Source organism: Lepisma saccharinum, chromosome 22 (genome assembly GCF_977018435.1).
Source record: "Lepisma saccharinum chromosome 22, izLepSacc3.1, whole genome shotgun sequence".
NCBI lineage: Eukaryota > Metazoa > Arthropoda > Insecta > Zygentoma > Lepismatidae > Lepisma > Lepisma saccharinum.
The window spans coordinates 65,744,537-66,321,252 of record NC_139250.1 but is presented as its reverse complement, the minus strand read 5'-3'; the positions used below and the strand labels follow the sequence as shown (position 1 = coordinate 66,321,252).

The 576,716-nt window shown below is 38.1% G+C and overlaps 2 protein-coding genes and 1 non-coding gene across 3 annotated transcripts; 1 reads left to right on the top strand and 2 right to left on the bottom strand.

Moving 5' to 3' along the window:
- Positions 1-58,224: 58,224 nt before the first annotated feature.
- On the bottom strand, positions 58,225-75,618 carry LOC146004903 (sodium channel protein Nach-like). Its single transcript, XM_083143931.1, has 5 exons — positions 75,420-75,618; positions 73,495-73,548; positions 69,221-69,326; positions 67,022-67,128; positions 58,225-58,349 (listed from the first exon to the last, which is right to left on the bottom strand). Exons 1-5 carry the CDS (start codon positions 75,616-75,618, stop codon positions 58,225-58,227), a joined length of 591 nt encoding a protein of 196 aa, XP_083000057.1.
- Positions 75,619-125,237: 49,619 nt separating this feature from the next.
- Positions 125,238-526,701, bottom strand: LOC146004902 (uncharacterized). The gene is made up of 11 exons (XM_083143930.1): positions 526,505-526,701; positions 444,939-445,092; positions 432,143-432,276; positions 386,048-386,138; positions 361,611-361,896; positions 361,219-361,272; positions 359,120-359,213; positions 353,820-353,920; positions 133,572-133,887; positions 129,969-130,109; positions 125,238-125,424 (listed from the first exon to the last, which is right to left on the bottom strand). Exons 1-11 carry the CDS (start codon positions 526,648-526,650, stop codon positions 125,238-125,240), a joined length of 1,704 nt encoding a protein of 567 aa, XP_083000056.1. The 5' UTR covers positions 526,651-526,701.
- Positions 169,135-169,209, top strand: TRNAT-UGU (transfer RNA threonine (anticodon UGU)). Its single transcript has one exon. It is a non-coding gene; the product is annotated as a tRNA-Thr (tRNA).
- Positions 526,702-576,716: the final 50,015 nt, after the last annotated feature.

Sequence of the window (576,716 nt, the reverse complement as noted above, 5' to 3'; positions counted from 1 at the left end):
AAGTTCTGAGTCGATTTTAAGAAGAGGGTCCATGCACTGTGATTGTAAATTGGTAATCTCAAGTTGAAGACTGGCATTAAGTGTGGTTTGTAGAGCTTGTAAATCGCTTCATAATATTTTGACTCTCACGTCAAGCATCAGAATCTCGTCGCTGTGATCTTCGCGCCTTGTATGGCCAAATATATCGTTAGGCATTGTGTTTTTAGCGGTTATTTATTATGGAGTATCTGATTCTTAATTATATAAGAACAGATATAAGCTTGTCGTAGTGTCCCAGGACCTCAATATATAAGCAGTCACAGGCAGAGACAGTATATACAGTGCCAGAAACCATGTTTGAGTGCTTAATTCTGTAAATATTTCTGCATACTGAAACCTTGACATTGCCCTCTGGGGTTTTAATAAATTGTAATTGACCACTTACAGGTAACTGGTAGTGGTTTAAGTTATTGTTAAATATGTACAATGTTTTACCTGTATTAACATCAACATCTGTAAGTATGCTATTAAGATGAATAATTAACAAACCAATTACATTATATAGTATAGACTGTATATCAGGAGAGGGTGCTGGTGTTGGCAGGTCCAAAGTAGCCTGTTTTTTAAACCAAATAAGTTCATTGGCATGTTTATTTATTGCAAGGCATGCTCTGTAATTGGGCATTGATTACCACTTTTCAAATCACAATGACCCCATGGTATAGTATGTATGCAACATGATAAAACGCATCTCTTATCGTCATGTGGGTCCAGAGCAACCTTTCTTACAATATTTGTGGTCAACAAGTGATCCATACTCTGGATTTTGCATTCTGATGTTCTCATTGTGCTACATAATTTGAGACAACCTTCGTAATCTTCAAATCTGAGCTCCTTGTCTACAGTTACTCTACCAGCACCCTTGGTTTTTCACTAGATGTTTCAAAGATGCACATCTTGGCCCTTAGCCCAGGAAATGCTACAATAACATCGCCAAGTGTCTCGTCTTTTAAATTGCCAGGCACTTTTTTGTTGTGTGGTTGAATATTCAGATGGCCAGGCAATTCGCTAGTATCGAAATAGTCAAGCAATGCAGGCTGTGCTATATCTTTATAAACCTCATCTGTCTGAATATCAAGAATATAGCTATCCGTGTCCATATACATCAGTTTTACACGATCACCATAAAAAGTCTTAAGCACATCAAAATATAGCTCCAACATGTATAATTTGTCCAATTCTAACATTACAGCCCCTACATAAATACGTTTATCAAACTTGATCTTTGTTTTGATTCATGTTAAAAAGCGCCAGATTATCGTCATAAATTCTTCCGTAATTGAAGTTGGGCTGTGCTACCAATTTTTTGCTCTGGCCGGGGCCAGTAACCAATTTGACATCATTAAGTTTTCTGACATTTTCTATGGTCTTACCATACACCGAATTGAACATCAATTTGAACAAGGTCTTGTCAAATTGGGTTAAAGCACGTGTTCGAAGTTCGGTGTTTGTATCAATATATGGCCTCAACCATCTTGAGTGCTTGAACCTCAAGATTTTGCAAACATTGGTCACTTTAACACCATGACGCATCAGGAACTGGAGGTTCTTACAGTATATGCCATAACTCTGTTTTTTTGCTCCAGAGTCATCATCAGCTTCTTCTGTTTAGAGTCAGGTGGACACTGGAACTCAGCAATTTGCGGTAGATCAGAAAGCTGGCTGTGCAAATTATCAGGAATTGCCAGATCCACCTCTAAGAACAGGCCATAGTCACTGTCATCAAAGTCTTGAAGATTCTTAATATTAAAATTTTCAACCCACTCAAGCCCTGCATATGGCATTTTTTTCATCATGGTATAACTATACAGGCTGTTGGCATCCACATAAAGTATATAGTTTGATGCATGTGCAGGATCATAATCGGGAACATACTTGTTGTTGGCTCTGGCATATCTTTAAGAACATTGTACTATGCCCCCTCGTATACATTGTTCGATGAACAGATACATGTCCTGGTCCTGGATCAGATCCAATATTATTTTAGTTTTCAGAAACATCGCAGATCATGCTAGGCCTGGAGCACTGTAGAAATAGACTGGGTCAAGGTAATAATTTTGTATTGAGTATGCTCGAAATGCTTCAAGTACAACGGCTAAAGGCGTCACATCGAGTGCCAAATAGTATTTATGATAATCACCAAGATTCCGACAATTTAAGTTGGTCCACATCAACTGGGCATGGCGATAATCATCATCACTAATTCCTGATGCTCTGAGTTTTCTGTAGAACGCTTCGTGCGGTGGCAAAGCACACTTCTCAAATTTAGAAAAATCAGTAACATAATCGTATTGATATACACCCTTACGCCTAAGCAATTTCAGGTCCAAATTTGGAAACGTGTCAGACGTAATTTTGAATTGGGCATCAGATAATTGACTGGCCAGAGTGGCAAGGCTAGCCGACAGAAATCTATATGAATCTAGAAATCTTAGGTATATGGGCCTGCCATTAACACTGATTATTTTACTAATAGCTATATATTTTTCGTCATTTTCTGTTAAAATATTTAAATCCTGCTTGTCAAACCCCTCGTATTTGATCAGATGATTAAAATCATAATTACATGCACCATGGCAAAATATCGGGACAAATTTTGGTCTCTGGATCTTAATATTACAGCTACTACACAAAGCCTGTTTATATCGACCGCCCGTATGATAATGATGACGCACCTTGATATTTGTATCCGAAAATTCAGAATTGCATACCGGGCATTTTTCTTTACTGTTGAAATATTTGATTTGATCATCTGTAAAAGGTAGCATAGGTTCTGATTTTAACAATATATCATAGGTTATGTGACGGCACTCATTTTCTATTTTACGTGCAAATTTTTTAACAGCATCTGGTCCCCTGTAAAAGTGTCCTTTAGTAACAACACCATCCTGTACAACTACATAACAAAAACAAAAGGTTCGTGTAGCTAATACGCTGTACTTGATGATTCTTCAGGATCTGGGCTGCAGAATGCAAGGGGTTTGAAATTTGATTCAAAATCACAGACTATATATGCTGGGTGCCGCAACAAGGCTTCGAATTTTTTTAATTTGTCATTTTCGTTTGGTTTAGGAATAGCCATATGAACAGGTTTATGGTTGCCACAGTATTTTAAGTGTTCAGCCAACTTGTTTTTAGCAATTTCGATATTTTTTTACGAAGGCCATTTACCATTTTTCAACCATCAAATACAGTCAAACATCTTCGACACAACTTGTATATTGTGTTGGATTTGCCTTGTTGTTTTCTGACTAGAGCGTGAAGATTGCGTATCAGAGTGTAGTGATATGTACCATACCCCTCAATTAAGTGCAGATCAATCGAGACAGCAAAGTCATCATCAAGGTCGCTGATTCTAAGAGGCTCTTTTAAGCAATCGCCACGAGCAGCAGAAAACAAATTAATAGATAATGGTCGGCCATTGCTATCTCTGGCCTTTTTTTCAAATTTATCGATATTCTGGACAAGCATTGGATATTCTAAGCCATCCATAGCATCATCAAAATCATGTTCGTGCGGTTTATAATAAATTATTCACTGTGGATTATTTTAAACTGGTAACAGAGCAGCTAAAATACACCACAAAAAGCATTTCTGGTCGGTACTTTCTACTTTAACCACGGCTTTTTTTGTTTTTGATATTGTCAGGTAAAGGCACATATGTTGAACCTTGTAAAGGTCTGAAATCAGAAATATTAACATAGAGCCAGTGTGGGGATCCGCCAAGACTCCAACCCGATTCCTTAGCAGCAAACTCAGAATGTTTGATAAGCAATTGGTCTATCAGCCTGCTTAGTATTTTCTTTAATTTTGTATTTGAGTATGCAGGTACACTTTCTGTTATGTGGGGGTGTGTACATTTTGTACTGTTTGGTTTCTTATATTGAGTATACAATTTAAGAGATAGCTTATAAGAGCCATTTTGTGCATTTAGAATTTTTACTGTTCAAAAAATTCTTAATACGATAACTTGGCTCTGATACAAAACGGTAATCCCTTAGTTGGCTGTCAAAACTACTAAGAATGGGTGCATTGCGTGGTCGCTTTGCCGATCTAGTATTATCGGATGTAACAAGCTTTCTTTTTAGACCAGATGTAAATGGTTGTGGGGGCAATGTTGATGCCTGTGCGAAACAAGCGTCTATATGCTTATTGAAGTATGCCATGCTGAATTTTCTATGGCTTTTTGGACATATTTTAGTGGGCATTTTGCGTTTCTCAGGATCACAATTACGTTGGTGCTTAACCAAATTAGGGCTAGATATATTCATATCGCATTGATTACAATATTTTTGATTCGGCATTTTTGGTTTTGGTATTTATATATACTTTCTTGGGGCTCAAATCAAAAACTATATACTTTAAAAAAACGCAGGTGTCCGACAAACTATGAGAGGTCGTAAAGCTATTGACCTACTGCGTTGATCTTCAAATGCAACGACCTACTGCAAAATCGTGTTTGCACATGCACGTCGTGTTTACAGGATGGCAATGACCGCAAATGCGTGTCAAGTAGTAGAAGCAGTATTGATCCCGTATAACAAACTCGGACAGATATAAATTAGTGTATCTGCCTGACTCTAAATTTGAGTGGATTTTAACAGACAATCTGGTTGTGTCAAATATCAGATTACTTTATACAAAATATAGGCCTTTCGTACAGTATACCAGAAACACATTTAATATGAATAATAAGAATTTTTGTATATCAAACGAAACATACATGTAGTCCAGTCTATACGAGTCTGATCTAGATAAACTCAGAAGGAATTCAAGAATATGGTCATAAGCATATGGGCCGAGATAGATAACAACACGTCCATACTCTTCAACCACTCTCGGAATACTAACTGATCTGTAATGCAAAAACTTTTTAAGTAGCCTAAGCGCGGACCGCGGACCGCATTACGTCTTAATCAAATAATCAGAAGACACCACATCATCGCATTACGTCTTAATCAACCAATCAGAAGACACCACATCATCGCATTACGTTATAAGCAACCAATCAAAAGACAGCGCATTAGATGTAGGTCATCATAATATTGCCTAATAATAGTAGTAGACCAGAAGAAAACGTGTGTGTGTGTGTGTGTGTGTGTGTGTGTGTGTGTGTGTGTATGTAGCTAATAAGATTACACTTTACAGAGTATTACACTAATAGCAATAAGCTCATATGAGCATCTTGGCCTAGTTTTAAGTGTGGCCAAAACAATGCGTAGACGGGCATAATATTTACGATCCTATGGATAACAATTTGATAGATGCAGCTTTTTTACGTGTAGCCAAATCAATTTGAGGGGGTTTATACTTTACACGGGAAATCCCCTATGGCTTTTTTAATAAATGCTTGGATTCAACGGAGTAGCACACTGTAGGCAATAAGCTTATATAAGCATCTTGACATAGTTTTAAATGTAGCCAAAACCAGTCTGAGGGGGGTCATACTTTTGTGTTCCAGTAATAGGACCAATCATACTACTACAATGCCAGACCATACACAAAGCGGTAGTGGTGAAGCTGCCACTACAACACCCAGTTATACACGAGTTCCTTCTATCCAACCAGACAATTTTAACGCAGATCCAGGTGAAAGCATTACCGAATTATTTAACACTTACAATAGAGTAGCTAACATTTTGGGATGGACCGAAGCACAGAAAGTAATGTTTTTTACCGGCATATCTAAAGAAAAGTGCTCTTGCATACTGGAATTTAAACCGGACCATGCTAGAAAACTTAGCGGGATTTGCGCAGATTGAGGAAACTCTTACAAAAGCTTTTCAGCCGCTATTACCTGTAGGCATGGCATATGTTGATTTTGCAGCACGGAAAAAGCAACATAGGAGTCTATTGAATATTGCTTTTACGACATTGTCAAGTTATGTCAGAAAGCAGATCCCAACATGACGGACGAAGGTAAAATAAAATTCATGTGTAACGGGTTAGAAGTTAAGGACACAGGCCGAAATTGCATCAAAAACTTACGTCCAAGTTGTGCGTGGTCACACATAGAAACAGGGACATGAAACAGGCCGAACTGGACAGCAAACACGTTATGTTCACACTATGGATCAGTCTAGTTCCGGTAATGGTTCACAAAATAGTTCCACCCCCAATGCAAGTTGTTTCCATGGAAAGACAAATAATAGAGGACGTTCATCTTACAGGGACCGCCCAAACAGTAACAGGGACAATGAAAACTTTGCTACACTTGTTGTTCGCGGTACCATTCTGTTAGAGCATGCTCTAAACGAGGATCTTATTCCACGGGACGCTGAAGAGGGACTTTTTCTATAAGAGGACAAACTTTCGAGGCCGCTACGGCCGAAAATTTGTGAGAAATCAGAGAGAAACTCCTCAGCGCGAGCCTAGAACCACATCTTCATTCGAGGAAACCCAAACGTGTAAGGGGAGAGCGTCTCAGGGGTCACTTATGCCTAAGTAGAATAAAACCCCTGCATAATCAGCCTCATTGTGCATTCAATGAATGTTTTTTCTCACAGCAAAAGAAATACCAGAATTATCGTCCAACTATTAACATAAACATTTATGGGAAGAAAATTCTTGCCTTAATTGACACAGGCAGCACTTGTAGTATTCTATTCATTGGTATGCTTCCCCAAAATTTTTCTATTACAGCTAGAAAAACAGGATCTGTTACGTTATCCACTCTTTCAGAAGTCGCTAACAAAATACTCAGGTATGTGAATTTTATTTTTGGATCTGTCCTCATAGATTTACCATGCCCTTGGCAATTTGTGCCAATGCTTCATTGCGTAACAAGATTTATTAGGAGCAGATTTATTTAATCGCTTCGTGAAACACTTGACACCCTCAGGCTTGCATTTAAGTAAACGTAAATATTCATTTGTTCCCTATGTCACTGAGGCAACTGTTCATACATGTTCGGACGAGATTAGGAATAGATATGATAAGAAAAACGTAATAAATGCTCAATGATGCAAGAAACGCCAAATGACGAAAATAGATATAGGATTCAGTGAGAGAATCGAACTCTAGCCCTCAGTTTGAGAAAAGGCGATAAGGCAAACTGTTTCAATAACGTTTTGGAAGGGAATACGGTTCTGAATCATGAACTACACGGTTCAGAGCACAGACTAAAATAATCCACCATTATTCTACATACTTTACAAAAACCTCGTATATTTGTTCATTTTCATACAAACTTGCTACGAGGGAACTTTGCATCAGTCTTCTTCGACCAAACATGTTAGGGAAAAACAGGAAACAGCTCGAGGCAAAACCGCAGATAAAACCTTTTCCAACAGCGAACATATTGCATCGCCTGATACCAGTGACGCAACTGATAAACCGCTTCCCAAGCAACTTCCGTCTTCATGCGGCGAGGGATCCCCATAGGAACGTAAACTAAAGATCATCTCTTTGCATACGGTAACTTTAGAACCCCACCAGTATACAGAATTAGCAATTTCTTTTTCCTAATATGTTCCACCAAATAGAGAATTCATTGTAGAAGCTCATGATGGTCTATATGACCTAATTCGTTGTCTTATGCCGAGACTCCTGATTAATACTACTACTACACTTTATGTTCCAGTCATATATATGGTTCACTTCGCGGTAGTCCTTCCCGCTAATTACGTTCTTGGACTTTTACATGAACCTGTCGATATTTCTTCCAATGCCGTAAATTCAAGTTTACAGGAAATAGATGCTATAAATATCGAACAGTTTAAAAGTACTTTGCAGAAAAGTGAGAAAGAGTTCGATAACTAAACAGACGTGGATATTTCACCTCATTTGTCTCCTTTACAACGACAATACGCAATAGAACTTTGCAAAATTATAGATCTAGTTTTGCAGCAACACCTGTAGAACTGGGAATTACAAATGTTTATTAAGTAAAAATTCCACTGAAGGATGATATACCGGTACGAAGAATACCATACAGAGTATCCCCGATTCAACGTAAATTTATAAAACAAGAAATCCATAAAATGCTTGATCTTGGGATTATACGGGAAAGTGAGTCCGCTATCCTGTTGGTAGGTAAGCAAGACAATTCTGTACGCATGTGTATTGACTATCTACAATTAAATGAGAAAATGATTGTCCAGGTTTGGAATCTTCCCACAATTCAAGAAATTATTCATTATCTTAGTGGAGTCCAGTATATTTCTCATTTAGACCTTTTCAGTGCGTATTGGCAACTTTCAATCGCCGAAGAAGACAGACACAAGACCGCGTGCGTATCCAGTGAAGTTACGTTTGAGTTTTGTAGGTTATCTTTCGGTCTTGCGAACGCCCCTGCTGCATTTTAACGATGTGTAGATAAAGTATTTGCAGTATTCAAATCGAACAGTCTATGCGTTTTTCTGGACGATATAGTTGTTTTCAATCCCGACTGTCCTCAACATTTAGAAAGGTTAGAGAAAACTTTTCTCGCCCTACAGAAGTTGAACCTCAAGGCGAAACCTTAAAAATGTCGGATAGGATATACATAGGCTGAGAGCCTTGGCCATATTATTGGTAGAAATGGAGTGAGAGTAAACCCTAAAAAGGTATCTGCAATTTTATATCTTACACCTCCAACTACGTTGAAAGGGATACGTAGCTTACTTGGATGTTGCGGATTTTTCAGGCGATTCGTTCCCTCTTTCAGTATGATAGCAAAACTCCTAACTGACCTGACTAAAAAGGAGCCCCATTCCCCATGGGTGAAAACCAGTTGGCTGCTTTTAATAAGTTAAAGCAGTGTCTATGATCCGCCCCTGTGTTAAGTCATTTTGACCCCAAACTCCCCATAGAATTGCACTGTGACGCTAGTGAAATAGGCTTTGGATCAGTCCTTTGTCATCGCATACCTGACCCTGATAACAGTAAGAAGACTATGGTACAACCAATTTCGTATTGCTCACGATTGTTCACAGGTGCACAAGTAAATTATAGTATTTACGAAAAAGAAGTGTATTGTTTAGTTTACTCAGTTTTGCATTTTCGTCAGTATTTGACTGACACATTTTTCACCGCCGTGGACGATAATTCAGGTGCGTGTTGGCTCCAGCGTAACCGAGATTTGTCAGGGCGTTTATCACGTTGGGATTTACGTCTTTCGAAGTTCACTTTTCAAATAAAACACAAGACAGGACGTTCACACTGCGTACCAGATTGCCTCAGCCGGTCGCCAGTGACCGAGCTCTCTGATGAAGAAAGAGATTACGTTGATTACGGAGACATAGTAGAATTGCTGGATGATGATGAACAACCCAACTATTCCAATTTTGATCCATCGATCTCAGAACCCAATGAGCGACAAGCAGAAATCAGGAAAAGACAATTAACAGACCCCGAAATACGTACACTTATTTCACCCAAAGAGCGCGATCCAAACCAACATAGCGTCAGATACTATACATTAGATCAAGGAGTCCTATATAGGTTAAATAAGAATCGGAAATTGCTAGTTATTCCCACAAATATGATAGCACATGTTTTGTCAGATATACATGACAGTCCATACACTAAAGGTCATACAGGACAGAGCAAAAGTCTTCAAAAGGTATTTGAGCGTTATTACTGGAAAACTGCTCGTAAGGATGTACTTCATTACGTCCGATCTTGCTCAATTTGCCAAGAAAAAAATACGCCCACAGGAAAACGACATTGATTTTTACACCCTCTCCCCCTGGGCAGTGTAGGTGAGCGCTGGTCTTCTGATATCTTTGGCCCGATCGCTTCTTCTTATGGGTACAAGTATATCATATTTGCTATTGATCTGTTATCTTCATTGGTCGTGGCCAAACCACTGAAACGCATTTCTGCTAAACAAGTCAAAAAATCTTTCTTCACAAAATCTTTACAGTTTTCGGCCCTATTCGGTCTATACTAACAGATCGAGGATCTGTATATCAAGCGGCCCTGGTCGAAAATGTGCTGGCAGAACTAAAAATTAAACTTTTGAATAAAAGTGGTTTCCACCCTCAAACAAACGTGAAGGTAGAAAGTTAAATCATACTATGGCTACAATGAGAAGTATATCTCCAAAAAGATTGGGTCTCATACCTCGATCTTTGTGTGTATGCTTGTAACTGCAGTCCATTAGAAGGAATAGGTTTTTCTCCCTATTAAATTATGTTCGGACGCAAGCCCCGATTTCCTGTAGAAGTTGGCTTATATGCAACCCCACAGACACATTTTCCGATAGCTTTCGGAAACACTTACTTTCAGTGCAGGAAATAACTAAAGAAAGGCAGGATAAACGCCATCAACAAGGGAAACGACGTTTCGACGCCAATAGACAAAAACCAGCTTATGCAATCCACGATCTGGTCATGATACACATGCCAACAAAGAAAAAAAGGTCTTTCAGAGAATCTGAGGCGAAAATATGACGGTCCGTACCGCATAATTCATATAAGAGGTAGAAATGTATACGACGTAGAGAGAATCAAAGGTAAAAAGGTCTTACGAGTTAATCTAGCTCAAATGAAAATATATTGGTCACGAGATATAACTTAGAGGACATACAAGAACTAAAAAGGTAACTCGATGTGTAAATAAGCATCAGATTCTAAGAGCTAACGTGGTAGATGTCACAACCATTAAATTTCAAGCCCCTATCATGAAATCTATAAATCTTGAAAATTGTTGATTTTTCGCTGAATGGCTTTGTATTAGAGAAAAGTAAGAACGCTAAGCTAGCTAAAATTCTAACCCGAAACCCACCGTTCAATCTTAAACTCATAACAGAGCCAGGCTAATTTTAATCCTCCCTTTGATAATGCTCGGAAGACTGCAGCAACCGAGCTAATCTTATCTACTTCCAGCAGGAGCCGTGAAGGCTTCGTCAATTTCAACGCTCTAAAACACCCAAGCAAAAATAGATGCAATTATTTTATTTTTCCTCCTCGTTTCTGCAAATAAATACATTACGTTTTTTTTTATTTTCAGGAATTACATTTTTTAATATATTATAACACACGGCATTAGAAAACCGAAGGTATGAATGTGATTTTTCCTTCCATTGCCTGATCGGCTATTAGCAGCAGGATTTAATATTACCTCGCTAAACTCGGCTTCTTTTTCATCAGTTGAATTTCCTCCTCGTGAGAAAATATCCATTTTGGCGCCTTGCTACACGATACGTACAAGTACCTAGTCTTGCATCCTACATTTCATTTTTTATAAAACACGACTGACCTTCGTTTTTTACGACAGATGACGAAATATTGCATTCTTTAGACATTTTTTATTTATTATAAGGAAACTCCAATTTTGATGTATGATACTAGCTTCGAGATGATAATCGATTATTTCTTATACTCTACTTGTGTGTTAGTAAATTCAATGTAATGTATTTTGGCTTATTTTGACCCTCCTTATGTCTCACGGTAAAATTATTGAAGACGATGTTGCATTGCTAATTACTTCCGATGGACCCCAATTTCAGTCGGTTGTTGAGGAATTAGCGACCCAATTAATTTTGCCAGTTTCTAAAGTGCTCGAAAACCATAAAATTAAGAAAATCAACCAGTATTTATTGCTTATGTACAAGACACAAACAGCGAAAAAATTTTTTGACGATTGCACAGAAATTGTACGCAACTTTGTGCGCATTAACATTAAAGCAGACATTTACAGACAATTTCCTATTCATGCCGACTCTAAAACAAATGACGAAGTAATACAGTTCCTGAAGGACCTGGATGAATTCTTGCAAAGGGCTACTTCTTAAGTGATGTCTCCATTTCTGACAATACCTACTACAATTTTTGTATAGGCCTATATATATTTTCCATAAAGTTAAAAGTTATTTTCAATTTCCAAGCATATCTTTATTTCCAGCATAGTGTTTATTTGTATATCGCGATTAATTTGATAAGTAACGCCTCTGTAGCGATAGATTCTGTAATCCTTTTAAGTGTCAGAATTTGAAACTATATCGCCCCGTGTTCAGGTAATGGCCATTAACGTAGATACTTGGATAACCAGGTTGGGATGTGATGTATTTACCTTGTCAGAAGTAAGTAAAATTGCCTCTTATGTGTGAGGACGCACTTCAAAGTGAACTTTTGTTGTTCATTAAATACGTCCAAGCCTGCGACGCTACCTTAACAGATTTTGCTTTCACCGTTTTTAAAGTTACGTGATTTTGTAGCTGCATGTTACGAGAAATACTCATTGAACTGGAAGTTTGATTGCGATTTTCGTATCGCTGATAAGACCTTGGACTTTTTTTGCTTATTAACCAAGCTAACTCCACAATGGATGTAGAGATGGATGAAGCAGATTAAGTAAGTATTTCCAGTCTCTCTACAATTCCCTTTCTTCATTCTCTAGTAGGGAATGATTTAATTGATATTTATGTGGTTTTTTTTATGAGAGTATCCCCTTCACCTCATCTCCTTCCGAGTTTGATTTTGACTTGCCAGATATTCTTCCTTCACCACAACCAGTACGAATGACAGATACGGTGGATATTCAACTTTTATTTGTTCCACCCACATACGATGATGAAGTAGAGGCCCCCCTCTACAATTTCCTGGTCTTTGATTTTCCTATGAAGTTTGTTGCACCTCGCAACCCCCACATACACGCCGAATTTAACGTGTTAGATATAGTCTTGCCTCGAGGAACCTCCTCCTGCTTTTTTGTCATATCTGACCTCATCATGTTTCTGAGACTTGTATTAGCACGCCTTCCCTCTCTCTTCTGGCGAGAGGACTGGCTTCGAGACTTTACACAGTCTTTCGGAGGAGGTATTCACCGAATCATTAAGAATGCAGGTGACCTTTGCACCCTACACTCACACATTTCGATTTGAAGGATGGTATATTTCATTATTGGCCCTTATATCTGGGGGCCCGTCTAGGCCTAGATGAGGAATAAACTTTTCATATGCCTCCATTCAAATGTAAATTCTTTAGGTTAAGTTTATTATTCCAATTTTGCATGTGGTGCTGTTTATTTGAATTCTTGTGTTATTTTATCTATATAGTTTTATGTTAATCAATTTTTCTCTCAGAGATTTGTATTTTCTTTGCTTCGAGACGAAGCAATACCTGTTAAGGGGAGTGATTTTTAGTGAGAATTGTGTCACTCATACGTTTTTATTTCCAGAAATGTCCATGATGTCACTGCTTCTGTTACTTTTGATTTTAGACTGGACGTGGTCTAGCCCTACCATAAAATTTATACCTGGAGCATACTGGAAACAGCTCCTGCAGGTGACACTATACGAGGGTTGTGTCCCTCTGACATACACCGAAGATCTCACGCCACCTATGATAATCAACCCAGCAATACGGGACCTTACCAAAGGGGTACAAATCAATCAGGTAGACGCATATCATGATATGCAGGTATTCAATACACTGGATAAATTGGTAAGTGATTATCAATCTTTAATGTTAACGCATCTAAATACCAAAGGAATAGTATTCAACACTCCTACAGATGACTTTGAAAGAGTTAAGAGAGGCTTACGTCTAAATTTCATTGGAAACTTTGTACGTTGGTGTTGTGGAATTGTCCGTGAACAACAATTCCAACAACTCTTAGTAAACGAACGAACACTTAATGCAAAACTTCATAAAATCACTTCAAGCTTAAAAGGAGAACACCAGCAACTACATGTCATAAGTACTCAGATTCGAGAGTCCATTAGTCAGACAAACGATAGACTAGTAACCATGGAGAAACAAATAAATCTCCTACGAACTAGAATTATGGATGTATCTTCAGAATTAATTAGGGAAGAAAATGCGACCACATATAAATTATATCGTCTTGCCTTACAGTCAGCTATTTTACACCAAATAATTCTAAGTAACTCCAGAAATTCAGAATTAAGAGAAATAAGAACCTCATGTTTTGCTAATAAAATTCCCTTAATTTTAATCACACCTCAAGTTTTGAGAAGAGATTTAAAACATTTACAATTTACCTTAGGGGAAAAGGGTTACCAATTAGCAGCTCCAATTTCCCAAATAATGAAGTATTACACCATGCCCTTGGCCCACTGTTTATTCACAACAACGCAGGTGGCAATTAATCTGAAAATCCCCATTACGAGAATTGGTGAAAATGTAATATTAGAAGAATTTCTAGCAGTCCCTTTTCGATGGGAAAATAATACTTGCAATATAATTCACCCATCTCTGTTTTCAGCAACAAGTTCTCAATCTATTCGACTTCTATCAGGAACCTTTTTATCCACATGTGATCCACAAAATTCACCAATGTGTTATATTCCACGTTATGGTCACGATGCAACATTCGGAAATTCTTGTGCACAAAAGATACGACAAGGTGCAACTATAAGAGAACTAGCATGACACTGCATGTTTCAGTGCTATTACGGAAATACTGTTATCATTACTGAAATAGCTCCAGACCATTATGTCATAAGGAATCCGCTTTTAGTGATAACAGGCGAGTGTCATAACGAGACGTTTAATCTCCATACAGATGCTAACGAACCAGGAGCACTAGAAATAACATTGCCTTGCCACTGCTCTCTCATTATAACTCAAGAAACATTCATCCCCGAACTTTTCCTTGTTCAAGTAAAAGAAGCGATGACATTAAATTCTATCACATATTACCTGCCTCATGGGGAAAAATTCCAACCATGAAGATCGATATATTATTTGATATATATTATTTATTATGGCCAGACAAAATTCCTTTCTTAAACATTACAACTCAAACTGAACCCATGACTAAAGACATAAGTATTTTAGACAACTTAGAAGACTTGCCAAAACTTCCTTATCCTGGAAGCAATCATGTTAAAACTTCACTTATAATAATATGAAACATATGTCTCACTATTTTGATTGGATAGACTATATGTAAATTTCGACTGTTAACCGCTCAAATGGTTGCTCTTAATCAAATTAATAATGTTGAAGCCTTAAGTTTTGGACTAGATACATTAGATGAAATTCTTATCTATATAATGGTCTCACTAATTCTTATTTTGTTTGGGATAATCCTGTATTGGGTACGGAAACAGTACAAGAAATGTTGCTGCAATGCAACTCCAATGTTTAGTCGAATCAATCACTCTCATCCTAATCCTATCTTTTTCATGAACGATGAAGCTCCTAGACTCCATATTCCAACTAAAAATAGGCCAACACCTAAACCTGCTCCACGTACGCACAATTCTGGACGCATTCCAGCACATTTTACCTTTACAGCATGACAGAACGTACATTTACTCCTTATGATGTCTCTCGACACCACAATTAATGGACTAACCATGAGAACTTTCATATCTTCTAGCCTATGTAAAAATCAAGTGGACTCTCCCATTTTATATGAAACTTCAATTCCCTTGATATATCGATTGCAGTATACTCCCATCACTTCAATCTATCTAGATAGGGAAAATTTAGCCGCTTCACTAGGGAATTCTTCCATTTTAACTGACCCAGCAATACAAGGATGGAGTTATTTTAGAGCCACTAAAACACACATAAGGACTTTATTCTTAAAGGACACAGACATTAATGAAATTTATGACCGCATACAATACTTTCCGGCCCAAAATTGGGTTACTATTAAGGATTTGCCCCTGAACTACGTGCCAGAGTTATTTCATGTTCTTACCTGCTCTTGTCAATGTAAAATTCCACATCCCGCATTAATTTCATTTCAATTATTGCAAGATCACCTAATGACTGTAGTCCGAAAAACAAGTAACTATAACTATACTCTCGCTATTCCTACGAGTAAATTAGGACAATATTATAATATCCCAATAGAAGAGTGCACTATCAGTTCCACAACTGCTTTAGTAGCTGTTAAAGTACCACTTGTACACAAGTCTGCAAATTATATTGCATATAACTTTAGACGGTTACCTTTTCAATACTACGAAAATACTTGCGTTACACCTCTGTCCATTTCCAATGTTATATATGACACAAAAAGGTAAAACATTATAAGTAGTGGAAAGGTATTGGCTCTGCGCACTCCTTGTAGGTATGCCTAGTATTTAACCTCAGTTGTGACATATTTTGATGATTTTGATGATTTTTTTTATGGATTTTATTGCGTTCGACGATGTTCTAGCCCTATTTTTTGCTCAATCTCATTTTTGGAGTCTCTTCTTTGTAGGTATGCCATGATCTTACGTGATATAACTTAACCTATTCACTTTTTTACAGCCTTTTAAGGGTTAAAATAACATACAAAGTGTAAAATGGTTGTTTCTACGCAACCCTTGTAGGCGGACCTAGTATTTAACCTCAGTTGTGACATATTTTGATGAATTTGATGAATTTTTAAAGGATTTTACAGCATTTGACGATGTTCTAGCCCTATTTTTTTGCTCAATCTTATTTTGGGACCTTTTTGTAGGTGGGGGCCCTCAACGTAAACGCCTACGATGTATTTGATTTTTTTTTTTGTGGGTGGGGGTCCTCATCGTAAACGGCTACGATGTATTTTTTATGATGTGTGAGCCCCTTTTCACGATGTATGTCGTGGAATTGGTTAAATGCCCTCCACTACTTTTGGAGGGGCCCACAGTGGGGGCTCGCAGTGTTGCCAACTTACTCCACAAAAAATTCACCATATGATATTTCATAGGCAAAACTAACCTACAAATAGAAGTTGGCACTAGTCAGTATTGCCATAAATTTCTATAGTATAGTGATTTATTTTTATGTGTGAAGAATGTCTTAGAACTCGTCGAGCAATAGCAGATAAAGCAAGAATATTTTTGCTACAGCCTATAGTTTATGAATTACAAAACATCTTAGAAATTACATCTTGAAATTTTAATCTAAAATAACTCGGAACCAGCAAGCACTAATCATCATCTGTCTAATAGGTTGTAGAGTACTTCTAATTTTTTATCAAATAAAATTTTCGAATTAGGGTCAAAACTTAGCCAGAAAATCAAGTTTCTTAAAAAAATTAAAAAATGAATATATTTCCGAAACTTGGGGGTGTGGAATTAATTTTGTTTGCTAGTCAACAAGTTTTCGTCAAACTCTATCCAACAAAGCTATAATTATCATCCTAGCTCAATTAGGAGCCAAGAAAATTAATGTCTTAGAAAACGTCTTAAGATATTTGTCTTAAGATAATTTTCTTGACAGACCGGAAGTAACATCTTCACAGACCGGAAGTCGACTTTTTTAAAAAAGATTAAGATATTTGTATTAAGACATTTTATACGACGTTGAGTATCTCGACTCCTATGGGAGCTAGAACCATGTAACTTTTCTCTATGTATATACTAGTGCTTTTCAAACATGTTCACCCACCTTAGAACCTTCACAGATAAAAAAGCAAAGTTTCCACTGTGCACATGTATAAATTCAAACTCCAACCCACCAACATTCCCATTATCATACTGATTTTTCACCTTCCCAAAGCTTTTTTAGCACTCCATGCACATACATCCACTGTAGACCTCATGGTAAGTGAATTGGGCAATAAAATTCAGTCAGTTATTTCATTTGCACGTAGGTGTTTTTTGCCTATTTTTCTCCGTTTTTAGAGATATTCGATATTTCAAGTGACAAAAAAATAACAGAGCCATCTATGTGCAAATGTTGGAACTCGATGAATGTTTAAGGGGGACAAGTCATTTTTTTTTCAGTACGTCAACATTTTTAACACTTTCTGCTAGTGAATGGGTTAGGTGACTTGCAACGACGAAGGCATTCTAGCAATACGAACTTAGATTATGCCGGCGTAAATTCGCTAAAATTTCTTCAAATTTGCATATTTCTCATATCGCCGTATCTTGTTCTATTAGACCTCTTCAAGAAAATTGCCAATTTTCGGATGGATCGAATTCAAACTGGGATATTTTGCATTTTTATATGATAGATAAAAAACAGATATTTTGATTGGCTATTAATTTATACGTGTGTTTTCTGATTGGTTTGACCCTCGGATGCATGTGTGGGGTCATTTTGACCCACTGTCTGTTTATTTCCTGGTATTATAATAAAATCTAAATAAAAAATTCTGATTTTCTGTGACATCTTACCATGCTACTTCAGTTATAGGAACAAGTATAAATAAGTTTCTTACAATTTTTTTTAAATTATATTTTTAACGTTTTTTCAACAATACCCCTCCTTTCCATGTGTGGGGTAATTTTGACCCCAGCCTGAAAACAGCAGGAAAACATTCCTAAGGAGCAATTGATCTTACACATTATGTTGAATTATGCCCAAACCAAACGCAATCATCTCAAGGTGAACCACCCACCCTGCCATGACTCACTGCAAAGTGCGTGTGCAGAGATGTATTTGGCGCGGATCGAAAAGATACAAGCCACCAGTTATTGTGTAACGAGGCAGCGTGTGAGTCGGTCGGTATTTCTACAGTTCGTCATTTAGATTTTATTGTTGCATAGGAAGAGTTGCCGACAGCGTCTGGTAGTATGTCGCATTGTGTTTGTGACCAGCTACTTTCTGAGTGCTGTTTTGTACGTCTCTAGAAGCGTCTGTGTATTACATTGAAAGTGGCACCGACAGTAATGACCACAAGAGGATTAACTCTAAATAAAATTCACGAGCTGCTAGAAGAAGACGATGATGGTGTTGCCAGTTACACGGACAGGTTTGACGAAGAGGATGGTGTTACAGAAGCGGAAGAGGTTCCGAAAGAGAGCAGTGATGTTGAAACAAACATAAACAGTGAAGACCGTGAAGATGGATGATGCAACAGATGACCAAGAACCTTTCGGCTTGATCTCAAAGAATGGAATTCAGTGGAAAAGCAAGCCGTCAAGCTCTTATCAGACTGCTGCACACAACATCATACGAGAACCAGCAGGTCTGCACGGGTCTGTAGTCTTGACGTCACCAAAAGAAATGCTTCGACTTGTTCATTTCCTCAAATATTTTGGAGGAAATTGTACAGTGCACGAATTTAGCGGGAAGAAGAGTCGCAGTGAAATCTGGTAAAAAGTGGACTGATCTAACATTGGAAGAGCTTCAGGTTTTCATTGGCTTCCTCCTTATTGCGGGGACTGAGAGAACTTGGGATGTTCCTGTTCGTGAGCTTTTTCTCAACAAATTCTCCAACCGAAGTACAAAGCAACCTTGTCGTTTCGAAGACATCAGAAGACTGCTCCGATATGATGACAAACGTACTCGCACTGCACGTCTGCAGACTGATCACATGGCTGCATTTCGATATATCTGGACACTTTTTATCGAAAACTGTCGCAGAATCATGGTACGGGTTTCATGCGCCTTTCTTACGATTGATGAACAGTTAGTGCCTTTCCGTGGGAGATGCAAGTTCGTGCAATACAAGCCAAGTAAGTCGGCCAAATAGGGCATCAAGATCTTCTGGTTGCGCGATCGATGCTGATAACTTTTACGCCAAAGACGGTCTAATCTACTTGGTACGACAGCCAGGAGTGGCAGTTAAAAAGATCCTCGTCAGCAACGTCGTGAAGAAACTGTGCTACACTCTGATTAACTCTGGAAGAAATATCACAACTGACCAATTCTTCACAAGTCATTACTTGGCTAACGATCTCCTGTTACAAAATGTAACCATTGTTGGAACAGTAAGGAAAAACAAACGTGAAATTCCACCTGCACTTACCAATATCAAGAGAAGACAGTCTTGCACATCACAATTCGCCTTCCATGAAAATGAGACCCTGGTAATCTACGTGCCGAAGAAAAACAAGAATGTTATTCTACTCAGCACCATGCATCATGACATGCACATTCATGATGATGATTCTAAGAAGAAGCCAGAAATCATGAAGTTTTACAACCAAACAAAGAGTGGAGTGGACGCCATGGACAAACTGGTTCAAACATACACCTACAGAAGACAGACACGTCGATGGCCATCTGCCTTCTTCTATAATGTAATCAATGTAGGCGTTCTCAATGCATACACATGCTACTTGTCACATCATTCTGATTACCATTCAAGCGTCAATCACAGACGCCGTATGTTGCTTATCGTGTTGGCGAATGAGTTGATTTTAACTCACATGCGGGGGAGGTGCCAAAGCTTGAACCTGAAGAAACCAGTAACCGAGGCAATGAAACTTTGCGGCGTAGTAAGGCAGGCACAGAAACTGGAGGATAGATCTTCAAAGAAAAGAGTAAGATGCCAGGTTAGCACAAGACAAGAGGACGGAAAGGCGACGGAACGTTGCAGAAGATGTTGGAAACCTGTGTGCCAAGTCCACAGCAGTGTGATTGTGGTGTGCTCAGAATGCGAATGAGGTGAATTTAATTGCCATGAGAGGACGGCAACTTTTTCTTTTTCTTTTTATAAAAAATTATTTGTTCTAGAAAAAAGAATATTTAGTGCTGTATTGTGTTATCTCTAAAATACTGTTTCTCAGGTCAACTGAAGTTCTGATAATTGCGAGCGAAGTGTAACTACCATTAATATGTAGAAGAGTGAATTGTCAATACATTGTTATTTTGGGGGTTTAGATAATAATAATAGAAAGGTAATTGTTTCCTATGTTATATTCAGAGTAATTGTTGCACGATAAACCATATTAGCTGAACTATTTGCTCTGTCGTACTTATTTCAATGCATAATTGCATTGGGGTCAAATTGACCATACATATGTAAAGTTGTAAAAAAAAGTGACATGCATCCGAGGGTTAAGTAAGCAAGATTTCTATTGGCTCAATAAATCTAAATAAGTCAGAGCACAGTGCTGATTTGTCAAATTTGCTGGATCGGCAGAGGAACCCACATCGCGGGGGATAGAACCTGAACGGACTCCACCAAAGTATAGGAGACTAGAAGCATATAATTTGGCGTAAAAACCAAAGTAAGGTCATAGAGTTTTTCATAGGGAATAGTATTATCAGGTTGAATTTTAAGTTGGTGAAGCTGAAGCTTTTGCTCCAAAATAAATTAAATTAAATAATAAATATAAACCAGTTAGGTCTGCATTTAATGATCGACTTCAGCATTTATCATTTACGTCGGAAGCAGGTTGTGACATTCCTAGTTTTTTGCGTGAAGCGAAAACTTTTGTACTGAATATTTTGAAAAGAAATCTTGTAAATAATTCCATAAAAGTATAAGTTGATTTATGTTACTCTAATCTGTCAAATGAGTTGATTATGAAACATGACACTTTCGAGGCTAAAGGGTCGGGATGGTCTTTATGTGGTACTCCTTACATTAACCGTTTACGTGAACAAATTCATGCCTTTTTCTGCTTCGAGTTACGTCCCTCTACCACCGAAAATTCAAAGCAAGAAGGCAGTGTTAAATATTCAAAATAATTACTCAAAATGCTTTCATTGGTGCATCTTGGCAGCTCTGTATTGTGTTTATTGGAAAAATCATCCAGAGCAAGTTTATCATTACAAGCAGTACGAGACAGAGTTTGAAAATGTAATGTCTAGCATAGAATACCCCATGGCATTGTCAGACATATCAAAGTTGGAATCGCGCGCACGCGATTCTGATGGAAAACACATTGGTATTAATGTATATTCTTATACGTCAGAAAAACATCTTGAGCATCCCATCAGGATAAATTATATCAACGATAATAATGCTCATATAATTAATATTATTTTAATTTCAAACAACAATATTCACCATTACTGCCTTATTCGTTCACTATCACGACTAATCAGAAGTCAAGCAAAGAAGTATGCAAATCACATCGAGGTTTGTCCAAGGTGTTTCACCACGTTTAATGGTCGAAGAAAATTCAATCACCAAATATATACCGCATGGCAAATTGCTATTGAAAAACGTGTCGAACATGAAATATATTGCGGTGACAACAAACCAGCTTGAATGTTGATACCCAAAAAGAACGAAGTCGAAGAATTCAAAATGTACAAGGCTTCGTTTGAACATCCAGCCATTATCGTCGCAGATTTTGAATCATTTCTGAAGCCACTGTCCACCTGCAAACCAAATCCAGAAATTTCCTACACAAAGGTATACCAGCTTCATGAACCAAATAGTTTTGGTTAGATTGTCATACGATAAGATGAAATAAATAAACCATATGTATACCGTGGACCGAATGTTATCGAACACTTTCTTGAAAAGATGGAAGAGGAGGTTGAGAAAATTGGCAGCTTCTTGCAAATAACCAAACCGATGAATTTGTTGACAACAGAGAAACAAAAATATTTGATGAAACTGTCGAGTGTCCAGTGTGCAATCAATACTTCACAAACGAGAATCGTAAAGTGTTTCACCATTCGCACTCAGACGGTCGTTTCATCAGCGGAATCTGTAATGATTGCAACCTCAAAATTCAAAAGCCCAAATTTGTCCCCATATTTTTCATAATGGATCGAATTACGGTTTTCATCTCTTTATTCGGAAACTTGGATATGACACACAAAAAATGATATTCTTGCTCAAAATTAAATACGATACATTTCTATAAGTAAGAAAGTTTAGATTTCGAGGACAAATAAAACCAAAGAAATGAGGTTTCTTGACTAGTTCAGATTTCTCTCTGCAAGTTTGGACGCTCTATCAACTAAACTCTGTGACGAACAATTCAAAATTACAAAAACTAGTTTTCCCAACATAGATATAAAACTGATTAGAGGCAAAGGGATTTAATCATATGAATACGTAAACAATGAATCTAAATTTTAAATTTAATAACAACACTCTCCCTCCTCAAAAATAATTCTTCAGTCAACTGAAAAAGCAGGAATTACAGACATAGAATACGAACATGCACAACTGATGTGGGATAAACTAGAATGTAAAACATTCGGAGATTATCACAATGCAAACTTGAAATTAGACGTTACAATACTTGCGGATGTTTTTGAGGCATTCAGGAAAACGTCAATGTCTATTTACAAGTTGGACCCTGCGCATTTCTTCAGTCTCCCAGGATTAGCGTTGTCTGCAATGTTGTTGCAAACTAAAATTAAGTTAGATTTATTAACAGATGTAGACATGTTACTTTTCATCTGGAGAGGGATTCGAGGTGGGATGGTACAATGTGTACAGAGACATTCAGAAGCCAACAACATGCACATGGAAGAAAATGATGATTTGAATAAACCATCGAATTACATTTTTTACATCAACGTTGATAATCTCTATGGATATGTTATGGTACAGAAACTTCCTTGTGGAGGTTTTGAATGGATAGAACCAACTTCCATAAAAATTATTGATTTTGACGATCGTGAATTTGGTTTCTTTGCAGAAGTGGATATTGAATTTCCAGACAATTTGCATGATATTTTTTCCGATTTACCACCGGCACTCGAACTTAAATGTCCACCTAATTCTAATCAACGCAAGCTTTTATTAACTTTGGAGAAAAAGAATGATACGTTCTCCATTACAAAAGTCTACAGTTTTGATTGCGATTGGTGTTAAGATATTGGATATTAGAAGAGTCCTCAGGTTTAAACATTCCGAGGGGCTCAAACCATACATTGAAACAAACACACAACATGGAACAGTTGCCACTTCCGATTTAGACAAAGATTTTTCAAATTGATGAACAATTCTTTATATGGCAAGACAATGTAGAAGTGAGAAATCACGTGGACGTGAGATTGGTTTCAGATGAAAATAAATGCAGTAAGTGGGTGGCTGATCCTAGATTTAAATCACGAAAAATTTACAACGAGAATCTGTCACTTTTCAATCTAGATATTAAAGTAATAAAATTCCGAAAATTAATTTATGTGGGAGCAACAGTTTTAGATTTATCGAAACTTCACATGTTTCAATTTCAGTACAATGCATCCTTTCTACAACGATAGCATTTCATTACTTTACATGGACACCGACAGTTTTATTTATAGCATTAAAACATCCAATCTATAAGAAGATGTAAAAAATCCGTCCTTGCTTGATTATTATGATACTTCCTCATACCCTCAACCAAACAGATTTGGAATTCCAACTAGTAAAAAAAAAAGTTCTAGGTAAATTAAAAGACGAGTTTAACGGTGACATCATTATCGAGTTTGCCGGCTTGCGTTCCAAAATGTATAAATTTAGAGCTGAGAGCAGCATCACGAAGAAAACTAAATGTGTTGGTAAAAATACTGTACATAACAAACTTTCATTTCAAGACTATATTGATTGTGTGAAGGAATTGAAGAAGCAGCTATGATTGGAAAAAAGAATACAAAGTGTAGACCATGTGATTACAACAAACAAAGTTAGGAAAGTAGCATTAGATCCGCATGATGATAAAAGATGTATTTTGTCTTGTGGGTTCCAGACGTTGCCTTGGGGGCACTATCGTTTAGATAGTAGTAAGATATGCATACAATGCATTTAAAGAAAAATAAACATCGTACACATACAAATAAAATCAATTATTATATCATAGAAAAATATTTTTTTTACATGCAACTAACCTTACGGCTGGCATATATTTCTATCAACACAAGAATAAAATATAACCACGCCGATGAACCTCTTTGGCTTCAGGAAGCATGCTATGGAAGTGCCTGTCCAGCCTACGTCGGCGTCGAGCTTCAACGAACTCCTGCCTTCCATGCTATCTAAACTTAACGGTCTGTTAATTATACACTTCAATAGCATTCTGACCCAGTACGACAAGGTGGGCAAAACTTTCTATGTATTCAACAACAACTTGAATTATTAACGGTTCCTCATCTCCGGCAAACTGCGGTTCAACATGAACCCTGAGAACAAAGGGAAGGTCAAGGTTTCCTCCGGCAAGAACATATATTCCATCAAGGATGATAGGATGGACAGTATCACTACGTACGATGTATCTGCTGGCGATCGCCTGTACGTGGAGCTCTTGGACGACTACGACAAAACTCATCCCTCTTTTTGTGGAGATGCGAATCACCTACCCTATAATAAATAACCACAGTGGTAACAATGTATAACGATATTTTTGGTCACACGAAACGCGACAACCACGGCGACGAGCTTCTCATGCTCGACGTCAGGGTCAAGAAAATGCAAAGGGACCTGCAGACCCTGCAGTCCACGCTGAACTCCAGCCTCCAGTCAGAGATAGCCAGCCTGCAGTCTCAGTGCCTGGACCCCGTACTCAAAATTGACGCCGAGCTTAAATCGCTGCTGCAAAAATATACCATTCTCGCGTCAATAGACAACTTCGACAACTTTTCGCTGAGCATAGGCAAGCTGCACAACGAATTCTTGAATCTGCAGCAAACGCAGAGCCCCGATGTGGAACAGCTGAACCGACACTTGAAGGACAAAACGAGTACCATCCAGATTGAACTGCAAACCATTATCCAGAGTATAAAAACTCAAGATGACTACGATCGCGTGAACGGCTGTATTGCCAAATATCGTGAACAGTTTCAACCGTTCGAAATTCATACGTTGGAAAGCATCAAGGCTGAGCTTCAAACGGACGCTTTGCATGCAGCCACCAACGAATTCAAAACTAAACTCCAAACGCTACAGGTCTTCATCTACAATCTACCTTCGTCCAGCGAGCTGAACGCCATTGCCCGTAGTGTTGCCAACATAAAACTCCAACTTGAGACCTAAGAGGATTTCGGGAAGCTCCAAGGCACCATATCGCACATTGAGGATGCTCTCGCCGTCATCAAAAATGATCTGCCAAACGTACACGAAGCGCTGGAATCCAAACTGCCTGGCATCAGGGATACTCTGGCCAGCGTCCAACAGCAGATCACCAAAGTTAGAAAATCTAAACAACGAATCAGAGTTGTCGCATTTTCATCATTTGATCCACGACATACAGACTAAGTTGTAAACTTTGCAACAATCCACCCCCACCCAGAACGACATAACACAATTACAAGAAGGCATACGCGCTGCTGCTGCTGCCTCAGAGTTGGACGCGATGAAAAAAGCTTTGGAGTCGCTTCAAAACACCGTAGCCACCCTGCCTACCACGCAGGAATTAAAAAGCGTGAAGAGGGCTCTCAACCGAATACTCAAATCCGACGACATCAAAAACATCAAAACCGAAATGGAATTGCTTCGGGGTCTGTTGCAACCTTGCCTACCAACCAGAACATCAGCGAGCTACATGGCTTGTTTCCGGAAATTAGAACCCAGTTCCACGACCTCGCAACCCAGAGCTCCAAGTTGACACTCGTGGAAGGTCTACAGCAGATTATCGCTAATGTGAAAAAGCAAATTGGTAGTATCGAGGCGAGACAGGAATCGGCTATAGCCAATTTTAGTACCAAACTATATAAGTTAAACGAAAAATTCAAGAGGCTTATTGTTGATGTGAACATCAAGCCCGATTACGACACTGTTGTCCGTGCTATTGAAGAGCATTTGGAATCAAACAATGGTAGATTGGAAGATGTGGAGAGCGAGGGTCGAACCAATGTAAACACCCTGAACGCCAGCATCGACAATCTCAAGTCCACTGTTTTCATCGAACTGTACATCATCCCAAACAGTAAAATTTTCCTCGCTCTTCCATCCTAGTGCCAAACTGTACATGCTGAGTCCTGCCAAAGCCTATCACCAGTTTTACATCGCTGGCACACTTCAGTTTGTTAAGGTTTCATACTGGTCTTTTCCTCACGCAACCCACTACCCAACCATGATCGTGACGAACATCGGTGACGAGCCTAAAATAAGAGGAGAGGAGTTTATCGATATCACCCACCCTCAAACTTGCGAGACAGCCTATGCCGAAGATGCCACTCAAATTATCAACATAGAAATAGGTGACAATGTCACACAATGTCTAGGCAGGCTATTGTGAACGAGCTGCACAAACCTGCACGGCGATACTAATGACCAAAGCATGGACGATCTGTGGCAAGCTGATCTTGTGGAAATGAGCAGTAGCAACTTAAAAAATTTACATAAAATCAACAAGCGATAGAACTATCTTCTCACCATTATAGACACATTTTCAAAATTTTGCGTGGGCTTTACCCCTCAAGGCAAAAACAGGAATCTTAGAATTGGAAGCATTCAAAAATATTTTCAATGAAAGTGGCAGGCGACCTCAATTTCTTCAAACAGATAACGGAAAAGAATTCTACAACTCTGTCTTTCGGCAATTTATTCAAAAACAAAATATTCAACATTACTCCACCTTTAGTCACATCAAAGCCAGCGTAGTCGAACGTTTCAACCGTTCGGTTTCAACCTGGAAACCGTCACACGTATATAATAAAAGATAATCGCGACGAAATTCTAAAAGGAAGATTTTACGAAAAGGAACTTTATAAAACAAAATACCCCGACACATATTTTATTGAAAAAATATTACGTAGAAAAGGTGACAAACTGTTGGTGAAATGGCTGGGACTAGAGGAAAAAGTTGGATAGACGCAAACGAGGTGATTGTGTAACGGGTGCTTGGGACGTGGTACGGCGACTGCCAGATTTTTCCTCGCAACGTCAGGTTAGGAAAAACGGTGAACTGTTGCCTGACAACATTCGCTGCCTAATTGTTGGACCATCTGGATGTGGAAAAACAACGTTATATATTGATAATTTTCTTCTTGCACCCAACTGGTTAAACTGGAACAACAGGCACCTGTATGTTTTCTCCAAAGGTTTGGAGCAACCGAAGTATCGCCAGCTATCAAAACTGTACGAGGCACTAGGCATAGAGATATTTGCTTCTGAAGTGATATCACTAGACTGCTGTTTCGAAAATTTGGTGGTGGTTTTTGACGATGTGATCGTGGGGAACCAGAACAAAATTCGCACTTTTTTGACTCAGGGTCGGCACAGAGGCATGGACTGCTTCTACCTTGCTCAGACTTTTTCCAAAATCCCCAAGCAGCTACTCCAAGACAGCGCTAATTTCAATTGATTGTTTCGTCAAGACAACACCAATTTAAAACACGCTTACGATGACTATGTAGGTGGGGACATAAACTAAAATCGGTTTTCCAAATTTTGCTCTTCATGCTGGAACCATGATGATTTTGGATTTGTCGCAATAGACATGACGAGGAAACCCAATAACGGAAAATACAGAAACAAAATTAATAATTTTATAAACGTTGCAACTTTACAAGAAACGTCTTGACCTATTATAAATAACTACATTAAAAAAAAATGAAACGCAAACTTGCAGTCGACAACCTGAAGCTGCGTAGCTACCTGGCAAAACGGTTTAAGGGTTGGAAATCCGAGAATCGTGGAATTTACGAAGAGATAAAGCGTCAGGACCAACCTATCATCGATGCCATCAGTGGACGTGGTAAAGAAATCAAAGATGTCACCGAGCAAAACAAAGAGTTAATCAAAGAGCTTGTGCCACTTACTACTCGAAATTATACGATACCTACACCGATATCCAGCATTCACACTACTCCGTTCGAACTTGCTCCGGCTCCGAGACGTCAGGCCCTATGCAGTACCTCTTTAGACAAGCTAGTCGAGGTGGGTACGTTGGCGAGGGATTACCAAAGCACCGGGAAATTCGAAAAAGACAAGGTATTTGGATTGTATCCGACCATGGAACATAACGAGGGTGTGGTTTGGAAGATTGGAAAGTCAAAAGTCACGTTCGAGGTCGACGATGTAAAAGTTAATTTGGGCGAGAAGAACAGCTGGACTAGGTATCCCGGCACAGTAGGACTGTGGGAACTTATCACTTAGAAGCAACCTAAAGATTATAAAGACGAGGATTATCAAAGTTACACAGACATATTGATCATGACGACGCACTGTATCTAAACAACGATGCAACACAGAATCGCGTGAAATCTAGCAGCGGCGAAAAGTACAGGAACCTCATCAAGTCAATATGGACCCAGCTCAAGACTGGCAGTCGTGTCAGACTCTACAACACCTTGTTTTGGTAGACGACGTAAGGAAGCTTGTAGATCGATTGCTGATCATCGCAGGCGAAGAGAATGCAGGAAATTACAACTTCCACAACGAGAAGGTGGGTATCATGGACACGATTAGCACCAAGCTTGGCAACTTCATTGTCAACGAAAACAAAGTTATATGTTACGTTATCAAAATAATCAACACCCTGCCTCCCAAATTCTGGAATGTAGCCGAGGGTCGAGGTTTGGTGAACGACATTATCAACTTACTGCCCTTCGAGATGCACCTGCCAGGTTACATAAACTGCGGTCCGGGTACGAAACTCGAACAGCGACTCGAAAGAGGAGACAAGGGAGTGAACCCACTGGACGCAGCATGCAACGACCACGACATTGCCTGCAATGCCGATCTTGACGCACGTCATGATGCTGACAGAAAGTTGGAGCATGCGGCTATCGGGAGAATCGTCAGCAGAGATGCCTCGCTAGGTGAACGGGTTGCCGCATTTTGTACGACCATCGCCATGAACACAAAACAAAAATTAGAGTGGGGATTGTAACTAAATTACCCTTGTGAAAAAAAGCAACTTGTATAACCAACCTTTCATCACTTCATTGCATTAGGGGCAAATCAGAGATTTTTTCTTACCCTCTCACGATATATAAATAACATACTATCACCATGAAGCCCAAAGGTGTCGTTTACCAAATACCCTACGCAAACCTCAAGTCTCTCGGAACATTATATGGAATGCTCACCAAAAAGCAGCGCGAGAAGAATCATTCCTGCTTGCAGAAGGTAATTGAATGAAATTGCTGCTCAACATTCCTCAGTTGAGGAGGTTACAAGGTTCGCGGAAGCAGCAGAAGACTGGAGGTTTCATATTCAGCATCCCGGATATCTTGGCAGCTTTGGGTGCTGTAGGCAGATTGGCAGGAGGCAGTGCCGCCATTGCCTAAGACATCATCGATGCAAAAAAGAACAAGGCCGAGCTGGAAGAGCAGAAACGCCACAAAATGGCTATGGAGAAGAAGGGGAAAGGTGTGACCAAAAAAGCGAAAGAACAACCTCGAAGAATTGAAAAAGTTTAAAAAAAGAAGAGCCCCTGTCCAACTTCGTTATTGAATCTTTGATCGAATCGTTGTGGGTCAAGCACTTCAGGGGCGTTTTCATGTCTGATTCTCTACCCTCTGTTGTGAAGAAAAACGAGTGTGCTGTGGTTAACCTAGACAATAACGAAAATGCAGGAACACATTGTATATGCTACCTCAAAACCAACAACAACAAATCATTTGTTTTCGATTCATTAGGAGGCATGCCAACTGAAGGGTTGGTAAAGTATCTCAGTGTTGTCAACCTCTACTACAATGACGAACGCATCCAGGGTTTCAACGATGTGAACTGTGGCCATCTCTGCGTTTCCATGCTTGTCTTCCTCTCGCAATTAAATAACCCAACAATCGAGGATTTCCACAAAGCATTGTGGCACCTGAAGCAATATGGGAGTATTCCATCTCACAAGCGAGACTTCGCTTCTGAAACTCACATTGCATGACGATATCATCTATCCTAAATTTATTTATCTTCGTGCATTCTACAGCATGTACCTGATACCTAATATGACGGTACACAACAACACCATCAAAATTGGCAGCGAAAAAATCAGCATCACACCTGGCCAGTACAATCTGTCTACCTTGCAGGCTCAATTGCCAAGAAGTATACTGCTGTCGCAAAATTCTGTAACTCACAGAGTGGAACTAGTGCCTGCCACGGGCACCGTAGTACCATCGGAGAGCTTTTGGGATACGAGAACAACACAAGGCTCGAACCTGGCATCAAGCACATCGGTGCTAACATTCCTAAATTTCTAGCCATCGAGACTCTGAACATACATTGCAATGTGGCAGAAGGTATGATCAAAAAATCCTCGGACGGTATCCCAGGGAGTCACAAGCAAACATGTATTGTCGCTACGTTTAAACCAAACTCTGAGTTCATGGAGCCAATTATCTACACACCCTCCCCACCAATATAATTACCTGTATCTCGTAATCGCATAGACAACATAGAATTGGCAATTACCAACGAGAAGGGAGAGGTGGTTGATTTTGCAGGAGCCACGACCACTGCCGTCTTGGAGATTAACACATAATAAATAACCATTATGGAGCGAATCGAAAGTTACGAGTTGCAGTTTTTCCCACCCAATCGTCGCACGTTTTCCAACCTCAATGAAGCGAATCGAGAGATAGAATCCGACGTGGACGTCGGGGACGGGTTCATTCACCCTCACAGAGCTGATTTGTATATCAAGTTTGATGTTGTGAAGAGAGACAACGGCGAAGCATTCCTTGCCAAAGCAAATTTAAGACTTGTAGATAATTTTGTGCCTTACCTGTTCTCGCAGGTGGAAGTTAGAAAGCATGGCACCGTCATCGATAGGGTTGACTACCCCGGGATTACCTCTACAGCTGTGGGAACACTGAAACTCTCCAAGACCGATGCAGCATACTACCAGGCAGGTGGATTCGAAGCAGGTACAAAAATCAAAACTCAAAATCACACAGTACTGTTTCCCATGCGCCTGCTTCCTGGCTTCTTCTCCGACTACACAGAAATTATGTGGAAGGGTTGTTTGCGCGTCACTTTTCGCAGAAGCGCCAACGACAACAATACGCTGATGAATTAGAGCACCTTGAGTGCAGACGGTTCAGCGCTTCCCAACACACTAAATGATCCTGCCAAGTGCATCATCCAGTCCATGGAGCTGCTTATGCCAGTAGTGGAATACAAAACTAACTACGCTCTCAAGTAAAAAGCAGACATTTTGAAGAATCCTCAAGTACCCATCCAATTTTACGGTTACCAGTGCGTCCAGAAATCTGCTTCCGGCAACCATTTTGAATTTGACGTGCCCACACAGTTTAACAGCAACCGGTACGATATGCCAGAGTTTGTGGTCGTGCTCTTCCAGACGGGGGAGGACAACAACCAAGAAAAAAATTCGTGTCAGTTCCACAACTGCAATACCAAGAACATCTACCTCAAAAATGGCAGGAACGAGATATTCCTACGTGAGAACTACAACCTGAACATTGCAAACAACGACTACCTGAAACTGTACGAGGCATACACAGCTTAAAGGAGAGTGCCTCCGGCAATGTGGATGTGTACTACAACCCCAATGAGTTCATAGCTCGCAGACCCATGTTCGTCATTAACACATCGAAGAGAAAGCAGGTGGTTCTTAACGATCGTACTAACATCAAAATCGTGTGCGAGTTCCATGACGCCTTGCCTGCTGATACTCTATGCAGCGTCATTCTTATTGCAGAGAAAACTTTTATGTATGATGTCAAGAATGAAAGAGTGACTGAACAGATTTAGAAACAAGAAAAAAATGGATAAATCTATAAAAATTAGACTGACCTTAGATCCAAACATTCTTCACACATAAAAAATAAATCACTATAATATAGAAATTTATGGCAATACTGACTAGTGAAAACTTCCAATGGTAGGTTAGCTTCGCCTGTGAAATATCATATGGTGAAATTTTTGTCGAGTAAGTTGGCAACACTGCGAGCCCCCACTGTGGTCTCCTCCAAAATTAGTGGAGGGCATTGAACCAATTCCGCGACATGCATCGTGAAAAGGGGGCTCACACATCATAAAAAATACATCGTAGCCCTTTACGCTAAGGACCCCCACCTACAAAAAAATGAAATACATCGTAAGCGTTTACGTTTACGTACCTACCAAAAGGTCCCAAAATAAGATTGAGCAAAAAATAGGGCTAGAACATCGTCAAATGCTATAAAATCCATTAAAAAAATCATCAAAATCATCAAAATATGTCACAACTGAGGTTAAATACTAGGTCCACCTATAAGGGTTGCGTAGAAACAACCATTTTACACTTTGTAGGTTATTTTAACCCTTAAATACCTACAAAGAAGATGCTCCAAAAATGAGATTGAGCAAAAAATAGGGCTAGAACATCGTCGAACACAATAAAATCCATAAAAAAATCATCAAAATCATCAAAATATGTCACAACTGAGGTTAAATACTTGGCATACCTACAAGGAGTGTGTAGAACTAATACCTTTCCACTACTATTATTCAAACCTCTTTGTGCTTTTTCTCAAGACACCCTCTGTTTTATAACTACCTTTAGAGATATGTACACTCCCGAAAATCGATGCATACTTTCAAATATTCAAAACGCCGTGCCTAATCAAGTAAAGTACTGTCCCTTGGAATATATTGAAAATCCATGAATTATTTCCCAAATTCTGTTTAATGTTTCCACTTATCGTTTATTAATCCCTTCTAATGTTGAAATTAATGTAAAATGTGGAAGTATTCTTTTCCGTTTTCAACGAGAATTTCCTTTTGGAAGACTGGTGATCCAATTAGGATGTCAGTGCAATCTTTGCATCTTTAATGCATGTTATCAAGCTCAATTTCCATGTATACTTCCCAATCCTACGAAAGCCCAAATTTCGAGGATATTACCTATTAATTGGGTAGACTAATCACACAAGCTATGAATGTACCCTAGATATACAAGGTGTCCCTATCTGTAGAATCTCGACTGCCATAGAACTTCCAGAAAGAAACAAATCAGATTCCTAATTGCCTATACATATTGGCTCTCTTTAATAACTTGTGTCTTGTTCAGTCTTATTTTCTGGATTATATATCGCATAAATGTCAGAACACGTAGAAATTTTAATGTTCCAGTTGCCATGAGACCAACCGCTATGAGGCCCCCCTCATATGAGGCCCCGAAAAGCCCACCTATCTACGAATGTATTTTGGAAGGCTAAGAAAAATCAACTTGCTCATAGATTCTTCTCAGTTACTGATGTCATTTCCAATCCATTGTGTGAGTGGTTGATGCTGCCATATTCCAGAGTCGGACAACCCATGACCCGGCCAGAAAGAACTTACTCTACTCAGTAACATCGACGTCAGTAAGTAGTATGATTTATACTACAACCAGGACGAGAAAGTATGAACCCCCTTCAGGCAGATTTGGCTACACTTAAAACTAGCTCAACATGCCCATATGAGCTTTTTGCTCAAGTGTGGTACTCCGTCTAATCCAAGATTTTTGTAAAAATGCCCTCGGGAATTTCCCGGGAAAGTATGACCCCCTCAGATTGATTTGGCTACACTTACAAAAGCTGCATCTGTGAGATTGTTGTCCGTAAGCTTGTTAAAAATAAGCCCCTCTTGATATTGCTTTTGGCTACACTTAAAACTACAGCAAACGTATTAACACACCCACACCCACCCACACACACACACACACACACACACACACACACACACACACACACACACACCCACACACACACCCACACCCACCCACACACACACACACCCACCCACACACATACACCCACACAAGTAGTGTGATTTACAATACAACCAGGACCACTTATAGGTGTAGAAAAGAAGAGCTCAAATGATTAAACAGCCCGATTTGCCCACACTTAAAATTATGCCAATATCCTCTTATTCCCCATTTCTTCAAGTGTGATATGCTCTTAATCCCTCTTAATTTTGAATCCTAGTGTAGAAAAGAAGAGTTCATATGCCCCGATTTGCCCACACTTAAAATTATGACAAGAGGGGGCATATAGCCCAATCGGCCATGTGTGTACATATTTAAATCTAAAGAATTTTGAATTCTAGTGTAGAAAAGAAGAATCACCCTCAGACAGATTTGCCCATGTGTGTAAAAGCTACATCTCTCAGTTTGTTGTCCATAAACTTGTCAAAAATATGCCCCTTGATATTGTTTTGACTACACTTAAAAACAGGTCAAAAATGCCCATAAGAGCTTTTGCTAACACAATAATATAATGTAATATATGTTTAAATACTTGTTACCTGGAATATGCTCAATATTTTAATTGCACACCAGCCTCAATTTGCATATCTAGTATTAAGACAATGCATTGTGCAAAAATCTTCTAGAATTGCTCTGTGACTCTCTCATTTCTTACATCATAAACATATGATTTTTCACCTATGAGAATAACACTACATATGGTGTCATCGGGTAGTGTATCGTGGAATTCACAGATAATTTTAATGTTTGTCCTGTCATGAACCACAACTTGTTTTCTTTTTGAAGTGTTGATGACAAACATGGGTCTCTGTGCTTTGAATTCATCTGGTGTGTAATACATGTCAGTATTGCCAGTAGTGACCCTTTTGTATGCTGTAAATGCTTCATATAATTTAAGGAAATCATCCTTGGACATGTCTAAATTATAATTTTCTCTAGGAAATACCTCATTTCTGCCATTTTTAAGATATATGTTCTTGATGTTGCAGTTATCAAATTTACTTGAATTTTTTCCTGATTATTGTCTCTTCCAGTCTGAAACAATACCACAACAAAATCTGGCATGTCATATTGTATACTGGAGAATGAATTTGTAGCATCAAACTCATAATAAGTACCAGCGGCAGGCTTCTGTTCACATTGATATGTATAAAATTGTAGAGGAATCTGTGGATTTTTTATTATATCTGCTTTGTATTTAAGAGCATAACTGGCCTCATATTCAACAACAGGAATTCTTAGCTCCATAGTCTGAATAATGCACTTGCCTTCATTAGGTAGGTTATTAGGCAGAGCTTCCCCTGTAGGGTTTAATGTACTGTACCTCATCAAAGCATTATTATCATTGGCAGCTCTTCTAAATGTGATTCTTAAACCACCCTTCCACATAATATCTTTGTAATCTGAGAAGAATCCTGGCAACAGGCGCATAGGGAACAGCACTGTGAGGCTCTTAGATAATATTTTATCACCAGCCTCAAATCCACCTATTTTGTAGTAAGAAGCCTCGGTTTTGGATAATTTTAGTGTGGCCAAAGCTGTGGAGGTAATGCCGGGATAATCCACTCTGTTTATGACAACACCATGTTTTCTGATCTCAATTTCAGAGATCAGATGCGGCACAAAATTGTCCACCAATCTTATATTTGAATTTGCCGGATAATCTGTTCCATCGAGCTTTACAACATCAAATTTGATGTATAGATCTGCTCTGTGGGGGGGTGTATAAAGCCATCCCCTACGTCAAGATCAACCTCAATTTCAGTGTTGGGTTGATTTAAATTTGCAAATGTCCTCCTGTTTGGGGGGAATGATTGTAGCTCATAACTATCAATATTTTCCATTTTTTGTATGTATTTTTATTTAAATATTAATCTCTATGATTGCAGTTGTTGTGGCTCCAGCAAAATCAACTAATTCTTCTTTTTCATTAGTGACCATCAATTCAATATTATCTATTCTATTATGGCACACAGGAAAATATAATGTTGGGGATGGAGTGTAGATGTTTGGCTCCATAAATTCAGAGTTGGGTTTGAATGTTGCAATGATGCCAGTTTGTTTGTGAGTGCCTATGCCATTTGATTTGGTGATCATACCCTCGGCCACATTACAGTGAATATTCAGAGTCTCTATGGCTAAGAATTTAGGTATATTAATAGCAGTGTGTTTGATGGCTGGTTCAAGTTTTGTGTTGTTCTCAAAGCCTAACAGCTCTCCTATAGTACCCAGATCAACTGTTTCTGTAGCAGATACAATCTCTACTCTGTGAGTGACAGAATTTTGAGTTAATACTATACCTCTGGGTAATTGAGCATTTAGAGTGGACAGATTATATTGCCCTGGAGTGATGACAATTTTTTGATCACCAACTGCAATTGTGTTGTTGTGGTGTGTAATATTAGGGATCAAGTACATGCCATAAAATGCTCTGAGAGCTATTTGGGATATACTATATAATCATGTAATCTAAGTCTCAATATTGAATTTTGGCTGGTGAGATGGAATACCCCCATGATGTTTTAAATACCACAAGGCCTTTTGAAAATTTTCAATTGATGGTTTATTTTTTTGAGACATATATCTAAGAACAGATAAACACAAATGTCCACAATTAACATCTTTGAAGTTTTGAACACGGGCTTTTTTTCTTGCGCTGTTTTTGGTTAAAAGGCTATCAATAGTTTTAAGAGATTTAAGACCTGCATAAGGTATTTGATACATAACACCCTTGGCCTTCATTCTAGGTTTATTATATACATATTTACAGCCCCCACCCCAGTTTCTGTTTGGTGTTCATAGCTATGGTGGTTCCCAATGCTGCTATTCTCTCACTCAAAGAAGCATCTTTGCTTACAAATCTACCAAATGCAGCCTCTTCTAATTTCTTGTCTGCAACATGTCTCTTGTCAAGATCAGAATGTGTGTTGTATGCTATGTCATGGTCTCTACAAGCAGCATCTAGGGGATTAACACCAGGATCACCTCTGTTTAATCTATGGTCCAATTTTGTACCTAGACCACAATACTGATAGCCTGGAATGTGTAGTTCAAATGGCAGCTTGTTTATAATGTCATTAACCAACCCCCGACCCTCAGAAATATTCCAAAATTTAGGTGGTAGAGTATTAATAATTTTTATAAGATATCCAATCCCCTTAGTGTCATTCAATATAAAATTAGACAATTTTGTGCTTATCATGTCCATAATTCCAACCTTTTCATTGTAAAAATTGTGGTTGCCAGCATTTTCCTCCCCAGCTATCACTAATAACTTATCTACAAGTTTCCTGACATCATCAACCCACACAAATTCTTTAGGCAGGGTGTTGTATTGTTTGATTCCACTGCCAGTCTTGATCTGTGACCATATGGGCTTGATTAAATTGTTGTATTTTGCTCCACTGCTAGACTTGACTCTTTTTTGTGTGGGATCATTGTTCTGGTATAGAGCATCTGATTTTATTAATATTTCCTTGTAATGCTCATAATCTTGATCTGTATAGCTGCAAGGCCTTTTCCTAGTCATCAGTTCCCACAATCCAGGTGTGCCAAGATACTTAACAAAAGCACCTCTTTCTCCAAGATGAGATTCTGAATATTCAATTATATCATCTCCCATAAATGTTACTCTGAAATTGCCAATTCTATGTATGATGTTACCATCACGCTCTGTGTCAGCATATAAGCCAAAGACCTCATCTTTGTTATCTTTAGGTGTGCTTAAATATTTTTGAGAAAGAAGACCCAATTGAATAGGATCCTGAGTAGCTTCAATTCTTCGAGGAGCAACAGGACTAGGTGTATGAATACTAGAAAGTGGGGTGATTGGATAATCTAATATGTTCCTTGCAGCTACAGGTACAAGCTCTGTGATCAAATTTTGATTTTGCTCTGTAACAGTTTTGATATTTTTACCTAATTCACTAATAGCATCAATAATAGGCTGTTCTGTTTGCTTGTGTTTTTCATAGATTCCTCGGTTCTCTGATTTCCATCCCTTAAATCTTTTTACAAGCTAATCTCTTAATTTAAGATCATCAATGATTGGCCTTTTCATGGTTATTTATATATGTTTCAATGTCTAGAAAATTGTTAATTTTATTTCTGTATTTACCAGTATTGGCTTTCCTTGTCATATAAATTGTGACAAACCCATAACTGTCCTGATTCCAGCACCTACTGCAAAACTTAGAAAAATCATTGTAGCTCAAGTCCCCACCTACATATTTATCATGTATGTGTTTGAGGTTGGTATGATCTTGATGAAACACACATATAAAATTGCTGTTGTCTCGGATCAGCTGCTTCGGAATTTTAGAAAAAGTCTGTGCCCGGTAGAAGCAATCAATGTTTTTGTGTCGGCCCTGTGTAAAGAAATTTCTAACTTTGTTTTGAATATCCAGTATAATGTCATCAAACACAATAACAGAATTATCGAGACATTCATGAAGTGGCTTAACATCAGGTTCAAAAGTGGCTATATCCAATCCATCATATAGCTTCATCAGCTGCTGATATTTTAATTGTTCCAAGCTCTTAGAGAAGATATACAAGTGCCTGTTTTTCCAGTCTAACCAGTTGGGTGCCAATAAAAAATTATCAACCATTAGTGTAGTTTTACCACAAGCTGATGGCCCAACAATAAGACATCTAATATTTTCAGGCAGCAACTTGCCATTTCTCTTAATCTGCTGTTCAGGTTCTGGCAACCTTTTTATAACATCCCAGGTGCTCATATTATCACTTTGTCTGCATCGATCCAGCTGTGTTCTGGAAGTCCTTGCCATTTGATAAATTACTTGTTGTCTTTCCTGCGGATGATATTTTCTATGAGATATGTGTCAGGCTGTTTAGTTTTGTTGAGTTCTTCTTCATAGAACCGGCCTTTGAGAATTTCTCCTCGGTGGTCTTTTATTATATATGTGTTAAGGATCCCAGGTTTAACTTGAACAACTGTAAATAATTCAGTGCTCCAGTTTCTTGTAAAGCCTTTTTTTGAATAAGTGCTTATATTTGCAGATTCTTACTTGATCACCCACCTTGTATTTGGCCTTTCTTGTTGTTGGCTGTTATCTAGGATAATAAACAGTCCTGATCAATTTTTGCTCATCACATGAAGTTACTTCAGAGGGTTTCATGTTGATTGTGGAATGGACAGAGTTGTTATATTTATGTAGAAGTTCTGGAAGAATATTAAGCCATTTATAATTACCTTGAAGTGTAGATTGTTTATACATAAGATTTTTTAGGGTTTTGTTGAATCTCTCTACAATTGAGGCTTTGAGATCACTGTAACTCGAATAATGTTGTATTGACTGGCTTTTAATAAATTGTTGGAACACAGAATTATAAAATTCTTTGCCATTATCTGTTTGCAAATAGCGCGGTGATCTTCCACTCTGATTGATGATTGTCCTGAAGGCTTCTGTAACACATTTTCCAGTCTTGGATTTGAGTGGCACAGCCCAAGCAAATTTTGAAAATGTGTCTATTACAGTAAGTAGATACTTGTAGCCCTTGTTGATTTTGTCTAAGTTTTTCAGCTGTCCACTTGCCATCTCAATCAAGTCGCTCTGCCATAAATCATCTATGCCTTTTGTAACTACTGACAGTCTCTTATAATTATGTCTGGCTTGTCTGTGTAATTCATCAACAATAATTTGTCTAGACATAATATGAAAGCAAGAATATTGCAACTATAGGGTGTTCAGCAGCTGATACTACATGATTTTCTAAATACAGTTTGTCTCCTATTTGTATATTAAATTCCAGAGAGCCATCATCTTCAGCATAGGCTGTTTCTAATGTATTGGGGTCTGTAAAATCCTCTAACTCTACACTGGTGATTTTTGGTTTGTTGTCAGCATTTGTTATTGATAAGGTGGGGTAGTGGTGTGCCTGTGGTTGAAGCCAATATTTGATTTTGATTGGTCTCAGTGTGCCCCTAACAAAAAATTGGTAATAAAATTGTGCAGGGGACAGCATATATATTTTGCCACCTGGTGTAAATGGTGAATCATATTCTTTGTTGGGGATGCTGTACAATTCAAGAATTACTGTATGTTTTGGATTCTCAATTATGCCTGTTATTTCTTTTTCTGCTGTAAGCAATCTTTTTGTTACAGATTCAAGGTGCTCATTGATGGTCCTAACAACATCATCATGGCCTGGCTTGATTTTTATTTCCACAATAAGTTTCTTGTATTGTTGCACAATTTCTTGTAGCTGGGTGGCAAAAACAGACAGAGCATTTGCTTGATTGGATTCCATGGTCCCTAGCTGTTGCTTGATATTAGCTACAATTTGTTGCAAATTTTCAATAACTGCTAATTTTGAATTTTGAGCAGTAAGATCATGGACCTGTCTTCTGATATCCTCAAACAGGGCATGCAGTTTATTAATACGTTGATTAGTTGGTAGAGTGGCCACTGTCTGGGTGAGTTGTTTGATCTCTGTCTGGGTATTCTTGATATCTTCTGATTTCAATATCCTATTCACAGCTCTCTTAATATTTTTAAGTTCCTGTGATGTAGGGAGATTTGTTACAGTATTTTGCAAAGATTCAAGTGCCAATTTTACATTGTTTAATTCAGAAGCATCAGCCACATTTTGCATAGCATTTTTGAGTAGGGCTATATCTGCCTGAGTGGGTGTTGATTGTTGTAAAATTTCAAGTTTTGTTTGGATATCATCGATCAAGTGATGAAAATGAGATAGTTCAGATTCAGTGTTGAGGTTTTCAAGCTTTGTGATCTGTTCCTGGACACTTACAAGAGTGTCTACAATACCGGGAAGGCGGGATTCTTGAACATTTGTCAAATCACTTTGCACTGCTGCTATTGTACCCTCAAGATGGGTTATGGTACTTTGAATTTTTCCAAAATCTTCATATGTTTCAAGTTGCAGCTTGATGTTTGCAACACTCCGAGTTATTGCACTCAAAGCATCAGAAGATGGCAAGTTGATCATAAAATTTTCAAGTGTCTCAATTTTTTCTTTAACCTCGGCTATGGCATTGTTCAATGAGTCCAGATTAGGTATTTGGAGTCATTGAATCTGTTCTTTTAGAGTGGAAATCACTAGATCAAAATCTTCTTGTGATTTTATGCTTTTAACAATTGTTTGCAGCTGTGTCTGGACATTATTTATCTGCTCTTCCAATTGCTGTTTCAATTGTTCAGAGTTGGTGGCCTGGGTCTTAAATTTGGCTTGAAGAGCTGCTACAGCTTCTTCTAAACTTTGAAAATTATCTAATGTGGCCAAATCAGTATATTTCTGAAGCAGCACTTTGAGTTCAGAATCAATTTTAAGAAGAGGATCCATGCATTGTGATTGTAAATTTGTAATTTCTATTTGAAGACTGGCATTGAGTGTGGTTTGTAAAGCTTGTAAATCACTTCTTAATTTCTTGACTCTGACATCAAGCATCAGAATCTCATCACTGTGATCTTCATGCCTTGTATGGCCAAATATATCATTAGGCATTTTTGTTTTAGTGCTTATTTATTATTGAATATCTAATTCTTAATTCTATAAAAAAAGGTATAAGCTTGTCATATGATCCCGGGACCTCAATATATAAGCAGTCACCAGCAGAAACAGTATATACAGTGCCAGAAATCATGTTTGAGTGCTTAATTCTATAAATATTTCCCCCTACTGAAATTTTGACATTACCGTCAGGAGTTGTAATAAATTGCGATTGACCACCTACAGGTAATTGGTAATGATTTAAATTGTTGTTAAATATGTACAATGTTTTACCTGTTTCATCATCAACATCTGTAAGTATGCTGTTCAGATGAATAATTAACAAAGCACTTAGTTTAGATATTATATCAGAAGAGGGTTGTGGTGTTGGCAGGTCCATAATAGCCTGTTTTTTGAACCCAAATAAGTTCATAGGCATGTTTATTTATTTCAAATCATGCTCTGTAATTGGGCATTGTTTGCCACTTTTCAAATCACAATGACCCCATGGTAAAGTATGTATGCCACATGACAAAATGCATCTCTTATCATCATGTGGATCCAGAGCCACTTTTCTTACAATATTGCTAGTCAATAAGTGATCCACACTCTGAATTCTATTTTCTGATGTTCTGATTGTGCTACATGATTTGAGACAATTTTCATAATCTTTAAATTCAAGCTCTTTGTCAACAGTTACTCTGCCAATGCCCTTGGCCTTTTTGGCAACAGCGCCACTACATGTTTCAAAACTGTACATCTTGGCCCTTAACCCAGCAAATGCCACAATAACATCACCAAGTGTCTCATCTTTTAACTTGCCAGGCACCTTTTTGTTGTGGTGTTGATTTTTTGAATGTTCAGTGGTATCAAAATATTTAAACAATTCAGGCTGTGTTATATCTTGATAAACATTATCTGTTTGAATATCAAGAACAAAACTATATGTGTCCATGTACATCAGTTTCACACGATCCTTATAAAAAGGCTTCAACACATCATAATACAATTTTAACATGTGTAATTTGGCCAATTCCAATATCACAGCCCCTACATAAATAGGCTTATCAAACTTAATTTTTGTTTTTTTCATGTTGAAAAGTGCCATATTCTCATCATAAATTCTTCTGTAATTGAAGTTGGGCTTTGCAATCAATTTTTTGCTCCGGCTGGGGTCAGTAATTATTTTAACATCAATATGTTTTCTGACATTTTCAATTGTTTTGCCATACACTGAATTGACCATCAATTTAAACAAGGTCTTATCAAATTGGCTCAGTGCAGATGTTCGAAGCTCTGTGTTTGTATCAATATATGGCTTCAACCATCTTGAGTGCCTGAACCTCAAAACTTTTCCAATTTTGGTTACTTGAACACCATGATGTATCAGAAACTGGAGGTTTTTGTAATATATGACATAATCCTGTTTTGGCTCTAGTCATATCATCAATTTCTTCTGTTTAGAGCCAGGTGAACACTTAACCTCAGGAATTGGGGGCAGTTCAGAAAATGTGTTGTGTAAATTATCTGGAATTGTCAGATCAACCTCCAAGAAGAGGCCATAGTTACTGTCATCATAATTCTTAAGATCTTCAATATTGAAATTTTCAACCCACTCAAGCCCTGCATATGGCAATTTATCCATCATAGCATAACCATAGAGGCTATTGGCATCTACATACAGTATATAATTTGATTGCAGTGCTGGATCATGATCAGCAATATATTTGTTATTTGCTCTGGCATATCTCCGAGAACATTGCACCATGCCTCCTCTTATACATTGTTCCATAAACAGATACATATCCTGATGCTGGATCAGATCCAATTGCATTTTAGTGTTTAAAAACATTGCAGACCATGCTAGGCCCGGAGCACTGTAAAAATACATTGGATCCAGCTTATAATTTTGCATGGAAGATTTTCTGAATGCCTGCAGTATATCAGCTAAGAGGGTCACATAAAGTTTTAAATATGCCTTGTGATAATCACCAAATGTCTGGCATTTTAAATTGTTCCACATCAACTGGGCATGGTGATAATCTTCATCAGTGATTCCAGATGCTCTGATTTTGCTGTAAATCTCTTGTTGTGGTGGCAGAGAACACTCATCAAATTTAGAAAAATCTGTAACATAATCATATGGATATACACCCTTCCGCCTAATTAATTTCAGGTCCTGATTTGGAAACAAAGCACATGTGATTTTGAATTGATCATCAGATAATTGAGTGGCCAGTGTAGCCAGGCTGGCTGATAAAATTCTGTATGAATCAAGAAATCTTAAGTGAATAAGAACACCATTAACTTTAATTATTTTGCTAATAGCAATATATTTTTCATTATTTTCTGCTAAAATATTTAAATTCTGCTTGTCAAACCCCTCGTACCTGATCAAATTTTGGAAATCATAATTGAATGCACCATGTCAAAATATAGGGACAAATTTTGGTCTCTGGATCTTAATATTACAGCTATTACACAGGGCCATTAAGAATTTACCATTTGTATTGGAATGGTGTTTCACCTTGCTATTTGTATCTGAAAATTCAGAATTACATACCGGGCATTTTTCTGCATTGTTGAAATCTTCAATCTGATCCTCTGTTAAAGGCAACATAGGTTTTGATTTTAATAAGATATTAGATGCTATGTTATGGCACTCATTTTCTATTCTAGGTGCAAATTTTTTGATGGCATCTGCTCCCATGTATAAATATTCTTTACTAACAACACCATCCTGTACAACCACATAATAAAAACTAGAAGGTTCATGTAACTGGTATGGTGTAATTGAAGGTTCATCAGGATCTGGGCTGCAGAATGCAAAGGGTTTGAGATTTGATTCAAAATCACAGCCTATATATGCTGGGTGTTCCAACAGGGCTTCAAACTTTTTGAATTTTGCATTTTCACTTGGCATTGGCATCACCATATGAACAGGTTTATGATTCCCACAGTATTGCAGATGCTCAATTAACTTGTTTTTAGCAATTTCTGCATTTTTTTCCCGAACCCCATTCACCATTTTTTGACCATGAAATACAGTCAAACATCTTCTGCACAACTAGAATATTGTCTTAGATTTGTCTAGTTGTGTTCTGACTAAAGCTTCAAGATTATGTATCAAAGTGTAATGGTGTGTATCTTCCCCTTCAATTAAGAGCAGATCAATCGGAACAGCAGAATCATCATCAAATGTACTGATTCTGACAGAATCTATCAAGCAATTGCCACGGCCAGTATCACAAGTAAATACATTAATAGATAATTGTTTGCCATTGATATCCCGTGCCTTTTTTTCAAATTTATCAATATTCTGAACAGACATTGGATATTCTAAACCCTCCATTGCTATATCAAAATCATTTTCATGCTGTTTATAATAACTTATTCGCTCAGGATGCCTTGAAACTGGATACAAAGCAGCTAAAATACACCACAAAAAGCATTTCTCATCATTATTTTTTATATTAACCACGGCTGTTTTGTTTTTGATATTGGCAGGTAATGGCAGATATGTAGATCCTTGTAATGGGCTGAATTCAGAAATATTAATATATAACTTGTGTGGAGAACCGCATAGGCTTCATCCAGACTCTTTTGCTGCAAATTCAGAGTGTTTAATATTCAATTGATCTATCAAACTGCTTATTATTTTGTCTGAATTTACATTTGAATATACCGGTACAGTTTCTGTTATGTGGGGCTGAGTAAATTTTGTGCCATTTGGCTTCTTATATTGTGAAAACAATTTGAGGGACAGCTTATAAGAACCATTTTGTGCATTTAGAATTGCCTGCACATCAGGATTTATACTATTCAAAAAATTCTAAATTTCACATATTGGCTCTGATACAAAACGGTGATCCCTTAATTGGCCATTAAAACTGCTATGGATGGGTTCATAGCGTAGCTGCTTTGCAGGTCCAGCATTAACAGGTGTTTCATGCTTCCTTTTCAGACCAGATGTAGATGGTTGTGGGGGCAATGTTGATGACTGTGCATAACAAGTACCTTTATGTTTATATATGAAGTATTCCATGCTATATTTTCTATGGCATTTAGGGCATATTTTTGTGGGAGTTCTGCATTTGTCTGGATTACAATTCTTTTGATGCTTAGCCCAATTGGGGTTGGATATATTCTTTTTGCATTGATTACAATGTTTTTGATTTGACATTTTTTGTTGTTCTTTATTATATAAAATTTCCTGGGCTTCAATTCAAAATTCTATGCTTAATAAAAAAATATCAGTTGGGTTCAGCAGTGTGTTTTGTATATTTAGTGTGTGTGTGTGTGTATGTGTGTGAATATTTTTGGCTTTGGTATTTATATAAAGTTTCTTGGGGTTCAAATCAAAACTCTATACTTAATAAAAAATATCAGTTGGGTTCAACAATGTGCTTTGTGTGTGTGTGTGTGTGTGTGTGTTTGTGTGTGGGTGTGTGGGTGTGTAGCTGTGTGTGGCATTTTTGTCTTAGTTTTTAAGTGTAGCCAAAAAAATATCAAGAGGGGCATATTTTTGACAAGTTTATGGACAACAAACTGAGAGATGTAGCTTTTACACACATGGGCAAATCTGTCTGAGGGTGATTCTTCTTTTCTACACTAGAATTCAAAATTCTTTAGATTTAAATATGTACACACATGGCCGATTGGGCTATATGCCCCCTCTTGTCATAATTTTAAGTGTGGGCAAATCGGGGCATATGAACTCTTCTTTTCTACACTAGGATTCAAAATTAAGAGGGATTAAGAGCATATCACACTTGAAGAAATGGGGAATAAGAGGATGTTGGCATAATTTTAAGTGTGGGCAAATCGGGCTGTTTAATCATTTGAGCTCTTCTTTTCTACACCTATAAGTGGTCCTGGTTGTATTGTAAATCACACTACTTGTGTGGGTGTGTGTGTGTGGGTGTGTGTGTGTGTGTGTGTGTGTGTGTGTGTGTGTGTGTGTGTGTGTGTGTGTGTGTGTGGGTGGGTGTGGGTGGGTTTGGGTGTGTTAATACGTTTGCTCTAGTTTTAAGTGTAGCCAAAAACAATATCAAGAGGGGCTTATTTTTAACAAGCGTATGGACAACAATCTCACAGATGCAGCTTTTGTAAGTGTAGCCAAATCAATCTGAGGGGGGTCATACTTTCCCGGGAAATTCCCGAGGGCATTTTTACAAAAATCTTGGATTAGACGGAGTACCACACTTGAGCAAAAAGCTCATATGGGCATGTTGAGCTAGTTTTAAGTGTAGCCAAATCTGCCTGAGGGGGGTTCATTCTTTCTCGTCCTGGTTGTAGTATAAATCATACTACTTCAGTACTACCCCCGGTGAAATAAGATTCGCCCCAAAATATTCCCAGTTGTATCCGGACAACTTCAGATTGACCCAGGCATAGTTCAATCCCCAGTGACAACTTGTTGTGTGACCCCAACATATTTCAATTTCACTGAATCCAGTCTCCAGTTGGAACTTTGCATGCAGCAACATTCAGAATTCAATTTGTAGACATATAAGGAAAACAGACTTCTTTAGGAAATGAGAGATGAGTAAAATTGTAATCAACGAAATGATTTGAATGAACATTTATTAACTCCTATGTGCAATGAAGAATGAGTACACACACTTAGATGTGAAACTTACTACTATCATGTAGGCAAAATCAATAATTGCAACAAAAGAAGAAACACTTATATACAATGTTCAATATGTAAAAAGTGTACTGTAACATTACACAGACGCTGAATGTAAAAATCATAACTATCTACGAGTATGTTAAGTAACTATGATCTTAAGATCCTAATAGATTAAATGTAATTGATGATAATTTTGATATTTAGTTAGTATCAATGAGATCCTACATTTTAATTATAGTTAAACAGTTAGGACTTGAGGAAAATAGTTAGGATTATGTAGTGCATAAATTTAAACAATATGCCCTCTATATGATTCAATAGTATCAATATTCATTTGTTATTATTCTGGTATTTTATTATTACATTATCAGTTTGTTTTGTTATTCAGTTTCATTATTATTTGAATTTTATTTTCAATTCTTAAATTATTTTTATTATATTATTTATTTACAATATTTTGCCATATACGAAGGCAGTTGAATTTTAGGACGTAACTGACATTAGATGGAGACCATCTAAGATAAGGTGGGGAGTATGTAACCGGCAAAATTATTTATTGTATTGGCAATAGTAACACCAGTCTCAAACAATTAGTTGCATTAAGTAAAAATCCATATTTTTCAGGCTTCTGCCTAACAAGCCACAGAGATAGCGAGTCCGATACTTCCTCTAGGAAACGTCAAAGGAAAGATACCATCTTTCCCTTATTCTGGTAAACAACACAGTTGAATAACAGGATGTGGCCTAGCAAACGCAAGAGTGAGATAATCTCTCATTAGAGGAGACGAGGTCAGATAGCAATCGTTAGTGACCTCAACCAAGATCTCCACATGCACATGTGGTCCCCCAACCCCTCCACGTGTATGAGATAGTGATCGCCCTGATAGCTTGTCCTCTGAAGGACAAGACAGTAGGAAATAGACTTATGCGAAATTGGACACTGGAATAGAGAAGGTGTTTTGAAGGTTAGGGCAAGTATCGAGAAACGCTGACTGAAATGGTATAACCCGAGCCCATTTAGGAAAACAGAATCCTGTACCAGGGGAATTACTGCCTGACGCTGATGGTGTCGCTTCTGCCAATCTTAGTTAAAGAGGACTTTACAATATACTTCTATAGTATGGCGCCTTAGATTATCTCCATTCAATTACTTATGGGATTAGAACTTAGTATTAGAGAACATAGTGTCTTGTTAGTTGGACACTATGCTATATGCGCATTACTGGTCTTATAGATCCGAATTTAAGGAACCTTGTGTAAATTAGAGAGAAAATAAACATTAGAAAATGTATTATTGAAGTATCCATGAACCACCCTGAGCTATAACCCCAAGTGACGTCAAAGCCCCCTTGGCGTTGCAATCTACAGGGGGCGATTAAATACAAGTTAAGAAAAAGTCAAGAATTTTGAAGTTGTTATTTTGGTAGACATGCTGTACTTATATATATTACTTTGTTTATTTTTCTCTCAAAAATGGTTATTACAAATTTGAGAAAATGTGATATATATTTAATATATGTGGAAAGAGGAAACAAGAAAAGATTTCAGAAAAAAATCAACAACATGTTTTCTATGATTTTCTGGGAAAAAAACATGAACGTTAGTTTGGACTTGAAATAATTTTCTAGTTTGTTGCACTTTTTGACAGAAGGGTAGCAAGTACAGGAGTATCCCAGCAGTATTAGACTGATGCAAGGAAATTGTGTTCAATCAGATTGATGCTACAGTAAAAGAATGGTAAGGTTCAAGTCCATAAGATTCTGCAAAAGCCTGCTCGCAGCTGTAAATGGCCTTTTTGCTCAACTATGACTGTTCTTTTAATCTTATGTTTATGGATACATATTTGCAATTGAATTGCATTTTCCCAATATATAATGTATCTGAACATTACTTTAATAGACTGAACCAAAAACTATTATAAAGATATCTCATTACTATTAATATTATTATTATTATTAAACACAACAGGCGAATGTCCAATTACAGTGTTCTACATTTCTTGCTTTGAGTTTGTAAATTTACAGTTTAAAGAGATATATTATTGTGCAGAAATGTCAATAAACATTAAACAAGTCAACGCTATATTATATGTGCAAACAACAGTTAACCAACCGAGTTATAATAATACATGTTAATTGAAGAGAGTGGAATAAAATATCTAACTACTATCTACAAAAATAGCCAACATGAATACAAGATTTCAATTATTAAGTACAATGCACAACGTATTTATCTTTACACTCAGTATTTCAGATCTCTACAATCATGTACAATATATATATATATATATATATATATATATATGTATATATATATGACATACTAATATAATATATTATAAATTACATAAAATATTGAAATAAAATAAACACAATATAAATCAAGGATAGAAGTTATTTACCTTAAAGAAATATATTAATTATGCGTGTAATAAAGGACCTGTAAATAATCGACACTCTAGAAAGAACGTACATATATGAAATTGAGTATAAACTACGAAAGAAATATATATTTACAAAAATTGCGTTTATGTCTACATTGTTGACATTTATTCTTCCATTCCTTGAATAACTTTTTTGAATGTCCCAATAGGCATGTGCAATCCTTTCGGAACATCTGTTGTACAGTTTACACATTCTCCTTATAGGTGATTTATTTATAATGTTCGATCTTCTGTTACTACAGTAAAAGAGGCTCCCTTTGGATCGTGTCTTGGAAATAGGAACACGTATGTGTATTTGTTCTAGAAGATGTTGCACTTTAATATTATTGTTCATGATTTTGTATAAGAAACAGAGCAATAGCATCTTCCTTCTTTTGCTGAGAGAAGGCAGGTTGTGTTGTTTACAAAGGGAAGTGTATGATTCGTATCGGGGATATATGCCTGTTTCTTTATACGTGGCGTACCTTACGAATTTAGACTGTAGCATTTCTAATTTATGGGCGTACTTTTTGTCCTGAGGAGCTCATATTTCTGCTGTATATTCTACTTTGCTTCGGACAAAAGTGTTAAATATTATTTTCTCTATTTATTTGTTCATAAACTCTTTACCCATTCTAATTGCGTACCCTAGGTTCCTGTGTGCCTCATTTACGATCCTTTCAACATGTGTTGAAAATGTAAGTTTTGAATCAAATGTAACTCCTAGATCTCTTATCTCGTTAACCCTTTTCATTTTTGTGTTATTTATTTTGTAATTGAATTCAATTTGCTTTCTGTTGCGCGAGTATATCGTCGCGCAGCATTTTTCTATGTTCAGATTAAGATAATTTATTTCGCACCATTTTGTTACTGTATTGATTTCATTTTGTAACGATTTGCAGTCATCAATATTACAAATAGTCCTACCGAATTTTAAGTCATCCGCGTATAAGAGTCTGAATGAGTCACACAGGTACTTTGGTAAGTCATTGATTAGAATTAAAACAACAGAAGTCCGAGATCCGTACCCTGGGGGACTCCTGAGAAAACTGCGAACTCTTCTGTTAAAATTCCATTATAAGATATGTTCTGCTTACGGTCTTTTAGTTAAGAAGCAAAGAAATTTAGTGCGGGTTTGGAGAGGTCGTAACACGAGAGTTTAGTCAACGAAATGTCGTGGTTTACTCTATCGAAGGCTTTGGATATATCTGGATAGATGCCATCTACTTGCTTTCTTTCTTCTAGATTAGTTGCTACGAAATGACTTAGGAGTGATAGGTTCGTAACAGTGGATCTACCCGGGACGAAACCATGTTGGTTTGCAGATATTACTGGGGATATGTGTGACAACAATCTTTGATAAATAAGACATTCGAAAGCTTTTGCGGGCGCAGACAATAAAGCTATGGGCCTATGCTCTTCAATGTTACCGGTGCCACTATTTTTGGGTACGGGACGCATTGTAGATGTTTTCCATTTCGTGGGAAATACAGACGTAGCTAGGGAAAGATTGAATATTTTAATTAAAGGTAGGGCTAATAATTTTGCACAACCTTTTAACACGTAGGGCGGAATGCCGTCAGGGCCACAGGATTTCTTTGGTTTTTACTTTTTTATTGCCTTTTCAACATCTTCAATACTGACTGCGTTTAGTACAAACGCTTCACCTACGTCTATCTTTTCGTGGTCTTCGATTAAATTGCAGTCGTAATTCGCGGGCGTGCTCTTATAGGTGGAAAGGAAATGCTGAACAAAGGCGTTCGCAATTGCCTCGTCATCGTCTAGTGTAGTGTCATTGTATTTGAGGGGAATGGACGTATTTCTCCTTCCTTTATTTTGGACGAAGGACCAAAAGTGTCTAAAATCAAGTTTTATATAATTTTCTGTTTCTGATATGTAATTCCTTTAAGCTTTTTAACTTTGCCCTTTGGTTATTTTGCGGAGAGTTTCAAACTGTGCACGATGAAAGTTGGTATTACCAATTCCACGTTTCCATTTCTTATGGTGGTGGGATTTGCGTTTAATGTTTTTAATTATGCCACTGGTGAACCAACTAGGATAGCGTGATGTTTTAGATTTCTTTCTGTACGGGACGGTGACTTCGAAAACGTTATCACGATTTTCGTAAAAGATATCAAGCGCGTCATTTACATTCTTTTGATTGGATATTTCTTCCCAGTTGATGGTAGTAATTTCACGGTACATTACTTCAAAGTTTGCTTTTTGAAAATTACGCATGCCAATTATTTTCCCTTTATTTGCTTTAACATGTTTCGAAACAAAGAATTCGATGCTAAGTTGGGGGTGATGTTCATCCTCCGGTACTAACGTTTCAGTTTCTTTACAGACTGACACGTTTTGGATGTTAGTCGAAACTAAATCTAGTGTTTTGTTGTTGGTGTTTAACACATTGTTTACACTACTTAAGTTTTAGTAAGACATAAAGTTCGAGAGAGTTTTAGATTTTTGCGAGCCTTTGCTGAAATCATAATTAGAACCTGTTACTTCCGCCAAGTTAAAATCACCTACGACGAGTATGCGTGAACTGGGAAGACGTACAGAATAAATCGCTTCATAAAACGCTTCATAAATTTAAATAGTACACAAGGGTGGGAAATATACTATGCATATAAACAGAGACTTAATATCGTTAATTGCAGTTTTTCCGAGAACACATTCAATCGGTAGGTCAGATAATTCTATGGTGGTTGATCTGAATTTGTTTGTATCCTAAAATAGCCCCCCCCATCCTTTTTACCCAAGGTTTTCATTTTCCGGTCACATCTAGTTACGCCATATCTGCCATCAACCAGTTCACTCTTCCTGATGCCAGGTACCAGCCATATAATGTCGCACATCTCAATACAGCCAACAGCGGAAACTGTTTGACGTACGTATTTACTCTGTTGAATAACAATCTACATAAAATCGGTTTCACAATGTGAATTGACAATAACAGTGGATTTGATAAACGGATGCAAGGAGCTTCAAAACAAGACCAAAATTGTATTTGTAGGACTACTTAATACTAAGAAAACGTTTTTTTCGAAAAATTGGTAAAAGCTGTTTTTTTATTACAAATTTTAAAAATCTGAAAAGTTATAACTGTGTTTAAACACATTTCTTTCTGCACCGTACTAAAATTGCATTACGATCGGATCACCCGTTTCTTATTTATAGAATTTCAGAGAGCGATCCTTTGCAAAAATAAGAAAACTGCACTTTTATATTTGTTCTCACGACGATTAAAAATGGAAGGCATATTCTAGAAAAAAATTGGTTAGATTGGATTAATACAGAATTAAATAAACTTAATTTTGTTATAACTCGTTTCCATGTAGGACTAACTATTGGTTAATATTTTTAATTAGAACATGAAACACGAAGCTACAGCGCGTTGCATGCCGTGAATTTGAGTCTTGAATCCACACCGCTGCGTGATTTTCTATTGTTTCAATACCAAAATACAGCCCCATCGCTGACCCAAGAAAAGCATTCAAAGACAGGAAAGTATTTTTTTTTATGTAACGAAATCATCAGTTATCGAAACAAATGTACTTTTACGACTCTGTTCATAACTTCACGTAATTTATTACTGTATTTAAGAATGTGTTTTGTTGTTTCTTTTGACACTTTCTCTTACATTTCTTAAATGTTGCCAGCACTTCAGGCAATCTCATCTCAAAATCGAGATCTTAGCGAAGAGAATGTTTCTTTCCTTGTGAACATGAAACTACACTGTTCTCAAGACGAGATTACATTCTCAAGATCGTCTTGGCTAAGAATCTCTTAAACAGTGTCTTGAGATTTAACTATGAATAAGGGCCTAAGATGCTATTGGTAGAGGTAAAAATTGGCAAAAAGTTGTAGGTGTGGGACAACTGCTATTCCTCTCCCCCTAATAGCTGCCACTGAAAGCCTTTTACGCAACCTAAAAATAAAAGAGTACATGTTCAAGCAAAGCATTAATATCGGTAACCAATGAGGCAGTGGTTCGTCTGGGAGTACAATAATTATACTGCATATTTACAATTGCATAGCAGTGGGGCTTGGGGAAACAAAATATAGGTAACCCTATTCATCATGCCAACAAATTTAAGGAACTCAGAAAAGCAATCAAAATAGAAATATCAGACGCTCATAATAGTTACTTATCCAACATCGAAAGCAATATACAAAGTGACCTGTCACTTTTCTGGTCGTACATAAATCACAACAGGCAAAGTAAACAGCAACATTCAGTTTCTTCAAGCAATGAATTCATACAAGACATGAATACCTTCGGTGAGGAATTTGAGAAATTCTTTCAATCTGTGTACTCAAACAATACGGGAAAGTACAACTTCGAAATCATGTCAGGGCACACAGAGTACAAAACGTTTCATACACTCAGCATTCAGATGATCAGTATCACTGAAAATGAAGCAGCTGTGAAAAGATGTATGCTAAAGAAGTCGGCGGGACCAGACAAAATCCCAACCTACATCTTCAAAGGATGTGTTGATATTTTAAAAAATCCTCTCTTTGTTATCCACAACACGATTATGTCTTCTATGCAGTTTCCCGAACGGTGGAAAGTTACTGCTGTATGTCCAGTACAGAAATCCTTGGAGAACCAAAATATACAAAACATCGTCCCATAGCTCTTTTATCTGCCCCTGCTAAAACAAAATTGAGCAAATCTTATGTTGCAACATTTATAACCATCTCAAATAAACTTTATCTGAATTCCAGCATGGCTTCCTGTCCAACTATTCAAAAACAAATCTTGGTGAAAAACTGCATTACGTAAGCACAGTGCTAGGTGATGGGTCACAGGTGGATGTAATACAGGGTCTCCATAAAGTCTCTTTACAACTTCAAGCTTTTATTCCAAACGCATATGAAGAGATAATTAAACAAAATTTGTTACATAGTAGCAGTATATATTGAAGTTTGTTTTCATATCTTAATAAACCTCAATATGGGCACCATTGGTTGCACGAAGGACGTCAAGGCGAAAATCGATTTCGCGCCATGCCCGCTCTAGCATAACCTCATCACTGGTGGCAATCGCATCAGTGATCCTTTGTTTGATGTCAGTAATGTTCTGTACATTTGTTCGATACACAGTGTCTTTAACGTAGCCCCATAGAAAGAAATCTAGGGGCGTTATGTCTGATGAACGAGGTGGCCAGTGAATAGGGCCATCCCGTCCAATCCACCTACCGGGAAATGTTTGGTCCAGGAAGTCACGAACATTTAATCCCCAATGTGGCACCATCCTGTTGGTAAAGGACAGTTGATTGAAGGTCAGCCAATTGTAGTGTCACATATTCAGTCAAAAGGTCAAGGTAAACATTTGCAGTAATTGTTTGCTGCGCAAAGAAAAATGGACCAATGATTCGACTGAACATCAGTCCACACCACACATTCACCTTTGGACTGTCTCCTTTGAGGTCCATTGTCGCATGGGGTTTTTCTGAGTCCCAGATTCTCGCATTGTACGTGTTCAGTTTACCGGAAACATGAAATGTTGCCTCACCAGTGAAACACACTCAGTTGAGGAATATTGCATCCTCCGATATTCGATGAAGCATGTTTTGCGTTTTGTTTTATCATTGGGCTCGATGGCATGAAACAGTTGCACTTTATACGCAATCAATCGCAGGTTGTGGCGTAGGGCCTTGTGCACTGTTGATCGTGGTAGCTGTAACTGTCTGGCAGCAGTGCGAATGGATTTCTTTGGATAATTAATAAAGGCTTGTCTTACACGTTCGATATCTTCCTCTGACACTCGTTTTCTTCCACTTCTTGCTTTATCCAAAATTATACCGGTCTCCATGAATTTCCTGTGCCATTCACGAATTGATGGACGTGTTGGTGGTTGTTTCCCATACCTATTCCTGAAGTTTCGCTGAGTCTGAGTACCAGATTTTGTTTCAATGAACCACGCCACACATTGTGCCTTTTCTTGCGGAGTAGCCATTTTTCTTTCGAGGACCTCTCTTTCTTCACAATGTTATCGGAAATACACAAATTGACTATTAGTACAAAATTTAATAGTAAACGAGTACAATAAAAAAAACACTCAAATATCTCATCATTTGCATTTGTAGTGAATTTTTGAAGTTGTAAAGGGATTTTATGGACACCCGTATATACTGATCTTTCCAAACCTTTGACACTATAGATCATGATGTACTACTAAGTTAATTGGGCACTTTCAACTTTTCCCAACCCTTCAGGATACCTACGGCGTCATATTTAACGAATAGAAATTATAATGTTTCGTGAAATGGTCACACATCCAGCGAATTTTTCGTACGTTCCGGAGTACCTCAAGGGTCCAACATAGGACCTTTTCTGTTTCTTATCTTAATCAGCGACTTACCAGAACACTTGATTAATTCTAGGAAACTGTTTTTTGCAGACGACGTAAAATTCTTGCAACGAATAAAAAGTATGGAAGACTCTGATTGCCATCAACAAGGCAGAAATAGATTGAGTACGTGTTGCACGTACAACGGCCTTTCTTTAAATGCAAAATACTATTATGTGACTTATTCTAAACAAAGAACGGGCTTAAAATTTCAATATAAAGTTGATAAAACCAATCTTAAAAATTGGAAACGGCAAAGGACTTAGGAATCTATTTTGACAGTAAGCTAACTTTCATTTACCAATTAACAAATTAATAAGCGACGCTAAAAATTTATCGTGTTCATTATTAGAATGGGTAGAGGCTTTCGAACGCCCAAACTCTTAAGGTATTATACTACTCTTTAGTACGTTGAGAACTTAAATTCGGGTCTGTTATGTGGAACATTGACAGTATAGTACAGACTACAATAGAGCGAGTACAATCGAAAATGTTACGTTACATGAAGTACAAACTTGAAGGGGCTTATCCCAGATTTGATTCGTACAGTAATCTAAAACAAAAGCTCCGAATACACAGGCTTGACGATCAAAGGACAGTCCGCGACCTGCTGCTGCTCTGGAAACTATAATTGGGAAACTTCGCTCTCCTCTTTGGATCTCAGAATTTAAACTACGCGTTTCTAACAATAAGATGCGGCCTAATCATCACATACTTTTTTGTGAATAGAGCTCGAACAAACATTGTCCAAAAAAATACCTATCTGTAGAATGAGTGTCCTCAACAATGGGAATGATGAAGAAACCGAAGACAGGTTTCATCCCAACACGGAGAAGTGTCGGAGCAACAAACCTTGAAGAGGTTTTATATAGTGATTGAAAATTCATATCCTTTATCTAAGATTGCACGGTGATGGTAAGGGGAGTAGTTAGTACACTCACTCCAGATGGTAACCTGTTATCTAGGTAAAGTAGTGGAATATTAGAAAGAAGTTCCTGCATATTTCTGTTAAGGGTCAGCAACCTGATTCTCCTGTTGGAATGGGCTCTTAGCAATAAATGTGTGGTAATTTGAGCACACGTGTTAACATTTCATCAGTTTCACATTTGTGAAGTAACTGCAAGGGTTGGTTGGTTGGGAGTTTCCTCCTGACTGTGGTCAAGGGTGTTATCTCTGGACCTCAGTTCTTCACTTCTTCATTCTTTGTATATTAATTTTGGCAATATGAAATTACTTATGCTAACATGTTGTTTATTTTGTTAGTATGAAGGACAAAATATACCGTTTCATTTCACAACCATACACATTAGGGCGTTTTTCATAGATGGTTGCCTAAGGGTCTTACATTCAGTTAAGTACTTTGTGAATCTTCTTTCTTTTATGTCTGATGTCAATGTCAAATTTTCTCACTTTTCATTCTTCTTTCCTTCATTCAAGAACATTACACATACAAAGATCAGGTATGAAGTCTTCTTCTGTAGAGTTTGCCTTAAGTTGATCTTCATGATCCGGTATTGGTCCTCATTCATATTTCTTGATCCTTAGTTGTGTAGAACGGTGGAAAAAGTCAATGCAACAAATATTCTTTGTTATGTGGATTTTTCAGTGCAAAAAGAGCATAATATAATATGATGGCATGTGCACAATAATTTTGAATGCTAAGATTTAGCATTGGCTTAGAAAGCATTTGTGGGAGCACAAAGATTCCAAGGGTTGAATCGTAAGTCCAAATAGAAAATAACTTGAAAAGGATCAAAGATATTCATGGGGTGATCCAAGTAGTTGGTTCTTTTAAAATGCTAGAATCCATAATAACTCCAAAATGTGTTCCCAAGTGGCAGAATAGGAAATTCGTGCCGTGACACTGTGAGTCCAGGAAGAATATAAATCATAAAACGTTGAGTCGAACCTGAAGTAAATAGAGAAACATAGCCCCTCCACATCCGTCTTGGGCCATAAAAACGCAATTTGATCCTCCTTCCAAATTTCCATGAAACCCATGTCAACATATGCACTTCAATCGATTGTTTCTGGATATTCTTGTGATAACGTTTTATGGCACAGTTTCACATTTTTCAGAAATAATAAGACTTTAAATGGATTCCCAAAGCTCAATGCAGAAGGTGGCTTACAATTTATGTTACAACTTCTCCATGTTCTACACAACTAAATCGCAGAATTTTGATAATTCATTCCTAATTCTTTGATGCTTCTCTTCTGAAGAGGACGAACACGGGGCGGATGGCGAAGTAGTAAATGACTTCCACTCCACTCATCAAACTAGCACCAATAAATAATCCGAAGACCCCGCCAACCGATACTGTAAGAAAAGAGAACTGCAGTTTATAAAGAGAGGTATTTTTTACATGTAGATAATACAGGGTGGCGCATATTGTATCTACCAATTTGAGTTGGCAACCATGTCAGAATGCGCATGCGCATGTGTAGCATCCGTGGAAATTTGGGAGTGAAGCAATTAGTATACCACGCAACATTGGCCGGTGTAGACGCAGATGGAAGCAAGGGTGCCCGCAGGATTTATTCTGAGGTGGGGCAGAGACACAGAAACGTTTACTTCTATTATTATTATTATTGCTATTATCACTGCTTTATTGTTTTTATTTTTTTGTTGTTGTTGTTATTATTATTACATTATTAATACTATTGTTACTACTTATGTTTTTTTATTTAAATTACATACAATTATAATATCTATATTCACCGGCCCCTGTGGCGGAGTGGTTAGCACATCGCGCTACGGCGCCAGGGGTCCCGGGTTCGAATCCTGGCCTGGGTATGGATTTTTGTGAGTGTCCATTCATCAATTTCATCATATCATCACTCATCCCCATCTTCGTGAATTAGCCAAAGCTGGCACAAAAGGCGAAGTAAAATAAATCAAATCACAGATCAAATAATATCTCTATTCTTTATATCTATATGCAATTTGCATAAATGTATACTTCACATTAATTCATGTACGACAAAAAGCTGGCCTTCCCGATGGCGCAGTGGGAGCGTCGTCGCCTTGTAATCAAGTTGTCCTGGTTTCGATACCCGGTGGAGGCACATAGAGATTCGGATCCCACATTAAACTGAAGATTCAGTCCCAATTAGCTTTACTGTGCATAAAGTGGACTTAAAATACCAACTCAAACAACAAAAAGTGGTTAGAAATTCAGTGCAAAATAGACTGTAAGCTTAAATGTAACCCTATTTCAAATAAAAATAATAATAATAATTGCGGTTGCTGTAACTTACGGCCTGTAAGTCACAGAAAACAGTACTTTTTAAAAAATATCTCTATAATTTCAACATTCGAATTACATTAACTCTTTCCAGATATCTAGGGAGGCAAGTTCCCGACATCACCCCTCCTGCGGGCTCCCATGGGTGTAAGTCTTCATCCAAACATGCACCGGGCACTGCGGCGGAACAATGAAGGTCGCCATGCACCTGTTCCAGAGCCTTACAATATTGTGATTAGGGTTAGACATTAAAGAGCCACGGGTAATATTGTGAACCCTCAGTCGCCGGAATGTCCGTGCCAGAAGTATGGAGGTTATCTTAAAGCTTGACGCCCACCGAGACGCCGGAAACAGAACTCAACAGACCTACTTCCGGCGACTCGGTGGGAGATAACCCATACGATAACTTCCAGACTTCTAGCCAGAAATTCCGTGCTTCGGTTCCGCGCCAAAATCTCTAGAAATCTCCTTTTTCGCTGTGTCTCAATGGGCGTAGTAGTGTTATTTGTGATATTACTGGGTCGATAAATGATGAGCCCCCCTCAGCAGATTTGGCTACACTTAAAACTAGCTCAAGATGTGCATATGAGCTTATTGCTCAAGAGTGGTACTCTGTCTAACCCAAGATTTTTGTAAAAATGCCCTCGGGAGTTTCCCGTGAAATGATGAGCCCCCTCAGATTGATTTGCCTACACTTACAAAAGCTACATCTGTGAGATTGTTGTCCATAAGCTTGTAAAAAATATGCCCTTCTTGATATTGTTATGGTCACACTTAAAACTAAGCCAAAAATGCTCATAAGAGCCACCTACATACACCCACACCCACCCACACCTACACATGTCTGAAACAGTACCACCACAAAATCTGGCATGTCATATTGTATACTGAAGAATGAGTGTGTAGCATCAAATTCATAATAGCTACCAGTGGCAGGCTTCTGCACACATTGATATGTATAAAATTGTAAAGATACCTGTGGATTTTTTAGTATATCTGCTTTGTATTTAAGAGCATAACTGGCTTCATATTCAACTACTTGAATTCTTAGCTCCATAGTCTGAATAAGGCACTTGCCTTCATCAGGTAGAGTATTAGGCAGAGCTGCCCCAGTAGTATTTAATGTACTGTACCTCATCAAAGCATTATTATCATTGGCAGCTCTTCTAAATTTAATTCGTAAACCACCCTTCCACATAATATCTTTGTAATCTGAGAAGAATCCTGGCAACAGGCGCATAGGAAACAATATTGTGTGACTCTTAGATATTATTTTATCACCAGCCTCAAATCCACCTATTTTGTAGTAAGAAGCCTCGGTTTTGGATATTTTTAGTGTGGCCAAAGCTGTAGATGTAATACCAGGGTAATCTACTCTGTTTATAACAACACCATGTTTCTGATCTCAATTTCAGAGAAAAGATGTGGCACAAAATTGTCTACCAATCTTATATTTGAGTTAGCCGGATAATCTGTACCATCGAGCACTACAACATCAAATTTGATGTATAGGTCTGCTGGAAAAAAAATCATCAGAATAATAAAAATTCACAAAGTACCCCACAACTATTCTTTTCTTGCAATACAATTCCAGCTCAAAATCATTGTTTCCCTTCAAACAGTACCCACTGAAACTCAGTCTCATTCTCAACAGACATCAGGTCAAATTCTGACAGTTTTGAAAACCTCAGCTTAAATTCAGAAACAAGAGATTTAGATTTGATGTGTCTTGAAATTCCTCTTCTTTCAAAAAATGTTTGCATCTTGAATTATAACCTGCAAACAACATAGCTCTCATCAGAATCATGTAAAACTTGCCTAATACCTATGCAAATAATACTGTGACATGGATTTTATTACAGTTCAAGTGAGCACAGTTGCTTGCCACATTTGCATTTTCTATCAAACAGGCCATAATTTAAAATTTCTATCAAGCAATGCACATCACAGTCCCTAAATTTATGCCACATGAAATACATTAACATCTCATTCATATTCAAGAGATCCCTGTCAAAATCAAATAGACTTTAGGTGTGGAAATCAGAGCCCCTGTACAGCACATGTTCCAGACAAAAGTTCAGTTGCTTTTAATAATTTTTATCTGTGATCTGGAAATTGTGCATGTAAACAGGGTGAACAATTCCATTATTTATGCAGTAGCTTGAGTACCACTGCTTTCTAACACACACATTGAAGCTAACAAAAAATCCAACAATTCTCCTGCAATCATTGTAAACATAATCTTCAAATATTGTAATATTTCTCAATCCCAGATATCTGAAACCCCTGTCACTGTTCAACACCCATTGCAACTCTGTTTCATTAACAATTGCAAACAAGTCATATTCTGTCAGCCCATGAAACCTAATCCTGAAATCCTCAACAACAGACTTTGATCTGATGAGTCTTGAAATGTTTCTCCTGTCAAAATAAGTTTGCATCTTGAAATTATAGAGGAATACTGCTCAATTGCTTGCCACACATACACTTTGTATACATGTATTGGGACCTCACAACCTCCCTAAGACAGTCAAGGCTGCAATTTCTAAACTTTTGTTGCAGAAAATATAAAATAACTTCATTTATACTATGCTTGTGATCCCTACCATAGTACCATGAATATATAAAATCTTCACCCCTATACAGCAGTCCATTCTCTGTTGTTGCATATTTAGTGTCAAGGAATGGCAATTCAAACATAGTTTCATGATACTTGTAGTGCAACCAGTTCAAACTCTGCATTGTGTACATGAAGAAATTGTAAATTTTACAAGGTGCAATGCTTGTAAACCACCAGCCATAGGCGGGACAATAAGAATCATCAGAATAATAGAAATTCACAAAGTACCCAACAATTCTTCTTCCTGTAAAATACATATCCAACTCAAAGTGGCTGATGCTTTTCAAACACAGGTACCCAAAGCTATGCTCACTGTCCAGCACCCACTGAAACTCAGTCTTATTCCCAAGTCTTATCACCTGCTGCCTTTTGATTCATACAACTCTCAAATGTTGAACATGAATAAGATAATCATGTATCTTCTTCAGCAAAAATTTAAAAATTGCAGCATTGGGTGCTTTAATAGGGAAATGAAATCATGGAATGTTTTTACAGAGTGTAAGTGCGGGAAGCCACTAAGCTGTATGCCTCTGCTGTTGAGATAGATTCAAGCCTAACATGTAATATTGTTTGCAGGTTGACAAGATGCAAACATTTTTTTGAAAGAAGGGGGATTGCAAGATACATCAAATCTAAATCTCTTGTCTCTGAGTTCAAGCTGAGGTTCTCAAACCTGTCAGAATGTGACCTGATGTCTGTTGGGAAAGAGACTGAGTTTCAGTGGGTGTTGGATAGTGATCACAGCTTTGGGTATCTGAGTTTGAAAGGCATCAGTCACTTTGAATTGGTGTATTTTACAGGAAGAAGAATTGTTGGGCACTTTGTGAATTTTTATTATTCTGATGATTCCTATTATCCAGGATATGGCTGGTGGTCTACAAGCATTGAACCTTGCAAAATTTACAATTTCTTCATACACACCTTTCAGAGTTTGAACTGGGTACACTACAAGTATCTAGAAACTATGGTGCCATTGCCATTTATTATTACTGAATTTGCAACAACAGAGAGTGGGTTGCTCTATAAGGGTGAGGATTTTATCTATTCATATGACTATGGCAGGTCTCACAAGTGTAATATAAATGAAGTTATTTTATATTTTCTGAAACAAAAGTTTAGAAATTGTAGCTTTGATTGTCTTAGGGATGTTGTGCAGTCCCAATATATGTATACACCGTGTATGTGTGGCAGCAGTGTTCCTGTATAATTTACAGACTTATTTTGACAGAAGACACATCAAATCTCAACATGTGATGTACAGGGGCTTTTGACCATGATCTATTATTTTATGTGGCAGAAATTTGGGGACTGTGATGTACTCTGCTTGATAGGAAGCTGTAGCAAGCAACTGTGCTCACTTTGAAACTGCAATAGGATACTTGTCATAGTATGATTTTTGCTGGGTAATTTCTTCTTTTATTGACAAGAGATGTGTTGTTTGCAGGTTATAATTCAAGATGCAAACATTTTTTGAAAGAAGGGGGATTGAAAGATACATCAAATCCAAATCTCTTCTATCTGAATTTATACTGAGGTTCTCAAACCTGTCAGAATATGACCTGATGTCTGTTGGGAATAAGACTGAGTTTCAGTGGGTACTGGACAGTGAGCACAGCTTTGGGTACCTGTGTTTGAAAAGCATCAGCCACTTTGAGTTGGATATGTATTTTACAGGAAGAAGAATTGTTGGGTACTTTGTGAATTTCTATTATTCTGATGATTCTTATTGTCCCGGCTATGGCTGGTGGTTTACAAGCATTGCACCTTGTAAAATTTACAATTTCTTCATGTACACAATGCAGAGTTTGAACTGGGTGCACTACAAGTATCATGAAACTATGTTTGAATTGCCATTCCTTGACACTAAATATGCAACAACAGAGAATGGACTGCTGTATAGGGGTGAAGATTTTATATATTCATGGTACTATGGTAGGGATCACAAGCATAGTATAAATGAAGTTATTTTATATTTTCTGCAACAAAAGTTTAGAAATTGCAGCCTTGACTGTCTTAGGGAGGTTGTGAGGTCCCAATACATGTATACAAAGTGTATGTGTGGCAAGCAATTGAGCAGTATTCCTCTATAATTTCAAGATGCAAACTTATTTTGACAGGAGAAACATTTCAAGACTCATCAGATCAAAGTCTGTTGTTGAGGATTTCAGGATTAGGTTTCATGGGCTGACAGAATATGACTTGTTTGCAATTGTTAATGAAACAGAGTTGCAATGGGTGTTGAACAGTGACAGGGGTTTCAGATATCTGGGATTGAGAAATATTACAATATTTGAAGATTATGTTTACAATGATTGCAGGAGAATTGTTGGATTTTTTGTTAGCTTCAATGTGTGTGTTAGAAAGCAGTGGTACTCAAGCTACTGCATAAATAATGGAATTGTTCACCCTGTTTACATGCACAATTTCCAGATCACAGATAAAAATTATTAAAAGCAACTGAACTTTTGTCTGGAACATGTGCTGTACAGGGGCTCTGATTTCCACACCTAAAGTCTATTTGATTTTGACAGGGATCTCTTGAATATGAATGAGATGTTAATGTATTTCATGTGGCATAAATTTAGGGACTGTGATGTGCATTGCTTGATAGAAATTTTAAATTATGGCCTGTTTGATAGAAAATGCAAATGTGGCAAGCAACTGTGCTCACTTGAACTGTAATAAAATCCATGTCACAGTATTATTTGCATAGGTATTAGGCAAGTTTTACATGATTCTGATGAGAGCTATGTTGTTTGCAGGTTATAATTCAAGATGCAAACATTTTTTTGAAAGAAGAGGAATTTCAAGACACATCAAATCTAAATCTCTTGTTTCTGAATTTAAGCTGTGGTTCTCAAAACTGTCAGAATTTGACCTGATGTCTGTTGAGAATGAGACTGAGTTTCAGTTGGTTCTGTTTGAAGGGAAACAATGATTTTGAGCTGGAATTGTATTGCAAGAAAAGAAGAGTTGTGGGGTACTTTGTGAATTTTTATTATTCTGATGATTTTTTTTTCCAGCAGACCTATACATCAAATTTGATGTTGTAAAGCTCGATGGTACAGATTATCCGGCTAACTCAAATATAAGATTGGTAGACAATTTTGTGCCACATCTGTTCTCTGAAATTGAGATCAGATTACCCTGGTATTACCTCTACAGCTTTGGCCACACTAAAATTATCCAAAACCTAGGCCTCATACTACAAAATAGGTGGATTTCAGGCTGGTGATAAAATAATATCTAAGAGTCACACAGTATTGTTTCCTATGCGCCTGTTTCCAGGATTCTTCATCAGATTACAAAGATCTTATGTGGAAGGGTGGTTTAAGAATTACATTTAGAAGAGCTGCCAATGATAATAAAGTTTTGATGAGGTACAGTACAATAAACTCTAGCGGGGCAGCTCTGCCTAATACCCTACCTGATGAAGGCAAATACATTCTTCAGACTATGGAGCTAAGAATTCCAGTAGTTGACTATGAAGCCAGTTATGCTCTTAAATACAAAGCAGATAAACTAAAAAATCAACAAGTGCCTTTACAATTTTATACATATCAATGTGTCCAGAAGCCTGCCACTGGTAGCTATTATGAATTTGATGCTACAAACTCATTCTCCAGTATACAATATGACATGCCAGATTTTGTGGTGGTACTGGTTTAGACTGGAAGACACAATAATCAGGAAAAAAATTCAAGTAAATTTGATAGCTGCAACATCAAGGACATATATCTTAAATATGGCAGAAATGAGGTATTCCCTAGAGAAAATTATAATTTAAATATGTCCAAGGATGATTTCCTTAAATTATATGAGGCATTTACAGCATACAAAAGGGTTACAACCGGGAATACAGACATTTAATATTCACATGATGAATTCAAAGCACAGAGACCCATGTTTGTCATCAAAACCTCAAAAAGAAAACAGGTTGTGCTTAATGACAGGACAAACATTAAAATTATCTGTGAATTCCATGATACACTTCCTGATGACACCATATGTAGTGTTATTCCTATAGGTGAAAAATCATATGTTTATTATGTAAGAAATGAGAGAGTCACGGAGCAATTCTAGAAAGCCTCTGCATATTACATTTTCTTAGTACTAGATATGCAAGTTGGGCCTGGTGTCCAATTGAACTTAAACTGGAAGTGGACCGGAAGTGGACCGGAAGTGGACCGGAAGTGGGCCGGAAGTAAACCGGAAGTGGACCGGAAGTGAACCGGAAGTGGACCGGAAGTAAATATGTGTGGGTGTGGGTGGGTGTGGGTGTGCGTTGGTGTAGATGTAGCTAATAAAATTACACTTTACAGAGTATTACACTAGAGGCAATAAGCTCATATGAGCATTTTGGCTTAGTTTTAGGTGTTGTCAAAACAATATCAAGAGGGAGCATATTTTTAACAAGCTTATGGACAACAATCTCACAGATGTAGCTTTTGTCAGTGTAGGCAAATCAATCTGAAGGGGGTCATACTTTCACGGGAAATTCCCGAAGGCATTTTTACAAAAATCTTGGATTAGACAGAGTAACACTTGAGCAATAAGCTCATATGGACATCTTGAACTAGTTTTAAGTGTAGCCAAATCGGCCTGAGAGGGGCTCATACTTTATCGAGCCAGTAATAGGTCAAATAACACTACTGGCCGTCAAGCTTTAATCTGAGTGACGTGGTCCCTTGAGTCCCTCTAAAGCGATCTGGTGCATGTGGCGGGATTTAAACTGTTTAGGAGAGACAGAATCGGTAAATGGCGCGGGGGATTACCAATTTATCCTACGGAAGTCAACTCTGCCAAAGTAATTAGACAATCTCATGGCGTATTTGTTACACTGGAAGTCTCTGTAAAACAACAAAAAAATATCTTGTCTCTAGTATTGTATGTATCGACTTCCTCACAAGTCACTTAAAAACTTTGAAAATGAAATCGTGAATTTTGTGCCCATAATTTTTGGAGTCATTAAAATTGATCTATGCAGCTCGAGAGAGGAAGTGACTTCATTCCGGCTGCTCTGGACCCTTCCATCTGTCCTCTTAACCCAACTCATCACACTCCTCGTCTCCACAAAATCATGTCCAAGCGTTCAAACCCAAGTCATAGGGATATCTTACTTACCAGCAATATCTACAATCCCATGCACTACTTTCAGCCGGCGTCTGGTCTTGCCCAGCCCAACATGGAAACTGAAGTCACAATACTCTCCTTTCTTACTTCTGCCTGACCTAGAAAATATATATTAATAACGTTTTAATAAACATATGTGTCATAACACACAATATTACACAAATGCAATTACCATTTCTCAACTCCTCAAAGTTTACAAAAACGCTATATATAAATTGATATTTTGGAAGAAATTACAATAAAAACGAACCAAATATTTTCCTTCACTCCCCAAGAATTTGTATCTGGACATATTGAGCTCAGGAGACCATTAATACAAACAGAACCTAATGTTACTAAATTTGTTTCAGGAATGAGAGTGCCGAACGCTCCAAATCTAACGTAATATTGACAAGTGAATGTCAAGAAATCCAACATTCACCGGTTAGGAATATAAGAAGAATTTTATATAGATTGAATTAATTTCATCCTTATTTCCTGATTTCCAGTGGAGCTGGAAATGTTGATCATGAATTGTGCTTTGAACTAGGAATTCGACAGATGTAACATTACGAGGGGCTTTTGATAAGTTTCCAGCCGTCAGGGAAAGTATTGGAATTGATGAAAATCCTTTTAGCATGTTGTGAGTCAATATTTCAGGACATGTTGTGCAAAATGTTAGACAGATACTGCTAGTAATACTTTTGCGTTATAAGTTTAATGCGATCATGGCAAAGCACAGTGTGCAGTTTTCCAAATTGGAGAAGAGACATGGTTTGCAGACCGAGATATAACCTTCTATTGCCATGGGTTAGAATTGCTACAGGAACGTTGTGCCAAATGTGTCAACCTGAAAGGGAACTATGCTGAATAAAGTTACATTCATTTGCCACTGATGCCTTTATTTCTTGCCGAGACCGGAAATTTGTTAAATTTCTCTCGCATAATGATGGGGAATAGTTTTACGTGGATAACTGTGGAATTTGAATGATGCGGTAGAAGCTGACAGGATTGCTTGTGTACATGCAGAATGTAGTATCTACGAAGGTAGAATGAAGGTCCAGGTAAAGCTGCAAAATGCGGGTTGTTCAGTCATGAGAGAATATAGTCCGTTAAGTGGATATACGATATGTTTTTTTGCATCAAGAATCACTGGGAATTAAACAGAAGCAGCTACACACGACGTTACAAAGTAATGATCTCTAAAATCGTTGATTATATCACTCTTTTACACATACTAATGCAAATAGTTTGTGTATGCTCAAATGTAACAAGGCTAGATGCAGGCTAACGTAGGGTTACTTATCTTCCCAGACAAGTAGAGCCTGGAACAGCTGCAAACGATCTGAAGATAATGGCGAAATTTGAAGGAGAATGTTAACACATGAACCACGACTCACTTACGCCATTGCCACACTTACATGCGTAAATACTTATATTTATTTTTTACTCCTTACTTTATCATATATTCCTGGTGAAGGCACATAATGGTTTGGATCCCACTTTAAACTGTATTCCCCGTCCAGATTAGCCTTACTGTGCATAAAGTGGACTTAAAACAGCTACTCAATCAATCAATGAATAAAGCAATCAACTTATAATTTATTTATGTAAGTATAATTTCATTTACTAAACCTTTTCCTTGTTAACAATATTATGTTAATATCACTTTTGTGACATAACACATGTATATACGTATGTTCGGCTGAAGGTACGTTAGTATAGATTAAAATAACGAAAAACATGTTAGATTAAATGATGCGTGACTTGTGATGGTGTTTATGGTTTTGGTAACGGGCCAATAAGGTATTTGTTCCGTTACCTACGATCTGGATATACTCTGGAAAAGACTCACCTAGTTCTGATGTCCCTGAAGCGTTGTTTAACTTATCCTGCTCGTTTGCCTAACGTTCGTTTTTACAGCCACATCGAACATTGCGATAATCTCTGGATACCCTCAATATTGGATCGACTAAGGATATAATAATTCACTGAATTTTCTATAATCCATTCGGATTTGATATAAATGATGAAATTATCATTGAGTTTAAGTTAATTGCCACACCATTAAAGGGATGTAAACAATACGTAGATGAGGCAATCTATGTATACATAGCTCTGCATACTTTGAGTCAACTCCACGTGTGAATTTACCCTCATGATTTTCTTCTACTACTACTTGCAAATCTAGTTGTCATGCAGAATACTTACTTTTGATAATATACACCTTCCGTGCTTTGCTCCACACAGTTTAATGGACAGTTGCATCGGAGACCACTCCTTCCTTCCACAGCGGGGTTCACGAACTCCAACTGGTCTGCAAGTGGAAGCAGAAGGTTCCTAGTACTAATACTAAAATACATATATATATAAAAATACATCTTCTCTAAGATACGAAGACAAACGTGCTTAGTACGTGCAAAATAATCACATGAAAAATCTATTCCTCTCAAGAGATGTAACTTCTACGCCAATTTGTTTACCGTTACCTCTGCAGGACACTGGAACAGACTGCCTCCCGAAATCCAAGCCTCTTTCTCATTTATGACATTCAAAAGAAAGTAAAATCACACGTGTTAAACAATCGGAGATAGATTGAAGTCCCAGAAAACAGTGCATAAGGGTTCTAGCTCACGATTTTTTCCTCTGTAGATATTTCTGTGTGCGTTTGTGTGTGTGCGTGTCCATGTAGAAACTGTATTGCTTTTATTTTTAATTTGACACTTCAGTTATCTTTTTTCATTGTATTAGTAAAAATAATGAACACTGTAATTAATAATATGACTCCTACTATACAAACTGTATTACTTTCATTCCATTTTTATTTCATTTTCGTTACTATATGTTTAGTATATTGCTTTATTTTTCATTTTTTACTTTGTTTTTAATTTATCTTCTTTCATTTTTAATAGTGTGTAATTAATTGTAAAGAAAAACATTGACCACTATTATTAATGGTTAAGTGAATGATAACGCATGAATGCCTTTAACTTTACATGTGAACAAAGTCGTAAACAATTACATAAAGAAATATTTCATGAGAAACAAATCACACAAAACTTCACTAACTTCACCGAAGTACCCTCTATTCTTCAGCGTAGGAGTTTTTCCCATATAATATAGTTCAATTTACCAAATGAGCTGTCAAATGTTGCTATATGTTATTATGGGGTAAGTTATTCAACGCAAACATAATCCTACAACACAGATAATATATACAACTATAAAATATTATATTTCGAAAGCCACATTAATTTCAATTCCCGATGTGAAGATGAAATGGTGAAAGCATCGTAGCTTTTACTCGCGGACGGGTAGGAGGGCATGATTTACAAATATTTTCAATTCCTGGAATTGCGATTGATATTTTATATACTAATTCGGTGTTTGGACCTTCCAGTTAGTAAGTACAATGGACATCTGAACGAAAGACAGTGGATGAAAACGAGGAGTTGAATATTGTGCAGGATGGGGCAGAATTAGGTAAACACTTTTAGAATGCTCTAAGTTTTTGATAAATTTTCATTAACACGTGCCGTTTATTTAGTAATGAACAATAATTAAAAAAGTTAATATCATCCTTATTTCCTGATTTCCAGTGGACATGAATTGAGCTATGAACTTGGAGATGCAACTCTGAGATGGTGTTGGCTATTTTATGTTACTCGAATGATTTCTTTACAGATAAGCTCGAAAACATCCGTTGTCAAGACGTCAATTCAAGATGGCGACCAAGTATGAAAGGGAACAACGTGTGTTCGTTGTGGGATGGTATTTGGAGAGTACATCGCCAATAAAATTGCAAAAGTAGTTCCGAATAAATTTTCCTGAAGAGATCATTCCACTACATAATCAATTTCTGCGCTTGTAATAAAGTTACGTAAAACGGGAAGTGCGAATCATCAGCGGAAGGGAAACGTGGTGGATCGAGATGCGTGGTGATGTAAATGTGGTGCGAGTGAGAGAGAGTGTGATTGATTGATTGATTGATTTGAATTATTTTACTTAGTTTTTGTGCCACTTTTGGCTTATTTACGAAGATGGAGATGAGTGATGACATGATGAAATTGATGAATAGACACTCATAAACATCCATGCCCATTCCGGGATTCGAACCCAGGACCCCTGACGTCATAGCGCGATGTGCTAACCACTCCGCCACGAGGGTCGGCAAGAGAGAGAGAGAGAGAGAGAGACAGAGAGAGTGTGGTACAGAGTTCTCTAAAAGGAACAAAAGCGTCTCCAATACTGTGAACATTTATCAGAAATAACTGACAGAAGACTGTCATTACTATTTTATTATTTGATTGTTGTTATTATTATTATTATGAGTATTATGTGTAATTTTCCACAATGTACATACACAATGCTCCCTATAATACTTCGTCGCCATCTTGAATTGACTGGGCCTCTCAAAGGCCTTGGACTGTTTAAACCACTCTAATCTAATGCAAAAACTGATTAATCTTGGCATTAGAGGAAACACACATAAATTGATAAAATCTTTTCTCACGGATAGACCACAGTGTACGCAGATACAACACTCTGAAAACTGGGTGGTTCATAAACTTGTATCTGTCACTGAATATGCAAGAACAGGAGTTCCTCAAGGCTCCGTACTAGGCCCACTACTGTTCATACTCGTATTGTACGATATACATTTATACCCACCCCAGACAACACAAAAAGTTTAACATTCGCAGATGACACAACCATAACTTGCAGTGCCAAAACACTGCTACACATCAGTAAATATCATAACTCAATACTTAAACTCATATAGCTTGAATATAAGCTACCAAGAAATAATGTATATGGTTTTCAACCCTGGGAGTAAACACAATTTTGATAATATAAATGTACGAATAGATGACAATGAAATCAATTATGAAAATCCAGTAGATGAGAAGCTCATGTAGAGAATCATTTCGAGAAAACAAAATAATGACTATTTATTCTCTATATATTTATAAATTAATTGCATACGCTCTAGCACATTGTAAAATGGATAAACATTCGATGGTCCATCAGTACAATACATGCCAAAAAGAGAACTTTCATATGCGAACGCATAGACTTGCTCTTTCAAGCAAAGCACCTCATGTTGCAGGAATAACATTTAATAACAAACTCCCTACACACATCAAACAAATTACTGATACATATAAGAGACTGAAAGAAATAGTACTGTACCTAACAGACAAAGCAGTACAAAACCTTAATGAATTAAAGTAGTAAACTGGATCATTGAAATACTGCATTTTACTATTGAAATTTGATAATGTATTTTTAATTTTACAAATTTAGCATTTGTGATCTGGTCTTGTATAAATTATGTGAACTGTACTTAACAGACATATAACTGATAACTTTATAAACCGAATGATTATTTGAATTCTTTCTTGAATTTTTCTTCTTATTTTAAATTTTCCCATTTTGTTACTTTAACAATGTATGACGTTCTCCATACACATGGAAATGGGTCAACGGAAATAAAGAACGTATTATTATTATTATTATTATTATAAATCATCTTCTGTGTAGGTAGCTATTCTCTGCCCAGTGTACCCACCTCCACCGTAAATTCACCTACAGGGTAACTGGGAGAACGACTGTGGAGAAGTAGGTGTAGGGGATTTTGGAAGATGGCCCTTCATGACATGAAAAACCCATACATTGGAAACGTGGAACTGTCGCAGTCCATCACTGGAGGCTTCGGTAAGTTGAGGATGTGATACAGAATAATATCGTTGTCCAAAATCGACCATTTTGACAAGGTCAAAATTGGAGAAGAAGAAAATTAAAAGAGAGACAAATACGGAATAATATCCTATTTCGGTCTGAGACATATGTTCCGTTCTCCCATTTACAGAATCTAGTAAATCTAAGTAGTATTGGTATAATATGGGGATAGAGGGTATGGAGTAGATGGTGTGTACCGATAAAGCTGAAGGTGGAAGCAGTTCACGAGTGGTCACCGCCCGAGCCAGATCCTTCACTAGAATTTTACAGTTCGGTTTATGTGAAGGAAAAAAGAGCCTCTCTGACGATCGAAAATGTGGAAGACAGAAACGAACTGATTTTCAAAGTGACTTTGTATCTATCTAATTTGGATATTCACGGTCGAGTATGACAGGATATGGAATTTTGTCTTGATCGTTCACAGAGACACCCAAAAACCTCACATGAAAATACATTGAAGAAGTATCAAATGTGAAGATTGTTTTTATATTTAGGAATTGCGTTTAAGTTTCTACCATGATTTGTTCCAAACTTGAGACGGTTTAAAAATCGCCTATCATGTAATCGGCACATTGTGTATAAACATTCTGAATAATTATCAACATTGCATACTTGTTAGCTACTAGTGCTTAATTCTACCATTTCACACACACACACATATTAATGTCTGTAATATTAGTTCTGTTATTAAAGAAGAATGAAGACTCTTCAAATCAAACCTGAACATCCAAAAAGGAACTTACCGCTTGCATTTTCTAGACATGCCATCCCTTCTTTGTTGCACAGTGGTGACTTTTCTGTAAATAAATAATATTTTCATTTATAGCAAGAAAATCTGATATTGTTACAAACTGATATACCAGTCCTCCTCAATAAAAATAGAATGCCTAAATTATATTACAAGGGAAGTATTTTCCGTAGAAATTTCCAGCATCGGTTACATCGAAATTACAAGTAACAACTAACTAACTAAATCTCTAGCCTTCTTAAAACCCGAAAGTTTATGGCTGCAGCAACACAAGCATTCCATCTTTCTCTCTCCTGGGCAAGATCAATCCACTCTTTTCCATCCCCATAGATTTTCTTCTGGTCAATGTTAACCCTCCATCTTCGTTTTGGTCTTCCTACAGGTTTCTTACCACCAGGTTTCCCAACAAGAATCCTGTAAAATCATCTTTCCTCTCCCATTCGTACTACATGGCATGCCCACCTAAGTCTTCTGGATTTAATCATTCTAATAATATCTAGACATGAATACAAATACCGATTTCATCTCTCAACGATAATAACTTCTCGAGCGACTTGTAAGTTTTTCTTTTTTACTTTGCCAAATGTTTGAAAAGAACCCTTCTTCAGAGGCTTTGCAGGGGCGCCAGGGGCGCTAAAGATTCTCAGAATTTCGGTGATAAGGTAGAAAAATATGTGACTCGGTACATATCCTTCCTTTCTTATTTGGATTTGATTTTTAATTGGTCAGTAAACAAACAAAATGGTGTTTGCATTCATACTACTTTTGACATTTACGATAAACGTTTTAAAAGTCAGATTTTGGTGAAGATACGTATTTAATTATATGTTGAAAATAATTTCTGACTGACAAGACACAACAAAATGTTCGAAATAGAAACCATAGCACAAGTATAGTTAAAGTTGAACAGCCATACTAAATTTCTATTATGATACAATTCTGAATTAAAGTCGCTGTTCTTCAATCTTCTATATTTTTTCTTGCAAATTTGAAACATTCGTGTACTTCTAGATGAAGTTTGAATTATTCTGTGATGTCCACTTTATGCACATATAGGCTAATCGGGACTGAACCTACAGTTTAACATGGGATCCGAACCACAGTGTAATGAGCCTCCTCCGGGTATCGATCCTGGGACTCTCTGATTACAAGGCGAGAACGTTACCACTACGCCATCGGTTGGCTGTTTTGTAGTTCTATAGTAAAGGAAGAGACTAAGTGGTAATACATTTGAACCTGTAATAAATTCTACTAAACACTAATGAAACGTAACACGTAAACCGTCTAAACATACGTCATTGAAAATAAACTATCACAACATAAGAGACACATCAATTCAGAAACTGACGAGGAAACAACTTCGTTATCAAGGATTGCGGTTAACATACTCCAGGTTAGTGCTGTCATGGTACTTTCAATGAAGGCCAAGAGACGACTTTCACGAGATTCTTTTATCACTCTTTCGCCTGCCTGTAGAGAACAAATTGCTCACAAGTGGTAAAAATTAGCCACATTTATTAAACTAATTAACGTACTTAACCAGTAATGATAAATTTGTTCCTTATTGTGAATGCATCATACGAGTAATAATGGCAGTGTTGAATAAACTAAATACAGGGTGAGTCAAAAGTCAGATTACGTAGGAAGTTTAGCCTGAATCATTTCAGATAACTGTGAGTGAGTGAAGGCAGATGCCGACAAAATACGAAAGGGTGGAGGTGACTATGTATCCAATCCACCAAGAGATTTCTTTCCTTCTGGTGTCATTTAAAGGCGCTCGTGTACTGAACTAAGATTCAGAAATTCTGAAGGAACGCAGTGTGTAATGTGCAGACCTGATTATGCCGGACATGTTGTTTAATTGTTTGCGAAGAAATCTCAGGTAGTGAATTTTTCTAAATGTAAATAAGATTGCATTACCGTAGCCTACAGGTGCGTCCGTGCAGTTGCAGAGTTGAAGTTTCTTCTCCATCCGGCACTGAGCGATGCAGGCGCTGAAGCTGTAGTACTTGTAGGCGTAGAGACCTTCCGTTTCATCTGGAAACCTGCAGCCTCTGGAATCTGCCGGAAGGCTGCGAACATCTTCGTCTGCCACCTCGTCCGTGACGTAGAATTTCATTTCTATGTGGCCCTCATAATCTGTATTTATTACTTCCCCATGTGAAGAACCTATCGCTAAAGGTACGTCATAAGCACCGTGGATGCTCGTCTGCAAAATATGTACATTAGCAAGCATTTAAATCAATTCCACGATAGCTTGTACATTTGTATCCACGTACATATATCGTTTGGAAGTAGAGGTAGGGACAGAGGAACTTTGTTGTGTCTATATTAAAAAAATATATATGAGAGTGATGTATTACAAATTCAAAAATCAAGCTACACAATATTGTACATTATAATGAAAATTCAAATTTAGTTGAGATAATTTTAACAAGTTGCAACTAATTGTAACTAACTAACTAACTCTCTAGCCTTCTTAAACCCGAAGGTTCATGGCTGCAGCAACACAGGCCTTCCATCTGTTCCTATCTTGAGCAAGTTCTATATACTCTTTTCCATCCCTACCGATTTCCTTTAGGTTCATCTCAACGTTGTCCCTCCATCTTCGTCTTGGCCTTCCTACAGGTCTCTTACCATCTGGTTTCCCTACAAGAATCCTGTAAACTCCTCTTTCCTCTCCCATTCGTGCCACATGTCCTGCCCACCTAAGTCTTCTTGATTTAATTATTCTAATAATATCTGGACATGAGTACAAATTATGTAGTTCTAAATTATGTAACCTTCTCCACTCACCTGTCTCCTCATCCCTCTTAGGTCCAAAGATTTTCCTAAGGATTTTATTTTCAAATACTCTCAATTTATGTTCCTCTTTCAATGTAAGGGACCAAGTTTCACACCCATATAATACTACAGGCAAAATTACTGTTTTGTATATTTTAACTTTCAGTTTCTTAGATATTAAACGAGAAGACAAAAGTTTATGAAGAGAGAAGTAACATGCATTTCCTGAATTAAGCCTACTTTTTATTTCCTCTTTAATATAATTTTCATTTGTTAATATTACTCCTAAGTATTTGAATTTGGAAACTGGTTCAAACGAGTTGTTATCAATAATTAGATTTTGATTATTACCTAACACTTGGTTTCGGCCTGTAAGCATATATTTAGTTTTCTCTTTGTTAACTTCCAAACCTATCTCTTTAGCAGTTTTGAAAAATATTTTAGCATTATTCTTAATTGTATTCACATCATCCCCCAGTAAGTCTACATCATCTGCATATGCTAACAACTGAGTCACACCATTTAATTTTAGTCCTTTTTTAGTTTCTTTTACCTTCCTTACACCATATTCTAAGGCAAAATTAAAGAGCAATGGAGATAATGCATCTCCGTGTTTTAACCCATCATGAATTGTAAATTTGTCAGACATATTATTACCCACACGAATTTTACTTTCTGTTTCACTGGTGCATATTTTTATCATACTAACAAGCATCTTAGGTATTCCAAACTCTACTAATATATTATATAATTTATCTCTTTTGACCGAATCATATGCTTTTTTGAAATCAATGAATAGCTGATGGACATTTTGATTATATTCCCACTTTTTTTCAAGTGTCTGTCTGATGTGAAAAATTTGATCTGTAGTTGATCTGTTACGTTTAAATCCACATTGATAATCACCTATAATTTCATTAGCATATGGGGTTAGTCTTGTTAAAAGAATGTTAGATAATATTTTATATGTTGTTGAGAGTAGAGAAATTCCACGGTAATTATTGCAGTTCATTTTATCACCTTTTTTAAACACAGGAACAATTATGGATTCTTTCCACTGTTGAGGGATTTCTTCTTTATTCCATATTAAACAAATTAATTTATGAATTTGACATATTAAATAACTGGTAGTGAAAATTATCGTCTGTATTAACGTAGAAAATATACTTATATTACAACAGTGTGCGAGAAACAGAAAACAAATGCATGTACAATCGCTTGTTTTCTCAGCAGGTAGGCCTGCTATACTTCTGCCATGGGAATTGCGTTCTCCTTTTAAATTTTGGATCGCAAAAAGTGCATGTTTTTCTAATATCAAAAAATTCAGGAATATCATGTGGAATGATATTCCATGTTAATCCAAAGTAGTCACAGCAAACACAAAAACGCGAACGCAAGGTTTACAAGAAAATGTTCCGTAACTGTTATCATCTTACGTCTCTGAGACGGACGAACAAAACTGACACGATAGAAAAAGAGGTCAGATAACAATACAAGTGAGAGACTTTCACTGCACGTAGACAACGATCCAACTCGAATGTAGAGGGAGGGAAAGAGCAATACCACGTCAGGGAAGAGAGGGGTGTGCGAGAGAAAGAAACGAGACGTCTCTCAGATACCAGTAGAGGGTTAAGCGAGGAAAATTCAAATTCTTGAAGGTTTAAATATTTCACTCCCTATTTCGAACATGTATGTTTATATTGTGAGGCAATTTATTAGTTTTCCGTTATATAGCTTTCGTAAAGGTGGAAATTCAAATTATGCATTTTTTAAGGAAAAAATAAATTGTCTTGAAGTTTAAATTGGATGGATCGATCAAAGGCAGTCGACCTCCGTGGTGGTGTGGTTAGCGCTACGAGAACAAGTGTCTCGGATTCGAATTCGGCATTGGAGTTCTTTGGGAGTGTCCTTTCATCAATTCCATCATATCTGCTTTAATGCTGTTTTTACATTTAAAAAGCTATGTAGGATAGAAATTAAATGAAATAACCATTTTGTGATTTATGTAAATCTTAGAAATTTTATGTGGACTCGATATGCCTAGTCCTAGTTATGTAAATTATAAAACTAGAAAGTCGAGTGAGTTTTCTTTTAATTCCACTTTATGCACAAAAAGCCAATCGGAACTGGACCTACAGTTTAAAGTAGGATTACTGATTGATTGATTTGATGTTTTTATCTTCGCTGTTCTGACATTTCTAGGCTAATTGCGAAGATGGGTATAAGTGAAGATATGATGAATTTGATGAATAGACACTCACAAACATCCATGCCCAGGTCGGAGTTCGAAACAGGGACCCCTGGCGTCGTAGTGCGATGTGCTAACCAATCCGCGACGGCGGGCCGGCAGTTTAAAGTGGGATCTAAGCTAATATGTGCTACATGTGGTATAGAACATTTAACTCTTGATTACAAGGCGATGACGTTACCACTGAGCCATCCAGGAGGCGACTCTAAATAGTCGAATATACGGTCTTGAAATGGAAGTGTTTGTGGGTGAATTGCTGCTAAGTTTTATGTTGTGTTGACATATGTGGGATAAGACATTATGATTACGTTTGAAGGATATTTTTTATGTTTGACTAACTAACTAACTAACTCTCTAGCTTTCATAAACCCGAAGATTCATCTCTGCAGCAACAAAGGCCTTCCATCTGTCCATATCCTAACCAAGACCTACATACTCTTTTCCATCCCTACCGATTTCCTTTAGGTCCATCCAAACATATCCTTCCATCTTCGTCTTGGTCTTCCTACTGGTTTCTTACCATCAGGTTTCCCAACAAGAATCATGTAAACTCTTCTTTTCTCTCCCAATTGTGCCTCATGGACTGGCCACATAAGTCTTCTTGATTTAATCATTCTAATTATATATGGACATGAATACAAATAATGCACTTCTAAATTATGCAACCATCTCCACTCACCAGTCTCCTCATCCCATTTAGGTCCAAATATTTTCCTAAGAATCTTATTTTCAAAGATTCTCAATTTATGTTCATCTTTCAATATAAGGGACCATGTTTCCCATCCATAAAACATTACAGGCCAAATTATTTACTGTTTTGTATATTTTAACTTTAAGTTTCTTAGATATTATACGAGACGACAAACGTTTATGAAGAGAAAAGTAACATGCATTTCCTGAATAAAGCATGCTTTTTATTTCCTCTTTAATATCATTTTCATTTGTTAATATTACTCCTAAGTACTTGAATTTGGAATCTGGTTCAAACGAGCTGTTATCAATAATTAGATATTGATTATTACCTAACACTTGGTTTCGGCCTGTAAGCATATATTTACCTAGGTAGTTTTCTCTTTGCTAACTTCCAAACTTATCTCTTCAGCTGCTTTGAAGAATATTTTAGTATTATTCTTAATTGTATTTACATCATCTCCCAATAAGTGTACATCATCTGCATATGCTAACAGCTGAGTCGCACCGTATAATTGTAATGCTTCTTCAGTTTATTTTACCATCCTAACAGCGTATTCTAAGGCAAGAGTAAAGAGGAATGGAGATAATGCATCTCATTGATTTAACTCATCATGAATTGCAAATTTGTCAGGCATATTGATATCCTTACGAATTTTACTTTCTGTTTCACTGGTGCACACTTTTATCATATTAACAAGCTTCTTTCCTTAGGTATTTCAAACTCGACTAATATATAATATAATTTACCACTTTTGGCTGAATCATATGCTTTTTCAAAATCAATGAATAGCTGGTGGATGTTTTTATTATATTCCAACTTTTTGTCAAGTGTCTGTCTCATGTGAAACATTTGATCTGTAGGTGATCTTTTACGCTTAAATCCACATTGATAATCACTTAGAATTTACTTATCATATGTGGTAAATCTTGCTAAAAGAATGTTAGATAATATTTTATACGTTGTTGAGAGTAGAGACATTCCACGGTAATTATTTCAGTTCATTTTATCACCGCATTTAAACACAGGAACAAATATGAATTCTTTCCACTCTTAATGGATTTCTTCTTTATTCAATATTAAACGAATCAATTTATTAATTTAACATATTACCAAATTTCCACCATATTTAATTAACTCAGCTGGTATTAAATCAATGCCAGGTGCTTTGTTATTCTTTAGCATTTTAATAACATCTTTAACTTCAGTCAAGTCAGATTCTGGAACTAAAGGTTCTGCTGTGTTCTGATATATCTCCTACATGAACATTTGAATGGTCATTAAAGGAGTTCTCATATCTACTTAAAATACCGCTTGGGTCATCCAAAAAATTGCCGTTTTAATCTTTTATGAAGTTTACTTTATGTTGCAACCCCTTTCCAAATTAATTTACACCTTTATATACATCTTCGATTTTTTACTTTTGCTGTTTGTTTCAATTTCGTTAATTTTGTTTTCAAGCAATCTCTTTTTTTTTTACCTCTAAACGTGTGGTTATCTTCTCGCTTTATTCTATTATAATTGCTTAAATTTGTATCATCAGAGTTATTTAACCACCTAAGTCTAGCCTGATTTCTTATTTCTATTAGATTATAACATTCGTTATCAAACCATGGCATGCTTTTCCTTAGTTTATGGTATCCTATACTTTCATTAGCTACTGATTCTATTTCATTACGTATGTGCTCCCAATTCTTATTTACGTCTGTTTCATATATATTTTCATCATCACTTAAATCCTGCAAAATATCGAATCTATTTGACAAATTAATATGATAATTTTTCTTAATTCTGTCATCCGCAAATGTTCCTGTAATAAATTTTAAAGGTTTTAGATTTTGTTACTTATGATTTATCACCGAGAGTCTTTCCCTTAACATAGCAATTACTAAATAGTGGTCACTGGCACAGTCAGCACCTCTATGTGAACGAAGGATTTATACTGTTTGTGTGGGTTAAATCTGTAAGCTTCTGTATAGGAATATACATATTTTTTTGTATAATTTTCACTATTTTGTTTTAAGTCTATTTTTCTTTTGCATATTTTTATTATTGGTTTGAGCGAAATGATGAGGGTTTAAAGCTCTGTTGTTGTAAGAATATATGTATATAAGAAGAGAGGGTGATGGTATTCGGTGAAGCACTTCTTTAGTAAATATGGTCTTGTTTGCTCGAAATCGTCGTATTTGATGTAATTTTAAAATTGAGTCAATGAATAATCGACTATTTGTTATTTTACGCCCTTTTTCGGCCATTTTTGGTGATGATATGACGAAATTGATGAAGGGACACTCATGAAAAGCACCCATGCCCAGGTCGGGATTTGAACACGAGACCCCTGGTATCCTAGGACGCTGTGCTAATGTTGAAGTTGTATTTGAGTAAAGTTTCGGGTGTGTTTTCGGCTTGTGTCTAGCATTAGATACGCTCAGACAACATTGGTGTAGATTTGTACAGTCACCGACACTTTTGGCTTGTAATAGTCCCATTAAAAATCAATGGATTTTTTACAGCTTAGAAGTGTCCGAGACTGTACCAATGCAAGTGGAAGATACAAAATCGAAATGTATACGAACCATTGAATTGCGGTAGATACATGCTACAAAAGTTGTAAACTATTTTATTATATAGTTCTTCATTTCTATTGCTTGGCATGAGATTTTCTGTTCCAATCTGCAAACCATTTTATATTTTTTACTGAGCAACGCAAAATTTTAAGTACCAAAAAAATACAACTTATGTTAGTAACGAAACTTGTCACCTAAAAGCATGTTACAGTGAAAGTCCTAATACACAATTTGTAATAAACAGTTCAGTATATATTTGCACATATCAACTAAGAAACGCTTAACTTCTATTGATAAATAAAACATAGAAGCTGTGCACAAGAGAGAACTCACTAGTGTCTCCCCCTTTGTAGATGGTGCAGTCTTCCATTTTGTAAATATAATGAAGCCAGAATTACACAATTTCAGAAACATGGATAGAGAGGTAAGTATTGCGTGCTTGTGATCGTGCTTCTAATCATCCAGTCAGTGGCGCAACCTAAAGGGGGCAGGCGGGGCATTGCCCCTCCCCTCTCCCCACAGTTGACGATAATCAATTCTAGGGGGCCAAACACTGACTGCCAAGGACACTTGCAGGGGGGTCACAGAAAGACAATGGCCCCTCCAATTTCAAATTTTATGCAAATGAAAATACATTTCGTAAAATTGTCTTGCTCGGTTCGCTCGCAATATTTCCTTTCCTTCGTCTCAATAAATTCAGATTTGTAGCTAAGGGGAAACAGGAGTCGAGCCTGGCACCGAAAGATCTAAATAAAATAACTCGTGAAAAAGATAATGCTATGGCGCCCCTTGAACTTATTTGCACCCTATTCAATCAATATTATTTTCAATGTGCAAAGAAAATGATCTGAAAATGTTCTTGATCGCTTCGCTCGCAATCTCATTGATTTCTGTAAAGCATTGTAAATTACCACAGCAATTGAATAATTGATTTTGTCTTAAATTCACGAACACTTGTTTGGAAGAAAGGGAGCGTGCACGTTTGAGAGACACGCTGTTGGTTTATATGAAGTGATGAATTGATTATGTAATGTACGTATTTAAATAATATATGTTGTACATATGTGTATGAAAGAAACCTTGAATGCGTGCACAATTTAGTGGTAGCATGTTCTGCATGTATTTTCTTATTTTACGTTGCTCCATGTTGCATATGTGTAAAACATATATTGTACAAGGGAGTTTTACATGTGATATTTATAAAAAGATTTATACCCGGATTGCGTTTATCATGGATTTTCTGCCTTTCGAAAATGCAGTTTGTCTGAAATTGAACATTGAAAACATACTTCAAATCGTTTGTTTCAACACAAATGCTTTAGTACCGACTTCTACCCCTTTTTTGCGTAATTTACGAGGATAATAAATGTTAAATGACACTGTTGATTCTATTTAACTTTGTTTAACTAGCAAAGAGATTCAATATTCTTAAATCGATTTAACCTTTTGGTGCCCAAGCGTCTCGAACGAGATACCCAAATGTAACCTTCGGGGTACCAAGCGTCTCGATCGAGACGCTGTGTCAAGGTCGTAGTTTTTACGTTATAACTTTTCTATTTTTGGCTAGAATTTCGATTTCATTTTTTTTATATTGTTCCTAACACATGTATTTAACAGAAATTGTTTTTTGCATTTTTTTTGTATTCATGAAAATGTAGGGGGAAAGGTGGGAAAAGGTACTTCTCTTTTGCGCCTCTTTTCAACGTCAAATTTTTGCCGACAAAGGAATACCGGCTTTGTTGTTCTGTTGTTACATTGGTCATACGGCAATGATGCAAATATTTTTCTGTTTCTTACATGCGAGCGATAATTTCTATGTGCATTTTGAACTTTTCATATCCTTTTTTTCGGGGGGGCAGGGGGAGAAACCCCTTTTTTAAAAAAAAAATCAGGGGATTTCCCCCCTTTCACCCTCCATATGTGCGCCGAATGTGAATAAATTATATATCGTCTGAATCTGTTATTCATTCTGCGTACAACGGTATATCGTTCATATCTCCAAGGCAAATAGTCTCTGAGCTAAAGTTATTGCAAGGTACCGCTGCATTTTGAAGCTTGAATCAGTGGCGTGCCGACAATTCCTTTTGGGGGTATAACTCAAGTTGCATTGGTCATATGATAATAATGCAAATATTTTTGTGTTCCTTACATGTTAGCGATCATTTCCATATGCATGTCGACACTGTCATGTAATGTTTGCTTGAGGGGAGGGTGGGGGAACACAATTTTTTTACCCGAAATTTTGGAATTTTGAGAGTTAGCCCCCTCCCCCTCGCCACATATACGCCGAATTTACAAAAATTTCATATAGTCTGAATCTCTGGTTCATTCCGCGTACAACGGTATCACTCATCTCTCTAGGGCAATTAGCTTCCGATCTACACTCATTTAATTGAAACTCTGCATTTTGCTCAAAATCGGCTCGGTACCCAGAGGCTTACTTGTGAAAAAGGTCTTGGGCGTCAAAAGGTTAATATCAAATTATTATTATATTTGATCCAGCCAATACAACACTTTGATGATGAAGGGAATAAATAGCATTTGAATCAACGATATCTCTCTTTCTAGATAAATATATTTTTTGCAATGTAGTAGCGTTCCATAATGTTCCTTGTTCAGTTCTTTAATTCAAATTAAATTTTGCCAAAATATCTCGTGAAAAACATTTTCTTGCTTTCAATTATGTTTTGCATTTTTTTTTTGATTAGCATATTTGTGATCTCTTACCTTGCAGACATTTTGTGGCTTTCTTTATCTTAAGCATCTGTTTGTGATTCATTATGTATCATACTTCTAGGTGATATTTTCAACAATCGTGTGGGGGAGAATGTTAATCTTCCACTCGAGTATTTTTCTTTGGAAAACTCTTGTGATCTAAATTTACTACTCGCGTTTAGGAACCAATGAGACCCTTTTCGGAACAGTCATTTTATTTTTGTATCTCAACAAAATAAAAACATAATATTGAAATGTATTTCAAAGTTACACACACCTACACACAATCCCCCTCCATTCACACACACACACACACACACACACACACACACACACACACACACACACACACACACACACATATATATATATATATATATATATATATATATATATATACACACACACACACACACATTTACAGGGTGTTTCAGACCGACAAAGACACTACCTTTTTATCGAAAACGGGAGATCGTATCAAGATGAAACAAAAAATGCAACACTAATTTGGGCCCAAAGAATCCGTAGAAAGTTTTTGCAACAAACCGAAGGCAACCCTTTGTGACTTTAGTTGGGGGCACATGCCCCGTTCGTGCGATTTTGAAATGAGAAGGGTATGTTGGGAATGCAGATTCGGAAAGGAGGGGACAAAATACCATTGTCATATGAAACATTTCTCTGTACCACCTACCGTCTTCCGTGTAGTACATGATTTTACAAAAAAAGGAAGGTGAGCCAAATCGCGTATAAAGAGCTTAACAATTAAGATATGTGCAGCACCATAACAATTTCGAAAAGTTCAGGACATAAGCTCTCCAACGATATGCCACATGATGACTGCCGGACTAAAAAAGGATTAAACCGCGTGACCCAAAAAAGGGGGTCAAAAGTTAAGGAAGATCTCGAAAATTTCAAATGGCAAGGGGGAAGAGTAATACCTCGTTTTAAAGGTCACAGAAAACGTTAAAAGGATGCGAACATGATGTTGTAATCCACTGACCGGTTCAGAATGGCGACCAACACAATTTCGACCCCTGAAGTTGTTGTTCCAAAGTGAAGAATTACGTACGTAAATAGCAAAACACAAACACTGGACAGAGTACATGAGATCCTGTACAAGAAAATGCCAGCGGAACAACTGTTTATTCGTTACAAGGTTTCTAGATGGTTACTGGTTCGCTACCATTGTCAGACCATGCCACCCGTCACATGTAACGTCAGTGTACTGAATAACCGGGTGAGAGGTTTGCGGATTCGTAGTACATACCTCTGTGAGTGCACAACATGCAGTGAGTAGAACTTCAGGTCCATTGTGTGCGAGTAGGAATAAGCATAAGCCCACGTGTTGGGTAGGCTGCAGTACACAACACAGCATGCTAGCCCAGTCTACAAATTAAAAAGTACGCCAATTGCCATTGCGTCCAGTTCCATTTGACTTAACGTACGCTGTTCACACAGGCCGGTTCAACAAAAACAATCGGAAAGTAACACTGCTCGAGGTGTGACGAGCTCTCCTGCATAGCAGTTGGTTCCAGTGTGCTTTCACTGATAACGCGAATACGCCCCTCCAATCTTGGTCTCACCGTTGTCTGTTACAAGTGGTTGCATCGTCGAAAAAAATGTGTGGTACATCAGGACGATGTACAGCGCATTCCTCGCGGGTAGTGTGGTAAATAGTTGAATGTAAACTAATAATGCATTTCACGAACAAAGAAGCATTTGATATGCTCATAGTATTGGGTGAGTACCAACGAAATAGTTCTGCTGCTGCTCGTGTGTATGCTGCATGGTATCCCGATGGGGAACATCGTTCAAGATATGTATTTCGCACCCTTGCCGATCGTGTACGCAGAAGGGGCAATGTTCAGCCTTCTAGCAGTCACAAACAAAAACTGATTGCTCGGCCTGTTCGAGATGAGAGGTCTGCTGGTGTACTTGCAGCCTCCCATCTCAAACCTCACGTGAGTATCAGGCAAGTTGCTCGTGATTCTGGTGTCAGCCCAAGTACAGTGAGAAGGATTTTAAAGGATCACAGATTTCATCCGTACCACGTGTCCTTGCATCAAGAGCTACACGGAACTGATTTTCAAAGCAGGCTAGACTTTTGAATGTGGTCTCAAACTCAAGTGAATACAAATGTTCGATTCTTTGACGAAATGTTGTGGTCTGACAAGGCTACATTTAAAAGTGATGGTCGGGTAAATCGGCACAACATGCATTACTATCCCCCCGAAAACCCACGGTGGATGCAAGAGGTTGATCATCAACGTAGATGGTCTGTGAATGTGCGGTGTCGAATCATCAGCGGACGAATTATTGGACCTCATTTCTTTCAAGCGAAGCTTACGGGTGAGCACATTTCTTCAAGAACAATTGCCCAGTCTTCTCGCAGACGCCCCCTTACACATCAGAACACACATGTGGCCACAACAAGATGGCTGCATAACAAATTTTGACCTGACAGCGAGGAATCAGGTAAATGCAATGTCTCGTGGTCGCTGGGTAGGTAGAGGTGAGCCTGTGCCTTGGCCTCCTAGGTCACCAGACTTAACATATTTAAATTATTACCTCTGGGGACGACTGAAAGAAATCGTTTACCAAAATTGTCCTACAACGAGGGATGACATGATCGAGCGAATAGTTTGCTGCATGCAGGCAGATTAGTGAGACAGAAGTTATTGCAGCACAGAATGATTTCAGTGTCCGTGTGCTGAAATGCATTGTGACCGAGGGAAGACATTTCGAACATTTACTGTAAGTTGGTAAATGGGCATCACACTGGGTGCTTTGCCTATTCTTCTCGTTTTCGTTGTTTATTGGTTTCTGATTACTCTTTCGTTTTTCTTATCATCATTTCAGCTAGGACTATTTCTCTTCTCAAACAATGGTTTGTGAATCAGTTGTGAGAAAATAACCTTCTTCGTTGGCGAAGCAGCCGTTAAACACGCCAATGAATTCCTTATTGTGCGTGTCAGTAAACCATTCGTTGGCAGTCCTAAGCCTGCAGAGAGTGTGAAGGGCGGTCAAAGTTGCAGCTCAAACAAAGCTTAGAGTAGTACGGTGTTTCAAGAGCGGACCCATTACCATAATTGTTTGTACAGGATCATATGTACTCTGTCCAGTGTTTGTGTTTTGCTATTTACGTACGTAATTCCTCACTTTGTAACACCAACTTCAGGGGTCGGAATGGTTTTGGTCGCCATTTTGAAACCGGTCAGTGAATTACAGAATCATGTTCGCATCCTTTTCACGTTTTCTGCGACCTTTAAAACGAGGTATTACTCTTCCCCCTTGCCATTTGAAATTTTCGAGTTCTTCCCTAACTTTAGACACCCTTTTTTGGGTCACGCGGTCTCATCCTTTTTTAGTCCCGCAGTCATCATGTGGCATATCGGAAAGCTTGTGTCCAGCATTTTCCGAAACTGTTATGGTGCTGCACTTATCTAAATTGTAAAATTCGGTATACTCGATTTGGCTTACCTTCCTTTCTTTGCAAAACCATTTTCTACACGGAGGACGGTAGGTGGTACAGATAATTGTTCATATGACAATCGTATTTTTTTCCCTTCCTTTGGAATCTGCATTCCAAATATACCTTCCCATTTGAAAATCGCACGAACGGGGCATGTTCCCCCCACTAAAGTCACAAAGGGTTGCTTTCGGTCTGTTGCAAATACTTTCTACGGATTCTTTAGGACCAAATTAGTGGTGCATTTTTTTGTTTCAACTTGATAAGATCTCCCGTTCTCAAGAAAAAGCTAGTGTCTGGGTCACTCTGAAACACCCAGGATATATATATATATATACAGGGTGTTTACAACACTTGGTAGGTGATTTTACGAGTGAAAATAAGGTGAAAAGTTCATGTAACGAAATTCCGGAAACGGCTTTGTTGAAGAGTTATTGACGTTTGAAAACGTGGGAAAATGATTTTCCGAATTCAGAAGTCGTCGATGTTGGGCGGTCCACTAAGAAATTGGGTACGCTCTTGTCAAAGAATCAGGCGGCAATGTTGTGCAATGTCGGCGCAAGGAATTCCCCAAAGGACGCGAACGATGATGTTGACGGGAGTGGGGTGGGTGTGCGTTCTGCGTGAGCTGGTATCGACGAAAATTGGCTTGTGTTGAATGGCACCAAAAAACCAAGAAAATTTCCTGAGCGAAGGGCACCATGACGTAAAAACGAAAAAAAATAACTGTCATAGGTTGCTTACCCTGATCTGCTGTCCGTGTGATCTGACGTTAAGTACCACATTTCCCGCTAGGGGCGCTAACAGTGTATGTTTCCTCAAGAAGGAGCGCACGTGTCTGTGCCATTCGTGCTTCAGGTGCTGTGCCAGCAGTAGGTTGTTAAACATTCACGGTTGAATGGAAAAACGTGAGGTTCTTGGACAGTAGTGTTGCGCAAACATTTGACCTAGGAGTGTTACGTGTTAATTATTAGCCACAGCCCATCGTGTTCTGTGAAGTGTACTAGTGTTAACGGCCATAAACACTTGTAGCCCGGTGTAAGGGATGGCTGCATACACGTCCCAAGAGCTGGCGGACATGCATCTGATTTATGGGGAGGCTGGAGGTAATAGCCGTGCTGCAAGGCGTCTGTATGGGGCACGTTTTCCAAATAGGGTGTTACCATCGCACACCTTACTTCAAACTGTAGACACTCGACTTCGGGAAACAGAATCAGTGTTGCCACCTAATCGAGATGTTAGACGACCGAGAATTGAGCGAACTTGACGGTTTGTGGAAGATGTGCTAACTGCTGTGATGGATCATCCAGGCACCAGTACGCGCGCACTAGCCCACGAACGAAACATCTTCCACGTGAATGTGTGGCGAGTCCTGGCAGAAGAGGGGATGCACCCGTACAATTTGGAGAAAGTGCAAGACCTTTTACCTTCGGACTTTGGCCCACGTGAAGACTTTTGCCATTGGTTTGTTCATCAAATTGAAACTATCTCAATTTTCAGAATACGGTGCTATGGACTGATGAGGCTATCTTCACGAGAACTGGTGTGTTTATTGTAAAAACAGTCATGTGTGGGAACATGACACATCCACTGCTAGTGGCACATCATCAGCACAGATTTGAAGTGAATGACCATTTGATTGGACCGTACATTCTCCATGTTCACCTATGTGGACCCACTTATCAAGCCTTTCTCAGTGAGGTTTTGCCTGAACTACTAGAGAACGTGCCCTTCTCACTGAGGCCAAGACTGTGGTTTCAACATGACGGTGCACCTACACATTTCGATCGGAATGTGCGCCATTTCCTCAATTCCGTATTGCACAACCATTGCATTGGCAGGGTAGGGCCTATGCCATGGCCACATCGATCGCCTGATATTACGCCCCTTGATTTCTTCCTCTGGGTAGAGATGAAACGCCTCGTTTACGAAACACCTGTCGTGTCAGCCGACGACTAAACAATCATTGAACCGCCGCTGTCGCCTCTGCTTGGAAGTACGTGGTGGACACTTTTAAAACCGTCTGTGATGAGGTTCCCTTCACATCTCCATTAAGCATACTGTGTGCCCTTCAGGGTATGCAACCTATGACAGTTCATTTTTTTCGTTTTTACGTCATGGTGCCTTTCGCTTACGAAATTTTCTTTGTTTTTTGGTGCCATTCAACACATGCCAATTTTCGTCGATACCAGCTCACGCAGAACGCACACCCACCCCACTCCCGTCAACATCATCGTTCGCGTCCTTTGGGGAATCCCTTGCGCCGACATTACACAACATTGCCGCCTGATTTTTTGACAAGAGCATACCCAATTTCTTAGTTGGTCGCCGAACACCGACGACTTCTCTCCACCCGTTTTGCAATTATTCACTTCGGAAAATCATTTCCCCACGTTTTCAAACGTATAACTCGGCAACAAAGCCGTTTCCGGAATTTCGTTACATGAACTTTTCACCTTATTTTCACTCGTACAATCACCTCCCAAGAGTTGTAAACGAACTTACGAAAAACCCTATATATATATCTGTGTGTGTGTATGTGTACATATGGTGGTATGCGTATGTGTGTACGTATGTTTATTTACAGATATAATATATATATATATATATATATATATATATATATATATATATATACTACATAACCATCTTACCATTTGAGGCAAAGAAACCCATAGAAAAGAAACTGCTATTTCTATGTCCTGGGAAGCACTCATGTAAGCAGGTATGCGTTTAGCGTTTCTGTCGGAAGAAGAAAATACAATTATGTACGTATGTTCATATGTTCAATATATATATATATACACAGTCCGTCACAAAAAAGTGCACCACTTCGTCTGAGCTAAGTTATGAATCATGTTATCTTCTGTCTAGTGGACGATACAGAAAACTGTTTCTTTTGTTCCGAGCCTGTGAACCGGAAAGGAGCAATGGAGGATCCATGGTCGCAAACACGGTGGATATAAATCATGTTTTTTTTAATTAAATCACGCTAAACATACAATTTATAAAGAGTGGTGTTATTTTTTGTGAGGTACTGTATATATATATATATATATATATATATATATATATATATATATATATATATATATATATATATAATAGTTCCGTTTTTCCACACCAAGTATAGAATAATATCTGAGAAGTTAACAGTGGGATGCTTTCTAAAATTACCAAACATCAATTTAACCTAAATAAAACATTTGCTTCACGCACTTTCAGACATTACTAAACGTGTGAAGCAACGGTGCGAAAGTATTGGACTGTTTTCAATAGTCTGTGAAACGGAACGGCATGGAAAACTGTTTTGCACTGAGACAGGTAATGTAACTTTGGTAGGAAAGTGAGCTAATTAACAAAATGCAAATGCAAATAACACTGAATGTGCTCACCCATTTAGTCGACTCACAATGAGGGAGAAACAATGTGTGGAGACTATGTTGCAGACTAAGGGTGAGCCGATACCACTTTAAACAAATACCAATACACTACTATAGGGGGCCGTTGAGGACATTTTTTAAAATTTGCCTTATATAGGACAAAAATCACCAAAAACATAAAGAGAAATATGCAAAATCAAGGTAAAAGTGTTTAAAAAAACAAGGTAAAAATTCTGCTATATTTTTGTCACTTTCTAGAGCAGGCGCCCATAAACGTAAGGTAGAAACCCAAAATCAGGGCAAAAAGTGTTAAAAAAACAAGGTAAAATTCTGCTATATTTTTGTTATTTTCTAGAGAATTTTTATTTTTGGAGGAAACCGAAATATAAATGGTGTTGTTTATTATTGTATATTATCTGATTCCGTTTTGATTTTTGATCTTATTATGAAACTTTCACATACAGCCATTTGTTACACATATCCGATAAAAAAAAGTAGTTAATCATGCCTACACTTGCAACAAGAGCATTCTTGTCCATCATATTTTATATAGAGTTTCTCAATTTCTGAGACAGGGTGTGACGGAGGTATTACAATTACACTCTCTACGTGAATTTTATTCTCTTCATCATATCCACCAGTAATTTTATAAGGGATACGATGCTGTTTTAAGATATTTTCTGTTAGTTCATGGTTTAACAAATTCAATGTCATGCTTTGTTTGCTTATCAAAGAGTTCTTTTTTACCTTTATATATAATTTTATATTTATCGTCAACAAGTTCTTGCATCAATTCATTAGTTAAGGTTTTGCTATATCGATCTGGTAAAAACAACTTCTTTTTGTTATCTAATGTAACGCGTGCTTTTAGACCATGCATTGTATTTACAATTTCACCATTGGTGATTTCATACGGTTTACCTATTTCTAAATCTTGCATCTTGATATACTCGAGTGACGAATTTAACATTTCTTCTAATGATTTGGCGCCTAGGTATTTGTGTGATGACTGATTCATTTATAAGATAAAAAAAGATAAATAATAAATGAACAGTTTTATTCCATTATTGTTATTTTTAAATTTTGGGTTATGTGAACCTAATCAGACTTTATCAGCAATCACGTATCTGCATAATTATGGATATTTAACTAATACCATGAACGAACTCACGCAAATAGATTCGCTTACGTTTCAAAGTGCTTTAAGAATTTTTCAAGAATACTATCATTTAGAGTCAAATGGAATTTTGGATGCACCAACTTTAGAATTAATTAATCGTCCCAGGTGTGGTGTCCAAGATGATGAAATGCAATTTAACATGCTAAGATATAAATGGAACAGTAAGACAATAAAATGGTATTATGCAATAATAATTAATCGTGAAATTCAAAGAATAGCCGAGGCCGCTTTTGAAACATGGAGTCAGCACATGGATTTAAATTTCGAAGTGGACTCACAAAATCCTGATATTATTATATCTAACAAGCGTGGGACTCCACACAGAAATCATAAAATAGGCGGACATTGCACCTCTGTATTAGATGGTAAAGGTGGTGTTTTAGGTCATGCAACTTACCCAAACAGTGCGAATTCACCTATTGAAATACATCTTGATAAAGACGAATCTTGGTATTTACAAGTAGACGATAATACACCTGGTGACCAAACAAATCTTTTCTCGGATTTGATGCATGAAATTGGACAGGCTCTTGGAATATCTCATAATAATAATCAAGATTCCCTCATGTTTGCTTTTAACACAAACAAAATAGAATTACACAATGATGACATTCTCGCCATACAATCTTTATATGGGAAAAACAAACAAACTATCGAAGACAAACATGTCGAAGAAGAAGAAGATGATGAACAGGCAGCAGAGGAATCACCTAAATTAAGTGAATTAACGAATATTAATCAGTTTGTAATTGTAAATGAATTTTTGTACGCGTTTTATGGCAAATGGGTTTGGATTTTAGGTCTTGATAATTCTACAGTTCCAATTGGACCGCAACGAATCACTGATTGCTTAACATTTTTACCATCTGATTTTGAAAGAGTTGTTGCAGTTTATCAAAGACCCTCAGGACAAATAGTATTAATAATTAAAAAACAGAAAACAAATATGATATACATGTTCGATTACCCCAGTTTAATTTTATTAGACGGTTATCCTAAAGCCAGTGCAGAATTTGGCGTCAATTCAAGAGCTACAATTCATACTGTTGTAAACACTTATTCTGGTCGCACGTTTATATTTTATAACGACGTATATTTTACAGAAATAGATGAATGCACTTTAAGACCCAAACAGCATGGCCTAATAATCAGAAATCTCCCCGGTTTACCACCAAACGTGGATTCTTCTTTCAGATACAATAACGGAATGTTGTATTTCTTTAAAGATAATGTATTTTATGAACTTAACGAATTCTCTAACCAACTAATAAGAGCAGGAAGAAATAATCTGCAATTATTTAATATCAATTTTCCCAAACATTCTCATTCGTTTCTAGAAATATTAAAGAAGCTAAAATCGGCAATTAATGAACTGGAACTGAATTCCTTTTAAAAATTATTAGAATTCCACTCAAAAAGTGCAAAACATCCCCTCTTATTTGGCTTCAATCTCTCTCTATGTTATCCAGCAACCACCATTTTACGGCAGCTTCTGACGTTTATAGTCAGGCGCCTATCGGGTGGTATACCAGCACGATCATTATGGGTGATACCCCAGATCTTTAATTCGACTTTACTGGATGTCTGCTATAGAGAGAAAAGAGCGTGAAGATATTTTAGGAATAAAGACGTCGTCCGAACTGTTTTCATAGAGACCCGTTACTCATAGACTATGCGCACTCGTCTACATGTCGACAATCTCTTTTACACACACAGCGGAATTCCTAATTAAATAATTTCAGACCGCCTATATATACCTATAAAATCTCTACATCATGCATACGTGGGAGATAAAAATAAAACATTAAATAATTCATTCCCGATAGATTAATTATTAAAAATATTGTAGCAATTTAATGTATAAAAATCCACTAAAACCTTAAAGCAAAATTAATATTTAATGCATATTCAAATAAAATTAATAGAACAAAATAATTATTGAAATAGAGGTTTTTTCCAGAAGAGAGAAATTATTAAAAACACACATGCTGTCATCTATTGAATGTTTGAGTAACTATTTGCATTTGCTGTGTAGATGGTTACATAACAAAAAGGGGCAGGTGTAGAATCAACATCAATTCAATCGTTTGAAACACGGGATCTTGGTTCCTATTACATATTTTGACAATCTGACTTCAGATTTGGGTAGCCCACCCATGTATTGCGGGTTGCATATCTTACACGGGCAATACGGGTTGCATACCTTTCAGGGGCAAAAACCTATTTTTATTATTTTCTCGCTTACCAATTAAGATATTTGAAAAATTCAAAATAAAAAAATTAATAAAATTTTCCGTAGAATTTAATGGGAGTATCAGTTTTTAAAAATCTCAAATGTGTGACCCGATTTTAAACAATTTATCTTTAATTTTCTCAACAAGATTTTTAATATATTCATCATTCATATCCCCATTAAGAGTTAATAGGATTTCTAACTCATTTTTAACATTCTTGATCAGCTGAATTATATTCTTATAATCAGTTTTTTTCTTATTCAAATTAAATTTAGTGCTTAATCCGGTAATAATTGCTGAAATGGTTGTAAAACTAGTATTGATAATTGTATATGTTGTTAGTGGTATTAAAACATTTACAAATCCTGTTGCAGCTGATAAAGCTATCGATAGAGTGATTAAACAATAATAGAAATATTTTAGAGCTTTATACCTCTTCTTTTCTTCTTTAACATCATCTCATATTGGTTTATTAATGATTCTAATAATTGAATCAACTTTTCTCTGGGTATATTATCTGGTATTTCCATTTATCTATTTAATATTCCTCCCCATCAGAATATAAATAATTGTCTGATCTGGAACATTAGCACCGCCTAAACAATTTTCTCATCTAAATATTTTCAGTGATTCGTTGATTTTTGATGTCATACGATAAAACGTTGTAGCTCAACATTATGATATAGCACAGAGTTTTATCAGGCACATCCTCTTCGAAATCAAGAACGAGATGTAAACTAGTTTTTTGTTTATCTACAACGTTCATTCGTTTAGTTGAGTCTATAACATACATGGGCCTTTTTTTCTATGAATTCTTCAAATGTGTAATATGAGTCATTATTTACACCATCAAGTCTTCTAATCTCTGTGTACGCATGATACATTTTTTAAAATTTTCCTTTTGAAATGTCTAAATTCTTTAGAGATGAAAAAAATATTTCGTCTCTTCCGTTTTCTAGGTAAGCAGATTTTAATTTACAGTGATCGAAATATGCTGAATAATTTTTCTGGTTAGTATTATTTCTATCTGTTTGAAATACGATTATAACCCACTCTGGCGTGTCAGATATACCAGCTGCAAAAGAATTTGTTAAATCTATATCTGAAAACTTTCCACTTATAGACTTTCTAACCGTTTTACTTTTCATAAAGCCGATAGGAAAATCTTGCTTGATTAGATCATTCTTTAACTTTATATCAACTAATGGGTCTTATTTTACTACAGGCATTCTGATAACCATACTTTGAATTACTATTTTTCCAGGTTTTCCATCTTCCCAGACATGGACAGCCATATCATCATTGTTATTTCTTTTAAACGTAATTTTCAACCCTCCTTTATATAATACTTCCTGAAATCCACTAAAGAACCCACCAAGAAGCCTTAGTTTGAATAATACCTCTTTTGTTCTGTTTGCATTTTTAAGTTGCCCATCTGTTTCAAATCCAGACATTTTATATGTTCTTGCTTCTGCTTGAGAAAAAAAGCATGTTCCTAAAGCTGTAGAAGTAATACCTGGATAATCAATTCTGTCAACAAGATACTCACATTTTTCAATTAATATTTGAGACCAAAGATGACACAAGAAATTGTCAACTATTCTCATCTTATCGTTATCGCTGTATTCTGTGCCATCATCTCTAACAAATGATTTGTATTGCATGTATACATCAGCGTTCCAAGGATGTATAAACCCATCACCTGAGTCTATTTCATAAATAACATCTTTATTCGGTGAATTTAAGTCACCTTTAGTCTCTTGTGTTGGTGGATATTCTTGAAAACTATACCTGATGATATTATTTTCCGTTTATATTATAAAAATTTAGTGCTATTCGCAAACCTTTAAAATTATAGTAACAAGACTATCTCCAAAATTAATTGCATCATCATTTTCATCTAAAATAGACATTTCTATATAATCAAATTCCATATGTTGAAGTGGAAAAAATAGTGGATATGTTGGTTCGTAAATAATAGATTCTTTAAACTCTGCGTTAGTTTTAAATGATGCAATGATATCTGATTTTTTATGTCTGTAATCATCATGTTTTAGCATCATCCCCTTTGCTAAATTACAATGAATATTGATTGTATCGAATGGATGAAATTTAGGAATCTTAGTTCCAGTATAATCTTTATTAGGTTCCAATTCTATATCGAATCCAAGTACCTCACCAATAGAACCAGCATTGTCAAGAGTCAATTTGAATGGTGAATTTATCTCAACTCTATTAGTAACATCATTGCCTTTTATTGATATATTTTGTGAACTGAATGGCGATTGTGAGTTGATGTATTCTTCAAGTGCGGTTATACTATATTGACCAGGTGGAATAATCAATTCTTTTCTAACGTCATAACAGAGTGTATTATTGTGTTTTGTTATATTAGGAGTGAGATATGTAGTATAAAAACCTATTAGTGCAACTTTTAAATTGTCATTAGTGATAGGATGGGTCAAGGTTTTTTGTAAGATGGAGTTTCGTTCAGACAATTTAAATACGTATGCCATTTAGTAACATTATTTTTTTCTTAAATTTAAGGTTTCCGGTTGTAATAGTTTTTCCAAATATGTCTATTGGCATTTGATAATGATAAAATATTTTTAATCTTGTAACCCCCGTCATACATTTTTAAAAGTGTAACACACAAATGACCACACGTAACTTCATCAAAACCTTGTATATCGTTATTATATTTGATATTGTTGTTGTTGTTGTTGTTGTTATTAAGATAGATTACTAATTTTTTTGGAGAAACGCCCCCAAATGAGTCAAATACAAAACTTTCATCACGAACTTTAATATAACATATCCAGTGAGTACCTATATTTTTAGATACATCAAGATTAACAACACCACATTCATAATTGTTAGGTTTACTCGGTAATTCATCTATCATGTAAACGCCTCTGAAGCCTTTAATACCACTACACAATTTTATGATATCATAGTTACTTAGAGGCGTAATCATATCAAGTTTTTTGTTGTGGACCTTCGCTTCCGTATACCAGTGCCAAGTATTACATTCGAGGGTTCAGATGTTTTTGATTCTATGACTGTATTATGTCTTTTTATTTCCGCAAGTTGTGCATCATTTTTCTGTTTATTATGAACAGCACTTGTAATAGCAGCAGCGCTTGCAAACAATGTGGCAAGAGTAAATATGAAGCCACCTTTGTGTATTTTTATTTCACTACCTATTTTTAGTTTTTTAAGGTTATTAACTGCTTTCATGTATGATGCTAAGGTTACACCACCACTTCCTATTTTGGTTGGACCTAAAAGTTTTCGTAATTCGGAAACACTGTATAGTAGTAGAGGCAATGTGAAAATAGTACCACCTTTTCGTATTGTAATACCACTGCCATTTTTTATATTTTTAAGAAATTTTTCTGTGATCAGCAAATCTGTCATCATTTATTATGCAAAGAAATTGCGTATTGAAATTATTCAATAATAATAATAAAAATTACTACATTACATTGGCATTCCCCACCCCCAAGCAACCTTTTTATTCATTACAACAGCGGTTCCTAAAGAGGTCAATCTTTCACCAGTTGAGGCATCTTTGCTAAACAATCTACCTAATGCTTTATGTTCCAATTCTTTATCAGCCTTATGTCGACTTTCTAAATCTTGGTTATCTCTATAAGCAATATCGTGTTCTTTACAAGCTGAGTCTAATGGATTGATTCCGTGATCACCCTGTGCTAGTCTCTCTTCTAACTTTGTACCTGGGCCGCAATACTGAAAACCTGGAACATGCAATTCAAATGGTAGTTTGTTAATTATATTGTTAACGAACCCTGCTCCTTTTTTATCCCAAAATCGAGGAGGTAGTATGCTAATTATTTTTATTAAGTATTTTTAGGATTCTGTAAAATGAAATTAGTTAGCGTATCGCAAAACATTTTCATAATGCTAGCTTTCTCGTTATAAAAGTTATCGTTACCTGCCTCTTCCTCACCCATTATAACAAGCAGTCTGTCTACTAGTTTTCTAACATCATTCATCCAAACATATTCTTTAGGCAATCCTGTGTATTTGCGCAATCCACTTCCACTACTGCATTTTTTCATTCTCATATCCCATATGGGTTTAATAAATGTAATATATTTCTTTGATCTACTTGATTTACTAAGTTTAGTATTAGGATCGTTATTCTGATAAATTACATCTGATTCAAATAATATGTTTTCGTAATTTCTTGCGTCTTCTTGTGTTACAAGATCATTTGGAATATCATTGATTGTTAACAAAGCCATTAGTCCTTCAGTTGCTTTATATTTTGTACCTTTAATAATAAGATTATCGTTGTCAAAAGTGACTTCAGCATTACCAATGTAATTCTTACCATCATTACCACCAACTATCCCAAATGACTTATCGTTTCTAGTGTTTAGATATTTGGAAACAATCGGGCCTAATGACATTGTAGTATAATTAGTTAACGCCTTAATGCTTGTTTGTGTTGGAGTTTGTGTTTGTGCAAACTTCGCTTCTGCAAGCTTCGCTTCTGCATGCTTCGCTTCTGCAAGCTTCGCTTCTGTTACTGGAGCAAGTGATGTGTTATCAACAACTTTCTCAATTTTATCTCCAAGGTGATTAATGGCATCAATAATGGGTTGTTCTTGTTTTTTATATTTGTTATATATACCTGCTTTGGATCTTTTGATACTTTAAATTCTTCAATTAATTGATCTCGTAATTGTAATAGTTTATTTGCTTCTGCAAGCTTTGCTTCTGCAACAGATACTGGTTCTGCAAGCTTCGCTTCTGCCACAGATGGTTTCATTTATTATGAATAATTTTCAGTTCGGTATAAAATATTTGCTTGTATTAATTGCAAAAATTATAGAAAAGAATTTTATATAAATGGCGGACTGGATATCAAAACCATTATACCTAGATCATCATTGAATCGAAAAAATGGTGAATATTTACCAAATGATGATTACATGAGGTGTATTATAGTTGGTCCATCGACATGTGGCAAGACGACTCTAATGCTAGTTAACTTTTTGTTGTCACCAGGGTGGTTGGATAAAAAGAACAGACATGTCTACAAAAAAAAAGTAAAGTAAAGTGCTCCCCTGTGCATAGCACCACGCCATGAAGGCGTATAGGGGGTGTGGGGGTAACGCCCCACACTTTCTTGATCCGGTCGTGAGTGGGGGTGATGTGATCAGCATCACGCCCCTGACCGCCTTTACCCCCCAGGGTTTCCCCCAGGTACCCATGTTATTCGACGCTGGGTGGGCGCCGGGGCCGCTTTCACCGTTAGAAAAGTTCCCGGATTTGAACCGGCCGGGGATCGAACCCGGGACCTTGAGCATGGTAGTCAGATGCGTTACCGACTGAACCACCGCGGCCTACATGACATGTCTACATATACTCAAAAAGTTTAAATCAACCAGAGTACGTGTATTTACAGAATCTGTTTAAAAAAGTTGAACAAGTATTAGGCGAAGATATATGTACATTCCGTAATAACAATGAAAACGTAGTGTCGCTTGATGATTGTAAAAGCAATTCTATAGTCATTTTTGATGATTTTATACAGGAGAACCAAGATAATGTGAGAGACTATTACACGCGTGGCACACATAAACAGATTGATGTGTTTTATGTAGGGCAGACGTATAGTAAGATACCAAAACAATTAATTAGGGACAATGCTAATTTTCTTTGCATATTTAGGCAGGATGAAACCAATTTAAAACATATACACAAAGACTTTGTTGGTGGTGACTTTAGCTTTGAGGAATTTAGCTCTCTGTGTAGTGATTGTTGGAATCAGGATTATGGTTTTATTACCATAGATCCCACATGCAAACGAGATGATGGGAAATACAGAAATAAAATAAAAGATTTTATCAGAATGTAGAAAAATCAAAGATGATTTTATCAGTTATATAAATGGGAGTTGATATTTATGGAAACACATCAAAGAATGTTCGTATCAATAGACTTAAGAAAGATTTTGAGAGATTTAAGGATCATGCGTTAAACGATCATGTGTTGACTGATCTTGTGAATACAAAAATTACAAATGAGTTTCAATATTCAATTAATGAAATAATAAATTCAATTGATCAAAAAATTAATACAAAGTGGTATAATTATTATTCTGAATTCAATTAATGAAACGAATACAAAAATTTTAAATGTAAATTTCCAGCTCCATAATTTAATAATGCGAAATACAAAAATTAATAAAATAAATTTAATTGGTAAGTTAAAAGGTGATAAACCAGGTATATTTAAATTTACTCACGGTACTACCCAATTTAAGTTTCCATACAAAGGATCATTATTTCACTTTGAATCTGATCATGATGCTCATATTCATGCTTTTATAAATTCAAATATAATTGAAAAATTTCCATATCAATTTGAAAAGGGTGATATTTTACATTTTGAACCACATAGGTTAGCAGAAATGGAAGAGAATCCTGTTGTTTATATTGTTCTTCATACAATGATTGAATAAATTCAAATATAATTGAATAATTTCAATACGCAATTTTTTGCATAATGGAGTAATTTCAATACGCAATTTCTTTGCATAATAAATGACCACATCATATTGCGTTAAATGCAAAGACAAAACTAACAGCATTAATTCTGTTACTAAAAAATCTAAAAATGGAAAGTCTTATACTCTATCAAAATGTACTGTATGTGGATCCAAAAAATCTACTTTTAAAAAAACTTAGGTGAGAGGGAACAGATCATTGGTGAGAAGGAACAGATCATTGATGAGCGAGCGGGAACAGATCATAAGCTACATAAGCCAGCTAGAAAAAATTACCCTACAAGAAAAGTTTTAACTTATGGAATAGATGATGTTTGTCAAGCTGATTTGGTTGAAATGGACTCTGGCAATCTTAAAGGAATTTCTAAAATCAACAAAGGGTGCAAGTACATGATAACCATTATAGACGTCTTTTCTAAATATGCTTTGGCTATTCCTTTAAAAAATAAAACTGGAAAGCACGTCACCGACGCGTTCGAACACATATTGAATGAGCGAAAACCAAATAATCTTCAAACCGATAAAAGGTAAAGAGTTCTATAACAAGGACTTTAAGGAGCTTATGAATAAATATAACATCAATCATTATTCTACTTATACAAACATCAAAGCATCTGTTGTTGAAAGATTCAATAGAACACTTAAAGAAAAAATGTGGAAACAGTTCTCCATACAAGGTAATTATAAATGGATAGACATATTACCAAAAATATTGAACGACTACAATCATACAGTACATAGCACTATCAAAATAAAACATGTTGATGTCAGTTTAAAGAACCAAGAGATGATCTACAACAGTGTGTATCGTAGTGAGGCCCTAACAAAAAGACATCCAAAATTTAATGTTGGTAATCATGTACGTGTTAGTAAGATAAAAGGCATATTCCAGAAAGGATACACAGCCAACTGGTCTACTGAGATATTTACGATTGATAAGGTATTCAAAAGCAATCCACCATATTATCATCTCAAGGACTCTAAGGGCGAACAAATCATCGGCACATTTTATGAACAAGAACTACAGAAAACAAAACACCCCGATGTATACTTGATTGAGAAAGTATTACGTAAAAAAGGAGATATGGTCTATGTTAAATGGCTTGGTTTTGATAGTTCACACAACAGTTGGGTTTCTAAAAAAGATGTTGTTGTTTAAATTTGGTTGTCTACACATTCCAGTAAGGGTACAGTATTAATATAAGATAAAATTTTACCCTATTAAATGGAGCATGTAAGAAAATACACTATTTGTAAAATTGTTAAACCTCTCAATGAGAAAGAGTTTGTTAAAAATAAATGCGTGAAAAATGGTTTTGGATATACGTGTCATGTTTGCCAAAAAATAATTAATCAAAAAAGGCTTGAAAGAGTGTATTGTGATTTATGCAACAAAGATATATCAAACCTTAATTTTAAGAGACACCAAAAATCTAGACTGCATGAATTATTAGTACGATTACATAAACTAGAAACAAAAACCATACGTGAAGTTACGGTATGTTAAAAATGCATTGCTAAATTTTTTTTGCATTAAATGGAGATACTAAATAATAATATAGTGCAACACAATACTTCTAATATAAATAATACTATGGATCTAGATAATGTAAGAACCAAGCGTGCTCTAATAAACATTGCTAGGCAGCATGGTATCAAAGGGTATAACAGATGCACAACAATAAACGGATTAAGAAAGTACATAAGAAGACAACTAACACAAGAGGCTGTTGATAATATAAAAGGTAGACGTAATTTAGTTAAGTTTGCTAAAGAGCATAATATAACTTTATGCAACAAATATAAAACAATCGAGGAACTAAGGAATTATATAAAAAAATATGCTAGATTTACAACAATTTGCAAGCCGTAATATTGAATTTCCACAACCAGTTGACTTGTTAGATATTACCAAGGGTATAAATAATTTAAAACAATTTGCTACAGATAATGAAATTACTGGATTTAGCAAATATAAAAAGAAAGTGACCTTCGGTTCTACATAAGAACTCAACTAGAAAAATTGCCATTTACAGATATTGCCAACAGTGATGATCTATTTACCCCAAGTTCTCAAACTGATAATGACTATAACAACATATTTAACATATCACGTCCATTAGATGATACTTTGGTGGCAAACCAATCCACTGTTCATGTTGAGGATATATTTAATATCTCTCCAATTGATGTTGATGCATCCAATGATAACTTTGTAGCTATTGAAGAATCTGTTAGACACCTTACAGTTTTTTCGGATGCTCGCTATAGAGTGGAATTTATAGTTGACAACAATAATGTAGATTTCTTTGCATTACATGATATTATTAATCAAATTATTGAAAAAAGAAAAGAAGGTGTTGGATTTAGAGAAGGCGTAGATAGAATAAACTTTGTTATTGAAAATCCAAGCCTTCATAGTAAAGCTTTCTCTACAGGTTTTAGTACAACAATCAACCATGGTGCTCTGGTAAACCATTTTAACGAAATAATGGAACAATATGATGAGATTGCTTTAGAAGATACAAGATTCTATATTAAAATATTTAAAATGCCAACTGGGGGAAGACTTAGAAAAATAATAAACATAGCTGAAGATGTTAGAACAAAGCAGAGCATACTGCAAATAAAAAATCCAAACGACAACCTGGGTGGACCAAGAGCTGTTATTGCAGCATTGACATATAAGACAAACATTATACTTGACAGAGAACTAAGTAATAATGATATCACTTATATACGAAAGGGGCGAACTCTACAAAAGAATTTAGCAATAGAGCTATGCAACAAAATTAGACACGATCCTGGTGCACCGTTTGATCTAAGTTCTTTCAGAAAAGTTGAACGCTATCTTAAAAACGTGTGTATAAAAATTGTCTGTGCCGAAAACTTTAACACCATTATATACAAAGGAATAGGTGAACGAGATATAACTATATATTTATACAAAGTTGAAAATCACTTTCACGTGATTACTAAAATGAGTGTGTTTTTAGGAATATCGAATTTCTGTGATCGATGTGAGACACCTTATAAACACAAAAATCATAAATGCAAAGCATTATGTGTAACATGTTGTGACCCCATTCATCTTGGTAACAAATCTGCAAAGTATTGTAAAGATTGTAATAGATATTGCTACAACGTAGAATGTTTCGAACAACATAAAAAAGAAGTGTGTGTAACTGTTTACAAATGTTTACAATGCAATAAAATATGTAAGAGAAATGAAGAGCATAGATGTGGATACGAAATTTGTGTAAATTGTAAAAAAGAAGTTGAAACAAAAACTCATCTGTGTTACATGCAGTGGCAAAGAGGTAAAGGTGGAAAATGAATAAGAAAATTAAATGATGACTGTTACGTAGAAGGATGTGAAAATTTGCTCACCAAATAATGTACATATAGTAACTAAATATACCAAAAAAGAAATTAATGAACTTGCATGTGATTATATACAAGAAAACTATTTTCCTGATTTTGATTACGATGAAGAAGTTGTGGATCGTTACGTTGAATCTTTAAAGAAAAAGAAATTAGATGGATATATGTACAAATGTAAAGAATGTAAAAACTACACAACCTTAAAGAAACCACTTTCAAAATTAAAAATATGTGATGTTTGTGAAGCGGATACATTACAAAAACCTACATGCACATATACAAAAAAATATATTATAATTGATTTTGAGGCTAACCAGGAAACCGGAGAACAAAAACCCAATTATGTGGTTGCTGAGTATGCTTTGGAGATGGAACAAAATTTCATTTTAAAAATAGCGATGAATTTTGTAAATGGTTAATATCTAAGGATCATCTGGGTTATACAGTTATAGCGCACAACGCTACATCGTATGATTGGTATTTCGTTATGAACTACTGTATGCGAAATGGATACAAACCGTTCACAATTTATAAAGGTTGCCAAATCATGTCCATGATTCTCAGTAATGCACATATGCGATTCATAGATAGCTACAACTTTATCTCACAACCATTGAGTACATTCCCAGAAACATTTGAATTAGCCGAGTTAAAAAAAGGATACTTTCCTCAATTCTTCAACACAACAGAAAACCAGACATATGTGGGACCAATACCGAATATTGAATATTATGGAGAGAGCACTATGAAAAAATGCAGTAAATGCAACCCAGATGCGACTTGTAAACATTGGCATACAAGAAATCACTTTTTACAGTGGCATGATGAACGAGCTGAAGAGAGTTACATATTTGACTTTCAAAAAGAAATGAGTGAGTATTGTGAGTCAGATGTAGACATACTTACTCAAGCAGTTAGAAAACTTAGACAAACATTTCTAGATACGTGTAACATCGATCCATATCAATATATAACAATCTCAAGTGTGGCAATGGCTGAGTTTAGATACCATCATATAAAATCCGATACCATAGCTGTATTAAAAGATAGCAACCATGAAACGTATAGTAAAAAGTCTATATCATGATAAAGAACATTAGGTGATAATGTAAAACACGCATTAAACGGTGGGGAAGAAACTATACTAGGACGGAAGGTTGATGGCTTTGATAAAACAACCAACACAGTTTATCAGTTCCATGGGTGCTTCTGGCATGTTTGTCCCAACTGTTACAAAGATGATATAATTAACAACAAGATGCAAGAAAGCATGGGTGACCTTCATGAAAAAACAAAACGGTTTACTCAGCAATTAAAAGATAAAGGGTACAATGTTATAGAAATGTGGGAGTGTGATTGGGAACCTACATACAAAAAACGTAAACGTGAAATAAAAGATATAGTAACACCAATCACCCCTAGGGATGCTTATTTCGGTGGACGAACAAATGCAAGTAAATTACACTTTCGTGGAAAAAAGTTAAAATATATAGATATTTGTAGTTTGTATCCAACAGTTATGTTCTATGACAAGTTTCCTGTTGGTCATCCAGTAAAAATATTACATCCTCAAAATTTCAACCCGAATTGGTTTGGATTAATTAAATGCAAGGTACAACCACCAAAAGAATAGTATCATCCTGTGCTACCGATTAAAGAAGAAAAACTGATATTTCCATTATGTGGTATATGTTCTCATTCAAAAAATCGTGAATGCAATCACTCAGACATTGAAAGAAGATTTACTGGTACATGGAGTACACCTGAAATTAATAAAGCACTTGAAATGGGGTACAAAATAACAAAGATATATGAAGTTTGGCATTTTGAAGAAACTAGCACCAACATGTTTAAAAGATACATTTCTAAATTTTTAAAAATAAAATTAGAAACAAGTGAATGGGAAAATGATTACAGCACTAAAGAATTGTATGTCGAAGATGTAAAAAATAGATTAGGTATCGAATTAGACATTGATAACATTAAACCTAATCCGGTTTTACGTGCAATGGCTAAACTATTATTAAACGCATTCTACGGTAAGTTTGGTCAACGTGTTAAATGGAAACAACAGATTATATCAACTCAGCAAAAGATCTGTATGATATATTATTGAATCCTAAACTGAAATGTATTAACCTTTCATTAATCAACGATGACATGATTGAGGTTAGGTATCAAACAAAAGATGAGTGGTTGGAAGATCCTACTAAAACAAACATATTGATTGCATTATTTACAACCTCATATTCTAGATTGAGATTATATGATATGCTTGACAAACTAGGTGACAAAGTAGTTTATTACGATACTGACTCTATTATATACATTGATGATGGTACAAACACTGTAAAAACAGGTTGCATGCTTGGAGAATGTACAGACGAATTAAGCGGTGATTACATAATAGAATTCATATCTACAGGACCAAAGAGCTATGCATATAAAACATCAAAAAATAAAGTTGTGTGCAAAATTAAAGGATTCACATTAAACTACATAAACTCTCAGAAATTAAATATGGCTGAAATGATAAAGATTTTAAATAAGGAAATTGATAAAATTGTTTTAGAATATAACCAAATTACAAAAAGCAGAAAAACCCATACTTTGGTTAACAAAACAATTCAAAAGAAATTTAAATTGGAATAAGATAAACGGGTAATCTTACCGGAAAAAGATGGTGTTATTGACACGATTCCTTATGGTTATTAAATAATTGTTTACTTTTTACTTATCTTATAAGGTTATTGGTGGATATGATGAAGAGAATAAATTTCACGTACAGAGTGTAATTGTAATAAATCAGTCAGACACCGTCTCAGAAATTGAGAAACTCTATATAAAATATGATGGACAAGAATATGTGTAACAAATGGCTGTATGTGTAAGTTTCATAACAAGATCAAAAATCAAAACGGAATCAGATAATATACAATAATAAACAACACCATTTATATTTCGGTTTCCTCCAAAAATAAAAATTCTCTAGAAAATAACAAAAATATAGCAGAATTTTTACCTTGTTTTTTTAACACTTTCTGCCCTGATTTTGGGTTTCTACCTTACGTTTATTGGCGCCTGCTCTAGAAAGTGACAAAAATATAGCAGAATTTTTACCTTGTTTTTTAACACTTTTCCCTTGATTTTGCATATTTCTCTTTATGTTTTTGGTGATTTTTGTCCTATATAAGGCATATTTTTAAAATGTCCTCAACGGCCCCCTATAGTAGTCAATAACAATACTTGAAAATTCCAATAAATAAAATTTGTTCAAAAAATTGATCAATATTAGCGTTTAAATAATCCTCTCCAATTATATGCATAAATTTGCCAAGACACTTACTTCAAGAATTACATCAGAATACTAAAAAATTTTACGTAATCACAACATACAATAAGGGGGGAACACCCGAATGCTACCAAACCTGCACCCGTATGCATTCGAGGGCATACGCTATGTCCCAGCCAGTGCCTCTGTAATATACTGGGACGTCTTTGTTCGAATTGAGGTTCCACCGTTATTTTTGCGCACTACCACTTTACTGTCATTTCCAAATTACATACAATACTGAAATATGAAGAAAAATATTACATAAAATAATACAATTTTATATAAATCATGTAGGAAAGCAACATTTGTTATCTGTCTGTACAGTACATGTCTTACACCTATGTTGCATTATGTTTATGTTTATGTATGTTTGTGTTTATGTTTTTTGTGTTATTGATATCCTATTGTTGGTATTTGATCACGTATCGGGATTCTGGCATCCCAGAATCTATTGAGTCAGCAGAAAAAACTCGCTTATCTTGCGTATTGGGTTGGCTTTTGTCCTGTAGCTCCCAGACCAGCCTCCAAAAGGGAAAGGCATGTGGTTTAGAACCATTACTTTATTATTTACTATATATCATGAAATGCTCCACCCCAGAGGCTAGGTGTTCCACTGTCGATGACTAGTCCCATTGCATTAGTTCAAGATTTACAATTTACAATTTTTTACAATTTAAGTGAGTGATTCTCTGGTTGTGTATCTCTTGAGGTTTGAGTTTTGTGGCGTTATGTACTTGTATAATAAGATAATACAGATAATGAATACACTTCAGTAAATTGTGATATATATATATATATATATATATATATATATATAAAATATGATATTAATAAAGGTATAGAAAGAATAATTAATAAAAGAAGGCTATATGTAGTATAAAATAACAGGAAAACTATTAAGAAGAATTGATAATGAATTGTATTGTGTTAAGAGTGGGTAAAATAATTTGTATAGGATAGTCCTGGAATACCAGAGTTAAAGTCTATCGCTGGAATGCCAGCTAAGGTGGGTTTGTGTTTGTGTTTGAGTTTGGGTTTGTGAGTTTAGATTCAGAAACCATTTTTATGTAATCTTTATGTGTTTCCCCAGGCATCCGTACAGGACGAATTCTCCTTTTTTCTGCAGCTTCTCTTCTTCCAGTCAAGATCACAAAGTGTCTTCTCCTGGATGTGTTAGGTGGTGCTTCTGCTTCTTCCTCATCCTCTTCCTCTTGCTCAGGAGCCCGGGGTCTGCCTGTGGATTGGGAACCTTCTGCTTGATCTTATTATTGGTGCCTTTGGCGTTTGAAGGTCTTGTGCAGGAACAGCTGGATGCCGAATTTGCAGCCGTAGGTTATGCCTTCTCCTTTCCTCCATTGAGACTTCATCCGCCAGTGAGTTCAGCCTCTGTATTTGCTGTTCGCAGAGCAGCGTCTTGATATCGTATGTCGGGAGTTCGCTCCTTAGTATTCTGATATGTTCGCTTGTCTCCAGGCAAAAGAAGACTTAGTGCTCAGGGGTATCCTCAGGAGCACCGCAAGAGTCACATTCACGCGTAAGGCTGCTTCCAATAAGAAATAGATAATTTCCAAAGGGTTCATGTTCCGTTAGAAGGTGCATTAGGCCCCTGGTGGCGTATCGTTTTATTATTGTGTTTCTCCGAATATCCGGCACAAATCCAAAGGTTCTTCTCCCGTTCTCGGCATTATTCCATTCTCGCTGCCACCTATCCGTCAGAGCTTCCCTCATCTCGCGTAGGGTTGGCGTGAAGACTCCCAAGCAAGAAATTATTTCATCGTCATTTTCGTTTTTAAAGAAGTATCTGGCCGCCTTCCATCTACCCTCTAGTTCCATTGGGAGGTGTCCTGTCAGGGCTAGTAGTGCCTCCGTGGACACTGTTCAAAAAGCACCTGTTGTTCTCAGAAGTATCCTACGTTGAAAGCCGCGGATTGTTCTAACGTTATTTTTGAGGGATAGATCATTTAACCAGGAAGAGGCTGCGTAGGTTGCGATTGAGTAATAAATTGCTCTTATGTATGTCTCCAGAATGCTGGGCTCCAAGCCAAACTTTTGAGATGACAGTCTGGTGAGTTTTGTCATGGTCATTTCAGCTGTTGCTGTTACTTTTTGAATATGTGTTTGGAATTTCATGCCTTTTCCTAAGGTAACTCATAGATATTCGAAGCTAGCCGCTCTCTGAATAGGAGATCCCAAGATCCTAATGGACGGTTTCTTGCTAGTGCTGAGGTGTCCCTTAGCTATTAGTTATTTTGTTTTGTCAGCCGATAGTTCCAGCTTGGAGTCCCTACACCACCCTCTTAGATCTTCTATAGCGTTATTGGCTTTTTGTTCTACTTTGGCTCTCGACTCACCAGCGCAGACCAAAACAACATCATCCGCATATGCTATCACCCTGCTGATATCACAACATACAGTGTGCTTGCATAATTGGTGCAAAATAAAAAGCAAGCTCGAATTTTGTACAATTTCTAAGATAATTAGACTCAGCGAAAATGTCGCGCAGCATTTTTGCGGACCCCGTGAAAGACCAATATAACAGATAAGTATCGGTTTGTATCGGTAGATGAATTCCAACTGATACTTTCCGATACCGATACATCGGCATCGGTATCGGCTCATCCTTAATAACAGAATTTTTTTATGTACTAGTACGTAATTCAAGTAATTATGCACGTTGCGAATTTGTACAGTACAATGCCTTCAGGCCTAAAAGGAAAAACAATTTTGATGAAATTTTTCTTTGTTCTTCCTGATAGTTTTAAGAATTTGAAAATATATTTAAATTTTATTGTTTCGGGTTAAATTGGCTATACTTTCAACTTTCGTGAAATAGTTTGACACTTTTTCTTAACAATGTTTGTAATAATTCTTTCTTGAATTCCGTACATGTATCAACTTTTAATTAAAAGAAAATGCGTATCCTAATTTAGTCTTTACTGTAATACAGGGCCATTTCAAACAAGTTTTTTGGGGAAGGAGCTGTTGAGGAATATTGCCACCGACCTCTTGGCATTTGCATTTCGGCCCTGTTAACCGATATTCGAACTTCTGACTTTGCAGCACATCACAATCGGAAAGCTGGCGAAACCCTGTTGGTAATTTTCGTAATGAAGTAAGCAATCGTTGGTACTGTTGAAAATTATTCCCATACCAACGAATGAAATCGCTGGCTAACTTCGGAATACTTCCCTTCCAGTCAGCTCATTTGTAGATTGCAGGACACAAACTTTTTGGGAGGAGGGACGGAAGGAGAGCTCCTCACAGCTGACTGTTTTCACTGTTCCGTTATCGCGATGCATGACATCACGCGGATAGCACCGTGCCACATTTATGCCCCAAACATTCTCCATGTCAGCCATTTTGGAGGTGATGTAATCAGCACCACCCTCCGGATGCCTTCCCCCACATAACATTTCATTTGGTGCTGGGTGAGCCCCAGTGCCGTTTTTATTTTTTTAAGCTTTAAACAGGTCTCTACATTGCTCACTTCAGTATAAATACACAAGAATTTCCGCCTTCCCAAAAATTCGTAAATGGTGTAATGTCTTCAGTGTACAATTCATAGTTTATAACCACACACATTCTCAGTTTTGTGTCCTGCTGGTCTGATATCTGGGGAGGTGAGAAAGAATGTGGAAGGAATGTATATGTATGTTTCCATCTTATTTTCTTCATTGTTCTCTTCTGTGTTTGCTGTACAGATGTGCCAAAATAGGGGCAGGGTATTTGGTTTTAATTATCTCTCCATTATCATTTTTTTAAATATCGCAATAGGTTAAGCCTAATTACTGTTAATGATGATCGTAAACCACCTCATTGCGCGCTGAGTAGCAGACTGACTCACATTCTCACTAAGGAGAGTCCTGACATAATGTAAGCTTTGATTATGAATGAATGAATTGATTTATTTCGTGTGTCTGTCACTTTTGGCTAATTGCGAAGATGGTGTTGAATGATGAAAACATGAAATGATAGTCACAAACACATATGGGCACAATTCCCAAACAGGATTACACTGGCTATGATTCCAGACGACAGAGTCCCGTTAGTGTATTACATGCAATTGTACTACGTGGAAGACAGGTTGACATTTGGATCTCTTCACAAAGGGTCATCACTTGGGGGATGAGCACGTGGAAAGGGAACAGAATGACAAAGAAAAGAAATTAGAATAAATAATGTTACAAAAGCGTATTAATATCAGTCAATTTTCTAATGCACTCTAATAAAAGTCCCTCTGGTTCTTTTTAATTACTTTTCGCATTCATTACCTATTCTTTTCCTTGCTTCATGAGTTGCAATAACTGAAAATTATTTTTCCAATCTTTTGTTATGAGTCAATTTTTTACTCAGACTGTTTAGAGTGGAATTTGAACCACTTCACAATATCCTCTGTGAGAATTAAACCCCGGGAAACTTTCATTACAAGATGCTGAATGGATTCGTTCAAGATTATGTTTGTAAAGTGAAGTGGGGAATTCTGGTTTCTACACCACCCCTTTTCGTTGCCTAATTTTTTACTCCTGTACTACTATTAAATGTCAATGCTTTACGGGTAGTTGCTTATCGCCCTCCCCTAGAAATGTTCTATATACACCACACTGTATAAGTGCGTCCATCCATTCTGAACACTTATCGATATCTGAAACTACTGGAACGAAAGATACAGAAATACGAATAGTCGTGAACCGATATCAGAAAGTGAGTAGAGTTTTGCACGATAATATTTGGGGCCCATATTTTGGGAGGGGAGAGGAGGGCATAATCGAACTTGGGACTTAAGTTGGAGGGGAAAGACAATCAAAAAGTTGTCCATCTCATTGAAAAAAACATCCAGAACTATATATGTAAATAACTGTTAAGTTTGATAAATTATAAAAATTACTGTTTTTTTTCCGTTGTTCCTTACGTTGCAGGATATTATCAAAAATATCCTTAACTTGTAAATTTTTAATTTTTAATAGCCTGAAAATTTGGGGGGCCAATTGATTCCCCAAACCCCTTGTCTTCGCCAAGTTACACCTGGGACCTTCAAACCTAAAACAAGCTACTTTACAGTGCAAAGAGTCTGGTGATCTCAAAGCAAGTTGGAAAAACTTTCTCGAGAAAGAAAACATGTTTCCGGCACATCTGCCAGTGACCATGACCATTCAATCCTCACTGACCCCCCGTCCCCCTCTTCCTTTCCTTCCCTTCCCCAGATCATAAAACCAGCAGTACAAGGCACTCTAGCTGAGGGGCCAATTTGCCGAAAGGGTATGGTTCATCCCACCAAATTCGAACACCATCTTGGTCACGCACCGTGTTTCATCTTCTGACGTAAGTGCGAAATTCTTTCGTGATTAGGGAGGTTTGTTAGTTTAAATCTCTCAGCATAAGAACACTCTAACAACGAACGCATTTAACCTGGCCTCGCCTCAGAACACGAAATACGGAACTATACCAAGAAGGAGTTTAAATTTGGTGCGATAAGTGAGACCAGTTGCAGAAAGTCGGCAGCGAAGATGGAAGTCGTCTGATAGGGACAGAGCGAAATTCGTAGACAGCGATGTCAACGCCTCCCTCGCACTTCTTCGTACTATTGTTAGGAAAGGAACTAACGACACGCTCGAAATCGCGATTCCTTCCAACATCCAGCCGAGGCTTAATGCAGACATAAACGATATTCTCCCGCGGTTACCTTACATAATACACAAATGAACATAATTAGCTGTCGGTTTTGAAATAGCAGATAGAAACGAATATGTATTAGCAGAGCATATTATGTAAATGCAATAAATTCTACACTTCTTTGGGATGAATTAGAAACAACAGAAACAATATGAACACTTCTTAGAGGTTAATTCAAACAACACACACAAACGGATATTAAACAAAAATAACGTCTTTCTAATGGTCACATTGCTATTGAAGTATTTTTCTGACGTTTAACATCACACGCTTCGAGACATAATTCCAAATACTCTCAATTGCTCGCACGGTGCACTGCTTCCGGTCATCTATGGTTTCAGGACATTCTGGAAAACAGTTTACTTCAAATCCCCCCTCCTCCTCCCCAAAAGTAAAGACAACTAATTTCTGGGGATGGTAGAGGCCAATTCGGACCGCTAAATAGGGAATCAAGACATTCTGGATACAGATGATGAAGAGCTTCCACACTCAAACGAACTGTACGATGCCTCGCTTCATCTTGTCGAAACCATGCATTTTCCAGGTTAGCGATTTTGGTGGTAAGTAATTCATCGACCAAGGTAGTGTAGCGTTCAGCTTTCACTATAATCGCTTGTTCGATAGTTATCTTAGAAAATGTTCGATCAAATAATAGAGGAAGACAAGATTGAACATCTAATAATTTTTAGCTATGCAATGTCCTCTGGTGAAATTCATGTGGTTTTATCGTCCCTACGTACCGACAATTATGTCCGTTTACAATGAAAACAAGCCTCATCTGAGCACAGCAGATTGTTCAGTGATGTCATCCATTATTGCCTGACGTATATCGACTCATTGATGTTTCAGTGTATCACTTAGTTAGATTGTAAAAATGAAACGGTACATGTTTGAACAAGCGGCACAAACGTCGTCGTGACATATTTAATGTAGCAGCATGCTTCGCTATTGATCCCATGGTACTCTGGTTGTCACTAGCAACACTCATTTCTCATCGCATACAGAACGACGTCTACATCTTTGATGTCCATCTGTAACTGAACATTCTTCACGAAACTTGGACAATGGACACCCACAACACAATCGAGTTGAGTGACAGAACATCTCTATTATGAAGACTGGTTTACATTGGTCGAGTAGACGGGAGAGTAGCTGGATCGAGTAGGCTAAAGCGAGCTACTCTCCTCGCGTAAACAATTGGGAAGAGTACTAGAGTCAGTACTCGCTCCAGTAGTCAGCAAAGTCTATGGGATCTCCAAGAAGGTAAGAGAGTTTTTCCTTCTCACAACGATTTCTTTACTCCCGCTTAAACTCGACAAACCACTCCATCAATTTAAACGAATTCTGAGGAGAGTGTAGAGTGAGTGAGTGCTGTCGTGGAGTGTTGTGAGTTACTAACTAACTAACTAACTCTCTAGCCTTCTTAAACCCGAAGGTAGATGGCTGCAGCAACACAGGTCTTCCATCTGTCCCTATCCTGAGCAAGCCCTATCCACTATTTTCCATCCCTACCGATTTCCTCTGGTTCATCTCAACGCTGTCCCTCCATCTTCGTCTTCACCTTCTTATAGGTGTCTTATCATCAGGTTTCCAACAAGAAGCCTGTGACACATGGCCTGCCCACGTAAGACTTCTTGATTTAACTATTCTAATAATATATGGACATGAATATAAATTATGTAGTTCTAGTAAATTATTTAACCTTCTCCACTTACCAGTATTCTAATCCCTTTTAGGTTCAAATATTTTCTTAAGGATCCTTTTTTAAAATACTCTCAATTTATGTTCCTCTTTCAATGTAAGGGGCCATGTTTCACACCAATATAATACTACAGGCAAAATTACTGTTTTCTATATTTTAACTTTTAGTTTCTTAGATATTAAACGAGAAGACAAATGTTTATGAAGATAAAAGTAGCATGCATTTCCTGAATTAAGCCTAAATTTTATTTCCTCTTTAATATAATTTTCATTTGTTAATATTATTCCTAAGTATTTGAATTTGGAAACTGGTTCAAACGAGTTGTAATCAATAATTAGATTTTGATTATTACCTAACACTTGGTTTCGGCCTGTAAGCACATATTTAGTTTTCTCTTTGTTAACTTCCAAACCTATCTCTTTAGCCGTTTTGAAAAATATTTTAGCATTATTCTTGATTGTATTTATATCATCCCCCAATAAGACTACATCATCTGCATATGCTAACAACTGAGTCACACTATTTTTTTTAGTCCTTCGTTAGATTCTTTTACCTTCCTAACAGCATATTCTAAGGCAAAATTAAAGAGCGATGGGGATAATGCATCTCCTTCTTTAAACCCTCATGAATTGTAAATTCGTCAGACATATTAATACCTACAGGAATTTTACTTTCTGTTTCACTGGTGCATATTTTTATCATACTAACAAGCATCTTAGGTATTCCAAACTCTACTAATATATTATATAATTTATCTCTTTTGACCGAATCATATGCTTTTTTGGAATCAATTAATATCTGATGCACACTTTGATTATATTCCCACATTTTTCTCAAGTGTTTGTCTAATGCGAAAAACTTCACCTGTAGTTGATCTGTTACGTTTAAATCCACATTGATAATCACCTATAATTTTCATTAGCATATGGTGTTAGTTAGATAAGAATGTTAGATAATATTTTATATGTTGTTGAGAGTAGAGAAATTCCACAAAAATTATTGCAGTTCATGTTATCACCTTTTTTAAACACAGGAATAATTATGGATTCTTTCCACTGTTGAGGGTTTTCTTCTTTATTCCATATTAAACAAATTAATTTATGAATTTGACATGTTAAGGAATATCCACCATATTTAATTAAATCAGCTGGTATTAAATCAATGCCAGGTGCTTTGTTATTCTTTAGCCTTTTATTAGCATCTTTAACTTTAGTCAAGTTAGATTCTAGAACTAAAGGTTCTGCTGTGTGTACCTCATTTACTTATGATATATCTCCTACATGAACATTTAAAAGGTCATTAAAGTAGTTCTTCCATCTATTTAGAATATTACTTGGGTCAGCCAAAAATCACCGTCTTCATCTTTTATCAAGTTTACTTTAGGTTGCAACCCCTTTCTAAATTCATTTACACCTTTATATAAATCTTTGATATTTTTGTTTTTTGCTGTTTGTTTCAATTTCGTTAATTTTGTTTTTCAAGCAATCTCTTTTTTTACTTCTAAACGTGCGGGTAACTTCTCGCTTTATTCTATTATAATTGCATAGATTTATATCATCAGAGTTATGTAACCACCTAAGTCTAGCCTGATTTATTATATCTACTAGATTATGACATTCATTATGAAACCATGCCTTACTTTTTCTTGGTTTTTGGTACCCTATACATTCTTTAGCTGCTGATTCTATTTCATTACGTATGTGCTCCCAAATCTTATTTACGTCTGTCTCATTTATATTTTCATCATCATTTAAATCCTGCAAAACATCAAATCTATTTGACAGTTTAATTTGGTAATCTTTCTTAATTCTTTCACCAGCAAAATTTTCCTGTATTACATTTTATAACTTTTAGGTTTTGTTGCTTATGATATATCACTGCGTGTCTTTCTCTTAATTTAGCAATTATTAAATAATGGTCACTGCCACAGACAGCACCTCTATGTGAACGAACATTAATTATACTAGTATACCTTCTCTTATCAAGGAGAATATGATCTATCTGATTATGAGTTTTACCATCTGGAGAAAACCAGGTATCTTTATGGATATATTTATGTTTGAATGTGGTACTTTTCACAATTAAATTCTTTGAGCTTGTAAAGTAATCAATCTTATACCATTATCATTACTTAATTCATGAAGACTCGTGGGTTTCAATGCCTCTTCTTTGCCAACTGTGCATCATAGTCACCTAACAGAATTTTCATATCATACTGGGAACATTTATCAAAGAGCTGTTCCAACTCTGCATAAAAATAATTTTAATATTATCATCTTTATCTTCCGTTGGTGCATGTATGTTTATAAAAATAATTTTACCCCACCTACCCTGTAAAACTGCATATGATGTCCTATCATTAATAAATTCTACTGTTTTAAGAGTCGAGATAATTCTATTATTTATGGAGAAACCTGTTCCAAAATTATGATTTTCAGTACCATCATAGAAAAAGTATAATTTTTAGTTTTACAATTCCCTTCTCCTGGCCACCTAACTTCCTGGACAGCTACTACATCTAATTATACTTAACTATCTCATTAACTGTACACTTAAATGCCCCAGGTCGGTAAAGGCTCAGAACATTCCAGGTGCCTAATTTAATATCCTTATTCCTAATGTAGATCTTATCCTTAGTCGAAGGACCTCCCAAAATATTCCCCGTCCGGAGATACGAATGGGAGACTATTTTACATCCGAAATATTTCACCTTGGGAACATCTATGGCCTGGTATTGCTGTTTCTTGAGATGCCTTTTTTTACAGTGCAGAGTTGTCAGCTCTATGCCTAACCCCAAATATGAATGGAGGACCGCACCTGTCGTTGGTCAGCGGATCCCTCGGATCTAGCTGGGAGGATCACATTGTAGTCCACCAACCATACCCCACTTCTGCCAATTGTGGGACGCTCATAGAGCCATGACAGGACAGCTCTGAAAATCCCAACAGAGCCAAATGTTGGCCATTTCACTCTGTTGGTTGACTAACTGCAGTGCAAAAGTCACTGGGCGATGAGGTAGTCACATCCCTACGCCTTTTTTAGAAGCTACGATACACATGGAGTGTTGTAAGTTTGCTTACTATTAATTGTAATTGTACTTTTCAAAAATCAACCATGAATATGAGATGATCCAGTAGAGATAACGTTTTCTCTTAGGCCAGGGCCTTGTTCTTTCCTTTCGAAAATGTTGATATTCTTGTGAATTTTCATGGTTTTGGAACCCTAGAGCAACCTAAATACAAATAATGGATGGAATTTTACAATAATCTAAACATAGCTGTATTCTCACCTCAAATTAAACCCCTCTCTCAATATCGCGAAAATTCTTGTGGTGTTCGATGATGTGATTCTCGAAAATCAAAATTAAATTAGAAATTATTTTAAACAAGGGCGTCACAAAAATATGGACTGCTTTTATCACCAGCAAACTTTCTCCATAATTTCTAAACAACTACTTTGCGACAATGCTAATTTTATATGCTTATTTTGGCAGTATGACACAAAAAACATTTACATGATGATTATGTGGAAGGCGGTATGAGATATCAAAAATTTCAAAACTTCTGTACACGTTTCCGGGGAAATTATTTTGGATTTGCTACCATCGACATGACAAGAAAACCTAACGATGGAGAATATAGAAAATTATATTGTGTGTATATATATATAAACAAAAGCAAACTTTTTTTACGAGTAGAACAGTTCCGTCGCTCACCTCCACCTCGGGATGGTCGCGACGAAAAGTCACAAAATGTCAAAAAATAAAAAAATGGGATGAAGGGTTGTGTCACAGCTAGCAAAATGCTCTTTTGCGAACATGATCTTCTAAAGCGCCTCAAAAGAACTTTGGCTTTTTTTTTAAAAAAAAACCTGAAATGTAGTCATGATCACAGTTAGAAAATTTTCTGTTTCAAAATGTTATGGTTCCAAAACCATAAAAATTCATAGGAATATCAATATCTTCGAAAGGAAAAAATGGCTCTGGCCTAGGAGGAAACGTTATCTCTACTTGATCCAAATCAGACAGGCGACAACATAAAGGTTGTAGAACTGTACAATGAATATGAGTGTCCAAACAAAATAAAATTCGGGCGTACGTGGCTATAAGTGCAGGAGAGGAGATTTGATGTATTTCACGTAGAAGGAGTAAAATTAAAAATAATGAATTTACGTTCTACGTACAACAAGAACGATTTAAAATAGAGAAGTCAAGGAAATTAGTTTTCTTTGTAGACATGTCCTAATGCATAATTGTATTCATTTCTCGTAAAAAATGTGTAAACCGTTTCAGAGCTTTTCTTTTTAAATCACCAATGACGTCAATGGGTTTATTATATCAAAAGGGTACCAAACAATTTGTAGCCACTAACCCACTTGCTAGAGTCGAGTAGCAAGTGTGCAGACAGCTACTCGCCATAGAAGGGTCGAGTCGAGATGACAGGCCGGGAACTCGTCTCAGTAACTCTCCGCTCACTCGACCAAAATGAAGCAGCTTTAACCCTTCAAGCCGGGAGTTAAATACCCATCAGCCGCTGCGAGAGGCGGTAATTTTAAATCACCAAAACAGCAATTTTCTCATAATGTCACAAAATTGAACATATCTTAAAAACCATTTGCTCAATTACAATGAAATTTTCAGGACTTGTAAACCAAACTTCACACTACACAAAAATGTATAAATAATGGCATTTATGATATAATAACAAAAATAATAATAATAAAAAACTTACATGTCATTTCGTCACTATTACACGGGACGTATACGTGTACGTCGAACTGCCTCTAGAAGCACTATGAGGGTCCGTACACGTGTACGTTGAACCGGCCTGAGGGGTTAAAACTCTCTTCGGAATGCACGTTGGGTGGCTGCAACTGACGGTGTTTGTAAAAACAACTCCCGCAAAGGCAAATATTCCATAGCTAACGAAACTCACGTGAGTCTGCTACAGGACACACTTTGCTTGCAACAAATACCAGAACTAGAAGCTAAGAGTTCTGAACCTCGCCATTCCAACATAACCACATATGCATAATTAGACTGGCAGCGTCGCAGAGGAATTGTGGGTCAGCAACTGTTAGGTTAAGATGGCAAAGGTTTCGAGTTCTTACCATTAATAAGACGTTTGTTGCAAGCTAGGTGTGCCTCGCAACAGAGCCCAGTAGCGAGTGTAGAAGAATGTCAATGTTGCCATATCCCACTGCAAAAACGTATTATAAACCGTCAGCCAATCACGTGCATCCCTGTATGTTAACAATAATCAGTGGAATTGAAAAGATCGCGATCCACGGACGATTGCACACACATCATCGTTATCTCGCCTAGTATGCACATTAGTGTTGTTGTACAAACAACAATAATAATAACCCGTGGCGGCCTCACTTCCACATGTCTCAACGTAAGTGGGATATCATCCAACCAGTTAGCCTACAGGATGACGTGTGATCATTACAACGAACGCCTTGTTGTTGTAGCAGGCTTTCCATGAGCGGGTTACGTAGCTCTCCAATTTCCTAGCGATGGTGAGTGGCCACCAGTCCCATACACAGCAGGAAAGTTGTTACGCCCCCCCCCCTTCCCCGTAGCCCGGGCACAAAGCATGAGCCTTAGACTGCGTGAGCACGTGCGGGACTGTGGTAGTACAAATAGGAGGCATTAAAAAAATGCAAAATAATCAAACAATACTCACTTTAATTGGTAGGAGTTGATAGATATGCAGTTCGGAAAATCTGATGGCAACTTTTCAAAGTAGGTGCAACAGTTGTCTTTCACTCCATTGACGGTACAGTTACGAAATATGTCTTCGCATAGGCTATGAAAGCAGAAAGACACACATATAACATATTATTTTTGGAGTGCAATCTAATTTATATAATTTAACACATACTACTCCATTATGCAAATAATTACAACTTAACGAATTAGTGTCTGTGCGTCGCCTTTCTTATACTTTAGCATAGTTACATTAAAATCGTGAGCGTAGGATGAAGTCATACAGTACCAACCATTGCCAGTTCATGAGATTAACACACACGCCGAAGGATAATATAGCTGTGTGCATGGGCGTATTTAAGGATGGTTCAACGGGTCCAAATCCACCTTTTGTTCACTAAAATTACCAGATTACCTGTTCTATCCGCTATACGCAGACTTGTTCCTAAAAATTTCTTCAGACTTATTTTGTTCTCATAAATTACAAGCGTATAGAACGGGATACTGATGGGAAGTAAATTAATTCCACACACCAGATGGGACTGCAAAGCAAAGGTCTGCAATTTCCTGATAGTTTCGGAACTTCTCTGAAAAATACTCAGAAAACTCCTGGCATTTCACAAATTCTATAATTAAACATGTAATTTCTGGCCGAAGCAGCTGCTTGTGAACGTATAGAGTGAGGATTATAATTTCATTGGAAGTTGACGATATGGTTTGTTTCCATTCAAGATTTAAGTATTCCTCAGGTTCTATTTTTTTATATAATTTGAAATTTCCCAACTGTTTGATAATCCCGAAAGTCGATAAACCATTTTCCAAACATTACATTGGAATGAAAAACTTGTCCCTCCCTATTGGAGATTGTAACTGAATCTGGGTTAGCTTCAGCTATTAGTACTTGTACTCTCTCTGGGTTAAGTGGTTGTGGATTTAGAAAAAAAATAGTAGGTGAAGAATATGATGGTGCTGATGTAATCGGTGGTAGAATTACGGGAGTGAGATAGATACATAATTTCAGATAAGTGTCCAAAAGCAATTTTTGTACATTGCTCAGCCCATATTTTAACCCTGACTATTGCCCATTTCTGTGGAATTTCTGCGATATTGAGACTGTCAAATCAGTTATATTGTTTTCCCTCGAGTCTTGGCAAAGGAGCAGCCCCCCGTGGTTAGTATATCGTGCGTCCCGGGTTCGAAACCCAGAATGGGCATAGACGTTCGTGGGTCTCCATTCATCAATTTCATCATGTCATCACTCATCCCGATCTTCGGAAATTAGCCAAAAGTGACACAAAAAGCAAAGTAAAATAATGCAAATAAATCAATCAATCTTCTTAAAGTAATTTGGTTGTAAAAAAAGCAGTGCAAGATAGCTATGGAAGTACTGTAACGTTCTCAAGTTTTTTGACACAAGATGGACGGAAAAGTATCATACTCAGTAGGGTGACTTGTGAAATCGCATGCACTAATAGTAGAAACTTTACTGTTGTCTATTTTTGGACCATTTTGAAGTAGAAATGAACCCAAGTTTCTCTGAACACAGTCAACATATTGATATATTGCAACAACTTATTCCAATATGAAATGCCTATTCCTCATTCTTTGGAACAATGTGTCAAAATGCTGGATGGCCTGGTTGATGTTTTTTTACATTTTCAAATCTGAATGAAAAATGTGGCAAACAGTAATTGAAAAGACATGTCCAGGGTCTGTATTGTAGGCAGTTGAAAATTGTTGGTGATCTTGGCTGAACTGCCAGTTTCATCTTGAACAATCGAGAGGATGTGTTTAACATTAAGGAGGTTGAAATAATGTCCTTGCATTTCAACGGGAGATCCTCGACTAATGGACCCTGCACTGTTAAGTATACATACATACATACATACATACATACATACATACATACGAATATTCAAATGACATCGATATTGTTATTTTCAACTTTGTAGCAAGGAGGAAAAGACTAATTCTAACATCGTAATTCTCTCTAAAGAGAAGCTGGCATTAGTTTTTTCAAAAACATTTTCCGCTCATCTTATGTATAAAAGCTAGAAGTTCGTAGATAGACTTAATTTAATAGATGTGTTGCCTTTCATGTGGTGTCAGAGTGGATTTTGAAAGCCGCCATACCATATCTAGGGACGCTATACAATCCGGGAACTGTGTAATTTGTCCAGGTGTTTGGAATAGTTTCTTCGGGATGCACAAATGTCCTGGAATCGGGTGGGAAAGCAGAAATGATTAAGACTCCCTTTTTCGTAAACTTTTTTTTATATTTAAATGCGTGGACGTAATTTTAAAATACTCATTTTACAAAATAATCTAACTCTACATTGAACCACTCCCTCTCCATAATAGAAGATTTAACGAGATACAGAAGGTACTGCAAACACCTTTGACATCACGATGGCGCCGCCGTCTGCTAGCACGGCTGAATTTCAGTTACGATTCTCTTCCATTGTATAGTAACCTGCTTACTATAAAGATTCAGTGCTTGGGTGCCTATCTGTTCAGTCCGAAGTTTTCAAATAAAGTTCCCCCACAATATGGATGTAAATGACAATTATGTTGTACATACTCTACAACTTCATCGGGTCTAGCCCCCCCCCCCCCCCACTTCCTAAGAAGCTACCGGTCAGTATTTTCCCGGATTTTCACTTATGAAATATAGGAACCCTAACTGAACCAAAAGTTGAACCTCTCCCCCTCACGTGAGCTATATATACGCCCATGGCTGTGTGTCATATACTTCGGGAACTGCGCTTTGTGTGCGGACTTAAGGTACGAGGCAGTGAATATATTCATTGTTATTGATTGTTCCCTAAAAATAAAAAGAAGATCGTGCTTTCCCTTCTTGAGCTGAATTGATGACTTTCATGCAAGGTATGCTTTATCTACACTAGATTAGCAACAGTTGTGCGATATTTCCTGTACACAATGTAGCATCGCCAATAATGGTGACATGTGGTGTTTCTCCAATGCCGACCAATTTTCTGAAAGTTGTCTACTCTCTGTTGATTCACGCGTGCTGTTTTTTCACATTTACGAGTTCAGGACTTAATTCTTCTTCAAGGTGTACAAAGAAACATGTGCATACGAAGTGTCCGATTCCTACAGCTCTGGTGTTTAGTGTTCTTGTAGAGAAATAGGTTTTTCCAGATATGGATTCAAATGTTTCCCCAAAGCGTAGACTTACTTTATAGTCATACCATATGTTTATTCCTTGCATATCACTAAATATATTTGGCAGTGTCTTACAATGCTATACTATGCTACATGATACTCTACGCTATAATACTCAACATATGGCGTGGGTAAGGAGAAGGGTGCGTTTTAATTAAATTTTAATTTTCCATTGAGCGTTGCAACTCAGCATTTAGAGCATAATTAATAATTTCCATACTTGAGAAATGAATTTACCAACTATCAAACCACTGAATCGTGACAGTTATATTTCCTAGGAAAGTTATCTAACTAACTCTCTACCCTTCACACAGAAGTAAACCCGAAGGTTTATGGCTGCTGCAATACAAGCCTTCCATCTGTTCCAATCCTGGGTAAGATCAATAGAATCTTTTCCATTTTTAACAATTTCCTTTAAGTTCATTACAACGTTACTCCTCGTCTTGGCATTACTCCAGGTGTCTTACCATCAGGTTTCCCAACAAGAATCTTCTAAACTCTTCTTTCCTATCCATTCGTGCCACATGACCTGTCAGTCTAAGTCTTCTTGATTTAATTATTCTAATAATATGTGAACATGAATACAAATTGGGTGGAAATATGTGTGTGTGTGTGTACATATATATAATGTAGGTCCAGTCCTGATTAGCTTTACTGTCCATACAGTGGACTTAAACTCCAACTCAATCGATCAATCTATACACACACACAAACACACACACACACACACACACACACACACACACACACACACACACATACACACAAATACACACACATATACGTGCTATAGGTGATATGAGTTGAAGAGAACGTCAGAATTACATTGCTTCATAGTTGAAATATACCATCGAGGCACATAAAGTAATAAAATTGTAAATATTCGCAAATTTCCTACATATCCACTGCTCTATCAGTCTTGATGGAATTATATTACTTACATAGAAGTAAAATCAAAATCTCCCATTGGGCAAAAGCTAAATGCTGGAAGACTCGCGTTCCATGTCAAGTAGTCAGTCTCCATCTCGTACGCCACTGAGCTGTAGTAGTAGGTGCTCCAGAGAGAGATGGATATGTAGACGGCAGCCACTGCCGATGATACAAACACCAAGAGCCAGAAGAGCCTGGAAAATTGGATCAACTCCTAATGTCACTTATGAGCCATTCCATGTGAATATGGTCAAATAAGGTTAATTCATTTTTATTGAAAATATCACTTATTATGTATGAAATTAAATAAAAAACTATGCAGAATATGGAATTATTATTACAAACATTAGTTCCATGGCATTTTAATAACATTGTTTAAAATCTAATATTATTATTATTATTATAGAAATTGGATTTTATTTGTGGTGTCTCAACTTAATTTAGTTTCATTATAATACAGTATTATGTATAACATAACAAAACTAAAATAATTCAAATTTGGCTCAAATTGTCTCGCTTATTCTTTCTATTTTAAGCTCTGAAATATCCTACCTCATTTCTGACAAAAACCTTAGTTTGAAGAGTCTATTTATGATAGTTTTCATAGCCTTTACATTGTTCATAATCTTACATGTTCATGTTACACCCTTCTCAAAATTTGTCACAGGCAAAATATGTTTATAAATATAGAAGATAGTAATATTTTTAGAATCTAAAAGCATCTAAATATCGACTAAATTTCCCCTTGTGAAAATATAATGAAATTGTTTCGTTAAACTCATATATTTCACAGGATTATCTGAAAGACTGAGGAAGGTCATATAGTGATGTATCGGAAGGGTCACACCCGTCACAATTACAAAAAATGTATTTTCTGTAGCAGAGAATTAAGATGGGGGAGGAATATATTCTGTTATTAAATATCTTTTATGAAGGAAAATGAAATTACTTAAATTGATAGAGTTACATATTTGAAGGTGCTTAGAAATCTCCCGTGGTGGAGTGATTAGCACAATGCGCTACGACTCCAGGGTTCGCGGGTTCGGATCCCGGCCTGGGTATGGATGTTTGTCAGAGTCTATATATCAATTTCATGATATCATCACTCATTCACACCTTCGCAAATTAGCCAAAGTTGCACAAAAAGCGAAATAAAATAAAGCAAATCAATCAATTGAAAGTCCTAAGAAAATAATTTAAAAATGAATGTAAATTTATCTGGATGTCACACCTCTCACAATGGAATTGTCTTTATAAAGCTTTCATTAAAAGTTTTTGAACAAGGATAGTTTAGCAATACAAGACAACCAAATTTATTGCACATAGACCTAGATTTAATTCCAGATTGTCGTGAGCAATATAAGAAGTTATGAAATAGACGAAACGAATAAAATATACATAACTTACATATGACATATAAAAACACACTTTGTGAAAGTAATAAGAGTTATCCTATTTTTAAAAGATATGCTCTATTATTTAATTGATGATCATATAATTTCTTTCTTTCCTAAATTATTTTTCCACTTCTTAGCTCTTCTCTCCATTCCTCTTCTCTCTTCTCTTTCCATCTCCTCTCCTCTCATCTATTTTCCTTTGTCCTCTGCTCTAATATTTTCCTTTCCATTTCTTTGACTTCTCTAGTCACCTCTCCATCCTACGTCATGATTACGCGTAATCTCATTTTTTTTGCGACTGCTAGTGAGATCATCTCAATTCTTATTTATTTCTAATCACAGTTTCTGCATTCTCTTCCCCTTCATTCCAAGAAGGAATGAAAAAAGAGAGAAACTATCACACTCTAAATCTAAGTAGTATCGTTGACTTTTAAAGAATATTTTGTTAATTGCAATAATATACGAGGGTCAGTCAAATGAAAATTTAATCTGTATGGTGTGCGATCTTAGGCATGGAAGAACCACTACCTCCAATGGATTTTGGATGAATAATGTGTCCTGATCTCTTACTCCTGATCTAATGATATCACCGTTGTTTGCAATTGAAACATTTGTCATTTTAAACTATGCAAGTGTTGCAGATTTCAAAATATTTTTTTATGCGAATGTATCCGTGTCATGAAACATGAAATTTGTTCTTTGACTTCACGTCTCGCTGTTCATCCCACCACGCAGAAAACAATAATTATAATTTCCTCCTGTGATAGTTGTCGAGATAATTAAAAATAACATTATGAACATTTCAAACGTTTGAAATGTTTCACTCTTTAGAATTCCACGATATGTACGAATAGTGAATTCTTAAGCATTATTATCATTGTTTATTATTTCATCCGTTTTCCAAAAGATGTGCAAATGCAGAGTTAAACAAGAATTCAAAATTTACAAAAAACAGTGAAAAAGCATTCTTTAGATCGAAACTAAAGGCAACATGTGTATTAGCTATATATAGTGTGGCGAAACTTACTCATTCAGTGCAGAGGTTTTACAGGATTCGTACAACTTCATTATTTCACCATAACTTACTCTTATATGTATATAAAATGTATGCGTTACTCTTTCTATCCTATTATTGCTATATTTGATCTAGCCAAATCTAATCTACACATGGTTTCATGAAATATTTGACTTCAGACTATATTTTGTAATAATAATGTTGATTTTGCATTAATTGGTACTACGAGTATATATAAACTGTGCGGCAAGTCAACTTTGCAGCAGGTTTTCGCATATGTCGATCCAAACGTTCGCGCAGAATAATTCCACTGAGACATGTTCTATTCCGACACAACTGCATACTTGCAAGAAAACACTTATTTAATTTGTAAAACATAGATAAAATAATGCATTCATTAGGAGGTATGGACTTGATCGTATGCCATTACTGATCAGACTAACTTGGAACCGTAGGTTAGCCAACTGAGATGTCTATTGCGTTAAAGAGACACTGAAACTCCAGAGCGAGTAGAGCGAAACTGAATATGTTGCAGAGCTCGTGGAAAAGGTGATACCAGTGTTGCACATCCCACTATTTTAACCTTTTTATCGTGATTTATTGCTAATCGTGCTATACAGCGACGAGAATGGCTGAATCGAGATCGGCTGTTCAGGGCGCGGATTTGCCCGAGTGTTATTTGGGGCACCATCCGAAGGGAAAAGCTCTTCAAAGTCAAGCAAGTTGTTTTAAATACACATTCCTCCTTACAGCAAGAAGACCAGAATAAATATGGGCGTGAGGTGATTTGCATCCAGGAGGAGGAAACGATTGTTTGTTGATTGACGACAACAGAATTTCCGCGGTATTTAGAGATATCGCTGTGAGAAGAAACAAGTTTTTTTTTTATTTGGACGAGACATGTGTCAACTCGGGGTGTACATTAAATCAAGCGTGGTACAACTTTGCAAACCACCTCCAGGGCTTAAAGCAGACGACGGGAAAGGGGGAGGGGCGTTTATTGTTTCACCCACTGGCGGCAGTGAAGGATTTTTTGAAGACGCATGTTTACTCTCCCATGGAAAGATAGAGAATGGTGATTATTACCAAGAAATTGACACACGAAGATTTGAATCCTCGTTTAGTGAAGTGATTCATAAATTGAAACCAAAAAGAGTAATAGTAGCAGACAATGCACTTCATTGTACATACCACCAATAACAAATCATGCTTTTTTGGTGGTATAAACTTGATTGAGAACGAAGCAACCAAGTTTTTTTATAGATTTATTTCTTACGAAACCAAAAACAATAACTCGTCATTAAATTCAAAAGGGGTCTGTCGTTTACTTTTGCCTCTGTCTTTCTCTTTTCTGCGTGCTCCAAATATACACAGATGCCCTCGTGTTTCGAAGATATTTCGCGATTTGCATTAAGTAATAACACATTTATTTTACTTTTATTTTTATGTTGTCTTTTCGCCATTTCATGTATCATTTTATTCATGTAACATTTATTATTATTTTTTGATCAAAAGCAGTATTTTGTATCTAAATCGTACGGTTTGTTTTGAACATACATGTAAGAAATGTAAATTTAAATGTACTCAATGACATGGGTTAGGTGGCAGATCAGCCTCAGGATGAACCTCGCCCACTCAAATAAACAATATCGAATTTGAAATAATCTATGCGCAGAAAGTACTTTAAAAACTATATGTTTCAGGAGACAGAAAGAGGCAAAAATACATTCCGCTTTACATGCATGTGAGGGTTTTCGTGTGTTGTGCGGTTGGCAATACTGCGGAATTTCTCTGTGTCTGCGATGTAAGCAGCTCGGCGGTTGAGGCAAGACCGGCAATGAAGATTCTGAGCTCAGATCTCGCGCGGATTGATACATAGAACCTGCTTCAAACTTAACCTGTCGCGGGGCTTACTATATACGAGCTCGTCATTATTATACATTATATCAATAGCTGGGTTTCATGTGACGTCAGGATGCGCACAGCCGCCATGTCTGATGCCAATTTCATTGTCGTTTGCAAGTAAATAGCCACCACGTAGCGTTCGTTATCTCCCGTCCACCCGATTGAATTCCGTATGCTTACAAGAACTGACCTCAATCATGGCTGCTAGAACCCACAACGAAACAGTTTGTGACGTAGGTGATACACACAGTTACCTAGGTACTTACATGTAATACGCATGCGATTTCATTTCACTTACATTCATATTTTTATATTAGTGCCTCTGTATTTGGAGATATATCTTTCACTTTAAATGCCAAAAAATAAATAAATAAAATAATCTATGTTTGGACCTAATATTAACCAATTTTGGTGAACTTACTTGAATGAACAAGGTAGTGAAGATTTCTTGAGGTACGAAACGCCATGAAGTGAAGAATTCTCAGCATATTCTTGAATTGAGGAGGATAGAGTTTCCCAAATACTATATACTCTTCCTTGGGTTGAAGCACCGTTTCTAGAACTGTCCATAAACGTTGATTCCATTACCATTTTTGTTTTATATTGTGCTGAGTAAAAATTATTTAAATCTTTGAAATTATGACTTGAATATAAATAGTGCAATAAAAACACGGATAAAATTTCAAGAATGGTTTCATTTGCGTTATTGTGACAATATATTATCCGTTAAAAACTACTTATGAAATAAAATAAGTTTATTAATTAACAAATTAAACAAAAAATGCTATATTGAAAGCCTATGTGTATTTTTATGTAGTTCAGTAAAAAATCAGCATATATTTTTCGGGAAGAAATTCACGAATTAATAACAAGGAAAGGAATTAGGATATTGTAATTAAAGAAATAAGTTGAATAAGCTGATAATTAAAGAGATAAAGTTGGGACCAGTAATGGACTGCAGAAAAAATATTTTGGAACCCGTTGGAAATTACATTAAAGAAAGTTATTGAAGTGTTAGTAACACAGGAAGAAAGCAGAGCATTTGAGAACAGTGAACAAGTGCTGGACCTCATAAAAGGTCTTAAGTCGAATGAGATGAAGACAACAATGTTTAGTTTAGACGTGAAAAGTATGTTCCCGAGCGTCAAGAGGGGACAAGTTTTGGACATTATTAAAAAGAGACTGGGAAATGAAATTATAGTAGAATGGGATAGTGAAAGGGTAGTGAAGGCGCTGGAAACCATTTGAAATGACGGTTTCAGTGTAATAGGGGATAAAATAATGTTAATGAGTGAAGGATTGAATATAGATTCTAGCCTAAGCCCAGCATTGGCTGAATTGGTTATGAATTAATGGGAATAAATAGTGATAGAAAAAGAAGGTGACAAAATGATTCTGTTTTGCAGATATGTGGACGATTGTTTTGGCATATAGAAGGGAACTACGAGGCAGCTCGACATATTTGCCAAAGAAATACAAGATGAAGAATAAAGGATATTATTGGAACTCGATATACGTAGAAGAAGAAGACAAGATTAGCTACCTAGATATATTGATGAAAAGGAAGAGAGGACAAGAAATTGAAACCGCTTGGCATCCGAAGAAGTGTGCAGAAGTGGTTTTCTGCCACAAAAGAAGTGATGTAAGTGGGGTGACAAAAATAAATTTCATAAAGAATATGTAGGACAGAATCAAGAAAATATGCACAAAAGAATGTGAAAAAGAAGGCAAGGTAAATAGCCTATGGAAACAGCTGGAAAATAATGGCTATGAGAAGGAGGATAGACTGGACATAGACAGAAGGAGGAAGAAAGAGTGGCATGGGAGAATTGGAGGAGGAAGAAAAAGAGAAAGAGAAAGGAAAAGAGATGAACTTTGGAATAAGGAATATGGGGTCGACCACAGAAAATATACGCAAAGTGCTTAGAAAAGCGGGCAATAAAACTTACCGGAAGGAAGGGAAAAGCATCTTACGAATAGTGAAGAATGCAAACAAGAAAAAGGAAAACAAAGAACAGGAAGGAATTATCTAGGAAGTGAAATGTAAAGAAAGTCAGAGTGTGTACATAGGAGAAACGAAAAAAAGACTCAAAGACAGGTTGAAACAACATACGGATGATGTACGACTTAAGAGAGAGAAAATTGCGATACTTAAGCACATGAGAGAAACAGGACATGATACAGAGTGGGACGAGGCTAAGCAGATAGGAAGGGAGAAGAGAATATTAGTGAGAAAATGGAAGGAATCCTAGGAAATAGAGAATTTAAGGTAAATAAGATACAATGAACTGGAATGGGCGACTGAAGTAAAAAAGATAATGGAAAAATGTGTTAGAAAGAGTGGAAAGGACAAGAGAGAAAGAGGAGAGAAGAAGGAAGAAGAATGAAGGAAATATGGCGTGAGATAAAGAGTCCAACCACATTCTCTTTCAGGTGAAAGTACAGTTGTCAAGGGAAAGCCACCTGTTAGATTGTTCCAGAACTACTTTCTAATAGTCTGGAGGGGAGTTTTTTGTATATATATATATATATATATATATATATATATATATATATATATATATATATATATCGTCTTGTTGTGTACCTTGTTACATTTTACTTGGTACAGAGTATGAAGAAGAACTTGCTAGAAGGTTGAAACGTTACGTTTAGTTTATGTTTTATAATAAAATATATTTCTGCCTTGGTCAGCATATGAAAGCTCATGAATCTTATACATTACTAAATATAATTATTTTTTTTCATGATGAATATACTGCAATTATATCAATAAGTGTGTGTATTAGAACCGTATATTTCACCATTGCTAAGATTTTATGAGAAAGGTATGTGTCCCATACCGCGCTAATAACACAAATATGTATAAAGTAAAAAAAAGTACGGGGAATTTGGCTGGTAAAAGTCCCACATTGGAGGTCTCGAGAATCAATTTTGGCAGCACTGTACTAAATGACCACGCAGAGGGGTAGAGTAATCTATCAATTAGTTTATGTATAGCAGCTGTTTACGTTAGTTGTGTTGACGAGTGTCCTGCGATATGCAGAATGGAGAAAAATATCGAGCAAAGCATTTGTTTGAAATTTTGTGTTGCCAATAGTCTGTGGTGTTCTGCATCGTTGAAAATGCTACAAAAGACCTTTGGTGATTAGTTTCTGTCGAAAACACAAGAGTATGCATGGTACAAGGCTTTCATAGAAGGCAGAGAAGATGTTGCTGATTTACACCGATCTGGTCGACCTTCCACATCGACGACTGACGAAAACGTCGGAAAAATCAGGACAATGGTGTTTGAAAACCGGCTTGTGTGTGTGAGAGAGAGAGGTGGCTCGTTAGCTTGGCATATCACACATGTCCGTTCACAACATTTGGACTGATGTGTTAGGCATGAAACGCGTCGTGGCACGACTTGTTCCGAAGGAGCTGAATTTCCTGCAAAAAGCACATCGCAGGGATGTTGTTGAAGACATGATTTCGGGAGCCTCTAGTAACTCAACCTTCATAAAACGCATAATAGCTGGTGATGAGACATGGGTGAATGAGTATGACATGCAAACAGGTCAACAATCTTCGGAATGGTGCTTCGAAAATGAACCAAAACCCAAAAAACCACCCCAAAGTCGCTCGCAAATTAAGGTCATGCTCATTGTTATCTTTGTTCGCGAGTTTTTGGCCAAAAACTCAACACATGTTCTCGCCCAAGCACCATTTTCTCCAGATATGGCTCCGTGTGATTTCTTCTCTTTCCGTGATTCAAGTTACCACTTCGGGGAAGGCGTTTTTAATCAATTGAATCCATTAAAGGAAATTCGCAGAAGGCGCTCAGGGCGATACTGCCTTCTGCGTTTGAAAAGTGTTTTGAAAACTTGATGAAGCGTTCGCATATGTGTGTTGCATCTGATGGGGCCTATTTTGAAGGCGACAAAATAAATATTGATGATTAACTATGCATTTTGTGTTTTCTTCACAAATTCCTGGTACTTTTTGTACGTAGTAGTATATTTACAATCCTAGTTATTCTTACCTTCTAAACTTGGAATTCACTGATCTTCCCCTGATTTGCCTTTGATCTAGATATGTTGTATGTATTGGTGGCTGCTTAACATTATCTTTATAATTCCTTATTCGCCACAATCTAGGGTTCTCCTTTCTGCCTTGGTAGATTGGTATGTGTTGCCTGCTATAAACTTTCTTATCATATCTGTTACATCCCATACGGGCAGAACTGACTTTCCTTCTCCCAAATATGTAAAGTGCATACATTGTAAATATGTACACAAATTCTACGACTGAAAGAAGGCTTCCTCCAAAAAACAATCCTGCGATGCCACCAAAAGACACTGCAAATAAAGATTACACACCATAATGAAATCTCTTAATTGCAGATATAGCGGTATAGTAAATATAGAGGATGGAACAGAACTCTACCTACAAACTTTCATAGGTCATTAAGGGATATTGGTTGACTGTTTTGATATGAGGAAGCCATGGTCATCGGTGCCTTATTACAGAGTAATGTCATGATGATGCGTTAAACTTATGGTATGTGTCCTTTATATCGCGATATATGGGTTCTAATAGATTACAAAGAAAAATGGATCAACTACTCAGCGTCATCTGTAATATCATGAGTATCAATACAAAAAAAAATAATGAGTAAAGAAACAAACCTAGGACAAAACTCAAACTTTTTTTCTTAAATAACTATAAGGTATGATAGGTTCGAGTGAAGGACATGGCAATGTAGGTTAATACTAGTTGCACAAGATGAAACCAGGAGGTGAAAATACAAAATATTTAATTATAAACTGAACGTGTCTCCGAAATATGCAGGTACAATGAAGCACGATACAGAAAAGCTGTACACAGAATACATATGTGTATAGTTTCTCTTCTTCTGGCCGTGAAAGCCAAGGCGAGTAGCAAAGCACTAACTAATACCTGAATCCTATCAAGGTACGTGCAGTAGAGTACACTGTGTACTCTTCAATACGCAATGTTTCTTTAAATCAGCTGTTCAAAATGTCGACCGCCATGAGTGTACAGCGACGCAGCATCGACTGTTACACACGCTCTAGCATCCCACGAGTTTGACGCACATCCTCAGCTGCTGCGAAGATCCTAGCAACCAGGTCTATGGAAGTGTCGATTGGAGTCTCGTGCACTAAGCTCTTCACATAACACCAAAAGAAGACATAAGCAAAGGTAGTTTAGTTCGAGTAACAAAACAGATTCCGTGTAAACATAAACAAAGGTAGATGAGTTTGGATAAAGGAAAGAAATGCAATTAATGTGTACTAAGGCATCGAAGACCATGGCTTCCTCATATCAAAACACTCTGCCAAAGTCCCTGAAAACAACATGTGGAAATTTGTGGGTGAAGCTCGTTTCACCCTGTATATATAATTTATGTACAAGTTTTGTAATAAGTTTCATATTAAAAAGACCATTATATTCATAGATATATTCTACAAAATCTATTGAATCTCGCATTTAATATGCTGCCAAATTGATATAAATGAATCACTTCATTATATTATTAATTGAACTATTGAAGTAATATCTATGGACCTCTCTAAGAAATATTTGCCTTCAAATACAATTTCTTCCAATAGCCTTCTTGTAAGGAAACTTAAATTTTAAAAATCCTAAACCGTCTTCTTAAAATCTGGTACAATGCTAGTTGTAAGTTGTATATATATATATGACTCAGTGATCGAATTGGGCCGGTATGGCATACCAGTAGTAAATTAGGATGCCGAAAAGCATACCGGCTGTAAATTTTTTAAATTGGCACTTATTTATTGGAGGTGATCGTTCAAGTAAGTACGCAATGGCCAACAATGTACTCGCTCATTTCTCTCTCCCTCCTTTTCCACGTTTGATTTGATCGTACAGCAGCTCTCTGCACTCTTCTCCCTACGCATCGTCTACTGCCGAGCGCTACTTTGTGGATCATACGTCACGAGAAACACATCAATAGCGCCGATAATGTGCTAAAAAGTTCTAAATTAGACCAAATATAGGAATTCATTGACATACTCAATCAAATAAACATGCAATCAACCAGGAATGTGTTTAGAATTTTATATATGAATAATATTGGTAAGAAATAATGGACATTTACAGATTTACCACATGACGTAACTTGCAATAAATTAAACAGTGTAGCAGTTGCCAGGATAAATCAGTGATCAGGTATGTTAATTTTGCGGTTGATTTTTGTAGTAGTAGGAATTTCTGCAGTAGTGAGTGGTTTAATGTATTGTTAGTTATTACAATTCACGGCACAAATAAAAAAGGAGCGCAATTTGTGGTGCTAAAAGAGAGTGAAAGAGATTCAATGTATTATTTAAGAAATCACACTAAAAAAAGGGATTGTATCAAAAGACAGTTCTGTGCATACGAGCATACCCAGCAATACCAAGGTGGGTGCTATTGATGCTGTAGCATTAGGCCCATTCCTGAAAAAAAAACAGATGAAAACTGACCAGAAATTTACGAAAGCGGAACAGCTTTCTTTTGCTATATTAACCTGAAAATAAATCTTAGAATGAGAATTGAGCCCCAATTTCAGACGCCTACAGACAGCGTTACTTATTATACAGTTACTATTATTATTTGCGCTGTGACGTAGCTATAACTTCGTTGTGTTTATTATTCACCAAAGATTTCAAGTTAATGCTATCAATTTTACGTTAAACAGTTTGCTTTGTAATTTAAATATGTTTTTTTTTTCAATATCTTGGTGATTGTTGTAACTTTATTATTGTTCGGTAAGTGCGACGTAGTAAATTGTTCACCTTGAAAGTTAGTTGTACAGAAATAATCGACGGTATTTCATTATTAGGTTTTGACGTGACCTCACATTTTGTTATTAGTCGTACTGCATCGCGCACGCTTACTATGGCGTCTTAACTCAGTGGGTGTGATACAGCGGAAAAGTAAAGGAAACAAGGTCTCCCCGATGGCGCAGTGGTAGCGTCGTTGCCTTGTAATCAAGGGGTCTGGGGTTCGATACCCGGTGGAGGCACATAGTGGTTCTGATCCCACTTTAAACTATAGGTCCAGTCCCGATTAGCCTTACTGTGCATAAAGTGGACTTAAAACACCAAATCAAACCAAAAAGGAAACAAGCAGCAGCAGAAGAAAAGCTTTTGGCAAAAATTCCAAAATTGAGTTCACACTTCGGAGTACGGATATCTTCGTCTCAATCGTTTGTTCCGGATGCAATTGCAAGTTCGAGTGCTCCTGAAGGTCAGGCCAAGCAAGATGAACCTGTCGAAGCAAGAGAGAATAAAGAGCGGGAAAGTTCAGGGGGGAGAGAAGAGGTGAAAGGAGACTCTATCTCTTAAGAACTAGCTCCGACGATGGAGGATTTCCCCAATGATTTTGTATAGTTGGGTGAAATCAACGATGACACTCGAGAATATTGGGACAAGAAAGGTCCAAAAGACTGCCTACACACTGAATTTATTCTTGCGTACGTATCTGCTCCATGGCCAAAAATCCTATAGACAATGGTTGTGCTACTCGCCTTCGACAAGGAGGATGTTCTGCTTTGCATGCAAATTGTTCGGCGGCAGTGCTGTTCAAGTGACCAAGTTCGTTTCTGGCGGTTTTGACACCTGGAGGGCAGGTGAATATAGAATAAAAATGCATGAAAGCAGCGATGGTCATGTTGACTACATTTTCCTTTGCGAGCCGACAGAGGGAAGCCGGTCGTGTTGACTACCTAGCCGCTAAACAGGTCGAGGAAGAGCGGTGATACTAGCGCCAGATTGTGAAGTGGGTCATCGACACTCTGATATTCCTAGCTAAGCGTGGTCTTGCTATAAGGGGCGCGGATGAGATTACAGGTTCCGCTCATAATGGTAACTACCTTGGCATCATTGACCTGTTGGCGAAGTATGATACTCTTCTGGCTAGCCATATTACAAACTATTTCAACCGCGAGAAAGGACATGTTTCTTATTTGTCATCCACAATATGCGATGAACTGGCAAATCTCACGGGAAGAAAGGTGAAGGACACCACCGGAAAGAATCCAAGGAGGCGAAGTACTTCTCTGTCTCAATTGACTAGACACCTGACGTATTACACCTCGATCAGCTAACGATTGCAATCCATTACGTTCTGCCCGATGGTTCAGTTGATCGGTTCCTGACATTAATGCCTATGCTGAGACACACAGCAGAGCAGATGGCTAGCATACTTCTGAACTTTCTGAAGGAAAAAAGGCTTGGATATTACTAACTACAGAGGCCAGTCGTATGATAATGCGTCAAACATGTCAGAACGGTTCAATGGTGTAAGGACAATTGTGAATCGAGAATGTAAATACGCCGCTTTTATTCCATGCTTCAGCCACAGCCTAAACCTGATAGAAGATCCGGCTGTTGAAAGCTGCAGTAGTCGAAGAGATGAGAGAGTTCTGGCAAGAACATTGTCCAAGGCCAATTGATACTATGGTCTATTTTGGTCAAAATTAAGCTATATTTTCACATCTTCTGGTGGATTTAGCTAATTTATAGGTGTAAGAAATTGCCTAACCATGTTACGAAATCTAAACCCTCGTACTAGGGTGATTAACATTCTTTAATATATAACTAACTAACTAACGAACACTCTAGCATTCCTAAACCCGAAGGTTCATGGCTGCAGCAACATAGGCCTTCCATCTGTCCCTATCTAGAGCAAGATCTACAGGGTGCTCGGAAATTCCCCTTACAAACTCCTAGGGCTAGTAGAGGGGACTGAGTAGACAATATTTGGAATACGAACCCATGTCCGGAAACCTACTGTTTCCGTGCTACAACCATGACAAAGTGTCGGATGTGCCTGTGTTGTTATGCAACCGGGTAGGCAGTACAGATCACCTGATGACCTAAAGTGTAATCTTTTATTACAACCATGTCAAATGAGGTGTTGCGTAAGGCACAGAAGTAAATGACGTGCGACTCAGTCCATAATACAATCGAATTTATGTGGTAATAATGCCAAGCAAACAAGAAATAAACGTACTATTCATTGCTCACAATAACACCTGTGTCGACCGTGGAACGCAACAACTTGTTTCTGTCTTCTGCACTAGATGTGTCGCATACGGCACTGATGTAACGACCACGAACGTCGTTGCACACATTGTACCGACGAATCATGTTTCGGTACACTCGCTCCATCACACCTGGTGTCCCGTCAATCTCTTGTGCAGTGACCATACCTCCTGCCAGCAGTTCGTCCTCTGTGTCTACAGGAATCTCGTACACCATACTCTTCAAACGACCCCACAAGAAATAATTCAATGGCGTTTAAATCCGGCGATCGTGGGGGCCACGCGGTTGGACCACCTTGGCCTATCCACCTTTGCCCGAATCTTCGGTTAAGATATCTCCGAACGTCACATGTAAAGTGAAGCGGTGCGACATCGTGCTGAAACCACAGTTCCTGACGGAAGTCACGTGCCACCAGGTGATCTTCTGACGTCATGTACTACCTACCCGGTTGCATACCAACACAGGCAATTCCGACACATTGTCATGGTTGTAGCACGGAAACGGTACGTTTCCGGACATGGGTTCATATTCCAAACATTGTCTACTCAGTCCCCTCTACTAGCCCTAGGAGTTTGTAAGGGGAATTTCCGAGCACCCTGTATATACTCTTTTCCATCCATACCGATTTCCTTTAGGTCTATCGCAACGTTGTCCCTCCATCTTCGTCTTGGTCTTCCTACAGGTCTCTTACCATCAGGTTTCACAACAAGAATCCTGTAAACTCCTCTTTCCTCTCCCATTCGTGCCACATGACCTGCCCACCTAAGTCTTCTTGATTTAATTATTCTAATAATATCTGGACATGAATACAAATTATGTAGTTCTAAATTATGCAACCTTCTCCACTCACCTGTCTCCTCATCCCCTTTAGGTCCAAATATTTTTCTAAGGATCTTATTTTCAAATACTCTCAATTTATGTCCCTCTTTCAATGTAAGGGACCAAGTTTCACATCCATATAATACTACAGGCAAAATTACTGTTTTGTATATTTTAACTTTTAGTTTCTTAGATACTAAACGAGAAGACAAACTTTTATGAAGAGAGAAGGAACATGCATTTGCTGAATTTTGCCTACTTTTTATTTCCTCTTTAATAAAAGTTTCACTTAATAATATTACGCCTAAGTATTTGAATTTGGAAACTGGTTCAAACGAGTTGTTATCAATAATTAGATTTTGATTATTACCTAACACTTGGTTTCGGCTTGTAAGCATTAATTTAGTTTTCTCTTTGTTAACTTCCAAACCTATCTCTTTAGCAGTTTTGAAAAAAAAATTAGCATATATTCTTAATTGTATTTCTATCATCCCCTAATAAGACTACATCATCTGCATATGCTAACAACTGAGTCACACCATTTAATTTTAGTCCTTCGTTAGTTTCCTTTATCTTACTAACAGCATATTCTAAGCCAAAATTAAAGAACAATGGAGATAATGCATCTCCTTATTCTAACCCGTCATGAATTGTAAATTTTTTAAACACATTAATACCTGCACGAATTTTACTTTCTGTTTCACTGGTGCATTCTTTTATCATAATAACAGGCTTTTTATGTATTCCAAACTCGACTAATATATTATATAATTTATCTCTTGACCGAAACATATGCTTTTTTGAAATCATAGAATAGCTGATGGACATTTTGATGTATTCCCACTTTTTCTCAAGTGTCTGTCTATTGTGAAAAATTTGATCTGTAGTTGATCTGTTACGTTTAAATCCACATTGATAATCACCTATAATTTCATTATCATATGGGTTAGTCTTGTTAAAAGAATGTTAGACAATATTTTATATGTTGTTGAGAGTAGAGAAAATCCACGATAATTATTGCAGTTCATTTTATCACCTTCATTTAAACGCAGGAAAAATTATGGATTCCTTCCACTGTTGAGGAATTTCTTCCTTTTTCCATATTAAACTAATTAATTTATGAATTTGACATATTAACGAATTTCCACCATATTTAATTAACTCAGCTGGTATTAAATCAATGTCAGGTGCTTTGTTATTCTTTAGTCTTTTAATAACTTCTCTAACATCAGTCAAGTTAGGTTCTGGAACTAAAGGTTCTGCTGTGTGCACTTTAATTACTTCTGATTTATCTCCTACGTGAACATTTAAAAGGTCATTAAAGTAGTTTTTCCATCTATTAAAATATCGCTTGGGTCAGCTAGAAAATCACCGTCTTTATCTTTTATCAAGTTTACTTTAGGTTGCCAGCCCTTTCTAAATTCATTTACACCTTTATATAAATATCTGATATTTTTGTTTTTGCTGTTTGTTTCAATTTCGTTAATTTTGCTTTTCAAGTAATCTCTTTTTTTTTACTTCTAAACGTGCGGTTAACTTCTCGGTTTATTATACCGAGAATTATTATTATAATTGCTTAGATTTGTATCATCAGAGTTATTTAGCCACCTAAGTCTAGCCTGATTTCTTACTTCTATTAGATTATAACATTCATTATCAAACCATGGCTTACTTTTCCTTGGTTTATGGTATCCTAAACTATCTTTAGCTGCCGGCTCTATTGCATTACGTATGTGCTCCCAAATCTTATTTACGTCTGTCTCATTTATATTTTCATCATCATTTAAATCCTGCAAAACATCAAATCTATTTGACAGTTTAATTTGGTAATCTTTCTTAATTCTTTCATCAGCAAATTTACGGTATCAAATTTTATAATTTTTAGATTTTGTTGCTTATGATTTATCACTGTGAGTCTTTTCCTTAATTTAGCAATTACTAAATAGTGGTCACTGCCACAGTCAGCACCTCTATTTGTACGAACGTCAATTATCCTAGTATGCCTTCTCTTATCAATGAGAATATGATCTATCTGATTATGAGTTTTTCCATCTGGAGAAGACCAGGTATATTTATGGATATATTTATGTTTAAAAGTGGTACTTTTAACCATTAAATTCTTTGAGGTTCCAAGAGAAATTAATTTTATACCGTTATCATTACTTAATTCATGAAGACTTTATTTACCAATCGTGGCTTAAATGTCTCTTCTTTCCCAATCTGTTCATTACAGTCACCTAACAGAATTTTAATATCATACTGAGAAAATTTATCTAAGACCTGTTCTAACTCTGCATAAAAATCATCTTTAGTATTATCATCTTTATCTTCCGTTGGTGCATGTATGTTTATTAAAATAATTTTACACCACCTACCCTGTAAACCTGCATATGATATCCTATCATTAATATATTCTACTGTTTTAAGAGTCGAGATAATTCTATTATTTATGAAAAAGCATGTTCCAAAATTATGATTTTCAGTACCAACATAGGAAAAAGTATAATTCTTAGTTTTACAATTCTCATCTCCTGGCCACCTAACTTTCTGGACAGCTACTACATCTAATTTATACTTAACTATTTCATTAAATTTACACTGAAATGCCCCAGGCCGGTAAAGGCTCAGAACATTCCAGGTACCTAATTTAATATCCTTATTCCTAATGTAGATCTTATACTTAGTCCTGGGACCTCCCAAAGTAGTCCCCGTCCGGAGATCCTAATGGGGGACTATTTGACCTTCGGAATATTTTACCTTGGGGACATCCATGGCTTCATATTGCTGTTTCTTGACATGTATTTTTACAGTGAAGAGTTGTCAGCTCTACGCCAGTAGTGTAATTGACTGTATTATAAACCCGAGAAATGATGAGCCCCTCTCAGGCAGATTTGCCTACACTTAAAACAGGCTCAACATGCCCATATGAGCTTTTTGCTCAAGTGTGGAACCCTGCCTAATCCAAGATTTTTGTAAAAATACCCTCGGGAAGTTCCTGAGAAATGATGAGCCCCCTCAGATTGATTTGCCTACACTTATAAAAGGCACTTCTGTGAGGTTGTTGTCCATAAATTTGTTAAAAATATGCCCCTTTTTGATTTTTTTTGCCCACACCTAAAACTACGCCAAACGTATTAACACACACAAACATACACACACACACACACACACCCACCCACACACACACATACACCCACATACACCCACACCCACCCACACACACCCACACCCACACACACACACATACACCCACACCAACCCACACCCACCCACATACACCCACACCCACCCACACACACCCACACACACACACACACACATACACCCACACCCACCCACACCCACCCACACACACCCACACCCACCCACATACACACCCACACCCACCCACGCACACACACATACACCCACACACACCCACACACACCCACACACATACACCCACACCCACCCACACACACACCCACACACACATACATACACCCACACCCACCCATACGTGCATATGCTACCTTGTGGGGACTCTGTTAGTGCACATACACTGTGGGGACCGGGGGAAATCACAGTCGTAGTCTGATGTGTTTGTTGAAATTATGTGACAAATAACACAGTAAAACTATAAACTCCCGAAAATTAAAAGTAACCTACATTGTGAGCAAATTATACAAGAAAAACGTTTCCTATCCTTGTGGGGACACCAGTACCCACAAGGCCTGTGAAATCAGGTGGCCTCGGGTCCCCACAAGGTCCATTAGATTCATGAAAATTTGCACATACACTCCATACACACGATTGATTCTGTACAGACGCTGTGGGGACCGATGTGTAAATAAGTTTGAAAATGCTACCCTGTTGGTACTTGACAATAAAAGAGAGGAAATACTTTTAGTCTCTGTCGATTATTGCAGTTTTTTGTCGTTTATGATATTTTTCATAAACAAAATCGTAAATACTTGTCCTGCAGAGAATAAATCACTGGAAAAGAGAAACAGATGTTACATGAATTAGGAGAGATCTGACGAACACAAGAGTACTGGGAAAATTATTTTGGATGTAATTAAATGACTGACAAATAAAGTTAGCAAAATAATTATAATAACGAGTGTTGTGCTATTTTGGGAAGAAATGCAAACTTTTGTCTTTTAAAATGAAGACAAAAAGTAAAAAGCTACATACCAAGCGGATTACAAATAATAATAATAATGATAATAGTAATATTAACGATAATAATAATAATGATCATAATAATAATAATACCATGTGATACGATGTGGAAATCAAGCAGAGGGATATAGGACTTGAAATCGATTCAATAAAGTTCTGAGTTCGATTATTTTCTTCCAGTGTCCCTTCATCAATGTTATCTAATTGTCACGATTAGCCAAAAAAGCCAGAAAGAAACGATGCAAAATGTGATATATATGCAAAACGTATCTTCCATTGTTCTCACAAACTATTTGTGTTTAATTTATATACATTTCGAATCATGCTTTGCTTTAAGTTAAATGTTAATTTGCATCTAACATTACAATGCTGACCAAGGCATTAAACAAGGCTCAAGAGTGTTACTAAATTAAATTAGTCAATATTTTAAAAAGTGATTTTACTAGGGATATAAATTCTGATGGAAAATCGAGTAGTGTCCCTACAACGTTGTTATCTTCCATTGAAGAAATATATAGTGCGCTCAAGGGTATACAAGCTCTTATAAATTTTCTAAGCGGAATAGGGGAGGGGTGTATCATGGGCAAAGCCAATATTATTTTCAAGGAAGCTAAACTGTAACTTTACACGCCATGAAAATAACAGTAACTGTTATTATTATTATTGATTTATGTACATTTTTAATTTATGATAATATATTATTCTTTTATGCATTATTTACATCTCACAAATTCAATCAATTTACTTTACGTGCTCGGATGCTTTGAAATAAGGAAGTCATGGCTTCAATTCGCGATAGAAATTCGATATACGTTTAAGAAACTTTTCGCTCCACAAGCTTACCTTTTTGTTGTTGAAATGTATTATGTGCTCACAACGTATATTACTGCCGATCCAAAGCGAGTAGTGTCCCCACAAGGATGATATCTTCCGTTGAAGAAGTGTTTGATGTCCTCACAAGGTTTATTACTTCTGATGCAAAGTGAGTAGTGTCCCCACAAGGTTACTATCTTCTGTTGAAGAAGTGTATGATGTCCCCACAAGGTTTATTACTTCTGATGCAAAGTGAGTAGTGTCCCCACAAGGTTACTATCTTCTGTTGAAGAAGTGTATGATGTGCTCACAAGGCTTATTACTTCTGGTGCACAAGTGAGTAGTGTCCCCACAAGGTTACTATCTTCTGTTGAAGAAGTGTATGATGTCCTCACAAGGTTTATTACTTCTGATGCAAAGTGAGTAGTGTCCCCACAAGGTTACTATCTTCTGTTGAAGAAGTGTATGATGTCCCCACAAGGTTTATTACTTCTGATGCAAAGTGAGTAGTGTCCCCACAAGGTTACTATCTTCTGTTGAAGAAGTGTATGATGTCCTCACAAGGCTTATTACTTCTGGTGCACAAGTGAGTAGTGTCCCCACAACGTTACCATATTCTGTTGAAGAAGTGTATGATGTCCCCACAAGGTTTATTACTTCTGATGCAAAGTGAGTAGTGTCCCCACAAGGTTATTATATTCTGTTGAAGAAGTGTATGATGTCCTCACAAGGTTTATTACTTCTGGTGCACAAGTGAGTAGCGTCATCACAATGTTGTTATCTTATGTTGAGGAAGTGTATGATGTCCTCAAAAAGTATAGGGGGCTTAAAAAATCTCGAAGGAAGGAGGGGCGACATAACGCATGGGTAAAATCAATATTTCAGTCAAGGAAGCTCCAAGTTAGATAAAACTAAATTAATGCTTACTGGAAGAAAGCAATGTTTCGTTTCTTTTTATGACTCGGGCCTCCCCGATGGCGCAGTGGTAGCGTCGTCGCCTTGTATTCAAGGGGTCCCAGGTTCGATACCCGGTGGAGAGGCACATAGTGGTTCGGATCCCACTTTAAACTATAGGTCCAGTCCTAATTTGTTTTACTGTGCATAAAGTTGACTTAGAACACCAATCAATCAATTTTTCACATATATTCTGGCTTCAAGATTGCACTATGTCAGTGTTAGAGTAAGGTGGGGTAAGACTGCGCGGCGGGTAAGACTGCGCGGCGGGTAAGACTACGCACCGGTTTTTCGAGGTGAAAATCATACACAGTTGGCACCACTGCGCCACCGTTACTTCGTTCAAGATGGTAGCTAGCTGTGGACAGTGGTGAAGATACGTTTGAAATTCGTTGTGCTGAGAGACGTAAGTGAAAAGATTTTGAGGGGGTTTGCTATTTATTTTGGTACTACGTGTTTTGAGTACTAGTTCATTGTGAATGTATACAATATTACGATGTTGATGGATAGAAGAAGCTGTGTTAATGCCGAGTCCACCTGTGTATTAGTTTCCATTGCTTTGTGCAATGGCTGTGCAGCATCACGTGATTTGTTCAGGAATGCAGCACGGGGCACGACTTCGCACGTGCGAGGTTTTACCCCACATGTGTGTGGCTTGCAGGTGCAAGTGTGTGGCTTGTATGGCCCAGCCATTAGATAGATCATTTTTTGGTCCACTGAAGTCGTTTTATTCATCTGTGTGTGATAAGTGGATGAGTAACCATCCGGGTCGCCCAATCACAGTTTTCCAAGTGGCATCCATTTTTACAAAGGCATATGGGAAGGCAGCTACAGTTGGGAATGCCATGAAGGGCTTTGAAATGACTGGATCATGCCCTTTCAATCAAGACATCTTCACTGAGGACGATTTTCTTCCCTCTACTGTGACAAATGTATCAGCTAAAACTCCAGGTGAGCAGCCTTCAACAAGTGGGGTTAACAATACTGGATCATACGGGTACATTTCCGTTAACCAGATATCACCACTTCCACGTGCAGAGCATATTCAGCACCGCCGACGAAAGACAAGGCAGTCTCAGGTGTTAACTGGATCTCCATTCAAAGTCAACTTGGAAGCCTCGTTGCTTGAGAAGAGTAAGAAGAAAGTTCAGGGGAAACAGAAACCGAACATCGTTGTTGAAGAAGATGTAGCAAGCAGAAAACGCCCGAAGAAAGAGTACAATTGCCCAGGTTGTAATGAGAAGTACAGCGATCCTGCAGTAGAAGATTGTATCCAGTGTTCCATATGTGACGAGTGGTGGCATGAAAATTGCACCTCGTATGAAACAGGAACCTTTATTTGTGATTTGTGTTAGCGATTCCTAACCCAAGTATAGGACGGGGTTCACTGTGCCTACTGTGAGAATGCCACGAGAAATGTATCCCATATGATAGAAGAACTTTTTTAGATGATTTGTGTTTCTTTTTATACAAATGTGACTCTGTGTAGAAAGTGCGCATTCTTACCCGAACTTGATCGCAGTCTTACTCCGCGGTGCGGGTAAGACTACGCATTTGCATGGTCACGGTTTTGTAATTGTTTCATGCAGAAATATTGTTCATTCAGCTTTCGGAAATTTACTGTGAGTTAGCAAAGGATAGTGCAATGTGTATTGCTTTTTTCATGTGTGTCTGTAGTTTCATAGCTTGAATATAAAATTATGAACTCAAACTGCGAGGTCTTGCCCCACCTTACTCCATATCTAAGGAGGAGGCAACTGTGAATTCATTATGGCGGGGAAACAAATATGTTTTTATTTTTTTTTTCGCTTTGGAAGATTCCTTCCACTGCAACTGCTTACTCATGATATCCGATTAACTGTAAACATGTTGAAGGGAAAGAATGGCGCCACATATCATGGAAGAAGAAGAAGGAAGTGCAGGCACAGGCAGGTCATAATGATTTTTTTATTTTAATGCAAGTGTCATTTTTGTCTTCGGTGAGTCCTTTAGGCGGTACGAACGTTCAAAAGAGTCCGTTTTTATTACATTGCTCTCTGTGGTAAAACCACGCATGCTTAGGGGTGCAAGGAACACATATTGAGACCAAAGTAACGTCATCAAAACACGCAGCCTTCGGTTGGCGGAACCAACATTTCAAATGTTTCAAGTACTGTTCGGCGATATATCGTCCAGACGATATATCGCGATATTGAGAAACTATCGTCCAGGCGATATTAACTAGACGATATATCGTTACGATATTTTTGCGATATATATTGTGGAGAGGGAGACGATATATCACTCATATCACGATACGGATATAATATCGTATCGTCTGCGACGATAGTTTCTTGACGATATATCTCGATATCAAAATTCCGATATTGTACATCCCTAGATTCAAGTCCAATTTATGCACAGAAGTTAATCAGCCCGCCTCTGCGTCGGATACGATATTTGTTTATTAAAGTTTACGTATTCTGGTTATTTCACGTCAGGAACATGGTGATTGAACAAACACAATGACGAGGATTCGAACCTGGGACCTCTGACATACTACCAGAAGCAACGGAAAGCAGACTTCAGTTTGCGGGATCCAGAAGTCCTGTCCCGGGAAACTTCGGGAAATGATTTCCTTACTTTCGGGTTTCCGATAGGTCAGGAATTTAAAATGATCGCGAAATAAGAATTCTGGATATACTTAATTACTTAATTATAGGAAGGGAAATCTTCTAGAAATGGCATCAAAATACCGAAAATAATTTATTTGGGCACAAAATGTGGGTGGAACTCGATAATTTCAGGAGTGTTTGGAAATTCTGAACATTACCCATCCATAAAATTATTGTAGTCGGGAAATAAGTGAAATTTTCTGTCCTGAAGATCAGGATAGTTTTATAAACCGTATCGATCCCGTCCCGGACCCATAAACTCCGATCACTCACACCCATAAAGTAAAAGAAACAGTTTTTTAAGTCCACTTTATGCATAGTAAGGCTAATCGGGACTGGACCTATAGTTTGAAGTAGGATCCGAACCACTATGTGCCTCCAGCGGGTATCGAACCCAGCACCCGTTGAATACAAGCCGACGACGCTACAACTTCACCATCGGGGAGGCCTGAGGCATAAAGAAAAGAAACGAAACATTGCTTTCTTCCAGTAAGCATTAATTTAGTTTCATCTAACTTGTAGACCTATTTCATTTGATGATATTTGGTCTTTCCATTAATTTACAGTGAACGAAAATATTCTTTAAATAATTTGAAAAATGTAATAGTTTGGTCGTCTTCTGTGGCGGAGAAGTAAGTGTAGCGCCAGAATTCCTGGAAACGAATCTTTGTCAAGGCATAATGTGTTTTTGTCTTTCCATCTATTTCATAATTTTATCCTTGTCGTTGCGATTAGCTAAATTGGCAGAAAATCGACGTAAAAATACAGATGGAATTAGTTTGATCTTTTCCCAAACAGCACATTTGCAAGGGTCATTCAGGGTTGACCGACCAAGACTACAAGTCCTACAAGGACAAAACTACGTGAGTTTTTTAAAGGAATCTCCCTGAGCATACAGGCATAGCTACTACCGTGCGTCCATTTCGATCTGCAGCCGAGAGATCGGGAGAAACGTGGCGGGTGGCACTGACGGAGATGCCGACATTTCCGGCCTGAAATGCCCGTTTATTTTTATGGACATATGCAGACATTTATATAAATATTGCAAAAGGAGCACTAACCTGTGTTATAAGAGTATGGTTTTAATTTTAGTAGCTTAGTGACTGTATGTGCTGATGATTTTGACACGCCCACCTCTTGTGAAACACGGCGTAGAGGTTTGTTTGGATAACGTTCTAACGCTGCACCAATATCATCGAGTTTTGCTTCGGTTAGAATCCGTCGTTTTTGCTTAGGTGTTTTAAAATTTAACGATACAGTTTCTCGTAATTTAAGGACAAGATGTCTAACCGTATCTCTGTGTGGAGTTGAAACGCATGGGAATTTCTGTACAAATTACCTACACACGTCTTGACACGAGTTTGTTTTCACGTAGGTACGTGTCATACATAAAAAAACCTTTGTTCTAACGTGAATCTTGCGGCTGGCATTCCAATCGCCTCACTGACACGTCACACATACACACTACAATAACACAAACAAGTAACTGCAAGTAACCAAGAATAACACTCTTGCGCACAGTACGAAATTAACACGCTCTTGGTTTACATTGCTCGCCACTATATTTACAAATCTTGTCTTCATCTAGTCGCGAAGGAACAAAACACTCGAGCTCGGAGATTTCGGATTGCAAGGAAGCTCACGAACGCTATTGACTTTTAACGGTTTCTTCTACAGCGTAATCTTGATACAGTGTTGCACATTCAAAACCTCCAAACGATCCCCATCGGCACAAAACTCTTTCAAGGATATAAACTTAAGCAGGACGTTACTGGTCAAAACTATGATTAAAATGTTTTATTATCTGTGGCTCTTAACATCGTTTCAAAAGCGTATTTTTTTGTGTATATAAGAGAAGAACTTGGATGAATTACAGAAGAACTTTTGCGTGTTATAACACAGGTTAGTGATCGTTTTGCAATATTTATATAAATGTCTGCATATGTCTATAAAAATAAGCGGGCATTACAGGCCGCAAATGTCGGCATCTCCATCAGCGCCGCCCGCCAGGCTTCTCCCGATCTCTCGGCTGCAGATCGAAATGAACGCACGGTATCAATGTGTCAGTTCCGTGAGTTATTTGGCGTTGTCATAGCCTGCTGTCATAGCCACCGCAGGATATCTTGATATCTTTTGTCAGTGCTTCATCTGTCAAAAATGTCTTCCCTCTCATATTATCTTTCAGCGGCTCAAATAAATCTGATATTCACTAAGAGCTAAGCCCGGAGTGTAAGAACATGAAGCAAAACCCTTTCGGAGAGTTATTGCTGTCAAATTGACCATGTGGGGATGTTATGGTGAAGGATAACATTTGCAGGCAACATCAACGTTTTTTTTTTATACAAATGTCATTATACGGCACCCTTCATCAACGTGCATAAAAACTGGGCATAAATCATGATCCTTTCCCCAAAAATTCACATAAATAACACCTTGCATGTCCCAGTCGGACAAATGTGTCCACACGGTTCATTCGTGAGCAACTAGCGTTCTTCGCCAAGCTGTTGAGATCATTCGTACACTCTTGCCCATTCTCCGGCAGTTGTGTTTGTCCAGATGATACGAAACTGAGAAACTGTAACAATTGAAAAGTGTAAAATAGAGAAAAAGTGTAAATAGTGGGGTATTTTCTTTATATATATATATATATATATATATATATATATATATGGATAGCACATCGCGCTGCGACGCAAAGGGTCCCGGGTTCGAATCCCGCTCGGGCTTGGTTCTTTGTGAATGTCCATTCATCAATTTTATCATTTTATCACTCATCCCCATCTTCGCAAATTAGCTAAGAGGCACAAAACGCGAAGTTAAATATACTAAATCAATCAATCAATCAATCGACTCTTGGGAATCTGTTTATGAGTTCTATTAACTTTTTCTCTATTATTTTGTCCCTTTCCAGTAGGCTCTGAAGTTTTCCTCCTCTCTTCTCTTTCTCAATGACACCTGAGCATCTTCTTTTGGCTAGAGCAGTTCTCATTGTTTTCTCTGATGTTAAAAGTGTGTTTAGAAACATGGTTTTACACACTGATACTACTTCTCTTTCCTTCTATGGTAAAAAGTAATGATTTGTTTTTGATCTTCGAGATTCTTCATTTTGCGTAGTTTTGTGTTTAACGTCAGAAACCTTTACATATGTGTTGATGAATTGTCGTTGAAGCTGAAGGTCGTCACTTGCATAAAAGTCCTTAAAAATTTCATGTCTTTCCGCATCTGTGATTTTAAAGCATTCTTTATCAAACTTTTCACATTTTCCATCACATTTTACTTTCAGATTTCTCCCTGGAACTAACTTTTTTGTGTATGGACTAACGTACGATTCACCCTTGTTTCATAAATCTTATTTAAATTTATATAATATTTCGTAAATCGCATATCTTGTTTCCCGATATAAGCTTACGCCAGTAAGCGCCTTCATTTCTTAGCAGCCACTGAAGAAACTTTGCAGATATTTTTATGCAGAAAATTTCAAGATACGCCAATTGCAGGGTGCTTAAATCCCCGGAACCAGTGGAAATTCAGCCACGAAATATTGACAGGTAACAGAGGAGGTAGTCATAACTCAAAAACGCAATTTTTCGAGTTACGCCACTTCGCCCCTTCACCGACGATATATGCAACATGGAGCGACGTGGACACTAACATGTGTGCATATTCAAAGTTTATTTAATACATATTATATACAACTTATATTATTTAATCAACCAATTCATCCATCTCACAATAAACCAACAGCAAAAATTACATAAATTGTCTCTCAAATGTGCACGTCCCTTTCCTCGAAACAATTGTTCATGCATTTAAAACAAAATCAATTAAGACAAGTCTTATTTCTCTGTCTGGTAATTTACAATGCATTACAGAGAACAATGATATATTGCGAGCAAAGCGAGCAAGAACATTTTTTGATCCAATTTTTTTGCAGGCTGAAATCAATATTGGTTTAATAGGGCTCAAACAATTTCACGGGACGCCAATGCATTCTCTCTCTCACAACTTTTGTGCCTCCCCGACAGGGACGGGTACGGGTGGGCAATTGCCTACCCAGAAATTGCTGTGCCCACCCGATTGCCAACCCAATCAAATTCAATAAATATATACACTTGGGAAAATGCGAATGGTCCAATAAAATAAGTTATTATGGTGTTCACTTCATGTATATTTTACTTGTGAATATTATCTATATTACAGACAAGTTCACATATTATCATTCAATAAAAAGCTTTGTTGTCCTTTAACGAAACACTGATTTCGTGAATAGGTTTACAAAAGTCAGAGTAAATAATAAGTTGAATCAAATTAGTTTAAGCTTTTCTTTCAACTTCCTTAACTTTATCATTGGAAAGCGAAAAAAATTTCCAAATCTTTTGAAACAAAAAAATGTGATGTAATGCCCACTTGTATGCTTAAGCAGCCAGTGGGGTTAGGAGGCTTTATGGGAGGCGCAAAATTGTACAGAATATGATCAAGATTAGAACAGGATTATGGGCCTGAGGGCTGCAGCTTCTGACCTTCACAGGGATGATACATCAAATTGCTTTGAAAATGTGCCACAGAATGAAAAGAAATAGATTCTTGAAATGTGGCAAAAATATAGAAATATAATTAACTGTCTGCCATAACTTGGCCAAAAAGTAACTGAAACTGAGTGTAGAAGGGGTGGAGTTTAGTTGCTTGATGTTGTCAACAACGGGCTTCCGGCCTGGATATGATTAAGGTAATCTGTTAAACAAATAAAAACCACTTCTTCCTCCTGCAACACACAAAGTTGTTTAGTTAGGTCTACATCGAAATACTAAGACAGAGGTAATTTGATATGTCCCTTTCATCATCACAATTTTATATACCTGTCATCTTCTAATTTTGATATCGTATCCAAAATAGATAATAATAATTTTATATTCATTCTACTAATAAGAAGCAATCACAAAAATAGATTTTGATAAAACAGCTCTGTAGGTTTGAAAAATACCTGCAGAAATATTGACTTGATGAGTTAGCAACCGTATTAGGAATCTTCTTACATGAATTGTTGTTTTAAGTCCACTTTATGCACAGATAGGCAATCGGGACTGGAACTACAGTTTAAAGTGGGGTCCAAATCACTATGTACCTTCACCGGTTATTGAACCCGAGACCCCTTGATCACAAGGCGACGACTCTACCACTATGCCATCAGGGAGGCAAAATCTTCTTAGAGATACATTTTCCCTATCAGTTACGTAATCATGTGATTTTTCTTATGGTTAACTAACATATAATAGGGACAAAATTTTAGAATTTTGTGCTTCATAACATAATACATACAATTTTATTTATTTATTCATTTATTAAATTTCGGTGATATATTGCCAAAATGTCCTTCTTTAGCTTAGGTAAATATTATGCAGAATGAACTAAGAATTTGATTTGTACCCGGGTTCTTGCCTTTGTTTAAAATTTTGCTAATAAGGCATTATTCATACTTATGCCAAACGCTGAGAATGCACACGTGATGTGCACCCTTCCACAGATCGGATTGATTTTAGTTATTATGTATTAATTTTAATCTGCGAATTAATTAATGTTTAAACGATATTTTTCATTTTATTGCAAGATATTTTTAGTAAGGGGTTTGCCCCCGTATTATGTGAGGGACTCGATTAGCCATTTAGAAATAAATAAATAACAGTCTGCGTGTAAAACAAAACAAGGTGGCGAACACACTATGTTTGCATTCTTCAGTTCTTCCATTTCATCAACATGTCGTAAGTGAATCACGATTATTGGTACTGCACGACACTCGAAACACGATGGGGACATTTTAGAATGAATCGTCTTGAATTTCAGTCCGTATATGTTCGTAATTCTATGTCTTGGCCAGTTTGTAAATGCTGTAGATACTTCTTACAGGCAGGTGTGCACACGGAGGTGCCAAAGGTACCTGGCTACCCCAAATGTCTTCTAAGAAATAAAGAAAATATGTTGAACTACCATTAAAATAATGAAAATAATATCAGTGGTAAAAAATAAGGAATTTCGTTTCATTTGAGATGACCATCTCTCTCTCTCTCTCTCTCTCTCTCTCTCTCTCTCTCTCTCTGTATGAATCTCCCCCTCTCCACAAACAATGTGATATTCCTTTACTATAGTAATCAGTAATCACGTAGTAAATAAATTATTTTTTCCTTGATCAATCGCAGAGCCCCTTCACATATCGGACCGTAAATATTATTTTCCCGAGGACCGACTTGTTTGTTAATGCAACCTTCTAACATTTCCAATAAGAGTTTCATGTTCAAAGACTTTCATGAATGCTCTCTCCCTTCTCATTCAATGACAAGTGTATCAATTTTCAGATTTTTGCTTACATCTGAATTCTACGGTTTAAAATGATATGTAACACATGGCACTATCTATCGAGTGACCAGGTACAGCAATATATTTTATGAAGTAGGCGAATGTGCATTAGAAAACATGGTAAAACTGAACCTACAGATGTACTTCAGATTATTGATTCAGCTGATAGCACCTGTAGAGATATAGCCTTGTATTCATCATTTTCAATTGTTCACTATCATTACATAAAATATCGACACGGTGAAAGTAAAACCTGTGCTAAAATGATAACAAATGCTCATTCTATAATGTTAAAATTTCATGTTTATATACTTAATAGTTTCTGTGAAAATAACATGAAGTTACGACTATAGGCTAGCCATGTCCAGATAGATAACTGAAACTTCCCTTAAGGGATCCCCAAATAAATTATTCTGCGCGCACCTATGCTTACAACATCGCAAGTATAATTATTATTTTGTATTTTGCCAGATAAGACTCCCAAGTTGTTGTTTTCAATTCAAGTGGCAATCTTGTTACGCGTCCCTGGAAGTTACGTCAGAGCGATCGGTTGGTGAGTTGGGTTGTATACGTACAGTCATGGACACTTCTGGGTTGTAATGATTGCATTGAAAGTTAATGGGATTGTTATAACCCAGAAGTGTCTGTGACTGTACATACAGGTTAGATTTTCAGCGCTCATAGATCAGAAACTAAGCACTTTCGAGGTTATGAGAATGAGGAAAAGTTTATTGTTTTTTTATATATATTTACCAGCATCCAACCGTTGTTGAAGTTGTTTTAGGACACCCTGTATATGTTGGAGGGGGTGGGGGACGGGCATGAGTGCATGAAAAACTCATATAAGGTCTTAGATTTATACTGCCCACCCTAATTTATGAATATACATCTTCTGCCCACCCGGTCGAAAATTTCTGGCGCCGCCCCTTCACCTCGATGGTATAATGATAACATCGTTACCTTGTGATCAGGGGGTCCCGGGTTTGATACCCGCTCGAGGCACATGGCACAGTGGTGCTAATCCCGCTTTAAACTGCAGGTACAGTCCCGATTAGCATTTCTGTGATTAAAATGGACTTTAAACCATAACCCAATCAATCAATTTTACAACTTATTTTCCTTCAAGTCGTTCGGCGCCCAGGGCTGACTCCCGCCACCCCCTAGCTACGGTAGTGAAGACTAAGAAAAGATAAGACTAACAGTAAGAAAAGCAGGTAATGCTAGCCAAGCGATCAAGAACATTTTGCGAAAAGTATTTTTATTTGCATAAAATTTCAAGTTGTGGGCGGTAATTGCAGGTACACTTGGCCGTCAATGTTTGCTCCCCCCTTGTCCCCCCAACAACTCATTTCCGTCCAAGGTTGGGGGGCAATACCTCCCCTGCCCCTCCCACCCCTGTGGTCGCGCCGCTGCATCGGAATGAAAGTGGCGACACGTGAGCTGCGTTCGCGCTAAATCTTTCGTTGCTGGGTCACTTGATGTCGACAAATAAACTCAAGGTCAACAGATTTAGGGTCGCGTGGGTGGTGCAGGAAAACGTGTAAACTGCTTACGTGTCACTTATGATGTAAGCGCTCTCATTTTGATAGGAGTGTTTGGGATTGATTACGTCAGGGGAAATGATTTCCTTACCCTAACCTGATGTGAGGGTAGGAAGTATGAACTAGGAATGAAGTTAATGGCAAGCACAAACGCACATGTTGTGTGTGTGTACGTAGAGGTCGATTTGATGTTATAAGTTCACTTTATGCACATTAAGGCTAATCGGGATTAAACCTACAGTTTAAAACTATGATCTGCACCACTGTATGCCTCCACCGGGTATCGAACCAAGGTACAAGCGAACAACCCTACCACTGCGCCATCGGGGAAGCCGAATTAAATATTATCATGAGGATTCATAACATACCCAACTTACAGACCCTATTTTTTAAGATGTCTCAACTACAATTTTACATTAAACAACTCTGGGAATAATTGAATGTCGATGCTAAATTAAGATGTAACACAATTCAAACAAGTTTCACATGTAGCAGTTTCCTAGCTCCTTCCTTGCTCAATTCATTCAACTTAAATTGACAATTTGTACTAGGTGGTTAACCGTGGCGACAAAGTAAGAGAGTGATGGAAAATGTGGTAAACAAATAAGAGGAAATCAAATATTTCCGCAGCATTTGTCTCAAGTGACGGTGGAAACTTCAAGTTAACACCCACTGAGACGCGGCAACAGAAAGCAACAGAATTTCTGTTGTCTGCTTCTATTGAAATCAAATGGTGTAATGCCCACTGCAGGGAAACGCACGTTAACAACGTCTCAGTGGGCGTTACGCTTAACCCGTGAATTACAACCGGCTACTTCCAAAAACGAATCCGTTATCTTAGACGTTGAAAGGTAACGAGGTGTCTGACAGACCCGAGTGAAACTTAATTTGTCGACCATTTTGTGATACAAACTGCCATGGCAATCCTTTTGAATGTACAGCAGCGACGTTCGATTTCTGCCGGTGACCTTGACTGTGCACGCTGCGAGGGGAGTTTCTAACAAGCACGTGACTGGCCGATGGGGATGACGATGGCTAATGTTGTGCGGAACGTAAACACTGCGCCCACATACGAACAGACGTAGAAGCTGGAGTTTCGAAGTTTTAATCACACCACACACCAGATAAAAAAATGTGAAAATATTTTTTTACATGAACGAACATAACGGAACAAAACAACTTTTCTTCAAAATGTATATAATATAAATATTAAAATTTATACATATTCACACACAAACACGTTCATTGTTAACATATTACAAACAAGTGTTTTATACATCTGAAAGGTATTCCACACCTGACATTTCGTTATCAGTTCCACTGCTATTTATATCACTGTCACTACTGTTACCGGTGTCACTATCTCCGACGTTAATAACAAAGTTCTCAATAACATCCTCTATAATTCCCTCCTGTTCAATATATTGCTTTTCTATTGTCTCCACGTGTTGACAAACGTTTTCCCACTTTTCTATCCCAATCTCATTAACCCTCTGTTCGCACAAATTCATTACAGCATCCAGTTTAAAGGTTGTATTGTTACCGGCTACCCATTGTTTAATATCGGCCCAAATGAGTTCTATTGGATTTATTGCTGGTGAATAAGGCGGTAATCTGAGAACAGTATGTCCATGTATGGCGAGGAGATTATCTATTACATATTCTTTACGCAGTGGCTTATGAGATTTAATAAGACTGTAAAGTTCGACCTTCAGCATTTTGTCATGAAATGGCACATTATTAGCTGTTAGCCAGGTTTGCATAACACTTTTATTGCTAGCACTCGTAGGAGCTTTGTTTAACTGCACGTTGTGGTATGGGGCGTTATCAATAACTAAAACTGATTTGGGGGGCAAATTTGGAATTAACTTTTCAGTTAACCACTTTTTGTAATTTGCAGCATTCATCTCATGGTGGTAATCGCCAGTCGTTCTGTTGGATTTAAACATCAGAAATGCGCCAGGCACAAACCCAGCACGACCGCCAGCATGAATAATAATTAGTCTTTGTCCTTTCGAAATGGGAGCCAACAATCCTGAAGTGTTGTCATCACTCCAGTTTTTAGGTCTTGTGTGCGTGCTGTGGATATAGGTTTCGTCCTCGTATATGATTGGTCTGCCTTCCCCCCCTATATTTCTGTATTGCACGTAAATATGACACACGCATTGATCTAATATCATGCTTTTCCACTAATATCGCTCTGATCTAATATCATGCTTTTCCACTAATATCGCTCTGTTATTTCTGGTTTTCCTCCACTTATATCCCATATCCCGTAATATAACTTTTAAACTTGTACTACCTCCTCTAAACTGTATGTTGTGTTGCAGTTTTGAGAGCAGTTTCTTCACAGTTGGCACCGTTTTGTCCTCAATGTAGAAATTGTTAATTGTCCGTCTTATTACACATTTATCGAAGTCATCAATATCGGTGATTCGTTTCGGTACACGATGCACTTTCCGAGGCGTTTGAAAAGAGGTGCCTTGTTCCTCACACTGTTTCCCTTCTTTAATTATGTTTCTTAATGTTCTCACAGGCACCCCAGTTGCTGCTGCCACTCTCTCTTGTACCTTTTTCAATGGTATTAACAAACCACCAGAAGCTGCTTCACGTTTTGCAAAGGAATGTACATTATTTACAACTTCGCGAGATTGACTGTGAAGCGTTTTTGACCCAAGTTTGGAGTTAATGGGTGGCATTTTGTTTGCCCAGAAACTTACAGATACTCAGACACACACTTTCTGTACGATAAATAAACAGTATTATTTGCAATGTTACACACACGCCTAACACCTCGTTGCTAAAAGGCAGATACGACACAATGCAATTTTTCCGAGCGACTACGTGTTTACGTGTTACTGCGCATGCCTGTCAGTCTAGGCCCGCCGACTGTCTCGCACGCGATATAGCAGCCAAGGCCACCGGCAGAAATCGAACGTCGCTGCTGTACCCCTAGGTGCTTGCACTTTGGATGTATTTCTACGTTCTCTCGTGTTGGCTTGGCGTCCCTCGGATTCACATTACCAGTTGAGTTACACTGCTTGACACAAATATCGCTGACTTTTATTCCAAAGAAGTCAAGATTTGAACTTTAAGTTTTGAAAGTGAAAGTAATTAGAAAATATTAACTTACTCTCTGGCATTCCAAAAGCGGAAAGTGCGAGCGTCCCCTTGTAATCGAGGAATCCCGGTTTAAATACCTGATTGAGGCACATAATGGTTCGGATCACACTTTAAACTGTAGGCCCAGTCACGACTAGCCATACTGTGAATAGAGTGGACTTAAAACACAAACTCGAACTTAAACTCTAAAGTGGAAAGTTTATTGTCACAGCAACCTAAACTTTTTATCCGTTCCTACAATGGGTAAGATTAATTCAGGTTTCTCCATTGTTACCAGTTTCCTTATAAGCGTCTTATTTATTGCCATTCCATCTTCGTCTTGGCCTTTCTATAAGTTTCCTACAATTAGGTTTCCCAACCAGGATTCTGTAAGTTTTCTTTCTTCTCCCATTCGTGCCCACCGAAATCGTCTTTATTTAATAATTCTAATAACATCTGGTGATGAATATACCGATTATCAAATTCATTATTTTTTACCCTTCTTCATTTTTCCTGTTTCCGACATACGACTCGCACAAGACCCTGAATGAAAAAGAGGAGGTCAACTCCGCAACACATGAATATTTAAAAATCCTTGGTGAGAACAGTTGTTTGGCAAAAAGCACGACAAATAACGTTTACATTTGTATCAACAGGAGACACTGGCACAGTTCCTCTGTAATACTCAATCCAACTCATTACTATGAGCAAGAAATTTCAATGGTGCACAATAACGTTTTGTGTGAACAACAAATCACACAGCATTTCACAGTGATAGTCGCTCCTGCGGCATACAAATATATTTTTTAGAAAATAATTTTAGGCACAATATGTTTCAGGATAGTGTTTCATATATTTACATTACATATATAGTATTTTACAGACTGAGTCTTACACTTAACTTTTGTAGTCAACAATCATAACTAATTGATATAAAACGCAGATTTTCAGTTCTGAGATGGATGTTCATTGTATGTTTTAAGTCCACTTTATCCTCATATAGGACTAGACCTACAGTTCAAAGTGGGATCCTGACAACTGCGCCCTCCACCGAGGATCGAATCAAGGACCTTGATTAGAAAGTGACAACATTAGCCACTTCACTGTCGGCGTTTTTTGAAAGCTTTTTCTGTTTCAGTGTACATACTCTGCGTTTACAATAGACTTTCCCAGCTATATTTTCTGTTTCGTATTCTTTCGTTATTCTAACAGGCTTCTGTTTATGTTTTCTGATTCGTATCTTTCGCTCTTGCTGCTTTCTGGTTTCCCATTACTTCCAGCCCCCCTTCCTCCCCCGTTGACAATTTTCTTCAAGACTCCTTGAACAAAATAAGCAAGGAAATCGTTAACTGGAATATCCTAATATAACAAAAGTCTGAATGGAATACATGTACGTACCCTACATATTTTTTTAAATATTTAAACAAGTACACAATTCGAACAAGTGTTCTCGGGTTACCAGTCAGGTTAAATTGGAGTTGGCTTCCAACGTTTCGAGGGCATACATTGGATAGCAATGCTAAGTTTTAGATTGGCACAGAATTTTATAGTAAGGGGGATCGAACTTTGGAGTTCAGCGCTTTGGCATAAAATTCGTATGGTGATCATTATTTAGACACCATACCATTTGATGATCGTATGGTATAAAGTGGATTTTACTCTGGATTATTCGCTAAGCGGCGTGGCGGTGGGTGTCATAGTCATCCGCCTTTCTTCCTTCTCTGTTAAAACAAACATCTGATGCATGAAAATTTAGTGAAGTAAAATAGAGCACCGACTACTAAATAAGAAGTACACATGTAACTATTCCTTATTTTACGTTACTTTTCTGCCACTTTAGGATAATGAAGGTGAGAGAGATGGTTTGACATAGCAAAAGGTACGGTGGCGCCACAAACTCAGAGACAACAAAGTGGGTGCAGAAGAAGCAATAAGAGAACAATTTGGAAGGAGCAAAGGTCGCGGAACCGTATGAAAATATTTACTCCTTATTAAATTAGTATTATTGCCAGTTTCTTAATTAATGCCCTAATTATTTTCTTGCTCGATTCGCTTGCAGTGCTTCGCACAGTGTACAACAGCGGATTGAAGAAAAGGGGCATAGAACGCTGAAGTCACCCCATATATATATATATATATATATATATATATATATATATATGTATATAGTATACGGTTCACATTTTGTGATATTATATGCGAAAAGATTATTGTAGTTCGTGTCTTACCATTTACTTGATATTGTACCACTTTTCCACCCCATTTCTTAGTGATGCACCCTTTTCGTTTTTGGCGCCCATGAGCAAATGGAGAGTAAGTTGGGAAAGAGTAAATAGCACGGCATCCTTTGAAAGTATTGACGCAAAATTAAATTAATATAATATTATTGTAAGTATGCAAATAAATAGATATAAAAATTTTCCCGCGCGCTTCGCTCTCAATTATCCCTATTTGGGTCTTGATAACATGATTCTGAAGGATTATACTGTAGCTACATTACGGTTTGATTTCATTTTTGTTATTTAGCGTCGCTTTTCTTTCACTTTGGGCTGATCGCGACGATGAGAATGAATGATGACATGATAAAATTGATGAAGGAACATTCACAAAATAACACTCATGCCCAGCCCGAAATTCAAACCCGTGGTCTTTGGCGTCGTAGCGTGCTGTGCTAATCACACCGCCACGAAGGTCGGCTGCTACATTGCCAGACACGACCAATATTCTTGGTGTTGATTGAATTTTTTAATAAATTTAGGAGATGTAGCCACAGTTCATTAGGTGAATCACTTTCCAAAAAGGTTAAAAGTGCTTTCGCAACAGGAAAAAGCGCCATCCCACAAATCGAGCGCCCCAAAGGCAAATTGCACTAATTTTGCTTCGAATTTATTCCCCATCCAGCCTATTCACAGGACTTGGCCCGTGCGATTTCTTCCTGCAGGTGCACCATTTCAACGAAGTAGTTCTATTAAAAATACTACTGTATTGTCTGTTCCGTGTGCTGTCAGAATTGTACTAAATATACTACATACTAACGCATTGTAAAGAACCCGATACAACAGAAAAATATGTAATGTAAGATGTGCATATCAAACTTGTCGCAGAAAGTGAAATTTACACGTGAGACATAATCCAGATTTTCTTTACTTTGAAATACTCTAAGCCTAAGAGGAGAATTTGTTGCAGGAGGCAACAAATTCTATTTTCACTATCTACGGCTCTGTGTATGAAACGATAATTGAATCAGTCATACAAACAAACAAGTTCTGGTTAAGACAACTGCAGCATGAATATTTGGTTTGCCCCACTGGTGTACTCAGGGTAGGGGTTGGGGGAGATGATGTTGCTGCAGTTCCACAATTACCTATGAATTTTTGAGAAAATTTGAAATTCTGAAATTTTGAGAAAATCATTTTTTTCAAACGAAAGCAGAAAAAACTCTGGAAAAGCAAAATGATAAAAGCAAACTCCCCTTAAAACGACCCCCCGATATTTGTCTTTGAACAACTTTAAAAAGGAAGGCAAAAAATAATATTTATGAAATATTTTATATCCCATCTTCTCCCAGAACAATTCCGCCCTCCTCCGAAAAGAAAAATCATGCGTATGCAAGTGGTGTGCCCAGTTAAATTTTTCTATCTTATCATTAAGTTGTAAGCTTTTTAACATCTATTCCCCGACCAAAAGCACTGAATACACATTATTTATTTTCTGACATTTCAAATTATCTATAAAATCAATGTGCTTAGCTTTCTGCGTGTCGAAAATATACATTTTAAGATATAACTATTGACCACTTGATAGGCTATTGCATCCAAATTAAAATCAGTTACTATATTTATCAAAATAATATTGGGTGGTTAAGATGATCGAATTTAGTTATGAATTTTGGACTATTATCCTTATGCTTGGTGCCTTGAAATTCTTTATTTGGGAGACTCCGTTCAGGGCCTTGAGGGGGATGGTCACCCTGGTGGAGGGAATCATAGCCTAGTCCCTGTTTGGCCCAGTAAAAAGAATGTCTAAAGCAGGAAATGGTGGCAAAAAGATTGCTAACGAAAGTCCTTGGTATGCCCCTGTATGTAGAGTTCGGTAGAGTTTTATTTTTAAACCCACTTTATGCACATAAATGCTTTTCGGGACTGTGGACTTGCAGTTTAAAATGGAATCCGAACAACTTGTACCTCCACCTTGCATTAAACCCGGAGCCCTTTTGATTACAAAGAGGTGGCATTACCGCTACGCTACTCATCAAAGAAAGAAAAAACTGAAACTCTTCCACAACTTTTCAAGACAGGAACTGTTCCATTTGAAACATAGAAGGGGAGGAGAAAGGTCTTCCTCTTTCTGATAGGGAAGGAAGAGTGATAATTTTCATTGACATTTCTTAACATTTTGATGTTTTCCCCTCAAAAATAGGACGAGGCCCCAATGACTTTTTTTATTTCCATGTGTTTGTACATACAGCGTAAGTCAAAATGATGTTCCCGATTTCACTGTCTATTTATTTCATTGTAATGATACGTAAATGACTGATATTGCACACACAGATTGAAAAACTCAAAATGTTTTTCCTGGCGTATTATAAATGTTATCTGTGTGATCCACGTGTTACACGACACACATCTAGTCTAATCAAGTTCCTGCCACACTCTTCCTAGCATGTCAGGGTCCACGTCGGCTATGGCTGCAGTGATGCGCTCACGCAATTCCACCAATGTTGTAGCATTTTCTAATTGACTTGCCAGAAGGCGGTTCAACCACAAATCTTGTTCGGAAATGTCGCTGAACGAGAACACAGAACGCTTTCTGCTGTCCAGTTGAAGCCACTTTTCTCACTGCTACTAAACTGCCTTCTGGTGGCTGACAGCGCAACTACGAGTCTTCAATAGAAAGAAGAAAAAAAAACTTTTTGAGATTGTATTCCATAAAAAAATTACTTATGCAAGAAAAGCTCATTACCTTTCGTAGAAATACAATATGGCATACCAAGTTTTACTCTTCCCTTTTGCTGTTTTGAGAAAAGCCTAATTCTAAAGTTGCGGATTTCGCAATAATTTAATATTTAAAGGGTTATATCTACTAACAGCGTCAATATCCAAGTAATGTGCTAATTCAGTGAGTGCTGATAGTGAGCTTCCATGTCGAGTAAAAAGAATTGGTAGTGTTGTTTAACCAAGATATTACGGGCCGAAATAAGTAAAAATACAGTGGAAACCTGTATTTCGGGCTCTCTTTATTGCCGCATAACAATGGAAAACAACAATCCCCATAAAAACAATTGAATCTATACAAGCAAACAGTCTTACACTAACAACATATTTTTAAGAGGTATAGAGAGAACCTCAAAATTTCATGTTTAAGGCCAGTGGTGGCGATTGGATTCCAAAACCTGGGGGTGGGGCGGTGCAAGGAAAATTTACTTTCTCTTGGTAGTCAAGGCTTAGCATTAAGAGGCCATAGTGAGGAGGCAAAAAAAATAGGGATTGAATTGCTTTATTTTACTTCGCTTTTTGTGCCCCTTTTGGCTAATTTACGAATATGGGGATAAGTGACAATATGATGAAATTGATGAATGGACAATCAAAAACATCCATGCCCAGGCCAGGATTCGAAACCGGAACCCCTGGCGTCGTAGCGCGATGTTGCAACATCCTCCAGTTGGACACCAGTCGTCACAAAGTTAGTCCGCTACTCCATTTGTCGGGAACATTAGACTCTTAGTAACTCATCAAGGCTTGCTGGGTAACAAGTATAAAAAAGCCAATATCTGAAATATCAGTATCTGCTGTAGGTTCACACATGCATATGCATTTTTCTATTATATAAGGTTACAAACCGCATACACGGAATTTGGTCCTAAATCATCACTCAGAACTTTGTTTTTCAGTTGATTTGTGCAGTTTATTTCTTTCTTAATAAACTGCTCCAATATCCGGTATTGCTGAAATATTAACTTTAGGGAAAGAGACCTTTGATCTCTTCAGCCCTCGACCCGAAATAGCACTACACTGAGGCTCCGGAAGTTCCGCTGTCGTCATTGTCTTCATCTTTGGACCCGAACTGGAACTAGATGTAGACTTCGTTACTTTTCATTTTCAAATCACTAGATCTTATAAAGCCACCAATGGACACTGATCGACTGTATGAGTTGCCACACTTACCTCTGAAGTCTCATTAACCGATTCTATTGTACAGATCAACCGGGAAATGAATATTCTCATATTCTAGAACGTTCAGCAGGAAAACGATTCGTTAATATATCCAGTAGTAGTTCGACTCCTTCTCTTATTCAAGAACGTTCTCTCTCGCGCTTTCCAGAGATTAAAAATTACAACGAATCGTCCTACTTGTGGCGCTACCTTTGTTGTGCAGCTTTCAAATGCTGACAAGTCTTTCCATAGTGCTCAAATTCGCTGCGACAACACCGAAAGCGCAAGAAAAGTTTACGTGCAATATTATGAACAATAGGGTTATAGAACATTCTTCGTCTTGCCTTGATAATTATTTCTCTCTTTAAGTCATCGTCCTATTATTCAAGAAGACAAAAACCTATTTTTTTTTAAAGTAACTTGAAAAATTTCCGATCCCCACCTTGGATACGTGCTATTAACAATAAGAGGGTTATAGAGCATTATCTGTCTTGTCTCGATAATCATAACTCTCAAATTATGATCACATTATTCAATAAACTAAAAGCCTCATTTTATCTAGTGTAATCAGAAAATTTTCGGTGGGGGGCTCGAGCCCCCTTGGATACGTGCCTGATGTCAGATTAAGATCGATGACTTGCCTGTTGTATGCAGTAATACCGATGTCACTTCAAAACCTTTCTACGCTGAATATGACATGGTTTAACAAGTTGAACAAGGGATGCTGGACGGCGTGAGGAAGAAAAAAAGGGGTGATGAAGCACCCTTCCCCACCTCCTGGCGGCCCCCCTGATTCTAAGTAAACCCGAACTCATACACGAAAATAGTTATCGAACTACTAACACCGAAAAAGTTACCAACTGTATATTGCCAAGTTCATAGTTAATGCCAATCTTACATACCTACAAGTTTCTTGTGAACAATTTAATAAGTGTAAAATATCAGCACTATGCATCGAAAATTTGAGTTTCTATTGTCTCGGCACGATGAGGTTGTCAGTTTCGGAATGGTGTCCTTCCTTAATCCACAAAGCTGCATATTTTTGGGCAGGGAAATCTTATGAATGGACCATTAATGGACAAATGATTTTTCAATTGTGTCTGTTACATAGTTAAGACATGGAATAATATATCCTTTGAAGTCCATTTTTCTTTAGAGGGATAAAAACACTTCTGGCAGGGATAAAAATAATTTTCTTTTGCAGGGGATAAAATTTATTGTGGTGGGGAAATCACCGGCACCCCCTTCGCTTAATTCGCACACTGCTTAACTCATTTAATTAATAACCTTCCTAAAATACCACTCTTTTTCCTCTCTGCCTTAACACATTCTCCCCGCTCCCCAACCTTCGTTTCATTACTAACATAAAAAGTAAAGTGTTCCCCTGTGCTTTGCACCAAGCTATGAAGGCGTATACGGAGTGTGGATTTAGGACCCCACACTTTCTTGATCAGGGCCGAAGGTGGGGCCGCCTTTATATCCCAGAGTATCCTCCACGTGCCCACTTTATACGACGCTGGGCGGGCACCAGAGCCGCTTGAACAGGTGGAAAAAATCCCGGATCTCTCGCATGGTAGTCAGACGCTAGCTGAGCTACCGCGGTTTTCATTACTAGCAATGGGATGCCATTAATTTAATTCAATTACTAGCAAGTAAGATCTTGCAACCAAGTTCGTTTCTAGAACGCCGGAACAATCTTGGTCCACTATATCCATGAGAAGTGAACTAGATTTAGCTTTAGTGCCTCGTACATACATATAATTGAAACCGTCAATAAAGAAGGAGGAAGAGAAAAACGGGGGAACCGAAATTCCGCTGATCTGACGCCCTTGTTTATTTCAAAGGCAGCAGGGCAATAAGCACCTACCCCTGAACGTATGCGGGAGGAGGTTTCAGGGGTTTCCCCTTTTTCTTTCCTTGTCTGTTTATTACTGAGGGAAAATGCAGGGCTTGAAGCTGAAAGCTAGTTGTGGAAGCATTCCCTTTCATCCCATGCTGCGGCGACCTATTGAAAGAATACGCTGCATTCTTTATGGAACCAAAACACAATTATAGTCCACCCCTTCCAAGGTCAAGTGGAAACAACCTGCATTTGTTTTCTAAGCATATGAAGTCACGTACGCGGTCAAGAAGACGACGTGGGCGACCCAATGCTTTCCGAATCAAGTTATGTTTATTCCGTACTGAAAGAGACAAACAATACCCAGTCTGTAGGCCATATCGAACCAACGGAAAGCGACGTAAAATAACGAAGAAATAACTAATACCGCAAAGAGCATATAGATATCTCACATATTTAATAATAATAATAATAATAATAATAATAATAACAGTAGTAGGTAAAATGTAAAGTTTCCCGCGCATATAGCACCGTGCATGAGGCAAATTTAGGGGACGTGGGAGCACATATTCTTGATCTCGGCCATTTTGGTGGTGATGTGTTCAGCACCACACTCCGGCCGCCCTTACTCCCGAGTATTACCCCAAGGTACTATTTTTTTTAGTCAGGGTGAGCCTCAAATAATAATAATATCTGTATCTGTATAATAAACGAAACTTTGTATCAAGATACTTTGAGAGTTACTTACAGATATGTACTTAATTTTACATTCATTTTGGAAGACAATGTATGTTTCATAATTCCCGGGTCTCTTTGGTTATTCCTAGAACACCCTTGTTTATGAGATGGGGCCTAGTGTTGTGTAGGCCCCACCAGATCAAAACAAACATTGGAGGAGCAAGGGAGTTTGTGCTTTCTTCATAGGATTGCTAGCGACTTCTGCCCTGTCACGAATTCACAACTCTCATAAACAAATGCGTGTGAAATAATGTATAACTGTAAAGACAAAAGAAGACTTAGCACGAAACCTAGTGGTGTGAAAAGTTGGGTAAAGTAAGGTTGAACCCGCATTATTTTACTTTTTTAAGAAATAAGCTTGAGATGATAGTGAGGAAACAACAAAAAGAGAGGTTAGGCAGAAATATTGATCTGCTTTCCTGATGATACATACCACATTTCATTTAGCATAACAGAGGACTTCCAGCCATTGGATGTAACCGTCACTTGAACCTTAAATCCATGCATATACCTACCTATATGTACATATGTATGTATGTATGTATGTAAATATATTTATGCATATCCACTACTTACCCATTTTTGACATTTGCAACGCTCTGTAGAAACTAAATATTCAGAGCTTAATCATCGAAACTCAACAAACAATAGATGTACAATTTCCCAGTAAGAAATTTACTTTTGAGTGCATAGGTGGGGGGGGGGAGCGGGAACAAAATAGAAAACTTACAACTCTGCTAAGATGGTAATTACTGTAAATTTAGAGCTTTTAGGCAGATTTTTTTACAGTCGCTGTATACCTTTGAGGACTAGAGTGATAATTCATTTGAGTAAAATTGGGTCAAGGCCTTCGATAAGGCGTGAGGAAAATGGATTTTCGCTATTTTGCGCGATTACAAAATGCTGTAAGTTGAGAGATGTTTAGTTTTTCTTTCGGCGAAGTGACGAACTTGATTGATTGATTAATTTGGTGTGTTAAGTCCACTAAGGCTAATCGGGACTGGACCTACAGTTTCAAGTGGGATCCAAACCATTATGTGTCTCTACTGGGTAGAAGTGGCGAACTTGTTTCAACAAGTTAAACTTACTCTAACCTCTGGCGCAACTGCTCTAATCTCTGACGATATCTTGAATTGTACAAACATTGCCACAACAACAAAAACAGTGCTTTAATGTCGCACAAATATCTACACATTCAGTTGCTTGCTACACTATGTGGAAGAAAATCACTGGACATCCCGGTTTCAACTCTGAAATGAACTCCTCATGGAAAACAGAGTACAGACGGGTATATATACGGCAGCAGGAGGCTTCTCAGATAATTCGCTGATAAAATGACGGACAGGAAAGAGCTCAGCATGTTTGGAAGAGGGATCATAGTAGGCTGCTCCATAGGAGGTATGAGGGCCTCCCCCATGGCGCAGTGGTAGCGTCCTTGCCTTGTAATCAAGGGGTCCCGGGTTCGATACCCGGTGGAGGCACAAGTGGTTCGGATCCCACTTTAAACTGTAGGTCCAGTCCCGATTAGCCTTACTGTGCATAAAGTGGACTTAAAACAGCAACTCAAACCAAACCATAGGAGGTATGAGTATACGTAGCATAACTGATGCCTGACAGGTCCCTAAATCAACTGTAGTCTTTGTCATCAAGAAGTGGAAGGAAAAGGGACACTGCAGCAGTGCACCACAAAGTGGAAAACCCACGAAATTGGACGACCGGGACAGGAGAGTGCTGAAGAGGGAGATTCGGATAAACGGGACCCGTCCTCTGCATTCGATGCAGAAGAGTTTCAAAGTACGACCAATTTGACTGTTTCGACCAAGACACTTGGCAAGGAGGCCCATGCGCTCGGTTATCATGGTCGAGCCGTTGCCCACAAACACCTGATAACAAAAGCAAGAAACGGCAGAGAGTACGCAGGTGTAAAGAGCGGAGAAACTGGATGGTGGAGCAATGGCAGAAGGTCCTATGGAGCGATGAATCACGCTTCACACTGTTTCGATCAGATGGGAGAGTGTGGGTATGGCGATTACCCGGAGAACATCTGTTACCAGAGTGTAGTGCCCACAGTGAAATATGGTGGTGGCGGCATCATGTTCTGGGGTTGTTTCAGCTGGCATGGCGTGGGTCCACTGGTACCGGTGTATGGCCACTTGACGTCTGCGTCGTACCGAGATATTCTCGACAACTCTATGGTCCACACGTTGTGGCGTTTCTATGGAAACGAAGAATGTGTGTTCCAGGACGATAATGCGACTTGTGATGTTTCCAGGGCTACCATGGAGTGGTATGCAGAAAATAATGTCACCCGACTAGATTGGCCTGCTCAGAGCCCTGACCTCAACCCTATCGAACATCTATGGGACGAACTGGAGCTCCAACTGAGCTCGAGATCGGCTCGCCCTTCTACACTTCCAGGGTTGGTGACTGCACTGCAGAAGGAACGGTGGAATATCCCACTCGGTGTACTACACGACCTTGTGGCCAGTTTACCATGACGTGTAGTTGCTGTTATCGCTGCCAAGGCGGACCGACCTCCTGTTGATTGCAAGAAAACTGATGGTATCCGCTGACATGTGGTGTCCAATGACTTTCTTCCACATAGTGTATAAGCGAGTGGTGTCAAAGCTACTATTTTAAACAGTGGATCTACAAGCTGATGGTCGATTTCCTGACTGGATTGGTTTTCGTAGACACACCCGCATAATGTCGTTCGAATCTGTGCTTTAGGACAACTCAGGGCATTATTAAATGCCTCGATACCCATGGAGAACATGATAAGCTGCAACCCTAGCTCCAACTTGTTCAAACACAAATCTAGAACATATTTTAAAAACGAAGATTAATTGCTTCACAATGAAACTACTCGTTACGACCCTGTTGATTACAATTTTACAACTTTCTTCACTACAATGATAACAAGCAATTGAGGATTTGAGGAATACAAGGGTGGAGGAGCGGCACCTCACGGTCGTACACATGTTTGACACATGCGTACATGAACATACCTTAGCCTACAAGGAAAATTGTCCCTACAAGAAAAATTGTCATTTAACCAACTTTTACCTCAAGTATGCATTTTGTATGCGATATTTCATGGGAATAAAATTTGACTATTCCTAAGAAAACATTTCGGTCCCCCCTTTTTCTTCTATCTTTCTCGGCGACACTGTACAGCTGACAGAAGCTCTTTGATATTTTCAAAATAAAATGTTTCCTCTATTCGGAGGAACGTTGTTGTCCATACCTTACTTTCTTCTGTTTTGTTATTTTACGTCCTTTTTTTACCTCTCTAGGTTAATCACAATCAATGAGGATGAAGGATGATTTGATGAGATAGATGACGGGACAAACACACATCGATTACCCAAGATTCGAACCTAGAACCTAGGATCAGTGTGTGAAAGTGCAACCCCCCTCTTTGAAAGGTTAGCCCCCAGTCCCTGGTTTCTATCCGGCCCTCTGGATTACTTCCTGCTTTAATCCTTCAAATCCCTCCTTTCACCTCACCCTGGGTGCCAAGCGAGCAGATTATATTTGAGCCGGAAATACGAAAGGGGGGTTTCACATAACAATTTATATTTTTAGTCCCTGGTTCGTTACGCATGTACATCAAGTGAATGAACAACTGGTTTAAAATGGACAGTACTGTAGTTCTTAGAGTTAATTCAGCAAATCATAACATTTCTAGTAGTGCCTCCTCGATGGCGCAGTGGTAGCGTCGTCGCCTTGCAATCAAGGGGTCCCGGGTTCGATACCCGGTGGAGGTACATAGTGGTTCGGATCCCACTCTAAACTGTAGGTCCAGTCCCGATTAGCCTTACTGTGCATAAAGTGGACTTAAAACACCAAATCAACAACAACAGCAAGAACATTTCTAGTAGGATTATATTGTTTATTATACGTTGTTATATATCGTATATAACTTTGCAAAACTATCTCTGCGGGCCTACCCTCAGCTGAAATGATATTCCGTTCATTACAAATGCGTTTCCTTACGCCTTTACTCTTTCTTTTGGGCATCAACTATTCAATACGGAAATATCCAAATATTTAAAACTTTTCTAAAGGGGACTTGGGATAGCAAACAGGGGTTGGCTTACACCAAATGCTACATTCTTATAATAGTCTAGCCACCAAAAGTGGACTAAACTCGAGGAGACATTCCTCGTCGTCGAAAGATGGGGAAACACTGTTTTCTATAAAGCCCAATTGACTTTTTTATAGTCTGGGTAAACGTCTGTGGACGTGGACCACGTAGCGTTGAAAAATTCCACTGTAACGGTCTTTGGAAAGACATCTCCCCCACTGGGGTGATAAATAAATCTAATATCCAGCAAAGCACAATCCAATGAGCACATACACTTACATCCTGTAATAACATATAAGTACGCACATGAAAAACATATTACTTTACCCTACACCTTGTAGCTGGCCAGCAATTAATTAACATATTTCCAAAACCAGTAATGCTCAATCCGACCATTACAAGTACTCCGAGGTTTTTCTTGGCTATGACATTTATGTTACGAAGATTTCATACAAAATATACAAATAACAAGTACGTACAGGAGAGAAGCAAGTTGCTTGAACCAACAGAGGGTTTCGTACCAAAGCAACAAAATGCAAGGGATACAACACCTGGATCTTCTTTGCAATCTTCAAAACAGCATTCACTGCACGTGAACGGTGCAACTAGACTATAGAAAAAAACGAACCTTTCCGAGAGTCACCCAATCTACAGGCAACTGAGCTGCTTATTGCGTCACCCCGGTCTGGAAAGTCACACTTGCTTCTTAATGTTCGCTTCAAACGACACTTGTTTCTTGTTTACTTATTCTTCTGAAATCTGCTTTTGCCTGAATCTTCCTTAATGCATCAAAATATCTGCTTTTCGGAAATTTTAATGAGCACGTTTTAAGAACATACTAATGAAATGTCTCAGCGACCAAAGTCAAGAATTGGTAGAACTTTTGACTGTCTTATAATCACCGAAAATTAGCAAATATATTTCCATCAATGGATTGTAAATTGATTATGTACGAGTTACATGTAAATATATTTTGTAAACTTCAAGTTAGTATATTTCATTGATTGATTGATTGATTTGGTTTATTTTACTTCGAATTTCTGCCACTTTTGGATAGTCGGGAATATGAGGATGAGTGATGATTAGACGAAATTGATTAAGTGATACTCAGAAAGAATTCTCATGCTCCTGGCGCTGACCACTCTGACGGTTAGTGTATTTCATTTTACATAGAACTTTAAATAATATTTTTCTTCCATGTGCAGCAAGTTGTACCACAGTTATGTTCCGAATTTGGCAACTTCGACATTACCGTTAACGAAACAAATAGTTGATGAAGGTACGATGAATAAAAGCGAACTATAAAGATCACATTTTATGTATTTTCCGTCCATAATTATAATACATGAAAAAGTTAACCCACAGTTTTAAATTTTCACATGCAAATTTGCTTCATTATTCGGGCTGGTTGATTAGAGGATAACAGCAGTGTACGTGAAAATGATTAAGCATAGCGTTATGGGCCTCAGGTTGAAATTCTAAGTAAAGCATGCAGGTGCGAAAATCCCTCCACTTATTTCATGAGTTCATGATTCATGCTTATGTGTCGTCGTAGATATGTAAAAAGAAGTTAGAGCGGTGTTTACAGTGTAACTGCGAATGCTCTATGCTATGTGTACTAATTAGAAAGTAGTATATCCATAGTTGAACTCACATTGACAGACAAACAATTTTATCGACATGTCAATTATTCCATAATACTAGACTTAAGACTACTTTTAATCCAATTTGCAATTATTTCTGAGCAATCGACAGGTATATGTTGTCAAATTGTTTACCCTCACTTACAAACAGACAAACCATTTGACAAACCATGTACATAGGCATAACTTGGCGGAGGCAAGGGCGGGAAACCGCCCCCCCCCCCCCAAATCAGGTGTTGAGTGAAAGAGAGGTATATTCCACACATAAAATGTCAGAGACAGAAAATAGTTCAGAACTCAATGTGCTCTCAGGAATGTGTGAATATAAGAACACTCATAATGAGTTTCAACCCAGAACTTTCTTGTGTGTGAGGAACAACATTTACGAGAACATTTTCCAAATTTGAAATGAACTGTTCAAAACATTATTGACAACCTCCGTGAGTTCAGGATGCTGTGAGCATTCTTTCTTGTCCTCGGAGGTTCAGGACCAATACACTGTATACTCAAAGCTACTTGGCATTAAATACTTCGCCTTATTGCTGTTTTGTATATTTAACAAACGAATGATATTAATAGGTCCAAAATTATAAATGAATTTTACTCGGACGCAACTCGTCAAGAAAGGAAACTGAAGCTTCATTAGATTTTTGATTGATTGATCGATTGATTTGGTGTTTTAAGTCCACTTTATGCACAGCAAGGCTAATCGGGACTGGACCTAAAGTTTAAAGTGGGATCCGAACCACTTTGTACCTCCACCGGATATCGAACCCGGGACCCCTTGCTTACAACCCGCGACCCCTTGCTTGCCTCCCCATCGGGGAGGCCTGAAGCTTCATTAGAACTACAAGCTTCACTCATACTTGTGTGCTATATGTGGTATGTGGCGGATCGGATTTATATGCTATATAAAGATCGAAATATGCTATGCATAAAAACACCTTCGAAATTGTATTATGGTCTATATATGTTTATGACCTCACGGATACTCTTGGGGATGCCACGTATCACATGATTCCAAATACTGAAGGAATTCCCTTCTAAAGCCCACATTTCTTGCGTGGCTGGGTACCATCATTTTTCAACATAGATAGCGCAAAACTATTGCATTTTTATCACTTGTGTTTGAAGAATAGATATCGTTTACAGAGGTGGAATTGATGAGTTGCTGGGCTCATTTATAGTTTTCTTCTGCAATAATAGAACCATTATGCACTAGAGGTATTAACTGCTCAACATGAGTGACAAAACTTGCTGCAAACAAATTGTAAAATTTACACGCTAAAAAATAGTTTAACTATACTGTTCTAGATGAAACTAAATTCATACAAACAATCTCACACTGTACTGCATACTTTGCCCACCATGGCACAGATTTTTCAAAGGCCTGAAATTCTGGACAAAGCACGTGACCAGTTTTCTTGAAAAATATTATTATTTAATGAGGATACAGGGGTAAAAATGATGATAAATAATTCAGAATCACCCCTTCCCCTCTCTAGGTACACTTTGGACGTCATCGTATATACACGCTTGAGCTCTGATTCTCGTTCTTCAAAAATGGCAGAAATACAAAGAGCGAACTATCGCTACCTCTCACAGAAAATACTACAAAATTTAGAAAGAGAACTACATTGGTTAAATGTCCAATTTATAAAGTAGGTATTGTCCAGGTTTTCAGGGCTTAGGAAATACTGTGTGGTCCTTACGGCATGGAGGAAGTCCTGCTCTTCACGGCCACCGGAAATCACATGAAACCGTGGAAGATTTATGCGTGTGAAAATTTCCATACAAGTCGATATTTCTCTACGGCTCAAGTGCTGGGACGTACACAGTGGATAGCAGAAAGTCAACGAATCTGAAAAGTTTCATGCATGCTGTGTGACGTATAAATTATCTTGTTAAGTTGTTCTTCTAACCTCACTTTATGCACTAATAGGATAATCGGGACTGGACCTACAGTTTAAAGTGGGATCCGAATCACTGTGGGCCTCCAACAGGTATCGAACCTGGGTCCCTTGATTACAGTTTAAAGAATATTGACCACAATTGTATTTGTAAATTCCCACGTGAATAACCACATGTTACTTTAAATATCAAAAATATTAAATTGAATACTTAAATGCAAACAGTTTGCTATATATTAAATAATTCTGGCATCAGCGAATGTGCATGATCATAATCTATTCACTGTTGAAACAGTTTGACCTTAACTCTTTCAATATTAAAATTTCTAACATGTACCATTTGAAACAAGTATTTTCAGGTGGGGAAGGCCACCTTAAAACAAGTCTTCAAGGACTAATATTTGCAACCAGAAAGAAGAATGCTCTTTTATCTCCTAAGTTTAAATTAAGTATAACAACAAAAGTTTGCTGTGTGTTTAAAATTTCTATTCGGCTTGTTAATTTTCCAATAAATAATTAATGAGTTTAAAAGTTTAATTAAAAATTGATTTTATATTAATATAACTTTTTTAATTTTACAAATACAGTAGTTATGGGATGAAACAAATTTTGATCCTGCCCCCCCCCCCAATTTAGGTCCCAAGTTACGCCCATGGAAGTTGCTATTTAACATATCTATCAAATTACACGTTCGTAGCTTTAATTGAGTCCAAGATATTTAAGTATAAGAATATTTTCATTGTTGACTTTCGATTCATTGCCTCCCATAAACAGACGGATACTCGCATCCAGATACTTTATACCGCTCCATGCTAGTATTTGATAGGTCTACATATCTACGCTTCTATTTTATGGTTTTTGACTATCTATACAATTATTTCGTGAATGACTACAACAATTAAATGAAAGACCCAATGGAGATTTTTAATAACGCGTCCGGTTGGTTTGACAAATTTCAATTTATAGCTCGAACCGTTTCGGTCACGTCACCACTTTAAAATTCAGGGTGACTCGAAAGTCGAAAGAGAAACACCCATATAATTTCTACAGATATTATAAACCGTGAATGCAATCACGTGCAGCATGTAGGAGTCTATGTGTCCATTCCTTACTTTCTTCGCCTGTTCTGTTATTCTACGATATTTTTCTACCTCTCTAGGTTAATCGCAACACAATGAGAATCAATTGATGAAAGTGGATAGGAAGTTTTCCTTCTTTTTTTTTTTCAAATGGCATATCAAATTCATGTAAAATTTCTGAAAAATTGAATGGTGAAATCCGGTTTTAAGATATCTGTATTACTTTCGAAGTTACGGGATGTCAAAAAGTACCGACGTATAAACAGGCAAAAACATGGAACCACCCAATTTCATGACAACGCATAACGTTAAACCAATAATATCATTACCATTATGTCTTGGACTGAAGAGTGCAACAAGAATACCCGCTCCAACTTCAAATCTGCTTTTTTTTTTTAATTGGAAAGGGGATCATGTGTCATACCGAAATAACGTGAAATTTTCTGAAATATCACATTTTGAAATCCTTTTTAAGGGATTTTTATTCGTTTTTGAGTGTCTGCATAATATAAAATTGCGTACTTAATCATGGTTCTCCTGAACTCGAAAACTGTCAAAGATGTTTGATGTGTTACTTACCCCGATTCTCATTTTTGAAAAAGGTTAGATCAAATATGGCGAATCCAATATGGCGGACGGGGTATCAGAGATGAAGCACTTTATCTCCTAATACCGCATATGGCTACATTAATGGTCCATGTTTCAACTCAAGCAGAAAATGTAAATTTTCAATAAAACTTCAAAAAAGCGAACTTCCAGTCTTTATATCGAAAATTAACAGACTATAACTGGGTAAATCTATGCGATATTGAGGATGTCAATACACTAACTAATACGTTTTATGATATTTTGTATAATATTTTGAATGACTGCGTACCACTGAAACGCATCAAGATACCTAAATATCATGTGTGGTTCAATGGTGAAATTATTAGGAAAATAATGTCAAAATTATATCATTACAAAAAGTGGGGAAAAGGTCATTGCAACGCAGAGTATCATGAAGGGAAATACAAGAACCTTAGGAAAGAGATAAAGAAAGGGCTAACAGCAGCGTACAAAGCGTACATCCGTGAGACGGAGGAAAACATAGGGATAGATGTAAATTATGTATGGACTTATATTAGAAATAAAAAGAGGGATTCAGGTAGTGATACGTTTGAATACAACAATGAAATCTTACACAATGGACACGATATTGTAAATGCATTTACTACCTACTTTCTATCGGTGTACAAAGATTCTTTACAGTACTCTATAGTTGAATCAGATAAGTGCGAAATCGGAGTGCTTTCCAAACTCGATATATCGTATATCGAATTGAATGATATCGAGGAAGCAATTAAAATGTTGAAAGCCAAAAAAGCAGTGAGGATGGACATCATTCCTCCCTATGTGGTCAAGGGGTGCGCTGAACTGCTAATAAAACCATTGAGTATAATATTCAATAACATTTTAGAACATCACAACTTCCCATCAAAATGGAAAATTACTAAAGTTAATCCCTTCCCAAAAAAAGGCAAATGCAAAGAACGTTGATTGCTTTAGGCCAGTGTCAATTCTCTCAGTTTTTTTGCAAAGTGTTTGAACAAATATTGTACGACAGAATAATGGCCAACGTACGACCGGCTATATCTCCAATGTAACATGGTTTTATATCGCGGAGGTCGACAATCCCAAACGTTGCCGAATTTGCACATTTTGTAGCTTATGAATTAGACGAAAGGAAACAGGTATCTATGCTGACCTGGCCAAGGCGGTCGATTCGGTAAATGATGACATTTTACTACAGGAACTATCGTATTTTAATATATTTCTGAAAACGTAATTATGCTGCTAAAATGTTACCTCATGGACCGAAAGCAATTTGTCAATTATAGAGGATACATATCTCGGGAATACCCTACGCCTTCTGGGGTGCCGCAGGGATCCAATTTGGGCCCACTCATTTTCTTACTCTTTATTAATGACCTCCAGAAAATTATTACGAAATCACGTTGACTTATATTTGCAGACGATGTAAAAATATTTAGAACAATTTGCTCTGACGAAGACAGCCTTGACTTGCAGGCAGACGTAAATAGATTACTACAATGGAGCGAAAATAATAGACTTTCATTTAATCTTGATACATGTCAGGTAATGTCTATAACAAACGCTGAAATAAAAAGAAACTTCCAGTGTCAGATGGGAGGAAAACAAATAGCTAAGGTCACTAAATTCACGGATCTTGTTATCACGTTTGATGCAAATCTATGTTTTAAAGAGTATGTGCATCATATCGTTAATCAAGCATATAAGTTGAGTTGAGTTGAGTTGGTGTTTTAAGTCCACTTTATGCACAGCAAGGCTAATCGGGACTGGACCTACAGTTTAAAGTGGGATCCGAACCACTTGTGCCTCCACCGGGTATCGAACCCGGGACCCCTTGATTACAAGGCGGTGCCACTACCACTGCCAAGCATATAAGAAATTAGGATTGATAAAAATATGTGGGGAAGATCTAGAAAGTATCAATATTAATAATTTTTGTATGTCTCCCTAGTACGGTCATTCGTAGAATATGCATCGGTAATATGGCAGCCCTTGGACAAAAAAAAAAACAACATATGAGGGAAATAGAAATGATTCAGTCCAAGTTCTTGAGGTTCATAAAGTATAGAGAAGACAAAGTATATCCTAAATTCAATCCGTACTCTGAGCTTGTATCGCAGTTTAACATTGAAAAAACTGAAGAAATGTTTAATCTTAATTTGATGAGCACGTTATATAAAATTGCAAATAACAAAATAGACTCTATGGGGTTAGTATCTGCATTACAATATCATGTACCTCAAATGAGAAGCAGACCGAAACCCGGTTTGTTTCATGTACCAAAATCTAGAACAAATTATGTAAATATATCTCGGATGTGGAAAACTGGTAAAACCTATAATGAAGTAGTAGCAAATGATCCGAGCGTTGATATAAACATTATGTCATTTCAATCATTCAAAAAAGAGCCATACTGGCTCAGTGGAGAAAGGGGTTAGGGGTTCGTCTGTATATTAGTTAGTGAAACAATTTATGTTATGCACAGATATATGTAATGCACAAATATAATGCACAAAATGTATGCATGTCTGAATGGAACAATGTTCTGTGGGATCATTTGTTAAATAAATAAATAAATAGATAATATCTGGAAAAAATATGTTGGTGGTTTCCGACTTTTGGATTGGATTCGAGATAATTTATACCGGGATTGTTTAGAATTTTCTTTGTCGTTAAATTGTGTTTATTTTTGCGGATGTAGCGTCAACAGATTCTGTGATATGGATGTCTCACCTCGCATCGACTCTTGTCCCTCACGGTCAAACAGACGGACGGTCCGATAGAGATGTGTTTACCTACTATCTGTTAGGTCTATCAGATTTTTTAATTTGTAGCTTTGAGGCACTGATCGTTCATACGGGCTGATGGACTTGGAGAGAAACACTTTACACATTCGCTAATCAGTTTCCTGAAAGGAATATAAAAGAATCCAAAAATATAATGTAAAAATAGTATGGCAATAAATATCGTGTTTAGTAACGTTACAGAAATTCATGAAAAATAAAGTGGGATATTACACAGCCTTTACCCATTCAGAACTATATTTTTTAATATATATTAAACATAGCTTGTTTATTGTGATAAATGTGAGGTAAAAGGTAAAGTTCCCCGTGCAGATAGCACCGTGCCATAAAGGCACATTTAAGGGATATAGGTATAGGACCCCTCATATTCTCGAACGCGATCTCGGGCATTTGGAGGTGATGTGATCAGCAGCACGCTGCCGCCGCCTTTACCCCTCAGGGTTGGCCCCAGGTAGCAATAGATTTGAAAGTCTGTGAGCCCAGACCCGCTTTATGCGGGGACAAGGTCGGAAAAAATTCCGAAAATAGCCTATATCATGCCCCACCCGAAAATCGAACCCTGGTTACCCGCTTGGAAGTTAGACGTCCTGACGAAAATAACTGCCATTAATTTTTTATCACATCATTCGTAGCATATATTTTGTAATATCAACTTCATAATAAAAGATGTATGTATTTTGACGTTCACAAGATGGGACGTTTGACTTCCAATATACCTACATCACACGATGCAGTTCAAAGTGATTCCAGCGAAGGAACTCAAGGTCGAAATGAAGCAGTGGACATGCTGTGAGCAACTTCCACAAATGTTCTCTGGTGCTGCTGTGTTTTTATCAACAACGAAACACAAGACATTAGGTTCCAAGCATGTGTGTGGGTATCACGAATCGAGACATTGCAATCTGAACTTTCTGACCTGTCACGTTTCTCCTTTCCTTCTCAAGTCACAAGGCAGCTGATTCTGATATGCTTACGTCACGGCGAACGACCTACTGTTTTTTATTCACGTCTGCTGAAAGGTTTTTGGAAACTATGAATTAAGTTAATGAGAAGCGGAAAATTGAAGGATCGTTTTTGTGATTGGGTGCTTGTTTATTTACTCATCATTGCTTATTTATATGCACAATTAGCTGAATTGATTGATTGATTGATTGATTTGGTGTTTTAAGTCCACTTTATGCTCAGTTAGGCTAATCGGGACTGGATCTACAGTTTAAAGTGGGATCCGAACCACTATGTGCCAGGGACCCCTTGATGACAAGGCGACGACTCTGCCACTGCCAACTAGGACGTTGATCTTGTAAATATAGGTTCCAGGGTTAGATTTCTTACGGGGTCACGTTTCAAGTTGTCCTTGTCGCGCTTTGAATTTGTAGCTCCAGTTCGGTCAGATCGGGCATAAAGTGGACGTAAACTTCCGCTCGATTCGGTCAAAAATAATATGAAATACTGGGAAGATACATCTGCAAGAGTGAAAAAGCAGCATTAGGCTTCTTACTAATTTTCTGGAAGCGCCATTGAATTCATGGCAGAAATAGACGTTATTTAATTTCGTTCACATTAAGACGATCCGATTTTATGATGTTATTTATCTAAATTTAATTTTCCTTCGATTTCTTCCACACTTTTACGTCAACCATAAAACTTTACGTAATTTTACAGAATGAAATATTCGATGTTTGTTTCGTATGCTCAGATTATAGTATAAACATTTGGAGCTTAACTCATGGGGGGGGGGGGGTTGAGCAGAATATTTTCTTTTTTGCAGCTCATAGAAATATCATCCAGGACTATTTTGATAAATAGGTGTTACATTTGCAAAATCATAAAATTACTGATTACTGTAGTCCTCGGGTTTCAGGAGGTTAACAAAAGTACCATTATCTCTTGAATCTCCATAAACCAAAAAAAAATGGGAGCAAGTGTCTCCTTTACCCCTGCTACGTTACGCCTACGGTTGCTGCGCATAAATGCGTCGCTGAAAACCCTTAACAGTTAGAAGAATCAAGGATTCCTTCCTGGTAGGCCACAACAATGATGAATAAATTGAAACGGGACGGTGCAGGGTACAGGTATCTGGATAACTTAGTGGTAGCAACTGTCGTCTTTGACTGTCTCTAAGTCATCCAGCAACTTGGCAACAATATTAAACGTACAATAGCATTGTTACATTCAAAAAGGCATATGTGAAAAAATATAAATTCTATTCACATTTTTACATCACATAAATTGGTATTGATTTTTTGATTGATTTAGTTTATTTTACTTCGCGTTTTGTGCCTCTAGGCTAATTTGCGAAGATGGGGATGAGTGATGAAATGATGAAATTGATGAATAGATATTCACAAACAACCAAGCCCGACCGGGATTCGAACCCGGGACCCTTGGCGTCGCAGCGCGATGTGCTAACCACTTCTTTTTTTTTAAAAAAAAGGAAATACCCCCTACACGGAGGTATCCCCCACCATTCACTCTTTTTCTCACTTTTACACTTTTCGATTCTTACATTTTTCTTTGTTTCTTATCAACTGGACGAACACAAATACCCATGCCTTACCCGGGACTCGAACCCAGAACCCCTGGCGTTGTAGCGCGCTCTGCTAACCACTCCGCCACGGAGGTCGACAGTCGGCCACAGGGTCGGGCAAAAAAATTGGTATTGAATGTAATTGATAGTATTTATGTGCAGAGAATGTTCTGAGAAGGTTCAAATTCGATATCCTTCTTAAACACACCAGTACCTTCAACAAAACGATTTTTCCAGAATTGGTCTAATTACTTCTGGGACAGAGCTTGCATAATATATATGCTTTGTCCTAGAGAACAGTAAGTTTACAGTCAAGAAATAAAGAACAAAATAGGTATTGACGTTTTTCTTCCCTCGTTTTTTAGTCTGTGGTTTTATTCCCTACACATCGCAGTAATTAAGTACCAAAAGAAACTGAATCTTAATCTTTTCTCGCTATCGAGGTTGAAGCAAGGAGAAATAAGTGGGAAAAATAACTGAACAACATGTATTTACCCGTGATAGGGCCTCTCTAACTTTACACTTTTAACGGACGTCTTTTTAGCTCATGACTTCCTTCTGACACTAACACTAACATTAAGGCGCACGACGCACAATATAACCTATCCTAGACATTACCAAACCAATTACACACTTATGTGATTTTGTATCTGTATTCATAAATATTATTAATGTTGAACACTAACACACATTTACCTTCTACTATTATTAACGTTTATTTTAATCTTACTTATTTCCTCGTAGAATGCTGTAAAACCAACGTTGTTCAGGAAAACCGAACAAATTTGGTTCTTCATGCCAATGTCGCAGTGAGTTACTGTAAACAAAAAAATAAGGAAAATAAAGGATGAATCAAAAAGGGAATCCGTAAAAGGAAAATCGCGGAACTCACGCCCTGAGTTAATTTTAAGGTACCAGGGCATAAGAAAATACCTCCGAAAGTATGATGTTCCCCTCTTTTTCCTTCTGATAATTCTAAACCCCTCAAAATACTCGATCATCTGTAAAAGTAAAGGTTGAGCAATGTTCCGCAACCTTCTTGTCCTCGCAGAATACCATAAATTATCCAGTATTGAACACGGCACATCATAAAATTTATTTATCTAAAAAAAAATACATTACGGCACTGTTGATATAAATTAAAAGTTTAGGAATGAGTTACAATATAATCAGTAAAAAATTCTACTACTACTACTACTAGTACTACTACTAATAATAATAATACAATTCACTGCACTCATAGGTACTTTTGGTATTATTATTATTATTATTATTATTATTATTATTATTCGTATTATTATTGAAACGATTCATGCAGCTCATTATATGGATCCGAAACACCTGTAGAGATTATGTATGTGTAATAACAAACTGACCCTTGCCATCAAGGGGCGTCTTATTTAAGTCATGACAATGACAGAGCGAAAATACAAACATAAGAAAACAAATTTGTAAGGTAAAAAGTAAAGTGCTTCCCTGTGCATTGCAGCATGCCATGAAGGAGTAAAGTGGGCGTGGAGTTTGGACCCTACACTTTCTTGATCACGGTCGAAGGTGGGGGTGAAGTGATCAGCACCACGTCCATGGCCACCTTCTTTCGCCAAAAGTTTTCTACAGATACCCACTTTATACGACGCTGGGTGGGCGCCAGAACCGCTTGAACAGGTGGAAAATATACTGGTTCTCCCCCGCTGGGGATCGAACCCGGATCTCTCGCATGGTAGTCAAATTAAATAATTTACATTTACATTTTGTTACTACAAGAAAAGTTCGCAGCACACCCGTGATCTTGTGGAGGAACACCGGTTGCGAAACATAGATTTGGATAGAGGGCAATGGCGCCAAATAATGAGAATTAAAAGTATTTCAGAAATCGAATTCCAGAAAGCTGTGGGGTAAAAAGTGACCTTCAGCCAGACACTGTCTCAACCTCTCCTGACGAGCGCCGATACACCTTGAATATCTTGGCCTTTGACCGGGAGGTGATTCTCCGGTACCCACAAGGTCTACTCGGAAAGAAATCGTGTGTATGCGCTCCCCCTCTCACCGCACCATCACCCGAAACTTCCCCCCTTACTCCACTTCCCCCCGGGTACCGACAAGGGCGATAAAACCAGAGCGTGTGGGTGTGTAACGCGGACGCGATTTTTCTGCCACCTGGTGAGGAAAATAGTAAGCTCATCCCACACGTTGCATTGAAATTTGCCACCCTATGGGGACACGTGAAAATCAAATTTTCCCAACTAAGGATGCTATGCATCAGGTTCTTCCATGTACTTCCTTTTAGGTAATTCCATTATCGTTCCTCAAAAATTCAAGAGCAGTGATCCGAGGCTTCTAAATGTATTTTCGTAACGATTTCCTTGTGGGGACCGGATTTTGGTCCCCACAAGTCGGTGTGGTCCCCATAAGGTGGATTCACAACTGACGAGTGTCCCCATAAGGTAGCATCTGCAAAAGCACACACACACACACACATACACCCACACACACCCACACCCACCCACACACACACACACACACACATACACCCACACCCACACCCACCCACACACACACACACACACACACACACACACACACATACACCCACACCCACCCACATACACCCACACCCACCCACACACACCCACACACACACGCACACACACATACACCCACACCCACCCACACCCACCCACACACACCCACACCCACCCACATACACACCCACACCCACCCACACACACACATACACCCACACACACCCACACCCACCCACACACACACACACATACACCCACACCCACACCCACCCACACACACACACACATACACCCACACCCACCCACACCCACCCACACACACCCACACACACACCCACACCCACCCACACACACACCCACACCCACACATACGTGTAAACGTGGTCTTATAAGGCCCGAGTGAGTGTACATATGTTGTTGGAACCACTATAATTTGATAAATTAGCATAATCAAATTCATTTTAAAATGTCGAGACCATGCATGTGATTACAAATACCACCGTGGTTTTTGAAAATTATCATTTATGCAGTTTTCCTGACGAAAAAATGGTTACTATTCTTGTTGGAACCTGGTACCAATATCACCTGTCTGATTTACGTGTTGTAATTTTTAATACAATTGCATCCGTTGTGGGTACCGATCAATATTGCACAAACCGTCCAACCAATCACAATTCTTGTAGGTCACATGATTTCTTCCTGTGTGTAAGCAGCTACGTGCCATACCGAATTGGGCAATAGTTGTGAAATGCGCTTTACGGCGTCAATTGAGAGCGCGTAGCTTGCGCGTCTCTGTCTCGGCACAGAGCATTAGGAAGGGGAGGGGGGAAAAGAGTTCCTCTCGCGGGAAGGGCGCAGTTGAGGAAGGGCGCAGTCAGACTGCTGCGCAGTCAGTGGCGTATTGAAGGAGTTTTTGCCTCACTGTGGAATTGAGATAATAATCACATTTACCCTAATCGCTTACTCTTAATTTTTACTTTGCATACTTTTTTGTGTTGTTTGAAGATTTCAGAAATCAAAGCAGACTTGTGCGGCCTATCATGCCGCAACGGTGTGAACTTTATTGGCACGCTACCAAGCGAAACACAATAGGTAACAAGCGACAAGAGATACGTATCTTGGAAGTGAACCCTCAGTAATCAATTCGACCTTTCGCATCGATGCGACAGGGAAAGCTGCACATGTCGCTTTCCGCTCGATGCATTAGGTTTTTCGCTCATTAGCGGTGAATTTCTTGCTTTAGATTGAAGTCGCCAGTGTTCATGGGCGCCCGGAAGGGGGGCAAGGGGGGGGCGTGCCCCCCTGGAAAATGAAAATCAACCAAAAATTATATATTTCACACATATAATTTCATTTCAGCCACAATAATATGTGTTAATGCACGAACATGATAAATTCAAATTTAAGCAATATTTTTTTAGAGAACATTGGGGAAAATGTGGCTTAGTTGCCCCCTGGAAAAAAATACCTTCCTTGCCCCTCCCTGGAAAAAATCCTGCTGACGTTCATGCCAGTGTTGCCTGTCGATTGTCGTCTGCCACTTGTCGCTTCGATCTGAAGTCTCCTTGAAGGGGGTCAGGGGAAGAATTCTGACGGAGGCGACAAGCGACAGTGTGCTTCCACATCGTTAAGAGACACGGATCCCTTTTGTCTTGTAGACTAAAACATTCACCGCCCGTGCACGACAACAAGTGGAGGCGTCACGGTGCACAACATTGATAAAGTAGCCAGTTTGAGTGACACAACCAAGCGACATGCAATATTTGCAGCTTACCTTGCTTTATCAGTTCAACACGTTGCATTGATTACCGAGGCTTGTCGCTTGTCGCTTTACGCTTCGGTCTGGAATCTGCTTAAACGGCATAAATGGCAGGCGACTGGCGACATGGAGATTTTATACCAAAGCGACAAGCGACATTAGACCATTTAATATAAGGCAAAACATTCACCGCGCATGAGCGAACAAAAGTACGAAGCGACATGATGCACGGTATTAACAAAACTGGCCAATCAGAGCGACACGCAAGCTACAAGCGACACCTGCATCCTGTCGTGTCGCTTCTGTTAGAAAGGTTCAATTCATTACTGCTGGTTCGCTTCCAAGGGACACGTGTTGGTTCGTGTGTAATCTCCCTTACAAAGCATAAAAGCTGCAAACGACAGACGACAAGTGAGACGACAAGCGACACGGAGAATTCACACAAAAGCTGCAAGCGGGAAGCGACACTAGCACAGTTAGTTTAAATTCAAACATTCACCTCGCATGAGCTAACAAGAGCACGAGGTGACAGGATGCACGCTATTGAGAAAACTGCCTAATCAGACCGACACGTGCAGCTTGTCCTGTCGCTTTGATACGAAAGGTTGCATTTATTTCTGAATGCTGGTTTGCAAGTGAAGCGTGTCATGAGCAGCTTCTCTCTGAAAGCTACACCAAGCCATTGTTTTATTGATTTCTCCTCAGGAAAGGAAGAGAATGCTTATACAAATATATTCTCCGTAGATCATTTACGAAGCCACTCGTTGTATTTGAAACTCTATTTTCTGTGCACACTCAGCGTGCACTTTAATCTACTGAAGCGGCCTTAACAAATTATTCGCTGGAACTAGGATCTCACTTTCCTCATCGTTGTGAAGGGTCACTCGCAATAGAATTGTTACGATTTTATCTCTCTGGGTGAGAACAGAATTTGGAGACTATAGTCCACAAAAAATTTACTTCTTCTGTTGGAGTTATTAGATTGGGGGCGGAGGGTGGTGCTTCAGATAGCTGTTCCATGTAGACTGTACATTTGAACAAAAGGAGCAAAGGAAAAGTAACTTATTTAATTTCTTTGTAAAATGAATTAAGTGTTAATTTACCAGAAGTCCAGTACAGTAAAACTATCCAAGTATATAATGGTGTGAGTCTTAATCGACATTTTAATTAAACCTTTCGTCGCAAACTGATTCAAAATTGAATAGAGCAGTGGTTCCCAAAGTGTGCTCCGCGGCGCCCCGGGGTGTGATATTTTCACTGAAATGCCACTTACTTGTTAGTCTACAGATGGTTTTAGATATGATTGTTTCATACATTTGCTTATTTAGTCCTTTTTACGTAAACAATGTTTCTGAATTTGAAATATGTGCTTAATTTTTAACTTAAGGCAAGCAACCTAACAACACTAACTTAGCGTTGCAAGTTTTAGATAGGCCTATGCCTACATTCTGACTTGGGCGCCGCGGAAAAAATTTGAAACTACAAAGTTTGGGATCCCCTGAAATGGAGTATAATTTTAATAATGAATGATTGACGTATAAACTTGATTTGAAGCGTACAGAAATGTTTGTTTCGCGAATGGAGCGGACAAGAAAATGTTTTATAAATCTCATTCCTTGCAACCACCCATTCACAGTAACTGTTGATTACCTGACCTCTACTTCCACGTCACCCATGAAGTTTGCTGGTGTTTCTTTGCGTCCTAGCACAAGCATTTCGTTTTCGCGCCTTTTTTACCGGACGCCCGGTCCTTTCTTACTTCGGTAGTTCTTCTCGCAGTCAAGTAGGAGGGGTACGAGTTCCACCTAAGGCCTCCCCGATGGCCCTGTCGACCTCCTTGGCGGAGTGGTTAGCACAGCGCGCTACGACGCCAGGGGTTCCGGGTTCAAGTCCCGGGTATGGCACGGGTATTTGTGTTTGTCCAAATGAGAAAAACTGAAAATTGAGAATAACCGAGAAATGAAAATCTTGAGATTATAATGAAAAAAGGGGGATACTTCTGGTTAGGGGTATTCCTTTAAAAAAATGGCGTAGTGGTTCCTTCGTCGCCTTGTAATCAAGGGGTCCCAGGTTCGATACCTGGTGGAGGCACTTCGTGGTTTGGATTCCACTTTAAACTGTAGGTCCAGTCCCGATTAGCCTTACTGTGCATATAGCGGACTTAAAACACCAACTCAAACAAACGAGTTCCACCTGCACCAAAAGCAAGCATACAGTCAAGAAGTTTAAATATCATACGTCTTCAGGATAAAAAATAACCCTTTTTACCACCTTGCTACCTCCATATCACAAACACGTCACCCTTGCAATACGCAACCACGATTAACAAAGAGAAAAGAACCAACGTTCTCGAGGCCGAGTTGGGAGAAGTATATTATGGTAAATAATCATATCGTACAGTCACGGACACTTCTTTGTTGTAGCAACACTATTAACTTTCAAGGGAATCATTACTACCCAGAAGTGTCCGTGACAGCACAACCCTAATCTGATGCTGTGTTACATTTTTTGGAATGTCGACTAAAAAACTCTCATAACATGTCGCAATAAAACAAGTGGCTTCACCAAAGTGAGGTAGAGACGAACACACCATTATTCTGCACTGTTATCTCAAGAGTCCGATATTAGCAACATAGGGAGACATTTCTTAGTCACAAGAAATGCTTTCAATTAATTACTTATAAAAAGTAGACGGTGTCATCTTGGCAGAACATACTGACTCAAATACAAAAGCACAAGAAGCTAACTGTCTCCATTATATACGGTCTAGTTTTATTATTGTGTGTAGTTTTACCAACTAACCTTGAAAGAGACAATTTGGATCGACGTACACACGGAACATTTTCAACCAATGGCAGCAAAAAACATGTCGCTACTAATACATAGCGACGTAGTGCCACAAACCTACCAGCATACAATGAACAATCTCTATTTTATAGTGGTATTTTAAGACTTTTAATTTTAATGTCGTTGGAAAGGTGTAGAGTTCTTAATACAAAAAATACTAATAAATAATATGAATGTGAAACATGCAAGGTTAAAGTAAAGTGCATTACAGGTTTGCATGGATGTAGTTGTAAGGAGCCACATATTATATCACTCTTAATGTCCCAATATTTTGGAACATTTCTTGATTTAGGGCAATTATTTGGAAAATATTGACCGTCGACGAAGCTGCTATGGCTGCAGTCATCTGTAGAAGACACAGAAAATCTCAGTCCGGATACGAGTGCATCAGCTCAATCTATGGCGTAAACTCGTTCTGACTCTTGCAATTGTTATTCGGTCCAGATTTGAAAGCACCACTGATGCAAGGTCTCTTGTTGAGTGAGCGTGTCATCCGTTTCTTTTCCTCCCTCCTAATTTATGATGGCGGGCCTCACGCAAAAAGTGCATAATTTTAAAGAGTTGGAAGTTGCATGAACGTTTACTACACCCTATCTGAGAAATAATGACTACAATGACAGAAATATATTAATGTTGCAACAAAGTTATCATTGAGAAATTACAACATCTTGTAACTTGGATATCTAGAAAAGTATTACAAGAAAGTTTGAACATTGTATTTTTGACTTCATTAAAACGTGATGAAAATGTAGGAACATTTTTATTAGATTCTCGTGTTTACAGTCAAAAATACAATTAATACCTGCTATTTAAAATATTCTGGCACAATACCGTCTCCCCGATGGTTCAGTGGTAGCGTCGTCGCCTTGTAATCAAGGGGTCTTAAGAAATCTTGTTAATAATAAGTTGATAGGATTATTTGTGTGTAAAATATTTGTGTTTCACATAAGAAAGTGGAAAAAAAAACTGTACTGTTTGATCGGGGGAGCAGACTTTTCCGTTGCAGCTATAAGGGATTAAGGGATTAGCGAGCTAGCGATAAGTAGGTCAGTGGTACAAACATGGTTCGAACGTCGATCTCTCCTTCTCAGGACGAAACAGCCGAAATAGGCTGGAATAAAATACTTGAATGCTGCGGCAAATAACTTTGTTATGAGGGGACAATAGAATGTAGTTTTTGTAAAAAGTTGTACCATAAATCTTGCGCGGGAATGAGCGAAGAAGAATTTACGAAATTTGAGTTGCATAGAAGAATTTTTTTCTTCCAAGATATGCTACACGCTGTCAGAAAAGGAAAAGTAAAAGTGCACAGGGTGTTCAAAAATTAACTGACGAGAATAAAGAGAGCGTTAGCCTCGCGACACTTTTATTATTTATGAAGCAGAGTAGAGAAGACGATAGGCAAGAGCAGCTTAAATTTAGAGAAGAGGATAGCTTTGGCTGCAAGTCGTCTCACTCTTCTGGCTTTAACTTTAGAAAGATCTGACCATTAAAATTTCGAGACAGCAGGGGAGACATAGTTTTCATTATTATTATAATGGTTGATTCTACATTCTTAATTTTTTGTGGACGCATTTGGAGGTGTTCATGCACCACTGGCAACCCCCGTGCTCACTCCTATGCCCTCACATATCACTTTTAATTTGCTTCATATGTACAAGATGTTGTTTGAAAGTGTGTTAATATCGGGTGTCTAATAGAGCAAAGAAAATAAATTTTACACTGTTACTCTTCTTTGTACTCATAATATATATATATATATAGGTTACTGGTACTCCCTTTTGGCGTAGTGGTAACGTCGTCGCCTTGTAATCAAGGGGTCCCGGGGGGTTCGATAAAACGTTTAGTCAGAAAACGGTTCGGATTCCAGTTTAAAATGTAGGTCTAGTCCCGATTAACTAATCTGTAAGTAAAGTGGACTTAAACACGAACTCGATCATTCTATCAATTTGTTTATTGAAAGGTTCTATTCGGAAAAGAAACAAAGCGTTTTCGTTACTTACGAAAAATTATCCAACTTTAACCAACAGAATTATAATCGAGACGTTGTTTTATATATCTCGGTTATGACTGCCTGGAAAAGTTAAAGTACGTAATGATTGTTAAACGTCGGTCGACTCATTTTCTTAGCACAATAAATTCGGCATCGAATTCCTATGTCGATTTCATCTGTCGTATGTGGCAAATAAGTAATTAATTAGAACCATATATATATATATATATATATATATATATAAAGAGACAATAAACATATCATTTTGGGGGCAGGGGGTAGCTACAGACTGCATTTACGCACAGTATCGGCAGTATTAAAAAACAAAGATTGGTAATTGCTTTGGTAATATATCAAGAGGTTGATTTCTGGTTAAATATTTTTTTACTATTTCGGTGTTGTTAATTTTATCGGAAGAGAAAATTCTTGCACTCCGCAGAAGAGAAATCATGTATTAATTTCCGAATCATAATCACCATTTTATATCATATGCATATCATTAACATTCTTCTGTTAAGCCTTGCATGTATCCTGCAGCGAACGACGGAAACCTGTCAAAATACTTCATGGCAACCAAAGCAGTGGGACAAAGGTCACGACTGTAGAAATGCATGTTCGAACGAACGTCTATTTCAGGCGCCAAACAGTCGAGAGTTGTCTCGCTGAGAGCTCGAGTTTCGGTTTCGCTTGTAAGTGAGTGAACACTTATATACACAAGCAACAGTGGCGTGTGCATGGGGGCAATTAGTTGGGAATACAGTACTCCTAATATGCTTCAAGTTCGCTGTAACATTAACTTCAACTGCAAATAAAGATGGCGAAATGGTGTAAATGTTGTCTGCTATCGTAATTGTCCCCAATGACGTAGTGGTAACGATATCACATATAATGATTTGGTCCGGCGTTCGATCACCATTAGAGCCTCAGCGGCTGTTTCCATTGGATGATATTCAGCCAACAACGTCCCCCACAATTATGTACGCGAAATCACACCCATTGCAATGATTTCGACAAACGTTTCGGAGCGTGTTGTAAACACTCTTGAAGGTGCAAATATAACGATTATATTCTAAATGTAGTCATGCATTTTGTTTAGTCTCTTAACAGTGGGGCGTTACCCCCACACCCCCTATACGCCTTCATGGCGTAGTGCTAAGCACTTTACCCTTCTTTTACCTCTTAACAATGACCATACTATCTATCAGACTAGATAAAACGATGTGTAGGGCTTCACACACCCTTCAATCGCGGCTAATTTGGAGGTGATGGTAATGTGATGTGAACAAGAAAAAGCATTGATTCAATATTAACATATTATTTTGAGGTTTAGAGAATGATAAAATGTGTGTAAAACTCGTGTAATTGGTTCTCTTTTTTTCAATGATGATAATTTTGCAATTATTATAATTATTACATAACTGGACCTAATATAAACTACAAAGGAAGAAATTATTCATTAGAAAATAGTTTCTTGAATTTTAATGTTAAAAAATATCAATATCTATTCACGTCACTGATTAGGAATGACCTACTAAGAGCACAGACTGTCATGAATGACTAGCATGAGAGTCAACATGTGAAAACACCGTTACGAGTAGAACCCAGTACACAGAGCCCTTGGTAGCAGCAGATTTTTCATTTATCCTTTAGAAAAGTTCACGTTGCTGCTTCTCATGTACTAGTACATGCATGCTACATATTGAGGACAAAGAGATGAAAACAATTCTCCCCTCTTCCTTTGTTGCTACTAGCGTTTTAGGTGAGAATATTTACGTTTTGAACGCAGAGTTTCCCTCTCCCCTTGTATGAATAATGCGGCGAATTCAGCAGTCTTTCAACAACCATCCCTCCACCCTCTGTGATGTCTCATACTTACACTATATATAACCTTCAAGTACATTAACTTGACATTTGTGTGAAAATGTAAAACATTTTACCAATATATTTTAGGTAGCCTTACTGTGCATAAAGTGAACATAAAACACCAAATCAACCAACAACCAATATATTTTAGGCGAACCTAACTACAAATATATAATTTTCGATAGTTATAACTGCGAAAGTCAGCTAGAGCAACACATTTAATCCACCATCATGCAAATATCATTTATTTTATTTTAACGGTTATCCCAACGTTAGCATTTTTCACATGTCCTTTTGTAAGCAAGGGGTTCTGTGTTCGATGGAGGCATATAGTGTTATGATTCAACTTTAAACTGTAGGTGTCCACTATGACTAACCTATTTGTACATAGTGTAGATTTGAAATAAAACCTCAAGTCAATTACCTGATTCTTCTAAGTTTATAGGACCAAAACATTACTCGGAACGAATTATTCGGAAATCCTCGTAACTACTTATCGTTCTTAAATTTTACAGTGATTTTATAATTGTTTTTTTACAATCCTGTAATATTGTATATTTCCCAGTGTTGAAATATTTCTATACATATATAAATGGTGGACTAAGAACGATGTCACTTTCTAATCAAGGTTTTTATTAAGGGCAAGGTCCGTGAAGACTTTCTCCTACCCCGCTTGAAGAGGTCTGTCCATAACAGCCCCTTTTCCGCGAGGGGTGGGGGTCGTAAACTTCTGGCGTCACCTCGGAAGGAAGCTTCTCCTCTGCCTTGACAAATTCATTTCAAACAACGACGAGGTGTCAATATTTTCCAATAGTTACAACAAAATATTTAACTCATTATATCTTTTATTTAATTTCTGGGGTATGAAATGGACGCAGACATTTATCTAGAAATATATTCCGGGAAGGGTTCATGAACGTTGGTCAATTGTATCACATATAATAGTATAATATGTATCACACAAAAATATCTTGGTATTACAATATCTGCTAATAACACTATGTTAAAAGACAAAGAATAGACGGATCTATGGCAGAGTGCGTAAAGGGTTGACTTTCATAAAATAGGAATAATAATAATTATTATTATGTAATAATTATGGATGATTTGTGAATAGAGGCAGGGAGCTGTGGTGATTAAGTCGGTAGGGCGTCTGACTGCTACGAGACCCGAGATTGTTATTTTTATTGATTTATTGATATTGATTGAAATGCTTTATTTTACTTCGCTTTTTGGGCAATTTTTGGCTAACTTGCGATAATAATAATATATAATTATTATTATTACCGAAATGTATTTTTTTTTTCTAAATTTTCGGACCAACCACCGACAAGAGTAAAATTTAGTTCAAGATCTTTCTCCTTCCTCCTTACCTATTGTTTACAAGGTGTAACAAAGAATGGACTTTCGTGTATTATGTCGCAGCAGGAACTGAGTTCCTTCAACAGAGTTCCGGAGCGTTCCGGCTCACTGGTCATACTGTAATCAAGTATTTTGATTTTTAAATTTAAGTAGCTACTTCGCAAGTTTTCCGGGGAGCTTGACCGCAGAACCCACCCTCTAAATACGACGTTGCATACAAAAATTCCAACAACAATTGCATACATATAGGTCTGTATACTAATTCAAACCATTCGTGCCTCCAATGCGCTTCCATGTGAAAAGACTGGCGAAGGAAGGCAAGTGCTTTCGCGATGACGTCACAGAATTCTCGACCGCAGGGGTTGTTAGAAAAGCCCAGTTATGACGGGACCTTCTCAGACGGGGAGGAAGAATGATTCTACGGACCTTGATTAAGGGCTCCTGGATTCGATGTCCGGTGGAGGCACATATTGTTTCGGATCCCATCCAGTCCCGATTAGTCGATCTGTTCACAAAGTAGACTTGCCACAACCCATTATCTCTTTACCTTAATATCCAGGAACAGTAACTTGATTGATTGATTGATTTGGTGTTTTAAGTCCACTGTATGCACAGTAAGGCTAATCGGGACTGGACCTACAGTTTAAAGTGGGATTCGAACCACTTGTACCTCCACCGGGTATCGAACCCGGGACCCCTTGATTAGAAGGCGACGACGCTACCACTTCGCCATCGGTGAGGCTAGGAACAGTAACTTGTCGATCTGAACTAAGTCACTAATTCTACACATGTTTACATAGTTTATTTATTTGTATTAACATCGTTAGAATTAAATGCAAAATTTACTTCAGTTTTCCTCCAAAACGCTTTCAATTCCAATCTTTATTCTTGCATAGCATCTGAACTTCATACAAAAACATGTCAGAATTTGAAGGAACACGGCACACAGTAATGGCAAGAGAGAGGGGAGAAGGTAATGTAATGCGACGGTCACACGTCGCGAAATTTGTTTGCTATTGCTAAGACCCTTAAATCTGTGATTGTCCCTTCATTCATTTCTGGCATTCATTTGCATCCTCGCAATTAGCCAGAAGTGGTAGAAATGCGACGTCAAATGAGCTAAATCAACTAACAATAAGTATATTAATAAGTGCACAATCCATGTATGACGCTTCGAAAGGTGGAATTTTGAATTTAGTAATCCTCTCTCAGTTGCGTAGCAATATGCGAAGCCCTGGACGAGATTAGAAGGCGAGGCCCGCATCCAGTGGCGGAAATTAAGGGGAAGTGGGGGCGAGCAGCCGCTTCCCCCTTTTTTTCCACCTTTGCGAGAGCACTATGCTAAACCTTATCTACCAAGGGAAAGTAAACTGTCCATGTATTTTTTGTTTTATAATCATTGATGCGTGTTTACAAGGCATTCCAATTTAGTCGCGACAGTCCATTTCTTCTAATCCCTGTCCCAATATCTTTCAAACTTAAGTCGTGTTTCGAAAATGTTTATTTTTTTTGGGGGGGGGTAACTCACATTTTGACATGTTCTTCATTTTAATAATGATTGCTAATACGTATAATTTAATTAATATATGTATTATTTTCTAACCATAGAATTATCATGGCTGTTCAATGGTGCTGGTACAAGAACGTTTCTAAAATAATGAAAACATTTTTAGTTTGCGGAACACAGTACTATTCAACTTCTGAGAATTGAATGCAAACAATAAGCACCAACATTAGTCTGTAAGCGATAGTGTTGCTGAATGCTGATTGTCGGATAGGGGGCAGAGGGCTTATCGGTGAGTTGATTTTTTCCCGATACTTTGGACCATAACATTGCAACTCTACAATTCTATAGCTAGGAAAGATAATAGTAGGCAAATTATTCACCACCATTTTCATTCTCTCTTTACCCTACATCTTGTGTTCTTCTAAGGGGTCATTGATTCTTTTGATGTGAAGCTTATGTTGACATCTGCGTTTCTATTTCAACCCATTATCATGACACTGTGGAAAACAGACTGAATGAAAATTCAAAGGAGATGGTCATATTGCTTTAACCGTTGGGTGTACACTTAGCAATGTATCTACGAGCTAGCACTAGCTCGTACAATAATACTACCGAAACATTGGTGGTCACATCCAGTACTCCCAACAGAATTGCGCCGACCAGGGTCGACCACCTTGACGGAGTGGTTAGCGCAGCGCGCTACGAAGCCGTGGGTTCCGGGTTCGAATCCAGGGTTGGCCTTGGATGTTCATTGTGAGTGTTCCTTGATAAACTTCATCATATCGTTACTCATCCTCATCATCGCGATAAGCCAAAGTGTCAGAGAATCAACGTAAAATAACCTAACTCAACAAATCCAACAGCAATTCTGATCTTCCCTTTTGTTCCACATTTTCGGATCTGTCTCCAACCTCCTCAAAAATATCCTGGGTACGGGCCTGTTCTAGGAAGCAATAAAACAACGCGAGCATTTAAATGCCTCACACTTGCTTCGTGGCAGTTGGAGGCGTTTGTTGTTAACATATTATAATCGGGAGTGAAAGATAAAGAGAAAGAAGAGAATACAAGACAACGGGCTTTTTATTAATGAAAGAATAAATGGGAACAAATGTCTAAGCAAGTTATCGTGAATTGTTGCTAACTGTTTCACGTGAGAAAAACGACGATCATTTTTTACTTATTCCTGCCTGCCTGTATGTTATGCCCCTGATTTGACGTATTCATTCAAATTATAACGTTTAACTAGAATTTAAAACCAGATGAATACAGAATAGTTTAATATTATTGCCCACATGTTTTTTTTTCCCCCACTTCTATTTATAACATTTTTCGTATGAAGCTAATGCGACTCGAGACACCTTTAGGCGCGAGGCCCCGTGCGGTTGCGCACCCCTTGCTTCACCACTGCCTCTCAATGCCTTGGATTGCCCCGAAAGTGAATATTCTTTACGTTGCTAAACTAACATGTTTTCCCTAGGATAGAGAAATGATCTACATTAATGAAGCAACAGAAGAAAGTAACGTATATTTACGTTTATTTTAAGCGTATTTCTACGTCGTAGGTTAATCGTTAATGCGCATTAATGGTGGAATCAGAACGAACACGATGACATATTCATTCCTTACCCAGGATTCAAAAGTAGGGCTTTAGCTTCGTAGCCACTTCTTCATGGAGGCCGGAAGGTAAAAAATGAATACATTTTATTAGATTATTTTAGCGTCGCTTTTTTCATTTTTGGCTAATCCAAACGACGTGGACGGGTAATAATATGATGAAATTCACCGTCAAAAAAACACCCATGAGCAGACCGGGATTCGAACCGAAACCACGTACCGTCGTAACGCACTGTGCTAACATTTCCTCCACGAAGGTCAGCTGCAATATAGTCGAATCTACTGAATACGTTCGTTTTGAGGAGACTTCCCTTTATAATGCTTCACCAGAGCGTGGTTTTTGATTCATTGATTGATTTGGAATTTTAAGTCCACTTTATGCACAGTAAGGCTAATCGGGACTGGACCTACAGTTAAGTGGGATCCGAATCACTGTACCATGTGCCTCCACCGCGTGTCGAACCCGGGACCCCTAGATTACATCAGAGTGTGGTGTTGATCATTCATGTCTCCTTCAATACGGCAGAGATCGAGAATGTGTGGAGCCATATCATTTGCTCGAATGGTGTCACGACACGGTGCCATACACAGGGGGAACTTTACTTTTTTTGTAGCAGTCGCCACATATATTTTGATGGCATAAAATCTACCTAACGCTTCGCAGTCCCTTCAAGTACATTGGCTTCTGTAACTTTGTAAATATTGTTTTATAAAGACCACACTGAGGGAAGGAATGCTCTATCTTCCATTAAACCTAAATACTGTGCGACCATTTACTTCATTGCATTATTAATTATAAAGTGCATTCTAATACACGGCTATAAATTATCAGGTTTAGAAACGGGAAGAGTATATATGTAGTTTATATTTTATTTTGCCATCTAGCAAGTAGTGTTTACTACAGTGGAATTAATATTTTCATTAATATCATAGAAGGCAAGTACATGTTGTTTACAGGCATTATTTATCAAAAAGGAATGAAATCGATGTCTTCAACTCGAGGTTTTTCTCCTTCCTTAAAGTTTCTGTTGGGGACCATCATCAAATGTACATTTCATTGTTCTCTCGGTTGTTTTATGTATATGAAAATGCATTATACGCATATGATAATTCGAATATCTCTGCGTAAGTTTTTGTATGTTATACATATGTTATATATTTGAACTTTGAACACACACGCACACAAACCGAAGTAAGGAGCAGGACACATGGATATTGTGAAACTTACGCAATGGAGAGATCAAGCGTAAGATACCGTGACAACAGACACAGGGGGCGAGCGATTACAGAAGACGTCCAATACGTGTAGCAACGTTGCAAGAAGACATCCAGGGTTTCGCCGTGGCTGCAGGCCGAGAGTAAAAACTTCGCTTCACTTATCAGTGTTGCCAAACACGACTGTTAAAAAAATAACTACATTGAAATTGAATGTAGTTAAGGATTGCGATCAAGCAGTTAACTTTGAGAAGTATAAATACTTGGTTCCGTGTTCTACGACTAGGGATCCTGTGTTCGAATCCCGTACGAGTCTTGCGGAGCTTCCCGACCGAAGCGAGAAGCGACATTTGTCACTTGGAAAAACATTCAATAACAAATGCAACTTTTCGAACCGACATGACAACGTGCACGTCTCCCGTCGCGTCGTTGTTTTCGGGTGGCATCTGCTGGTAGCGCAGCTGCAGTAAATGTTCGACGGGTTCGATACCCGGTGGAGGCACATAGTTGTTCAGATACCACTTTAAACTGTAGTTCGAGTCCCGATTAGCTTTACTGTGCATAAAAGAGACTTTAAAACACCAACTCAATCAATGTACTTTATAATCAATAAATGTAAATCATATTCTTAGTTCTTAAATTCTTATTTACATTTTATTGCTCGAACAAATTAACATTGCTCAAACAATTACATTACATTTACATGTAAATGTAACGTAATCGTCTATTTCGACTGTTAATGTCGATTTGTAGTACCTGAAAAGTTTCAAATGATGAACAAAATAGTATATTAACTAACTGCTACGATCCTAGCTGTAGTTCAATACCAATTCAGGATAACAAAACTATTGGAAAACAAATTTTGTATCGAAACTTTCCAGGATTTATCCATGCTATAAAGCCGCGTTTACACCGGGGTTGCTCACACACGTCACCAACAAATTTTGGTAATATTTCGAAAAAACGCTTCTGAATTTCTTATCAACATCTCACGTTAGCAACAGATTTCCCTTGTTGGAAACAGAAATGTTATCCACTAGAAGTCGGTAAAGATCAAAGGACACTTCCGTTACAATTACTTCCTGCCCGCAGTGAAGGTCTCATCCAGAATCTTCTGTCTTCTCTGTTGGGTCAAAATGACTCATGTTGCCACAGAGAGTAATCAACTTCCTCCACAGTCGGCATCTTGCAGCCAAAATGTTAACAAAAGTTATTAACAAAAATAAAGTGAAAGTAGTGTTATGGCAACCAACATTTGTTGGCAATATCTGTTCTTAACCGTGTTGGTAACAAAATGTTGATAACAGTTGTAGGTTACATTCGGTGTAAACGCGGCTTTATCCGTCCCGTACCGCTTTCTCCGCAACGGTTGCCATTTGGCAGACACTCTTTATCTCCACATGTGGCTTCTGTGGCTGGAATTTATACAGGCACGTTGCATAACTGCACTGTCGTGGTTTTTGAGAAAAGAATTGCTGTAGAAATGACGTTTAAATTCCCGTGATGAGATTATCGATCGAGGCAGAAACTGTAGTTGAATCTGTGACGCTTTGTTATATGTAGTTAGGCCTAGTGGCCGTAGACGTTAAAATGTTGTGTGATTTGTTAATTACCAAGAAAAAATGTTGCTAGTACTTTTGTAAAGCGCGCAGATCACGCTTTTTTTACTAGCAAATGTCTGTGTTCCTTGTAACTATTTTTATTCTACTCAAACTTATGTAGTTGTGGAGGAAGCGTTTACTTTAAAAAAAACTGTGCACGGTGACTAATTGCGACTAAAATATAGGGAGAAAACCAGAGCTCATCCTCATCTTCGCGATTAGTCAAAAGTGGCAGAAAAGAAAAGTGAAGTACACCAAAACAATCAATAATTTCCAATTTCCATCCGTTTCTCGGTCTTTATTTAGTTAACGATACGATACGGAGTCTCAAGGTCATGTTTCATGATGCTGAGGAACAGATATTCAGCTTTTGAAATGTCACTTAGTAGTGGGGGTTTATGCTACGGACAGCACAACTTACAAGTGTAGAAAAGGCGAGGCTATTTGATTGAACAATCTGATTTGCTTACACTTAAAACAAAGCCAAAAGGGGCCTATACCCCAATTTTTCAGGTGTGATATGCTCTGATTTTTAAGAAATTCTGAATTTCTAGTGTAGAAAAGGCGAGGGCTCAACAGATAGATTTACCTATACTTAAAACAATGGCAAGAGGGGCTTATACCCCAATTCTTCAGGTGTGGAGGTTCGGGTTTAAGCCCTCATAAAATGTGAAGCCTCCCCTGATGGCAAAATGATAATATTGTTGTCTTGTAAACAAAAGGCTCAGGGTTCGAGTCCTGATAAAATATTTAAGATTGAAAACATGTGGCATTCTACAAGTGAGATTTTGAGAATAATTATTGTTAGTTGATATACAACTCCCAGATCTGAAAACCTGGTAAAAAGTGTTTTACAATAATATATTGTACAAAAAACTGAATTTTCTTATTTCATCATGTTTTATAACCGCTTGCTCAATACAATAGAAGAAAAAGTGGGTAGGCATAATTAATTGCCTCCATGCCTTGCCGGCACGCAAGAGACACGCTAGAAGGGAATAATAATGATTTTTCTGTACGACTCACTGAAGGGGCCATTAATCTTTCTGTGCGTGTAACATGTCTGTCAACATGTAAAAGTGTAACAAAGATTGAGACAAAGATACATATTTTCACACAGTGGCAATGAACTGTACCCCCCATCATGCTGAAAGCAATTCTATTCTGATAATATAAGCCTAGGCAAGAACTTAGAAAATTATATCACAGTTCAAAATCCAATTTTGTCTGTATAAGGGTCTCAGAACCTAGTAAAATGTGGGCATATTCCATTTGGAGACGTGCTAATATTGTGGCATTGTAATCAGGGGCTTTGGGTTCGAGTCCTGTATATATACAACTGCACACACATAAGATATTCACTTCTAGCTGATAAACAGTTGAGGTTTGTGTGTTGTTGTACAACAGGATAATATCTTCTAGAACTGCTCTGTCACCCGCTCATTTCTTACATCATAAATATATGATTTTTCACCTATGAGAATAACAGTACAAATGGTGTCATCAGGTAATGCCTCATGGAATTCACAGATAATTTTAATGTTTGTTCTGTCATTCACCACGACTTGTTTTCTTTTTGAAGTGTTAATGACAAACATGGGTCTCTGTGCCTTGAATTCATCTGGTGTGTAATACATGTCAGTATTGCCAGTAGTGACCCTTTTGAAGGAAGAAAAAGCCTCATATAATTTGAGAAAATCATCCTTGGGCATGTCTAAATTGTAATTTTCTCTAGGAAATACTTCATTTCTGCCATTTTTAAGATATATGTTCTTGATGTTGCAGCTATCAAATTTACTTGAATTTTTTTCCTGATTGTTGTGTCTTCCAGTCTGAAATAATACCACTACGAAATCAGGCATGTCGTACTGAATACTGGAGAATGAATTTGTAGCATCAAATTCATAATAGGTACCAGAGGCGGGCTTCTGTACAGATTGATATGTGTAAAATTGCAGAGGAACGTGTGGGTTTTTTAGGATATCTGCTTTGTATTTAAGAGCATAACTGGCCTCATATTCAACAACAGGAATTCTCAACTCCATAGTCTGAATAATGCATTTGCCCTCATCAGGTAGGGTATTAGGCAGAGCTTCTCCTGTAGAGTTTAATGTGTTGTACCTCATCAAGGCATTGTTATCATTTGCAGCTCTTCTAAATGTAATTCTTAACCCACCCTTCCACATAATTTCTTTGTAATCCGAGAAGAATCCTGGCAACAGGCGCATGGGGAACAGCACAGTGTGGCTCTTGGATAATATTTTCTCACCAGCCTCAAATCCACCTATTTGGTAGTAAGAAGCCTCGGTTTTGGATAATTTTAGTGTGGCCAAAGCTGTGGAGGTAATGCCGGGATAATCTATTCTGTTTATAACAACGCCATGCTTTCTGATCTCAATTTCAGAGAACAGATGCGGCACAAAATTGTCTACAAGTCTTATATTTGTATTTGCCGGATAATCGGTACCATCGAGCTTTACGACATCAAATTTGATGTATAGATCTGCTCTGTGGGGGTGTATAAAACCATCCCCTACATCAAGATCCACCTCTATCTCTGTGTTGGGTTGGTTTAAATTTGCAAATGTCCTCCTGTTTGGGGGGAATGATTGTAGCTCATAACTCTCAATATTTTCCATTGTATGTATTTTTATTTAAATGTTAATCTCTATGATTGCAGTTGTTGTGGCTCCAGCAAAATCAACTAATTCTTCTTTTTCATTAGTGACCATCAACTCAATGTTATCTATTCTATTATGGCATACAGGAAAATATAATGTTGGGGATGGATTGTAGATGATGGGCTCCATGAATTCTGAATTAGGTTTGAATGTTGCAATGATGCCTGTTTGTTTGTGAGTGCCTATGCCATTTGATTTGGTGATCATACCCTCAGCCACATTACAGTGAATATTCAGAGTCTCTATGGCCAAGAATTTGGGTATATTCATAGCAGTGTGTTTGATGCCTGCTTCAAGTTTTGTGTTGTTCTCAAAGCCTAACAGCTCTCCTATAGTAGCCAGATCCACTGTTTCTGTAGCAGATACAATCTCTACTCTGTGAGTGACAGAATTTTGACTTAACACTACACCTCTGGGTAATTGAGCATTTAGAGTGGATAGATTATATTGCCCTGGAGTGATGACAATTTTTTGATCCCCTACTGCAATTGTGTTGTTGTGGTGCGTAATATTTGGGATCAGGTACATGCCGTAAAATGCCCTGAGAGCTATTGTTTTGGGATACACTATGTCATCATGCAATTTGAGTTTCAATATTGAATTTTGGCTGGTGAGATGGAATACCCCCATGATGTTTCAAATACCACAAGGCCTTTTGAAAATCTTCAATTAATGGTTTATTTATTTGAGACATGTATCTAAGAACAGATAAACACAAATGTCCGCAATTGACATCTTTGAAGTTTTGAACACGGGCATTATTGTAATAAAGATTAGCTGATTTTAGATATTTTACTAAATTTTCAGGCGGAACACCTCCAAATGAATCAAACACAAATGCCTCATCTTTTAAATATTTAAGATAACAAATCCAGTGAGTGCCCTGATTTTTGTATTCATCCAAATTAACTATGCCACACTCTTTGTTGAGTGGTTGTTCTGGTAAAGAATCAGACATGTACACACCTCTAAAATGTTTGATGCCCAGTGGCTTGATTAAAGCTTCAATATCTTGGTTTGTAAGCGGCTCTTGTTTTTTTTAAACTTATTCATGGCTCTCTTAACACCTTTGCCTTGTTTCTCCATGGCCAGGTTATGGCGCCTCTGCTCATCTAATTCTGCCCTATTTTTCTTGGCGTCTATTACTGTTTTTGCTATTGCGGCTGAACCCCCGGCCAAGCTCCCAACTGCCCCGAGAGCAGCTAAGATGGCAGGGATGGTAAATATAAATCCCCCTACATGTGATTTTTTTCTTGATTGCTGTAATTTTTTTAATTGGGGGGTACTAAGCAACAATTTCATACCATGTCCCTTGGCAAGACAAGAATTTTTTTTCTTCCGCTGCTTTTTGGTCAAAAGACTGTCAATAGTTTTAAGAGATTTGAGACCTGCATAAGGTACTTGATACATAACACCCTTGGCCTTCATTGTAGGTTTATTATATACATATTCACAGCCCCCACCCCAGTTTTTGTTTGGTGCTCATAGCTATGGTGGTTCCCAATGCTGATATTCTCTCACTCAAAGAAGCATCTTTGCTTACAAATCTACCAAATGCAGCCTCTTCTAATTTCTTGTCTGCAACATGTCTCTTGTCAAGATCAGAATGTGTGTTGTATGCTATGTCATGGTCTCTGCAAGCAGCATCTAGAGGATTAACACCAGGATCCCCTCTGTTTAATCTATGATCCAGTTTTGTACCGGGACCACAATACTGATAGCCTGGAATGTGTAGTTCAAATGGCAGCTTGTTTATAATGTCATTAACAAGCCCCCGACCCTCAGAGATATTCCAAAATTTAGGTGGTAGAGTATTAATAATTTTTATGAGATATCCAATCCCCTTAGGGTCATTCACTATAAAATTAGACAATTTCGTGCTTATCATGTCCATAATTCCAACTTTTTCATTGTAAAAATTGTGGTTCCCAGCATTTTCCTCCCCAGCTATCACCAATAACCTATCTACAAGTTTCCTGACATCATCAACCCACACAAATTCTTTGGGCAGGGTGTTGTATTGTTTGATTCCACTACCTGTCTTGATCTGTGACCATATGGGCTTGATTAAATTATTGTATTTTGCCCCACTGCTAGACTTCACTCTTTTTTGCGTGGGATCATTGTTCTGGTAAAGAGCATCTGATTTTATTAATATTTCTTTGTAATCCTCATAATCCTGATCTGTATAGCTGCCAGGTCTCTTCCGAGTCATCAGTTCCCACAATCCAGGTGTGCCGGTGTACTTAACAAAAGCACCTTTTTCTCCGAGACGAGATTCTGAATATACAATTATATCATCCCCCATAAATGTTACTCTGAAATTGCCAATTCTATGAATGATGCTGCCATCAAGCTCTGTGTCAGCATATAAGCCAAACACCTCATCTTTGTTGTCTTTAGGTGTGGTTAAATATTTTTGAGCAAGAAGACCCAATTCAATAGGATCCTGACTAGCCTCAATTCTTCTAGGAGCAACAGGACTAGGTGTATGAATACTGGAAAGTGGGGTGAATGGATAATCTAATATGTTTCTTGCAGCTACAGGTACAAGCTCCGTGATCAAATCTTGATTTTGCTCTGTAACGGTTTTGATATTCTTACCTAAATTATTAATAGCATCAATTACAGGCTGTTCTGTTTGTTTGTGTTTTTCATAAATTCCCCGGTTCTCTGATTTCCATCCCTTAAATCTTTTTACAAGATAATCTCTTAACTTAAGATCGTCAATAATTGGTCGTTTCATGGTTATTTATTTATGTTTCAACGTCTAGAAAATCGTTGATTTTATTTCTGTATTTTCCAGTGTTAGGTGTTCTTGTCATATCAATTGTGACAAACCCATAACTGTCCTGGTTCCAGCACCTACTGCAAAACTTAGAAAAATCATTGTAGCTCAAGTCCCCACCTACATATTCATCATGTATGTGTTTGAGGTTGGTATGATCTTGATGAAACACGCATATAAAATTGCTGTTGTCCCGGATCAGTTGCTTGGGTATTTTTGAAAAAGTCTGTGCCAGGTAGAAGCAATCAATGTTTTTGTGTCGGCCCTGTGTAAAGAAATTTCTAACCTTGTTTTGATTATCCAGTATAATGTCATCAAACACAACAACAGAATTATCGAGACATTCATGAAGTGGCTTAACATCTGATTCAAAAGTGGCAATATCCAATCCATCATATAGCTTCATCAGCTGCTGATATTTTAATTGTTCCAAGCTCTTAGAGAAGACATACAAGTGCCTGTTTTTCCAGTCTAACCAGTTGGGTGCCAATAAAAAATTATCAACCATTAGTGTAGTTTTACCACAAGCAGATGGCCCAACAATAAGACACCTAATATTATCAGGCAGCAACTTGCCATTTCTCTTAATCTGCTGTTCAGGTTCTGGCAGCCTCTTTATAACATCCCAGGTGCTCATATTATCACTTTGTTTGCATCGATCCAGCTGTTTTCCGGATGACCCAGCCATTTGACAAGTAACTTGTTGCCTTTTCTGCGGATGATTTTTTCTATGAGATATGTGTCAGGCTGTTTAGTTTTGCTGAGCTCTTGTTCATAGAACCTGCCTTTGAGAATTTCTCCTCGGTGATCCTTTATTATATATGTGTTAAGGGTCCCGGGTTTAACTTGAACCACTGTAAATAATTCTGTACTCCAGTTTCTTGTAAAGCCTCTTTTGAATAAGTGCTTATATTTGCTGATTCTTACTTGATCACCCACCCTGTATTTAGCCCTTCTTGTTGTTGGCTGGTATCTAGGATAATAAACAGTACTGATCAATTTTTGTTCATCAGATGGAGTTACTTCAGAGGGTTTCATGTTGATTGTGGAATGGACCGAGTTGTTATATTTATGTAGAAGTTCTGGAAGAATATTAAGCCATTTATAATTACCCTGAAGTGTAAATTGTTTATACATAAGATTTTTTAAGGTTCTGTTGAATCTCTCTACAATTGAGGCTTTGAGATCACTGTAACTCGAATAATGTTTTATTGCCTGGCTTTTAATAAATTGTTGGAACACAGAATTATAAAATTCTTTGCCATTATCTGTTTGCAAATAGCGCGGGGATCTTCCACTCTGATTGATGATTGTCCTGATGGCTTCTGTAACACATTTTCCAGTCTTGGATTTGAGTGGCACAGCCCAGGCAAATTTTGAAAATGTGTCTATTACAGTGAGTAGATACTTGTAGCCCTTGTTGATTTTGTCTAAGTTTTTCAACTGTCCACTTGACAACTCAATCAAGTCGCTCTGCCATAAATCATCTATGCCCTTTGTGACTACTGGCAGTCTCTTATAATTATGTCTGGCTTGTCTGTGTAATTCATCAACAATAATTTGTCTAGACATAATATGTAAACAAGAATATTGCAACTATAGGGTGTTCAGCAGCTGAGACTGCAGGATTTTCTAAATACAGTTTGTCTCCTATTTGTATTTGAAATTCCAGAGTGCCATCATCTTCAGTATAGGCTGTTTCTAATGTATTGGGGTCTGTAAAATCCTCTAACTCTACACTGGTGATTTTTACTTTGTTATCAGCATTTGTTATTGATAAGGTAGGGTAGTGGTGTGCCTGTGGCTGATGCCAATATTTGATCTTGATTGGTCTCAATATGCCCCCAACAAAAAATTGATAATAAAACTGTGCAGGGGACAGCATATATATTTTGCCACCTGGTGTAAATGGTGAATCATATTCTTTGTTGGGGATGCTGTACAATTCAAGAATTACTGTATGTTTTGGATTCTCGATTATGCCTGTTATTTCTTTTTCTGCTGTGAGCAATCGGCTTGTTACAGATTCAAGGTGCTCATTGATCGTTCTAACAACATCATCATGGCCTGGCTTGATCTTTATGTCCACAATAAGTTTCTTGTATTGTTGCACAATGTCTTGAAGCTGGGTGGCAAAAACAGACAGAGCATTTGCTTGATTGGATTCCATGGTCCCTAGCTGTTGCTTGATATTAGCTACAATTTGTTGTAAATTTTCAACAACTGCCAATTTTGAATTTTGAGCAGTAAGATCATGGACCTGTCTTCTGATATCCTCAAACAGGGCATGCAGTTCATTAATATGTTGATTGGTTGGTAGAGTGGCCACTGTCTGAGTGAGTTGTTTGATCTCTGCTTGGATATTCTTGATATCTTCTGATTTCAATATGCGATTCACTGCCCTCTTAATATTTTTAAGTTCCTGTGATGTAGGGAGATTTGATACTGTATTTTGCAAAAATTCAAGTGCCAATTTCACATTGTTTAATTCAGAAGCATCAGCCACATTTTGCATAGCATTTTGGAGCAGGGCTATATCTGCCTGAGAGGGTGTGGATTGTTGTAAAATTTCAAGTTTTGTTTGGATATCATCGATCAAGTGATGAAAATGAGATAGTTCAGATTCAGTGTTGAGGTTTTCAAGCTTTGTGATCTGTTGCTGGACACTGACAAGTGTGTCTACAATACCAGGCAAGCGGGATTCTAGTACATTTGCCAAATCACTTTGCACTGCTGCTATTGTACCTTCAAGATGGGTTATGGAACTTTGAATTTTTCCAAAATCTTCGTATGTTTCAAGTTGCAGCTTAATATTTGCTACACTCCGAGTTATTGCATTCAAAGCATCAGAAGATGGCAAGTTGTTCATAAAATTTTCAAGTGTCTCAATTTTTTCTTTAACCTCGGCTATGGCATTGTTCAGAGGATCCAGATTAGGTATCTGGAGTGACTGAATCTGTTCCTTTAGAGTGGAAATGACTAGATCAAAATCTTCTTGTGACTTTATGCTTTTGACAATTGTTTGGAGCTGTGTCTGGACATTATTTATCTGCTCTTCCAATTGTTGCTTCAATTGCTCGGAGTTGGTGGCCTGAGTCTTAAATTTGGCTTGAAGAGCTGCTACAGCTTCTTCTAAACTTTGAAAATTATCTAATGTTGCCAGATCAGTATATTTCTGAAGCAATAATTTAAGTTCTGAATCAATTTTAAGAAGAGGGTCCATGCATTGTGATTGTAAATTTGTAATTTCTAATTGAAGACTGGCATTGAGTGTGGTTTGTAAAGCTTGTAAATCACTTCTTAATTTTTTGACTCTGACATCAAGCATCAAAATCTCATCACTGTGATCTTCATGTCTTGTATGGCCAAATATATCATTAGGCATTTTTGTTTAGTGGTTATTTATTATTGAATATCTAATTCTTAATTCTATAAAAAAGGGTATAAGCTTGTCATATGATCCAGGGACCTCAATATATAAGCAGTCACCAGCAGAAACAGTATAAACAATGCCAGAAATCATGTTTGAGTGCTTAATTCTGTAAATATTTCTCCCTACTGAAATCTTGACATCACCCTCAGGGGTTGTAATAAATTGCAATTGCCCACCTACAGGTAATTGGTAATGATTTAAATTATTGTTAAATATGTACAATGTTTTGCCTGTTTCATCATCAACTTCTGTAAGTATGCTGTTCAGATGAATAATTAACAAGCCACTCAGTTTAGACAGCATATCAGAAGAGGGTTGTGGTGTTGGCAGGTCCATAATAGCCTGTTTTTTGAACCCAAATAAGTTCATAGGCATGTTTATTTATTTCAAATCATGCTCTGTAATTGGGCATTGATTGCCATTTTTCAAATCACAATGTCCCCAAGGTAAAGTATGTATGCCACATGATAAAATGCATCTCTTATCATCATGTGGGTCCAGGGCCACTTTTCTTACAATATTTGAAGTCAGCAAGTGATCCACACTCTGAATTCTGTATTCTGATGTTCTGATTGAACTCTGGGATTTGATGCAATTTTCATAATCTTCAAATTGGAGATCTTTTTCAACAGTTACTTTGCCAATGCCCTTGGCCTTTTTAGCAACAGCACCACTACATGTTTCAAAGGTGTACATCTTGGCACTTAACCCAGCAAATTTCACAATAACATCACCAAGTGTCTCATCTTTTAACTTGCCAGGCACCTTTTTGTTGTGGGGTTGAATTCTTGTATGCTCACTGGTATCAAAGTATTGAAACAATTCAGGCTGTGACATATCTTGATAAACATCTTCTGTTTGAATATCAAGAATGAAACTATCCGTGTCCATGTACAATAATTTTACACGATCACCATAAAAAGGTTTCAACACATCATAATACAATATTAACATATGTAATTTGGACAATTCCAATATTGCAGCCCCTACATAAATAGGTTTATCAAATTTGATCTTTGTTTTCATCATGTTGAAAAGTGCCATGTGCTCATCATAAATTCTTCTGTAATTGAAGTTGGGCTTTGCAACCAATTTTTTGCTCCGGCTGGGGTCAGTAATTATTTTAACATCGGTATGTTTTCTGACATTTTCAATTGTTTTGCCATACACTGAATTAACCAACAATTTAAACAAGGCCTTATGAAATTCGCTCTTTGCAGATGTTCGAAGCTCCGTATTTGTATCAATGTATGGTTTCAACCATTCTGAGTGCCTGAGCCTCAAGACTTTTCCAACTTTGGTTACTTGAACACCATGTTTCATCAGGAACTGGAGGTTTTTGTAATATGCGACATACCCCTGTTTTGGCTCCAGTGTCATCATGAGCTTCTTCTGTTTAGAGCCAGGTGAGCACTGAACCTCGGGAATTGGGGACAGATCAGAAAATTTATTGTGCAAATGTTCTGGAATTGTCAGATCAACCTCTAAGATGAGGCCATGGTTACTGTCATCAAAATTCTTAAGATCCTCAATATTGAAATTTTCAACCCATTCAAGCTCTGCATATGGCAGTTTTTGCATCATAGCGTGACCATAGAGGTTGTTGGCATCTACATAAGTTATAAAATTTGATGGCCGTGCTGGATCATAATCAGGCATATGCTTGTTATTTGCTCTGGCATATTTCTGAGAACATTGCACCATCCCTCCTCTTATACCTTTCTCCATAAACAGATACATATCTTGATCCTGGATCAGATCCAATTGCATTTTAGTGTTTAAAAACATTGCAGCCCATGCTAGGCCCGGGGCACTGTAAAAATACACTGGGTCCAGCCCATAATTTTGCATGGAAAATTTTCTGAATGCTTGCAATATATCAGCTAAGAGGGTCCCATCAAGTTTCGAATATGCCTTGTGATAATCACGAAATGTCTTGCATTTTAAATCGTTCCACACCAACTGGGCATGGTGATAATCTTCATCACTGATTCCAGATCCTCTGATTTTGCTGTAAAACTCTTCTTGCGGTGGCAGGGAACACTCATCAAATTTAGAAAAATCTGTGACATAGTCATATGGATATACACCCTTCCGCCTAATTAATTGCAGGTCCTGATTTGGAAACGAGGCACGTGTGATTTTCAAGTCATCATCAGGTAATTGACTGGCCAGTGTAGCCAGGCTAGCAGGTAAAAATCTGTGAGAATCAAGAAATCTTAATTGAATAGGAACACCATTAACTTTAATTATCTTGGTAATGGCAATATATTTTTCATCATTTTCAGCTAAAATATTTAAATTCTGCTTGTCAAACCCCTCGTACCTGATCAGATGATGAAAATCATAATTGGATGCATAATGGCAAAATATGGGGATAAATCTTGGTCTCTTGATCTTAATATTACAGCTTTTACACAGGGCCATTAAGAATTTACCATCTGTATGAGAATGGTGATGTACCTTGATATTTGCATCTGAAAATTCACAATCACATACCGGACATTTTTCTGCATTGTTGAAATCTTCAATCTGTTCCTCTGTTAAAGGCAACATAGGCTTTGATTTTAATAAGATGTTACATGCTATGTCACGGCACTCATTTTCTATTCTTTGTGCAAATATTTTGACGGCATTTGGTCCCATGTATAAGTATGGCTCACTAGCTACACCATCCCGCATAACTGTATAACAAAAGGTTGAAGGTTCATGTAACTGGTATGGTGTAATCGAGGATTCTTCAGGATCTGGATTGCAGAATGCATGAGGTTTGAGGTTCGATTCAAAATCATAGACAATAAATGTTGGGTGTTCCAACAAGGCTTCAAACTTTTTGAATTTGCAATTTTCACTTGGATTGGGCATCACCATATGAACAGGTTTATGGTTGCCACAGTATTTCAGATGCTCAGTTAACTTGTTTTTGGCAATTTCTGCATTTTTTTCAGGAACCCCCTTCACCATTTTTTGACCATCAAATACAGTCAAACATCTTCTGCACACCTTAAATATTCTATGAGTTTTGTCTAGTTGTGTTCTGACTAAAGCTTGAAGACTATGTATCAGAGTGTAATGATGTATGCCATCCCTTTCAATTAAGAGCAAATCAATCGGAACAGAAGATTCATCATCAAGTGTACTGATTCTGAGAGGTGCTATTAAGCAATTGCCAGTGGAACAAATAAATATATTAATAGATAATTGTTTGCCATTGATGTGCCTGGCCCTTTTTTCAAATTTGTCAATATTCTGAACAGACATTGGATATTCTAAACCCTCCATTGCATCGTCAAAAAGATGTTCATGTTGTTCGTAATAAGTTATTCTCTGAGGATTCCTTGAAACTGGATACAGAGCAGCTAATATACACCACAAAAAGCATTTCTGGTCGGCATTTTTTATATTAACCACGGCTCTTTTGTTTTTGATATTGTCAGGTAATGGCAGATAAGTGGATCCTTGTAATGGGCTGAATTCAGAAATATGAACATATAACTTGTGTGGAGAGCCGCAAAGACTCCATCCGGACTCTTTTGCTGCAAATTCAGAGTGTTTAATATTCAATTGATTTATCAAGCTGCTTATTATTCCGTCTGAATTTGTATTTGAATATACAGGTAGAGTTTCTGTTATGTGGGGCTGTGTAAATTTTGTGCCATTTGGTTTCTTATATTGTACAAACAATTTGAGGGAGAGCTTATAAGAGCCATTTTGTGCATTAAGAATTGCCTGCAGATCAGGATTTATACTGTTCAGAAAATTCTCAATGCCACATCTTGGCTCTGATACAAACGGATAATCTCTTAATTGGCCAGCAAAACTGCTACGGATAGGTTCATAGCGTGGCTGCTTTGCAGGTAAAGCATTAACAGGTGCTTCATGCTTTCTTTTCAGACCAGATGTAGATGGTTGCGGGGGCAATGTTGATGACTGTACATAAGAATTACACTTATGCCATTTGTAATATGCCTTGCTTAATATTTTATGGCATCTTGGACATATTTTCATGGCCTTTCTGCATTTCCTAGGCTTACAAATATGCCGGTGCCTAGCCCAATGAGAACTAGATATATTTTTATTACACTGATTGCAATATTTTTGTTTTGGCATTTTTTCTTGTTGTTTATTATATAAGATTTTCTGGGCTTTAATTCAAAACTTTATACTTAATAAAAATATCAGTTGGGTTCAGCAGTTAATGGCTGAGCTGGTGCTTTTATACCCAAAACAACAGCAGTAACTAGGTTTTGGTGATAGTTTAAAACCTCATCTCTATATCAAATAAATACAATTCAAAATTGGATTTTGAACTGTACAATAAATATTCTGTAAGTCTCACTTGTGTTTATATTAACAGAACAAGACAAAACCAGAATTATATTCAGAATTGCATGTTTTCATACAAAAAAGCCATATTTTTGACAAGTTTATAAACAACAATCATACAGATATAACTTTTACACACATGGCCGAATCTGTCTGAGCAGAGGAGAAAGAAGGTTTTCAGATCTGGGAGTTGTATATCAACTAACAATAATTATTCTCAAAATCTCACTTGTAGAATGCCACATGTTTTCAATCTTAAATATTTTATCAGGACTCGAACCCTGAGCCTTTTGTTTACAAGACAACAATATTATCATTTTGCCATCAGGGGAGGCTTCACATTTTATGAGGGCTTAAACCCGAACCTCCACACCTGAAGAATTGGGGTATAAGCCCATCTTGCCATTGTTTTAAGTATAGGTAAATCTATCTGTTGAGCCCTCGCCTTTTCTACACTAGAAATTCAGAATTTCTTAAAAATCAGAGCATATCACACCTGAAAAATTGGGGTATAGGCCCCTTTTGGCTTTGTTTTAAGTGTAAGCAAATCAGATTGTTCAATCAAATAGCCTCGCCTTTTCTACACTTGTAAGTTGTGCTGTCCGTAGCATAAACCCCCACTACTTCACTTAAAGACGTAAGTAATGGAATTCTAAACTATACGCTCTCCTCTCCCTACCCATCACACACATATGCATGCATGGGAGTGTTAAGGGGTGTTTCAGTTGCCTATCTGGACAGTGTTAGCTTAATTGTCATGAGTTCATTTCCCCCCTTTCACAGAAACCATTACGTATATGAAGATAAATATTTGACCTTATTGTTTATGGGTATGCATGATCACCTTAGCACAGCTTTTCCTATTATTGTGAGTTGTGACGGTATTTACACTATTTATATGTGCCGCCACTGAAAATCGAATCAGAGACATCTTCATTACAGGCCGATAACGTTACTATACGAAAAGCGTTAATACACACCAGCAAAACGGTGACTGCTATATCAGTTTTGCACCCCCCCCCCGAAAAACAGATTAAGGAGGCCCTATATAAATCGAGTAGAGCAATTTCTCGTGCAGTCTGTAGTACGCTATATATTTACACATAAAAAATCTAATTAGAATTCAGTAACACAATTGTTATGCAAGAAAAACTGCATGCTATGTCGAACAAATTGAATAATAATAAGAAGAATATAGTTAAAATTATTTTGTACTTCGCCAAAATGTGTGTCTTGGAGTCTGACCTTGAACTGTATTTAGCAGACTAACGAGGCTCTGGTGCCTGGGTTGTGTCGTCCATGTAGGTTTGTGATTGCTACTTCATCAATCTGATCGTATTACCATTCACCCTCATCTTCGCAATTACCCAAAAGTAGTGGAAATGCGATGTTAAATAAATCAAATCAATCGAAGTCTACTTTGAAACCTCTCAAGTATAATGTTTCTCGTCTAGAAACATCGTACAGATTACGTAGATCATTTTGGAAACTATTGTGGGTATTGTTACCATTGTATTTTATTGTATTAGTCAACATCATTTGTTTGAAACTCGACAAGCATTCAAGTATTTCCTCTTATCTCTTGTGAATCCCGAACGAAAGGTCATCTCTCCGGATGGTTTCCAGCTTTGGCTGCAAGTCTCTTCAACCTACCGGCTCTAACTCTACTGATTGATTGATTGAATTTGGTAAGTATTTTATTAAGTCCACTTTCTGCACAGTAAAGCTAATTGGGACTGAACCTGCAGTTTAAAGTGGGATCCGAACCACTATGTGCCTCCACTGGGTATCGAACAGCGGGGAGGCCCCAGTTGTAACTCGAGAACGACCCAACTGTTAACATTCAAATTTGGAGGCAGCGCAGGAGACATTATTTTCATTATTGTAATGGTTGTTTATACATATTTTTTTTGGAGGACATATGAGAGGGCACTCAGGCCCCACTGGCACCCCCCGTACGCACCACCATGCCTTGACATATCAATTTTCATTTGCTTCATGTGTGCAAGGAAATATTGACGATAACCAAAACTAGGGATGGTGTTTGAAGGTGTGATGATATCGGGTGTTTAGTAGGTAGAACAAGAGGAAGTAAATTTTACACTGTTACACTTCTTTGTACTCGTATTGTGTTTGTTTGTTTACTGGGACCTCCCTGTTGGCGTAGTGGTAACGTCGTCGCATTGTAATCAAGGGGTCCCTGCTTCGATAGCCGGTGGAGGCACTTAGTGGTTCGGATTTCACTTTACACTGTAGGTCTAGTCCTGATTACCCACACTGTGCATAAAGTACACTTAAAACACAAAGTCAATCAATGAATCCTTTGTTTACCGAAAGGTGCTATTCTGATATGAGCAAAGCGCTTTCGTTACTTACGAAAAATTCTCCTACTTCAACAGAATTGTAATCTAAACTTTCTTTTATATATCGCAGCTATGACTGCGACTCATAATCACAGCTCCAAAAATTCTGGGTTCGAATTCGCATATCAGTTTCATCTGCCTAAGGAGGCCAATAAGTAAATAGTTAGAAATAGAGAGCGTTGGAAGAGACAGTAAACATATCATTTTGGGGGCAGGGTTACTGACTGCATTTACGCACAGTATCGGCAGTATTTAAAAACAAAGACAGCTAATTCCTTTGGTAATACATCAAAAGGTAAAGAAAAGTAAATGCTGTATTCATTTTGTTGATTTCTGATTAAATACTTTGCTATCTTGCCGTTGTTAATTTTATCCAAAGAGAGATAATAATCCATGTTATATCACACGAGGTAATACTAGCATTAACATTCTTTTATTACCCCTTGCAACAACCCTGCAGCGAAATACAGACAACTGTTAAAATACTTCATCGCAACCAAAGCAGTGGAACAAAGCCACGACTGTAGAAATGCAGTTTCCAACCGAACCTCAGTTGCTAAACCGTTCTCTGTCCCTGGCGCAAAACCGTCTGGAGTTGCATCGCCACTTGTGTGCTAGAGAGCTCGAGTTTCGGTTTCGCTTCTAAGTGAACAAGCCCAAGCAACACGTTCTTGCCGCCTTTAACCCCCCCCCCCCAAAGTTTAACCCTAGGCACCCGTTTGTTTGAGGCTGGGTGAGCTCCAGAGCCGTTTTATGCATGGACATGGCCGAAAAAAAATTGACCTTAGATCATCCACGGGACTCCCGTGGGAGCCAGGATCCCTACTGTATTGTGTATAAGCTACTTAGTTTCACTACAGCCCCTTCCCCCGCGCTCTTAATTAAAATGATTTATTGTTAGCAATAGCTTATCCGTGATGGGCAGGGGGGAGGGAGAGACTCCAAACCCACCACCTCCTTTTATCAAATTTTGAACTGTTGATATTTGTATAAAAAAATTGAAAATAAACTAAAGTCAATTACAATGTTCGCTACCAATATTTCTCAATTGCCTTCGTTCATAAAATGATGAAGGTAACGTACATACGAGGAAAATTTAGGTTGAGGGCCTATCAGCCCTAATACAGATGTATGTTCCACCAAGGTACTTGTGTACCTTGTAACAGTGTACAATTGGTTGGTAATTATGGTAATTAATGTAATTATTATAACAACTATAGAACTGCTCATATGTAAACAAAAAAATCATTGATTCAACATTAACATGTTATTTTCAGGTTTAGTGAATGATAAAATTTGTGTGTGACACTCGTGCAATATTATATAACTGCAGCTATATGAACAACAAAGGAAGAAATGATTCATTTTAAAAAATTGTTTCTTGAATTTTAATTTTTAATGTTAAAGAAGAAGAAAATGTGTGGGCCTCTGAGGCCTCCCTTATGTAAGTAGTCTGTCTACGTTTATTGTACGCCAGGGATAAGCTAGGGATAATATAAAACTTCTTCCAGTCTTAACTGCAGTTATTTTGTTAAACAATGGTTTCATGCATGCAATCATGTCTTATACGTATAATATTTCTGCAAGGGTTCTTTGGTCAGATTCTCATTCATTCAACATTTTGGCTGCCAAATATCCTCTTCTGTCTTTTCCTCTTGAGCCAGAATAGGTCCAATTCAATTGTAGCCGATAAAAGGTAAAGCTAATGTAATTTGAGACCCTTTCCTGTTCAATTCCTACAGACCTTAAGATTGTAAAGTCGTGACTTAAATAACACAATTCATTTTTGTTGGAAGAACAGGTTTAAGTAAGGTATAAAAATAGTACAAATTGGTCGTGTTTCAAGTCTAGATATTAGAGAAACAAGTTACATCTTTTGAACAGGTTAAAATACAATATACGTATGTTAAAAATAAGAATAAAAACTATAAAAGCCAGTGAAATTGAAATAAATAATCGAGATTTCACAAGTAAGCATAAAGGAAAGGAAAGCTAACGCACAATTCTTGCAGTAATTATAAAATATTACTAATTGCGAGAGCTTAACCGTGAAACGATTGCCCGCCATCGATATGGAGACAGATGGGGACGAGGAATACAATTCGACAAAGATTGCTAGGCCTCTATTTTGGTGTGAACCAAGTTTCGTTGTTTTAATAATAGACATGCAGAGTTTAGACTATGTACGTACATCACGGGTTAAATTTGAATTATTAAAGCAATATATCTTAGTAATTTAAATATAAGAGTTTTATGTATATATATAGTTATAATTGCGGCAGCCAGTTACCAAAGCAACACCCTTAATCCACGATCCTTGAATTATCATTTCTTTTATTTTATCGGATATCTCAACGTTGGCATTTTTCACATATCCCTGCGCATTAACACTATGTTATTGATGCAAATCTATAAGTTGTACGGCAGAAACACAACATACTATTCACCTTGAAACCATGAAATCAAGTTGAGGTATTGTAACTGATATGGTTGAATGCTCTGCGCAGACTTCAAGGCGCCAATGCAACATTCCTTTTTTATCTTCCCAGTTGTATCGTGTAAGTGTCGGGAATCACTCTCCCAATTACAAAGTATTTCAGTTCGGCTCTGTGGCTGAAATGTTAGCATGACGCGCTACAAAACTCGGTGTCCTAGGTTCGCATCCTGGATAGAAGTTGTGTTTGTTCCAAAAGTCTTTTTCATCGTTCATTCTAACCTTCATATTATATGAGAGACTTGCCACAGGAATCCTCAATTTGAGAAAGGTACAGCCATTTGCTGCTGTTTTATACTGCCGCTGTAACTCGGTCGGCAGGGCGTCTGACTACCAGGCGAGGGAGAACCGGGATTTTTTTGCACCTGTTCAAGCGGTCTTGGCGCCCACCCAGCGTCTTACAAAGTGGGTATCTGGAGGAAACTCTGGGGGCGGCCAGGGCTTCGGCTGTGACCAAGAAAGTGTGGGGCCCAACTCCACACCCCGTATATGCCCTCATGGCGTGGTACAAAGCACAGGGGAGGATTTTGCTTTTTTCTTCTACGGATTGATTTGATTTATTTTACTTCTCCCTTCTGTCTCTTTTACCCAATCGCGAAAATTAGGTTGTAATTGATGCGCAGGCAATAACAAATACGTATGGACAGTGCGCAATACAGACTGACTGTAGTCCAGGCAGAGTGGGATTTATAAAATTTGGGCTCCTGGACTATCCCTTGTTTTAGGCACTGTCGATATTATCATTGTTATTATTATTATTATTGTTATTATTATTATTATTATTAACCGTTTTGTTTTCATGGTACTTCACTTCCACTAATTGCATGCTCTCTATTAATAACACTTGTAAACTTTAAAATATACACACGTCTGATTATAAATTATTCAGTAAATTTCAGTTTCTTTTAAAATTGCCACTTTCAATATGCATTTCACCATACCAGACTAATACTGCACAAACACTAAAGGAACAGAAACCAACATTACATTACGGTAGCCACACTGGACGCGAATTAACCAAGAAACAAGGATGTTAATTTGGACCGTTAGTATCCCTCCACTTTACTTGACTTTTAATTATTGGCATTTAAAATGTTTACATTCGTTTTTACGAGGAAAAATTGTTTATAATCGAGCATAAAAATTGTACATATTGTTTATATGACTTGACCTTTGAAAATAGGATCATCATGCAAGAACTTATTTAAACGCTAGAAACTCCTTCCTTCTACCTTCATTCATTAAATAAGCAGGTAAAAGGATCTGACATGTTCTAATTTGCTATTATCACAACATTAAGAAAATGTAATAGTCGATGGTCTTTTTAACTTCTGCGCATTCAGGGTCTCATTTTTGTACGGCCCTAGGATATAGCATAAGATGGCTTAGTGCCAACCCCCCCCCCCTCCGCCTTCCTGAGTACAGGATGTAATACGTGGAGAGAGGTTGGCATTTTGGTGCTTACAGGAGAATCATCCTTTACACCCCGCTTCTGTTACCGCCAAATATGGAAACCTCTCTACTTGTGGGCTGTATTCACCAGCTTTCAGTGGCGTGTACATAAATGTAGTAAAGAAATGTGAGCATAAGGGAGTTATGAGTTATTTTTACCACTCCTAGATCCTGAATTATTTTCCTATGTTTTACGTGTTTTGAAAGGAAAGTTGATCAAAAATAAGACTATGTCCCTCTAAAACTACTTCTAGATACGCCACTGTTACATAACTTCGCAGCTTGCACATCATAATACTGGTCTATCACCCGGTAACAGAATTTAACCCCGTTTAGCGTGAACATAATACAAGCCGATGTAGTGGTTACTATAACAGCCTGTTTTGTTAATATTTACCCGCTCAATTTATATATTAATTATCTTCGTAACAGTTACGATGAACTAACTCCGTGGCAAAAGGTTCCTTCAATAACAACGGCCCGTTAATAGACTTCCTCATTGGTTGACACGTGGTCAGTACATCGAATCGCATTGCCGCTGTTATCTGGTTTTCTCGATCGGAACCTGCTAGTCCACGTAGCTCCCCAATTGCCTTCAAGAAACCGAAATGTTATGTGATTGCGCTAACTTGAGTTCTAAATATACTTTATGCAAAGATAGGCTAATCAGGATTGACCTACAGTTATCCGAACCACTCTCCCGTGTATCGAAGCCGGATCTCCTTGATTACAGGCCGACGACGTTACTACTACTAAATCGGGAATGCCCTATATGTTAGGCCCTTACCATTCGACTGTTTCGAAGCTCCGATCATAACATGACGGAAATAAAACGATAAAGCAAACACAGCCACAGTAATCTTTGCAGTAAAGAATCACCCGTAAATACTTTGAACAAGCCAAAGAAAAGTTTCGCAAAGATACTTCGTAACCTCGTCTTTGAGCTCTGAAAGATGGGCCAAACATTCATTTTGTAACATTTTACTGCCTATTCCGTCCTCAGTCAACCACCGAGCCCAGGTCTTGTAATGTGTTTGACATGGTTAACTGAATGGATTTGGGTGAAGACAACGAAGGACGTAATTCTTATTGCTTTCTTACAGAGAGTGGGAGGGACGAACGAACACGTTTTTAATGCTCTTAGCTTCTCACACAAGGCGTGCTTTCCTGCATTTACTTGAAAGGCGAAAACGTATAAGCAGCCAAGGAAGTGAATAACTCGTATATTCGCCCAAGTTTGATTTGATTTCGAAATCCACCCAAGAAAAGTAGCTTCACCAAGATAAGAACAATCCACTGGCGCTGTTGCATAATTTTCAACAGTAAGGGAGCAATCAACAGTTTACCATGGAATTCTTCTCCTGCTTTGCCAAAATGTTCAGCACGGTCATCATCTTTATTCAGTGCTGAGCATTTGTATCATCACGAACCTCACACATCGAAAGTAGAGATGTAATATTTATCGTTGTTAAACCTTTTGACAGTGAAGCACTGAAGGAAACTGGCAACACTGCAGTACTCGGGTGAAAGGGGAAAAATAAAGATACACACGCGTGAAAGGAAATGTTAAAACTTTTGCTGCTATTCAGTTTCTTCAATGTATGGATGTTGGTTGTGTGTTCGCGGTCTTGGAAAGATTTGATTTTGTTATTTAGCGTCGCTTTCCTACCACTTTTGGCTAATCGCGACGACGAGGATGAGTGATGACAGGGTGAAATTTGTAACATTTGTAATATTTGTAACATTTAATTACATCGATGAAACTTTTATTTCTGTTATTTATTTTTCTAAATAAGCATTCAAACCAGAGACCTAAACGAATACGTACATGTGGGCATGTTAGAGATTTACCCTATAAAAAAATATTCTTCCTAATAAAGGAGTTAGTTAACACGAACAGTTTTCTTTCTCTTCGTCGGATACGGTGCACAGTTCACTTTTCCCTTCAACGGTTTCTCATGAGTAGACCTGTCTTAAGAAACTGCAAATGGCTAAATATTGATTCGAAGTATTGAATTAATTAATAATAAAATCCTAGGTAGGTCACCCCGTGATAGTCAGACACCATACCACGTTCATTATTGCACTTCAGAAATTGCATTGTAATATTAATTGTCAGAAAGGTGTGGAATATTTATTGATGATATGAATGTGAATCATGTAAAGGTAAAATAAAATTTATTAAATCGTTGCACGAATATAGCTGTAAGGGGCCACACTTTCTATCTCACTTAATGTCCACTATTTTGGACAATTACTTGATTTAGGAATATTTGAAAAATACTGGCCAACGACGAAGCTTCTATGCTTGCAGTCGTTTGTAGAAACCACAGAAAATCTCAGTCCGGATACGAGTGCATCAGCTTAAACTACGGCGTAAACTTGATCTGACTTTTGTAATTGTTACTCGGCCCAGATTTGAAAGCACCACTGATGCAAGGCCTCTTGTTGAGTGAGCGTGTCATCCGTTTCTGTTCCTCAAATCCTAACTTATGGTGGCGGGATCTCACCTCACGTAAAGGTGTATCATTTTAAAGAGTGGGAAGTTGCATGAACGATTACTATACCGTAGCTAAGAAATGCTGATTACAATGACAGAAGTATATTAATGTTGCAACAAAGTTATCGTTGAGAAATCACATCTTGTAACTTGGATATCTAGAAAAGTATTACAAGAAAGTTTGAGCAGTGTAATTTTTGACTTATTGAAACGTGATGAAAAATGTGGGAAGATTTTTATTAGATTCTTGTGTTTACAGTCAAAAATACAATTACACCTGTTATTGTAAAATATTTTGGCTGCGAATATGGGAGTTGTTGAAAGGTTCCCAATATAGCTATTTCGTTCTTTGATTTATTGGGCTGCTTTAAATAAAATTCGTGAAGGCAACGAGAGCAAGTGAAATATTCATTCGAGAATTAGACTGCAACAATCACTAGCAGAGTTGTCTGTTTCCATTCGAACCGTGCCCGCGACAAAAGCAAGTTCCGAGCGACCCAGCTGTCAGCTGGCGCCAAAGTGTCGGGAATCGTCTCAAGCAGACCTTCAGTGAGCACACAGGCAATGAATTCGGTTTCTAACTGACACGTATACATACAAGACAAGGGACGTGACCGGGGATGGAGGATTGGGACAAAATATACTTTGTTCAATTTGGACCAAATTGTCTGTTTTTTACCATATATTTAGTAACAATTGATTTGCTCGCTCACACTCTAAACATTTGTTTCTATGACCCGAAACTCAAGATTATGCTTATTACTTCAAAATTGCTATTACAAAATTGTTAATTTGACTTCACGTAATGGATTTTCAGTTTTCAATATAACGCAGGTGCTCTGCATAGCCATGGAGTCCAACAGCCTTCTTAAAGACAAAAGCCTATCAACGTGTTCTTCGTTGAGCGCATTGAGTCCCACCGCCGCTGTTATCAGACTTTCTCAATAGGAGCCAGATCGTCCTTATTAAGTTTTCCTAACTATATTCTCATTCTTTTGAGTCATCACCCAAATTTTGGAGCTATGACCAGAGTTCGAACCCGGGACCGCGGATAATACGTGGGAGACCTTTTCATGGTAAGAGCATGATAATTACAATGGAATGAGAACCCAGGAGCTAGATATTTTGGCGCCCTAGTAGTAGGGTGACCATAATATTTTGGCCCAAAAACGGGACATCCCAAGGAGATCAGTTTACCTCCTCCCCTCCTGAAAAATCAGTTAGGTCTAATTATAAAATTATTGTTATAATTATACTATCGTTATTATTATTTGAAATATGAACTGTCGTTTTTATAATCTCGGTGTGACTTACACGGTATTTCTGGTTCCTTCTGATCAACCTTTCATGTTAGCCCTACGCTAAAGTTGAGGCGTGCAAGAAGTATTTATCAGAACAATCAATCTTCTTGAGAGGAGCTATATTTTTTCATCAACCGTTTATAAATCTCCTTGAAAACCTTACCCCACACATCTGACGCGAGATTAGCCATTTGAGTTTCTGGTTTGTGTCTTGTACCAAGTCCCTATTGAAACTGCATGTACGCTTCTTGGGCATGCTTATGCACTGCTCTACAAATAACGGAACACACGCAAAACAATACAAACTTTTTTAGCATGAAATGTCTCAACTTTATACTTGGTTTTCAACCTAACACCTAGACTTTTATAAAACGGGACAAATAGTGTTTTAAATAATATCGAAGGGACGACCGGGACACGCCTCTCAAACGGGACTGTCCCGGTCAAAACGGGACGTACGGTCACCCTATATAAATGACAACATCAATAAGGACCTAATGAGTGAACTGTTGAAATGAAGAGCGTGTCAAACAGCTCGGTGTATTGAAATCGAGAGGTTAGGGTACGATGAAATGTTGCACGCAGAATGAAGCAACAACTGTCTACAATTTATCACAACCGAAACTTAGTCTTGATGGTTATTTATATCTCGAGGGTAGCAGCTTTGATGACGTCAGTGTTCTTATAATGACGAGTAGATGAATGGTTACTACGAAGTAAACAGTTGTGAACTCGATTTACTTGTCGCCCGGCGTCCAATGTTCCGAATTCTGGACTGGGCATGGATGCGAGTGTCACTTCATCAACTTCATCCTCATCGTCGCGATTAGTCAAAAGTGACCGAAAAGTGAAGTAAAATAATAAAAATGAATAAAAGTTGAGTCAGGTCTAACGACCTGAGCGTTTCTGTGTGTGTTGAATCTATGTATCATTGAACTCCTCCTTTAAGAGGCAGATCTTCAAAGTAATCACCTAGGATCTTTCAAACGTTCAATACCTGTTCAGGATAAGAAGACCGTTCCAAATCATACTTCGGATGGAAAGTCACAGCAGTAACAATCCTTCTCATAGGCGTGCGCACGGAGGGCAAGAGAGACATTACAATATGTGTGTATTGTCCATCATGAGAAAAAATCACATAAGCACAAGAAGACCAATACAATTCACTAAAAAAAATATTAAAAAAAACAATTTCGAGGTTGGTCGACACGTGAACGTCAAGTTAACATAGACAATGTGTTTGCAGGATAACGGCACAGCACCGAATGACGATAGGAAATGCTCCACCCCAGTGGCGGCGATTGGGTTCCAAAACCGCGGGGTCAAAGACAATATTTCCCTTTGAAGATAAGGTTTAGCACAGTGCAAGGACAAAAGTGACGATGAACGAGGGGCAAGTACCCCCCTCGCCCCCCTAATCGCCACCACTGCTCCACCATGTTATGACCCCCCTCCGGCCCGTGACAAAACAAAACACTTTCGAATTTTACAACAGATATATAAGCACATAAATATCAATGTTAGAGCAACGCTAACAAGTAGACCAACGCCGGGTTGACAAACATGAAGCAATTTTTAATGTTTTGGTTGCTCCGTCACTCGGCCCTTGCATACGCGGACTATGCATTCGGTGATTTATTTACGTACGAAATTTAATATTTTGAAACTTGTTTCGTTCTTGTTAAGTCGGCCCCCGTGGTGGAGTGATTAGCACATCGCGCTACGACACCAGGGGCCCCGGGTTCAATCCCGGCCTTGGTCTGGATGTTTGTGAGTGTCCATTCATCAATTTCATGATATCATCACTCATCCCCATCTTCGCAAATTAGCAAAAAGTGGCACAAGAAGCGAATTAAAATAAAGCAAATAAATCAATCAATCGTTCCCTATAATTCGACATTAATTTCAGCAATATCAATTTCCAACGATGTGGTTTGTCCTGCAATTATGAGGCAAGTTATATTCACGAAATCTATTGTTTCTAGATGTTACAGTCACCTAATGCTTCCAAATTAGTTTGTGTGAGATAATTTCTCCCCCAATTTATGTTATTAAAGCTTTTACATTCCTGTGATTTGGCATAAGTAAATGGACAAACTTAAAAAAGAAAACTCCGACAAAAAGTCACATTTTAAAATTAATATACGATAGGTAAAATGGCTTTTTCTAGCCTCGTTGCAACACTGTATGGCATAACCAAATAATTTTCATTGTGAACTCTAATAATGTCTTCAGCAATGTATGAACTTTGTTCGGCAACACATAACGAAGTGTTTTTCGCAAGGTTTTTTTAGTAAGGCCGTATAAACAGCATTTGTATAAATTTTCAGAAGAATGATAAAAGGCATCTGTCTGTACTATATGTCATTCGGTTTTCTCTAAATTTGCATTGCAAGACCTCCAGGGACTTCACCTGCACCCTGACGCTGACTCTAACTGACTCATCTTGAAACGAGCAAAGGGGCAATGTGTTTTCAAGCCGTTTATATTGATGGTGCACTGGTAATGCTGTCACCTTTTTATCAAGGGTCACGAATTCATGTCCGGTGGAGGCTCATATTTGCTTGGATTCCGTTCAAACCCGATTAGGTTTGAACGAATTCTCTTCATTCTCGGGACTTAAATCAACTCTTTAATTATTTCCATCAGTATTCAGAAAACGCCACCCACCATTCACTTACTCTGTACGCATTTCTGTGCGGAATTTACTTCCAATTCCAAGTTTTCCTTTAGGGCACCGCCCTGCGTAACGAAGTGGGTAGCACGCCACGAGTTCTTAGTTCGATTCCCGACCTGGGAATTGGGGTTCTTTGAGAGAGTCTCTTCTTCAATTTCATCACTCATTCTTTTCTTCGCGATTAGCCAGAAGTAGCAGAAAAGCGAAGTAAAATAAACTCAATCAATCAGTGAATCGAATCAAACTTTTCAAGGGCCTCTAATCAGGTAGTTCTCAACCTTTTTCAGTACGGGACCCCCCTGAAGAATATTACTCTTCACGGGACCCACAAGTATGGGTGCCGGCAGAATTACTTGAAGGGGTGTGCACCCAGTTTATAATAGTACGTGTTTTTGCTAACATCGAGTAATTTACGAAGCCCTCTTTTACGCTTGCTTAAACAAATTTCACATACTTCATTCTAGAAAAGTGCCATACATATATAATTTTAAAAGCTGAAATTGAGAGATGCCGGTGAAAAGCAATGGTAGGGTGCGCATAACAGAAATGTAAAGCTTAGACTACGGACAACACGGGTTGAATTTAAAATATTGAAACAAATATATACTAGTATTTTAAATGTAATAGTTTTGTAAGACAGTAAGTAAATTCTCAAGCTCGACTTCGCGACCCACCAAACACCCTCTCGGGACCCAGCTGTGGGTCGCGCCCCATAGGTTGAGAAACGATACGATCCAATGCTTTATTCCCCCTAGCACTTGAGTCGGACAGAAACAAGTTTGGGAAGAATGCTTCTGCAAGCTGTGTCAGTGCATGTCGCTTCGAAGTCTGGAGAAGGGTCGGTGAAGGGTAGAAATGAAGGAAGGAAAAAGATAACGTTTGCTTCCACAAATTAAACCTGCAATAGCATAATTTTACTTGGATTCTCTTATTTTAAGTTTGCAGCTGAAGCAGCAGGCAAGTTGTCCATCACTATGTTTATAACTATGCCACATGCAATACAAAATTTGAGGATTGAAAGAAAATCACTAAACAGACCGAGGACAACAGTAAAATATAAAATAACACGGCGTACTTGCGACAACATCAAGGGGATAAGGTGTATACAACCTCTCGCCTCACAGAAAGCAAGTTCAAGAGAACTACAATCAATAAACGATATTTCAAACCCATATATTTTATCTTCGTATGGTTTTTATGGGTATATCCAATGATATTTTGTCCCTAAAATACACACCCTTCTGTCTCCCTATTTTTTATGTTGTATTTTCTGGTACAATGGAAATATTACGGGACGGTTTCCTTAACTTCATATTTACCATGGACCCTGCAGTACGTGCTCAAGACACTCGATCCAAATAATCTTTGCGATTAACTGAAAGTAAGCGAATGAAATATATCTAATCAAACCTATCATTATAAACAATTTTATTGGCATACGTACATTCACTAAAGTTCCAACCAACCACGGTTAAGTGGTGAGATTAACAGCCTCCAGAGCCAGAGGTAAGCGGGTTCAACGCTGGTTAGGCATAGACGATTCATTGTGTTTGTGCGATTTTAATGCCATTACTTCATCTTTCTACGGTGAAAAGCAACGTAAAATATCCAAAATGGGACACAAAAATAGAAGAAACTCTCCCCATTAAGCGTAAAATAGCCCATGCAGTTTAAATTTAGTCATGGGCGGATTAACTGGGAAATGAGATACTCTCGCCCGAAACGTCTCAAAATATTATTATAAATTGGATGGCCGAGTAACATTAATAAAGTATCCGCCCTTGTACCTCCATCGGAGTAGAGGTCGGTGATCCTCTATGACTAGGGAACAACATTCTTCTATATAGTTCACTTTGTTCACAGATAGGTTGATCGAGACTGGATCACGAGGAGAGGGGAATGCTGCCATTCCTACAATATCTTGTTATCAAATTTTTAACTGTAAATAAATATTTTAATGAAAAATGAAAATAAATTACACTGTTCTCTAGGGATGTTCCCTACCAATGTTTCTAATTCCTTTTGTTCATAAAATGATTTAATGTAACGTGTATGGAAGGGAAATTCACTTAGTAGGCCTAGCAGTAACGCACAGTTCTTGCAGTAATAATAAAATATTACTAATTGCCAGAGCTTAACCGTGATCGATTGCGTCGCCATCGATGTGGCGACAGATGGGGCGAGTAATACAATTCGACAAGACGTAAATTTTGACGTGAACCAAGTTTCAGCACCGTTCAACGTGAAAGCTTTATGGGTTATTTTCAATGAACACCGTTTCAAAGTACGCGAGCTATATTCCCGCATTTCTATTCGCAATGTCACTGATTGGGAATGACATTCTAAGAACGTGGATTTTCATGAATTATTAGGTGAGTGAGTGTGTGAAGAAACGCGTCTCCTCTGACTAAAAGCGCAAAGTTAGAGTACAGACCCGTGGTAGCAGCGTGTCAAAGATTTATTGGCGGTAGAGGAGAGGGGGTTGCACGTAATATTTAATATATCCCATAGGAAACTTCAAGTCCGTGCTTCTTATGTACTTGGATACAATACGATATCCCCACCCTTTCCCTTGCAGGAATAATGCGGCGAATTCAGCAGTCCTTCAAAAACCGCCCCTTCGCACTCTGTGATGTCTCAAACTGAAAATACTAATATCTAGGTATATTACCTTTAATAAATGGTTCTCAACCTTTTTCAGTTCGGGACCCACCTTGAAGGATATTACACTTCACGGGACACACAAGTATGGGCGCCGGCAAAATTAGTTGAAGGGGTGTGCACCCAGTTTAAAATCATACTTTTGCTAACATCGAGTACTTTAAGAAGCCCTCTTTTACATTTCCGTAATGAAATTACGTATACTTCCTTCAAGAAAAGTAAATATGTGATTTAAAAGACTACTTTACTCTAGTCTAACTAAACACGCATGATGAAATTGAGAGATGCCGGCAAAAAGCGATGGTAGAGCGCAAATAATAGACATGAAGAGCTTAGACTTCGTACAACAACAGTTGAATTTAAATTGTTAAACAATGTATCTTAGTAATTCAAATGTAATAAGTGTTTGAGACACAAAAAATAAATTTTCGAGCCCGACTACGCGACACACCAAACGCCTTCTCGGGACCCTGCAGTGGGTCGCGCTCCATACGTTGAGAAACGACGCGTTTAAATACATTATTAGCCATTGGTATGAAGATATTTTACCAAGAGTTTTACTTAACTACAAAGATTTAAATTTCCATACTTGTAATTGTGACAGTCAGTTAACAAACAACACACTTAATACACCATAATGCAATTATCATTTCTATTATTTTAACGGTTATCCCAACGTTAGCATTTTTCACATGTCCCTGCGCATTAACACTATGTTACACACGCATATCTCTAAGTTGGAGGACAGAAACAGACAGAATGACCGGAAGTATGGGCTTGCTTACGATTCACCCTGAAACCACAAAATCAAGTTGAGTGATTGATACTGATATGGTTGAATGCTCTGCCCAGACTTGAAGGCGCCAATGCAACAGTCTCTTTTTATCTTCCCAGTTGTATCGTTTACGTGTCGGGAATCACTCGCCAAATACAAAGTATTTCAGTTCGGCTCTGTTTTTTATTTTGATTTTGATTTGATTTAGTTTATTTTACTTCGCGTTTTGTTGCCTCTTGGCTAATTTACGAAGATGGGGATGAGTGATGAAATAATGAAATTGATGAATGGACATTCACAAACAACCAAGCCCGACCGGGGTTCGAACCCGGGACCCTTAGTTCGGCTCTGTGGCTGAATGGTTAGCGTAACGTGCAAAAAAACTTGGTGTCCTAGTTTCGCATCCTGGATAGAACCTGGACATGCAATTGTGTGTGTTCCAACAAACTGTTTCATTATTCATCCTAACCTTCATATTATATGCGAGACTTGCCATATGAATCCTCAATTTGGGAAAGGCACATCCATTTGCTGCTCTTTTCTTCTGATTGATTTGATTTATTTTATTTCTTCCCTCTGTCTCATTTGGCCAATCGCGAAGATTAGGATGAAATTAATGCAAGAGCAATGACAAATACGCATGGGCAGTGAGGAACAGACAGACTGACCGTGAGTCTAGAAGCCAAAGCCCCGTTTGTTGTCCAGGCAGAGCGGGATTGATAACATTTGGTCTCGTTGAGTATTCCTTGTTTTGGGCAGTATCGACATTATCATTATCATTATTATTATTAAGAGTTTTCTTATCATGAAACTTCACTTCCACTAATTGCATGATCTGTATTAATAGCACTTGTAATCTTTACGATATAGACATCTGATTAAAAATTATTCTGTAAATTTAGTTTCTTTTTAAAAAAAAACCGCGACTTGCAAAATGCATTTCACCATACCACACAAATATCGCACACGCACTAAAGGGAAATAAATGAAAACTACTGGTAAAATTCTAGCCAATTTTGATATGTCGCACGACCTCCTTCCCATTTAAATTTCTGAAGTTCAGTTCAAGATGGCGGACATCAGGATGGCTGCCGACCATGCGGGTGACGTCAATGTGGTTCCTCCTTGGCCAGTCAACGATTGGTCATTGCCATTTTCACGTTCCATGCCGCAGTGGCCTTGTACTGGGGGTGTTAAGTGACTTATTGAGCCATAACCTTGTGGTATTGTTAACTCTGCAACAATTAAAGTTAGGTGAAAACAAATGTCACAGTTGTTTTCCTGGTGAAATTCTAGCCTATTTTGATATGTCGCATGACCCTCTTCCAATTTTAATTTCTGGAGTTGAATTCAAGATGGCGGACATAAATATGGCTGCCGACCATGCGTGAGACGTCAATGTGGTTCCCCCTTGGCCAGGCAACGTTTGGTCATCGCCATTTTCACGTTCCATGTCGCAGTGGCCTTATACCGGGGGTGTTAAGTGACTTATTGAGCCACCCTGTATGTGTATTTATACATATAAATTTAAATATAAAAATCCACGGTCGGTTTTATTTATTTTTTTGCTTTTCACGTCAGTCCACAATAAAACTTCAACTTAGATTCTATTTTGTATAACCTTACTTGGTGCCTCTGGTTATTTGTTGAGATAATACATTCAACTAAAGAAATCGTATTAATAATAAGTTGAGATAGGATTATTTGTGTGTAAAATATTTGTGCCCTACGTAAGAAAGTGACAAAGAACTGTACTGTTTGATCGGGTGAGCAGACTTTTTCGTTGCAGCTGTACGGGATTAAGGGATTAGCGAGCTAGCGACAAGTAGGTCAGTGGTACAAACATGGTTCGAACGTCGATCTCGCCGTCTCAGGACGAAGCAGCCGAAATAGGCTGGAATAAAACACTTGAATGCTGGGGCAATAGAATGTAGTTTTGTAAAAAGTGGTACCATAAATCTTGAGCGAGAATGAGCGAAGAAGAATTTGCAAAATTTGAGTTGCATTTAGAAGATATTTTCTTGCACGATATGCTGCGCAGTGTCAGAAAGGAAAATATCAAGGATGGAAAAGTGAAAGTGCACAGGGTGTTCAAAAATTAACTGACGAAAATGAAAAGAGCATTAGCCTCACGACACTTTCCTTATTTACGAAACAGAGTATAGAAGAGGATAGGGAAGAGCAGCTTAAATATAGGGAAGAGGATATCTTTGGCTGCAAGTCGTTTCACTCTTCATCCTTTAGAAAGGTCCGACCATTAAAATTCAAATTTCAAGACAGTAGGGGATATGTTTTTCATTATTGTAATGGTTGTTTCTACATTCTTAATTTTTTGAGGACGAATTTGGAGGTGTTCATGCACCACTGGCAACCCCCGTGCGCACTACTATGCCCTCACATATCAATTTTAATTTGCTTCATATGTACAAGCTGTTTTTTGAAGGTGTGTTAATATCGGTTGTTTTATAGACCAAAAGAAAGTAAATTGTACACTGTTACTCTTCTGTTTACTTATATAGGCTATATACACTCTCTCTCCATTATTAGAGTTTATCCGCCCTTGTGGCACTCTTTCTCATCCTATTACTGTGTTTATATATATATATATATATATATATATATATATATATATTGGTTACTGGGACTCCTTGTTGGCGTAGTGGTAACGTCGCCGCCTTGTAATCAAAGGCTCCTGGGTTCGAATAACCAGTTGAGGCATAACATGGTTAGGTTTCCAGTTTAAACTGTAGGTCTAGTCCGGTCCATACTGTATGTAAAGTGGACTTAAAACACGAACTCGATCAATCTATAATTTCTTTTTACTGAAAGGTGCTATTCGGAAACTAGCAAAGCGTTTTCGTTACTTACGAAAAATTATCCAACTTTAACCAACAGAAATATAATCGAAACGTTGTTTTATATATCTCGGCTATGACTGCCTGGAAAAGTTAAAGGATGTAACGATTGTTAAATGTCGGTTGACTCATTATCTTAGCACAATAAATTCTGGGTTCGAATTCCTATGTCAGTTTCATCTGTATTACGTGGCAATAAATAATTCATTAGAGCCAGAGATATATAAAGAGACAGTAACATATCATTTTGGGGGAAGGAGTACTGACTGCATTTACGTACAGTATCGGACAGTATTAAAAAAAAAGTCGGTAATTGCTTTGGTAATATATCAAAAGGTTGATTTCTGGTTAAATATTTTTATTATTATTTCGTTGTTGCTAATTTTATCGGAAGAAAAAATTCTTACGCTCTGCAGAAGATAAATCATGTATTAATTTCGGAATAATAATTAATCACCATTATATATCATATGCATATCATTAACATTCTTCTGTTAAGCCTTGCATGTATCCTGCAGCGAACGACGGAAACCTGTCAAAATACTTCATCGCAACCAAAGCAGTGGGACAAAGGCCACGACTGTAGAAATGCGGGATCCAACGAACGTCTGTTTCAGGCGCCAAAGCGTCTGGATTTGTGTCGCTGAGAGCTCGAGTTTCGGTTTCGCTTGTAAGTGAGTGAACACTTATATACACATTGTTATTACACAAGCAACAGTGGCGTGTGCATAGGGGCAATTGTTTGAGAATACAGTACTCCCCATATGGTTCAAGCTCGCTGTACATTGGATGATATTCAGCCAACAACTTCCCCCACAATTGTTAGCGCGAAATCACACCCATTGAAATGATTCCGGCAAACGTTTCGGAGCATGTTGTAAACACACTTTATACGCATTGCTCCTACAGTGCCTGTGGCAGTGATTAAAGGTGCAAATATAACGATTATATTCTAAATGTAGTCCTGCATTTTGTTTAGTCTCTTAACAATGACCAGACTATCTATCAGAATATATAAAACGATGTGTAGGGCCTCACTCAACCTTCAATCGCCGCTAATTTGGAGGTGATTTGATGTGAACAAGAAAAAGCATAGATTCAATATTAACATATTACTTTGAGGTTTAGAAAATGATAAAATATGTGTGTAACACTGGTGCAATAATTAGTTCCCTTTTAATTAATGATTATAATTTTGCAATTATTATAATTATTATATAACTGCACTAATATAAACAACAAAGGAAGAAATGATTCATTAGAAAATAGTTTCTTGAATTTTAAGCTTAAAAAAATATCAATATATATTCATGTCACTGCTTGGGAATGACCTACTAAAAGCGCGGATTTTCATGAAAGACTAGCATGCGAGTCAATATGTGAAGAAAATCGTCTCCTCGAATTAATAGCGCGGAGTTAGAGTAGAACCCAGAGAATCCTGGTAGCAGCAGATTTTCCATTTATCCTTTAGGAAAGTTCAATTTGCTGCTTCTCATGTAGTATATGCATGTGAAATGAGTGCTGAAAACCTTTCTCCCCTACTTCTCTGTCGTTACTAGCGTTTTACATGAGCGTATTTACGTTTTGAACGTAGTTTCCCCCTTTCGCTGTAAGTAGGGTTGCGAGATTTCTAAAATAAAAAAAACGGGACATATAGACATGGATATAGTTAAATTTATTTTTATAACATTTTGAACATTACAAAATCAATTGCAATTTAGAGCGGGCGTGTTTCGGCCGTCTCTATCGCAAAGATAACAATGAGTCGAAGTGGTTGGTAGATGAGAGAAAATAAATACAGACGCGCAAAAATATTCTCGTAGGTCCTAACGTTAGTGCCTCTACTACTCAACCTTACAAGATATAGGTAAATGAATGTCACCATTAAAGAGAGTACTTTATATTGGTTACCGAAGATACCGAAAATGTCGGTTCTCAGTATATCGATATTTAGAGGCCATATTTTCGAGTACAGATAACGGATCCCGTCTATCGATGGTTTCAGCAACCGGCCTCCGTGGCGGAGTGGCTAGCACAGCGCGCTTCGACGCCAAGGGTCCCTGGTTCGAGTCCTGGCCAGGGCATGGGTGTTTGTGCAAGTCTCTTCATCAATTTCATTAGGCTATATCATCACTCATCCTCAACTTCGCAATTAACCGTAGGAGGCAGAAAAGCGAATAAAAATAAACCAAATCAATCATTAGTTTCAGCAGCACTAAATATACCCCGATTATGCAACCATTACAGGATATCATTTTAATTTTGCCTGCTTTACGGTGCACTATATACACCAGCAAGTTAACCTCAAGGAAATGAAGTAATTAGCTCACGAAGCGGATTATATAAAAAACAACACCATCGTAGATTCTAGCCGAGGCTACTCCCTTAATATCGTGGGACAGTAGCCATCAGTCGTAGAATCACTTCTTGGTGAACAAGGGAAATTACATTAACATATTATTATTAATAATATTAAACAGAATAGGATTATACACAGTGGCGGTGATTATGGGGGCATGGGGGTAGTTTCCTCCCTCAAGTTTTGGCACTTCTTGTCCCCGCAATTGAGTTCTCTAACGAAATTTCCTGACACTCCACTCATCTCCACTTCAAAATCAATGGAATAATGAAATAAGTAAGTTAAGAATGGATGACCACAATTAGAGGCAAACCAAAAGAGTGATCATGTGAGAAGTCGACCCCATCCTTGAAATAATTTGATTTCGATCAGTCAAGTATGAGTTTTTAAACATTTAAAAACGTTTTAGATGAAAATCTTTTTATTACATGAATGCGTGCGTTTTGTTGGTTCTCTTGCTACCGCGTTTGCCATTCGTTTCTCTGCAACGTAAAGTTTGGGGGACGGTCAAGATTCTAACCCGAGGCCACGTGATCAACAGCTTGACATGCTTTGCCCAGATGTTGGCTCGTTTTCCCCGTCGCACGGTAAAACTAAAAAAGGAGCTCCCTCTCCTATCAGGAGAAAGAAAACCTCGCGAAGTGACACCCCGGAGACTTCGTGACGTGAGGTGAGGTGATACTCCTTTAGGGCTAAAAGGGGCTAAAACATCACCCTAGTTGTTGCAATGAATGGCAGAATTGCGATCCAGTCCCATGTCTTCATCTTTGCTTATGGGTGCGAGAAATCCCCCCCCCCTCCTTTCCCTTCTCATTTCAAGTGCTGGAGAGTAAACTTATACCTTGCAAGTGTCAGTCTCAGAATATTAGGAGTATAGAGTGAGTTTTAGATACCGGGATTCAATATCTCGAAATACCGGTTACATCGAAGATGCAGAAAGTACCGGAAAATAGCGAAGGTACCGTTTCGATATATCGATATTTCGGTGTTGCCAATACCTGAGATTCTGGTATTTTCAAGTAACGGTAAATCAATAACTCCACCATCTTTAAAAAGTATCACGTTTCTTATCATTCATATTTATTTTCTAATCACACATTTATACATATGCACACATGTGGAGGCTGTGTGCCTGTGCAGTGCTTCTTTCGGAAGAAAGTATTCAGGTACCGTTTCTAAATTCGTAAGCAACATAAAAGGAATATCCAAAGTTAATAAACAACTATTTATACTCTGTTATTTACAGCTCGTTCAATTTAAAATTCTACCGCAGTCCGCCCATTTACGAATACCTAACGCAATGCATGTTTTTTGTTTGTAATGGTAACACGACGGCTGAATAGTCAAGTAGCTTGGTGTGGAACGAAGAGGCAAGGAAATTAATACTTACTCTCATGATGCTTTTCCGGTGGGTTCAATTTTAAATTGAACGCACTGTATATTTTACGTGGCTTTTCTTCCTGTTTTCTTAATCGCGACGATTTTACATTTTGATACTCCTAAGCAATAATTTTGTATATTCACACGTCAACCTGCCATTATCCTTCACATTTATGTTTTTAATTTATCAGTGACTCACTGGCAATTGCCATAATGCATAGTCGAACATCTAAGGAAAAGAAGGGCGGAAGAAAATATTATCGCACTGCGTCTCGGTTTTATTTAGGGGTGAAGCCGTTGCACATTACTCTATCGCGTCTGAACTGAATCTCCTACCTGCCCCAAAGGAACGATTGATTGATTATATTGCTTTACTTTACTTCGCTTCTTGTGCCACTCTTGGCTAATTTGCGAAGATGAGGATGAGTGATAACATGATGAAATTGGTGAATGCACACTCACAAACTTCCATGCCCAGGCCAGGATTCGAACCCGGGACCTCTGGCGTCGTAGCGCTATGTGCTAACCACTCTGCCTTCTGGGGCCGGCCCAAAGGAACGAGTAGAAGTGGTTAGTTATCTAAATAACTTACATAAGTTTGTTGGACGAATAAACTGGTCGTTGCAGAAAATGGACATTGCTTTGCGTTGATTAAAAAGAGTCTCAAAATATTTTATATACTTGCTTCAAATTAGCAATCTCGTTACATAATTTTGTACAACCTTCATGCTTTTAGCGTCTTTAAATTTGTTGGCTAAAGAAGAGTAGTTGGATAGCCTCAGGCTGAATTTTTCAAAAGAAAAGACGAATTGATCTAAAGTTAAAGTACTTTCTGATCATTTTTTAATGTATTTAACAGTTCTGCTGTACACTCAGCGGCGAAAGAAACAATAGACGAATTGTCCACCACCATTTTCATTCGGTCTGTATTACACAATGTGATGATACTGAATTGAAATAATGACGTCAATAATCAGAGAACAACGCCTGCATCGAACCAACATAGTGTCATTCCTTAAAACAACACAGGATGTAGAATAAAAAGTAATGAAAATAGCAAAGGACAATTTGCCTACCATTTCTTTGCCGTTGACTGTACAAAGTAAAAAGAAAACACTCTTTGGTGGGTTCCTTTATTTTCCACAGTGGGCTTTCAGAACGCCACAAGCAATAACTAATTCTCTGCAACTTGCTTCTTGACCTCCCTTGCTGGAAGCGTCAGCGGAGTAAAGAATGGCGCCAGGAAGTCTCATACCCCGTTCGGAAAAGCTACGGACGGAAAATTGCGTTTGCATTAGCTGCTAGTCACTACGTACTTCGTTTTTGCCATCGTTGGTAATATCTGTCTATCATCCACTTAAGAAGGATATAACTGGAGTCAATACATGCAAACTACAAATCAAAACGGATGAGTGAAGGGTGGGGGGTCAATGTTGTTTCATCGTTTAATATAGCTTACGTGTCATAGCAAAACTTTGGTCAAACCACATTCATCTGTGGTTTAACTTTGTTTTGAGTCCACGTTTTGCATGGCAGGCTAATCGGGAAGGACCTACAGTTTAAAGTGGGATTCGAGCCTCTGATCAATCTACCGCAAGCAGGCATGAAAGTTCGATCTCGGAATCCTTTGATTACAAAGCGACAGCGTTGGGCATGAAACAATTACGGAGGCCCTTATCTTTGAAACGGTAGGCAGAATATGGGTGTAACATCATCATATTGACTCTTCGTCGTCGCCTTGTAATCAAGGGGTACCGGGTTCGATGCCCGGTGGAGACACATAGTGGTTCGGATCCCACCTTAAACTGTAGGTCCAGTTCTGATTAGCCTTACTGTGCATAAAGTGGACTTAAAAAACCAAATGAATCAATCAATACTGACTGTTCTTCTTTTTGCTTCGTGTACATGGTGTGAAATCACTGGTTGAGGTTTACAAAGATCTTAATCTACACGTACGTGCGCACTAATATGTATACGTATTTTAAATACAACATTACTAATTACTAAATCACTAAATATTTAAAAATAACATTATTAAATAAATTTAAACAATTATCTTTTTACATTTATAAATATCACATTTGCATCAAGTAGGAAACTGATTTCCTTACTAAGTGGTTAAAGATGTCAATTAGTTTCAAAATTGTTGAAATTGTTTTATTATGGAACAGCTGAAAGATTGATTGATTGAATTGGTTTATTTTTCTTCGCTTTTCTGCCACTTCTGGCTAATCGCGAAGATTGAAATGGCTGATATACAATGAAACCGATGAAGGGACACTCACAAATACCCATGCCCAGGCCGGGATTCAAACCCGGAACCTAAGGTGTCGTAGCACGCTATGCTAACCACTTCGCCACGGATGTGAAACATTGTGTTTAGTTTTTCTATTAATATAAATCAATTACGTTTCATTCTTATATTTATTGTACTTTCTTGTTTCACTTTAATTGTGAATACGTTGCTATTGCTGCAGATCTGTTAATGATCGTTTGAAAGAGAGATTGTTGCGGAGATACCCCCGTTGCACCTTGCCCTTGGACCTCTCCACTCCCAATTGTTCTCATGCACTATCATCCGCTGAGAGGAGATCGTTTCGAGGGATATTGAGCAATCCAGTGTTACGGTGAAAAAACCTTCCTTCATTTCACTTCAGGTGGCAAGAAAATCACAAAATATCAAGTATAAAGAACAGATTGAACTGTTTGTGACATTTTGATCATTTTGGTAAGATGGTACGGGTAAGATGTACATGGTAAGATGTCACTTACCATGTTTTACACCCGAGCCCTTCATTTAATGAATTTATTTTTACTGTAATTTTAGTTTTACGTTCAGTTACTCAGCGCTGGACCTAAAGTTAACTTCTCAGCCAGGACCTTGGGGTGTACGAGTTTGGGGTGGCAAAATGCCTTATCTTATTTAAATCTTCTTTTCTTCAACATTCGTGAATTGTAGTGATAGTGAGTTGCATGTTATTGAGTATAGGAAAGCAAGCAGAGAACAGCAATTTCAGGAAATCAGGCTGTGATTCCGCCCTTTGGAATTATTTCTCACTTATTGCAGACGATCATGTGACCAGAACCTTAGATAACTTGCAGGAAACATCCCGTTTCTACCGTTCTGCACGTCCTCTCATATCCGCGTCGTGGTTAACCAGACGGTACAAATTAGTTACCTTCACCTCGTACTAATCCACACAATCCACAATACTTTCACAAAAAAAAATACTTGGAACGGTAGCCATATTATTGGTATTATAACCTGAGCATTGCATTGGTTTGGTTTAGAGTACGAGGTCGTTGTATTATGAAGTTTATCTAATTTTGTGTGGTGTCGCCAGTGTCACATGTTGGTACAATGCTGAGGATTTCGGTTTTCCCCTTAGTTGACTTATATTCAATGTCAGCTTAAGGAAAGCTAAGCACTTGTTTATCGCAGAAGAAAATTGTTATAACAATGTAAAATTTGACAAATCCACAACAAAATTATATGCAAGGTAATTTCGTACTTTGTAAGTCACCCGTATATAACCTATACTGAATGAATGAATGAATGAATGAATACTGCATTTAAGTTCTTTGAATATTGCTCATGTATTAGGGGAGTATACAGATCCCCCCCCCACCACCACCGGTACGCTCTCAGACAAAAAAAATGTAGAGTAAAAAGTAAAGTTGTTGTATGGAAATATGACCATTCTATTCAATTGCTATTGCCTTTGGTTTGTAGACCGATTGATTATAAAAAAAAAAGGTGTTTTCTAAACTTTTTTTTCGAAGAGCTTGCATTTTCTGCAGATTGCATTTGCAACGTTGCAACCAGGAGACAGGACAACCTTACTGTCAAGCAGGCGATCTTGTTTCTCTTCTATCGGTATCTAAGGTTGCCAGATATTCATCTTTTATTCTTAACTTCGCTGATTTTAAATAACGATATTTTTTCAACATTAAAGCATAAAGTTGGTTTACACAGTTTATTTTGAGAATATTTCTGTTATACGTTTCGTGAAGCAATGCAGAGAGAACACGGGAGGGGGCGTTCTTAGTTCTCTCTCTTCCCACACGACTTGCATTGTTTCTGAGGCAGTGGCAACCATGCCCACTAAGTCCCTCGCAATCGCAGACAAGGGATGAGAGGAAACCACTTTAGATGTTATCTGTAGAAGCACTTCGCAGGTTTCTCTCGCTCTTCCTGTGTAACTTGCGATAAATGCAGAATTCCTGTGTTGTGCGCACAATCGAAGGCAAATGTGAAAATAGACAAATTGCTAATCATTATGTTAATTAATTCTGTGTTCCTCAATGTGATTTCCCGTGTAAAAATACTGTAGGCTTAAGTGTAACCCTACTTCAAATAATATATAAAAATAATAATAATACAGCTTCTTAAAAAAAGCCCTGCCTGGGAAAGTAAATAATGGAAAAACTATGGATATTTTGCCTGCTATAATGTTTCCCGTTGACTGTAACTTATATAGGAAAAGGACGTTTTGCTGTGGTATTCGAAAACGATAGCGTCAAGGGGTCGTGGGTTTGATACCGGTGGGGACACGTGTACAGTGGTACGGATTCCACTTTAGACTGTAGGTTCAGTCTCGAATAGCCTTTCTGTGCGAGGGGACGTAAAGGGAGGGGAGGGGGTTGGTGACGCCGTTCTTGGCTGATTCAAGGGTTGCCGCTTGAAAGTACGGAAAGAAGGGAGACTATACCATTCCTGTTTTCTCTGCTTTCAGGTCATATGGCCTGAGAGCGAATGATTGTCTACATTCGGGTTAAACATTATGGAGACTCGAGTTTGAACTCCAATTAAAAATTAACCAGTAGAGCTATGTATTTAAATTTCGTCACGATTGGACCACAAGTTTTTTAATTACAGAATGTCGAAGTGAGCATAGTTTGAAAAACACAAAAAGCTGCATTTTTTGTTCTCGTCTCACACATAAAGATCGATATTTAAGATTTATTGGGGATCGAAGGCACTTAATACCGAGAAAGACTTGATTCAGTTAACATGCATTTATTATTATTATTATTATTAGACGTATAACATATAGCGAATACATTACATTCAGTTAGGGAAGTTGTACAGTGAATATTGTTTAAAATTTGTGCATTCATAGAGCCGTAGGTTGAGAATCTACGCCAAAGAGAACAACAAAATTCGACACACCCTTTACACACCATTAAACTTTTGCTTCTGGCGAAAGTATAATTTTAGAACATATATACTCAATATGAAGGAAAGGTCTCATTGTGAACCGACCGAGGAAATTTACTTCACTCAATGTAGGGTTAAAACGGACAATTTAGACCCGGTTTGTTAGCGTAAAAAAATATGTATCTGAAGTTATCCAATATTTGAAGGCATAGAAAACATTTCCAGGTCCCTAGCCTCCCCCTTCCCTGCATTGAGGGAGCTGCTGCTGTGCAACTGGTCACCGCTGAAACCAACTTTGTTCTATTTTATGTCTTATATTTGTACAGTTATAACCCCACCAAATGATCCCCTATTTAAAAGGGAAGTGGGGGAGGGGTGATGGACAGCGAGATTCATTTGTGGAGTTTATGGACAATACGAAGCTTTGTCGTCTTCCAGGCCAGTATTTCATATTTATTTTACGTCGCTTTTCTTCCACTTTTGACTATTCACGACGATGGATCATGATTATGTTAAATGGATGAAGAGACACTCACAAAACAGTCTCGTCCAGGCTGACGGGACTCGAACTCGGAGTGTACGGTCATTCAACGCACTCTTCCACAGTGTCGAACCTTTAGAAGTGGGGGAATTAATCTTTTCACACCATATTTCTCAGGAAATTACGTTACGACTATGCGTCAATAAGTGATTAAAAATATCATTATATTTTAACTGACATTAAAAGTGTTGTTGAAAAGCCGTGATTTCTTTCTATAAAAATATGTTTCAAAGTATGGATATTGGTGTAAGAATAGAATTTAATCGGTAGGGTTTTAGAACTACAATTATATAGTTTAAAACTTTGTTGAAGAGTTTTATTCATTTTCTAAGATTAATCATTCATATTAATATGATATTTTGGAGGTTAAGGCTTTCATTTTAAACCTAAAATTCCCAATCGGTTGTTCGGTGTAGCCATAGGCTAGAAAACTGAACACTGAGTGGCGAATAATATGTTGACGGTAGTGACTTGCAACAACTCTTTAGTTCTTTACCTGAATATCCAGGAAAAGTAACTTGTTGATCTAAAATAATTCACTTATTCTACACATGTTTATGTAGTTTATTTATTTATATTAATATCGTTAGAATAACATACAAAATTTACTTAAACGTTTTCCTTCTAAATGCTTTGAATTCAAAGCTTTATTCTTCCATAGCATTTGAAGTTCAGAGGGAAACAAGCATGAGAGGAATGCTTGGCGCCTCGAAGTCCGGACAAGAGGCCGCGAAGAGTAGGGACGAGCAAGGGAAAGTAACAATTATACCAATACAAAATTAGATTACAGCAGTAAAAATTAGTTGCATTTTGTTACTTCCAGTTTGCAAATGCAGCAGTAGGCATGTTGTCATCGTGAATATTGTACACATTGTTGTATGCAATAAAAATCGAGGATTGAAAGAAAAGTTGTAAGAAATCCGAGGACAATATCAGAATGTCATAGAATACGGCACACAGCAGTGACAAGAGAGCGGAGAACGTGGTGCAGTGCGACGTGCACACGAAGCGAAAATTGGTTGCTAAGAGCCCTAAATCTCCTCTCCTAACCTAACAACGTAGAATTGTCATTAGAATCAGTGGCGGCGATTGGGTTCCAAAACTGGGGGGGGGCAAAGACAGTTTACTTTGGTGCATAAGATTTAGCATAGTGTGAGGGCAAAAGTGGCATAAATAATGGGACAACAGCCTCCCTCGCTCCCCCTAATCGTCGCCACTGTTTAAAATTCTAATTGTAAAAATTAAACATGCTAGTTGCTTAGGAGAGTTAAGTTTAGTGCTGTCAGAATATTTTATGATCCTGTGATCCCGAGTGGCTGTCTCTTGATATATTACAGTTTCCTAGATACAGTGTGTTACTTTGTAACATTGTATATCTGACAATTATAATACAATAAAATGTTCAATACATCCACATGTCAACCTCTCTTCCACGTAGTACAACCTCGACTGCATTGTGCAGAAGGAGGAGGTTCTAGCGCTTGGATTCACAATCAGTATAATCCTCTGTGGGGTTTGCGTTATATGTTTGTCCCTTCATCCATTTATAACATTCATTTGCATCCTCGCAATTAGCCAGAAATGGTAGAAATGCGACGTTAAATAAACTAAATCAACTAACAATAAAATGCTCAACGTACAAACGCAACTGCATAAAATATATGTGACGCTTCGAAAGACGGTATTTTGAATTTATTATCCCTTCCCATGCCTTGGATTGCCTCGAATGTAAATATTCCTTACGTTGCTTAACTAAAATTATACCCTAGGATAGTGAAATGGTAAACATTAATGAAGCGACAGAAAAATGCAACGTATAGCCTTTAACGTTAATCTGAATTGCATTTCTTCGGTTAATCGTTAATGAGCATTAATGGTGGAATGCAGAAATAAATGAAAGAACGAACACAATGGTATATCTATGCCTTACTCAGGATTCTAAATTAGGGCTTCTGGCTTCGTAGCTACTCCTTCATGCAGACCGGAAGGTAAAAAAAAAATAATACAATACAGTTGATTTGATTTGAATATTATTATTTAGCGTCGCTTTTCTTTCCCTTTTGTCCAGACGAAACGATGGGATGAGTAATGATACGATGAAATTGATGAAGAGCGCCCACAAAGGAACACCCAAGTAGCGTCGTAATGCGCTGTGCTAACCTTTCCGCCATGAAGGTCAGCTGCAATAGATTGACCGATTGATTTGCTTTATTTTACTTCGCTTTTTGTGCCACTTTTGGCTAATTTGCGAAAATGGGGATGAGTGATGATATGATGAAATTGATGAATGGGCACTCACAAGCATCCACGCTCAGGCCGGGATTCCAACCCGGTACCCCTGGTGACGTGGCGCGATGTGCGAACCACTCCGCCATGAGGGCCGGCAGCTACAATAGAGTCGAATTTACTGAATGAGAACATATACGCATTGATTGATTGATCGATTGATTTGGTGTTTTAATTCCACTTTATGCACAGTTAGGCTAATCGGGACTGGACCCACAGTTTAAAGTGGGTTCCGAACCACTATATGGCTCCACCGCATATACCGTTTTAAGGGGAAGTTTAGCTACATAGCTTTCATTTTTTACTATCCCTTCAACGGAGCGTGCTGTTGACAATATCACCCGCAGTACGGCCGTGATCGAGAATGTGTGGAGCCATATCTTCTGCTTGAAAGGTAGCACCGTAAGATGCACAAGAAAGAACTTTACCTTTTGTAGCACTCGCCCACACACATTTTAATGGCATAACCTCTGCCTAGGGCTTCGCTGTTCCCCTAAGTACACTTGTTTGTGTAACTTCGTAAATATTGTCTCAATAAAGCCACACTAAGGAAATGAACACGCTTCCTTTTACTAAAACTGAATTTTTTGTTGGCCCTTTATTTTATTTCATAATTTATTTTAATCTCAATCAAATAAACATCTACATATTATTCACGTTTAGAAACGGGAAGAGTATTTATATAGTTTTTTTTTTACCTTGTCATTTTAAAATTAATGGAATTAATATTTTCTTTATGATCGTAGATGTTAAGTACATGTGTAGTTTCCACGCATTATTTATCATAAAGGAATAAAATCAATGTTTTCTACTCGAGGTTTTCCCCTTTCCCCAAAGTTGTTTGTTGTAGAACATTAGCAAAGATGCCCTTATTTCAGTGTCCTCTCTGTTGTTTTATGTAAGTAAGAATGTGCATTAAGGATGATACGCATATAATAATTCGAATATCCCTGCGTAAGAATTTGTATGTTATCTATTTATATTTTCTCTTGAATACACGCACATAAACAACACGACAACAAGAGCAGGACACAGAATGTAACTTAAATGGAATTGTATCAACTTCAACATACGAAATGATGGGTTTCCTGCTTTGTGAAGCTGATACGCAATGGAGAGATAGATGAACGTGATAACGGGCAGCTTAGCAAGTCGCGTTGATCCTTTTCTGCAAGAGGGGAGCGTACTTGTGTTCCCCCGCGACGTTGTCAGGTGAGGAGCTTATCAACTTTTCAAGTCGCACTTTAAGCAGAGAGGGCGGGAAGTGAAGACGACAAAAAGTGTGGCAACGTAGCAAAAAAACTCATGCACGGCGCAGTGGCCGCAGAGGTGGATCGCATAAAACAACAGTGTTGCCAAACACGGTCCTTAGAAAAAGAACTACATTGAAGTTAAGGACTCAGACCAAGCACTTAGCTTTTTATACGTATGAACACTTGTCTCCGTCTCTACACTGTGGATTCTGTGTTCGAATCCTGTACGAGTTTAGGGAGCTTCCAGACCAAAGTGAGAAGCGAAGCATATAACTTGGACACAAACACTCAAAAGTATATGTGACGTTTCGAAGTGACATGACAAGGTGCACATGTCGAGTCGCATTGCGTCGTTCTAATCTGGTGGCGTCTTCTGGTAGCGCAACTGCACTGAATGCTTGCTTATATTCTTAAGAGGTGCGTGTTGCTTGTTACTTCGGTATGAACCCCTTAGTTTGTACACACTGTTATTCTAAATATGAGCGTTTATATATATGAAATATTCGATAAAATATAAATGAAACATTCGAACCAATGCTATTTTGCTATATTTTACTTCGCTTTTTATGCCACTTTTGACTAATTTGCGAAGATGGGGATGACTGATGACATGATGAAATTGATGAATAAACACTCACAAACATCTATGCCCATGCCAGGATTCGAACCCGGGACCCGTGCGTCGTTTTCGAACCAATGCGACACGACAAACATCATGTGTCGCTTACGTGTTTCTCGCAATGAGCGTTGCCGTATTTCTCCCGTCTGGGGTCGTGCCCATGCGTTGAATGGTTTCTTACGGAGAGACTTCAAACCGAAGCTACAGGGAACAAGTATCACAAAACGGCGGCAAGTGACAATTAAGGTTCACATCGAAGTGACAAGTTACAAGACACACGGACCACTTTAGTCTATCAGAAATCATTAAAATGCGAAAGCCCGAACACCAGACCGATGCGACATAATTCACGATATTTAGAAAACTGCCCATTCTGTGCAACACGGAAGCAATAAGCGAGACGTACAACTTGTCACATTGCTTTGTTTCGAAATGTTGAATTCATTAGTGTTGCAATTGTCTCAAAGCGATACGTGTCACTTGTCGCCTTCCACTTCGGTCTGAAAGTTCCATGAATGTTATGCATCATGTCGTCTTGGTCTGTTGTTGGCGGATATGAGAAGACTTGCATATACACCAAGGTACTTGTGTCACTTGTCATTTCGATATAACCCCCCCCCCACCCCTATTGCCCCGTCGATTGTCACTTTTGAACAGATATCTCCATTCTTATTTTTTTTTAAAAAAAAATAGTATTATTTCGTTATCAATTAATTTTTCTTCAGCATGACCGAAACAAGTAACGAGAAGTTACCAATAAAGTTTGAAAACTCTGCTATTTGTTTCTTGGCAATGGAAGAAAATGTGCTTTAGAAATGCATTTATAGTGCATTTACTAGTGTTTTATTAAAACCAACTGATAATTTGTTATGGGACATACAAAAGTCACATTTGTAGAGTATTGTTCGAGTATAGGAATAAAGTATAATAGAAGAACAGATTTGGTTCCAAAGTTTTAAGTTGGCAACATTGACAGCTCGGAAGCAACAAGACGGCCAGGCGAGAGGGGAACCCCGTCGGCATTTGCACGTACCTTTCCTCGCCTCTCAACCCCCTGGGATGTTCGGTACCAATACATGCGAAATAGATCCAAGATTTTACACACCCACACTTCACGGTACCAAGGGATGCGATTAAACACCACAGTTTTACACAGCCTTGAAGGTACCAGGTTTCACCAGCAGGTGGCAGAGTGTAACACAGCGACATAAACACTAATCCAACAAATATGAACTTTTTGGTACCTTCGAAATACTTCGCGTACAGGTCGCAAGGGGTCTCAGGAGTCTCGAAATGCCTTTTCCTTATTGGGACCGGCAAAAAGTCCCAACATTTTTTTTGGTCCCATTAAGAAAGGTGTTTAAAGATACGCCGGTCCTAAGAAGAATATATCTGCGTACCCACACCCACCCACACCCACCCACATACACACCCACACCCACACCCACCCACACCCACCCACATACACACCCACACCCACCCACCCACATACACACCCACACCCACCCATAAACACCCACATACACACCCACACCCACCCACACATATTTACTTCCGGTTCACTTGTGGCCTATTTCTGGTTTATTTATATTGCATCATGTTTTGCAACAAATTATTACCCAATATTATGCATTAGACGTGTTGTTTTCTGATTGGTTGGTTATGACATAAAGTGATGATGTGTTATATTCTGATTGGCTTATTGTTTCAGATGCTTTCAATGCGGTCCGTGCTTAGGGTATATAAAGAGATTTTGCATTGCATATCAGCCAGTATTGTGAGAGTTGTTGAAGAGTGAGGGTGTGTTGTTGCAGTGCTGCTCATATTTTTTAAACAAAAAAATATTGCAGATTTGTATAAATTAAATTACAAATCTATTTGATTTAATATACAGAATTTTTAACAACCTGTCATAGGTTTATTAAGTATAGAGTTTTGATTTGAACCCCAAGAAATTTTATATAAATACCAAAGCCAAAAATATTAACACACATACACACACACACATGCACAATAAGTATTTAAATCACACTGCTAAACCCAACTGATATTTTTTTATTAAGCATAGAATTTTGATTTGGACCCCAAGAAATTTTATATAATAAACCAACAACAAAAATGCCAAATCAAAAATATTGTAATCAGTGCAAAAAGAATATATCCAGCCCCAATTGGGCTAAGCATCAAAGGAATTTTAATCCAGACAAATGCAGAACTCCCACAAAAATATGCCCTAAATGCCATAGAAAATATAATCTGGAATATTTCACATATAAACATAAAGGTACTTGCTCTGCACAGTCATCAACATTGCCCCCACAACCATCTACATCTGGTCTGAAAAGAAAGCATGAAGCACCTGTTAATGCTAAAGCAGCAAAGCAGCCACGCTATGCACCACTTATCCGTAGCAGTTTTAATGGCCAATTAAGGGATCACTGTTTTGAATCAGAGCCAAGATGTGACATTAAGAATTTTTTGAACAGTATAAATCCTGATGTGCAGGCAATTCTAAATGCACAAAATGGCTCTTATAAGCTGTCCCTCAAATTGTTTACACAATATAAGAAGCCAAATGGCACAAAATTTACACAGCCCCACATTACAGAAACTGTACCGGTATATTCAAATGCAAATTCAGACAAAATAATAAGCAGTTTGATAGATCAATTGAATATTAAACACTCTGAATTTGCAGCAAAAGAGTCTGGATGGAGCCTATGCGGTTCTCCACACAAGTTTTATATTAATATTTCTGAATTCAACCCATTACAAGGTTCTACATATCTGCCATTACCTGTCAATATTAAAAACAAAAGAGCCGTGGTTAATATTGAAAATAACGATGAGAAATGCTTTTTGTGGTGTATTTTAGCTGCTTTGTATCCAGTTTCAAGGGATCCTCAGAGAATAACTTATTATAAACAACATGAAAATGATTTTGATGAAGCAATGGAGGGTTTAGAATATCCAATGTCTGTTCGGAATATTGATAAATTTGAAAAAAAGGCCCGGGATATTAATGGTAAACAATTATCTATTAATGTATTTACTTGTTCTACTGGCCGTGGCAATTGCTTGATAGATCCTCTCAGAATCAGTACATTTGATGATGATTCTGCTGTTCCGATTGATCTGCTCTTAACTAAAGGGGATGATACACACCATTATACTCTCATACAAAATCTTGAAGCTTTAGTCAGAACACAACTAGACAAATCCAATACAATATTCAAGTTGTGTAGAAGATGTTTAATTGTATTTGATGGTAGAAAAATGGTGAATGGTGTTTGTGAAAAGAATGCAGAAATTGCTAAAAACAAGTTAATTGAGCATCTGAAATACTGTGGGAATCATAAACCTGTTATATATGCTTATGCCTAGCCCAAATGAAAATGCAAAATTCAAAAAGTTTGAAGCCCTGTTGGAACACCCAGCATATATAGTCTGTGATTTTGAATCAAACCTCAAACCTCTTGCATTCTGTAGCCCAGATCCTGATGAACCTTCAATTACACCATACCAGTTACATGAACCTTCCAGTTTTTATTATGTGGTTGTACAGGATGGGGTTGTTAGTAAAGAATATTTATACATGGGAGCAGATGCCATCAAAGAATTTGCACATATAATAGAAAATGAATGCCATGACATAGCATCTAATATTTTATTAAAATCAAAACCCATGTTGCCTTTAACAGAAAAACAGATTGAAGATTTCAACAATGCAGAAAAATGCCCGGTATGTGATTCTGAATTTTCAGATGCAAATATCAAGGTGAAACACCATTCTCATACAGATGGTAAGTTCTTAATGGCCCTGTGTAATAGCTGCAATATTCAGATCCAGAGACCAAAGTTTGTTCCTATATTTTGCCATGGTGCATCCAATTATGATTTTCATCATTTGATCAGGTATGAGGTGTTTGACAAGCAGAATTTAAATATTTTAGCTGAAAATAATGAGAAATATATTGCTATTAGCAAAATAATTAAAGTTAATGGTGTTTCTATTCACTTAAGATTTCTTGATTCATACAGAATTCTGTCTGCTAGCCTGGCTACACTGGCCACTCAATTATCTGATGATCAATTCAAAATCACATGTGCTTTGTTTCCAAATCAGGACCTGAAATTAATTAGGCGGAAGGGTGTATATCCATATGATTATGTTACAGATTTTTCTAAATTTGATGAGTGTTCTCTGCCACCACAACAAGAGTTTTACAGCAAAATCAGAGGATCTGGAATCACTGATGATGATTATCACCATGCCCAGTTGATGTGGAACAATTTAAAATGCCAGACATTTGGTGATTATCACAAAGCTTATTTAAAACTTGATGTGACCCTCTTAGCTGATATACTGCAGGCATTCAGAAAATCTTCCATGCAAAATTATAAGCTGGATCCAATGTATTTTTACAGTGCGCCAGGCCTAGCATGGTCTGCAATGTTTTTAAACACTAAAATCCAATTGGATCTGACCCAGGATCAAGATATGTATCTGTTTATGGAACAATGTATAAGAAGAGGCATGGTGCAATGTTCTCAGAGATATGCCAGAGCAAATAACAAATATATTCCTGATTATGATCCAGCACTGCCATCAAATTATATACTGTATGTAGATGCCAACAGCCTCTATGGTTATGCCATGATGAAAAAACTGCCATATGCAGGGCTTGAGTGGGTTGAAGATTTCAACATTGAGGATCTTCAGGACTTTGATGACAGTCACTATGGCCTCTTCTTAGAGGTTGATCTGACAATTCCTGATAATTTACACAATACATTTTCTGATCTGCCCCCAATTCCTAAGGTTAAGTGTTCACCTGGCTCTAAACAGAAGAAATTGATGATGACTCTAGAGCCGAAACAGGATTATGTCATATATTACAAAAACCTCCAGTTCCTGATGAATCATGGTGTTCAAGTGACCAAAGTTGGAAAAGTTTTGAGGTTCAGGCACTCAAGATGGTTGAAACCATATATTGATACAAACACAGTGCTTCGAACATCTGCAATGAGCCAATTTGATAAGACCTTGTTTAAATTGATGGTCAATTCAGTGTATGGCAAAACAATTGAAAATGTCAGAAAACATATTGATGTTAAAATAATTACTGACCTTAGCCGGAGCAAAAAATTGATTGCAAAGCCCAACTTCAATTACAGAAGAATTTATGATGAGAATATGGCACTTTTCAACATGAAAAAACAAATATTAAGTTTGATAAGCCTATTTATGTAGGGGCTGTGATATTGGAATTGGCCAAATTACAAATGTTAAAATTGTATTATAATGTGTTGCAACCTTTTTATGGTGATTGTGTAAAATTGATGTACATGGATACAGATAGTTTTGTTCTTGATATTCAAACAGAAGATGTTTATCAAGATATAGCACAGCCTGCATTGCTTGAATATTTTGATACCAGTGAACATACAAAGATTCACCCCCACAACAAAAAGGTGCCTGGCAAGTTAAAAGATGAGACACTTGGTGATGTTATTGTGGCATTTGCTGGGTTAAGAGCCAAGATGTACAGCTTTGAAACATGTAGTGGCGCTGTTTCCAAAAAGGCCAAGGGCATTGGCAGAGCAATTGTTGACAAAGAGCTTGAATTTGAGGATTACAAAAATTGTCTCAAATCATGTAGCACAATCAGAACATCAGAAAATAGAATTCAGAGTGTGGATCACTTATTGACTAGCAATATTGTAAGAAAAGTGGCTCTGGACCCACATGATGATAAGAGATGCATTTTATCATGTGGCATACATACTCTACCATGGGGTCATTGTGATTTGAAAAATAGCAATCAACGCCCAATTACAGAGCATGATTTAAAATAAATAAACATGCCTATGAACTTATTTGGGTTCAAAAAACAGGCTATTATGGACCTGCAAACAGCACAACCCTCTTCTGATATAATATCTAAACTAAGTGCTTTGTTAATTATTCATCTGAACAGCATACTTACAGATATTGATGATGAAACAGGTAAAACATTGTACATATTTAACAATAATTTAAATCATTACCAATTACCCGTAGGTGGTCAATTGCAATTTATTACAACCCCTGAGGGTAATGTCAAGATTTCAGTAGGGAGAAATATTTATAGAATTAAGCACTCAAACATGATTTGTGGCACTGTATATACTGTTTCTGCTGGTGACTGATTATATATTGAGGTCCCGGGATCATATGACAAGCTTATACCTTTTTTTATAGAATTAAGAATCAGATATTCAATAATAAATAACCACTAAAACAAAATGCCTAATGATATATTTGACCATACAAGGCATGAAGATCACAGTGATGAGATTCTGATGCTTGTTGTCAGAGTCAAGAAATTAAGAAGTGATTTACAAGCTTTACAAACCACACTCAATGCCAGTCTTCAACTAAAAATTACAAATTTGCAATCACAATGCATGGACCCTCTTCTTAAAATTGATTCTGAACTCAAATTATTGCTTCAGAAATATACTGACCTGGCCAAATTGGATAATTTTCAAAGTTTAGAAGAAGCTGTAGCAGCTCTTCAAACCAAATTTAAGACCCAGGCCACCAACTCTGAGCAATTGAAACAGCAATTGGAAGAGCAGATAAATAATGTCCAGACATTGCTCCAAACAATTGTCAAAAGCATAAAATCACAAGAAGATTTTGATCTAGTGATTTCCACTCTAAAGGAACAGATTCAATCACTCCAGATACCTAATCTGGACCCCTCGAACAATGCCATAGCCGAGGTTAAAGAAAAAATTGAGACACTTGAAAATTTTATGAACAACTTGCCATCTTCTGATGCTTTGAGTGCAATAACTCGGAGTGTTGCCAACATTAAGCTGCAACTTGAAACATATGAAGATTTTGGAAAAATTCAAAGTACCATAACCCATCTTGAGGGTACAATTGCAGCAGTGCAAAGTGATTTGACAAGTCTACAAGAATCTCTAGAATCTCGCCTGCCTGGTATTGTAGACACACTTGTCAGTGTCCAGCAACAGATCACAAAGCTTGAAAACCTCAACACTGAATCTGAACTATCTCATTTTCATCATTTGATCGATGATATCCAAACAAAACTTGAAATTTTACAACAATCAACACCCACTCAGGCAGATATAGCCCTGCTCCAAAATGCTATGCAAAGTGTGGCTGATGCTTCTGAATTAAATAATGTGAAATTGGCACTTGAATCTTTGCAAAATACTGTAACAAATCTGCCTACATCACAGGAACTTAAAAATATTAAGAGAGCTGTGAATCGCATATTGAAATCAGAAGATATCAAGAATATCCAGACAGAGATCAAACAACTTACTCAGACAGTGGCTACTCTACCAACGAATCAACATATTAATGAACTGCATGCCCTGTTTGAGGATATCAGAAGACAGGTCCATGATCTTACTGCTCAAAATTCAAAATTGGCAGTTATTGAAAATTTGCAACAAATTGTAGCTAATATCAAGCAACAGCTAGGGACCATGGAATCCAATCAAGCAAATGCTCTGTCTGTTTTTGCCACCCAGCTTCAAGAGATTGTGCAACAATACAAGAAACTTATTGTGGACATAAAAATCAAGCCAGGCCATGATGATGTTGTTAGGACCATCAATGAGCACCTTGAATCTGTAACAAGCAGATTGCTTACAGCAGAAAAAGAAATAACAGACATAATCGAGAATCCAAAACATACAGTAATTCTTGAATTGTACAGCATCCCCAACAAAGAATATGATTCAACATTTACACCAGGTGGCAAAATATATATGCTGTCCCTGCACAATTTTATTACCAGTTTTTTTGTTGGGGCACACTGAGACCAATCAAGATCAAATATTGGCTTCAACCACAGGCACACCACTACCCCACCTTATCAATAACAAATGCTGACAACAAACCAAAAATCACCAGTGTAGAGTTAGAGGATTTTACAGATCCCAATACATTAGAAACATCTTATGCTGAAGGTGATGGCTCTCTGGAATTTAAAATACAAATAGGGGACAAATTATATTTAGAAAATCATGTAGTATCAGCTGCTGAACACCCCATAGCTGCAATATTCTTGTTTTCATATTATGTCTAGAGAAATTATTGTTGATGAATTACAGAGACAAGCCAGACTTAATTATAAGAGACTGCCAGTAGTTACAAAAGGCATAGATGATTTATGGCAGAGCGACTTGATTGAGATGGCAAGTGGACAGCTGAAAAACTTAGACAAAATCAACAAGGGCTACAAGTATCTACTTACTGTAATAGACACATTTTCAAAATTTGCCTGGGCTGTGCCACTCAAATCCAAGACTGGAAAATGTGTTACAGAAGCCTTCAGGACAATCATCAATCAGAGTGGAAGATCACCGCGCTATTTGCAAACAGATAATGGCAAAGAATTTTATAATTCTGTGTTCCAACAATTTATTAAAAGCCAGTCAATACAACATTATTCGAGTTACAGTGATCTCAAGGCCTCAGTTGTAGAGAGATTCAACAAAACTCTAAAAAATCTTATGTATAAACAATTTACACTTCAAGGTTATTATAAATGGCTTAATATTCTTCCAGAACTTCTACATAAATATAACAACTCGGTTCATTCCACAATCAACATGAAACCCTCTGAAGTAACTTCATCTGATGAGCAAAAATTGATCAGGACTGTTTATTATCCTAGATACCAGCCAACAACAAGAAAGGCCAAATACAAGGTGGGTGATGAAGTAAGAATCAGCAAATATAAGCACTTATTCAAAAGAGGCTTTACAAGAAACTGGAGCACTGAATTATTTACAGTGGTTCAAGTTAAACCTGGGACCCTTAACACATATATAATAAAAGATCACCGAGGAGAAATTCTCAAAGGCAGATTCTATGAAGAAGAACTCAGCAAAACTAAACAGCCTGACACATATCTCATAGAAAAAATCATCCGCAGAAAAGGCAACAAGTTATTTGTCAAATGGCTAGGACTTCCAGAACACAGCTGGATCGATGCAGACAAAGTGATAATATGAGCACCTGGGATGTTATAAAAAGGCTGCCAGAACCTGAACAGCAGATTAAGAGAAATGGCAAGTTGCTGCCTGAAAATATTAGATGTCTTATTGTTGGGCCTTCAGCTTGTGGTAAAACTACACTAATGATTGAAAATTTTTTATTGGCACCCAACTGGTTAGACTGGAAAAACAGGCACTTGTATGTCTTCTCTAAGAGCTTGGAACAATTAAAATATCAGCAGCTGATGAAGCTATATGATGGATTGTATATAGCCACTTTTGAATCAGATGTTAAGCCACTCCATGAATGTCTCGATAATTCTGTTGTTGTGTTTGATGACATTATACTGGATAATCAAAACAAGGTTAGAAATTTCTTTACACAGGGCCGACACAAAAACATTGATTGCTTCTACCTGGCACAGACTTTTTCTAAAATACCGAAGCAGCTGATCCGAGACAACAGCAATTTTATATGTGTGTTTCATCAAGATCATACCAACCTCAAACACATACATGATGAATATGTAGGTGGGGACTTGAGCTACAATGATTTTTCCAAGTTTTGCAGTAGGTGCTGGAACCAGGACAGTTATGGGTTTGACACAATTGATATGACAAGAAAACCCAATAGTGGCAAATACAGAAATAAAATCAACAATTTTCTAGACATTGAAACATATATAAATAACCATGAAAAGGCCAATCATTGATGATCTTAAATTAAGAGATTATCTTGTAAAAAGATTTAAGGGATGGAAATCACAGAACCGAGGAATTTATGAACAACACAAACAAACAGAACAGCCTATTATTGATGCTATTAGTGAATTAGGTAAAAATATCAAAACTGTTACAGAGCAAAATCAAAATTTGATCACAGAGCTTGTACCTGTAGCTGCAAGGAACATATTAGATTATCCAATCACCCCACTTTCCAGTATTCATACACCTAGTCCTGTTGCTCCTCGAAGAATTGAAGCTACTCTGGATCCTATTGAATTGGGTCTTCTTGCTCAAAAATATTTAACCACACCTAAAGACAATAAAGATGAGGTGTTTGGCTTATATGCTGACACAGAGCTTGATGGTAGCATCATACATAGAATTGGCAATTTCAGAGTAACATTTATGGGAGATGATCTGATTGTATATTCAGAATCTCCTCTCGGAGAAAAAGGTGCTTTTGTTAAGTACCCCGGAACACCTGGGTTGTGGGAACTGATGACTAGGAAGAGGCCTGGCAGCTATACAGATCAAGATTATGAATATTACAAAGAAATATTAAAAAAATCAAATGCTCTATACCAGAACAATGATCCCACACAAAAAAGAGTCAAGTCTAGCAGTGGAGCAAAATACAACAATTTAATCAAGCCCATATGGTCACAGATCAAGACTGGCAGTGGAATCAAACAATACAACACCCTGCCTAAAGAATTTGTCTGGGTTGATGATGTCAGGAAACTTGTAGATAGGTTATTGGTGATAGCTGGGGAGGAAAATGCTGGGAACCACAATTTTTACAATGGAAAGGTTGGAATTATGGACATGATAAGCACCAAATTGTCTAATTTTATAGTGAATGACACTAAGGGGATTGGATATCTTATAAAAATTATTAATACTCTACCACCTAAATTTTGGAATATTTCTGAGGGTCGGGGGTTGGTTAATGACATTATAAACAAGCTGCCATTTGAACTACACATTCCTGGCTATCAGTATTGTGGTCCCGGTACAAAATTGGACCATAGATTAAACAGAGGTGATCCTGGTGTTAATCCCCTAGATGCTGCTTGTAGAGACCATGACATAGCATACAACACACATTCTGATCTTGACAAGAGACATGTTGCAGACAAAAAATTAGAAGAGGCTGCATTTGGTAGATTTGTAAGCAAAGATGCTTCTTTGAGTGAAAAAATAGCAGCATTGGGGACCACCATAGCTATGAACACCAAACAAAAACTGGGGTGGGGGCTGTGAATATATGTATATAATAAACCTACAATGAAGACCAAGGGTGTTATGTATCAAATACCTTATGCAGGTCTTAAATCTCTTAAAACTATTGATAGCCTTTTAACCAAAAAGCAGCTCAAGAAAAAAAGCTCTTGTATTGCCAAGGGCCATGGTATGAAATTGTTGCTTTGTACCCCGAATTAAAAAAATTACAACAATCTAGAAAAAAATCACATGTAGGGGGTTTCATATTTACTATCCCGGCCATCTTAGCAGCACTTGGGGCTGTTGGGAGCTTGGCTGGGGGATCAGCTGCCATAGCAAAAACAGTAATAGATGCCAAGAAAAATAGGGCAGAATTAGATGAATTGAAGCGCCATAACCTGGCCATGGAGAAACAAGGCAAAGGTGTTAAGAGAGCCATGAATAAGTTTAAAAAAAACAAGAGCCGCTTACAAACCAAGATATTGAAGCTTTAATTAAACCACTGGGCATCAAAAATTTTAGAAGTGTGTACATGTCTAATTCTTTACCAGAACATCCACTCAACAAAGAGTGTGGCATTGTTAATTTGGATAAGTACAAAAATCAGGGCACACACTGGATCTGTTATCTTAAATATTTAAACAATGAGGCATTTGTGTTTGATTCATTTGGAGGTGTTCCACCTGAAAATTTAGTAAAATATCTAAAATCAGCTAATCTTTATTACAATAATGCCCGTGTTCAAAACTTCAAAGATGTTAATTGTGGACATTTGTGTTTATCTGTTCTTAGATATATGTCTCAAATAAATAAACCATCAATTGAAAATTTTCAAAAAGCCTTGTGGTATTTAAAACATCATGGGGGTATTCCATCTCACCAGCCAAAATTCAATATTGAAACTCAAATTACATGATGATATAGTGTATCCCAAAACAATAGCTCTCAGAGAATTTTATGGCATGTACTTGATCCCTAATATTACACACCACAACAACAAAATTGCAGTAGGGGATCAAAATTTTGTCATAACTCCAGGGCAGTATAATCTGTCCACTCTAAATGCTCAATTACCCAGAGGTATAGTCTTATCTCAAAATTCTGTCACTCACAGAGTAGAGATTGTATCTGCTACAGAAACAGTGGATCTGGGTACTATAGGAGAGCTGTTAGGCTTTGAGATCAACACAAAACTCGAACCAGCCATCAAACACACTGCTATTAATATACCTAAATTCTTAGCCATAGAGACTCTGAATATTCACTGTAATGTGGCCGAGGGTATGATCACCAAATCAAATGGCATAGGCACTCACAAACAAACTGGCATTATTGCAACATTCAAACCTAATTCTGAATTTATGGAGCAAATCATCTACACTCCATCCCCAACATTATATTTTCCTGTGTGCCATAATAGAATAGATAACATTGAATTGATGGTCACTAATGAAAAAGAAGAATTAGTTGATTTTGCTGGAGCCACAACAACTGCAATCATAGAGATTAATATTTAAATAAAAATACTTACAAAAAAATGGAAAATATTGAGAGTTATGAGCTACAATCATTCCCCCAAACAGGAGGACATTTGCAAATTTAAATCAACCCAACACAGAAATTGAGGTTGATCTTGATGTAGGGGATGGCTTTATACACCCCCACAGAGCAGATCTATACATCAAATTTGATGTTGTAAAGCTCGATGGAACAGATTATCCGGCAAATTCAAATATAAGATTGGTGGATAATTTTGTGCCGCATCTGTTCTCTGAAATTGAGATCAGAAAGCATGGTGTTGTTATAAACAGAGTGGATTATACAGGCATTACCTCCACAGCTTTGGCCACACTAAAATTATCCAAAACCAAGGCTTCTTACTACAAAATAGGTGGATTTGAGGCTGGTGATAAAATATTAACCAAGAGCCACACAGTGCTGTTCCCTATGCGCCTGTTGCCAGGATTCTTCTCAGACTACAAAGATATTATGTGGAAGGGTGGTTTAAGAATCACATTTAGAAGAGCTGCCAATGATAATAATGCTTTGATGATTTACAGTACATTAAATTCTACAGGGGAAGCTCTGCCCAATACCCTACCTGATGAAGGCAAATGCATTATTCAGACTATGGAGCTAAGAATCCCAGTTGTTGAATATGAAGCCAGTTATGCTCTTAAATACAAAGCAGATATAATAAAAAAAACCACAGATTCCTTTACAATTTTATACATATCAATGTGTACAGAAGCCTGCCCCTGGTACTTATTATGAGTTTGATGCTACAAATTCATTCTCCAGTATACAATATGACATGCCGGATTTTGTGGTGGTACTGTTTCAAACTGGAAGACACAATAATCAGGAAAAAAATTCAAGTAGATTTGATAACTGCAACATCAAGAACATATATCTTAAAAATGGCAGAAATGAGGTGTTCCCCAGAGAAAATTATAATTTAGACATTTCCAAGGATGATTTCCTTAAATTATATGAAGCATTTACAGCATACAAAAGGGTCACTACTGGCAATACTGACATGTATTACACACCAGATGAATTCAAAGCACAGAGACCCATGTTTGTCATCAACACTTCAAAAAGGAAACAAGTTGTGGTTAATGACAGGACAAACATTAAAATTATCTGTGAATTCCACGATACACTCCCCGATGACATCATATGTAGTGTTATTCTCATAGGTGAAAAATCATATGTTTATGATGTAAGAAATGAGAGAGTCGCAGAGCAATACTAGAAGAATTACATTGTCTTAATACTAGATATACAAGTTGAGCCTGGTGCCCAATTGAACTTAAACCGGAAGTAAATATGTGTGTGTGTGTGTGGGGGGGGGGGTGTGTGTGTGTTAATACGTTTGGCGTAGTTTTAGGTGTGGCCAAAAAAATATCAAGAGGGGCATATTTTTGACAGGTTTATGGACAACAATCTCACAGAAGTGCCTTTTATAAGTGTAGGCAAATCAATCTGAGGGGGTCATACTTTCTCAGGAAATTCCCGAGGGCATTTTTACAAAAATCTTGGATTAGACGGGGTTCCACACTTGAGCAAAAAGCTCATGTGGGCATGTTGAGCAAGTTTTAAGTGTAGGCAAATCTGCCAGAGGGGGGTTCATACTTTCTCGCTCCAATAATAGGTCAAATAACACTACTAATGACATACGTTTTTGCTCGTAATCCAATAAATTTCTTAATAATATCATCGTATTTTTCATATTTTAGTTTGCCAGGCACCTTTTTATTGTTGGAAGGAATATGAAAACTAGGAGGGTATGAAGATGTATCAAAATAATTAAACAACTTAGTGTGTTTTGTGTTTTCATAGAGATTAGGTGTTTTGATATGATATATAAATCTAATTGTGTCCATATACAGAAGAGAAAGTTAATCTTTATAAAAGCTTCATTGTATCATAGTGAAACTGGAACATATGTAGCTTAGACATATCCAGAACTATAGCTCCAACATAGGTTTGTTAAATTAAAATCCAAGGTTTTTCCATTTGTCATTTGGAAAAATGACAAATCATCATGATATATTGTTCTTAATTTATATTTTGGATCAGCCACTAATTTATTACACTTTTTTTGGATCAGTGACTAGTCTTACATCTACATCCTTCCTAATATTCTCCATAGTCTTAACATAGACAGAATTATTCATTAATGTATAGAAATCCTTATCTAAATCTGAAGTAGAAAGTGTTCTGTGTCTTGTGTTGGTTTCCATATAAGGACTGAACCAATCTGAATGCTTGAATCTAAGAACTCTGTGAATTATATGAACTCTGCACTATATAAACTCTGCACTATATGAACCTTTTTCTCCATTACAAACTTGAGATTCTTGTAGTGTATGACATTTCTTTCTTCAAGGTCAAGAGTAATTAGAAGCTTCTTCTGTTCTGATTAAGGTGGACACTTGAACTCAGGAGCTGTTGGCAAATCAGAAAACAGATTGTGTAATTCATGAGGAAAAACAAGATCCACCTCAGCAAAGAAACTATACTTAGTATCATCAAAAGTTTGTATATCTATTGACATAGGTTCTATCCACTCAAAACCACCATAGGGGAGTTTCTTCATCATTGAATAACCATATAAATTATTTACATTAACGTAGATATGTAGCTAGAAAGTTCATTTGTGTTATATTCTCTCATATGTATGTTGTTGGCCCTTGCATATCTTTGTGTGCATTGTACTATGCCCCAAGTATAGCTTTCTGTATAAAAAGAAACATATCTACGTCTGTAATCAGCTCCAATTGATTTTTTGTTTTCAACAACACTGGTAATCTCCCAGTGTCCTACACCCTAATTTCTTCCACATCAGTTGTGCATGATGGTAATCTTTATCTGTAATATTCATTTCTCTGTGTTGGCTGTAGAACTCCTTGAGAGCAGGAAGAGATATATGTCATCAAACTTAGTATGGTCAGCTACTTATCCATATGGTTAGGCCAACTTTTTTCTAATATGTTCTATGCCCAAGTCAGGAAAACTATTAGTTGTAATTTGGAACTAGTCATCAGATATTTTCCTGGCAAACATGCAATCCAGCAGAGAGAAATTTCATGAAGTCTAGGTATCTCATTTTAATAATGCCACCACCAGGAAGCTTTACTGTTTTGCTAAGACTAATACATCTCTCTTGATTCTCTGCTAGGACTTCTATGTTCCCTGTATCATAACTAAGATGCTTAACCAAATGGTGGAAATCATAGCCACTGAAATTATGAAAGAATATAAGAACATATCTGGTTCATTGTATTTTAAGATTACAGCTATTACACAAGACCCCAAGATTCTATCCTGTGAAAAGACAATGGTGATAAACTTTCTGATTTTCATCTATAAAATATAAATTGCACTGTGGGCAAATCTCAGTAGCATCATATAATTGCTCTTCAGCAGCAGATAATAGTACCCTTCGTTTTGACACAGATAATGCCATACCAATTTTCCTCACTTCTTCCTTCATTTTTTGGAAAAAACTGTTTGCCAGCATTATATATAAGGCTCATTAGGTTTTAATAAATTGCACCACACAACTTCATGACCATAACTACAAACCTCATGCAGCGGATAAGGTGTAGTAGAAAAGATTTCAGGATCAGGATCTGAATAGTTGATTGGTCTACTATTATTATAGCTGGATGCTCCAACAGAGTCTTGTGTTGTTTGAATTTCTCAATCTCTTTTAGTTTCGGCATAATCATACGCACAAGCTTGTTCTCACCACCGTAAAGTTTGTGTTCTTCAAGTTTCTTGTTAGCAATTTATGGAATATTAAATTTGACATAGTTCTGTTGAACTTGATTATCAAATATGGTCAAACACCTTGTTAAAATTAATGTTACCTTTATTTTTTATATTGAGCACTGCTTTCTTATTTTGAATATTTACTGGAAGAGGGACATAGGTATAAGCAGAAAGAGATGAAAATTGACTTATTTTCAGTTCCAATTTGTGTGGACTTCCACATAATTTCCAACCAGATCCTTTGGCCTCAAAAGTCCTCATATTTGTGACTAATGTATCCATAAGCTGGACATATATTTGTTCCAAATTATCTCTATCACTCAAATATGGAGTCTGGGTATTGGAACAATGGCAAAATGTATGACGTGTTTCATCAGGTTTCACATATTCAGACAATAGCGTAGTATTAAACTTGATAGATTTATTTTTAAGTTTATTTCTCAAGAGTTCTATTATTAATGATTTTATGTCCTCCAAGAAATTGCTGATATCACAGTGTATCTCTGATTTGAAATGGTAATCATTGAGTTAACCACCAAAAGCTGCTTCACTAAGTGTGGCCAAAAATCTACTTTCTTTTGGTTTAGGACCATCAGTTGGATCTATACCTGCTTCTCATTTTCTAGGATTACTCTCACTGGTTGATGGTTGAAATTTGCAACTCATCATCTTATGTCTGTTCATACGGGGTATGCTAATATGAGTTATACAATCTGAACGGAGTTGGGTTGGTAATATAGAATTTTTGGGTTGGCCAGTGCATATTGCCAAGTGTTTTGACAAATTTGTTAAAGATATAAATTTACCACAAATATGGCACTCCGTTTTATTAGTAGGATTTACGATTGTTTTTATTTGGTATTTATATATAAATTTCTCTAGATATATTACAACTTTAGAGGGTGTCAAGAAATAAGAAGATATTTTAAGAAAATTGAATAGTAACTAGTCTGCTTAAGTATATAGAAAATAGTAAAATATTTTGAGCATTGGTTATTATATATAGGTTTTGCTAGACACGCTAGTCTATGCTTAAGTATATCAAAGATAGTAAAATATTTTGGGTATTAGTATTTATATATATAGAAAAAGAGACCATTCAGACCAATCTTGGCAATACTGGCGTAACCGGAAGTAGGTAAAACCGGAAGTAGGTAAAACCAGAAGTAGATAAAACCGGAAGCAGATAAAACCGGAAGTAGGTAAAACTGGTAGTAGGTAAAACCAGAAGGAAGTAAAACAGTAAGGAGGTCAAACCGGAAGTAAGCATGGTTAGAAAATTCATGAGCTCATACAATCTGCAATCGTAGAGGAGAGGAAAAGGAAGAAGCATACTAATATATATATTTATATATATACACACACCCAACTAATGAACAGAGTCACGTGAGAGTAAAATATTCCCAAGCTAGATATTCAAGAATGTTAATCACCCTAGTACGAGGGTTTAGAATTAGTAGCATGGTTAGGCAATTTGCTACACATAGAAATTAGCTAAATCCAACAGAAGATATGAAAATATAGCTTAATTTTGGCCAAAATAGACCATAGTATAAATTGGCCTTTGACAAGGTTATTGCCTGAATTTTCTCGCCTCTTCTACTTGCAGTGGACTTACCGTTTTTGTTTTTTTTTCAATGGACTGTATGTTTTTCTGTCTGACTCGACATATCGCTCGTAGCAAGTAAAGAATCACTGCAGGCTGGCGATCAAAGGTTTGCCTGGAAGATGGTGTGAACGTGCATATGGTATGAAAGCGCTGATAGAAGGGTGGAAGAGCATTCATTAATTCCTGGATGGGCTCTCGGAAGATAAGGAGCAGCAGGCAGATACGAAGAAACCAGAGCGCGGGATTTTCACGCAGGATGAACGAACTTGAGACAGCAGTTATGGCGACTTCATGGAACGATATCCTTTGCCGTCTCAACAGTACGAGCATTAGTCTCCAAGATCATACAGTCAGCCTGAATACGGAACTGGCTTGATGACATCACTGGTCGACAGGGTTCAGTTTGCACAGGATAAATTTGACGTGTATTAGAACATAGCGACCGAAGAAGTTCAACACGGCTAATGCCTGATGAAGGAGCTGCAAACGAAGCAGATCTCAACCAAAGGGAAACGTTTAAAACTCAGACGTATCTGGTCATGATCGACTGTCTGTTAGCTGAACAGAGAAACGCGGATGAATTCATATGACGATATTTGTAAAATATCTCTCGGAGCTAATGTTATTAAGCAGATCGAGAACAAAGCAAAGAAACTCGTTTCCTCGTTTCCAGATGACTTGGAAGACACAATGGCGGCTGCGCTGGTACAGTCTGCTGCATTTATGCGCACTCAGAAACCGATAACTGTGAACGAATCAGCCGAGCTTTCCATGTACAGGCTTCTGTTATTTCCAAACGTCGAGATTGCGTTGGGCATCTATCTGTGCAAGATGGTGTCCAATGCCTACGATGAACGGAGCTTCTCATAGTTGGGAATAGTCAAAGGAGAGCCGCGGTCTTCAAAGGCTAAGCACGCTGGCGCTTATGAGCATTGAGCATAAGCTGCTGCACAGCCTTGACTTCACTGACACTATCGAAGAATTCACGCTTTCTAAGGCCATATATGTAGGCAGCACTAGCGCACCGCTCAAAATCATTTCATGGTACATTATCATAATCAAAAAAATAATAATAAAAACAATATAAAGAACAAGAAAACATTAAAATTTAAAAACAAAAAATGTATGTTAATAATAGTATGTAAGTGCATCAGGTTTAATCAGGTTTAATGCATCCAGCCCTGAGCATAATGGCAGTAATTTATTTCCAATACGGCCACTGAGATGAGTATCACCTTTATATACTGTTAGATAATACACACGCACACTGCAATGTGCAGTGTGAAAAAGGTTCAAATACAGTGTATTTCTTCAGACAATATCATGTGACATTTTGAATGATAAAGGTCGACTATACCTATTTTTATTAGATATAAATTTAAGAAAATTGAAATATCAACATCTATACAGCGTGGCCGGGCTTCAGGTAAACAAAAGGAACATCCTAAAACTTTCCCATCATGCAGCGCGTAGCGTGGCAGTTGCAGTGTTGCCATGTTGTCTATAAAATCTTGAAGATATTCCCTATCGAATGCTTGCACATTTCTATCAATTCGTTCGAAATTTATAGCATCTATTTTTTATTTACCTGAAGCACGGACACCCTGTATTTGCTAACATAAAAGATCTCATAAGAGCATAATGATGTTACGGCGCATATGCACATGTACAGAATTCAGCTCACGAGAAGATTCTCAAACTAGGGGAGACGTGGTGCGGGGGTGATGGGAAAAACCGATCCATTTGCAGATTTTAGGAGTAGCAGAAAGTCTTCCGCTGCAGTCTAGTGTCCTTTTGGAAGTGCGTAGGAGTTGATCCCAATGAGCGTGTGTCTGAGGCAACAGGTTGCACCATTTCCGTATAACTAAGAGTAGGCCTCATTATAAGCAAATGTCTGAATATTCTAATATTTATTCACTATGCCCGTAATATTATACGGTTATGAAACTATACGGTCTCTTACTATAAAAGAAGAACATATATTGGCATTTTGCCTCGGAGTTGTTTCTTCAAGGCATAAACTCAGGAAACCGTTTTTGTAAGTCTTCACTAAAAACACATTTGCGTTTCGGAATTGTTACATTGCTGTTTGACAGAACTTCACTTCTCCACTGCCATGTAACTACTAAGAATACAGCAGTTAAAACTACTGTTTATTTCTAAATTATGTCATGAAACTCAAATAGAAGTAAGCCGCAGTGTATCGCATATTCTTACCTATTGTTAGAAACTTGCTGCTCACCACGAGCCGCAGTAGATATCGCAAATGCTATGAAATCAACACCTCACAGGGAAACAACAGAAAAGACGTAAAAGGTCAACAATTTATCTTTGTTTGAAGACAAATTTATTGGCTTTGCGCTTGTAACTCAGAGTTCGTATTTCTTTACTTTGCAATTGAAAACGAAAACAATATTAACAATTATTTACAAATAAAATGTTGTTACCAATCTTGAAGTTAAGCAGAAAAGAGGATGTACAAATTTTTCTAAAACCCCACCCGGACAAATTTTAGGACCCGAAAAATATGTTTTTGTCCGGGTAAATGAGGACGCCTGGTAACACTAAATGACTTGCGTCGTTGCACCAGTTACAGCGAGTCCACATGTATTTCTCACTCAGGGTGCACTTCCCCAAACCTAATTGGAGTCGCCTGTCGGTACGTCACTTCACTTCCGTTCGGGATCATCTCCTGAGCGAGTAATTCTTGCAGAAGAGGAAACGGAAATTATTAATTCCCATACGCTTACATAAATAGGAATTAGCTCTATCTGAAACTTTTACAAATGTCTCTTAACTACCCATGACATATATATATGTGTGTGTGTGTGGGTGTGTGTGTGTGTGTGTGTGTGTGTGTGTGTGTGTGTGTGTGTGTGTGTTGGGGTGGGTACGCAGATATATTCTTCTTAGGACCGGCGTATCTTTAAACACCTTTCTTAATGGGACCAAAAAAAATGTTGGGACTTTTTGCCGGTCCCAACAGGGAAAAGGCCATTTCGAGACTCCTGAGACCCCTTTCGACATGTACGCGAAGTATTTCGAAGGTACCAAAAAGTTCATTTTTGTTGGATTAGTGTTTATGTGGCTGTGTTACACTCTGCCACCTGCTGGTGAAAGCTGGTACCTTCAAGGCTGTGTAAAACTGTGGTGTTTAATCGCATCCCTTGGTACCGTGAAGTGTGGGTGTGTAAAATCTTGGATCTATTTCGCATGTATTGGTACCGAACATCGCAGGGGGTTGAGAGGCAAGGAAAGGTTCGTTCTGCGGCCGCCGGGCTTCCCCGCTCGCCTGGCCGTCCTGTTGCTCCCGAGCTGTCAATGTTGCCAACTTAAAACTTTGGAACCAAATCTGTTCTTCTATTATACTTTATTCCTATACTCGAACAATACTCTACAAATGTGACTTTTGTATGTCCCATAACAAATTATCAGTTGGTTTTAATATAACACTAGTAAATGCACTATAAATGCATTTCTAAAGCACATTTTCTTCCATTGCCAAGAAACAATTAGCAGAGTTTTCAGACTTTATTGGTAACATCTCGTTACTTGTTTCGGTCATGCTGAAGTAAAATGAATTGATAACGAAATAATAATAATATTTTTTTAAAAGAAATAAGAATGGAGATTTCTGATCAAAAGTGACAACCGACGGGGCAATAGGGGTGGGGGGTTATATCGAAGTGACAAGTGACACAGGTACCTTAGTCTATATGCAAGTCTTCTCATATCCGCCAACAACAGACCAAGACGACATGATGCATAACATTCATGGAACTTTCAGACCGAACTGGAAGGCGACAAGTGACACGTATCGCTTTGAGACAATTGCAACACTAATGAATTCAACATTTCGAAACAAAGCAATGTGACAAGTTGCACGTCTCGCTTATTGCTTCTGTGTTGCACAGAATGGGCAGTTTTCTAAATATCGTGAATTATGTCGCATCGGTCTGGTGTTCGGGCTTTCGCATTTTAATGCTTTCTGATAGACTAAAGTGGTCCGTGTGTCTTGTAACTTGTCACTTCGATGTGAACCTTAATTGTCACTTGCCGCCGTTTTGTGATACTTGTTCCCTGTAGCTTCGGTTTGAAGTCTCTCTGTAAGAAACCATTCAACGCGTGGGCACGACCCCAGACGGGAGAAACACGGCAACGCTCATTGCGAGAAACACGTAAGCGACACATGTTGTTTGTCGTGTCGCATTGGTTCGAAAACGACGCACGGGTCCCGGGTTCAAATCCTGGCCTGGGCATAGATGTTTGTGAGTGTTTATTCATCAATTTCATCATGTCATCAGTCATCCCCATCTTCGCAAATTAGTCAAAAGTGGCATAAAAAGCGAAGTAAAATATAGCAAAATAGCATTGGTTCGAATGTTTCATTTATATTTTATCGAATATTTCATATATATAAACGCTCATATTAAGAATAACAGTGTGTACAAACTAAGGGGTTCATACCGAAGTAACAAGCAACACGCATCTCTTAAGAATATAAGCAAGCATTCAGTGCAGCTGCGCTACCAGAAGACGCCACCAGATTAGAACGACGCAATGCGACTCGACATGTGCACCTTGTCATGTCACTTCGAAACGTCACATGTACTTTTGAGTGTTTGTTTCCAAGTTATATGCTTCGCTTCTCACTTTGGTCTGGAAGCTCCCTAAACTCGTACAGGATTCGAACACAGAATCCACAGTGTAGAGACGGAGACAAGTGTTCATACGTCTAAAAGCTAAGTGCTTGGTCTGAGTCCTTAACTTCAATGTAGTTCTTTTTCTAACGACCGTGTTTGGCAACACTGTTGTTTTATGCGATCCACCTCTGCGGCCACTGCGCCGTGCATGAGTTGTTTTGCTACGTTGCCACACTTTTTGTCGTCTTCACTTCCCGCCCTCTCTGCTTAAAGTGCGACTTGAAAAGTTGATAAGCTCCTCACCTGACAACGTCGCGGGGGAACACAAGTACGCTCCCCTCTTGCAGAAAACGATCACCGCGACCTGCCAAGCTGCCTGTTATCACGTTCATCTATCTCTCCATTGCGTATCAGCTTCACAAAGCAGGAAACACATCATTTCGTATGTTGAAGTTGATAGAATTCCATTTAAGTTACATTCTGTGTCCTGCTCTTGTTGTCGTGTTGTTTTTGTGCGAGTATTCAAGAGAAAATATAAATAGATAACATACAAATTATTACGCAGGGATATTCGAATTATTATATGCGTATCATCCTTAATGCACATTCTTACTTACATAAAACAACAGAGAGGACACTGAAATAAGGGCATCTTTGCTAATGTTCTACAACAAACAACTTTGGGGAAAGGGGAAAACCTCGAGTAGAAAACATTGATTTTATTCCTTTATGATAAATAATGCCTGGAAACTACACATGTACTTACCATCTACGATCATAAAGAAAATATTAATTCCATTAATTTTAAAATGACAAGGTAAAAAAAAAACTATATAAATACTCTTCCCGTTTCTAAACGTGAATAATATGTAGATGTTTATTTGATTGAGATTAAAATAAATTATGAAATAAAATAAAGGGCCAACAAAAAATTCAGTTTTAGTAAAAGGAAGCGTGTTCATTTCCTTAGTGTGGCTTTATTGAGACAATATTTACGAAGTTACACAAACAAGTGTACTTAGGGGAACAGCGAAGCCCTAGGCAGAGGTTATGCCATTAAAATGTGTGTGGGCGAGTGCTACACAAGGTAAAGTTCTTTCTTGTGCATCTTACGGTGCTACCTTTCAAGCAGAAGATATGGTTCCACACATTCTCGATCACGGCCGTACTGCGGGTGATATTGTCAACAGCACGCTCCGTTGAAGGGATAGTAAAAAATGAAAGCTATGTAGCTAAACTTCCCCTTAAAACGGTATATGCGGTGGAGCCATATAGTGGTTCGGAACCCACTTTAAACTGTGGGTCCAGTCCCGATTAGCCTAACTGTGCATAAAGTGGAATTAAAACACCAAATCAATCGATCAATCAATCAATGCGTACTGTCTGGCTGCCTTAGCCGAGACCATGGACGGAAGTGCGCATGCGCCAACCGGATGCGTTCAGTGGCTAAATAGGGGTGACGGAGCTTTGGACAGGAAGCGGGTTCCTTGAAAATCGTCTGCTGTAGAAACAGCAATGAAGTTTCAACGTAGTAACATCGCCGCCAAAATACATACAGAGATGTTTACGAATTATGTAAGCCAGTCATATACTATATCAGCAAACAGAACATATCAGGAAAATATTCATATCGTCACATTAGTAGATAAACTTGTTTGTAAACCAGTAGCTTTATTTTAGATCATTCGATTAATTTGATCTTCTTAGTAAATATTATAATTAGCCCAAATGTACACAACATTAATCAGGATAGTATTCAATAATAATAATATTGTTGTATATAGTATTATAAATATAAATGTAGTAACTGAATGGCTTGTGACATTTTCTAGCATAACGAGGGTGTTTTGTAGAATGTGCAACAGGAGCCAAAACGTCCTAATTTTCCTCATTCCACTTCGAAACGGTTTGTTGCGAAATGTAAGAGCCATCACAAACACAACACAGAAAGCGGTAATAAACACAACAAGCGAACCCACGCAAGCGAAATACCACAGGATAGTTTGGCGAGTGCTTCTCCCTGCTTCCCCTCTCGCGTTTGGAATCGTCCTTTCCAGGTAGTTTCGTCTTCCTTGGACGGACTGTATATGTTCTCATTCAGTAAATTCGACTCTATTGTAGCTGCCGGCCCTCGTGGCGGAGTGGTTCGCACATCGCGCTACGTCACCAGGGGTACCGGGTTGGAATCCCGGCCTGAGCGTGGATGCTTGTGAGTGCCCATTCATCAATTTCATCATATCATCACTCATCCCCATTTTCGCAAATTAGCCAAAAGTGGCACAAAAAGCGAAGTAAAATAAAGCAAATCAATCGATCAATCTATTGCAGCTGACCTTCGTGGCGGAAAGGTTAGCACAGCGCATTACGACGCTACTTGGGTGTTCCTTTGTGGGCGCTCTTCATCAATTTCATCGTATCATTACTCATCCCATCGTTTCGTCTGGACAAAAGGGAAAGAAAAGCGACGCTAAATAATAATATTCAAATCAAATCAACTGTATGGTATTCATTTTTTTTTTACCTTCCGGTCTGCATGAAGGAGTAGCTACGAAGCCAGAAGCCCTAATTTAGAATCCTTAGTAAGGCACAGATATACCATTGTGTTCGTTCTTTCATTTATTTCTGCATTCCACCATTAATGCTCATTAACGATTAACCGAAGAAAAGCAATTCAGATTAACGTTAAAGGCTATACGTTGCATTAATGTTTACCATCTCACTATCCTAGGGTATAATTTTAGTTAAGCAACGTAAGGAATATTTACATTCGAGGCAATCCAAGGCATGGGAAGGGATAATAAATTCAAAATACCGTCTTTCGAAGCGTCACATATATTTTATGCAGTTGTGTTTGTACGTTGAGCATTTTATTGTTAGTTGATTTAGTTTATTTAACGTCGCATTTCTACCATTTCGGGCTAATTGCGAGGTTGCAAATGAATGTTAGAAATGGATGAAGGGACAAACATATAACGCAAACCCCACAGAGGATTATACTGATTTTGAATCCAAGCGCTAGAACCTCCTCCTTCTGCACAATGCCGTCGAGGTTGTACTACGTGGAAGAGAGGTTGACATTTGGATGTATTGAACATTTTATTGTATTATAATTGTCAGATATACAATGTTACAAAGTAACACACTGTATCTAGGAAACTGTAATATATCAACAGACAGCCACTCGGGATCACAGGATCATAAAATATTCTGACAGCACTAAACTTAACTCTCCTAAGCAACTAGCATGTTTAATTTTTACAATTAGAATTTTAAACAGTGGCGACGATTAGGGGGAGCGAGGGAGGCTGTTGTCCCATTATTTATGCCACTTTTGCCCTCACACTATGCTAAATCTTATGCACCAAAGTAAACTGTCTTTGCCCCCCCCCCCAGTTTTGGAACCCAATCGCCGCCACTGATTCTAATGACAAGTCTACGTTGTTAGGTTAGGAGAGGAGATTTAGGGCTCTTAGCAACCAATTTTCGCTTCGTGTGCACGTCGCACTGCACCACGTTCTCCGCTCTCTTGTCACTGCTGTGTGCCGTATTCTATGACATTCTGATATTGTCCTCGGATTTCTTACAACTTTTCTTTCAATCCTCGATTTTTATTGCATACAACAATGTGTACAATATTCACGATGACAACTTGCCTACTGCTGCATTTGCAAACTGGAAGTAACAAAATGCAACTAATTTTTACTGCTGTAATCTAATTTTGTATTGGTATAATTGTTACTATCCCTTGCTCATCCCTACTCTTCGCGGCCTCTTGTCCGGACTTCGAGGCGCCAAGCATTCCTCTCATGCTTGTTTCCCTCTGAAGTTCAAATGCTATGGAAGAATAAAGCTTTGAATTCAAAGCATTTAGAAGGAAAACGTTTAAGTAAATTTTGTACTTTATTCTAACGATATTAATATAAATAAATAAACTACATAAACATGTGTAGAATAAGTTAATTATTTTAGATCAACAAGTTACTTTTCCTGGATATTCAGGTAAAGAACTAAAGAGTTGTTGCAAGTCACTACCGTCAACATATTATGCGCCGCTCAGTGTTGTGTTTTCTACCCTATGGCTACACCGAACAACCGATTGGGAATTTTAGGTTTAAAATGAAAGCCTTAACCTCCAAAAGTATCATATTAATATGAATGATTAATCTTAGAAAATGAATAAAACTCTTCAACAAAGTTTCAAACTATATAATTGTAGTTCTAAAAACCTACCGATTAAATTCTATTCTTACACCAATATTCATACTTTGAAACATATTTTTATAGAAAGAAATCACGGCTTTTCAACAACACTTTTAATGTCAGTTAAAATATAATGATATTTTCAATCACTTATTGACGCATATTCGTAACGTAATTTACTGAGAAATATGGTGTGAAAAGATTAATTCCCCCACTTCTAAAGGTTCGATTGATTGATTGATTTGATGTTTTAAGTCCACTTTATGCACAGTAAGGCTAATCGGGACTGGACCTACAGTTTAAAGTGGGATCCGAACCACTTGTGCCTCCACCGGGTATCGAACCCGGGACCCCTTGATTACAAGGCGACGACGCTACCACTGCGCCATCAGGGAGGCCTCTAAAGGTTCGACACTGTGGAAGAGTGCGTTGAATGACCGTACACTCCGAGTTCGAGTCCCGTCAGCCTGGACGAGACTGTTTTGTGAGTGTCTCTTCATCCATTTAGCATAATCATGATCCATCGTCGTGAATAGTCAAAAGTGGAAGAAAAGCGACGTAAAATAAATATGAAATACTGGCCTGGAAGACGACAAAGCTTCGTATTGTCCATAAACTCCACAAATGAATCTCGCTGTCCATCACCCCTCCCCCACTTCCCTTTTAAATAGGGGATCATTTGGTGGGGTTATAACTGCACAAATATAAGACATAAAATAGAACAAAGTTGGTTTCAGCGGTGACCAGTGGCAGAGCAGCAGCTCCCTCAATGCAGGGAAGGGGGAGGCTAGGGACCTGGAAATGTTTTCTATGCCTTCAAATATTGGATAACTTCAGATACATATTTTTTTACGCTAACAAACCGGTCTAAATTGTCCGTTTTAACCCTACATTGAGTGAAGTAAATTTCCTCGGTCGGTTCACAAGGAGAGCTTTCCTTCATATTGAGTATATATGTTCTAAAATTATACTTTCGACAGAAGCAAAAGTTTAATGGTGTGTAAAGAGTGTGTCGAATTGTGTTGTTTTCTTTGGCGTAGAATTCTCAACCTACGGCTCTATGAATGCACAAATTTTAAACAATATTCACTGTACAACTTCCCTAACAGAATGTAATGTATTCGCTATATGTTATACGTCTAATAATAATAATAATAAATGCATGTTAACTGAATCAAGTCTTTCTCGGTATTAAGTGCCTTCGATCCCCAATAAATCTTAAATATCGATCTTTATGTTGAGACGAGAACAAAAAATGCAGCTTTTTATGTGTTTTTCAAACTATGCTCACTTCGACATTCTGTAATTAAAAAACGTGTGGTCCAATCGTGACGAAATTTAAATACGTAGCTCTATTGGTTAATTTTTAATTGGAGTTCAAACTCGAGTCTCCATAATGTTTAACCCGACTGTAGACAATCATTCGCTCTCAGGCCATATGACCTGAAAGCAGAGAAAACAGGAATGGCATAGTCTCCCTTCTTTCCGTACTTTCAAGCGGCAACCCTTGAATCAGCCAAGAACGGCGTCACCCACCCCCTCCCCTCCCTTGACGTCCCCTCGCACTCAAGCAAGAAGCACAGCGTCATCGTGTTTGTACCTTCATAATTTTATCATTCCACCTCATTGTCTCGATTCAATCACGAAATAGACCAAACAAAAAAATAAACAAAATAGAAATAGCTATGTAGGGAACATTTTAATTGAGTAGGTCGCCAATTCGTTCAAAATAATGTGACGTGTAGAAACGTTTATATTACAATCGAAGCAAGCAAGAAATATTTTTTTGCAAAATTGAGGGAAAAACCGGCAATTTTGACCAAATATTTAGTCTAAAATTTCTACTAAAGTAAAAAGTCGTTAACCGTAAGTGGCTGCTGGGAGCTCAGAATGTAATCTTGATTTATTTGGGAGATGCAGAAAGTGCCTCGTCTGACCACCCACTTCCTCCAAGCACAAAGTGTGCCTGTATAAAATGAGTTGGCATAATAGTCCTTCCATTAATACTGGCCATGGTTTGATTGCACATATCTCTCAGACATCTGTATTTAAACTGACTTGCAAAAGCGTTTTAGCATGATTTTTCTTTTACATTTGTTGAACAAAGAAAACTGGGAAACATTGTTAACTTTTCGACCATTTCTTACATTAACCTTTTGATTCCCAAGGCCATTTTCACATGTAACCCCCTTGGCCCCGAGCCGATTTTGAGTAAAATGTAGAGTTTCAATTAAATGAGTATAGATCGGAGGCTAATTGCCCTAGAGAGATGAGTGATATCCCGTTGTACGCGGAATAAACCAGAGATTCAGACTATATGAAATTTATGCAAATTCGGCGTATATGTGGCGATTAACCCGATAGGTACAAAATGGGTGTAAAATAGAAATACACTGGAACTCTTAGTTTAGGGTTGACATTAGCGATGCATGACAACTGTAAGCACATACATTCGTGTATTAGACGACCAAGATTTGAAATGTATGCTACTTTTCGAAGAATTTAATTGCCACTTGTTGCACAGAAAGGCTATTCGAGACTGAACCTACAGTCTAAAGTCGAATCCGTACCACTGTACCACGTGTCCCTACAGGTATCAAACCCACGACCCCTTGAAGACCACAGCAAAAAGTCCTTTTCCTATATACAGTGAACGGCAAACATTATAGCAGGCAAAATATCCATAGATTTTTCCATTATTTACTTTCCCAGGCAGGGCTTTTTTTAAGAAGCTGTATTATTATTATTTTTATATATTATTTGAAGTAGGGTTACACTTAAGCTTACAGTATTTTTACACGGGAAAATCACATTGAGTAACACAGAATTAATTAACATAATGATTAGCAATTTGTCTATTTTTACATTTGCCTTAGATTGTGCGCACACCACAGGAATTCTGCATGTATCGCAAGTTACACAGGAAGAGCGAGAGAAACCTGCGAAGTGCTTCTACAGATAACATCTAAAATCAACACGGAGTGGTTTCCCCCATCTCTTGTCTGCGAGGGCGAGGGACTTAGTGGGCATGGTTGCCACTGCCTCAGAAACACATGCAGGTCGTGTGGGAAGAGAGAGAACTAAGAACGCTCACTCCCGTGTTCTCTCTGCATTGCTTCACGAAACGTATAACAGAAATATTCTCAATTTAAACTGTGTAAACCAACTTTATGCTTTAATGTTGAAAAAATAACGTTATTTAAAAGCAGCGAAGTTAAGCATGAAAGATGAAGGTCTGGCAACCTTAGATACCGATAGAAGAGAAGCAAAATCGCCTGGTTGTCCTGTCTCCTGGTTGCAACCTTGTACATTGCAAACGCAAGCTGCAGAAAATGCAAGCTCTTCGGAAAAAAGTTTAGAAAACACTTTTTTTTTTTATAATCAATCGGTCTACAAACCTAAGGCAATAGCAATTGAATAGAATGGTCATATTTCCATACAACAACTTTACTTTTTACTCTACATTTTTTTTTTGTCTGACAGCGTACCGGTGGTGGTGGTGGGGGGAGGGGGTCAGTATACTCCCCTAATACATGAGCAATATTCAAAGAACTTTAAATGCAGTATTCATTAATTCATTCATTAAGTATAGGTTATATACACGTGACTTACAAAGTACGAAATTACCTTGCATATAATTTTGTTGTGGATTTGTCACATTTTAAATTGTTATAACAATTTTCTTCTGCGATAAACAAGTGCTTAGCTTTCCTTAAGCTGTTATTGAATATAAGTCAACTGAGGGGAAAACCGAAATCCTCAGCATTGTACCAACATGTGACACTGGCGACACCACACAAAATTAGATAAACTTCATAATACAACGACCTCGTACTCTAAACCAAACCAATGCAATGCTCAGGTTATAATACCAATAATATGGCTATCGTTTCAAGTATTATTTTTTTGTGAAAGTATTGTGGATTGTGTGGATTAGTACGAGGTGAAGGTAACTAATTTGTACCGTCTGGTTAACCACGACGCGGATATGAGAGGGCGTGCAGAACGGTAGAAACGGGATATTTCCTGAAAGTTATCAAAGGTTCTGGTAAAATAATCGTCTGCAATAAGTGATAAAGAATTTTCCAAAGGGCGGAATCACAGCCTGATTTCCTGAAATTGCTGTTCTCTGCTTGCTTTCCTATACTCAATAATATGCAACTCACTATCACTACAATTCACGAATGTTGAAGAAAAGAAGATTTAAATACGATAAGGCATTTTGCCATCCCAAACTCGTGCATCCCAAGGTTCGGGATGAGAAGTTAACTTTAGGTCCAGCGCTGATTAACTGAACGTAAAACTAAAATTACAGTCAAAATAAATTCATTAAATGAAGGGGTCTGGTGTAAACCACGTTAAGTGACATCTTACCATGTACATCTTACACGTACCATCTTACCAAAATGATCAAAATGTCACAAACAGTTCAATTTGTTTTTTATACTTCATTTTTTGTGATTTTCTTGTCACCTGAAGTGAAATGAAGGAAGGTTTTTTCACCGTAACACTGGATTGCTCAATATCCCTCGAAACGATCTCCTCTCAGCGGATGATAGTGCATGAGAACTCGTGGGAGCGGAGGGGTCCAAGGGCAAGGTGCAACGGGGGTATTTCCCCAACAATCTCTCTTTCAAAAGATAATTAACAGATCTGCAGCAAAAGCAACGTATTCACAATTAAAGTGAAACAAGAAAGGACAATAAATATAAGAATGAAACCTAATTGATTTATATTAATAGAAAAACTAAACACAATGTTTCAAGTGTTACGCCGACATCCGTGGCGGAGTGGTTAGCATAGCGTGCTACGACGCCTGAGGTTCCGGGTTCGAATCCCGGCCTGGGCATGGGTATTTGTGAGTGTCCCTTCATCGGTTTCATTGTATATCAGCCATTTCAATCTTCGCGATTAGCCAAAAGTGGCAGAAAAGCGAAGAAAAATAAACCAATTGAATCAATCAATCTTCCATAATAAAACAATTTCAACAATTTTGAAATTAATTCACATCTTTAACCACTTAGTACAGAAATCAGTTTGCTACTTGATGCAAATCTCATATTTATAAATGTAAAAAGATAATTGCTTTAAATGTATTTAATAATGTTATTTTTAAATATTTAGTGATTTTGTAATTAGTAATGTTGTATTTAATTACGTATACATATTAGCGCGTAGATTAAGATCTTTCCCCTCTCAAACAGTGATTTCACACCATGTACACGAAGCAAAAAGAAGAAGAGTCAGTATTGATTGATTGGTTTGGTGTTTTAAGTCCACTTTATGCACAGTAAGCCTAATCGGAACTGGACCTACAGTTTAAAGTGGGATCCAAACCACTATGTGCCTCCACCGGGCATCGAACCCGGTACCCCTTTATTACAATGCGACGACGAAGAGTCAATATGATGATGTTACACCCATATTCTGCCTACCGTTTCAAAGATACGGGCCTCCCTAATTGTTTCATGCCCAGCGCTGTCGCTTTGTAATCAAGGGATTCCGAGATCGAACCCTCATGCCTGCTTGGGGTAGATTGATCAGAGGCTCGAATCCCACTTTAAACTGTAGGTCCTTCCAGATTAGCCTGTCATGCAAAACGTGGACTCAAAACAAAGTTAAACCACAGATGAATGCGGTTTGACCAAAGTTTTGCTTTGACACGTAGGCTATATTAAACGATGAAACAACATTGAACCCCCACCCTTCACTCATCCGTTTTGCTTTGTAGTTCGCATGTATTGACTTCAATTATATCCTACTTAAGTGGATGATGGACCAAGTTTGATGGACACATATTACCAACGATGGCAAAAACGAAGTACGTAGTGACTAGCAGCTAATGCAAACGCAATTTTGAGTCTGTAGCTTTTCCGACCGGGGGATGAGACTTCCTGGCGCCATTCTTTACCCCGCTGACGCTGCCAACAAGGGAGGCCAGGAACCAAGTTGCACAGCATTAGCTATCGCTTGTGGCGTTCTGAAAGCCCACTGTGGAAAATAAAGGAACCCACCAAAGAGTGTTTTCTTTTTACTTTGTACAGTCAACAGCAAATAAATGGTAGGCAAATTGTCCATTGCTTTTTTCATTACTTTTTATTCTATATCTTGTGTTGTTTTAAGGAATGACACTATGTTGGTTCGATGCAGGCATTGTTCTCTGATTATTGACGTCATTATTTCAATTCTGTATCATCACATTGTGTAATACAGACTGAATGAAAATGGTGGTGGACAATTCGCCTACTGTTTCTTTCGCCGCTGAGTGTACAGCAGAACTGTTAAATACATTTATAAAATGATCAGAAAATATTTTAACTTTAGATCAATTCGTCTTTTCTTTAAAAAAAATCAGCCTGAGGCTATCCAACTACTCTTCTTTAGCCAACAAATTTAAAGACGCTAAAAGCATGAAGGTTGTACAAAATTATGTAACGAGATTGCTAATTTGAAGCAAGTATATATGATAAAATATTTTGATACTCTTTTAATGAACGCAAAGCAATGTCCATTTTCTGCAGCGACCAGTTTATTCGTCCAAGAAACTTATGTAAGTTAATTAGATAACTAACCACTTCTACTCGTTCCTTTGGGCCGGCCCCAGAAGGCAGAGTGGTTAGCACATCGCGCTACGACGCCAGGGGTCCCGGGTTCGAATCTAGGCCTGGGCATGGAAGTTTGTGAGTGTGCATTCATCAATTTCATCATGTCATCACTCATCCTCATCTTCGCAAATTAGCCAAAAGTGGCACAAGAAGCGAAGTAAAGTAAAGCAATATAATCAATAAATCGTTCCTTTGGGGCAGGTAGGAGATTCAGTTCAGACGCGACAGAGTAATGTGGAACGGCTTCACCCCTAAATAAAACCGAGACGCAGTACGATAATATTTTCTTTCGCCCTTCTTTCGCTTAGATGTTCGACTGTGCATTATGGCAATTGCCAGTGAGTCACTGATAAAGTAAGAACATAAATGTGAAGGATAATGGCAGGTTGACGTGTGAATATACAAAATCATTGCTTTGGAGTACCTAAATGTAAAATCGTCGCGATTAAGAAAACAGGAAGAAAAGCCACGTAAAATATACAGTGCGTTCAATTTAAAATTGAACCCACCGGAAAAGCATCATGAGAGTAAGTATTAATTTCCTTTTCTATTTCCTTGCCTCTTCGTTCCACACCAAGCTACGTGACTATTCAGCCGTCGTGTTACCATTATAAACAAAAAAATGCATTGCGTTAGGTATTCGTAAAGGGGGGGGGGGACTGCGGTACAATTTTAAATTGAACGCGCTATATCAAAATAACCGAACATAAATAGTTGTTTATTAACTTTGGATTTTCGTTTTGTGTTGCTTACGAATTTAGAAACTGTACCTGAATACTTTCTTCCGAAAGAAGCACTGCACAGGCACACAGCCTCCACATGTGTGCATATGTATAAATGTGTGATTAGAAAATAAATATGAATGATAAGAAACGTTATACTTTTTAAAGATGGTGGAGTTATTGATTTACCGTTACTTGAAAATACCGGAATCTCAGGTATTGGCAACACGGAAATATCGATATATCGAAACGGTACCTTCGCTATTTTCCGGTACTTTCTGCATCTTCGATGTAACCGGTATTTCGAGATATTGAACCCCGGTATCTAAAACTCACTCTATACTCGTGATATTCTGAGACTGACACTTGCAAGGTATAAGTTTACTCACCAGCACTTGCCCGACCCTGTGGCCGAGTGGTTAGAATCTGGGCAAAGCATGCCAAGCTGGTGATCACGTGGCCTCGGGTTAGAATCTCGACCGTCCCCCAAACTTTACGTTGGAGAGAAAGGAATTTCAAATGGGCGCGGTAGGAAGAGAACCAACGAAACGCACGCATTCATGTAATAAAAAGATGTTCATCTAAAACGTTGTTAAATGTTTAAAAACCCATACTTGACTGATCGAAATCAAATTATTTCAAGGATGGGGTCGACTTCTCACATGATCACTCTTTTGGTTTGCCTCTAATTGTGGTCATCCATTCTTAACATACTCATTTCTTTATTCCATTGATTTTGAAGTGGAGTTGAGTGGAGTGTCAGGAAATTTCGTTAGAGGACGCAGTTGTAGGGGCAAAAAGTGCCAAAATTTGGGAGGAGGCAATTACCCCCACGCCCCCATAATCGCCGCCACTGTGTATAATCCTATTCTATTTAATATTATTAATAATAATATGTTAATGTAATTGCCCTTGTTCACCAAGAAGTGATTCCATGGCTGATGGTTACTGTGGCACGATATTAAGGGAGTAGCCTCGGCTGGAATCTACGATGGAGTTATTTTTTATGTAATCCGCTTCGTGAGCTAATTACTTCATTTCCTTGAGGTTAACTTGCTGGTGTATATAATGCACCGTAAAGCAGGCAAAATTAAAAAAAATATATCCTGAAATGGTTGCATAATCGGGGTATATTTAGTGCTGCTGAAACTATTGATTAATTTTGTTTATTTAACTTCGCTTTTCTGCCTCTTAATTGTAAAGTTGAGGATGAGTGATGATTGATTGATTGATTTGGTGTTTTAAGTCCACTGTATGCACAGTAAGGCTAATCGGGACTGGACCTACATTTTAAAGTGGGATCCGAACCACTATGTGCCTCCACCGGGTATCGAACCCAGGACTCCTTGATTACAAGGCGAAGACGCTACCACTGCGCCATCGATGAGTGATGATATAGCCTAATGAAATTGATGAAGAGACTCGCACAAACACCCATGCCCTGGCCAGGATTCGAACCAGGGACCCCTGGCGTCGTAGCGCGCTGTGCTAACCACTACGCCACGGAGGCCGGCTGCTGAAACCCTCGATATACGGGATCCGTTATCTGTACTCGAAAATATGACCTCTAAATATCGATATACTGAGAACCGACATTTTCGGTATCTTCGGTAACCAACTGTAATGATGCGATCATTACTGAATCCTTTTTTATGTTATAAATTGTGTATGTTTATGTATTCCTGTACGTTTGGGTTCTTGGCCGTTGTGGGGAGCGGTAAGTTTCCAGTAACGGTTTAGGTCATTAGCGGGGCCTATAAATAGGAAGGGCAGAGGAGCAGTCGGCCTCAGATGTTTGGCGGAGTACAGCAATGTAAGAGGTATCTTTTTCTCTAAGGCGAGCGGCTGGGCGAGCTTTCTTTCCTCACTATGTGAACCGACGGGGATATTAACTTTCTTTCTTTTAATACACACACTTGCTCTTTTCACATTATTCCAATAGTTTATTTCATGTGGGAAACCGGGTACACAACACACATAACTTCAGCCTCCTTTTTTGGTACTGAGGGTTATATTTTTTTTTACTCGTGGAGCCAGTGTCTACGCGAGTCTACACACTCTCTTCGGGAAGGGAGGACAGGGTACACCGTAATGTAATTTTGTGAATAATGGCCAAGGATTGACATCTGCAAATATATTATGAATAAACTAATATATATCTAAAAGGAAATGGGCGTTATACTATAATTTGAAGAAATACGTGTCTATTGCCTAAACTAACATCCACATAACTTCAGGTACTGCAAGTTTTGAACCACGGGAAAGGGATTCAATAATGTATGGTAGTGTATATTGTGTATGTTGCTGGGAATCAGCTTAAAAGCACAAACTATACCGCTACACCAACATAAAGTACTCTCTTTAATGGTGACATTCATTTATATCTTGTAAGGTTGAGTAGTAGAGGCACTAACGTTAGGACCTACGAGAATATTTGTGCGCGTCTGTATTTATTTTCTCTCATCTACCAACCACTTCGACTCATTGTTATCTTTGCGATAGAGACGGCCGAAACACGCCCGCTCTAGTAAAGACGATTTTATTATTATCACCATTAATATTATTATGGGTTCTATATATTCTTACGTTGTGTATGTTCTTATAGTAGTGATTATTCTAAGCAAAGATCCTCTTAAAGGACGCAAAGTGTTCACTCAAATATTAATACATTTTGTCAAAATGTTAACAATTCGGCATTAACAATGCTTTAAGTTGCAATTGATTTTGTAATGTTTAAAAATGTTATAAAAATAAAGATCTGCCTCTTAAAGGAGGAGTTCAATGATGCATGGATTGAACAAACACAGAAACGCTCAGGTCGTTAGACCTGACTCAACTTTTATTCATTTTTATTATTTTACTTCACTTTTCGGTCACTTTTGACTAATCGCGACGATGAGGATGAAGTGACACTCACATCCATGCCCAGTCCAGAATTCGGAACATTGGACGCCGGGCGACAAGTAAATCGTGTTCACAACCGTTGACTTCGTAGTAACCATTTATCTACTCGTCATTAAATGAACACTGACGTCATCAAAGCTGCTACCTTCGAGATATAAATAACCATCAAGACTTAAGTTTCGGTGGTGATACGTTGTAGACAGTTGTTGCTTCATTCTGCGTGCAACATTTCATCGTAACCTAACCCCTCGATTTCAATGCACCGTGCTATCGGACACGCTCTTGTTTTCAACATTTCACTCATTAAGTCCTTATTTATGTTGTAATTTATATAGGGTAACCGTACTGGGACAGTCCCGTTTGAGAGGCGTGTCCCGGTCGTCCCTTCGATATTATTTAAAAACACTATTTGTCCCGTTTTATAAAAGTCTAGGTGTTAGCTTGAAAACCAAGTATAAAGTTGAGACATTTCATGCTAAAAAAAAGTTGTATTGTTTTGCGTGTGTTCCGTTATTTGTAGAGCAGTGCATAAGCATGCCCAAGAAGCGTACATGCAGTTTCAATAGGGACTTGGTACAAGACACAAACCAGAAACTCAAATGGCAAATCTCGCTTCAGATGTGTGGGGTAAGGTTTTCAAGGAGATTTATAAACGGTTGATGAAAATATATAGCTGCTCTCAAGAAGATTGATTGTTCTGATAAATACTTCTTGCACTCCTCAACTTTAGCGTAGGGCTAACATCAAAGGTTGATCAGAAGGAACCAGAAATACCGTGTAAGTCAGACCGAGATTATAAAAACGACAGTTCATATTTCAAATAATAATAACGATAGTATAATTATAACAATAATTTTATAATTAGGCCTAACTGATTCTTCAGGAGGGGAGGAGGTAAACTGATCTTGGGTTGTCCCGTTTTTGGGCCAAAATATTATGGTCACCCTACTACTAGGGCGCCAAAATATCTAGCTTCGGGGCTCTCATTCCATTGTAATTATCATACTCTTACCATGAAAGGTCTCCCGCGTATTATCCGCGGTTCCGGGTTCGAACACTGGTCAGAGTTCCAAAATTTGGGTGATGACTCAAAAGAATGAATATAGTTCAGAAAACTTAATAAGAACGATCTGGCTCCTATTGAGAAAGTCTGATAACAGCGGCGAATGGGACTCAATGCGCTCAACGAAGAACTCATTGATAGGCTTTGGTCTTCAAAAGGCTGTTGGACTCCATGGCTATGCAGAGCACCTGCGTTACATTGAAAACTGAAAACTTGCACTACGTGAAGTCAAATTAACAATTTTGTAATAGCAATTCTGAAGTAATAAGCATAATCTTGAGTTTCGGGTCATAGAAACAAATGTTCAGAGTGTGAGCGAGCAAATCAATTGTTACTAAATATATGGTAAAAAACAGACAATTTGGTCCAAATTGAACAAAGTATATTTTGTCCCAATCCTCCATCCCCGGTCACGTCCCTGGTCTTGTATGTATACGTGTCAGCAGTGTTGCCACAATCTGTAAGCACAATTTCCCTTTGCAAGGGGTAAAATTTCCCTTTTTCGCCCATTTTTTCCCTTCATCTAAAGAATTAATAATAATAATAATAATAATAATAATAAATATTTCGTTGATCCATGTTCGTATGTATGTCTGTTTGTGAGTGTCCATTCATAAATTTCATCATATCATCTTTGCAATTAGCCACCCACTCTCAAAGCCGGGACATAAGGGTGAATGGTCAATAACCTCCAGCCCCAAACGGTAGCCAGTTGTGGACCAACCCTTCCTCTCAGAACAAAGTATACGAAAATTTTTTTTAAAAAAATTCTCATTTTCAAAACTGGAATCTCTTATAATGTTTAATATAATTAATATTGAGTCTGTCTTAATATTTCCCTGAAAATTCGCTATTTTTCATCGAATTTCCCTTTTCCCTTTTCACTTAAAATTAGCTCCAAATTTCCCTTCAAAAAGGGAAATTTCCCTTCACGTGGCAACACTGCGTGTCAGTTAGAAACCGAATTCATTGCCTGTGTGCTCACTGAAGGTCTGCTTGAGACGATTCCCGACACTTTGGCGCCAGCTGACAGCTGGGTCGCTCGGAACTTGCTTTTGTCGCGGGCACGGTTCGAATGGAAACAGACAACTCTGCTAGTGATTGTTGCAGTCTAATTCTCGAATGAATATTTCACTTGCTCTCGTTGCCTTCACGAATTCTATTTAAAGCAGCCAAATAATCAAAGAACGAAATAGCTATATTTTGAACCTTTCAACAACTCTAATATTCGCAGCCAGAATATTTTACAATAACAGGTGTTAATTGTATTTTTGACTGTAAACACAAGAATCTAATAAAAATCTTCCCACATTTTTCATCACGTTTCAATGAAGTCAAAAATTACAATGTTCAAACTTTCTTTTAATACTTTTCTAGTTATCCAAGTTACAAGATGAGATTTCTCAATGATAACTTTGTTGCAACATTAATATATTTCTGTCATTGTAATCAGCATTTCTTAGCTACGGTATAGTAATCGTTCATGCAACTTCCCACTCTTTAAAATGATACACTTTTACGTGAGGTGAGATCCCGCCACCATAAGTTAGGATTTGAGGAACAGAAACGGATGACACGCTCACTCAACAAGAGGCCTTGCATCAGTGGTGCTTTCAAATCTGGGCCGAATAACAATTACAAAAGTCAGATCAAGTTTACGCGATAGATTAAGCTGATGCACTCGTATCCGGACTGAGATTTTCTGTGGTTTCTACAAACGACTGCAGGCATAGCACCTTCGTCGTTGGCTAGTATTTTTCAAATATTCCTAAATCAAGTAATTGTCCAAAATAGTGGACATTAAGTGAGATAGGAAGTGTGCTCTAACAGCTACATTCGTGCAACGATTTAATACATTTTATTTTACCTTTACATGATTCACATTCATATATTCCACACCTTTCTGACAATTAATATTATAATGCAATTTCTGAAGTGCAATAATGAACGTGGTATGGTGTCTGACTATCACGGGGTGACCTACCTAGGATTTTATTATTAATTAATTCAATACTTCGAATCAATATTTAGCCATTTGCAGTTTTTTATGACAGGTCTGCTCATGAGAAACCGTTGAAGGGAAAAGTGAACTGTGCACCGTATCCGACGAAGAGAAAGAAAACTGTTCGTGTTAACTAACTAACTCCTTTATTACGAAGAATATTTTTTTATAGGATAAATCTCTAACATGCCCACATGTACGTATTCGTTTAGGTCTCTGGTTTGAATGCTTATTTAGAAAAATAAATAACAGAAATAAAAGTTTCATCGAAGTAATTAAATGTTACAAAGATTACAAATGTTATAAATTTCATCCTGTCATCACTCATCCTCGTCGTCGCGATTAGCCAAAAGTGGTAGGAAAGCGACGCTAAATAACAAAATCAAATCTTTCCAAGACCGCGAACACACAACCAACATCCATACATTGAAGAAACTGAATAGCAGCAAAAGTTTTAACATTTCCTTTCACGCGTGTGTATCTTTATTTTTCCCCTTTCACCCGAGTACTGCAGTGTTGCCAGTTTCCTTCAGTGCTTCATTGTCAAAAGGTTTAACAACGATAAATATTACATCTCTACTTTCGATGTGTGAGGTTCGTGATGATACAAATGCTCAGCACTGAATAAAGATGATGACCGTGCTGAACATTTTGGCAACGCAGGAGTAGGATTGCATGGTAAACTGTTGATTGCTCAATTACTGTTGAAAATTATGCAACAGCGCCAGTGGATTGTTCTTATCTTGGTGAAGCTACTTTTCTTGGGTGGATTTCTAAATCAAATCAAACTTGGGCGAATATACGAGTTATTCACTTCCTTCGCTGCTTATACGTTTTCGCCTTTCAAGTAAATGCAGGAAAAGCACGCCTTGTGTGAGAAGCTAAGAGCATTAAAAAGTGTCCATTCGTCCCTCCCCCTCTCTGTAAGAAAGCAATATGAATTACTTCCTTTGTTCTCTTCACCCCAAATCCATTCAGTTAACCATGTCAAACACATTACAAGACCTGTTCTCGGTGGTTGACTGAGGACGGAATAGGCAGTAAAATGTTACAAAATGAATGTTTGGCCCATCTTTCAGAGCTCAAAGACGAGGTTACGAAGTATCTTTGCGAAACTTTTCTTTGGCTTGTTCAAAGTATTTACTGGTGATTATTTACTGCAAAGAAAACTGTGGCTGTGTTTGCTTTATTATTTTTATTTCCGTCATGTCATGATCGGAGCTTCGAAACAGTCGAATGGTTAGAGCCTAACATATAGGGCCTCCCCGATTTAGTAGTAGTAACGTCGTCGGCCTGTAATCAAGGAGATCCGGGTTCGATACACGGGAGAGTGGTTCGGATACCATTTGTAACTGTAGGTCAATCCTGATTAGCCTATCTTTGCATAAAGTATATTTAGAACTCAAGTTAGCGCAATCACAGAACATTTCGGTTTCTTGAAGGCAATTGGGGAGCTACGTGGACTAGCAGGTTCCGGTCGAGAAAACCAGATAACAGCGGCAATGCGATTCGATGTACTGACCACGTGTCAACCAATGAGGAAGTCTATTAACGGACGGTTGTTATTGAAGGAACCTTTTGCCACGGAGTTAGTTCATCGTAACTGTTACGGAGATAATTAATATATAAATTGAGCGGGTAAATACTAACAAAACAGGCTGTTATACTAACCACTACATCGGCTTGTATTGTGTTCACGCTAAACGGGGTTAAATTCTGTTACTGGGTGATAGACCAGTATTATGATGTGCAAGCTGCGAAGTTATGTAACAGTGGCGTATCTAGAAGTAGTTTTAGAGGGACGTAGTCTTATTTTTGATCAACTTTCCTTTCAAAACACGTAAAATATAGGAAAAGATGGCAGGATCTAGGAGTGGTAAAAATGACTCATAACTCTCTTATGCTCACATTCCTTTACTACATTTATGTGCACGCCACTGAAAGTTGGTGAATACAGACCACAAGTGGAGAGGGTTCCTTATTAGCGATAACAGAAGCGGGGTGTAAGGGATGATTTTCCTGTAAGCACCAAAATGCCAACCCCTCTCCACGTATTACACCCTGTACTCAGGAAAGGGGGGGGGAGGGTTTCCACTAAGCTATCTTATGCTATAACCTAGGGTCGCACATAAATGAGGCCCTGAAGGGGCAGAAGTGAAAAAGACCATCGACTATTACATTTTCTTAATGTTGTGATAATAGCAGATTAGAACATGTCAGATCACTTTTACCTGCTTATTTTATGAATGAACGTAGAAGGAAGGAGTTTCTAGCGGTTAAATAAGTTCTTACATGATGATCCTATTTTCAAAGGTCACGTCACATAAACAATATGTACAATTGTTCCTCGTAAAAACGAATGTAAACATTTTAAATACCAAAAATTAAAAGTCAAGTGAAGTGGAGAGATACTAACGGTCCAAATCAACATCCTTGTTTCTTGGTTAATTCGCGTCCAGTGTGGCTACCGTAATGTAATGTTGGTTTCTGTTCCTTTAGTGCGTGTGCAGTATTAGTGTGGTGTGGTGAAATGCATATTGAAAGTGGCAATTTTAAAAGAAACTGAAATTTACTGAATAATTTATAATCAGACGTGTCTATATTTTAAAGTTTACAAGTGTTATTAATACAGAGCACGCAATTAGTGGAAGTGAAGTACCATGAAAACAAAACGGTTAATAATAATAATAATAATAATAATAATAACAATGATAATATCGACAGTGCCTAAAACAAGGGATAGTCCAGGACCCCAAATTTTATAAATCCCACTCTGCCTGGACTACAGTCAGTCTGTATTGTGCACTGTCCATGCGTATTTGTTATTGCCCGCGCATCAATTACATCCTAATTTTCGCGATTGGGTAAAAGAGACAGAAGGGAGAAGTAAAATAAATCAAATCAATCAGTAGGAAAAAAAAGTAAAATCCTCCCCTGTGCTTTGTACCACGCCAAGAGGGCATATACGGGGTGTCACAGCCGAAGCCCTGGCCGCCCCCAGAGTTTCCTCCAGATACCCACTTTGTACGACGCTGGGTGGGCGCCAAGACCGCTTGAACAGGTGGAAAAAATCCCGGTTCTCCCTCGCCTGGTAGTCAAACGCCCTAACGACCGAGTTACGGCGGCAGTATAAAACAGCAGCAAATGGCTGTACCTTTCTCACATTGAGGATTCCTGTGGCAAGTCTCCCATATAATATGAAGGTTAGAATGAACGATGAAACAGACTGTTGGAACAAGCACAACTTTTATCCAGGATGCGAGCCTAGGACACCGAGTTTTGTAGCGCGCCGTGCTAACATTTCAGCCACAGAGCCGACCTGAAATACTTTGTAATTGGGCGAGTGATTCCCGACACTTACACGATACAACTGGGAAGATAAAGAAAGGACTGTTGCATTGGCGCCTTGAAGTCTGCGCAGAGCATTCAACCATATCAGTTACAATACCTCAACTTGATTTCATGGTTTCAAGGTGAATAGTATGTTGTGTTTCTCCCGTACAACTTATAGATTTGCATCAATAACATAGTGTTAATGCGCAGGGATATGTGAAAAATGCCAACGTTGGGATATCCGATAAAATATAAAAGAAATGATAATTCAAGGATCGTGGATTAAGGGTGTTGCTTTGGTAACTGGCTGCCGCAATTATAACTATAGAAAATTAAACGTTTGTAATTAAACTCACCTAAAATTTCTTGGTAAATTGTTTTACATCTCCATACAAATTATTTAAACCCATCGTTTCTCAACCTATGGGGCGCGACCCACTGCTGGGTCCCGAGAGGGCGTTTGATGTGTCGCGAAGTCGGGCTCTAAAATTAATTTGTTGTGTCTCATAAAACTCTTATATTTAAATTACTAAGATATATTGCTTTAACAATTTAAATTCAACCCGTGTTGTACGTACATAGCCTAAACTCTGCATGTCTATTATTTACGCTCTACCATTGTTTTTTACAGGCATCTCTTAATTTCAGCATGTGTTATTAGTTAGACTATAGTAAATCAGTGTTTTAAATTACATATTTACTTTTCTAGAATGAAGTATGCATAATTTCTTAACGCAAGTGTAAAAGAGGGTTTCTTAAAGAATTCGATGTTAGCAAAAATATGATTATAAACTAGGTGCACACCCCTTCAAGTAATTCTGCCGGCGCCCATTTTTATTGGTTCCGTGAAGCGTAATATCCTTCAAGGTGGATCCCGGACTGAAAAAGGTTGAGAACCACTTATTTAAAGATAATATATATTTTCAGTTTGAGACACCACAGAGGGTGAAGTGGCGGTTTTTGAAGGACTGATGAATTTGCCGCATTATTCCTACAAGCGAATGGGTGGGGATATGTGCACAAAATGTAAATACTCGTATTTAAAACGCCAGTAACAATAAAGAAATAGAGGGGAAATTGTTTTCAGCACTCTGTCCTCAATATTTTGTATGCATATACATAAGAAGCATGGACTTGAAGTTTCTTATGGGATAAATGAACAATTACGTGCAACCCTCCCCTCCTACCAGCAGAAAATCTTTGGCACTCTGCTACCTAGGGACTCTACCATAATTTGCGCTTTTAGTCAGAGGAGACGTGTTTCTTCACACATTCACTGACATACTAGTCATTCATGAAGATCCACGCTCTTGAAGGTCATTCCCAATCAGTGACATTATGAATAGAAATGCGGAGATATAGCTCGCACACTTTGAAACAATGTTCATTAAAAATAACTCGTGAAGCTTTCACGTCGACCGGTGCTGAAACTTAGTTCACGTCAAAATTCACGTCTTGTCGAATTGTATTACTTGTCCCCATCTGTCTCCACATTGCGTAAATTTTACCGTGAACGAATCGATCACGGTTAAGCTCAGGCAATTAGTAATATTTTATTATTACTGCAAGAATTGTCCATTACTGATAGGCCTAATACGTGAATTTCATTCCATGCCAGTTACCTTTATCATTTTATGAACAAAAGTAATTCAGAAACATTGGTAGGGATCATCCACAAGGAACCATGTAATTAATTTTACTTTTAAGCAAATATTCACAGTTGAAAATTTGATACACAAAAAATGGTGGGCCTGGCAACACCCCCGTCTTCCCTCGGAATCTTGCTCTTTTCCGTGAGCAAGTGAACTATGAAGAAGAATGCTGTTCTCCCGTCATAGTACAGGATCACCGACCTGTGCTTGGAACGAGGAACCGGGGCTGATACTTTCTCAATTTCACTTGGTCACCAAATATATTTTTTAAAGAATTGAGACGTTTCGGCACAGGCGAAATATTAGATTTCTCAGTTAATCCGCCCATGATAAATGTACATTTCATAGGCTATTTTACGCTTAATGGAGAGAGTTTCTTCTATCTCTGTGTCTCATTTTGGTTATTTTACGTAATGGCATAATAATCGCACAAACACAATGAATCGTCACATTTTTTGCCTCCGCACTATGGCCTCTTAATGCTAGGCCTTGTCTACCAAGAGAGAGTAAACTTTCCTTGTCCCCCACCCCCCCCCTTTGGCACCAAAAGTTGCCAAAAGGCCACCACTAGCCCGAAACATACACTTGTGAGGTTATATCTATACCCCTTAAAAATATGTTGTTCAGCACCCTCCCACCCCCCCGAAAGAAATTTCTGGATACGTGCCTGATTGCAAGCTTATTTTTTGGAAGTAAATGTTTTCTTTTCCTTCCTTGATTCCTGCTCTTTGCTGACCCTCCTCCAGACTTCGAGGTGCCATGCACTGAGACAGCGTACAGAAGCATTCTTCCAAAACTTGTTTCTGTCCGACGCTCAAATGCTAGGCATTGGATCGCATCGCTTCTCAACCTATGGGGCGCGACTCACAGCTGGGTCCCGATGGGATGTTTGGTGGGTCGCGAAGTCGGGCTCGAGAATTGATTTACTGTCTCAAAAAACTATTACATTTAAATTACTAAGATATATTGTTTAAATATTTTAAAATCAACCCGTGTTGTACGCAGTCTAAACTCTATATTTCTCTTCCATTTTTTTAAGCCTTTTAAATTATATATGTGTGGTACTTTTCTAGAATGAAGTATGTGAAATTTGTTTAATCAAGAGTAAAAGAGGGCTTCTTAAATTACTCGATGTTAGCAAAATATCCGATTATTAACTGGGTACACACCCCCACAAGTAATTCTAAAGTGTAGTATCCTTCAAGGTGGATCCCGGACTAAAAAAGGTTGAGAACTACCTGATTAGAGGCCTTTCAAAAATTTGATTCACTGTTTGATTGGGTTTATTTTACTTCGCTTTTCGGCTACTTCTGGCTAATCGGGAAGATAAGAATGAGTGAAGAAACTAAAAAAGGGACTCTCACAAAGAACTACAATTACCAGGTCGTGAATCGAAGTAAGAACTTGTTGCGTCATAGCGCGCTGTGGCCGCACTAAAGGAAAACTTGAAATTAGAAATTAATTCCGCACATAAATACGTACAGAGTAAGTGAATGGTGGGTGACGTTTCCTGAATACTGATGTAAATAATTAAAGAGTGTTTTAAGTCCCGTTAATGAGGAGATGCCGTACAAAACTAATCGGGTATATACGGGATCCAAATATATGCCTCCACCGGACATGAATTCAGGACCCTTGATAACAAGGTGACAGCATTACCAGTGAACCATCAATATATACGGTATATCGAAGGCGAGGCGTCCGGTCATCGGGAGATGCGGCGATGAGAAAAAGAATAATATAAATACTCCATATTAAATATTTTTGATAAGAACCCCAAAAAAGGAGTAAGAATATTCCCATATTTGTCAATGGCAGCATAAAACGGCTAGAAATAGACAAGGGATTCGCAAAGTTTAGCGTATCGAAAGGAGAGCCCAGGCCCTCTGCTCTTCCTCTCGAGTCCAATGCTGTTACCCGCCGCGACCATTCCGGTAGTGTTCGGCATGGTTCGGCTGATCTCGGTAGTCATTGCACGCGGAGCCAGGCATTGCTTTTAGCTCGCCTGAACGAAGATACAGAAGACTTTTCTTTTATTTATTTTTTGTTATTGACAACCTGTCATACAGCTAGGCGGTTTTTATCGTTGCCGAACTTGCTCTATTCGAAGTTTAAAATTTAAGAAAATGCTAATCATATTCAGAAAGAAACAATTTTCCTGAAAATCTGATTTGATCGATTGATTGATTTGGTGTTTTAAGTCCACTTTATGTACAGTAAGGCTAATTGGGACCGGACCTACAGTTTAAAGTGGGATCCGAACCACTTGTGCCTCCACCGGGTATCGAACCCGGGACCCCTTGATTACAAGGCAAGGATGCTACCACTGCGCCATAGGGGAGGCATTTTCCTGAAGATCTGCTTGCTGACTTGCAAATACAGTTCATCCAAATATTTTTCATTCACAAGCCCTTAGAAATGAACCGACTGTGTTTTATGGAACTGCACAGTCTAGGATAAATCGCCATATAAATTGGCAGTATTTATGACAGAAAATTTAGACAACGCTTTTAAGGAAGTTTTCCGTTCAGCTAAATTATTTTGCACACTATACCAGCTAAAACAGCACCAGTTGAGAGTTTTTCTGCTCTCAAGAGAATTCATACCATTAAAGATGGACGCAAGCAGATGGGCAGTTTGGCCGTATTACCCACTGAGAAAGGTCTCCCTCGGAGTAGAAAGAGGAAATAAAGAAATGTACGAGTTTTGAAATTCACAAATTCGCCACGAAAGCAAGAACGCTAAAGTTTCTGTACAAGTAAGGTAAGACGTTTTAAGATAATTAGAACTCTCTTGCTTTGTTCTTGATATATGTCAATTCGTTATATTAAATTACAGGAGGAATGCAAATTAATAAGATTTTATAGTTCTCATCGCATGGGACAGCTTATTTTATTTTATTTATTTATTTGTCTTCAATAACCTGTGCCTGAATCCTCTGAAGGGATGTAATCAATTGAAAGTTACTGATTTGTAGCATAAACCCAAGGGTGTTTGTTAACCCCTCCTGCTTGTCGCTTTGGTCTGAAAGATCCCTGTTGCGTGAAATCTTTCCAATGTAAGAGAAATGGCAAGCTGCACGTGTCGCTTGTGTTTGCGTTTCGCTCGGACTGGTCTGTTACCTGAATATAGTGTATACTGTTGCCTAGTACTGTTATTCGTGAATGAGCGGTGTTGAACTGTGAAAAAATACCGTTCCGCTTGTCGCATCGGTTGAAGGCCCTCCTAAATGTACAGTGGATGGAAGCCAGAAAAATCACAAGGCAGATTTGATAAACTACCAAGCTATCGGTAATAAACAAACTGTATTTTAAATATTAATGTCCTTATGACTAAGGAACCTTATTTATTCTCACTGAACAGTGGAGAAAATGTTTCAAGGTTTAACCCAGTTTCGGGAATAACATTTTGATACCTCTCACTTTTAACTTTTGTTGGTATAATATCCTTCATCACTTTTACGAGACGAGGCAAGACGAGACACGAGGTGATATAGTAATTGTATAGTATACTTCTATCGAAGTTCAATCGAAGAAAGGAAAAGCTCATTCCATCTCTGTTTTCTTTTATTGGTTTGTAACGTATTTTGTGCGTGTGTCTGGACCCAACGAAAATCACTCTATTAGAATAATTCCGGCTTCCGTGGCACAAAGGCTCTCTGTTCTGTTCCCATCTCTCTATATCTTTCTTATCTGTTGTTCAGACTAATTTACATAAAAACCTGAAAGCCATTGATCCCCTTTTATCTACTCGTCATTAAATGAACACTCACGTCATCAAAGCTGCTACCCTCGAAATATAAATAAAATAACCATCAAGATTTAAGTTTCGGTGGTCATAAATTGTAGGCAGTTGTTGCTTCATTCTGTGTGCAACATTTCATCGTAACCTAACTCTCGATTTCAAGGCGCCATGCTGTCGGACGCGCTCTTCTTTTTCTCTGGTGTTTGTTTCCGCCCTTGCCCACAGTTCACTGATGGAAATGGACAATTCCTTCTTTCATACAGTACTGGTAAAATACCTTTAACACAAATAATGCAGTTAAGGTCACCACACTATTTGTTTATTTACCTAGTACCTACAGTACTGTGCGTCCAGTACTGATGATCACAACTGCGTCACCTTTCTAACAGTCCTTGTACTCGTATCTCTGTCTAGCTGAAAGGATTTTGTAACGTAAAGTTAACTTCCCCGTGCATACAGCACCGTGCTACATTCAGGAGAGCTGGGGCTAGGGTTCCACACATTCTCGGTCTCGGCCATTTTGGAGGTGTTGTGATCAGCACCAGCGCCTCTTATAACCCGCAGGTTTGTCCCCAGGTACACATTGATTTGAAGCTGGGTTAGCCCCAGAACAGCTTTATGCGGCGATAAGGCCAGAAAAATTCCTACCTTAGATCACCCACTCCGGGAATAGAACTCGTGTATCCCGTGTGGCAGTCGGACACCAAACCGATTAGACCACCGCGGCTCGGGGAAATGATTTGATGTAATTCTAAATGAATATTTGGTTCCGTTGTAAGCTAAGTTTTTGCAAAACTAATCGGGGTTAATTGGGACTAGACATATAGTTGAAAATGGGGTCCGAACCACTGTACCACAGAAATTTAGGGTTCAGCATAAAAAGTATAACTTGGATATGATTTCAGATATAATGGAAGGACTTATTAGTAACTGGGATGGATATCACTTCAGTTTACCTTCCTATTCCTTTAGGCCATGTTTGAGGCAATAGCCAACTGGTTCCATCACCACTATGAGGTTGAGGTGGGGACTCGAAACCAGAGCCTCTCACCAGTGGCGGCGATTAGGGGACGAGGGGTGTAGTTGCCCCACCCACTTTTTGCCACTTTGGCCCCCGCACTATTCTAAACCTTATGTACCAAGGGAAAGTAAACTGTCCTTGCCCCCCCTCACTTTTTGCACCTTATTCCCTAATTTTGGAACCCAATCGCAGCCACTGCCTCTTACAGTCGCTTTAGTTGGTTGAGTGGTCGACTCGCGATTTCAAAATTATAGTTTAAAGGTTCGATCGATTGATTGATTCATTGATTTAGTTGGTGTTTTTGAGTCCACTTTATGCACAGTAAGGCTAATCGGGACTGGACCTACAGTTTAAAGTGGGACCCGAACCACTATGTGCCTCCACCGGGTATCGATCCCGGGACAACTTGATTACAAGGAGACGACGCTACCAATTTAAAGGTTCGAGTCTTGATCGGGACATGTTAGTTCATTTGTAAATGAACTTCATATAATAAACATGCATCATCATCGATACAATTTGTTTTAAATAGTTAGAAAATGAAAATAAATAATTAGCAAATAATATTAAATATATAGCAGACAACATTAATAAGAAGGTAAAGCCGTTAATTGATTTTGGTGAGCATCAATGTTCAAAAGTGCGTGATAACCTATTCCTGTTGACATCACTCTTCAAATCGCCGGACCAAGTATAATGGACCCACCTGTATATTACTACCTAACGACGGACTGGGTTGAAAACAAAAGAACAGCCGGGGATCCTCAAGAACATGGCGACTGAAAACGGAGTCCAAGTATTGATTGTGTTTGCGTTTTTCTATTTTGGCGATACATGAAAGTACGGAGGATTGAGTGGACATTCACAAACATCCATATCCAGCCCGAACCATATTCGAACCCGGGACCCCTGGCGTCGTATCGCGATGTGCTAACCACTCTGCCACAGGGGAGGGGGGCGGGCGGAGCGGAGCGGCTGCAGCAAAATGAAAATAGTAACACGAAAGAAGTTTCAAATGTAAGTTGTAATAGCATATTAAAGGGGAAATCTTTTGTAAAGTTTACAAAATGTACAAAGCATCTTTCTAGGAATCTGTGCAGAATAAAGAAATATGCGATATATTTTACTAAACAAATACACTCGTATTTTACAATGACATGCTGACGGACAGAGATTCCAAAGAAAAACGTTACTGAATCAACACAGAAACGCAGAAGGTACAGAAAAACAAATCTACGAAAGGCCAGTTGTCGGATAAAATTTCTGAACATAATGGAAAACGTACTTGAAAAATGGCCAATGTTACAGACCGTAGAGATCATTTTATAAACACCAGCCATCTGTTTAAATATCATGTGTGGATGTCAATTCCCCGTCTCAAACGTAATTTATTCGAAAAAAAAAAAGGTGGTCAGCACAGCACGCTCCGACGACAGGGGTCCGGGATCAAATCAAGGTAAGACATTAAATTTTTGTTTGTCTGCCCTGAAAGAAAAAGTAGCGAATGAAGAATACGAAAGAGATGAGTAAGAATATGACACGAGGAAACTTCCGCTTAGGAGGTTCCCTCTAACAAGGCTAGTACAGTGAGTTACGAAGCCAGGGGTCTCCGGTTCGAATCCGACCTGGGCATGAGTATTCTTTGTGAATGTCCCTTCATCAATTTCATACTATCATCGTTGCAGAAAGGCGAAGTTAACTATCAAAAATAGGATGAAATTGATGAAGGGACATTTACAAAAATGAAATCAAAGCAACCAATTTTAGAATACTTTGTACAATTTTAAATTAAATATTTTTATGCTTAGAAGTTTATTTGGGGTGCAACACAAACAATTTAAATTCCTAACGTTTTGTACATAATTTAAATGTGTTAATGTGTCTAGTAATTTTATAAGCTGAGACAATATTGTGGGTGTTTTAGCTTTTAGATTTCTTTTCATATTTTAACGCACATAAAACATTGCTTGTTTCTAACATAAATCGTAACCATAAAAAACACATCAACTTTTTCGTTCTCAAGCCTCAGCATACCCTTCCACTAATATCACGTTTGCCACTGCTAGGTTCGATTTCTCACAAAATGCTGAAGGAATCCTGAGTGAACCACAAGCAAGAAAAACCTGCGTAGACCCGCGACTCCTGTGCACCATACTCACGCCTGGAGGGGAGGGGGAGAGTGAACCATGCTTCCTTATGGCCCGAGTTGAAAGGAAGAAGGGAAAGCTGCGCGGGAACTTTTCGTCCCAAGGTTTTTTCCTTGTAGCCGCTTTTATACGCAGTGTTTTTGTATCGCGCTGAAATCTCTAAGGTGGGTCATGAATGTACGTAAACGTGCAAACAAAATAAAATGTCCGATTAGCCTTCGGAATTTCAAACAAGAGTAAACTTGGAAGATGAGCAAATTCACAGGATAGCCTCACATTATTTGGGACCAGAAATTGTGTGACACGTGAATCACACGATCTCACGTGAAGTTAACCAAGGTCCGTGAAGAGTTTCCCCTACCCCGCTTGAAGAGGCCTGAACATAACAGCCCCCTTTCCGCGAGGGGTAGGGATCGTAAACTTGCCACGTCAACGCCGAAGCAAACTTTCCCTCTGCTTTGACAAAGTCGTTTGAAAACAAAGACAAGGTGTCAATATTTTTCAATAGTTACAACAAAAGATTTGATTCATTACGTAATTCACTTCATTTCTCGTGCATGGCAAGGACGTATGCACTTTTCTAGAAATACATTTTGGGAAGGATTCAATTGTATCACATGTAATAATAATACCAAAATTGCCTTGATATTACAATATCTGCTAATAATACTATATTATAAGACATAGACTAGAAGGCTTTTTGGCCGAGCGCATAAAGTGATCGACTTTTGATATCGTCAACAAAGTTCCCGGGTCAGAATCCCGGCCTGGGCGTTGTTCATCAATTTCATCCAATTATCACTCATTGTCGCGACTAGCCAAGTGGCAGAAATTCGAAAAAATAACGAAGTAGAAAGAAATATATACAGAATAAGTAATACTTTTAATAATTATGGATTATTATTATGTGAATAGAGGAAGCTAGCCGCGGTGATTAGTCTGTAGGGCGTCTGACTGCTACGAGACCCGAGTTCGATTCCCGATGTGGGTGATCTAAGGTCGGACTTTTCCGGCCTTGTTGCCGCATGAAGCGACTCTGGGGATCAGCCAGCCTCAAATAAATGGGATTTTGGGACAACATTTGGGGCGGGCTATCGGCCGAAGCGTAATGCTGATCACACATCTAAAATGACGAGATCGAAGATGTGTGGTTAATGGCACGGTGAAATATGCAATGGAAACTTAACCCTACCTATATGAACAGTAAAGAGATGGTACGAGAATATATATTTAACAAAACACATTCTTTCTACTTAAGGCCACTATTTTTTTTCAGAGAGAGATGTTCTACCTACAAAATTAATGTCAAAATAAGTAAATAGTAAAATGAGAAATGTTTTTTAAGTCCACTTTATGCACATATAGCTAATCGGGGCTTGGCCTACAGTTTAAAGTGGGATCCGAACCACTATGTGCATCCGCCGGGTATCGAGCACGAGACTTCTTGATTACAAGGCGACGACGAGATTAACTAAAATGTTCATGGTTCTATATGATCAAAATGTAACGTATTATTATCATCACACCATCCACTATTTCCGCAGACACTGTAAATACAAAACTAATTGATTCAATGCCAATCAGAAATGAATAGAAATGGGAACTACGTACTTTGATTTCATTTGTTTTATTTTACTTCGCTTTTCTGTCACTTTTGACTAATTGCGAAGATGGGCACGAGTGATGATGATATGATGAAATTGATGAATCGACTCTCACAATCACCCACGGGACCCCTGGCGTCGTAGCGCGATGTACTAACCACTCCGCCACGGGGGCCGGCTCATGGGAACTACTACTATTTCTACTACTACTACTACTACTACTACTACTACTACTACTACTACTACTACTACTACTACTACTAATAATAATAATAATAATAATAATAATAATAATAATAATAATAATATAAAGTGTATTAAAACAATGTCATTTTAGTTATTATATTATTATTATTAATATCATCATTAGCGATTTTTTTCTGGGAAGAAAGATTTCGGTACTCTTGAGGTTCCTTTGTTAATATTTTTATTTGTTATGTTTATCATAAAAACTACTCTAAATATTGTGGTATGTTCGTAAATGATGGTGTGGGGAGTGACCCCTTCTCAAGACACCCAAATGTCAACCTCACTGGACTACATTACTTAGGGGCGTCTGCATTCAAGGCCAGTATATTCCTCTATGGGGCTTGTGTTGTGTGCTGTCAGTATGTATTTGTGATTGTCCCTCATCCATATATATCTTACCAACATTTTCCCCCGTCTTCACAATTTGTCAATAGTGGAAAAAAAATGCCAATTAAATTCAACAATTCATCATTCATAAATGATCGTGCAAGAGAAAAATGGATTGATTATATCATTATTATTATTATTATTATTGCATCCAAAGTAAAAAGTCTATATAAACACAAGATCTATCACGTCTGTCATTTCAGGAAATTAGGTTCTCAATAACAACTTAAACAAGTAGCACTGACCGAAATGTATTATTATCCTAAATTTTCAGACCACCCACCGACAAGAGAAAAATTAAGTTCAAGAACTTTCACTTTCCTCTTTATTTATTTTTTACAAGGTGTACCAAAAAAATTAAGAAACTTTCATGTTATTATGTCGCAGCAGGAACTGAGTTCCGGAGCTTTCGGGTTCACTTTAAAACTTGAATACTGCAATTACGTACTTTGGTTATTTAATTTTTGTACTTGGCAACTTTTCCTGGGGAGCCTGTTCCCCCCCCCCCCCGGGCCCTTCCTTTAAATATGACGTTGTATACAAAAACTCCAACAACAATTGCATACACATATGTCTGCGTACTAATTGAAAACATTCGTGTCTCCAACGGGCCGTCTCAGGCAGGGGGCTGGACGTTAACTTTCCTTTGCGGCAGTTGCTATGCAGCTTAGTGCGCATGAGGCTCCCGCCACGATTTGAGCGCGAAACTAATCCTTTGCAGTCTGACTTGAGTGAAGTCACAGTTTCAACGTAGATTGCATTTAATCTTTATCTAGTTCGAGTGTGAATGTGTGCATAAATATATTAGCAAATTCTTCGTAGGATAATTGCTGTAGTCGTCGGTGTCTGCCAAAATTGAAAGTTGTGGAAGAGATATGCGACTTCATGCCCAGGAAAAACGCAACGATGGAGAGACTGAATTCAGGTAGGTTCTGCATTTTTAAGTATTGCTTTAAAATTGTTTACGTGTGGGTGTGTACATACCGCAGAGAACACAAGTGCTTTTCCAGGATATCTGATATATATTTTGGTTGTTTTAAGAGAATCATTAAATAGGAAACCATTTGAGGAAGCGTTAATGTTCAGACCCATCATACAAATTTAGACTATATAATCTCCGTGGGGTTTCAGAGCTTTGGCAGCCAAGACCTCTCAGGCGATTTTTGTTCTTTGATAAGTAGTAAAGTACTTTTCTGGCTTTCTAGGTTAGTTTCTGCGAGCGTTGTTCTGACAATGCAGGGCCAGTGCTGAAAACCTGAATCTATGCAAGATCTGGTGTTTTTCTTCTTCGTGTTATAAACTCTATATGCGAGAGAGAAATCGAATAGTCGGTGGCGTCGTTACGAAATTTGTGAGAGCTAATTTTTTCGATAATTATTATTTAACGATTATCATTTCTTTGTTGACTATACCCTCTAGGAATACCACATGTATATTTCAGAATATAATGAAGTAACGTTTCTTGCATATATTCATTACCCTACTTCGTATCATCACTTTGCCTTCCTTTAATTTCGGCGGGGGGATAGTTTATAATGAGTTCGCCCACATATTTTAAACATATAAATTATCTTAATATTCCTGAATGAGATTCACGAAGTTTTATGATACGTGAGTGTTTAACGTAGCTACATATGATATTTTTGGATGTATACCTACAGTGTCGGCGAATAGGGGGCGAGGGGCAGCCTCCCTTTTCACTTTTTGCCACTTTTGCTCCCGTACAATGCTAAGCTTTATATACCCAGCGGAAGTAAACTGTCCTTGCTTCCCAGGTTTGACAGCTTGCCCCCTAGTTTTGGAGCCCAATCGCCGCCGCTATATACTTACATATATTTAAAAATACAATTTTCTTTATTTACCTGGTCTTGAATAGGTACTTGCCGTTCCGTTTGATCTCTGTATGTAAAATGAACTTGACGGAAATTTTAACACATTTTAATAATTTAGTAGTTACAGCAAGGGTGCCTACGGGGGAGGGGGTGGGGTGTTTATGGCGCAAGTTGCGCGATTGAAATTTTTTGTAGGGATTTTTCCCTTCAAATAATACAAAATTCAACATTTATATATTATCCAAAATATACGTAAATATTTTACACCTTACATGCATCATATTTAATCCATTATGTGAACAAAATAAAGTGTTTAAGTGTATTATCGAAGGGAGGGGGACAGTATCCAACTCTAGGTAACAGTAACAGTAACTCTAAAATTGGCATAGAAATTTTGGTGGGTTTCAGTAATGTGGCTGTAGTGTAGCAGTGTCAGTGCCAAGGAATCCGGAATTAATGATCTTGACATCGGGTGGCATCTTTCCATACAATGTTTCTTGGACTTGACAGGATTTGGGAATGAAGATAAATTCCATTTTTTAAATACCAACTTATTGATGGCAGATATTCTAGACAAAAGAATTCTATACATTTGAAAGTTCCTCTGCACTGTTATTGGTGACCGTGTCTCGTGATACCAGAGGACATGCTGAGCTTTTTCCTGATTTGTGAACATTTCCGGTTTTCTGGGCACCGACACTGCTACACTACAGCCACGTTACTCAAACCTGCAACAAAAAGACTTGGTTAGTTTTCCAACATTTTGGCACCACTTTCGCATCTCTACCTTGCATATAGCGGATATGAATAAAGTTTGTAATTAGGGAAAGACTTCTGGGACACCTGTTATATCGAATCCGCATTTCTAACTCCTTGTCACAGGAAAATTTTACATATAAATTAATAGACCAATTAAAAGATATGGACAGTTTAACATGGTTTTCCATTCAAATAGACATTAATTATTACATATTTATCAAAACTATTTTGGGGAGACTATGATGAATGATTTTAAGGGCGGCCTTGAGTTATGGGTACCCCTGTATAGGAAAAAGTGGAAGTTCAAATATTGTTCAGTAAAGCTAAGAAAATAATTACTTTTGGTAGAAAATACTTCGTAGGAATTACTATATGGTTTGAGGGCGCGAACAATTGTTTTCTTTAGGGACGCATGACATGATTTTGGGGTCGATGCGCTATTGGCCCGAGGGGGGAGGACAGATAGAGCGTTAAAGTATTGTGTAAATGGCGGATTATTCGAGTTTACTGCTTTCCATTGATTGATTGATTTGGTGTTTTAAGCACACTTTATGCACAGTAAGGCTAATCGGGACTGGACCTACAGTTTAAAGTGGGATCCGAACCACTATATGCCTCCACCATTTTACTGCTGTCGAGAGGGAGGGAATTTGGACTCATTCATACGTGTATTTGACACAAATATGATCACATTGTTACTTCATTCTGTAATTCATCATAATCTTGTATTTGGATTAGTTTAACATTTGTACATTAAAATAACTCATTTTTCACTTCAGCAAAGTCAGTTAAAACGAAAGAAATGCTTTACACTGTAAAACGTTCATTTTCAAATCATCAGTTAAGTAATTCTTATTTGGATTTTTCTGAAAACTGGAATTACTATCTGGGTAAGACGACAATATAATCAACACTGTTTAGCAGTACGAACGCCAAGAAAAGAAAGGACTGGAAAAGAACGACAAGCTAAACCTTAAAAATTGATTGCCATGGATTTTGTACCCTGCATTTGCGATTTTATTACGATTTAGGATTCTTTGGGCGCATTGCCTCGTAAGACGTTCTCTAACTTTAAAGATGTAGACAAATTTACTAGCACGTGCCATTTATCCTGAAATTTGCGTGTTCAACACATACATTCCTATCACGTATTTGGATCAGTGTGGTATAATTTCAGAATGTGTATACATAAGTATTTGAATGGTTAACGTATAGTTTTTCTACACATAAACTTGCATATATATCAAAACTAATTTAATATTTAATTTATTCTGCCTACACAGAAACACACGTTTCCAAAATATACCGTGAAAGGCATTCTGGAAAAAATAAAACTTGAGTGCATATCTGGTGTTTACTTTAGAACTTTCGATGCAAATTTTTCATATTTTTAGCCCATATAAATCTAGCTTCTAGTAATAAAATAGCAGTTTCTTACGATCAGGACATTTTTGGGAGGAGCCTGAAGGCCTATAACCGTACCTTAATTTACGACATCGTCTCACCATAACCTTATAATCGATCAGACGTAGAACCTATCAAAGTTTCCTACCAGGTAATTGGTTGGTTCATAGCACCCTATGTACAAATTTAGGATCTGCAACAGTTAGGAATCTTTTCGTAGCTCTCAGTAGGCTCAGTGTATCATTTTCATTGAAAGATGAATTTCTCTGTATGGATGTTACCGAACACTTTTTTTTACACCTGTCTTAGCGCACACACACTTTAGTTCGTCTCTGTGCTCTAGTTATTTCATGAATTTGATGAAACTACGGCATGGTTTAAAGTTCGTAAGGGAAGGGATGTTTGCTTGAATTATAGACATTAAAGAATACGTGGGCGGGGATGTTTAATGGTTCAAAATGCTAACAGCAAAGTAAGCAGATTTCTAGCTGAAGCTTTGCGTTCTTCTCTTATAACTCCCAGAAACTTCGCATTGTTTCATTCGTGTTATCATAACATATTAATACAAAAATTTGGAAATCATAGCTTGAAAATAATAAAAATTAAAATCTGGAGTTTCAAAATTCTAACATGGTTCTAGAATTCGGGATTTGCGTTTTTCCTGTCTGTAGTGTGCATGGGAGAAAAACAAGAGGCATTTCTAACGTAATTTGATATTTATCAATACTGCATAACACTTTAGAACTCTTACCGTCACTGCATGCAAAAAGGTGTATGAAGCTAATTATTACTTTTGGTGTCGTTCATTCAATTCACAGCTCCCCATACAATACAGAAATGTTTTTTCCTTATAATTCCAATATTCTCTGAGTTCTAATACATTGTTAATAATAATAACCCGTGGTTCAACATTCCATTGAGAGCCCAGACCTACATACCGAATGCCGGCCTCACTCCCACCTCAGGTGGGCAATCATCCAACCAGTTACGGGGTGACGTGTGGTCAGCATGAAGAACCACCCGTCGTTGTTGTAAGTTTTCATGACCGGTAACACATTAATAACTAACGTGAAAATAAGAACGATTTTCAGTATAAATATATTGAAATTATCACAGGTGTCGGATATGTATTTGCATACATATATAATTTTATGCTATTATCTTTCTTGAAATAACGGTAATTTATGTGAATAACAGACATTTGAACAAGTGGTATAACATACTTCACTTTTTAAATGTTATCTTATTGTAGGTATTTTCTACTCTTACGGCGGGTGCTCTATATGCTGGCAAGGGAAGTAGGGAGTGGGGAAAACGTACCAGACAACAGCGGTGACGCAGAGAGTTACGACGTCGAGGGGAGGAACCAGGGCCGGCGGAAGGGGGGGAGCGAACCGTGTAATCGCCCAGAGCTCCAAATTTTCAGGGCGGCAAAATTGAAAGAGAAGAAAAAAATAAGCCTATTGAAAACTTGAAAGTTATAATATTACATTATATAACTTGGAAGTTAATATATGCCAACCCACCGTTTCGAAGGAACATATCAGTAGTCTCACTTTAAAACCACTGAGTGCCACAAGGTGGGAAAGCAGATTCGATGCCTTAAATCCGTTGAAATATCAATTGGGAGAGGTCTATGATGCGCTCCTTCAAGTAAGTGGAGACAATAAACTGTCCAAATGGTCGCACATGAGGCTCAGTGTATTGCAAACCAGTTGTGTGGCTTTGCATTCCTTTGCTCTGTCATGACTGTTTACTCCAAGTAATGTAATGAGCAAATGTCTTCAAAACATTAATCTACGATGTGTTAGATGATGTCTTGCAAACATATCAGCGCTTTGAAAAAAGCAGGAGTGGTAAAAGATTTCAAAGTTTCATAGACGCCACTTGGCAGCCTGGCAGGGCCTCTCACCTACACTCGTGGAGGCTTCGGGGAGCGGAGACCTGTAAGTCCCTGTTGATGAGAAAGGATTGGTATCGAATTTTAATATAGATAATCCAAAGATAGGCAACACTGTACAGGTCCGAAATCGAAAGAAGAAGCCGTTTCAGTATGATAAAACTCTTGAAGATCCGCAAACACTGTACAAAGTTGATTTTTTTTACTAGGTCCTAGACGATTATTTTAGCTCTGAGAGAAAGATTTGAGCAGCTTAAACGTCATAGTGAATTTTCAATTTCTTTTATGATATTGGTAAGCATAAAGACATGCCATCTGATATTTTGTCTGAAAAGTGTAGAAAACTTGCCGTAACGTTAACACAAGAAGGGTACTGAATTAAAATATGAACTGAAAGTGCTTTCGGCTATAATAAAACAATTACACCAAAGGAGACCTTAAACTGATAAAGGGTCATGATTTTGCACCTCATGTGAGTGTAGAACTTCGAATTTATTAACTTTGTCGGTAACCGTGGCAAGTGGCGAACAAAGTTTTTATTTTAAAAATTAAGGCTAATAAAAATATTATCTTCGATCAATCATGTCCGAAACACGCTTTACGTGTAAAGGTAAAGATCCCTGTGCATTTAGCATCGTGTCATGAACGCACATTTAGGGGATGTGGGGGTAGGGCCACATACATTTTCGATATCGGCCATTTTGGAGGTGACGTGACCAGCACCACTCTCCGCCGTCTTTACCTCCCAGGGTTACCCCCGGGTACACATTAATTTGAAGCTGAGTGAACCTTAGAGCCGCTTTATGCGGGAACAACGCAGGAAAGAATTCAGACCTTAGATCACCCACGCGGGATATCCGAGAATATTACATGTACTTCTTTTAATAATCCAATCAATCATATATCACAGACCTACAGCGGTAAACATATGAAGTCAAGCCATTTCTTTCCTAATACATTTAAGATACGTTTAAGAGAGGGAGAGGCTTTTCATAAAATATAATAAAAAAAGTAAAAAAAAAAAGAAGTAAAGTAAAGTGCTCCCCTGTGCATAGTACCACGCCATGAAGGCGTATAGGGGGTGTGGGGGTAACGCCCCACACTTTCTTGATCCGGTCGTGAGTGGGGGTGATGTGATCAGCATGACGCCCCTGACCGCCTTTACCCCCCAGGGTTTCCCCCAGGTACCCATGTTATTCGACGCTGGATTTAGTGTCGCATTTTTTAAAGTTTAACTGGTCGAGCGAGATATCTTTTTGTGCTTAATAGTATTGAAATAGCGTAACAAGTCTCATTATTTATTTTATAGTTTGATGATTTACATAGGAATATATGGATTTTCAATTTCCCGTTCCTGCGTAATAACGGGGGGGGGGGGGAGGTCGAAAGGGAGCGGCATCCGCCGCCACCGCCCAGGGCGGCAAAATGACTAGCGCCGGCCCTGGGAGGAACTACTATGTTCACCTTGTTCTACAGGCTGCTGCGTTCCTTATCGCGCTGTATTGGTCACTTCCCCGCTCCCCACTCCCATTGCCAGCATATAATGCGCCCGCCTTAAGACTGGAAAATAGCTTTACCCGGATATATTTACAAGTTCAGATGTTGCACCATAGGACATTGAAAGTTGAGAGTAGCAGACTTGCCGTCAGGATCCTGTACAGGACAAAAGCACAATGAGGAGCGATCGATGTACATTATTGCGCATAACACGATGTCACCAACATTAAAATAAGCAAACAAGATAGTTAAATATAAGTTATGATGTTAGAGAATATTCACGATTCTGCATGTTCAAATTGAAAGTAGATGACTTTTTGTGTAGTTTAAAATAGTGTACTAGGTAGTTGTTCGCGTTGACGAACACAGAGGGGAATATTTACTAATAGTTTAATCGAAATGTAATTTACAATAACTTTCAGAATACCGTACCATCCCCCCCTCCCCAAACCCTTCTAAAAGATCGCAATCTGCAGCGAATATGTGATCGGTACATGGACATGTGGTTTCTTGTGCCATAATCTACATATATCCTTTAAATGGGTATTATCGAGTAATCGATTAGTGTCGGTGCGAGTTTCAGTTTACGTCATGAAAGAGCTAGAATCTGTCCATTTTATTTTTAACACATAACATTGAAATGTGCTGTGTTTCAAGCATAATTTGTTTTAGAATGTTGTAATATTTAATTTAGATTGCTGTGTTATATTTCACACCTTGCTTTGTTTGGTATATTTATCACCAAGATTTCACTCAATTCAATGAAAAAGTTGTTTTAACATTTTGAAACAAATTTGTATATTTAATACGTATTTTTTTCTTGAACATAGTATTATTTTTATTGTTCGCTTCAGTAATGCTCGTCAATATTTTTAGAGACCTATAAGAACTCTTATGAACCTGGATTGACACAATTGTTTCTGCTCTTCACCGTATTCTTAATATACAGAGAGGTTCAAGTTCGCGAGAGTGAAGGGTGTTGCATAACTTCACCGCCTCGCTAGGTTTCCATTCTCCCCTTTTCCGGCACTTGTGCAGGCATATATCGGCAGACGATCTTATCTCCACCCTCCAGATAAAGCTTGACGCCAGGTTGGTGTGGTGCGAAAAGGTGGTTCAATGAAAGACCAATACAATAAGGAACTGTAGTAAAGAAAAAATATGAAAGGAACGGGTTTACAAAAGAACTGAAAAAAGACATGTAAGACTCCATGTTCTTACAAAGAAAATTAGACTATGTTAGCAAAAAGGAACTCAATATTTAAAGTATTTTTTTTAGATTAGCAACAAAATTACTAAAACTAAATCCCTTGTACATTTCAGTAATGCAGTAGTTGAAGCCATAACCATATTTTCAGACTAAATTTTTGAAGCAGGATCTTGCAGAAGATCAATTCATAATATACCAATCGAAGCCTGGTTTTAATTGCATGGATACTTATGTTCATACAATAACAGCTATTACGGTTCAGTAAAAAAAAGAACGGATTTCGAATAACAAACAGCCTCAAAAAGTGAAAATTTTGTGTCTTGTGGCAGTTAATGGGTATCAAATTATTTTCTACGAGAGTAAAATTGAAGTCCTTGACCCATTCTTTAACTATGCAGAACGTTTGTTACTGTATTTTCAACAACATTCAGAAAATGCTCATCCAGTTGATTCATTAATGGTGGAATTACGTCATATATTCGGCAGCAGAATTATCGGTAAGAACTTGCGGTCTCACGTAGCTCGGGTCTAACCTAAGTATTGTAGAAGCGCTGGAAAATGGGAACGCACGCGTCGGAAACCTATGTACTATGGACGTCAAAATCTCGAAACTCGTTTTACAAGACATACGGTTTTACTTCGTGTTAGGGAAAAAGTAAAATCAACCACTTTGGAAAGCCTCAATTATCAGTTTCTTAATAATTGTTATCTGAAAATGATTTTTTATTGTAAGGTTTTTTTTTTAAAAAAAAGAGTTATTTTTTTCATTTCCAACGGGGAATATAACACCATGCATATCATAATAAACTGTAGATACAGAACGTCCAAAATACGAGAGAGACATGACACTTACTTACACTGGGTCTTAACTTTGTCTATGAAAATATTTTTGAAACATTATACAAGATTGATTGATTGATTTGGTGATTTAAGTCCACTTTATACACAGTAAGACTAATCGGAACTGGACCTACAGTTTAAAGTAGAATCCGAACCACTATATGCGGGTGCCTCCACCAGGTATCGAAGCCGGGTACCCTTGATTAACATTACACAAGAAAATCATACGCTACATGAACGTTCATTATCCGGAAAAGAAGTACAGAGGCACGAAAAAGGTTTTGTTCGAAGTAATTGAAAACAAAAATGAATAAGAGAACAATTTTTTACAGAATGTTATGTATTGCAGACGATTCATGTTTATGATTCGTGTTTTATCACCTACGCTTCTGGTTTCTCGAAATCGACGCACTAGTCGTAAAACAGTTGATTTGTGCAGAATAGCACAAGCACGGTATTTTTCTTGTAAACCTCCTGCACATGTTCACTGGCGTATACAGGATTTATGACTGGAATTGTACAGGTGGGTAGTACATAGCTGCTTTCTATGGACGACGGCATGCACAATATGATGTCGTATTTTTAGAACTTCCCACTCTCAAAAATTGCAATCAGGGGGAGGTTTCAATTTATTACTCTGGTTCTCCCGAATTCTTTACTGCTTTTATTTGATACTATTGATTTTTCAAAATTTTGGAGGGGGCTGTAGCCCTATCAGCCTCTCCCTGCATAAGCCGGTGCACATGCATGTAAGAATGAGTAGTAAATTACTTGTCAATCATGCACATGTACTGCTCAAATGAATACCCCTTACTGAATCAATTAATGAACCTGTCACAGTAACGGCGGAGAGTGGGGAAGAAAAATTCAGGGTAATCATGATTTATGATTTTTCAAATAAATATATGGCCAATATAGAAAACATGTTGCCTGCACCTGTTGAGAAAATGTCGACCTGCTAGTGTTGTTTTAGATATGTCTCTAAAATTACACTTTTTTCATTTTCCCAAATAATCGCAGTCATAAATCCATCAAATGCTGCACATGGTCAATATTGGTCGCAAATGACATGACATTACATCAGTCATCGGACATCTAACAATGACCCTTCGATAATTTCTTATATATTATTCTTACTCAAAAGTGCATTTCTGGAAAAAAATTAACGATGCCTTCCGCCAGTTTTTAATTTATATAATGTTCTGTATAGAGTAAACTTATACTTTTAAGCATTGAGGAATATCTTAATGGATGAGGCTTTATAGTGTATAAAACCCTGTGTAAACATCTCTTAACGGTTTTCGTTCGTGATATAAATTTTCAAATTTGGGTTTCGCGACTTTTGAAACACTCTGCATTACTACGTGTCCGTTCGTAAAATGAAAATTCTCTTCCCGCGATCAGTACAACTTTGGGTCATTATATAATTCTTGCCAGAATATTTAAAATATCTCTATGGATTTAAAGAATAAACGGAATTGAAGGAAGATTGAAGATGTTACGCTGCATTTTAGTCATCATCAAGATTTATCCCTCGCCCCCCTCCCTCCAAACTTCCTTAAAGTGTTTAGTGTTTTTGTGTATTTAGTGCTAAGTGAATTTACAATCACGTCAAGGAAGTTAGCGCCAGTGTGGTAAAATTAATAATATATATTAAAGATATTGCAAGGGTATGTAGTTTCATGCCAAGTGTTGTAGGCACAATCGGTTACTACAAATTGTGTAAGGTACAGTGAATTGTTATGAAATGTTATTTTCGGCAGATCAAAGCTGAATGGTTAGTGCTGGTAAGTTAATGGTGTGGCGTGCTGTGTGGAACACGATTGGTTAGTCAATTTTCCATCAACGAAACCTTAAATGCTTAGGGCTACTTGGATTTGTTAAATAAACAAGTTTTTACATTCTTGCTTATGGAAGAAGGTACTTTTTACAGAGTTTTTTCAATAGTGAGGAACACCAGAACACTATGGGAACGTTATGAAGCAGTTTCTGTCCAAAGTTAGTTATCAGATGACAAGGGTTGCATATTCTGTTTATGAACTTCCTTATAAACATAAACATTAGCCTTGTCACTGTGAAGGAATATTAATTCAATGGAAGCGTCACACTGTAAATTGTTCGCGACAACAATTCATAATGCGCAGCTCTTCGTGGATGTATTCGATGAAAATCGTGTGCAATGGCATGCGAACTTCTCTCCCTAGACATCACTTTGATCTCGATGCATTACCGATTCGCTAAAAAATTTAAGGCATTTTTCAAACACCTCGAAAAGGAGCAAATTGGTACAAGAATTCAGTCATAACTTTTACTTCTTCATTGCACTTCTCGTGAAATTCTAGCCTGATTTGATATATCATATCACCCCCTTCCTATTTAAAATTCTGAAGTTGAATTCAAGATGACGGACATCAAGATGGCCGCCGACCGCGCGGGTGGCGTCAATGTGGTTCCCCCTTGGCCTGATAACGATTGGTCATCACCATTTCCATTGTGCGCGCTGCAGTGGTCCTGTACCGGGGGTGTTAAGTGACTTTTTGAGCCACCCTGTATATCAAGAAATGTAAACCTGAAAGTGGCCGCTCAGCGTATTGCGAGTGCGCTTATAAATCTTTGATGTCAGGGCCTTATTATTTTATTAACAATACTAAGTTTCACTGTTTGTCTCCTGTCCACAACATTATAAATTAAAAGTCCATTCATATACAGCTGACTGGTTATGTGATAGACCAGCAACAGCTGAACCTTGCCTAGCAATAAAGTCAATTCAATTCAATAAGAAAAATCAATAAATAAATCTCCTGTTTTGTTTACATGGTCCCATAAACCAGGGATAGCAGTCATCAAATTTTATCTTTTTATGTTCACATGGTGCTGGAATCCGGGAAATCTTGTGGTGATTTGTTTAGATAAAGTATTAATCTTAAGAAATTTGCTGCTAATATTAAGGTGAGAACAGATATTATAAGTGTGCAAGATGTTTGCTTTCTACGTAAGAAAGGGGCAAAGAAAAACCTGTATTTTTGATCGGGTGAGTAAGCTTTTGGTTGCAGCTGTGAGGGATTAAGGGATTAGCGAGTTAGCGATAAGTAGGTCAGTGGTACGAACATGGTTGTAACGTCGCTTATATTTACGTCTCAAGACGGAGAGATTCGACACTATGCTTTGGACGTTAACAGGAATGAAATACTAAAATGTTACCGAAATGAACTGTGTTATGATGGTGCGATAGAATGTAGCTGTCAAAGGTGGTATCATTTTACACTTGTGCAGGAATGAGAAAGGAAGAATTTACGAAATTTTAACTGTATATTGAGGATTTTTCTTGAACAAAATGTGGCAAACTGTCTGGAAAGCGAAAGATCAATGAAAGAAACATAGATGAAAGTACACAGAGTGTCCCAAAATTAAGTGACAAATATAGAGCATACTGACATTAGAACACTCATTTTGTTTATGAAGCAGAGTAGGTAAGAACAGAGACAAGAACAGATTAAATTTAGGGAGGAATATAGACAAAAGCAGAATGATAGATTTGATATCTTGTATCATATTAAGGAACGGAATGGAATGGAACTGATGGAGGAAAGTCAACGAACTATGCAAGCATTTGGTGACCAGTTGAAAGATGAAATTGAGAAGTTAGAAAGCAAATATTTGTTGTTAGTAAGTGCATGTAGTTTTCAAGACCAGAACATTCTGCTCAGGCTAGACATGATGAATTAAATACGAGTTTAAGATTCCAAAAGGAGGCTTTAGAAAGTCCAGTGAAGATCAACATAAACAAGTGAGTGTATTAGAAACAATATTGCATAAAGTTCAGGATAAATTACGGATTAGGACGCAATGAAATGAGCTGATAAATAAGGAAGACGAAAGTATTGATAAAGAACCGAGTGAGAAAAATGATGATCTGTGCTCCAATTTGAAAGAATGTGGTGTATGCTACGCCCTCTCTTGCCCGGGAAAACAAATGCTACCACTACCTAGATAGAGGCGGCAAAATCTCCCTCGGACAAGCGAAATAGCGTTACGGTCCAGGTTAAGTTCGTGTGTAGGAACCGGTGACCAACAGTGCATAGTGATAAACCATATCGAATAAAAACGAAGACATATGTACTTTCAAATTACCACCTCTTTACCTGTAGCCGGGAAGCGGCTAGCTGCATACCTGAAAATCACGGGTAGCGACATGCATACGAAAATGATATAGCCCAAGATTAACATGAAAATAAAAAGTATATTCTATTCATAACCAACAAAAATGGAATCATTACAGGTCCCCACACTTGCACTCTCACATTCTCTCTCAGATTCAATCCTCATGGGGTCATCGACACAAGAAATTATACATGACATGTACAGGTTTTATGACGACAAGCCCTAATTATTTGCATTCTCAATTAATTTTATCTTACTTTTTGTCTATTCAGGTCATTTGTGATTTTGCTCCAGTGCTACTTAAATCCTAGCCAGCCCTTACTTAAGTTCACCTTTTGTTTTTAAAAACAGAAACTAGTCGGCGCGGTGACCATACATTACTTGACCAGTATAAACAAAGGCGTCTCAACGGCAATTACATTCACGTGGGCGGACGTTTTCCTTTTACAACACCTCACGTGGTTCAAACATAACAAATAACCTCCGTTGAGTGACGCAAACCTATACTCGCTAGCAGGCGGGACTTAAACACTTCGCCGCGACGAGCAATTCACATTACCAGGCAAATACTTTTACTAAATAATCACACCTGCGGCCTGACATAGCTAGCATTGACACATAAAAAATGGACAAACCTCCAGTAGATTAAACAATTAAGTGGGCGGCGTTTTACTCTAATAGTACGCACTTTAAACAAATACAAAGGAGCACAACAACAATGAATTTAAGATCATAAAAAAATATCACAAGGAATAAGAAAAATTGACCTGAGACGGATAGATTACAAATGACAAGCGCGACGGGAGTTTGATATAAAATTTCGAGTTGAGTGGGCGTTTTCAAAATGTCGTCGAATTTCAAGGGCGTTCTCTAAATCAATCGGGCCGTCACGTGTTAAGGTTCACACAGATGAATACTTTACCAACTCTCAGCTTCCGAGGTGCATCCTGGCGTCGTTATGGGCGATTGAAAAAACACATAGTATTCACACGGAAGGTTCCTTTGGTCGCGACGATGAAGATGCGAAAAGGATTCAAACACCTAGTTCCCCGGCTCCTCTTCCTCTCGGGATCGGTGGATCTCCGTGGTATGGCGCGGTTCGGACGTCACATCTGAGCGGTCGTTGTAGGCGTCGTCGGCATCGTCGGGGCGTCAACATCTCTCTCTGCGTCTCTCTGTCGCGGCTGGTAGGCGTCGTCGGCATCGTCGGGGCGTCAACATCTCTCTCTACGCCTCTCTGTCGCGGCTGGTAGGCGTCGTCGGCGTGTCAACGTGGCGGCTGGTAGGCGTCGTCGGCGTATCAATAGGGCGGCGTTCGACGTTCTCTCTCTCTCCATGGCGGCGGATAGGCATCATCGGCGTAGTTTCTTCTGACCTCGGGCGAATCGACGTAACGCCCTCATCTCCTTTCTTCCTCTAGCCCGCCATAGTTTCCGGTGTTCCCCGTTTCTCAAAAATTATAAATGGCGTAAGGTAATCACGGAAAACACGGTTTCGCTAAAGACTTCCCCCAGCGGTTGAGGTAGGCGCACTCGTGTAGACTTACTGCCTATCACACACACTGGTGTTCGCACAACACAACAAAGTCCACCGTACACGAAAGGTAGCACGAAGGTGCCCTCGTTCCAAGAATCGCGGCAAAACTGTATATGGAGAGGTAGCGCGGAGCTGCTCTCCCTACAAGGATCGCGGTAAGACTGTGTATCGAAAAACCATGTCCTTCGTTTTATTTAGATTTTGAAAAACGACGCTATGCGCACGTTGGAGTGACGCTTCCGAAGGGGTCAGTCCACTTTGCTCTATTGTCTCCAAACTAGGACGTACCGTGCCCGAAGTTGGCTTGTGCGGATTAAGCTTCCGCCTGGCTGTCGCCCATAGCTCAATAGCAATCGCTGTCCACAAACTGATCAATTAGAACCGATTTGATCTGGCGTCCGTAATTGTCGCTTGATCGTGACGAAACTCCACACATCCGTCCTTGCACACATGCCGCTGCGCTGGTATAAGTTTTACATGAATCGGACCGTTGGAAACCGAGATATTTAAATGTTTGTCATTACGGTCGAATTTCCTAAGCTTTACACGCATAGCGTGACCCTTCAAGTGCTTACCCTTAACACAAGTGAATCTCTCGTTCCTCCCGTCGGCTTGGCAAAAATCAAATATGTAATCTTACAAATTAAAACACTTAACACTTTGAATCAACACGTCTTTTTACCGCTACATACATGAATAATAATGATAATAATAATGACGGTAAATCTGACTGTCACAGTGGAACTTCAGACAGAACATTTCAGGAAATGATTATGATCAGTAAGAGGATGAAAAATAGAACAAGACTTAGATAAGGTTTTGCAGAAAAAAATGAAAAATCAAAGCGTAAGAAATTGAAGGTAGCTAAGAATTTCAAGAAAACTGAAGAAGCGCCGGAGGAAGTAAAGGAGAAAGGACGTGAAATATCTAAGAAAGTCAACATAGATGGATCAGATCGGGGCATATAAGTTGATAATTATATTTTCCCCTTGTACTTGTGACATTTAGAACAGATTAAGATAATATCTCGCTGTCCTACTTCCCCACGGAGCATAAATGTAAATAAAGCAAATAGGTTACATGAAATAACAATGACTGGCTGTGCAAATGTACGAATCGTTATTATTTTTATAGTAAATTTTCATTTTGGCAACTTGTCTACAGATTTTCGTTCTACATTTCCAAAACCTTGAATGCTGGAACAAAAGTACACATTTTTTTATAGTAGTTCGTTAACTATATCGCAATAATCATAAAGATCTTCCTGTTTTTGACAGAAATAATCGACAAAGGGAAAATATAATATTCATTACTCATTACAAAGGTAAAAGTAATCCACAATTTATTTGTGAAATAGGTTTTTAAAATTGAACAAATCTTAAAGTTCTGTTGATGCACATTGTATTTCATTCACGTCACGTATATCATCAAGTGTTTTTTACAGTAGAGAGATAAATGAAAGATATGGAACAAGAAAAATGCATCAAAGTAATGTATTTTTATTGATTTGAAGCACTTTGGGGGAAAATCGATAAAAGCCCAACCAAAAATGACACAGACAAAACTCGTTTTTTTTTCAATGTCGGGTTTATCCGACTATTTCCAACTATACTCCCTCGTCAGTTTCATCACATCATCACTTAGCCTCATCGTCGTGATTAGCTAAAAGTGGCAGAAATTCGACGTAAAATAAGCTAACTCAATCATTACAACAGAATTTCGGATCATCTCTTTGTTCCACATTGAATCTGACCCCTCCCCCTCCTCCTCAAAATATTCCTGGGTACGGGCCTGTCGTTAGTAACGCGTAGATATCATACTCACGTCTAGAGAGAGAGAGAGATAAACTAAATAAATCAATCACGTCTAGGGAGACGGTGGAGGTACTGTAGGTCCAGTTCCGATTAGCCTTACTGTGAATAAAGTGGACTTAAAACACCAAGTCAATCAATCAGTCAACGTCTAGGGAGAGAGATTCACTTGCCATTGCGCATGATTCTAATGAACGACATCCTGGAAGAGTTGAATATTGTCAATGTCTCGAACATGTGTGTTTAAGAAACAATAACCCAACTTCAAATAATTATATTTAATAATGAAAATGTGTTACTTGTACTCAACAAATTACAAAGAAAGTTCTCGAGTTTCAGTCACCGTATTATAAATGCCTTATGTGCTCTCCACCTGCTGCAAGGATAACAACATCAAGATGACAGATGAATTCGTTCCAGACGCTTCTAAGAGTGTCTTCTTCAACACAATTTCCTATAAGCTACTGCGGTTCAAGTAGTGCAAGTTTCATTTACTGGCTGTGCGTGGTTGAACAGATATACAGTTATGAAATAGGGTTATTCTCTTTGAAACACACTGTAATGCGACGCTTCCCTTTGAAAAATATTTGCCTCGTCACAATTCATTGTTCATGGTGAAGTTAATAAGCACAATATGTGATACTTGTGACCTGATACTCCACACTACACATATCGCATCGGAATGGTTAGTGCTGGTAAGTGGGTGTGGTGTGGGGAACGCCATTGATTGGTCCATTTGTCATTAATGCTGAGGGCTACTTGGATTTGTTAAGTGAACAGTTTCCTTTTTCATCCTTATTACGGAATTTGGTATACAGCACTCTTTCCAGAGTTTTTTCAACAGGACGGAGAGCCACCACACTATGGAAACGTTGTAATACAGTTTCTTCAAGCTAAAATTCCTAGTAGATGGATTTACAGCTACGGACCTGTTGAACTGTTCCTCACATCTAACACCTTTGGACTTGGGAACATTTGCCGGTAATAGTATTTGCACTAAAAATCCGTGATACTGATCATCTGAGAGAATACATAGTTGTTACTTGCGATATTGTCCCAGCTGTTAGATTGCAAAATGTTCTGCGTGAGTGAAAGATACGTTTACGAGAGCATAAAGGAACACTGAAAACATATTGCGCAGTTGTAATAAGTGGAAAATATATGCATTTAACATTTCACTGGTTAATGATATGTTGAAGAAAATCTTAACCACTGCATTTCTCGTGAAATTCTAGCCTGTCAGATATTAATAAATCACATCACCTACTTCCAATTGATTTTTTTTTAGGAACAAGGTGGTAATTCAATCGCCACCAATCCAAGGTCCTGGAAAATGTACGTTTATACCAGCTCTAACTTACAAAGATCAGTAGATGTGTGTGTGGAGGGGAGGGGGATTTTTAGATATGCCATTCCCGCAACGGTCCCTTCTTCAAAGAAGTATGGTTTCGCCTCTGTCAATCATTATGCCACACCAGATGTTAATCTTCGGAATATCCCTCAATATAGCCGACATTATCTTGACACACAATTATGGTTCGCCTTGGGCCTATCCTGTTTCTATCATGACCAATCCTACCTAGTATAACTACTTTATATTTTATAGAGGGTGTCAAGGGACATCTGACTCACCCTCTGGTAAACACTGAAATATAGAAACAAGAAATTAATACATACCAACTATGGACGCTTTATGTAGCATGACCAGTAGATCTCAATGTGCATTCCATTAGTTACATTGATGATATCTAGACGAAAATCTACTTCTATCATGTACACTGCAAGAAGTCAGACGTGTTACTTGTTGAATGGCTTCGCCAATGCATGCTCGAGTGCTCATGATTGACGTTACCTTTACCTTGTCTTTGATCAAGCTCCAAAGAAAGAATCCAACTGTGGTAACGTAGGTTGAAAAGGGTTGCAATTCAATCAGACAGCCACCACCAATCCATAACCCTGGAAAATGTTGGTTAAGACTATTGTTGGGCGATATTTTGAAAAATATGGTCCAGGCGATTTCAACTAGACGATATATCGTCACGATATTTGGGATATATCTCGTGGAGACAAAATATCGCCGATATCACCATATGGAAAAAAGTATCGTATCGTCTGTGAGGATATTTTCTTGATAACATACGTATATCGCGATATCAAATTTCCGATATCGTCCATCCCTAGTTAAAACCAGCTCTAACTTGCAAAGGACTAATTCCACGTCAAATCACCCAGGCTATGACACCCACCGATTCAGATTTTAATTAAACTTGTTGTATTTGCTAATACTAGGCCTATCAAAGTATGAACACGTGCAAACATTTTCTTCTGTAGACCTCATAGCTACTGAGAATCAGGAGGCCAAATTTTCAGAATTTTGCATGGACCGGTCATTGCAGAAGCCATGGTGGCAGCCTAACGTTATATGTCAGAGTCAAATATATATATCACGTTGATTTTCATTCTTCAAAATTTCATACATAGATGTATATTGCATTTAAAAAGTTCTCATCAAGATTCCTTTGCACTGAGAGTCAGAAAAAAATCTTGTATTCTAAGTAATGTTGTTTTCTTGGGTCAACTTCTGACGTTACTAAAATTGCATTATCACTAAAAGGCAAACCAGTTATCATGACAATTTTCATCAAATTGAAGCTTTACTCGGCCAATGGGTCACATGTGACCCATAGAAAATATAGGCGTAGTCGGCCGATGGGTCACTGGTGACCCATCGTCCTGATTAAAAAGTCCATGTGCTTTTAGCACCTTCATACTTGTATGTGAGGTTTTAAACGCTGACAGATGATCAAATAAAACTTTGAAATGTCATGTGGAAGAAAACCCACCCACCCAGGACTTCCCCCCCACTACAAAGTTACGTATGGAAACTGGCGCAAATTTTAAATTTGTACACTTATTTGACAAAAAATGTAATAACTCGTAGACTATTTGACCAATCTACTTCGGGTAACTATTGTGTTTCAGCTAAGACATCAGGGCATGCAACCGCGCAGGAATCAAAACGCCAAAGGCAATAAGAGGGGTTGGATGGGCCGCGGCCTCCAACTTTCAATGAAAAAAATCATAAAAATGGGGAGTTTGCCCCCTCTTCCCCGCTATTTTTGGAAGGGGACGCAAACTTTAGCTTTATTTTCAAAGAATGGTCCTTTCTCAACCTAATGAAAGTCGATTCATGTTCCTGGGTGCATTACATTATAGAATATTTGAAAAAGAAACTCCCCATTTTTATGATTTTTTCATTTAAAGTTTGGGGCCGCGGCCCACCAAACCACTCTTATTGGCTTTGGCGGTTTGATTATTTCTGCACGGTTGCATGACCTGTTTTTCTAGCTGAAAAACAAAAGTTACCCAAAGTAGATTGGTCAAATAGTCTACGAATTATAACATTTTGTGTCAAATAAGTGTATGAATTTAAAATTCGCGCCAAAAGGCCACGGCGAAACCGCAAAAATGTTATAACTCTTAGACTATTTGAACAATCTACTTCCGGTAACTTTTGTTTTACAGCTAAACATCAGGGCATGCAACCATGCAGGAATCAAAACTCCGAAGCCAATAAAAAGGGTTGGGTGGGCCGCGGCTCCAAACTTTCAATGAAAAATCTTACAAATGGGAATTTGCCCCTCTTTCCCCGCTATTTTGGGAAGAAGAGGTACACTTTAGCCTTATTTTCAAAGAATGGTCCTTTCTAAACCGAATGAAAGTCATTTCATGTTCCTGGGTGCATTACATTATCGAATATGTGAAACAAACCCCCCATTTTTATGATTTTTTTCATTAAAAGTTGTAGACCGCGACCCACTTAACACCTCTTATTGGATTTGGCGTTTTTATTCCTGCACGGTTGCATGCCCTGATGTTCTAGCTGAAAAGCAAAAGTTACCCGAAGTAAATTGCTCAAATAGTCTCCGAGATATAACGTTTTTCTGAAGTAAGTGTAAAATTTAAAAATCGCGCGCAAAGGCCGCAAAGGCGGCGGCCAGAGAGAGGCTACTTTCGAAAACTCGCTCGCCGGTCTAAAGGTTAAAATATGTTCTAAAAGGCTATAAAATAAAATTAGTGGCTTCTTCACTGCTTCCATTAATACATCTTTATTAAAACAATTTTTATTTAAAGGTTTCCCCGATGGTGCAGTGGAAGCGTCGCTGTCTTGTAATCAAGGGATCCTGGGTTCGATACCCAGTGGAGATACATAGTGGTTCGAATCCCTTCTTAAACTGTAGGTCCAGTCCCAATTAGCCGTCCTGTGCATAAAGTGGACTTAAAACACCATGCCACATCATCACAAAAATTACCTTTTCAACCCGATCATATCAGATTTTCATGAAATTTAATAGGATGGTAGAAAACATGAAGTATCTTACATATATAAATTTTTTGCCCTCGGTGATACATGGTACAGCAGGGTTGCCAACCATATAACAAATGTAAAATGTATATGGTTACAAGGTTAAATAAAACAATTCATAACTTTGCTTCCAATTATGGTCTAACTTTGATCTTTGGCTTGTTTTGGAGCATAGTTTTCATACAAAAATATCTTTACATGAAAATATTGAAATTTTCACTTGAAGGTTGAGATAGAGAAAGCATCTGCTTTTACTCTTGAATTTTTAGAAAGTTTGCCTTGAAAACCGGGAATTATACTTGAATTTTTTCATGGTCCTAGGTTGACCACCCAGTCGTCCGCATTACACTTCAAGTACCACACTGACGATATTATAGGCATTATGATGTATAAAATCTGTAATTTGTGTAGATAATCTTGTTTTGACAATTTGTATGTGTTGCAAATGACTCTGCCCATGGTTTATCGTTACTACTTTAACATAAAATTATTCATTCTTCATGATTTGAAAGAATCTATTTATGTATATGTGCTCACCTTCCCAATTAATCTAATTTCTCACGTGACATTTTATCATAAAAACATTTGCCCACTCATAACAAACCAGAAAACCAGGGGAGTTTAAGAACATTTTGCACAACACGTCACACTAAACATAATAAACCCCTAAAAAAGACTTGAATAATAAATTCAAGAATCCTAGACGTCTTCTTCGACAGAATACCATGAAATAAATATCTGATGATTCTAAATCAGACAAAATTAAATATTAATAATATTAAATTGAATTATTACAACAAACAAAAACTATTTTATTCCACTTCATAGATTGCACAATTCCAATAGTGCATAATTACATATACAAAGAGTGAATACCAAATTTGAAATTTGAACTACGAACTTTGGTCATCAGGAAAAAAATTAAACTCTTTATCACTTTACCAACTGCTCTCTAGTGTTAGGGAATTCAAGGTTTTTAGAAGGTGGGAATAACTGGGCAAGCAACAACTTTCCTTTCCTATTACATTTTTCCTGCATATTGTTGTACTTGTGGATTGCTGCAGAGTATTATGTAAGGTATTATATATTACATTTCGGGTAAGTTATTTAAGCAAATTAGCTCTTTTTGATTCAAACTTGATGACGAGATCCTCCAGATGAACCTCAATCCAGTGCATTGTTTATAATTTCACAAAGAAATCGATACTTCAATTTCAACACTCATTTGTGGTTAGAAAACATTTTGGTTTTCTGACATTGATAAAAGTTAAGTTTTGTATATTTTAAGTTTTTCCTCGATACAATTAGTAGTTAACTATTTGTTTCATTCTTGTCATTATAATATTTTTGGAAAAAAACCTTGCCAACTATCTTGACATTGGTAAGACTGGTTCAGATAAAATTGCCACCAATGACTGTCTCAAATTTTGGAGCCAGCCAGACTCGCTAACATAATACAGTTCTGGAAAAAAATGAATATTCAATCCCATAATAATGTTCTCTGTGGTATTTGGTGCAAATGGAATCTCAATTCCGTCATTTAATAAACATGTTTAATATGTACAAAAATATGTATTGTCAATATTCATTTGAAACTGATGTTCATGTAACCTTACTTTATGCTTTCTTACTTCTAGTATTTACATCTTCGAGACCAATATTTAAAGTTCGATTCAAAGAAGACGGCATACAATATGTATGCAATGCAGCACGAGTAAAGGCTGAAAGTGGACAAATCTTCCCTGGTACAGATTGTTCAGTGAAGTGGAAAGATGGCAAATTCTATCCAGCAATCGTTATTGAAGTTATTCACGGAAAGGCAGAAAACTCAAGTATGACTAAAAGAATTGAAAGGAAACCTAGGAAAAGAGATACTATTGTGACAAATACTAAAAATGATACTAATAAGCATAATACAAACGTTCAAAGCTCGTTGAAGGCAGAGAGAAATAGCAGGAATGTGATGTTAACTATTTCAAATCCTGAAACAACAGAGCATCGAAGAAATGTAACCACGTCTTTTACACAGGAACACGATCACCGGAAGGTAACTGAGACAAAGAAGAGAAAACGTATCAGCGAAGACACTCATAATTACACAAAAATAAACGCTAAAAGAATCAAACTGGAAATTCAGACAAAGAAGGTTGAAGTTTCATGTATTAGCAAAAGGATTCACACGTGTAAAAACTCTCTTGTTAAAAATTCCAATTCAGAAGTGCCAATAGGACGAGTTTCGGTAGAAGATACAACACAAGCATGTGAAGGAAGGGTTCCTTTCACAAATTTAGTAGCCGAAGATGGACAAAATAAATCACATCCCCGAAGAATTGTTGATCGTATGACAAGGAAACAACAGGATGAAAAGAGGAAAATTGATAGAAAAGATGCTTCCTTGAAGAAGAGTTCACTCACAAATACTGATTTTCCAAAGCCAAGTGGAACCATAAGAAGTAAAAAGGACAAAATAAACAAGTCTCCAGAGCAAATTGTGAAGGTTCGTTTCAAAGAAGACGGCATACAATATATGTGCAATGCAGCACGAGTAAAGGCTGAAAGTGGACAAATCTTCCCTGGTACAGATTGTTCAGTGAAGTGGAAAGATGGCAAATTCTATCCAGCAATCGTTATTGAAGTTCTTCACGGAAAGGCAGAAAACTCAAGTATGACTAAAAGAATTGAAAGGAAAACTAGGAAAAGAGAGACTATTGTGACAAATAGTAAAAATGATACTAATAAGCATAATACAAACGTTCAAAGCTCGTTGAAGGCAGAGAGAAATAGCAGGAATGTAATGTTAACTAATTCAAATCCTGAAGCAACAGAGCATCGAAGAAAAGTAACCACGTCTTTTACACAGGAAGACGATCACCGGAAGATAACTGAGACAAAGAAGAGAAAACGTATCAGCGAAGACACTCATAATTACACAAAAATAAACGCTAATAGAATCAAACTGGAAAATCAGACAAAGAAGGTTAAAGTTTCATGTTTTGGAGAAATGATTCACATGTGTAAAAACCCTCTTGTTAGAAATTCCAATTCAAAAGTGCCAATCGAACGAGTTTCGGTAGAAGATACAACACAAGCATGTGAAAGAAGGGTTCCTTTCAGAAATTTAGTAGCCGAAAATGGACAAAATAAATCACATCCCCGAAGAATTGTTGATCGTATGACAAAGAAACAACAGAATGAAAAGAGGAAAAGTGAAAGAATAGATGCTTCCGTGAAGAAGAGTTCACTCATCAATACTGATTTTCCAAAGCCAAGTGGAACCATAAGAGGTAAAAAGGACAAAATAAACAAATCTCCAGAGCAAATTGTGAAGGTTCGTTTCAAAGAAGACGGCATACAATATGTGTGCAATGCAGCACGAGTAAAGGCTGAAAGTGGACAAATCTTCCATGGTACAGATTGTTCAGTGAAGTGGAAAGATGGCAAATTCTATCCAGCAATCGTTATTGAAGTTCTTCACGGAAAGGCAGAAAACTCAAGTATGACTAAAAGAATTGAAAGGAAAACTAGGATAAGAGAGACTATTGTGACTAATAGTAAAAATGATACTAATAAGCCCAATGCAAACGTTCAAAGTTCCTTGAAGGCAGACAGAAATAGCTGGAATATGATGTTCCCTGATTCAAATCCAGAAACAACAGAGCACCGAAGAAATGTAACCACGTCTTTTACAAAGAAAGACGATCACATGAAAGTAACTGAGACAGAGAATACAATATTTATCTACGAAGACACTCGGAATTACAAAAGGGATGGCACAAAAAGTAGGGATAATTCAATGCTTCTGGAAGAAACGAAAGTCGAAACTAATTCACCAGTTGGAGTTATTTCGCATTTCTTTCCTGTTTGTGATGAAAATACATATACTTTTGATGAGTGTTCTAATAATGTAAAACTTGATAACCAAGAATATGTATATCAATCAGAAAATGGAGTTGGAAACAAAAGTGAAAAAAAATTAAGGAATACAGAAGAATGTTCCGAATTTGATAAACAGGAAGATATATTTAACCCTAAAAATATTTCTTCTGCAAATACATCGGTTAGTATATCCCATTCTGACTGTTCACAATATGTTCCGGACACAGAGCATAGCTTGTCAAGTGACAATTATGAATTTCTGGAACACTTAGAGACACACGAAGCAGAAAAGAGTGAATTAGTACAAAATGGGAACCCTACGAAAATAGAGACTATTGTGACAAATAGTGAAGATGATACTAAAAAGCCCAATGCAAACGTTCAAGTGTCTATGAAGGCAGACAGAAATATCAGGAATGTGATGTTCACTGATTCCAATCTAGAAACAACAGAGCATCGAAGAAATGTATACACGTCTTTTACACAGGAAGATGATCACAAGAGAGTACCCGAGACAAAGAATACAAAATTTATCAACGAAGAGAATGGGAATTACACAAGGAAGGGCACAAAAAGTACAGAGAATTCAATTCTTCTAGAAGAAACGAAAGTCGAAACTAATTCACCAGTTGAAGATAATTCCCATTTCTTTCCTGTTTATGATAAAAATATATATACTTTCGATGAGTGTTCTAATAATATTAAACTAGATTACCAAGAATATGAATATAAATCACAAAATGGAGTTGCAATAAAAAGTGAAGAAAATATAAGGAACACAGAAGAATGTTCCGAATTTGATAAACAAGATGATATATTTAACCCTGAAAATATTTCTTCTGCAAATTCATCCTTTAATATATCCCATTCTGACTGTTCAGAATATGTTCCGGACACCGAGCATAGCTTCTCAAGTGATAGTTATGAATCTCTGGAACACTCAGAGACACATGAAGCAGAAAAGAGTGAATTAGGGCAAAATAGTTGTGTTGAGTCATCTCATATTCCAACAGAGTTCCAAGTGGAACCTGAAACTGATAGCAGTTTGGATACCAATGATGATGATCTTCAAGTAGATAGAGTTACAATAGAAAACGGAAAAAGAAAATGGAACAAGAAACAATATTGCTTTTATTGCAAAAAAAAACTGATAAAGATTGCAAGGCATCTGCGTAGAAAACATATGGAGGAAATTGATGTTCAAAAAGCATTTTGTTTCCCAGTGAATTCAAGAGAGAGAAAGTTTTGGTTGTCACTTATTAGAAACAAAGGCAATTACTTCCACAATATTTCTGCTTTGAAAAAAAATAAAGGAACTTTGATTGTCCAAAGAAGGCCAACAACTGTTACTCTTCAAGAAAAGTTCCTTCCTTGCCAATACTGCTATGCTCTAATTTCAAAAAACTTTTTGTGGAAACATAAGAAAACGTGTATTCATGGGGACGGGGGTAAATTTCCAAAGAAATATAGGCACCAGGGAAATGCGTCCTTAATGCTCCCAGTGTCATCCGGTGCAAGTACTGGTTTAAAGCAAAACGTACTGAACAACATGAAACAAGACACAATAGCCTTAGCAGTTCGTAACGATGATTTAATTGTTAAAGTGGGTAGCAGATTGTACAACATGCATGGACATCTAAAACATATGCATCATGCAATTAGTGGAAGAATGATAGAATTAGGTAGATTTTTGATTGAGGCCAGAAAAATAAATCCTAATATCACAAATTTAAAATCGTGCATTTGTCCAAGCAAATTTAATACAGTCACCGAAGCTGTAAAACAGCTATGTGGGTACCAAGAAACTGCTAATACATACAAAACTCCAACACTTTCATTGAAATTGGGACATTCTTTAATGATGTGTCCTAATCTCCTTAAAGCTGAAAGCATAATACTGGAAGACAAACCAATGCAATGGAAAATTTCATTGCTCTCTACAAATCAGAGTGGAATCATGAAATTTCAAGAAATGCATTGAAAACATTAGAAGAAAAGAAATGGAACAATGAGGTGATATTACCTCTACGGGAAGATCTAGTGAAATTACAGTTATATTTAAAAGAAGAAACTGACAATCTTACACAAAAACTGGAGGAACAGGCCGATGAAAAGACATGGACTTTGCTTGCACAGGCAACCTTAGCATACATAATACTATTCAACAGAAGGAGGTGTGGGGAAGTGGAAAGATTAAATGTGAGCACATACTCTGAGAAGAAATTGAATGCAATTCAGGAAGATATATTCGAATCATTAACAGAACAGGAAAAGAAATTATGTGAAAGCCTAGTTAGGATTGAAACACGAGGCAAGAAAGGAAGAAGAGTTCCAATATTTCTAACCCCATCTCTCGATAAATCAATGACAGTACTATTGAATGCTAGACAACATTTGAATATACCAGAAAGTAACCAAAATTTCTTTGCCGTGTGTGGAACAGCTGATAGCTGCTTAAGAGGTCACAATTGCTTAAGAAAAGCTGCTGTAGACTGTGGTGCCGCAAACCCAAAAACACTGACGTCTACTATACTGAGGAAACACATTGCCACTATGTCACAGCTTCTGAATCTTACAGATTGTGAATTAGACCAAATTGCGAAACATATGGGCCATGACATACAAGTACACCGAGAATTTTACAGACTGCCAGAATCCACTATACAGATATCTCAAGTTAGCAAGTTGCTCCTGAAACTTGACGAAAGAGGTGGATTTGACGAATGTAAAGGAAAATCATTGAGAGATATTGATGTGAAAATCCCAGGTAAGAATTAACTTTCTTTTAATCTTTTCTTAATGTTTATAAATTATGCCAGATAGTTTACAGATTGTAGATTTAATATGCTATTGTGCAGCTAATTATGTCCCTTTTGAAGGCCTATTACTCTTTATTTAAAGGGTAGTTTACATATGGACATCATTTGATGAGTAAAGTACCTTTGCTACTTCAATAATATATATTCGTAACTGTGCATAAGGTTTATATATTATTATAAAATTTATTATTCTCTGCATTTGTACAGAGGATTAAACCTCCAATTAACAGAAAAGTGCGCTGTGTTTTGTGGATAAAATTTGGCTTGCATGCGAATGTACAAACACTATACATGCACACAGATCATCACATATATCACGTGTAAATCTTTTGGCGGGAAGTTTGTATATAATATATATCTATTTCACATTGTAAATGCAACATAACAATTACATACTAACATTTTTTTTTAAAAAATATATTATTTGAAGTAGGGTTATATTTAATCTTAGAATTTACTTTACACTGATATTCTAAACTATGAAAATAGCTTTTCGATATCCATATTCTATCAGTGTTTTCTTTCTTTTTAATACTGAGTTTATTATTCTCTTATATCTGCCAAGTCCACGACATTAGCATAATTCAAAAACGAATTCACTATTCTCATTTGTTAAGTGAGAATTTGGCATCATTTTTTGTCAAGAGCAATTTAAATATAATGAGTTATCTTGTACCATGTTCGTCAAGGTTTCCTCTAGTTGCTTGATTTAATTAACATTGTCTATTCTTCCCATTTGGTTAACAACAATAATGAAGTGAGAAAAATGGAATGAAAATTAAAATGAAGTGCTCAAATATGCTTTGTTAATTTTACCAAATCCATCATTCATTTGGGAGTGACTTAAGAATAGCACAATCAATACAGTGAATTTGGAACTTTCTCATTGTTTTGATGGAAATAATGCTTTGTACAGTACATACATATGTTTTGGCAATTTTGGAATGAGGTTTGCTTGCGCAGCCTAATGCTATCTGATGTAAGGAAATTATTATTGTTTATGCTAAAATTAAGTTACCTATTGCAATAAATAATAATTTAGTACACATTTCAATACATGCACATTATTCGAACCTACTTTGGAGGTGAGCTTTATGTGGTCTAATTTCCATCTCTCTACCTAAGTACACAATTTCGAGTATCGGCCAGGACTTGAGTTTTATTTGTTTTTGTTAATTTGTCAATTTTATCATCATTCATGCTCATCGTACAAATTAGCCAAAAGTGGAAGAAATGCGGCGCTATATAACACACATTACATATACAAACAAATACGTAATTCGAGTTATTTTCAGTATTTTGATGAAAATTTCACTCTAGTGTCAAATACTATTTTAAATTGATGGAAAAAATAATTACAAATTTATGTTCAAAGAATTAAAATGTTCTATTTATAGTACATTAAAACACTCTAATTTTAAAAGGATTTGAAACTGTTGTCAATTGCATAATGGAAGATCATTCAAATACCCTATAAACAAAATAGTATCTGTAATTTATGAATTAAAACCAAGTTTGCACTTGTACAAAAATATGTAAAAAAAATTAACATAACAACTTATCAGTTACTTATTTGATTCATAAAAATAGTTTCCTTTGCACATCCTATGTGCATGAAAATTAAGTCTGAATCTTATAGAAATATATCGTTAAAATATACAGGGAGTGCAAAAGTAGATATACATTTCTTACTTGGAAATAATGTGTAACTGTACACCCCCCCCCCGTGTAAAACATATCTTTAAACTCTGTCGTGCAGACACTCTTGAATTTTTATTTCCGTTAGTTCTGGAAATGACTCTTGAATTTTCAATTAAGCTTGTCCTGGAAATATTTCTCTACCTGTATACGAGATCAAAACTTTGATGCAAAAAGTTTAGAAACCTTTCTTTTTCTGCTATTGGTTCATAATTTAATTGACACACGAAGATATTTTTTTCACAAGAATTCTTAAGATAAAAATCCAGTGTACTGGATAGCTTAGCTATGTCGATTGTTGTAGAAGTGTGCAGAGTGTTAAATAGAATATTTTCCTCACAACAAATGTATATTTACGAGAATAGCTGTCGGTGATGTATTGCTTTTAATTTGCTGTCAACTACAAAAGTAGCATGTAAAAACAAAATGAATATGAAGGTAATAAGAATGTATTATACATTTTAAAGAAAAGAAAGGAAGTAGTGTAGGCTTTAATCTGTATGCTCTATGTGAGCAAGAAAATTTCCTTCTCAAAATCGGCCAGTCACAATGAAGGGGGAAAATGAAGCCAATGGGTATTCCAGACACAATATTTTCCATTTTGTACTGCGTAAAACACAAGAACATTGAGAAGGTAACATTATACATGCTCCAGACCACCTACCTTGAAATATAACTATAGGTTGGAAACGTTTAGGGCACTAAAAGTGAATAGGATATATAGTAGTGTTTCAGTAAATGTGATTAGTTGTTCTTATTACATGATTAATTTTTTAAACAATGTGTGCATTAATTTCCTAGTAGTAACAATGTTAAGTTAGGGGAGTGTTGAATGCGACACTTTATATATTTTTGTTTCTACAGTTACACTATTTTCTTTTCTTTCAGATGCATATGAAACTAATATTGATGAACAAGAAAATATAGTACTTCCTCAAGACAGTAATATTGATGAACAACCAAATATAATACTTCCTCAAGTCACTAAAAAGGAAAGTAACAGTACGCAAAGAAAACCATTTAAAAGATCAAAGTGGTCACCCGGGGAAAGGGAAGCTGTCATAAAATTCTTTAAGGCCCATATAATTAACGGACAAGTACCAGGGAAAAATGAATGTGATGCGTGTATATTGAAAAGTAAAGGTGTTCTTCAAAACCGAAACTGGAAAAATGTTAAATATTTTGTTTATTCTTGTATAACAAGTAAAAACAAGAACATTGTTCTTGAAAGTTATTAAGCTAACATTTTAAAGTGAGAAAATGATTTACTTTCTTTTGTGTTTTGTGAAAGCAGTCAATATATTCCAAACATCATTTTATTTTTTTTAAACAAGTAGTATCTACATTTACTACATGACAGAAAATGTTTTATGTAATTTTGGTTAGCAACAGTGAAGTAATTTCCATATTGTTGTATTAAAACGAAAGTAAAAAAAAAAGTTTTGTTTTGCACAATATAACACATTTTGAAGTTATGAAACATTCGATTCCTTCTTGGAAAACAACGGTAGTAAATAGTTTCGTTTTCAATTTCACCTTCCACATTTTTTTTTTCTTTACGTAGAGTGACAATTTCATATACCTAATTTACGTATTTGGATTAAAATACGGTCCAGAGCAAAATTTTTAATTCATATTCAAGGTAATATATATATATATATTATAATAATATATAATATATAATATATGATGCATTATAATACTTGAACTCATATTCTCTTAATGCCTATTTAGAGATAAGAGAAGGTCTTTTGAGACTAGCTTGGCCTTGAACGGGGAAAAGGTTAAATATTTGTTGCATGCAGGAAGGAACTTGTTTTTTTTTTAGTTTGTTTTGAACAAGTATTAAAAGTTTATTAGACATTTGTAGATAATTAATTGCATTTTTAAACACTGTCAGGAAAGAATTTTGTTTCTAAGTAATATATATGCTACATTCTTATTATAAATATTTTTTTAGTTTAGCATGTTTCTTAGTATCATTATTGTGGTTCCTTTAATTATGAAAACAAGCCTAAAGACTTTTGTTCCATTTATATGTAATGTAAAAAGAGGAAAACATTGTAAAGTAATTAGTAGTTTCTTCTTGTATTTACTCATGTGGAATTATTAGAACGTTTTGTAATGGAAAATATTTCCTTTGTGTAACTGTGTATGGATATCACATGAAAAACTGCTTTGTGAATATAATAAAATACATAATATATATTATTATTATTATTATTATTAATACATTCATGAGGTACCAAATTGTACTAACTTGCTCAGATCGGTATTTGTATTTATATAAAAAAAATAATTTCTACTGAGTAGAAATGGATGATATTCAACCATCAACTTCCCCACAATTCCTTGCGCCATGTTTCGGGCTATGAAAACATGCCGGGTAAGCATTGTGCGTATGATGTTTAACGAAGTATTGTAAGTATGGTTATCGTGATCATATGAGGAATGTGTACTTTATACCTTTTCAAAAGCCATACAGAAACCGTGAAAGATGTATGTGTAAAGTGGAGAAGTGCAAATTATTTCTCGGCAAAAGGCTTCTCATACACCTTTATTAACACACTTGATTATTTTTCTCGATATCTTCACAGAGTGCTCTGCGTGATGACGTCAAGCTGAATGTAAGCCATTTAATAAGTTTTTAACTTGATTGCAGATATACTCTATTTATTAACAAATTACCATCATCAGTAGAGAAAGCATTTTGTACACATCCTGACTGCAGACATGACTCTGGATATGTGTTTTAAATATATTAATGGTACACATGGATTATTCTGTATCATGTAAAGTGTTGTGCAATGCTCCATTAGCGATTAGTCAAAACTAAGAAAAACACAAATAATTGTTTTTTTTAAGAATCACGTCTCGATCTTCTTACCTTTGAGCCGTTACTCTGGGATAATCACGGGGATAAAAATAAGGAAATATAAGAGGAAACTGATGGATGGATATATAGCCCCCCCCCCGCAGACTTTGACTCGAACACTTGGTCACCGAGGTAACTACAGAGGCAACATGCGTAGATAATGTAAAAAAGAAAAAAAAATCCCGGTCTGGATACGAGTGTTCCTTACGCACGCAAGATTTTTCTTCTTTTAATTCTACACTACATTGTATTCCTCCCACAGAAATAAGTGATTGAAAAATATTATAGTTTTGCTGATTTAAATAATCAACAATTTTATAATTTTCTTGAAAATATAAAATAAAAACTATACAAATTCAAATTTCGAGTCAGTGTTCTAAAAAACATAAATCCCCATCATTATCATCATAGGGTCAAAACAGTACTTAAATACACCAACCATTAGAATGCAATAACTCAGTTTTTGAGTTCGTATCTACCTTCGAATGTCATGTCTACTCAATCCCCTTTACATTTGTATTTAGCACAAAATATTTGTATTCTGGCTTTCAAGTGCATCCTGCATAACTTGACTTAATGGCTGATAAATTTGGTCCTGGAGCAAGTCTTGACGTATTTCAGTCACATAGGGTGGCTGTCAACCGTTGTAAGACCACAGCCCGGTAAAAGTCGATACCCTTCTCAAAAATTAAGGTATGCCACAGGCGCACCTGGATTCTTATAGGGTTGCCAACTCAAATTGCCAGTTACAATATGTGCCACTTTAAACTGTAGGTCCATTCCCGATTAGCCTTTCTGTGCATAACGTAACAGTCCATGAAATCATCGCATATATGTTAAGTACAGAGAACTCTAAAATCCTGTTAGTTTAGAGTTCCTGCATACAGTAAATGTGATACATTCGTAGTCGCCTTTTTTTTTTTTTTGTAGTTCTGAATCCGATTTATTTGTAATACATGTTTTCATAAATTGTATAAAGGCGCCCCCGCGGCGGAGTAGTTAGCACATCGCGCAACGACGCCAGGGGTCCCGGGTTCGAATCAAATCATCAAACATCCCCATCTTCGCAAATTAGCCAATAGTGGCACACAAAACGAAGTTAAATAAAGCAAATCAATAAATGAATTGTATAAATACAGATATAGGATAAATAATTTTAAATACGCTGTCTTTTGCTGGGTGTATAAGTAATAAAATTACTGATTGATTGATTGATTTAGTTCATTTTACTTCGCGTTTTGTGCCTCTTGGCTAATTTGCGAAGATGGGGATGAGTGATGAAATGGATGAATGAACATTCACAAACAACCAAGCCCGACCGGGATTCGAACCCGGGACCCTTGTAGTCGCAGCGCGATGTGCTAACCAATCGGCCACAGGGTCGGGCAATTACTGAATATTACAACCTATTATTCTATGTTATGAAAACAGATAATAAAAATAAGAGAACACTCTATTTTAATTGCATTGTAATCGGCACTGAACCTACAGTTTAAAGTGGAGTTTCATTATTGTGTGTAGTTTTACCAATTAACTTACAAAGAAACAGTTTTGCACCATCTTACAGGGGAAACCTTGCCAACAATGACAGTGCAAATCATGTCGCTACTAACAGAGTCGGAACTAGTAATTTTGCCGCCGTGGACAGCCGCAGCAAATGACGCTCTCTTTTGAACCCCCTCCCCCGTCATAATGCAGCAATGGGAAATTGAAAACTCAATATATTCCTAACTAAAACATCAAATTATAAAATAAATCATGAGACCTGTTACACAATTGCAGATCCGTAGCCAGGATTTACTTTCGGGAGGCTCATCCCTTATCAGCAGACGCCATCTAATGGGGAATAAGTTGGGATGTTAGATGCCTTGTTATTACAATAAATTTCGCAGTATATTACAATTTATTATGTGTTTTAGCAGATGCTTAATCCTGCTAAGGATGTAATATTAAGTACCACTATGCACTATTTAAATTAGATACGTACCTGCACTAATGCAATGCTATTATGAACAAAGGGATATCTCGACCACAGCAAAACTTTTTTTTAAAAAAGCGTGACAGTAAATTACATTTTATATCATTAAACGTAAGTAAAATGTTAAGTATTAAGAAAGAAATGTATCGAAGCTTGACCTCATATTTGTAGGCGTATTACATATGATTCCATTTGTTAAAAACTTACATGTTAGTTTTATAATAGTAAGTATAAGTATGTATAATAGTTGTTTCTTTTTTTGGATAATGCATCTTGTACATTCGATTGTTAATATAGTCCTTAAAATAGCAAAACTATAAAAATGCAGGTATTAAGCGTAACTAAAGCGTTAACAACAAATCATCTCTAATTTGAACTTAGATCCCTAAGATAAAATAAAGTATGATGACGTCATACGTCAGAAGGGAAAGTTCAGAACCACTTTGCATTAACCTTGTAGTCTTTCCACCATGGGAGACCTCCACCTCTAACCCCTATGTACCTTAATGGAATGATTCAATGCACATACATTCTTTATCTGTTACCTTTAGAAAAAGTATAACTGAAAATTTCAAACACGAATTTAAAATCCCTTTTTTTCGCTTCTCTCCCTTGAGCAACATAAGGAATATTTGCATTCGAGGCAATGAAAGGTATGGGAGGGGGATTACTAAATTCAAAATATCATCTTTGGAAGCGTCACATATACTTTATGCAGTTTATGTTACACTAAGAGCATTTTATTGTTAGTTCATTTAGTTTATTTAACGTCGCATTTCTATCATTTCTGACTAATTGCGAGGATGCAAATGAATGTTAGAAATGGAGAAGGGACAATCACAAACATATAACGCAAACCCCACAGACGATTATACTGACTGGGAATGCATGCGCTATCACCTCGTTCTTCTGCAAAATGTAGTCGAGGCTGATCTACATTATGATGTATTCGGAAAGGGTTGCTTCTTACACCCCTTGAACATATTATTGTATTATAATTGTCAGATATACAATGTTACAAAGTAACAAACTGTTTCTCGGGAACTGTAATACATATCAAGAGACAGCCGCTCAGGATCACGTGATCATAAAAATATGCTGACAGCACTAAAAGTAACAATTTTAAGAAAACTGGGTTTTTCTATGGTTGTATAATTATGTATGGCAGTTGGCAGTGGCTGAAAACAAGAAAAAAGTATTTAAATGTTTCCTTCCGAATTTTTATGTTTTTTTTTATGTGCATGCATTATATTTCAAGCTCTTCTTGGTGCTTTTTTTTCTATCGCCTTGAATTTCTTTGGCCGTTATCTCTTTGTATCGATGTCATGGACCAAAACAGCACAGGTGGCATCACAGAAAGCACAGTAGCGTAATACGTCAAATGGCGGAACGGTAGCGTAATACGTCAACATATTATGCGCCGCTCAGTGTTCTGTTTTTTACTATAGCTACGCCGAACAACCGATTGGGAATTTTAGGTTGAAAATTAAAACCTTAACCTCCAAAAATATCATATTAATATGATAGAACGTACAGTCTAAAGTGGAATCCGAACCACTGTACCACGTGTCTCCACCGGTTATCAAACCCGTGACGCGACCCCTTGATTACAAGGCGACGACGCTATCGTTTTCCAAGACCACAGGAAAACGTCCTTTTGCTGTATACAGTCAACGGTAAACATTATAGCAGGCACAATATCCATAGTTTTTCCATTATTTACTTTCCCAGCAAAGGCTTTTTTAAGAAGCTGTATAAGAATCCCGATCCTTTAAAATCACATTGAGGAACACAGATTTAATTAACATAATGATGAGCAATTTGTCTATCATTACATTTGCCTTCGATTGTACGCACAACACAGGAATTCTACATTTAACGCACGTTACACAAGAAGAGCGAGAGAAACCTGGAAGTGCTTCTACAGATAAAATCTAAAAACAACCCCCAGTGGTTTTCATCCTTCCCTTGTCTACGAGGGGCTTAGTGGGCATGTTTGCCACTGCCTCAGAAACACAGAAATCAAGAAAGCTCACTCACGTGTCCTCTCAGCATTGCTTCACGAAACGTATAACAGAAATATTTTCAATTTACACTGTGTATACCAACTTTATGCTTTATTGTTAAAAAATAATGTTATTTAAAAGAAGCGAAGTTACGCATAAAAGATAAGTGTCTGGCAACCTTAGATACCGAATGCAGAGAAACAAGATCGCCTGCTGGACAGTAAGGCTGTCCTGTATCCATTTTGCAACGTGATCCGTTGCAAACGCAAGCTGCACAAAATGAAAGCTCTTCGAAACAAGTTTAGAAAACACTTTTATTTTTATAATAAATCGGTCTACAGACCGAAGGCAATAGCAATTGTATAGAATGGCCATATTTCCACGAGAAAATTTTACTTTTTACTCTCCTTTTTTTTGTCTGAGAGCGTACCGGGGAAGGGGGGGTCTGTAGGCTCCCCTAATGTACGAGCAATATTCAAAGAAACTTAAATGCAGTATTCGTTCATTCATTCATTCAGTATAGGTTATATACGCGTCACTTACAAAGTACGAAATTACCTTGCATATAATTTTGTTGTGGATTTTGTCACATTCTACATTGTTATATGACAATTTTCTTCCGCGATAAACGAGTGCTTAGCTTTCCTTAAGCTCTAATTGGATATAAGTCAACTAAGGGGGAAAAACGAAATCCTCAGCATTGTAACAACATGTGGCACTGGCGACACGACTCAAAATTAGATAAGCTTCGTAATACAATAACCTCGTACCCTAAATCAAACCACCCGGTGGAGGCACATGGCACAGTGGTTCTAATCCCACTTTAAACTGTAGGTCCAGTCCCGATTAGCCGTATTGTGCATAAAGTGGACTTAAAAAACCAACTGAAACTCTAAATCAAACCAATGAAATGCTTAGGTTATATCAAGAATTTGGCTGTCGTTCCAAGTATTTTTTTTGTGAAAGTGTTGTGGATTGTGTGGATTAGTACGAGGTGAAGGTAACTAATTTGTACCGTCTGGTTAACCACGACGCGGATATAAGAGGGCGTTCAGAACGGAAGAAACGGGATATTTCCTACGTTATCAAACGTTCTGATGAAACTATTCGTCTGCAATAAGTGAGGAATAATTTTCCAAAGGGCGGAATCACAGCCGAATTTACTGAAATTGCTGTTCTCTGTCTGCTTTCATACTCAATAACATGCAACTGAATATCACTACAATTCACGAATGTTGACGAAAAGAAGCTTTAAATAAGATACGACATTTTGCCACCCCAAACTCGTGCACCCCAAGGTCCGGGCTGATAAAGTAACTTTGGTCTAGCCCTGAGTAACTGAACGTAAAACTAATAATAGAGGCAAAATAAATTCAAAAAATGAAGCGCTCTGGTGTAAAACATGGTGACATCTTACCATGTACATCTTACATGTGCCATCTTACAAAAATGATCAAAATGTCACTTACCCGATCCCTTCAAATATATAAATAACTTCAAGACAGACAATTTATTGCGATTTATTTTTGCAAAAGAGTTCAATCTGTTGTTTATACTTAATTTTTTGCTATTTGTTTGTCACCTGAAGTCAAACGAAGGTAGGTTTTTCACCGCAACACTCGATTGCTCAATATCCCTCGAACCGATCTCCTTTCGACGGATGATAGTGCACGAGAACTATTGTGAGCGGAGAGGTCGAAGGGCACTGTGCAACGGGGGTATTTCCCCAAAAATCTTTCTTTCAAAAGATCGTTAACAGATCTGCACCAACAGAAACGTATGTACAAGTAAAGTAAAACAAGAAAGGACAGTAAATATAAGAATGAAACGTACGGTAATTGATTTATATTAATAGAAAAAAACTAAATACAATGTTTCAAGCTTTACGCCGGCATCCGTGGCGGAGTGGTTAGCATAGCGTTACGACGTCAGAGGTCAAGGATTCGAATCCCGGCCTGGGCATGGGTATTTGTGAGTGTTCCTTCATAGGTTTCATTGTATCATCAGTTATTCCCATCTTCGCGATTAGCAAAAAGTTGCAGGAAAGCGAAGTAAAATGAACCAATTCAATCAATTAATCATTCAGCTTTTCCATAATAAAACAATTTCAACAATTTCGAAATTAAATAACATCTTTAGCCACTTAGTAAAGAAATCAATTTGCTACTTTATGCTAATCTGATATTTACAAAAGTAAAACAATAATCCCTTTAAATGTATTCAATAATGTAATTTTTACGTATACATATTGGCGCGCACGTGCATGCAGATTAAGATCTTTCTCCCCATCAGACAGTGTTTTCACACCATGTACACGAAGCAAAAAGAAGAGCCAGTATGTTGACGTTACACACATATTCTGCCTTCCGTTTCAAAGGTAAGAGACTCCCTGATAGTTTAATGCCCAACGCTGTAGCTTTGTAATCAAGGGGTTCCGCGATCGAACTTCCATCCCTGCTGGCTGCAGATTGCTCAGAGGCTCGAATCCCACTTTAAACTGTAGGTCCTTCCCGATTAGCCTATCATGCAAGAAGTGGACTCAAAAAAAGTCAAACCACAGATAAGTGTGGTTTGACCAAAGTTTTTCTTTGATATATTAAAAGATGAAATCACATTGCTCCTCCCATTTTGTTTTGTAGTTCTCATGTATTGATTTCAATTATATCCTACTTAAGTGGGTGGTATACCAAGTTTGATGGACAGATATTACCAAAGATTGCAAAAAATCGATGTACGTAGTGATTAGCAGCTAATGCAAATGCAATTTTCCGTCTGTATATTTTCCGAACTCGCGATGAGACTTCCTGGCTCCCTTCTTTACTCCTTTGACGCTGCCACCAAGAGATGCCACGAATAAAGTTGCACAGGATTAGGTATCGCTTGTGGAGTTCTGAAAGACCACTGTAGGAAATAATGGAACCCACCAAAGGGTGTTTTCTTTTACTTTGTATAGCAGAACTGTTAATTGCATTTATAAAATGATCAGAAAATACTTTAATTCTAGAACAATTCGTATTTTTTCTTACTTCAGCCACTCGTCTTTAGCCAACACATTTAATGACGCGAAAAGCATGTCGCTTGTCCAAAATTATGTAACGGGATTGCTAATTTGAAGCAAGTATATATGATAAAATATTTTGAGACTTTTTTTAATCAACGCAAAGAAATGTCCATTTTCTGCAGCGATCAGTTTATTCGTCCATCAAACTTATGTAAGTTATTTAGATAACTAACGACTTCTACTCATTCCATTGGGGCAGCAGGTAGGAGATTCAGACGCGATTGCATCCTGCCTATGTGTATTTGTTATTGACCTCGCATGAATTTCACCTTAATCTTCGCGATTTGCTAGGATGAATTGAATCAGCAGTTTGAAGAAGGGAACAAGCGCCAAAATATCGAAATTCGTTTTTTTGCTCCAAACGTGTCTTAACGTATACCCGCATCTAGGACTTTAGGAAAAGGGACCGAAAACCACACGCTTGATGGTGTAATTGGCCTTGAAAATATTCGTACGTTTGAAGAAGGGAATGAATCCAGGTTTTGTTCCCTTCTTCAAACTGATTCATCTGTTTCCCACTAGTGGCGCTGAGATCGCACTTGCCAACAGCTGTTACAAGTTGCGATGGTATGCAAGACCTTGTTGATCCTTGTGTATATTATTGTACATTTCTGTTGTGTTTACCAAGGTTAACCTGCAATTAGTATCTGAGTTACAATCTGTGTTTTGTTACAATCTTTTGTTGCAACTTTAATATATTTCTGTCATTGTAATCAGCATTTCTCAGCTACTATATAGTAAACGTTCATGCAACTTTGCACTTTATGCGTGAGGCCCGCCATCATAAATTAGGAGGGATAAAAAGAAACGGATGACACGCTCACTCAACAAGAGGCCTTGCATCAGTGGTGCTTTCAAATCTGGGCCGATTAACAATTACAAGAGTCAGAACGAGTTTACGCCATAGATTGAGCTGATGCACTCGTATCCGGACTGAGATTTTCTGTCTCCTACAGATGACTGCAGGCATAGCAGCTTCGTAGTCGGTCAATATTTTCCAAATAATTGCCCTAAATCAAGAAATGTTCCAAAATAGTGGGACATTAAGTGAGATATAATATGTGGCCCCTTACAACTACATCCATGCAACTCTGTAATGCACTTTACTTTACCCTTGCATGTTTCACATTCATATTATTTATTAGTATTTTTTTGTGTTAAGAACTCTACACCTTTCCAACGACATTGAAATCTAAAGTCTTAAAATACCACCATAAAATAGAGATAAAATTGGCTTGTTGCACTACGTCGCTGTGTATTAGTAGCGACATGTTTTGTGCTGCCATTGGTTGGAAATGTTTCGGGTGTACATCGATCCAAACTGTCTCTTTCAAGGTTAGTTTGTAAAACTACACACAATAATAAAACTAGACCGTATGATCGCAATAATCGAGACAGTTAGCTTCTTTTGCTTTTGTAGTCAGGTCAGTTCGTTCTGCCAAGACGACACCATATACTTTTTATAAGTAGTGAATTGAAAACATTTATTGTTACAAAGAAATGTCTCCCTCTGTTGCTAATATCGGACTCTTGAGATAACAGTGCAGAATAATGGTGTGTTCGCCTCTACCTCACTTTGGTGTAGCCACTTGTTTTAATGTTATGAAAGTATTTTAATCGACATTCCAAAAAAATGTAACGCAACATCAGTTTAGGGTTGTACAGTCATCGAAACTTCTGGGTAGTAATGATTCCATTGAAAGTCAATAGTGTTGCTACAACACAGAAGTGTCCGTGACTACGATATGATTATTTACCAATAATATACTTCTCCCAACTCGGCCTCGAGAACGTTGGTTCTTTTCTCTTTCTTAATCGTGGTTGCGTATTGCAAGGGTGAAGTGTTTGTGATATGGAGGAAGCAAGGTGGTAAAATGGGTTATTTTTTATCCTGCGTTTGAGACTGGGTAACGACATGAAGACATACAATATTAAAACTTCTTGACTGTATGCTTGCTTTTGGTGCAAGTGGAACTCGTTTGTTTAAGTTGGTGTTTTAAGTCCGCTTTATGCACAGTAAGGCTAATCGGGACTGGACCTACAGTTTAAAGTGGAATCCAAACCACGAAATGTCTCCACCGAGTATCGAACCCGGGACTCCTTGATTACAAGGCGACGAAGCAACCACTACGCCATTTTTTCTAAAAGGAATACCCCTAACCGGTAGTATCCCCCGTTTTCCACTATATTCTCAAGATTTTCATTTCTCGGTTATTCTCAATTTACAGTTTTTCTCATTTGGACAAACACAAATACCCGTGCCTTACCCGGGACTCGAACCCGGAACCCCTGGCGTCGTAGCGCGCTGTGCTAATCACTCTGCCAAGGAGGTCGACAGGGCCATCGGGGAGGCCTTAGGTGGAACTCGTACCCCTCCTACTTGACTGCGAGAAGAACTACCGAAGTAAGAAAGGACCGGGCGTCCGGTAAAAAAGGCGCGAAAACGAAATGCTTGTGCTAGGACGCAAAGATACACCAGCAAACTTCATGGGTGACGTGGAGTGGAAGTAGAGGTCAGGTGATGAACAGTTACTGTGATTGGGTGGTTGCAAGGAATGAGATTTATAAAACGTTTTATTGTTCGCTCCATTCGCGAAACAAACATTTCTGTACGCTTCACATCAAGTTCATACGTCAATCATTCATTATTACAATTATGCCCTATCTCAGGGGATCCCAAACTTTGTAGTTTTAAATTTTTTCCGCGGCGCCCAAGTCAGAATGTAGGCATAGGCCTATCTAAAACTTGCAACGCTAAGTTAGTGTTGCTAGGTTGCTTGCCTTATGTTAAAAAATAAGCACATATTTCAAAATCAGAAACATTGTTTATGTAAAAAGGGCTAAATAAGCAAATGTTTGGAACAATCATATCTAAAACCATCTGTAGACTAACAAGTAAGTGGCATTTCAGTGAAATTATCGCACCCCGGGGCGCCAAGGAGCACACTTTGGGAACCACTGCCCTGTTCTATATTGAATCAGTTTGTGAAGAAAGGTTTAATTAAAATGTCCATTAAGACTCACACCATTATATGCTTGAATAGTTTTACTGTACTGGACTTCTGGTAAATTAACACTTAATTCATTTTACAAATAAATTAAATAAGTTACTTTTCCTTTGCTCCTTTTGTTCAAATCTACAGTCTACATGGAACAGCCATCTGAAGCACCACCCTCCTCCCCCAATTTAATAACTCCAACAGAAGTAAATTTTTTGTGGACTATAGTCTCCAAATTCTGTTCTCAACCGGAGAGATAAAATCGTAACAATTCTATTGCGAGTGACCCTTCACAACGATGAGGAAAGTGAGATCCTAGTTCCAGCGAATAATTTGTTAAGGCCGCTTCAGTAGATTAAAGTGCACGCTGAGTGTGCACAGAAAATAGAGTTTCAAATACAACGAGTGGCTTCGTAAATGATCTACGGAGACTGTATTTGTATAAGCATTCTCTTCCTTTCCTGAGGAGAATTCAATAAAACAATGGCTTGGTGTAGCTTTCAGAGAGAAGCTGCTCATGACACGCTTCACTTGCAAACCAGCATTCAGAAATAAATGCAACCTTTCGTATCAAAGCGATAGGACAAGCTGCACGTATCGCTCTGATTAGGCAGTTTTCTCAATACCGTGCATCCTGTCACCTTGTCACGGTATCTAGTGACATGTAAAACGCAGTTCGATAAAAATTATTTTTTGTTTATTGATTCATTATATGCACCAACTTGAAAGTGTGAGGTTGTTTATTTTTGTGAATAAACTTGTATCCGAGTCAGACGTCGGGAGTTGAGAGATGGGGTTTTTCTTGAGTGACAGCCGCCGCTTAGAACAGGACATATTTGCACCAACGCGGAGATAAGGAAAGATTATTTTCGCCGCTACCGGGCTCGAGTCGCAGCAGGCGTTCGAACCCATGTTCACGGATGACCAGGAAAACCAGCGGGAGCACAAGCCTGTAAGGATCCAGGACGCGTCGCCGACCGCGCCTTTCAAGACAATGGACAGAGGTCATTTCCATCCCCTGAGAAAGCGAAGCCAAGCTACCTTAGCGTGGGTTTCAACGGAAGAATTTGAATCTCTTAAATACGCGGTGCTACCATCCCAGAAACAGTTTTTACCCGGATTTCACAGAGAGAGCATCTCCGCGCTACACTCTCGCGTGATCATTGCTTTGTGTCCGTGAACTTTGTTTCCTTACGTGCTGTGAGCAACTTGCGGATAGGGAGTTACCAGTGTGCGCCTTATTTTGGTGAAGATTACGCGGTGATTTGTTTTTGCCAAGCGTGGACTACATAAGGATGGAGGGCTAAAGAAGATAGAGAAGGGGGGCGTCGCTTCCCTGACGCCTGCAACGACGCCGAAGCCAGTCAGACGACGCCAAAACCAAACACTGCCCAAAGCCCGAAGGACGTTTCCAGATCGACGTTCCAACCGAAGCTAGTTACCAGAGAAAGAGAGGGAAGGATGATACCAGAACGACGCCCAAACGAAGCCCGGCACCAGAGAGAGATGATAGCAGATCGACGTCCAATTGATGCCCGACACTAGAGATATTCCGAACCGGCGCGTGACCACGTACACCCGACGCTAGTGACAAGAGGAACGCCCGAAGTACTGAGGAGGTGCAAGTACACCATGTCGTCGCAATTATTCTTCGTCGCGATCGACCTCGGAGGACAATTTCGCCACAAAGGAACCGTGTGCAAGTCCCGCGTCCAGGAGAGATGAATAACCACGCCAGGTAGCAGAGGCTGGTACAGTATACTTCAGAGGGTCTCATGTACATGTAAACGTGCGTCGTCAGTATTAACACCGTACAGTTAACGCCGAAGTCTCACTTATTAGCAAAGTCACTCAGGAAACCCCGAAACTTATTTCCGCGTCTGATAATTTTTGGTATTGTTGTAAAAAAGGGTTATTTCATGTTCAGACGTTCTAATTTAATTGTCTGCATTCAGGATTAGAAGCTCCATTTTATTTCTTTAATATTTAGTGTAAATTGTCAAAGTGTGCTCCATTTTTTGTGTAACCGACCGCCCCGTCGCGCCATTTAACTTGTCAATAGTTGACTGATGAGTCCTTTTTAATTGTGGGAAGCGTAGTTGTTTTTATTGCAAGGTCGTGTGCGTGAAATAGTATTGTTTGTTGCATAGTGGTTTTTAAGGTAATTTTTGCTCGCGCCGACGATTGATTAGTGTATTCCGGCAGCTGGAGCCAATTAAGTTTTTGCATCCCTATGTAATTGTGTAGTTGTTCTCATTGGACGAGAGAGGCTTATGTGTAACACCCCCGTCCGAGAAACTTGTATAATGTCGTGCTCACGACTGGATGCATACGTTCATTGGAACGAAAGATTTAACCACGCCGACCCAATTGTCTTAGTTAACCGCTTTCCGAGGGCTGGCACTTAAGTTAATTTAAAAGAGCACAGGAGCTGGCAGACGAATGCCCTAAATTCACATAAAGGTTTAAAAATTAAAAGGAATGATATGTTAATGAGATCCATGATTTGTATCCATACTTCACATGTAAAAATACCTCATGTGTGTGAAAGAGAGAAGAATGAATGAGAGAGCGTTTGAGGAGGCTTTGTAAACCGTTGTTGATTGCAATATTCTTTTGTTGTTACAATATATATTCACTTTTTACCGTTCGTCAGTGTTGTTATTTGACGTTTTTCAGGTACCAGATATTATGCTATTAGTGTTTTATGATTGTTCGAATCTACATATCAAAGGTAAACAAAATTAATAACTTTTCAAGGTATTAATCTCCGCCTCGCAATAGTATGACAATAAACGACCGTCTCAGTACCGAACTTGATAACTGGACCGTGAGTCACGACCGTTTTCCCGTACACATAACGACGTTTGGCCCCGTGCCGGGGTGTGATTGACACGTCATTTCGGGGAACGTGAGTGCACTCGTTACATTTGGCGCCGCGAACATGGGACGGCAACTTCTGTCATGCCTTTCCAGGAAAGCCAGGTTGCGAGAGCGGTAGAAATTTCATTGTTGTATACGTCACGCATAAAATTCTTGTGTTAGGTTCCTGGTTATTTGTGTGTTTTTCGTTTTGTATTTCGAGGGTTATTTTCATGTATTTGTCGTATGTTCACGTGTAAGGATACGTTTTTGGGCGTAATTGGTAACAATAGGGCAGATATTTTTTTTTTCGGCGAAAGCAGCAAGGGCAGCTGCATAGGGCATTTTTATGTACTTTTTGTGTACTTTTTTTTGTTTTTGGCGTAATTTATGGTTTCAGGCTGAGTTGTGGGATAAGGGATTCCCGACGGACCTCCTTTTTCTTTTTATGTATCGATTGGTAATTCACATTTTGTGTGAGCTCGCGTAAGTTTGCGTAACTGTTCTAAAGTGCGACATAAGATTGAGCAGATAATTAACGAAAGGCCTTCATGAGATTAAGAAATCGTCGTATAGACTGTTTGAACAAGAGTGACGTCATGATGGTTTGCGAGGCTTGTGGAAAGGAATTTGCTGATTTCGAAATCAACAGCGAGGGGGCCAGACCGGCTTGTCCCCAGTGCAAGGGCCCGTTGGAAATGGAAAGGGAGATACCAAGTGCCCAAGGGGGTACATCGTCACGTACGGACAGCGACCACAGCAAGGAACAAGATGACGTAGGAAGTGGCAGTGGTGCCAACCAATTCCAGCTTATCCTCCAGATGCTCCAAGGGATGCGTACCGACTCCGAGAGGTTGCAAGCCAACATGCAAGAAATGCAAACCGAGATGCAAGCCAACATCCAGGGGTTGGAGACTAGGATGCAGACCGACGTACGAGGGATGGAAGAACGCCTCCAAGGGACAGTTCGCGCCTCCGGAGAAGAAGTGACGCAACAACTCCTTCAGACGATCCAAGAATCCGAGGCTCGAATCGAATCCAGGATCGCCAGGACCGACGTTCGCCTCAATGAACAGGAAGCCAAGGTGGCAACACTGGCGCAGAGCGTGCGTGAACAGGAAGGAGCTTTGCAACACATCGGCCAACAATGTGCACAGCTGGAGTCAGCCTGTAATCGGAGCAACGATGCCCTCGAGCGACAGGTACGGCGAGCAGCGAGTCTAGCGGAAGGGAATTCCGAAAAAATAAAGGAAATAGAGGACAAACTAGAACGACTAAACGTAGCCGACGTTCCGGGATCATCGCGAGAGGCGGCAGCCATGACGTCATCGCAGCCAGCTGCGGTCCCCTCGTCTTCAAGGCGCGCGAGTGACGCAAGACCGACTACGCTTGTCAACGGGGGAAGCGAAGTGGAACCTGGACTACATCTTCCATCGCCGCGACCGTTCGAAGCCCAAACTTCAAGCCGGGAAGATATACGGTCTGCACCAGCGCCAACGAGAAGAGCTCTGTTCCCGCCTGAATATAAGAAACATTTCAAGAAGTTCTCCGGGGCCGACAGGATATTGCCGTCTGCCTTCATCGAGGAATTTGAAGCAACAGCCCGGGAGTTTGGACTTGCGGATGGGGAGCGATTACTCGTGCTGAAAGGCCTAATGCAAGATCGGGCAAAGAACTGGCTGGATCGGAATGAAAGACACTTTCATTCATACTCGGCGTTTAGGGAAGCGTTCTTGACACACTTTCAGCGCCCTATGCAAGTGGAAAGGATGCTCATCCAGCTGAGGAACGAGAGGTACGACAGGAACGGGGGACTTACTTTTTCGCAATATTTCTGGCGTAAGTTCAATGAGTTCCAAGCTCTCCAGCCACAGATGACCACGTCGGAGATAATTGCGGCCCTAATTTATCATTACCCGCAAGAGATAAGACGACATCTCAACGGGGCGTGCGTTTTCGACGCAGAAGCCATGTCGCTCACGCTCGAGAACCTGAACCAGTGCGAAGAGGAACGCGAGAGGATGCGGAGTGACAGATGGAACAAAAGGAGACGACCGGAGGATGAAGGAAACCGGGGAAACAAGCACCCACGCGTTCATTTCGTCCAGAGGAGGTACGATGGGCAGCAACGCGCTCCAGGAGCCGAAGTTCGCCAGCTTCGAGATGATCCGCCTTCGCCACGACAGAGACGCCAGTATCGGGGACAGAGACGTCGAGGTGGTCAGACTCGCAGTTCGCCGGGTCACTATAACCACAGCAACGACAGCAACTTTTCCAACGGGCGAGTGAACAATGGTTATTATCAGCGTCACCCCGACAGTAGACCAGAGAGCCCGCGTTCTGACAATGGGCACGCAAGGCGCAGCCCGCCGAGGGTTCAAAGGAGCCCGACGCGAAACGCGAACGGGCCGAATCCCAGCAACACGTCTCCACAGCCGGGGCCGTCAGGTCGTCAGCGCCGAAGGGAGGAATGGGATGGCGAAACATGGTTAAGCGACATCGCGCCATTTTAGAAGTATAAAATAACATTGCGCCATACCCAGAGTGTATAAAATGTATAGTTATTATGTAAAGTGGAGTTATCATTTATATCATGTGTTTTGTGTTATCGAACTGGTTGACTTTTCTTGTACAGGGTGTTAAAAAATTTGTAGTCAAAATTTCAAGCCCCAGAGTAGTAAAACATTTTATTCGCCTACAGAATTTTTTGATCGGATGGAGGGCGAGATGTCACGGTATCTAGTGACATGTAAAACGCAGTTCGATAAAAATTATTTTTTGTTTATTGATTCATTATATGCACCAACTTGAAAGTGTGAGGTTGTTTATTTTTGTGAATAAACTTGTATCCGAGTCAGACGTCGGGAGTTGAGAGATGGGGTTTTTCTTGAGTGACAGCCGCCGCTTAGAACAGGACATATTTGCACCAACGCGGAGATAAGGAAAGATTATTTTCGCCGCTACCGGGCTCGAGTCGCAGCAGGCGTTCGAACCCATGTTCACGGATGACCAGGAAAACCAGCGGGAGCACAAGCCTGTAAGGATCCAGGACGCGTCGCCTACCGCGCCTTTCAAGACAATGGACAGAGGTCATTTCCATCCCCTGAGAAAGCGAAGCCAAGCTACCTTAGCGTGGGTTTCAACGGAAGAATTTGAATCTCTTAAATACGCGGTGCTACCATCCCAGAAACAGTTTTTACCCGGATTTCACAGAGAGAGCATCTCCGCGCTACACTCTCGCGTGATCATTGCTTTGTGTCCGTGAACTTTGTTTCCTTACGTGCTGTGAGCAACTTGCGGATAGGGAGTTACCAGTGTGCGCCTTATTTTGGTGAAGATTACGCGGTGATTTGTTTTTGCCAAGCGTGGACTACATAAGGATGGAGGGCTAAAGAAGATAGAGAAGGGGGGCGTCGCTTCCCTGACGCCTGCAACGACGCCGAAGCCAGTCAGACGACGCCAAAACCAAACACTGCCCAAAGCCCGAAGGACGCTTTCAGATCGACGTCCCAACCAAAGCCCGAAGGACGTTTCCAGATCGACGTTCCAACCGAAGCTAGTTACCAGAGAAAGAGAGGGAAGGATGATACCAGAACGACGCCCAAACGAAGCCCGGCACCAGAGAGAGATGATAGCAGATCGACGTCCAATTGATGCCCGACACTAGAGATATTCCGAACCGGCGCGTGACCACGTACACCCGACGCTAGTGACAAGAGGAACGCCCGAAGTACTGAGGAGGTGCAAGTACACCATGTCGTCGCAATTATTCTTCGTCGCGATCGACCTCGGAGGACAATTTCGCCACAAAGGAACCGTGTGCAAGTCCCGCGTCCAGGAGAGATGAATAACCACGCCAGGTAGCAGAGGCTGGTACAGTATACTTCAGAGGGTCTCATGTACATGTAAACGTGCGTCGTCAGTATTAACACCGTACAGTTAACGCCGAAGTCTCACTTATTAGCAAAGTCACTCAGGAAACCCCGAAACTTATTTCCGCGTCTGATAATTTTTGGTATTGTTGTAAAAAAGGGTTATTTCATGTTCAGACGTTCTAATTTAATTGTCTGCATTCAGGATTAGAAGCTCCATTTTATTTCTTTAATATTTAGTGTAAATTGTCAAAGTGTGCTCCATTTTTTGTGTAACCGACCGCCCCGTCGCGCCATTTAACTTGTCAATAGTTGACTGATGAGTCCTTTTTAATTGTGGGAAGCGTAGTTGTTTTTATTGCAAGGTCGTGTGCGTGAAATAGTATTGTTTGTTGCATAGTGGTTTTTAAGGTAATTTTTGCTCGCGCCGACGATTGATTAGTGTATTCCGGCAGCTGGAGCCAATTAAGTTTCTGCATCCCTATGTAATTGTGTAGTTGTTCTCATTGGACGAGAGAGGCTTATGTGTAACACCCCCGTCCGAGAAACTTGTATAATGTCGTGCTCACGACTGGATGCATACGTTCATTGGAACGAAAGATTTAACCACGCCGACCCAATTGTCTTAGTTAACCGCTTTCCGAGGGCTGGCACTTAAGTTAATTTAAAAGAGCACAGGAGCTGGCAGACGAATGCCCTAAATTCACATAAAGGTTTAAAAATTAAAAGGAATGATATGTTAATGAGATCCATGATTTGTATCCATACTTCACATGTAAAAATACCTCATGTGTGTGAAAGAGAGAAGAATGAATGAGAGAGCGTTTGAGGAGGCTTTGTAAACCGTTGTTGATTGCAATATTCTTTTGTTGTTACAATATATATTCACTTTTTACCGTTCGTCAGTGTTGTTATTTGACGTTTTTCAGGTACCAGATATTATGCTATTAGTGTTTTATGATTGTTCGAATCTACATATCAAAGGTAAACAAAACAGTAACTTTTCAAGGTATTAATCTCCGCCTCGCAACAGTATGACAATAAACGACCGTCTCAGTACCGAACTTGATAACTGGACCGTGAGTCACGACCGTTTTCCCGTACACATAACGACGTTTGGCCCCGTGCCGGGGTGTGATTGACACGTCATTTCGGGGAACGTGAGTGCACTCGTTACAACCTCGTGCTCTTGTTAGCTCATGCGCGGTGAATGTTTAAATTTAAACTAACTGTGCTAGTGCCGCTTGCCGCTTGCAGCTTCTGTGTGAATTCTCCGTGTCGCTTGTCGCCTCACTTGTCGTCTGTCGTTTGCAGCTTTTATGCTTTGTAAGGGAGATTACACACGAAAGCGACAACCACCACGTGTCCCTTGGAAGCGAACCAGCAGTAATGAATTGAACCTTTCGAACAGAAGCGACACGAAAGGATGCAAGTGTCGCTTGTAGCTTGCGTGTCGCTCTGATTGGCCAGTTTTGTTAATACCGTGCATCATGTCGCTTCGTACTTTTGTTCGCGCATGCGCGGTGAATGTTTTACCTTATATTGAATAGTCTAATGTCGCTTGTCGCTTTGGTATAAAATCTCCATGTCGCTAGTCGCCTGCCGTTTAAGCAGATTCCAGACCGAAGCGAAACGCGACAAGCGACAAGCCTCGGTAATCAATGCAACGTTTCGAACTGATACAGCACGGTAAGCTGCAAATATTGCATGTCGCTTGGTTGTGTCACTCAAACTGGCTAGTTTATCAATGTTGTGCACCGTGACGCCTCCACTTGTTGTCGTGCACGGGCGGTGAATATTTTAGTCTACAAGACAAAAGGGACCTGTGTCTCTTGTCGATGTGGAAGCACACTGTCGCTTGTCGCCTCCGTCAGAATTATTCCCCTGACCCCCTTCAAGGAGACTTCAGATTGAAGCGACAAGCGACATTAGACTATTCAGTATAAGGTAAAACATTCAACGCGCATGCGCGAACAAAAGTACGAAGCGACATGATGCACGGTATTAACAAAACTGGCCAATCAGAGCGACACGCAAGGAAGGTATTTTTTTCCAGGGGGCAACTAAGCCACATTTTCCCCAATGTTCTGTCAAAAAATATTGCTTAAATTAGAAATTATCATGTTCGTGCATTAATTAACACATATTATTGTGGCTGAAATGGTGAAATATATAATGTTTTGTTGATCTTCATTTTCCAGGGGGGGCACGCCCCCCTTGCCCCCCTTCCGGACGCTTATGAACACTGGCGACTTCAATATAAAGCAAGAAATTCACCGCTAATGCGCGAAAAACCTAATGCATCGAGTCAAAAGCGACATGTGCAGCTTTCCCTGTCGCATCGATGCGAAAGGTCGAATTGATTACTGAGGGTTCACTTCCAAGCGATACGTATCTCTTCTCGCTTGTTACCTATTGCGTTTCGCTTGGTAGCGTGCCAATAAAGTTCACACCGTTGCGGCATGATAGGCCGCACAAGTCTGCTTTGATTTCTGAAACCTTCAAACAACACAAAAATGTATGCAAAGTAAAAATTATGAGTAAGCGATTAGGGTAAATGTGATTATTATCTCAATTCCACAGTGAGGCAAAAACTCCTTAAGTACGCCACTGACTGCGCAGCAGTCTGACCGCGCCCTTCCTCAACTGCGCCCTTCCTGCGAGAGGAACTCTTCTTTCCCCCCCTCCCCTTCCTAATGCTCTACGCCGAGACAGATAAGTGGAAGCTACGCACTCTCAATTGACGCCGTAAAGCGCATTTCACAACTATTGCCCAATTCGGTATGGAACGTAGGTGCTTACACACAGGAGGAAATCATGTGACCTACAAGAATTGTGATTGGTTGGACGGTTTGTGCAATATTGATCGGTACCCACAACGGATGCAATTGTATTAAAAATTACAACACGTAAATTAGACAGGTGATATTGGTACCAGGTTCCAACAAGAATAGTAACCATTTTTTCGTGAGGAAAACTGCATAAATGATAATTTTCAAAAACCACGGTGGTATTTGTAATCACATGAATGGTCTCGACATTTTAAAATGAACTTGACTATGCTAATTTATCAAATTATAGTGGTTCCAACAACATATGTACACTCACTCGGGCCTTATAAGACCACGTTTACACGTATGTGTGATTGTGTGTGTGTGTGAGAGTGAGAGAGAGAGAGTATGAGGGTATAATTCTAACTATACATGTGAATATGAATTTATATATGTGAAACCCTACAAGCAGTAAACAGCTGAAAAGTATCTCTGAACGGGAGATGTTTCATGTCCACGATAATATTTAGAGCTATTGATTTGGACAAATCAATTTTTCTGATAGTTAAATTTATGCTATTTTGTTTCCATGCAGGCTTCGTGATTGAGATAAAGGAACGATTATCATGTAGAGGATATCGGTATAATTGAATTATTAATTTGGAAAATAAGTGGCATTGTAAAAAAAATCTTTACTTAAAATGTATTTTACACAAAGCAGAAAAATATGTGTGTTAGCATATTTGTGTGGGTGAGAGAGAAAGCGATAGAGAGAGAGAGAGAGAGAGAGAGAGAAAGGGTGTGTGAGATTCTAATTGTGTGTATCATTGTGAACACAATGATGAGTTAAAAGACATACCTACAAGATATGAAAATATAAACCCCGAATATGTTCCTAATATTTATTAACACAAAGAACATTTTCTTGTAATATGTAAACATACGTAAATAGAATATCGTAAGATGACTTACCTAACATTTCCAGTTTTCCAAACACGATATCCCGCTTATATCTAGCAACTGGGAACGAATGCATTACATATCCAACTCCTTGTGGAATAATCGCATCATGACTGTTAAGGTTAAAAGAAATATAGTACATAGAAGTTATTTTGTATAAAAATTGAATTGACTTTATTGCTGAGCGAGGATCAACTTTTGCTGATCTAACACCTAACGCCAAAATATATATATTGTTAACAATAATTAGAAATGAATTAAAGGGCATGCCAATACAATACAATGTGAAAGAAGTTAAGAAAAAATAAAAGATTTTAAAAGAGATACTGTGAACTAGTCGTGTTGGAAAGAGATTGTCTTTTGTCTTTGTTGAATGTCTTTCATGTAGTTTTTTATAACATGAAGTTGGGTTGGGTTGAGTTGGTGTTTTAAGTCCACTTTATGCACAGTAAGGCTAATCGGGACTGGACCTACAGTTTAAAGTGGGATCCGAACCACTTGTGCCTCCACCGGGTATCGAACCCGGGACCCCTTGATTACAAGGCAGCGACACTACCACTGCGCCATCGGGGAGGCCCTCATGAAGTTATAAGTTAAATAAATGTTGTTTTGTTCGTTAACGTTTTGGCTAATTGAAGATCATTACAATTGGTGACTTGGATAAAGATGGAACGAAGGTACCAAGAATAATGTGTATAAGAAGATTAGTCTTATTAGGAATAAGAAGCTATGAAAAATCGAGGTTAGTAATCATGTACAGTTTTTTGAACAGTTCGATGTGGAACGTGGCAATATTCAAACATACATTGAAAGGTTTGACCAATTCTGTTTGGCAAATAATATTGCAGCAGATAAAAGAGTTTGTACATTAATTTCCGTAGCTGGCGGAAGAGTGTACGATATACTAAGCGATTTAGTGGCACCAGAAAAGTTTCACAAAAGTCATATGAAGATTTATGTTCTTTATTGCTAACCCATTTCAGTCCTAAAAGAAATGTCATAGCTGAAAGGTATAAGTTTCATTTGTTGAGACAAGAGGAAGGGCAGACGTTATCTGAATTTGTTATATGTTTGAAGCATCAAGCAGCTAATTGTTCCTTTGGTACGTTTCTTAATGAAATGATGAGAGACCAATTAGTTTTCGGCATACGTAACGAAGTAACAAGAAAGAAATTATTAGCTGAACCAGAGCTTGATTTTATGAAAGCAGTATCCTTATCATCAACCTTGGAAATGGTAGAACAAGATGTAAGGTTATTTTATCAAAAATAAGACTGTATTTAGTAATGTACATCATCTACAAAAAGATAGAACAGTTAGTCAGCAAACTAAGAAAGCTGCTTTTAAATGTTCAAGGTGTAATAATGTGCACGAAAAGTACAAATGTCCAGCTTGGAATGTACATTGTTTTAAATGTGGATTAAAGGGTCAATTTCAGCAGTGCTGTAAGAATATAAGTAGCAATGTTATTAGGAAGGAAGCTTCAACTAAGGTGAAACATGATGTTGATACATCTACGAAGCCCTTGTTTTTAAACGGCGTACATGTGGAAGTTAAACAACCTGTGTACGGTAATAAGAAAAGTAGGTTACTTAATGAGTCTTAATGAGAATTCAAGTGAACCTTCACATGAGAATAATGTACATAAGAATCAATTATATGTACAAAAATCGGATGTTGAAATGAGTAGCTCTGGAAGTGAAGCTGATAATTGTTTAGTTAGGTTGATGTGCAATGGCAAACAGGTCCAATTCGAAGTGGATACGGGTGCAGCAGTATCTGTTTGGGATGAGGAATTCCATACAACGAATTTTAGGAACATTCCAGTTATAAAGAGTGTTCCCACTTTACGGAATGCAGATGGGAGATCACTACCAATAGTAGGGAGAGTTATGCTGGATGTGCTGTTAGATAATGGAGGATTAAAAATGCCCTTGTACATTTCCCGAAATAAATGGAAAACACCTATTTTACGAAGGACCTGGTTGGATAAATTAGGGCCAGAATGGAAATCTTGGTTTCAGTTAAAAATTTCTAGGGACAGTTGTTTGTTAACAGTATCTAAGCAACCAAGTTTGACTAATCAGAAAGTTGAATACTTAATAAATAAGTACAAGAAGTTTTTTCTGGTAATATTTGTGAGCCTATTAAGCAATTTAAAGCTACAATACCAATCAAGAAGGGATCAATTCCAATATTCAAGAAAGCATACGTGTTCCATACAGTTTACAACCGAAAGTAAAGGCTGAATTGGATAATTTATTTCAATTGGGAGTTTTGTCACCTATTCAGTATTCTGATTGGGGTACACCTTTAGTGGTAGTAAAGAAAAATAATGGTGATCTACGGCTGTGTTCTGATTTTAATTTAACTGTCAATAAAGTGGTAGAAAAGTAACTTATCCTTTGCCACGAGTGGATGATTTACCTAATTCTTTAGTGAATGCAGACACATATGTAGTGTTGGACCTGACCAAAGCATATCTTCAACTATTACTCGATGAGAGTGCTAAAAAGTTATTGGTTCTCAATACTAAATGGGGATTGTTCACTTATAACATGTTACCAATGGGTTTAAGCTGCAGTGCACAGATTTTCCAAAGAACAATGGATCAAGTACTGTTAGATTATGCATTTGCCAAATGCTACCTGGATGATTTAATTATAACAGGCCGTGGAGAAGAATAATGTTTCAATAACACAAAACTAGTTTTGGATAGATTGACATATTACAATATAAAAGTTAATCTCGATAAATGTCAGTTCTTCAAAAAAGAGGTAGACTATTTAGGTTACAGGATATCTAGTAATGGTTTTCAACCTTTAATCAAGAATAAGACAGCAATATTGAATTGTCCAGAGCCAACAAACGTTAAAGAATTGAAGTCATATTTAGGAATGATTTCATTTTATCATAGGAGCATGCCAAGGTTCGCTATGAATATAACACATCTTTATGAATTGCTAAAGAAAGGAGCAGTGTGGTCGTGGACAGATCGACATAAAGCGGAATTTCTTGAATCCAAAGAAACATTGCGAAAAGCTGAGATATTAACTCCATACAATCCAGATAAAGATATTGTATTGATTGTAGATGGAAGTGGTGTAGGAGTTGGGGCTCAGTTGTGTAATAAGATTGAGGGTGAATGTAAAACAATTGCCTGCACTTCGGCGACACTAGCGCCTTCAGAGAGAAATTACAGTCAATTTGAAAGGGAAGCGTTAGCTTTAGTGAGGGGCATAAAAAAATTTCATAAATATCTTTATGGAAAGCACTTCATAGTCTATAGTGATTCTTTACCTGTAAAATATATTTTTGGCGAGGCAGCAGCAATTCCATCGTTAGCATGTTCACGTTTACAGAGATGGGCCTTGTTATTATCACAATACTCTTACACAATTGTTTACACAAAACGTGTAGATGTAGCAGATTTTTTATCTAGATTTCCAATAGAGGAAGACACAGGGGATGCTGAGGAATCTTTAAATTATATTGACACCTTCGAAATTGAACCTCTATTGTTAGATAACATAGTAAAGAAGACGAAAGAAGATGACATTTTACAAAAAGTTGTACAATGGCTTGATGTTGGGTGGCCTAATTCACTTCCAAAAGAGTTTCAAAATACTGTGATCTTACATTATTATAGAAGGAAGAATGAAATAACAATGAATAAAGGATGTCTTATGTGGGGAAGGCGTATAATAATTCCTAAAGAATGCAGGGAAACAGTGTTGAAGCTGTTACATGCAGAACATGCAGGTACACCTAAAATAAAGATGATGGCTAGAGAATTCTACTGGTGGGCTTTAATAGACGAGGATCTTGAAAGTTTGGGAAATCAATCTGTAGAATGCAATAGTTTTCAAAGAAGTACATACAAAAACAAATATGTCGGATGGAAACAAACAGATATTCCTTTTGAAAGAATACATGTTGATTTTTTTGAATGCGGAGGAAGGAAATTTTTTGCTATTCATTGATAGTTGCTCTAGATGGACAGATATATGGCAGTTGCGATCGACAAATGGAGAAGAAAATATAGAATGTTTAAACAGAAATTTACAGATATGTGGTTATCCTTCTGTTATTGTGTCAGATAATGGACCGCCTTTCAGGAGTAATCAATTTGAGAAATTTTGTGAAATGCATGGAATAAGATTGCTACATTCACAGCCTTGGAATCCGGAAAGTAATGGTTTAGCGGAAAGGTGTGTGCAAATTGTTAAAGGCTTATTAAGAAAGAAATATTTTCAAAGTAGAAATGAGGGACGTAGAATTGACTGGACAAAAATTATAGATAGTATTTTATACTATCTAAGATTTTCAAAGTGGCAACGATTAGGAATGTCTCCAGCAGAAAGAGTTATGAGTTATCAGTCAAGATGTATATTCAACTTACCAAATTGCCAAATAGATGAAATATAGATAATAATAAATATGAGGTTGAAACTTGGATGCCTAAATCAGGTGAAATAGTTTGGATAAAAAATTTTCCATCCTTAGTGCCTAAATTTATGAAAGCTCAGGTGATTAAGAGAGTAGGAGCAAGGGTTTTAAAAGTGCAACTCGGAAATGGATTGACAAAAAGAGTTCACAGACATCAGGTGGGAAAGCTTAAGAACAACTATAAAGTTCAGAGACGGGAGGATGAAAAGAAATAAGAGAAGTTGGATTATTTTTGGACGTTTCCAAGGTATACAGAGGCAACAACAGGACATGGGGAACCAGAGGCAGCTGTACCTGCAGAAGCGAGGAACATAGAAAACAGAGAATTTCGAAGATCTTCTAGATCTAAGAAGGAGCCGGATAGACTAGAGCTTACCTTTGTTAAGAAGACCTATGAATGATTTTTTTTGTTAGAAGGGGAGAATTGATAGAAGTTAAGAAATATATAAAAGATTTTCGAAGAGATACTGTGAACTAGTCATGTTGGAAAGAGATTGTCTTTTGTCTTTGTTGAATGTCTTTCATGTAGTTTTTTATAACATGAAGTTATAAGTTAAATAAATGTTGTTTTGTTCGTTAACGTTTTGCCTAATTGAAGATCATTACACAATGGTAAGACAATAGAATCAAAAATAAAAGTAAATTATTCAATAGAATAAAGTAGGCTGAATGAAGTTGAAAGAGACATGAATATAATTTCTGACAAGTTACACGGAACATCTTTTATATAAGATATTCCAATATGCTTCCGGTGTTAATGGAGCCATTATCTTGACTCTCCATTATAATCCAAAGAACAAATAGCTATAGTTTTAGTGATAATATATAAAATTAATTTCCATGTCAAAATTTTCAGTTCTTACCTTCCGCTGTAAAATAACATAGTGTCATAATTTTCTTCATCGCATGTTGGATAGCAATTGCAGTTAGTATGACTGTCAACTTCAGCCGAATTCACTAAAGAAAACAGAATGACAATTTATGAATTTTTAAGGTACACAGACTTTTAATGTTTATTTTTTTTATAATATTCCAAAAATAGTTCACTCTAACGGAAATTTTCCCAATTCACTTTGTGACAAAATACAATACTTAGAAGTTTTCCAATCATGTAAATGCGAAAATAATAATTTGGCAAACAACGAAATGTTTAAACCTGTAGACTACCAGACTCCCAGGCTATTTTTGTGAAAAATTGAAATCCTAATTCGACAAGTTTCTTCTCATACTGAGTACACCGCGTACTCCAAACTTCACACAAATCATGTTGAAATATTTTCAGTATGCCTTCCCAAATTCCATTCAAACCTACAATTACCTTTATAAAATACCATGTCACTATACGCCACGAATGGATATATACGGCATCAACGTCCTATGCTATTTGCAACCTATCTTCCCGTTCTCAAAATCCAGACAGTCGCTGCCAAATATCAAACTTCTGTTTGTAAACAAAGTTCCTTTATTGTAATAATTACATGGATCACACAAACAAAGTTGTAACCAACATTTTTGCCAAGAGAGTCGTAAATCTGGAGAAAAAAATATAATTGGCTTCTGAATATATTGACACATTTTATGAATAGGTGGAAGAATATTCGGCACTGCGGACTTCCTGTTTGAGGAAAAACGAATAAGAGAAAACAATATGGCTGAAAGTTGTGCTGTTTCTGTAACATTTCTTTTTCTATTTCGTACAACTTTGATCCTGTGACCGAATCAATGTTGTTGTTTTTCTCACAAAAATAGCCGAAACTGATAATCAAAACAATATTCCTTTATACTGTGGAATGCAGCTCATTGATGCAATGCAAGACATTTTTCAGATCGTCAGTTGTAAGTTATCCATTATCTGCCTTGGATTGGATTGATTTGGTGTTTTAAGTACACTTTATGCACAGTAAGGCTAATCGGGACTGGACCTACAGTTTAAAGTGGGATCCGAACCACTTGTGCTTCCACCGGGTATCGAACCCGGGACCCCTTGATTACAACGCGACGACGCTACCACTGCGCCATCGGGAAGGCCTTTCCCTTCCGTGTTCAAGTCAATGTAATCATGGATAAGAGAAGGATGGGTCACAGTGCTCATGGAAAATATATTGTGTATATACAATATACGAATTAACTGGGGATACCGACGATTTCTTCTTCACAAAAATGTTATTCCGGAATTTATTTATTTTTATCATATAGTATTTTATTTCTTAACTACGTAACCAAAACACAAATGAGAAATGATTCGTCAAAGTCATGAAAGTTTTCCTACCGAAAAATGTGCAGCCTTGTGGATTAAAAGAAGAACGCAAATGATCAATCCCACGCAGCCGAGACAATATCAAGCTGTTTCTCATTAAGTTTCCATGGCACAATGTTGGTATTTTACTTCTATTAAAGAATTCACAAGAAACTTGTAGATAGGTTAGATGGGCGTTAAGTTTGAACTTGGAAATTGGAATTTGGTCCAGTGTTCGGTGTTACTAGTTCTATAGCTTTTATAGCTATATGTAAATACACTGCTTCTAAATTACGTGCGAATGTTATCATAACATTTTATGAGCTAAGTTAGAACTAACGTTCAAAGGTACTTACAACCGGAAGGCAATATTTTACTTTACAAATTTGGATACCCCCACAAATACGTCAACAAAACAATTTCGTACTTGACATACGGTTTAGTTCAAAGTATGATCCGAAACCCTACGGCCACTCGTCATGAATCAAGAGATGAAATATAGTCAATGTTCTAACTGAGCGAGGAATAGGATTTTCTTCTTGGTTCAGTGTTTTTCATTGTGAACCTGATTCCGTTCTGAATACTAATATTACTGGAAGTGGTCGTATTTATCACACATATCAAATAAGCTACAAAAGGTTGCCATGAATCCTTGCAAATAAAAATAAGTAGGCTAATGGTGATAAATACAGAAACGTAAAGTAATGTTATTTGGACCTTACTTACTCATTAAATCCGCAAAGCATACCAGACCTTGAGAATCGCACTCATTGTATCTACCTGTAATAAAAAATCAAACTGAAATTAAAATTTAATAAATTCCCATATCAATAAATATAAAAGCATAGCCGATCCTAGGCAGGAGCAACTCGGGCACTATCCCGAGACCCCGAACTTCAGAGGGCTCCGCGCAGATTACAATTATCGTTCTTTGAGCTACTTAGATCTTCGTGCATGATAATTATATGAATGTGAACTTCACGAGTCTTTAATTTCCTTTTCATTTTCTAATCATTCCAATCTCCCTTGCTTTTATATCAGAAGCTGGAATTAATACGCAAGTTACTTGAATTAATATTATTTGATTCGAAATTTTCTACTTTGAACGCAAATCTTACCTGAGTTATAGAATATTATTGGGATACAGCCACATTCCTCAATATATTTCAAGTATTTGCATTGACTTCTGCAAGCCACGCTAGTGTAAAAGGGACTTAAGACTAATTCCCTTTCGTTCCTGAACAAGCACTTCCTCTGCCCAACGCTTAGATCTCTGATGGACGGAGTGCTGGCTGTTGCGGTTAACCTCAAGTGCATGAGAAACAAATCAGCGCCATTCTCCACCATATACACAAAATAATTTTTAATTAACTGAGGATACTCGAACGGGGAGTTCAAAAATACCTACAAGAAAGAACGACATGTAAGTACAATATTCTTTATGCATTGTTTGATTGTTTACAAGAATTACAACTAGAAATACGCTGTTGTAACTTTGTAGCAAAATATAGACTTTCAAGACCATAATTTTAGAATGTAATTGACGTTACGTTTTTATATAATTACACATGAATACTGAATTCTAAAATAGTAACTAATGTTCCTCAAATAAAATAAAAACATAGAGAACACCATTCTTACATACAATTTTAATGTTCTTGAGCTTCAGTAATAAGGTTGTGTAAAAAAAATTCTTAGACAGTCTAGACTTCAATAATTTTAACACAATTCACTGATTGAACACTACATTTCATCCGTGTGAATCATAAAACAATTGGGGTGTAAGGGGTGATCTTCCACGTAGTACACCCAAATGTCAACCTCACTTCCACGTTAGTACACCCTGGACTGAAGACTAACGAGGCTCTGGCGACTGGCCCCATGGCCAGTATAATTTTGTTTGTGTTGTCCTGTTGTTTTGTCCTTATGTGTGCTGAGTGCCCCTGTACAGCCTCAGCTTTTAAAGAAAGTCAGAATATTTTAATATTTTATGATTTTAGTTCTGCAACGATAGAGTTGCTATTTGTAACGATAAGGGGCTGGACCCCGTATAATGTGACGGGTGCAAAATAGCATTAGTGCTGACGCACCCAAAATTTTAAATTTAATCAAAATCAATCAATCATAAAACAATTATTTTCATTAAAAATTACAATGAATATAAACAAATATTGCTATCAAGAGGAATGTTTAAAACAACTTAAGGTATATTACGAACCAAAATTAGTTTTCATCAGTCAAATCTAACCTTCAAATTAAGGGGTGGACTTATAAATACTAAGATATGCTAATATACACTGTAAATTAGGCATGTAAGGAGGCAGTATAGAATTAGAATCATTAAAAAAATGATAAAGTGCTCCCCTGTGCTTAGCAACACACCATGAAGGCATATAGCTGGTTTGGGGGTCGGTAACGGCCCACACTTTCTTCATCCGGTAGTGATTGGGAGTGATGTGATCAGCATAACGCCCCTGACCGCTTTTACCCTCAAAGGTTTCACCCCAGGTGCCCTGTATTTTTGAACTTGCAGAAAAAAGGTAACACAGCGACTAGTGCTCCATACAGTGCAATGCGCGCGATTCCTTTGAAACACCGGGAACTTCTGTCAAAGGGTTTCTGTCACATCACGACAACGCAACGTACTGGACAGGTGGAACAAGTTTGCTGCGAAGAAAAGCGACTATGTCGAAAAATAAGACACGAATAATTTCTCTAAGAACTCTGAAATCTGAACCTGAACCAAGAAATTTGAGCTAATGAAATTTGCTATTTTATTTTTCACCTACAATGATATTTAAATTTATCTTCGCCTATGGGGATATTCTTTCATTTGGTAGAGAGCTGACAACATAGATCATTACATGGAATTTTGGCATTGCTTAATTCACGGAATAGCAAAGTAAGTGCTAACTTTCTTTTAAAACCTAAGTTGTATATCATTCTAGCATCAAAAAACAATTTAATGGCATGTAACATTTTCAGTTTAATGAAAAAAATAAACGAACTGTACGTACGTCATGATTGGCGGTTATTAAATCAAGGGCAAGTAAAAGATAGTTGAGCTCCTTGAATCTCATTAGCAAACAAGTTTTCTACTTCCTTACAAGTCACTATCAAATTGTTCTCATGATTCAGGATAAATATCAAAATCTTGGAGCTCATCCTCATATACTCCTACATACACTGTGCGATTTAAGTATTTTGTTTTGGGAGGAAGCACACTCAGTGACTTCTGTTTGGAATGTAGGTTCCTTTGGGTATAAATGTGTATATGTGTTACCAGTTAGTAAACTGAACTATTTCCTTGTAATTCTAAGTACCTAGAATATCATTTCTAACGTAAGCCATTAAAGTTTACAAGTAATTTAGAAATACTATATTTACTAAGAAAACACCAACGCGTGCACAAAAGATACAGAAAATGAGCCTTCGAATTAGAAACGTAGCCAAATTTATATTACCAAGTTCAAATTCAACGTCCATCTAACCTACGTACAAAATTCATGGTTACACTTACATGTACTTAAAATATGAGAACTATGCCACCAAAACTTTAGTGGAAAACAGCTTGTTGTCTCGGCTCCACAAGCCTGCATACATTTTGACAGGGAAATCTTTGATAACTGGATCATTATTGGACAAGAATGGCTTTTCAATTGTGTATGCTACTTAGCTAGGAAATGGTACACTCTATGCTTTAACTCCATTTCTTTTGAGGGGTATGAAAATGTCACTGGCCGGGATGAAATTAATTTTCTTTTGCAGTGGGATAATTTGGGGAAGGTCCTGGCATCTTCTCAGTTAATTATGAATATAAATATAAGTAGCGTACATTATAATTCTGTCCCCAATGTTGAGTGGGAGATTTGTCATCAGTCATATATTTTAGAAGCCAGAACAGCATTTATTAATTTTGTTGTGTTTTACTTTCTGGAGGTTAGGCTTTGCAGATAGAGAGGATAGTAGGTGATAACGGGGACTTGAACAGGCCTCAAATTTGACTACGCTGGACCCTGTTTTGACCTTCGAATTGATCACTGTTTCCCATGTGTGAGGCTGACTTTACTCGATTTTGTGAGCAAATTCAAGCGAATCGGCCGATTCAAAAACACACATCAACTCGCCCAGGACTTGGGGCGAGGCCCAGACCCTATATGTAGCCTTTTATGATGGTTTTTAATCGTGGGCCCGTCTTTCGTGCGGGGACAACATTCTCGGTACGAATCTTGCTTTGGTACGAGGGGACCAGAGCCTATATGTCGGAGAGGAAAGAGAGGCCCTAGCTGTAGTCATTTATGATGGTATTTAATCGTAGGTCCTTCTTATGTTCGGGGACAACATTCTTGGTAAGATTATTGCTTTTGGTAGGAGCGTCCAGTCTCTACATGTCACAGTGGAAGATGACGGGGAGGAGCCCTAGCTCTAGCCTACTACTATGATGTTTTTCTTTTAAATCGCGCAGGGCCCTTCTTATGTTCGGGAACAACATCCTCGGTACGAGTCTCGCTTTTGGTACGAGGGGTCCAGACTCTATATGTCGGAGAAGGGCCCTATCTGTAGCTTTCTATGATGGTTTTTAATCGTGGGTCCTTCTTATGTTAGCAGGCAATATTCTCGGTAAGATTCTTGCTTTTGGTAGGATCTTCCAGTCTCTACATGTCACAGTGGAAGAAAACGGGTTAGGGGCCCTAGCTCTAGCCTACTACTATGATGATTTTTTTTAATCGTGCGGGGCCATTTTTTTGTTCGGGGACAACATCCTCAGTAGTGGAAACGTATTGTTTCACCGGCCCTCCTTGTAGGTATGCCTAGTATTTAACGTCAGTTGTGACATATTTTGATGATTTTGATGATTTGTATATGGATTTTACTGCGTTCGACAATATTCTGGCTCTATTTTTGCTCAATCTTATTTTGGGATTTTTTTGTAAGGTGGTGGAGCCTCTTCTTTGTAGGTATGCCATGATCTTAGGTGATATAACTTAACCTATTCACTTTTTTACAGCCTTTTACAGGTTAAAATAAACTACAAAGTGTAAAATGGTTGTTTCTACGCAACCCTTGTAGGTGGACCTAGTATTTAACCTCAGTTGTGATATATTTTGTTGATTTTGATGATTTTTTTTATGGATTTTATAGCATTTGACGATGTTCTAAACCTATTTTTTGCTCAATCTTATTTTGGGATTTTTTTGTAAGGTGTGGGGCTCTCAACGTAAACGCCTACGATGTATTTGATTTTTTTTGTAGGTAGGGGGGCCCTCAGCGTAAACGGCTACGATGTATTCTTTATGTTGTGTGAGCCCCCTTTTCACGATGTATGTCGTGGCAATTGGTTCAATGCACCCCTACTACTTTTGGAGGGGCCCACAGTGGGGGCTCGCAGTGTTGCCAAATTACCCCACAAAAATTTCACCATATGATATTTCACAGGCGAAGCTAAGCTACAAATAGAAGTTGGCACTACTCAGTTATAGAACTTGTCGAGCAATAGCAGATAAAACAAGAATAGTTTTCCTACAGTCCATAGTTTATGAAATGCAAAACATCTTAGAAATTACATCTTGAAATGTTAATTTAAAATAACCCGGAACCAGCAAGCACTAATCATCATCTGTCTAATAGGTTGTAGAGTACTTCTAATTTTTTATCGAAAGCTATGAAAATTTTCGAATTAGGGTCGAAACTAAGCCAGCAAATCAAGTTTCTTAAAAACAAAAAATTTCTGTATTTCCGAAACTTGAGGGAACTGGAATTAATTTTGTTTGCTAGTCGAGAAGTTTTCGTCAAACTCTATCCAACAAACCTAAAATCATCATCCTAGCTCAATTAGGAGCCAAGAAAATCAATGTCTTAGAAAACGTCTTAAGATATTTGTCTTAAGAAAATTTTCTTGACAGACCGGAAGTAACATCTTGACAGACCGGAAATCGACTTTCTTAAAGATTAAAATATTTGTCTTAATACATTTCATACGATGTTGAGTATCTCGACTCCTATGGGACCTAGAACCATGTAACTTTGGACTATGTATATACTAGTGCTTTTCCAACATGTTCACCCACCTTAGAACCTTCACAGATAAAAAAAAAGTAAAGTTTCCCCTGTGCACATGTATAAAATTTAAACTCCAACCCACCAACATTCCCATTATCATACTGATTTTTTTAACTTCCCAAAGCTTTTTTAGCACTCCATTCACACACCTCCACTGTAGTAGACCTCATGGTAAGTGAATTGGGCAATAAAATTCAGTCAGTTATTTCATTTGCAATAACAGAGCCATCTATGTGCAAATGTTGAAACTCGATGAATGGTTGAGGGGGACAAGTTATTTTTTTTCAGTACGTCATCGTTTTTAATTTTTATTGTCAGTGAATGGGTAACGTGACTTGCAACGACGAAGCGAATGCCTTCTAGCAAAACGAAATTAGCTTAAGCCGGCGTAATTCGCTAAAATATCTTGAAATTTGCATATTCCTCATACAACCGTATCTTGTTCTATTAGACCTCTTGAAGAAAATTGCCAATTAGTGAAAACTGATTGAGTACAAAAGCAAAAGAGGTTCTAATAGGTGGCAAGCATACAGTGATATGGGGACATGTGAATTGTCGGTTTCTTCGATTCAGATAAATGGATCGAACTGAAACTGGGATATTTTGCATTTTTTTATATGATAGCTAAAATAACAGATTTTTAATGGCTAATAATTTATACGTGGTGTTTTCTGATTGGTTTAAGCAAGAAAGATTTCTATTGGCTCTATAAATCTAAATAAGTCAGAGCACAGTGATGATTTCTCACCTTTGATGGATCGGCAGAGGAACCCACATCGCCGGGGATAGAACCTGAACGGGCTCCACCAAAGTATAGGAGACTAGAAGCATATAATTTGGCGGAAAAACCCAAGTAAGGTCATAGAGGTTTTCATAGGGAATAGTATTATCAGGTTGAATTTTAATTTGGTGATATCCAATTAAATTTTATATAAAAAAATAAATTTTATATAAATAACATATCTGAAATTTCTATCGTTTGTTTGCTCATATTTTAAAGCATATAAAAAATGGAATCACCTACCTGTTTTACTCGTAAGAATGATAAGATCGAATGTGTCACTTGTGGGAAACTAATTTCAAAGAATAATTTATCGATACATAAGACAAGGTGTAACGGAGCAAATCGATTGTTACCTTCTAAAGTCTGTGCTCAATGTGGAAAATAAATTAGCATTCGAAATCTAAGTAGACATTTGCAAATTTGCAAACCTTCGACCGCAGAAGGAACAATGAAAATAAAAATTGATTATTCTGAAGCTGAAGCTTCTGCTCCAAAACAAATTAAATTAAATAATAAATATAAACCAGTTAGGTCTGCATTTAATGGTCTCCTTCAGGATTTATCATTTACGTCGGAAGCAGGCCGTGACATACCTAGTTTCTTGCGTGAAGCGAAAACTTTTGTACTGAATACTTTGAAAAGTAATCTTGAAAATAATTCAATAAAAGTATACGTTGATTTATGTTCCGAATATGAGAAAGTCGATGGTACAACAAAAGTTTTTTATCATCGTATCAAAAACCAGGCTCTTTATTTGGCAGACGTTGAAAATTTGGACGAGATTTACTCTAATCTGTCAAATGAGTTGATTATGAAACATGACACATTTGAGGCTAAGGGGTCGGGATGGTCTTTATTTGGTAGTCCTCGTACATTAACCATTTACGTGAACAAATTCATGCTTATATCTGGATCGAGTTACGTTCCTCTACCACCGAACATTCAAAGCAAGAAAGCAATGTTAAATATTCAAAATAACGACTCAAAATGCTTTCTTGGGTGCATCTTGGCAGCTCTGTATCCTGTTCATTGGAAAAATAATCCAGAGCGAGTTTATCATTACAAGCAGTACGAGACAGAGTTTGAAAATATAATGTCTAGCATTGAATACCCCGTGGCATTGTCAGACATATCAAAGTTCGAGTCGCGCGCACGAGATTCTGATGGAAAACGCATTGCTATTAATGTATATTCTTATACGTCAAAAAGACATCTTGTGCTTCCCATCAGGATAAATGATATCAACGATAATAATGCTCATATAATTAATCTTCTTTTAATTTCAAACAACAATATTCACCATTACTGCCTTATTCGCTCACTATCACGACAAATCAGAAGTCAAGCAACGAAGTATGCAAATCAAATCGAGGTTTGTCCAAGGTGTTTGACCACGTTTAATGATCGAAGAGAATTCAATCACCAAATATATACCGCACGGCAAATTGCTATTGAAAAACGTGTCGAACATGAAATATATTGCGGTGACAACAAACCAGCTCGAATGTTGATGCCCAAAAAGAACGAAGTCGAAGAATTCAAAATGTTCAAGGCTTTGTTTGATCATCCAGCCATTATCGTCGCACATTTGGAATCATTTCTGAAGCCACTGTCCTCCTTCGAACCAAATCCAAAAATGTCCTCCACAACGCCATTCCAGCTTCATGAACCAAATAGTTTTGGTTACATTGTCGCACGAGAAGATGAAATAAATGAACCATATGTATACTGTGGACCGAATGTTCTCGAACCCTTTTTTGAAAAAATGGAAGAGGAGGTTGAGAAATTTGGCAGCTTCTTGCAAATATCCAAACTGATGAATTTTTTGACAACAGAGGAACAAAATTGTGTGCAATCAATACTTCACAAACGAGAATCGTAAATTGTTTCACCATTCGCACACACACGGTCGTTTCATCAGCGGAATCTGGAATGCTTGCAACCTCAAAATTCAAAGGCCCAAATTTGTCCCCATATTTCTTCATAATGGATCGAATTACGATTTTCATCTCTTAATTCTAAAATTTGGATATGACACACAAAAAATATATATTCTTGCTCAAAATGAAGAACGATACATTTCTTTAAGTAAGAAAGTTAAGATTTCTGGGACAAATCAAACCATAGAAATGAGGTTTCTTGACTCGCTCAGATTTCTCTCTGCAAGTTTGGACGCCCTAGCAAGTAAACTCTGTGACGAACAATTCAAAATTCCGAAAGCTAGTTTTCCCAACATAGATATAAAACTGATTAGAAGTAAAGGGATTTATCCGTATGAATATGTAAACAATGAATCAACATTTAATGACGACACTCTCGCCGTCATCAAAAATGACGTGGCAAACGTACACGAAGCACTGGAATCCAAACTGCCTGGCATCAGGGATACTCTGGCCAGCGTCCAACAGCAGATCACAAAGTTGGAAAATCTAAACCCCGAATCAGAGTTGTCGCATTTTCATCACTTGATCGACGACATACAGACTAAGTTGGAAACTTTGCAACAATCCACCTCCACCCAGGACGACATAACACAATTACAAGATGGCATACGCGTTGCTGCTGCTGCCTCAGAGTTGGACGCGATGAAAAAGTTTTGGAGTCGCTCTAAAACACGGTGGCCACCCTGCCTACCTCGCAGGAATTGAAAAGCGTGAAGAGGGCTCTCAACCGAATACTCAAATCCGACGACATCAAAAATATCCAAACCGAAATTGAATTGCTTCGAGAGTCTGTTGCAACCTTGCCTACCAACCAGAATATCAGCGAGCTACATGGCTTGTTTGCGGAAATTAGAACCCATGTCCACAACCTCGCAACCCAGAGCTCCAAGTTGCCCGTGCGCTTGTGTTGTTCATAAAAACCACGGTTCTCTGATTTCAATCTCTTGAATCTTTTTACAAAATAGTCTCTTAATTTAAGATCGTCAACGATTGGTCGTTTCAAGCCTTTTTATAAACGTCTCTAAGTCTAGAAAATCTTTGATTTTTCTTCTATATTTAACACTATTGGGCTTCTTTGTCATATCGATTGTGACAAAAAAATCGTAGCTGTCCTGGTTCCAGCACCTACCACAAGACTTAGGAAAATCGTTGTAGCTCAAGTCCCCACCTACATACTCGTCATGAATGTGTTTGAGGTTAGTATGATCTTGAAGAAACGCACATATAAAATCGCTGTTGTCTCGTAGCATCTGTTTCGGTATTTTAGAAAAGGTCTGCGCCAGGTAGAAGCAATCTATCTCTTTGTGCCGCCCCTGTGTAAAAAAATTTAGAACCTCGTTTTGATTATCTAATATAATGTCATCACACACAACAACAGAGTTATCGAGACAGTCATCGAGTGGCTTAACATCTGATTCAAAAGTGGCTATATCCAGTCCATCGTATAGCTTCATCAGCTGCTGATATTTTAATTGTTCTAAGCTCTTCGAAAAGACGTACAAGTGCCTGTTTTTTCAGTCTAACCAGTTAGGTGCCAGTAAAAAATTATCAACCAGTAGCGTAGTCTTACCGCAACCCGACGGCCCAACAATAAGACAACGAATATTATCAGGTAGCAGATTGCCATTTTTCTTAGTCTGCTGTTCGGGCTCTGGTAGTCGCTTTATAACATCCCAGGAGTTCATAGTATCACTTTGTCTGCTTTGATCCAGCTGTTTTCTGGATGACCTAGCCATTTGACCAGTAGCTTGTTGCCTTTTTTGAGGATGACTTTTCTATGAGGTATGTGTCAGACTGTTATTTTTGCTGAGTTCTTCTTCATAGAATCGATCTTTGAGGATTTCGTTGTGATGGTATTTTATTATATATGTGTTACGGGTCCCAGGTTTAACTTGAATAATAATAATAATAATTCAGGGCTCCAGTTTCTAGAAAAGCCTTTTTTGTATATGTGTTTATATTTACTGCTCCTTACTTGATCACCTACCTTGTATTTAGGTCTTCTGGTTGTTGGCTGATATCTCGGATAGTAAACAGTGTTGATCAATTGCTGCTCGTCAGATTTGGTTACATCAGATGGCTTTTTATTAATTGTGGTGTGGACCGAGTTGTTATACTGATCTAGAAGTTCTGGTATCATAGCAACCCATTTATAATTACCTTGAAGCGTAAATTGCTTATACATATGACTTTTTACGGTCTTGTTGAATCTTTCTACAATAGAGGCTTTGAGATCGCTGTAACTTGAGTAATGTCGTATTGACTGGCTCTTAACAAATTGTTGAAACACCAAATTATAGAATTCTTTACCGTTATCTGTTTGTAGATAGCACGGTAATCTGCCACTCTGATTGATGATTGTCCTAAAAGCTTCTGTAAGACATGCTCCAGTCTTGGATTTGAGTGGCACAGTCAAGGCATATTTCCAAAATGTATCTATGACAGTAAGTAGATACTTGTAGCCCATGTTGATCTTGTGTATGTTTTTCAGCTGTCCACTTGCCATCTCAACCAAGTCAACCTGACACAGATCGTCTATGCCTTTTGTGACCACTTGCAGTCGCTTATAGTTACGTCTGGCTGGTTTGCGTAGCTCGTCAACTATGGTTTGTCTAGACATAGTACGTAAACAAGAATATTACAAATATGGGGTGTTCAGCAGCTGATACTACAGCATTTTCTAAATACAGCTTATCCCATATTTGTATGTCAAACTCCGAAGAACCATCATCTTCAGCATAGGTTGTTTCTAGTGTATCGGGGTCTGTAAAACCCTCCAACTCCACACTGGTGATTTTTGGTATGTTGTCAGCATTGGCTAATGACAAGGTAGGGTAGTGATCTTGACCGGTTTGAGTGTGCCCCTTACGAAGAACTGGTAATAAATTGTGCAAGGGACAACATATACAGTTTGCCACCTGGTGTAAACGGTGATTCGTATTCTTTGTTGGGGACACTGTACAATTCAAGCATTACTGTGTGCTTAGGATTCTCGATTAAGCCAGTTATTTCTTTTTCTGCTCTAAGCATTCTACTTATTACGGATTCAAGATGCTCGTTGATAGTCCTAACAATCTCGTTGTGCCCTGGTTTGATAATTATGTCCACAGCAAGTTTTTTGTATTGTTGCACAATCTCTTGAAGCTGTGTGGCAAAAACAGACAGAGCATTTGCTCGTTTGGATTCCATGGTCCCTAGCTGTTGCTTGATGTTGGCTACAATTTGCTGTAGATTTTCAACAACAGCCATGTTTGAATTTTGGGCTGTAAGATCATGGACTTGGATTCTGAAATCCTCAAACAGAGCATGCAATTCGTTTATATGCTGATTGGTTGGAAGAGTAGCTACTGTCTGAATAAGCTGTTTGATCTCTCTCTGAATATTCTTGATGTAATCAGATGCCATGTGCGGCTCTTTTAATATTTTTATGTTCTTGTGATGTTGGCAGATTGGCCACCGTATTCTGCAGAGACTAAAGGGCCAATTTTACAGCATTTAATTCATTAGCATCAGCCACACTACGCATAGCATCTTGGAGAAGGGCTATGTCTGCCTGAGTAGGTGTTGATTGTTGTAAAATTTCAAGCTTTGTTTGAATATCATCAATCAAGTGATGAAAATGTTATAGCTCAGATTCGGTATTAAGATTTTCAAGTTTTGTAATCTGTTGCTGGACACTGGCAAGGGTGTCTACAATACCAGGTAAACGGGACTTCGGAGTTTCTTGTACAATTGTCAGATCGTGGCGTAATGCAGCTATGGTACCCTCAAGATGGGGTATGGTACTCTGAATTTTTCCAAAATCTTCATATGTCTCTAGTTGCAGCTTGATGTTGGCAACACTACGAGTAATAGCACTAAGAGCATCCGAAGATGGTAGGTTGTTGATAAAATTTTCTAGTGTCTCAATTTTGTTTTTGACCTCGGCCGTAGCATTGTTTAAGGGGTCCAGATTAGGTATCTGTAGTGATTGAATCTGTTCTTTTAAAGTAGAAATCAGTAGATCGAAATCATCTTGGGATTTTATGCTTTTGACAATTGTTTGGAGCTGTGTCAGGACACTACCAATCTGCTCTTCTAATTGCTGTTTCAGTTGCTCAGAGTTGGTAGCCTGAGTCTCAAATTTGGCTTGAAGAGCTGCTACAGCCTCTTCAAGACTCTGTAGATTATCTAGTGTAGCCAAGTCAGTTTATTTCTGAAGCAGCAATTTAAGTTCTGAGTCGATTTTGAGAAGAGGTTCCATGCATTGTGATTGTAAATTAGTAATCCCAAGTTGAAGACTGGCATTAAGTGTGGTTTGTAGAGCTTGTAAATCGATTCTTAATTTTTTTGATTCTGGCGTCAAGCATCAGAATCTCGTCACTGTGATTTTCGCGCCTTGTATGGCCAAATATATCGTTAGGCATTGTGTTTTTAGCGGTTATTTATTATAGAGTATCTGATTCTTAATTCTATGAAAAGAGGTATAAGCTTGTCATAGTGTCCCGGAATATCAATATATAAGCAGTCAGCGGCAGAGACAGTATATACAGTGCCGGAAACCATGATTGAGTGCTTAATTCTGTAAATATTTCTGCCAACTGAAACCTTGACATTACCCTCGGGGGTTGTAATAAATTGTAATTGACCACATACAGGTAACTGGTAGTGGTTTAAGTTATTGTTAAATATGTACAATGTTTTACCTGTATTGACATCAACATCTGCAAGTGTGCTATTCAGATGAATAATTAACAAACTACTTAGTTTAGATAGCATAGATTGTATATGAGGAGAGGGTGCTGGTGTTGGCAGGTCCATAATAGCCTGTTTTCTGAACCCAAATAAGTTTATCGGAAATGTTGATTTATTGCAAGGCATGCTCTGTGATTGGGCATTGATTGCCACTTATCAAGTCACAATGATCCCATGGTAGAGTATGTATACCACATGATAAAACTCATATCTTATCGTCATGTGGGTCCAGAACCTCTTTTCTTACAATATTTGTAGTCAACAAGTGATCCACACTCTGGATTCTACATTTTGATGTTCTGATTGTGTTACATGATTTGAGACAATCTTTATAATCTTGAATTTTGAGCTCTTTTTCTAGAGTTACTCTACCAATGCCATTGGCTTTTTTGGTGACAGCACCACTGGATGTTTCAAAGCTGTACATCTTGGCCCTTAACCCAGCAAAGGCTACAATAACATCGCCAAGTGTCTCGTCTTTAACTTGCCAGGCACCTTTTTGTTGTGTGGTTGAATATTCAGATGGCCCGGCAATTCGCTGGTATCGAAATATTCAAGCAATTCAGGCTGTGCTATATCTTTATAAATATCATCTGTCTGAATATCAAGGATAAAGCTAATCGTGTCCATATACATCAGTCTTATACGATCACCATAAAAAGGCTTCAGCACATCGTAATAAAGTTCCAGCATGTGTAATTTGGCCAATTCTAATATTACAGCCCCTTCATAAATCGGCTTATCAAACTTCATCTTTGTTTTATTCATGTTGAAGGATGCCAGATTGTCATCATAAATTCTTCTGTAGTTGAAATTAGGCTTTGCTACCAATTTTTTGCTCTGACTGGGGTTAGTAACCAACTTGACATTAGTATGCTTTATGACATTTTCTATGGTCTTACCATACACCGAATTGAACATCAATTTGAACAAGGTCTTATCAAATTAGGTTACTGCAAGTGTTCGAAGCTCGGTGTTTTTATAAATGTATGGCTTCAACCATCTTGAGTGCCTGAACCTTAAGACTTTGCCAACCTTGGTTACTTTAACATCTTGACGCATCAGAAACTGCAGGTTATTGTAGTATATGCCATAACCCTGTTTTGGGTCAAGAGTCATCATCAGCTTCTTCTGTTTAGAGTCAGGTGGACATTTGATCTCAGGTATTGGCGGCAGATCAGAAAACCGGCTGTGTAAATTATCTGGAATTGCCACATCCAGCTCTAAGAACTGGCTATAGTCACTGTCATAAAAGTCTCGAAGATCCTCAATATTAAAATCTTCAACCCACTCAAGCCCTGCATATGGCAGTTTATCCATCATGGCATAACCATACAAGCTGTTGGCATCTACATAAAATATATAGTTCGATATTTGCGCAGGATCATAATCAGGAACATACTTGTTGTTGGCTTTGCTATATTTTTGAGAACATTGTACTATACCCCGTCGTATACATTGTTTGATGAACAGATACATGTCCTGGTCCCGGAACAGGTCCAATGTTATTCTAGTTTTCAGAAACATCGCAGACCATGCTAGGCCTGGAGCACTGTAAAAATAGACCGGTCAAGGTAATAATTTTGTATTGAGGATGCTCTAAATGTTTCAATAACATCGGCTAAGAGCGTCACATCGAGTGCCAAATAGCATTTATCGTAATCTCCAAGATTCTGACAATTTAAGTTGGGCCACATCAACTGGGCATGGCGGTAATCGTCATCGGTGATTCCTGATGATCTGAGTTTGGTGTAGAACGCTTCCTGCTGTGGCAAAGCACACTCGTCAAATTTAGAAAAATCAGTAACATAATCGTATGGGTATACATCCTTACGCCTAAGCAATTTCAGATTCCAAATTTGGAAATGTGTCAGACGTAATTTTGAATTGGGGATCAGATAATTGACTTGCCAGAGTGGCAAGGCTAGCCGGCAGAAATTTATATGAATCTAGAAATCTTATCTATATGGGCCTGCCATTAACACTGATTATTTTACTAATAGCTATATATGTTTCGTCATTTTCTGCTTAAATATTTAAATCCTGCTTCTTAAACCCTTCGTATCTGATCAGATGATAAAAATTATAATTAGATGCACCGTGGCAAAATATCGGGACAAATTTTGGTCTCTGGATCTTAATATTACAGCTACCACACAAAGCCTGTTTATATCGACCGTCCGTATGGCGATGATGACGCACCTTAATATTTGTATCCGAAAATTCAGAATTGCATACCGGGCATTTTTCTGTACTGTTGAAATCTTCGATTTGATCCTCTGTTAAAGGTAGCATATGTTCTGATTTTAACAAAACATTGAGGGCTATGATGTTGCACACATTTTCTATTTTATGCACAATTTTTTTAATAGCATCTGGTCCCCTGTACAAGTATGATTTACTAACAACACCATCCTGTACAACTACATAACAAAAACTAAAGGGTTCGTGTAGCTGATACGCTGTACTTGAAGACTCTTCGGGATCTGGGCTGCAGAAAGCAAGCGGTTTGAGATTTGATTCAAAATCACAGACTTTATATATGCTGGGTGCCTCAACAAAGCTTCGAATTTTTTGAATTCGGCATTTTCGTTTGGTTTGGGCATAACCACATGAACAGTTTTATGGTTGCCACAGTATTTTAAAAGTGCAGCCAACTTGTTTTTTCCAATTTTGGTATTCTTTTTATAAAAACCATTTACTATTTTTTGACCATCAAATGCAGTCAAACATCTTCGACACAGTTTGTATATTGTATTGGATTTGCCTAGTTGTTTTCTGACTAAAGCCTGAAGGTTGCGTATCAGAGTGTAGTGATATGTACCATCCCCCTCAATTAAGAGTAGATCAATCGGGACAGCAGAGTCATCATCAAGGTTGCTGATTCTAAGAGGCTCTATTAAGCAATCGCCACGACTAGCAGAACAAATAAAGACATTAATAGATAATGGCATACCATTGCTATCTTTGGCCTTTTTTTTCGAATTTATCTAAATTCTGAAAAAACATTTGATATTCTAAGCCATCCATAGCATCATCAAAACCATGTTCGTGCTGTTTATAATGACTTATTCGCTGTGGATTATTTAAAACTGGAAACAAAGCAGCCAAAATACACCACAAAAAGCATTTCTGGTCGGTATTATCTACGTTGACCACAGCTATTTTGTTTCTGATATTGTCAGGTAAAGGCAGATATGTCGAACCTTGTAGAAGTCTGAATTCAGAAATATTAACATAAAGCCTGTGTGAGGATCCGCAAAGACTCCAACCCGAATCCTTAGCAGCAAACTCAGAATGTTTGATAAGCAATTGCTCTATCAACCTGCTTAGTATTTTGTATTTGAGTATACAGGTACAGTTTCTGTTATGTGGGGGTGTGTAAATTTTGTAATGTTTGGTTTCTTATATTCAGTATACAATTTAAGAGATAGCTTATAAGAGCCATTTTGTGCATTTAGAATAGCTAGCGTATCAGGATTTGTACTGTTCAAAAAATTCTTAATATCACATCTTGGCTCTGATACGAAACGGTAATCCCTTAGTTGACCGTCAAAACTACTATGAATGGGTCCATTGCATGGTCGCTTTGCCAGTCTAGAATTATCGGATGTAACAAACTTTCATTTTAGAACAGAAGAAGATGTAGATGGCTGTGGGGGCAATGTTGATGCCTGTGCAGAACAAACGCCTATATGCCTATCGAAGTATGCCTTGCTAAATTTTCTATGATATTTTGGGCATATTTTAGTGGGCATTTTGCGTTTCTCAGAATCACAATTACGTTGGTGCTTAGCCCAATTGGGGCTAGATATATTCTTATTGCATTTATTACAATATTTTTGATTTGGCATTTTTCGTCGTATGTATTTATATACAATTTCTTGGGGTTCAAATCAAAACTATATGCCTAAAAAATATCAGTTGGGTTCAGCAGTGTACCTTGTATACTTAGTGGGTATACTTTATATGTATACTTTATGTGTGTTACTATTTTTGTTTTTTGGTATATATATATAATTTCTTGGGGCTCAAATCAAAAACTATATACTTAAAAAATATTTACTCTTAAAAAAACACGCAGGTGTCTGACAAACTATGACAGGTCGTAAAGCTAATGACCTACTACGTTGATGTGCAGAAGCAACGACCTACCGCAAATGCGTGTCTGCACATGCATGTCGTGTACGTAGAGGGGCAATGACCGGAAATGCGTGTCATGTAGTATTGATCTTGTATAACAAACTGGGACAGATATAAATTAGTGTATCTGCCTGACTCTAAATACGAATGGATTATAACAAACAAGCTGGATGTGTCAAATATCAGACTACTTTATACAAAATATAAGCCTTTCGTTCAGTAAACCAGAAATACATTTAATATGAGTAATAAGAATTTTTATATATCAAACCGAACAGACCTGTAGTCCAGTCTATACGAGTCTGATCTAAATCAACTCAGAGGGGGTTCAAGAATGTGGTTATAAGCATGTGGGCCAAGATAGTTAACAACACGTCCATACTCTTCAACCACTCTCACAATACTAACTGATTTGTAACGCAAAACCTCTTTAAGTAACCTAAGCGCGGACCGCATTGAAAACATCCAAAACAGTGAGCCAATCAGAAGACACCACATCATCATATTACAACATAACCAGCCAATCTGAAGACAGCACGTGCCTAATAATTTGTTGCATAATATTGCATAATGATTTGTTGCGCAACATGATGCAATAGAAGTAGACCAGAAGTAGACCAGAAGTAAACTTGTGTGGGTGTGTGTGGGAGTGTGTGTGTGTGTGGGAGTATGTGTGTGTGTGTGTGTGTGTGTGTGTGTGTGTGTGTGTGTGTGTGTGTGTGTGTAGCTAATAAGATTACATTTTACAGAGTATTACACTAAAGGCAATAAGCTCATATGAGCATCTTGGCCTAGTTTTAAGCATAGCCAAAACAATACCAAGAGGGTCATATTTTTCACGATCCTATGGACAACAATCTGACAGATGCAGCTTTTGTACGTGTAACCAAATCAATCTAAGGGGGTCATACTTTTTACGGGAAATCCACGAGGGCTTTTTTACTAAATTCTTGGATTCGACAGGTAGCAGCACACTGTAGGCAATAAGCTTATATAAGCATCTTGACATAGTTTTAAGTGTAGCCAAAACCAGTCTGAGGGGTCATACTTTTTGTGTTCTAGTAATAAACACAGTCAAAAAAGTTTTGCATCAGAACGGAAAATGACAAAACATATATGAAGCACAAGGTTTATTGCCAATGACAGTGGGAATACAAAAGAAAAGATGAAGAACAAGACATGTTGAATGAAAAGGGAACAAAAAACGTACAATTTTCTCAGAAATGTGTTTAAAACGAAAATGCCACAATTCATGATGGAGGCGAAAAAACGAAGAACTGTCACAAGAAGACTGTTCGTCATAGCGAATCCACCAGAAACATTGTCTACCACCTGGTGTGTCCCCCCCTGGATGCAAGAAAGTCTTGAACACGCTGTGGCATACTGAGGATGAGACGATCAAGGTGATCTTGCGGTAAGCGATCCCATTCGTCCTGTGCCGCAAGAAACACTTCACGAAGATTGGTGGGAGCCACAGGACGGTTTGCAATGGCATTTTTTAGCATTGCCCATGCATGTTCGATGCAATTCATGTTGGGGCTTTGCACTGGCCAGAGCATGCGACGGATATTCGCCGCCTGCAGATAATCGTGCACAATATGTGCGCGGTGTGGTCGGGCATTATCATCCACCAAGACAAATTCGTCACCAATTTCCTGATGAAATGGTTCCAAAGTCGTCTGGAGAATGCCCCTGACATAACGAACAGCTGTTTGTGTCCCTCTAATTGGAATTAGGGGCGTTCGTGTTCGAGCATGATCCCTGCCCACACCATGATTCCTCCTCCTTGGTATGGATGGTCCCCTTGGACACCACGATGCCGCTCCTGCAGTCCAGGGCCTCGCCACACCCTTCTTCTTAGTGAATCTGGCCTTAGACATAGCCTACATTCATCGGTGAAGAGCACATGGGCCCAATGACCGGGTCTCCAATTTCGATGTGCACGGGCCCAATGCACACGGTAGCGCCGATGTCGTGGCAACAGGTACTGGCACCGGAGAGGTCTTCTGGAAGGTAAACCACTTTCTGTGAGTCAGTTACGGATAGTTTGGTTTGACACACGCATACCAGAGGCTGCCTGGAGGGCATGAGTGATGTTCTTTGCCGTCATGGTATTCTATCGCTGAGCTGAGAGTTGTACAGTGTCTCTCAAAAGTTTTAGGACAACGATATTTTAAACTAGGCAACCCAATTTACACAAGGCGTTGGTGGGTTGCGTGTAGATTTAGGCTCAATTTCAGGGTTGCCTCATGCACAATAGATATTTATAAAATGCGCGAAAGGAATAAAAGCAAGTAATATTGTATAAAATTATGAAAAATATCACTATAATTCACTATATCACTATTATATCGCAAGAGACAAAATTCTTTCTGAAAGAAAATAAAAAGGTTTCTTAGTATTTCATCGCTGATGAGTCTACAGAAAGGAAAAGAGTTGAGAGAAAACGAAAGGTGAGAAAGGAGAGGAGAAAGAGAAAGGGAAAGGAGAAGAGGAAAAGTAGAGGAGAGAAGAAAGAGAGGATAAACGAGGAGAGGAGATGTAGTGAGGAGAATGGAAAAAGATTCTAGGAGAGATGAGGAAAATGGAGCAAAGAAGAGAGAAGAGGAGACGAGAGGAGGGGAGTTCGAAAAAGTCGGGACAGGGATTGAAAGTAACGCACTGTCCTGACAAAATCGCTGAATCGGACGTCTGGTAGCCTTGCATCAATGATTATAAAACTAAATCCATCCAATATTGCAGCCTGAAGACTTTTGCGCAAGAAACGGATTCATTTATGTAAGAACAAAATTGAAATTTTTACACATTTCTAAAATTGACGATGTTATTTTCGTAGTTATTGATAGGTTCACATTTAAATATTTTTTCAGGGTTCGAGGGGGCATGCCCCCCCCTCCCTGGGTACTGGCCTGACGTAGACAGTGGGAGAGAAATTTCGGAGAATCTTTCTATTAAATTTTATTATTTAAATAATAATAATCCTATTGGGCTACAGCCCAATATTGGGCCGAGGCTTACTTACCGACTGCTGGCCTCCCTCCCACGAGGGACAACCAGGGGGGCGTGGAGATCTGCAGCCAGACTAGGGGGACGGGTGGTCGGCCCGACAAACCCCCAGCCGTTGTAGGACTTCGCGACCGGATTACGCTCACTCACACGGAACTTCCCAATTTCCTCACGATGGTGGGTTGACACCGGCCCTATACACACACACTGAATATTCCGGGAAACTGAACACGGGAACGAACCTATGCTGCGATAGGTTAAACCGTTTATTGACAATCTTGAACTTTTCGTTTAATAGATAATATTTGGATTTAAACGACGGGAGAATATTGGTTAAATTTCCTTTCGTGCTCTTTTGAGAGAATATATACTTCTATAATAGCAATCGCGTTCGGAAACGGTGAAAAAAAATGACTTGGTTTTCAAAGGCAGACAAGCTTGGTAGCGTAGCTTGCTCGCAGAGTTAAATTTCAAATGCATGTGTATAGAGTAATCCTAGAAGTACAGAGCTATATCAGAGTACTGAACTTCTTTTTGCAGGATAACCTTTACAATATTGACGCGACAGAATAATTAAGAACTGTTGTTCCAAGGGAAACAAAGGGCGTAGTGTATTGGTTAGAGTTCTTGAAAGCATTCGATCCTCCATACTAGGTGTACTTTTTTTAATTCTATTTTTATTATAAACAAGAGCATGGTAATATTATTTGTAATAGTAGTGTATAGTGGCTACATTGTTCTGCATATGGAATTTATAAAAAAATAAACAAATAAATGAATTGAAACACATTCAAAGGGATATTTTCATGTATAAGATCGTGAATTATGATACTCTGACGATAATTGTGTACTGCTTCAAAGACATTGACAAATATTAATGAAATAACTATTTATATTTGTGGCAATTCAGGACATACTTATTTTACCCCTTTTTCCACTCGAGCTCAATGAAAGGATACCTCCGCAAATATCTAATGAAAAGTTTTCATCATGTGCAATTCTAAATTAAATGTTTTCGCCGAGTCGTACTACCTTCGTTTTCTTTGTTACAAACAAATATTGATTGCACATTACATGTAGGAGGAGAGTTGCATCTACATTTCATATTGGTCAGCTCCTTCTACTTGCTTTCAGGAGCGACAGCTTGTAGGGTAGTGTTTACCGTTCAGGACTGTCAATCTGATGGTCGTAGGTTCAAACCCTTCCGGTGGCAGAAAATTTTCGTAAGTTTTAGACCTATCCCATTGTGTTCATTGTCCACGCCGTGTGAAACGGAATGATGCAGTTTGGAATTAACGATGGGGGGAGGGGAAATATTAAATTACAAAAATCTCCATTTCAACGAACCGACAAGTGGACAAAAATTGGATAATTCTTATAAATATTCAAATTACATTCATGTTTTTAGTGGTATAATCGCAGGCAAAATCAAAGATCTTACATGGAAGATTTTACCTTGCTCTGAACTAAGCCAAAATGCATTTCGAACCGATCTAGTACATTCTCCAATACATTTCAAAATGTTATTGAATGTTTCATGTCGATAATTTGACCAATGCATCAATTCTTGACGCTGAGACGATATTTTCTGCAACTACCTCTTCTCTTCAGTCCCTTCTGTTCTTCTCTTCTCCTTCTCCTTCTTCTCTCCCCTCCTTCTGCTCGATCTGCTTTTATCTCATATCGCCTTCCCTACTTTTCTCGCATCTTATCTCCATCCCACTCATCTCCACTCCTCGCATCTCCTCTCCTGTCTTAGATTTCCGACTCCACTGCACTCTTCTCCTCTTCTTTTCGTTCTTCTCTTTTTCTCTCCTTTACTTTACTCTCCACTCCCCTCCTCTCGTCTCCTCTTCTCTCTTCTTTGCTCCATTTTCCTCATCTCTCCTAGAATCTTTTTCCATTCTTCTCACTACAACTCCTCTCCTCGTTTATCCTCTCTTTCTTCTCTCCTCTACTTTTCCTCTTCTCCTTTCGCTGTCTCTTTCTCCTCTCCTTTGTCACCTTTCGTTTTCTCTCAACTCTTTTCCTTTCTGTAGACTCATCAGCAATGAAATACTAAGAAACCTTTTTATTTTCTATCAGAAAGAATTTTGTCACTTGCGATATAATAGTGATATTTTTCATAATTTTATACAATAGTACTTGTTTTTATTCCTTTCAAGCATATTATAAATATCTATTGTGCATGTGGCAACCCTTAAATTGAGCCTAACTCTACACGCAACCTACCAACGCCTTGTGTAAATTGGGTTGCCTAGTTTAAAATGTCGTTGTCCTAAAACTTTTGAGAGACACTGTACATAGCGGTCTTGTGCTGGTGTTGTGACCCGTGGACGACCTGTCAGTTGACGATCTACTACTGTTCCTGTGTCTGTATACCGCCTCCAGGTCCTACAGACATCGCTTTGCGCCACTCCAACAGCCCTAGCTACAGCCCGTTGTGACATGCCAGTCTGCAGTAGCTTGATGATCCTGGCCCGATCAAACTGCACTATTGTACGCCTAGGCATGCCTTGCACACAGCTGCACTCGCTCGCCTTCGCTCAGCCTTCGCTAACTGGCTGGACACAAGGAACACCTAACTTACCTTCGCCGACTACCGTGGTGCTACGCTCGAACACAAGCATGCGCTTGCCGACTCCGGTAGTCGTCTGTGGTGATCGGTATTGCACGTCGACCACGTTACTTCGCACAATGAGCTCTGCTTGATCGTTTCTTGTCTGCTTCGGCATGTTGTGGACGCAATTTTCAGCACTTCTCGGGTGATGCAAAACTTTTTTGACTGTGTTTAGTATATATTTCACTACTCCGAGTAAATGTAAAGCAACCATCACCGACAAGAAGTTTACTCAATCTCTAATACGCTTTATATTTTCTTCTTCTGCATTTGGATATAGGGGCCAACATTAAAAAGATCGTAAAGAAAACCTCGTCTTGTACTACTAGATATAGAGTCAGGGCCCTCTTACCAAAAGCGAGATTCATACTGAGGATCTGGCCTCCGAACATAAGGAGGGGCCGCCACGATTAAAGAAAACATCATAGTATTAGGCTACAGCTAGAGCCCCTCCCCGTCATCTTCCACTGTAACATGTAGTGTCTGGGCCCTCGCACCAAAAGCAAGAATCGTACCGAAGATGTTATCCCTGTACATAAGAAGGGCCCACGATTAAAGACCATCATAAAGGGCTACAGCTAGGGTCGCTCCCTCCACGACATATAGACTCTTGGCGCCTCGTACCAAAAGCAAGATTCGTACCGAGGATGTTCTCCCCGAACATAAGACGGTCCCAGGATTAAAAACCATCAAAAAAGGCTACAGCTAGGGCCCCCTCACCGACATATAGAGTCTGGGGCAATTTGTATATATTTTTGAACCGGGCGATTCGCTTGAATTTGCTCACAAAAAGGAGTAAAATCAGCCTTGCGCGGGGAACAGCGTTCAATCCGAAGGTCAAAACAGCTTCCAGCGTAGTCAAATTTGAGGCCTGTTCCAGTACCCGTAGTTACCACCTACTGAGGATATATATTAAAAAATGCATTCTTTCGATTAAAGCTAAATCGAAACTTTGTTTAAATACAAAATGCATTCATTTATTGACGTACTTCGTCTGTGTGATCAATTTGAATATAAAACTGGCAGTGTCAGCACTTAGCTATTTTGTACACGTCACGTTGTACGGGCTCCAGCCCCTTACCTAAGTAATGTCGTAAAACTAAAATATTTAAAAAATCTGACATAATTTGTTAAAAGCTGAGGCTGTATATGGTCACTCAGCACACAAAAGTACAAAACAAAGGACAACACAAACAGTTCTACGAAGATTTTACTGGCGTACATTCAAATGCCAGAGCGTTGATAGTCTGTAAAATGCAGTCCAGGGTGTGTTACGTGAGTGACTCATTGATTGAGTTGCCTTATTTTACTTAGACTTTTCTGCCACTTTTGGCTAATTTGCGAAAAATTTGGATGTGAAGTTGTGATGAAATGAATGAATGGACACTCACAAACATCCATTCCCAGGCAGGGATTCGAACCCGTGGCCCTGACGTCATAGCGCGATGTGATAACCACTCTGCCACGGGGGCCGGCAGTGTGCTACGAGGAAGTGAGGTTGGCAATTATACTAAATGGAAGTTCAGTTCGTACACTTCTAACGTCGTCTGTTTGGTGACACAAGTAATATATACCCTGTTCCAGCTAACTGTTTAGCAAGACCGCGCACAGCGTCAAAGAAGCGAGGGAATATATTGGTCAGAGCGAGGCAGTAGACACTGCTGAGAAGGAAGTTTCTTTCCCCCATTCCACGCAATTCCGTTCCTGTCACGTGTTCATTGGTGGAGCCGTCTTGCATCACTACTTCCTCAGAGACTTGATTTTGTTTGCCTGCTCCACAGTTAGCTGGGACAGACTATAGTCATTTTCTTGATTGATGGCGTTACATTTTTTTTAATTTTGAAACCTCGGGTGTAAAACATGGTAAGTGACATTTTGCATTACAAAATAAAACGTTCCATTCTTCAATTTTCGAGTGAAATTTCGATTTCATACAATTTCCATTGGACTCATAGAAACCTTGTGAAGTACTGTAGGTAAACACAACACGAGAACAATTTATCTACAGTATATATTCTAACAACCTTTTTTCTTAATGAACTCAGAAATGTAACTTTCCAGGATTTACACCCGAGTTCTAAATTTGTCTTCCCAATGAGAATAATTCACTGCATGCGGTACATAATTCTGTTCTATTTTTACAATTATTATAATATTTGGCATATTTTAAAATTACATATTATTTTATTACATTAAAATTCATTACATTTTATATCATAAAATTATCTTAAATAATAAAATATTATCCATCTGACTAAGAATTACCCGTAGATATTTAGGAGGGAAGGAGAATCCAAGAATTAACGGGTGGTTACTCATATCGAATTGTCTTAACTCAGGTTTTGATTCGTTTAAGCTGAAAGAAATATTTTGAAATTAGAATTCAAGGACAATACTAGTAATCTAGAATGTAGGGAAGTATGTGGAATTGCATGTATTGATCTTGCAACGTCCTGCTCGAGAAAAGTGCTTGCTACACCTACACGAGCACGTCAGCTGGGTGCAAGTCTACTAACTTGGCCACGACCAATCAGTAGCACCATACGCTCTGCAAAGTTTTACCCATTATGCTAACCTTTCCTCCAGCGGTGGTATGAGACTCTATTTCACTCAGGGATCGGGAATAAGTACACTGTCCAACGTTAGAGAAAGTTTAATGAATGTAGCTGGATACACTTATGCAACTATAAACGTTGTAAGTTTAGCACACGCCCGTGTAGGATATTACACTCACTTGGCCAATATATTGCCACACAATGGGGGGAGAATGGCTTCTGCAAACTGTCGTAAACTGGGAACAGATACACTGCTGTGCTGTCCTCTGGGGTCGTATCCTTAGCTCCAACAAACGTCAGGAAGTGCAGTCCTTTGCTAGCGCCGACTTCTATAGCTGCAGGCTTTTACAGGGAACTGTTGGCTTTCGGGGAACAAAGGGGCATCTATTAGGGTCACCCTCACGATAACCGTAGTATTTCACTGACCTGTAATTTACCTTCTGGGCAGTTGCCTAGAAACCCCACACCACACTACCCTGGCGGGGTGCCGCAGGTTGATAAGGGGAGGAAGCCTCTCGCAACAAGCGGAGCGGGTCCTCTCACTCTAAAGTGGAGTTTTTCTCTCTCGCCAATAAGCGGAGTGGGTATCTCTCACTCGAAAGTGGAGTGGGTTCTCTTGCCAAAGGCAGAGGTCAACCTCTCTCGCTGGAAGGCGGAGTGCGGCTTTTCTCGGGTGCTTGGCCTCTCGCAAGAGCGGAGTGCACCTTCCTTCCTTCCTTCTTTAAGAAGCTTGGCCTCTCGCAGGAGCGGAGTGCTCCTTTCTTCCGGGTCAGTTGGTAAGAGAGATCTTATCGTGAGCCGACCTGAAAGCCAACTGAAGAAAATCTGCTCCGCGGCTGGTTATATAGCCTCGGTTCAGGTAGCGCCTCTAGCGCCGTTCACGCGAACTACGTGGAACCGTGCTAGAGCAGGTAAGGCCATCTCTACGGCAGACGATAGAACTACGTGCTCAAGGCACAAACGATAAATACATATTATAATATTAAACGTGTGCTAAACGCTAATATACAATTATAAGAAATATTACATATTCTTTGCGACCACGCAGGGCCTTATTAAGAGAATAATAAAAATCACTACTGATAAACACAATTATCAAAGCAGGTATTAACACATGTAACATTGAACAAGTAAATAAAATAACTTTGAACCTAATAACAATGGTTACATATACACCGAGTAAATAAACATTAGCGTTACTAATGAGAATGATCTCTCAGGATCATTACAATCTTAGCACAAGTGTCTTAAAATTAATTTTAACAGTTAAATTCCAGAAAAAGGAAAGAGCAGAAGGAACGCACATGTTGTTAGTTCACACGCCTCTCCCAATAACTCGCTTATATAAACAAGTTAATGTTTCCATTACCCTATTCAGTACCACCATTCGTACGTATGGTGACATATGAGGCCTAAATACAGCAAGATTAATACAGCACTAAATACACATAAATATAAATACAGCTTTCATTAATATTTCCAAAACAAAAATATATTTTAACAATTTAACAACACAAAAGAATTAAAATAATCATTACTAGTAATTATTCAAAGACAGTCTATTCTTCGTCCAACCATTTATAATACTACAGTTCTTGCATAATAATAAACCGTGAACTACAAAATTGTGAATTACCCTCCAACAATTTTCCTTAGAGTAATGAGTAGGGAGAACGCTATGTTCTGGATCACCCCCAAAATTTTGGTTTACTTTTATTGTGTATACCTATACAGTAATATACTCAAAATCGAACTTTGACTGTTACAAAAGTGACACAATACAAGCGCAAAAAAAAAGTCAAAGCTCAAATTCCAATTTTCATAGTGCAAAATTGCTAATTTTCGAAAATCCCTCTATAACTTTTGCTAAAATTTTATTTTTCAATAATTAAAGCGAAGTGCTAAGTTAAAAGTAAGTGCTAAGTTACTTCCGGTCTACTTCCGGTCCACTTCCGGTCCACTTCCGGTTTACTTCCGGTTAACTTCCGGTCTATTTCCGGTCTACTTCCGGTCCACTTCCGGTCCACTTCCGGTCTACTTCCGGTCCTCTTCCGGTCTACTTCCGGTCTACTTCCGGTTTACTTCCGGTCCTTGACCTTGACCTTGGCCTTGACCTTGGCCTTGACCTTGGCCTTGGCCTTGACCTTGGCGTTGACCTTGACCTTAGGTCTACTTCCGGTTTACTTCCGGCCTACTTCCGGTCTAGGCTACCCCGAAATCGAAAAAAAAATTAAAAAATTAAAAATTAAAAAAATAAAAAAAATAAAAATTAAAAAATTAAAAATTAAAAAAAATTAAATATTAAAAATTATTTATAAAATAATTAATTACCTAAAATTTTATTGTTTTGAGAAGAATCTTAAAATTTTTTTTTGTATATATAAAACCTATATTATAAAAATATAGATATAAATCAAATTTTTTCCCGATTAAATATAAAACGGAGAGTTTACTGATTATAAATACAAATATTTTGCTATTTTCAGTTATTATTTGAGAATTAGAAGTTGAGAGAAGAGATTTATTAAATAATTAATTTACCTAAAATTTTATTGTTTTAAGAAGAATCCTAAAAAAATATTTTTAATATATAAAACCCAAATTATAAAAATATAGATATGAAACCTAATTATAACAAAATGAATAATCAAATTAAAAATCCAAACCAAGATATTTTATATCATGTTGTATATAATACAACACATGTAGATAATGAAGAATTAGATATTCCAAATTTTCTAACTAAACTTAAACCTAAATTTAAAAATTTAATTTGTGATAAACTTAAACAATATTCTCTCAAATTATATTGTATTTTATCATCAAATTATATAAATCCTGGTAATAAAATAGAAAAATTTTATCATCAGACTCATGTGTTAAAATTATACTATAATGATACTAATAATTTAGATGATATTTATGATAGAATTTGTGAAGAACTTAAGTTACAACAACAACAGTTCGAAAAACAAGATTCAGGTTGGTCTCTTTGTGATACAAACCATGAACTTGAATTGAAAATAGCCAAAAATGCCCCTTTTGGAGGATCTGGTTATATTAAATTACCTAAAGAGATTGAAAACAAAAAATATGTATTAAATATTCAAAATAATGTTAATAAATGTTTCCTCTGGTGCATCATAGCATATTTTCATCCAGTTAAAATTAATAAATATCGTGTCTCCCATTATGAAAAATTTGAAACAGAATTTAAAAAATCCATGTCAGGAATAAAATATCCAGTACAAATTTCAGATATTGAGAAATTTGAAAAGCAATATCAACAATACAATAAAAAATCAATAAATGTTCATGTTTATGGTTATGATATAAATAATAATATTTATCCACTCAGACACCATCCACCATCTGCTGGTACACATATCATAAGATTATTATATGTTACAGAAAGAAATAAGAAACACTATTGTCTCATACAAAATCTAACAAAATTGGTGCATAATCAAATAATATCAGATTGTCATAAAATTGCTATATGTGATAGATGCTTGTCAAAATTTTATGGAAGAGGTGACAAATCATGTGAACAGCAATTAGAGGAACATTATGAAAAATGTTATTATTATCCTCATGCAACTTACAAATTTCCATCCAAAAGTATAAAATTTTCTAAATATGAATCGCTGGTACAACATCCATTTGTAATCTATGCTGATTTTGAAACAATACAGATACCGATGCAAACATGTCTTCCCGATCCAAATGAATCATATACAACAAATATAGCTAACCATGAATCTTGTGGTTTTGTACTAAAATTAGTAAAAACTTATGAAGAAAATAATCCACAACAATTATTTATTTATAGAGGTAAAAATACATCTCGAATATTTATTGAAAAACTTAGAGAGTGGGTAAAAGATTTTGCTCCAATTTTATATAATACAAAATTGATGAATAAACTTACACCAGAACAACATCAGAAACATTATGATACCAAACAATGCAAATATTGTAAAAATAATTTTAATTTATTTAATCCAAAAGTTAAACACCATAACTATTTTAATGGAGAATATATTGAAACAATTTGCAATTCATGTAACTTGAAAATAAAGAAACCAAATTTTATTCCAGTATTTATTCATAATTTACAAAATTTTGATGCACATTTATTTATCAAAGAATTAGGATATGATACAGAAAATATTAATATTATACCACGCAGTAAAGATAAATATATTACCATAGAAAAAACTATCAGATTAGAAAATGGACAAATAATTAAACTTAGGTTTCTAGATTCATATCAGTTTCTATCTAGTAGTTTGGCAAATCTGGTGAAACAATTATCCGATGAGGAATTTATTCACAGAAGAAAATATTTTAATAATGTTAATATGGAATTGCTAAAAAGAAAAGGACTTTACCCCTATCAATACATGGATAGTTTTGATAAATTTAATGAGACACAGTTACCACCGAAAAATAAATTTTATAACCATCTTCAGGATGAAGAATGTAGTGAAATAGATTATCAATATGCACAGACAATTTGGAATATATTAAATTGTAAAACAATGGGAGATTATCATGATATCTATTTAAAACTGGATGGTCTTTTGTTAGCTGATGTGTTCGAAATTTTTCGAAATCGTTGTTTCAAGAAATACAATTTGGATCCTGTTTTTATGTATACAACACCTGGTTTATCCTGTCAAGCTATGCTTTTAAATACAGAGGTTGAAATTGGTCTCGTTACCGATATCGAACAGTTCATGTTTGTTGAATCTGGTAAGCGTGGTGGTATAGTCCAGTGTCCTTTAAGATATGCAAAAGCAAATAATAAATATTTATCTAGAAATTATAATGCTAATAAAAAATTTAAATATATTTTATATTGACATGAACAATTTATATGGTTATGTCATGAATCAATCACTACCAATTGGCAATTACGAATGGATGACAGATACAGAACTTGAAGACAAAGATTTCTTAAACTGGTCTGAAGATCATGCAAAAGGTTGTCTACTGGAAGTTGATTTGGAATATCCATCACATCTACATGACCGACACCATGGTTTTGCTATGGCACCAGTTTCTCAAAAAGTACCAGGTACAGAGGAAACAAAATTGATATTATCATTTGAAAATAAAAATAATTATGTACTTCATTATCGACTGTTACAGTATTATTTGAAACATGGTATGAAATTAACAAAAATCCATAAAGGTTTAAAATTTGATCAGGAAAGTTGGTTAGCTCAATATATTGAGAAAAATACAAATAATCGAATACAAACAAATTCTAAAGTTGAAAAAAATCTTTATAAATTAATGAGTAATTCCATATATGGAAAATGTTTAGAGAACAAAAGAAATCGAGTGAGGTGTAATTTGGTGTCAGACCGAAAAAAACTTCTGAAATTTATTGCCGACCCCACATATAAAAGTTTTACAAAAATTACTAATAATCTAACTCTTATTGAAAGATCCAACACTAATATAATGTGTGATGCACCGATAGCTGTCGGTGTTACAGTTTTAGAATTATCAAAATTGGAAATGTATAAATTTCATTATGATGTTATGAAACCTAAATACAAAAATAGAATTAAAGTAGCTTATATGGATACTGATAGTTTTGTATATGAGATAGAAACAAATAATTTATACAATGACTTGTTCTCTATAAATAAATATTTTGATTTTAGCAATTATCCAGAAAATCATCCATTATACAATATTGAAAACCAGATGATCCCTGGGAAAATGAAAGATGAGGCAGCAGGGTTCATAATATCAGAATTTGCCGGACTCAGATCCAAAATGTATTGCATGAAAATGGATGGGGAAGAAAAAGAAATTAAAAATGCTAAGGGTGTAAAACAGGCATGTACAAGAAAACTTGCAATAGATGATTTCAAACAATGTTTAAAAAATAAAAATAAAAAAAATATACATGCCTGCCTACAATCTTACTAGTAAATTAGATGGTGTTTATACTACAATAGAAAATAAAATAGCTCTCGATGGGAATGATAATAAATTGCAAGTATTAAATTGCAATATCCATACTAGAGAATATGGACACTATAATACATTAAAAATTTGTTTTAAATGTTATAAATTCAAAAATTAACAAATATTACAACAATTTAAAATTATTTTATTCTATTATATTTTTATTAAAATTATTCTATAAATTCAAAAATTAATGCAAATATTACATAATTTATTTTATATAATTTATAACTTTTTTAAATAATACAGCAACCTAACACTGTTCTATTATATTTTGTTCTATTTTATTCTATTCTGTTAAAATTGTTCTATCACTCTTTCATTTTTTACATCATATATGTATGATTTCTCCACAATTAAAATTGCACTACATATAGTATTTTCAGGTAATAGTTCATGAAATTCACATATTAACTTAATATTAGTTCGATCATTAATAACCACCAATTTTCTTTTTGATGCATTTATTAAAAACATAGGTCTGTGAACAATGAACTCGTCTGGGTTATAATACATATCGATATTTCCTTCAGTTACTCTTTTAAATGCAGAATATGCTTCATATAATTTTAAATAATCTTGTTCTGTAATATTTAAATTGTAATTTTCACGTGGGAATACCTCATTCCTACCGTTCTTAAGATATATATTTTTAATTTTACAGTTATCAAATTTGCTGCTATCTTTTTCCTGATTGTCATCTCTCTCTGTCTGAAACAATACGGCTACAAATTCTGGCATGTCATACTGTAGAGATTGGAACTGATTAGTAATGTCGTACTCGAAAAATTTACCCTCTACAGGTTTCTGTATGCATTGATATGTATAAAATTGTATTGGAATTTGAGGATTTTTCAAAATGTTGGATTTGTACTTCAGAGCATAATTCGATTCATATTCAACTATAGGCATGCGTAACTCCATAGACTGGATCACACATTTTGCAGCTTCGGGTAAACTAGCCTCATTGGCTGTTCCATCTGCATTTAAAGTTTTATATCTCATGATGGCATTATGATCATTGGGTGATCTGCGAAATATGACACTCAAACCACCTTTCCACATAATTTCTTTATAATCGGAGAAAAAACCAAATAGCAATCTCATGGGGAACAGTACTGTGTGACTTTTTGTCATAATTTTTGTTCCAGCTTCGAATCCACCTACTTTATAATATACACTTTCTGATTTTGATAATTTTAATGTTGCCACAGTAGTGGATGTAATTCCAGGACAATCAATCCTGTCAATAACTGTACCATGTTTCCTGACTTCAATTTGTGAGAACAAGAATGGAACAAAATTGTCTATAAGTTTTATATTAGCAGCAGCTGGAAATTCTTCACCATTACTTTGTTTTACAATATCAAATTTTATATACAGATCGGATCTATGAGGATGAATAAATCCATCCCCGACAGAAATATCAAACTGTACTTCCTTATTCGGTTGATTAAGATTAGCAAATGTCCTCCTGTTTGGAGGGAATGACTGTAACTCATAACTTTCGATATTTTCCATTTTGGGTATTTATTTATATAATTTTAAATATTAATTTCTATTATTGCAGTGGTATTAGCACCGGCAAAATCGACTATCTCGTTTTTCCCATTTGTAATTCTTATCTCTATGTAATTAACTTTATCATAGTAAACAGGAAAATATATTGGTGAGATTGGGGAATAAAAAATAGGTTCCATAAATTCAGAATTCGGTTTAAATGTAGCAATAATACCTGTTTCCTTGTGAGTACCAATTGAATTTTTTTCGGCTTTGATAATCATTCCCTTAGCAATATTACAGTGAATGTTCAACGTCTCGATAGCTATGAATTTCGGTATAAATTTACCTATGTGTCTAGTACCAGGTTCTAATTTTGAATTGTTCTCAAATCCTAAAAGTTCACCCATGTTAGATAGATCTACTGTTTCATTGGTGGATACAATCTCCACTCTGTGTGTTACAGAATTTTTAGATAGTAATACAGTGTTTGGAAGTTCAGATTGTAAAGTAGATAAATTATATTGTCCAGGAGGAATAATAATTTTCTCGTTACCTACAAATATATTGTTGTTGTATGAAGTTACATTCGGAATCAGATACATGCTGTAGAATGCTCTCAGAGCTATAGATTTTGGATATATAATATCATCGTGGAGATGCAGTTCCAAGATCGAAGTTTCACTAGAAAGATGAAAAATTCCCATATTTTATGTATAATACTGCTTTCTGAAAATCTTTTAATTTGATGTTTGGTATTTTATTTAAAATTCTGAGCATCGTAATACAAATATGGCAACATATAATTTGATCAAAATCTTGTATGCGCTGGTAGTTGTAATAAATATTACAATATTTTAAATAATTAACTAATTCTCTAGGTGGTCTCCCTCCAAAAGAATCAAAAATAAAAACATTGTTGTTTTGTTTATAATAACAGATCCAGTGGGTACCAATATTTTCGGACTTATCCAAATTGACCACACCACATTCTCGAGAGTGACTATTTTTAGGGAGAGAATCCGACATGAAAACTCCTCTGAAATGTTGAATTTTAAATATTTTAACTAAAGATTCAATGTCTTGGTTCGTGAGCGGCTTTTCTTTTTTTTAATTTTCTGAGTACTTTGGATTTCACACCACTACCCCCTCGTAGGGGGCTCTCCATAGCCAGATTATGGCGTTTTTGTTCCTCTAATTCGGCTTATTTTTTTTTTGAATCGAGTACAGTTTTTGCAATAGCAGCACTGCCACCAGCTAAACTTCCCACGGCACCCAAAGCAGCTAGGATAGCAGGAATGCTGAATATGAATCCACCACTATGTGTTTTTTTTTCTTATATTTTGCAATCGTTTTAATTGTGGTGTACTAAGTAATAACTTCATCCCATTTCCTTTGGATATACATTTTTTTTCTCCTGTTGTTTTTTAGTTAAAATTGAATTTACAATTTTTAAATTTTTGAGATCCCGATATGGAATTTGATATACTACTCCTTTCGGTTTCATATTTTTTTAAAATTATTTTAAGGGTATTTATTTATATATTAACAAACTAAATTACTAACTAAAATTAACTAATTTTCTACAAACCCCACCCTAATTTTTGTTTTGTGTTCATAGCAATTGTTGTACCCAATGCTGCTATTTTCTCACCCAAAGAAGCATCTCTACTAGTTAATCTTCCAAATGCTGCATGCTCCAATTTTTGATCGGCTGCATGACGATTGTCGAGGTCTGTGTGTGTATTGTATGCAAATCATGATCTTTACAAGCGGCATCAAGTTGATTAATTCCCCTATCTCCTCTTTTTAATCGTTTATCAAGTTTGGTGCCCGGACCACAGTACTGGTAACCAGGTACATGTAATTCGAATGGAAGTTTATTTATAATATCATTAACCAAACCTCGACCTTCTGATACATTCCAGAATTTAGGAGGTAGAGTATTGATAATTTTAATTAAGTATCCTATACCTTTTGGATCATTTACAATAAAATTGGCTAATTTATCACTGATCATGTTTACAATACCTATTTTTTCATTATAGAAATTATTGTTCCCAGCATTTTCTTCTCCGGCTATAACCAGCAATCTATCTATGAGTTTTCTCACATCATCTACCCAGACAAACTCTTTAGGTAGAGTATTATATTGTTTGATACCACTACCGGTTTTAAGTTGGTTCCAGATCGGTTAAATTAGATTTTTGTATTTGTCGCTACTGCTCGATTTAACTCTATTCTGACTGGCATCATTATTTTGGTATAGAGCATCGGACAATATCAAAATTTCGGAGTAACTCTGGTAATCTTCATCTGTGTAATCTTTAGGGTGTTTCTTGGTAATCAGTTCCCACAACCCTATAGTCCCCGGGTATCTCGACCAACTATTTCTTTCACCCAAATTTATTTTCACATCATCGCCTTGAAATGTTACTCTAGATTTCCCAATTTTCCAAACTACACCTTCATTTGGTTCCATGGTCGGATACAATCCAAACACTTCATCTTTTTCAAATTTTCCAGTACTTAGGTAATCTCTTGCCAGAGGACCCAACTCAATTTTTTCAGGTTCACCTATAGTTTTAATAGGCGGCTGTTGGAGTGTTAGGGGAGTATGGATACTAGATAATGGTGTAGGAGGAAAATCTGCATAATTTTTAGCAGTAAGAGGTACCAATTAATTTATGAGATTTTTATTTTGTTCTGTGACACCTTTAATTTCTTTACCAAGACCACTGATTGCATCTATAATTGGTTGATCTTGACGTTTGTGTTGTTCATAGAATCCTCGATTTTCTGATTTCCAACCTTTGAATCGTTTGGTGAGGTGCTCACGTAATTTAGAATTGTCTTCTATTTTGTGTTTTGTCATTTTTTTGATTAGAGGTTATTTTTATAACGTTTTAACGTTTTTTTATATCGATTTAACGTTCATGAAATCGTTGATTTTGTTTCTATATTTTCCATTGTTAGGTTTTCTAGTCATGTCGATTGTAACAAATCCAAAATCATAATCGTTCCAACAGGATGAACAAAATTTGGAAAATTGGTCGTAATTTAAATCTCCCCCCACATAATCATCATGAACATGTTTAAGGTTAGTGTGATCTTGACGAAACAAACATATTAAATTTGAATTATCCCTCAGTAACTGTTTGGGAATCTTAGAATATGTTTGAGCCAAATAAAAACAATCTATTCCTCTGTGTCGACATTGAGTGAAGAAATTTCGAATTAAATTTTGATTTTCCAGAATCACATCATCGAATACCACAACAGAATTTTCTAAACAGTGGTCGAGAGGTTTAATTTCTGATCCAAATGTGGCTATACCCAGTCCCTTATACAATTTCATGAGTTGCTGGTATTTTGGTTGTTCTAAACTTTTTGAGAATACATACAGGTGCCTATTTTTCCAGTCTAACCAATTAGGCGCAAGCAAGAAATTATCTACCAGTAGTGTAGTTTTACCACAACCGGATGGGCCTACAATAGGACACCTAATATTGTCTGGTAACAACTCACCATTTTTTTTACTAGTTTCTACTAACTCTGGCAAACGTTGCACAACGTTCCAAGTTGGTATTATAGAATCACCTGGTTTGCCTCTATCCAACTTTTTTCTGGCAATCCTAGCCATTTTACATACAATTTGTTATTCTTTTTCTTTAATATTTTTTCAATAAGATATGTATCTGGATATTTTGTTTTACTGAGTTCCTCTTCATAAAATCTTCCTTTCAGTATTTTATTATAATTATCTTTTAATATATAAGTATACCTGTTGCCTGGTAAAACTCGAACCACTGTAAACAATTCGGTGCTCCAATTTGTTGTGTAACTTTTCTCAAATAAATGCTTAAAAGTAGACCTAGTGGCCCGGTACCAAGTCATCAATTGGGGCTCGAATCATCATTTGGGGCTCGATCGCCTTAATGGATTTCTCTCGTAAGGCGCAGTGTTGCCAACTCTTACCCGAAAAAAATCACCAAAGTTTTTGGTCTAACCTAACCTAAAACAAGGAGCTGGCAACCTTTTTCTCGCAGTGTTGCCAACACTACACCCGAAAGTAAAGCTCGGTGGGGCTCGCCTTGATGGTTTGCTCTTGTAAGGCATAAGCCCTATTTTCTCGCAGTGTTACCAACATCTTACTCGAAAAAATCACCTTTTTTTTGTCTAACCTAGCCTAAAGCAAGGAGCTGGCAATCTTGCTTGAGGCTTGCCTTACAGTGCATAAAGCAAGGTTGCCAACCTACTGGTATTTTTGCCATAGCCTTTTACAAAAAAAAAAGCTGTCGTCGTAGCTTTTTATGATGTATATTTTGAGGGCAGAGTTGACCACACTGTGGGTTTACTGTAGCCTTTTATGAGGGGGGGGGGTTTATTGCCCTCTGTTTACATCTGGCAACACTACCGTAGATTTTTTGACAGTGTTGTTAACCTACTGGGTTTTTTCACTGTAAATTTTCATCAAAGGACCTGAGGGGCCTATGTATTTTTTTATGTCTGGCAATACTGTTGGGGGCCTAGTGTTGGCAACACTGTGGGTTTTTACTGTAGCCTTTTATGAGGGGGTCTATTGCCCTCTTTTTATATTTGGCAATTTTATTGGATGTTTTTTTTTTTGAGGCTCGAAATTATTATTTGAGGCTTGAAATCATCATTTGAGGCTCGTCGGTGTTGCGTACCCACTCCACAAAAATTCTACTATATGATCTTTCACTGGCTAAGCTAACCTACAAATAGGAATTGACAGCACTGACTTATAAACCCACTGGGTCCTCTTGGCATGTTTTTTCATGATGTGTTGCTAGGCTATTGAGCATCTTGGCGTATACAATGTATATATTTTGAGGGGGGGGGGTTATGGCTTTTTATGCTGTACGAATACTGGAAGCTTGACAGTGACAACCAACAGAGTAGGTAAACCTACATCCAGGAACTGGCAACACTAGTTTCTGACAGTGAATTTGAAATAAAATATTAAACAAAATACATGAGTAAGCACTGTGATTACAAATAGTACCAGTGTTATGCCCCCAACTCCAACTGGACAACTGGGGAAAATAATTGTACAACAATTTGTACCTAATTGTACAACAACTTGTACCTAATTGTACAACATATACACAGACATAAAAGAGAGAGCCTTCCCGTAACTTACTTCATGTACAATTTATATGATTTTACAACTGTGAAAAGAAAGCATATGTGTTCTGTATGCACACATTTATTCTTATTTTTCGAAGTTGAATGAAAGCACGTGTTTTTACGTTCTCGTAATACTGACCTTGCTCAACTGATTTTAAATTGCTTCCATCCGCTTTTTTTTCTGTGTTATTTCCGCATGCACGCAACATTCGCTTTCAATAGACAGAAGGAGTGTTAGTATAGCAGGCTTCGAGTTTACAATTTATTAAATTAAACAATAATTTATGTAAGAATATACTTGTACTTACCGAACACAAAATAATAAAAAGCACATGTGAATATTTGCGTGTGTTCATGTTATATGACGACTGAGTAAAAAATAATGTTGACTCCCCGAAAGATAAAAGTTCCCAGTTCGATATCAGATGCATGCAAATTTTATGTTTTGCTCTCCTAAATCTTGATTTTTATGTTTGTGCTATTTGTCATACAGCAGAGGAGAAGAGGGGAGAGGGAGGGGAGGGGGTACTATTAGCGCCATCTATTAGCAAACAATAGAAATAAAAAAGTAGGGTCAAACTTTTTCAACACCCAAAAATTTTAAACGTCCTCGTTTAGTAATACGATAGCTGAAGATGTTTAAAAGAGTACTCTTAGTCGACGAAGCTAATTGCTAGGGCCCATATATTGCTAAAATGTTCTTTGATTTGCATATTTCTCATACCGCCATATGTTGTTCTAGTTGACTTCTTCCAAAAAAATGCTAATTAGCGAGAGTTAATTAAGCAAGGCAAGTAAAAGAAGCAAATAGAACAGCATATGTGCCGGCGTGAGAATATGTAAAAATTCGATTCAGAGGTGGATCGAATTAAAATTGGGGGATATTTTGCATTTTTTTCCTATAATGTACAAAACATTTACCGTACATAATTTTTTCTATTTACAACAGTATAAAATAAGAGGAATGTGTGACAATATCCATATTAATTAGGAAGGTATGTTGTATGCTAGGTTAGCTAATTGTGTCTTCTACAGCTTCACTGTATAGAGGAAAGATGGAAAAAGAGAGCTCTACAAAAAACTAACGCTCTTAACAATATTGTACGTTCGTGAAAATTATATATAAATAAGGCATAAGCGTATTATCTGCTTTCATGTCAGATTTTCCCAACCTGTGAGCTGTAGTGTTTAGGTGACAAGCGACCTGCTCAAATATAATACTGTTGACAATATTGAACGCCCCGTGAAAATTATATATAAATAAGGCATAAGCATATTATCTGCTTTCATGTCAGATTTTCCCAACCTGTGAGCTGTAGTGTTTAGGTGACAAGCGACCTGCTCAAATATAATACTGTTGACAATATTGAACGCCCCGTGAAAATTATATATAAATAAGGCATAAGCGTATTATCTGCTTTCATGTCAGATTTTCCCAACCTGTGAGCTGTAGTGTTTAGGTGACAAGCGACCTGCTCAAATATAATACTGTTGACAATATTGAACGCCCCGTGAAAATTATATATAAATAAGGCATAAGCATATTATCTGCTTTCATGTCAGATTTTGCCAACCTGTGAGCTGTAGTGTTTAGGTGACAAGCGACCTGCTCAAATATAATACTGTTGACAATATTGAACGCCCCGTGAAAATTATATATAAATAAGGCATAAGCGTATTATCTGCTTTCATGTCAGATTTTCCCAACCTGTGAGCTGTAGTGTTTAGGTGACAAGCGACCTGCTCAAATATAATACTGTTGACAATATTGTACGTATATTGTATTGTATAGGAGACTAGAAGCATATAATTTGGCGAAAAAAAAAAAAAAACCCGGGTAAGGTCATAGAAAATAGTTAAAAAAAAAGTGAGCAATTATATTTTGCATTGCACAGCATTAGGTATTAAATAACATACCCCCAAAAAATCTCTGCATTATGCGTTCTGAAAAAAATTGCCCTACGTGCCAAATTGCTGTGTCAAGTAAACATTTTCAAAGGCACTGTCGTACTTGTGTGCCGGGAAAGCGAATATGTGCAACCAAACCGTGCTCTAAGTGTGGAAAAAATTTTTCTATTGACAACTTCAAGCGACACCAGGTTACTTGCAAGAGCACTGGAACATCTCTACCGCAACCTTCCAAGCGAAAGGTAGAAGTAACCTCCCTCGATGCATCGCCACCTGCCAAACGCGTCAAGCTGGCGAAGAAAGCAGACCGATTTGCGTTTGAGCATTTATTAGAAGATTTTAACATAACATCAGACAACTTATGCGATGTGCGTAGTTTTCTGGAGAGCGAACGAGCTAAGATAATATCCATCCTCAACGATGCATTGGCTACATACTCCACTAAATTCTATGCTGTGCTATGCTGCAAGTATAAGAAACCGTCTGATGAAATATATAAATTCTTCCATGCGACAAAAGCAAAAACACTGCATCAGGCAGATGTCACTGACCTCGACAGCATCTACGACAAGTTTGTCGAGGAGCTTGTGGCAAAGCATGAGGAGCATCAGGCTGAAGGCTCGGGCGGTTCGCTGTGTGGCGACCCCCACGAACTTTGTCTGACACTTAGCAAGTTCCTGCCACTGGCAGGGTCTAGCTATATTGCCCTGCCACCCGAGGTTGAAGCAAGGAAAGCTGTTCTCAATATTCAGAACAAAGACACCAAATGCTTCCTCTGGTCGGTGCTGGCAGCATTGCACCCTGTTCACTGGAAAAACAGTCCACGCCGTGTTAACCACTACACGCAGTATGAGTCGGAACTGGAGGATGCAATGGCCGGGATTGCCTACCCTGTAGAAGTCTCGCATATTCACAAGTTTGAGGTTCGTGCTCGTGACTTGTTGGGCCTGCAATTAGCCATCAATGTTTACGGTCTCACCGAGAACGAAAATGAGGTCCACCCCATTAGGGTGAGCAACGTGAGCAACAACAACGAGGTACGAGAAATCAACCTCCTGCTCATCAAGGGCGAAACCCATCACCATTACACCCTTATCCGTTCCCTCTCTCGGCTTGTTTCGAGCCAACGGAGCAGTGATAGTCGCCACGTCGAGGTGTGTCGCAGGTGCTTGGCTATATTTCATAATCGAGAACAGCAAAATTACCGGCGCATCAGAGGTCCCAACATTGCTGCTGAGAAGCTAGCTCGCCACATGTTCTATTGTAGTACCAACAAGCCTGCACGAATTATCCTGCCCGAACCTGGTGCAGTAGAGTGCTTTCGCATGCACAGTGCTATGGTGAAGCATCCTGCCTATATTGTAGCAGACTTCGAGGCCTTTCTTCAACCTCTGTCTAACTGCGAGCCCAACCCCGAAACATCCTCTACCATTCCTTTCCAAATCCACGAGGCCTCGAGTTACTCCTATATTGTGGTGTGGCGAGACCAACATATTGCCTCCGAGCCCTATGTGTATCGCGGTCCCGACCCGGTCAAACACTTCCTGGAGAGAATGCAACAGGAAGCCATCAAGATAGGGAAGGTGCTGTTGGCCCCCAAGCCCATGCTGCCTCTGTCTCCGGAAGACAAGCATCAGCACGAAATGGCTCTAAATTGTCCTGTTTGCAAGTCGGTCTTCACTGACGATAACAAAAAGGTCCACCACCATGACCATTATGGGACCGGAAGCTACATTGGCCCGTGGTGCAACAGATGTAACTTGAGAGCCAGGGACCCGCGCTTCATACCGGTCTTTTTTCACAATGGCTCGGGATATGATTTCCATCACTTGGTCACACATCTAGGGTACGACAATGCGAGAATCAATGTCCTGGCACAGAACGAGGAGCGTTATATTAGCATCAGCAAGTGGGTGCCGATGCCCAACTCAAGCAGCAGCATCGAGCTTCGGTTTCTCGACTCTCTGAGGTTCCTCCAGGCAAGCCTCGATTCTCTTGCTGGGAAGCTCAGAGACGACCAACTAGCCATTACTACATCAAGTTTCCCGAACTTAGATGTCGCACTCATCAGACGTAAAGGGGTCTACCCCTACGAATACGTCACAGGCCCTTCCAAGTTCGAAGAAGAGTTGCTGCCTCCCCAGGATAAGTTCTACAGCCAGCTGAGAGGTTCTGGTATTACCGACGAGGAGTACAAGCATGCTCAGTCTATGTGGGTCGAGTTGGGTTGCCGAACTTTCGGTGATTACCACGATGCATACCTGAAGCTTGATGTGACGCTTCTTGCCGATGTGTTCCAGGCGTTTCGGGCAACTGCGATAAACATTTACAACCTGGACCCTGTATATTTTTACAGCCTTCCTGGACTGGCATGGTCGGCCATGCTCCTGCTGACTAAAGTTAAACTTTCACTTATCTCCGATAATGATATCATGCTTTTCATCGAGAGAGCTATCCGGGGCGGCATGGTCCAAGTGTCGCAACGCTTCGCACACGCCAACAATCACCACATGGCCACTGGTTACGACCCCTCCCAACCATCAAGCTACATCATGTACACTGACGTGAATAATCTTTACGGGCACTCCATGATGCAGCCACTCCCAACAGGACAGTTTGAGTGGGCTGACCCCTCCAACTTCGACATCGAAAGCTTCGACGATTCAGAACATGGGTTCTTCGCCGAGGTGGACCTTGACTTCCCCGAGAAGCTGCAGGATACATTCTGTGACCTCTCGCCTGCTCCGGAATTGAAGTGTCCACCTGGCTCGGATCAACCGAAGCTCGTCATGGACTTGGAACCCAAAAAGCATTATGTGCTACACTACCGGAACCTCCAGTGGTTAATGCAGCAAGGGGTCTCGGTCAAAGCAGTTTACAACGTGCTCTTGTTCAGGCAGTCTCCATGGTTGAAGCCGTACATCGAACTGAACACCAACCATCGCACTGCTGCCACTTCGGAACTTGATCGCGATTTTTTCAAATTAATGAACAATGCGGTATTTGGGAAGACCATGGAGAATGTGCGAAATCGCGTTGATGTGAGGTTGGTGACGAAGAAAACACAGTGTCGTCGACTTGTTGCAAGCCCGCTGTTCAGGTCTCGAACAATTTACAACGAACAGATGTCTCTGATTCACATGAACCGGGGCAAGGTGCTACTCAACAAGCCCATCTATGTGGGAGCTGCAGTTTTGGATTTGAGCAAGTTGTGCATGTTCGAGACATATTACGGCATACTACGTGCACACTACAACCACAATATCTCGCTCCTCTACACAGACACAGACAGCTTGGTGTACCATGTTCGCACGGCCGATGCGTATGGTGATATAGCCAAAGTTCCAGCTCTTGTCAAGCTCTTCGACACATCGGGCTATCCCCAGCTAAACCGGTATGGAATTCTGCCCCGGAACAAAAAAATACCCGGCAAACTCAAGGACGAGAAAGACGGGGATGTGATTGTGGAGTTTGCTGGACTTCGTGCCAAAGCCTATGCGATCCGGGCTGAGAGTTCTGTAACAAAAAAGGCAAAGGGTGTAAGCAGGCAAGTGGTTCGGGAGCACCTCAAGCTTGAGGATTACCTCGAGTGCCTCAGAACAAAATCGCCCATTCTACAAAAAGAGCATCGTATCCAAAGCGTCGATCATGTGCTTACAACTAATATTGTCAGGAAAGTTGCTCTGGATGCACACGACGACAAGAGGTGTATTCTTGAATGTGGGGTCCATACACTTCCGTGGGGCCACTATCGCCTCCAAACTAGTAAGGCCTGCCCAGAGTGTAACAAAAAGTAATAGGCAATGCGAAAAAAAAACAATTTTAATTTACTTCCACTTCCTCGATTACATGCATGCATGGCACAGCAAAATTAAACTTCTGGAAACTGCTAATTGCAATTTGTACTTATATATATAAAATTCCACATTTCTTATTGTGTGCTATTTTTTTTTTTATTTAAAACTGTTCAGTCACTCTTTCATTCTTGACGTCATACACAAATGTTTTCTCTGCAATAAGAATGACACTGCACAGAGTATCTGCAGGCAAGGCATCGTGGAACTCGCATACAATCTTGATGTTGGTACGATCGTTGACCACAACCTTCTTCCTCTTAGATGTGTTGATGACGGTCATGGGTCTCCGTGCTTTGAATTCGCTGGGCGCGTAGTACATGTCCACGCTTCCTTCGGTTACGCGTTTGTAAGCCGTGTAAGCTTCGTAAAGTTTGAGGTAATCGTCTTTGGTCATGTCGAGGTTGTAATTCTCGCGCGGGAACACTTCGTTCCTACCGTTCTTCAGATAAACGTTCTTGATCTTGCAGTCGTCGAACTTGCTGGAATCTTTTTCCTGATCGTTATCGCGTCCGGTCTGAAAAAGCACTACGACGAAATCTGGCATGTCGAACTGTATGTTGTTGAACTGCGTCGTCACGTCGAATTCCATGTGACTTCCCGACGCCATCTTCTGCACGCACTGGTAACCGTGAAAGTGAATCGGCACCTGCGGATTTTTCAAGATCTCCGCTTTGTACTTGAGGGCGTAGTTCGTTTCGTATTCCACCACCGGCATTCTCAATTCCATGCTCCGGATGACGCATTTCGCTGCTTCGGGTAAAGTGTTGGCTATCGGCGTGGTGCCGTCCGGACCCAAAGTAGCGTATCGCATTAGTGCGTCGTTGTCGTTGGCCGCTCTTCGAAACGTAACGCGCAGTCCCCCCTTCCACATGATCTCCTTGTAGTCCGAGAAGAAACCAGGCAGCAGACGCATGGGAAAGAGCACCGTGTGACTTTTCGTCGATATTTTGGTCCCGGCTTCGAATCCCCCGGCCTGGTAGTACGCTGCGTCCGTTTTGGATAATTTCAACGTTCCCACTGCCGTCGACGTGATGCCTGGATAATCTATTCTGTCGATGACGGTGTTGTGTTTCCTCACCTCCACCTGCGAGAACAGGTGAGGCACGAAGTTGTCCACGAGTATCAAGTTTGCTGCTGCAGGAAACGCGTCTCCGCTTTCCTTCTTCACCACGTCGAATTGAAGGTAGAGGTCCGCTCTGTGAGGATGAATGAACCCGTCGCCTACGTCCACGTCGTATTCGATCTCCCTGTTCGCTTCGTTCAGATTGGCGAACGTGCGACGGTTGGGAGGGAAAGATTGCAATTCGTAACTTTCGATTTGCTCCATTTTACATGTATGGTTATTTATTATACGTTGATCTCCACGATGGCCGTCGTAGTGGCACCTGCGAAATCCACCACGTCTCCTTTCTCGTTCGTCACCACCAACTCTATGTCGTCTATGCGGTTGCGACATACTGGAAAATAGATCGGCGAAGAGGGCGTGTAGATGATCGGTTCCATGAACTCGGAACTTGGTTTGAAAGTGGCTATGATTCCCGTCTGCTTGTGACTTCCTAATAATCCGTCCGAAGATTTCGTGATCATACCTTCCGCCACGTTGCAGTGTACGTTCAGAGTCTCTATGGCCAAGAATTTAGGAATGTTGGTTGCTACGTGCTTGATGCCAGCTTCGAGTTTTGGGTGGTTGTTCTCGAAACCTAAAAGTTCTCCCATGGTGCCCAGGTCCACGGTCTCCGTCGCGGATAGGATTTCTACTCTGTGCGTGACCGAATTTTGAGAAAGGTATGTGCCTTTGGGTAATTGAGCTTGCAAAGTGGAAAGATTGTATTGGCCTGGCGTGACGACGATGTGTTCGCTTCCGACGCTAATTTTGTTGTTGTGCTGCGTGACGTTAGGTATGAGGTACATGCTGTAGAATGCACGCAGAGCCACGGATTTAGGATAGACGATGTCGTCGTGCAGCGTGAGTTTCAAGATTGAAGATTCGCTCGTGAGATGGAACACGCCCATCCTAGTGATGCTGTTTGAGGTTCCACAATGCTTTCTGGAAATCCTCGATCGTAGGGTTATTTATTTTAGAGAGAAACGCGAGCACGGAGAGGCAGAGATGACCGCAGTTCACGTCTCCGAAATTTTGAATGCGTTCGTCGTTGTAGTATATAGAGGTTTTGTTCGTTTTCAGATAATGAATTAAATTTGTAGGTGGAACACCTCCGAAAGAATCGAAAACGAATGCTTTATCATCATTTTTGTGGTAACATATCCAATGCGTGCCTGGATTTTCTTGACCGTCCAAGTTGACTACTCCGCATTCTCTTCTTTTAGCGCTTGAAGGTAACGAGTCGGACATGAAAACTCCTCTGAAGTGTTTGATTTGTAACGGTTCGATCAGAGATTCAATGTCTCGGTTGGTGAGTGCTGTTGTTTCTTTTTTTAAACTTCTTCATCACGCCCTTCCCCCCTTTCTTCTCCATGGCCAGGTTGTGACGTTTCTGTTCTTCCAATTCCGCCTTGTTCTTCTTCGAGTCGATGACGGTTTTCGCGATGGCGGCACTACCGCCGGCCAAACTTCCAACGGCCCCCAATGCTGCTAGGATGGCCGGGATGCTGAATATGAAACCTCCGATCTTTTGCTGTTTCCGCGAACGCTGCAAACGTCTCAATTGAGGTGTGCTGAGAAGTAATTTCATTCCGTTTCCTTTGCTCAAGCAAGAACGTTTCTTCTCGCGTTGTTTCTTGTTGAGTAACCCATCGAGGGCACCTAGATTTTTAAGATTGGAGTATGGTATCTGGTACACGACACCCTTGGGCTTCATGTTGATGCTCTATGTGTTATTTTCACGGTATGTTATTTATATATATATTCTGAGATTTTTTCTTGTGTAGTTTTTTTTACGGTATGTTATTTATATACCCCACCCCAATTTTTGTTTCGTGTTCATGGCGATGGTGGTACCCAGTGCGGCGACCCGTTCACCCAGCGATGCGTCTCTGCTCACGAACCTTTCGAAAGCTGCATGTTCCAAATTTTTGTCTGCTTCGTGACGTGCGTTCAGATCCGTCTGCGTGGTGTTGTAGGCGATGTCGTGATCTTTGCATGCGGCGTCCAACGGATTTACACCCTTGTCTCCTCTCTCCAATCTTTTCTCGAGTTTGGTACCCGGTCCGCAGTACTGGTAGCCAGGTAGATGCATCTCGAAAGGTAACTTGTTGATGATGTCGTTCACGAGTCCCTTTCCTTCGGCCACGTTCCAAAATTTCGGAGGCAGCGTGTTGATGATTTTGATCAGGTAACCTATGCCCTTGTCGTCGTTCACGATGAAGTTGGAAAGTTTCGTGCTGATCATGTCCACGATGCCAACCTTCTCGTTGTAGAAATTACGATTGCCTGCATTCTCTTCGCCGGCTATCACCAACAATCGGTCCACGAGTTTCCTAACGTCGTCCACCCAAACGAATTCTTTGGGTAACGTGTTGTAGCGTTTGACGCCGCTGCCTGTTTTGACCTGGTTCCAAATCGGTTTGATGAGATTCCTGTACTTCTCGCCGCTGCTCGATTTCACCCTATTCTGCGAGGCGTCGTTGTTCTGGTACAAGGCATCCGTCATGATGAGAATTTCCTTGTAACTTTGGTAATCTTCGTCGGTGTAATCTTTCGGCTGCTTTTTGGCGACGAGTTCCCACAGTCCCACCGTACCCGGATACCTGTTCCAACTATCCTTGTCGCCTAAATTGACTTTAATGTCGTTGCCTTCGAAGGTCACCTTCGATTTCCCAATCTTCCAAGTAGTGGGATTGGTGGTACGGACAGGACAACTTACAAGTGTAGAAAAGGAGAGGCTATTTGATTGAACAATCAGATTTGCTTACACTTAAAACAAAGCCAAGAGAGGCCTATACCCCAATTTTTCAGGTGTGATATGCTCTGATTTTTAAGAAATTCTGAATTTCTAGTGTAGAAAAGGCGAGGGCTCAACAGATAGATTTACCTATACTTAAAACAATGGCAAGAGGGGCTTAAACCCTAATTTTTCAGGTGTGGAGGTTCGGGTTTAAGTCCTCATAAAATGTGAAGCCTCCCTTGATGGCAAAATGTTAATATTGTTGTCTTGTAAGCAAAAGGCTCAGGGTTCGAGTCCTGATAAAATATTTAAGATTGAAATACATGTGGCAAAATAATATCTCTACAAGTGAGATTTTGAGAATAATTACTGCTCGTTGATAGCCCCCCGATCTGAAAACCTTCTTTCTCCTCTGCTCAGACAGATTCGGCCATGTGTGTAAAAGCTATATCTGTATGATTGTTGTTTATAAACTTGTCAAAAATATGGCTTTTTTGTATGAAAACATGCAATCCTGAATACAATTCTGGTTTTTTTCTTGTTCTGTTAATATAAACACAAGTGAGACTTACAGAATATTTATTGTACAGTTCAAAATCCAATTTTGAATTGTATTTAGTTGATATAGAGATGAGGTTTTAAACCTGGTGAAGTGTGTTGCACATCAGCAAAACTATCACCAAAACCTAGTTACTGCTGTTGTTTGGGTATAAAAGCACCAGCTCAGCCATTAACTGCTGAACCCAACTGATATTTTTATTAAGTATAAAGTTTTGAATTGAAGCCCAGAAAATCTTATATAATAAACAACAAGAAAAAATGCCAAAACAAAAATATTGCAATCAGTGTAATAAAAATATATCTAGTTCTCATTGGGCTAGGCACCGGCATATTTGTAAGCCTAGGAAATGCAGAAAGGCCATGAAAATATGTCCAAGATGCCATAAAATATTAAGCAAGGCATATTACAAATGGCATAAGTGTAATTCTTATGTACAGTCATCAGCATTGCCCCCACAACCATCTACATCTGGTCTGAAAAGAAAGCACGAAGCACCTGTTACTGCTGGACCTGCAAAGCAGCCACGCTATGAACCCATCCGTAGCAGTTTTGCTGGCCAATTAAGAGATCACCCGTTTGTATCAGAGCCAAGATGTGGCATTGAGAATTTCTTGAACAGTATAAATTCTGATCTGCAGGCAATTCTAAATGCACAAAATGGCTCTTATAAGCTGTCCCTCAAATTGTTTGTACAATATAAGAAACCAAATGGCACAAAATTTACACACCCCCACATAACAGAAACTGTACCTGTATATTCAAATACAAATTCAGATACAATAATAAGCAGCTTGATAAATCAATTGAATATTAAACACTCTGAATTTGCTGCAAAAGAGTCAGGATGGAGCCTATGCGGTTCATCACACAAGTTATATGTTCATATTTCTGAATTCAGCCCATTACAAGGTTCCACTTATCTGCCATTACCTGACAATATCAAAAACAAAAGAGCCGTGGTTAATATAAAAAATGCCGACCAGAAATGTTTTTTGTGGTGTATTTTAGCTGCTTTGTATCCAGTTTCAAGGCATCCTGAGAGAATAAGTTATTACAAACAACATGAACATCTTTTTGACGATGCAATGGAGGGTTTGGAATATCCAATGTTAGTTCAGAATATTGACAAATTTGAAAAAAGGGCCAGGCACATCAATGGCAAACAATTATCTATTAATGTATTTATTTGTTCCACTGGCATTTGCCCGATAGCACCTCTCAGAATCAGTACATTTGATGATGAATCTGCTATTCCGATTGATCTGCTCTTAATTGAGGGGGATGGCACACATCATTACACTCTGATACATAATCTTCAAGCTTTAGTGAGAACACAACTAGACAAAACTCATACAATATTCAAGTTGTGCAGAAGATGTTTGACTGTATTTGATGGTAGAAAAATGGTAAATGGGGTTCGGGAAGAGAGTGCAGAAATTGCCAAAAACAAGCTAATAGAGCATCTGAAATACTGTGGCAACCATAAACCTGTTCATATGGTGATGCCCAATCCAAGTGAAAATTGCAAATTCAAAAAGTTTGAAGCCTTGTTGGAACACCCAGTATTTATTGCCTATGATTTTGAATCGAACCTCAAATCTCTTGCATTCTGCAATCCAGATCCTGAAGAATCTTCAAGTACACCATACCAGCTACATGAACCTTCCGGCTTTTATTATGTGGTTGTACAGGGTGGTGTGGTTAGTAAAGAATATTTATACATGGGACCAAATGCCGTCAAAGAATTTGCACATAGAATAGAAAATGAGTGCCGTGACATAGCATCTAACATCTTATTAAAATCAAAGCCTATGTTGCCTTTAACAGAGGAACAGATTGAAGATTTCAACAATGCAGAAAAATGCCCGGTATGTGATTGTGAATTTTCAGATGCAAATATCAAGGTACGTCACCATTCTCATACAGATGGTAAATTCTTAATGGCCCTGTGTAAAAGCTGTAATATTAAGATCAAGAGACCAAGATTTGTCCCCATATTTTGCCATGGAGCATCCAATTATGATTTCCATCATCTGATCAGGTACGAGGGGTTTGACAAGCAGAATTTAAATATTTTAGCTGAAAATGATGAAAAATATATTGCCATTACCAAGATAATTAAAGTTGATGGTGTTCCTATTCAATTAAGATTTCTTGATTCTCACAGATTTTTACCTGCTAGCCTGGCTACACTGGCCAGTCAATTACCTGATGATGACTTAAAAATTACACGTGCCTCGTTTCCAAATCAGGACCTGGAATTAATTAGGCGGAAGGGTGTGTATCCATATGACTATGTTACAGATTTTTCTAAATTTGATGAGTGTTCCCTGCCACCGCAAGAAGAGTTTTACAGCAGAATCAGAGGATCTGGAATCACTGATGATGATTATCACCATGCCCAGTTGGTGTGGAACGATTTAAAATGCAAGACATTTGGTGATTATCACAAGGCATATTCGAAACTTGATGGGACCCTCTTAGCTGATATATTGCAAGCATTCAGAAAATCTTCCATGCAAAATTATGGACTGGACCCTGTGTATTTTTACAGTGCCCCGGACCTAGCATGGGCTGCAACGTTTTTGAACACCAACATGCAATTGGATCTGATCCAAGATCAAGATATGTACTTGTTTGTGGAGAAAGGTATAAGAGGAGGGATGGTGCAATGTTCTCAGAGATATGCCAGAGCAAATAACAAGCATATTATGCTGCCTGATTATGATCCAGCACGGCCATCAAATTATATACTGTATGTAGATGCAAACAACCTCTATGGTCATGCCATGATGGATAAACTGCCATATGCAGGGCTTGAGTGGGTTGAAAATTTCAATATTGGGGATCTTAAGAATTTTGATGACAGTGACCATGGCCTAATCTTAGAGGTTGATCTGACAATTCCAGATAATTTACACAATAAATTTTCTGATCTGTCCCCAATTCCCGAGGTTCAGTGCTCACCTGGCTCTAAACAGAAGAAATTGATGATGACTCTAGAGCCGAAACAGGATTATGTCATTTATTACAAAAACCTCCAGTTCCTGATGAATCATGGTGTTCAAGTGACCAAAGTTGGAAAAGTTTTGAGGTTCAGGCACTCAGAATGGTTGAAACCATACATTGATACAAATACGGAGCTTCGAACATCTGCAAAAAGCGAATTTGATAAGGGCTTGTTTAAATTGTTGGTTAATTCAGTGTATGGCAAAACAATTGAAAATGTCAGAAAACATACCGATGTTAAAATAATTACTGACCCCAGCCTGAGCAAAAAATTGGTTGCAAAGCCCAACTTCAATTACAGAAGAATTTATGATGAGCACATGGCACTTTTCAACATGAAGAAAACAAAGATTAAGTTTGATAAACCTATTTATGTAGGGGCTGTGATATTGGAAAGGTCCAAATTACATATGTTAATATTGTATTATGATGTGCTGAAACCTTTTTATGGTGATCGTGTAAAATTATTGTACATGGACACGGATAGTTTTATTCTTGATATTCAAACAGAAGATGTTTATCAAGATATTGCACAGTCTGAATTGTTTCAATACTTTGATACCAGTGAACATACAAGGATTCAACCCCACAACAAAAAGGTGCCCGGCAAGTTAAAAGATGAGACACTTGGTGATGTTATTGTGAAATTTGCTGGGTTAAGTGCCAAGATGTATACCTTTAAAACATGTAGTGCTGTTGTCAAAAAAGCCAAGGGCATTGGCAGAGTGACTGTTGACAAAGAACTTGAATTTGAAGATTATGAAAATTGCATCAAATCCCAGAGTTCAATCAGAACATCAGAATGCAGAATTCAGAGTGAGGATCACTTGCTGACTAGCAATGTTGTAAGAAAAGTGGCTCTGGACCCACATGATGACAAGAGATGCATTTTATCATGTGGCATACATACTTTACCTTGGGGGCATTGTGATTTGAAAAATGGTAATCAATGCCCAATTACAGAGCATGATTTGAAATAAATAAACATGCCTATGAACTTATTTGGGTTCAAAAAACAGGCTATTATGGATCTGCCGACACCACAACCCTCTTCTGATATGCTGTCTAAACTGAGTGGCTTGTTAATTATTCATCTGAACAGCATACTTACAGAAGTTGATGATAAAACAGGCAAAATATTGTACATATTTAACAATAATTTAAATCATTACCAATTACCTGTAGGTGGGCAATTGCAATTTATTACAACTCCTGAGGGTAATGTCAAGATTTCAATAGGGAGAAATATTTATAGAATTAAGCACTCAAACATGATTTCTGGCACTGTATATACTGTTTCTGCTGGTGACTGCTTATATATTGAGGTCCCTGGATCCTATGATAAGCTTATACCCTTTTTTATAGAATTAAGAATCAGATATTCAATAATAAATAACCACTAAAAGAAAATGCCTAATGATATATTTGGCCATAAAAGACATGAAGATCACAGTGATGAGATTCTGATGCTTGATGTCAGAGTCAAGAAATTAAGAAGTGATTTACAAGCTTTACAAACTACACTCAATGCCAGTCTTCAACTAGAAATTACAAATTTGCAATCACAATGCATGGACCCTCTTCTTAAAATTGATTCAGAACTTAAATTATTGCTTCAGAAATATACTGATCTGGCAACATTAGATAATTTTCAAAGTTTGGAAGAAGCTGTAGCAGCTCTTCAAGCCAAATTTAAGACCCAGGCTAACAACTCTGAGCAATTGAAACAACAATTAGAAGAACAGATAAATAATGTCCAGGCACAGCTCCAAACAATTGTCAAAAGCATAAAATCACAAGAAGATTTTGATCTAGTGATTTCCACTCTAAAAGAACAGATTCAATCACTCCAAATACCTAATCTGGACCCTCTGAACAATGCCATAGCCGAGGTTAAAGAAAAAATTGAGACACTTGAAAATTTTATGAACAACTTGCCATCTTCTGATGCTTTGAATGCAATAACTCGGAGTGTAGCAAATATTAAGCTGCAGCTTGAAACATACGAAGATTTTGGAAAAATTCAAAGTTCCATAACCCATCTTGAAGGTACAATAGCAGCAGTGCAAAATGATTTGGCAAATGTACTAGAATCCCGATTGCCCGGTATTGTAGATACACTTGTTAGTGTCCAGCAACAAATCACAAAGCTTGAAAACCTCAACACTGAATCTGAGCTATCTCATTTTCATCACTTGATAGATGATATCCAAACAAAACTTGAAATTTTACAACAATCCACACCCTCTCAGGCAGATATAGCCCTGCTCCAAAATGCTATGCAAAATGTGGCTGATGCTTCTGAATTAAACAATGTGAAATTGGCACTTGAATTTTTACAAAATACTGTATCAAATCTTCCTACATCACAGGAACTTAAAAATATAAAGAGGGCAGTGAATAGGATATTGAAATCAGAAGATATCAAGAATATCCAGGCGGAGATCAAACATCTCACTCAGACAGTGGCCACTCTTCCAACCAATCAACATATTAATGAACTGCATGCCCTGTTTGAGGATATCAGAAGACAGGTCCATGATCTTACAGCTCAAAATTCAAAATTAGCAGTTGTTGAAAATTTGCAACAAATTGTAGCTAATATCAAGCAACAGCTAGGGACCATGGAATCCAATCAAGCAAATGCCCTGTCTGTTTTTGCCACCCAGCTCCAAGAGATTGTGCAACAATACAAGAAACTTATTGTGGACATAAAAATCAAGCCAGGCCATGATGATGTTGTTAGAACGATCAATGAGCACCTTGAATCTGTAACAAGCAGATTGCTTACAGCAGAAAAAGAAATAACAGGCATAATGGAGAATCCAAAACATACAGTAATTCTTGAATTGTACAGCATCCCCAACAAAGAATATGATTCTCCATTTACACCAGGAGGCAAAATATATATGCTGTCCCCTGCACAGTTTTATTACCAGTTTTTTGTTGGGGGCACACTGAGACCAATCAAGATCAAATATTGGCATCAACCACAGGCACACCACTACCCTACCTTATCAATAACAAATGCTGAGAACAAAGTGAAAATCACCAGTGTAGAATTAGAGAATTTTACAGATCCCAATACATTAGAAACAGCATATGTTGAAGATGATGGCTCTCTGGAATTTAAAATACAAATAGGGGACAAATTATATTTAGAAAATCCTGCAGTCTCAGTTGCTGAACACCCTATAGTTGCAATATTCTTGTTTACGTATTATGTCTAGACAAATTATTGTTGATGAATTACACAGACAAGCCCGACATAATTATAAGAGACTCAGAGTAGTCACAAAGGGCATAGATGATTTATGGCAGAGCGACTTGATTGAGTTGTCAAGTGGACAGTTGAAAAACTTAGACAAAATCAACAAGGGCTACAAGTATCTACTCACTGTCATAGACACATTTTCAAAATTTGCCTGGGCTGTGCCACTCAAATCCAAGACTGGAAAATGTGTTACAGAAGCCATCAGGACAATCATCAATCAGAGTGGAAGATCACCGCGCTATTTGCAAACAGATAATGGCAAAGAATTTTATAATTCAGTGTTTCAACAATTTATTAAAAGCCAGGCAATAAAACATTATTCGAGTTACAGTGACCTCAAAGCCTCAATTGTAGAGAGATTCAACAGAACCTTAAAAAATCTTATGTATAAACAATTTACACTTCAAGGTAATTATAAATGGCTTAATATTCTTCCAGAACTTCTACATAAATATAACAACTCGGTCCATTCTACAATCAACATGAAACCCTCTGAAGTAACTTCATCTGATGAACAAAAATTGATCAGGACTGTTTATTATCCTAGATACCAGCCAACAACAAGAAAGGCCAAATACAGGGTGGGGGATCAAGTAAGAATAAGCAAATATAAGCACTTATTCAAAAGAGGCTTTACAAGAAACTGGAGTACAGAATTATTTACGGTGGTTCAAGTTAAACCCGGGACCCTTAACACATATATAATAAAGGATCACCGAGGAGAAATTCTCAAAGGCAGGTTCTATGAACAAGAGCTCAGCAAAACTAAACAGCCTGACACTTATCTCATAGAAAAAATCATCCGCAGAAAAGGCAACAAGTTACTTGTCAAATGGCTAGGTCATCCGGAAAACAGCTGGATCGATGCAGACAAAGTGATAATATGAGCACCTGGGATGTTATAAAGAGGCTGCCAGAACCTGAACAGCAGAATAAGAGAAATGGCAACTTGCTGCCTGATAATATTAGGTGTCTTATTGTTGGGCCATCTGCTTGTGGTAAAACTACACTAATGGTTGATAATTTTTTATTGGCACCCAACTGGTTAGACTGGAAAAACAGGCACTTGTATGTCTTCTCTAAGAGCTTGGAACAATTAAAATATCAGCAGCTGATGAAGCTATATGATGGATTAGATATTGCCACTTTTGAATCAGATGTTAAGCCACTTCATGACTGTCTCGATAATTCTGTTGTTGTGTTTGATGACATTATACTGGATAATCAAAACAAGGTTAGAAATTTCTTTACACAGGGGCGACACAAAAACATTGATTGTTTCTACCTGGCACAGACTTTTTCAAAAATACCGAAGCAACTGATCCGAGACAACAGCAATTTTATATGCGTGTTTCATCAAGACCATACCAACCTCAAACACATACATGATGAATATGTAGGTGGGGACTTGAGCTACAATGATTTTTCCAAGTTTTGCAGTAGGTGCTGGAACCAGGACAGTTATGGGTTTGTCACAATTGATATGACAAGAACACCTAACACTGGCAAATACAGAAATAAAATCAACGATTTTCTAGACGTTTAGACATAAATAAATAAACATGAAAAGGCCAATTATTGACGATCTTAAGTTAAGAGATTATCTTGTAAAAAGATTTAAGGGATGGAAATCAGAGAACCGTGGAATTTATGAAAAACACAAACAAGCAGAACAGCCTGTAATTGATGCTATTAATAATTTAGGTAAGAATATCAAAACTGTTACAGAGCAAAATCAAGATTTGATCACAGAGCTTGTACCTGTAGCTGCAAGGAACATATTAGATTACCCATTCACCCCACTTTCCAGTATTCATACACCTAGTCCTGTTGCTCCTAGAAGAATTGAAGCTACTCAGGATCCTATTGAATTGGGTCTTCTTGCTCAAAAATATTTAACCACACCTAAAGACAACAAAGATGAGGTGTTTGGCTTATATGCTGACACAGAGCTTGATGGCAGCATCATTCATAGAATTGGCAATTTCAGAGTAACTTTTATGGGAGATGATATAATTGTATATTCAGAATCTCGTCTCGGAGAAAAAGGTGCTTTTGTTAAGTACACCGGCACACCTGGATTGTGGGAACTGATGACTAGGAAAAGGCCTGGCAGCTACACAGATCAAGATTATGAGGATTACAAAGAAATATTAATAAAATCAGATGCTCTATACCAGAACAATGATCCCACACAAAAAAGAGTCAAGTCGAGCAGTGGAGCAAAATACAATAATTTATTCAAGCCCATATGGTCACAAATCAAGACAGGTAGTGGAATCAAACAATACAACACCCTACCGAAAGAATTTGTGTGGGTTGATGATGTCAGGAAACTTGTAGATAGGTTATTGGTGATAGCTGGGGAGGAAAATGCTGGGAACCACAATTTTTACAATGAAAAGGTTGGAATTATGGACATGATAAGCACCAAATTGTCTAATTTTATAGTGAATGACCCTAAGGGGATTGGATATCTCATAAAAATTATTAATACTCTACCCCCTAAATTTTGGAATATTTCTGAGGGTCGGGGGTTGGTTAATGACATTATAAACAAGCTGCCATTTGAACTACACATTCCAGGCTATCAGTATTGTGGTCCAGGCACAAAATTGGATCATAGATTAAACAGAGGGGATCCTGGTGTTAATCCTCTAGATGCTGCTTGCAGAGACCATGACATAGCATACAACACACATACTGATCTTGACAAGAGACATGTTGCAGACAAGAAATTAGAAGAGGCTGCATTTGGCAGATTTGTAAGCAAAGATGCATCTTTGAGTGAAAAAATAGCAGCATTGGGAACCACCATAGCTATGAGCACCAAACAAAAACTGGGGTGGGGGCTGTGAATATGTATATAATAAACCTACAATGAAGGCCAAGGGTGTTATGTATCAAGTACCTTATGCAGGTCTTAAATCTCTTAAAACTATTGACAGTCTTTTGACCAAAAAGCAGCGCAAGAAAAAAAGCTCTTGTATTGCAAAAGGGCATGGTATGAAATTGTTGCTTAGTACCCCCCAATTAAAAAAATTACAGCAATCTAGAAAAAAATCACATGTGGGGGGATTCATATTTACCATCCCTGCCATCTTAGCTGCTCTCGGGGCAGTTGGGAGCTTGGCCGGGGGATCAGCCGCCATAGCAAAAACAGTAATAGATGCCAAGAAAAATAGGGCAGAATTAGATGAGCAGAGGCGCCATAACCTGGCAATGGAGAAAAAGGGCAAAGGTGTTATGAATAAGTTTAAAAAAAACAAGAGCCGCTTACAAACCAAGATATTGAAGCTTTAATCAAGCCACTGGGCATCAAACATTTTAGAGGTGTGTACATGTCTGATTCTTTACCAGAACAACCACTCAACAAAGAGTGTGGCATTGTTAATTTGGATGAGTACAAAAATCAGGGCACTCACTGGATTTGTTATCTTAAATATTTAAAAGATGAGGCATTTGTGTTTGATTCATTTGGAGGTGATCCGCCTGAAAATTTAGTAAAATATCTAAAATCAGCTAATCTTTATTACAATAATGCCCGTGTTCAAAACTTCAAAGATGTTAATTGCGGACATCTGTGCTTATCTGTTCTCAGATATATGTCTCAAATAAATAAACCATCAATTGAAAATTTTCAAAAGGCCTTGTGGTATCTGAAACATCATGGGGGTATTCCATCTCACCAGCCAAAATTCAATATTGAAACTCAAATTGCATGATGACATAGTGTATCCCAAAACAATAGCTCTCAGGGCATTTTACGGCATGTACTTAATCCCCAATATTACACACCACAACAACACAATTGCAGTAGGGGATCAAAAAATTGTCATCACTCCAGGGCAATATAATCTATCCACTCTAAATGCTCAATTACCCAGAGGTATAGTATTAAGTCAAAATTCTGTCACTCACAGAGTAGAAATTGTATCTGCTACAGAAACAGTGGAACTGGGTACTATAGGAGAGCTGCTAGGTTTTGAGAACAACACAAAACTTGAAGCAGGCATCAAACACACTGCTATGAATATACCTAAATTCTTAGCCATAGAGACTCTGAATATTCACTGTAATGTGGCCGAGGGTATGATCACCAAATCAAATGGCATAGGCACTCACAAACAAACTGGCATCATTGCAACATTCAAACCTAATTCTGAATTCATGGAGCCCATCATCTACAATCCATCCCCAACATTATATTTTCCCGTGTGCCATAATAGAATAGATTATATTGAATTGATGGTCACTAATGAAAAAGAAGAATTAGTTGATTTTGCTGGAGCCACAACAACTGCGATCATAGAGATTAACATTTAAATAAAAATACATACAATGGAAAATATTGAGAGTTATGAGCTGCAATCATTCCCCCCAAACAGGAGGACATTTGCAAATTTAAATCAACCCAACACAGAGATAGAGGTGGATCTTGATGTAGGGGATGGCTTTATACACCCCCACAGAGCAGATCTATACATCAAATTTGATGTCGTAAAGCTCGATGGTACCGATTATCCGGCAAATTCAAATATAAGATTGGTAGACAATTTTGTGCCGCATCTATTCTCTGAAATTGAGATCAGAAAGCATGGTGTTGTTATAAACAGAATAGATTATCCCGGCATTACCTCCACAGCTTTGGCCACACTAAAATTATCCAAAACCGAGGCTTCATACTACCAAATAGGTGGATTTGAGGCTGGTGATAAAATATTATCTAAAAACCATACAGTATTGTTCCCGATGCGCCTGTTGCCAGGATTCTTCTCAGATTACAAAGATATTATGTGGAAGGGTGGTTTAAGAATTACATTTAGGAGAGCTGCCAATGATAATAATGCTTTGATGAGGTACAGCACATTAAACTCTACAGGAGAAGCTCTGCCTAATACCTTACCTGATGCAGGCAAATGCATTATTCAGACTATGGAGTTAAGAATCCCTGTTGTTGAATATGAAGCCAGTTATGCTCTTAAATACAAAGCAGATATAATAAAAAATCCACAGGTTCCTCTGCAATTTTACACATATCAATCTGTACAGAAGCCTGCCTCTGGTACCTATTATGAATTTGATGCTACAAATTCATTCTCCAGTATTCAGTACGACATGCCTGATTTTGTGGTGGTACTGTTTCAGACTGGAAGACACAACAATCAGGAAAAAAATTCAAGAAAATTTGATAACTGCAACATCAAGAACATATATCTTAAAAATGGCAGAAATGAGGTCTTTCCTAGAGAAAATTACAATTTAGACATGTCCAAGGATGATTTTCTCAAATTATATGAAGCTTTTTCTTCCTTCAAAAGGGTCACTACTGGCAATACTGATATATATTACACACCAGATGAATTCAAGGCACAGAGACCCATGTTTGTCATCAACACTTCAAAAAGAAAACAAGTTGTGGTAAATGATAGAACAAACATTAAAATTATCTGTGAATTCCATGAGGCATTACCTGATGATACCATTTGTACTGTTATTCTCATAGGTGAAAAATCATATGTTTATGATGTAAGAAATGAGAGGGTCACAGAGCAGTTCTAGAAGATATTATCCTGTTGTACAACACACAAACCTCAACTGTTTATCAGCTAACAGTTAATATCTTATGTGTGGGCAGGTGCATATATTTCAATCTTATATCAGGACTCAAACCCAAAGCCCCTGATTACAATGCCACAATATTAATACGTCTCCAAATAGAATATGCCCACATTTTACTGGGTTCTGAGACCCTTATACAGACAAAATTGGATTTTGAACTGTGATATTATTTTCTAAGTCCTTGCCTAGGCTTATATTATCAGAACAGAATTGCTTTCAACATAAGGGGGGTACAGTTCATTGCCACTGTGTGAAAATATGTATCTTTATCTCAATAATCTTTGTTACATTTTCCTTGTTACAGACATGTTACACGCACAGAAAGATTAATAGCCCCTTCAGTGAATCGCACAGAAAAATCATTATTATTCCCTTCTAGCGTGTCTCTTGCATGTCCTGCCGGCACGCAAGCAATTAATTATGCCTACCCACTTTTCTTCTATTGTATTGAGCAAGTGGTTATAAAACATGAGAAAATAAGAAAATTCAGTTTTTGTACAATATATTATTGTAAAACATTTTTTTACCAGGTTTTCAGATCTGGGAGTTGTATATCAACTAACAATAATTATTCTCAAAATCTCACTTGTGGACATATTATTTTGCCACATGTTTTCAATCTTAAATATTTTATCAGGACTCGAACCCTGAGCCTTTTGCTTACAAGACAACAATATTAACATTTTGCCATCAAGGGAGGCTTCACATTTTATGAGGACTTAAACCCGAACCTCCACACCTGAAAAATTAGGGTTTAAGCCCCTCTTGCCATTGTTTTAAGTATAGGTAAATCTATCTGTTGAGCCCTCGCCTTTTCTACACTAGAAATTCAGAATTTCTTAAAAATCAGAGCATATCACACCTGAAAAATTGGGGTATAGGCCTCTCTTGGCTTTGTTTTAAGTGTAAGCAAATCTGATTGTTCAATCAAATAGCCTCTCCTTTTCTACACTTGTAAGTTGTCCTGTCCGTACCACCAATCCCACTACTCTTCCACACCACACCGCCGCCTTCGCTGGTTTCCATGCTGGGATACAATCCGAACACTTCATCCTTGTCGAATTTCCCCGTGCTCAGGTAGTCTCGTGCCAAAGGTCCCAACTCGATTTTATCCGAAGACGTGCTGCCTATGGCTCGACGTCGTGCCGGTGCATCCTTCAGTTCGAACGGCGTCGAAGGAATGCTCGAAATGGGTGTGGGTACGGTGTAACTTTTAGCTGCGAGCGGTACGAGTTCGTTGATCAAATTTTTATTTTGTTCCGTGACACTTTTAATTTCTTTACCTAGACCGCTGATGGCATCGATCACGGGTTGATCCTGACGTTTCTTCTCTTCGTAGAATCCGCGATTCTCGGATTTCCAACCTTTGAAGCGTTTCGCGAGGTAATCGCGAAGCTTGAGATTTTCGTCTTCGATTTTTCGTTTCGTCATGACGTTATTTATACACGTCGTTTCTCACAACGTTGCAACGTTTAGAAAGTCGTTGATTTTGTTTCTGTATTTTCCGTCGTTGGGTTTCCTCGTCATGTCGATCGTCGCGAATCCGAAATCGTCACCGTTCCAGCAAGTAGAGCAGCAGCGTTCCGAAAATTGATTGTAGTTCATGTCTCCGCCTACGTAGTCATCGTACGCGTGCTTGAGGTTGGTGTGATCTTGACGAAACAAACATATGAAATTAGCGTTGTCGCGTACTAACTGTTTTGGAATTTTGGAAAACGTTTGAGCTAGGTAAAAGCAATCCATTTCTTTGTGACGACCTTGCGTGAAAAAGTTGCGAATTTCATTTTGATTTTCCAGGATGGCGTCGTCGAACACGACGACTGAATTTTCACGACAATCGTCGAGTGGTTTTATTTCCGAGGCGAACGTTGCAATGTCCAGACCATCGTACAGTTTCATCAGTTGCTGGTATTTGGATTGCTCCAAACTTTTCGAGAACACGTACAGGTGCCTGTTCTTCCAATCTAACCAATTCGGTGCGAGGAGAAAATTGTCCACGAGCAGTGTCGTTTTCCCACACCCCGAAGGACCTACGATCAGACAGCGGATGCTGTCGGGAAGCAACTCGCCGTTCTTTTTTTTTCTCGTTTGACTTTCCGGATCCGGTAGACGCTTCACCACGTTCCACGTACTCACAAGATCACTTCGTTCGCGTCGATCCAACTCTTTTCCGGAAGTCCCAGCCATTTGACAAACAGTTTGTCACCTTTCCTACGCAATACTTTCTCGATGAGGTACGTGTCGGGGTGTTTTGTTTTAGAGAGTTCCTCTTCGTAAAATCTTCCTTTCAAAATCTCGCCGCTACTATCTTTTATTATATACGTGTGTCGGTTTCCGGGTAGAACTCGAACCACCGTAAAGAGTTCCGTGCTCCAATTTTTTGTGAATCCCTTCTCGAAGGTGCGTTTGAATTTGCTGATCCTCACCTGGTCTCCAATTTTGTATTTAGCTCTTTTTGTCGTGGGTGTGTACTTTGGACAGTAAACTGTAGAAATTAAACGCTGCTCGTCGGACTTGGTAACGTCGGCTGGCTTCATGCCTATTGTTCTGTGTACCGTATCATTATAGGTGTCGACGAGTTCCGGCAGGATGTCGACCCATTTGTAATTTCCCCGAAGCGTGAATCGTTTCCACATGTGAGTTTTCAAGGTTCGATTGAATCTTTCCACGATGCTGGCTTTGATGTGACTGAAGGTCGAATAATGTTGAATCTTGTGTTTTTGAATAAACTTTTGGAATACGGCGTTGTAAAATTCCTTCCCCTTGTCTGTTTGCAGAAACCGTGGTCGTCTGCCACCGCTTTCGCGAAAAATTAATTTGAATGCTTCCGTGACGCATGTTCCCGTTTTCGCCTTCAAAGGTAGAGCCCATGCGAATTTCGAAAACGTGTCTATGACGGTGAGGAGGTACTTGTTGCCCTTGTTCAATTTATGTACGTTTTTCAAATTGCCGCTACTCATCTCCACGAGGTCGCTTTGCCAGAGGTCGTCGATGCCCTTGGTTACCACAGCCAAACGTTCGTAGTTGCGGCGTGCAGGTTTATGCAATTCTTCGACGATGGCTTGCCTAGACATTTTTTCTTAGAGATTACGTTTCAAGAGAAGCACAAGCGTGATGGGATTCAAAGAGGGTGGCACTTCGCTCGTGTTTTGAATGATCAGCTTATCGCCGGCACTCACGTCGAAAACGGTGAGATCTTCGTCTTCGTGTATTTCATATATGTTGCGCGTTTCGTTCCAACGTGCCAGAGGAATGTTTCCTGCTTTCTGGACACCACGATTCGATATCAAAGTCATGGTGGGAACGCTAGCTTTTCTACCGTGAGACCAGTACGAAAATTCGTTTATCTGAATCGTGCCATTGAGGAGAAACTTGTAGTACGGATGATAAGGATGCAACATGTACAGTTTGTTACCTTCGACGAACGTGGAGATTCTCTGTTGATTGGGAACGCTGTTGATTTCCATGGCTTGCAGAAAATGCAGTTTAGCAAATTTAGTGTCGACGCCGAGCAGATTACTGTGAACTTGTCCGAGTTTATTTTCGATGGGCTGCAAATGCTCGATTATGGTATCCGTTACGGCAGAAAACGACGGTTTGATTTTCACTTCCACGTTCAACTGCTTGTAGTTTTCGTTGAGTTCTTGCAACTTGGCACCGAAAGAGGCCAGCGTCGATTCCTGCGTGGATTCCAGCACTCCGACTTGATCTCTGATGTTGACGACGATGTTCTGAAGGTTCTCGACTTGATTCAATTTCGAGCTCTTCTCGGTAAGATCGTTCACGATCCTTCGCATCTCTGTAAACTGCGTGTGAAGGTCGGCTACGCTCTGCGAAGTGGGCAGCGTCGACACCAGCGAACTAATTTCGTCTCGAATCTGTTCCACGTTCGCCGTTTCCGTTTCTAGTAGTTTCAGCATTCGAGATATGTTTCTTTTCAAAGCGTGCAATTCTTTGGAGGTGGAGAGATTGGCCACCCTACTCTCGAGATCGCTCAATGAGCTTTTGATGTCGTTCGAATCGGATAGTGCCGTCAACGCCGTTTTCAATTTTTCCAAATCTTCGCTCGAAGGCACGCTCGTCCGTAACGATTCCAAGTCACCCTGTATGTTGTCGAGTACGTGATGAAAATGAGCGAGATTCGTTTCGACGTTCAAATTTTCTAAATACTCGATCTTCTGCTGAACCGTGCTCAACGTGTCTTGAATGCTCGTCAACGCTCTCGCTTCAGCGTGAATATTTTTAATTTCCTCGTTGATCAATTCCAAGGATGCCTGAAGCGTAGCGATGGTGGTTTGAATGTGTTCGAAATCTCGATACGCCTCCAATTGAATTTTTATGTTCGCGACGCTTTTACCGATGACCTACAGTTCGTCCGACGATGGTAGGTTCGTCATTGTATCTTCCAAAGTCTGCAACTTGGATTTAATTTCTTCCAACGTGCTGGTGAATTCTTCTTGTAATTTGGAAACGACGACATGTAAGCGTTCTGCGTCTATATCGTTCACGACGGTTTGAAGTTCAGAGAAATTCTTTTCTATTGCGGAAGTTCGTTCTTCGATTTCGAGTTTCAATTTTTCCAAATCTTCATTTTTCGATTGAAATTGCTGTAATTTGGCCAAATCATTTTGAAGCGAATCCACGCTCAACTGTATATTTTGAACGCTGTCGTAAGAAGGTACGTCGACATAATTTTTTATGAGCGTTTTCAGTTCGGAATCGATTTTCAGAATGGGGTCGAGACATTGCGTTTGGAGCGTAGCGATTTCCGACTCTAAACTTTTGTTTAAGGTCTCCTGCAAAGCAATCAAATCGGTCCTCAACTTCTTAACTCGAATGTCCAACATGAGAATCTCTTCTGCGTGGTCTACACGCTTGGTGTTGCCGAAAATGTCGTTAGGCATTTTTGGTTAACGGTTATTTATAATAGGATAGACGATTCGTAATTCTACAAAAAGAGGAATAAGTTTGTCGTAATCTCCGAGAAGTTCCACGTACAGGTAATCTCCTGCAGACACATCGTACGTAATGTTAGAAAGCATCTTGTCGTGCTTGATTCGAAAAATGTTCTTGCCGGTAGAAATTTTGATTTCGCTCCTTGCTTTAGGCTAGGTTAGACAAAAAAAACCTTGGTGATTTTTTCGAGTAAGATGTTGGTAACACTGCGAGAAAATAGGGCTTATGCCTTACAAGAGCAAACCATCAAGGCGAGCCCCACCGAGCTTTACTTTCGGGTGTAGTGTTGGCAACACTGCGAGAAAAAGGTTGCCAGCTCCTTGTTTTAGGTTAGGTTAGACCAAAAACTTTGGTGATTTTTTTCGGGTAAGGGTTGGCAACACTGCGCCTTACGAGAGAAATCCATTAAGGCGATCGAGCCCCAAATGATGATTCGAGCCCCAATTGATGACTTGGTACCGGGCCACTAGGTCTACTCTTAAATTTACTAACTCGCACCTTATCTCCTATTTTAAATCTGGGTTTCTCTGTTGTGTATTTATACTTATGACAGTAAACAGTAGAAATCAATCGTTGTTCATCAGATTTAGTTACCTCGGCAGGTTTCATATGTATGGTTATATGCATGGAATTATTGTAATTATGTACTAGGTCAGGTAAAATTTCTACCCATTTATAGTTACCCTGTAGAGTAAACATCTTGCCCACATCGTCATTCAGTTTCGTCCAAATGCTGTTGAGGTGAATGATCAACAGACCGTTGAGTTTAGATAACACGGAAGGTAAGAGGTTATTGAAATTTGGCGGTGCAGTCTCCATGTTGATCTGTTTGCGGAAGCCAAAAAGATTCATTGTCCTTGTTAGTTATTTAAGAATACGGTCAAAGTTTTTTTTTTTGTAATAACACGCAAAGTTTTTTTTGTTTGCTTGCGTCACAATACAGGCACGCGCGCGCACGTGTGTGTGCGACACATTGTCCCCCGAAAAAGATTTACAAAGGTCACGATATATAAACATTTGGTCCCACAGTTGGAAAATTACGATAAGTTGCATTCAAAAGTTTTAAAATATCATATAGTGGAATTTTTGTAGAGTGGGTAGGCAACTCCTATTTGTAGGTTAGCTTAACCTGTGAAAGATCATATAGTGGAATTTTCTTCGGATGGGTAGGTAACACCAACGAGCCTGAAAAAAAAAAACATCCAATAAAATTGCCAAATATAAAAAGGGGGCAATAGACCCCCTCATAAAAGGCTACAGTAAAAACCCACAGTGTTGCCAACACTAGGCCCCCAACAGTATTGCCAGACATAAAAAAATACATAGGCCCCTCAGGTCCTTTGATGAAAATTTACAGTGAAAAAACCCAGTAGGTTAACAACACTGTCAAAAAATCTACGGTAGTGTTGCCAGATGTAAACAGAGGGCAATAAACCCCCCCCTCATAAAAGGCTACAGTAAACCCACAGTGTGGTCAACTCTGCCCTCAAAATATACATCATAAAAAGCTACGACGACAGCTTTTTTTTTTTTTTTGTAAAAGGCTATGGCAAAAATACCAGTAGGTTGGCAACCTTGCTTTATGCACTGTAAGGCAAGCCTCAAGCAAGATTGCCAGCTCCTTGCTTTAGGCTAGGTTAGACAAAAAAAACCTTGGTGATTTTTTCGAGTAAGATGTTGGTAACACTGCGAGAAAATAGGGCTTATGCCTTACAAGAGCAAACTATCAAGGCGAGCCCCACCGAGCTTTACTTTCGGGTGTAGTGTTGGCAACACTGCGAGAAAAAGGTTGCCAGCTCCTTGTTTTAGGTTAGGTTAGACCAAAAACTTTGGTGATTTTTTTCGGGTAAGAGTTGGCAACACTGCGCCTTACGAGAGAAATCCATTAAGGCGATCGAGCCCCAATTGATGACTTGGTACCGGGCCACTAGGTCTACTCTTAAATTTACTAACTCGCACCTTATCTCCTATTTTAAATCTGGGTTTCTCTGTTGTGTATTTATACTTATGACAGTAAACAGTAGAAATCAATCGTTGTTCATCAGATTTAGTTACCTCGGCAGGTTTCATATGTATGGTTCTATGCATGGAATTATTGTAATTATGTACTAGGTCAGGTAAAATTTCTACCCATTTATAGTTACCCTGTAGAGTAAATTGTTTCCACATGCGATTTTTTAATGTTCTGTTGAATCGTTCTACTATACTTGCTTTAAGATCACTGTATGTAGAATAATGTTTAATATTATGTTGATTCATTAATTTGGTAAATGTGGAATTGTAAAATTCTTTTCCTCTATCTGTGTGCAAATAATTCGGTATCCTACCTTGCTCGAAAATAAATTTGAAAGCTTCAGCGACACAATTTGCTGTTTTAGATTTTATAGGAATTGCCCATGCATATTTGCTAAATGTATCTATCACGGTAAGTAAATATTTGTAACCATGATTTATCTTATGTAAATTTTTTAAAACCCCTGTAGACATTTCTATCAGATCACCCTCCCACAGATCATCTATGCTTTTTGTTACCACAGATAATCGTTTGAAATTACGACGGGCTGGTCTGTGTAATTCATTAACTATACCTTGTCTAGACATCTAGTGCGAAGAGAAAATATTACATAAAATGGATTAACCTCAGGGTATAATTGTCTTATGTCAAAAATTAATTTATCACCAGTTTCAATATGAAAAAGCGATAATTGTTCATCCTCATGTATTTTATATTTGTTGGCAGATTCATCCCAGTATGCTATAGGTATTTGAACTGCTTTGTGTATACCATCTTTTCTTATTATAGTAAATTTGGGAACTTCGACATGTTTTATATTATTTAGAAATCTAAACTTCAAAAATCTAAGTTGGCCATCAACAAAAAAATCGTGTGCCTGTGCGTACGGGTATAATTTGTAAACATTACCTGCATTAACATATGTCCAGTGCCCTCGAGTGTTTGGAATACTTTGCAACCTAACAATTTCCATAGAATAAAACTGACGAGAATCTGCATCGTCTAATCTGCTTAATACCGGTTCCAAGTGTTCGCTGATAGTACGAACCAACTCATCGTAACCCGGTTTAATTTTCACATCCACATATACCTGTTTGAATTGTTCTTTCAAATCATGCAATTGATTGGCGAAATTCGATAAGTTCGATTCTTGTGCTGCTTCAATGGTGCTAATTTGCACCTTAATATTCGAGATAATCTGCTGTAAACTTTCTACTAGTTTCAATTTCGAACTCTGGCTAGCGAGATCGTGTACTTGATTTCTGATGTCCATAAATAATAAGTTTAGTTCATTGATTATTTGGTTGGTGGGAAGATTAGCAACAGTTTCTTTGATTTGTGCAATTTCCCCCTGAATATTTTTAATATCTTCAGATTTGAGTATTCGATTTACTGCTCTCTTCATGGCTCTTATTTCCTGTGAAGTAGGCAACCCTGCTACAGTATTCTGAAGTGTGGTCAGAGTTAATTTTACAGCATCCAGTTCGGTTGCAAATGCAACAGTTTTCAAAATTTCTTGCAGTTGGGTTATGTCATCTTGAGTAGGCGTAGATTGCTGCAGTGTTTCTAACTTATTCTGTATATCATCTATGAGATGGTGGAAATGAGATAATTCAGATTCGGTATTGAGATTTTCTAATTTAGCAACTTGTTGTTGTACTAGGGCTAAAGTTTCGGTGATACCTGGCAATTTTGATTCCAGAGTTTCCTGTACAGTAATTAATTCATTTTTCATAGTTTTAAGAGTATCTTCGATGTGAGCTATGGTTGCTTGTATCTTACCAAAATCCTCGAAAGTTTCCAGCTGCAATTTAATGTTTGTTACACTACGAGCAATGGCATTGAGTTCAGTAGATGAAGGCAAATTATGAATAAAATCTTCCAATGTTTGAAGTTTGGTTTGAACTTCGGTTATGGCTGAATGCAGTTCATCTGTCTGCAGTTCTATTTTAATATTTTCCAGTGTAGGAATCTCGAAAGATTGAAACTGTTCTCGTAATTTGGCAATACTCGCATTTACTTGTTCAAATTCCTCTTGAGTTTTGATACCCTGAACAATGGTTTGCAATTCGGTGCGAATACTATTCGCTTGCTCGTTTAATTGCTGTTTCAATTGTTCGGTATTGGTTATCTGCATTTGTCGAAATTTATCGAGTTCATTTTTTAATTTGGCTACACTTTCCTCCAAGTTTTGAAGATTGTCTATTGAGTCTAAATTGGTATATTTCTCCAGTAGAGATTTGAGTTCTCCATCAATTTTCACTATGGGGTCAATCAGTTGAGTTTGAAGATTTGTGATTTCTGCTTGTATATTCACATTTAATGAATTTTGTAAAATTAATAAATCTGATTTAAGTTTTTTTAGACGTTCATCTAATCTAGCAATATCATTGGAATTATCCGGTATTTCCTGTCTTCTCCTGTTCCCAAATATGTCCATAATATATTTGTTATTTTATTTATTTATTATTATTTTGTTTTCGGTATTTTATATATTTCATAAATTTATAGATTCATAGATTATTCTTATTTCGATGAAGAGAGGAATTAATTTATTATACTCCCCAATTGTTTCAGCATACAGGAATTCACCTGCTTGCACTTCGTATGTTGTGTCGGGACTAATTGCATTATGCTTAATTCTATACAAATTCCGACCTATGTGTACAAGTGCTGCATTGGATGGAGAGATACTTATTTGCATTTTCCCACTGACAGGAATTTTATATGATGGTTTGTTATTATTGAATACATGTAATTGTTTCCCTGTGTCTTCATCAATTTGGTACCAGATACTATTTAGATGAATGATGACCAAACTTCTCAGTTTACTAAGAATATTTTTATAATATCCATGTTGACTGGAATTTTCTCTATTTGTTGAATATGTTGTTTCTTAAACCCAAACACATTCATTGGCATAATTAGAAAATATTTATATGGTTATTTTATTAATATATTTGCCTGAAATATGTTGAGGTTTAGGATTCTTCTCAAAACTATAAAATTTTAGATAATTAATTATTTTAACAAACCTAACAGTATAAGAAATAAAAATTAGTACACATATGGTGATATAGAGATATACAAATACAGAATCTTCGGTTCAGATCTGAACCGAATAGATGCTGGGGTATTTTGCTAAAATTTCTAATAATTTATAAGTAAACCGGAAGTAGACCGGAAGTAGACCGGAAGTGGACCGGAAGTGGACCGGAAGTAGACCGGAAGTAGACCGGAAGTAAACCGGAAGTAAACCGGAAGTAGACCGGAAGTAACTTAGCACTTACTTTTAACTTAGCACTTCGCTTTAATTATTGAAAAATAAAATTTTAGCAAAAGCTATAGAGGGATTTTCGAAAATTACCAATTTTGCACTATGAAAATTGGAATTTGAGCTTTGACTTTTTTTTGCGCTTGTATTGTGTCACTTTTGTAACAGTCAAAGTTCGATTTTGAGTATATTACTGTATAGGTATACACAATAAAAGTAAACCAAAATTTTGGGGGTGATCCAGAACATAGCGTTCTCCCTACTGTAATGAACGCTGGATGTCGCTGGATGTCGATGCATTTAACAATATTATACTGCAAATGCGCAAGATATAGTCATGTATTTCAATAACTCCCAATTTCCTTACAATATCAGAGGAGAAATTACTTTATCGCAAGTCCAGAAAAGGAAAATTGATATTAATATAACAATAGTGGGGAAAATGATTCTGCAAAACAGCAATTTTAATAAGAAGAAGTGATAAAATATTAAGCGTAATTATTTTAAAGTATTCAAATTTACAGATTAATTTCTTATATATTTCAATTAACCACCTCCCCAATTAATGCGAAGTGTTAGAATCAGATATTTAACCTAAAATAAATACAGTGAGCTTAGTGTATGCAAGTAATATTAGCTGATGGCATCGAAGCAGTAACAACGAATTTTCAAATATGATCCATAAAAATCAAAATACAGAGTAGGACTGACATATACATTTCAAATAAAATATTATGATTTATAATTAGTAATAATTAGTATTATCCAACAGTATAAGTTTTGAATGTGTCGTTTTATGCTTGTCGGTGAACTTAATATACTGAGAAGTATTTACTTACTTCTCCCGAGGAGTCAAGGCAGAATTAGTGACGAAACAAAGGACATATTCAGTTCTCAGGGGTAATTTGCTGTGTGGAGTCCTTGATTGAAACCTGTAGAAATGGTACACTACCACCTTTGGGTTTCTGACTACCTGCAATTGAGAAAAAAAATACCATGTCATTTAAATCTGCTAATACAAAAAATATTTTATTTTAATTTACAATTTATTACAATAAATTGATTATGTATTATACTTCTAGCAATCAAAATCAAATCCTTTGAAGATCCTTCAGCCCACGGATATTATTTCTGCCTACAAAAGCTACTTATCTTGACACTACAGAGTATATTCGTGGTAAATTTGTAATGGCTCTTATTGATATCCATTATATTTCACGATAAATTTCAGAAGAAAGTAAAAAATAAGTTCATAGAAATCAGGTTCATCTGTGTTCTTAGAGTTCTCCTTTTCTGGAGTAACAGTGAAATATTTTCATGTATGTAAATTAGGTTTTCCTCTATTAAGATGCTGATGACGTACAATTAGAATGGAAGCATTATTGAGGAAAGTATGAATAAGTCCAAAGCCTACAGGTTTAGATTTAGAAATTTATAATTTCAAATTAATAATTTTATATATAGCATACATTTATTAGGCATAATTTGGATAAAATACAGGGATCATTGTGAACTATGTGATGCATTTATCTGGCTAACTTTTTTTTCATAATTTAATTATACAAGACCTTTTCATGGGATGTTGCACATACACACCCTAGGAGTGTATTTTAGAGAGTTCCACAATATCCGTTTGGTCGTTTTCAATCCTTTTGGTCGTTTTCCATTTTCTTCGTGGAAATGCAGTGCTACCTTTGCTTTTACGACATTTTACGGTCTAAGTTAACCTACAAAGGTTGTCTCTTGTCTACGTCTTTCTTTCTTATGACCTTTTACGATCTTACATGATATAACTTAACCTATTCGCTTTTATTTACGATCCTTCACAAGTTTGAAAACATACACAAATTTGTCTTAGTTGTGTAGTAGGAGTGAAACGGCATGATCTGGAGACATTTTTTGACCTGCTTTTGTAGAAGGTAAAACGGTAGGAGCTGGCAACGTACTTTGACCTACTTTTGATTTTACGATCTTTTACGGGCTAAGCTAACCTAAAAGGAGACAATAATAACGGTAGAGGCTCCGGCAACACTTCTTAAGCTATTATTTGACCTCTCGCAAATTTGCACCATGTTTCTCTTTACTCCTAAGGCGTCTTTTGATCTATTCTTTGTTTATTTTTTACGATCTTTTACTTGATAAACTACCATAGCTGACCTAGTCCTTGCTAATTCCGAAAACAAATTTTGACCAAAAGTGTGACCGTCCGAGATCCGGTCAAAATTATGAAGGTAGAAACGATGCTAACGCAAAAAGCGATCATCCCTTTGAAAGTTAAGATTTATTTGGTGGACCAAATCCACATCCCTTAAACTTAGGTACCCCAAAATTTTCTACACGTACTCTGCATCATCAAATTCTCCCCTTTCTCGATTTTTAGTTTTTTTTTAACGCACGTCTTGGAAAATATTTTCCGAGGGACCTACGCCATTCTGAATTTCCAGTCAGAGCGGAGATGCTAACGCAAGAAACCCCGTGTCTCTTCGAAAATTTTTGGAACCCTTGACCTCTCGGAACCTCCAAATTTTTTGCTACGTCGTTTGGGGTTATTTCTCCACGTTTACGAGATCCGGTCCTAATTTCATGATTACTGATTCTTTTTAATTTACTGTAAATTTACAATTTTTCTTAATGGTGCAAGAATTGCTATGAAGAAAACTTTGTTACTTGTATTTTTAAGTTGAAGCTTCAAAACTTGTTCTCTGACCCTCTCGTTGTTGACATCTTGGACGAATGACTTCTCTGCCACCAGGATTACACTGCACAACGTGACGTCGGGGACACGATTGTAAAATTCGCACGCTATCTTGATGTTTGTTCTGTCGTTGACCAGAACCTGCGTCTTCGACGTGTTGAGGACGAACATGGCTCAGTGCATCTTGAATTTGATTGGAGTGTAGTACACGTCCACGTTACCCTCGGTCACTCTTTTGTAAGCGGTGTACGCTTCATATAATTTAAGAAAATCATCTTGTGCTATGTCGAGGTTGTAATTCTTGCGCTCGAAAACTTCGTTCCTTCCGTTCTTGAGGTCTGCGTTCTTGATCTTGCAGTTGTCGCATTTGCTGGAATCATTTTCCTGGTCGCTATCGCGTCCGGTCTGAAATCTGGCATGTCGAACTGTATGTTGTTGAACTTCGTCGTGACGTCGAATTCGTAATGGTTGCCCGAAGCGAATTTCTGATGCACTGGTAACTGTAAAATTGAACGGGTACCTGTAGATTTTTCAAGATATCCGCTTTGTACTTTCGGTCGTGGTTGGTTTCGTATTCCACAACTTGATTTGGAAACGGAATGATCCAGGAAACCCTGAAGTTGGCGCATGGGAAACAGTACCGTGTGATTTTTCGTTGATATTTTCGTTCCCGCTTCGAATCCTCCTGCATGGTAGTAAGCGGCATCCATTTTCGAAAGTTTCAACATTCCCACTACTGTGGAAGTGATTCCTGGATAATCGACTCTATCGATGACCCTTCCGTGTTTTCTGATTTCAACATGCGAGACAGGTGTTGTACAAAGTTGTCCACGAGTTTGAAATTTGCGTTGGGCGGGAATGCGTCTCCGTTTTCTTTTTTCACAACGTCAAATTTAACATAAAGGTCTGATCTGTGAGGATGTACGAATCCGTCCCCTACGTCCACATCGAACTCGAATTCCAGATTCTGTTCGTTGAGATTTGTGAACGTGCGACGGTTGAGAGGGAAAGATTCCAATTCTAAACTTTTGATTTCCTTCTTTCTTTACGATTGTAGTTATTTATATGTTGATCTCGACGATGGCCGTGGAAGATGCTCCTACGAAATTCACAACCTCACCCTTCTCGTTCGTCACCAGCAATTCAATCGGTTCGATTCGATTGCTGCACATGAGAAAGTATATCGGCGACGAAGGCGTGAAGAAGATCGGTTACATGATTTCCGAATTTGTTTTGAAGGTCGCGATGATTCCCGTTTGTTTGTGACTGCCGATATTGTCTGCTTTTGTGATTGTGCCTGCCGGCACGTTGCAGTGAACGTTCAGAGTCTCGATGGCCAGTAATTTGGAAGGTTGGCGTCGAAGTGTTTGATTCCATGTTCGAGTTTTGTGTTGTTCTCGAAACTCAAAAGTTCTCCGATCGTACCGAGGTCCACGGTTTCCCTTGAGGACACCAACTCAACTCAGTGGGTTACGTAATTTTCAGAGAGAAGTACTCCTCTCATCACTCCCATGTTGATAATGTTTCAGGTTCCACAATACTTTCTGGAAATCTCGAATTGATGTGTTAATTATTCGAGAGAGAATAGCGACCTTGGAAACGCAAAGGTGAGCGCTGTTCACTTCCTCGAAACCTTAGATTCTTTCGTCGTTATAGTATAGTTTGGAAGCTTTGAGACAGTTTACTAAACCCGAAGGTTCAACACCTCCGAAAGAATCGAAAACGAAAGCGTTATTGTTGGAATGTTTGATATACCATATCCAGTGCCTGACTGGATTTTCGTAATTGTCCAAGTTAATGACTACACACTCTTTGTTTCTTACGGAGGTAGGTAAATAATCTGACATGAAAATTCCTCTGAAGTGTTTGATTCCCAACGATGCGATCAGAGATTCAATGTCGCGGTTACTGATCGGATCTTCTTCTTTAAAAAACTTGCTCAAAACGTTCTTCTTGACGCCTTTACCTTTATCTGATTTTTCAGATTATGACGTTTCTGTTCTTCCAATTCTACCTTGTTCTATTTCAAGTAGATTACGGTTTTTTCTATCGCTGCGCTACTACCTGCCAAACTTCCAACGGCACCCAAAGCCGCTAAATTGCTGGAATGCTGAATATGACACCTCCGGCGCGAGATTTGTTTCTCGAACGCTTCAATCGTTTCAATTGAGGAGTGCCGAGCAACAATTACATTCCAAGACTTTTCGACAAGCAAGAACGTATCTTCTCTCGTTGTTTCTTGGTAAGTAATCCACCGATGGCACCCAGATTCTTTAGATTCGAGTACGGTACTTCGTAAACGACAACCTTGGGCTTCATGATGATGCTATGTTAGTTACATATACAGGGTGTTTCGTAAGTTCGTTTACAACGCTTGGCAGGTGATTGTACGAGTGAAAATAAGGTAGAAAGTTCATGTAACGAAATTCCGGAAACGGCTTTGTTCCCGAGCTATTGACGCTGAAAACGTGGGAAAATGATTTTCTGAAGTGAATAATGGCAAAACTGGTGGAGAGAAGTCGTCGGTGTTGGGCGGTCCACTAAGAAATTGGGTACGCTCTTGTCAAAAAATCAGGCTGCAATGTTGTGCAATGTTGTGCAATGTCGGTGCAAGGGATTTCCTAAAGGACGCAAACGAAGATATTGACGGGAGTAGGGTGGTTGTGCGTTCTGCGTGAGCTGGTATCGAAGAAAATTGGCATGTGTTGAATGGCACAAAAAAACAAAAAAAAATCCTGAGCCAAGGGCACCACGACGTAAAAAGGAAGAAAATGAACTGTCATAGGTTGCATAATCTGAAGGCCACACAGTATGCTTAATGGAGATGAGAAGGGATCCTCATCACAGACGGTTTTCAATGTGTCCACCATGTACTTCCAAGCAGAGGCGACAACGGCAAATCAAGGATTGTCGAGTTGGACCCAACAACCCCGGCGTTTCTGCTATCGATGCTACATATACATTGATACGGGCAATGAGGTCCTCGGCTGACACGGCAGGTGTTTCGTAAACGAGGCGTTTCATCTCTCCCCAGTGGAAGAAATCCAGGGGCGTAATATCAGGCGATCGAGGTGGTCATGGCACTGGCCTTCTAATGCCAATGCACTGGTTGTGGAATACGGTATTGAGGAAATGGTGGAAATTCGGATCAAAATGTGGGGGTGCATCGTCATGTTGAAACCACAGTATTTTTCTCAGTGCCAAGGGCACGTCTTCTAGTAGTTCAGGCAAAACCTCACTGAGAAATGCTTCATAAGTTGGTCCACATTGGCGAACAGGGAGAATGTACGGTCCAATCAAATGGTCACAAATGACTGTTTTTACTATTGAACACACCAATTTTCGTGAAGAAAGCCTCATCAGTCCATAGCACCGTATTCTGAAAATTGGGGATAGTTTGAATTTCATGAACAAACCATTGGCAAAAGTCCTCAAGTGGGCCAAAGTCCCGAGGTAAAAGGTCTTGCACTTTCTACAATTTCTACGGATGCATCCCCTCTTCTGCCAGGACTCGCCACACATTCACATGGCAGGTGTTTCGTTCGTGAGCTAGTGCGCGCGTACTGGTGCCTGGATGATCCATCACTGCAGTTAGCACATCCTCCACATACCTTCGTGTTCGCACACTTCGCGGTCGTCCAACTTCTCGACAAGGTGGCAACACTGATCCCGTTTCCCGAAGTCGAGTGTCTACAGTTTGAAATAAGGTGTGCGATGGTAACACCCTATTTGGAAAACGTGCTCCATACAGACGCCTTGCAGCACGGCTATTACTTCCAGACTCTCCATAAATCAGATGCATGTCCGCCAGGTCTTGGGACGTGTTTGCAGTCATTCCTTACACCGGACTACAAGTGTTTATGGCCGTTAACACTAGTACACTTCACAGAACACGATGGGCTGTGACTATGAATTAACACGTAACACTGCTAGCTCAAATGTTTGGCCAACACTACTGTCCAAGAATCTCACAACTTTCCATTCAACAGTGAATGTTCAACAACCTGCTACTGGAACAGCACCTGAAGCACGAATGGCACAGACACGTGCGCTCCTTCATGAGGAAAAGCTACACTGTTGGCGCCCCTAGCGGGAGATGTGGTACTTAACGTCAGATCATACGGACACCCATTTACCCTTCAGGGTATGCAACATATGACAGTTCATTTTCTTCCATTTTACGTCATGATGCCCTTCAACACATCCCAATTTTCGTCGATACCAGATTACGCAGAACGCACAACCACCCCACTCCCGTCAACATCATCGTTCGCGTCCTTTGGGGAATTCCTTGCGCCGACATTACACAACATTTCCGCCTGATTTTTTCACAAGAGCGTATCCAATTTCTTAGTGGACCGCCCAACACCGACGACTTCTCTCCACCCGTTTTGCCATTATTCACTTCGGAAAATCATTTTCCTACCTTTCAAACGTCAATAACTCGGCAACAAAGCCGGAATTTCGTTATATGAACTTTCCACCTTATTTTCACTTTAACAATCACCTCCCAAGCGTTGTAAACGAACTTACGAAACGCCCTGTACATATTCTGTTTTTGTCTCACTCAAAGCGGTGATGTGATTTCTCGCTATGTCTGTGAAAAAATTCACGTGATATATTTTTTCTTATTTTTGACAATCTGTTATATATATATATATATATATATATTCTGGAAAACTTTTTTGTCTCACTCAGCACGATGATTTGATATTGCTAGGTATGTGAATAATTCACGTGATAAGTTTTTCTTTAAAATCTGTTATTTATATATATATACATACATATATTATATTATATATATATATATATATATATATATATATATATATATATATATATATATATATACAGCGTGAGCACAAAAACACTCCCTGGTTTCAAGATGTCATAAAATTAATAGTTACTTGAATATTTTGATAAAATTGATATCCAAAGCTCAGTTAACTCAAAATATTTTAATATCTTTCTTTTCAGAATCGCTAGTTGTAAATTCGGTAGCTAGAGGGCAGTAACATCAAAAATGGCGTTCATTCCGCAGCAAAGAAGCTGGTGCGTGTTAGAATTTGCCAAAACAAGCAGTGTTGTGAGAGTGCAGCGTGAAGTTTAATGTTGATCCACCTACACACAAATCCATTCTGCAGTGGCATAAAACATTTGTTGAGAGAGGATGCAGTTGTGATCAAAGAAAAGAACATTCTGGCCGACCGTCCATCTCTGAGGAAATTGTGGAGCATGCGCAGTCCCAGAAAATCTTCACGTCAAGCCAGCTGCAGTTGCAGGTGCCACAAAGTACAGTAAGCAAGATTTTACGGAAGCGTTTGCGTTTTCACCCGTACCGGCTGCAATTGGTTCAAAAGTTATAACCACAAGACAAGGTAAAGCGACGTGAGTTTTGCGAGACTATCCATACTTTAAGAAGAAAGATGAAGCCGTTCTGACAAAGATCATTTCTATTGATGAGGCGACCTTCCACTTCAGTGGAAAAGTGAACAGGCATAATGTTAGGATCTGGGGAAGCGAGCATCCGCATGCCACTCTTGATGTGGAACGTGACTCACCCAAGGTGAATGTTTTTTGTGCAGTGTCAGAGCGTCGAGTGTACGGTCCGTTCTTCTTTGAGGGGCCAACAATCACAGGTGAAAGCCACTTAACAATGCTACGTTACAGGATAATTCCTCAACTTTCTGCAGAGAGATGTGACTTCATTCTACAACAAGATGGAGCGCCACCATACTGGCATTAATCTGTACGCAGCTTTCTGAATGACAACCTCTCACACCGTTGGATAGAACGAGCTGGACCCAATGATCAAAATCTATGCAAGTGGCCGCAACGATCACCGGACACGACAGTTTGTGACTTTTTCCTTTGGAGGTTCGTGAAGGACCAGGTCTATGTACCTCCACTACCCACAACCTTGCATCATCTTCAGGAACGCATCAGTACAGCTGTCAACTTCATCACACCGGATACGATTGAGAAGGTGTGGTTGGAGATGGATCATCGTCTCGATGTTTTCCGCGTAACAGATGGCGCTCACATTGAGCATTTGTAATTCAAATGAACACCACGAAAACTTTATGAGTTTTTACAACTGCTGTGAACATTTCTGTTGAATACTACTTTTGGTATTAAAGTTATACCCTTTCAAAACCAGGGAGTGTTTTTGTGCTCACGCTGTATATTAACAAAAAAAATTGTCTCACTCGTATCACGTGATAAGTTTATTTTATTTTGAGAATCGGTTATTTATATATCGTGGGAGTCCAAGAAGAAAGTTCGTGCTTGGGACAACGCGATGAGGTGTGCGAAGATGCTACCTGTTTCCAGGTTGGACCTATTCCAATCGTCGGTCTATCGTCTCATTCCTTGTCTCGCCTTGTGAAACTCATTGAACCTATTGTCTAATTTTTTCCTGCAGCCAGGAAAAAGGCGTCGAGATCGTGCTAGTTTTTTTGTACCAAATATTTTCCGAAGGTGATCCATGAGAACAATTTTGTACTGTGCACGAAATTTCTGCTTTACTTTGAACAAGTCGATGTTCCCGTCACTTTTATCGAAAATGAACGTAAATGTGTTATGCAACAGTACGGGAAGAAGTTGCGTCTTATTTACGAGTGTTATTTATAGACCCAATCCTAATTTTCGTTTCGTGTTCATGGCGATAGTCGTGCCCAAACCTACAACCCGTTCTCCCAGAGAAGCATCCCTACTGATGAATCTCCCGAAGGCTGCATGTTCCAAATTTTTATATGCTTCGTGACGTGCATCTAGATTTGTGTGAGTGTTGTAAGCGATGTCGTGATCTTTGCATGTTCTACGGATTCACTCCACTGTCTACTTTTTCCAAACGTAGTTCGAGTTTGGTACCCGGTCTGCAGCACTGGTAACCTGGGATGTGAATTTTGAACGGACATTTGTTTATGATGTTGTTCACGAGTACCTTGCCTTCTGCCTCGTTCCAAAATTACGGAGGAATAGTGTTGATTATTTGATCAGGTACCATATTTCTATTCTGTCGTTCACGATGAAGTTGTAGAGTTTGGTGCTGATCATGTCCTCGATTCTTACTTTCTCGTTGTAAAAGTTACGATTACCTACATTTTATCCGCCTGCTATGACAAGTAAACGATCCACGAGTTTACTAACGTCGTCAACCCACACGAATTCCTTCGGTAACGTGTTGTAGCGTTGGACACAGCTTTCACTTTTCATATCGTTCCAAATAGGTTTGATGAGATTCCTGTATTTTTCTCCGCTGCTTGATTTGACACAATTCTGAGTGGCGTCGTTGTTTTGGTACAGAGCATTAGACAATATTAATATATCTGTGCAACATTGATAATATTCGTCCGGGTAATCTTTGGGATATTTTTTGGTGATGAGTTCTCAAAGTCCAACCGTACCTGGGTACCTGGACCAACTATCTTTTGCACCTACATTAATTTTTACGTCGTCTCCGTCGAATGTGACTTTCGATTTTACAATATTCCAAATGACTACTTTGTTAGTTTCCATGCACGGGTACAAAAACCGTAATCGACTCGAAAAAGGACAAGGTAGAATTAGAAGAACAGAATCATTACAACCTGGAAATGGAGAAAACGGTAAAGGCATCAAGAAGAACGCTTTGAGCAAGTTTTAAAAAAGAAAATGAGATCAGTAACCGCGACATTGAATCTCTGATCGAACCGTTGGGAATCAAGCACTTCAGAGCAGTTTTCATGTCGGATTCTTTACCATCCTCCGTAAGAAAAAATGAGTGTAGGGTCGTCAACTTGGGAAATTACGAAAATCCAGTCAGGCACCGGATACGTTATCCCAAAAATTGAAACAATAACGGTTTAGTTATCGATTCCTCCGGAGGTGTTACACCTTCGGGTTTAGTAAACTATCTCAAAGCTTCCAACCTATACTACAAAGAATCTAAGGTTTTGACGAAGTGAACTGCGCTCATCTTTGCTTTTCCATGCTCGCCTTTCTGTCTCGAATAAATAACACATCAATTCGAGATTTCCATAAATCATCGTGGAACCTAAAAGATCATCATCATAGGAGTGTTTCATCTCACAACGAAACTTCGGGCTTGAAACGCATGTTGCACGACGATATCGTCTATCCTCAATCCATAGCTCATCGTGCATTCTACAGCATTTATCTGATTCCTAATGTGACCGAACACAACAACACCATGAAGGTCGGAAACGAAGAAAGAAGCATCATGCCGGGACAGTACAATTTGTCCACCTTCCAAGCCAAATTACCGAGTGGAGTACTTCTCTCTGAAAATTACGAGACCCACTGAGTTGAGTTGGTGTCCTCAACGGAAACCGTGGACCTCGGTATGATCGGAGAACTTTTGGGTTTCGAGAACAACATAAAATTCGAACATGGAATCTAACACTTCGACGCCAACATTCCAAACTTCCTGGCCACCGAGACTCTGAACGTTCACTGCAACGTGGCGGAAGGCAAAATCACAAAAGCAGACAATATCGGAAGTCACAAACAAACGGGAATCATCGCGACCTTCAAACCAAATTCGGAAATCATGTAACCGATCTTCTTCACGCCTTCGTCGCCGATATACTTTCTGATGTGCCGCAATCGAATCGAACAGATTGAATTGCTGGTGACAAACGAAAAAGGTGAGGTTGTGAATCTCGTAGGAGCATTTTCCACCGCCATCGTCGCAAGTTCGCAAATCTCAACGAACCGAACCGGGAATTCGAGTTCGAAGTGGACGTAGGGGACGGATTCGTTCATCCTCACAGATCAGACCTGTATGTTAAATTCGACGTGGTGAAAAAAGAAAACGGAGATGCATCCCCTCCCAACGCAAATTTGAAACTCGTGGACAACTTCGTACACTACCTGTTTTCGCAGGTTGAAATCAGAAAAAACGGAAGGGTAATCGATAGAGTCAATTATCCAGGAATCACTTCCACAGTAGTGGGAACGTTGAAACTTTCGAAAACAGATGCCGCTTACTACCAAGCAAGAGGATTTGAAGCGGGAAGGAAAATATCAACGAAAAATCACACGGTACTGTTTCCCATGCGTCTACTTCAGGGTTTCATCTCGGACTACAAGGAGATCATGTGGAAACTAGGTTTGAGAATCAATTTTCGCAGATCATCGAACGACAACAACGTTTTGATGCTATACAGTAACTTGGTTCCGGACTGGATCATTCCGTTTCCAAACACTTTGCCCGAAGCAGCAAAATACATCATTCAAAATATGGAGATGAGAATTCAAGTTGTGGAATACGAAACCAACCACGACCGAAAGTACAAAGCGGATATCTTGAAAAATCTACAGGTACCCGTTCAATTTTACAGTTACCAGTGCGTGCAGAAATTCGCTTCGGGCAACCATTACGAATTCGACGTCACGACGAAGTTCAACAACGTACAGTTCGACATGCCAGATTTCGTTTTTGTGCCTCTTCAGACCGGACTCGATAACGACCAGGAAAAAGATTCCAGCAAATGCGACAACTGCAAGATCAAGAACGCAGACCTCAAGAACGGAAGGAACGAAGATTTCCAGCGCAAGAATTACAAACTCGACATAGCACAAAATGATTTTCTTAAATTATACGCAGCGTAGTCCGCTTACAAAAGAGTGACCGAGGGTAACGTGGACGTGTACTACACTCCAATCAAATTCAAGATGCACAGAGCCATGTTCGTCATCAACACGTCGAAGGCGCAGGTTCTGGTCAACGACAGAACAAACATCAAGATAGCGTGCGAATTTCACAATCCTCTCCCGACGACACGTTGTGCAGTGTAATCCTGGTGGCAGAGAAGTCATTCGTCCAAGATGTCAACAACGAGAGGGTCAGAGAACAAGTTTTGAAGCTTCAACTTAAAAATACAAGTAACAAAGTTTTCTTCACAGCATTTCTTACACCATTCAGAAAAATCGTAAATTTACAGTAAATTCTAGATCTCGAAAACGGCGAGAAATACTTCCTGACGACGTAGCAAAAAAATGGAGGTCCCGAGAGGTCAAGGGAGGCGAAAATGTTCTACATGCATTAGCATGTCCTCTCCGACTGGAAATTCGAAATGTCGTAAGTCCCTCTGAAAATATTTTCCAAGACCTGTGTGAAAAAAACCTAAGAGTCGAAAACGGGGAGATTTTGATGATGCAGAGTACATGTAGAAAATTTTGTTGAACCAAAGTTCAAGGGTCCACAAATAAGTCCTCACTTTCGAATGGATGATTGCTTTTAGCGTTTAGCACCGTCTATACCTTCATAATTTCGACAGAATCTCGGACGGTCACACCTTTGGTCAATTTTATTTTTTTGAATTAGCAAGGTCATGTAGATTAATTTTTCACGTAAAAGATCGTAAAAAACAAAAAGAAGTAGGTCAAGAGACGCGTTTAGAGTAAGAAGAAACAAGGTGCAAATTTGCGAGAGATCTAAAATTGGTTAAAGGTGTTGCCGGAGACCCTAACGTTATTTTTCTCCTTTTAAGGTTAGCTTAGCACGTAAAAAATTGGAAAATCAAAAGTAGGTCAAAGTATATTGCCTGCTCCTTCCGTGTCACTTACTACAAACGTGGGTCAAATTATATGTCCAGCTCATACCGTTTCACTCTACTACACAAGTAAGTCAAAAGGATGTGTATTTTTTCTAACTCGTAAAGGATAGTAAAAGAAGCGAATAGGTTAAGTTATATCACGTAAGATCGTAAAAGTTCATAACAAATAAAATCGTAGACAAGAAAAAACCCTTGTAGGTTAACGTAGCCCGTAAAAGGTCATGAAAACAAAAGTAGGAATGCATTTCGACCAAGAAAATTGAAAAACAACCAAAAGGATTGAAACGACCGAACGGATCTTGTGGATCTCTATAAAATACAACTACTCATCCTTACACAAAATTTAATTTTCTCTGAAAGATGCATTTCACTTACCTCTTTCTGAATTGTGGACAAAGATATATTAGGTATCCGAATATCGCTTCTGAATTTGGGAAAATCCTTGACATTTGTAATGTTCAGATTCCCAACAGTCTTCAAGTAATCGCTGTAGAACAACTGGTTCTGCTTCGATGCGTTCCAGAATTCCCTTTAAAACATATTTAGATGAAGCTCAAACACGTATATGTAAATAGTTACATGTTATTGTAGTCAGCCTTTATTAAACCTTCACTCCTGCCGTTATGTATCGACATTTTTCTCATACATATTGAAATAATACATATTGTTGCGTATCTAACGGATAGATTGAGATGAGTTGGTGTTTCGTAAGTCCACTTTATGCACAGTCAGGCTAATATGGACTGGTCCTACAGTCTAGAGTGGGATCCGAAACACTATGTAATTCCACCGAGTATAGAACCTTGGACCCCTTCATTACAAGGCGACAACGCTACCAATGTGCCGTCGGAATGCCATATCTAATGGAGAGCAAATATACTGTGACATACCTGTGACATTTTCGATGAAATTAAATGTTGCTTTTTGAACATATGCTCTTGTTATTGGCCCATGTATGGAATGGAATGACCTAGGCATTGTTTTTGACCAAAATCTCACATTTGAAGAACATATAACAGGCACAAGAAAAACGGGCGGACTCTTTCGATGAATGGCATGATTGTTTGTGAATGTCCATTCATCAATTTCATCTCTCATCCCCATCTTCGCCAATTAGCCAAGAGGCACAAAACGTGAAGTAAAATAAAATAAATCAAATAAAAAAAACGGTAATGTGTCTCTTAGGTTTACTGTGTCGTTTCACCGAAATTAGTGATATCTCAGCCCTCACTTTATACTTCAAATCATTCATTTCCCCAATAATAGAATACTGCTCTCCTCTCTGCTCCATGGTGTATCCCACTCAGCTCTCTACAATCGATTCTGTTCTTAACTTTTACCTGTCTATAGTTCGTTACAGGGTTCCCTCTTTATGCAATTTTTCACCTCCCCATCTCTTGTCTTTTCTAAACTTACAGACTCCCTATCAGCGCCGTTTACTGAATGATTTTAAGTATCTTTACAAAATTGTCAATGGCAAAATCCGTAGCAACACACTCCTCCAGGAATTCCACTTTCGGGTGGCTATGCGCACAACACGCAACACAAATCTATTTTACACAAAAAAGCCTAGACTGGAAATTCAAAAAAGATCGCTCTTCCACAGACTTCCAACTCAATATAATGACCTCCCATACAGTGCTGATGTATTTTCCACAGAGTACACATTTCGGTAAACCATCAGAGCATATGAGTAGTGTAATTGGAGCGGTTCAAAATAGTACTTGGTACGAGGCCTATTATTTTTATTAATTTAAGCACGGTGGAAAATTTATTTGGCGATGTTTTTGTCGATTTTAGAGTATTACAACTCTGTGATTTTTCATCTCGTATTTCGTACGAGTGTCATAATTTCTTTCGAGTTAAAGTACGTAACACCCACACCTACACCCACACCCCCATATATCTACTTAGGGTCTACTTCCGGTTTACTTCCGGATTACTTCCGGTATACTTCCGGTTTACTTCTGGTTTTCTTCACAGACACCTATGGGTTTTTTCAGTTTTTATAAGTTTTTATAAGTAGTGGTGATAAGGTGTCTTCAAAATAATACTTGGTACGAGGCCTATTATGTTTATTAGTTTAAGCAAGTAGTAGTATTGATACTACTATAAACCCGAGAAAGTATGAACCCCTCCTCACTGGATTTGCTATACTTAAAACAAGCTTAACATGAGCATATGAGCTTTTTGTTCAAGTGTGGAATCTTGTCTAATCTAAGATTTTTGTGAAAATGCCCTCGGGAATTTCCTCAGAAAGTATGACCCTCTCAGATTGATTTGTTTATACTTACAAAAGGCACTTCTGTGTGATTGTTATCCATAAATTTGTTAAAAATATGCCCCTCTTGTGGCCACACTTAAAACTAGGCCATACACACATACACATACACACACACACACACACATATATACACACACACACACACACACACATACATATTTATTTCTGGTTTAAGTTCAATTGGCCACCAGGCTCAATTTACATATCTAATATTAAGACAATGTAATTCTTCTAGAATTGCTCCGTGACAACAGACCCATCTATGTGCAAATGCCTGAACTCGGTGAATACTTGGGAACAAGTCCATTTTTTTCATTATGTCAACATTTTTAACTTCTTTTGCCAGTAATAGGGAAATGGTAGCAAGCATTAGACAAAGTACTTTGGAGCTGAATATTCCTTTTCTTAGACGTCGTATATTACTAAAATATTTTCAATTCACATATTTCTCATACCGCTGTATCTTGTTCTATTAGGCCTCTTCGAGAACATTGCCTATTAGGACTCTTCGAGAACATTGCCTATTAGTGAAATAATAGGACAAGCATATGGCGGTATGGGGATATGTGAATTGTTGGTTTCTTCAATTCACATAAAAGGATTGAATAGAAACTAGGATATTTTGCATTTGTTATATTCAGTTTATTTGTTGTAATCTGCATATATAAAATCAAGCCCCGAGAAAATATAAGATCAATACTTAAACAATATGTGCGCATGACGGCCCCAAAGCGGTGGGATCGATACTTTCCGCACGGTGCACAGTTCTATTTGCCTGCATTGAGTCTTATTAGAGCGAGCTCGGGCAGTTTTATTCTGATCGATTAGTTCCAGAGTTGTCCACCGCCGCGCCGGGTTAGTTCCAGACAATTCCGCTCCCCTAAGCGTGGAGGCGCTGCGGTCGGGATTGCATGTACGCTCAGCAGAAAAACGGGATACACTCAGAAGAAAGTACTTCGGCAAAAATGTTAGAGAATAGCTCATGTTTCTGAATGCACCCCTACAGTGTTTCTATTGGCTCTGTAAAACTATAAAAGCCAGGGTACAGTGCAGATTCTTCACCATTGCTGGATTGGCGGAATAATCCAAGTAAGGTCATATATACATATACATACAAAGCACAGTGCTGAACTCAACTGATCCAGCATAGAGTTTTGAATTTGAACCCCAAGAAATTGTATATAAATACCAAAGCCAAAACTATTAATACACATACACACATACACACACACACAAAGCACAGTGCTGAACCCCAACTGATCCAGCATAAAGTTTTGAATTGAATCCCAGGAAATTTTATATAAATACCAAAGCCCAAAAATATTAAGTGTATACACACATATATACATACACACATACAAAGTACAGTGCTGAACCCCAACTGATATTTTTATCCAGTATAAAGTTTTGAATTGAAACCCAGGAAATTGTATATAATAAACAACAACAAAAATGCCGAATCAAAAATATTGTAATCAATGCAATAAAAATATATCCAGCCCCAATTGGGCCAAGCATCAAAAAATTTGTAATCCGGACAAATACAAAACTCCCACAAAAATTTGCCCCAAATGCAATAGAAAATACAACATGGAATATTTCACATATAAACATAAAGATACTTGCTCTGTACAGTCATCTGCATTGCCCTCTCAACCATCTACATCTGGTCTGAAAAGAAGGCACGAAGCACCTGTTAATGCCAGAGCAGCAAAACAGCCACGCTATGCACCACCTACCCGTAGCAGTTTTAATGCCCAACTTAAGGATTACCAGTTTGTATCAGAGCTAAGATGCGGCATTGAGAATTTCTTGAACAGTATAAATTCTGATCTGCAGGCAATTCTTAATGCACAAAATGGCTCTTATAAGCTATCCCTCAAATTGTTTGTACAATATAAGAAACCAAATGGCACAAAATTTACACAGCCCCACTTAACAGAAACTGTACCGGTATATTCAAACGCAAATTCAGACACAATAATAAGCAGCTTGATAAATCAACTGAACATCAAACACTCTGAATTTGCGGCAAAAGAGTCCGGATGGAGCCTATGCGGTTCATCACACAAGTTATATGTTAATATTTCTGAATTCAGCCCATTACAAGGATCCACTTATCTGCCATTACCTGACAATATCAAAAACAAAAGAGCCGTGGTTAATATAAAAAATGCCGACCAGAAATGTTTTTTGTGGTGTATTTTAGCTGCTTTGTATCCAGTTTCAAGGCATCCTGAGAGAATAAGTTATTACAAACAACATGAACATCTTTTTGACGATGCAATGGAGGGTTTGGAATATCCAATGTCAGTTCAGAATATTGATAAATTTGAAAAAAGGGCCAGGCACATCAATGGCAAACAATTATCTATTAATGTATTTATTTGTTCCACTGGACGTGGCAATTCTTTGATAGCACCTCTCAGAATCAGTACACTTGATGATGAATCTTCTGTTCCGATTGATTTGCTCTTAATTGAAAGGGATGGCATACATCATTACACTCTGATACACAGTCTTGAAGCTTTAGTCAGAAAACAACTAGACAAAACTCATACAATATTCAAGTTGTGCAGAAGATGTTTGACTGTATTTGATGGTCAAAAAATGGTAAATGGGATTCGTGAAAAAAATGCAGAAATTGCAAAAAACAAGTTAAAAGAGCATCTGAAATACTGTGGCAACCATAAACCTGTTCATATGGTGATGCCCAATCCAAGTGAAAAAGCAGAATTCAAAAAATTTGAAGCCTTGTTGGAACACCCAGCATATATTGTCTGTGATTTCGAATCGAACCTCAAACCTATTGCATTCTGTAGCCCAGATCCAGAAGAATCATCAAGTACACCATACCAGCAACATGAACCTTCCAGCTTTTGTTATGTGGTTGTACGGGACGGTGTTGTTATTAAAATAGATTCATACAAGGGACCAAATGCCATCAAAGAATTTGCACATAGAATAGAAAATGTGTGCCGTGACATAGCATCTAACATCTTATTAATATCAAAGCCTATGTTGCCTTTAACAGAGGAACAGATTGAGGATTTCAACAATGCAGAAAAATGCCCGGTATGTGATTCTGAATTTTCAGATACAAATATCAAGGTGAAACACCATTCTCATACAGATGGTCGATATATACAGGCCCTGTGTAATAGCTGTAATATTAAGATCAAGAGACCAAGATTTATCCCCATATTCTGCCATGGAGCATCCAATTATGATTTCCATCATCTGATCTGGTACGAGGGGTTTGAGAAGCAGAATTTAAATATTTTAGCTGAAAATGATGAAAAATATATATCTATTAGCAAGATAATTAAAGTTGATGGTGTTCCTATTCACATAAGATTTCTTGATTCTTACAGATTTTTATCTGCTAGCCTGGATACACTGGCCTCTCAATTATCTGATGATGACTTGAAAATCACACGTGCCTCGTTTCCAGATCAGGACCTGAAATTAATTAGGCGGAAGGGTGTATATCCATATGACTATGTTACAGGTTTTTCTAAATTTGATGAGTGTTCCCTGCCACCACAAGAAGCATTTTACAGCAAAATCAGAGGATCTGGAATCACTGATGAAGATTATCACCATGCCCAATTGATGTGGAACAGTTTAAAATGCAAGACATTTGGTGATTATCACATGGCATATTTGAAACTTGATGTCACTCTCTTAGCTGATATATTGCAGGCATTCAGAAAATCTTCCATGCAAAATTATGGACTGGACCCAATATATTTTTTCAGTGCCCCGGGCCTAGCATGGTCTGCAATGTTTTTCAACACCAAAATGCAATTGGATCTAATCCACGATCAAGATAAGTATCTGTTTATGGAGGAATGTATAAGAGGAGGGGTGGTACAATGTCCCCAGAGATATGCCAGAGCAAATAACAAGTATATGCCTGATTATGATCCAGCACGGCCATCAAATTATATAACGTATGTGGATGCAAACAACCTCTATGGTCATGCTATGATGGATAAATTGCCATATGCAGAGCTTGAGTGGGTCGAAGATTTCAATATTGAAGATCTTCAGAATTTTGATGACAGTGAGTATGGACTCTTCTTAGAGGTTGATCTGACAATTCCTGATGATTTACACAATAAATTTTCTGATCTGCCCCCAATTCCCGAGGTTCAGTGCGCGCCTGGCTCTAAACAGAAGAAGCTCATGACGACACTGGAGCCAAAACAGGGTTATGTCATATATTATAAAAACCTCCAATTCCTGATGAAACATGGTGTTCAAGTGACCAAAGTTGGAAAAGTCTTGAGGTTCAGGCACTCAGGATGGTTGAAACCATACATTGATACAAATACGGAGCTTCGAACATCTGCAAAGAGCCAATTTGATAAGGGCTTGTTTAAATTGATGGTGAATTCAGTGTATGGCAAAACAATTGAAAATGTCAGGAAACATACCGATGTTAAAATAATTACTGACCCCAGCCGGAGCAAAAAATTCGTTGCAAAGCCCAACTTCAATTACAGAAGAATTTATGATGAGTACATGGCACTTTTCAACATGATGAAAACAAAGATCAAGTTTGATAAACCTATTTATGTAGGGGCTGTGATATTGGAATTGTCCAAATTACATATGTTAATATTATATTATGACGTGCTGAAACCTTTTTATGGTGATCGTGTAAAATTATTGTACATGGACACGGATAGTTTTATTCTTGAAATTCAAACAGAAGATGTTTATCAAGATATGTCACAGCCTGAATTGTTTCAATATTTTGATACCAGTGAACATACAAAGATTCAACAACACCACAACAAAAAGGTGCCTGGCAAGTTAAAAGATGAGACACTTGGTGATGTTATTGTGGCATTTGCTGGGTTAAGAGCCAAGATGTACAGTTTTGAAACATGTAGTGGTGCTGTTGCCAAAAAGGCCAAGGGCATTGGCAGAGTAACTGTTGAAAAAGAGCTTGTATTTGAAGATTACAAAAATTGCATCAAATCACAGAGTTCAATCAGAACATCAGAAAATAGAATTCAGAGTGAGAATCACTTGTTGACTTCAAATATTGTAACAAAAGTGGCCCTGGACCCACATGATGATAAGAGATGCATTTTGTCATGTGGCATACATACTTTACCTTGGGGGCATTGTGATTTGAAAAATGGGAAACAATGCCCAATTCCAGAGCATGATTTGAAATAAATAAACATGCCTATGAACTTATTTGGGTTCAAAAAACAGGCTATTATGGACCTGCCCACACCACAACCCTCTCCTGATTTACAATCTGTAATGTCTAAACTGAGTGGCTTGTTAATTATTCATCTGAACAGCATACTTACAGATAATGATGATGAAACAGGCAAAACATTGTACATATTTAACAATAATTTAAATCATTACCAATTACCTGTAGGTGGGCAATTGCAATTTATTACAACCCCTGAGGGTGATGTTAAAATTTCAGTAGGGAGAAATATTTATAGAATCAAGCACTCAAACATGATTTCTGGCACTGTATATACGGTTTCTGCTGGTGACTGCTTATATATTGAGGTCCCGGGATCATATGACAAGCTTATACCCTTTTTTATAGAATTAAGAATCAGATACTCTATAATAAATAACCAGTAAAAGAAAATGCCTAATGATATATTTGGCCACACAAGACATGAAGATCACAGTGATGAGATTCTTATGCTTGATGTCAGAGTCAAGAAATTAAGAAGTGATTTACAAGCTTTACAAACCACACTCAATGCCAGTCTTCAATTAGAAATTACAAATTTGCAATCACAATGCATGGACCCTCTTCTTAAAATTGATTCTGAACTCAAATTGTTGCTTCAGAAATATACTGATTTGGCCACATTAGATAATTTTCAAAGTTTGGAAGAAGCTGTAGCAGCTCTTCAAGCCAAATTTAAGACCCAGGCCACCAACTCGGAGCAATTGAAACAGCAATTGGAAGAGCAGATAAATAATGTCCAGGCACAGCTCCAAACAATTGTCAAAAGCATAAAATCACAAGAAGATTTTGATCTAGTGATTTCCACTCTAAAAGAACAGATTCAGTCACTCCAGATACCTAATCTGGACCCTCTAAACAATGCCATAGCCGAGGTTAAAGAAAAAATTGAGACACTTGAAAATTTTATGAACAATTTGCCATCTTCTGATGCTTTGAATGCAATAACTCGGAGTGTTGCAAATATTAAGCTGCAACTTGAAACATATGAAGATTTTGGAAAAATTCAAAGTACCATAACCCATCTTGAAGGTACAATAGCAGCAGTGCAAAGTGATTTGGCAAATGTATTAGAATCCAGATTGCCTGGGATTGTAGACACACTTGTCAGTGTCCAGCAACAGATCACAAAGCTTGAAAACCTCAACACCGAATCTGAACTATCTCATTTTCATCACTTGATCGATGATATCCAAACAAAACTTGAAATTTTACAACAATCCACACCCTCTCAGGCAGATATAGCCCTGCTCCAAAATGCTATGCAAAATGTGGCTGATGCATCTGAATTAAACAATGTAAAATTGGCACTTGAATTTTTGCAGAATACAGTTTCAAATCTTCCCACATCACAGGAACTTAAAAATATTAAGAGAGCTGTGAATAGGATATTGAAATCAGAAGATATCAAGAATATCCAAGCAGAGATCAAACAACTCACTCAGACAGTAGCCACTCTTCCAACCAATCAACATATTAATGAATTGCATGCCCTGTTTGAGGATATCAGAAGACAGGTCCATGATCTTACTGCTCAAAATTCAAAATTGGCAGTTGTTGAAAATTTGCAACAAATTGTAGCTAATATCAAGCAACAGCTAGGGACCATGGAATCCAATCAAGCAAATGCTCTGTCTGTTTTTGCCACCCAGCTTCAAGAGATTGTGCAACAATACAAGAAACTTGTTGTGGACGTAAAGATCAAGCCAGGCCATGATGATGTTGTTAGGACCATCAATGAGCACCTTGAATCTGTAACAAGCAGATTGCTCACAGCAGAAAAAGAAATAACGGGCATAATCGAGAATCCAAAACATACAGTAATTCTTGAATTGTACAGTATCCCCAACAAAGAATATGATTCACCATTTACACAAGGTGGCAAAATATATATGCTGTCCCCTGCACAATTTTATTACCAGTTTTTTGTTGGGGGTACACTCAGACCAATCAAGATCAAATATTGGCATCAGCCACAGGCACACCACTACCCTACCTTATCAATAACAAATGCTGAGAACAAAGTGAAAATCACCAGTGTAGAGTTAGAGGATTTTACAGATCCCAATACATTAGAAACAGCCTATACTGAAGATGATGGCTCTCTGGAATTTAAAATACAAATAGGAGACAAATTATATTTAGAAAATCCTGCAGTCTCAGCTGCTGAACACCCTATAGTTGCAATATTCTTGTTTTCATATCATGTCTAGACAAATTATTGTTGATGAATTACACAGACAAGCCAGACATAATTTTAAGAGACTCCCAGTAGTCACAAAAGGCATAGATGATTTATGGCAGAGCGACTTGATTGAGTTGTCAAGTGGGCAGTTGAAAAACTTAGACAAAATCAACAAGGGCTACAAGTATCTACTCACTGTGATAGACACATTTTCAAAATTTGCATGGGCTGTGCCACTCAAATCCAAGACTGGAAAATGTGTTACAGAAGCCATCAGGACAATCATCAATCATTCAGGAAGATCACCGCGCTATTTGCAAACAGATAATGGCAAAGAATTTTATAACTCAGTGTTTCAACAATTTATTAAAAGCCAGGCAATAAAACATTACTCGAGTTACAGTGATCTCAAAGCCTCAATTGTAGAGAGATTCAACAGAACCCTAAAAAATCTTATGTATAAACAATTTACACTTCAAGGTAATTATAAATGGCTTAATATTCTTCCAGAACTTCTACATAAATATAACAACTCGGTCCATTCCACAATCAACATGAAACCCTCTGAAGTAACTTCATCTGATGAGCAAAAATTAATCAGGACTGTTTATTATCCTAGATACCAGCCAACAACAAGAAGGGCCAAATACAGGGTGGGTGATCAAGTAAGAATCAGCAAATATAAGCACTTATTCAAAAGAGGCTTTACTAGAAACTGGAGCACCGAATTATTTACAGTAGTTCAAGTTAAACCCGGGACCCTTAACACTTATATAATAAAGGATCACCGAGGAGAAATTCTCAAAGGCCGATTCTATGAACAAGAGCTCAGCAAAACTAAACAGCCTGACACATATCTCATAGAAAAAATCATCCGCAGAAAAGGCAACAAGTTATTTGTCAAATGGCTAGGACTTCCAGAACACAGCTGGATCGATGCAAACAAAGTGATAATATGAGCACCTGGGATGTTATAAAAAGGCTGCCAGAACCTGAACAGCAGAATAAGAGAAATGGAGTGCTGCTGCCTGATAATATTAGATGTCTTATTGTTGGGCCATCTGCTTGTGGTAAAACTACACTAATGGTTGATAATTTTTTATTGGCACCCAACTGGTTAGACTGGAAAAACAGGCACTTGTATGTTTTCTCTAAGAGCTTGGAACAATTAAAATATCAGCAGCTGATGAAGCTATATGATGGATTGGATATTGCCACTTTTGAACCGGATGTTAAGCCACTTCATGAATGTCTCGATAATTCTGTTGTTGTGTTTGATGACATTATACTGGATAATCAAAACAAGGTTAGGAATTTCTTTACACAGGGCCGGCACAAAAACATTGATTGCTTCTACCTGGCACAGACTTTTTCTAAAATTCCGAAGCAGCTGATCCGAGACAACAGCAATTTTATATGTGTGTTTCATCAAGACCATACCAACCTCAAACACATACATGATGAATATGTAGGTGGGGACTTGAGCTACAATGATTTTTCCAAGTTTTGCAGCAAGTGCTGGAGCCAGGACAGTTATGGGTTTGTCACTATTGATATGACAAGAACACCCAATACTGGAAAATACAGAAATAAAATCAACGATTTTCTAGACGTTGAGACATAAATAAACAACCATGAAACGACCAGTCATTGATGATCTTAAGTTAAGAGATTATCTTGTAAAAAGATTTAAGGGATGGAAATCAGAGAACCGGGGAATTTATGAAAAACACAAACAAACAGAACAGCCTGTCATTGATGCTATTAATAATTTAGGTAAGAATATCAAAACTGTTACAGAGCAAAATCAAGATTTGATCACAGAGCTTGTGCCTGTAGCTGCAAGGAACATATTAGATTATCCATTCACCCCACTTTCCAGCATTCATACACCTAGTCCTGTTGCCCCTCGAAGAATTGAAGCTACTCTGGATCCTATTGAATTGGGTCTTCTTGCTCAAAAATATTTAACCACACCTAAAGACAACAAAGATGAGGTCTTTGGCTTATATGCCGACACAGAGCTTGATGGCAGCATCATTCATAGAATCGGGAATTTCAGAGTAACTTTTATGGGAGATGATATAATTGTTTATTCAGAATCTCGTCTCGGAGAAAAAGGTGCTTTTGTTAAGTACCCCGGAACACCTGGATTGTGGGAACTGATGACTAGGAAGAGGCCTGGCAGCTATACAGATCAAGATTATGAACATTACAAAGAAATATTAATAAAATCAGATGCTCTGTACCAGAACAATGATCCCACACAAAAAAGAGTCAAGTCGAGCAGTGGGGCAAAATACAATAATTTAATCAAGCCCATATGGTCACAGATCAAGACTGGCAGTGGAATCAAACAATACAACACCTTGCCTAAAGAATTTGTCTGGGTTGATGATGTCAGGAAACTTGTAGATAGGTTATTGGTGATAGCTGGGGAGGAAAATGCTGGCAACAACAATTTTTACAATGAAAAAGTTGGAATTATGGACATGATAAGCACCAAATTGTCTAATTTTATAGTGAATGACACTAAGGGAATTGGATATCTCATAAAAATTATTAATACTCTACCACCTAAATTTTGGAATATTTCTGAAGGTCGGGGCCTTGTTAATGACATTATAAACAAGCTGCCATTTGAACTACACATTCCAGGCTATCAGTATTGTGGTCCCGGTACAAAATTGGACCATAGAATAAACAGAGGGGATCCTGGTGTTAATCCCTTAGATGCTGCTTGTAGAGACCATGACATAGCATACAACACACATACCGACCTTGACAAGAGACATGTTGCAGACAAGAAATTAGAAGAGGCTGCATTTGGTAGATTTGTAAGCAAAGATGCTTCTTTGAGTGAAAAAATAGCAGCATTGGGAACCACCATAGCTATGAGCACCAAACAAAAACTGGGGTGGGGGTTGTGAATATGTATATAATAAACCTACAATGAAGGCCAAGGGTGTTATGTATCAAATACCTTATGCAGGTCTTAAATCTCTTAAAACTATTGACAGTCTCTTGACCAAAAAGCAGCGCAAGAAAAAAAATTCTTGTCTTGCAAAGGGACATGGTATGAAATTGTTGCTTAGTACCCCCCAATTAAAAAAATTACAGCAATCCAGGAAAAAATCACATGTGGGGGGTTTCATATTTACCATCCCTGCCATCTTAGCTGCTCTCGGGGCTGTTGGGAGCTTGGCTGGGGGATCAGCTGCCATAGCAAAAACAGTAATAGATGCCAAGAAGAATAAGGCAGAATTAGATGAGCAGAAGCGCCATAACCTGGCCATGGAGAAAAAAGGCAAAGGTGTTAAGAGAGCCATGAGTAAGTTTAAAAAAAACAAGAGCCGCTTACAAACCAAGATATTGAAGCTTTAATCAAGCCATTGGGCATCAAACATTTTAGAGGTGTGTACATGTCTGATTCTTTACCGGAACAACCACTCAGGAAAGAGTGTGGCATTGTTAATTTGGATGAGTTCAAAAATCAGGGCACTCACTGGATTTGCTATCTTAAATATTTAAAAAATGAGGCATTTGTGTTTGATTCATTTGGAGGTGTTCCACCTGAAAATTTAATAAAATATCTAAAATCAGCTAATCTTTATTACAATAATGCCCGTGTTCAAAACTTCAAAGATGTTAATTGCGGACATTTGTGTTTATCTGTTCTTAGATATCTGTCTCAAATAAATAAACCATCAATTGAAAATTTTCAAAAAGCCTTGTGGTATCTGAAACATCATGGGGGTATTCCATCTCACCAGCCAAAATTCAATATTGAAACTCAAATTGCATGATGACATAGTGTATCCCAAAACAATAGCTCTCAGAGCATTTTACGGCATGTACCTGATCCCAAATATTACGCACCACAACAACACAATTGCAGTAGGGGGTCAAAAAATTGTCATCACTCCAGGGCAGTATAATCTGTCCACTCTAAATGCTCAATTACCCAGAGGTGTAGTGTTAAGTCAAAATTCTGTCACTCACAGAGTAGAGATTGTGTCTGCTACAGAAACAGTGCATCTGGGTACTATAGGAGAGCTGCTAGGATTTGAGAACAACACAAAACTTGAAGCGGCCATCAAACACACTGCTATGAATATACCCAAATTCTTAGCCATAGAGACTCTGAATATTCACTGTAATGTGGCTGAGGGTATGATCACCAAATCAAACGGCATAGGCACTCACAAACAAACCGGCATCATTGCAACATTCAAACCTAATTCCGAATTTATGGAGCCAATCATCTACAATCCATCCCCAACATTATATTTTCCTGTGTGCCATAATAGAATAGATTATATTGAGTTGATGGTCACTAATGAAAAAGAAGAATTAGTTGATTTTGCTGGAGCCACAACAACTGCAATCATAGAGATTAACATTTAAATAAAAATACATACAATGGAAAATATTGAGAGTTATGAGCTACAATCATTCCCCCCAAACAGGAGGACATTTGCAAATTTAAACCAACCCAACACAGAGATAGAGGTGGATCTTGATGTAGGGGATGGTTTTATACACCCCCACAGAGCAGATCTATACATCAAATTTGATGTCGTAAAGCTCGATGGTACAGATTATCCGGCAAATTCTAATATAAGATTGGTAGACAATTTTGTGCCGCATCTATTCTCTGAAATTGAGATCAGAAAACATGGCGTTGTTATAAACAGAATAGATTATCCCGGCATTACCTCCACGGCTTTGGCCACACTAAAATTATCCAAAACCGAGGCTTCTTACTACAAAATAGGCGGATTTGAGGCTGGTGATAAGATATTATCTAAGAACCACACTGTGCTGTTCCCCATGCGCCTGTTGCCAGGATTCTTCTCGGATTACAAAGAAATTATGTGGAAGGGTGGGTTAAGAATTACATTTAGAAGAGCTGCCAATGATAATAATGCTTTGATGAGGTACAGTGCGATAAACCCTACAGGGGAAGCTCTGCCCAATACCTTACCTGATGAGGGCAAATGTATTATTCAGACTATGGAGCTAAGAATCCCTGTTGTTGAATATGAGGCCAGTTATGCTCTTAAATACAAAGCTGATATCCTAAAAAATCCACAAATTCCTCTGCAATTTTATACATATCAATCTGTACAGAAGCCCGCATCTGGTACCTATTATGAGTTTGATGCTACAAATTCATTCTCCAGCATACAATATGACATGCCGGATTTTGTGGTGGTATTGTTTCAGACTGGAAGACACAACAATCAGGAAAAAAATTCAAGTAGATTTGATAACTGCAACATCAAGAACATTTATCTTAAAAATGGCAGAAATGAGGTCTTTCCTAGAGAAAATTACAATTTAGACATGTCCAAGGATGATTTCCTCAAATTATATGAGGCTTTTTCGGCTTTCAAAAGGGTCACTACTGGCAGTACTGATATGTATTACTCACCAGATGAATTCAAAACACGGAGACCCATGTTTGTAATCAACACTTCAAAAAGGAAACAGGTTGTAGTTAATGACAGGACAAACATTAAAATTATCTGTGAATTCCACGAGGCATTACCCGATGACACCATTTGTAGTGTCATTCTCATAGGTGAAAAATCATATGTTTATGATGTAAGAAATGAGAGAGTCACGGAGCAATTCTAGAAGAATTACATTGTCTTAATATTAGATATGTAAATTGAGCCTGGTGGCCAATTGAACTTAAACCAGAAATAAATATGTATGTGTGTGTGTGTATGTGTGTATGTGTGTGTGTGTGTGTGTATGTGTATGTGTGTATGGCCTAGTTTTAAGTGTGGCCACAAGAGGGGCATATTTTTAACAAATTTATGGATAACAATCACACAGAAGTGCCTTTTGTAAGTATAAACAAATCAATCTGAGAGGGTCATACTTTCTGAGGAAATTCCCGAGGGCATTTTCACAAAAATCTTAGATTAGACAAGATTCCACACTTGAACAAAAAGCTCATATGCTCATGTTAAGCTTGTTTTAAGTATAGCAAATCCAGTGAGGAGGGGTTCATACTTTCTCGGGTTTATAGTAGTATCAATACTACTACTTAAGCACAGTGGTAAACCTATTTTGACGATGTTTTTGTCGATTTTATAGTATTGCAATATATATATGGTTTATCTATTCTATCCTGCCAAACAACAACATATCCAAAACTATTTGGATCATGAAGCCGGTACGGTTTTGTGGAAGAAAATTCGGGTCCGGATCGCAATAAGACAATGGTTTGAGAAAAGCCTCAAAGTCTGCGATGATAATGGCCGAATGTTCCAACAAGGTCTTGTACATTTTAAATTCTTCGAATTCATTTGATTTGGGCATCAACATGTGAGCAGGTCTGTTGACTCCACAGTAGACTTTATTTTCAGCAAGTTTTTGTTTGGCAATTTCTTGATTTTGGAAATGTGGGTAATTACGTCGGTCACGATCGTCGAATACGATTAAACACCTTGGACAAACTTCGATGTGTGCATCATGCTTGGTTGTTTGGCTTCTGACCAAGCGGGAGAGTAAACGAATTAGCGTGTAATGATGAACATCATCGTCATCAATAAGAAGCAGATTGATTAGCATGGCTTCGTCAACAACAATATTAGTTATCCTAACAGGATGCACAAAGTACTTAACTGAAGTATATGAATAAACATTTATAGCTAATCGTTTTCCTTCTCCATCTCGTGCCCTGTTTTCAAACATTTTTATGTCAGAAAATTCAACAGGGTATTCGATGCATGTCATTGCATATTCAATCTCGTCTACATATTGTGTGTAATAACTACCCTGCCATGGATTATTTGAACTATTAACCGGGTGAAGCGCCGCTAACACACACCACATAAAACATTTATTGTCAGTGTTATGAATGTTCAGCACGGCTCTCTTATGCTGAATTTCTACCGGAAGTGGAACGTAGCTCGAAGCAGAAAAAGGTATAAATTTGTTTACATAAGCGATTAATCTGTGAGGACTTCTACATAAAGACCAAGCTGATCCCTTAGCCTCGAATTCATCGTGTTTCCTAATCAATTCACTAGTAAGATTAGAATAAAAAAAAAGTTCAAATTATCAATGTCTGCCAAATAAAGAACTTGGTTTTTTTGTTTTGTGAAAACAAATATTTCTTATACCATTTGTTTTCTCATATTTACAGATTAGATCAACATATACTTTTATGGAGTTGTTTTCCAGTTTATTTTTCAAAATATTTATGATAGATATTTTAATTTCACTCAAGAAACTGGAAATATCACAGCCTGGTTTCGAGTTAAAGGAAAATCCAGGAGTTGGTTGTTGAATGCAGATCTAATTGGCTTTTTTCATTAGACATCTTAATTTGTTTGGAAGTAGAAGCTTCAGCTTCAGGATGATCAATTTTTATTTTCAATGATCCATGTCCGGTTGATGCCTTGCAAATTTTCATGTGTGTACTTAAATTAGAAATGCTAATTATTTTTCCGCATTGAGTACAAGGCTCAGTAGGTAACAAATGACTTATTTTCGAACCTGCTTCGCTACATCTTGCCCTATGTTTGCTAATATTAGTTTTGGAGGTTAATTTCCCACAAATAACACATTCGATGATATTGGTAGATGACATATTTTTAATAAGCTTTAAGTAAATAACAATAAGACGCACAATCAACTCAAAATTCAGTAAGATTCTATTTACTAGAAAAAAACACTTTCAAACTTACGATAATTGATAGAATGTAACTTAAAAAACAATAGTTATAATTATATATTTTTTTCAGCTCTGGAATTTATATATAAATTTTCTCGGGGAAAAATACAAAACGCACAATGAAGTCAAAATTCAATATGTGTGAAAAACGACTTGAACCACCTTCAAAATAAAATAATTGTAGCTATTACGATAACATTTTCAGGTATGTTATTTATACAGAATTTTCGGAGACAACAAGTACCATCTGATCACATCAAAACTCAATCTGATCGAAATTACTATGAAAAAAATCACTTGATAAACTTTTTAAACTTAAAATAATAAATCGTATGTAGCTTTAAAATAAATTAAATACTTAACTTTTAACAAAAAAAATATGAGGAGCACTGCAGCAACACATCCATACTCTTCATCCACTCTCACGATACTGACTGATCTGTAATGCGAAAACCCTTTAAGTAACCTAAGCGCGGATGAAAACATCTGAAACAGTAAGTCAATCAGAAGACAACACATCATCGCATTACGTCATAACCAACAACACGCTAAATACGAGTCATCATAATATTGCGTAAACATTGCGCAATAGCTTACCTTAAGAGCCATCAGTAGGTTAGAATAGACAGTTCTAAGCCCCCATTTGGGGCTCGAATCATCATGTGGGGCTCGTCGTAGCCTTTTATGATGTATATTTTGAGGGCAGAGTTGGCAACACTGTGGGCTCTTACTGTAGCTTTTTATGAGGGGGGTTTATTGCTCTCTGTTTACATCTGGCAACACTGCCGTAGATTTTCTGACAGTGTTGTCAACCTACTGGGTTTTTCACTGTAAATATTCATTAAAGGACCTGAGGGGCCCTATACAAAAATTCCACTATATGATATTTTGAAGCCTTTCACGGTGTATGTTAACCTCACAAGCAGTGTTGACAACTCGGGGCGAGCCGTAGCCTTTTATGGTGTATGTTAACCCCACCAGCAGTGTTTCCAACTCGTCGTAGCCTTTCACGGTGTATAATTTTTAGCTTTTTTTTTTTTTGTGTGTGTGTGTGTGTGTGTGTGTGTGTGTGTGTGTGTGTGTGTGTGTGTGTGTGTGTGTGTGTGTACATGTGCCCGGGCGAGGCGTAGCCTTTCACGGTGTATGTTAACCTCACTAGCAGTGTTTCATACTAGCAGTGTTTCCAACTCGTCGTAGCTTTTCACGGTGTATAATTTTTAGCTTTTTTTGTGTGTGTGTGTGTGAGTGCACGTGTGCCCGAACAAAACATAGCTTTTCACGATGTGCTTTTGATAATATATGTTAACCTCACTGGCAGTGTTGCCAACTCGCTCTACAAAACACTAAACTCGCTGAAATGGTGCTCGCTGAAATGGCGCTCGCTGAAAATGGGCGCTCGGGGTCAGTTCTCGGAGAGAGGTTAATTTAACCTAATTTTTTTTTTGTACGAAGCAAACATATCCCACTCCCTTCTTCCCCGGCATGCTTTATGTTTGCGTAGGGGGTAAAGAAAAAGGGCTTTGCTTTACCAACGCTGAAATTGGCTTGCTCGAAACGAATCGCTAAATATAAAATAAAATAACAATGCCTATGAACCTGTTTGGATTCAGGAAGCAGGCTATGGAGGTATCCGCCCAAAGCGCACCGTCGCCACCTGCAAGCTGGGACCTGTTACCCTCCCTATTATCTAAACTCAACGGTTTGTTGATTATACACTTGAATAGCATCCTGACCCAGTACGACGAGGATGTGGGCAAGACTTTCTACATATTCAACAACAACTTGAATTATTACCAATTCCCCATCTCCGGCAAACTGCAGTTTGACATGAATCCCGAGAATAAAGGAGAGGCCAAAATTTCCTCCGGCAAGAACATCTATCGCATCAAACACGATAGCATGAACAGTACCACCACGTACGATGTATCTGCTGGCGATCGCCTGTACATAGAGCTCTTGGACGACTACGACAAACTCATCCCTCTTTTCATAGAAATGAAAATTAGCTATCCTATAATAAATAACAATAATGCCTAACGATATTTTTGGCCATACGAAACGCGACGACCATGGCGACGAGCTTCTCATGCTCGACGTCAGGGTCAAGAAGCTGCGAAGCGATCTGCAGGCCCTCCAGTCCACGCTCAACTCCAGCCTCCAGTCCGAGATAGCCAGCTTGCAGTCTCAGTGCTTGGACCCTGTACTCAAGATTGATGCAGAGCTAAAATCGCTGCTGCAAAAATACACCGACCTCGCGTCGATAGACAATCTCGACAAGCTGGCACTGAGTGTGGGCAATCTGCAGAACAAACTTCTGAAGCTGCAACAAACGCAAACCTCAGACGTTGAACAGCTGAAACAACGCTTGCAGGATCAAACAAGCAACATCCAGACCGAACTGCAAACTATCATCCAAAGTAGTAGTGGGGTTTACGGTGGGACCAGGACCGGAAAGGAAGAGTTCCCCTCCAGCAGCTTTGCTACACTTAAAACTTGCTCAACATGGCCATATGAGTTTTTTGCTCTAGTGTAGTGCCCTGCCTAATCCAAGAATTTTGTAAAAATGCCCTCAAGAATTTTTCGGAAAGGAAGAGCCTCCTCAGATTGATTTGTTTATACTTAAAACTATGACAAGAGAACTTGTCATCTTATTGTTTATAGTGTGTTTTTCTGTCAAAATCTTGAATTGATATTTATTGGGTTCTGAGAGCCAGTAGAGTGTGGTGCATTGCCTTGTAATCAAAAGGTTCGGGTTTGAGTCCTCATAAAATATGAAGCCTCCCCTGATGGCAAAATGTTAATATTGTTGTTTTGTAAATAAGGGGCTCCGGGTTCGAGTCCTGATAGTTGAAATATGTGTGGCATTCCATACGTGAGATTCTGAGAATAATTACTGCTAGTTGATATACAACTCCCAGATCTGAAAACCTGGTAAAAGTGTTATACAAGAGCCTAGTTAATAGCTGTTGTCTGGGTATAAAATCACATTAACTGCTGTTATATTTCTATGAGGCAAAACCCCCTGATCAATACAATAGAATGGAGGTCATGGAAACATAATTAATTGTTTCCATGTTCTTTCCAATCTTTTGATCAGTCCCATGTTTCAGCCAGTAATATTTTTTTTATGCCAGCAGATATAATCTACACTGCGTCTTTTCAGAGAGATTATTCATCATCAAAGAGCAATTGCCTTCTTTCTATATGCCTGGGAGATTTTATCTGCTGCACTATGCTTTTTCAAAGGGAAATTACATGTTATTTATCATGGGACTCAAAGAGAAATTATTATCTACACTCTACCCCTTTCAGGGAATATTACTTACCGTCCATTATATTGAGGAAATTCCTAGTATTGGCTTCATGGATATTCGTCATGCAAACTGAATTGCAGGTTTGGTCTTGTTGCAATAATATAGGCTCAAGTCTTTAACTTACAAAATATTGTATATTTCTGTATTTCAGCTTTTGGCAGATGTGTTGTGTTTTGGGTAGGTATAAAAGCTTTTCTGCCACGAGCAGAGGTACTATAAAATTTGGGTAAGTAATATATTTCCTGACGGCAAAGTGTTGGTTTATAATCAAGGGGCCTCTGTGTTTGAATTGGATCTCTAGAATTGCTCTGTGACCCTCTCATTTCTTACATCATAAACATATGATTTTTCCCCTATGAGAATAACACTACATATGGTGTCATCAGGTAAAGCCTCATGGAATTCACAGATAATTTTAATATTTGTTCTGTCATTAACCACAACTTGTTTTCTTTTTGAAGTGTTGATTACAAACATGGGTCTATGTGCTTTGAATTCATCTGGTGGGTAATACATGTCAGTATTGCCAGTAGTGACTCTTTTGAAAGCCGAAAATGCCTCATATAATTTGAGGAAATCATCCTTGGACATGTCTAAATTATAATTTTCTCTAGGAAAGACCTCATTTCTGCCATTTTTAAGATATATGTTCTTGATGTTGCAGTTATCAAATTTACTTGAATTTTTTTCCTGATTATTGTGTCTTCCAGTCTGAAACAGTACCACCACAAAATCCGGCATGTCGTATTGTATGCTGGAGAATGAATTTGTGGCATCAAACTCATAATAAGAACCAGATGCGGGCTTCTCTACACATTGATATGTGTAAAATTGCAGAGGAATCTGTGGATTTTTTATTATATCTGCTTTGTATTTAAGAGCATAACTGGCCTCATATTCAACAACCGGGATTCTTAGCTCCATAGTCTGAATAATGCATTTGCCCTCATCAGGTAGGGTATTAGGCAGAGCTTCCCCTGTAGAGTTTAATGTGCTGTACCTCATCAAGGCATTATTATCATTTGCAGCTCTTCTAAATGTGATTCTTAACCCACCCTTCCACATAATATCTTTGTAATCCGAGAAGAATCCTGGCAACAGGCGCATGGGGAACAGTACTGTGTGGCTTTTAGATAATATCTTATCACCAGCTTCAAATCCACCTATTTGGTAGTAAGAAGCCTCGGTTTTGGATAATTTTAGTGTGGCCAAAGCCGTGGAGGTAATGCCGGGATAATCTATTCTGTTTATAACAACGCCATGCTTTCTGATCTCAATTTCAGAGAATAGATGCGGCACAAAATTGTCTACAAGTCTTATATTTGTATTTGCCGGATAATCGGTACCATCGAGCTTTACAACATCAAATTTGATGTATAAATCTGCTCTGTGAGGGTGTATAAAGCCATCCCCTACATCAAGATCAACCTCAACCTCTGTGTTGGGTTGATTTAAATTTGCAAATGTCCTCCTGTTTGGGGGGAATGATTGTAGCTCATAACTCTCAATATTTTCCATTGTATGTATTTTTATTTAAATATTAATCTCTATGATAGCAGTTGTTGTGGCTCCAGCAAAATCAACTAATTCTTCTTTTTCATTAGTGACCATCAATTCAATGTTATCTATTCTATTATGACACACAGGAAAATATAATGTTGGGGATGGATTGTAGATGATGGGCTCCGTAAATTCAGAATTAGGTTTGAATGTTGCAATGATGCCGGTTTGTTTGTGAGTGCCTATGCCATTTGATTTGGTGATCATACCCTCGGCCACATTACAGTGAATATTCAGAGTCTCTATGGCCAAGAATTTGGGTATATTCATAGCAGTGTGTTTGATGCCTGGTTCAAGTTTTGTGTTGTTCTCAAAGCCTAACAGCTCTCCTATAGTACCCAGATCCACTGTTTCTGTGGCAGATACAATCTCTACTCTGTGAGTGACAGAATTTTGACTTAAAACTATACCTCTGGGTAATTGAGCATTTAGAGTGGACAGATTATATTGCCCTGGAGTGATGACAATTTTTTGATCCCCTACTGCAATTTTGTTGTTGTGGTGTGTAATATTAGGTATCAAGTACATGCCATAAAATGCTCTGAGAGCTATTGTTTTGGGATACACTATGTCATCATGTAATTTGAGTTTCAATATTGAATTTTGGCTGGTGAGATGGAATACCCCCATGATGTTTTAAATACCACAGGGCTTTTTGAAAATTTTCAATTGATGGTTTATTTATTTGAGACATATATCTGAGAACAGATATACACAAATGTCCGCAATTAACATCTTTGAAGTTTTGAACACGGGCATTATTGTAATAAAGATTAGCTGATTTTAGATATTTTACTAAATTTTCAGGTGGAACACCTCCAAATGAATCAAACACAAATGCCTCATTGTTTAAATATTTAAGATAACAAATCCAGTGAGTGCCCTGATTTTTGTACTCATCCAAATTAACAATGCCACACTCTTTGTTGAGTGGTTGTTCTGGTAAAGAATCAGACATGTACACACCTCTAAAATGTTTGATGCCCAGTGGCTTGATTAAAGCTTCAATATCTTGGTTTGTAAGCGGCTCTTGTTTTTTTTAAACTTATTCATGGCTCTCTTAACACCTTTGCCTTTTTTCTCCATGGCAAGGTTATGGCGCCTCTGCTCATCTAATTCTGCCCTATTTTTCTTGGCATCTATTACTGTTTTTGCTATGGCGGCTGATCCCCCCGCCAAGCTCCCAACTGCCCCGAGAGCAGCTAAGATGGCAGGGATGGTAAATATGAAACCCCCCACATGTGATTTTTTTCTTGATTGCTGTAATTTTTTTAATTGGGGGGTGCTAAGCAACAATTTCATACCATGACCCTTGGCAATACAAGAGCTTTTTTTCTTGCGCTGTTTTTTGGTCAAAAGACTGTCAATAGTTTTAAGAGATTTAAGACCTGCATAAGGTACTTGATACATAACACCCTTGGCCTTCATTGTAGGTTTATTATATACATATTCACAGCCCCCACCCCAATTTTTGTTTGGTGCTCATAGCTATGGTGGTTCCCAATGCTGCTATTTTTTCACTCAAAGAAGCATCTTTGCTTACAAATCTACCAAATGCAGCCTCTTCTAATTTCTTGTCTGCAACATGTCTCTTGTCAAGATCAGTATGTGTGTTGTATGCTATGTCATGGTCTCTACAAGCAGCATCTAGGGGATTAACACCAGGATCCCCTCTGTTTAATCTATGATCCAATTTTGTACCGGGACCACAATACTGATAGCCTGGAATGTGTAGTTCAAATGGCAGCTTGTTTATAATGTCATTAACCAACCCCCGGCCCTCAGAAATATTCCAAAATTTAGGTGGTAGAGTATTAATAATTTTTATGAGATATCCAATCCCCTTAGTGTCATTCACTATAAAATTAGATAATTTGGTGCTTATCATGTCCATAATTCCAACCTTTTTATTGTAAAAATTGTGGTTCCCAGCATTTTCCTCCCCAGCTATCACCAGCAACCTATCTACAAGTTTCCTTCATCAACCCACACAAATTCTTTAGGCAGGGTGTTGTATTGTTTGATTCCACTGCCAGTCTTGATCTGTGACCATATGGGCTTGATTAAATTATTGTATTTTGCTCCACTGCTCGACTTGACCCTTTTTTGTGTGGGATCATTGTTCTGGTATAGAGCATCTGATTTTATTAATATTTCTTTGTAATAATCATAGTCTTGATCTGTATAGTTGCCAGGCCTTTTCCTAGTCATCAATTCCCACAATCCAGGTGTTGCGGGGTACTTAACAAAAGCACCTTTTTCTCCGAGACGAGATTCTGAATATACAATCAGATCATCTCCCATAAATGTTACTCTGAAATTGCCAATTCTATGTATGATGCTACCATCAAGCTCTGTGTCAGCATATAAGCCAAAACCTCATCTTTATTGTCTTTAGGTGTGGTTAAATATTTTTGAGCAAGAAGACCCAATTCAATAGGATCCTGAGTAGCTTCAATTCTTCGAGGAGCAACAGGACTAGGTGTATGAATACTGGAAAGTGGGGTGAATGGATAATCTAATATGTTCCTAGCAGCTACAGGTACAAGCTCTGTGATCAAATTTTGATTTTGCTCTGTAACAGTTTTGATATTCTTACCTAAATCACTAATAGCATCAATTATGGGCTGTTCTGTTTGTTTGTGTTTTTCATAAATTCCTCGGTTCTCTGATTTCCATCCCTTAAATCTTTTTACAAGATAATCTCTTAACTTAAGATCATCAATAATTGGCCTTTTCATGGTTATTTATTTATGTTTCAATGTCTAGAAAATTGTTAATTTTATTTCTGTATTTTCCAGTATTAGGTGTTCTTGTCATATCAATTGTGACAAACCCATAGCTGTCCTGGTTCCAGCACCCACTGCAAAACTTGGAAAAATCATTGTAGCTCAAGTCCCCACCTACATATTCATCATGTATGTGTTTGAGGTTGGTATGATCCTGATGAAACACACATATAAAATTGCTATTGTCCCGGATCAGCTGCTTGGGTATTTTTGAAAAAGTCTGTGCCAGGTAGAAGCAATCAATGTTTTTGTGTCGGCCCTGTGTAAAGAAATTTCTAACCTTGTTTTGATTATCCAGTATAATGTCATCAAACACAACAACAGAATTATCGAGACATTCATGAAGTGGCTTAACATCTGGTTCAAAAGTAGCAATATCCAATCCATCATATAGCTTCATCAGCTGCTGATATTTTAATTGTTCCAAGCTCTTAGAGAAGATATACAAGTGCCTGTTTTTCCAGTCTAACCAGTTGGGTGCCAATAAAAAATTATCAACCATTAGTGTAGTTTTACCACAAGCAGATGGCCCAACAATAAGACACCTAATATTATCAGGCAGCAATTTTCCATTTCTCTTATTCTGATGTTCAGGCTCTGGCAGCCTCTTTATAACATCCCAGGTGTTCATATTATCACTTTGTCTGCATGGATCCAGCTGTTTTCCGGATGACCTAGCCATTTGACAAATAACTTGTTGCCTTTTCTGCGGATGATTTTTTCTATGAGATATGTGTCAGGCTGTTTAGTTTTGCTGAGCTCTTGTTCATAGAACCTGCCTTTGAGAATTTCTCCTCGGTGATCTTTTATTATATATGTGTTAAGGGTCCCAGGTTTAACTTGAACCACTGTAAATAATTCTGTACTCCAGTTTCTTGTAAAACCTCTCTTGAATAAGTGCTTATATTTGCTGATTCTTACTTGATCCCCCACCCTGTATTTGGCCTTTCTTGTTGTTGGCTGGTATCTAGGATAATAAACAGTTCTGATCAATTTTTGCTCATCAGATGAAGTTACTTCAGAGGGTTTCATGTTGATTGTGGAATGGACCGAGTTGTTATATTTATGTAGAAGTTCTGGAAGAATATTAATCCATTTATAATTACCCTGGAGTGTAAATTGTTTATACATAAGATTTTTTAAGGTTCTGTTGAATCTCTCTACAATTGAGGCTTTGAGGTCACTGTAACTCGAGTAATGTTTTATTGCCTGGCTTTTAATAAATTGTTGGAACACAGAATTATAAAATTCTTTGCCATTATCTGTTTGCAAATAGCGAGGTGATCTTCCACTCTGATTGATGATTGTCCTGATGGCTTCTGTAACACATTTTCCAGTCTTGGATTTGAGTGGCACAGCCCAGGCAAATTTTGAAAATGTGTCTATTACAGTAAGTAGATACTTGTAGCCCTTGTTGATTTTGTCTAAGTTTTTCAGGTGTCCACTTGACAACTCAATCAAGTCGCTCTGCCATAAATCATCTATGCCCTTTGTGACTACTGGGAGTCTCTTAAAATTATGTCTGGCTTGTCTGTGTAATTCATCAACAATAATTTTTCTAGACATAATATGTAAACAAGAATATTGCAACTATAGGGTGTTCAGCAGCTGATACTGCAGGATTTTCTAAATATAATTTGTCTCCTATTTGTATATGAAATTCCAGAGATCCATCATCTTCAGTATAGGCTGTTTCTAATGTATTGGGATCTGTAAAATCCTCCAATTCTACACTGGTGATTTTCGCTTTGTTCTCAGCATTTGTTATTGATAAGGTGGGGTAGTGATGTGCCTGTGGTTGATGCCAATATTTGATCTTGATTGGTCTCAATGTGCCCCCAACAAAAAACTGGTAATAAAACTGTGCAGGGGACAGCATATATATTTTGCCACCTGGTGTAAATGGTGAATCATATTCTTTGTTGGGGATGCTGTACAATTCAAGAATTACTGTATGTTTTGGATTCTCAATTATGCCTGTTATTTCTTTTTCTGCTGTAAGCAATCTGCTTGTTACAGATTCAAGGTGCTCATTGATGGTTCTAACAACATCATCATGGCCTGGCTTGATTTTTATGTCCACAATAAGTTTCTTGTATTGTTGCACAATTTCTTGAAGCTGGGTGGCAAAAACAGACAGAGCATTTGCTTGATTGGATTCCATGGTTCCTAGCTGTTGCTTGATATTAGCTACAATTTGTTGCAAATTTTCAACAATTGCCAATTTTGAATTTTGAGCAGTAAGATCATGGACCTGTCTTCTGATATCCTCAAACAGGGCATGCAGTTCATTAATATGTTGATTGGTTGGAAGAGTGGCCACTGTCTGAGTAAGTTGTTTGATCTCTGTCTGGATATTCTTGATATCTTCTGATTTCAATATCCTATTCACTGCCCTCTTAATATTTTTAAGTTCCTGTGATGTAGGAAGATTTGATACAGTATTCTGCAAAAATTCAAGTGCCAATTTCACATTGTTTAATTCAGAAGCATCAGCCACATTTTGCATAGCATTTTGGAGCAGGGCTATATCTGCCTGAGAGGGTGTAGATTGTTGTAAAATTTCAAGTTTTGTTTGGATATAATCGATCAAGTGATGAAAATGAGATAGTTCAGATTCAGTGTTGAGGTTTTCAAGCTTTGTGATTTGTTGCTGGACACTGACAAGTGTATCTACAATCCCGGGCAATCTGGATTCTAGTACATTTGCCAAATCACTTTGCACTGCTGCTATTGTACCTTCAAGATGAGTGATGGAACTTTGAATTTTTCCAAAATCTTCATACGTTTCAAGTTGCAGCTTAATGTTTGCAACACTCCGAGTTATTGCATTCAAAGTATCAGAAGATGGCAAGTTGTTCATAAAATTTTCAAGTGTCTCAATTTTTTCTTTAACCTCGGCTATGGCATTGTTCAGAGGGTCCAGATTAGGTATCTGGAGTGACTGAATCTGTTCTTTTAGAGTGGAAATCAATAGATCAAAATCTTCTTGTGACTTTATGCTTTTGACAATTGTTTGGAGCTGTGTCTGGACATTATTTATTTGCTCTTCTAATTGTTGCTTCAATTGCTCAGAATTGGTGGCCTGGGTCTTAAATTTGGCTTGAAGAGCTGCTACAGCTTCTTCTAAACTTTGAAAATTATCTAATGTTGCCAGATCAGTATATTTCTGAAGCAACAATTTGAGTTCAGAATCAATTTTAAGAAGAGGGTCCATGCATTGTGATTGCAAATTTGTAATTTCCAGTTGAAGACTGGCATTGAGTGTGGTTTGTAAAGCTTGTAAATCACTTCTTAATTTCTTGACTCTGACATCAAGCATCAAAATCTCGTCACTGTGATCTTCATGTCTTGTGTGGCCAAATATATCATTAGGCATTTTTGTTTTAGTGGTTATTTATTATTGAATATCTGATTCTTAATTCTATAAAAAAGGGTATAAGCTTGTCATAAGATCCAGGGACCTCAATATATAAGCAGTCACCAGCAGAAACAGTATATACAGTGCCAGAAATCATGTTTGAGTGCTTAATTCTATAAATATTTCTCCCTACTGAAATCTTGACATCACCCTCAGGGGTTGTAATAAATTGCAATTGCCCACCTACAGGTAATTGGTAATGATTTAAATTATTGTTAAATATGTACAATGTTTTACCTGTTTCATCATCAACTTCTGTAAGCATGCTGTTCAGATGAATAATTAACAAGCCACTCAGTTTAGACAGCATATCAGGAGAGGGTTGTGGTGTTGGCAGGTCCATAATAGCCTGTTTTTTGAACCCAAATAAGTTCATAGGCATGTTTATTTATTTCAAATCATGCTCTGTAATTGGGCATTGATTGCCATTTTTCAAATCACAATGCCCCCATGGTAGAGTATGTATGCCACATGATAAAATGCATCTCTTGTCATCATGTGGGTCCAGAGCCACTTTTCTTACAATATTGCTAGTCAGCAAGTGATCCACACTCTGAATTCTGGATTCTGATGTTTTGATTGTGGTACATGATTTGATGCAATTTTCATAATCTTCAAATTGGAGATATTTTTCCACAGTTACTTTGCCAATGCCCTTGGCCTTTTTGGCAACAGCACCACTACGTGTTTCAAAAGTGTACATCTTGGCCCTTAACCCAGCAAATGCCACAATAACATCACCAAGTGTCTCATCTTTTAACTTGCCAGGCACCTTTTTGTTGTGGTGTTGAATATTCAGATGGCCTGGCAATTCACTGGTATCAAAATATTTAAACAATTCAGGCTGTGATATATCTTGATAAATATCTTCTGTTTGAATATCAAGAACAAAACTATCCGTGTCCATGTACATCAGTTTTACACGATCCTTATAAAAAGGTTTCAACACATCATAATACAATGTTAACATATGTAATTTGGACAATTCCAATATCGCAGCCCCTACATAAATAGGTTTATCAAACTTAATCTTTGTTTTCTTCATGTTGAAAAGTGCCATGTGCTCATCATAAATTTTTCTATAATTGAAGTTGGGCTTTGCAACCAATTTTTTGCTCAGGCTGGGGTCAGTAATTATTTTAACATCGGTATGTTTTCTGACATTTTCAATTGTTTTGCCATACACAGAATTGACCATCAATTTAAACAAGCCCTTATCAAATTGACTCTTTGCAGATGTTCGAAGCTCTGTGTTTGTATCAATGTATGGTTTCAACCATTCTGAGTGCCTGAACCTCAAAACTTTTCCAATTTTGGTCACTTGGACACCATGTTTCATCAGGAACTGGAGGTTTTTGTAATATATGACATAGCCTTGTTTCGGCTCCAGAGTCATCATGAGCTTCTTCTGTTTAGAGCCAGGTGAGCACTGAACCTCGGGAATTGGGGGCAGATCAGAAAATTTATTGTGCAAATCATCAGGAATTGTCAGATCAACCTCTAAGAAGAGGCCATAGTCACTGTCATCAAAGTCCTGAAGATCCTCAATATTGAAATCTTCAACCCATTCAAGCCCTGCATATGGCAGTTTTTGCATCATGGCATGACCATAGAGGTTGTTTGCATCTACATACAGTATAAAATTTGATGGCCGTGCTGGATCAAAATCAGGCATATATTTGTTATTTGCTCTGGCATATCTCTGGGAACATTGCACCATCCCTCCTCTTATACATTTCTCCATAAACAGATACATATCTTGATCGTGGATCAGATCCAACTGCATTTTGGTGTTCAAAAACGTTGCAGACCATGCTAGGCCCGGGGCACTGAAAAAATACACTGGGTCCAGTTTATAATTTTGCATAGAAGATTTTCTGAATGCCTGCAGTATATCAGCTAAGAGGGTCACATCAAGTTTCAAATATGCCATGTGATAATCACCAAATGTCTGGCATTTTAATTTGTTCCACATCAATTGGGCATGGTGATAATCATCATCAGTGATTCCAGATGCTCTGATTTTGCTGTAAAACTCTTCTTGTGGTGGCAGAGAACACTCATCAAATTTAGAAAAATCTGTGACATAATCATATGGATATACACCCTTCCGCCTAATTAATTTCAGCTCCTGATTTGGAAACAAGGCACGTGTGATTTTGAATTGATCATCAGATAATTGAGTGGCCAGTATAGCCAGGCTAGCAGATAAAATTCTGTAGGAATCAAGAAATCTTATGCGAATAGGAACACCATTAACTTTAATTATTTTGGTAATAGCAATATATTTTTCATCATTTTCAGCTAAAATATTTAAATTCTGCTTGTCAAACCCCTCGTACTTGATCAAATGATGGAAATCATAATTGGATGCTCCATGGCAAAATATGGGGACAAATCTTGGTCTCTTGATCTGAATATTGCAGCTTTTACACAGGGCCATTAAAAATTTACCATCTGTATGAGAATGGTGTTTCACCTTGATATTTGTATCTGAAAATTCACAATCACATACCGGGCATTTTTCTGCATTGTTGAAATCCTCAGTCTGTTTCTCTGTTAAAGGCAACATGGGTTTTGATTTTAATAAGATGTTAGATGCTATGTCACGGCACTCATTTTCTATTCTATGTGCAAATATTTTGATGGCATTTGGTCCCATGTATGAGCGCAGCTCACTAGCTACACCATCCCGTATAACTGTATAACAAAAACTGGAAGGTTCATGTAACTGGTATGGTGTAATTGAGGATTCATCAGGGTCTGGGCTACAGAATGCAAGAGGTTTGAGGTTCGATTCAAAATCATAGACAATATATGCTGGGTATTCCAACAAGGCTTCAAACTTTTTGAATTTGCAATTTTCACTTGGATTGGGCATCACCATATGAACAGGTTTATGATTGCCACAGTATTTCAGATGCTCAATTAACTTGTTTTTGGCAATTTCTGCACTCTCTTCACGAACCCCTTTCACCATTTTTTGACCATCAAATACAGTTAAGCATCTTCTGCACAACTTAAATATTTTTTTATATTTGTCTAGTTGTGTTCTCACTAAAGCTTCAAGATTATGTATCAGAGTGTAATGATGTGTGCCATCCCCTTCAATTAAGAGCAGATCAATCGGAATAGCAGTTTCATCATCAATTGTACTGATTCTGAGAGGTTCTATCAAGCAATTGCCAGTGGAACAAACAAATACATTAATAGATAATTGTTTGCCATTGATATCCCTGGCCTTTTTTTCAAATTTATCAATATTCTGAACAGACATTGGATATTCTAAACCCTCCATTGCATCGTCAAAATCGTGTTCATGTTGTTTGTAATAAGTTATTCTCTCAGGATGGCTTGAAACTGGATACAAAGCAGCTAAAATACACCACAAAAAACATTTCTGGTCGGCATTTTTTATATTAACCACGGCTGTTTTGTTTTTGATATTGGCAGGTAATGGCACATATGTTGATCCTTGTAATGGGCTGAATTCAGAAATATTAACATATAACTTGTGTGGAGAGCCGCATAGGCTCCATCCTGACTCTTTTGCTGCAAATTCAGAGTGTTTAATATTCAATTGATCTATTAAACTGCTTATTATTTTGTCTGAATTTGCATTTGAATATACCGGTACAGTTTCTGTTATGTGGGGCTGTGTAAATTTTGTGCCATTTGGTTTCTTATATTGTGTAAACAATTTGAGGGACAGCTTATAAGAGCCATTTTGTGCATTAAGAATTGCCTGCAGATCAGGATTTACACTGTTCAAAAAATTCTCAATACCACATCTTGGCTCTGATACAAACCGATAATCTCTTAATTGGCTATTAAAACTGCTATGGATAGGTTCATAGCGTGGCTGCTTTGCAGGTCCAGCATTAACAGGTGCTTCGTGCTTTCTTTTCAGACCAGATGTGGATGGTTGAGTTGATGATTGTGCAGAGCAAGTATCTCTATGTGTATATGTGAAGTTTTGCATGCTGTATTCTCTATTGCATTTGGGGCAAATTATTGTGGGAGTTCTGCATTTGTCTGGGTTACAAATCTTTTGGTGTCTGGCCCAATTAGAGCTAAATATATTTTTATTGCACTGATTGCAATATTTTTGATTCGGCATTTTTGTTGTTGTTTATTATATACAATTTCCTGGGTTTCAATTCAAAACTTTATACTGGATCAGTTGGGTTCAGCACTGTGCTTTGTGTGTGTATGTGTGTGTATGTGTGTATGTGTGTTAATATTTTTGGCTTTGGTATTTATATAAAATTTCCTGGGTTTCAAATCAAAAACTCTATGCCTATCTTATGACAGGTTGTAAGGCCAATAGCCCACAAGTAGAAATATTGATCTAAACTGACCCTCCGCAAATACCTGGACGGACATGCATGTCTAGAATGGCCTTGTTATGTATTGATTTTTGTATAACAGGCTGGGGCAGATATATATATGTTTTATATTAAAACAAACAGGCCTGTAGTATGAGAAGCACTGTAACAATACATCTATACTCCTCAGTTACTCTCACAATACTGGCTGATGCAATGCAAAATCTCTTTATATACCCTAAGCCGGGCCGAGAAGAAAAAAACAGGAATTTCCCATGAATTTTGTTTTTACAAGAATTTCCCGGCTGATGCAATTTTGTTTGCACGCAAAGCTTCTATACTCGGAAATTGCACACATTAATCAATATGAAACATGTAAACATATGATGTAAGAAATGAGAGGGTCACAGAGCAATTCTAGAAGAATTGCATTGTTTTAATATTGGATATGCAAATTGAGGCTGGTATCCAATTGAACTTAAACCTGAAGTAAATATGTGTGTGTGGGTATGGGTTTTAGCTTAATTTCAGGTATAGCCAAAAAAAATATCAATTTTTGACAAGTTTATAGACAAAAATCTGGCTGATGCAACTTTTTTAAGTATAAACAAATCAATCTGAAGGAGCTCTTCCTTTCCGAAAAATTCTTGAGGGCATTTTTACAAAATTCTTGGATTAGGCAGGGCACTACACTAGAGCAAAAAACTCATATGGCCATGTTGAGCAAGTTTTAAGTGTAGCAAAGCTGCTGGAGGGGAACTCTTCCTTTCCGGTCCTGGTCCCACCGTAAACCCCACTACTCAAAGTATTAAAACACAAGGCGACTACGATCGCGTGAACGCTAGTATTGCTAAATTGCGCGAACAGTTTCAATCTTTCGAAATCCCTACGTTGGAAAGCATCAAGGCTGAGCTTCAAACGGATGCTTTGCATGCGGCCATCAACGAAGTAAAAACTAAACTTCAAACGCTGGAGGATTTTATCAACAATCTACCGTCGTCCAGCGAACTGAACGCCATTGCCCGTAGCGTGGCCAACATCAAACTCCAACTTGAGACCTACGAGGTTTTCGGGAAGCTGCAAGGCACCATAACCCATATTGAGGATGCTCTTGCTGTCATTAGAAATGATCTGGCGAACGTTCACGATGAGCTGGAAACCAAACTGCCGGGCATCAGGGATACACTGGCCAACGTCCAACAGCAAATCGCCAAACTGGAAAATCTGAATGCAGAATCCGAGTTGTCTCATTTCCATCACTTGATCGACGACAAACAGACAAAGTTGGAAACCCTGCAGCAATCTACCCCCACCCAGGATGACATAACACAACTGCAAGAAGGCATACGTGCTGCTGCCGATGCCTCCGAGTTGGACGCGGTGAAAAAAGCTTTGGAATCGCTCCAAAACACGGTGGCCACCCTGCCTACCTCTCAGGAACTGAAAAGCGTGAAGAGAACTCTCAACCGAATACTCAAATCCGACGACATCAAAAACATCCAATCCGAAATTGAATCGATACGGGGGTCTGTCGCGACTTTACCTACCAACCAGAACATCACCGAGCTGCATGAATTGTTTGCGGAAATTAGAACCCAGGTCCACGACCTTGTAATACAGAGCTCCAAGTTGACGCTTGTAGAAAGCCTGCAGCAGATTATTGCCAGCGTGAAAGAGCAAATTGGAAGTATCGAGGCAAGTCAGGAATCGACTATAGCTAATTTCAGCACCCAACTACATGACTTAAATGAAAAATTCAAGAGCCTTATTGTCGATGTAAAGATCAAACCAAACTACGACACTGTTGTTCATGCTATCGAGGAACACCTGGAATCGGTGAATGGCAGATTGGAGGATGTGGAGACTGAGGTTCGAACCAACGTAAACACTCTAAATGCCAGCATCGACAATCTCAAGTCTACGATTGTCATCGAACTGTACAGCATACCAAACAGAGAGTTCTCCTCCCCTTTCAATCCAGGTTACAAACTCTACATGTTGACTCCTGCAAAAGCCTATCATCAATTTTTCCTCGCTGGCACACTTCAGTTCGTCAAGGTTTCCTACTGGTCTTTGCCTCACGCAACCCACTACCCAACCATGACCGTGACGAACATTGGCGATGAGCCTAAAATAAGAGGAGTTGAGCTGGTCGATTTCACACACCCCGAAAGTCGCGAGACTGCCTATGCCGAAGATGCCACTCAAATTATCGACATAGAAATAGGTGACAAGCTGTACATAGAAAACCCAGCATTGTCTGCAGCCAGAAATCCCATCCAGGCTATATTCTTATTTTCGCGCCATGTCTAGGCAGGGTATCGTGAACGAGCTTCATAAACCTGCACGACGAAACTTCAAACGACTGGCGGTGGTGACCAAAGGCGTGGATGACCTTTGGCAGGCTGACCTTGTGGAAATGAGTAGCGGCAACCTAAAAAATTTACATAAAATCAATAAAGGATACAAGTATCTTCTTACTGTTATAGATACATTTTCAAAATTTGCGTGGGCTTTGCCCCTCAAGGCTAAAACAGGTGTGTGCGTAATGGAAGCATTCAAAACTATTTTCAATGAAAGTGGCAGGCGACCTCGATTTCTTCAAACGGATAACGGAAAAGAATTTTACAACTCGATATTTCAACAGTTTGTTCAGAAGCAAAATATTCAACATTACTCGACTTTCAGTCACATCAAAGCCAGCGTAGTAGAACGTTTTAACCCTACTCTCAAAACACGCATGTGGAAACGATTTACGCTTCAAGGTAACCACAAGTGGGTAGACGTACTTCCGGAACTCGTAAACAAATATAATCACAGTTTGCATAGCACGATACGCATGAAGCCTGCCGATGTCAGCAAGTCTGATGAGGCACGACTGATCTCTACTGTTTATTGCCCCAAGTACCGGCCCACTAACAAAAAACCGAAATTCAAAATTGGAGACCAAGTAAGAATTAGTAAATTTAAGCGCATGTTTGAAAAAGGCTTTACCAAAAACTGGAGTACAGAACTTTTCACCGTTGCTCGATTGTTACCCGGTAACCGTCACACGTATATAATAAAAGATAATCGCGACGAAATTTTGAAAGGGCGATTCTACGAGGAGGAACTCTCCAAAACAAAATACCCCAATACGTATCTTATCGAAAAAGTATTACGTAGAAAAGGTGACAAACTGTTGGTGAAATGGTTGGGACTCGAGGAAAAAAGTTGGATCAACGCAAACGAAGTGATTGTGTAACAGGTGCTTGGGATGTGGTGAGACGACTGCCAGATTTTCCCTCGGAGTGTCAGGCTAGGAAAAACGGCGAATTGTTGCCGGACAACATTCGCAGCCTTATTGTCGGACCTTCAGGGTGTGGGAAAACAACTTTACTTATTGATAATTTTCTTCTTGCTCCCGACTGGTTAGATTGGAAGAACAGGCATTTGTATGTTTTTTCCAAAAGTTTGGAGCAAGCAAAATATCAACAGCTGACAAAACTGTACGAAGGGCTGAGCATAGCTACTTTTGCCTCCGAAGTAATGCCACTAGACTGCTGCCATGAAAATTCGGTGGTGGTCTTCGACGATGTCATCCTGGAGAACCATAACGAAATTCGCAATTTTTTTACTCAGGGGCGGCACAGAGGCATGGACTGCTTCTACCTTGCTCAGACTTTTTCTAAAATTCCCAAGCAGCTTCTCCGAGACAACGCTAATTTTATTTGCTTGTTTCGTCAAGACCACACCAATTTAAAACACGCCTACGATGATTATGTAGGCGGGGACATGAACTACAATCAGTTTTCCAAATTTTGCTCTTCATGCTGGAACCAAGATGATTTCGGATTTGCCTCGATAGACATGACGAGGAAACCCAATGACGGAAAGTACAGAAACAAAATTAACAACTTTCTAAACGTTGCGACGTTACAAGAAACGTCTTGACGTATTATAAATAACAAATGATGAAACGCAAACTCGCAGACGACAACCTGAAGCTGCGCGACTACCTGGCCAAACGCTTCAGGGGTTGGAAATCAGAGAATCGCGGAATTTACGAAGAGAAAAAGCGACAGGACCAACCTATCATCGATGCTATAAGTGGACTAGGTAAAGACATCAAAGATGTTACCGAGCAAAACAAAGATTTAATCAACGAGCTCGTGCCACTTGCTGCTCGAAATTATGCTGTGCCTACACCGATATCCAGTATTCACACTACCCCGTTCGAACTTGGAGCTGCACCTCTGAGACGTCAGGTTCTAGGCAGTACCTCTTCGGACAAGGTAGTTGAATTAGGTCCGTTGGCGAGAGATTACCTGAGCACCGGGAAATTTGAAAAGGACGAGGTGTTTGGATTGTACCCCTCTGTGGAACCTAACGAGGGTGTGGTTTGGAAAATTGGGAAATCGAAAGTCACGTTCGAAGGTGACGACGTGAAAATTAATTTGGGCGAGAAGAACAGCTGGACTAGGTATCCTGGCACTGTGGGCCTGTGGGAACTTATCACCAAAAAGCAACCTAAAGATTATACAGACGAGGATTACCAAAGTTACACAGAAATTTTAATCATGACGGATGCCCTGTACCAAAACAACGATGCAACACAGAATCGCGTAAAATCAAGCAGTGGAGAACAATACAGGAACCTCATCAAGCCAATATGGAACCAAATTAAAACTGGCAGCGGTGTCAAACTCTACAATACCCTACCTAAAGAGTTTGTTTGGGTAGACGACGTAAGAAAGCTTGTAGATCGATTGCTGGTTATCGCAGGTGAAGAGAATGCAGGTAATCGCAAGAAGGTGGGCATCATGGACATGATTAGCACCAAGCTTAGCAACTTCATTGTCAACGACAACAAAGGTATAGGTTACCTTATCAAAATCATCAACACCCTGCCTCCAAAATTCTGGAATGTGGCCGAGGGTCGAGGTCTCGTGAACGACATCATCAACAAGCTACCCTTCGAGATGCACCTGCCAGGTTACCAGTACTGCGGACCGGGTACCAAACTCGAACGACGACTGGAGAGAGGAGACAAGGGAGTGAACCCATTGGACGCAGCATGCAAGGATCACGACATTGCTTACAATACTCACACTGATCTCGACGCGCGTCACGATGCAGACAGAATGTTGGAGCATGCCGCGTTCGGGAGACTTGTTAGCAGAGACGCCTCGCTGGGTGAACGGGTTGCAGCATTGGGTACGACCATTGCCATGAACACAAAACGAAAATTGGGGTGGGGGCTGTAATTAAATAACACACGGATTACAGAGAGAAAAATTTAGCAAAAAAATGTCTACGCATATAACAGACTTATCAACTGAAGTGTTATGCAAAATATTTATTTTTACCTTCGATGAAAGTCACGAGGATGTTAAAAAGCTTATTGATTTAGTTAAAATAACACCACAATTTCGCTTGCCCTGTGAAATGCTACTTCTGGATCATCTGAGAAAAATAAGCGGTGTGAAATCTTCTTCTTCTCCCTATGCTCTTTTTCGGGCTGCTGATGAAAAATTGGCTGATAAGATGGACGAACTTCACGAGTGGAGACAGGGGAGGAGACGATATACAGACGACTGGTACGCTTCAAATGCAGAAACCAGTAGGATCATCGATCACCTCATCGCATTAGGCAATGCCGAAACTTTTTTCTATAAATAACACACTGTAAAAAAATCTACGAGACCAAAAAAAATATTTCTTCGATATGAGTGAAAAAATTAGTGACGTCCAGGCATTAAAACAAATGCTAAATTTGTCAGTCGAATATATAAAAATTCAGGAATTGGAAGTGGACAAACCTTACGCAATAACTTCCGGTTTAATTGTTGCAACCCAGTATGGTCCCAAAGTACGTCTGTTGCTCAACGGACAATACAGTCTATTTTTACCAGATCGATACGCTAGCATGTTATCCGACGAGAAGCTATCTATTTTAATCGAGAGTAAAACTCGAATCGTGTACAAGGGGACAAAAGAACTTCTTGGTAAGAAAACAAAGCACATAATAGAATTTGTTTAACGGTTGCGTAGTATATATAAATAATATGCCGTAAAAAAATTATACGAGAGGGAAACAAAAAATCTCGGAACATATATAAAATAACATATCGTAAAAAAAAAATACATCATGAAGCCCAAGGGCGTCGTGTACCAGATACCATATTCGAATCTGAAAACGCTGGGTGCCCTCAATGGGTTACTCACCAAAAAACAACTCGAGAAGAAACGTTCATGCTTGTCCAAAGGACACGGAATGAAATTGCTGCTCAGCACTCCACAATTGAAAAAGTTGCAGCATTCGCGGAAGCAGCAGAAGATTGGAGGTTTCATATTCAGCATTCCGGCCATCTTGGCAGCTTTGGGTGCAGTGGGCAGCTTGGCTGGAGGCAGTGCCGCTATCGCCAAAACCGTCATCGATGCAAAGAAGAACAAGGCCGAGCTGGAAGAACAGAAACGTCACAACCTGGCTATGGAAAAGAAGGGGAAAGGTGTGACCAAAAAGCAAAAAAGCAACCTCGATGCTTTGAAGAAATATAAAAAAAAGAAAAAGCCCTGTCCAACTTCGATATTGAATCTCTGATCGAACCGTTGGGAATAAGGAACTTCAGGGGTGTTTTCATGTCCGATTCTCTACCCTCTGCTGTGAAGAAAAAGGAGTATGGCGTGGTCAACCTGGACAGTTACAAAAATCCTGGTACACATTGGATATGCTACCTCAAAATTAACGATAACAATGCATTTGTTTTCGATTCGTTCGGTGGCACACCGCCTGCCAGGTTGGTGAAGTATCTCAGTGTTGCCAACCTCTACTACAATGACAAACGCATCCAGGGTTTCACCGATGTTAACTGCGGCCACCTATGCCTTTCCGTTCTCGCATACATGTCTAAATTAAATAACCCGTCGGTGGAACATTTTCAGAAAGCATTGTGGTACCTAAAACACCATGGGAGTGTTCCATCTCACCAGCGAGACTTCGGTCTTGAAACTCGCGTTGCATGACGACATCATCTATCCTAAATCTATTGCTCTTCGTGCATTCTACAGCATGTACCTAATACCCAATGTCACGGAGCACAATAACAAAATTACTGTTGGAAATGAAAAAATAGTTATCACGCCAGGACAGTACAATCTGTCTACCTTGCAAGCCCAATTGCCAAGAAATATACTGCTATCTCAAAATTCTGTAACTCACAGAGTTGAAATTGTGTCTGCTACGGAAACAGTAGACCTAGGCACTGTTGGAGAGCTTCTGGGATTCGAGAACAACACAAAGCTCGAACCTGGCATCAAGCACATCGGTGCCAACATTCCTAAATTTCTAGCCATCGAGACTCTGAACATACATTGCAACGTGGCAGAAGGCATGATCACCAAATCCTCGGATGGCATCCCAGGCAGCCACAAGCAGACAGGTATCATCGCTACGTTCAAACCAAACTCTGAATTCATGGAACCGATTATCTACACACCCTCACCACCGATATACTTCCCTATATCTCGTAATCGCATAGACAACATAGAATTGGCAGTGACAAACGAAAAAGATGAGGTGGTGAATTTTGCCGGAGCTACTACCACCGCCGTCGTGGAGATTAACGTATAATAAATAACAATCATGGAGCAAATCGAAAGTTACGAGTTGCAATCTTTCCCACCCAATCGCCGCACGTTCGCCAATTTGAACGAGCCGAAGAGGGAGATCGAATACGATGTGGACGTTGGGGATGGGTTCATTCACCCTCACAGAGCTGATTTGTATATCAAGTTTGATGTGGTGAAGAGAGACAACGGCGAAGCATTCCACGCCAATGCAAATTTAAAACTTGTGGACAATTTTGTGCCGCATCTGTTCTCGCAAGTGGAAGTTAGAAAGCATGGCACCGTCATCGATAGGGTTGACTACCCTGGGATTACTTTTACAGCTGTGGCAACACTGAAACTCTCCAAGACCGATGCAGCATACTACCAGGCAGGGGGATTCGAAGCAGATACAAAAATCAAAACTCGAAGCCACGCAGTACTGTTTCCCATGCGCTTGCTTCCAGGCTTCTTCTCCGACTACACGGAGATTATGTGGAAGGGTGGCTTGCGCGTCACTTTTCGCAGAAGCGCCAACGACAACGATGTGCTGATGCGTTACAGCACCTTGGGTGCAGACGGTGCAGCACTTGCCAACACACTACCCGACGCAGCCAAGTGCGTCATCCAGTTCATGGAGCTGCGCATGCCTGTGGTGGAATACGAATCTAACTACGGTCTCAAGTACAAAGCCGACATTTTGAAGAACCCCCAAGTACCCATCCAATTTTACGGTTACCAGTGTGTGCAGAAACCTGCTTCCGGCAGCCATTTTGAATTTGATGTTACTACGCAGTTCAACAGCATCCGGTACGATATGCCTGAGTTTGCGGTCGTGCTCTTCCAGACGGGGAAAGATAATAACCAAGAGAAAGATTCTAGCCAGTTTGATAATTGCAAAATTAAGAATGTTTACCTCAAAAATGGAAGGAATGAAGTTTTTCCATGCGAGAATTATAACTTAAACATTACGAACAACGATTACCTGAAACTTTACGAGGCGTACACAGCTTACAAGAGAGTGACATCCGGCAATGTGGACGTGTACTACAACCCCGACGAGTTCATAGCTCGCAGAACCATGTTTGTCATCAACACATCTAAAAGAAAACAGGTGGTTGTCAACGATCGTACCAACATCAAGATTGTATGCGAGTTCCACGACGCCTTGCCTGCAGATACTCTGTGCAGTGTCATTCTTATTGCAGAGAAAACATTTGTGTATGACGTCAAGAATGAAAGAGCAACTGAACAGTTTTAGATACAAAAAAAATTAAAAAAAAATAGCACACAATAAGAAATGTGGAATTTTATATACACATGTACAAACTACAATAAGCAGTTTCCCAGAAGTTTAATTTTGCTGTGCGATGCATGTAATCGAGGAAGTGGAAGTAAATTAAAATTGTTTTTTTTCGCATTGCCTATTATTTTTTGTTGCACTCTGGGCAGGCCTTACTAGTTTGGAGGCGATAGTGGCCCCACGGAAGTGTATGGACCCCACATTCAAGAATACACCTCTTGTCGTCGTGTGCATCCAGAGCAACTTTCCTGACAATATTAGTTGTAAGCACATGATCGACGCTTTGGATACGATGCTCTTTTTGTAGAATGGGCGATTTTGTTCTGAGGCACTCGAGGTAATCCTCAAACTTGAGGTGCTCCCGAACCACTTGCCTGCTTACACCTTTTGCCTTTTTTGTTACAGAACCCTCAGCCCGGATCGCATAGGCTTTGGCACGAAGTCCAGCAAACTCCACAATCACATCCCCATCTTTCTCGTCCTTGAGTTTGCCGGGTATTTTTTTGTTCCGGGGCAGAATTCCATACCGGTTTAGCTGGGGATAGCCCGATGTGTCGAAGAGCTTGACAAGAGCTGGAACTTTGGCTATATCACCATACGCATCGGCCGTGCGAACATGGTACAACAAGCTGTCTGTGTCTGTGTAGAGGAGCGAGATATTGTGGTTGTAGTGTGCACGTAGTATGTCGTAATATGTCTCGAACATGCACAACTTGCTCAGATCCAAAACTGCAGCTCCCACATAGATGGGCTTGTTGAGTAGCACCTCGCCCCGGTTCATGTGAATCAGAGACATCTGTTCGTTGTAAATTGTTCGAGACCTGAACAGCGGGCTTGCAACAAGTCGACGACACTGTGTTTTCTTCGTCACCAACCTCACATCAACGCGATTTCGCACATTCTCCATGGTCTTCCCAAATACCGCATTGTTCATTAATTTGAAAGTTCCGAAGTGGCATCAGTGCGATGGTTGGTGTTCAGTTCGATGTACGGCTTCAACCATGGAGACTGCCTGAACAAGAGCACGCGGTAAACTGCTTTGACCGAGACCCCTTGCTGCATTAACCACTGGAGGTTCCGGTAGTGTAGCACATAACGATTTTTGGGCTCCAAGTCCATGACGAGCTTCGGTTGATCCGAGCCAGGTGGACACTTGAATTCCGGAGCAGGCGAAAGGTCACAGAATGTATCCTGCAGCTTCTCGGGGAAGTCAAGGTCCACCTCGGCAAAAAACCCAAACTCGTCGCATTCTTTTTCGATGTCGTGGTATAAAGGATCAACCCACTCAAACTGTCATGTTGGGAGTGGCTGCATCATGGAGTGCCCGTAAAGATTATTCACGTCAGTGTACATGATGTAGCTTGATGGTTGGGAGGGGTCGTAACCAGTGGCCATGTGGTGATTGTTGGCGTGTGCGAAGCGTTGCGACACTTGGACCATGCCGCCCCGGATAGCTCTCTCGATGAAAAGCATGATATCAATATCGGAGATAAGTAAAAGTTTAATTTTAGTCAGCAGGAGCATGGCCGATCATGCCAGTCCAGGAAGGCTGTAAAAATATACAGGGTCCAGGTTGTAAATGTTTATCGCAGTCGCCCGAAACGCCTGGAACACATCGGCAAGAAGCGTCACATCAACCTTCAGGTATGCATCGTGGTAATCACCGAAAGTTCGGCAACCCAACTCGACCCACATAGACTGAGCATGCTTGTACTCCTCGTCGGTAATACCTGAACCTCTCAGCTGGCTGTATAACTTATCCAGGGGAGGCAGCAACTCTTCTTCGAACTTGGAAGGGTCTGTGACGTATTCGTAGGGGTAGACCCCTTTACGTCTGATGAGTGCGACATCTAAGTTCGGGAAACTTGATGTGGTAATGGCTAGTTGGTCGTCTCTGAGCTTCCCAGCAAGAGCATCGAGGCTTGCCTGGAGGAACCTCAGAGAGTCGAGGAACCGAAGCTCGATGCTGCTGCTTGAGTCGGGGATCGGCAGCCACTTGCTGATGCTAATATAACGCTCCTCGTTCTGTGCCAGGACATTGATTCTTGCATTGTCGTACCCTAGATGTGTGACCAAGTGATGGAAATCATATCCCGAGCCATTGTGAAAAAAAACCGGTATGAAGCGCGGGTCCCTGGCTCTCAAGTTACATCTGTTGCACCACGGGCCAATGTAGCTTCCGGTCCCATAATGGTCATGGTGGTGGACCTTTTTGTTATCGTCAGTGAAGACCGAGTTGCAAACAGGACAATTTAGAGCTATTTCGTGCTGATGCTTGTCTTCCGGAGACAGAGGCAGCATGGGCTTGGGGGCCAACAGCACCTTCCCTATCTTGATGGCTTCCTGTTGCATTCTCTCCAGGAAGTGTTTGACCGGGTCGGGACCGCGATACACATAGGGCTCGGAGGCAATATGTTGGTCTCGCCACACCGCAACATAGGAGTAACTCGAGGGGTCGTGGATTTGGGAAGGAATAGTAGAGGATGTTTCGGGGTTGGGATGGCAGTTAGACAGAAGTTGAAGAGAGGCCTCGATGTCTGCTACAATATAGGCAGAATGCTTCACCATAGCACTGTGCATGCGAAAACACTTTACTGCTCCAGGTTCGGGCAGGATAGTTCGTGCAGGCTTGTTGGTACCACAGTAGAGCATGTGGCGAGCTAGCTTCTCAGCAGCAATGTTGGGTCCTCGAGAGTGTTTGAATTTATAATGGTTTTGGTTGTCGAAAGTGGACAGGCACCTGCGACACACCACGATGTGACCATTATGTCTATTTTTCTGATTTGAAACAAGTCTGGAAAAAGAGCGAATAAGCGTATAATGGTGGCAGGTGTTATTCTTGATAAGAAGAAGGTCAATTTGCTGTGCACTATCATCATCTACATCACTTACCCGAATAGGGTAGACGTTGTTTGCCTCGGTGAGACCGTAAACATTGATGGCTAATTGCAGGCCCAACAAGTCACGAGCACGAACCTCAAACTTGCGAATATGCGAAACTTCTACAGGGTAGGCAATCCCGGCCATTGCATCCTCCAGTTCCGACTCATACTGCGTGTAGTGGTTAACACGGTACGAGTGGTTTTTCCAGTGAACAGGGTGCAATGCTGCCAGCACCGACCAGAGGAAGCATTTGGTGTCTTTGTTCTGAATATTGAGAACAGCTTTTCTTGCTTCAACCTCGGGTGGCAGGGCAATGTAGCTAGACCCTGCCAGTGGCAGGAATTTGTTAAGTTTCAGACGAAGTTTGTGGGGGTCGCCACACAGCGAACCGCCCGAGCCTTCAGCCTGATGCTCCTCGTGCTTTGCCACAAGCTCCTCGACAAACTTGTCGTAGATGCTGTCGAGGTCAGTGACATCTGCCTGATGCAGTGTTTTTGCTTTTGTGGCATGGAAGAATTTATATATTTCATCAGACGGTTTCTTATACTTGCAGCATAGCACAGCATAGAATTTAGTAGAGTGTGTAGCCAATGCATCGTTAAGGATGGATATTATCTTAGCTCGCTCGCTCTCCAGAAAACTACGCACATCGCAGAAGCTGTCTAATGTTATGTTAAAGTCTTCTAATAAATGCTCAAACGCAAATCGGTCTGCTTTCTTCGCCAGCTTGACGCGTTTGGCAGGTGGCGATGCATCGAGGGAGGTTACTTCTACCTTTCGCTTGGAAGGTTGCGGTAGAGATGTTCCAGTGCTCTTGCAAGTAAGCTGGTGTCGCTTGAAGTTGGCAATAGAAATATTTTTTCCACACTTAGAGCACAGTTTGGTCGCACATATTTGTTTTCCCGGCACACAAGTACGACAGTGCCTTTGAAAATGTTTACTTGACACAGCAGTTTGGCACGTAGGGCAATTTTTTACAGAACTCATAATGCAGAGATTTTTTGGGGGTATGTTATTTAATATCCAATGCTGTGCAAATGCAAAATATAATTGTTCACTTTTTTTTTTAACAATTCTCTATGACCTTACTTGGGTTTTTCCGCCAAATTATATGCTTCTAGTCTCCTATACAATACAATATACGTACAATATTGTCAACAGTATCATATTTGAGCAGGTCGCTTGTCACCTAAACACTACAGCTCACAGGTTGGCAAAATCTGACATGAAAGCAGATAATACGCTTAAGTCTTATTTATATGTAATTTTCACGGGCGTACAATATTGTCAACAGTATCATATTTGAGCAGGTCGCTTGTCACCTAAACACTACAGCTCACAGGTTGGCAAAATCTGACATGAAACCAGATAATACGCTTAAGTCTTATTTATATATAATTTTCACGGGCGTACAATATTGTCAACAGTATCATATTTGAGCAGGTCGCTTGTCACCTAAACACTACAGCTCACAGGTTGGCAAAATCTGACATGAAAGCAGATAATAACGCTTAAGTCTTATTTATATATAATTTTCACGGGCGTACAATATTGTCAACAGTATCATATTTGAGCAGGTCGCTTGTCACCTAAACACTACAGCTCACAGGTTGGCAAAATCTGACATGAAAGCAGATAATACGCTTAAGTCTTATTTATATGTAATTTTCACGGGCGTACAATATTGTCAACAGTATCATATTTGAGCAGGTCGCTTGTCACCTAAACACTACAGCTCACAGGTTGGCAAAATCTGACATGAAAGCAGATAATACGCTTAAGTCTTATTTATATGTAATTTTCACGGGCGTACAATATTGTTAAGAGCGTCAGTTTCCGTAGAGCTCTCTTTTTCCATCTTCCCTCTATACAGTGAAGCTGTAGAAGACACAATTAGCTAACCTAGCATACAACATATCTTCCTAATTAATATGGATATTGTCACACATTCCTCTTATTTTATACTGTTGTAAATAGAAAGGATTATGTACGGTAAATGTTTTGTACATTATAGGGAAAAAATGCAAAATATCCCCCAATTTTAATTCGATCCACCTCTGAATCGAATTTTTACATATTCTCACGCCGGCACATATGTTGTTCTATTTTGCTTCTTTTACTTGCCTTGCTTAATTAACTCTCGCTAATTAGAATTTTTTTGGAAGAAGTCAACTAGAACAACATATGGCGGTATGAGAAATATGCAAACTAAAGAATATTTTAGTAATATAAGGGCCCTAGCAATTAGCTTCGTCGACTAAGAATACTCTTTTAAACGTCTTCAGCTAGATCGTATTACTAAGCGAGAACGTTTAAAATGTTTGGGTGTTGAAAAAGTTTGACCCTACTTTTTATTTCTATTGTTTGCTAATAGATGGCGCTGATAGTACCTCCTCTCTCTCTCTCCCCTCTTCTCCTCTCCCCCTCTTTCTCCCCCTCCTCTGCTGTATGACAAATAGCACAAACATAAAATCAAGATTTTGGAGAGCAAAACATAAAATTTGCATGCATCTGATGTCGAACTAGAAACTTTATCTTTCGGGGAGTCAACATTATTTTTTTACTCAGTCGTCATATAACATAAACACACGCAAACATTCACATGTGCTTTTTATTATTTTGTGTTCGGTAAGTACAAGTATATTCTTACATAAATTATTGTTTAATTTAATAAATTGTAAACTCGAAGCCTGCTATACTAACACTCCTTCTGTGTTTCATTATACTATTGAAAGCGAATGTTGCGTGCATACGGAAATAACACAGAAAAAAAGCGGTTGGAAGCAATTTAAAATCAGTGGAGCAAGGTTAGTATTACGAGAACGTAAAAACATGTGCTTTCATTCAACTTCGAAAAATAAGAATAAATATGTGCATACAGAACACATATGCTTTCTTTTCACAGTTGTAAAATCAAATAAATTGTACATGAAGTAAGTTACGGGAAGGCTCTTTCTTTTATGTCTGTGTATATGTATGTTGTACAATTAGGTACAAGTATTGTACAATTAGGTACAAATTGTTGTACAATTATTTCCCCCAGTTGCCCAGTTGGAGTTGGGGGCATAACACTAGTACTATTTGTACTCGTGCTTACTCATGTATTTTGTTTAATATTTTATTTCAAATTCACTGTCAGAAACTAGTGTTGCCAGTTCCTGGATGTAGGTTTACCTACTCTGTTGGTTGTCACTGTCAAGCTTCCAGTATTCGTACAGCATAAAAAGCTATAACCCCCCCTCTCAAAATATATACATTGTATACGCCAAGATGCTCAATAGCCTAGCAACACATCATGAAAAAACATGCCAAGAGGACCCAGTGGGTTTTATAAGTCAGTGCTGCCAACTCCTATTTGTAGGTTAGCTTAGCCTGTGAAAGATCATATAGTAGAATTTTTGTAGAGTGGGTAGGCAACACCAACGAGCATCAAATAATGATTTCGAGCCTCAGGCCGTGTCCGGATTGGCAAGCGCTCCGTCCCGTACTCTCCCGTTGCTCTCGCCTGCCTTCGAAGTCACGTCCAAGTCGTCCGAATCTAGATGTCCCTTGTAGTACGGTTGTCACTTTTCTCGCCAGGTGTCATCCCGAACTTCACCAACAGCGCTCTGGGGCGCAGGCGCAATGCACGTAAGCAGAAGGCAGACGCCAAACATACATCCCAATTATTTCCACCTATTTACTACTCACATAAAAATGTAACATGCTATTTCATCATTTACAATATTTCTACATTCAGTATTATCGATAAAATGTTAAAGTATCACTGAGTTTTACATCGTCTAATCAGAAAATGTTGGCTGGACAAAATGAAAGTTGGAATATGGCTGCCAAGCGCAGGGTCACAGTGATTTCAAGCGTGCACCTGTCGCGCCTCTCTGCTCTCCCTTCCGACGCCACGTCTGCCGCGAATTCGGACAACGGAGGTTGGCTGAGTCCCCGGATGGAACGGAGCTCTAGGTGACATCTGCTGGCAATTCGGACGCGGCCTCAAATAATAATTCGAGCCTCGTCAGTGCTGCCAATTCCTATTTGTAGGTTAGCTTAGCCAGTGAAAGATCATATAGTGGAATTTTCTTCGAATAAGTTGGCAAAACCCAAGCCTCAAAAAAAAAAAAAACATCCAATAGAGTTGCCAAATATAAAAAGGGGACAATAGGTCCCCCTCATAAAGCTACAGTAAAAACCCACAGTGTCGCCAACACTAGGCCCCAAACAGTGTTGCCAAACATAAAGGGTACATGGGCCCCTCAGGTCCTTTAATGAAAATTTACAGTGAAAAACCCAGTAGGTTGACAACACTGTCAGAAAATCTACGGCAGTGTTGCCAGATGTAAACAGAGGGCAATAGACCCCCCTCATAAAAAGCTACAGTAAGAGCCAACAGTGTTGCCAACTCTGTGCCCCCAACAGTGTTGCCAAACATAAAAGATACATGGGCCCCTCAGGTCCTTTAATAAAAATTTACAGTGAAAAACCAGTAGGTTGACAACACTGTCAGAAAATCTACGGCAGTGTTGCCAGATGTAAACAGAGGGCAATAAACCCCCCTCATAAAAGGCTACAGTAAGGCCCCACAGTGTTGCCAACTCTGCCCTCAAAATATACATCATAAAAGGCTACGACGAGCCCCACATGATGATTCGAGCCCCAAATGAGGGCTTAGAACTCTCTATTCTGACCTACTGCCATCGCAATTTTGCGTAATAACTTGTTGCATAACATGATGCAATAATTTACCCTTGCGAGCCATCGCAATGTTGCGTAATGTTACGTAATTTAACTCGAAAGAAATTATGACACTCGTACCAAGTACGAGATGAAAAATCACAGAGTTGCAATACTATAAAATCGACAAAAACATCGTCAAAATAGGTTTACCACTGTGCATAAATTAATAAAAAAACTAGGCCTCCTGCCAAGTATTATTTTGAAGATACCTTATCACCAATACTCATACGTTGCTAAATAATACTTAATTGTGCTATCTTGACTTATTTATATTAATCATTGTATTTTTTTTTGTGATTCTTATTTTTGTTCTTTTCATTGTTACTGACTTCAGTGTAAACTGGGTATGTGCTGTCTCTGAAATTTTCTCAATAAATAAGTAAATAAACAACTGTGTAATTCGTCCATAAGAATCTCCAGAATATTATCACATATTACCCCTTCCATCAAATTTACATAGATTCCACATTCAAGGGGGATTATTATGTAGAGACCAGTATATCCAAACACTCAAAAATATACGTATATGAGTCATTCCATACGAAATCAACAAACCCCACAATCTGACCATCTCCGATTTTAATGAAATCTGGGGAGTTAAAATTATGCATATAACGTAGTCACTGTGAAAATGTTGAGTCTCGTGCGTCTTGCAATTGTCAAATTATTCAAGTTAAAATTTCGTAAATTCCACTTTATGAGCTCTTTCAGCTATACTAAATTTGCTGTAACTCTGATCCTATTGAACATAGGAAGCTGAAGTAAAGTGTATTGTACAGGGAATGGAACACGCTTTCCAATGATATGTAACAAACCTACATTTGAATAAAAAAAATGAAATTATTGTCACGTGATCTTGACTGAAGACCTTGAATATCTAAAAACACGTCATTGCCAAAGGCTATTGTAAGTCACATAGTTATACATATTATTTTGTTTCTTCTGCCCATTTCAGTCCCAGTTTGATTTTGGATATGTTTTAACGTATAGCATGATGTGTCAAATATATTTCTTACGAATTTTGGCGATAACATGTTTTAAGATATTCAAGGACAAAAGTCAAAGTCACGTAACAATATTTTCTATCTTTTTATTCATAGGTAGGCTTGTTACATATCATTGGAAAGCTTGTTCCATTCCCTGCACAATAAACTTAATTTCAGCTTCATAAGTGTAATAGGAGGAGAGTTACAGCACATTTTGTATAGATAAACAAGCTCAGAAAGTGCAATTTCTGCGAATTTTGACCTTGAAAATTTTGAAAATTACAATACACATGAGGCTCAAAATTTTCACGGGTACTAAGTTCCATGCATAGTTTCATGAAAAGCGGAAATGGTCGGGTTGAAAATTGCACATATTAGTGTTGATTTGGCCTGGAGTGTCTCATATATCTATGTCAACTGTGAAATGGATTGAACAAAGACATTAATATTTCACAAATCTTTCCCCTTTCCCTATCTTTCATCCCCTTCCAGAACTCTCTCTCTCTCTCCCCTTTTGTTTATTCAGTCTCCCCGATAGCGTGATGACATCTTGAAGAGAAAGGTTTCCCGATTCGAATTCTGCTTTGAACTGTAGGACGAGTTCCAATAGAATTATGCCATAAACAAATTTTACAGAAAACAATTGCACTCTCTATTTCGCTCGATTTATTCTATTTCCCCAAATTTTGTTATCTCACTTTTTCCCTCACTCTCCTTTGATCAAGAAGTGTTTCGACTTTGATTCTTTCGTGCTCATAAGTTAGCTTACTTTAGTAGTATAAAAGTATATAGGATAAACTCAGGAAAGGAAGAGCACCCCTCAAGCAGGTTTGGCTATACTTAAAACAAGCTCAACATGAGCATATGAGCTTTTTGCTCTAGTGTGGAACCCTGCCTAATCCAAGATTTTTGTCAAAATGCCCTCGGGAATTTTTTGTGAAAGGAAGAGCCCCCTCAGATTGATTTGTCTATACTTAAAACTATGCCAAGTTCTCTTATCATCTTATTGTTTATAGTATGTTTTTCTGTCAAAATCCCAGGAATCTTGAATTGATATTTATTGGGTTCTGAGACCCAGTAGAGTGTGGTGCATGGTTTTTATTGTCTTGTAATCAAAAGGCTCGGGTTTGAATCCTGGTAATATGTGAAGCCTCCCCTGATGGCAAAATGTTAATATTGTTGTCTTGTAAACAAGGGGCTCCGGGTTCGAGTCCTGATAGATTGAAATATGTGTGGCAAAATAATATTTCCATACGTGAGATTTTGAGAATAATTACTGCTAGTTGATATACAACTCCCAGATCTGAAAACCCCCTCCCTCCTCTGCTCAGACAGATTCGGCCATGTGTGTAAAAGCTATATCTGTGTGATTGTTGTTTATAAATTTGTCAAAAATATGGCTTTTTTGATATTGTTTTTGGCAATATTTCTATGCTCTATAACTTACAGATCTAATTTAATATACAAATTTGAGCTGTTGCCTGCTTTTTTCCAATCTCTGATCAATTCCATTGTTTGGGGTAAGCAATTATAGCTCGGAAATGCATGAATTGATATTAATCTATCAAAAGACTAATGTTTTGCCTCCATGCCTTGCCGGCACGCAAGAGATAAAATCTACACGCTAGAAGGGAGCATTAATGATTTTTCTGTACGATTCACTGAAGGGGCCATTAATCTTTCTGTGTGACAGGGGAAAAAGTGTAACATGTCTGCAACATGTAAAAGTGTAACAAAGATTATTGAGATAAAAATACATATTTTCACACAGTGGCAATGAACTGCCCCCCTTCATGCTGAAAGCAATTCTATTCTGATAATATAAGCCTAGGCAAAGACTTAGAGAATAATTCATTGTACAGACAAAATCCAATTTTATCTGTATTAGCTTCTGGGTTCTGAGACCCAGTAAAATGTGGGCATATTCCATTTGGAGACGTGTTAATATTGTGGCATTGTAATCAGGGGCTTTGGGTTTGAGTCTTGATAAAATATATAAGATTGAAATATATACAACTGCCCACACATAAGATATTAACTGGTAGCTGATATACAGTTGAGGTTTGTGTGTTGTTGTACAACAGGATAATAGAACAAATATCTTCTAGAATTGCTCCGTGACTCTCTCATTTCTTACATCATAAACATATGATTTTTCTCCTATGAGAATAACACTACATATGGTGTCATCAGGTAATGCCTCATGGAATTCACAGATAATTTTAATATTTGTTCTGTCATTCACCACAACTTGTTTCCTTTTTGAAGTGTTAATTACAAACATGGGTCTCTGTGCCTTGAATTCATCTGGTGTGTAATACACATCCGTATTGCCAGTAGTGACTCTTTTGAAGGAAGAAAAAGCCTCATATAATTTAAGGAAATCATTCTTGGATATGTCTAAATTGTAATTTTCTCTAGGAAAGACCTCATTTCTGCCATTTTTAAGATATATGTTCTTGATGTTGCAGCTATCAAATTTACTTGAATTTTTTTCCTGATTGTTGTGTCTTCCAGTCTGAAACAATACCACCACAAAATCAGGCATGTCGTATTGTATGCTGGAGAATGAATTTGTGGCATCAAACTCATAATAAGAACCAGTTGCGGGCTTCTGTACACATTGATATGTGTAAAATTGCAGAGGAATTTGTGGATTTTTTATTATATCGGCTTTGTATTTAAGAGCATAACTGGCCTCATACTCAACAACTGGGATTCTTAACTCCATAGTCTGAATAATGCATTTGCCTGCATCTGGTAGGGTATTGGGCAGAGCTTCTCCTGTGGGGTTTATTGCACTGTACCTCATCAAAGCATTGTTATCATTGCCAGCTCTTCTAAATGTAATTCTTAACCCACCCTTCCACATAATATCTTTGTAATCCGAGAAGAATCCTGGCAACAGGCGCATAGGGAACAGCACAGTGTGGTTTTTAGATAATATCTTATCACCAGCCTCAAATCCACCGATTTTGTAGTATGAAGCCTCGGTTTTGGATAATTTTAGTGTGGCCAAAGCTGTGGAGGTAATGCCGGGATAATCTACTCTGTTTATAACAACACCATGCTTTCTGATCTCAATTTCAGAGAACAGATGCGGCACAAAATTGTCCACCAATCTTATATTTGAATTTTCCGGATAATCTGTTCCATCGAGCTTTACAACATCAAATTTGATGTATAGATCTGCTCTGTGGGGGTGTATAAATCCATCCCCTACATCAAGATCAACCTCAATTTCTGTGTTGGGTTGATTTAAATTTGCAAATGTCCTCCTGTTTGGGGGGAATGATTGTAGCTCATAACTCTCAATATTTTCCATTGTATGTATTTTTATTTAAATATTAATCTCTATGATAGCAGTTGTTGTGGCTCCAGCAAAATCAACTAATTCTTCTTTTTCATTTGTGACCATCAATTCAATATAATCTATTCTATTATGACACACAGGAAAATATAATGTTGGGGATGGATTGTAGATAATAGGCTCCATAAATTCAGAATTAGGTTTAAATGTTGCAATGATGCCAGTTTGTTTGTGAGTGCCTATGCCATTTGATTTGGTGATCATACCCTCGGCCATATTACAGTGAATATTCAGAGTCTCTATGGCTAAGAATTTGGGTATATTCATAGCAGTGTGTTTGATGCCTGCTTCAAGTTTCGTGTTGTTCTCAAATCCTAACAGCTCTCCTATAGTACCCAGATCCACTGTTTCTGTAGCAGATACAATCTCTACTCTGTGAGTGACAGAATTTTGACTTAACACTACACCTCTGTGTAATTGAGCATTTAGAGTGGACAGATTATATTGCCCTGGAGTGATGACAATTTTTTCATCCCCTACTGCAATTGTGTTGTTGTGGTGTGTAATATTGGGGATTAGGTACATGCCATAAAATGCCCTGAGAGCTATTGTTTTGGGATATACAATATCATCATGTAATTTGAGTTTCAATATTGAATTTTGGCTGGTGAGATGGAATACCCCCATGATGTTTCAGATACCACAAGGCTTTTTGAAAATTTTCAATTGATGGTTTATTTATTTGAGACATATATCTAAGAACTGATAAACACAAATGTCCACAATTAACATCTTTGAAATTTTGAACACGGGCATTATTGTAAAAAAAATTAGCTGATTTTAGATATTTTACTAAATTTTCAGGTGGAACACCTCCAAATGAATCAAACACAAATGCCTCATCTTTTAAATATTTAAGATAACAAATCCAGTGAGTGCCCTGATTTTTGTACTTATCCAAATTAACAATGCCACACTCTTTGTTGAGTGGTTGTTCTGGCAAAGAATCAGACATGTACACACCTCTAAAATTTTTGATGCCCAGTGGCTTGATTAAAGCTTCAATATCTTGGTTTGTAAGCGGTTCTTGTTTTTTTTAAACTTATTCATGGCTCTCTTAACACCTTTGCCTTTTTTCTCCATGGCCAGGTTATGGCGCCTCTGCTCATCTAATTCTGCCCTATTCTTCTTGGCATCTATTACTGTTTTTGCTATGGCGGCTGATCCCCCGGCCAAGCTCCCAACAGCCCCGAGAGCAGCTAAGATGGCAGGGATGGTAAATATAAATCCCCCCACATGTGATTTTTTTCTTGATTGCTGTAATTTTTTTAATTGGGGGGTACTAAGCAACAATTTCATACCATGTCCCTTTGCAATACAAGATTTTTTTTTTCTTCCGCTGCTTTTTGGTTAAAAGGCTATCAATAGTTTTAAGAGATTTGAGACCTGCATAAGGTATTTGATACATAACACCCTTGGCCTTCATTGTAGGTTTATTATATACATATTCACAGCCCCCACCCCAGTTTTTGTTTGGTGCTCATAGCTATGGTGGTTCCCAATGCTGCTATTTTTTCACTTAAAGAAGCATCTTTGCTTACAAATCTACCAAATGCAGCCTCTTCTAATTTTTTGTCTGCAACATGTCTCTTGTCAAGATCAGAATGTGTGTTGTATGCTATGTCATGGTCTCTACAAGCAGCATCTAGGGGATTTACACCAGGATCCCCTCTGTTTAATCTATGATCCAATTTTGTGCCTGGACCACAATACTGATAGCCTGGAATATGTAGTTCAAATGGCAGCTTGTTTATAATGTCATTAACCAAACCCCGACCCTCAGAAATATTCCAAAATTTGGGGGGTAGAGTATTAATTATTTTTATGAGATATCCAATCCCCTTAGTGTCATTCACTATAAAATTAGACAATTTGGTGCTTATCATGTCCATAATTCCAACTTTTTCATTGTAAAAATTGTTGTTGCCAGCATTTTCCTCCCCAGCTATCACCAATAACCTATCTACAAGTTTCCTGACATCATCAACCCAGACAAATTCTTTAGGCAGGGTGTTGTATTGTTTGATTCCACTGCCAGTCTTGATTTGTGACCATATGGGCTTGATTAAATTATTGTATTTTGCCCCACTGCTCGACTTAACTCTTTTTTGTGTGGGATCATTGTTCTGGTATAGAGCATCTGATTTTAATAATATTTCTTTGTAATCCTCATAATCTTGATCTGTATAGCTGCCAGGCCTTTTCCTAGTCATCAATTCCCACAACCCAGGTGCGCCGAGATACTTAACAAAAGCACCTTTTTCTCCGAGACGAGATTCTGAATATACAATTATATCATCCCCCATAAATGTTACTCTGAAATTGCCAATTCTATGTATGATGCTACCATCAAGCTCTGTGTCAGCATATAAGCCAAAGACCTCATCTTTATTGTCTTTAGGTGTGGTTAAATATTTTTGAGCAAGAAGACCCAATTCAATAGGATCCTGACTAGCCTCAATTCTTCTAGGAGCAATAGGACTAGGTGTATGAATACTAGAAAGTGGGGTGATTGGATAATCTAATATGTTCCTTGCAGCTACAGGTACAAGCTCTGTGATCAAATTTTGATTCTGCTCTGTAACAGTTTTGATATTCTTACCTAAATTATTAATAGCATCAATTACAGGCTGTTCTGTTTGTTTGTGTTTTTTATAAATTCCACGGTTCTCTGATTTCCATCCCTTAAATCTTTTTACAAGATAATCTCTTAATTTAAGATCATCAATGATTGGCCTTTTCATGGTTATTTATTTATGTTTCAATGTCTAGAAAATTGTTAATTTTATTTCTGTATTTGCCACTATTGGGTGTTCTTGTCATATCAATTGTGACAAACCCATAACTGTCCTGGTTCCAGCACTTGCTGCAAAACTTGGAAAAATCATTGTAGCTCAAGTCCCCACCTACATATTCATCATGTATGTGTTTGAGGTTGGTATGATCTTGATGAAACACACATATAAAATTGCTGTTGTCCCGGATCAGTTGCTTGGGTATTTTTGAAAAAGTCTGTGCCAGGTAGATGCAATCAATGTTTTTGTGCCGGCCCTGTGTAAAAAAATTCCTAACCTTGTTTTGATTATCCAGTATAATATCATCAAACACAACAACAGAATTATCGAGACATTCATGAAGTGGCTTAACATCTGGTTCAAAAGTAGCAATATCCAATCCATCATATAGCTTCATCAGCTGCTGATATTTTAATTGTTCCAAGCTCTTAGAGAAGATATACAAGTGCCTGTTTTTCCAGTCTAACCAGTTGGGTGCCAATAAAAAATTATCAACCATTAGTGTAGTTTTACCACAAGCCGATGGCCCAACAATAAGACATCTAATATTATCAGGTAGCAATTTGCCATTTCTTTTATTTTGTTGTTCAGGTTCAGGCAGCCTTTTTATAACATCCCAGGTGCTCATATTATTATTTTGTTTGCATCTATCCAGCTGTGTTCTGGGAGTCCCAGCCATTTGACAAGTAAATTGTTGCCTTTTCTGCGGATAATTTTTTCTATGAGATATGTGTCAGGCTGTTTAGTTTTGCTGAGCTCTTGTTCATAGAACCTGCCTTTGAGAATTTCTCCTCGGTGATCCTTTATTATATATGTGTTAAGGGTCCCAGGTTTAATTTGAACCACTGTAAATAATACAGTGCTCCAGTTTCTTGTAAAGCCTCTTTTGAATAAATGCTTATATTTGCTGATTCTTACTTGATCACCCACCTTGTATTTGGCCTTTCTTGTTGTTGGCTGGTATCTAGGATAATAAACAGTCCTGATCAATTTTTGCTCATCAGATGAAGTTACTTCAGAGGGTTTCATGTTGATTGTGGAATGGACCGAGTTGTTATATTTATGTAGAAGTTCTGGAAGAATATTAATCCATTTATAATTACCCTGCAGTGTAAATTGTTTATACATAAGATTTTTTAGGGTTTTGTTGAATCCCTCTACAATGAGGCTTTGAGATCACTGTAACTCGAATAATGTTGTATTGCCTGGCTTTTAATAAATTGTTGAAACACTGAATTATAAAATTCTTTGCCATTATCTGTTTGCAAATAGCGCGGGGATCTTCCACTCTGATTGATGATTGTCCTGAGAGCTTCTGTAACACATTTTCCAGTCTTGGATTTGAGTGGCACAGCCCAGGCAAATTTTGAAAATGTGTCTATTACAGTAAGTAGATACTTGTAGCCCTTGTTGATTTTGTCTAATATGTAAACAAGAATATTGCAACTATGGGGTGTTCAGCAGCTGATACTACAGGATTTTCTAAATATAATTTGTCCCCTAATTGTATTTTAAATTCCAGAGAGCCATCATCTTCAGCATAAGATGTTTCTAATGTATTGGGATCTGTAAAATCCTCCAATTCTACACTGGTGTTTTTCACTTTGTTATCAGCATTTGTTATTGATAAGGTGGGGGTAGTGGTGTGCCTGTGGCTGAAGCCAATATTTGATCTTGATTGGTCTCAATGTGCCCCCAACAAAAAATTGGTAATAAAATTGTGCAGGGGACAGCATATATATTTTGCCACCTGGTGTAAATGGTGAATCATATTCTTTGTTGGGGATGCTGTACAATTCAAGAATTACTGTATGTTTTGGATTCTCGATTATGCCTGTTATTTCTTTTTCTGCTGTAAGCAATCTGCTTGTTACAGATTCAAGGTGCTCATTGATGGTTCTAACAACATCATCATGGCCTGGCTTGATTTTTATGTCTACAACAAGTTTCTTGTATTGTTGCACAATCTCTTGAAGCTGGGTGGCAAAAACAGACAGAGCATTTGCTTGATTGGATTCCATGGTCCCTAGCTGTTGCTTGATATTAGCTACAATTTGTTGCAAATTTTCAATAACTGCCAATTTTGAATTTTGAGCAGTAAGATCATGGACCTGTCTTCTGATATCCTCAAACAGGGCATGCAGTTCATTAATATGTTGATTAGTTGGTAGAGTGGCCACTGTCTGAGTAAGTTGTTTGATCTCTGCTTGGATATTCTTGATGTCTTCTGATTTTAATATGCGATTCACTGCTCTCTTAATATTTTTAAGTTCCTGTGATGTGGGCAAATTTGATACTGTATTTTGCAAAAATTCAAGTGCCAATTTCACATTGTTTAATTCAGAAGCATCAGCCACATTTTGCATAGCATTTTGGAGCAGGGCTATATCTGCCTGAGTGGGTGTTGATTGTTGTAAAATTTCAAGTTTTGTTTGAATATCATCAATCAAATGATGAAAATGAGATAGCTCAGATTCAGTGTTGAGGTTTTCAAGCTTTGTGATTTGTTGCTGGACACTGACAAGTGTATCTACAATACCGGGCAGGCGGGATTCTAGTACATTTGCCAAATCACTTTGCACTGCTGCTATTGTACCTTCAAGATGGGTTATGGAACTTTGAATTTTTCCAAAATCTTCATATGTTTCAAGTTGCAGCTTAATATTTGCTACACTCCGAGTTATTGCATTCAAGGCATCAGAAGATGGCAAATTGTTCATAAAATTTTCAAGTGTCTCAATTTTTTCTTTAACCTCGGCTATGGCATTGTTCAGAGGGTCCCGATTTGGTATTTGGAGTGACTGAATCTGTTCTTTTAGAGTGGAAATCACTAGATCAAAATCTTCTTGTGATTTTATGCTTTTGACAATTGTTTGGAGTTGTGTCTGGACATAATTTATCTGCTCTTCCAATTGTTGTTTCAATTGCTCAGAGTTGGTGGCTTGGGTCTTAAATTTGGCTTGAAGAGCTGCTACAGCTTCTTCTAAACTTTGAAAATTATCTAATGTCGCCAGGTCAGTATATTTCTGAAGCAACAATTTGAGTTCAGAATCAATTTTAAGAAGAGGGTCCATGCATTGTGATTGTAAATTTGTAATTTCTAATTGAAGACTGGCATTGAGTGTAGTTTGTAAAGCTTGTAAATCACTTCTTAATTTCTTGACTCTGACATCAAGCATCAAAATCTCATCACTGTGATCTTCATGTCTTGTATGGCCAAATATATCATTAGGCATTTTGTTTTAGTGGTTATTTATTATAGAGTATCTGATTCTTAATTCTATAAAAAAGGGTATAAGCTTGTCATATGATCCCGGGACCTCAATATATAAGCAGTCACCAGCAGAAACAGTATATACAGTGCCAGAAATCATGTTTGAGTGCTTAATTCTATAAATATTTCTCCCTATTGAAATTTTAACATCACCCTCAGGAGTTGTAATAAATTGCAATTGACCACCTACAGGTAATTGGTAATGATTTAAATTATTGTTAAATATGTACAATATTTTGCCTGTTTCATCATCAACATCTGTAAGTATGCTGTTCAGATGAATAATTAACAAGGCACTCAGTTTAGATATTATATCAGGAGAGGCTTGTGGTGTTGGCAGGTCCATAATACCTTGTTTTTTGAACCCAAATAAGTTCATAGGCATGTTTATTTATTTCAAATCATGCTCTGTGATTGGGCATTGATTGCCACTTCTCAAATCACAATGCCCCCATGGTAAAGTATGTATGCCACGTGATAAAATGCATCTCTTATCATCATGTGGGTCCAGAGCCACTTTTCTTACAACATTTGAAGTCAATAAGTGATCCTCACTCTGAATTCTATTTTCTGATGTTCTGATTAAATTCTGGGATTTGATGCAATTTTCATAATCTTCAAATTCAAGCTCTTTGTCAACAGTCACTCTGCCAATACCCTTGGCTTTTTTGACAACAGCACTACATGTTTTAAAACTATACATCTTGGCACTTAACCCAGCAAATACCACAATAACATCACCAAGTGTCTCATCTTTTAACTTGCCGGGCACCTTTTTGTTGTGGTGTTGAATCTTTGTATGTTCACTGGTATCAAAATATTTAAACAATTCAGGCTGGGTCATATCTTTATAAACATCTTCTGTTTTAATATCAAGAATAAAACTATCCGTGTCCATGTACATCAATTTTATATTATCACCATAAAAAGGTTTCAACACATCATAATACAATTTCAACATGTGTAATTTGGCCAATTCCAATATCACAGCCCCTACATAAATAGGTTTATCAAACTTAATCTTTGTTTTTTTCATGTTGAAAAGTGCCATATTCTCATCATAAATTCTTCTGTAATTGAAGTTGGGCTTTGCAACCAATTTTTTGCTCAGGCTGGGGTCAGTAATTATTTTAACATCGGTATGTTTTCTGACATTTTCAATAGTTTTGCCATACACAGAATTAACCATCAATTTAAACAAGGCCTTATCAAATTGGCTCTTTGCAGATGTTCGAAGCTCTGTGTTTGTATCAATGTATGGTTTCAACCATTCTGAGTGCCTGAACCTCAAAACTTTGCCAACTTTGGTCACTTGAACACCATGTTTCATCAGGAACTGGAGGTTTTTGTAATATATGACATAGCCTTGTTTCGGCTCCAGAGTCATCATGAGCTTCTTCTGTTTAGAGCCAGGTGAGCACTTAACCTCGGGAATTGGGGGCAGATCAGAAAATTTATTGTGCAAATCATCAGGAATTGTCAGATCAACCTCTAAGAAGAGGCCATAGTCACTGTCATCAAAATTCTTAAGATCTTCAATATTGAAATCTCCAACCCATTCAAGCCCTGCATATGGCAATTTATCCATCATAGCATAACCATAGAGGCTGTTTGCATCTACATACACTATATAATTTGATGGCCGTGCTGGATCATAATCAGGCATATATTTGTTATTTGCTCTGGCATATCTCTGGGAACATTGCACCATCCCCCCTCTTATACCTTTCTCCATAAACAGATATTTATTTTGATCTGGGATCAGATCCAATGGCTTTTTGGTGTTGAAAAACATTGCAGCCCATGCTAGGTCCGGGGCACTGAAAAAATATATTGGATCCAGTCTATAATTTTGCATAGAAGATTTTCTGAATGCCTGCAATATATCAGCTAAGAGGGTCACATCAAGTTTCAAATATGCCATGTGATAATCACCAAATGTCTGGCATTTTAAATTGTTCCACATCAATTGGGCATGGTGATAATCATCATCAGTGATTCCAGATCCTCTGATTTTGCTATAAAACTCTTCTTGTGGTGGCAGAGCACATTCATCAAATTTAGAAAAATCTGTAACATAATCATATGGATATACACCCTTCCGCCTAATTAATTTCAGGTCCTGATTTGGAAACAAAGCACATGTGATTTTGAATTGATCATCAGATAATTGAGTGGCCAGTGTAGCCAGGCAAGCCGATAAAATTCTGTAAGAATCAAGAAATCTTATGTGAATAGGAACACCATTAACTTTAATTATTTTGCTAATAGCAATATATTTCTCATCATTTTCAGCTAAAATATTTAAATTCTGCTTGTCAAACCCCTCATATCTGATCAGATGATGGAAATCATAATTGGATGCTCCATGGCAAAATATGGGGACAAATCTTGGTCTCTTGATCTTAATATTACAGCTATTACACAGGGCCATTAAGAATTTACCATCTGTATGAGAATGGTGTTTCACCTTGATATTTGTATCTGAAAATTCAGAATCACATACCGGGCATTTTTCTGCATTGTTGAAATCTTCAATCTGTTTCTCTGTTAAAGGCAACATGGGTTTTGATTTTAATAAGATGTTAGATGCTATGTCACGGCACTCATTTTCTATTCTATGTGCAAATATTTTGATGGCATCTGGTCCCAAGTATAAGCGCGGCTCACTAGCTACACCATCCCGTATAACTATATAACAAAAACTGGAAGGTTCATGTAGCTGGTATGGTGTAATTGAAGATTCTTCAGGATCTGGATTGCAGAATGCAAGAGGTTTGAGATTTGATTCAAAATCACAGACAATATATGCTGAGTGTTCCAACAAGGCTTCAAACTTTTTGAGTTTGCAATTTTCACTTGGATTGGGCATCACTATATGAACAGGTTTATGGTTGCCACAATGTTTCAGATGCTCAATTAACTTGTTTTTGGCAATTTCTGCATTCACTTTACAAACCCCTTTTATTATTTTTTTACCATCAAATACAGTTAAACATCTTCCGCACAACTTGAATATTGTATTGGATTTGTCTAGTTGTGTTCTCACTAAAGCTTCAAGATTATGTATCAGAGTGTAATGATATTTGCCATCCTCTTCAATTAAGAGCAGATCAATCGGGAGAGCAGAATCATCATCAATTGTACTGATTCTGAGAGGTGCTATCAAGCAATTATCACGACCAGTGGAACAAATAAATATATTAATAGATAATTGTTTGCCATTGATATGCCTGGCCTTTTTTTCAAATTTATCAATATTCTGAACAGACATTGGATATTCTAAACCCTCCATTGCATCGTCAAAAAGATGTTCATGTTGTGTGTAATAACTTATTCTCTGAGGATTTCTTGAAACTGGATACAAAGCAGCTAAAATACACCACAAAAAGCATTTCTGGTCGGTATTTTCTATATTAACCACGGCTCTTCTGTTTTTAATATTATCAGGTAATGGCAGATATGTAGATCCTTGTAATGGAGTGAATTCAGAAATATTAACATATAACTTGTGTGGAGAGCCACATAGGCTCCATCCAGACTCTTTTGCTGCAAATTCAGAGTGTTTAATATTCAATTGATCAATCAACCTGCTTATTATTTTGTCTGAATTTGCATTTGAATATACCGGTACAGTTTCTGTTTTGTGGGGCTGTGTAAATTTTGTACCATTTGGCTTCTTATATTGTGTATACAATTTGAGGGACAGCTTATAAGAACCATTTTGTGCATTTAGAATTGCCTGGAGATCAGAATTTATACTGTTCAAAAAATTCTCAATGCCACATCTTGGCTCTGATACAAACCGATAATCCCTAAGTTGGGTATTAAAACTGCTGTGGATAGGTTCATAGCGTGGCTGCTTTGCTGCTCTGGCATTAAGAGGTGCTTCATGCTTTCTTTTCAGACCAGATGTGGATGGTTGTGGGGGCAATATTGATGATTGTGCAGAGCAAGTATTTTTATGTGTATATGTGAAGTATTGCATGCTGTATTTTCTATTGCATTTGGGGCAAATTTTTGTGGGAGTTCTGTATTTGTCTGGGTTACAAATCTTTTGGTGTCTGGCCCAATTAGAGCTAAATATATTTTTATTGCACTGATTGCAATATTTTTGATTTGGCATTTTTGCTGTTGTTTATTATATACAATTTCCTGGGTTTCAATTCAAAACTTTATACTGAATAAAAAATATCAGTTGGGTTCAGCTGTGTGCTTTGTGTGTGTGTGTATATGTGTGTGTGTATGTGTGTATGTGTGTTAATATTTTTGGCTTTGGTATTTATATAAAATTTCCTGGGGTTCAATTCAAAAGTCCATGCTTATTATGACAGGTTGTAAAGCCAATAGCTTACAAGTGGAAAAAGAGAATAAATATTCATTCACACTGACCCAGCGCAAATACCTGCACAAACATGCATGTCTAGAATAGTAATAACCTTGTTATGTATTGATTTTTGTATAACAGGCTGGGACAAATATAAGCTTGACTCTAAATATGAGTGGATTACAACAAATATCAGATTTTATATTGTTCAATATGAATATTTAAACCAAACAGGCCTGTAAGTATGAGAAGCACTGTATCAACACATCTATTCTCCTCAGTCACTCTCACAATACTGGCTGATGCAATTTTTTTTGTTTGCACGCAAAGCTTCCATACTCGGGAATTTCTGTAAGAACCGGCGCAGAAGAGAAACATGCAAAGCAAAAATCAATACTACCGTCTCGGGAATTGTACACACTGACACAGAGGAGAAACATGCAAACATATAATATAAAAAATAAGAGAGTCACGGAGCAATTCTAGAGGGTCTCTGCATATTGCATTGTTTTAATATTGGATATACAAGTTGAGGCTGGTGCCCAATTGAACTTAAACTGGAAGTAAATATGTGTGTGTGGGTATGGGTTTTTGGCTTAATTTCAGGTATAGCCAAAAAAATATCAATTTTTGACAAGTTTATAGACAAAAATCTGGCTGATGCAATTTTTGTAAGTATAGACAAATCAATCTGAGGGGGCTCTTCCTTTCACAAAAAATTCCCGAGGGCATTTTGACAAAAATCTTGGATTAGGCAGGGTTCCACACTAGAGCAAAAAGCTCATATGCTCATGTTGAGCTTGTTTTAAGTATAGCCAAACCTGCTTGAGGGGTGCTCTTCCTTTCCTGAGTTTATCCTATATACTTTTATACTACTTACTTTTAAATATTTATGTTGCCGGTTTACGTGGTAGAGTGGTCATCTAGTGTGCTACAAATGATTTCCTACATGGAACCACTTTGTACTCCCACCCTGTGTGCTACGCTCGAGCGTATACAATGGAAGATCATTTTAATGTGACAATAATCCTAGACATATGTAAAATATCCTAAAATATCCGCCTTGGTTGTTTCAGCCCACAATCATCTATTTCATTTTCATATATCACTGTAATTGGTAAGACAGACTAAACTTCATTATAACTGGAACATAATGACTATGTTCACGTGAGTTTCAATTTCACTGCGTCTTTCACTTCACGATCCATATTTGGACGGGTTAAAGTTACAGTGGTGTAAGTTACCCTTAAAAAAATAGAAAAAAAACTTAGACATAGAAACCAGATCTATGTAAGTCAATATGTTAACAGAAACATGAAATAAATCAGAAATTCATTCAACACTCAACAGATGACAGTTTTAGGCCTAGTGATAAAGGAAACAGCTGTTGTGTTAATCAGCAAAGTGCTGTGAATCAGACTTTTTTTATTTTTAAGAAAGTGACTTACACCACTGTAATTTTAACTCGTCCATTTGAGAACCCACTACCACAGACAAATTATGGTTACGTGTACTTCGAGTGTATTCTACTCGTTTTGCCTGTTTGAGCGTTATTCGCTCGATTCTCTCAATTCCGTACGCCACCTAGCGTCGTCCTTGCAAACTACGGGGTGGCCACGAATTAAGAAGGCACTCTTGATCATCAATTACGTTTAACAATGAGAACATATTTATAATATTGCCAACTTTTTATTTTCTGAAGATAGTAACTTACACATTACAATGACAATCAAATCTGTTTTCCACATAATAATCTATTTGAGCTCCATTTAAATCAATGCAAGCTTGGAGACGTATTTGGCTTTCCTTCTATCTGTTCGAGGCTTACCAGATTTTTAAGGTGAGAAACACTTCTTGTTGCATCAAATAACATGTTGAGATAGAGTCAATTTTCAGTGCTAGAGGTCCATATTCCTGCAGCATTCGTCGCTGAACTTCAGCTACACGTTATTGGTAATGGAAAATATACATGTGCAAATTTTACACGCTGCTCAATACTTTGAGGCTTTGCTGCCAATCTAAAAACATCCACTTTTCCGCTATGTCGATTAGATCTTACATAAGTGTAAAGAAATATAAAAAGGAAAGAAACATACTAACTCAATTGATACAAAAGTTGCAGTGACAAAAGTTGACCCCTTAATTCGTGGCCACCCTGTATTTGGTGCTCGAGTGAAATTCTGTTCCTGTAGCACTCTAGCTATGAAGCCACTGGTCATAGATTGCAACCCTGGTTAAGGCTTGGTTTCCACCTCACATGGTATATGCTGTATGCATGTGTGCATATGCAACACGTTTGTTGACCGTCACGAGGAAGTGGTTAACACTACCATGTTATCGATTCTGTGTTCGAATTCTTGTCTTGGGTAACATAAAGATTTTCTTGAAATTCTTTGTGAACATTGTTAGAAATGTAAGGTATTGAGAAAATGCATAGGGTTGCCAGGGGCTATTTCGATCATTTCAGATTCAAAATTCAATTTCCGTCACAAATTTAAAATTTATTAAACAATAATTTGTTGACACATTACATTAGTATCCATATTGTACGGGAAATAAAGAACTGGGCCTTTGAAATGAAGTACGTACACACACATAATAGTCAAAAAACCAAGTACTTGCACAGGGCGGATTAATGGAAAAGTTTGGGGAAATTACGATCACATTTGGGGCTATTGTGATCACTAACACAGTCGTGATTTTCAGATGTACTCTCCACATGTAAATTGCTTTCTGCTGAAAGAGCCAACACAGATCTCCTGGAACCACAACTTCCACTTCTGGCATTGTATCCAGTCTCCTTTAGCTGCAATTTCTTCCGAGTACTACTTCATATCACAGAAGCCACAGGGGACGTTCTCAACCTCTTGTGTGATGTCACTCGTATATTCTTCATCACTGGAGGAGACTATTTTTCTTCTGACTTGATTCTTCTTACAAGGCCTCACATTAAATGCAGTTTTCTCTTGAGTCAATGTGGTCTTCTTTTTTTTCGACTACCTCCTGGAAAACTTGATCAGATGTCAAATGGCTCATTAGTAGTGTGTTTTGAGGTACAACCAGGACAACAAATGATGAGCCCCCCTCGGGCAGAATTGGCCACACTTAAAACAAGCTCAACATGCTCATATGAGTTTTTTGCTCAAGTGTAGCACCCCGTCTAATCCAAGATTTTTGTAAAAATGCCCTCGGGAATTTCCCGAAGCTACAGTGTACAAATGATGAGCCCCCTCAGATTGAATGCCTACACTTATAAAAGGCACTTCTGTGAGATTGTTGTCCATAAATTTGTTAAAAATATGCCTCACTTGATATTTTTTTTGGATACACTTAAAACTAAGCCAAGATGCTCATAAGAGCTACCCACGCACACCCACGCACACCCACCCACACCCACTCACATACACCCACACACACACACACACACACACCCACACACACACACACACACAAACACACACACACACACACACACACACACACACATATACATATTTACTTCCGGTTTAAGTTCAATTGGGCACCAGGCTCAACTTGTATATCTAGTACTAAAACAATCTAATTCTTCTAGAATTGCTCTGTGACTCTCTCATTTCTTACATCATAAACATATGATTTTTCACCTATGAGAATAACACTACATATAGTGTCATCAGGGAGTGTATCGTGGAATTCACAGATAATTTTAATGTTTGTCCTGTCATTAACCACAACTTGTTTCCTTTTTGAAGTGTTGATGACAAACATGGGTCTCTGTGCTTTGAATTCATCTGGTGTGTAATACATGTCAGTATTGCCAGTAGTGACCCTTTTGTATGCTGTAAATGCTTCATATAATTTAAGGAAATCATCCTTGGACATGTCTAAATTATAATTTTCTCTAGGAAATACCTCATTTCTGCCATTTTTAAGATATATGTTCTTGATGTTGCAGTTATCAAATCTACTTGAATTTTTTTTCCTGATTATTGTGTCTTCCAGTTTGAAACAGTAACACCACAAAATCCGGCATGTCATATTGTATACTGGAGAATGAATTTGTAGCATCAAACTCATAATAAGTACCAGCGGCAGGCTTCTGTACACATTGATATGTATAAAATTGTAATGGAATCTGTGGATTTTTTATTATATCTGCTTTGTATTTAAGAGCATAACTGGCTTCATATTCAACAACTGGGATTCTTAGCTCCATAGTCTGAATAATGCATTTGCCCTCATCAGGTAGGGTATTAGGCATAGCTTCCCCTGTAGAGTTTAATGTGCTGTACCTCATCAAAGCATTATTATCATTGGCAGCTCTTCTAAATGTGATTCTTAAACCACCTGTCCACATAATATCTTTGTAATCTGAGAAGAATACTGGCAACAGGCGCATTGGAAACAGCACTGTGTGGCTCTTAGATAATATTTTATCACCAGCCTCAAATCCACCTATTTTGTAGTAAGAAGCCTCGGTTTTGGATAATTTTAGTGTGGCCAAAGCTGTGGAGGTAATGCCGGGATAATCCACTCTGTTTATAACAACACCATGCTTTCTGATCTCAATTTCAGAGAACAGATGCGGCACAAAATTATCCACCAAACTTATATTTGAATTTGCCGGATAATCTGTTCCATCGAGCTTTACAACATCAAATTTGATGTATAGATCTGCTCTGTGAGGGTGTATAAAGCCATCCCCTACATCAAGATCAACCTCAATCTCTGTGTTGGGTTGATTTAAATTTGCAAATGTCCTCCTGTTTGGAGGGAATGATTGTAGCTCATAACTCTCAATATTTTCCATTTTTTTTGTATGTATTTTTTTTTAAATATTAATCTCTATGATTGCAGTTGTTGTGGCTCCAGCAAAATCAACTAATTCTTCTTTTTCATTAGTGACCATCAACTCAATGTTATCTATTCTGTTGTGGCACACAGGAAAATATAATGTTGGGGATGGAGTGTAGATGATTGGCTCCATAAATTCAGAATTAGGTTTGAATGTTGCAATGATGCCAGTTTGTTTGAGAGTGCCTATGCCATTTGATTTGGTGATCATACCCTCGGCCACATTACAGTGAATATTCAGAGTCTCTATGGCTAAGAATTTAGGTATATTAATAGCAGTGTGTTTGATGGCTGGTTCAAGTTTTGTGTTGTTCTCAATTCCTAACAGCTCTCCTATAGTACCCAGATCCACTGTTTCTGTAGCAGATACAATCTCTACTCTGTGAGTGACAGAATTTTGAGTTAATACTATACCTTTGGTAATTGAGCATTTAGAGTAGATAGATTATATTGCCCTGGAGTGATGACAATTTTTTGATCACCAACTGCAATTTTGTTGTTGTGGTGTGTAATATTAGGGATCAAGTACATGCCATAAAATGCTCTGAGAGCTATTGTTTTGGGATACACTATATCATCATGTAATTTGAGTTTCAATATTGAATTTTGGCTGGTGAGATGGAATACCCCCATGATGTTTCAGATACCACAAGGCTTTTTGAAAATTTTCAATTGATGGTTTATTTATTTGAGACATATATCTGAGAACAGATAAACACAAATGTCCACAATTAACATCTTTGAAGTTTTGAACACGGGCGTTATTGTAATAAAGATTAGCTGATTTTAGATATTTTACTAAATTTTCAGGTGGAACACCTCCAAATGAATCAAACACAAATGCCTCATCTTTTAAATATTTAAGATAACAGATCCAGTGAGTGCCCTGATTTTTGTAGTTATCCAAATTAACAATGCCACACTCTTTGTTGAGCGGTTGCTCTGGTAAAGAATCAGACATGTACACACTTCTAAAATTTTTGATGCCCAGTGGCTTGATTAAAGCTTCAATATCTTGGTTTGTAAGCGGCTCTTGTTTTTTTAAACTTATTCATGGCTCTCTTAACAGCTTTGCCTTGTTTCTCCATGGCCAGGTTATGGCGCTTCAATTCATCTAATTCTGCCTTATTCTTCTTGGCATCTATTACTGTTTTTGCTATGGCAGCTGATCCCCCAGCCAAGCTCCCCACAGCCCCAAGTGCTGCTAAGATGGCCGGGATAGTAAATATGAATCCACCCGCATGTGATTTTTTTCTGGATTGTTGTAATTTTTTTAATTGGCGGGTACTAAGCAACAATTTCATACCATGGCCCTTGGCAATACAAGAGCTTTTTTTCTTGCGCTGCTTTTTGGTTAAAAGACTATCAATAGTTTTAAGAGATTTAAGACCTGCATAAGGTATTTGATACATAACACCCTTGGCCTTCATTCTAGGTTTATTATATATATATGTTCACAGCCCCCACCCCAGTTTTTGTTTGGTGTTCATAGCTATGGTGGTTCCCAATGCTGCTATTCTTTCACTCAAAGAAGCATCTTTGCTTACAAATCTACCAAATGCAGAATCTTCTAATTTTTTGTGTGCAACATGTCTCTTGTCAAGATCAGAATGTGTGTTGTATGCTATGTCATGGTCTCTACAAGCAGCATCTAGGGGATTAACACCAGGATCACCTCTGTTTAATCTATGCTCCAATTTTGTGCCTGGGCCACAATACTGATAGCCTGGAATGTGTAGTTCAAATGGCAGCTTTTTTATAATGTCATTAACCAACCCCCGGCCCTCAGAAATATTCCAAAATTTAGGTGGTAGAGTATTAATAATTTTTATAAGATATCCAATCCCCTTAGTGTCATTCACTATAAAATTAGACAATTTGGTGCTTATCATGTCCATAATTCCAACCTTTTCATTGTAAAAATTGTGGTTGCCAGCATTATCCTCCCCAGCTATCACCAATAACCTGTCTACAAGTTTCCTGACATCATCAACCCAGACAAATTCTTTAGGCAGGGTGTTGTATTGTTTGATTCCACTGCCAGTCTTGATCTGTGACCATATGGGCTTGATTAAGTTGTTGTATTTTGCTCCACTGCTAGACTTGACTCTTTTTTGTGTGGGATCATTGTTCTGGTATAGAGCATCTGATTTTATTAATATTTCTTTGTAGTGCTCATAATCTTGATCTGTATAGCTGCCAGGCCTCTTCCTAGTTATCAGTTCCCACAATCCAGGTGTGCCGGGATATTTAACAAAACCACCTCTTTCTCCAAGATGAGATTCTGAATATACAATTATATCATCTCCCATAAATGTTACTCTGAAATTGCCAATTCTATGTATGATGCTACCATCACGCTCTGTGTCAGCATATAAACCAAATACCTCATCTTTGTTGTCTTTAGGTGTGCTTAAATATTTTTGAGCAAGAAGACCCAATTCAATAGGATCCAGAGTAGCTTCAATTCTTCGAGGAGCAACAGGACTAGGTGTATGAATACTGGAAAGTGGGGTGATTGGATAATCTAATATGTTCCTTGCAGCTACAGGTACAAGCTCTGTGATCAAATTTTGATTTTGCTCTGTAACAGTTTTGATATTTTTACCTAATTCACTAATAGCATCAATAATAGGCTGTTCTGTTTGTTTGTGTTGTTCATAAATTCCTCGGTTCTGTGATTTCCATCCCTTAAATCCTTTTACAAGATAATCTCTTAATTTAAGATCATCAATCATTGGCCTTTTCATGGTTATTTATATATGTTTCAATGTCTAGAAAATTGTTAATTTTATTTCTGTATTTGCCACTATTGGGTTTTATTGTCATATCAATTGTGACAAACCCATAACTGTCCTGGTTCCAGCACCTACTGCAAAACTTGGAAAAATCATTGTAGCTCAAGTCCCCACCTACATATTCATCATGTATGTGTTTGAGGTTGGTATGATCTTGATGAAACACACATATAAAATTGCTGTTGTCTCGGATCAGCTGCTTCGGTATTTTAGAAAAAGTCTGTGTCAGGTAGAAGCAATCAATGTTTTTGTGTCGGCCCTGTGTAAAGAAATTTCTAACCTTGTTTTGATTCTCCAGTATAATGTCATGAAACACAAGAACAGAATTATCGAGACATTCATGGAGTGGCTTAACATCTGATTTAAAAGTGGCAATATCCAATCCATCATATAGCTTCATCAGCTTCTGATATTTTAATTGTTCCAAGCTCTTAGAAAAGACATGCAAGTGCCTGTTTTTCCAGTCTAACCAGTTGGGTGCCAATAAAAAATTATCAATCATTAGTGTAGTTTTACCACAAGCCGATGGCCCAACAATAAGACATCTAATATTTTCAGGCAGCAACTTGCCATTTCTCTTAATCTGCTGTTCAGGTTCTGGCAGCCTTTTTATAACATCCCAGGTGCTCATATTATCACTTTGTCTGCATCGATCCAGCTGTTTTCCGGATGACCTAGCCATTTGACAAATAACTTGTTGCCTTTTCTGCGAATGATTTTTTCTATGAGATATGTGTCAGGCTGTTTTGTTTTGCTGAGTTCTTCTTCATAGAATCTGCCTTTGAGAATTTCTCCTCGGTGATCTTTTATTATATATGTGTTAAGGGTCCCAGGTTTAACTTGAACCACTGTAAATAATTTAGTGCTCCAGTTTCTTGTAAAGCCTCTTTTGAATAAGTGCTTATATTTGCTGATTCTTACTTGATCACCCACCCTGTATTTGGCCTTTCTTGTTGTTGGCTGGTATCTAGGATAATAAACAGTCCTGATCAATTTTTGCTCATCAGATGAAGTTACTTCAGAGGGTTTCATGTTGATTGTGGAATGGACCGAGTTGTTATATTTATGTAGAAGTTCTGGAAGAATATTAATCCATTTATAATAACCTTGAAGTGTAAATTGTTTATACATAAGATTTTTTAGGGTTTTGTTGAATCTCTCTACAATTGAGGCTTTGAGATCACTGTAACTCGAATAATGTTTTATTGACTGGCTTTTAATAATTTGTTGGAACACAGAATTATAAAATTCTTTGCCATTATCTGTTTGCAAATAGCGCGGTGATCTTCCACTCTGATTGATGATTGTTCTGATAGCTTCTGTAACACATTTTCCAGTTTTGGATTTGAGTGGCACAGCCCAGGCAAATTTTGAAAATGTGTCTATTACAGTAAGTAGATACTTGTAGTCCTTGTTGATTTTGTCTAAGTTTTTCAACTGTCCACTTGCCATCTCAATCAAGTCCCCTTGCCATAAATCATCTATGCCTTTTGTGACTACTGGCAGTCTCTTATAATTATGTCTGGCTTGTCTGTGTAATTCATCAACAATAATTTGTCTAGACATAATATGAAAACAGGAATATTGCAACTATGGGGTGTTCAGTAGCTGATACTACAGGATTTTCTAAATATAATTTGTCTCCTATTTGTATATGAAATTCCAGAGAGCCATCATCTTCAGCAAAAGATGTTTCTAATGTATTGGGATCTGTAAAATCCTCTAACTCTACACTGGTGATTTTTGGTTTGTTGTCAGCATTTGTTATTGATAAGGTAGGGTAGTGGTTTGCCTCTGGTTGAAGCCAATATTTGATCTTGATTGGTCTCAGTGTGCCCCCAACAAAAAACTGGTAATAAAATTGTGCAGGGGACAACATATATATTTTGCCACCTGGTGTAAATGGTGAATCATATTCTTTGTTGTGGATGCTGTACAATTCAAGAATTACTGTATGTTTTGGATTCTCGATTATGCCTGTTATTTCCTTTTCTGCTGTAAGCAATCTACTTGTTACAGATTCAAAATGCTCATTGATGGTCCTAACAACATCATCATGGCCTGGCTTGATTTTTATGTCCACAACAAGTTTCTTGAATTGTTGCACAATTTCTTGAAGCTGGGTGGCAAAAACAGACAGAGCATTTGCTTGATTGGATTCCATGGTCCCTAGCTGTTGCTTGATATTAGCTACAATTTGCTGTAAATTTTCAATAACTGCCAATTTTGAATTTTGAGCAGTAAGATCATGGACTTGTCTTCTGATATCCTCAAACAGGGCATGCAGTTCATTAACATGTTGATTAGTTGGTAGAGTGGCCACTGTCTGAGTGAGTTGTTTGATCTCTGTCTGGATATTCTTGATATCTTCTGATTTCAATATGCGATTCACTGCTCTCTTAACATTTGAAGTTCCTGTGATGTCGGGAGATTTGATACAGTATTTTGCAAACATTCAAGTGCCAATTTCACATTATTTAATTCAGATGCATCAGCCACATTTTGCATAGCATTTTGGAGCAGGGCTATATCTGCCTGAGTGGGTGTTGATTGTTGTAAAATTTCAAGTTTTGTTTGGATATCATCGATCAAGTGATGAAAATGAGATAGCTCAGATTCAGTGTTGAGGTTTTCAAGCTTTGTGATCTGTTGCTGGACACTGACAAGTGTGTCTACAATACCAGGCAGGCGGGATTCTAGAGATTCTTGTACATTTGTCAAATCACTTTGCACTGCTGCTATTGTACCCTCAAGATGGGTTATGGTACTTTGAATTTTTCCAAAATCTTCATATGTTTCAAGTTGCAGCTTGATGTTTGCAACACTCCGAGTAATTGCACTCAAAGCATCAGAAGATGGCAAGTTGTTCATAAAATTTTCAAGTGTCTCAATTTTTTCTTTAACCTCGGCTATGGCATTGTTCAAGGCGTCCAGGTTAGGTATTTGGAGTGATTGAATCTGTTCCTTTAGAGTGGAAATCACTAGATCAAAATCTTCTTGTGATTTTATGTTTTTGACAATTGTTTGGAGCTGTGTCTGAACATTATTTATCTGCTCTTCCAATTGCTGTTTCAGTTTCTCAGAGTTGGTGGCCTGGGTCTTAAATTTGGCTTGAAGAGCTGCTACAGAATCTTCTAAACTTTGAAAATTATCTAATGTGGCCAAATCAGTATATTTCTGAAGCAATAATTTGAGTTCAGAATCAATTTTAAGAACAGGGTCCATGCATTGTGATTGTAAATTTGTAATTTCTAGTTGAAGACTGGCATTGAGTGTGGTTTGTAAAGCTTGTAAATCACTTCTTAATTTCTTGACTCTGACATCAAGCATAAGAATCTCATCACTGTGATCGTCATGTCTTGTATGGCCAAATATATATCATTAGGCATTTTTGTTTTAGTGGTTATTTATTATTGAATATCTGATTCTTAATTCTATTAAAAAAGGTATAAGCTTGTCATAGGATCCAGGTACCACAATATATAAGCAGTCACCAGCAGAAACAGTATATACAGTGCCAGAAATCATGTTTGAGTGCTTAATTCTATAAATATCTCTCCCCACTGAAATCTTGACATTACCCTCAGGGGTTGTAATAAATTGTAATTGAACACCTACAGGTAATTGGTAATGATTTAAATTATTGTTAAATATGTGCAATATTTTACCTGTTTCATCATCAACATCTATAAGTATGCTGTTCAGATGAATAATTAACAAAGCACTTAGTTTAGATATTATATCAGAAGAGGGTTGTTTTGTTGGCAGGTCCATAATAGCCTGTTTTTTGAACCCAAATAAGTTCATAGGCATGTTTATTTATTTCAAATCATGCTCTGTAATTGGGCATTGATTACCATTTTTCAAATCACAATGACCCCATGGTAAAGTATGTATGCCACATGACAAAATGCATCTCTTATCATCATGTGGGTCCAGAGCCACTTTTCTTACAATATTGCTAGTCAATAAGTGATCCACACTCTGAATTCTATTTTCTGATGTTCTGATTGTGCTACATGATTTGAGACAATTTTTGTAATCCTCAAATTCAAGCTCTTTGTCAACAGTTACTCTGCCAATGCCCTTGGCATTTTTGGCAACTGCACCTCTACATGTTTCAAAACTGTACATCTTGGCTTTTAACCCAGCAAATGCCCCAATAACATCACCAAGTGTCTCATCTTTTAACTTGCCATGCACTTTTTTGTTGTGGTGTTTAATTTTTGAATGTTCAGTGGTATCAAAATATTTAAACAATTCAGGCTGTGCCATATCTTGATAAACATCTTCTGTTTGAATATCAAGAACAAAACTATCTGTGTCCATGTACATCAATTTTACACAATCACCATAAAAAGGTTTCAACACATCATAATACAATTTTAATATGTGTAATTTGGCCAATTCCAATATCACAGCCCCTACATAAATAGGCTTATCAAATTTAATATTTGTTTTTTTCATGTTGAAGAGTGCCATATTTTCATCATAAATTCTTCTATAATTGAAATTAGGCTTTGCAATCAATTTTTTGCTCCGGCTGGGGTCAGTAATTATTTTAACATCAATATGTTTTCTGACATTTTCAATTGTTTTGCCATACACTGAATTGACCATCAATTTAAACAGGGTCTTATCAAATTGGCTCATTGCAGATGTTTGAAGCTCTGTGTTTGTATCAATATATGACTTCAACCATCTTGAGTGCCTGAACCTCAAAACTTTTCCAACTTTGGTCACTTGAACACCATGTTTCATCAGGAACTGGAGGTTTTTGTAATATATGACATAATCCTGTTTCGGCTCTAGAGTCATCATCAATTTCTTCTGTTTAGAGCCAGGTGAGCACTCAACCTCAGGAATTGGGGGCAGATCAGAAAATGTGTTGTGTAAATTATCTGGAATTGTCAGATCAACCTCTAAGAATAGACCATAGTTACTGTCATCAAAATCCTTAAGATCTTCAATATTGAAATCTTCGACCCACTCAAGCCCTGCATATGGCAATTTATCCATCATAGCATAACCATAGAGGCTATTGGCATCTACATACAGTATATAATTTGATGGCAGTGCTGGATCATAATCAGGAATATATTTGTTATTTGCTCTGGCATATCTCTGAGAACATTGCACCATGCTTCCTCTTATTCATTGTTCCATAAATAGATACATATCTTGATCCTGGATCAGATCCAATTGCATTTTAGTGTTTAAAAACATTGCAGACCATGCTAGGCCCGGAGCACTGTAAAAATACATTGGATCCAGCTTATAATTTTGATTGGAAGATTTTCTAAATGCCTGAAGTATATCAGCTAAGAGTGAGACATCAAGTTTTAAATATGCCTTGTGATAATCACCAAATGTCTGGCATTTTAAATTGTTCCACATCAACTGGGCATGGTGATAATCTTCATCAGTGATTCCAGATCCTCTGATTTTGCTGTAAAACTCTTGTTGTGGTGGCAGAGAACACTCGTCAAATTTAGAAAAATCTGTAACATAATCATATGGATATACACCCTTCCGCCTAATTAATTTCAGGTCCTGATTTGGAAGCAAAGCACATGTGATTTTGAATTGATCATCAGATAATTGAGTGGCCAGTGTAGCCAGGCTAGCTGACAGAATTCTGTATGAATCAAGAAATCTTAAGTGAATAGAAACACCATTAACTTTAATTATTTTGCTAATGGCAATATATTTCTCATTATTTTCAGCTAAAATATTTAAATTCTGCTTGTCAAACCCCTCGTACCTGATCAAATGATGAAAATCATAATTGGATGCTCCATGGCAAAATGTAGGAACAAATTTTGGTCTCTGGATCTTAATATTGCAGCTATTACACAGGGCCATTAAGAATTTACCATCTGTATGAGAATTGTGTTTCACCTTGATATTTGCATCTGAAAATTCAGAATCACATACCGGGCATTTTTCTGCATTGTTGAAATCTTCAATCTGTTTCTCTGTTAAAGGCAACATGGGTTTTGATTTTAATAAAATATTAGATGCTATGTCATGGCACTCATTTTCTATTCTATGTGCAAATTCTTTGATGGCATCTGCTCCCATGTATAAATATTCTTTACTAACAACCCCATCCTGTACAACCACATAATAAAAACTGGAAGGTTCATGTAGCTGGTATGGTGTAATTGAAGATTCATCAGGATCTGGGCTACAGAATGCAAGAGGTTTGAGATTTGATTCAAAATCACAGACTATATATGCTGGGTGTTCCAACAAGGCTTCAAACTTTTTGAATTTTACATTTTCACTTGGCTTTGGCATCACCATATGAACAGGTTTATGGTTGCCGCAGTATTTCAGATGCTCAAGTAACTTGTTTTTAGCAATTTCTGCATTCTCTTCCCGAACCACATTCACCATTTTTCTACTATCAAATACAGACAAACATCTTCTGCACAACTTGAATATTTTATGAGTTTTGTCTAGTTGTGTTCTGACTAAAGCTTCAAGATTATGTATCAGAGTGTAATGATTTGTGCCATCCCCTTTAATTAAGAGCAGATCAATCGGAATAGCAGATTCATCATCAAGTGTACTGATTCTGAGAGGATCTATCAAGCAATTGTCACGGCCAGTAGAACAAGTAAATACATTAATAGATAATTGTTTGCCATTGATGTGCCTGGCCTTTTTTTTCAAATTTATCAATATTCTGAACAAGCATTGGATATTCTAAACCCTCCATTGCCTCATCAAAATTGTGTTCATGCTGTTTATAATAACTTATTCTCTCAGGATGATTTAAAGCTGGAAACAAAGCAGCTAAAATACACCACAAAAAGCATTTCTGGTCGGTATTTTCTATGTTAACCACGGCTGTTTTGTTTTTAATATTGGCAGGTAATGGCAGATATGTAGATCCTTGTAATGGGCTGAATTCAGAAATATTAACATATAACTTGTGTGGAGAACCGCATAGGCTCCATCCAGAATCTTTTGCTGCAAATTCAGAGTGTTTAATATTCAATTGATCTATCAAACTGCTTATTATTTTGTCTGAATTTGCATTTGAATATACCGGTACAGTTTCTGTTATGTGGGGCTGTGTAAATTTTGTGCTATTTGGCTTCTTATATTGTGAAAACAATTTGAGAGACAGCTTATAAGAGCCATTTTGTGCATTTAGAATTGCCTGCACATCTGGATTTATACTGTTCAAAAAATTCTTAATGTCACATCTTGGCTCTGATACAAAACGGTGATCCCTTAATTGGCCGTTAAAACTGCTATGGATGGGTTCATAGCGTGGATGCTTTGCCGGTCCAGCATTAACAGGTGTTTCATGCTTCCTTTTCAGACCAGATGTAGATGGTTGAGGGGGCAATGTTGATAACTGTGCAGAACAAGAGCCCACATGTCTATTGAAATATGCCTTGCTAAATATTTTGTGGCATTTAGAACATATTTTAGTGCGAGTTCTATATTTGCCTGGGTCACAATTCTTTTGGTGTCTGGCCCAATTGGGGCTGGATATATTCTTATTACACTGATTGCAATATTTTTGATTTGGCATTTTTGTTGTTGGTTTATTATATAAGATTTCCTGGGGTTCAATTCAAAATTTTGTACTTAATATATATATATATATTGTTCAGCTGTGTGCTTTGTTTATTTCTTGTGTATATTTAATATGTTAATATTATTAATTTTTATTCTCAGTTTATTATATAAATTTTTTTGGGTTTTAAACCAAAACTCTATGCTTATTATGACAGGTTGTAAAGCTAATAGCCTACAAGTGGAAAAAGAGAATAAATATTGATCTACACTGACCTTTAGCAAATGCCTGCACAGACATGCATGTCCTAGAAAGGCAATGACTTAGCGCTGAGTGTTATGTATTGATTTTTGTATAACAGGCTGGGACAAATATAAGCCTGACTCTAAATAAGAGTGGATTACAACAAACAAGCTGGATGCAACAAATATCAGATTTTTTATACAAAATATAAGCCCTTTTTGTTCAATATACCAGAAATATATTTAATATGAATAATATATTAAACCAAACAGCTCTGTAAGTATGAGAAGCACTGTAACAACACATCTGTTCTCCTCAGCCACTCTCACAATACTGGCTGATATGCAATGCAAAATCTCTTTATATACCCTAAGCCGGTCCGAGAAGAAAAAAACGGGAAATTCCCGAAGGGTCATAATTTTTCACGGGAATTTCCCGAGAGTTTTTATTAAAATTATCTGTGAATTCTACGATACACTCCCTGATGACACTATAGTGTTATTCTCATAGGTGAAAAATCATATGTTTATGATGTAAGAAATGAGACAGTCACAGAGCAATTCTAGAAGAATTACATTGTTTTAGTACTAGATATACAAGTTGAGCCTGGTGCCCAATTGAACTTAAACCGGAAGTAAATATGTATATGTGTGTGTGTGTGTGTGTGTGTGTGTATGTGTGTGTGTGTGGTTGTATGTGAGTGGGTGTGGGTGGGTGTGCGTGGGTGTGCGTGGGTAGCTCTTATGAGCATCTTGGCTTAGTTTTAAGTGTATCCAAAAAAAATATCAAGTGAGGCATATTTTTAACAAATTTATGGACAACAATCTCACAGAAGTGCCTTTTATAAGTGTAGGCAAATCAATCTGAGGGGGCTCATCATTTGTACACTGTAGCTTCGGGAAATTCCCGAGGGCATTTTTACAAAAATCTTGGATTAGACGGGGTGCTACACTTGAGCAAGAAACTCATATGAGCATGTTGAGCTTGTTTTAATTCTGCCCGAGGGGGGCTCATCATTTGTTGTCCTGGTTGTACCCCAAAACACACTACTCTCATTGGACACTGTTTTACTAGGGGTAGGAATGATTTCTGAGAAGGGAGCTGTGTTGTTTGGATCAGGAGATTTATGTGGAGTTGAAGAACCGGGAATGGAAAGGACAGGCATTGTTTCTGAGGTAGATGGGCTGGCTCCATCAGGAACAGAAGCATTCAGAGCATGTTAAGAAAAGTCAATAAAAAGTTCTGGTACATACCTTCACAGACAAAATCCAATGCTAGAAATCAATGAACGGTAAAATCGCCGTGCAAATACAAATAACTGCTTTCCACAACACGTTCCACTCAACTAATGGTGTAATAGTCGCCAAGGAGAGCAAGAGGCATGCGCAGCAGAGCATCATGCTTCTTTTGGTCGGAATAACCCCTTGGTCAAAATAGCCCCGGGCTACCCTAAGGGAAATGCATTTGGAATAAAAAATGAAAAATCGCGTTGAACTGACGAAAATGCACGTGAGCCTAGATTGGAGACTTCTTCTGAACCGGTTGAGAATTTCACTTAATTATATTCATTTATCTATTTCATCTTCTCCGAAATTGTGAACCTCAGAAATCTGACTTGCGTTTTTAATTGAAGTACGTATGCATCGATTAGTTCTTCGATTATAGAAATGCAGTTAATATCAAATTTCTTTTCACTGTATACGTAACGTGCAATGACATATTTCGTGTGTTCTTCTTAAATTCGTTCCAAAATCAACTATTGTCCGTTTGCCTCGAACGTGCGGAACAAATGAACACTGCAACACCATGTGATTGATCGGGCTATTTTTGAGAAAGGTATTCCTTATTTTAAATACTATATTGTATTAAGTGTTTGCTAAATGTTCACGCATTTCCAAAACTAAATGTGCTTAGGGTGTTCCTTTGCCTGTCTTTACCCTACGAGAAATGCTTATATTTATACTTTTGGAGAACACATTGGCCACCATATTTAATGTTATATGATAAGAAGGATCATTGTAATTTCTTATTTTCATAATAGTGTATTAAACTGGAACTCATACGACAATAATATCCCATGAATGACAAATAACTGTAATGAAGTAACAGGGATCAGGAATAGACAGCCATTTTGATGACATCATCACAGAAGAACGAGAGCTTCAAAACTTGTGATGTAGAGCGTTTTACATTAAGGCATGGATATACTATATTCACCCTAAGGAGCATGTTCCACACGTGTTCCAGTATTACCAATATAAACTCCTTTAGTAAAGACTTAATGTTATGAAGAACTAAAATGAGAGATTTGTGCAACACAATGTAATTGTGCAAAAAGATAAGATTCTTCTATAATTTTAAACTGGTATTGATGACCGGGGCAAAGTGTCTGCATTTCAATATAACAATTAGAAAGGTCTTATTGTAGAAATATGAGTGGTCAGTCTCTTACCTTTTAACAAACAGCTTAACTAATCTCTTGTTAGCTGTGGGTGTGCTGCACAGAGCAATGGCTGGCATGTTGAACACCCACTCGTTCCTGTTCCTTTCCACTGTGAGCACTGTAGGGTTTTCCTGGAATTTTCTCCAGGATTCCATTATTATGCATACAGTGGCTAGGATGGAAACGATGAAACAAGCTCCCCATAGACATCTGGAAGAACATATTTCGTGGCTGTTATTATCCTACTAGTGGTTTTGTTTGTGCATGAAACAAAATGCAAGAAACAGGGGCGTAGGGTTCACTTGGACATTGTAAACAATGTTTAGAAATAGAAAAATAGTATATTCCGCACGTACTCTTACAGGGTGAAATGTAACGTACTCAAATGTTAATCGTGTTGTGGGCCTAGTGTTCAATAATGGAAATACACACCTTGATAAGGCACCTATAAGCACTGGCTTACCCAAAGGGGGGTTGAAGGGGCTACGTTTTGGATATAGATGTAAAATTTATGTAGAGAACTATTATCTTCTTCATGTCTCATTTTTACCACTCTCCCTAGTCAAGCAAAGCATTGTTCATAGAATTAGTGCCATCAATATATTAAAATCTACAATTTATTTATTAATTTATTTATTTAAATGTGTTTTTATACTGCCGAGAACAGCAGTATTGCATGTTTCAAGATTACAATGCTACATGTTGCAAGGTACCCAAACCACATTATTGGACAAGAAAACATTCCAAAATATTTAGCAAACATAACTTAATACCACAAAAAAATTAAAAATGCTTTAAAAATATACAATTTATACATTTCGAACTATAGAACTATAATAGAATTCTTAAATAATTATCCTTATATATGAAGTTGAAAATTGTATTAACAACATTATCAATATCTATCTCACAGTATTCGAATTATAACTGTTTATGAGTTAAAGAACATACTTGTTATTTCTGTAGTTGTAGTATATTTGATATCGAACTTTGAATGAAGGACAGTCGATATAATATATTTCATATTTTATAATACAATTTCATTACTTAATAACTGACACATATTTAATGACATTATAGTGTATATATTGAAGTGTGAGTAAATTGTTAAACCTTGGAAATCGAGAGTCACCAGGATGTAGCAAATTATAAAGCGAGAAGTTTATGGTTCATAACTAATGCAAAAGGGACCCCCCTCGATCAATGAAGGAAAAGATGAGTTATAGATGAGTGACAATGCTCTGTCCACACTATCATACCTGCCCGTTGTTCTTGTAGAGTCTTGTCCTAGATAAAGATGTAATCTTAGTCCATATCGTGTCAGAGTCCGTACTTCGACTCTGACCAACTTGTCCTCCGTTATCCCGCGGCAAGTGTATCGAAGTAGATTCAGAGTAAAACTGTGAGCGAATGAGAGCGTTGTCCTTCCGGACTTCGCATTTATACTCCTGCCGGACTAGAGGTTGTTACTCCTCAAGTCCTCTATCGGCGAGGCTACTTTCGTAACCTCCCGTATAACTTCAGTATTGAAGCAATATGAAATGCAGCGCATTGCTGGGATAACTTGGAGGCACTCACTGAAGGAGGCAGGTTAATGAACAGTGGAAGAGAGCATTAAACGAGCCTCTTCTCGAACTTCACTCATTATACTTCATCAATATATTAGGGTGGCCAATATTTTTCAACTTTTGAAATTCCCTGCTCCAAATCCCTAATCTTGTTCCAATATATAAAAAAGTGTACCTTGAAAAATTTCAGCTCAGTTGCAATATTTTAAGGTAACCCCCAAAGGCATTAAAGTTTCAATTTTTGCCAGAATAACAGTCAAGCGTAATCGAAAGACAATTTTAAATACAACTGTTTCCTGCATACAGTTCTCTTCAAGAAAACTTAGCCAATATATTAAGCAAAGATTGAAACCAAGAGAGAAATAAATACTTCACATAATAAAGTCTAAATGGAAATAAATTAAAGTATACTAGATTTTACTGCTTCAATAGACCATTTTTGGTAACATATGTATACTTTTTTCTGTTTTTTTTTTAACCATCTGAACAATGTGCTACTCTCCTTTTTCATTATTGGCCAGAATGTTCTTGAATTTGCTTCACTTCTCTCTCTCTGCCATCTCATAAACTACTACAATATTTTTCAATGATTCCAACCCATGTTGGAAGTTGACATAATCTTTCCAAGTAGATGGGCAGTTCCGTACAAAATGTGTGCGGATTGAAAATCTTGAGATCATCATCTTCGATCCGGCAGAAATGAAATCATAGAAGTGTTTTTCTTTCGAACAGTTGAGATTTTCACTTTTAACAATGTACTGTTTAATTTGCTTTTCTGCATCGCTGTCTTCTGTAGTCATATTTGCAGAAGCCATTTGTTGCTTAATACGTAGTGAACTTAATCATCAAAGAATGCGAATGCCACATTCTCTGGTGAGAGACACCAAAAAATGGTTTGCAATTTTTCTTTCACGGCAGCACTTCTGATTTCTGGACCTGCTGCCCTTTTACTCGAATAATTTGAATAAAAAATGTAATCTAGATGAAAAGCTTTCACAATTAGCGATGATGCTAGGAATCAAAATTGTAAATTGAATTTGGTAAGAAAAATGCATATTCAAAGGAATAAATCAATCTCTTCTTTGTTCTGTTTAAATTGATATCGGAAAAATATATTTTATAGTTGTAAATAGCCTTTGCCATACAGCAAGCCTAGCTCAGAGCTGTACAATAGCAAAGTAAGACCCCTTTTGGGGGACAACTACCGAAGAATATCATAACTAATTCTAACAAGACATCACTGAAATCATTAGAAGGCACATTTCATCTTACATTTCCTTTATTGATAAAAAAAATATGGAGAGATATGAACGCACTGAAAAAGGTTGTCTTGGATGAAACAAGACATATCTGTTGTTGTAGACATTCCAGCATACTGGCGTTGATATCTTCGGTCACATGCTATGTCCCACTACTGTACTTTTTTTTTGTCTATGGTCGACCAGATCTCCCTAAATCTTGTAAACAAAATCATAACTGGTCCAGAAGTTGAACCCATTACTACATCAAAACTATTCATTATCTTCGTTCATTTTATAGTTATATAATATTTATTTTATATCAAGAATTATTCGAAAATATATTGTAAGCACAGAAAGTAGAGTAAATCAAGATCAAACATTTCTCAAGATTTTTACGTACAGTAACCACTATTTCGACCAGTGTTGCTTGCAGTTGTATCAAAACAAGACGCCTATATTTTCTATCTATTATTCATTTTCCAATTTCCTGGTAAAATAGATAGAGATTGATCATCTGGAGATGTTGCAATTTCAGATATACCTAATACTTGTTCTTTGCTGTGAAAAGTAACAATTGCGGCTAATCTTTCAACCTTTTCTATGCAGGATAAAGTTGGAAGCAACTTGCTGTCCTCAAAGTGTTGCAATATTCTGGTTGAATTTTCCTATTTTCTGCTCGTCTCTGTTCCTCAATTCTTTCCATCGTCATTGTATTTTCTGGGAGTTGTCCGATAGCTCATTCAAGTGTTAACACATATACCTGTTGTAACTTGAACTCTGTGTCTGAACTTAGAAAGCTGTGTTATTGACTCTAAAAGACTTCAAGTGGACTGACTGTGAGTTATTAAGTGACGCTGGCGACATCTATATAAACGCCACGGAACTTTCTAGATAGTTCTAGAACCTTTTGAAAGATTATAGAACCTTCCAGAACCATTTTAATTGCAAATTCTCTTACAATGAAATTCTGTACTTTTTTCTGGGAAAAAACGTTATCAAGAAGATAAAACCAGTTTAATATAGAACTAATGATTTGGTCCAACTCTAAAACTTATGGACTTTGGGAGCCATTTTAATATTAATTGATTTAACGTAAATTTTATATACAGTACTTTTACATGAATTGGAACAAACTTTAGGGTTGGGAGATTGAAAATATATAAGTTCAGAATATCACATATAACAACGGGCCACCCTTATACATGTAATTGTGTGGAGAGGTGTATGTGAAGGAGTGTGTGGTAGGTGGGTGTGTGTGTTTGTTTAAGGCGAATTTGTAACCCCAGTTTAAATACACCATCAAAGTTCACAAGTTCAGTACCCCCCGAAAAAAGATCCTGAGTACGCCAGTGCCTGTAAGCAAGTCACTTGCCGCTGTCGCCAAATTCGTCGCTCTCTGCAAGCCAATACCACGTCACAGTGCATAATTGTGACATGCCATGTAATCGTTTAGTGCAAGGAATTTCATAAGGAAACTGATCGTTATTTCAATGATACAACTAGATTAATTAATCTATACTCTTTTTTAACATGGCAAAGCAGTGTAAAGAAACAAAATTATGTTACGATTTCCAGGTTGTAAGATTCTGTGAAAAACGCAAAATTATTCTGTTGGCAATGTTTTCTGTTTTCTACTTTGGGACTGAAACAGGAATTTCATCCTGGAAAACGAAACCCAATTTCCGTGATTAAATGATCCAATTGTTCTCCAAGAACTCTGTATTAAAGGAATTTCCCCCAGGGGATCGCATTTCAATGTTCTAGTGTTACATTTACTCCTTTTTCTTTAAATTCCGTGTTAAGAGTGTAAAGTTATTTATGAAACTGGCTGTCCTGAAGCGCCCGGTGAATCACCTAACTCAAAAGTAGTGTACTTGCTATTTTCCTTTTTGGAATTTTAAAAGTCAACTGATTGTGAAATAAGTACATGTTGCAGTCAATTTCTCTATTTTCAGGTAAATATTGATCTATTGGCCCTTCTGTCTGTATGATTTAGCAATCACTTCACGAAATATGCTGATATTTCGAAAACTTCCAGTCGAAGAAATATCCGAGGGTAAGTGAGAGAAAACGTTACTAATTATAGACCACAAGGTCCATCCTCTGGTGTAGTCCGCTACACACAGTATGCCGTCTGCTGTTGTCAAACGACTGTTTCGAGCAAATATGGCGCCTCACTAAACTGTTGTACTATACTGATTGCGGGCACAACTGGCGGCTGACCTACATAGCTCCATCTGTCCACCAATCGTCTTCGAGTGTGTGTGTGTCTCGATGAGTGTCAAGAATATCAGTTGCGAAATAGAAGCTGTAGGGGTAACATCACTTTCCCAGTACAATGTTGCCAGGCGTACGTTTGTTTTTTCAGTTGTTTTAATAGCTTCTTTGTACACTTCGCAACATCTTATTTGACCGCCCTGAAAAATTTCAAAGTCCGGAATTCGTAAATTTGGCAGCATAGCGCTTCAGAGCCAACTAAGAGTAGCCAACTTTGCAACATTTCTTCTTCCTGAATGAAAACGCTCTTGATTTTTTTTCATTCTTTAACATTCCATAAAGTAAAGATACCCTAAAGCAGTAATAAAATATATGAGTAGACAAAAAAATGTTAAGTAGAAATACGAATGTTGAAAATATTTCAAGATTCTTCGTTCTGAATTTGAAAACAGGAAAATGTATGTGCATTGTGAAACACTGAACAGGTTCTCATCCACCTGGAAAGAATTGCGGTCACATTTGAATGCAAGAAGGCAAATTTATGATGATTTTATGAGAAATGTTTAGTAAAGATACCTTGCACAACACCACACGATTCTGCAAAGTGTCTCTTTTCCTTGGTTCTTGGCGAAAAATGGTTCGAAACTCCGGCACAATGTTGCTTCAACTGAGATTAACGTGATTTAATGGGATCTTTGTTACCAATCTCCTGGAGTAGTTGGTTAGATAACTTCATTTCCGTTTTTTTACTGTTTTCGTCAAGATCGAAACATCGTAGGTTCAAATCCCACCCTTTCCATATTTTTTTTCCTTTTTATTTACCGAGTACGAAGTGTTCTAATAACGTAATATAATATTATATGATATTACTGTAAATATTTATGCGATGCATGCTCAGTGGCGGCGATTGGGTTTCAAAACTGATGGGGCAAGGTGGGAGGGAGGGGGAGGGCAAGGACAGTTTCTTTCCCTTGGTAGATAATGTTTAGCATAATGCTGGGTCATCTGCCCCTCCACACTCCATAATCGTCGCAACTGTGCATGCCTAAAGTAATGCTTCTACTAATGTTTCTAATCTTTCAGTGATTGGCAGGATTTTAGGAAATACTTTTCCTTTCATTCAGCTGTTATAAGTTAACACATATTATATAAGAACTTACATGTCAACTTCCTGCATCCGGAAATGCTGGACATAAATCGCATAAATATCAACGGAAATATCCAAGAAACGTAGATAAGCATTCTCGTCCAAAGCCGTTTATTTCCAAAAAAAAATTGCAAAGAAGTAGGTTTGAACCCATGACCTTCCATTCCATAAGCAAACGACCCCCCCTACACCACTCGGTTCACGTTATTTTATGCACTCGGTTCGTATCTAACTTTAAACTGTAGGTTCAGTCCCGATTAGCCTTACTATGCATAAAGTTGACTTAAAACACCAAATCAACCAATTCATCTCCTTTCAGAGTTGGCCCTCTATGATTTTGTAGTCGGCCAGCATCCGAAAATACAGTTCTGCTTCGCGTATACCAGAGTGTAATTGCATTTAACATTGTGACTAATTTTACTTTGAAACTACAGATTAAAGCAATAATAGTGTGCAGAAAAGGAACCTCAAAGTAGATCTTCACACAAAGTATTTTAATCCATTGCCAAAAATTTCAGTTAAGAATAATATTATGCTTTTCCATTGATCGTATTTTCGATTCATGGTGAATTTGCTAAAAGGACCATGTCAAGAAATCTAAATATGTAAGTTTTACTAGTAAATGCATTTAAAATGCACGAAACAACAGGGGAGGAGAAAAATATACCTCAAAAATAAGTAAAAATGCAACAAAAACTGTTAAAAATACTGACAAATAAACTAAAAGCCAAAAAAGGCCGAAAAATGAAAAAAATGTAAATTAGAAAGTGTTTTCTGGCTCTAACTGAAGGGAAACGGACATGATATCAGGTTTAGCATTGTTTTTAATGGTCAGAAAAAATGTTGATTTTTCATCAACTTCCGGACCCTAATTAGTAATTATGACCATTGAAAAAGTTGGAGGTAGCTTACTTAAATTTTTTCTTGCTGAGGGATGGTATACTCCAATATCTCCACTTCATAATAAAGAAAAACATCAAGTTCATATTTCGAAAATGATTTGGAGTTTTCCACCACGAAAATATGTTTTCCATAGTTTGAAGTTCGTTAGCATTATCTTTCAAGGTTTCCATTGTTTTAATTTCACACATATTTTATATTTCATACGTTCCTCTCTCTTTTCTTACAGTCTTTGGAAAAAAGCTGAAGTTTCTTGTCAAACGGGGTCTGGTTCAAATTACTCCTTTTCGCTCTCCTGTTCCTACTTTAAACAAACAACAAAATACTTCGTAACTAAACGATTGCTTGTTCAAAACACGGAATTTTTACACAATTTAAAAAATATGACAAAACGCCAATAGAGATGTTCATCATTTTTCCCTTTCAGCGTTTCTCGGTTTTATCTGAATTTGTTTCCTCATGAAAATTGCCATGATGATATTATTGATATGACATTATGTGAATTGGTTTCTTCAAACTGGTAGCAAATTTTAACATGAGCTACCTGGAGAAGAGGTAGCGTCCTTGATTCTTACGAGGAAAGATGTAGGTTCGATTCTCTGCCTAGGCAGGATTTTTTCTGGAGTATATCGTTGGGTGTAAAGTTTATCCACCGTGCTAAGAAGTTAACATTGGTCTCTGTATTTCACGAGAGGAAAGGAAATAGTAAGAGAAAGTTATTTCGATGATAGGAGGAAGTCACATGCCACGTGGAATGCGCAGAATCAAGTTACGTAGAGCTAAGTCTGTAATGGTGGTTTCGAATATTGCAAAGTTAGTGCGGAAAGTTTGTTATATCTGAAACTCCTACTTTCTGTTCAAGGAAGACAAACATTTTAGATACAAAGCAGTGATGAATTAACGATCATTATGAGGTTTTGAATTTTTTGTTTATCACTCACTATATAAATACTTATTAGTAGTTTCTTATCGAATCGGTTTTCGTTGCAATAACAATTTATTTATGTTAATTAGCGATTTACTATTAGTTTTAGACGCATGGTAAGATGGTGGTGAGGGGATTGAAAACAGTCATTACGAAGGAACGGACATAAAATTACCAATCTTAACAATTTGAACTCATTAAACGCTCTCCTTCGTTACAGTACTGCACTGCATCACTACATAACATAACTGTATATCTTTTTTAGTGTCCTCCTCCGTAGTCGAGCGGGTTAAGGCGTTCACTCGTCTTGAGATCGTTCGCTGCGGGACGGCGTAGGTTCGAATCCAGCTCTGGTCGGAATTTATTCGGCCTACGTATAGGGCCGGTGGCAACCCACCATCGTGAGGAAATTGGGAAGCTCCGAGTGAGTGAGAGTAACCCGGTCGAAAAGACCTACAACAACGGCTGGGGGTTCGTCAGGCTGATCCCCCCACATCCCAATACTGGTCTAAGATCTCCACGCTACAACAGGTGACGGAGGAACAGTGTGGGAGGGAGACCAGCGTAATCCAAGGCCCTCATCGGGCTGTAGAGCTATGGGTTATTATAATTATTATATCTTTTTTAGTATATCGAAATCAAATAATCAATATTTTAAGTGTCAGTCAAGAAGAAACACATTTTTGCATCCTGAATACATATATGTGATTTGTGAATTAATCATGATGTATGTGTTAACACAACATATGAACAATAACTAAAAACAAAAGTTTTAACTTTAAATCCTGGAAATCTGCAACTTCTAAGGGGAAATATGCGCAGAAGGGACGTCCCTCAAGTGTGCATCGGATTCATTTTTTAAATATTCTAATATCAACGGTATCTGTTCAGCAAACAAAAGAAAAGAAAAAAAGAAAGAGGAGAGGGTGTGATTTGAACCCGCGACCTTTCACGCTTGATGAAAAATAAGGATATCAGCGCCTAACCAACTGCTCTACGTTAAATTACTGACGTCATACCCTTAGAAACATGTTGACGTTGATGAAGACTCCCACCATCCTGTGTTTCAAGCACATTTTCTCGACAAGTCGTGTAAAATATATGTTTTTGAGAACTGTTCGATATTATGCAAGCTATTGTCAATAAAATGTCACATAAACTCCTCACAAATTTGCTTCTTTCTGCACAAACTTGATGGCAATTTCCTCCAGGTGGAGAAAAACTCTATTCAGTGTTTCAAACCCCCCAAATTTCAAGTCGAGCAAGCAGAATCGTAAATATCCTTCAATGTTCTTTTTCCAATTTATTATTTCTGTTTGATTGCGTATTATAATAGCGGTTTATATTTTCTAAGTTCATGGAAAGTGTTAAATTGAAAACCTATCACCGCAGCGTTTTTCGTCTAGTGGAAGGACCTGCTCAAAGTTGGCTACTCTCAGCTGGAGCTGAAGTGCAATGTTGCTAAGTTTACGATTTTGGGACTTATAATTCTTTCGGGGCGGTCAAATAAGATGTTGCGAAGTGTACGTCTTATACAGGCTTTCGATAAATTCAAAATTCTTGAGCTGGTTACGGTAGTTGAAGTCGAATGGGTTATTACCAGGATTGCTAAGAGTTTACAGAGCATGAAGCAACGCCACTGGTCGGAAATCACACGAAGTTAACGAATAGTAGGCTATATAATGTCAGTTACTGACAATGGTTCCTAAATAACTTTTAAACACTTTAACTACCGTGTGAATCAATTTGATGCACAGAGCGTGTCCATGTGTGTCAGGTTGATACACAACTTGCATCCAGCCTTAAACAGAGCTCTTTTGAAAAGAAACTACTAAACTACTTTGTTAGTACGGTGCGTGAGTGAGTGTGCGCGCGCGTGCATCTCAGGATGTCGCCATATATCACCGACAACTTTCAGAAGACATAGGGATTATGAAGAAGAAATATTCCCTTAATGACGTCTAGTGGTGTAGTAGTAACGCTCTTTCCTCGTAACCAAGGGGTTCCAGGTTCGACCCACGATGGAAGCATATTGCACAGTTGCACGGATTCCACTCTAAACTGTAGGTCCAGTCCTAATTATCCTATCTCATAATTAATTGACTTTTTGTTTTGATCGTCTGGGTTCAACGATTCCTCGAAAAACGGAATTTTGCATCCTATACTCTGTCCGAGTATCTCTGGAGCGAGCGAACGAAATAAAGTCTCTTCTCAAGCAGTGACGCCAGGGGACTCGACCAATGAACACATCCGAGGGAACGGGATTGCAGGGTGGTGGAAGGAGACTGTAATTACCGGCCTTTTCAACAGCGTGTACTGTTTCAGCTACGCTCATTCGCTTTCTCCCCCTGCCTCCTCTTACGCGCGGCCTTGCTCCAGACATTCCCGTAATTGAGTACACGTACAGTATGTATAACGACGCGACAAAGATTCACGGTATCCACTGACAATTATAATTTCTGTTGAAATGGGACAAAATGTGTTTTACGATATGGGGAACGCTCGACATACTGTGAAATGTAAATATCTCTCACAAAATATTAGGATTATTTTTTTTTCCCTTTATGCAAACGTATCAAATAAGATAAGGAATATGTGTGTGTGCAGTGCTAAATGAACTATCTGAAAAGAAAATATAAAACCAGTAACAGCGTCTCTGCTGCCATGATATTGTTCGCATATCATACTATCGTTGCCCGAGAACCATTGTACAGTTTGCTTTCTGCAATACATCTCACCTTCTTTTTTTCCCACATGAATCGCCGTCTTCCAACGAGGATGGAATCGGAATATAGCTATGCAAGACCTAAATGAGAGAGCTCGTTAAGAAGAAAACAGACAAATAATCTCATGGCCTATGATTTCATCTTGAGTTTTATTTTACTTCATGAGTAGAAAGTTAGACTTTACCTTTCAAAGAGCGCACGATTCTTCCGTGTTGTTTCTGCAAGACCTTGAAATGTTGTTCTCTTGAGGATGTATTTCACAAAAGGAATCATTTCGCGCAGAAGGAATTCAAGATTCTGACACACTTAAATCCCAATACTGCAACAAATAAAGGAAGAACACTTTATTGTACAGAATGTAATATCATTACTTCACGCTTTCTATAATTATCGCGCACTGTTCTTTTCACCATTGCACTGTGAAATATAATTATTCTCAGATGTCAATATGAGTCTATTCATTAAACTTACATTAATTTTATTGTAATAATCAGCAAAAGTGAATAAATCCCTTGTTCGTGGACCACGTTCGTCAACCTTCGTTATTTACCAACTACTATTAAAGAAGAAAGAAAGAAAGCACCGTATAACCATACAGTGTACTTATACGTATAAACGTCTATTATCATGTGACTTAAACAAGCTCTGCCATTGACTAGATTGATTACAGTGCGCCTTTTTGTGCCACTTTTGGCTAATTTGCGATAATGGGATGAGCGATGATATGATGAAATTCATGAATGGACACTCACAAACATCCATGCCAAGGACGGGATTCCAACCCGGCGTCGTAGCTCGATGTGTTATCCTATCCACTCCACCACGGAGGCCGGCACCATTGACTTGCCTTCCGAGCTGCGTGAGTGAAGGGTTTGGCGTCACAATACCTGGACGGAAAAAGCTACATGATTTTTTATGGATTATATATCAAACGGACAACATATCTCACAAACAGGCAAGAATCTAGAAATGTATTTCGGCGGCCAGGACTAATAATAATAATAATTATTATTGTTGTTGTTGTTTCTATTATTATTATTAGTATTATTAGTATTATTATTATGACGTTTAAATTTAAATAATTATATTTCGATTATATTAAATTCAATGAACACTAATAAAAACATGTAATCAAGCTTACGTGTAATTAAGATCGGCATAGTTTGTATAAAAACAACTGCATGGCAAAGAGATTAATGTGAAATAGATGAAGAATTGAATATAATAGGTAGGCTGTTGGATAAAATAGAATGTTAGAACCAGTTGGGGAAAAGTAAATTTCTTGAGAGGCCCCCGTGGTAGAAAGGTTATCTCTTCGCGCTACGACGCAGGGGTTCCGGGTTCGAATCCCGGCCTGGGCAAGGATGTTTACTAGTGTGTCCGTTCTTCCATTTATTTTATCATGTCATCATTCATCCCCATCTTCGCAAATTAGCCAAAAGTGGCACAAAAGGCGAGGTAAATATAGCAAATAAATCAGTCAATCTAGTCAATGGCAGAGCTTGTGTTTAAGTCACATGATAATAGACTTGAAATAACTTGAATTTCGCTCTGAACATGGAAATAGATTATTAATGATAATAAAATATATATACAATAACCCGGCATAGCACAAACAACACAAAATAACTAACTGTTGTGAAACTCTTATGGCCAAAAGTAAAGTTTTTCGGGATCCCTTACCTTTTGTCACTCATGTGGTGCACCGCACATAGAATGACTTCCATTCCCCACTCACGCACCGTTCTTCATTTAGATGATGGGGGGGGGGGGGTAGTCAATGATCCGTTGTTGGAGGGGATAAGTGGGGCGATGAATACTTTTACCTTCCTCTAGGCTGACTGATGTTGTTCCGGTTTCGAGCCCGGAACGCCCTTTGTTTTCTCGGCCGGAGTGGAGAGGTATCAATCCATATCTCACACTCACTACACAGCAGTCGCACTTCACCTGCTTGTCTCCTACAATGCACCGCCCTGCATCCCTGTACGCACATATACAGAGATTTTCCACACCTTCTCACATACACCCTCACTTCTTTCACCTCTATCTCGTCCTTCCTCAAAGAAGCCAAAACGTCCCCTGTATCCTTGCAGTGTTGCCGGTTTTTTAGCCTTGTCCAGTGGCTCTAACATACACACACACACACGAATACACCAAGAGAAGGAAGAAAAGATAACGAAAAGAACGCCCTAGCCAGTGTGACTTGCCTCACTCCCTCTCACCATGCCAAGCAAGGGACTGGGTGCGACTTTGAAGAGAAAGGAAATCCTACAAAGTTCAAAGTGATAAAATAAAACGAAAAGCCAAAAATATATAATAAAAAAAAAAACTAAGTTTAGAGTTGCACTACAAATCAATCAATCAAAAAGTAAAGTTCCTGATTAATATTTTATGCATAATGTCACAAACAGTAGTGCAAGGATAAATCTTTGGTAATGTTATTTATAGCCGTATGATCCAAATATAATCCTTGCCTTCCAATAAGTTCAGAAGAAATAACAATCATCGATTATACAATAAATACTAGACAATTATTTTTATTTTATTTAATTTTTTTACTTGGTAAGTCTTTCGGGGGGATCCCGGATCCCCAGGATTCCCTCCCTAAATACGTCCTTGCAGTTATAAACTGCTACAACCAGACAAATGCTGGCTTAAAGGGGGTAAAGATATCTCCACTGTTTAATACATCTGTCTATGGGAGAGAGAAGATTATCGAATGTCATCAATTTACATATTTTTAACTTTGCAATATCTGCGAAGCTAGCGACGCTTTGAATGTCAAATTTCGCGAAAAAGTTCGAAAATACAAATCTAAAGGATTATTTGTAATTTCGATTGGTTTTTAGATTAGACTGTTCTGGAGACAAGTCGAATGACATCGATTGATTGATTGAATGAATTGTTGTTTTAAGTCTAGTTTATGCACAGAAAGGCTATTCGGGACTGGACCTACAGTTTAAAATAAAATCCGAACCACTGTGCCATGCGCCATCACCGGCTATCGAACCCGGGACCTCTTGATTGGAAGGCGACGACGTTACCACTGCGCCATCGGGAGGACCAAAGTGATCGATATAGATAAATTACACGAAACCTACCCGGCCGGTTCAAATCCGGGAACTTTTCTAACGGTGGAAGCGGCCCCGGCGCACACCCAGCGTCGAATAACATGGGTACAGGGGGAAACCTGGGGGGTAAAGGCGGTCAGGGGCGTGGTGCTGATCACATCACCCCCACTCACGACCGGATCAAGAAAGTGTGGGGCGTTACCCCCACACCCCCTATACGCCTTCATGGCGTGGTGCTAAGCACAGGGGAACACTTTACCTTTTTTTTTTTTTTTACCTACTAGAAATGAAAATGCGACATCATTGAGTGCAAGGTATACGTAATTGTAACGTAAATATGTTATGGCAGACATCGAAATGAATGTCCGTCTCTCATTGGAGATCAAGTAATATTAATTCAAAATCAATGTATTTGGAATATTCGATATTTCAGAGGCATTATTTTTCCTTCTTTTTAATATTTTCATTTTTTAATTCATCATTTTTGATTGATTGAAAATAGCATTTGTTACATGTAGATCAGCTAATCTCAATTGTACAGAGCAAAAAACAAGATTTATTGATTTGCTTTATTTTACTTCGCTTTTTGTGCCACTGATGAATGAACACTCAGAAACATCTTTTCCCGGGCCGGGATTCGAATCCTGGACCCCTGGCATAGTAGCGCGATGTTCTAACCACTCCGCCACGGGGGCCGGCGAAAGGAACAAGAATACGAAAATTAATTAAATACAGTAAATGAAGAATTCCGAGCTGGGAATCCTATATTCAAACCAACCTCGAAAAAAAAACAAATGTGGATTCCCATAGCAAATTGTGGGAGGGAAAGTCAAAACGCCGCTAAGAATTACTACCGTAAGGATAAATGACCAAACAATTACAACATATTATGAAGAAAACTTTCAATAGCTGCTAAGCTCTCTGCTCCAGAATGAATATCCAACAGCAGATAATCCGGATAATATAATTGCAAGAAAACGAACTAAATCTACATTATAATAAATTTCCGATATTCCCTTTCACCTGAGAAGGCTAGAACCAAGCAATTAACGATATGAAGAAATAGAAACTCTCTGACAATATTTCAGCCGAGATAGTTAAAATGGCGAAACCTAAAAAAAAAACCTACAATACTTAACGAAACTATAAGTGAATGTATTACTTGGACATACTTTCCTACATGCAGAAAGGAATCAAAAGTATAACTCGCCTTGTAATCAAGGGGTCCCGGGTTCGATACCCGGTAGAGGCACAAGTGGTTCGGATCCCACTTTAAACTGTAGGTCCAGTCCCGATTAGCCTTACTGTACATAAAGTGGACTTAAAACAACATATCAATCAATCAATCGAATCAAAAGTATTTAAAAAAAATCCAGATACATTAACTAAATCATAGATACCAATATGTTTCATCAATGTACTAGGGATAGTAATGGAAAAGGCTTATAATTAAAAAGATTTAAAGAATTGTGCACACAGAAAGCAACTCAGGTAACCTATATGGTTTCATATAAAGAGAATCGAATGAAGATGCACTTTCTAACACCTTATAGCCTAATATAACTCCAACAGCAAGTATGTGATTTGAATTTTAGTGCGCATCACAGGTTAATTTAACAACCTGTGGTGGCACCAGTTATTGGGATTCAAAACTTTGAATTAAACCTTTGAAACCTTGAATGCCATAGGTTCTTGTGTAAATTGCTTTTAAATTACTGTTACAATAGGAATAAACTTTGGGTGGCGGAGGTTACGCACTCGGGCCTACACTTTTCGCTCCACTTTACACTGTAGGTAAAGTCCCAATTAGTCTTGCTGTGCATAAAGTGGGCTTAAAGCACCAACTCAATCAATCAATATACTCGCACGATTCCCTGACAATAGCTATACTTACGTTTACTATAGTTAGTTTCGGCAAGACAAAACACATGACACCACACATTCATACTATTGAAGTATCAGGCTGGAAGACTTCCTATCTTCAATGATTACTGAAATAATCTTGCACCAAGTAAACTTTTCTTTGCACCACACCAGTCGTCAGAATTGATACGTCCCTAATGAAGCTTTGTTTCACTCAATACTTAAGCGCAAACAATATCGAACGAAATTAAAAATTCCATTGTCGTGCGTTGCTGTTATAAACGTAGCACGAACTAGGAATCGTAGCTTAACAAATTGTACCTTGAAGCAAGTATTTCCTCATATAAGCTATGTCATATGTGAATAAATTATTGTCTTTACAATTCATCAGTTATTCATCTTGCATCAACATCATGCAATATTACTCCGGTTCATAGCAGCCGACACCATGAAGCTTGGGGGGCTGGAGCCCCCCCACTGTTAATGATGTGGGGGCAGAGCCCCTCAAATGATTTTGCTTAAGATGATCTAATGTATTATTTTGCTTCTCTTGCAAATTTTATTCTGAATTCTGCAACGTGAACTTAACTTTAAATACACATTTCGAATGTTCTAAACCATCAACTTTGGGGGGCTGAGACCGCTAAACTATAAACTTTGATGGGGGTGGGGCTAAGACCGGAAACAACAAACCACATGACTTATTACTATATACTAAGTATATAATTATGAGTATTGTTAACATTTTTACTAAAAAGAGTTTCTAAATAACGAGGTGATATGACAATTATACTAGTATGTTCTTTAGTGAATTCTGAACAATTTGAGGTAGATAACGCGACTTCAGGCAACATTGATATGTACGATATTTCGTTATCGTCGAAATCTCTTCCTCTAGTCCAAAGAATAAGGGCAAAATAATTCTAAGGTCTTTGAGTTTATTTAACACTGGCTTGCAGTAAAGTACGCAAGGAAAGCTTATGAAAAGTCTGAATTGCGAAAGCGGGAACGGCTATGATCAAAGGCATTATTGCTAAAGCACGGCGTGTTAGGTTTTTTTTTTTATTTATGCAAAATTAATTTTCGAAAGTAAAATATTGTAACCAGAAAAGGAAAGTAAAACTATTTTTCCTGCGATTTGTGTTAGCATTTACTAACTAATTAACTCTCTAGCCTTCTTAAACCCGAAGGTTCATGGCTGCAGCAACATAGGCCTCCCATCTTTCCCTATCTTGAGCAAGATCTATATACTCTTTTCCATCCTCACCGATTTCCCTTAGGTTCATCTCAACGTTGTCCCTCCATCTTCGTCTTGTCCTTCCTAGAGGTCTCTTACCATCAGGTTTCCCAACAAAAATCCTGTAAACTCATCTTTCCTCTCCCATTCGTCCCACATGGCCTGCCGACCTAAGTCTTCTTGATTTAATCATTCTAATAATATTTGTACATGAATACAAATTATGTAGTTCTAAATTATGTAACCTTCTCCACTCACCTGTCTCCTCATTCCTTTTAGGTCCAAATATTTTCCTAAGGATCTTATTTTCAAATACTCTCAATTTATGTTCCTCTTTCAATGTAAGGGACCAAGTTTCACACCCATATAATACTACAGGCAAAATTACTGTTTTGTATATTTTAACTTTTAATTTCTTAGATATTAAACGAGAAGACAAAAGTTTATGAAGAGAGAAGTAACATGCATTTCCTGAATTAAGCCTACTTTTTATTTCCTCTTTAATATAATTTTCATTTGTTAATATTACTCCTAAGTATTTGAATTTGGAAACTGGTTCAAACGAGTTGTTATCAATAATTAGATTTTGATTATTACCTAATACTTGGATTCAGCCTGTAAGCATATATTTAGTTTTCTCTTTGTTAACTTCCAAACCTATCTCTTTAGCAGTTTTGTAAAATATTTTAGCATTATTCTTAATTGTGTTCACATCATCCCCCAGTATGTCTACATCATCTGCATGTGCTAACAACTGATTTCTTATTTCTATTAGATCATGACATTCAATATCAAACCAAGGCTTACTTTTTCTCGGTTTATGGAATCCTATACTTTCTTTAGCTGCTGATTCTATTGCATTACGTATATGTTCTCAATTCTTATTTACGTCTGTTTCATTTACATTTTCATCATCATTTAAATCCTGCAAAACATCAAATCTATTTGACAGTTTAATTTGGTAATCTTTCTTAATTCTTTCATCAGTAAACTTTCCTGTATCAAATTTTATGACTTTTAGATTTTGTTGCTTATGATTTATCACTGAGAGTCTTTCTCTTAATTTAGCAATTACTAAATAATGGTCACAGGCACAGTCAGCACCTCTATGTATACGAATTATACTAGTATGCCTTCTCTTATCAATGAGAATATGATCTATCTGATTATGAGTTTTACCATCTGGAGAAGACCAGGTATATTTATGGAATTCTTTATGTTTAAAAGTGGTACTTTTCACAATTAAATTCTTTGATGTTGCAAAAGTAATCAATCTTATACAATTATCATTACTTAATTCTTGAAGACTTTCTTTACCAATCGTGGGTTTAAATGTCTCTTCTTTGCCAATCTGTGCATTACAGTCACATAACAGAATTTTCATATCGTACTGAGAAAGTTTATCAAAGACCTGTTCTAACTCTGTATAAAAATCTTCTTTAGTATTATCATCTTTATCTTCCATTGGTACATGTATGATTATTAAAATAATTTTACACCACCTACCCTGTAAAACTGCATATGATATTCTATCATTAATAAATTCTACTGTTTTAAGAGCTGAGATAATTCTATTATTTATGAAAAAGCCTGTTCCAAAATTATGATTTTCAGTACCACCATAGAAGAAAGTATAATTTTTAGTTTTACAATTCCCTTCTCCTGGCCACCTAACGTCCTGGACAGCTACTACATCTAATTTATACTTAACTATCTCAATAACTGTACACTGAAATGCCCCAGGCCGGTAAAGGGTCAGAACATTCCAGGTGCCTAAAGTAGTCCCCACCCGGAGATCCGAATGGGGGACTATTTTACCTCCGGAATATTTTACCTTGGGAACATCCATGGCCTTATATTTCTGTTTCTTGACATGTTTTTTTACAGTGCAGAGTTATCAGCTCTACGCCTAACCCCCAACATGAATGAAGGAACTACTACACAAGACAAACACAAACACATTAGACAGCACAACTACTACACAAGACGAACACAAACAGATTAGACAGCACAACTACTACATTGCATGCTTGTTTTCTACTCTTCTTTGTTTGTTTGAAAACATGGAAGTTGAAAGTCCAGCTGTTGGGGAAATGTAAGTTTAATAACCTATTTTTATGTGTTAGCATTTATGTAAATAAATAAATAAAACTGTTAAATATTGTAAATATTCGTTATTTTTATGCGTAAGTCAACACTAAGGTTATTTACACCCGTCACATGTCCTTTCTTTAAAAGTCTGTTGTGGATATTAAAACACACCCATGCCCTCGCCGGGACTCGAACCCGAGATCTCCGGATCAAAGCAAGTTGAGTCGACCACTCAACATGCTCGGCTACCGAGGCCGGCATAAAACTGTTATGCTGGCCTCTTAATGTACATACATAGCCTATTATTTCAATAAAAATATTAATTGTTATCTAAAAAAACAAATGAGCAGACACACGTTTTTCATGTTACATTTCATTTGCATGAGGAATATAATAGCTGTTTAAAAACTGCTATACCAAGACGTAATTTTTATTTTTTGAAAAGGGAGGGAGGGAGTCATTCATTCATTCATTCATTCATTCATTTCAATGATCAGAGCCCCCCCCAATAATTTTGACATGTCGGCGCCCCTGCTCCGGTTTGATGAACAAAGCATATAAACTAAAATTCAGATCAATATTTCGTAACGATATGAGAGTAGAAACGAACAATTCCAACCATTTATCTGTCCTTAATCTAACATCCATTACTTATTTAGCGATTTAGCATTGGCGTGACAAAGGAATGGGAGTAAATGGATGATTACATAACATTGATAATTCACAAGGTATTTCTATGAAAATATACGTCATTTTATTTGGAAGTACTCACGTAATGAATGATGATAACAATCTTATTTTTGATAATGGCTTTGTTGGTTTTGAGTTTATGTGTCTGTGTGTGCGTGTACACTCACTCACTCACTCTCTCTCTCTCTCTCTCTCTCTCTCTCTCTCTCTCTCTCTCACACACACACACACCAACACCTACACAAGTGTGGAAAAACGGCTTCAAGAACGGTTGGGTGCTGGTAGATATGATAAGAACATGTAACTTATTTTTATAACATTCACTTCAAAGTACTGAAAATCTAACCTCCATGTATGCAACCCAACACAGCAAACGAAGGTTCTGGTGGAACTTCGAGGGACCCGAGAAAGTGTAGCCACTAGAGTCGTTTGTTAAGAGAGGCAACTTGAAAAGAACAACAACGTGGGAGTAATATCTAAGCGAAATCCACAAGAATAATGATCTTGGGATGTTGTAAGAAAAGGAATATTTACAAACTGAGAAGATCAAGAATTTCGTAAAGAGTCTGTGTGAAACTGATGACTTTTCATTCTAAATTATCTCCACCGAATTTCGAGTGTCGTGCAATACAAATAATCACGAGAGACACGTGCAACAGACGTTCATTAAATTGACATTGGTTCATAAAGAAAAATTCTCATAAATCATACTTCATCAGTTTCGTTATTTGTGCTCTTGTTGCTCATTGGTGCCATCGAACAGACAGATTGTATACTCTACCCCCGGAATGTGTGGAGGAAGGCCGCACATAGTGGCAGAGAAAGGAGGTAAATCGAGTCGGGAGAGCGAAGCAGTGCACGCTGCTCGAAGGCACGTAATTACTGTTGCGCGTCACGCAATACCGTTTCCTCTAGCGTGTTTATTGGTAGAACCGTCTCGCGTCACTGTCTGCGCAGAAACTGGATTTGGTTTGCTTGCTCTAGAGATAACCGATTGATTGATATGCACAGAAAGAGTAATCGGGACTGGACCTACAGTTTAAAGTGGGATACGAACCACTATGTGCCTCTACCGGGCATCGAACCCGGGACCCCTTGATTACAAGGCAACGACGCTAACCCTGCGCCATCAGGGAGGCGCTAGAGATAACCGAGACAGAGTATAAAGCATATAGAATGTTTCAGTGCACGTCACAAATTATCCATATTTTTCAATTATTATATCAGTTTGATGTCGATATTGAAGTGTAAGGGACACATTTTCGTCCAAATATCAACCTTTAGTTCACTCTGTAAACGAAATTATTGCATCAGACGAACGAGCTTCTGATATCTGAATCAACTTCCAGTGTAATCTTTGTGCATTTCAATTTTTCTCATTTTACATCACCTTTCAGCCCTTTCAGGCGGCAATGCGTATCCGTAATCTTCAGAAGCTAGATCGTGTCGATCACTCAACGTACTCTGTTACCCAGGAGGCTCAAGAATATTTCCCTGCGGGGTTTTGTATTGCTTTTTTGCGACAGGAAACCCTATGCAGTTCAGCAATTGACATAATTGTCGATAATTTGGTTAAAGTTCTAATTAAGGAGTTGATCCTTGTATTAGTTTTCGTGCGTCAATTAATTGTTTAAACGACGTTTTTCATTTTAATACAAGGACCCTTATCATTATTATCATTTCATTAAGAATTTTGCACCCGTATTATGTGTCATTTGTGCTAATTTTCTGGGTGGGAAAAAATCGCCATTTGCCCATCATAAATTGATACATGTAAACCTATTTTTTAAAAAATTGGCACATTAACCTATCAAGTTTATACATACTTGAAACACTCGCTTCTATACACGAAACGAAATCAAAGTATCCAAGGAACTCAGACACTTAAAATTACAATATCAGTAAAAAAAATAATTTTCATATTCCCCAAGTTTGGCTAACTGGATACCAAAAAGAACCATTTTACACAGGCATTCAGGTACATAATATGTTACCAAATAGTTACAAATATATTGACAGAACCACGGTCTTTAAAACTAAGGTGAAAAACTTCCTATTGGAATGTATATTATATTTGATTATGTGGCCGCCGTGGCTCAGTCGCTAACGCGTCCCGGGTTCGATCCCCGGCCGATTCAAATCCCGGAACTTTTCTAACGTTGGAAGCGGCCCCGGCGTCCACCCAGCGTCGAATAACATGGATACCTGGGGGAAACCATGGGGGTAAAGGCGATCAGGGGCGTAATGCTGATCACATCACCCCCCTCTCGACCGGATCAAGAAAGTGTGGGGCGTTGCCCCCCCCCCCCCCGCGTGGTGCTAAGCACAGGAGAACACTTTACCTTTACCTTTATTTGGTTATGTAATTCCAGGAGTTAAAACTCTTTATAAACTAATTAATTTAGATTCTATACAGGGTGTTTCTGTGGCCGTGTTACAGACTTGCAGGGATGATGGAAGGGAACAAACGCAACAAAATGAGATAGGGAACCTTGGTTTGGAAATGACCCAGTCAAGAGTTACAAGCCAAAACCTTCAAAGGGCAGTCAACCACGCACAACGCGGAGGAGAGCCATAAAAGAAAGGGGAGGGAATAGAATCCATCACACGTGGAGAAGACGTAACGTCAAACTCGTCATGTGTAGTCTTGAAGCACGAGTTTCGCTGCTGCAATCAGAGCAATTTAGTATACGCTGGAGGAACTGGCTGATGTGGTGTTTGTATATGGACGAAGAAATGGGAACTTTAGAAGCAGAAAGGTTGTATGAGACCGCGTATCCACGGCGCAGACATTTCCAACGATTACTGGAAAGTTCAGAGGGAGGGGCAGCTGCACCCTTACCATCCACAGCGTGTACATGTCTTGGGTTCAGCTGATTTCACACCCCCACGTCGCGTTTAGTGAATGGTTACTGTCTAACATATGGGCTTTACATGTTGAAACAGAATTATGTTCTGCCAACACTAGTGATGTCATCGTAGGATCATGGCGACTTACATGTAGAGTAAGCTGCCTACGTAGTGTCGAATAAATAGCTTAAGTTCTGGATAAAGTGTGTGTTATTACTAATTTATACCCACGTTAAAATATGAAACATGGTGTCAGGTGTAGGGTTAGACACTTAATATAAGAGAATGCGTTGAAATACGTAAGTAGAAACTAGATATTATCGTCGAAAACATGGAGACGTTCAAAACGCCAGCGGTGATGCAGTTTTCTGGAAAAGGTGAAAACTGGCAGAAATGGAGAAATAACTAAACAATTATTTAATACCCTCAGAAAAAATTAGAAGCCGAACAAGATAAAAGTCGCCATATTATTAAATCTCATAGGAGATGAGGAACTTGAAGTGTTTAATACATTCAAATTTGAACATTAAGAAGATAAGAACCATTTCGCAATTGTGGAAACGAAATTCGACGAATACTGTCAACTACGTAAAAATGTAGTATTTGAACGCTACAAATTATTCTCATGCAGCCAAAACGTTGAACAATCTTTTGACAACTATCTAACGTTGCTAAAAACGTTAGCAGCCACATGTGAATTTGGAGACCAAGAAAGCAGTCTAATTCTTGACAGAATAGTGCTAGGTCTACGAGATGCTGTTCTACAAGATAGGTTACTGAGGAAGCCGACCTTGACAATCGAGAAAGCAGCAGACTACGTCCGAGCAGCTGAAGCAAGTAAGCACCAGTTCAGAACCTTGAGGAGTAATGAAGATATTCCAGTAAGTTTGGACTTTGTTGTAAGAAAGAACCGAAGCACAGGTGAGAGCAGAGGAATAAACAAGAGAGAAGAAAGTGCTCCGTATGAGTGTAAAAGGTGTGGTAAAATTCATGTGAGAGGTAAGTGTTTTACGTATGGAAAAATTTGTAATTAGTGCAAGGGCAAAATCACTTTGCCGTGGGATGCACTGTGACAAGAAATGATAAGAAAAGGAAAAGACAAGTGCATCAGGTGCAAACACAAAGTAGATCAATTGATGAGCATGAATCAAGCTTTTATGTTTATATAATTTAGCAAAGTGTTAATTTAAGCACAGGTAAGAAATCGAATAATATTCTCGGTCAATTGAAATCATGGAAATACGAGATCCAGGTGGAACATAAAAATATTTAATTTAAGATAGACACAGGTAGTGAAACAAATATATTGCTTCAGAGATACTATCAAAACATCAAGTGCAAGGAAGGAATTTAACCGGAGAAGGAAACCTCATCGTTGTTTGTATCATGTGGAGGTAAAACAATGAAACCTGAAGGTATTACTAGTATGAAATGTAAAACGAAGAAAGGTATAAATGTTCGTGTTGTATTTTACATTATGCAAAATGAAACAATACCACTGTTAGGTTTAAAAGCATGTATAGATTTAAATTTTGTTAAGCGTGTAGATTTTGTTAGTGATGCTAAAACATTTTCTGAACACACTATTACCAAAGACTATGCATATATGTTTATAGGATTAGGAATGTTTCCAGGAAAGACTCATCACATAGAATTAAAGGAAGGATATGAATCGCATATCAGCCCTCCTAGAAGAATACCACAATCAGTGCAATAAGCTTAAGAAGACATTAGAGAAGCTTGAGTTCAAAGGCATCATAAATAAAATGGAAAAGCCAACAGAACGGGTCCATAATTTAGTGAATGTTGAAAACCAGACAAATCATTACGTTTGTGCTTGAATCCACAAGAACTGAATGAAGTAATAAAAAAAAGAGCACACTGTCATTACATTTACAGAAGCTATTTTTAGCAAACTGGCAGGAAAACAAGTGTTTACCGTTCTAGACTTGAAGTATGGGTTTTGGCAGGTTTCATTAGATGATGAAAGTTCAAAATTGTGTACGTTTAACACACCGTTTGGGCGGTATTGCTTTAATAGATTGCCACTTGAAACTTCATCTGCCCCGGTAGTGTTTCAAATAAAGAACTTTGAAATCTTTGGACAGTAGTATAAATTTGTGACTCCCACCCCAACTCTGATTTCTTGACCAAACGACCACAAAAAGTTGAAAAACTCACTTTCTCTCCCCGTTCCGCGCCTCATTTATTACGCTGACGACGTTTCACGGGCGCAAAAAGGCAGTGATGAGTGAAAGAGGAGCTCTCCTCTTCTCCTCCTCTCCTCTTCTCATCTTCTCATTTTCTCATTTTCTCATTTTCTCATTTTCTCATCTTCTCATCTTCTCATTTTCTCATCTTCTCATCTTTTAAGGACCAAATGTTTGTAGATCGTGATCTTCGTAAACCTCTCTTCTCATTTTTTTTATTTTCTCATCCTCTCATTCTCTCATTTTCTTATTCTCTCTACTTTTAGAACATTGTCGTCAACATTAGAGATGAAGTTGGAGTGCTGGAATCAAGGGGACCAAAATGTTTATATATAGTGATCTTCGTAAACCTCTCTCGGGGGAGGAGGATGTGGTATATACACACGCGCGCGCTCTCATCTTCTCATTTTCTTATTCTCTTATTTTTGAAAGATGAGTGTATTTTATCGTAATTTTCCAAGTCCGGGACCAAATGTTTATATATTGCGACCTACGTAAACCTCTCCTCTCATCTTCTCATCTTCTCATTTTTGAAAAATGAGTGCACCTTATCGTAATTTTCCAAGTCCGGAGCCAAATGTTTATATATATATCGTGATTTTCGTAAACCTCTCCTCTCATCTTCTTATTTTTGAAAGATGAGTGTATTTTATCGTAATTTTCCAAGTCCGGGACCAAATGTTTATATATTGCGACCTACGTAAACCTCTCTCTCGGGGAGAGAACGATGTGCCACACACATACGTGCGCGCGTGCGTATGCCTCTTATTATTTTCCGTATTGTGACGCAAGCAAACAAAATAATAATTGTTGTTTTTTTAGGATCCCTGGCCCCTATATAACCTCGCCGGGGGTGCATGGTGGCGACGAAATTATCACGAGTTTAGATTTGTACTGTGAATGTTGACAAAAATTTAATCAATATTGTTTATTCTCGATGCTAGAATCTTACATAAATTATTTTCTAAAAACGAAAATCGATAATCCTATGCCAAGCCCCCCCCCCCCCAAAGGCATTCAGGCAATTTCTAATGTTCGCGTGGATAGCCACGCTCGGTAGAATTTTTCCTGTTCCTGTGGAGCAATTGTGTTTCGTCGCCCAATGTAACATTTTCATCACGGACCAAACTATCCACAGCAACCCCTCCCCGAACCCATTCACCTTGCATCCTTTTTCGCCCGAAGAGATTCTATTTTTTTTCAGCTTTCCCATGGTTCTGAATGAAGAATCCATCACATCCCTGATAACAATAGAATCAGAGGGGGATGTGGCGGAAGCAAACACAGCAGCATCTTCCGCTTTTGAGTTTTATACTGGGAATCGTTTGTTTCACACACCACACCCTGACGGGGCGTGGAATAGAGACCGAGGGGAAATGATCGACAATACATACATGGGCGGAACTATCAACGTCCCGTTTATTGTTATTTGTCCCACACAGGATATTGTGCGCATCACAAAATCTTTTGTTGAAAAAAATATAACATGAGTAAATCAGTCAACAAGGGTTTTATTTGCTAGGACACTGACTATAGCGCTCATTGTGTTTTCACCAAAGAGAGTCGCGTGGAGTAGGAAGGAGAGAAGGAGAAAAAAGGAGAGGAGTTCCTATATAACATATCAGTTTCTTTTTTGTACGTCATTATCATAGTGAACGTCAATTGTGGCAGTTCAGTATTCTTAATTGTTTGTCTGGTAGTATACATATATATCATCGTGGAAGTTTTAGTGAGCTACAAGTTTATTTTGAAGTTTCTCTATCTCTCTTGAAGGGTGAACGTCAATCGTGGCAGTTCAGTATTCTTAATTGTTTATCTGGCAGTATACATATATATCATCGTGGAAGTTTTAGTGAGCTACAAGTTTTTATTTTGAAGTCTCTCTCCACCTCTCTTGAAAGGTAAGTTTTTATTTTCATGATATATTAATATTTTTGTTTTGCGTCTGACACACACATATTCAGAGGAGTCATAAAAAATTGACACACACTTACATGTCGTATATTTTTAACCTCCTACAACAGTGCACACACACATACATACATACATACTGTTCGCGTCTAATATATATGTGGAAGGAAAAAATATCTAGCATTTTTCAACTTTTTTTCCTTCTGTTTCAGTGCGCTTTCCACTACCATCACCACCACTACAACCCCCCCAAAAAATTTCTCTATATATATATAAATAACAGAGAGAAAAAATGGAACCGCAACCAGGTCCCTCCGGTCTTTGCGAAAAAGTGGCATGTCGCAACTGCGGAATATCAATTTCTAAACGTAATATTGCTAGGCATTTGAAAAAATGTCGTCGACCGGATCATGATGATGTAGCCCCGCCGGCAAAAAAATCTCGCATTGATGTGCATGAAGACGGTGCTTTGAATAAAAATGCACGCATCATGACGTATAAATCTGGAAGCGACGAAAAGTGTGACTCGAGCATCTTCCTCGACAATGTGAAATCTCTGGTAGTCGATAAATTACGTGATTGCTTTGTCAATGTTGCACTTAAAATTCATCTCGTCTTGACCCTGCTGTATGAGAAAGTTGTCTCCTCCGAGTCAAGCACTTTCAGTTTTTACGTAGGGTGTGAAGCCTTACACGATGACAATAACGAGAATCTTGACGAGATAGTGACACGGCTATTTGAGCACTTGACACAAAAACAAGAAGAGTTTGAAGGTAGAGGAAGTGGGTGGACTCTTTGCGGTCACAACCACGCGTTAGAACTTCGAGTCTGCAATTTCAAACCAAAACAAAAAAACAAAAAAAGCAAAATGCAGTGTTGAACATACAAAGTAATGATCAGAAGAGTTTCCTATGGTCTGTCATCGCTGCATTACACCCGTCTAATAATAATAACCCCCAACGCCTGTCCAATTACAGAGGATATGAGGGGATATACGAGAATATGATGAGAGGAATTTCCTATCCTGTGCCCCTGAATAAGATCAATCAATTTGAAAAAAACTATAGAGACGAAAAAGGAAAAGATATCAATATTTCTGTTTTTGGGGTTGACGATTGCGACAATATTCGTGTGTTAAGACCTGCTAGAACCCAGAATAATATAATTCGACTCTTGCTTGTAGATGGCCGTTACAGTTTAATTCGGAATTTCTCAGGATTAGTAGGAAGACAGATCAGCAAGAATCGCGATAAGATCGAAATTTGCGATCGGTGTTTGAGAATTTTTCGCGGGGGTAAGAAGATGAAAGAACAGCACAAGTGTTTTGGCTCTGTGAATGCAGAACCCGAAGATGTCATGCCGGAACCCGGAACCAAGATGAAATTTCAAAAACACCAGGCTCTTCTCCACCATCCCGTCGTCCTTTATGCCGACTTTGAAAGCTTCCAAGTTCCCATGACGTCTTGCGACCCTGATCCCTCTACCTCAAGCACGACCCAAATTTTTCACCACGAGCCTTGCAGTTTCTCCATCTACGGAGAAAAATTGGATGATGTCATCTTGTATTGCGGACCCGATGCGGCAAAACATTTTGTTGAGAAGATAGCGGAATGCGCGAGAGAACTTGCACCCAGCCTGAAAGGCTCTTACGTTTCTCCACCTGCTCTCACAACAGAACAACAACAGAGACATGACGCAGCGACAAGATGCGAGGAGTGTAACCAGGCTTTCACCCCCGAAAATTACAAGGTCGTCCACCATAACCACCAGAATGGATTATTTCTAAGCACCATCTGTAATTCGTGCAATCTCAAGATTAAGGAGTCGTATTTCGTTGCCGTGTTTCTGCACTACACGGAGAAGTACGACACGCATCTCTTCGTCAAAGAGCTCCACAACATAACTTCTCGAATCAACATCATTCCGAGAACGAGCGAGAAGTACATCGCGGTGAGAGTGTGGATCCCTCTCCAAGAAGGAAAAAGCGTGGAAGTGCGAATCCTGGACTCGTACAATTTCCTGTCCTCCAGCCTCGCAAGCCTTGCATCTCAACTTGGCGACGAAGATCTTGTGGCCACCAAGCAAAAATGTTTTTCGGGGAGAGATGAAAATTTAAATCTGTTGCGTCGCAAGGGTGTCTACCCCTACGAGTACGTCAACAATTTCGACAAATTTGACGAGACGGAACTTCCACCCCGGGAGGAATTTTATTCTCATCTCACGGAGGACGTCTGTTCCGAAGAGGACTACGAACACGCTCGTAGTGTATGGACGGCATTCAATTGCCAAACTTTTCAGGATTATCACGATCTCTATCTCAAATTGGACGTAACACTTCTGATGGATATTTTCGAATCGTTTCGTAAGAGATGCATCGCGATATACAAGTTGGATCCTGCGTATTTCTTCACCACGCCGGGATTGACTTGGGAATCGATGATGAAATACACCAAGGTGGAACTGGGCCTCATCGCAGAGAAGGAACAGTATGCTTTCATGGAGAGTGCGATACGCGGTGGCATCGTCCAATGTCCCCGACGCTATGCTCAGGCAAACAATCCTCATACGCCTGGTTACGATGCATCGAAGCCCAACACCTACATCGTCTACTGGGATGTCAACAACTTGTACGGCCACTCCATGTCCCAGTGTCTTCCCATCAGCGACTACGGGTGGATGACCGAAGAGGAACTCTCCTGCGAAGATTTTCTCAACTGGAGGGAAGATAATGAATGGGGTTGTTTCTTGGAAGTGGATCTCGATTATCCCGAAACGCTTCACGAGAAACATCACGGATTGGCCCTGGCCCCCACCAAGGAGAAGCCACCTGGAGGATCGGAGCCAAAACTAATACTAAGCATGGAGAACAAGCGGAATTACGTTCTGCACTACCGACTCCTCCAATTTTACATAAGTCATGGCTTGCAGTTGAAGAAAGTTCATAGAGGATTGAAGTTCCGACAGAGCAAGTGGCTCGAACCGTACATAACCGAGAACACGCGACGCAGAGCGCAATCGACATCGCCTGCAGACAAGGATCTGTACAAACTGTTCAATAACGCCATCTACGGCAAGACGATGGAGAACGTGCGTAATTACATCGACGCAATGTTGGTCACGGACGAAAAGAAATTTGAAAAGATCGTCGCGTCCCCCTACTTCAAAAACTTCACCATTTTCGACGAGAATCTAGTATTCGTCGAGAGGAACAAGAAGCAAGTGATGCTCAACAAGCCGATTGCCATAGGTGCCACTGTCCTTGAACTATCAAAATTGCACATGTACCAATCGTACTACGATCAGTTTCAACCTTTTTATGGAGATAACATCCAAATATGTTACATTGACACGGATAGCTTCATTTTTCTAATCCAAACACCAAACCTCGAACATGATCTGACTAAGATGAAGCATCTGTTTGATTTTAGCAACTTACCATCAGGCCATCACTTGCATTCGGCAGAAAACAAAATGACGATTGGAAAATACAAAGATGAAGCGGCTGGTAATTACATCAGCGAATTTGCGGGGCTTCGTGCCAAAATGTACTGTGTAAAGATTACAGAAGAAAAAGAGATCAAGAAGGCGAAGGGGGTGGGAAAAATAAGTACCAGCAAATTTAGCATGCAAGACTACAAAGAATGCCTTTTTCATGGTAAAAGGCAACTCAGCACCGATCATCGCATTGCAAGTAAATTGCATGATTTGTACACGACGCGCGTAACCAAAATAGCATTGGATGCAGCGGACAACAAGTTACGTGTTCTCGATTGTCAAGTCCACACGCGAGAGTGGGGGCACTACAATAAAAGCGATAAATGTGACGTGTGTTAACCATAACCCCATTGCCATGAAGTCCGCTGTGTTTTTGAAGAAGAATAGCATACGGAGGAAAAGAATGAAAGTGGGAGCCCTCGGGCGATGAAAAATAAAAGTTGAATTTAATGAGCCTCGGTTTGGAGCGGGCTTAACAACATAATAACAGGTTGCAACTTTTCATCGCCCGAGGGCTCCCACTTTCATTCTCTTCCTCCGTCTGGTTTTGAAGAATAGGAAAAGACACAGCGTGTTAAATAACAGGGACAATGAATCTCTTTGGTTTTCGCAAACAAAGCAAGATGGAGACTCCATCACCAAATTCTAATAACCTCTTACCTTCCGTGTTATCTAAACTCAATGGTCTACTAATTGTACATCTTAATAGTATATGGACGGAAATAAATAACGATGTGGGCAAGATGTTTTATGTTTTTAATAACAATTTACATTTCTATGAAATTCCGATCGACGGGAAACTTCAAATCACCGTGAATCCGGAGAACACAGGCGAAATCAAAATTTCTACCGGCAAGAACATTTTTCGAATGAAGCACGACAAGATACTTTCTAACATTACGTACGATGTGTCTGCAGGAGATTATCTGTACGTGGAACTCCTCGGAGATTACGACAAACTTATTCCTCTCTTCGTAGAATTACGAATCGTCTATCCTATTATAAATAACCGTTAACCAAAAATGCCTAACGACATTTTCGGCAATACCAAGCGTGTGGACCACGCAGAAGAGATTCTCATGTTGGACATTCGAGTTAAGAAGTTGAAGACTGATTTGATCGCTTTGCAGGAAACCTTAAACAAAAGTTTAGAGTCGGAAATCGCTACGCTCCAAACCCAATGTCTCGACCCTATTCTGAAAATCGATTCCGAACTGAAAACACTGATAAAAAATTATGTCGACGTACCTTCTTACGACAGCGTTCAAAATATACAGTTGAGCGTGGATTCGCTTCAAAATGATTTGGCCAAATTACAACAATTTCAATCGAAAAATGAAGATTTGGAAAAATTGAAACTCGAAATCGAAGAACGAACTTCCGCAATAGAAAAGAATTTCTCTGAACTTCAAACCGTGGTGAACGATATTGATGTAGAACGCTTGCATGTCGTCGTTTCCAAATTACAAGAAGAATTCACCGGCACGTTAGAAGAAATTAAATCCAAGTTGCAGACTTTGGAAGATACAATGACGAACCTACCATCGTCGGACGAACTGCAGGTCATCGGTAAAAGCGTCGCGAACATAAAAATTCAACTGGAGGCTTATCAAGATTTCGAACACATTCAAACCACCATCGCTACGCTTCAGGCGTCTCTGGAGTTGATCAACGAAGAAATTAAAAATATTCACGCTGAAGCAAGTGTGTTGACGAGTATTCAGGACACGTTAAGCACAGTTCAGCAGAAGATCCAATATTTGGAAAATTTGAACGTCGAATCCAATCTTACTCATTTTCAACACGTACTGGACAACATACAGGGTGACTTGGAATCGTTACGAACGAGCGTGCCTTCAAGCGAAGATTTGGAAAAATTGAAAACGGCGGTGACGGCACTATCCGATTCGAGTGACATCAAAAGTTCGTTGAGCGATCTCGAGAGTAAAGTGGCCAATCTCCCCACCTCCAAAGAATTACATGCTTTGAAAAGGAACATATCACGTATGCTGAAACGACTGGAAACGGAAACGGCGAACGTGGAACAGATTCGAGACGAACTTGCTTCGCTGGTGTCGACGCTACCCACTTCGCAGAGCGTCGCCGACCTTCACACGCAGTTTACAGAGATGCGAAGCATCGTGAACGATCTTACCGAGAAGAGCTCGAAATTGAATCAAGTCGAGAACCTTCAGAACATTGTGGTCAACATCAGAGATCAAGTTGGAGTGCTGGAATCAACGCAGGAATCAACGCTGACCTCTTTCGGTGCCAAGTTGCAAGAACTCAACGAAAGCTACAAGCAGTTGAACGTGGAAGTGAAAATCAAACCGTCATTTTCTACCGTAACGGATACCATAGTCGAGCATTTGGTGCCCGTACAAAACACGCTGGGTCAGCTTCACAGCAACCTCGTTAGCATCGATACTAAATTCGCTAAACTGCATTCTCTGCAAGCCATCGAAATCAACAGCATACCCAATCAACAGAGAATCTCCACGTTCGTCGAAGGTAACAAACTGTACATGTTGCATCCTTATCATCCGTACTACAAGTTTCTCCTCGATGGTACGATTCAGATAAACGAATTTTCGTACTGGTCTCACGGCAGAAAAGCTAGCGTTCCCACCATGACTTTGATATCGAATCGTGGTGTCCAGAAAGCAGGAAATATTCCTCTGGCACGTTGGAACGAAACGCGCAACATATATGAAATACACGAAGACGAAGATCTCACCGTTTTCGACGTGAGTGCTGGCGATAAGCTGATCGTTCAAAACACGAGCGAAGTGCCACCCTCTTTGAATCCCATCACGCTGGTGCTTCTCTTGAAACGTAATCTCTAAAAATAATAAAAATGTCAAGGCAGGCCATCGTCCAAGAATTGCATAAACCTGCACGCCGCAACTACAAACGTTTGGCTGTGGTAACGAAGGGAATCGACGACCTCTGGGAAAGTGACCTCGTCGAAATGAGTAGCGGCAAGTTAAAAAACGTACATAAATTGAACAAGGGCAACAAGTACCTCCTCACCGTCATAGACACATTTTCGAAATTCGCATGGGCTCTACCTTTGAAGGCGAAAACGGGGACGTGCGTCACGGAAGCATTCAAGACAATTTTTTGCGAAAGTGGCGGTAGACGACCTCGGTTTCTGCACACGGACAAAGGGAAGGAATTTTACAATGCCGTATTCCAAAAGTTTATTCGGAAACACAACGTTCAACATTACTTGACCTTCAGTGACGTCAAGGCCAGCATCGTGGAAAGATTCAATCGCACTCTGAAATCGCGCATGTGGTCACGCTTCACGCTTCAGGGAAGCTACAAGTGGGTCACTATTCTTCCGGAACTTGTTAACGACTATAATCACACACGGCACGCAACGATAGGCATGAAGCCAGCTGACGTTACCAAGTCTGACGAGCAACGTTTAATTTCTAGCGTTTACTGTCCAAAGTACACACCCACGACAAAAAAGGCTAAATACAAAATTGGAGAACAGGTGAGGGTTAGTAAATTGAAGCGAACGTTTGACAGGGGTTTCACACGAAACTGGAGCACCGAACTTTTTACCGTGGTTCGAGTTCTACCCGGGAACCGTCACACGTATATAATAAAGGACAGTGGCGGTGAAATTTTATTGGGGCGCTTCTATGAAGAGGAACTCTCTAAAACTAAATACCCTGACACGTACCTTATTGAAAAAGTTTTGCGCAAGAGAGGCAACAAACTTTTGGTGAAATGGCTGGGACTTCCGGAAACAAGTTGGATCGATTCAAACGAAGTGATTCTATGAGTACGTGGAATGTTGTGAAACGTTTACCTAATTCGGAAAGTCAAACGAAGAAAAAGAACGGTGAATTGCTTCCCGACAGCATCCGCTGTCTGATCGTAGGTCCTTCGGGGTGTGGGAAAACGACACTCCTCGTGGACAATTTTCTCCTCGCACCGAATTGGTTAGATTGGAAGAACAGACACCTGTACGTGTTCTCGAAAAGTTTGGAGCAATCCAAATACCAGCAACTGATGAAACTGTACGATGGTCTGGACATTGCAACCTTTGCCTCGGAAATAAAACCACTCGACGATTGTCGTGAAAATTCAGTCGTTGTGTTCGATGACGCCATCCTGGAAAATCAAAATGAAATTCGCAACTTTTTCACGCAAGGTCGTCACAAAGGAATGGATTGCTTCTACCTAGCTCAAACGTTTTCCAAAATTCCAAAACAGTTAGTACGCGACAATGCTAATTTCATATGTTTGTTTCGTCAAGATCACACCAACCTCAAGCACGCGTACGATGACTACGTAGGCGGAGACATGAACTACAATCAATTTTCGGAAGGCTGCTCTTCTTGCTGGAACGCTGACGATTTCGGATTCGTGACGATCGACATGACGAGGAAACCCAACGACGGAAAATACAGAAACAAAATCAACGACTTTCTAAACGTTGCAACGTTGTGAGAAACAACGTATATAAATAACGTCATGAGGAAACGAAAAATTGAAGACGAAAATCTCAAGCTTCGCGATTACCTCGCGAAACGCTTCAAAGGTTGGAAATCCGAGAATCGCGGATTCTACGAAGAGAAGAAACGTCAGGATCAACCTGTGATCGATGCCATCAGCGGTCTAGGTAAAGAAATTAAAAGTGTCACGGAACAAAATAAAAATTTGATTAATGAACTCGTACCGCTCGCAGCTAAAAGTTATGCTGTACCCACGCCCATTTCGAGCATTCCTTCGACACCGTTCGAACTGAAGGATGCACCGGTACGACGTCGAGCCATTGGTAGCACGTCGTCGTCTTCGGATAAAATCGAGTTGGGACCTTTGGCACGAGACTACCTGAGCACGGGGAAATTCGACAAGGATGAAGTGTTCGGATTGTATCCCAGCATGGAAACCAACGAAGGCGGCGGTGTGGTGTGGAAGATTGGGAAATCGAAGGTGACCTTCGAAGGCAACGACATTAAAGTCAATTTAGGCGACAAGGATAGTTGGACCAGGTATCCGGGTACGGTGGGACTGTGGGAACTTGTTGCCAAAAAGCAGCCGAAAGATTATACCGACGAAGATTACCAGAGTTACAAGGAAATTCTGATCATGACGGATGCCTTGTACCAAAACAACGACGCCTCGCAGAATAGGGTGAAATCGAGCAGCGGCGAGAAGTACAGGAATCTCATCAAACCGATTTGGAACCAGGTCAAAACAGGCAGCGGCGTCAAACGCTACAACACGTTGCCCAAAGAATTCGTTTGGGTGGACGACGTTAGGAAACTCGTGGACCGATTGTTGGTGATAGCCGGCGAAGAGAATGCAGGCAACCGTAATTTCTACAACGAGAAGGTTGGTATCGTGGATATGATCAGCACGAAACTTTGCAACTTCATCGTGAACGACGACAAGGGCATAGGTTACCTCATCAAAATCATCAACACGCTGCCTCCTAAATTTTGGAACGTGGCCGAAGGAAAGGGACTCGTAAACGACATTATCAACAAGTTACCTTTCGAGATGCATCTACCTGGCTACCAGTACTGCGGACCGGGTACCAAACTCGAGAAAAGATTGGAGAGAGGAGACAAGGGTGTGAATCCGTTAGACGCGGCATGCAAAGATCACGACATCGCTTACAACACCACGCAGACGGATCTGGATGCACGTCACGAAGCAGACAGAAAGTTAGAGCACGCAGCTTTCGAAAGATTCGTCAGCAGAGACGCATCGCTGGGTGAACGGGTCGCCGCACTAGGCACCACCATCGCCATGAACACGAAACAAAAATTGGGGTGGGGTATATAAATAACATACCGTAAAAAAAAAACAACATGGCTTGCATAACTGATTTGCCACCCGAGCTACTATCTAAAATATTCAAAAAGATAGTAAACGGAGATGTTAATAAACTCCTAATCATAGCAAGAACAACGCCGGAATTTCGCATCCCTTGTGAAATGGTTCTCAAGGACCATCTTCGGGAGATCAGCGGCCTGAGGTGCAGTGATCTCAACATTCTGCTTTCGGCTGCAGGGGAAAAATTGAACGAGAGGTCAGACGAACTGTACGAGGCAAGGCAGGGAAGAAGATGGTACACAGTAGATTGGTACAAGTCTATGCAGGAGACGGAAGATATCATTACGCACATCATCGCGTTTTCCGAAGCACGGACTTTCTTCCTCTGTTAAAAAATAATAATATATATATACGTGTCAAAAAACTTGATATATAAATAACACACATCGTGAAAAAAAATAATCTTCGGTATATATAAATAACACACATCGTGAAAAACAATTAAATTTCTCTCTAACACTCTGAAATTTTTTTGATATGACAACTGAAAAAATAAGTGAGCTCCAAGCATTAAAACAAATGCTAAATTTGTCATTTGAGTATGTAAAAATTCGGGAATTGGAAGTCGACAAATCTTACACGATAACTTCCGGTTCAATCGTTTCTACCCAGTATGGTCCCAAGGTACGCCTGTTGCTCAACGCACAATACAGTCTATTTTTACCAGATCGATACGCTAACATGTTATCGGATGAGAAGCTATCTATTTTAATCGAGAACAAAACTCGAATCGTGTACAAGGGGACAAAGGAACTTCTTGGCAAGAAAACAAAGCACGTAATAGAATTTGTGTAACGACTGCGAGGCCTTGAAAATATATAAATAACATACCGTAAAAAACTACACAAGAAAAATCTCAGAATATATATATAAATAACATACCGTGAAAATAACACATAGAGCATCAACATGAAGCCCAAGGGTGTCGTGTACCAGATACCATATTCGAATCTAAAAAATCTAGGTACCCTTGATGGGTTACTCACCAAGAAACAACGCGAGAAGAAACGTTCTTGCTTGTCGAAAGGACATGGAATGAAATTGCTGCTCAGCACACCTCAATTGAAAAGGTTGCAACGTTCGCGGAAACAGCAAAAGATCGGAGGTTTCATATTCAGCATCCCGGCCATCCTGGCAGCATTGGGGGCCGTTGGAAGTTTGGCCGGCGGAAGTGCCGCCATTGCGAAAACCGTCATCGACTCGAAGAAGAACAAGGCGGAATTGGAAGAACAGAAACGTCACAACCTGGCCATGGAGAAGAAGGGGAAAGGCATAACCAAAAAACAAAAAAGCAACCTCGATGCTTTGAAGAAATATAAAAAAAAGAAACAGAAGCACTCACCAACCGAGACATTGAATCTCTGATCGAACCGTTACAAATCAAACACTTCAGAGGAGTTTTCATGTCCGACTCGTTACCTTCAAGCGTCAAAAGAAGAGAATGCGGAGTAGTCAACTTGGACGGCCAAGAAAATCCAGGCACGCATTGGATATGTTACCACAAAAACGATAATGATAAAGCATTCGTTTTCGATTCTTTCGGAGGTGTTCCACCTACAAATTTAGTTCATTATCTGAAAACAAGCAAAACCTCCATATACTACAACGACGAACGCATTCAAAATTTCGGAGACGTGAACTGCGGTCATCTCTGCCTCTCCGTGCTCGCGTTTCTCTCTAAAATAAATAACCCTACGATCGAGGATTTCCAGAAAGCATTGTGGAACCTCAAACAGCATCACTAGGATGGGTGTGTTCCATCTCACGAGCGAATCTTCAATTTTGAAACTCACGCTGCACGACGACATCGTCTATCCTAAATCCGTGGCTCTGCGTGCATTCTACAGCATGTACCTCATACCTAATGTTACGCAGCACAACAACAAAATTAGCGTCGGAAGCGAACACATCGTCGTCACGCCAGGACAATACAATCTTTCCACTCTGCAAGCTCAGTTACCCAAAGGCACGTACCTTTCTCAAAATTCGGTCACGCACAGAGTGGAAATACTATCCGCGACGGAGATCGTGGACCTGGGCACCATAGGAGAACTTTTAGGTTTCGAGAACGACACAAAACTCGAAGCTGGCATCAAGCACGTAGCAACCAACATTCCTAAATTCTTGGCCATAGAGACTTTGAACGTACACTGTAACGTGGCGGAAGGCATGATCACGAAATCTTCGGACGGATTACTGGGAAGTCACAAGCAGACGGGAATCATAGCCACTTTCAAGCCAAGTTCCGAGTTCATGGAACCGATCATCTACACGCCCTCTTCGCCGATCTATTTTCCAGTATGTCGCAACCGCATAGACGACATAGAGTTGGTGGTGACGAACGAGAAAGGAGACGTGGTGGATTTCGCAGGTGCCACTACGACGGCCATCGTGGAGATCAACGTATAATAAATAACCATACATGTAAAATGGAGCAAATCGAAAGTTACGAATTGCAATCTTTCCCTCCCAACCGTCGCACGTTCGCCAATCTCAACGAGGCGAACAGGGAGATCGAATACGACGTGGACATAGGCGATGGGTTCATTCATCCTCACAGAGCAGACCTCTACCTTCAATTCGACGTGGTGAAGAAAGAAAGCGGAGACGCGTTTCCCCCAGCAGCAAACTTGATACTCGTAGACAACTTCGTGCCTCACCTGTTCTCGCAGGTGGAGGTGAGGAAACACAACACCGTCATCGACAGAATAGATTATCCAGGCATCACGTCGACGGCAGTGGGAACTTTGAAATTATCCAAAACGGACGCAGCATACTATCAGGCGGGAGGATTCGAAGCGGGGACCAAAATATCGACGAGAAGTCACACGGTGCTCTTTCCCATGCGTCTGCTGCCTGGTTTCTTCTCGGACTACAAGGAGATCATGTGGAAGGGAGGACTGAGAGTCACGTTTCGAAGAGCGGCCAACGACAACGACGTACTGATGCGATACGCTACTTTGGGTCCGGACGGCACCACGCCGATAGCCAACACTTTACCCGAAGCAGCGAAATGTGTCATCCGGAGCATGGAATTAAGAATGCCGGTGGTGGAATACGAAACAAACTATGCCCTCAAGTACAAAGCGGAGATCTTGAAAAGTCCACAGGTGCCGATTCACTTTCACGGTTACCAGTGCGTGCAGAAGATGGCCTCGGGAAGTCACATGGAATTCGACGTGACGACGCAGTTTAACAACATACAGTTCGACATGCCAGATTTCGTCGTAGTGCTCTTTCAGACCGGGAGGGACAAGAATCAGGAAAAAGATTCCAGCAAATTCGACGACTGCAAGATCAAGAACGTTTATCTGAAGAATGGACGCAATGAAGTGTTCCCGCGCGAGAATTACAACCTCGACGTGACCAAAGACGATTATCTAAAACTTTACGAAGCGTTTTCGGCTTACAAACGCGTGACCGAGGGAAGTGTGGACATGTACTACACGCCCAGCGAGTTCAAAGCACGGAGACCCATGACCGTCATCAACACATCTAAGAGAAAGCAGGTGGTGGTCAACGATCGAACCAACATCAAGGTCGTCTGCGAGTTCCATGATGCCTTGCCCGAGGATACCCTATGCAGTGTCATCCTGATTGCAGAGAAGTCCTTCGTCTACGACGTGAAGAACGAGAGGGTCACAGAGCAGTTTTAACAAGTTTTTTTAACATCTTTTCTTGCACAATAAGAAATTTTCTGCACTAGCACAATCAGTTACAATAGCACAATACGAATTTCACTAGTTCAGATCAGTTACAAATGTCAATTTCATTAGTTATCACTCACAATATCTTTTTGCACTATAGCACGAGACAATCAGAAAATTTGCACAAAAAAAATTGTTGTTGTTTTTACACGTGAAAATTAACAATAAAATTTCTTTTTTATCGTTTCAGATGCTGTCGAAACATCAAAAACATATACACACACACTAGAAAATAAGCATGCAACTTTATTTGTAACACACACACATACATTCTCCATCTTCATCAAGAAAATATTATAATAAACATAATCATTTTTATCTATCTCATAATAAAACTCTATATCCAAAAAATATCACAACATCAAATAACACTAGAGTCGTTAGTACACGCTGCATGCATTACGGAGGTCCTCTGTAGGGTTTCATGGAAGTTTGGGGGAAAAAAAAAACACGTGAAACTCTACAGAGGTGCGGTAATCTATAACCGCAGCCATTAGAAAACTTTTACATTTTTGGTTGGGCACCACGCACCCTGGCGAGGTTATAGGGGCCAGGCATCCTAAAAAACAACAATTATTATTTGTTTGTTTGTTTGTGTTACAATACATAAGCGCGCGCACGTATGTGTGTGGCACATCGTTCTCTCCCCGAGAGAGAGAGGTTTACGTAGGTCGCAATATATAAACATTTGGTCCCGGACTTGGAAAATTACGATAAAATACACTCATCTTTCAAAAATAATAAGATGAGAGGAGAGGTTTACGAAAATCACGATATATATATATAAACATTTGACTCCGGACTTGGAAAATTACGATAAGGTGCACTCATTTTTTTCAAAAATGAGAAGATGAGAGGAGAGGTTTACGTAGGTCGCAATATATAAACATTTGGTCCCGGACTTGGAAAATTACGATAAAATACACTCATCTTTCAAAAATAAGAGAATAAGAAAATGAGAAGATGAGAGCGCGCGCGTGTGTATATACCACATCCTCCTCCCCCCCGAGAGAGGTTTACGAAGATCACTATATATAAACATTTTGGTCCCCTTGATTCCAGCACTCCAACTTCATCTCTAATGTTGACGACAATGTTCTAAAAGTAGAGAAAATAAGAAAATGAGAGAATGAGAGGATGAGAAAATAAAAAAAATGAGAAGAGAGGTTTACGAAGATCACGATCTACAAACATTTGGTCCTTAAAAGATGAGAAGATGAGAAGATGAGAAAATGAGAAAATGAGAAGATGAGAAAATGAGAAAATGAGAAAATGAGAAAATGAGAAAATGAGAAGAGGAGAGGAGGAGAAGAGGAGAGCTCCTCTTTCACTCATCACTGCCTTTTTGCGCCCGTGAAACGTCGTCAGCGTAATAAATGAGGCGCGGAACGGGGAGAGAAAGTGAGTTTTTCAACTTTTTGTGGTCGTTTGGTCAAGAAATCAGAGTTGGGGTGGGAGTCACAAATTTATACTACTTTGGACATTTACTAGGAGTAGAGATCTACTTCGATGATTTAATAATAACAGGCAGAGATGAGAAAGAGCATGATGAGAACTTAAAAAGAGTACTAGAATGTGCTAGAAAACGTAACGTCAAGTTTAGTGAAAGTAAGATACAGTATAGATTAAATGAAGTACGGTATCTTGGCAGAATAATATCAAAACAGGTATAAAACCAAATCCAAGTCATGAAAAGGCAATTGTTGAAATGGAACCACCAAAAGATAAACAAGCACTGAGAAGATTGTTTCGAATTGTTAATTTACTATCCAAATATATACAAAATGTGTCCGATATAACTGCATTACGGAATTTACGTAAGCAAAATGTAAACTTTCAATGGTATCCAGAGTATGCAAAAGCGTTTGCAGAACTGAACATTTTATTAACTAATGCTCCAGTACTTCAGCCACTAGATGGTAGCAAGAACATTACAATCCAGTGTGACAGTAGCTAAGATGGATTAGGTGCTTGTTTAATACAAGATGGACATCCTGCATCATTTGTGTCTAGATCATTAACTGACTGTGAGAAATCCTATGCAAAAATTGAGAAGGAATTATTATCAGTTACTTTGCGCTACAAAAGTTTCATCATTTTGTGTATGAAAGAAAGATATTAGTACAAAGTGATCATAAACCATTGGAAGCAATAGTATGCAAACCAATATATAAAGTTTCAGCTAGATTGCAACGAATGCTTCTTAAGTTGCTTAAGTATGACATGAAACTTAAATATTTACCAGGAAGTGAGATGGTCCTGGCTGACCCATTATCGAGATCATTCAAAAAAACAAATCCAAAAAAATTGGATGAAGATATGCTAAATGTAGTACATTCAGTAATCACATCATTGCCTGTGAGTGAAAGAAGAATTATACCATTTCAAAAGGAAACGAAAAATGATCCAACCCTGGAGAAAATATGCAAGTTTGTGATATGTGAAGAAAACTGGCTTATCTCAACTTTGTTAGTGACCCTGAAATTAAACAATACTACAAATTAAGGCACGAATTACATGTAGAAGAGCGACTACTTATCCTCAACAACAAAATTATTGTTCCGAACACATTGAGGAAGGATATGCTAATGTTAATCCATGAAGCTAGCTCACATTCGGAATTGAAAAGTGTAAGGCAAGAGCAAGAGAGGTAATGTATTGGCCAGGATTGTGTAAAGACATAGAGGAAGTCATAGTACAATGTGAAGTCTGTAAAACGTTTCAACGTGCTAACACAAATAGAGCCTCTACAGGCACATCCATTACCTGATAGACCTTTTGAAAGAATAGGGTGTGACATTTTTTTATTTTGATAACAAATCATATCTTGTAGTGATAGACTATTATTCTAAATGGATAGAAGTATTACATTTACAAAGTAAATCAGTACAAGAAATAATAACAAAATTGAAATTTTTGTTTGCATCAGTAATATCTAAAACAATCCGTTCAATAGTGCAGAATACAAAAAAAATTCATTGTGTATTCTCAAGTCCTCAGTAACACAGAAGTAACGGTATGGCAGAAAGAGCAGTTGGTATTACAAAACAAATGATGAGGAAAGCAAATCATGGCAACAAGGACTATTATTTCGGACTTATGGAATATCGAAACACACCATTAGCAACAATTAGGTTATCACCAGCTCAAATTATGTTTAGTAGAAGGTTAAGAACTAAATTACCTATGTGTAACAAGTTGTTGAATCCTGAATTGATTAAAGGTATTAGAGATGTATTACACAAAAATCAGGTGGTAAAGCAGAAAAGTTGGTATGATATAAACTCAAAATCATTAAAACCTCTTAGCCAAGGTGATTATTGAATGATCAGAAATCTTGACAGATATATTTGGAAGTCAGGAAAAATATTATCTGTAGATAACAGTCCAAGATCATATATTGTACAGAAACAGAATGGTAAGGTAGCTCGTAGAAATCGTGTTCACCTTCAGGAAAAGAAAACAAATGAACAATGGATAGAACAAAAAACAAGTAATGAGAAAAAAACAAAACTATGGCATTGGCAAACTTGACAAGAGCTCGAAGTCAAATCATTGTACTAAGGAAAATGTAAATAATGAAACTGACAATGTAACCTATCCAAATGTACATAATATTATTTCTGATGTCAAGTCTGGAAGTAATGGAAGTTTATACACTAAATACGGTAGACTTATAAAGGAAGCAAATTTTTTGAAAGACTATGTAATTGATGTTTAATTAATAATCATGTTTGTAAAAGGGGAGAGATGTAACATATGGGCTTCACATGTTGAAACAGAATTATATTCTGGCAACATTAGTGATGCCATCGTAGGATCACGGCGACTTACATGTAGTGTAAGCTGCATACCCAGTGTCGAATAAATAGCCTGAGTTCTGGATAAAGTGTCTGTTATTACTAATTTCTACACACGTTAAAATACGAAACATACTGCAGCTCTGTGTGGTGGAGCCCCAGTTCAATGCCTGTCCGCTTTCCAATGATGGGGCATGTTTCACGAGAGAGTAGTTGCAATAGCCATGTATGGGCCGATGAAAATCCCCGTGCCACAATCATGAAAGGCCATCATGACAGATTTTCTGTAAACATATTGGCGGACATAGTCGGCCAACATTTAATAGGTGCGTGTCTTTTACCGCTACGATTAACTGGGCCAGTGTACATACACTGTGTTTCTGAGAGACATCTCCCCGAGTTATTGGAACATGTCCCACTTCTCGTTCGTCAACCATGGCACTTCGTTAGCTGGTGCTCGTGAATATTCTGACGCAGATCTTCCCTCAGCGGTGGATAGGCCAGTTGCTTGCACTGCCCTTTCACCTGAAATTCGCCACTTGGTTTTCTTTTGTGGGCCATGTCAAAAGTGTTGTTTACGAGAGACCAGTGAGTAATGTAGATTAACTCTTGGCAAGAATCCTTGTAGCCTGTGATCTGGTCCGAATAACTCCTGGGATATTAGAGCGAATGCGACAGAGCTTATTGCGAAACTGTCATTCCTGTATCGAGGCAGGGGGCGTCAGTTTGAACAAGTGCTGTAATGATGGCTGCAGTTACAACTCATTAAAGCCACTACAGTGATTCGTTTGTGTTTGTTTTCTATTTCCCCGGACATCTTTTATGGTTCCCCTCCTCGTTGTGCGTGATTGCCTGCCCTTTGAAGGTTTTGGCTTGTAACTATTGAGTGGTGCATTTTCCGACCAGGGTTCCCAATCTCATTTTGTTGCGTCTGTTCCCCTCCATCATCCCTGCAAGTCTGTAACACGGTCACAGAAACACCCTGTATATATTGTATAATATTGTACTCTTACAACACCAGTCCAATATTTAATAAGAACGTAAAGATATAATTTGTTCTGTATGATTTTACATTTCATTACACTAGTGATGGGCATTAGTTGACTAATATTAGTCGAACGACTAATATTAGTCGAATTAGTAGAACGACTAATATTTGTCGAATTAGTCGAACGACTAATATTAGTCGAATTAGTAGAACTACTAATATTAGTCGAATTAGTCGAACGACTAATATTAGTCGAATTAGTAGAACTACTAATATTAGTCGAATTAGTCGAACGACTAATATTAGTCGAATTTGTAGAACTACTAATATTAGTCGAATTAGTCGAACGACTAATATTAATCGAATTAGTAGAACGAGTAATATTAGTCGAACTAGTAGAACTACTAATATTAGTCGAATTAGTCGAACGACTAATATTAGTCGAATTAGTAGAACTACTAATATTAGTCGAATTAGTCGAAAGACTAATATTAGTCGAATTAGTAGAACTACTAATATTAGTCGAATTAGTCGAACGACTAATATTAGTCGAATTAGTCGAACGACTAATATTAGTCGAATTAGTAGAACTACTCATATTAGTGGAATTAGTGGAACGACTAATATTAGTGTAATTAGTCGAAAGACTAATATGAGTGGATTTAGTCCAAGGACTAATATTAGTGTAATTAGTCGAACGTTCCTGTCTCAAGAGTGTGCACTAATATTAGTCGAATTAGTAAACTACTAATATTAGTTTAATTAGTAGAACTACTAATATTAGTCGAATTAGTCGAACGACTAATATTAGTCGAATTAATAGAACTACTATTATTAGTCGAATTAGTCGAACGACTAATATTAGTCGAATTAGTAGAACTACTAATATTAGTCGAATTAGTCGAACGACTAATGTTAGTGTAATTAGTCGAAAGACTAATATTAGTGGAATTAGTCCAAAGACTAATATTAGTGTAATTAGTCGAACGTTCCTGTCTCAAGAGTGTGCACCCCCAACCTGTTGGGCGAACCCCTTATGCATGGTGAGAGAAGAGAGGCAACCTAGTAATCCTTATTTTCAAAGGCGGAAACAATTATGAGACAGAGTTATTTCAGGTGTTGCAAACGAGTATTGCAACCAATATTTGCTCCAAAATAAGCAAAGTACAAAGTACTGCAAACCATAGTTGTAGAACAGTTTGCTTCTTAATAAGCAGAGTTCACGCCAAGTGATTGCAAACGTGAGTAGTGCAGACGGGCCGATTATGCAACCGAAAATGGGGCTCACTGCCGCTCGCTGTGTTGTTAACATATAGCTTTCTATTATGAATATTTACAGTGTAGCCAACTCATAGCCTTTTATGATGTATATTTAACAGTTTTGCCAGTTTATTGTACTCTTTTACGCTGTTTCGAAAATGGGACTCGATGAATCTCCCATTTTTACCGACCCATGTTACTCTTTTACACCCTAATCTAAACTAACATCGTACTCAATTACGACCTAATCTAACCTAAATGAATGACACCTTACCTTACTGTGAAGTGGCTGACTTCTCGGATATATAGCATTTGTCAAAAATCCGCATTTGCAACATTGGCAACTTATTGTCATGGTGTTTCAACTCGCGGGCATAAAAAATAACCATGCCTATGAATATGTTCGGGTTCAGGAAGCAGGAGTAGAACAAATAAGAGAGTTCTAAATAATCTTTTGAGGCTCGAATCATCATTCGAGGCTCGTCGGTGTTGCCAACCCACTCTACAAAAATTCCACTATATGATATTTTGAAGCCTTTTACGGTGTATATTTTGAGGGCACAGAGTTGGCAACACTGTGGGCTCTTACTGTAGCTTTTTATGAGGGGGGGGTCTATTGCCCCCTGTTTACATCTGGCAACACTGCCGTAGATTTTTTGACAGTGTTGTTAACCTACTGGGTTTTTCACTGTAAATTTTCATCAAAGGGCCTGAGGGGTCCATGTATTTTTTATGTCTGGCAACACTGTTGGGGGCCTAGTGTTGGCGACCTGTGGGCTCTTACTGTAGCTTTTTATGAGGGGTGGGCTATTGTCCCCTTTTTATATTTGGCAACTCTATTGGATGTTCTTTTTTTGAGGCTTGGGTTTTGCCAACCCATCCGAAGAAAATTCCACTATATGATCTTTCACTGGCTAAGCTAACCTACAAATAGGAATTGGCAACACTGACGAGGCAATTATTATTATTTGAGGCTCGAATTATTATTTGATGCTCGTCGGTGTTGCCAACCCACTCTACAAAAATTCCACTATATGATATTTTGAAACCTTTCACGGTGTATGTTAATTTTACTAGCAGTGTTTCCTACTAGCAGTGTTTCCAACTCGTTGTAGCCTTTCACGGTGTATAATTTTTTTAGCTTTTTGTGTGTGTGTGAGTGTACGCGCGCGTGTATTGTGACGAATGCACTCTCTCATCCTTGAAGGATGAATGCACCTTATCGTAATTTTCCAACTGTGGGACCAAATGTTTATATATCGTGACCTTTGTAAACCTCTTTCGGGAACGATGTGTCGCACACACACACGCGCGCGCGCGTGCCTGTATTGTGACGCAAGCAAACAAAAAAAAAAAACTTTGCCTGTCATTACAAAAAAAAAAACTTTGACCGTATTCTTAAATAACTAACAAGGACAATGAATCTTTTTGGCTTCCGCAAACAGATCAACATGGAGACTGCACCGCCAAATTTCAATAACCTCTTACCTTCCGTGTTATCTAAACTCAATGGTTTACTGATTGTTCATCTCAACAGCATTTGGACGAAACTGAATGACGATGTGGGCAAGATGTTTTATGTTTTTAATAACAATTTACATTTCTACGAAATTCCGATCGACGGGAAACTTCAAATCACCGTGAATCCGGAAAACGCAGGCGAAATCAAAATTTCTACCGGCAAGAATATTTTTCGAATCAAGCACGACAAGATGCTTTCTAACATTACGTACGATGTTTCTGCAGGAGATTATCTTTACATGGAACTTCTCGGAGATTACGACAAACTCATTCCTCTCTTTGTAGAATTACGAATCGTCTATCCTATTATAAATAACCGTTAACCAAAAATGCCTAACGACATTTTCGGCAACACCAAGCGTGTAGACCACGCAGAAGAGATTCTCATGTTGGATATTCGAGTTAAGAAGTTGAGGACCGATTTGATTGCTTTGCAGGAGACCTTAAACAAAAGTTTAGAGTCGGAAATCGCTACGTCTCGACCCCATTCTGAAAATCGATTCCAAACTAAAAACACTAATAAAAAATTATGTCGACGTACCTTCTTACGACAACGTTCAAAATATACAGTTGAGCGTGGATTCGCTTCAAAATGATTTGGCCAAATTACAGCAATTTCAATCGAAAAATGAAGATTTGGAAAAATTGAAACTCGAAATCGAAGAACGAACTTCCGCAATAGAAAAGAATTTCTCTGAACTTCAAACCGTCGTGAACGATATAGACGCAGAACGCTTACATGTCGTCGTCTCCAAATTACAAGAAGAATTCACCAGCACGTTGGAAGAAATTAAATCCAAGTTGCAGACTTTGGAAGATACAATGACGAACCTACCATCGTCGGACGAACTGCAGGTCATCGGTAAAAGCGTCGCGAACATAAAAATTCAATTGGAGGCGTATCGAGATTTCGAACACATTCAAACCACCATCGCTACGCTTCAGGCGTCCTTGGAATTGATCAACGAAGAAATTAAAAATATTCACGCTGAAGCGAGAGCGTTGACGAGCATTCAAGACACGTTGAGCACGGTTCAGCAGAAGATCGAATATTTAGAAAATTTGAACGTCGAAACGAATCTCGCTCATTTTCATCACTTACTCGACAACATACAGGGTGACTTGGAATCGTTACGGACGAGCGTGCCTTCGAGCGAAGATTTGGAAAAATTGAAAACGGCGGTGACGGCACTATCCGATTCGAACGACATCAAAAGTTCATTGAGCGATCTCGAGAGTAGGGTGGCCAATCTCCCCACCTCCAAAGAATTGCACGCTTTGAAAAGAAACATATCTCGAATGCTGAAACGACTAGAAACGGAAACGGCGAACGTGGAACAGATTCGAGACGAAATTAGTTCGCTGGTGTCGACGCTGCCCACTTCGCAGAGCGTCGCCGACCTTCACACGCAGTTTACAGAGATGCGAAGGATCGTGAACGATCTTACCGAGAAGAGCTCGAAATTGAATCAAGTCGAGAACCTTCAGAACATTGTCGTCAACATCAGAGATCAAGTTGGAGTGCTGGAATCCACGCAGGAAACGACGCTGGCCTCTTTCGGTGCCAAGTTGCAAGAACTCAACGAAAACTACAAGCAGTTGAACGTGGAAGTGAAAATCAAACCGTCGTTTTCTGCCGTAACGGATACCATAGTCGAGCATTTGCTGCCCATCGAAAATAAACTCGGACAAGTTCACAGTAATCTGCTCGGCGTCGACACTAAATTCGCTAAACTGCATTCTCTGCAAGCCATCGAAATCAACAGCGTACCCAATCAACAGAGAATCTCCACGTTCGTCGAAGGTAACAAACTGTACATGTTACATCCTTATCATCCGTACTACAAGTTTCTCCTCGATGGCACGATTCAGATAAACGAATTTTCGTACTGGTCTCACGGTAGAAAAGCTAGCGTTCCCACCATGACTTTGATATCGAATCGTGGTGTCCAGAAAGCAGGAAACATTCCTCTGGCACGTTGGAACGAAACGCGCAACATATATGAAATACACGAAGACGAAGATCTTACCGTTTTCGACGTGAGTGCCGGCGATAAGCTGATCATTCAAAACACGAGCGAGGTGCCACCCTCTTTGAATCCCATCACGCTGGTGCTTCTTTTGAAACGTAATCTCTAAAAAAAATGTCTAGGCAAGCCATCGTCGAAGAATTGCATAAACCTGCACGCCGTAACTACGAACGTTTGGCTGTGGTAACCAAGGGCATCGACGAGCTCTGGCAAAGTGACCTCGTGGAGATGAGTAGCGGCAATTTGAAAAACGTACATAAATGGAACAAGGGCAACAAGTACCTCCTCACCGTCATAGACACATTTTCGAAATTCGCATGGGCTCTACCTTTGAAGGCGAAAACAGGATCGTGCGTCACGGAAGCATTCAAATTAATTTTTCGCGAAAGCGGCGGCAGACGACCACGGTTTCTGCACACGGACAAGGGGAAGGAATTTTACAACGCCGTATTCCAAAAGTTTATTCAAAAACACAAGATTCAACATTATTCGATCTTCAGTCACATCAAAGCCAGCATCGTGGAAAGATTCAATCGAACCTTGAAAACACACATGTGGAAACGATTCACGCTTCGGGGAAATTACAAATGGGTCGACATCCTGCCGGAACTCGTCAACACCTATAATGATACGGTACACAGAACGATAGGCATGAAGCCAGCTGACGTTACGAAATCTGACGAGCAGTGTTTAATTTCTACAGTTTACTGTCAAAAGTACACACCCACGACAAAAAAAGCTAAATACAAAATTGGAGACCGGGTGAGGATCAGCAAATTCAAACGCACCTTCGAGAAGGGATTCACAAAAAATTGGAGCACGGAACTCTTTACGGTGGTTCGAGTTTTACCCGGAAACCGACACACGTATATAATAAAAGATAGTAGCGGCGAGATTTTGAAAGGAAG

Coding starts and splice junctions, on each gene's coding strand:
- LOC146004903 (XM_083143931.1), bottom strand. CDS start 75,618: ATGAAATTCTACGTCACGGACGAGGTGGCAGACGAAGATGTTCGCAGC. Junction 69,327..73,494: donor ATGTCTAGAAAATGCAAGCG/GTAAGTTCCTTT, acceptor TTCCACTTGCAG/ACCAGTTGGAGTTCGTGAAC. Junction 58,350..67,021: donor TGGGATTGTAGATATTGCTG/GTAAGTAAGATA, acceptor CTTTTCTTACAG/TATCGGTTGGCGGGGTCTTC.
- LOC146004902 (XM_083143930.1), bottom strand. CDS start 526,650: ATGGAATCCTGGAGAAAATTCCAGGAAAACCCTACAGTGCTCACAGTG. Junction 432,277..444,938: donor TGTCCACAATTCAGAAAGAG/GTAAGTGAAATG, acceptor TCTCAATTGCAG/GTAGTCAGAAACCCAAAGGT. Junction 125,425..129,968: donor TCACTACCTTGTTCATTCAA/GTAAGTTCACCA, acceptor CCAATTTTCCAG/GCTCTTCTGGCTCTTGGTGT.